The sequence below is a fragment of the Gymnodraco acuticeps genome, unplaced genomic scaffold (genome assembly GCF_902827175.1).
Source record: "Gymnodraco acuticeps unplaced genomic scaffold, fGymAcu1.1, whole genome shotgun sequence".
NCBI lineage: Eukaryota > Metazoa > Chordata > Actinopteri > Perciformes > Bathydraconidae > Gymnodraco > Gymnodraco acuticeps.
Window position 1 is genome coordinate 2,659,425 of NW_022990274.1, and position 524,194 is coordinate 3,183,618.

General features: G+C 41.1%; 12 protein-coding genes and 1 long non-coding RNA gene across 36 annotated transcripts; 6 read left to right on the top strand and 7 right to left on the bottom strand.

The window, feature by feature from the left end:
- Positions 1-8,087: 8,087 nt before the first annotated feature.
- LOC117549466 (holotricin-3-like) lies at positions 8,088-18,317 on the bottom strand. 2 transcript variants are annotated; one of them, XM_034221418.1, is made up of 4 exons: positions 18,228-18,317; positions 18,069-18,110; positions 12,377-12,780; positions 8,088-9,528 (listed from the first exon to the last, which is right to left on the bottom strand). In XM_034221418.1, exons 2-4 carry the CDS (start codon positions 18,085-18,087, stop codon positions 9,493-9,495), a joined length of 459 nt encoding a protein of 152 aa, XP_034077309.1. In that variant the 5' UTR covers positions 18,088-18,110; positions 18,228-18,317; the 3' UTR covers positions 8,088-9,492. The 2 variants fall into 2 exon arrangements, with proteins under 2 accessions (XP_034077309.1, XP_034077308.1); XM_034221417.1 differs by having other exon boundaries at positions 18,192-18,230.
- Positions 18,318-20,226: 1,909 nt separating this feature from the next.
- On the bottom strand, positions 20,227-24,177 carry LOC117549467 (holotricin-3-like). Its single transcript, XM_034221420.1, has 4 exons — positions 23,952-24,177; positions 23,755-23,784; positions 23,362-23,657; positions 20,227-20,472 (listed from the first exon to the last, which is right to left on the bottom strand). The coding sequence occupies exons 2-4, from the start codon at positions 23,768-23,770 to the stop codon at positions 20,416-20,418; spliced, it is 369 nt and encodes a 122-aa protein (XP_034077311.1). The 5' UTR covers positions 23,771-23,784; positions 23,952-24,177; the 3' UTR covers positions 20,227-20,415.
- Positions 24,178-29,890: 5,713 nt separating this feature from the next.
- On the bottom strand, positions 29,891-45,235 carry lss (lanosterol synthase (2,3-oxidosqualene-lanosterol cyclase)). The gene is made up of 22 exons (XM_034221397.1): positions 45,087-45,235; positions 43,739-43,907; positions 42,946-43,084; positions 42,035-42,143; positions 41,560-41,681; positions 41,103-41,199; positions 39,758-39,893; positions 39,119-39,227; positions 38,331-38,449; positions 38,056-38,153; positions 37,869-37,896; positions 37,462-37,518; positions 36,850-36,921; positions 36,698-36,748; positions 36,469-36,618; positions 34,546-34,642; positions 33,745-33,850; positions 32,474-32,539; positions 32,305-32,385; positions 31,993-32,163; positions 30,587-30,665; positions 29,891-30,438 (listed from the first exon to the last, which is right to left on the bottom strand). Exons 1-22 carry the CDS (start codon positions 45,098-45,100, stop codon positions 30,301-30,303), a joined length of 2,208 nt encoding a protein of 735 aa, XP_034077288.1. The 5' UTR covers positions 45,101-45,235; the 3' UTR covers positions 29,891-30,300.
- Positions 45,236-45,558: 323 nt separating this feature from the next.
- mcm3ap (minichromosome maintenance complex component 3 associated protein) lies at positions 45,559-69,982 on the bottom strand. 2 transcript variants are annotated; one of them, XM_034221523.1, is made up of 30 exons: positions 69,838-69,982; positions 69,081-69,631; positions 67,879-69,008; positions 66,945-67,195; positions 66,134-66,215; positions 65,673-65,826; positions 64,435-64,628; positions 64,202-64,341; positions 63,506-63,703; positions 62,760-63,028; positions 61,752-61,914; positions 60,131-60,288; positions 59,789-60,012; positions 59,128-59,363; positions 58,091-58,191; positions 57,779-57,910; positions 57,049-57,162; positions 56,305-56,457; positions 55,945-56,142; positions 53,421-53,489; positions 53,210-53,344; positions 52,956-53,109; positions 51,789-52,050; positions 50,599-50,696; positions 49,989-50,379; positions 48,705-48,974; positions 48,485-48,614; positions 47,418-47,597; positions 46,111-46,261; positions 45,559-45,946 (listed from the first exon to the last, which is right to left on the bottom strand). In XM_034221523.1, the coding sequence occupies exons 2-30, from the start codon at positions 69,512-69,514 to the stop codon at positions 45,779-45,781; spliced, it is 6,339 nt and encodes a 2,112-aa protein (XP_034077414.1). In that variant the 5' UTR covers positions 69,515-69,631; positions 69,838-69,982; the 3' UTR covers positions 45,559-45,778. The 2 variants fall into 2 exon arrangements, with proteins under 2 accessions (XP_034077414.1, XP_034077413.1); XM_034221522.1 differs by having other exon boundaries at positions 67,879-69,631.
- A 244-nt stretch (positions 69,983-70,226) lies between these two features.
- On the top strand, positions 70,227-73,104 carry ybey (ybeY metalloendoribonuclease). The gene is made up of 4 exons (XM_034221526.1): positions 70,227-70,500; positions 71,500-71,631; positions 71,773-71,841; positions 72,866-73,104. Exons 1-4 carry the CDS (start codon positions 70,291-70,293, stop codon positions 72,959-72,961), a joined length of 507 nt encoding a protein of 168 aa, XP_034077417.1. The 5' UTR covers positions 70,227-70,290; the 3' UTR covers positions 72,962-73,104.
- A 14-nt stretch (positions 73,105-73,118) lies between these two features.
- On the bottom strand, positions 73,119-91,608 carry LOC117549526 (ubiquitin carboxyl-terminal hydrolase 37-like). The gene is given in 25 exon segments (XM_034221524.1): positions 73,119-74,628; positions 75,940-76,078; positions 77,135-77,204; positions 77,417-77,532; positions 78,133-78,193; positions 78,362-78,475; positions 78,477-78,535; positions 82,665-82,884; positions 82,969-83,116; positions 83,364-83,417; positions 83,513-83,677; positions 83,817-83,896; positions 84,060-84,177; positions 84,260-84,501; positions 84,883-85,006; positions 85,116-85,247; positions 85,520-85,672; positions 85,921-86,014; positions 86,826-86,914; positions 87,174-87,251; positions 87,511-87,626; positions 87,704-87,792; positions 89,319-89,469; positions 90,328-90,562; positions 91,426-91,608. Coding segments are annotated over 24 exon segments (2,877 nt in total). The 5' UTR covers positions 90,505-90,562; positions 91,426-91,608; the 3' UTR covers positions 73,119-74,540.
- Positions 91,609-91,659: 51 nt separating this feature from the next.
- cnot9 (CCR4-NOT transcription complex subunit 9) lies at positions 91,660-99,630 on the top strand. The gene is made up of 8 exons (XM_034221525.1): positions 91,660-92,048; positions 92,665-92,850; positions 93,029-93,144; positions 96,752-96,861; positions 96,950-97,059; positions 97,802-97,900; positions 98,013-98,104; positions 99,266-99,630. Exons 1-8 carry the CDS (start codon positions 92,031-92,033, stop codon positions 99,432-99,434), a joined length of 900 nt encoding a protein of 299 aa, XP_034077416.1. The 5' UTR covers positions 91,660-92,030; the 3' UTR covers positions 99,435-99,630.
- Positions 99,631-102,893: 3,263 nt separating this feature from the next.
- On the top strand, positions 102,894-123,312 carry LOC117549478 (1-phosphatidylinositol 4,5-bisphosphate phosphodiesterase delta-4-like). 4 transcript variants are annotated; one of them, XM_034221437.1, is made up of 17 exons: positions 102,894-103,124; positions 105,058-105,117; positions 106,253-106,306; positions 106,497-106,655; positions 108,076-108,304; positions 108,997-109,126; positions 111,475-111,703; positions 112,190-112,391; positions 112,651-112,795; positions 113,454-113,606; positions 118,338-118,508; positions 119,898-120,054; positions 120,153-120,269; positions 121,031-121,209; positions 121,487-121,619; positions 121,727-121,876; positions 122,446-123,312. In XM_034221437.1, the coding sequence occupies exons 3-17, from the start codon at positions 106,288-106,290 to the stop codon at positions 122,550-122,552; spliced, it is 2,280 nt and encodes a 759-aa protein (XP_034077328.1). In that variant the 5' UTR covers positions 102,894-103,124; positions 105,058-105,117; positions 106,253-106,287; the 3' UTR covers positions 122,553-123,312. The 4 variants fall into 4 exon arrangements, with proteins under 4 accessions (XP_034077328.1, XP_034077330.1, XP_034077327.1 ...); XM_034221439.1 differs by having other exon boundaries at positions 106,256-106,306; XM_034221436.1 differs by lacking the exon at positions 105,058-105,117.
- Positions 123,238-133,444, bottom strand: znf142 (zinc finger protein 142). 2 transcript variants are annotated; one of them, XM_034221434.1, is made up of 8 exons: positions 133,147-133,444; positions 131,391-131,807; positions 130,984-131,211; positions 129,030-129,848; positions 128,756-128,933; positions 125,465-128,342; positions 124,924-125,029; positions 123,238-124,590 (listed from the first exon to the last, which is right to left on the bottom strand). In XM_034221434.1, the coding sequence occupies exons 2-8, from the start codon at positions 131,800-131,802 to the stop codon at positions 124,061-124,063; spliced, it is 5,151 nt and encodes a 1,716-aa protein (XP_034077325.1). In that variant the 5' UTR covers positions 131,803-131,807; positions 133,147-133,444; the 3' UTR covers positions 123,238-124,060. The 2 variants fall into 2 exon arrangements, with proteins under 2 accessions (XP_034077325.1, XP_034077326.1); XM_034221435.1 differs by lacking the exon at positions 133,147-133,444 and adding an exon at positions 132,390-132,471.
- On the top strand, positions 133,118-145,173 carry LOC117549480 (mitochondrial chaperone BCS1). 3 transcript variants are annotated; one of them, XM_034221441.1, is made up of 7 exons: positions 133,118-133,558; positions 135,013-135,152; positions 137,893-138,087; positions 138,666-138,729; positions 138,837-139,009; positions 139,441-139,558; positions 144,865-145,173. In XM_034221441.1, exons 1-7 carry the CDS (start codon positions 133,536-133,538, stop codon positions 145,112-145,114), a joined length of 963 nt encoding a protein of 320 aa, XP_034077332.1. In that variant the 5' UTR covers positions 133,118-133,535; the 3' UTR covers positions 145,115-145,173. The 3 variants fall into 3 exon arrangements, with proteins under 3 accessions (XP_034077332.1, XP_034077331.1, XP_034077333.1); XM_034221440.1 differs by having other exon boundaries at positions 133,448-134,157; XM_034221442.1 differs by lacking the exons at positions 133,118-133,558; positions 135,013-135,152 and adding an exon at positions 137,497-137,704.
- Positions 145,174-146,628: 1,455 nt separating this feature from the next.
- On the top strand, positions 146,629-163,300 carry LOC117549511 (sterol 26-hydroxylase, mitochondrial). The gene is made up of 9 exons (XM_034221503.1): positions 146,629-146,870; positions 148,658-148,839; positions 149,530-149,729; positions 155,000-155,197; positions 156,493-156,656; positions 156,823-156,989; positions 157,837-157,918; positions 158,020-158,220; positions 162,798-163,300. Exons 1-9 carry the CDS (start codon positions 146,631-146,633, stop codon positions 162,909-162,911), a joined length of 1,548 nt encoding a protein of 515 aa, XP_034077394.1. The 5' UTR covers positions 146,629-146,630; the 3' UTR covers positions 162,912-163,300.
- An 11,239-nt stretch (positions 163,301-174,539) lies between these two features.
- LOC117549518 lies at positions 174,540-178,853 on the bottom strand. 2 transcript variants are annotated; one of them, XR_004569498.1, is made up of 8 exons: positions 178,558-178,853; positions 177,791-177,860; positions 177,597-177,709; positions 177,311-177,409; positions 176,703-176,814; positions 176,355-176,510; positions 176,063-176,217; positions 174,540-174,663 (listed from the first exon to the last, which is right to left on the bottom strand). It is a non-coding gene; the product is annotated as an uncharacterized LOC117549518 (long non-coding RNA). The 2 variants fall into 2 exon arrangements; XR_004569497.1 differs by lacking the exons at positions 177,791-177,860; positions 178,558-178,853 and having other exon boundaries at positions 177,597-177,754.
- Positions 178,854-197,384: 18,531 nt separating this feature from the next.
- On the top strand, positions 197,385-446,741 carry tns1b (tensin 1b). Of its 15 annotated transcripts, none has more exons than XM_034221400.1 (34): positions 197,385-197,633; positions 277,088-277,202; positions 294,075-294,112; positions 339,157-339,195; positions 358,131-358,172; positions 369,733-369,782; positions 375,747-375,918; positions 376,815-376,865; positions 376,956-377,078; positions 379,278-379,342; positions 380,515-380,598; positions 380,992-381,104; positions 381,188-381,248; positions 388,316-388,391; positions 391,888-392,017; positions 392,288-392,353; positions 392,727-392,849; positions 413,718-415,220; positions 419,560-419,753; positions 419,834-419,972; positions 422,647-422,742; positions 423,869-423,895; positions 424,230-424,401; positions 426,221-427,239; positions 427,342-427,428; positions 431,729-431,857; positions 431,974-432,066; positions 432,540-432,617; positions 435,236-435,304; positions 435,439-435,465; positions 435,860-436,028; positions 439,814-439,882; positions 440,236-440,265; positions 443,629-446,741. In XM_034221400.1, exons 1-34 carry the CDS (start codon positions 197,535-197,537, stop codon positions 443,765-443,767), a joined length of 5,487 nt encoding a protein of 1,828 aa, XP_034077291.1. In that variant the 5' UTR covers positions 197,385-197,534; the 3' UTR covers positions 443,768-446,741. The 15 variants fall into 15 exon arrangements, with proteins under 15 accessions (XP_034077291.1, XP_034077293.1, XP_034077299.1 ...); XM_034221402.1 differs by having other exon boundaries at positions 197,386-197,633; positions 392,733-392,849; XM_034221408.1 differs by lacking the exon at positions 197,385-197,633 and adding an exon at positions 227,691-227,811.
- Positions 446,742-524,194: the final 77,453 nt, after the last annotated feature.

Genomic DNA, 524,194 nt, shown 5'->3' on the forward strand with positions numbered 1-524,194 from the left:
TTTCAGAAAGGACAGGAGACCGACAGGTGCCTATCAATGATTGTCAACTGACAGCACAATGAGTCAAAGGGCTAGCAGCAGCAGCATGATGATGATGATACATGTGTTGTTTTAGGAACATCCATTGTAAATAAATGGAATTCAATAAACATTGAATAGCATGCATGCAGTTTGTCTGTGCCTTTTCCTCTGTTGTCCTGGCATATCGTCTCCCCCATGGTTTGCTGTGCTGCCGGGGGATGCTCCAATCGCTCAGAGAAAGGAATATGAATGTACGGCTTCCCCACTGACACAGAGAGGAGGAAAGAATGGCTGGCTCAAGTCAGCAGGAGCAATTTAACTATCACGAAAGACAACAACAGCAACAAAGCATGTGAGGTAATCATATCTTTCACAAAACGAAGACCACACCATTGGGAAGCTTAATGTCTGTTTAATCAAAAATAAGGAACAGGGAGAGGCTTGCAAAACTCTGGGAGTTGAGACTCAGGTGCAGGGTGAGGGTCTCAGTGCAGGTCTTCAGGAATCCCCCTGGGGTTCTTGTGCTGAAATAGGGAGACAAAGACAGGAGAAAGGGTTAAATACATCTAGCAACCTATGGAAAATTGCTGAGCTATTTTAAACTTACCTTGTGTTTCACTCTCACTTTAGTTAAGTCCCTCTGCCTTTGCCATCAATCCAAAATCAGTGAGTGACTTCTGCTCTGACAGCCAGGCATGACGGGTAATCTGTGACGTTTCGCTTTCTCAAAGGTTGGGCCATTTTGTCTTCCTGCGCCAATGAGCAACTCTCATTGGAAAGAACGAGACCCCGCCTCCCACGCTGTATCCAGTTCTTATTATACATCCATGGAGTGAACGGAGATGTCGCAACTCTTCTATTATAGGGCTCTGTCACCACAGAGGGAGATGTATGCATCCGGGTACCTAATGTTTCTGCCACACTGCCACCTACTGTGCAGATGAGGCACTCTCACTCCTTTATTATACTAATATATTATTTTAAAAATATTACACTAGACTCAACATCAATATATAAACCCGTCTCGAAGACAATATTGTAGAGGTTGTAGTAATCTTAAACAAAAATTAAACTACTGCATTATTATAATTCACCATCTTTACAATACAATGCAATAACACTATACTACAATATACAATACATCCAATCCACTTTATTTCTATAGCACATTTAAAAACAACAGAGTTGAACAAAGTGCTGTACATCATCAACTGTATAAAAACATAGCATAAATACATAAAAAACAGACAGGACATGAAACAAATGTAAGACATGAGACAATGAAACCAGATCAGAAGCCACAGACTGAAAAACTCTCCTACATGACGTAAAAACAATACAAAACACTGGTAAGATAAAAAGTGTCATACCTGGCCTGTAAATGCCAGGGAAAAGAAGTGGGTTTTTAAACGAGATTTAAGTAGAGTTGGAGCAAATCTAACCTGGAGGGGTAATTCGTTCCATAACTTTGGAGCTACACCAGCAAAGGCTCTGTCTCCTCGTTGCTTTAACCTTGATTTTGGGACTACCAGAAGGAGTCTGTCAGCAGACCTCAGTGACCGTGTGGGTGTGTATGGTTTTAAAAGATCTGCCAAGTACGGTGGGGCTAAACCGTTTAGGGCTTTGTATGCGAACAATAACATTTTGAAATTGAATTCTAAAATTGACTGGTAGCCAATGTAGAGTGTATGGCGTCCTTGTAAGGAGGCGCGCAGCAGCATTCTGGACCAGCTGTAGGCGAGACAGGGAAGCCTTGCTTACCCCAATGTACAGAGCATTGCAGTAATCCAGTTTAGTGGATATAAAACAATGTATTACTTTCTCAAAGTCATCAAAAGAAAGGAAAGGCTTGACTTTTGCTAAAATTCTTAGCTGAAAAAAGCTGGATTTTACCACAGAATTGATCTGTTTGTCTAGTTTAAAATCACGATCAATCCGTACACCCAGATTCGTTACAATGGGTTTCACATATGGTACAAGAGAATCCAGCCCAGGCTATTGACTATGCTATACAATAATACTATACAATAACCTACTAATACTGTGCAATAATGTTATACTATACTCTACTATACTATGATATATTATGCTATATTATAATATACTATACTACTGGACACTAAACTATACTATAGTATATTGTACTACACTACTGTGCAATATTATACTATGCTATACTATATTATACTTTACTATATTATAATGTACTACACTATACTACACTATGCTATATTAAAATATACTATATTATACTACACTACACTATACCATACCAAACTATACTATACTATAATATACTATGCTATATTATAGGGTTGAACGATATGGCGATAACCGCGATATGCGCATGCGCGATATTCACATCGCAGGGACGTGCGATTTTATTATTAATTTTTTTTTTTCTTTTTTTTTTTTAGAACGTGCGATATTAAGTAGGTAAATGAACTCAAACACGTAATGTTACTGTAAGGGAAACTTCTGTGTAGCAATGCAGTGGGAGTCACCGACTCAGGAAGGAGACACGGGAAGAGCAGGAGCTTTGATGTCAAACACTGATGGTTTATTTGGAGTTACGGCCGGAGAGTTCACATCACAAGTCCAAGAGCCAGAGGTTCTGACTTCACGGTAGAGTTGCCACGTCAATTCTAAAGAACTCTACCTCAGACCCATGTATTTAACTAGTTCTGAGAGCATCATCAAACTTCTGCATAACAAGATAAAATCATAACACCTCTATCAGCTGACGTCAACAGGCAGGAACATAGAATCATAACACCTCTATCAGCTGACGCCAACAGGCAGGAACAGGGAGACAGAACACTGAGAGCACAGCAGCCAAGGTTACGAGGTGCGTGTGCTCAGTCAGGACAGTTTGAACTGATAAACTGGGTCAAAGTTATGGGCCTTGGAAAATATTTCCACAACAGTTACAATTATGTTGCTGCTTGCTACAAAAGGAAAACTTGCGCGGCTCTCATGTCAGGGGTACTTGAGTCAATCAATCAATCAATCAATCAATGTTTATTTATATAGCCCAATATCACAAATGTTACATTTGTCTCAGTGGACTTCACAGTTTGTACAGAATATCAGCAACATAGGTAGTCCAAATGTTTGGAAATGCATGTGTGTATAATAGGAAGATGAATCCACGAGGATATCCATCCAGGACCTATGATCCAGGACCACAGCCACGACTCGCGATCCAGGGCTCGCGATCCAGGGCTCGTGATCCAGGACACAGGACCGCAGGATCATCCATGACTCAAGATCCCGGCGTATATAGACACCAAAAAGAAAGAAATTTGGGGAAGCTGGGTTAATCGGAACATGAGAGTACACAGGTATAGACAGAGAGAAGGAAGAAGTAAGATGTCCTCCGACAAACTAAGCCTATATCAGCAAAACTAGGGGCTGAATCTAATCAGCCCTAACTATAAGCTTTATCAAAAAGGAAGGTCTTAAGCGCACTCTTAAAAACGGATAGGGCGTCTGCCGCCCGAACACAAACTGGAAGCTGATTCCACAAATGTGGAGCTTGATAAGAAAAGGCTCTGGCTCCCATTGTACTTTTAGAGACTCTAGGAACAACCAACAACCCTGCATTCTTGGAACGCAATGCCCTAGTAAGACAGTAGGGTATAATGAGTTCTTTAAGGTAAGATGGCGCCTGCCCATTAAGGGCTTTGTAGGCGAGAAGAAGAATTTTAAATTCTATCCTGTGTTCTATAGGGAGCCAGTGTAAGGCAGCCAGAACAGGAGTAATGTGGTCCCTTTTCCTAACTCTGGTTAGTACACGAGCCAAATTAATGCCATCCATAGTTAGTATTTCTTTAGATCATTTGTTTCGTAGATTCCTCGGGCCAAGTACAATAACTTCAGTTTTGGTCGTCAAAAAATGTAAGGTCATCCACGTTTTTAAGTCCTTGAGGCAGTCTTGAATTTAATTTAGATGATTAATTTCATCAGGCTTGATTGATAAATATAGTTGAGTATCATCCGCATAACAATGAAAGTTTACAGAATGATTCCTTATAATATTGCCTAACGGAAGCATATATAATGTGAACAAAATAGGTCCGAACACTGAGCCCTGTGGCACTCCATGGCTAACTTTGGTTTGCGTGGAAGATTCATCGTTGACACGTACAAACTGAGAGCGTTCAGATAGATAGGACCTAAACCAGCTTAAAGCAGTTCCCTTTATGCCAACTAAGTGCTCTAGTCTTTGCAATAGGATATCATGGTCGATAGTATCAAATGCAGCACTGAGATCGAGCAAAACAAGAATAGATACAAGTCCCTTGTCTGAGGCTATTAGAATTTCATTTGTGACTTTAACCAGAGCTGTCTCTGTGCTATGATGTGTTCTAAAGCCAGACTGAAAATCTTCAAATAAATCATTGTTTTTTTAAGTAATCACACAGCTGTTTTGCGACTGCTTTCTCAAGAATTTTTGAGAGGAACGGAAGATTAGAAATAGGTCTATAGTTGGCTAAAACCTCTGGATCGAGGTTGTGCTTTTTAAGAAGCGGTTTTATCACTGCTACTTTGAATGATTGTGGAACATAGCCTGATAATAAAGACATATTCATAATATTTAATAAAGAAGTGCTAATTAATGGAAAAACTTCCTTCAACAGCTTAGTTGGAATTGGGTCTAACATGCACGTTGATGGTTTAGAAGAGATAATCATTGAATTTAATTGTTCAAGGTTTATGGCTGAAAAGCATTCTAGTTTACTATCTAGTGTAATATTAGAACTTACGTTTCCGGGAGCTGTTGATAACACTATACTGGTCAAAGGCAAGAGGTCATTAATTTTATTTCTAAGAGTAACAATTTTATCGTTAAAAAAGCACATTAAATCATTTCTACTGAGTGCTATGGGAATAGAAGGCTCAATCGAGCTGTGGCTGTCTGTCAGCCTGGCTACAGTGCTGAAAAGAAATCTTGCATTATTCTTATTCTCATCTATTAATGAAGAGTAGTAGGCTGCTCTCGCTTTACGCAGTGCTTTCTTATATTCATTGAGAGTAATATGCCAAATTAAACGAGATTCTTCAAGTTTAGTGGAACGCCATATCCTTTCAAGTTGTCTCGACTTTTGCTTTATTTTGTGGGTTTCAACATTATGCCATGGAGCTAATCTATGTTGTTTTATTTTCTTCTTCTTCAAAGGAACAACAGAGTCTAATTTTATGAGTGAGTGACATGCTGGCTCTGCATGCACAGCAAACCACCAATCACAATCATTCTTGATCAGATCACAGCAGGCCCCGCCCCGCTGGTTTGCAGACCATCAAAACACCGGTAAAAAATGAGCGAGGCACAGGAGGACAATACCGGCGAGAATGAAGATTTACTTCCATAAAGAAAAGCAACATCTGCCATCTGGAACTATTTTGAATACAAAAAGGTTCTTCTCTTCTTCATTCACAGATGAACCCCCTTATTTGAGGGTAAGCAACATGTATTATCATGACATGTCAGATCATGATTTAAGGTATGATGAGTCAACCAGTTGAGATCCAGACGTCCGTGACTAAAATCCTTCATCCGGTTTAAATATAGTTAAAAAAAACGCAATATATATCACAGGGGAAAAAAATGTATCGCAATGTCAGTTTTTTTCAATATCGTGCAGCCCTACTATATTATATACTATACTATACTGTGCTGTATACTATACTATATTATACTATAGGCTACTATACTATCAATACCATACTACTATACTATACTATCAATACCATTATATACTATACTACACTATACTATCCCGTACCAAAACCATCCAGAATTTCAACTTCACCCTTGACAGCAACACTCTATCCCCCCCCCCCCCCCCCCCCCCCCCCCCCCCCCCCCCCCCCCCCTCACATCTGCAATCTCGGAGTCATCTTCGACAGTCAGCTCAAATTCAACCACCACATCAATCACATCACCAGGACCGCCTTTTTCCACCTCAAAAACATTGCCCGTCTCCGCCCATCACTCTCCTCCTCTGCTGCTGAAACCCCCATGCATTCATCACGACTCGACTACTGCAATAGCATCCTCTGCGCCGGCATACATTTACAGGCCAGGTATGACACTTTTTATCTTACTAGTGTTTTGTATTGTTTGTACGTCATGTAGGAGAGTCTTTCAGTCTGTGGCTTCTGGTCTGGTTTCATTGTCTTGTGTCTTACATTTGTTTCATGTCCTGTCTGTTGTATTTATGCTATGTTTTTATACAGTTGTTGATGTACACTACAGCACTTTGTTCAACTCTGTTGTTTTTAAATGTGCTATAGAAATCAAATGGATTGGATTAGATACCATCCAACCTCCTTAATAAACTCCAACACATCCAGAACTCTGCTGCTCGCCTCCTCATCACACCCGCTTTCCGAGACCACATCACTCCCGTCCTCCAGAACCTCCACTGGCTCCCCGTCCGTCAAAGGATCAACTTCAAAGTCTTCCTCATTACTCACAAAGCCCTCAACAACCAGCCCCCCCCCCCCCCCCCCCCCCCCTACCTCACAGACCTGCTGCACCACCACCCCCTTCCCGCTGCCTCCGCTCATCAGAAGCCAACCTCCTATCCATTCCCACCCGCATCAATCACCGGACCTGGGGGGACAGAGCCTTCTCCGTTGCTGCCCCCTCCCTCTGGAACTCACTCCCACAACCCATCAGAGGCAGTCTCTGATGGGTTGTGGGAGTGAGTTCCAGACTGACCTCACCACCTTCAAAAAACTCACAAAAACTCACCTCTTCAATCTGGCTTTTAATGTGTGATTGTTTTTGTATTATTTGATTTTAATTTGACTTTAACTATATTTATTTGTTGTTCTTTCCTTTTCACTATCTCTGTAAAGCGACTTTGAGCACCTGTAAAATAAATCTATTATTATTATTACTATACTATACTATGCTATAGATACTCTAAGTACTTCAATGCATATTCCACCAGTCACTGAAAATACTGTGGGAGTTTATAAAACATGTATTGAAAAACAAGAAGTGGTGGCTCTTAAAGAACCACTTGTGAACTTGTTGTGTTAAAGTGTGGATGTAAACATTAACAAGTGTTTGATTGCACAGGCTATCACACTGAGATCAGAGTACTGCACTGGAAGCTCCAGGGTGATGGCAGCCTTCCCTCTGCAAATAAAAAGCACACCTTGACATTAGCCAGAGTTGTTTATTAAGAAGAATGGAGGCAAGCAACAATAAAAAAAAATCAGCCATTGCATCATTACTACTGGTGTTTGTTATACACAGTAATGCATCAAAAGCTTTTTATTCAAACATCCAGCATTGTTTGATCCTGAATGCTTTTCACCGTATTACAGTGTTGGGTGTGTATTCAAAGGAAATGCAAGATTTGAGTAATAATGTGATAACAAATATTTCTGCAGTTACATCTTGATGGTATGATGATGAAGGTTTCCAGGTTCCAACATGACTTGTTTCTCCTCCTATCAGGAAACGTCATCTAGTCAGAGTCACTGATGCAGGAATGCACACGCACACACATGCACACACACACGCACACACACATGCACACGCGCACGCACACACACACACACACACACAAACACACACACACACACACACACACACACACTGTAATGTAATCATTATTGCTTATTTTGAACTTGTTTTTTTTTAAATATTTATAATCACTATCATTATGATTAATCAAAATTACTGAACTGCTAGAATCAAATATATTCTATAACCAACATAGAAGCTATACAAATGATCATATCTTACCTCGTGACAGTCCTGTCCATTCTGGTGACACTTGCTTACGGTCATGGCCATCTCAGTGGCATTGCTGCTCTATATGGCGGTCTTGCTGGCCAGTACCATCTCTGTGGCCATGCCCCTGACCAGCCAGAGGTCCTTGAACATATATCATGGTACATGTCTGATGGAAGTAGTTTGGTGGTTGATAATAACCGTATTGCCCATAAGGGTATGATACTAGCATATATGGGTCAACAGGAGGGTACATGTATTCTAAACATAAGAAGAAAAAATACGTATCACAAGACATCATCAGGTATGTGATGTATATGAATTATAATTGACAGGGGTTGTGATACTTACAGTGCATCCGGAAAGTATTCATACCCCTTAACCTTTTTCACATTTTTTACGTTATAGCCTTATTTGAACATGGATTAAATTCATTTTGTTTCTCAATATTCCACACACAATACCCCATAATGAGAAAGTGAAAACGTTTTTTAAAGACTTTTTTGCAAACGTGTTAAAAATAATCAAATGAAATATCACATGTACATAAGAATTCACACCCTTTGCTATGACACTGAAAATTGAGATGTTTCTCAAACTTGATTGGAGTCCACCTGTGGTCAATTAAATAGATTTGACGTGACTTGGTAAGGAACACAGCTGTCGTCCCACAGTTTACAGTGCGTATCAGAGCACAAACCAAGTCATGAGGTCCAAGGAATTGTCTGTAGATCTCAGAGACAGGATTGTATCAAGGCACAGATCTGGGGAAGGGTACAGAAAAATATCTGCAGCATTGAACGTCCCAACGAGCACAGTGGTCTCCATCATTTGCAAATGGAAGATGTTTGAAACCACCAGTGCTCTTCCTAGAGCTTGCAGCAAGGCAGAAGGGCCTTAGTCAGAGAGGTGACCAAGAACCCGATGGCCACTCTGATAGAGCTCCAGTGTTCCTCTGTGGAGATGGGAGAACCTTCTAGAAGGACAACCATCTGTGCAGCACTCCACCAATCAGGCCTTTATGGTAGAGTGGCCAGAAGGAAGCCACTCCTCAGCAAAAGGCACATGAAAGCCCCCATGGTACACCTAGAGGACTCTCAGACCACGAGAAACCAAATGTTCTGGTTTGATGAAACCAAAATGGATCTCTTTGGCCTGAATGCCAAGCATCAACAGGGGCCCAAACAATTTTAGAACATTAAGAAAAAAAAATGTAAGTAACCAATGTGAGATCTTTTCATGGGGCCCAAAATCCCTGGCGGCGCCCCTGGCCGCAGGGTGTGTAACTATTTCAAAATCACTCAGAACAAAGGTCTTAATTCAACGCTCCCTGGGTAAATAAGATAATATGAATACACACTGATAGATAACCCACACAGTGTAATATGAAACCATGAGGTCAGATGAAATGTAAAACACAAGAGAGCGCTCAAATAATAATATATCAAAAGCATGCACTGCCGTAATAGTTCCTTACAAAAAGCAAATGAAAAAACTAAGCCATTGCTAGTTTACTTTACTAGCATTTTCATATACAGAAAGCACTTTTACATTCACACAAACACCATCAGCGATACAATAATGTTTGATACATAATCTATTTTTTAATTGTACATGAAGAATTATTTAACAGTAATATATTGATTGTAATATATAGCATGAGGAAAATGATTCCTGCTTGTCTTGTTTCTCATCCAATCAGGAACCTTCATCTAGTCCGAGTCGCTGCTGCAGGAGCTGCTGGAGGACTGCAGGGGGGAAGAACACAACAAACACACACAAAATGTAAGGAAAGTGTCATTATTTGTTGAACAATATTGTGAATTATTTTCAAAAATACAATACAGTACTTCTTTGATATCATGTGATAAACTCAGATTTTCTTTTTATATATATATATATATATATATTAGGGCCGGGACTTTAACGCGTTAATTAAGATTAATTAATTACACAAAAATTAACGCGTTAAAAAAATTAACGCATTTTAATCGCACTTATTTTTGCACCGCGGAACGTTTCTCACTGGATGAGTTTCAGGCGTACCGATTATACTGGAGCACCAACTAACGTTCATGACTTCAGACAACAACAAACCACAGTGAACAACAGTGGGAAATGTTGTTTTAAAAAACGGACGGATGGAAGCGTTGATAAGAGCACGGTTGTGTGCAAATTATGCAAAAAGGAATTCGCATATCACCGCATCACATCAAGCCTCAAGTATCACCTCAATGCAAAACATATAGCAGCTAGCGTGGAAGCTAGCGTGGACGTTAGCCTCTTTTATCGCGTTCACACCAAAAAGAGCCGGTACTAAAATTAGTTCATGAGAACCTTTTTACCCCCACGAAAGTCCCTGCTAGAGAGCAGAGAGCTGCTAGAGAGCAGGGACTTTCGTACGGCTCTCTTGTGAGAAAAGAGCTATATTTCTGATTGGCTGGGCGGATTGCAAACCACGCCCCGTAAAACTCCCAAAAAGTTTTGTGAAGCCGGCATTTTATTATCCTCGCATTAGCATTATTAGCATTAGCTCAGCGCAGAAACGCAGAGAGACTAACTTATGGCAACACAAAATAAAACATGGGAGCGGTGGAGATGAGGAGGTGTCGGCGTTCTGGCGATTTACTCGGAAGGCTTCAGTAGAAGCTGCTGGGAGTCCCAGCAGCTTCTACTGAAGCCAGTCCCCAACTCCGGGGACTTCCGGCCGGGGACTTTGGGCGGCAGTATACGCCGTGAAGTGGTTTGCGGCCTGCCAGTAAACCCAAAGCAGAAGAAGAAGAAGTGACGTCAGCGGCTTCATTTGCCTAATCCACCCCCAGGTTCAAAGAGTTCTCATGAACTAAATTCTCATGAACCTTTGTGGGAAAAGTACTGCGGTGGGAATGCGCCTAATGGTATACTAAAATCCATGTGAAAAAAAATTGCTTCTCACTGTTCTCAGGTCAAATATTTATATGTGATTAAAAATGCGATTAATTTCGATTAATTAATTACAAAGCCTCTAATTAATTAGATTAATTTTTTTAATCGAGTCCCGGCCCTAATATATATATATATATATAGATATATATATATATATAATATATATATATATATATATATATATATATTAGGGCAAAATTAGATTAATTTTTTTAATCGAGTCCCGGCCCTAATATATATATATATATATAGATATATATATATTAGGGCCGGGACTCGATTAAAAAAATTAATCTAATTTTTTTAATCACATATAAATATTTGACCTGAGAACAGTGAGAAGCAATTTTTTTCACATGGATTTTAGTATACCATTAGGCGCATTCACACCGCAGTACTTTTCCCACAAAGGTTCATGAGAACTTAGTTCATGAGAACTCTTTGAACCTGGGGGAGGATTAGGCAAAGAAGCCGCTGACGTCACTTCTTCTTCTTCTTCTGCTTTGGGTTTACTGGCAGGCCGCAAACCACTTCACGGCCCAAAGTCCCCGGCCGGAAGTCCCCGGAGTTGGGGACTGGCTTCAGTAGAAGCTGCTGGGAGTCCCAGCAGCCTTCCGAGTAAATCGCCAGAACGCCGACACCTCCTCATCTCCACCGCTCCCATGTTTTATTTTGTGTTGCCATAAGTTAGTCTCTCTGCGTTTCTGCGCTGGGCTAATGCTAATAATGCTAATGCGAGGATAATAAAATGGCGGCTTCACAAAACTTTTTGGGAGTTTTACGGGGCGTGGTTTGCAATCCGCCCAGCCAATCAGAAATATAGCTCTTTTCTCACAAGAGAGCCGTACGAAAGTCCCTGCTCTCTAGCAGCTCTCTGCTCTCTAGCAGGGACTTTCGTGGGGGTAAAAAGGTTCTCATGAACTAATTTTAGTACCGGCTCTTTTTGGTGTGAACGCGATAAAAGAGGCTAACGTCCACGCTAGCTTCCACGCTAGCTGCTATATGTTTTGCATTGAGGTGATACTTGAGGCTTGATGTGCTGCGGTGATATGCGAATTCCGTTTTGCATAATTTGCACACAACCGTGCTCTTATCGACGCTTCCATCCGTCCGTTTTTTAAAACAACATATCCCACTGTTGTTCACTGTGGTTTGTTGTTGTCTGAAGTCATGAACGTTAGTTGGTGCTCCAGTATAATCGGTACGCCTGAAACTCATCCAGTGAGAAACGTTCCGCGGTGCAAAAATAAGTGCGATTAAAATGCGTTAATTTTTTTAACGCGTTAATTTTTGTGTGATTAATTAATCTTAATTAACGCGTTAAAGTCCCGGCCCTAATATATATATATATATATATATATATATATATATATATATATATATATAATATTGGGAATATCAGTATTTCGTTTTGTATTTCATTCATTTTTTATTAATTTACATTGATAGGATTGTATTGTATGCAATATTACTTTTTATTTTGTATTAAGTTTTGATTTTAAATTTATATTTATTTGTTATAGATACAATGTTTTTTTTTCTTCTTCTAAACAGCTGATCCTTGATCCTATAAATTGCAAAAACCAAAGTGTGAATACAAAAAGGAGTTATTTTCTATTTTTTAGTAAATATAACCAACATGCATTAATAAAAATAATGTTTGAATCTTACCCCGTGACAGTCCTTTCCTTTCTTGTGGCACTTGTCATGCTTGTGACCATGCTTGTGTTTATGGCCATGGCCCTCTCCATGACATGGTCCATGTCCATGCCCATGTTCGTGTCCATGTCCATGCCCATGTTCGTGTCCATGTCCGTGTCCATGTTCGTGTCCGTGCCCATGACCCTGACCGTGGCATTGGCCATGGCCCTGTCCTTGGCCTTGACCAAAACCTGGTCCACAACCAGCTCCAGTTCCCTGACCATAACCCGGTCCTGGCCCATAACCCGGTCCTGGTCCGTGTTGGCCTCCGTGTTGAGGGGGGTAGTTTGGTGGTGGGACAGAGCCCCGAGGATGAGGGTACCCCCCCGGCATCTGCTGAGGATGGTTTGGGTAACCAGGAGGGTACTGGTTTCCTAAACACAAGGATTAGGACTTAAGGCAAGGCAAGGCAAGTTTATTTATATAGCACTTTTCAACACAAGGCAATTCAAAGTGCTTTACAAAAAATGAAAGACATTAAGAAAATGGCATTTAAAATCAGTCATTAAAAAGAAAAGCTAATAAAATAAACATTAAAAGAAAAAAATACATGGATAAAAGTTACAGTGCAGTTTAAGATATGAATAGTTCAACTAAACATTAAAAGAAAAAGTACATGGATAAAAGTTACAGTGCAGTCTAAGATATGAATAGTTCAATTAAAAGCAGCGACAAAAAGAAAAGTCTTCAGCCTGGATTTAAAAGTAGTCAGAGTTGCAGCGGACCTGCAGGTTTCTGGGAGTTTGTTCCAGATATTTGGAGCATAATAACTGAATGCTGCTTTACCATGTTTAGTTCTGACTCTGGGGACAGAAAGCTGACCAGTCCCTGAAGACCTGAGAGATCTGGATGGTTCATAATTTAGCAGGAGGTCAGAAATGTATTTTGGGCCTAAACCATTCAGTGCTTTATAAACCAGCAGCAGTATTTTGAAATCTATTCTTTGACACACAGGAAGCCAGTGTAAAGACTTCAGAGCAGGAGTGATGTGATCCACTTTCTTAGTGTTAGTGAGGACTCGAGCAGCGGCGTTCTGAATCAGCTGCAGCTTTCTAATAGATCTTTTAGTGAGACCTGTGAAGACACCATTGCAGTAGTCGAGTCTACTGAAGATAAAAGCATGGACAAGTTTTTCGAAATCCTGCTGTGACCTTAGTCTTTTAATCCTAGATATATTCTTTAGGTGATAGTCGGCTGATTTAGTAACTGTTTTAATGTGACTGTTGAAACTCAGATCAGAGTCCATGACTACACCTAGATTTCTGGTTTTATCTGTTGTTTTGAACATTGCAGACTGAAGCTCAGTGCTAACTTTTATACGTTCTGACTTGGCTCCAAAAACCATTACCTCAGTTTTATCTTTGTTTAATTGGAGAAAGTTCTGACACATCCAGTCATTGATTTGTTCAATGCACTTACTCAGTGTTTGAATTGGAGCATAGTCTCCTGGTGAAATTGTTACGTAAATTTGTGTGTCATCTGCATAGCTATGGTAACTTATTTTGTTGTTTTTCATTATCTGAGCCAGTGGTAGCATGTAGATGTTAAAGAGAAGAGGCCCCAAGATGGAGCCTTGAGGTACCCCACATGTCATATTTGTCAACTCAGATGTGTATTTACCTATAGAAACAAAGTTGTTTCTGTCCTTTAAGTAGGATTCAAACCAATTTAGAACTGTTTCCGAAAGTCCCACCCAGTTTTCCAGTCGGTCTAGTAATATGTTGTGGTCAACAGTGTCAAACGCAGCACTGAGATCTAATAATACTAACACTGAAGTTCTGCCACTGTCTGTGTTTAAGTGGATGTCATTGAAGACCTTTACAAGAGCAGTCTCAGTGCTGTGGTTTGGACGAAAGCCTGACTGGAACACATCGAAACAGTTATTTAAATGCAAGAAATTACTCAACTGTTGAAAAACAACTTTTTCAATGATTTTACCTAGAAATGGGAGGTTTGATATGGGCCTGTAATTGTTCATTACTGAAGCATCTAGATTATTCTTTTTTAAGAGCGGTTTAATGACTGCAGTTTTCAGGGCCTGTGGAAAAATACCTGAGTGAAGAGATTTGTTTACTATATGAAGTAGATCTGAGGCTATGCAAGGCAAAACATCTTTGAAAAATCCTGTTGGAATAATATCAAGGCAGCAGGAGGAGGATTTCAGAAGTTGTATAATGTCCTCTAAGTTTTTATCATTAATCTGATGGAATTGTGTCATGGTGCTTGAATTGTTATTAGGTGGACACAGAGACAACACATTTGCTGTTCCTGATGCAGAGGCACTGACTGCTTGTCTGATTTTCTGAATTTTGTCAGTGAAAAAGGAGGCAAAATCATTGCACGCCCTGGTGGATAGAAATTCAGAGGCTACTGACACTGGGGGGTTAGTTAGTCTGTCGACGGTAGCAAACATGGCACGTGCGTTGTTTTTGGTTTTGGTAATGATGTCGGAGAAGAACGATTGTCGTGCGTTTTTCAATTCCAAATTATAAAGGCCAAGTCTCTCTTTATAGATTTCAAAGTGAACCTGGAGTTTTGTTTTTCGCCACCTGCGTTCAGCTTTTCGACATTCTCTTTTTTCTGTTTTCACGGTCATGGCCTTTCTCCATGGAGATATTTTCTTGCCAGACACTTCCTTTACCTTAGTTGGAGCAATGGCATCTATAACATTTTTAATTTTTGAATTAAAATGATCTACTAGCTCATTTACTGAGATGTTAGCAGGGGCAAGTGTGGAAGAAAAATTCTGAGTAAACATTTCCCTAGTGTTTTCAGTTAAATATCGCTTTGTGGTTACCTCTTTTTGAACATGGATGTTAAAATCACCAACAATGACTAGACGGTCAAAGTCAATACACACTATAGACAGCAGTTCAGTAAAGTCATCAAAAAAGCTTGCACAGTATTTGGGTGGTCTATAGATATTTAGGAACAGAGCTCGAGAGGAGCATTTCAGCTGAAGGGCCACATATTCAAAAGAATCAAAGTTTCCATACGATGTCTTCCTGCATTGAAGGGATTCATTGAACAGAATAGCAACTCCACCCCCTTTCTTATGCATTCTTTCCTGACTCATAAAACTAAAGTTGGGAGGGGTTGATTCGATAAGAACAGCTGCACTGTTATTTTGTTCAATCCAAGTTTCCGTTAAAAACATAAAATCAAGATTGTGCTCAGTGATAAAATCATTGATTAAAAATGTTTTTCCTGCCAAAGACCTGACATTTAATAAAGCTAGTTTAAGTTTGTTAAACACACTATCAGTCATGTTTTTTGTAACAAGCTGTGGCTGACATGGAATCACTGCTAAATTAGATAAACTCACACAAACGTTTGAGCGCTTCCTGTTTCTAAGATGATTCACCGCTCTTAATCTATTACTTATCAACACAGATATCGGCAAAACTACTGGCAGGCAGGGCCCCGACATGTCCTTGAAAGAGTTGAGAGTGCCATATGCCCTTGAGCCTGGACCCAGCACATATCAGTAAGAATTTGTTGTGTTTTGTACACACACATCCTTATCAGGCTTCGGAGACTGCAGATGCTTTCTTGAAGGGAGGGGAGGTGGTTGACCAGGGGGGGGAGGTGGTTGACGTAGGCGCGGTGATGAAGACGGGGGAGATGGTGCGCGTCTCTGCGGTGATTTTGGTGGGCGTTGAGGAGCGGGGGTAAAGGACATGCCAGCGTTTTGTACACACACATCCCTATCAGGCTTTGAAGGGGAGGGAGGACCCACCACCCTGCTCCTCTCATCATAGGAGGGCAGGGTGAGGGCTACACTGTAGGAAGGGGGGTTTGGAAATCTGCTTCCATCTTCCTTGTATTGTTGTGGTTTTGATGATTGTGGTAGGCATGGTGATGAAGCCGGGGGAGATGGTGCGCATCTCTGCTTCAGTGATTTTGGTGGGCGTAGTTGAGGGGCGGGGGTAAAGGACATGCTGCCAACCCTGCGTGTCGCCGTCATGCGGTCATTGAACTCCAGGGGGGTGGGCGAGGGTGAGAGGGTGAGAGGGTGAGCGGAGAGTAGAGAGAGCTGGGGGATGAATGAAGAGTATCCTCAAAGGCGTTGACAGGGAGGGTGACGGGCAGTGGAGACTCCTCCATTTGTGTCATAATCAGAACATTCCTCAGGCGGGTGCAGTGATAAGTCTTCAGGGTTTTCTGCGCGATGTGTTGTGTCTTTCTCCTGTTTTGATTCCTCTTGCCGCTTGTCCTTGGCAGAGGGAACAGATTGATGACGCAGGCAGTTGAATATGTTAGAGATAAACAATTTTACTCCTGACTTGTTCAGACAAACTCCATTTGCCTTAAAATTGTCAATAAAATGGACAGAATGGTCAGTACAGACAGTTGAAAGCCAGGTGTTCAGTGCAAACAATCTGCTGAATCTCTCCACTCCTCTTCTGACTGGCGGTAGAGGGCCACTGATGAACACCTCTGCATTTAGAGAGCTGACAGTTTCCAACAAACATTTAAAGTCTTCTTTCAGCACTTCTGACTGTTGTTTCACAACATCATTTGTTCCAATGTGCAGTACCACATTTTTTACATTCTGATGTTCAGCCCCAATATGCAGGATCTTCTCAGCCAAGTCAGAGACCACATCCTTGGGAAAACTGAGTACTTTGGTGTTGTTCTTACTACACAGACCTTTTACATCTCTTACAGCAGAGTCACCCACAATCAGAGTTTCAGGCCCAGTCATTAGCTTTCCCTCTAGCCTTTTACTTTTGGAGTAGCTATTGGTCCTTAACCTGCTGTGTGAAGAGGACAGGTTATCCAGGTCATCAGAACTCCGGTTCTCGGTCAGCGGAGCGTATCTGTTCTGGATTGGCACACTTGGTGGTTTAGGAGGATTGTTTGTAGTTCTCCCTTTAGCAGCTGTCCACTGCTGTTTCCTAGTATGAATAGGGGTTGAAGAGGCGCTCTTCCTGGGTGATAACAATGCAGGCCAGCCGGTCGCATCACAGATTTCGGAGCTCTGGGCTCTGCCTGTTATCCGTCCTCCCAAATCCCATGGAAATGATTTACTCTTAGGCTTTGCACCCAGAGAGTTCCAGGGAGGACTACCACTTGTAGATTTATTACCCAGTACACAGCCCTCCTGTTCCTTGGAATCCTTGTAGCTGCTAACTAGCTGTGAGTTAGCATACCCTTTTCCATTATTTTGCAACACTGGTAAAGTGGTGTCATTCCCACGACATAGTCCATTCACTTCCACGTTAACTTCCAACGGTTGCATTTTCATTTCCAACACAGCCATCTTCTCTATAAGTTTGTGGAAGTCATCTGTAGAGAACGGAGGCATTTTGCTACCAACTAGCTTAAGCTAAATAGCATGCAGTAGCCTACCAGGCTTTAGCTGTTGCTAGGCCACGCTACTGTAAGACTGAGGTCGTCGTAAAAATGTTGAAATATGGCTGAAACCCTCCGTCTATTTACGAAGATTAACTGTCCCAGTGATAAGTTAATGTCCAGGAGCCGCTGCTCGAAGTTTTCAGAGAATAAGAATAGGAAAATCGGCATAAAAAGTAAGCAGAGGCAAGAGCAAGCAGAAAAGCATCTGCACTGTAAGAAAGATAAACAGACACACTTAGCAAAACTAAACATCAGGTCTGTAATCCATATTTTTTTTATAGACAGTGATTTTGATACTTACCTTGGTTGTTTCCGTACATTCTGAAACCTCAGATAAAGATTCCTAAAGCAAAACAGAAAACAAAAGCACAGTTAATTTAGGTAACACACATATATACAATCATTCTGTATTTCAGAACCTTACAGAGAATCCTCAGCTGAGTTTCGGAGGTGAACTTACTGTGTGCAGGAGAGCAGATCACACCGCCTCCACCTCCTTTTTATCTGCAGGCCACCTCACAGGGGGCAGAGCCAGAACACCCATCAGGACATTTCTGCTTTGTGAGCTAAATGGGTGTGATTGTGTAATCTTTAACATACAGTCAATAGGAACCATGTGCAGTCTGAGATATGGATTCCCACACCCAAACAAAAAACGATTTGAATTTGCAAGAAAAAAATCAGGTTTACAAATAATCTTTTAGTCCACTAGTTAGAGATATTTGACCCTTTGCAATCTCATAACACTTGAAATATTTAAATACATTTTAATCTTAAAATTGTGTTAATATAAGCTGAGTTTCTGCACATATCCCTTCTCGACAATCATATAGATGACTTTAATCAGGCAGAAAGAAATATAACATCAATTAATATTGTATTAATCCCTTGTTAGTACACTTATCAGACGTATCTATGTGTCAAAGATGAAATGGCATTATTAAGAGACAAAAGATGGTATGAATGAGCAAGTGATTACATCTAGGTTCATGTGAATGTAACAGGGTGAAGCTATTAGTAAAGTCAATGCCAAACATAGGTCGCTCAACACTCCTTGGGTACATAAAGGTAATATGAAAGCACAGTGAAAGATAACACACATAGTGTAATACGAAACCATGACGTCAAATGAAATGTAGAGTTAAGAGGCAGGTAAGAAATACTAGCTTTAATGATGGACAGAAAAGGTACACTGTGGGGGGGGGGTAGATCAGTCATACAGTATCATCAGAGGTGGAAAACATACTTCCTAACAAGTAAACAAGTACTAGCTGGATCTGTAAAATGTTTTTTGTTTTTCTATTATTTGAGCAATTACCAAAATGGCTGCCAATCAATTTTCTGTAAACCCACTGTACATAGATTGTATTGTGTGGGAGACTGCCTGATGACGTAGGAGTATTATGTTTAATGTTTGCATGTCAGTTTTATTTTTAGATTTATCTTGCAATATTATTTTCAACACTTGGTGGCGGTGATTAGATGCACAGGGATATAGAAATAGAACTTCAGCCTCTTGAGGCCAGAATGATTATTACAACAACAAACAATTTAAATTATCCTGACAAAAAAAACGATTCAAACAACTTTATATCTTAAATAATAATCCAAACTCTACCCAATTCTTTAAATGTTCTTTCCAAAAAAGGATTAAACTCTGAGACATAGGCACATTCTTCAGTTTTTTTATTAGTTATGTTACAACTCTTAAAATGTAAAATGCCTTGCGACCCCATGAAGCCCTGCAGACCCCCGAGTTGGGGGCCAGAGCTTCAGGTAGCAGGATGAAGGTTTCCAGCTGTTTCTTCTTGCATCTTCATCTAGTTGGAGTTGCTGCCCGAGGACTACATTAGGAAAAATTGTAATTTAATGTATGAATTCATCAATAAATGATACAAACATAATACTGCAAAGAAACGGATAAAGTTGGTAAAGTAAATGAATTCAGTGTTGTTAGTGTGTCTTTGAATTATGAATATATTTCTAGATTTAGGAATCCATTTTGAAAAGGACCTTTCATGTTCTATTCAATAACTTCTTTCTGGTTTACTATTTGTGATTTGTGTTTGGGCCACAATTAACATTACACTTGAATCGTAAGCAAACCGTGTCTCTGTAGAGGCAAAGGGAGCTCTAAAGACATATATTTTCTGAGTTCATAACAGGTCTAATTGTACACATTGATCCATTGTTAATCTAACATATACAGAGTGTAGCCATATTTGTGGCATTTAAATGCTCAATTTAGTGGTGGAAGCCATTTTAGACTGACTTTGATTGACAGCAGAATATTGACCCAAATCTGACTCCATACAAGACCACTGGGGGCGCAAGACATGGAGCTCTTGAGTCGGGTCAGCGACAGGTACCAGCCAGGTGCCGACCATGGTGAGGGTGCGTCGGTTAACAACAGGTTAACAGAAATACAGTGACTTTTCTTAAAATAAAAAGTCCAAGAATTCCAAGCTCTGATTTCACTTTATTATTTAGTTTGATAAAAAGCATTACAATCAGTGAACAAGTCAGTTTTGACAAAAGCTTGTTGACGTTTGTGAGACATAAATGCTTATGAGTTACAAAGAACTTTTCAATTTGAAGATTTGCAGGTGGTAACTTGTGTTGTTTTTCTCCTGCCCAGGAACGTTCATCTAGTCAGAGTCACTGCTGCTGGAGTCGCTGCTGCTGCTGCAGGAGCTGCTGGAGGACTGCAGCAGGAGAACAGGAAAAAAATTTAAATCAACAATTCAAACAGCAATGCTTATCATTACATTTCTGAGAAAAGAGTTGGACGGGGTTTTTCTCTTGGAAAGGATGTTTCAGAAGAGAGCACGTTTCATTTTATATTGTTATCTCCTGGGCTTATGACACAGGTGAAAATAAATGTCTTGCTAGGATACCTTTTCTAAGTTGCGTAAATCTAATTCTAATGTGAAGATTTATTTATTTTTATAAGGAGAATTTCTGCATGCACTCTAAACAGAATGAATACTGTGAGTTAAAAAGTTATGTAATATTAGTAACAAAAACAAATGAGAGTGAAACATTTCGATCAGACTTGGATGACTGTATTTCTTCTCTCATTTGCTTCCATACCCTTTCCTACAGCTGGATTTATAAGCTAACCTTAACATTGTGTTTTGGGCCATTGGAGCAGGATTGCACCTGTCGGCCACCATAAGATTTACCTGAACATCTCTTTACCACAAAAATGTGTTATAAACTGCGCATTGTGTTGATGGTTGCAGGGAAATTAATAACTAATAATCGGATGCATAATCATCCCAAAACATTTTAATGGCTACAAAAACTATGTTTACCGAAAGGAACACGTGACTGCCTGAGGTTAGGAAGGGATAAGCATCCCTGAGCATTAGGTTATTTTCCACTGCAGGGCCTCGCTTGGCTTAGTACGGTATGGCTAGGCCTCGTTAGGCCAGGCTCACTTTATGCTGCGTTTCCATTACAGTTTAGGAACTGGGCCAGTATCTATAGTAACGCAGTGTAGGCGGAGCCGTGACGTCATCTTCAATGCGAAATACAAAACCAACATCAGCCGTTAGCTGTTAGCCCTCAGAGCTCACAGCTCCTCATATCTGTTCAGAAACTATACAAACGTTAAACAAGTACAAACCACAGACTGTCTGTGAATAAAAATACAGTGAATACAGTCGCTGGTTTATTTATGTCTGTCTAGGCCGTTGTTGTGAGTGTGGACGGTCGGAGCGTATACTGCGTTAGCTTAGCCAATCTCCATTCAGTAAACACACATTTTAAAAGGTTTTTCGCCTGCCGTCTGTCTGCAGACTTGTCAAAGCATTAATTCATGGTTTTTACTAACCGGTATCAGTATGTTGTTACTTCGGCATCATTTTGAAACGTGTATTACAATTGAATCACGGTAAAATATGTTCATTTTGTTGTAGTTGCCAGCGATTCTCCCACTAGTTTAGCATACTCAGCCCGGTTGTTGGCCCGGAAAGAACCTCGATTTTGGAGAGCCAGAAAAACTGTGAAAAAGTACCCGCTAGCAACCAAAAACGGGCCGGGCACGCAGGCCCTGGGGCTGATAGGTTTTGTAGGCCCCCTATTTAAACAACAAATCAAAGTCATTTATAGCCTCGGCAGGCTCTGTGATCGCACTTCTCCACTCTGCTCTACGTGCGCCTGGTCCTCTCCTCCAGATGAGTGACGTATCGGACCTCCTTCGTGTATTTGTCTGGTTGCCGTTGGCTCCCCTCCACGTAGCAAGTCCTCGTTGTCCTCTCCATCTCCTCCAACATCCCTCCTGTCTGTTTTTCCTCTCCCGCTACTCCATCGCTATCAGAACCAGACGGCCTACTTGGCTCCGAGGCCCCACGGCCGGCACCGCTACTGCTCGGTACAGAACTCATCTATCCTCCTTCCTCCTCATCCTGGCCTACAGGTTTAAAACAACCTGTAAGCTTCGGCATTTTTTGTAATAGCTGCTTGTCTCGAAACTCCTTTTCCCTCAACAATTTCCTTTCCCGAGCGCCACTCTCAAATTTTTTCTTCTCAAACTTTTTCTCCTAAACAACCTTCATCTGTCAATCAATCACTCGCAATTTGAATAAGTCACATGTGAAACATATTCTCATTCTGATTCGCTGTGAAGTGGTGCCCAGGAGGGAAGATATTTTCGTTTGGATTGCTGGTCTGGGGGAAGCTCACAAGTGTGTGTGTGTGTATACGTGTGTGTTTGTGTTTGTTTCCCGGGGAAAACACCCACGAGAAACACCGGCTGTTGTTATGCCTGCTGTGACGTCAAGTTACTCCGTTCTCCGCTTGTAATTATGCCGTTACAAGCTTCAACGTTGTATTTATCATCTGAATTTGCCGAAACAAGTTTAATGTTCTGAAAGCCAAGACTTTGTTTATTTGAAACCAGATGAAAACAAACTGTAATGGACCCTGCCGTGTTATCTATGATTACTATACCCCTTACATTCATAATTTCCGCCGGAGGGAGGGGGAGTGAGTGGCGAGTGAGAGCTGTCATCTTCCCTTTACAATCTTCAAACATGTATTTATCGTGTGATTTTGGAAATAAAAGTTTCATATTCTGAAAGCCAAGACTTTGTTTATTTAAATGTTTTTTAAAAACATCCGAAATAAAAAACTTTTTTCTTAAATTTTTTTTAAAAACTTTTTTATTGGCTCATGATAGGCCCCAGATCTCCGTAGGCCCCTGGGCTTCAGCCCAGGTCAGCCCGTGCATTAAGGCGGCCCTGCGGGCACGGCATGGCACACTTAAACCGCGCTCCGCGCTGTAGTGGAAATGCGCCATAAAAATCCCATGTATTATTATTATATGAGTTATTGATACCTGAGCAAGGATTTTTACTGTTTTTAAATGTGAGCGTATTCTATTTCGTTTGTATGTCAAGTGAAACCAAATCTCAAGGTAATTTGTAATGCTAGTTTCCTGTAAATGGCAATCAATTATAAAATAATTTATCCATACTATATCATTCCGGCTTTCATTAAATTGGATTACACAAACATCTTTTATCATGTTTCTCTGAATTCTGAAAAAAATTACATTCTGTGGAAAAAACTGCACTGTTGAGTCTTACCCCGTGACATTCCTTTCCCTTCTTGTGACATTTGATATGCTTGCGTCCACGCTTGGGCTTGCACCTGCGCTTCACTCCATGGCATCCACTTTGTCCATGTCCATGGCCTTGACCACATTGTCCTTGTCCATGGCCTTGACCACATTGTCCTTGTCCATGGCCTTGACCACATTGTCCTTGTCCATGTCCATGACCGTGACCATGACCATGTCCATGTCCATGACCACCATGGCCGTGACCATGTCCATGACCACCATGGCCGTGACCACCATGGCCTCCTCTTCCACAGTGTCCCCCTGGTATTGAAATTAAAAAATCAATATTTAGTAAATGTGATGCACATCCAATGCATTTGTTACAAAGGGATGAGAATAGACCAAAACAGTTATTTACCGTGGTGTCCAGACATTTTCCACAGATCCCCTGTACAAAAAGATAAAACAATTCACACACCAAATTAAAATCAAACACCTGAGATTCAAATGGGATTGCAACTGTAAGGCGTGTTGAGGTGTGACAATGCAAAATTACTAAAAATATTTAATGTATGTATTTATATATGCATAGATGATCAGTAAAGGTTCACTTACTGTGTACTGGGCAGGAGATCCTCAGCCTCACTGTGAGCTGCTGCTCCTTTTAAATGTAGCAAAACCTGAAGGTGAGCGGTCCGTCAGGCCGGGGCGGTCCCTGCTCTCTTATCAGATACTATTTGTTTTGCAAGGGTACACTGTGTGTCAGTGTCAATCACAAATAGCTACACAATAGGAATACCAGCTGAATCATCACAAAAGACAGCGTGTTCTTTCTGTCTCACGGTTGGATGGAATGTTAAAGCTTCGAGGTACCTAACATACCAAACAAACCCAAATTGTGTAACCAATGTGTTTGTTTGGAATTATTTTGTCATACACTCCGGGTGTTGAGTCAGTGTTTGACAGACAGTGTGATGTTATCAGGAGATAAGACTTTCTGAAGAGTGATGACATACTTTTAGTTTCAGCTGTCAGTTTTCTTTGCATGCCTAAACGCAACAAATACCCCACACTCAACAATGAAATACTAGGCTGGTAGTCAGGACAACAACATGAGCCATATTGACTTAATGGAGTAGGGTTTCTGCTTTTGTTAGTTTTATGTACTCTTATGCAAAATAGTCTGGAAAATCAAGTCCTATGATTTTTAAAGAAAATTGCAAGTCAGTTCGGTATGATGCATTTATGAGCTTAATCGCCGTCTTCCAATTTAACTGTTGTTTGGCTCTCCGAGTCTATATTGGATACATAGTGAAGGGGATATAAGTTAAATCCAGTCTTATACACAGGTCCTGCCCTCTCTTAGTATTGATTTGGCTCATGGTAAGAATTAAACTGTTGTTGGTTGTTACGGTTCTCCTCCTACCAAAGACATGTTATCCCCTTTAATGCAAATATTATCTTGATTGCACTAATTGAGTTTAATAAGATATCAGGATTGTTCCGGATGGTAGTGTTCTTAGTTATTTGGTGAAATTATTTATCAGGCTGTCAAAAATGTAGCTATTTTATGGTTTTTGAAACATGGATGGTTTGTAATGGTGAAGTGGTTGAAGAATAGTAAGTCTGAAATATGGATGTCTTGCATATTGTTTCCAATAAAGCTGTTAAGGAATTGTTGGGTTGATTGGGATCCATCTATATGTGGAAGTATTGGAGTCGTTGGGCAAGTAATGGCGAGTTTGGTACCTTTTCATTTTTTATTAAGGGGATCGTTTTTCGATTCTAAGTTTGTTCTGTTTGGCTTTGAGGGTTGGGGCTGGTCAAAAGACCTCATGAAAGAACAACAAAGAAGTGAGGATACCCGGCCCGGAGGAAGCCCGGGGTCCCCTTCTGGAGCCAGGCCCAGAAGGAGGACTCGTCAGCGAGCGTCTGGTGGCCGGGATTGCCACGGAGCAACACCTCCGCTTCTCCGTCCCGCGGGCCCACCACCTACGGGAAACAACGATGGGGTCGGGTGCGCTGCCAGAAGGGTGGCAGTGAAAGCAGAGGGTCTCGACGGACCAGACCCGGGTGACAGAAGCTGGCTTTGGGGACGTGGAACGTCATCTCTCTGGGGGGGAAGGAGCCGGAGCTTGTGCGGGAGGTGGAGCGTTACCAGCTGGATCTGGTTGGGCTCACCTCTACGCACAGCGTCGGCTCTGGAACCTTACTTCTGGATAGGGGTTGGACTCTATTCTTCTCCGGAGTTGCTCAAGGTGTGAGGTGCCGGGCGGGTGTGGGGATACTCACAAATCCCCGGTTGGGTACCCCAGTTTACCCCAGTGGACGAGAGGGTCGCCTCCCTACTGAAGGGGACTCTTTAATCTTGCTGGGAGACTTCAACGCACATGTGGGCAATGATGGAGACACTTGGAGGGGCGTGATTGGGAGGAACGGCCCCCCTGATCTGAACCGGAGTGGTGGTTTGTTACTGGACTTCTGTGCTTGTCATGGATTGGCCATAACAAACACCATGTTCGAACATAAGGATGCTCATAAGTGTACGTGGTACCAGAGCACCCAAGGCAGAAGGTCCATGATCGATTTCGTTATGGTATCATCGGACTTGAGGCCGTATGTTTTGGACACTCGGGTAAAGAGAGGGGCGGAGTTGTCAACTGATCACCATCTGGTGGTGAGTTGGGTCGAGTGGCGGGGGAAGCCTCTGGATAGACCTGGTAAGCCCAAACGTGTAGTTCGGGTGAACTGGGAACGTCTGGAGGAGGCCCAAGTTCAGGAGGCCTTCAACTCACACCTCCGGCGGAGCTTTTCGGGCATTCCTGTGGAGGTTGGGGACATTGAACCAGAGTGGTCGGTGTTCAAAGCCTCTATTGCCGAAGCCGCGGCGGAAAGCTGTGGTCTCAAGGTCTTAGGTGCCTCAAGGGGCGGTAACCCTCAAACCTCCTGGTGGACACCGATGGTCAGGGAAGCCGTCCGACTGAAGAAGGAGGACTTCAGGGATTTGTTATCCCGGGGGACTCCCGACAGCAGCCGTGGCCGAGGCAAAGCAGCGGGTGTGGGAGAAGTTCGGAGAAGACATGGGAAAGGACTTTCGGGTGGCACCAAAGTTGTTCTGGAAAACGGTCCGACACCTCAGGAGGGGGAAGCAGGGAACCATCCAAGCTCTGTACAGTAAGGATGGGACGTTGTTGACCTCAACTGAAGGAGTGTTAGGGCGTTGGAAGGAACACTTTGAGGAACTCCTGAACCCGACAACTCCGCCCTCTATGTTAGAGGCAGAGCTGGAGTATGACGGGGGATCAACACCATCTCCCGGGGGGAAGGTCACTGAGGTCGTCAAACAACTCCACAGTGGCAAAGCCCCGGGGGTGGATGAGATCCGCCCAGAAATGCTGAAGGCTCTGGGTGTTGAGGGACTGTCATGGTTGACACGTCTCATCAACGTTGCGTGGAAGTCGGAAACAGTACCGAAGGAGTGGCAGACCGGGGTGGTGGTTCCCCTTTTCAAAAAGGGGGATCAGAGGGTGTGTGCCAATTACAGAGGCATCACACTACTCAGCCTCCCCGGGAAAGTTTACTCTAAGGTACTCGAAAGGAGGGTCAGGCCGATTGTCGAACCTCAGATTGAGGAGGAACAATGCGGATTCCGTCCTGGTCGTGGAACGATGGATCAGCTTTTTACTCTCGCAAGGATCCTGGAGGGGGCCTGGGAGTACGCTTATCCGTTCTACATGTGTTTTGTAGACTTGGAGAAGGCGTATGACCGAGTTCCCAGGGAGTTACTGTGGGAGGTGCTGCGGGAGTATGGGGTGAGGGGGTCTCTACTCAGGGCCATCCAATCTCTGTACTCCCAAAGCGAGAGCTGTGTCCGGGTCCTCGGCAGTAAGTCGGACCCATTTCCGGTGAGGGTTGGCCTCCGCCAGGGCTGCGCTTTGTCACCAATCCTGTTTGTAATATACATGGATCGGATTTTGAGGCGTAGTCGTGGGGGAGGGTGTCTGCAGTTCGGTGGACTAAGGATTGCACCACTGCTTTTTGCAGATGATGTGGTTCTAATGGCTTCATCGGTCTGCGACCTTCAGCACTCACTGAATCGGTTCGCAACCGAGTGTGAAGCGGCTGGGATGAGGATCAGCCCCTCCAAATCTGAGGCCATGGTTCTCAGCAGGAAACCGATGGACTGTCCATTCCTAGTAGGGAATGAGTCCTTACCCCAAGTGAAGGAGTTCAAGTATCTCGGGGTCTTGTTCTCGAGTGAGGGAACAATGGAGCGTGAGATGGGCCGGAGAATCGGAGCAGCGGGAGCGGTACTGCAGTCGCTTTACCGCACCGTTGTGACAAAAAGGGAGCTGAGCCAGAAGGCAAAGCTCTCTGTCTACCGGGCCATTTTCGTTCCTACCCTCACCTATGGTCATGAAGGATGGGTCATGACCGAAAGAACGAGATTGCGGATACAAGCGGTCGAGATGGGTTTTCTCCGCAGGGTGGCTGGTGTCTCCCTTAGGGATAAGGTGAGAAGTTCGGTCATCCGGGAGGGACTCGGAGTTGAACTGCTCCTCCTTCGCGTCGAAAGGAGCCAGTTGAGGTGGTTCGGGCACCTAGTTAGGATGCCACCTGGGCGCCTCCCTAGGGAGGTGTTCCAGGCACGTCCAGCTGGGAAGAGACCAAGGGGTAGACCTAGGACCAGGTGGAGGGATTATATATCTTCGCTGGTCTGGGAGCGCCTTGGGATCCCCCAGTCAGAGCTGGTTGATGTGGCCAGGGAAAGGAACGTTTGGGGCTCTCTGCTGGAACTGCTGGAACTGCTACCCCCGCGACCCGACCACAGATAAGCGGGAGAAGATGGATGGATGGATGGATGGTTGGGGCTGGATCAGGATCATTGACAATCATTTCTTTATCACAAGTTATATGGTTGATTTAAGTGAAGCATTTCTGGCTATGATAGATATTGGTCATCCAATGTTGAAGGAAGTTGAAAGTGGAAAGAAGTTGATACCCATATTTTATATGAACCTTAATCTGGTATAGGGAAATGTTTATTCTAAAATATGTAAAAGTTTGAAGAGAGAGAGGTGGTGTTTGTACTGCCACAGCCCAGCTAATAATACTGAGTGGGATAATGATGGATTTGATAAGCCTTCATGAGTTGGATGGATTTGGGTAATGAAGAGAAGAGATTTATAGGTGAAGTGGAAGGTTGTCTGCATAAAGGATGTTTTGTTTAGATTCCTGTGGATTAATTGGTGAATGGTATGAAATCCTCACCCATTGGATACATTCAAAGAAACCACAAACTGCTAACTGAAGCCATGTCTGTAATCAGTGGCTGCAGAGCACTCTTTTCCGCGAAACAGCCTCCTGGTGGCTGTGAGTGAAAGCCTATGAAACGTTTTCTCATTCCCGTCAGGTTGAACATATTCTACTACTCTACTATAAAACAGATAAAGACTGCGGCTGTTATGTTAATACAAGTCAGTGAAGCTAGAACGTATACTTCTTCTCCCTCCCTCTGGTCAGAGACTCACTGTCACCACTAGAGGAACCAGGTATTACGAGATATGATGGGCTAAATCATTATCATGCCAATTTCAGTAGATGTCATGCAACACAACATCTATAAGAATTTGGTTGATAATGATAGTTCATTTGTTTTATGTTTGAACTTTTTTATGTTTTAAAGGTTGGCATATCCTACACCATGTACCTTGTATTATTGAAGAGCCACAGATAGGCTTAAAAGAGGTTCAGAAAGTCACACTTTCACTCAGCTGACAAACATTGGAAATCAACTGATCCACTCTGTGCTATCAAATGTGTAATCCAGTAGAGGACATAGGAAAAAGGTGGGGGAGGTGAGTCAAAACATTTTCATCACAATCTGTTTTTAAAATAACAGTGGCATAACCAGTTACATAGATGTGTCATCCTCCAGATGTTATCGCTGTTGTGACAAGGATGACCAACATTGTGTCACCCTTCACTGCAGCTACACAACGGAAAACTCGCCCATGCTATTTGATGACTGCCGTTATGTAAGATTACATTGAGAACATTGACACGCGCGCACGTATTAATTTGTATCAAAACATTCCTCACAAGCACACTTCTAACTAGGTGTGTCACAGATGGGAAAGTGGTCAAAGGGCAACTCATTTGTTCTTCACAGAATACATAAGAGTTTAAAATGGCAGAGTAGCCTATACATTAGAAACAGAGAAGACATTCTTTAAGGGCTCTGTTGAGGTGACGCAATGTACACACCCTGCACATTAAAGTTAAAGAACCAGACTGAAATGCTTCCTTCACTAAAAGAAAAAAAAGGTTCTGCTCTGTCAACCTACTCACTACTTCAGAGTCCGAATGAAGGTTAAAACATCGCTGTCACACTCAAAACATCAAAACAATTAAAAAACATTATTGATCAGCTACATGCGTTCTGAGGAATTGCTCAAATATCCATACAGTGTATGCACTACAGTTTGATAATGTTCTTAGCACAAACAAGAAAATGTCACATGGTCAAGAACATTCATTGAGAACACATCAAGTCATGATTATACTATAGAAAAAGTATTTATTCTCAATGGAAATGCTAGGGAAGTGGCAGGGATTTCAGGCAACATAGACAGGTTCAAAGCACATCCTTGGATAGCAGCAGGCTATTACAACACGATTGTAGGGAGTAGCCCTGTTGGAAAAGCATTGCTGGAATGTCAACACAGAAAGTAATTAAAAGATTGATATGTGTTTCCTTATCAGATAGATTAAACTCTGAGAACACAGCAGAAGTTTTCAAATGTCAATGAAGGTGAGAAATGAGCATAAAACCTATAGGCTGACAAATAAAACGACAATTTTCAATGATGATCTGAACTTCATGGCTGTTGTGGTATTTTCTTTCAAGGTATTCAGTTTTCTTATTGTGGCACATAGTCTGATACGTTTTAAATACAATTATTCACAGCTTGACCTTTCCAGCCAATGGACTGCTGGGATAAAGTGTTGAGAAGCGGCCGAGGGTCCAGACTGTGAAGACGTTTCTGTAGGAGGTGTAGCTGATGGCACAGCTCTTGTTGAACACACCTGCAATATTCTCCTGGAGAGGACAATAAAAAAACATTAGATAATAAACGTCTCATTATATTTCATTCTTTCATGGATTGATTTGTTATGAGTTGTGATATTACTGGTATAAGCTTAGTGAAAGCAGTGTATATGAAGATGTATGCGACTCATTGACCCACCTGTGGCCAGTCTCCATTGGGCAGCTGGTTGTCAATCAGAAGCTGCACTCCTCTCTCAATGGCCCGCCTATCGGGATGCCTGGTTATGCACACAAGAGGGTTGAAATGAATGACTTTGAATGTTTGGATTCAGTTCAATTCAATTTGATTACATTTGACTATTGACTGAAAGTTCTGTTTTGTAGCATAGCACATTAAAGAGCACAGCATACATGCAATCAAAGGCAACACCTAATAAACAAAAGCAAAACCAACCAAAGAAGAGTTGAATTTCACTTATTTGAAGATGGCAGATAAGAAAGGAAAAACTGGGGTTTATTCATTTTTTTTATCGTGCAGGAATGCCGATATAAAAAAATGATAATTCTGAATAAGATCTGATCCATTTTAAATTGATCATTAACCATTAACTAGCAAGATTAATGCAGAGTTGAGTTGCCGTTGTTGAAGTGCCTAAAAAACCCACAGCTGCAAATATCACCCATCTGGGGTTCCTCAAGGCTCTATTTCTGGACCTGTGTTCTTTTATTTGCTGCCACTTGAAAAGTCCTCAGAAAACACTGGATTATTTTTCCTAGCTACAGTATGCTGATGATACACAACTTTACTTGTCTGTATTACTAAATAATATCAGCCCTAAAGATTTCCTGGTTAAATGCATTTATCAGAGCAAACGATCCAGAGAGAGATTTGCCTAATTACTCATTAACTAATTATCAGTGCTAGATGTCAAGTTCCTAGGAAAAAGTTTCAGATCTGAATTGGCATTCTGAATTTTACATCAGTAATGCTACAAAAAGGTATTTTTAACACCTTAGAAATATTGCCAACATTCAACTGTTTCTCTACCAGGCAGAAACTGAGAGACTAGATAACTGGTTTGGTGACTTTCTGGCCTTCTATAAATAGGTTTCAGATCTTGCAGAATGCAGCAGCAAGTTTAATAACTAAGACCAGAAACATTTCACCTATCCTAATTTCCTTTCATTGGTTTTCCCTCAACTTTAGAATAGATGTTAAGATCCTTTTATATTAGTGTTCAAACCACTGGATGGACTAGTGCCTGAATACTTTTAGCATTTAGTGTCTATGGACCTCGCCTCCAGAATAGCTTGCCAAAAGAAGTGAGGACATCACCATTCGAACATGACTTTGAAACTAAATGTTGAGACATATCTTTTTTCCATAGCATTCTCTTATTCTTAATACACTAAACATATCTCAATGGGATTTTTTACCTGGATAAATAAAGGCTACAAACAAACAAATATTGTAATCGTATCTATCCTACCCCTTACTGTGCTAGGTGAATTGTACTGTGGTATTTTCCACATACTGTATACATGTGCCAGTTGCATTGTGACCCAGCGTAACCACCAAGCCTCTGAGTTGTCACGCTGCTTTACCTGACAGCCATGAGGCCTAACAAAGCCCAGCAGGTGTTGTGGATCTGGGCACTGCTGCTCTGGACGTAGCACCGCTGCTCGCATGATTCAAAGTCCTCCCCCCAGCCTCCGTCTGTCATCTGCCGGTCCAGCAGGAACTGACAAGCCTTCTGCACCTCCTCGCACACATGGCTGGAAACAGAGGCACAGCAGTGTGATTAAGTATGTAGATAAGAGAGGATGGATGTCACAATGTGGGGCTTGTCAGGTGAAGGAGCACAGTGTGGCTGTTTGTTAAAGTGATACTAATTGTTCAGTGTTTGGAAAACGTACTCATCCTGATAGACGTGACCCATACAGGCAAAGGCTTCAAGGCCGAACCATATTCCATATGTGAAGCACACTCCCCAGGACCTAAGAATAAGAAAATAATTTATTTCATTAAAGATGAACAGTCAATTAGTTAGGATATCCCGTAGTAAAAAAGGAATTGTAGTCTCACCCTTCCCATGATCCATCAGGCCTCTGCACCTTCCTGCAGTACTCCAGTCCTTCTCGTAGAGTGGACCTGAGAAACAAATCAATAAACGTCAACAGAGATCTTGCCCCTCTCATACTGAGTTTCAAAGATTCCTCTGAAACTTAAACAGGAGAATTGATTTTGAAGAATGTGCTTGTGTGAGCATATCTTTTTTTCCCAGTATAATGGATCTCTGCCTTGTTTTTAAAGCACTTTCAGACTTATGAACTGAATTTAGCCATCTTAGTTTGAATCTTTTTATAAGTTAATGTATGTTTTACTCATTCTGTCCGATGAGAAGGGTAGCTTTGTACCAGTATTGAGGATACAAATCTAATTCATGGATATTATGTTGGTGATACATACAGTATATGATAATATCATGTAACTAATTGTGCCTCTTAAAGGTGGGGTAGGTACGTTTCAGAAACCGGCTCGAGATACACTTTTAGTTATATTCCATGGAATGCTCTTAACATCCCGATAGCAATGAATATCTGAAGTGCTTTGACAAAATATCCATAAAAAAATATCATCTGTGGAAGCCGTAGCGCTGTAAAAAGCACGACCAATCATCTGAGCCGGCCCAGCTAAATTAACTGGATGGCCTACCTGCCTGTCAGCCTTCCATCTGTGCACAAACTTATCTCGTGCCCTCATTGGTCATGTGCGCGTTCATGTGTGTTGGAGGAGGGGCTCTGTGAGGAAGTGGAAGATTTATTCCGGTTGTGTATTTTCAAATTCTAGCGCACTCGAGCTGGTTTCTCCAAAATTACCTACCCCACCTTTAAATGTAGAATTATGGTTGCAGACTCGTATTTCCTTCAAAACGCACAATAAACAAAGTTAAAGATGAATTTGACAGATTGGATTTCGATTTCTTTTTTTCTGTAGATATGGTGCTAATATCTTATTTTGAATCTTTTTGGCAAGTCAAGCATTTATGAGGAACTGAGTAAATAAAATGTATAAAGTATGTGTGTAGAATGTAATTAAAAAATGTAAGTATATTGTATTTTATTTAATAGTAAGTAGGCCTATGACAGTGTTCTCTAACTTATTCTGTATACTTCATATTGTTTACTCTGAAGACACTAGAGATATTTATAATTCTAATGTTGATATGTATGTATTTACTGTTTATTTATATTTTATTATATTTTCAACTCCTGTGCAATGCTCTGTAACAAAACAGTTCCTCAACTTGGGATCAATCAAGTTTGTCTGTTCTATTCTATCTTCTATCAGTATACCTCAACTCCTCTGCACGGTGTTCTGGGTATGCCTTCTGGAAGTGCCTGAGAGCCTGCATTACTGCAGAGGTACACTCCACATAGGTGTAATCGATCATGATGTCACCTGTGTGGGAGGAGAAAACACGCAGAGCTGCTTAAAACATCCCATTTCACAACACTCACTGCATCCTCTTTTCAACAGGGAAACATGATCTGATTGGCCTTTAAACATCTCTTTAAAATGCCATTACATTGCACCATATCAGGAGGGCACGGGAAAGGTGTTTACAGATTTGGGATGTTGAAAGGGGATGGAAATGTCACGTTTAAATGTGGCTTGGTGTTTGTTTCCACGGAGGAGTTCATAGGCACTATGCACCATGATGCTGTTATGACGCAAACCTTCTTTGTGTTTCCAAGAACTCTGTGACCTTTAACGTCATTCCTTGTGAATCGTCAAACAATGGATTTATAATGATATACAATCTAATTGATAGAGTTGTTTTTCTTTTAAGCCTGAACATGTCTTGCGGTTAACATATGGGTTCAGAGAGTATGAATCAGAATCCCTTTATCTGTACCGCAACGGGGACATTTACATTATAACAACAGCAAAAGTATAGTGCAGATAAAGTAAAGAGAATAGACTTGCATACTAAAACAGTATTAATAAAAAAAAGGGACCATATCAAATTATAGAAATAGCTGGTAGTGTTAACTACATACGGAACAGATTGTAAATAAATGAAGAGAAAAGTAAACATGTAAATGACCCAAGGTATATTGCACATGAGTGTATGGTGAGAGCAGCAGACCTACCGAACACCTCGGAGGGGTTGAGCAGCTCCAGCAGCCTCCCTCCTCTCTTAGTTTCATACGTGGCAAATCCTCCGTCAGAGTTTCTCATGCTCAGCAGCTTCAAGGAGGAGATAGACAAATGGTGAAGGAGCTGTGATACGCTAACATTGCAGAAGAAACATTTAAAAATCCTTCTTACCTGTCATTGTAATGAATTGAAATGATTAAAGAAATCCCTGAAATGGACCTCACCGTTTCTTAACCTTGATTAAGGTAAATAAATAATGAACCTTAGTTGAGCATCTGTCTGCCTGCCTGCCTCAATCCTGTTATTGCAGCAGCTTGTGTCCTCACTATGCTAGTGTATGACACAAGCTAACAGGTGGTGTAGGTTAAGGTAAGTAGCTAGCATTTCAGCTAATTCATTGCTTTACTTTCTAACCTTTGAATATTCTAAATAAACCTGTGTCTATCCATATTTTCGCTGTTATCTTAATGTTGGAGCCAATTTGCTTTGGGTTGCGCACGGGGTTTGTCTATGTGTGTGTGAATTCGTACTCATCCAATCTGCGCACCGACCTGGGAGCACGGGAGGTAATTAACCTATATATGTGGGCACGGGTGATCAGCTGGGATGAGAGGTTAGAGAGGAAGCCACACGTTTTTCAACCGCGTTGACCGTGATTGTTTGTGTCTGAGCGTGTGTGTGGTCGTTATGTTTTAAACAATATTTTAGATACGTGAGTCTTAAAAGAACATTTTAACTGTGGACAAGTAAATAAACATTACAAATTACGTCATGGTGGACCTCATCCTTCACAACAACACGCGTTGGGGACTCTGACGGCTAACCTCCATGAGTGGCCTTTTTTGATGAGCGATCACCGCAACACTTACCTTTAAAATAGTCTCACGAAGAAGGAAATCCATATTCTAATATAACATCATTTATTTGTTCCATCAAGGAAATACGTTTTTGTTCTTTTCTTGAATAAAACATACGAAGGCACATGCATCAATGTGGAAAGATGTTGAATGAATGTCTTTTATGTATGCTTTTTCATATATTTTTCTCACTTCTGGATTATTGGAAAAGTTACTCCAACTTTTCCAATAATCCAGAAGTGAGAAAAATATATGAAAAAACATAACTTTTGAGCCTGAAAACTGAGTCTCAAATTATATATTGGAATTGGCACCAGTGCAGTATCTTCAATGTGAAATGCTGAGTTATTCACACCTGACAAATGTATATTATGGTGTTGTTTATGCCTCAGTCAGCACAAGTCTGGACGCTGTACACCTCTGCCTGCCTATCTGCCATGTTAACAGTGTCTTTAGTTTCGGTATAGTATTTTGTGGGTCTGGGTGAACCCTGACTACCAAAGTTGTCATGCAGTATGTGTCCCATGAGTTAGGAGGTAGAGCTGTCTTCCATTAATTGGAAGTATAAGGTGGGGCCTTGTATGGCATCTTCTTCCTCTAGGCTAGAGTCTATATGAATGTGTTAATGCCGACTTGTATATGTAGAGCACTTTTAGGGGTCTGGAACCATTTTAGATAAATGTGGCCCATTTGCCAAGAGTTATAATGGATTTAATTTATCAGCATCTACAGAATGCAGATTAATTAATTCATTATGTTAAACAAGTGAGATACTTTCAGGATTGCAAAACGATAGTTCACTGAAGCATGCACCTGCGCTGTACCGAGTTCACCTTCAACACAATGAGAAAATAATGGACCCTGTCATTGTAACAGTTACCTCACACTCTGCATAGCTTTACACATATGGTTAGATATGACAGTGGTATCAATTAATGGGAAGAAAATGCATATTGATCAGTGTTACCAAAAGATACATTATTTTTCTTTTTAGATAACACTACCAATAAGACTTAAGACTGAAGGAATGAATGAGTGATTGATGGACTGCAGACGCACCACATTGACAGCATCACACAGGCGCTCTGAGGGGAGTGGCTGGCTGATGGAGGGGCAGAGCTCCTGCAGCAGCATCACTGACTTCAGACCCTCCGCTGTGCAGTCAGCCACGATCCAGCCACAGTCCCGGGTACTGAAGGGGAAACCTCCCTGATAAAGAAAAACAAAGGGATAACACTTTTTGCACACACAGAGGCCATTCTTGCTGTCTTTTCATGTGTTATAATACCTTGTTCATCTGTCTGTAGTACTTCTGATACTCTGGAGGATTTTCAGGTATCTGTTAAAAGCGGAAATCAATTGAATTCATATTAACACGTTTTTAAGCAGGAAAAAAACTTAAATAAGCACTAGCAATGTGTTTAATGATGTTGGTGGTACCTGTGTGATGGTGAGAAACTGATGGGCATCTCGGAGGCACCCGGCTAATGTGGAGTTATTCTGGGCTCCTGCCTGAAAATCCCCAATAAACAACTCATTATAGTCAGATACTGCTTTAGGAAACATCTCAACAAGGTCTGTATGACAAATTGACCAAAGATCTAGTATTTATTGTGATATTTAAATGTTCAGAGATATGAGTTGTAAGTGCAGTTTGTTTGTTTCTGGCTCAGAAAGTTGTCGTGACCTTAAGGGACAACAACGTTCTGCTTTACCAGGGAATTTTATATCTATGAAAAATGACACGAGGGATCCCACTGGGCCCAACGCAGTTTTAGTCAAGTGGTACATGTTTTTCTAGGCCATCCAGAAACATTTTTTGATGTTGTCTTAATTGCTCTGGTTATTCATAGTTATACCTATCGCAATTTAAAAACAACAATTCCAACCACAATGATGAGTGACTTAGAGGTGATGGTAAGTGTTATTTTGTGTTTGAAAAACCCAGGAATGCTTTTTTCTCTTTTCCAGTCTTTGCATTAAGCTAAGCTGACCATCTTCTGGCCCTAGTTTTTATTCTGGTACAAATTCTACTACTTCAAGGTGTGTTACCTCAAGGAAAGCCTGTACAGCAAAACAAGTATCCCAGAGTTGAGATCCATTGGTTCCCTATGCAAGAGAAAAAGGAGAAAGTGGTCAAACGCTCAAGTTAAACTTGAACTAAAACTATTTCTGCAGGATAAAACACAAAGTATGGAACCAGCAAGTAAATAAAAAAGAAAGTAATTGAAGGGTAAAAAGTTGATTTGAGTTTTAAGTCCATCCATATGTTTCCATCAATCAACTGACTAACCGGCTAAGCAGTATTTTTACCAAGAGCTCCTACAGGACATCTGAGCAGCTCAACCGTTCCTAAACATGAGCATTCATGGCGAGACACCCCTATCATTTTACTCAATACAGCTTCAAAACTAACCCTCACTCCCAATATAGAAAAGGAACAGAAAACTAACTCTCACCTGCATTTTCATTCCATCTAATCCCAACCTGGAACACAGAGAATTTAATGTTAGTTTTTAGGGATCGGACAGTTTTTAATATAACACTTTCATTTATAGGCATACACATAAACACCTTATTCTGATCAGTTGTGGAACAGAAGTGTGTTTAGTTAGTAAAACAGTTGTAAGAGATGGACTGACTGACCATAGGTAGTCTGGGATCCTAGATACATGCTCCTGAAAGACCGGAGAGGAGGGCCCGTCCACATACCAGCGAACCAGCATGTTGATGGTCTTGGAGATCTGAAGACAACAATGAAATACTCAATTTTCACCCCCTTTATTTCTTTTGAAATGTCAGTTCATAAAGGGTGATCTGAACACTTTTAGAAATAAGTTAGTGTTTTTGATCCTGTGTCAAGCATACACATATCTAATACTCTATTCAATCTGTGTTTGGTGTATCTGTGTATACACTACCGGTCCAATGCTGATACACTTGGTGAAACGGTCGTCGGCCTCGATGTGTTCATACAGTTCTTTGACAGCCTTTTCTCTCAGCATGGTGCTGTGATGGGCTTCATACACATTCAGCACCACTGCAGGGACAGAGTCACACGGTTAGGGGGTCATTTACAGAGCAACTCTTAGGGAAATTCCCATTAAAAACACTTCCTCATTTATCAGTCTGAAAAAACATCTTGTTACCAGGAATATGCCAAATATTTTCATTCCCTGTATTATTACTAACTTGAGTGCATTGCTTAGCCAGGCAATATAATAAGGAATCATTCTGTAAATGTTCATTGTTATGCGGATGATACTCAACTATATTTATCCATCAAGCCTGATGAATCCAATCATCAAAATAAAATGCAAGACTATTGTCATACTGATATTCTGTACAAACTGTGAAGTCCACTGAGACAAATGTAACATTTGTGATATTGGGCTATATAAATAAACATTGATTGATTGACTGAGATGCAAGTGAGAAGAATTTAACATCTGGTAATCTATTTTCTAAGTCTAATATCAATTGTATTTATGGCTGTGGTGGAAAGTAAAAAGGTGCATTTACTAAAGTTTGTACTTTAGTATTTTTTTAAATTATTTTATTTGTATTTATTTATTTGTATTCCTTTTATGCTAAAAAGTGTTGAATCAGCTACACATGGTAGTTTTAATGACATTAAGCAGTGGAAAAGGGTCATTACGTGCCTGTGTGGTGTTGGTTTATTATTGCTGCCCAGTGTGGTGACACTTACTGTAGGCGACGTCGAGCAGCGTGCTGTGAGGGGTGTACATGTCACATGATGCCACATTGTTCCTCTGAGCGGGCCAGTTGATGGTGGCATAGTCCTGGACATAAAGCTCCTAGAAAAGACAAAGAGCAATTTGTTTGTGTATGTGAATAAACATATTGCGACTGTACATATATTTCTTGTGATCATCTTATCTAAATAAAAAGTGGTTTATATCTTATTTCACACCAAGACTGTCTAAATAACTGTTTGAGTGTCAACTCAAAAGAAGTCCTTAGAATAAAGAAAGCCTTATCACATCTTTCAGAGGCAGGATTTTGAAATATGCAAAAAATGAGCCACAGGATCTGTTTTGTTCCACTTTGTTTTGTCATGGTTCTCTTGTGTAGCATAAATAGACCGCATCCGCATTTCGTTAAGTAACCCTGTTTTACAGAATGACAGAGAATGATCCTTTAATCCTTGTATAAAGACACGTTTGCACTATAAGTACTGACAACAACAACAACATGACATATACTTTTACTACCATTGAAACAAAAAGTAACTTGTAAATTATTGAATACCTTAAATACATTAGCAACAATTTTACTGACATTTGAATAATTATAGAGCCCCCTGGTGGAGGAGAAGGGTCTGCACCTGTCGGAGGCTGAGGACCAGCGGGTCCTCCTCTGCAGACAGCCTCACAGCGTAGCAGTAGCTCATGGGGAGGTACACCTGGCGGCAGTGACACCACAGGGTGGAGGGGTGGGCAGGCATCCAAGAGGGGAACAGCCTGAGACAGATACATATTACATCATTAAAACGTTTACATTTATTTTCTTTGCAATATCTATTTTTTTTTAAGGAGAAGAATCACATGCAGGCATTATGGAGATTCATACCATCAAAAACAGTGATACAGACATAACATAGCCCAGTGTTTCCCATACATTGATTTATTTGTGGCGGGCCGCCACAATTAAATATCGTCCGGTCCGCCACAAATGGATATCATAAAGGAAAAAAAAAGAATTATTATTCTTTTTTGTTTGTTTCTTTTTGGTGGTCTAATGGATAGTGAGGTGGGCTGATGATCGGAAGGTTGCGAGTTCAAATCCTGCCTGGAACACCACTACTAGTGTGCCCTTAAGTAAGGCACTTAGCCCTCGGTTACTCCAGGGAGAATGTCCCTGTAATTGGTCATTGCAAGTCGCTTTGGAATAAGGCGTCTGCTAAATGCCTAAATTGTAAATTATATTTTTGGGAGAATAAACCCCACAGATCCTCAACTCCGGTGTGTCTCACTCATTAACAACGCAACGCAGAGCAACAAGAACGTTGTCTAGTAGCCTTTGGCTTTTCTTGCCGGGGGGGGAGGGGGGGGTGCGGTGCGGTGCCCCCACAAATAGAATCAAATTCTGTGGGAAACACTGATAGCCGCAGACATTTAGCAATGAGAGAGTTGAAAGAAACTAATTGATAAACCAGAAAAAACCGTTGTATACATAGCAAACTTTGTCACCCCACGGTTTAAATGAGAAATAAAAAGGACCCTTTCTTCTCCACTTCTTTGGTAGTATGTCTCCACCTGCTGACAAACCTGTACACTGTTTGTGATATATTTTGATCATTATTTAAAAAAAATATTTTTTAAATATGTGTTTTGGAACCTGTAAATATGTCAAAACAAATGCATCACTTTATGGCTACAGCCCTTTCTTAGGGGAGCGTGTGTTTTTTGATGTGCTTAGTAAATTGCGTTGAAATAACGGTAGTATTTTGTGTGATATGTTGCATTATTGTGTCTGCATGAATAACGGAGATGAAGAGAGGTTGCAATTTTCAGTGAATGAACATCTCCTTTTATTGTTTAGCGACAGAAAATGCAAGAAAAGTATTTGGAGTATTTACTCCAACCTGAACTGAGATCCTGAAGCTTTTTCAGTGTCATCTTAGCATGCCTGGTGGGTATGAGAGGACATTATGGGATGTTAGAACTCACCACATCTCTGGCAGCAGTGTGTTCATTCCTTCCCAACTGTACACATTTAAAATGGCCAACCAGAATTTACCCCATGAGGGAATCCCCACAGCGCCACCTGTAGAAAAATAAAAAAACACAGACAGCTTCAGTATTCAACTACCAACATAAATAACTGACATGGTTAATAGTAGTCTATCAATATGAGTTTTACAATGGCTGCTGGCTATACTTAGAGAAGAGGCCAGCCAATGGCCGATATACTGTGTATTGCTCAAATATATTTACTGTATTCAAAAAAAATGTTTGCCTCTTTTAAAATACGACAATTCAATAATAACCAATGAGACATAAAATAGCTATGGACTGCATTTATATAACTATTTGTCCAGTCTCTGAGATGTACAAATATAAAGATATAATTATATATGAGACGATAACTGACATTGTGTTTTTAGGGATGATTCCCACTTCCCACCTTTGCTGTGCAGGTTGTTCCTGGCTCGAATCATGTCTGGATCATCAGGCTCTACTCCCAGAATCCTTAGTGAGATGTAGCTCAGCGCTGTGCCAAACACAGTGGACTTATCTTCAATGTGTCTGGGAGGAACAAAACACATCAACAATAATACATATATTTCAGAGAGTCTAACCATGAATTTTAGAGGTTTGTCTCAGCAGTGGGAAAGAATGGGCACTTCCTGTAACAGTTTATTAACAAGTTTGTGCAAAAGCTTATATAAAAACATTATATTTCACGATAAAGACAGACCCTATAATGGAAAGTGAAAGACTATGATAGATTATTGACACAATTCCCCTTTAATGAAACGGTACTAGGCAAAGCGTAATACCCTTTGCCTTCTGCAGTTCACTGACACGTGACCTCATGTTAAAGTAAAGCACTTGAATGAGATGGCATGTCAAATGCATATATAGATATTTGTACTTACAGACCCCAGCCTCCGTCTGCTAGCTGCACAGAGCGCAGGTACCTCACCATCTCTTTCTGCCAGGCAGAGGGCAGAGGGATCTTAGCAATATGGCAGGTGATCAGGAGACCTGAGCACAGACATGAACATCAATACAGTGACAGAGAGACACACAAGAACACAAACACAGGTGTCATAAAATCACCTGCTGCATTTTATTTAGTGTTATAGCGTAACAAAAATGTATCCTCTGATATATTTTCTAAGTCTGATTCTTAATAGTTTTTTTCTCTCCTTTTTATTTAGAGCAAATAAAAACATCTATGTGTTTGTTGTTGTAACACTTATTTCAACCACTAGAGGCTTAAGAGCACCACTATCCTGTATTCTAAATAGGAATAAAAACATGAATGTTTCCCTATTTGAAGATGAATCCAGATTAAAATACCTTTCTAGACAAAAAGTATAATTACTGCTGTAATGACATTACTATTTTCACTGACAGATGAAATATTAACCTCTTTTCAGTGACGGAAAATGTTTAACATGCTAATCACAAAGTAAGTTTGGGGATCAGACTTGGAAAATTGATCACCAGAATCAGAATCAGAATTTGGACAGTTGCTTCATTTAAGAATACAATAAAATATTAAAACAAACATAATCAATTAAAGTAAAAATGTATAATAAGAGATATTTGTCATCATTATATACCACATAGAGATAATTTCTTTTTTACAATGTTTTCTATCATTTTCAGAAATCATCTCCCCTGATGTCTTCAGTTTTCTGTCTGGCACATAAAAAGATTACAAGGCCAAATGATAAACACTGTGGCTTTAAATGAAATGTATCTCAGGAAAAGACACAGGAAAGCTGCTGAAGAGAAAAGTGTCACATATAGGGACCTGGAGGAGGACGATTTGGTTTACCTGGCAGAAGGAAAAGGGGTCCGCCGTAGTCCCCCGCCCAGTGACCGTCCTCTGCCTGCAGCTGGCTGTAGAAGTGCATTCCTTTCAGAGCGGCCTCTACAGCCGTGTGGGCAGCCGGGGACTCAGACACAAACTGACTCTGCGGAGAGAAGAACACCTGAATTAACACCAGTTTCAAGCGATACATTTCAGGGGTCTTTCAACCACTTTGGCAGCTATTGACAGGAACCAATACAAGTTGTTATTCTATCTAGTACTGTTTTGGTACAAAAACAAGTAAGCTCTCAGAAGTCTATTCGTTCCTTGCTTGCTGTGAAGGACATCTCCAGGGCTACACCTGAATTCATAAGCTATTTCAACTAGGGCTGCACACATTTATACAAATGTTATCAATATGGACATGTACAATATCAAAATCTCAGTATCTGCAATATTTGCTAAAGGCAAAATATGTAAACATCTTAAAAGAACACACCACACATCATTTTAATATATTTATCAAAAAATAATGGGTAGAATGTTTCAGAAATGATAACTTCCTATTGTATATCGCGGATCAAAAATAATTGCATTTAGTTATTTTTTACAACTGGTGCAGCCCTAATTAAAATGTTTCATTGTCACTGTATACTACCATATTTTAGTGTCTCTGTTTTATACTGTTGTAGAAACTGTCAAGAAATAATCAACCTAAATGAACCCAGAGTGCAATGCAAAACGTGTTGCATAACAATCACAAACCCAGCACCCTTTCGTGCCATTTAAAACAAGAAAATAAATATTCAAAGTCTACCGTGTCCAGGCCTAGAGAATGTGCCTCCAGCATGGTCTGCTCTCTGTCGGGGGGGTTCTGGTCTTCCACATAGTGCCATGTCTGCCGGCCCTCCACACTACTCAGCCTCCAGCGGCTCAGGTCAGTGGCTGGCTCCGTCCTGTACGGCCCCCCCCTCCTCCGCAGGTGCCTAACAGATACAGGAAACATTTTAATGATGGACTATCTAACTGTTTAGTATACTACTAGATTCTTCTACTATATTTATTAGTTTAACATCTCACTAAATACAAATGTTTACTCTAAGGCTGTGATATATGATGTCTTTTCCTGGTTTTAAAAGCTGCATTAACCTTTTCTGAAATTACAGTTTGGTAACCTGTTTTATTATTTACTTTGACCCACTTAATCATTTCATCCAAATTACTAATTATTATTTATCAAAACCTTTTTTGTGAAAATATTTAGTGCAAGTATCAAAGGTCAACCCCTAACATTTAGTCACAATACACATTTGGTCAGATACATCATGACACTTGATTTTTTTGTATCGCCTTACCTACTGCACTCAGCTAGTCATCAGAGTAAATATAGATTTGTTCATAACTTTGTACACATCATGTCTGATACAAAATCAAAAAGCGTGTTTGAACCTCTCTACAAGCTTACAATTGGCCTATATTGTATTGCTGTATTTGAAGTGTTGAATAATTTGATGTTGCATTATATTGCATTATTAGAAGTGGGAATCTTCACACTGTTTTAAACATAACTTAAGTCAGTGATCTGTTGGACAATACAGGTATGAGATCCTGTCAGATGGGAACAAGCAATTAAACAGGAACATTGGTATGTAAGCAGCTATACAATATAGCTGGTAACAATTAATCATATATTATATCCTATAACTACATAACATAGATTTTTTTAATAAGCAGAATAAAAAAATATATATATTTCCCACTTAAAGAGAGTAAAAAAAGTAGCATCAATTATATGTACTCTTTTCCACTACTGCATTGAAAATATGCAGTGCATTATCCAACTAGTTGAGGAAAAAGGACAACTAACGTCAGGTTGTCCAATCTGAGTTATTCTTTTCATGAGAGAATTACTTAATGGTCGGTTCGCCAATTTGACACGAGCCAACTAACTGCATCATTTGCTTTAAAGAACGCGCTCATCCAGAGAAAGATCCTCAGTGATAGAAAAACGATACAACATTTTACAGCACTGTTGTATCTACGATTTAGTCTTTCATACTAAGCTAACAGGTTCTGTCAAACTGTTGACCCTCCATCCCTTTCAAATCGTCATATCGCAAGTAGTTTCGGCGACATTATCTATTAAATAAAACTAAAATACTTACGTTCCCTCCGTCATGTTTGACAGTAGAATTGAATCCTCCGCTGAACTTTATGAATGAATTTATTTTCAGGTACTCTGGAAAGCTCTGCCCATTTTGCACTTTCATGGGAAATGTAGTGCTTTGTAGAGACGATAGGTTACCGTTCTGTTAATTTCACTTCACTTCCCAGAGGCCCTCGCGGTGCCATCCGAGGAGTTCTCACCATGGAGAGACATGAGCAGAGACCCAATTGTCCTATCACAAGACGGCTGGGCGGGGCAATGGGCGGGTGTGCCACGAAGTTCTCCAATCAGAGCGCTGCTATAACACACACTACACGTGTGCTCACACACTGATAGAGACTATTCAATGGCTGCACCTTTGAACTACTGAATGACAACTGGGCTCAATGGGAAGTTTATTTGAAAATAACACTTTTACTAATCCGTTTTATTTCTCAGCAGTACAACATTTGGTTCAAACAAGCCACACATTTGAAACACTCAAACACTTTATTTGTTCCATGTATCAGACAAACACACATTGGCATTCAAATTGCAACATCTATGGTACATAATAAAACCAAAAATAAAAATGTTGATCTACAATACACTTTTACAAACAAAGAAAAGACGAAAATGTAATGTGTCCTCAGCTTTCAATGGTTTGCAAAGCCATAGAGTCATTATTAGTATTTTCCTTCCAATAGTTCATCAGTCATCAACAATGCTCAGCAGACCACTCAGCTTAAGTTTCCAAGCCAGTTCTTCCCCATGACTCGCCAAAATCTGTCGCTCAAGTTCCTTAATTCGCCATGACATAGACACACGCGTGGTTTTAGGTGAGTCCACTTTGTCCGACAGATCATCCGGCTCTGAAGGCTGGAAAGTGAAAACAAGGGAACATGCATGATTACGGAAAATCATGACTGAACATTTAAAAAAGATTTTAAATGAATCTCTGGAGCCAAAAATAACCACAATGACTGTTTGAAAAAGGACATGACTTGTCCAAGGATCACAGAGTTAGGTGAAGGGGAATGTACCTGTGTGAGAGGGTAATCGGGGGTCTTGGCTGAGTCCACACGTGTTATGTTTGGGGGCATGGACAACAGGGTGGAGGAGGGAATGAAAAGCGGTGTGGACAAATGGTCCAAGTTGTCGCCATCCAGCCAGCGCTGAAGCTGCTTCATGCTCCTGTAAACATCAAAACGTAGATTCTAGATTATTTTTGGCAAATAATAATTGCAATAGTTTTAAAGGGGACCTATCATGCAAAATGCACTTTGTGATGTCTTTTATACAGAAACATGTGTCCCCGGTGTGTCGGGGAACTCACACAGCGTCAGAAAATAAAACCCTCTCTCTTTTCTTCCGTACCCAAATCTCTAAAAACGGGCAACAACGGAGCTGATCCAGATTTGCGTCCGATATGACGTAATATCTGAAATACGGCCCAATCAGAAACGTTGCTATCAGAAACAATGCCCGACTGTTTTGGATGTAATATGGTCGGTGTTTACATTAGCATCGCTAACACTCAGAGCTAACCTGTACTGGAGAGCATGTGTGTGAAGAAGCAGGAAGTAAAAAGGAACTCACCTTGTGGTATAACCGGCAAGAGAGAAAGCCTTTGAGCTCCAAACTGTTTCAGAAACAATCCTTGATAATCCATGATATGGCGTTTCGTCACCGTAGTATTTAGTTTAGACAGTAGCTGCCGGGTCCCGCATGAGCTCAGACCCCTCCTTTTTATTTTTGTATCAATCATTTTATTTTTTTAAAGCTTTATACCCCAAATCAGCACTTTAGTAACAGGAAGTGAAATGGAGGGATATGAGGCATGGCTAGAACGAGTGATCTGTTTGGTATTTTGAGCTAAACACTTCATAGACATGTTTTTTATATATTTGTATATATCTGAGACCTATGCTATTAACTAAAAATAGCATGATAGGTGACCTTTTAAGAATATTCATATTTCATAGTTTATATTCTATAATTCATTACATTCTATTTCGCTGTAAATTACTGCTTTATTTTATTGCTTTATTTGATTGCTATTTAACTATATTTTATTACAGGTTCCTTGAAGATTTTTTTGTTTTATATTTTATGTATGCACCACGACATCAAGTCAAATTCCTCGTATGTGTGAACGTACCTGGCAATAAACCCGTTTCTGATTCTTTAAGAACTCTTTGTTTGGTTGGTAAAATCCCTAACTAAACGATCATATCTATCTCATTGAACCAGATACCTCTCAATACATTTTCTTTAATATATGGGCGTATTCTGCATTTACAACTTCTCGATGCAATGAAAACCTCTAACAGCAGTGCCGTAGCTTTACCTTTGGCTCGCGGCCTTCTCCCTCTCTAAGCTCTGGAGGACGTTGTGGGCCAGCAGCTCTCCTGCTGTGGGAGTATGGGTGATGTCCATTGGGGCTGCTGTTGTCTCAGGGGCCAGACTGTCGAACAACCTCTGTCTGATGGACAGACTGCTGGGGGGGGCACTCGCAGCTGCACCCGCCCTGTGGATGAAGGAGGAGAGAGCAAAGAGGATTGTGATTATGAATCTGGGACGTGGTGACTTGCTACTTCAGAATCAGGGTGTTTGATTTATCCGTGGGTAAAATTGGATGTTGTGCTCCGTTTTAACATGAAATAATTAAAAGATGAATAAATGATTAATCTTATTTATATAAGATAGAAAGATTCAAATTAAATAAAAATAAAGATATGTATACAAAAATAACGGGTTAAAGTAAAATATCCAATAAAAAATAAAATTCAAATAAAGTATGCAAACAAATATTCATATAAACATTTGAAGTAAAAATTGTGCACATTCTATTACTATATACAAAATGTATATGACAACTCCTGTTTATATAATATTAATAATACATCATATTTATAAAGCGCTTTTCCCAGTGCTCAAAAACGCTTTACAAGCAATCAGAAAAGAACAACAAAAATAGAAATCCTAATCCAACAGGAAGAAAAGGGCGGGCGGTTGAGGATGAGAGGTTGAAAGTAAGACATATGTGCTTTGAAATCTAGAAATCCATAAGCACCTCCAGAAAACACTCTCTGAGCAGATGCACGCTTGCTTCTGTGCAGTGATATAGTTGGAGGGAGTAGTGTAGTAGAAAGAAAATAGTTCCTATATGAAACTGCTCACTAAGGTCTTTGGATTATCCGAGTAACTGGATCATGATTTGAAGGAAAAGACATTGCTTTTGAATTTTTAAGTTATTATTTGTTCTATTAAATTAAAAAGAAGACAGACATGGTTGATTTCTCCCACACTGGGCAACTACCACTGAAACAATCTAGATACATATAAATCACTACAGGTAAATGGAAAACATGTGATTTTTACTATTTGTATTGGTCTCTTTTAGTATGTTCTTACCCTTCCTCCTCTTGCTGCTTCTCTCTGTGTGTTTGTCTGATGACCTCAGTCCATTCCCCAGGGGGCCTGAACCCCTTCAGGGTCTCAATGGGGAGGTAAACCAGGATCTCCCCATCGTCTGTAACAGCATCTAAAACAACAAAACAAATAATGAAGTATTGTAATACACGTCAGAAATCAAGAGAAGTTCCCTGATAGCCTCCCTTCAGAATGTCCTCACCTTCACAGACGGGGGGTTCGGGGATCTGCCAGTCTTTCAGTTTGTGGTCGATGCAGATCACCAGAATGTCGTCCCAAGGGATCTGACTGAAGGTCGGACCCACGTCCTCGTCGCCACGGTTGGATCTGGAGGTTTGGGTACGGTGACCCTTGACCCTGACCCTTTCCAGGAGGTTTTCCAGCCGGGACATCAGGAGGGGCTGGCTGCGGTGGGAGACTGGGATCTGAGCGGAGAAGTGGAAGATGGAGGCGCAGAGCTCAGGCCACGAGTCTAGAGAGAGAGAGAGGGATAATACAGCAGTGGGGAGGGAGAATAATACAATGATTATTAGGTTACAGTCAAATAGGCCTTTTTGTCGAGAAGGGTTCTTAAATGAGGGAAAGTACCTAATTGTCCCATGTTCTGTCCTATCCTGTGTTGTAATTGTATTCCTGTTGCTGCTTTTCTAACAGGGATCAATAAAGGTTTTAATTTAAGTGATGGCCACAATAAGAGCTGTTGGAATTCTGGTTGATAAGGAAATGAGCTACAATGCTTCCTTCATTATTTCCTTTACTATAGGATACACTGGGCCATCAGAAGGAAAGAAGATTATGCTGTCCCACAATTCCATTTAAAATGATGCATTGTTCGGCTGTTGACGGAAACTACCCATTGTGATAGAAAAACCCAGATCATGTTAGTTATGGTGCTTATTAAGCATTTTCCATTTCATGCCATGGATTGACAAAGTGCTTATATGTTTTGAACTTTCAACAATATGTTAAACAAAGAGGCGCACTATGAACATAATGCTAATTACTGTAAAATGATCAAATAAAGTAAACATTTCACAGTGTTTACAGATTTGGATGCCGTTTTTATGTCATACTTGTTTTACATCATTTTTGATCGGTGATATGCGCAGTAGTTGATGTATAGGCCTTACAAGTTTTGTATATTTTACATAAAGTATTATTTATTGCAATAGTTTCATACAATCATACTACTTGGAAATCAAGAGTGGACAGCAGGGTGAGTGCAAGCAACCCTTTAGTTTCACTTTCCTTTTTACATTTTAATTCCAGTCGTAGAAAGGAATTCATATATTTTTCACTGTTGTCCACGTTTAAAACAGCCCACATTAAACTATAAGAACGCACAGAGATGTATCAAGATGCACTTTTAGTAGTCTTTCTACGGCCGACGCATATCGATAACTAATTACTACGTACTAATGACATAAATACGTTGCCAGTGGAAAAGACCGATTTCTTTTGACAATTCTCTATCTCAGTCACTGACCTGTGGCAGAGATCTGCTCCCACTTGGGCAGCTGCAGAGTGAGGATGGCTTCTCGGAGCCAGGCCAGGTGCTTGGGAGAGTTCCAGCCCAGATGAGGGACAAAGTCTTGGGATTCCTGCAGGCAGAACTCGCCTGGGGGCCAGGAGAGTCTGCTGAGGTCCGGAGACGACACTTTGTCAGCAAGGTGAGCCAGGACAGCGTTGTACAGCTGGATGACAGGCGCTGGCTCCTGGGAGGGGAGAAGGGCAGCGGCGCGATCCTGGTGGTGGGCGTAGACTCTGGGGCTGAACTCACGACTCAGCGCGTCCTCCACCAGCTGCACCAGGGTCTGACAGGAGAGAGGAAGCAGCGGGGGGGCACGGGCCAGCAGCCAGCGTGTAGCCTGGCTCAGCTGGAAACACACAGGACACAGAAGTTAGAGAAGATCTGTTTCAAACTATAAAACATCTACATCAGTGATTCCAAACCTGGCTCACAATGAAGGAGGGTCTACTTTATCCACGTTATCACAGATTGCATCCTAAATGTGAACAATGAGCACCAAAAAGTTTATGGTGTCACCATTGTCACCAGATTCAGGTGTCTTCAGGTTTTTATGAAAGTGTGATACCTGTTTGGTTCCCTGCAGCTCACTGGTGGTCTCTAGTATGAAGAAGAAGGTGAACTCTGAGATCAGGCCTTCCTGGACCAGCGTGTGCAGCATCAGGGCTGAGGGACAGGGAAAAATCAGGGTTCACACATTTGCTTAAAGGTCACCTATCATGCTATTTTTAGGCAATAGCATAGGTCTCAGATATATACAAATATATAAAAAACATGTCTATGAAGTGTTTTGCTCAAAATACCAAACAGATCACCCATTCTAGCCATGCCTCATATCCCTCTATTTCACTTCCTGTTTCAAAAGTGCTGATTTTGGGTATAAAGCTTGATTATAAAAAGGAGGGGTCTGAGCTCATGCGGGACCCGGCAGCTACTGTCTAAACTAAATACTACGGTGATGAAACGCCATGTCATGGATTATCAAGGATTCTCTCTGAAACAGTATGGAGCTCAAAGGCTTTCTCTCTTGCCGGTTATACCACAAGGTGAGTTCCTTTTTACTTCCTGCTTCTTCACACACATGCTCTCCAGTACAGGTTAGCTCTGAGTGTTAGCGATGCTAATGTAAACACCGACCATATTACGTCCAAAACAGTCGGGCATTGTTTCTGATAGCAACGTTTCTGATTGGGCCGTGGGTCCACATTTCTGATATTACGTCATATCGGACGCAAATCTGGATCAGCTCCGTTGTTGCCCGTTTTTAGAGATTTGGGTACGGAGGAAAAGAGAGAGGGTTTTATTTTCTGACGCTGCGTGAGTTCCCGACACACCGGGGACACATATTTATGTATAAAAGACACAAAGTGCATTTTGCATGATAGGTCCCCTTCAGCTGCTGTTACATAACTACTAGCTGATAGAAAATGTAACTTAAATTATCGCAAACAAATGGAACCACCTGCATTTCATTAATGGCTTATTGAATATCCCAGGTTGTGTTTACACTAGTGACCATAACTGTCTCCCTATCACATCTCTACGGACATTTTTGGCTTTTAAATGTTTCTACAAAAATGATATATAATTTACAAAATAATTACAACTTTATGAAAAATAAGTTTCAAATAAAAATAAATAATGAATTAAAGTCTCACGGTAAGAGTTTGAAATTAGTATAACACTACAGAATGAGTTTTAAGGATTAACTTAAAACCATGAACATCTGTTTACGAAATTGTGATCATTACCAATTACCTTCTTCAATTTCCTGTGTGTCCCCGGGGCCCCCGGCCGGCTCTGGCACCAGGACGGCCAGAGGCAGCGGGCAGTGCCAGCTCCCTTTGGCCTGCTGGAGCTGTTTGAGCTGCAGCAGGGCGGAGAGCAGGGGGATGTCCTGCTCCTCCTGCTCCGTGAGGGGCATGGCGGGGAGCAGCACCATCAGAGCGGCTGTCCCCTGAAGCTCACTGAGCCCCTCTGCTTTGGACAGGCCGTCCTCAGACAGAGGGCCCCGGGACGCCTGGAAGACACACCAAGAAGACGGGTCAGAAAACTTGAGCGACTACGCAAGGTACTTCATGTTATTATCCATCTAAACAAGAGATATATGTATAGAAATATGTCCGGCTATAGCTCAAGTGTTGAATGAGCCTCTACCAATCAGAGAGGCAGTGGTTTGTTCCCTATCCCCTGTAGTGAACATGTCAAAGTGTCCTTGGACCAGATACTTATCCCCTATTTTCTCCAAATATCCCAAAATAGATACAATTTTGCTGTCGTACATGTCATTTCATATAGGTAAAGCACAAACACATTTCTCAATACCATCGTGAGTGTTTACAGAGTCTCAATATATAGTGAAATATATCTGTAAGCTTATCTTTTTTAAACCAACCTATAAAAGGGGCCCTATCTATTCAGTTTCAGGTTCATATCAGTATGTAGTGTCTCTACTGTGACATGTCTCCATGCTTTAATGTTCAAAAAGCTCTTTATTTTTCTCATACTGTGCTGCAGCACCTCTTTTCACCCTCTGTCTGGAACCAGAGCCCAGTCTGCTCTGATTGGATAGCTGACCGGCTCTGTTCTGGTTGGTCAACCGCTTAGAGATGTCCCGCCTCTTAGCCTTTCACGTAAAATGTGTTGGAGCACTAGCCAAAAGAAGCGCGAGTGTTATGTAGTGATGTCATTTAGGATTTTAACCTTGCAGACCATTTACATGCACTAAAACCTATATTAATACACTACAAGAATGATAAAACCCTAAAAGCCTAGGGACTCGTTAAAATCCATTAAAGAAAAATAACTTGACTTTAGAATGTACTTTGTCAGTACACTTCATTTATTTATAATATTTGTTGGCTTAAGTAACAGTTATGGCTTTTGTTTTCTTGAGAGCAGCCGTCTGTGTCAGCAGGATCTCACCTTGATGCTGATGTGAACTTTGTGGGTGTGTTCTCCTCTATCCTGGAGTGTGTTGGTGACACAGAGGGTCTGTAGTGCGCCGTCCAGCTGCTCGTCCCTCCCCTCTGAGTCTTTACCCCCACCAAGCTTCACCTCCAGCCAGTCAGACAGGATCCTGAAGGCAACACACCGGAGAGAACACACACGGAATTGTTTTGATTGAAATCAGGTATTCAAACATCCGCCTTTCATCATCTTTCTGTGCAGCTGCTCACCTGTCTGCCAGGCTGGTTTCATTGTCATGGTCGCTGGGTAGGAGGAGCACAGCCTTCCAGAAGATTCTCTCCGGTGGGTTGGGGATATTCTCTGTCACCAGTGCCGGCAGGTCGAGTGGAGCCCACACTGACTGACTGAGAGAAAAGGCAGCGAGGTCAGAATGCTGCTGTGTGATACAGATTACTGACTGAATAAACACTCATGACTTACTCAAGCAGCTGCTGGTAGTAGAAGTGGACTCTCATCTGGTGGATCGCTTCTTCTCTCATTTTCAGCAACCTTAACAGAATATAAAACAGAATACCTTAACAGATATACTAGAGTAGCATATTCACCAGATTTTCATTAAATCAACCCTTGTGTGCATTCTTATTCATCTACAAAACAGCTGCTCTGCTGTACGGAGCCCTGGAGGGTTCATAAAGAGAAAAATAAATAAAACGTGGCCACGTTTTACTTTCTCGTTCGAACGAGATACCTTCTCGTGCGAACGCTTTAGTAACTAGTGCGCAGGAGTTACTAAAGCGTGCGCACAAGTTAATAAAGCGTGGCCTCGTTTTGTGTGTGTGTGTGTGTGTGTGTGTGGGCATTTGTTTATGATAGTATCGTTCGTTCCGGTGCACTCCGGCAGGACTATAGCACATCGAGATTAAGATTAAACGCATTTCTTTCACTTGGGAATACACTTAACTATGGGGAACCAGATTTGTGTAAATTACTGTTCGTGGTAATTTGAAAACAAATGCCGGTGGTGTCGGATACACACGAACACGCACACAGAGCGGAGCTGAGCACAAACACACACACACACACACACACACACACACACACATCATGCGCCCCGGTGACAGGACATCTCCTTCATAAAGCGAGGGAGAATACTCTGGTAGTTCGATGTGTGTAGAGGTGTGTGTGGTTAAACGTAGCAGCCTCGATCTCTATTCAGCGGTTCTAATGAAGGGAAACGCAGTGAAGTAAACAGTAAAAGGCACAGCTCTTTGCAGCTGGTGCTGCTCTTCTCAGATTCTGCTGAGTTACACGTTACTGCCTCCAGTGCCCTGTACGACGAAGCCAGTTCAACCCTGGACCTGGACATGTTCGATTTACCCGGCTTAACTGACCCTAACAAACGCGATGTCGATAAGCGGTCCTACGAAGCTGGTTATCAACTCAGTAAATCAAACAGGGTTTCTCTGTCCGGATGAGAGCGCGTTCATGTGAAAGGGACGGGGTTAGCAACATTTGACCAATCACAAACATGGAGACGCGTGCTGACAGCGCAGCGTCATACTTCATGAATGAATAGTGTAAATAGCCAATCCTGCTTCGTAGTACAGGCCACTGGTGCCGCTGAGATTTCATAAAGTGAAGGAGGTTTTCCTTCTATAAAACAGCTGTGGGCAGCAGATACTGTGAGTCACGGACAGGAATCCCTCAATTTAAATAAAACGAGGCCACGCTTTATTAACTCGTGCGAACGAGAAAGTAAAATGTGGCCACGTTTTATTTATTTTTCTCTCAATGAACCCTCCAGGGCTCCGTACTGCTGTCCTTAAAAGAGACAAATATTTCCGTCAAAATACAAATCTAAATGAATATTTTCACTTTCATTGAGTTCAATGTTTAAAACAACATCTTGTTGTGATCCTAAAATACCAATATTCATAAATGTTCTTTCTTTATTTGTGTTTTAAAAAATAAATAATTGTAACCCATAAATTGCCCATTTGTGACCTGCTCTATCGAAATCAGTCGCATTGACCCGAAGTCACATTTTGAGTTGTATACACTGTTGGAAAGAGGAGAGTCATAGCTTTCTAATGATATCAGGATTGTTTTTGTACTCCAAATATTAAGCGAAATATGTCACATTATATAATGACTGTCACCGAGTCATCAGTTTGAGAAAAAGGCCTTCAAAGCTTCCTCTTCTCTGGAATCCATCGATCTGATTGATTATTAGCAAATTATCAAAATACTACGGACGGAAGTTATTTTCGTTTGGATTACTGGTCTGGGGGAAGCTCGCGAGTGTGTGTGTGTGTGTGTGTCTATTTTTGCGTTTGTGTGTATTGTGTTTGTTTCCCGGGGAAAACACTCAGGAGAAACACCGGCTGTTGTTATGCCTGCTGTGACGTTAAGTTACTCCGTTCTCCGCTTGTAATTATGCCGTTACAAGCTTCAAAGCTGTATTTATCATCTGGATTTGCTGAAACAAGTTTAATATTCTGAAAGCCAAGACCCCACACAAATCCACGTTTATTTTTAAATGAGCCGTTGCGACTTCCGACTGATTTCGATAGAGCGGGTCACATATGTTTACATATTTCCTCTAATAGTTTTTTCTGTATACGATATCAATATTGATTTTGATGCACAACAGCAGTGTCCCAAAATACAGAGGACAGTCGTAACGAGGAGATAGCATAAGAAAATGGCTCAATCTGGTTTGAAAATAGTAAAATATACAATTTTGAGGCCAGGGCTTTAGAATAAAAGTAAAAATAAATAACAGAATTTATGCTGTTATGGCTGTATTGATTTCATACGGTTTAAATGGTAACAATTTATGTCCTTAAAGGTCTGACTCTGTATAATCTTAAACTTATTATTGGATTTACACCCTTGCCAAAAAATGCTTAAATTATTGAAAAAAAGCCCAATTTAATTTCAAAAGTCAATTGATGCAGAATGGTTAGGCCGTGCTTTGAAATGACCCTTGTGGCCACCGTACCTGGTGCTGGAGAGGGCCAGCGTGCCGGAGTTTCCCAGGTTGACCACACCTCGGGCCAGGTCAGCCATGGAGGGCTGGGCGGGGGCGCTGGGGGCCAGAGCCTTCAGTTTGAACCGAGGGTCCACACAGCACGGGGCCGCAGGGAAACCTCTCATCTGTCTCTTCAGCTGCCGACGCACCGCCACCACATCACGCCACCTGGGGGAAGGGAAATAATGAGTAAAGGAACAATTGATTTTCAATCATACATAAATAAATATATATATGGTATTTAAGCCACATCAGCCCCAGCTAGAATGGAATACTGGTAGATGGACGTTGGCCTTATTGATCACGTTACATTATATTTCTGGTTCTTACCTCTTGATGTACTTGTGGATGCATTGCAGCTCATCTTCAAGGATGGCTTCAACCAACCGAGCAATGTCTGCATCCAGAGTGTCCTCAACCAGAGAGGTGCACACCTGCTCCGTGCATTTAGCCACACGGTCAGCCTTTTCATTCACCGCCTCTCTGAGAACAAAACAAAAAGAGGGTCAATCTTAAATAAGGAAAACCCATCTCGATAAAGAAAAATGGGAATGGGCATTATTGTCCCGTAGGTTTCCACATACAAGGAATTTGCATTGGTCAATAATGGTGCATAAGCACAGGATGAGAAATGTGTTTTTTTTTTTAAAGGATAACAAATAAAACTATAGTGAAAATTATTTTTAAGACGAATTTAAAAAATATAAATAAATGTTTACATGAAATATAAATATATAAAAAAGTAAGTCCAATATGAGAATGGCAAATAACATATGTGCAGTATAGCAGAGTTTAAAATAGAGTGTCCCACTGGAAGACATTAAACTTCATGACAATACTCTTTAACTGTAGCATCTTATAATGGATTTAAGTAATCCTGTAAAGCACGTCACTTTGCATCAGACCCCATTAGGACATGTGTTTGACACAGGGGTCCTGGGGAGGGTTTTAAAAAAACAAAGTTTTGTAAGGGAGCCGTTTGTAAGTTCTTCACGTGGTATGTATGTGTTTTGTAATATGTTGTTCTGTGTTTCTGCCCAAATAAATAAAAAGGATACGAGTTTGAAAGCTTACTTGATCTCAGAGGTGGCCGTCTCCTTGATGGTCTCATCTAGAACTTCATAGATGAGCTCTGAGCAGAGAGAGAAGCTGAAGTCGACCAGGAAGGCCTCGTGCTCCTGCTTCCTCCTGACACACACACAAAGGAAATGGGGTGAGCTGTTGCAGCTTTAGAAGAGTAACATTCAAAACAAACTAAACAATTCTCTCACAGCTTTATCTTCACACCTAAATTGTAACTGAATATAAAATGACATTTACAGATTGACTTTATGGTAGGGCTGCTCGATTATGGCAAAAATCATAATCTCGATTATTTGGGTCAATAATTGATTTACTTTGAAAACATCCATTTATTGAAAAAAAAATGGAACAGTATGTTTTTAACAGTTGATTACCCTGAACTTTAAGGATAACTCAACTGAAAAACCAATTAAATTATTTATGTTTTTAAATAAATAAAAGAATCGTTTTATTTCGATTATGTTGTTTTCATAATCGTTGCGATTAAAATACGATTAATTGAGCAGCCCTACTTTATAGTTATCGCAATTGATAAATACTGTCACCGTGTGTTACCAGCGTTTCAAATGAACTTTGATTGTGTGTATGACAAAGGCATGCATTTGGCAGGATACAGTGATTATGAAATCTGCTTTTCTTTGCACCTTTGATAAGAAAATACATTTGATTAAATATGATATAAGCAGCAGGTCAGGCTGCAGTGAAGCCTCAGCAGACAGACCTGGCTTCGTCCAGCTTCCGTTTCTCCTCGGTGACACGCTGCTGCTCCAGCCTGATCTCTGTGGAGGAGACGTCCTGCAGCATCTGTCCCAACACCTCGCCCAGCAGAGACTCCACCTGCACACCGCTCTCCCTGCAGGGCCCAGGCAAAAGGACAGTTAAACAACTTAGAACATTCTTCAGACCTACACTGCCTTTAAACACTAAAGTAAATCAATGATTAAAGTGAAGAAGTGAAGTGAATAGCAGCAGTATATTTAAATGTAGCACAAGATAAGCTGGTAAAGAAAAGCTGGATGTATAAAATCACTACACTAGAGCTGTAGTGGCGTAGCTGGCTCCGGCCTCTGCCACCTCCATCACTGCTGCTCCAACCACCTCCTCCACCACGCTGTCCAGTTCAGCCACGATCTCCTGCAGGACGGGACACAGCAGGGGTTACTGTCAGGGACACACTAACACTAGGGCAGCCAGGTCACTGTTGCTCTAAGGACTTACAGTGAATAGAGGCTGAGGCCTTTGATATTCTGGTTTATTGTTGGTCTATATTTTAATAATACAAGTCATGTTTTTGTCTCAATTCATCTTTATCTTCTTCCAGGATGCCATCTTCAGATTCTTTGTTCCCTAATTAGAACTCTCACTTCAATCATCCAACAAGTACTTTTATAAAATATTCATTTTCTAAAATCAGATTACGGCTGCACAATATATCGTCTCTTTTATTGCAAAAGACTGCAATATTGAGACTAGTTTTTTTTTTGAGTTGGTTATTTTTTGTTTATTGGTGCCTGATCAACACACTAACATATTCATTCTACAATGATATGAAACAAAGAAGAGCAGCTTCCCATTTGAGAAGCTCAAACCAGGAAAGCTTTTGCATTGCCTTTAAAGAACTCCTGACTCAAATGATTACCAAAGTATTTGACAATACACTTTCTATGAATTGACTAATTGATTCCCACTTGTGATCATTCTAATCCTAAATCACGAGTATTTCCTTATTGCCAAATCCAAAGAATAAATCAAGGAACCATTCTTGATTAAAGGAAACCCACTATTTTCGTTTTTTTCCTTTTAAATATCTGAAAATATTCATTTTTTCTCTCCTAGATTTAAAGCTTTAATGTAACCCCTACCGCAGCTCTGTGATTTGTTTTAAAATCCATTTTTAAAGCTTTAATAGACCTTATATGGTGTCATACTGTAACTGTATTGCTGTGTATTGCTCATGGGCTGGAGAAGTGAATTCCAAATACATTGCAGGCAATCCACTAAGGAATGAAGCCGTCCTCTAGAGGGAGCTCTGAGGTGTTCTGAGATGAAGAGCGTAGAGATCTTGCTCACCTCGTTGCTGTAGACGGGCTGAGGTTTGGGTGGAGGTGACGGGGGTTTGACAGGTGGGGGCTGGGCTATGGGCTGGAACATCTGGGCGTCTGCAGCGGGGGCTGGGCTGTGATACAGTGGCACCACCTCAGGAGGACCAGCTGGAGGGAGCCCAAACATGGCGGCAACATCCGGAACCACCTGCGCTACAAACTCTACGCTGGGGGGGGCCTTCGCCTCCACCTTGGCTGCAATAGCTGAGACAATACAGAAACATATCAGCTGGTCTGAAACACACTGACTGTCTGCTTGTTGAAGCTGTAATGAAGCAGACTTTACAATCATCACCAATACAGACTGTTATATGGGATCTAGTATAACATTGCATATACATATAAATGCTGTTGAGCAATTTACACTTTAACTCAGTCATTTTTAAGTGTTTCATTATTTTCAAAATATGTTCAAGTAGATCTACAAACAATCATATAATGAAACAGATAAGTAACTTCAAGACCTGGAAATAACAAAAATAAATGTCCAACTCTGCAACGACATTGACATTAAGGTTAGTTGAAAATGAAACACTGCCTTTGTTCTTGTCCTAAGCAAAAGCAAGTCCTGCAAATGAAGGAATACAAACTATTTGTGAGTGTTTCGATCAGTAGAAAGGAGGGCATACCTTTGAACAGGCTCTGTGTGGGCTCAGCCAGAGGGCCCTCTCCTCTGTACTTGTTCTGGGGGTCGAAGCTGCAGGCGGGGGTGTGCTGGGGGGGGTTAGGGAGGGAGCCTCCGTTCACCACCTCTCCGATCAGCACACTTCTCTTTGCGAGGATGCCCGCCGACTTCTTCTGGGACAGAGGCAGCTCTGGCTCCTGAAAGGCTATCCGACTCAGCTCTACCATACTGTGAACCACATCCAATGAAGATATGAAGAATGGTGTCTTGAATCTCAGGCGTTGTCCAGTCAAAGACTTGAAATAGCATGAAGTAACTCAAACTCAGAGCCTCAGTAGAAACTCACCCCTCGTTGACGTTGAGGCCGTACTGCTGGATGAAGTCCGTTCCCTCGTCAGTGGTGCGGAACATCAACATCCGAACTAAATCCTCCACTGGAAACGCGGTGGATCGTGGACCCACAGTGTGTGCCGTGTTCATGATCTTCAAGGCCATAGCTCGGACCTGTACGCACACAACCACACACACGTTTGTACAGATATTACTAATGAACAACTCCCACTTCTATCTGGACAGATATTATTAGCATCTACTTTACCATTACAAAGGCTGTGTGTGGTTAGAACAAGCATAACATATCATGTGTATTAATGCAGTCCTATGTTTAACAAACCCCTATTTAACCTTTCTGTAATAAGATACATTTTCATTATATTATGTCATAGCGGCAACAGTAGGCTGAAGCACAGAATAGGAAAGGTAAGAGTTCACACAAGGATAATAAGAATAGCAAAATGTTACTTAAGGATGTCCTGTCAAATGAAAGGTGTTTGCATATATAAAGACTTGGATAATAATGAATATGTTTAAATGATAGGCATGTCAGTTTGGTAGTGGAAGTCACACTGTCCCGAAATTGACACCCGATGGACACACGATAAAGGAAATGTTCAAATTCGGCTGTGATCGTAGCAACATCGGGCCATTCGTGAGGGCATCTAAGCCATCGTATGATCGCCGGTGGAGTTTCTCAGGCTCCGGCAGCAACTTCGTGAGCGGCAACTTCGTAAGGCACTCGTGAGGGCATCTTGTCAAATCGTGTCATCTTCGTGTTATCATCGGTGCATTCACCCTCACTCTGATCGGGGCGAATGCCCGATGGCACCGATGATAACAAGATGCCCTCACGATGGCCTTACGATGGGCAAAATTAACACACGAATTCAACACGAAAATGAACCTTCTCAAGGTCCTTCGGCAATTTTTTGGCATGCCAAAGATTTTGCCACCGCTCACGAAGTTGCTGCCAGAGCCTGAGAAACTCCACCGGCGGTCATAAGAAGGCTTAAGATGCCCTCACGAATGGCCCGATGTTGCTACGATCACAGCCGAATTTGAACATCTCCTTTATCGTGTGTCCATCGGGTTGTTTTATTGCACAACAAAATCATGTACACAAAGCCAATTTGTGTTCTGTGAAACTAAAAAGGATATAATATATTATTTTGAAGGCGAGTTGACAGGAAGTTGTTGTTGCTATGGAAACAACATGACGGAGAAAACGTAATATCTTCTACATATAAAGACGGAGAAAGTAAAGAACAAAGTCTGAAGATATCAGTACAGTATCATAGTACTGTAACATAATTGTTTGTGTTACTTTCATTGCAGTTGTATGTCTTAAATGTAATGTAAATGTTGCCTTCGTGTGTGGTTCGGGGCCATCTTCGTGCGAAATTCACAATTCCATATTCGTGTGTCCATCGGGTGTCAATTTCGGGACAGTGTGACAGGGGCTTTAAGGACTGTTCGAGGTACTTTCTCTAACTCCATTCATTCCTATATATTTGTGTATCCCTTGTTATTGTTTCATTCGTGAAAACAGGACAAAGACTATTCCCTGGATTGTCTGCATTTATTTCAACGTTCTCTCAGTTGAAGTCATTACAGCAGGAGGAGTTCCTGACCTGATTGAAGTATCTGTGCAGGAGGCAGCTGGCCAGGTACGAGGCTCCCTTCACCAGCTTGAAGAAGCGCACAAAGTTGTTGCTGTTGACTGCAGTGAAAACCTGCACGGCAAACTTCACCTCGGGGGAGTTACGCACCTCGTCACGGAACTGCTGGACTTCACTGTGTGGACAGGAAGTGTGAGAAAGGGTTAGAGAAAAAGCATCAGATATAAACAAAGTCAAGTAACCATGGATATATTAAGAGGACTGGATACAGCATTGAGGCGGGGCCCCGTTCCTTTCATTCTACAATGATATGAAACAAAGAAGAGCAGCTTCCCATTTGAGAAGCTCAAACCAGGAAAGCTTTTGCATTCCCTTTAAAGAACTCCTGACTCAAATGATTCATTGATTACCAAAGTATTTGACAATACACTTTCTATTAATTGACTAATTGATTCCCACTTGTGATCATTCTAATCCTAAATCACGAGTATTTCCTTATTGCCAAATCCAAAGAATAAATCAAGGAAACCCACCATTTTTGTTTTTTCCCTCTTAAATATCTGAAAATATTCTTTTCTGTCCTAGATTTAAAGCTTTAATGTTACCCCTACCGCAGCTCTGTGATTTGTTTTTAAAAGAATGGAGGAAAAATAACGTTGGATCTGGCTTTAAACACACTTTAAGGACTATAACATTGTTTGTAAAAAACCTTAAAAGAAATGTACACTGATTTAAAAATGTCTCTTTCCCAAAATAAGTCAATGGGAAATTGCTTTTTTAGGCTCATTGACATCACGGACTGACACGGAAGTTGAAGTACAACTGTTTGGCCACTACGGAAAGTGTGCTTCTATTCCCAGCTCACTTCTTGGAAGATTGGAAGCAACATCTAAAGGTGTAATTTCAATGTACTGATTTCTGGAGAAAGGCAGAAACACAAACAGGGGCTTTGCAAATAAATCAAGTGACATTTCACCACCATCAGTGACGGTTTGTGTGTCAGTGTTTTGCTGGACTGACCGTAGGATGTCCCCGTCGTTGAGCTTCACCAACACGCTGTACAGACGGAACTCGGCCTCCAGGGGGCAGTAGATGTTGCGTGTGTTCAGGTCCTGGTACATCTCTTTGAGACTCTGCAGGCACTTTGTCATGTTCTCGTTGTTGATTTTGGCATCAAAAGTAGACATGTGCTCCTCACAGAGGTGGTGGGCACAGTGCACGTGGAAGCGTGTGCACTTCTCAATCAGAGACACCGTGTGAGGGCAGCACAGGTGCTGCTGGATGATGTCCTGTGGGGGGGGGAGGAATCACATCAGGCTCCAAAACATGTTCTACTCTCTGCAAAGATACCACTGGAGCCAGAAAGTGTGTTTAACAATGTGTTTGCTGCTATGACTGCTCAGTATCTGTTACGTGTGTGCACCAATCAGATATTCAGAAATGCATCTTGAGCTATTCAAACATAGAATTTAAGATTATACTGCAGGAGTATTGCAAAACGTTTGTGAACAAGTGTTTGGACAGGTTCCTGTTGTTAAAATGCAGCCCTTATTTAGTCTTTTTGTTTTGCTTCTTCATTCCGTAAACATACAATAATAAATGTTCACACACAATGCAACGCAATTATTCTCCTGCGTCACAGTGTCTCTCTCGTGTTTAGTCCCTCTGGGCTTTTTCCGAAAGCCTATATCTGCTATACAATACAAACGCATGAAATTGAATTACTTGAAGACAACCGTCATGTTTGTGAGACGGAACCCTCTTACCTTCCTGATGCCGCGCGTCCTGTTCCAGAGGAAGTCGTACCAGTCCCGGTAGTTGTCGTGGCCCTGGTCCATGATCAGAGACACCAGGTAGTCCATAGTCATGCTGAGCACAGGTAGGGGCCGCAGCTCGTGGGGGAGGGGCTCCTCCTGGTCCGCTGACGACCGGCTGTACTCCTTGATGGCTGCTGAGTGATCCACCTGGTGGCAGATTCATTATTTCTCTAAAGTGATCCCGCTTGTAGAAACACCATTTGATATACATTACTAATGTAATCCCTTTGATCTTGTTCCATACATTTATTTGTGCACAATAAGACTTTCTCTCTTCATGTACTGGTAACAAACATTGTTTTCCTTATTGTGTTCCCTAAATCCGTAAACAATTTAGTTTTAAGTAAAAATCTTCTTCTTTTTTTTTAAAAATCAAATTAGATTTTTACTTTTAAATGAATAGAAACAGAAAAAAGGGTCCATTCGGGGCCCCCAAACTTAAGAACATATTGAAATATTGTTGTTTGAATTTTTTAACTATTTCAATATTTGTATGTATATTATATTTTCTTATTATTGCTTTATTTAAGTCCTGCTTTAACCCATTCCTAGATTGAAGGGGGGGGGGGGTATACTGTAGCATGTGTTGCAAAGCTACAGATTCATTTTGAAATTGTCTAGAAGAACTGATATATGTAGCTTTACCATCTCAGTTTCTGGGAAGACCTCGAAGACGCTCAGCTGTTTCCGTGTTTCCCTCATGTACCTCTCCTTCTCCGGACACATGTCGGGACACGTCCCCACAAACACCTTGGAGAGGACCAGGTCCGTCCTCCGGGGCCGACCTGCGAGGACACATTGAGCATACAGTTAGAATGCCTCTTCGGTTTTTGAAGTCACGTTAAAGACTGCGATAGATTGCCGAGTGGCGGCTTCACCTTGGCGCAGGATCTTGTCTCGCTGCTCCAGCAGGCGGAACTTGTCCTCAGCGGTGGGAGCCAGCTGTCCCATGAGGTGGAGGAGGGAGGAGGGGACGGGGCGCTCAGACCCCGGGGCCTCTGAGCTGCTCTCTTTCTGCGGCTCAGTGTCAAACTGCAGAGCTTTGGCTAATGACGACTTCTTCACAGGAGAACTGACAGAGGAAGAGACACCGGGCAGTCAGTCACAGCATCACAGAAACATTCTTTCTAACTATACTCGCTTGTGTCCAATGCTCCACACTTGTTAGCATTAACTCAACTTCAAACTAAACAGTACAATGATGACTAGGGCTCTACTGGATGTTGTTGTTTTGTTTATTGTAGCTTTTATCGAGGTTTTCAAAAAAATAAAGATTTGGATATCTGGTGTCATATTTGATATCGTCATCACCTTATAATAAAGGGCCAACAAATATAAATTAGAAACAAAATATTCTATCAGATAAAAACACATTGTGAAATCTCTTTCTTCAACATGTTTTGATGTTTGGACTTAAAAACTCTAAGATATTATGACACTAACAATATTAGTTTAGTGTTAACTTTATCTTAAAAGTATTTTTGCGCTAGCCCAATGAATACAAATGCATTGAAAATACTCAAATGTTGGTATAGAATGTAAATGCCAACATTATGAATGTTTGTTCTGAACAGTCCTGGTAAGACTAACACTGTGAAGCCGGTGTGAGTGTATCAGTGTACAGGGTTCATACACTTTTTCACCAATGATTTTCAATGACTTTTCCAGGACTCCTCCATGACCTTTACCTAATTTTCCATGACCAAAAAAATTACTCTTTCTCAGCGTACCACTGAAAATGGTTTATTTGAACATGGAACAGGAAGATAAGGTCTGCATATGAAACATGTTGTGCCTATCTAAAACAAATCAAATAGGCTTAGCTTCTACACGCTAAAGCAACTGAAATCTCACCAGCAAAACACCTCGTCAGTTAAAAGCCATTTTACGTTTCATTACTATACGATACAGTATGTATTATCATTATAGTATTACTATTTCGGCGATTAGATCAAATATAAATTATATTTGATGCAAGTTTAGTCACATTTCCATGACTTTTCCAAAACTTTGGGAAAAATATTGTTTTCTAAAATGTTCTCAGGGCCTGGAATTAGCATTTTGAATTTCCATGACTTTTCCAGGTTTTTAATGATCGTAAGAACCCTGAGTGTACCTGCGGCTGAAGGACATGAGGCTGCTGAGTGCAGGACCTCTGTGAGCACCCTTCCTGAGGGATGAGGAAACATCTTTGGACTCCATGTCCTCCTGACTCCCCCCCTCTGCCTCCCCTCTCTCTGCTGAAGCTCTGCTCCCTTTGTCCCCTGGACCTGAGGCACAGAAAACAACATGAGAAATCCTGCATTGTATAAGAGCTTTGAAACAGACATTTGAAAAACAATTAAAGGTCTTATTTTAAGACAAGTGAATTCAATGCCTTTTAAGGATATGCAGGACACGTGTAAAAGAAAAGAAGAAGATACCTGCTCAAAAGTCTTTACATAAGTTCTTAAATTCCCTTTTGCTTGTAGGTCCGTACCGATAGACTGTCATATCTACACAGCGGAACTGGGCATGCTACGTGCTAGCAAGTATATCCATATGAATGATATGCCAACTGGAGAATAGTGAACGTACTCTGCTTCTTTCTCTGCCACAAGAGGAGGAGTTCGTGTCTGTGCAGGAGTTTGCCTTTCTTCTTTGCCTTTGCTGCTGCTGCCTGAAAGACAGTGAACAGTGACGGTAAGCCAAACATTTTTGTGATTTGAATGATTCAAACAATAATAAATAAATGTGTTTAACGTGATCTAGTAATGAAAAATAAGATCGGAGGCATGAATTAGAGACTGCAGTCACCCAGGAAGTGGAGGTTGGTCAGAAGGTCAATGCTTACAAACAAAGAGCAGATTAGACACTCAAAAATAACCAGTACCATGTTCAAGTACTCACGTTTATTCCACACAAATGTCATCAAAATGGGTTCAGATATACTGTTCTGAAACTCTGTATTTGTTTACAAGCAGATCTTGATGCTCTATTGAGGAGGAAGTGTGGAGGCTAATGATGTATCATTGTTTCTTTATCTATGATTTCAGCAGAAGAACTAGTCCGCTACTAGACAGTAGCCTTTTTAAACTACATGTCCACATTTGAAGGCTACTGTAGTATCGATAGTTGGTAAATGGATTATATTTACTTAGAAAAACCCAAATATCAGAGTTTCCAACCAGCATATCTTTTTGTGAAAGGAGTCTCAAATCCCAACACGCAAATGTAACCTGATCAAACTCAATTTACAATCTGTAGATGAATACCAAAGGAAGGTTTTCAAATAACCGAAACTGATGTCATCTGTTGAGTTCAAAGTAAAAAAAGTTCATATTTGTTCATGCATTTGGCTAATTTGATTTAATAACTTACATTTCGTAGTAACATAGAGCCAACTCACGTGATCATCAAAGTGAACGATGGCCAGATTCTTGCCGGGTCGGCAGTAAACCTTTCGGACTTTCCCGAAACGACCAAAGTGCTTCTCCATCACTTCCTTCTTGTTGAGGGCAGGAGGAACGTTCCTGCACTGCAGGACGGTGCAGTCGGTGGGGGACATGCCCCCCAGGCTCTCCATGCTATCCCTGCGGGAGCCGCGTCTCACAGGGGTGGTGACCCCGCCGGAGGCCGAGTCTGGGGCTTTGGGTGAGTCTAGAGAGGGTTGATGGGTAAAAGGCAGATGACAAGATGAGTATATTCTGAAGAGGAAATCACTCAAATTCATTTAGTTAATCTGCAGGATGTCTATCGGTGTCCCTGTGCTTCATGAAAACCAAACAATATTGTGACTGTCATAACATCGGTAGCAGGAAACAAAATGGATCTATGCAAATGTAATATTGGTACCCCTCAAAACTCCTCATCAAAAATGTAAAACATTTTTTTAAAAAGGGCCCTATTATGTTCATTTTCCAGTTCATGTTTGTGTTTTGTTTCTCTGTGACATGTCTCCATGCTTTGATGTTCATAAAGCTCTTTATTGTTCTCATACTGCCTGTGCTGCAGCACCTCTTTTCACCCTCTGTCTGAAACCAGAGCCCGGTCTGCACTGATTGGTTAGCTGGCCGGCTCTGTTGTGATTGTCCAACCGCTTAGAGATGTCCCGCCCCTTAGCACTTATCATGTGTTAGAGCACTAGCCAACAGAGATGCGAGTGTAACATAGTGATGTCACTGTTTTTAATATATTTTTCAACAATAATGTAAATAATGTTTCAAGAATTAGCATTCTTAGAATTCATAGATTCATATCGCAACTGCAAAAATAATTGTAATCAGTAATTGTTTTCAGATCAGAATGCAGGTAATGCAGTAGTTATGATGTGTCCCTCTTACCTGACTTCTCAGCTGTTTCTGGTGCTTGCACTGCACTGGGGGGTGTAGCAGCACGTTCAGCCAGAGCTTGGATGCTCTCTGTCTCCTTTGTGGCCTCTCGCATCACAGGGTGGGTAGTATCTTTACGAAGACAGTTTAGTGCCCTCCCAAACAAGCCAACTGGTGGGCCACGGGACCTCATGAGGGGCCTCTTTGAAGGCTGCCTCGGTGAATCTCTTCCATGGACATCCTCCTCCTCCTCCTCCCCCTCCTCCTCTCCTGTTGCAGGCTTGTCGGGACCGGTGCTGGGGGCCGTTAGATCTTCCTTTCGTTTGGTGCCTTTGCCGAGTCGTGCAAACACATTTGTTTCTCCTAAATTGCTCCCCTTTTCCTCTGCCTCAGCTCTGGTGTCACTATAAGCGGGGGGCTGACCAAAATTGGTCCCTCCAAAAAGTGGTGCGGCCTGGGGAAGGAGGGATGTGGCTGAAAAGCTGAAAGTGGATGGGGTGGTGGGCTCGGTGGTAGACGCCTGAGTGCTAGAGCTGGAGGGCGCGGCTGGCTGGGAGAAGGTGAACTTCAGCGGGTTGGAAGGAGCGTTGCTAGTGTCAGTTGTTAGGGGATTGTTTTGAGTAGTGATGGAGGGGGCTGCAGCCGGCTGTGAGAAGCTAAAGCCCGGCGGCCCAGGCTGGGCTCCAGTCGTCGTAGAGAAGACAGAGGCGGGGGTGCTGCTGCCCATGGAGCTGGAGGTTGTCTGGGACACAGTGCTGCCAAAAGGTGAGCTGGTCATAGCAGTAGTTTGGGGGTTAGCAGGCTCGGGGCTGGCACTGAAGATGGGTTTGAAAAGTGCCTCATTGGCTGGCTTGAACGTGGATTTGGATGATCCAAAGCCTCGGCTCTGGGTCACACTCGGAGTGGTGCCGAATCCACTGGTGCTGACACTTGTGGATGAAGGTTGTCCAAACACAGACTGTCCAAAACCCGGGGGCTGAGGTTGTCCTATGGTAGTGGTGGAGCCAGACAGGGAGTTTCCAAACGAAGAGGGCTGTTGGCTAAATCCTGGAGCCTGCCCAAAAGCAGACGCCTGTCCAAAAGAAGACGTCTGTCCGAAGACTGAATTAGGGTTCTGTGCGGCGGTCTGTCCAAATGCTGAACTCTGGGTCTGTGTGGCGGTCTGTCCAAAAGGTGAACTCTGGGTTTGTGTCACGGTCTGTCCAAAAGGTGAACTCTGGGTTTGTGTCACGGTCTGTCCAAAAGGTGAACTCTGGTTCTGTGCAGCAGTCTGTCCAAAAGGTGAACTCTGGTTCTGTGCAGCAGTCTGTCCAAAAGCTGGTGCAGTGCCACTACCAAAGCCTGAGCTGCTCATTCCTAACGCTTGCTGTCCGAATGCTAGAGCCTGGCTGATTGTTGGCTGCGAGGGAGGCTGTGTTGATGTCTGTCCAAAGGCAGGGGTCTGTCCAAAGATGGCATTTCCTTGAGACGGGGGCTGATTTAAGGCAGAAGGTTGTCCAAACGCTGTTGGTTGGAAAAAGCCCATAGGTTGGGGCTGATTGCTAGAACTTTGCTGTCCAAATGATGGGAATAAACCAGCCTTCATTGTGTTACTTGGGGCCTGGAAAGCTCCACCTTGTGGACTTCCAAACGGATTGGATGGATTCATGGCGCAAGTATTAGCGGATGTTTACTATCCTTGGCTAATTGTTCAACGCTATGTTTCTCATACAGGCTTTCGACCTATAACACCATCCTCGTCCGTCAAGCTCTTCCGTGTAACAACCTGACGTATAAAAGTCAAAAGAACACTTTCAAGGCAGGAACAGATAACAACACATGACACAGTCGCTAGCATAAGCTAACCCTCCAAACATCGTTTAACTTAGCTTAGCTTGTTCCGTCACCATTAATGTTTTTATATCGACTCAACAACACAACCCTTAGGATATAATGCAAAAGTAGGCACATTTCAAAAGAAACAAAACTCACCGCTCAGAGTTCTTGTTTGCTATGTTGACTTTTGGTTCAGTTCGGTTCAAACCTAAACTCACGTTGCCACATCCGGTTCCGGTCCGACACATATTTAGGTCCCCCGGAAAACATTGCGACCGGTTTACTGCTCTAACCGGTTGTGAACGGTCAAGGGAACACTTTCATTAACGAAATAACTGTTTTAATGTATTGACAGTATTGCCTTATTCCTTAGTCCAGAAGAAGGTTATATCATATTTCTGGGGACCTATGTGTTGCTATCGTTACCCTCGGGACGTGTCACCTTGCTCTCTGTTGACCGGAATGGCTGAACATCGCTCATAAGCCCACCGTATTATAATTATTGTAACTGTCCGTCGGCGGAAGCGAGTTGGTTTTACCGTTGACACATGTGTCAGGAATTTCTAAATAATAATTTTTTCTTTAGATCTTTTTACGCCGAATTCTAAAATGGGAGTAATACTGCGGAACCTCCAAAAGCAGGTCCCCCTCCGCCGAGCCCGGCTGCGGAAGGATGTGGAGACACTGCGGCACATCCTGGGCATCCAGAAGTTTGACTTGGGCATCGTCTGCGTGGATAACCACAGGATCCAGCAAATTAATAACATATACAGAAAGAAAAATGTGCCAACAGATGTCCTCTCATTTCCATTCTACGAGGTAAATACAACTACATGTTAATAGATAGATAGATACACATTTATAAATGTGCTTCTACATGCCATATTCCACTACCATCTCCTCTTTTAAAAAAAAAATATTTTCGTATATATAGATAACAAATGGTCTATGTCCTGAATTATTCCAACTATTAACGTTTTATTTTATTTATCATTGAATTATCTTTAGTTTTTTCTTATTTTCTGTAAATATGAGATGTCTTAGAAAAGGATAAGGGCAATAAAAAACAAAACAACTGACTTAACAGAACAAACAGAAACCAAATGCATGTGTGCACCTATACCTGTGTGTATTTGTACTGTGTGTGTATTCAAATATGCAGAGGTGGAATAAGTAGTCAGATCTTGTACTTGAGTAAAAGTACCAGTCTGTAGGAATACTCTGTTACAAGTAAAAGTCCTGCAATAAAAATGTGACTCAAGTAAAAGTACAAGGAGGTACAAGTATTAATATCAAAACATACTTAAAGTACCAAAAGTAAAAGTACTCATCATTATGCAGATTGGTACATTTCAGAATAATATGATTTGATTATAATTATTGATGCATTAAAGCTGGCAAAGGGGCACTTAATCCCAGTACTTGAGTAAATGTACTTAGTTACTTTACAGAGTGGAAAATGACATGTCCCACTAGGCCGATCAATAAAGGTTCATCTTAATATGAATCCTCTTCCGTAGTCTTGTGTTATACCTTTATTATTACTTTGTTTGTTTTAGTTTGTCTAGAGTTAATATATGAAATTGTAACAAAACTATTTACTTTGTTAACTAATTTCAGTGTCTAATTTATTGTATTTACACATCTTAATAGTCTCTCTTCTGTCAAATGTCTTGCCAATAAAACTATTCCGTTGAATTGAAAAACGCTGCTAAGCTTCATTTGTTTTCTTATATAAGATAAGATCATTCCTCTGCTAGTTTCTTATGGACTTCTTGACACAATCCCAATTGAAATGTGACTTTGACCCGTGTTTAGGACCTGAGGCCTGGTAAGATGCCCCTCCCCCTTCACAGGGACGAGCAGAACCTCGGGGACATTTTCCTGGGGGTGGAGTATGTGATGAAGCAGTGTCAGGAGGAATCTCTGGATCTGCATGGGACCCTCACTGTGAGTAGTTCTCTGTACGCCGGCCAGATCAAATTCAGTTAGGGCAAGTTTTTAGAAATGCACACTATGACTTCACAACCCTGCTTGCAGTGACTTTGTCCGACTATAGCTCACATTGCTCCTCTTTTGGTCGTGTTTCAGGCTGTCACGGCACATGGGATCTGTCACCTGTTAGGCTACAGACACGAGACAGAAGAAGAATGGACAGAGGTGAGTGTGGGGATCACATGGGGAAAGGATTTTGATGTGAAAAACACATTTAAAGAGTCACTTTATCAAAATACAGAGTAACATTTTCTGTCTTAACTCCTGAGTTGTGTAGGAAAGTTTATGTTTTTACATCCAAATAATTGTCCTATATTTCTGCCTCCACTAACAATACAGTTGAAGCGAGTCGTATGTCTTTTTTACTCGCCTCTGGGATTTTTTAATCTAAGATATTTGTCCAAAATGTCTTTCCATAGCACTCTCCTCATTACTCTTGATAGTCTAAAGAATGGGACATTTTCTTTGGTAATACAAGTAGTTCCTGAAAGGTTTTGGGATGCGAATTGGCTGTTGTATTATTCAATTGTAATTTCTTAAGCTGAGACATTTTGTTGAAACCTTAAAGATAGGCATTTCAAAACAAACAATAAAGATACATCTCTGACATCACAGTATTTTTCATATTTTTATTGTACATGATTTTTGTATATTTTTATTAAAAATATTTTTTGAATACAAAGAAAAAGGTTTTGATAATCTTTTTGTACTTAATTCCTCTTACTGTGTTTGTGCACAATAGTACACCACAGCCAATTCCTTGTGCAAACCTACGTGGCAACAAACCTGATTAGCAAGAGATCTGAGTGAACTAACCCTTTACACGTAAAAGGGCACAAACAAGAAACTATACACATGTTTCCACTATCCATCTCTAAAATGCATTTGGTTTCATTCGATAAATCCGAACACATTTAGTATGTTGGAACCCATTTTTCTGTGCTGGCTCGCACAACTCTGTAAGAATGTTTAGAATAAGTTAAGCTGTTGAATATTGAGTTTTCTTAAACTATATCTAGTCTTTGGGCACTTTGGAAATACTTTTCTTCTATGACTGTAATGATATTACAGTAAGAAAATGTCTGAAAGGGTTCATGTGCACTATATGAATTAGTAAATGACGACAAAGTGAATCTGAAGGTTGTTTGCATGGCAGCATAGGGGCTAAGAGCTTTTGAAATGTTTCCAGATGCTGCAGAGGGAGAACTACATCCTCAGTGAGTACAACAGACTGACAGGGAGGAGCCTGGAGCCTCTGATGAAGAGGTGCAGTCAGGACAGGTGACAGCACTCTGGTGCTTCATTTTGTTTTCACTACCCTGCACCCATGGACTTGAACCGCCTGGCAGTACACATACAGTGGCATGATGGTGGATGTCCTTTTCCAACACTGGATTTGAGTGTTATTAAAGTGTTTTCAACATCAAATGAAAAAGCCTCTGCACTTTCACCAGAATCTTTTATTAAAATCTGCTTTAGGAAGAGTCAGTTGTGTATGAAGGGTAGAAAAAGCTGTTCCTCTTTACTTCACAAATACATCATACCCTCTTCTTCACACTGCGTCTGGGACAAATGTAAAAACAATGCTGATGAAAAAAATCAAATGGGAACAAGTCACTTTTGCCTGCGGTGGTAAACGTCAATACTGTCCTAATAAACCCCACTAATATGGCAGGTATCAATATCTGGTTATAACCCATGTTTTATAAAGCTGTTAAATAGATTTTCTTCTGTTGGGAGCAACTCTGCAGACACCATGTTTTAACGTTACACATTAGCCATGGTGAACTCAATGTGATTTGACTTTTTACAGTGGTCACAAAAACAGCTGTACAACCAGTGTCTAGTATTGGAATAACAAAATACTTCCTTTAAATCTGTCTATAAGCAAGCACGCCTCATAGGAGCTGTATGAACAGCTCTGTAGCCTGGCCTTAAAGATGATGCACTTAACCGCATTAGGCTAAAGCTAGCTTCCCTGGTGGTCTAGTATTTATCTCTTCTACTTGCCGTGGCGTATCTTCACAGGTTCATTCAAAGGGAATCAACCCGATGTTGCAATAAATAGAAAATCTGTTGGCTTTTTATAAAGGAGAAACCTGACTTACACATTGGTGACAGACATTTTAAAAAGCGACAAGGTTGTGCATCTTTCAAAGTAAAGCTAGTATACATATTTATAAAAGTTTTCTTGGGAGGCACAAAGTCAAAAGAGACAAGTAGGCTTTAGTGAGAAAAGCTCAGTTAAAACAGACTTTGCTATTGAGACTAACACGAGTTGGTAAGTCACGCAAAGCAACAGTGAGAACTCCACACACTCGGACAGGAAACGGATTTCAATTGGCCAGTTTGTGCCAGAACATAAATATTGCACCAAATGTACCCGCTAAATACAACACCCCCTCTAACTCTATAATAGCTTATACTCCAACATAGAATATATCTTTATTTAGTTTATATGGGAAAGAAAGGGTCTGCAAAACATACAAGTCATGAAGCACCAGTAGCATCTGATGTGTGAAAGTAGAGAGAAAGAACGGCATTGTCGAGAAACAAATAAAAAAACATTTACAAAACCTTTGTTTGATAAAAAACATAGCAAACAAAGATTCCGGCCCCAAAAACATGGAGGCAACATTTGATCCACTGAACATTTGTAACTGCATTTCTGGTGTGTTAAAATCGTCTTTAGCACCCGTGTTGGCACGTACAGGTGCTAATTTAACAGAGCATTCAGTGATCTGTGGAGGGACAGGAGTGCCTGAAGACCGCCACCAAAGGACAGCAATCAGTCGTTTTCCAGGTTGTTCAGAGGAGAGCTCCATCTGTTAGGGTGCAGCGGTGTGTGTGTGTGTGTGTAGCGCTCAGAGGGGCTGCAGGACGTTCCTCCCTGCTTCTGAAGGGTTGCTGGCTCCAGATCTGTCCATATCAGACAGCTGCTCAAACATGTCCCTGAAGACACGAGAGGAAGTATGTCAGAGCATGTTATGCCCTCTGACATCAAACACAAACATGCTAGTAATATAAAGCTTAGTCAAATATATGTCTATAGTAAGTTACAAATATCAAAAAAGTGAAAGTATATCATGTTGAAAAGAGTATAAAAATATGAAATATATTTTCCAAAAACGTAAACAAGTACCGGTATGTCAAAAATGAAATGAGTCAGATAAGTTCAAACAAAAAGGTCGAAAGTATGTCTATAGAAGTTAATCAAATGTCATTAAATCAGTTTAGTATACATTTGTATTAACAAAATCCAGCAAAAAAACTAAAGGCACAGTATAGTATGTTAAAACATGTTCTCCTGACCAACCACATTCTGCTACACAGCGACAATGAATAACTACCTCATTCAACAACCCCTTCGAAACATCTGAACATCCCTTTAAACAAAACAAAAAGCGTCTTAATCCGGACCAAAGAGGGTGGTCATGATTGGTTTGGTTCACCCCGTCAAAGAGAGACCCTAACTCTCCACAGTGGTTGTTTAACAGAGAGCCTTCTGGTTGTTCTAACTCCAGTGATTCCCACAGCATGTTAATACTTTGGGGGGAGCCATTATACTTTGGGGGGCCCCCAAAGTATAATGGCTCCCCCCAAAGTATAATTTGTGTGTTTTTTGTTTTTTTTGACTCAGTGAGCACTCATTTGCATTTGCATTGGTGGCAATGAGTGCTCAGTGAGTAAGAAAAACTTAAAAAACCATAAATTATACTTTGGGGGGAGCACCTGGCAGCATGCCTCCGAATATCCATAGATGGACCGGAATCGGAACACTTTCCATACCAGAAAGCCCTGGAGAGGTTTTTTGACAAGCCGCGACGGATCCACTGCTCAAACAGGCTGTGCCGTCTGTGCAACCATTACGTTTGTTGCTCATTTCATTCACCAGTTTGTATATAGTTAAAATAAAGTTATCCGGTGATTGACGATCAGATACAGTGTGGAGTTTTCTGTCTTAAATTTGATATAGATCATGTTCTTTGTTGGTTTGTGAGGATGTTCATACACACTTGGTAAGATGTGTGTGTGAAAGAAGACCACAAAAAACAGCAGTGACTGCTCTCAGCTGTTTAACACTTAAAGACCTAGACACCATCACCAGCTGTAGGTTGTCTGAAGTGCAGTGTTACTATGATAATTGAGAATTCACTAGAATGCAGGAATTGAGAAAAAAAAATCTCAACATTTTTCACGGGGGGGGGGGGGGGGTCGTTCCCCCAAAGTACATTTCATTTCTGCGGGAATCACTGAACTCACTTGTGCATGTAGAAGAAGATGTATCCACTGCGGTCGCGGTCCCTCTGGACGGCTGCTTCCTGTGTGCGCGACACGTCCAGGTCATTGAAGGTCAGCCACGACTGCTTCTTCATGTCGTACACGTCACTGATGTAATGGCCTAGGGAGGGAAATAAACCACTTAGTTTTGAACACTAGGAAAAGGTCTCAAACTATTCCAGTTGTTCTCACTGGTATGCAAAATGTGCAGCAGCTTCAATTGAGTGTATGCACCGGTATGAATCTTTATCACATATCTGCTCAGGCAATGAGACATGACTTTAAGCGAGCCGAGCGGGGCCCGTTTTTGGTTGCGTTTCCACTTGGCCTAGTACCGGCTAGCGGGTCCTAATTCAGTTTTCTGGCCCCATAAAATCGTGGTTCTAGGGCCAGGAACAACCCGGCTGAGTCGGGCTGAGTATGCTAAACTAGAGAGAGAATCGCTGGCAAGGGGGCTACAACTACAACAAGATGAACATATTTGACCGTGATTTAATTGTAACACACGTTTCAACATGATGCCGAAGTAACAACATACTGATACCGGTTAGTAAAAACCATGAATTAATGCTTTGACAAGTCTGCAGACAGACGGCAGGCGAAAAACCTTTTAAAATGCGTGTTTTCTAAATGGAGATTGGCTAAGCTAACGTTATATATGCTCCGACCGTCCACACTCACAACAACGGCCTATACAGACATAAATAAACCAGCGACTGTATTCGCCATGACACAGGCAGTCTGTGGTTTGTACTTGTTTAACTTTTGTCTAGTTTCTGAACAGATATGAGGAGCTGTGAGCTCTGAGTGCTAACAGCTAACGGCTGTGTTGTTTTTCTGGGGCTCTCATTGAAGATGACGTCACGGCTCCGCCTACACTGCGTTACTATAGTAACTGCCCCAGTTCCTAAACTGTAATGGAAGCGCAGCATTAAAGTGAGCCGGGCCTAATAAGGCCTAACCAAACCGAGCGAGGCCTGCAGTGGAAACGCGCCATAAGAGTGTCTTCTACACAACGTGGCACTGTGCTGCTCAGGTAGCATGTGCTGACAGGAGTTCTGACATCCTGAAGGGTTCCGATTTGCTCTTTTTGCAAAATGGCATCATTCAATTAACTGCAGTAGGGTAAGTATGCATGAATACAGCTACATGGTGGACAGCAGCACACAGTGCTCACCGGAGGAGGAGCTGCTCCCGATGTGACTGACGACACTGATGAGTCGGAAAGAGTTGGCCAAGTCTCCGCTCTGTGGAATGAAACGTATCCAAGGTTACTATGAACCAAGGCAGTTCAGTGTATCCAGTATAAACGACATATCCTTTTTTTGTGAAGGAAGGTTTTATACAATATATTTTAAGTATTTGGAAGTTGATTTTTAGTTTATTGCAGAAATGAATATGAGAAAAATTGATCTGGACTGTTCTACTTATTTCAAATCACAGAGCAGATGTTGAGTACCTCAGCGTTCCTCTTCAGGTTCTCAGTCTCAGCTTCAGTGTACTCCATGTCCAACACGTCCTCGTTGCCTGAATCCTCGTCTGAGCACAGTAACTCTGGCAGAGAGTTGTTGAACTCTGGTGTTGGGGAAGGAGAAGATGTTGATACTGGTCAGGCATTTCCACACCACTGAGTCAGATTCAACAGCGTTATTAGGGGCTCTGAGACCTTCACTGAGAACATGTGATACTGTGTTCCTTTGCTTTGCACAAATACGTGTAAAGCAGGGTATTTTTGCTTGAGTGAAAAATGAAACTGAAATTGGGAAAAAGTCAGTCAAAGATGTCTTCCCCTCTTGCCTACCACTTCACCATCCAACAGATTCTGCTTCCTCACCATTACCTGGCACTCAAAGGTTGCATGCCTCCACCAACCAGTCAATGCTTGATATTATTGTCATAAACAGCATTTTGATTCAAGGGTTATGGCCAAAAACAGGTTTTGTGCCGTCCCAGCGAACTTAACCACCAAATTCAAATCAGTTCATCCTTGATTCCAAGTGGACTTCTGACATCAAATTGAAGATATTAGCTACAAGCAGTCTTGAGGTATCATGGGAGGGATGGACATCGCAAAAACATGATGAATGGTATTCCTTCCATCAAAGACGCTCAACTCAAAACCATTGCATTTCAGTGATGTCACCGTCCAGCTACTCAACATGAGATCAATGATACCTTGCAGGCTGAGCTCGGTGGCCCTCTTCAGATCATCGTCCTCTCTCAACTCCTGGGCCTCCTGTGTGGGGGAAAGTGGAGACGATGAAATTCAGTGAACAAAATGTACAAATAGCACTTTTTTACTCTGGTGTTTATTGTCTGCTTGCTCAAAAAGAACAGACTTCACTCTATTAGATAACGGTTATCATATAATGGCATTCTTTAGACGTTCCAGATGTGCTCTTACATGCTCCTGGAGGCTCTGGGCCAGCGCCTGCTGCAGCTCCTGCTCCTCCCTCTCCTGATCCTGATCCAGACTGTACTGCTGCACCCAGTCCAGCTCCCCCTGTTGCTGCCCCCCCCTCTGGAGTCTGGTTCTCCTTGTTCTCGTCCATGGTCAGGTCCAGGGAGTCCAGCACATCTAGGTGAGATAAACACACACAGGTCAGTTGACTTAAAGGAAGAATTCACCCACACAGTGACCATTTGGTTTTCAATGACAAGTTTTGAAATCCTATTGCTGTTATTAAACATGGACCCTGTATACTTCAGTGTTTCAATTCTCTATTTCCAGTGGAGGCATCTAACAAAGTCAATTATACAAATGATTATTTTAAAAAGGTTACATATTTATTTAATACTTCAGCGTTACTTAAGTTATATCAACTCAATCTACCGAAGTGTAATCATTACAATGTTAGTTTGCTTAACCTGTTAAGCCCCGAGCCTGTTTTCCAGGCCTCAGGCTCGAAAATGACATTCCCAGAACAAATGACTATCTTCTTCTAAACGGGGAAAAAACAATAATCTTTTTTCTCAAAGCAATGATAAACCTGTGAGTTGGATGTAGAAAAGTCAGAATCAATATAGAATTGTTTTATTTTAAAGTAGATTCAGATTGAACATAGTAAAAAAATAAAATTATAGTGTCCGTCCAAAAATGCTTCTTTACTTATAGTGAATGATGGGATGGTAGACTAAAAGCTTTAGGAATCCAAACTATAACATATAATAAGTACCCTGTATCAAGATTGATGCAAAACAAGTGACATTTGCAGGGGTGCACACAGGGCTCGAGCTTAAGGACGTCCCGTCGTCGGAAAAAAAAAAATGTTGGGACGAATTTGGGACGAGTTAAAATAAAAATACCCTAACTCTACTACAAATGGCGATTAAAATGAAACCGACTGCACGTTTTGTGTAGCACAGTTATTAAACCTCCTTGTCAACATAAACACACACATGCACAAAACATTTAGCAACCTGTGAAATACACACACATGTAGCTACAGCTGTGCCGCTGGCTGTCAGCCAGCCGCCAAACTGGCTGTGTCCGCGAATTCCTGGCCCGCAAATTGGCGAGTCTAGCTATGTACTGAGTGTGTGTATTTCGCGGGTTGAGTGATGTACAATGGCATCCCGTGGAGGAATTCTGAAATGTTTTACCGTTACATCACAAAAACGCACAGCAGAACCAGACCCTGGAGCGCCGGCCTCTTTATTTACTTACTCCTCTTCATCCCCTTTGGGTAATAAGGCTGAGATGAGAACTCTCCATCGTATTTAGTCCTTAGCAATATGCTGCGCCTCTCCCCATGTAGGGATGGGTACCGAGCCCCGGTATTAAACGGGCCGGAATTATTAAAGACAGTGGTAACGTTAAGCTCCGATGTTATCGGACTTTTTATCGGTACTGGAGACATTTAAAAAATATATGTCATATGTATTATTGCTACATACACATTATATCGCAGTTTTAGTTTCACCAACTCCGTTTCTAATATGCAATAAGACTACAACATGCGTCTTTGATGTATTTTCGAGCTTTCCAATCCAGACGAGATCTCTCTCTCCCGTCTGTGTGCGAGGGGGCGGGGCCGTTTGTAAAGGTCTCCTGACTGACAGACTGTCATCCTGGTTAGTGGTTACTCTGGGTTCTGTCTTCAGGACAGTGTTGGATTGTTTTGTTAATTGGATGGGACTTGATTGGATTCAATATTAGAGTAATTTTCTCGTTTGTTTAAATATATTTGGCCTTTGTTTATGTGATTGAATGATTTACTCAAATAAAAAGGTTGATGAATTATCATCTAATGATTTGTATGATGTTTTATTTATGTTAAAGGTCACTTTGAATGATTTTAACTAATGATAATGTAGAAAAACTAACATTTGAAATTCGGGACGGTCCACATTAATTTCGGGACGGCTTAGATTGTATTTCGGGACGGTTCCGGGAGGATGGGGAAACAAGTTAGTCGAGAGCCCTGGGTGCACATAACTTTTTTGCCCTGGTTCTCAAAGGAGCACCTGGAGATGTTGCTTGGTGCTCATCCTTAAAATGAAATAAACTGTAACTTTTGAGGGGGTCTTGACTTTATTTGCCAGACACACAGCACTGAACACACATGCAGAGGTGAACACAGAACACACATGCAGAGGTGAACACAAGACAACATTAGCACGACCAGTAATCCTACAAGCTGTCATCACTACCCTCCTGACTGTTCTCCTCTCTGTCTTCCTCTCTGTCAGACATGGTAGCTGATGATGTAGGCCTACTTCTTTCTCTCTGGTTGAGTCTGCGATTAGCTGCTTGCATCCACAAGTCAACAGCTGGGTTTGGGTCGAAAGTCTCTGTTGTCATCTTAGATAAGTGGATGTAATCAAATAAGTATGTGAACATAACCAATAACCTACCATAGCCAATAACAAATTAATGTAACTTATTTTATTATAACATTTATTTATTTATGCTTTTTTTTTTTTATCTCCAGTTTTAAAGGATATTTTTGGTTACTGTCCTATAGTATACATTGGAATGATTTCAAACCTGTTTATCCCAATAATTATAAAGGAGTGCCTTGAAAATATGTGTTTACATAAATTGTGACCAAACCGTTTGAACTTAGACTAAAGTGAACTATCTAAACACTCAGAGTCCTTTACCTCACTGAGCTGTAGTTATCAGCCTCTCAGTCTGACTGGAGAGGACTCTCCCTCCACATTATTGTAGAAACATCTTCTTCTTACAGTATATCCGTTAGAGCAGCTAGCACCAGATGCTAATAACAACAGCGCTGGTACCGGTGCACCCTCCCTCTCTCACTCTCTCGCTCACTCGCATTTTGTCTGTGATAAGCAAACATCCCCCATTTTCATCACTTACAGCGCCCATCGTACAGGGCAAATGAAACGTGTAACCGGGGTGAAAAGGGTGTTACATTTACTTAATTATGAATATTGTTACATCAAGGCCGAAAATTAGGATGAGCGCCAACGGTCAAAATGTTTTTTTCCCTCCCAGAACTGCCAGCGCAGCGCCTCCCCAGATCTGGCGCCCTAGGCGAACATCTAGCCAGCGCTACGGGCCGGCCCTGAGTTCATATCATGGTTCATATGCAACTCGCAAATATCTTTCTCTCTCTCTCTTCTCTCTCTCTCTCTCATCTCTCCTCTATTTTCTCTTCTCTCTTCTCTCTCTCCATCTCTCCCTCTCTCAATGTTGGTACGCAAATGCGCTTTGTTTCAAATGACCCGGTGCTTTTTTTTTGGCGGAGATGCGCATGCGCACCTGCGCAACAGTTATGTGCAGCCCTGGACACTTCTGGGTTCATTTGGGTGGATTTGCCATATTGCCGTTTTGGCTCCGTAAAGCTACGTTGTGTGTTGTCAATCAATCAATCAATGTTTATTTATATAGCCCAATATCACAAATGTTACATTTGTCTCAGTGGACTTCACAGTGTGTACAGAATATCAGCATGACAATACGACACCCTCTGTCCTTAGACCCTCACATCGTACAAGGAAAAACTTCCGAAGAAAACCCACAGTTTAAAGGGAACATGGGAGAAACCTCAGGGAGAGCAACAGAGGAGGGATCCCTCTCCCAGGACGGACAGACGTGCAATAGATGCCGTGTGTACATTGAAAAGATAATACATTTGACAGCATAGGTAGTCCAAATGTTTGGAAATGCATGTGTGTATAATAGGAAGATGAATCCACGAGGATATCCACCCAGGACCTATGATCCAGGACCATGTTGTCTGGGTTTGCCTTCGCTGCCCTGACTTCTGATCGCACAGGGATGATACTTATACCTCTAGAATCTGTGGAATCTCAGCTCTAATCTGTTTGTGCAGATCCGATAAGTAATAAAGTATTTATACCGTGAGTTCTTTGCTAAGTGCGTTAGCATTTTTCCGCTCAGGGCTTGTTATTACCCTTGTGTTTCGTTTAGCTAAAAATGGTTCATATTGTCCGATAGCTGAGTTCCTCACCGTTAAGTGGGTACGACACATTCGTAGTTTGTTAAATGTTAAAAAGCCCTCAGACGCTGTTTCCGGTACCGGGGGCATGGGGCTTAACTGGTTATGACATGCATTTTGGCCAACCCAGTTTCTATGTATATCTAGAGAGCCCCATATATCTTATTTTTAAAAACGTATCTTTGTTATTACTGGTCACTTGCTTTTTTCATTACAAAAAATGCTTACTTATTTGATGAATGTGTGCTCGTCTCTTTATTTAACATGTTAGCCTACCTGCAGGCTGTTTGCTGTCTGTTTCCAGCAGATCTGTGTGATAGGCCAGGTCATGAGCGTCTGTGTCCCCGAAGCCTGTGTCGGGGCTGCTGGTTGGCTCATCCTCCATTGGGGGCGGGGCCGAGAGCCCGGCCTCTTGACGACTCATCTCCAGCACGGCGGCCAGCATTTCTTCATCATTTATGCCACTGAAGTCTGCTGCGTCTATGGCTGCTCCTCGCTGAAGACACATCAAAACAGTGTGGTAACACAAACCGAGGGGAAAATGATCGTAATCATAACTGTGACGGTCTATCAGCGGTACCTCTTCCGGTCGCTCATCCTCGTCAGGCAGACAGCTGCTGAGGCGTCGCTTGCGGCTCACTGTTGCTTTAATGTTGGGCTCCTCTTCACTATCAGAGTCCAGGAGGCTAGACGTGCAGCTAGAGTTGGCAGCTTTGCCTCCAATCCTTCTAGACAAACACAGTAATAAGCTCAGACCAAAGCTTATGTGATTGGATGACTCACGGGTGGGCTATTTTTTTATAAGCTATCTTACTGCCTTCCCGCTTCAAGCTTTGTTTTCTTGTACCTTGACAGTATGTTTTAATATTGAATCTGACCGAGCAAAGAACATGTTGCTGCACATTTGAGTGTAAAGCTTTAATGTTGTTGCCAATGTAACTCTCATCTGTTTTTCATGTTTCCTACAGAACTCACCGGAGAGGAGCTGTCGACGAGTTGACACACTGCGACGTTTTGAGTGTTCTGGAACTTGAGAACAACAAAGAAAACGTTTAGAAACCTAAATATTTCACTTAATCTCTCAACCAAATGAGACTAGTGTTATGCATCGACAGATGTCTTACATGGAGGACTGGGAACTCCAGCCAAGGCTAATGGGGGCTCGTGTGGATTCAGTGCAGTGGGACAGCAGGGTCAGGTACCGGGGGATCACCACCTGCTGGCCCAGCTTGCTGTTCAGTGACAGCTGGGCGTTAAAGCTGTAGCGCTTCAGGTGGAGGATGAGCACTCTGTGGGGAGGAAACATCATGCATCAGAACTGTGTCTACTAGTGAACAACAGATGCTTACAGGAAGTAGCTGTTGTGACTCATGCCTTGTGTTTGAAATGCAGTGTTCAGTTAGCAACAAGTGTGATGTGTGCACACACCTGGGCAGTTTGCTAAATTTATGTGTAACAGTCGCCGATTTCCCATTGCACTTTTCACACGAGTACTCAATTTCCTCCATCTGAAAAAGAAACTTCTATCATTGCACATTGAAAAATGGTATATGTAGTTTAAACTTCTCACTTGAAGGTAACTGCAAAACAAATGGAACAGTTGAAAGGTGGCTGAAGATCAATCATTGATAGAAATGGATCAGTACTATAAGCTGTCAATGAGACCCTCACCCTAAAAAAGAGATCCAGAGAGTCCTGGATAGAGCGGAGTGGAAGCGTTTTCTTCCGCCGTGGGAGGTCGATGGACAAGTCATTAAACTGCTCTCGCTTGTTCACTACCTCGCCACATCTGTAAAGGAACATGAAGGCATAAAACATTCTCCAGACTCAGAGTTTTGGCTTTCAGATAAATGAGCAGGAGACAGGCTCACCCTTTGCATGTGATGGTGTGCTGCACCTCAAACTCCATGTTGACCGCCACAGGGCAGGTGTAGATGCGGGACGTGTCTGCCTCTTCACCCGGCTCTGCTTTTGCTGCTGAGGCCGCTCCCTCCTGGCCGCTCTCACACGCCACAGAGGACCACGCTGCCGCTTCGTTGGACCAGTTCTTATTCATTTTCTCCACGTCGTCCTTTAACTGGTCCAAACACTGGCTCAGGAACTCATGAGCATCCTGGTGAATAATGTGATACACATGGACTTTAAAAAGCATAAAGCATAAATACAAAAGGTGGGTTATGTTCAGCTTCAGTGTTCAGAAACAGAGAGTTGAGACAGACCATCAATTACGGGCTACGGGTGGTAATAAAAACAAAACTTGTGCAATGCATGTGTCCAATCCCTTAGTTAACGAATACAAAATATATATTTTTTAGTATATCATTTGTTTTGTTTGACATTTGTTATTACATGTTTGCACTAACATGTGTATGAGCACTATAAACAAACAATTGCTTCTCCTGGTAAAGAGTGTGCCATGTCCTCCATCTGCAACAACCACATGACATTTGAAATATTAGGGTACTTGAAGAATTGCTCACAACAGAGATCTTACGTTCTGCATGTTTCCAGAGAACCGCTCAGCTGTGGAGGAGATGGCGCTCTTCACTTTCCTCAACAGGTCTTTTTTTGTTTCTGGACAGCCCACATCCTTCTTGGCCATAAGGTGTGCAAACCGCCTGCAGGCAGTGAAGAGACGCCACAGAATGAAACACTTTCAGGGATAGGTTTGCAAAGCACATCATTACAGGTCTCCCTTTAATCCATCTACACGGCCTAATGTAGTACCTGAGCAGCGCATTGATGGGGACCTTCTTCCACGGGATGCTCTGCCTCAGCATGTCATTGGAGAAGGAGGGGAGGCTGAAGAGGGACTGCAGGATGGCGTTCATGTAGCAGGTGTTGCCCAGGTTGGAGAATCTGATAGAAAGGATTTAAACATTAGGATGATAATAAAAAGGGAACGAAAAAAACTCAAAGTCCTTCAATTTGGTTGGGATAAGATCATTTGTGACACTATCTTTCGCAGGATTTGCAGTTGTATGTGAGGTTACAAATGAAAAAACGTTCAAAACGAGGGCATAAACAGCTCTTTTTTTGTTCACAACGTCAAAATAAATGAAATCCAGTTTCTCTTTACAAACCGACTGCGTGTGCTCACGTTCTGTGCAGCACATCTGGCTTCTCCTTACCCTTGCAGGGGGGGCTGAGGCTGGGCCAGGGTGAGCCTTTGCTTGTTCCAGCCGCTGTAGTCCAGAGTGGGCCGGACCTTCTTGAAAGGAGTGGAGTGGTTTGGCAGCATGAGGCTCCTCTTGGCTGAAGGGCTCTGTGCTGTACTGCATGGCCTGTGTGGATTTGTAGTACACAGATGTGACACACTGGCGTCACAATGACTTCATGCTCTAACTAGACAATTCTATTGAAGTGCTCTTTACATTTCTCAATTCAATTGTAAGTGCACTTGACCTAAAGCTGTTTTCTTAAAAAAAGAAAGAGTTCCGTTTCACCGCACAGCTCTAGTGTATTTGCATGGAGAAGTAGATGTGTGGTTTAAAACAGGCATCGTGTGCCTTACGGCTGAACAGAAACTCACCTGTCCAGGAAAGAGTGGCTCTGGCTGTAGTCTTTAGTCACCGATCGGCTGCCGTAAAAGGACGTGGGCTGAAGGGGAGTTGAACTCAGTGAAGCTGTCGGTGAGGAATAAAGGAGTGATTGAAAGTAAAGTCAAAGACCAAACGTTTGGGTCTGAATGAATAGGGTTAGAAAGGTAAATAGAGTGGTGCAGAAATGAGTCTTAAAACGCAGAACACTTAGCATTTGACCACCTCAGGTTCTCACTCAGTTTGTTCATAGCCTTAAAGGTGGGGTAGGTCATTTTGGAGAAACCAGCTCGAGTGCGCTAGAATTTGAAAATACACAGCCGGAATAAATCTGCCACTTCCTCACAGAGCCCCTCCTCCAACACACACGAACGCACACATGACCAATGAGGGCACCAGATAAGTTTGTGCACAGATGGAAGGCTGACAGGCAGGTAGGCCATCCAGTTACTTTAGCCGGGCCGGCTCAGATGATTGGTCGTGCTTTTTACAGCACCACAGCTTCCACAGATGAGATTTTTTAATGGATTTTTCATCAAAGCACTTCAGATATTCATTGCTATCGGGATGTTAAGAGCATTCCATGGAATATAACAAAAAGTGTATCTCGAGCCGGTTTCTCAAACTTACCTACCCCACCTTTAAGTTAGACATTTACTTTTGGCGATGCATTGCATGTGGTGATATTCCTACTGAAGAACATGTGGTAGAATCTTAAACGTGTGTTTGTCAAAGATCTTATTTTCTACAGAAATCCCATTGCTTTTTGTGGAGGTAGTCCTTGCAATGCTAACTGTTGGGTGGCCTACACAAAGAGGTCATCACTGCACCACTGAAAGTTAGTGTACAGTGAGGTCCTAAGCAGCCGTTTATAGACAGTGTTGTTGTAGAAGTGTACCTGAGCTCCTGTTCTCCTCAGACTGCTTCAGCTTGTCTTTGCAGCTCAGTAGAAACTTCCTGGATGGATCCGAAGTGGCCTTGTTGTTGCTAAAAAATGTATACACAGGTTTTTGGAAGTTACCAAACATTTCTATGCATTTCGATCAACAACCTTAAGGTTTGTTTGGCAAACGAGCAAAATAATATATGGAAATAAAACTAATTACAACACGGTACATATTTCAATTCTTGTAAAAAAAAGAAGACCAAAAACATAGATATCTGAGAAAAAGCTACAGAAGTCAGGTGGATTCATGTGTATCCAACAAGCCCTGCAGCTCAATGTGGGCAGTGATGTTGCTATTACCTCGATGAGTCATTTTCCTTGGGGTAGTCTTCAGTCAGGTCACTTTCAGAGGTGATGAGTCTCTTTCTTTTCTCACTCCTGAAAAACAGTGATAAGCAACAATTGATGTCACAAGCATGAACTGACCATGACTTAACTGAGAAACATAACAACTACAAAATGGGATGTTTTGAAGTCTGCATTAAGAAAGACTCTCAGTTTAAAGGCCAGTGTCCAAAAAGCACCCTTTCAATTGTCTCCAATGAGGATAGAGCACGCATAGCCTTGTATTTGGCTGCTTTAAAAAAAAAAAAGACAAATTGTTAACAAAACACAACAATATGAATTTCCATCCTACCTGTTCTCAGAGAGTCCCGTGCGGGTGGGAGTGGAGGTGGCTCTGCTTGGGCTGCCCAGGGGTTTCCGTGGCGTCGTCTCCTCTCTGCCTTCTGCACTCTGACGCCTCTGGGTTGTCTGGAAGACGTTAGGAATCTTATAAAGGCACAATGTCTAAATTCAAACTTTAAGTGTGGTTTTGTTTTCTAGCTTACCTGTCTCTCCCCCGAAGGATTGCTGTCATTTTTCAAAGAGCGGTTTCCCAGCACACTGAGGTTTGCGCTTCCGTGGGACGATTTTAAAACTGCAAAATGAAGAAGGAAAAATGGCAGCTCAGGACAAAGCATGTGAATTAAATGATAACTTGATCAATTAAGTAGCTATTACATTGTATTTATACGCTTGGACAACCTGTAACTACACCATAGATATTAGCCCTGACTTGCTGTGCTCATTTCAACTTGAAAAGTTGTTGGAAAGTTTGAGAAACAAACATAAAGTCCACACCAGGCCAGTAGGTATGATGATTTTCTCAAATTAAATTCTGAATACAAATATATAAATACAGTATCAGCAGCGGAAGGAACAGGACAAACTTCATCAGAATGAAATGCAACAGGATAAACTTTTTTCAATGAGGCATCTAATCCGGCCATTCTTTATCTAAGGCTGAGTTAAGGTCAAACTGAAACAATACTTAGTATTCTCTTTTGTAGTCAAGTTTTGTGCATGCCATGGCTTTGTCCAGTGGCGAGCCGTCAGGGCCCTCTGTGAGGGCCTAAGATATTCTACAAAATAATATTAAAAAACATTTAAAAAATATTATTTTTTTTTAAGTCATATTTTTCATTAGTTTTACCAAAATAACTTGATTTAATTTTATTTAAAATAACATTTCTAAAGAAATAAATCCTTCGAATCTGCCTATTCAGTTTCTGTTGGAATGTGAAGGGTTAAATGAAAGAAGCTCGTCTCTGCGTGTTACTGTGAAGAGAGGAGCTGTTGGACGTCCAGGCGGTCCAGCTATGAATTCACAGAGCGCCCAGCTATAGTAACTGAACGAGAGAGTAATGTCAAATGACAGTACAATTGACCAATCATATATTCCCTCTAAATGGGTGGGTGTTATTATCACGGACTTTATGACAAGTTTCGCCCGCTGTGAAACTTTTCTTGTTTCCATAGCAACAACAACTTCCTGTCAACAGCGTTAACTCGCCTTCAAAATAAAAGCATGCCAAATTACACTTAAGACATACAACTGCAACGAAAGTAACAAACACAATGCAATATCCTTTTCAATTTCAAAGAACACAAATAGGGTTATTTACAGGTGTTGTTTTGTGTGGTAGAGGGTCGCTTTCATTGATGCGTTTTGCACCCCGGGCCGTTGTTTTGATATTCCGCTGAAGTATACGCTGTGACGTAATAACTCGAGGGAAGGGGTGGGGGTCAGAGGGCCTAGGTATAAAAGTCACGGCTCGCCACTGGCTTTGTCACAGTGGCAAAACAAAGTTTACAGTATAGAAACCTATTGAGTAAGATTAAAATTGATTTGAATTGCTTCAAAATATTGAGTTCAACCACCGTAAAACAAAACAATTAGTCGGCACAAAAGAGCAGAAAAACATCTGCAACTGAAATCTGATGTATTATGACGATTAGCCCGTGGGAGTCTACAAAGCAAATAACTGCCATTAAGTGTGCGTGTTGTGCTTAGAAGTAACGACAGAACCACAAATAGCGGAAGCTCAAAATAAGAAAATGAAGGGGTCAGTGAGGGGCCCTGGTTTTCTTTGAACAAAGAAAAATTAGCAGTGGTGTAATTACCTGGCTTTCCAGTCTTCAGTTTGTCCAAAAATTCTTTAGTCTTCTGAAGCAAAGTCGGAGGAATCTTATCCAGGACGATGACACTGTTGTCCTTCAAAGTCAGCATGATACGGTTCTGGTTCTGGTTAACGGTCTTCAAGTTCTGGTACAGCTAAGAAAACAATACAAGATACGTTGGTTGTAGTTTTATTCAATTAGTATGTTTTCCAATTAATAATAACTGCATACTTTAGGAGCCCATTAGTGTTATGCTGAGTAAGTCATTTACATGGTTTTATCCATGCATTTAACGGTTTACTTATGTTCTACTTAATCAAATTTTTTCCTCCGAGCCATTTGTTTACTTTAAATTTCTCATCCAAAAGTAGCATTTTTCAGTGTATTTGGATTTCTGTGCAGATTGCAGCACTTATTAGCCAGACAAAAACTAAGTAAACTAAGTCATGTTTTGGTTCACTTATGTGCAAGTGTTCTCCTTTATGACTGTCATTTCTCAAAATGTATAAGTCCTTCCCCATGAGTCATGACTGTCAAAAGTCCAGACTAAAATATATCTCTAAATGTTGGTGGGAATTCTTATGTATATGTGGGAAATATAGTCTTTGTATTGCGTTCCTAACTTAAATGGTACCTTCCATTCCTGGACATTTTACAGTATTGCTGATGCAAACGGTAAAAACATTGAGATTGACAAAGTAAATAATGGCCGAGTTAAGGAACAGGCAGAGAGTAAGGTGGTATGTTATTGCTTGCTATACAAGCTTCTCTTCAACAGCTACCATATCAACTGTTTTTCCAAAGTCTTTTGATAAGTGGTTGAAGGGAGATTCATCCATTACTGCTCTGAGGACATTTCTACAGATGAGACAGATGTCTGTATAGCGCTGTATCTCAAAATATAACATTGAAACATTTAAGAAAGGGTACTCCTTCAGAATCTAACGTTATGTTTAAGTCATTTGCAGTTGTCATTTTTGAATAACCACCAAGAACAGAGTTTGAATAATACCTGGAAAATTTTGGAGGCTCCACCACAGTTAAATCTTAGACACAGGTTGATTTTGTTGTCCTTTTCCAGAATCTCAAAAGTTCCCTCTTTCCATCTGGTGGTGCCCAGATCAAGGCTGGTAAGGCGGATCTTAACACTGGCGCCACCGCTGGAGAGTTTGGGCACTATGGTTGACATGGCTTACTAATATCCAGTTGGTGCACTTTGGAGGCTTGGACTTGTAACCAAACAAATCCTAAAACAAGAAGGAAATCTAATTAAATGAGTTTATTACACCACATTGTGTCATATATTACCCATCTCACAGTTCATGTTTATATAGAGTGGAGTATTAAAGGGACATGTTTTAACCATCTTGCCACCATAAACCGTTATTATTCCATCCATTTCTTTAAAAAAGGAGGCAAGAACTCAATGATAAACCATACCTGATTTAGATACATCTTAAGCACTTTTATTGCACCTGTTGTTAAACAACTTGTGTTACGTACACATATGATCAGCTAATAAACGATGTATAATGCATCCAAGCTAGCCCGCTTTGGCCAACGTTGTACAACTGAGCGCTTGTTGAAAGTCACAACAAACTTAAGTCGACCACAAGACACATACCGTTAGCACAACAGCTCATATTAACACAGATGATAAACTCACGGCAAATATGTAACTCACAGGGGTAAATGTCTCACAAAGTGTGAAAACTCACGCCACTTATGTTAGCTGGCTAGCGGTAAGAGTCAATGCAGCCTTGTATGCATTATCCTTCAAACTAGCCCAGCAAAGCGAAGATGCACGACACTGCGACCGGCGCTCATTACTATTGTCTTGGTTGCCATAATTATTACAATAATAAACGTCATACAATTGAGCTACCGGACAAAGTTACAAAGAAGCACCTAGGGTAACATTACAGCCAAGCCGAATGTCTGGGATGTAGCTGTCGTCCCCCCATCTATAGACGCTGAATGGATGGGGGAGGCCAACATTAGCTAGTCGGCTAGCAGGCTAGCGGGAACTAGCTAACTGGCTAATTTGCCTGATTGTAATTTGGGGATGAAAACAGGGTCACCCTTTGGTTAAACCTGCGCAGTTTGTTACCTGTCGATTATGTGTTTTCTTCTAGAAACTTGTATCTCACAGTATCGTTGTCGTAGGTCCTCCGAGAGCAGAACGTTTGTTTTGCCGGCATTCACCTGCTCCCAGTATGTATGTTGTTGACAGTGGACCCGCACACAACGCCTCGCAACACTGCGCGATGATGGCGGGAATGTGAAAATGTACAACGGAAATGATAACCGAGAGTGCGTCCGATCCGGTTCGACTGTGCTCTCGCGATATCTTAATTATATGTATTTAGGTTGCCACCATTGCCCGCAAAAAAACTCGCCATTGGATTATGTTTATTGTACAATAACGCTCAAATTTGAACTCTCGAGGCTGGTTTCTATCAAGAATTATCAAAAATATTAACGTTTTTTTACCGCAATGAAGTTACGTTGCTTGTAACGTTGATGTGCACGCGGAACTACTGGATTCCATTTGGCAAGACGTTGACGCTAGCAGCTAGCTTGGGCTAGCTGCCCTTACTTTGTGTTAATTACGTCAAATTTGTTTCATTGCTGCCACATTAGTTTGGCAATACACAACACGTTAGCTGAAGCAGTAGTTTAACAACACGGTTGGACCACAAAGAGCTTCAGAGAATGCTGGCCACGGGAGCTGTGAGTATCTAATTTCATTATAACGTTACAGAAAGCTATCAACCGTCTCAACACTCATCCCCCTTTTGTTATGGGGCTTTGATTGTTAATAGCATCTTGACAAATAATTTCTGACATTATTATACATACACATTGTGTTTACAGTCTTTACACTGAGTAACATATGTGCATTCATTCTAAGACTCCATTTTTGTATGGTTAACGTTACACCGTTTCAGCCATTGTAGATATTCTAGATGGCTTATATTTATTTATTTATTTATCTGTATTTCCCCAAAATCAGTCTGACAAATGTAGTATATTTAAAAATATAGGGATCACAACCAGAGGGGAAAATAAAGGTGTGTGGCTTTGAACAATGTTTGGTTGCAAAGTTTGCAATAACATCTCAGTAAAACTTCCCAATAAACACTCACAAAATCAGACACATTTTTATATATTTTCATAGCAATAATGTGGTGCCTTATTGTGGATGGGCCCACATATATTATACATATGATATGTGTTGTAGTAAGTGTCTTTACTAATGGTATCACATTGATACACAGTTTGTTTCCAAGGCTTAATTCATTTGATGATGGATACACTTGCTGAATATCTCCCCTTCCCCTTACAGGCTGTAACTAACGTCACAGCCCTGGCCCAGGTAGACCGGGAGAAGATCTACCAATGGATCAATGAGTTGTCCAGTCCAGAGACCAGAGAAAATGCCTTGCTGGAGCTTAGCAAGAAGCGAGAGTCTGTGCCAGACCTGGCACCGATGCTCTGGCACTCCTGTGGCACCATTGCTGCCCTGCTGCAGGTATGAACCATATCCCAACCCAAGCTGTAGTATCTCTTCAGTCACTACACCTGTATGTAAATGTCCCTTCTGTGGGGCGGATAAAGGTATTCTGATTCTGATGTTCATTATATCTGCTGTTGTGTGGCCTTGATGAAAAACTGATTTTGTACCTCGTCTTTTTCTTTCTCTTCATTAGGAAATAGTGAACATCTATCCATCTATAAACCCACCTACGCTTACAGCTCACCAGTCCAACAGGGTGTGCAATGCCCTGGCACTTCTGCAGTGTGTTGCCTCACACCCCGAGACAAGGTAATGGGAAGCTAATTCGATTCAAAATGGCTGTTTTACTTTTTTGTAACTAATTTATTTCTTTTAATGCTGATGAAGACAGGAAGCTTTCCTTTCCCACTGGACAAAATAACCCACTAACCTATGGCTTCTGTCTTCATTGGATATCAATCAATCAATTTCATATACTTTACTAATCCTAGGGGAAAATCAGGTTAACGGTAACAATCTGCCTGGGAGACATGACTCTGCGGTAGTCACAGTATGTTTTGTCTGTTCGTCTTCCAATGTGATGCTATCTGGCGCACGGTGATATAACAACAGGGGTTTGAACATTTCTTATAATTATCAAAGAACAACAAATTCTCAAAGCCACCTGACTCCAGAACAGTGTAGTTTTCTTTCGCTAATCGTTGTCATGAAAAACACTTCATTTATGACTCAACAGAAATAAAACTCCTTAATTTTTTTTTTTTTTCAACAATCAATAACTCTGTCTTTGAACATTTAAAAAAGAGGCTGAATAAGTAACGGAAACAAAAAACAAACACGCATAACATGTTCACTCTTCACCTACTTCTGGTGCTGCTGGTGCAATTGTGACGTCTAAAGTGACACACCAGAGAAAAAGAGATACTCGCCTTCTGGCACAGGGAAAATGGTCTTTTTTCTATTGGAAGCGGGTTTTCCTGTGTTAAAGACAATGCATATATGCCCCACTATTATAGCGGGAAAAAGCTTTTGTAATGCTACTTAAACTATAGCACCGGGACATTTGGTTTAATACCCTGAAACTCTCTTCAAATGTTTCTGCTATCATCTATAAGTGTCCTTGGGTACATGAAAAGCACTACAAAAATGTAAGTAATTAATATTATTATACAGAACACTGTCAAATATTCACTGGCAAACAATTTCAGTGAGAGTTGAATGTTTAATATGAGGGTATAAATATTTAGTCTAGTGGCCGTTTTATCCAAGGTTATATTTGTTAGGCAACTTAGTCTGCAAAGAGATTTTCTTTCTGAATTGTGTTTCAAAAGGTCAAACCTTTAGTGAAGACCTAATGTAGTCATGGAGGACGGGTACGTCTTGATGGTTTATTTAAACTAAATCACAGTATCCAAAATCACCTGGGGCCTCATTTATAAAGCCTTGCGTAGGATTCACTTGGGAAGGTTGCTTACGTAGGACAAAGCAAATAAATATGCACAGACATTTTCCGATTTATAAAACACTGCGTACCGGCGCAGGACTTGCGTACGGCATGTCCTACGCCGGTTTCCCTTTTTTATAAATCACAATCGACTCGAAATGCGGTGCAGCTTTTGCGGGCTTATAAATAGTCAAAGAAACGCCCATTCATTCATTCATTCATTCTGACTGACTGCAGGAAGGAGATCGCAGGAAATGACGACAGAACAGCTAAAAAAGACATCGTGTCAGATTCTGGTTATTTTGGGGAGGTGGAGATAAATCATATTGTTTGGTGGATGCAGTTTGAACCAGAGTAGCAGCATGGCGGCCGGATCGTCACCAACATAAATAAATAAGTGGTCCGAAAAAAAGTGAATGACAAAATACACATAACCTTCCTCAGGCAGTGTGTCAGTGCGTTTGTGCCGGGGACAGGAGACCCCCCCCATGATGAGAAACTGTAAGAAAGTAACGGGGGATCCCTGCGGATCTGAGTCAATTCACGTATATTTTTTTATTTGGTGGTATGTGTGCAGCGTCTCCACTCCCCCCCCCCCCCCCCCCCTTCAATCAATTTTTGTGAAAGAATTCTTCATATATGATAAATGAGAGGTAACATTTATTTATGGTATGATTTTCACACATTTCTCTCCATTCTTCCTTCTGCCGGTGTCGCAGTTTCTCGTCTCTCCCGTTTTTGTGCGTACGCATGGGTCAGAGTTTGCGTGGAGGACCGCACATTTTCCCATCAAGTTTTGTTTTTTATAAATCGCAAACATTGCTTAGAAACTGGCGAACGCCATCTTTTGAGCGTACGCACCGTTTATAAATGAGGCCCCAGGGCATCTTGACGGTCCACTACCGACTTTAAGACATTTCATTCATGAAAACAAATACACGACTAGACTTAATACAGTTCAACACGTTGTCACGATCACATGTTATCACACGGTCAAAAACGATCCATGCATCCTACCGGCTTTACGCCATTTAGACTCTTTGACATGCACAGTAGAGTCTGCTTGACTGCATACATCTCTGTCGTAAATAATTAAAACCTTAATTTAAGCATAGTCCAAAAACATGATTTCATACTCAAATGAAATTCAGAGGAAATTCAACTGTCTTGCCATGGCTCTTACATTTAGTGGCTTTTAAAGTTAATGCCTCACAGCGAGGCCTGTCACGATAATTAATTTAGTTGGACGATACATTTTCCCTGAAATTATTGCGATAAACGATAATATTGTCGGCACCGTTGTAAGACCACTTTAGACCACTGACATAATGATCATATATAATAATAATTCAAGTACATCCTTTCAAACAGAACTTTTTATTGAACATCCAACATTGCAAATTAAATGTGAAATAATATTCAAATATATAAATGATATATAATAAATAAATAAAATTATAGAAAACTAATTAAATCACACACAACCTAAACAATACATTAAATAGACTCAGGCTGGAAAACAGATCTCTCTCTCGCTCTCTCTCTCTCTTTTTATATATATGAATATGAGCACACATTATCTCACAGGCAAAAAAAACCTCCTTTTTAAAACAACAGTCAGGTGTACAGCCCTACTGTCCATACAAAGACCCAGATGCCTCAACAGGCCATATCCAAATCTGTATTTCAAAGATTTCGAGCAAGGAACACCAACATGTTTGCATTGTCGGGCAAATGCATCTTTGATTGCAAACTGTAGGGAAGGTGGGGGCTCTCCATCTCCAGCTGGGACAACGGAATGGGGTGGTTGTGTTTCAGGTGCAGTTTAAGGTCGGTCGTATTGCTAGCTTTTGTTGCTACCTTTTTAAAACAAATGCGACACACCGCCCGGCTCATTGAAGTCCGTAGGTTCGCCTCGTTGATTTGGCTTAAATCCAAAATATTCCCACACCGGAGATGGAGTTAGGTTTTGCAACCACTTCCATTTAACTTCAAATTCCACTCGAGTATGTCACACGTGGTCTCCTGCTTGTCTCTATATTATTAATTTGGCTGCTACACTGCTGCACACAGAGTGTCCTGACCTGGCTGTGTGCGAGCCCCGCCAGGCCGGCAGCCACAGCGCGCCGGGCCGGTAGAGTGGCCGGTCACATCTTTATGTAAACAAACACGCATGTAAACGGCAATTTTTCGAGGTCAGAAAAGTTATCGAGTTCATTTGTATTTATCGTACGCGACAGGCCTACTCACAGCTGATGATTCTATCAGGCATGACTTTTGACTCATTTTAAATGTGTAGATGAAAGAGCATGTCTAACAAAGAAGAACTTGGACTTTAATACATTTTCTTTGTGAAGGTAATTACTTGTAATGTTATTAAAGTGACCTTGTTGCTTCTGTGTGATATTTGCTGTGTATTTGTGTTTGTCTGCTCACATTGATTCAAACCCTTTTCCTTCTGTGTTCCTCCAGGTCAGCTTTTCTTGCTGCTCACATCCCTCTTTTCCTCTACCCTTTCCTGCACACTGTGAGCAAAACACGTCCGTTTGAGTATCTGCGACTCACCAGCCTCGGAGTCATAGGTAAACTCTACTCCTGCTCAAGTGTTTTTCTTTCTTTCTTTAAGATAAAACGGTGTCACATCAAGCTGTCTTTGTGTGTTTTCCACAGGTGCCTTGGTGAAAACCGATGAACAAGAAGTGATAAACTTCCTCCTCACCACTGAAATCATCCCGCTGTGTCTCCGCATCATGGAGTCAGGGAGCGAGCTCTCCAAGACAGTACTGAACTCTTCCACTAACTTATCATGCAGTCCTGTCTCACATTTATGTTGGTGACGATCCGACCTCCATGCTGCTCCCCTGTTCAAACTGCATCCACCAAACAATATGATTTATCTCCACCTCCCCAAAATAACCAGAATCTGACACGGTGTGAGATGTCTTTTTTAGCTGTTCTGTCGTCATTTCCTGCGATCTTCTTCCTGCAGTCAGTCAGAATGAATGAATGAATGGGCGTTTCTTTGACTATTTATAGGCAAATATGGGAGTTACGTGAACCCCGCAAAAGCTGCACCGCATTTCGAGTCGGTTGTGATTTATAAAGGGAAACCGGCGTAGGAAGTGCTGTACGCACTTTCCTCGCCGGTGCGCAATGTTTGGTGAATCGGAAAATGTCGGAACATTTCTGTACCTATTTTTTGGATTTCTACTACGTAAGCAACCTTCCCACGTGAATCCTACGCACGGCGTTATAAATGAGGCCCCAGCTCACTGCTATTACTAACTACTCACTAAATACTGTACATCAACAGTTTGACTCAAAAATGATTTTATTTATCTATAAATTCCTGTATTGCGTCCACAAAGAAAAAGTAGTCCTTGATACTGCATAGCAACAGCTAGAACTGCAGCAACTATTTAAACGCTGGAAGAGCCCATACTGTCTTCCCTTTAGGTTGTACTTCCTGGCCATCTTTTTCTGCTGATTGCTCTGTGTTTTTGACTTCATTTTGTTTTTCAGGTTGCTACTTTTATACTGCAGAAGATCCTGTTGGATGACACAGGACTGGCTTATATATGCCAGACATACGAACGTTTCTCACATGTGGCCATGATCCTTGTAAGTAGAAACCTATTGATGAGATTGACCTTCCAAGTCTCTCTGCGAGGTGTGACACTTGGCATCAATTGTCACAATATTGTATATTAATATTTCATGTTCTTCTTTGCAGGGTAAAATGGTTCTCCAGCTCTCTAAGGAGCCCTCCGCACGCCTGCTGAAGCACGTTGTCCGCTGCTACCTTCGCCTCTCAGACAATCTCAGGTAAAGCAGTGTTTTACAGATGTACAGTCTGGGGTCACCTGTTTAAACTGTGGCTCTTGATTGCATGGAGATTTGTATAAAGACATGACCAGTCCCTCCCCACTCTCGAGACAGGGTTGAGACTGACTGTCCGTTTAATGCAGGAGCAGCCTGTGATCAGAACGTAATGTTTGCACACATATTTTTATTAGATAAAGGTAAGGAAATACATGAACTGCTATTATGACAATTACATTTTCTTTGGATTTCTTAAAAATAGAAATCCTTACAAATGCTATAAAAAAATATTTTAAAATCATATACACATATCAATTTGCTGTTTTTAGTTGCTGGTACTACTAATAAAGCAATTGTATGGTTTTGAACTATACCATTATCTTTATCCAAGACATTTCATAAGACATTTTTACTAGTAGAGGAACACCACTTTCCTGCTAATCAGAAATCAGAAATATCTGGGTCCGGCACTGAACCTTGTGGAACCCCATGTGGTCAAATCAGATTTGTCATTTTTGGTGTAACATTTTTGACCAATCCACAGTATGCTACCCCTAATTTGATGTGAACGGCCCTACGGTTTATTCTTTATTTTGTATTGCTGTGGGTTTTGCTTTGCGTGCAGCTCTTCTCCACCGTATATGACAGACAGCATGGGATTCTGCTTGTCCTGCGGGAAAGCTCTGCAGATTTTTTTTAAATCTACCAATATTTTGTCTACCCACCAGATAGATGAAATACAGCACATTTGATCTATAATGCATATCAGGAAAGCATATTGTAGAATGGTTGTTCTCGTAACATATATTAGTCCGTGATGATTATCAGGAGAACCTTTATAAATAGCAGAAACGTATCTGAGGTGTATGTAATATTGCTATAATATGATGTTAAAAGTATTGGCATCGACATATTCCTAAAGTATCATAAGTAAAAGTACTTAGAATAGAAGTATAAAGTGAAAATAATCAGTTCAGACAGGAAGGAACTCAAGCATGATTTACCTCAAAGTTATGCTTCAGTACAGTCTTTAAGGCAATGTACTTGTGACTTTCCACCACGGCCTCTCGCTTTGGTGCCACCAAGTGGAGAAGCTGTGTTTTTTTTACGGTAAGCGGTTGCTTACAGAAGTGTACATTATTTTCTGCTGTGTTTGTTCCTCAGAGCCAGAGAGGCCCTGCGTCAGTGTCTGCCCGACCAGCTGAAGGACAGCACCTTCGCCCAGGTTCTGAAGGACGACACCACCACCAAGCGCTGGCTGGCTCAGCTGGTGAAGAACCTGCAGGAGGGCCAGGTTACCGACGCCAGAGGCATCCCACTGGCCCCCCAGTGATGAGGAACAAAGTGTGTGTTTACTGCTTACACAGACTCATCCCTCTCTAGATTTTGTAATTTTTGCCAAAGTGGCTCTCAGACTGTCTGCAAAGGGAAGGACATAATAGAGGAATGTTTGCTTTTGGATAGATCATTTACTCCTTTATTTTCTGCCAGTATGTCACTTCCACACAATAAAAATCTGTTTTTTAAGAGCTTGTCTGATCGCAGATTTTTAAGGCCAATACTGATACCAGGCGACTGTGGCTGTGAGGGAGTGCGGTCGTCTTTCAACCGGAAGGTTGTGGGTTCGATCCCAGCCCATGCAGTCAACATGTCGATGTATCCTTGGGCAAGATACTTAACCCTGAGTTGCTCCCGATGGCATGGCCAACGGTGTATGAATGGGTGTGAATGGGTGAACGACATGTAGTATATAAAGCACTTTGAGGGGTCTTAAAGACTGGATCAAGCGCTATATAAGTACAGTCCATTTACCATTTAACTGATATTTTCTAATAAATTCAATCCAGTAATAATATGTTGACTGTTAATTGTTTATTAGTTTAGTTTATTTTTGGGGCAAAATCCAAAAGGAAAACATTTCTAAATTAGTTATTTTTATAAACATTAAAGGAATTTTTTTATCCGTACATTTCACAAAAAATTATAATTAACTATAAATAACAACGGAAAAATCCATTAAAATGTAAATTAGAAAACATATGTGCTACATGTAAATTAAAATGCATCCTTTATACATTTACTGCTGATATTGCTGTATTATTGCATTATCAGCAATAAAAAGTGTTTTGCAAAATATCGGTCAGCTCTTGTTTTTTCCCGGTTAGTTCTGTAACTTTTTGTTACCTTCCTTTTCAAAGTTGGAACTGTTAGTTTTTGAATTTCAAGTCAGACTTTTTAATCTCATTTTGCTAAGCCTCTGTCAGCTGATATTACTGTAGTAAACGGAAGAAGTATTTCTGTATATTATTTTTAAGGGCTTTAAGTATTTTGTCTCGGTAATACATACATTGAGTTGAAGCTGGTGTTGTTGAAGATATTTCATAAATAAACAGTTTTTCACACATCCTGGGAGGTTCTGTCAATTAACTAATCAATTGAGTGATAAGAGATTTTGTCAGGATAATCTTTTTTTAGTTGATTGTTACGGTGGCCGACGGGGTGCAAACGCGCCCTAAACATTTCCATCTGGAGAATCCCGCTCGTTAAAAAAAAAATGCAAATATTAAAACACATATGAGCCAAAACGCATGCAAATGAAGAAACATCATCACCACAGAAAACTATAACCAACTTTACAAAACATGCGCAGTGTTTACTAAAAGCGATGCATATACAAAACAGAAATGGGGACACGGAAAAGTGATAGTCCTACTAAAACTAACACTTATGGTAATATTCCAACAACAATGAAAGTTGGTCAACTTTATAAATCCAAGAACGTCGACAAGCGTTTGGGCTGTTATAGTGAGTTTGCAAATGTCGGCCGCCGTAGTTTTAAAACGACAAAAAACAAACATTAGTGAACTGGTTGTAAAAAACCTGGTTGCAAGGACAATGTTTCTGTTTCTTGAGGCCAAAGTAGGTATTACAACAACAAACACAAAAAGCAAATCAGCCGAGAAAATATTTTCTTCCACAAAAAGGACAAAGAAAGATTTAAATGGTTAAAAAAAACATGCGTCCGGCATCACTAACCCTAACCTTGTTTCTACCTGTAAAGTCTTGGCAAAACATGAGAGAAAAAAATGATATTACGCTTTTATCCAAAGCGATTTATACTCAATTCCACAGGAGCAATTTGGGGTGAAGTGGCTCAGGGACACAACCACGTGTGACTGCAGTGGGACTCGAACTTGCTATCCTCTGATTCGAAGATCAGCGCATTAACCCACTGCGCCACACGCCTCCCATGCATATTATATATACATAGGATTTGGAAAATTGATAACCGGAAAAATGATTCTCACTTTCCTTGCAGGGCGTCTGTTTACGGCACTGCAGGTTAGCAGTATTTTGAAGAGGTGTCATTGTCACTATATGTAAAGTGCTTCAAGAGGGTCTTTTTCATTGGTTAATATTGTATGAAGCTCTATAGTGCATTAAAAGTTATCTTCAGCTCATGTTTTGTCGGACTGATGGGAAATTGTCTCACCTGCTCACTGAGTGCTCACTCTAACTCTAATTAACCTTACCTTCCTTTCACCAGTACATTAGCAGGCCCCATGAGATGAGATGGGCAGCTTCCATTGCTAGAGCCTTCCATTTGTGAGCAGTTCCATTCCCCAGGGGAGATGCTCCTAAGTATCCTAAGTATCAGGTGCTTTTTGGTTTGTTTTCCCTACATGTGGGAAGAGCTACATTGGCTTAAGCCATTATAAGGACCTTTCAAATGAAACAGTGCGTTAGCTGGATAATGGGAAAAGTGATGTTTTCCTTTTTATGTTGCTATTTTGGATTCAGACGTCCACATCCGCACCCACTGAAATTCCAATTTATTTGCATGTTAAAACAGATTAAACTATAATCAATGCATTTTCAAATGCACGTCAGACAGTAGAGATGTATAGTTTAAAGTGAACACTGTAATAAAAAACCGCATCTAAACAGTTGTCTATCACAGGGGGGAAATAAGTATTCAGATCTTTTGCTTGGTAACAATACCACATTGTAAAATACTCCATTACAAGTACAGGTCCTGCACTCAAAATCATACTCACATCAAAAATATACTTAAAGTACAAAAAGTTAAATGAATAATTATGCAAGTAATTTCATATATGTTTTATTTCTGAATTATAATCTAGGTATGTTCATGTTTTGCTTGTGGTAAATATGGGGATGAATCATAATATGTAAATTCATTTGTATTGTATATTAATGAAAAAAATGCAAAGTAACTCATTCTGTCAAAAGAAATTCTGAAATAGTCAAGTAAAGTACATATACATCAAAAGTACATTACATTCCACCAATGACCAACAAGGTCTCTTCTCTGCAGAATGGCATACTGCCAAGTTGTTCGGTGTAGCCCTTTATCAGCCTCTGCTCAGACGCAATCTTTTGATATCAAATGTTAAGAGTCTTTATCATGCACAACAGAGTATAGCTTATTTCTCATTGTTCTATGACTTGGCTTCTTTCCCTGACACAGCAGACCTTTTTCCCAGGATTGTGTGAGCCGTTATCAGAGCTGATACAGAGTCCCTCAGCGGAGCGTCAACTATCAGCCGGAGGATGAGGGAGAAAGACAGACAGAGTGAGAGGAAGCAGACAGGGGGGAGTGACCCTTTACCAGATGTAGAGAGGGGTCTGCGGATGGCGGAGTGAGGGAGTGGCAGGGAAGGAAGGAAGGCAGGCTTGGGGGGGGGGGGAGCAGAGCGTACCAGTGTGCGGCAGCAGCGACTAGGGAATCAGGTTTCCTGGAGGCAGCAGTCAGAGGGAGGAGAGAGGAGGCAGAGCCAGATTTCCCTTCAGACACTCCCAGTCTTTAAGACCCTGAGCTCAGCTAACAGTCCCTGGACTGTCTGGATCTCAGTGTACGGAGCCAGTACACACACCCCTACATTTATCCAGCCATCCAGGGTCCTACCCCTCAGTATCTGAGGACTTCCCTGGGACAGCTGTCTCCTGAAGAGGACCCACCTCTGGACTCACAGTAACCCCTGTGAGGTCTGTACTTTTGGTACGTATAACTCTTTACCCCTATGAATCAAAAGCTAGTTGTAGGTTATGTGACTCAGTCCTTCTTTTTTTAGCTGCAGTTGCAGAGAGGCTTTGCTGAAGGGATGCTTTTCTGTCTCATAGTTCTGCCTCTGGTTCTAATTAACTGTGCATTATCCTCCCTCCCCTTGCAGTTTGGAGTTATATATGGATTTTAGAGGGCTTACAGTGCCGCCTGACTTATTTGTTGAATTCTTCACGTAATTGCGTGCAAGAAAAATGCAGTGAATATGAGGACACAGATCCTCACTCTACAGAGGAAATGAAGCATTCCTGTGATGAAGGAAACAGATTTGAAGTAGAAGCACACAAGATAAAAGTACCATGACTGAGCTGTGCAGTCCCACTTTCCAACCTGTCTGTATGCACATTAGTCATGTCTTTGTGTGTTTGTGTGTGGTCAGTCTGAAGAAGTGGCCTTGTGTGACTCATCTGGCCTCAGGAGACACTTCAGCATGGCCCCAAAAATAAAACATAACGTGACCTATTGCAGCTTAGAAGTCTGCTTGTTATGCATGAAGGAGGGCTTGTTGATCTTTTGAGAGTAGGATCTGAAAAACTTGGATGTGAAAGAAAAAAGTCTTAGACGCGGCTCTGCAGTGAAAGCACAACCCATAAAAGCTCACTGCTCATGGAGCAAATAGCTGTGGAAAATAACTCTCGCTTTCATGGTCAGTCTGTTTTTGCAGTAGGAGTGTGATATTAAATTGTGAAACAACTGTGAAAGCATTCCTTGGTTCATGTCAGTCATACTGTGGTGAGAACTCAGTTTAATTCCATTTAAACTTGCCAGGGAGGGCTGGCACAGGGGATTTAGAAATACTCAGGGCCCAAGGTTAGATCTTGTTGTTTCAGGAGACAATGAAAGGAAAGGATAGCTGTCTGACAGGAATACAGATATACAGACTTTAGAAAACCTTCCCTTTCCGGAAGTCTTTTATCCACATTTATCAGCCAACAACAGAGATAGCACTTTCACTGATAAGCAGCACATTTGCCTCATTCTGTTTGGGTTTCTTGGCTTTTAAAAAGATGGTGTAAGGGTTCAAAGGATTGGATGGTTTACAAAACACTCAAATTTATGATTTTTGGCCAAAGGAAGGAGTTGACTTGAACTTTGTGAAACTATGGTCTTGTGTAACTCAGTCTAAGCAGAGTAGTTCCTTTGAAGTTACTCCCATACACATTTTTATCTGGCCCACATATTGCTTTATGTTTTCATCATATTTTGGCCCACCAAGGTAAAGAAGAATCGATGAACTTGCATTGAAGAAGGTTTTTGGAATCATGCCACTCTAAGTGTCTTAAAAGCATGCTCACATTTGAATAAGGCTTTGTGTATCGGACATGGAAGTCCCATCAGCCTTCAACTGTTTGCTTTGGGATGTTGTTGTGATTCATAATTGTTGGTCTCATTTTGAACCAGAGCATCTGCGGATTAATGGATGTACCCCATTCAATGGCAAAGTTGTTGGGCTTTTTTTTTGTCAAAACAGAAACATGAACTTCATGATGCATTCAATTACAAGTCACAGCAGCACCCAAGTCATTATGATATAACCTCTGGGAACCATGAATGTCTGAAACAAATGTAATTGTTGTTAATCCTGTGGTTGATATACAGTCTGGTACAAACAACAACATCACAGTCCCTATAGGGCCACGCGGTCAACATGGCTAAACAAGTTTGACATTATGTTACTCTTTTGTATGAAACATGAAAGCTCACTTTTTTTGTGGTATATTCTTGTAGCATTTTGTCATATATCAAAAATAGTTATTGCAATTCAATCACGTGCAGGTAAATCAAAATGTAAAAAATCTGTCTTCTATTGATTTTATGAGATACATCTGAGGTGAGCACACAATGCTGAATGTGTTTTTTTCTTTGTCAGCACACAGACTGCAGGACTTGCCATGCTCCAGCCTCTCAGTCTAATGAGTAAAGATTGATTGTGAGTGGATTAAGACCTAAATGCTGACTCGCCCTTCTTGGCATTTATAGCCTTTACTGTACAATATCATTGGACATTGTTCCAGTATATATTCTTTCTCAAGAGGAGGTCATGTTAAAGGTGGGGTATGTAATTTATTTCAGAAACACTTTTTGTTATATTCCATGGAATGCTCTTAACATCCCGATAGCAATGAATATCTTAAATGCTTTGACAATAAATACATAAAAAACACTTTTAATAATATCATCTCTGGAAGCCGTGGCGCTGTAAAAAGCACGACAAATAATCTGAGCCGGCCCGGCTAAAGTAACTGGACGGCCTACCTGCCTGTCAGCCTTCCATCTGTGCACAAACTTATCTCGTGCCCTCATTGGTCATGTGCGCGTTCGTGTGTGTTGGAGGAGGGGCTCTGGAAGGAAGTCTGAAGGAAGAGGCAGATTGTTTCGGCTCCGTAGTTTCAAATTCTAGCGCACTCGAGCTGGTTTCTCCAAAATGACATACCCCACCTTTAAGCAGACCTGGAGCTGGCAACGTTGTCAAGTGCACTCAAGACAAAAGTTTATGTATTAAAAATCAATTATTTATGTGGAAAATAAAACAGAACATGAAAGAGAGTAGAAGATAATGGAGACCGTTTGACGCTGCTGCAGTTTTTATAGACGTAATGGGCATACTGCAAATATGGCTACTGATTTTATTATTTGTATCATTCAATAGGTTTAATCGTTTTTTCCCCATCTTTTTTCTTTTCATTCTTTAATTTTTAAGTATGTTTGATTTTCACTTAATTGTGGTATTCTATACCTGCTTTAGTGTTCAAAACATGTCTATTTCCCCTTATTTTAAAGCATTGTGTGCTGCATTTCTTGCATAAAAGGTGCTACATAAATACATTGTTGTACTGATAGTAGTTTTGTGAGACACTTTATCATTCTGAATCAGGGTGTTGCTGAAAGTGTGCTCAGCAAACCCTCTGTGGACAGATGGAGATTAGTATTATGCTGTAATTCTTTGTACTGAGATAGTATATGAATCAGTTGAATTAACAGCTTTTAGAGCTTTTACAAAATCCACATTGTTTGGAAACAGAGAAAAGCTTTGGAATAATTCACCGACATCTGTTTCTCTTTAGCAGCACATTTCCATTGGCATGATTCAAGAATAGCAATGGATCCTGAAGGTTCACGTAAGTAAATGTTATTCACTTTGACTGATGATAGAAAAATGGTGATGATTTTGAAATCTGTTAGAAGGTTTATGTGCTATTAAGAAGTTGAGCTCAGTTTTATTTATCCTAACTGAATCCCTTATGACAGTACAGTACCTGAGGTGTGACATGATCCTTACCTTTGACTTTTTACATGACTACTGTGCAGGCATCCAGGATGACCCACATATCAAGGTGATGATGGCAGGGTCGACTCTGAGAAAAGTAAAGTCACGTTCATGGAAGAAGCAGCGACATTTCCGCCTCCTGGAGGACGGCATGACTATCTGGTACAAGTCCAGATGGGCAGGAATGGGCCACTCCACCTGTGAGTGCTTCAACATGTGCACATGTTAGCATGCATTATGTACTGAAATATTAACTGTTGTTTTATTCATATGATCCAGCCAGTCTCTGAATAAAAAGTCCACATTATAATGCATTGGGTTCCAAGAAATGTGGGGGTCAAATGACATGTTAAATACAGAATACAAACACTTTTTTCTATTGGAAAATCTGGAACTCAACCTCACGGTCCTATCATTTCTCCAAGTCTTAAAGTGTTAGGGCTACAGTGGCTGTACCAAAATACAGACAAAGGGACAAGCAAGTGGGTGAAAGGGATGTTTTTTATTAGCACGCTTACGTAAGTTGCTGTAGGGGAAAAGGGGGTCCGGGGTTAAGCTGGCAAGCTGGCTGGAGGAGTTAGAGGGACTGGCAGGGTTTCCATGTATGGCAACAATCCAGCAGATACTTGGTATTGGAGCAGGATTCAGTAGAGAAGGAGCTAACTTGATTGATAGGTAGGTGTGCTGATTACTGATTTTGCCCAGGTGATTAGTGAGAAAGACAAGCGAGGGAAGTTGTTTTGCAGAAAGTTAGATATACAGATCACCCCCAAGTCTGTACAGTATTTGAAGCTAGCAGTTTCATAGATTAGCTTAGCCTAGCTTACTGTGTCAAAAGTGGGGTTAACAGCTAATTGGGACTTTAATCGGAGGGTGATCAGTGTGGGTTGACAGCCGGTTTTGATATGAGCCATGACCCCTTTCATAAAGCTCCATAATGGGAGGTGCAACAGGGCAGTATTAGCCTTTGTGTTAATTAAACAAGCATGTTAAATACAAAGTGTAAGACATGCAGGTAGATACATGTTGTTCCCTAAAGACAGAGCCATGCTTCAGGGTTCAGCTACATACAGTACTAACATGAAAGTTGTTTCTTTGGGCCGTCTAGGGGCCACTTGGCTATGGCGAAAACATTTATTAATTTTCATCTCTAAAGTACAATATCACCCATAATGGGTCCTATAATACTCAATCGTGTGTCCCGTGTAGAGAAACCCTGTGTTCTAATCTTATTTAAGTGCTTAATCAACATAAGCATTGAGTCAGGCCGTGTTTGTTTCTAGGCATTTGTGATAGTAATGGAGCTGCCATGTATTGTTTGGGTTATGAGGAAGCCACAAACAATTGTATTGGCCCAGGGGTCCTGTTAAAGTTAACTCCAACTGTGACATAGCTCAATATATACAGAACTTAAAGTCCCTAACAACAATGGTTCCTGACCAAGAATACAAAGTTATTATGACAGATATGTGGAAATACAAAATACAATAAATCACTATAATACAAATATACCTTTTAGATTTAATCTGAGATCTGTTATTGGGTATAAGCATGAGCAGTGCAAATTAGACAATAGAAATAGTGTAATCCTCCAAACACTGAACCTTCCCCATGTCTCAGTCTCAGTCACAGAGATGGAGGCAGTGCGTGAGGGCCACCAGTCGGAGGTCCTGCTGAGTACTGCTGAGGAGTTCCCTGCTGACCTCTGCTTCACCTTGGTGTTTCACGGTCGCCAAGGCAACCTGGACCTTGTGGCTGAGACGCCAGAGGAAGCTAAGGCCTGGATCCAGGGGGTGCGCAAGCTGATCCACAAGGCTAAAAACATGGATGAGAAGGAGAGGCTGGACCAGTATCCTTTCACTGGATTACTTTGTTTGGTATAATATAAAAGACAGTATCTTTAACAGTTTAGTCTGGTGTTATCTGGTGCCCAACACTGGCTCATTTGCTGTCTTCTCTGAACAAGGCAAAGTAGTCTTGCTAGACCCATACATTACCCATACCCATTCTTTTTTTCTAATGTTAAAGGTGGGGAAGGTAAGTTTGAGAAACCGGCTCGAGATACACTTTTTGTTATACTCCATGGAATGCTCTTATGGAATGCTTTGACAAAACATCCATAAAGAAATATCATCTCTGGAAGCCGTGGCGCTGTAAAAAACACGACCAATCATCTGAGCCGGCCCGGCTAAAGTAACTGGATGGCCTACCTGCCTGTCAGCCTTCCATCTGTGCACTAACTTATCTCGTGCCCTCATTGGTCATGTGCGCGTTCGTGTGTGTTGGAGGAGGGGCTCTGTAAGGAAGTGGCAGATTTTTTCCGGCTCTGTATTTTCAGATTCTAGCGCACTCGAGCTGGTTCTTCCAAAATTACCTACCCCACCTTTAATTAGCCAGAAAAAAAACACCAAACAAACAACCGCAAATATTTTTTTAGCTCACAAAGTTGGAGTTTTTTTCATCGGGTTTCTTAATAGAGCTCCTTTGAATTGTTGTTGCGTCCTATTTTGTGTAAGGTCTTTTCCCTTAGCATCTTCTCAGGTGGGTCTGGGACTGGTTTAAGAAAGCTGACAAAAACAAAGATGGTAAGATGACTTTCAAAGAGGTGCGGAAACTGCTGAAGATGATGAACGTGGAAATGAGTGAGGACCATGCTTTCCATCTCTTCACGGTGAGCTTTCTAACTTCTTTGGATAAGGTTACTTCTTCTGGAACCTGCCTCCCTAAGGTGGCTTTTTTTTGGTGATATATATTTTTGAGTCTGATCTAAATCGGTTTTCCTCCTGTGTTTACGAGTTAACGAAAGGTGAGAAACATATTTTTGCCAGTAAATTATTTCTATGATTTATTATTATTATTTTTTATTTTTTTATTTATTCTACTAAAATCATACAAAAACAAAAACGTATAATTCATACACACAAATGAACAAAATTAGTAGAAGCGGGAGGGCTGAAGCATAGCTTATGGGGAGTAGCCCTCCCGTGCATCATCATTAGCATCAATATAATAATGGCATTTATTTCGTCAAAAACGTATAGAAATTAAGGAGCACAAAGAAATAAAGAAAACTAATGAAAACTGAGAAAAATAAAAGTTAGGGCAAGAAAAAAGTAATTGCATATATAAGTAATACTGGGAATATCCAATACTTGTTAGCTGGAGTTATCTGCAAATATAATTGTTTTTACTTTAGTTTTGAATTGATGATGACTAGTAATACTTGAGAGGTCTGGGTGAAGTCCATTCCACGTTCTAACTGCGATTATGGATCAGCTGTGTGATTTGATGGTTGTTCTACAGGGCTTGCAGTTAGGATGCCTGGTTGGGTATTTCCTGACTGTGGTTTGGAACTGCTTTTGAATGTTAGGTATTTTGTTATGTTGTGCATAATCAGTACTGTTTTAAGCTTTACTATATCAACACATTTGAATAGATTGAGTTTTTTAAATATGGGAGTTGTGTGTTCATATTTACCAACACCACAGACTATTCGTAATACTTTTTTTTGAGATGTTATTATTTTTGTAGATTTGTTGAGTATGTGTTTCCCCATATTTCGGAGCAGTAATAAAGGTAAGGGAGAAATAGACTGTTATAAAGAGTATTTTTTCCTCGAGAATGTTCTTAGTACGATATAAAATACCTATTGTTTTTGACAGTTTAGTTTGTACATAATTGATATGGTGCTTCCAGTTGAGTTTTTCATCAACAATGAGTCCAAAAAATGTACATGCACCAACTTTCTCTATCTCAGTATTGTAAATCCGTATAATACAGTCATTTCTACTCTCAGACTTTGTATTGAATAACATGTCATTTGTTTTGGCCACATTAAGGGATCATTTATTAACTGCAAACCAGTTACATAGTATTTCTAATTCTGCATTCACAATTTTAACAAGATCACCAAGATTATGATGGGAGCAGAGAATGGTGGTATCATCGACAAACAAAATGAATTTTAACATGTCGGAGGTGTTGATAATGTCATTAATATAAATCAGGAACAGTTTTGGACCTAAGATTGATCCTTGAGGGACTCCACATGTTATAGGAAGATTGTTTGATTTCGCCTCGTCTATGTCCACATATTGTAGCCTATTTATCAGATAACTCTTGACCCATTCTTTGGCTTGACCCCTTATGCCATAATGTTCTAATTTGTGTAGCAGTATGGTATGGTTCACAGTATCAAAAGCCTTTTTAAGGTCAATGAATATACCAGCTGTAATCATTTTTTTCTCAATGTTGTTGGTCATTTCTTCAACCAGTTCAATTACTGCTGAAGAAGTAGAGTGATTTTTCTGAAATCCATATTGGCTGGGGCATAGTATATTACATTTGCTCAGGAATGACTCCAGACGGTTGTTAAAGAGTTTTTCCAGGATTTTTGAGAATTGTGGTAGTAAAGAAATCGGTCTATAATTATTAAAAATAGATTTAGATTTGAAAACCGGAATCACCTTCGCGATTTTCATTTTATTGGGAAAAATACCTTGTTGGAACGATTTATATTTACTAGGGGGGCTACAATGTTTGGTGCAACTTGTTTAACAATATTAAATTAATGTTTTTAATTATTAGTTCATCTGTGAAAAAATAGTTGAATTCAGTATTGAGTGTTGACTCACTTTGACCAAGAGGCTGAAGTGCACCTCTACCTGTGATACATGAAATGTTTTTAATTGGCGCCAATAGCGCTTTTATATTTTGTGTACTTTTAGCTCTCCAGCTTCTTATGGCCAACATTTCAACAAAACACTTTTTGGACCAAAAAAAGTGAAACCTTCCAAAGGTTTCTGTTAACAGATGAAACAAATCCTTTTTATCCAGGCAAAGGATCCAAACACTTTCCTCTCCTGTTCTGAAGGCATGAACACAGGCGAGAAAATTATTCAAATCAAAATTAGAAAATGGATAATCCGAATTTTGATTTCCAAACCCAGACACCATGTAACAAAATCTAAAACATGTAGGTGCAACAAATAAATGACTAAAGCCTTTTTATTTCCACAGATGGCAGACAAGTCGGACAGTGGCTCTTTGGAAATCGAGCAGTTTGTCTATTTCTACAAGATGCTGACTCAGCGGGATGAGGTGTGGAAGGTGTTCCAGGACTACTCTGGAGATGGAGAGAAGTTGATGTTGGAGGAGCTGGAGAACTTCCTGAGCATGGAGCAGCAGGAGGGAGAGAAGAGTTCCCATGCCCAGGAGCTGATCAACCGCTACGAACCATCAGAATCAGGTAAAGATGTCCGTGACTGGCAGAACTGCGGTTTTCGTTGACGTCCCACATGATTTCTGAGGACAGGCTGGAGTTTAAGAGGAGTTGGCCAGTTGCCCCAAAAATACAGTCACAAATGATTGATGCAGTATTAGCAACATGTATAAGCTATTCAAATGAAAAATGCATTATTGGATATTAATATTTAGTACTCTGTGTTTTTCCAGAGAGTGGTTGCAGGTGATAAAGGGTTGATATTAGCATTGCATGGATGAGGTGGGAGGACCTCAAACCGTTTTTTTCATTTCAAAATGCTTCATGAGCAATAGGGTTAACCATTTCAGTAATATTATATTGTAATGCAAATATGTTTTTGTATTCCGCTTCCCGAGGTCACCAGTCAGTTATCTTGTTTTCTTGATGCAACAAAATTGTGTCAACTTTTATTTGGAGTATATTTAGATTTGTTTGTAAGTTCATTTAAACCTGGATTGTGCTCTTGTGCAGCCAAGAAGCAAGGTGCCATGTCCTTAGATGGCTTCCAGATCTACCTGTGCTCCCAGGAGGGCTCCATATTTAAACCTGAGCTGCGGGAGCTTCACCAGGACATGAGCCAGCCGCTCAGCCACTACTTCATCTCCTCCTCACACAACACCTACCTCCTGGAGGACCAGCTGCGAGGACAGAGCAGCCTGGAGGCATACATCCAGTGAGGCTGCTGCACATGCATGCAACATGGTTTACTCTTAGAACTGGATTTCATTGAACCAGAGGTTAGACAATCACGAGAAAGCCTACAGAAGTGAATTTAATGTACTTAGAAGCCACTCATATCAACTCCAGATAATTCGTTTTGGACATTTTCCAGAGTTTCCCTTTCACATGTACTTGTTCATTCACACATGTAGCACACAACTGAGATACACTTATACACGTTTGTGTGCGTGTGTGTGTGTGTGTGTGTGTAGGGCCCTGAAGAGAGGCTGCCGGTGTGTGGAGGTTGACTGCTGGGATGGCAGTGATGGGGAACCCGTTGTGTATCACGGTCACACTTTAACTTCCAAGATCCTTTTTAGAGACGTCATATCAACGCTGAAGGAATACGCCTTCAAGGTGAGCAGCACGAGCATTTAAAGGGTTTTTCACAGTCAAAAATAATATTCCATCAGTTACCCCTAGAAGTATTCAGCCATGCAGCCCAGTCAGGTTTTATATTCAATTCAATAGCAATCTTTTTTTGAGAGAATACATTTTCTAGTTAAAGACCTCACTGTGAAAAGTTAGCATTGGAACAGAAGAAATTCATTCCTATTAAAACGGTTTGTTCTGTGTGTTCTGTGTATTCCCACAAAAACAAATACTAATAATAAAGTCCAAAGTATTCATGGCAGCACACAACTAAAATAATTGAAAATGGTGTTTGGGTGCCAAGCAAACCAACTGTTGTGCCCATAAAAGTGTGAAGCAAGCATGTTCCCAAACCCTGGAACAACGGTACCCCTGCTGACTGAACCACAGTACATGGAAAACAACCACACACTTCTCATGTGTCTCTTCTTCTGAATTGTATCCTTCTCAAACGTTCCTACCCAACTTTAGAATGATATAATGCAGAAACTGTTCTAGAGGATTGTGAAAACGTGCACTAAATGTAAATTCAATACAGTAGTTTCACCACTGAGATTGCAGGAGCTGATAGAATTACACTATAAATAAGAAAACAGATTACATTTCAAAGCCATTATTGTGTCTTCTCTTTCCTGTTCGATAGGCATCTGACTTCCCTGTCATTCTGTCCCTGGAGAATCACTGCTGTGTGGAGCAGCAGACCGTCATGGCCAAACACATTAGAGTCATCTGTGGGGACATGCTACTGACCACGCTGCTGAATGGACAGGTCCCTCAACAGCTTCCGTCTCCACAGGTTAGAATCAGATTGTTTTGTATTTCTTTTTGAAGAAATTCATAGGGGGAGGCACCCTGGGATTCATTTGTACTTACAATCTATCATGACACACACATTTCTAAATGTCAATATAACATTTTGTTTTATAGAGACATTCATGGTCCCCCGAGAAATGTCCTACTGACTTTTATGACCCCATGACCTTTTAGTGTCACTAGTCACATTTAAGGGAGCAGTGGATATGGTTTAGTGGCGTCTAGCAGTTTAGTTCACCTCTCCCTTTACACATTTTCATTTCATTTCAAACTTTTATTTAGACAGATAAATCCCATTGAGATCATTGATCTCTTTTTCAAGGGAGACCTGCTCAAGTAGTTCCACATGAAACATAAAAACATAAATAGAACAACAAAAGGACATCATACAGCATCATTTACATAATTATCCACATAAACAGGTACCAATAGCTTCCGATTGACTAGCATCCAACCGAGCTTTAAAAACATTTAGTGGCACCAGATTGTTCAGTTTCCATTTCATTTGCAGACTATTCCAAGACAGAGGAGCTGCGCATCTAAAAGCTGTCTCCCCTAAGACAGTCCTAGCAGTTGGCACATTTAATAAAACCACAGCATTCGATCTCAGGCAGTAGCCACTTACAATTCGCCGTGAGATCAAGGAGCAGATGTAGGAAGAAAGTTTCCTTGACATGGCTTTGTATATAAAAATGTACCAGTGACTGAGCCTCTGTACAGTTAGTGAAGGCAAACCAGCCCTTGCATACAGGGTACAGTGATGGGTTAATGCTTTACAGTTTGTCACAAATCTCAGTGCACTGTGATACGCAGCATCTAACTTGTTCAGGCAATTGGCAGGTGCATTCATATAAATCAGATCACCATAGTCCAGCACAGGTAAAAAGGTCACAGTGACTAGCCTTTTCCTGGCCTCAAGTGAGAAACAGGACTTGTTCCTGTAGAAGAAACCTAGCCTAACCCTCAGCTTTTTAAGCAGGTTATTGACATGATGTTTAAAAGTGAGACAATCATCAAGCCAGAAATGGATGAGAACCTGAAGTGGCATTTAGGTAACATTAAAACTTGAAAGGCCCTCTCAATTTTCAGCCTGTTGTTTGTTTTTTCTGGGCTACTATGACAAAAAAAGAACCTGGCTGTGACCCTGGCTGACTATGTAGATATGAAGGGTTTACTCTATATGCTAACCCAAACCCCAAATGGTGACTAAACGCCTGCAAACATATGTCATTCCCATTAGCACAGCTTTACTGAGTTTTGTGCTAATAGCAAATGTTAGCATGCTAACACACTAAACTAAGAGGGTAAACAATAAACGTCCTAAACATCAGGCTAACATGTTAACACTGTCTTCGTGAGGATGTTAGCATTGGCATGTTAGCATCTAGCCTATTGAGCCTTTCAGAAATGCTACCATGGCTGTCTTGTTGTTTCATATTGCAGTTTAAGTGTAAACATCTCCATTATTATAACGTTAAAGTCTTATTAAGCTTCAGTTAACATTCTGCTCTGGGTCAGTGTTTCACTGATAGAACTGAAACGTTTTCAGACTATACCCAGCCATTAGCAATTCCGATACATTAAACAAATGAATGGTTAGTCAAGTGTGTACCATGCTATCCATCTGCCACTCATCCTAAAAGCATAACCATTGTCGAACTTCCAAACAATGGTCCTTTACAGCACTTAGGACAATCAATGCTAACTCAAAGTAATGGCAAATCAATGCTATGAGGTATTCCAGTGAGGGTATTGTCAATTGAATAGAGGTGCATTTGCTGTTCGGAGACAGCAAAGTGCAGGAATATGGAACACCTTCATGAGTAGTCTGGGTACTGAAGACACCAAGTACTTAAATGCTAGGACATTTTAGTTTCCTGTCAATATAATCAGTACTCAAGTTGTAAAAATAAATCAGGGGGGATGGTGGATTTTATCATATGGGGACATCATTTGTGCTGATAACCCGCCGAGGGTGGGAGACCAACCAGCATAAAGATCATTATTATACTCCTAAAACAACATGCATGTTATGAATGTTCAGATACTCCTTTCATTGCTCTTGACCAAGGCACCTCAGAGTTAGAGTCGGTGCCCGGGCCGCCATGGCACCACTAACATTTAGGGTCAAATGCAGAGGACAATTAGTGCAAAATCTTTTTTTCACTTTAATTTAAAGGGGGGGAGGGGATACACAAATGTGGTTATAATGGAAGTCTATGGTACACATCTTGTAGGTTAACAGTCCCTCATTTATTATTCAGATGGATCAACTGATTACACTAATAATAAAGTCAAATTTGTTTTTAGAATATTGAATTATAGTGTATTTTTTCAAAAAAGCAGTTACTGGTATACGATCAAAACTGGTATCTAAAGGGTTACATTTGTATTGTAATTAATTAAATCATTATGTAAATTAAACACTTCATGAAACATTTGAGGACAACAATTAGAAAAATATTGATCCGTCATCATTTTATTGCAGTTCAAATACAAATATTGTATGTTAACATTCCCAATGTTACTTTTTTTAACAGGGCATTAAGTGCAAATTGAAATTGTTTACAAAATATGAAAATATATTAAAAGATTATACAGATAATACAAAATAGGACCAATGTTGTCAATGGCTGCCTACTCCACTCTCCCCCATCTCATAGAAGTTTCCAAAGATGTTCATAATCATGCTTTTTGGTCTCAATTTATCTGGCTCTTGCTTTCGGATTGTTAGCTAAGCAATGGCTTTGAAGCCAAGTCTTGACATATACCTCTGGTCTGAACTTGTTCAGTGGAGGGCCAACACACTTGATGAAAAGCAAGGCTGACATGCTTTTTACCTCTAGGGAGCTTCTAGTTGTGGTTAAAATGTTCATCTGACTAAACCCACGTTCACACTCAGCTGTGGAGATGACCAGAGTGTTCACTGCTTGAAGGAGGGGTTTCAGCTCTTCTGGTGCTGGTGGTATCATTTCATCAACAGTTTTGAGTCTTACCAGCTAGCTAACACGAGAGATAAACGTATAACTCCAAACTAAGTTGTTATTGCTGCTTATGTCCATAGATTCCACCTTTGGTGAGTAAAGTAATGAGTAATGACTAAGATTACTGACTCTTGACTTACCTGAAATGTTATTTTTAGTATTTTTAAATATGAAGTCCCTCAGATCGCGTTGTCCTCCTGGTTGCTTGGCCATTGTGATGACCGTTACCTGCGCTTCTGGCATCGATTAAACAGGCGCATCACGGCGCTCTGGCGCCCTCTAGGGCACTCTCATAGTATAGCGTCAGTGACTTGGTAAAAATGTCATTGCGTGTGTGCGTGCTCCCTCGCCCACAGTATTTTACTCAAAATGCGCAAAATTAATGTTGAAATAGCAGTAATACCAGTGCCACGTTCATTGATAAATGTACATAAGGGATGGAAAGGGGGAATGGCAGTTTTAGAAGGGGGATGATTTTGACCGTTTTTATTTCAGGGGGGATGCCATCCCCCCTCAACTCGAGTACTGAATATAATGCTGGTCTATCCCACATTCCAACAGTAATTCAGCACATTATAGGCGGATTATGAGACAATGTGCCCCGTGGGCAAAGACATGCAAACGATCCCACAACCCCCTTCAGACAATGGAAAGACACAAAGACTAAATAGTTGTTTAGCCTCTATCTTATTTCCGTTTTTTATGGTCTCTTTGTATCTGTTACAAATCTCTCTGTGGGTTTGTGTCTCTCTGGGACAGGGGCGGTTCTAGGGGGGGCAGGGGGGGGGGGCAGTGCCCCCCTAACACTGACCTCTGACCCCCTCCTGTGTAAATGTATATTTTCTGGTACTCGGTTTGCCAAAAACCGCAGGATTTTGTTGCTGTAATGTGAGATTGTGCAGACACCCTTATGTAAAGTAGATATGTAACTGTTCATTGCCTTTATTTTGATATACATATGGTGTTAGTGCAAACATTGCACTATAACTTAAGCTGAAGCTAACAGTAATAACTATAAGATCTATCTGAAATAAATAAGTGTACTGAAACAAATACCAATAACTATATTGCATTGTTTTCTTATGCGCAATTACTTCATACTGTCTAGTTCTCTTTTTCGTCCTGCATTTATTGTGCCCCCCCTCAGAAAATAACTGGCCCCCCAGTGGCCCCCCCAGTCAAATTGGTCTAGAACCGCCAATCTGGGATGATTATGTGTCTCTTTTTTGGTATTTTGCCTCTTTTAAGGTTATCTTGCTTAGTCTATATTCCTATTGTGTCTCTTGTAGTCTTTTTGTGTATCTTGTAGACGTTAATGTTTTCCTGTTCGTATTTTTAGTGTCTTCGAGGTCATTTTGCTGTTTTGTCACTCTGGTCTTTTTCCGTCTTTTTTTAAATTTTTGCAATCAATTTGAGTCCCTTTGTAGTTGTGATAGTATCTTTGTATTTCCTTTTGTGTTTCTTGTAGTCTTTTCTGTATCTTTGGGGGCATTTTCAGGCTCTTTCTGACATGTGCCTGTGCCCCATCGGCTGCTGTCTGTAATCCTTCCATAAGCAACTATCACTAATGGATTTCTTTTTGTAACTGTATTAGATTAAGTTCTGAAATCAACTCAGTAATTTAAAAAAAAAACAGAATAATAAAACAATTGAAGAAGAGGCGAGGATCTAATACAGGACAGTGTGTAAACAAACTGCTCTCACCAATCTGTGCCTGGTGTTCCTTACAGGAGCTGAAAGGTAAGATTTTGCTGAAAGCCAAGAAAATAAGCGGTACAGAAGGCAGTCTCGATGGAACCCTGACAGATGACATTAGCGATGAGGAAGAGATGACCAACCATGAAGCTGAGAGCCTTTCTGCAGAGGAACCACCAGCTGGGACTTTGAACCACGATGGGAAGGTATCATTGATACTTTATGGATTTTCTATAAACTCTGATGCACTTTGATGTCTTGATCTCTTTGAATCTAAGAAAGAGCCTTTGTTCTTTTTAAGTCTAAGTGTTTTGTTAGATAGTTGATGAGAAGAACACAGAGAATTTTATCAAGAGTGATAGTAAATCAGGAGTGAATGGAGCTTGATTGTAGAGAGAGACAGGAAACTGGGTTTGGACATAGGAGACAGAGTGATGAGACTGGAGAGAAAGAAGGGAGATAGTGAAAAGAACCAGGAAACGAAGACAGATATGAGAGACAGCAACCAATATGTGTCTTCTTAGCTGTGGCGAAACCTTGTTATTTGTTTTATAGCCATGTGTGATATTGAAAATATTGTAATTCAGCCACAGCATTTTGAAGCTTTGATTGAGCAACATTAATGTGGCGTTGTTTTTTTTATCTACTCTTAACGATGTCATTAACAGTCCAGTAATTAAATAATAATTACTCAGCAAATTGTCCACTGCTGACATGAAACATTTAACTGTGTGAAAAAAATTGGAACGTTTTGTCAACAGCTAAACAAAACTGCAACCAAAAACGTGATCATAGTTTGTGTAAAAATGCATACAAAATTGATAATTACCTCGTTATTTGTATCAAATGTAAATAGAACAGCTAACTGTGTCCATCAATCTGGGTCAGTTTAGCAATTATTTATAATGTAAACTAAAAACATTAATACATATCATCAGCTTTATGTACAATTCTTAACTGATATGATTTGCACTTGCATGAGGAATGTGAACTACAGGAAGTCTATTTCTTTTGTTTTGTAGAAAAATGTGAATCTAATTCAAGTCAAATCGAGGTTACAACAGACATTGAGACAACACAAAAATGGTATTGTTGTCCAAAGAATTGATGTAATATTCTAAAGAATCTCTTCTAAAGAATTTGGACTCTGTTCCCATGCATGCTGAAATAACTTAGAAAATAATGGAATTCAGCAAAAGCATTTATATAATAAATATATGAAATATATTTAGTTTCTAATAGCTACATAATTGTGTAATCATTGCCCTTACTGAGTGATTTCAGGGTTTTGTTGAACTTAAGGACAAATTATTTTTGAATTATTCGTTTATTTATATTTTTCAAGACCAATTTCAATTATTTTGTTGAAGTTTTAGTTAGTATTTAAACAGATAAATAAGTACTTATTATGTAATTCTAAACTTTTTAAACAAGTTGCAATTTAATTTGACAACTACAAATATAATTGAATTACTGGCCTAATTTACAGGGTTACATTCCAACCTTGTGGCCACTGCTCACCATATATGCTTGAAGTGGTGGGTTTCAGATTTAATCATTGACTTTTTTTGGAATTTTATTCTCCCATTTTGCAGAAATCCAAGGCCAAACTGTCTAAGGAGCTGTCAGACTTGGTGGTTTACTGTAAGAGTGTTCACTTCCACGGCTTTGAGTACGCCCGCTCATACGGCAAGTGCTCCGAGATGTCCTCATTCTCCGAGTCCAAGGCCAAGAGGCTTGCTAAAGACACAGGTACCACCATCATGAGGGAACAGCCGGGAACAGCTTAAGTGCATGTTATATCCTTGATGTTACTATAATACGTTATACATATTTTATGCTCTCTTCAGGGACAGATTTTGTGCAGTACCACACACGGCAGCTGAGCAGGATTTACCCAGCAGGCCGGAGGACGGAGTCCTCCAACTACAACCCGCAGGACATGTGGAGCGTGGGCTGCCAGATAGGTGAGGGGGGGGGATACCTTGCCTCTAAACTCACTGATATGTCCTGTTTCCAGTCTTAAAGGAAAACTTCAACCCCTCAAAATCACTTATATAACATTTTCTCCCCCGGTGTTATCTTAAATTATTCTTACTCTTTGTGAAAGTGTGTTATATAGTAAGGTGTTAGTGACATTGCATGTGTTTGGGAAGTGCTGAGCATAAGATTAGATAAATGAGACTTGGATTAAATAGCAAAAGTTGTGTTAGCCACTTCAATTCCTCAAGGATTTTCTATATTTTTGGATTATTCGGAGACACAGGAAAAAAACGAAGTTTTCTTTAACAATTCAAGGTACCTCAGAGGGAAGAATTGGTCATTTTGTGGAAAATGTATTCCTTTAATACAGTGTTAAAAGTGCACCACAGTCACATCAACATTAAGTTTCACTTAAATAAAAGTCTCACAAACAAACCAATTATTAACAGTAAAATAAAGTATTATGCAGGGTGGCCAATTTCCAAAGAATATATACTTTATTTTTTAATAATAGTTTTAAATGCATTTATGCTTTCTTCACTTTAATGTTGCAGCCTGTTAATGTTAAGCTTATTCTAACTTACTCCAGATATATCCATATGTATTTTTTATTATTTAATTTACAAGTTTTGCCTCCACTGGAAGAACTTTGTTATCTAGACTCTGAGTCTGGTAAATCATGTGATAGAGCGAGCAAATCAAATCGAAACACAGATCATTCCATTATGTCCCTTCTTCCCCACAGTGGCTCTGAACTTCCAGACAGCAGGTCTGGAGATGGATCTGAACGACGGGCTGTTTGCTCAGAACGCCGGCTGTGGCTACGTCCTGAAGCCTACCTTCATGAGGGACGGCAACACTCAGTTCAGTCCGGAGAAACCCGAGGAGCGGCCCGGCTACACACCTATGCGCTTATCCATACAGGTTCAAAACTGTGTCTTTAGTCAATTTGTGTTTGCATTGTGCAACTTCTAATGTCAGTATGTTAATTTCTAATGTCCTGCAGGTCACCCTTGAAAAATAGATCTTTTGATCTCAAGGGGCTTTCACCTGGTTAAATAAAGGCTACAAACAAACAATGTGAGACAGGTGGTGCATAATCTGTCAGAAAACAACTGAAAAGCAGGAGAGACACAGTGCAAAAGGTTCTCCTGTGCTAGAACAGCAAAGTATCTGATGTGAATATGTGTGTGTTTATCAGGTGATCAGCGGGCAGCAGCTCCCAAAGGTGAACCAGAAAGAGGGCTCTATAGTAGACCCCCTGGTCAGAGTGGAGATCTATGGAGTGCCACAGGACCAGGCCAAAGAAGAGACAAGTCACATAAACAACAATGGTGAAAACAGAAACAACATATATTATATTAACATGGATGGTTTTGATGATATGATGAGTCACATCCCAGTCGGTCATACTCCCTCCTCTGCTGCCCTCTTCCTGCAGGCTTTAACCCGGTGTGGAATGAAACTCTAAATTTTGTCATCCACACCCCTGAGCTGGCCCTGGTTCGCTTTGAGGTAGAGGACTACGACAAGACATCCAGGAACGACTTCATGGGACAGTTCACTCTACCGTTTACGAGCATACAAGCAGGTGAGCCGAAACAGAACCCCCCAGAGTTACAGCTCACTGCGGTGTTCATTCACCTTTATGCCTCACTTGGAAAATATTGTTCTTTACATTTTGATGATTTTGGCTGTCATGGATTTGGCTTTTGGCAAGGGTGACAGTTTTCATTTTATTTTGGAAGTTGAACTTCAGCTTCTATAATTAGTATTTAACAAAGTGTGTAGTTAAAATAAAACCATTTATTTTAAATAGTGTTTTTTAAATTATTTTCCACTTGATTTATTTATTATTTTTCTCATACTGCCTGTGCTGCAGCACCTCTTTTCACCCCCAGAGCCCAGTCTGCTCTGATTGGTTATCTGTCCGGCTCTGTTGTGATTGGTCAACCACTTAGAGATGTCCCGCCCCTTAGTTTATCACTTACAATATGTTTAAGCGCTAGCCAATAGAAGCAGGAGTGTTACATAGTGATGTCATTTAAAAGTTTGAGATCCCATAGAATATTCACGACTAATGCCACATTAAGTAGAACTCAACACCAATGTTTTTGCTTTTTCTAAACCTAATTCTTCTCGATGTCTTTCCATTTGCAGGATATCGTCATATACATTTACTCTCTAAAGATGGAACAGCCATCCCTCCCTCCTCTCTCTTCGTCAACATTAGCATCTCAGAACTCACAAGAAGAAGTCAGATCTGAGGATATGAAGTCGGAGGTGGACGTCTTGGCTGGGGAAGCAAGAGAAAAACTTCATCAAACTTGAATCTGTTATTGGATATTTGCCTGGAGGAAGTAGGGTAACGGTCGGGGAACAGAAAAGTTATACGTTTTATCGGTTTTTGATAACCTAAAAAAGCAATCCGCATGTCAGAAATCAGACTTTGTGTACTGCATAACTCCATAACATAATCTATTAGATTTCTTTAATAGAGAACTTTATTTAAATGTTATTTAAATTAGTATCATTAGCAATTAGAGTATTACTAAAGATCCAAAGATACCTTGCAGTATTATAGACATTTTTTATATAGGAATTAATTGTGTATATATTCCTGTTCTTATGGCAAATGTGTGCAATTGTCTATTTAACTTTTTATGCAAGTAGCCTGAGAGCTTTTTAAAATGTCGCTGTCTGCAAACAAAGGAACGTTGAATGCTGCATGTCTAGAAAATCTAAATATACACGTCTGCCTTCACATGTAGTGTGTATGCAGAAGTGAGTTACTGAAATAACTGAAAGTGTAATAATGGAATGTGAAAAACTGCCAAATACCAGTATTATTAACCTAATGTTATAAATGACTTACAATTTAGCATCATGTTGGTTAATCTGAGATTGTACATTAGTGAATAGAAATAATTCAAGTCAATTTCCACAAGGTAATGTTGTTAATGATGTTATTGTAGATGTATGTATATATAGGCCAGTAAAAACATGCAATACATTTCCTGAATTGTTCAACATTCAGTCCTCTGCAAATGTTTATGACACATTCATTGTTCAAGGTCATTTATTTACTTTATCTACAATAGTTTCTTTATTACAAGAAAATATCAAATGACTTCATAAAAAGACTGTTTATTTTTTCACAAATACAACTTACTTTCAATACACACTCTCTCACTTGATAACATGTACTGACTAGAGTTGGCCTAGCAAGTGCGATAACAATTATTTGTATTAATTGCATCATTTAAAAATAAGTGTAATTGTATAGAAGTCTATGCGAAAATGGCTCTACTTCTCACTTGATTTGTTTCCTCAGAAAACATTCAATCTCTAATTTCAAGTCTTCTTCAATACACCATGATGTGTATTTTGTAAATGAGGATCATATTTAGAGTAAAACAAACAAGAGACAGTGTATGTTTTAGGTCGGTGCTACCTTGCGATTGACAAACCACTACTAGGGTGACTGTCCAATCATGATAGAGCGTAACAATGCGTATGCCTCCCCAGCTCCACTCTCTTATCCAAATATGGTCACTCTTGGCAAAAAATAAATAAATGCTAAAGGCAAACCTGGAGTTTCAAAACAGTAGTTCACAAACCAATGGGAGACGTCACGTGACCATATCTACTGACTGCCTATATACATATTTTGTACTGATGTGTTTTATTAGCCTTGTACAGTACGACAGTTATGTCGCTGTTCCTTTTGTTGGTAGTGACCTCACATGACAACTCCATCTTTTGTGCCCTCTCATCAGCATTTTGTCTCACTGTGTTTCTTTCTCTGTAAAACCTCCTCATCTACTTCCTGTTCCTCGTCGGTTGTTCCTTTTTCTTCCACCAATTGTTTTACTTTTTCATCCAGTGTCCCCTGCAAGGCCTCCTTGATGGTTAGGCTTACTGCTCCAGAGTCCTTCTCCACCCCCTGCTCCACTGGCATCTCCGGGTGGTGCCTCTGCAAATGTTTGACCACCTGGAACCTCTGTTTGGCTCTGTAGGAGCAGTGGCGGCAGCTGAAAGGCTGCTGATTGGTGTGTGAGAGGTAGTGATGTCTGAGACCTGCTGGCCACCGGAAGGCCTTCTGGCACAAGCCGCACGTGTAAGGCCGATCGTCACTGTGTTGGCGCTGGTGGGTTTTCAGGATAAAACTAGTCTTGAAAGCTTTGCCACATTTCTCGCAGACATAGGGCCGCAGGTCGCAGTGCTGTGTGTCCCTGTGAGCACGGAGAGCATCCGCTCGGTTAGTGCGGTAGTCACACTCATCACAGGCGTAAGGCTTGTCCCCTGAAATAGAAAAATAAAAGTTATTCAGCATTAAATGCTCAAAACTAAATCTGTAATCTACACTTACAAAATGGAATTCAAAGAAGTGATTCAAAGACTTGAATACAGGTGGAAATCATACAACAAAAAATGATAGCAAAGATATTATGTGTTAAAAGTAAAGGCCTAAGTTTACTGAACATCATAATGATTTACAGAAATATCCTGCCCCACAATAATAATGTGTTTTTGCGTAAAAATTGCTGACAGAGCCAATGTGGAATGTTTAAGTAGTTGCATAATTTTCAAAAGTGATTAAGTCATATAACATCAAGCTTTACGTCCTGCTGATACCTGTGTGCTTGGTCATGTGGTACTTCAGCTGAGTCGCCCATTTGCATTTGTAGCCGCACTCTGGACAAAGGTACTTCTTCTCTTCTTGGTGAACCCGCATGTGAAGCTGTGGTAGAAGTTATTATAAAACATAGACAAATTAAAAAAGTATATATCATTTTCACTCTGATTTGGGAAATACAGTGGATTTCATTTTATAGTATAGAGGAATATAATCATTACACAAGGTATATAATGTATATTTTGAGTTAGCAAGAAAATGCTTTTAGTCCCATTTAGAACATGATGTTTTGGAGCTCTTAAGCTTCATGTGGCCACAGTGAGTATTACCACAACAAACATTGGATTTTCTTCCACCTCTTATAGAGATGAAAGAAAATAAGGAACGTTAAATAAAGTATTCGGGCAAAACCTTTTATCACTTATTCTCACGTCATCAACTCAGGACAGAAAACCGTTTTAGACCTCTCTCACATTGCCCTAAGCCTAAGGGCTTCTTATACAGCACTTTTATCTTATAAATAACATACTGTAAACGTACCTTCAATCTAGACGGATCACTACAGGTGTAACTGCACTGCTCACAGCTGTATGGCTTCTCTCCAGTGTGTATGCGAATGTGCCACGTGATCTTCTGCTTGTTTCTTGTTGAATACTCGCAGTCTGTGCATTTGTACAGGCGCTTGCCTCCATGTGAACGGAGGTGCTGCTCTAACACCAGCTGATGCCGACAAGCAAACTGACACGAGCTGCACTTGAGAGGCTTGTCCTCCGGAGATCCGTCCTCGTGTTCGCTCAGAAGGTGTTGTGCCAACAGCTGCCTTGTTTTGGAAGCAAAGGGACACAACTGACACTGATGTGCCAGATGGCTTCTTTGATGTATCACAAGGCTCTCCTTTGTTTGAAAAGACTCCTTACAGGTGTTGCACTTCACCTGAAGGTGATTGCTCTCTTGGTGAGTCTTCAATGTGACTTCACTTCCACATGTGTAGTCACACTGCTTACATGCCAAACTAACCTGGAGCTGGTGCACACGTTTACAGTGGTTTCTTAATGCAGCCTCTGTACTAAACTGAGCATCACAATGAGTGCAAGCATGGTGAAGCTCCCCCGTGTGGCACCTGAGATTGTGACGTCTTACATCGTCAAGCGTGTAGCCACTGAAGTCACATAGTGAGCAGAAGTGTGTTGGCTGCTTGTCGTGGATGCGCATCTTGTGCTGGCGCAATTTGGTCACAGCCCCAAAGGTTTTGTCGCACATATCGCAGCTGTGACGGCCGATTCCTGTGTGAAGAGACTCGTGCTCATCCAAGCGATAGCGCCTTGTGGTGCTAAAAGGACAAAACCGGCATTGGTGGGGTTGTGCGCCTTTGTGTTTGAGCGCAATATGCTGCGTCATGCATCGGTCCTGTTTACAGGTGAAGGGGCACTGCTGACATTGCAAACGTTTAGCACCACCACTCTTCTTTTTGTCATGGGCATACAGGATGTGACGGGCCATAGACAATTGAGATTTGGCTACAAATGAACACATGGCGCATTGGACTTCGTCTGGCTTCAGGCAGCCTCTCTTTTCATGACTGTCTAATGCCCTTTTCTGATTGCACTTAAATGCGCAGCTTGGACAAGAGAAGATTGGATGTTTCTCAGAAACTTTCCCAGTTCTGCCATTGTGGTCTTCCGCCAAGTCCTCTTTTCCTTTGACCGACTTGCTAGAACCCTCATCCTCCACTTCTGGAATGATATGACTCATGATTTTTCTGCAGGTTGACAGGTGCCGTTCGACTGTTGCAAGCCTGACTGATGAAAAAGTGCACAGCTTGCATTCAAATTTCCCATCTTTTTTAGCCAAAAGGGACTTCGGCAGTTGGACATTTCTTTGTTTGTTACTAGAAAACTTGTTTGAAAGTTTAACTTTCAAAAGCTTTTTTTTCAGAATTGTGCTTTGCTGCTGTCCCGATTCACTGGATGAATCTTCTTGTTCTTGCTGATCAAATTCCTGATCGCTTGAATCCGAGGAAAGACTATTTTGCGAAGACAGAAGCTCTGTCTGATTGGAATTTGTTTCCTCATCTCGTTTTTTGGATCCTTCCTGGCCTAGAGTAGAGTTGTCTTCTGCTTTATTTGAATTTCCTACAAATGTCCTTGTTTTTCGTGGAATGGCTGGGCACTTCTTTGCAAGGTGGCTTTCAAGGCCTCGCCTCTGTTTAAACTGTGCACCACAGGCTTGGCATTTGTGTCCCTTTATCCTACCTTTACACAAAGCTTGGCAGTGGTACTTCAAAGCGGTCTCCTTACTGGTTACATAAGAGCATTTGTCGCAACGATAAACGTCTTCAGTTGACACAACAAGCATCTGCACTCGTCCCTCAAGAACCATGGCCTCTGCCTGGTCCTTGTCGTGCTTCTTCATAGCTTTTAGACGGATCTCAGATTCTAATGGCTGATTTTGTTCAGCTGGATACGTGGAACTCATTGGTCCACCTTCATTCTCCACCTCAGGTGTTTGACACCCCCCAGGTTCAACTGGTTGACTTGTATCATTCTCGTCTAAGTCACTTTGTTCACATTCTGCATCTGCCATAGCTACATTGTCTTCCTCTGAGGAAGATGTAGAGACGTATGCTTTCTCTTGGGATGTGTCAGAGACATTGGAGTTTAAATTGGACAAGCTTGGGGTTTTCTTTTCACAACTGTCTTCTTGATTTTGCAAAGAGGGGTTCTGATAGTCAGCCGTTGAGAGTGTTGTTAAAACAAGAGTACAGTATTCCTCAGGATCGTTCCCAGATGGAGGATCGTCTGAAACACCTTCATTGACAACCTTTCGAGAAACAACATCGAAAACATCCACAGAATCCACAGTTTGTGTACCAACTACGGATTCTTTGTGATATGCTGAGTTAGGAATATCGGATTGTTCTGTATCAGAAGGTGGACGTCCTTCAGAGGTGGATGGTTCAGACTGCTCATTGGCTGTTGAGGGTTTATTGTAAAAGTCCTGCAAGAACTCGGTAGAATTCCTCTCTTTCTCCTTTGCAGCGTAGTTCTCCAGCCATGCTTTGTCCCCAGGCACGTATCCATGAGCTTTCCTCTTGTGCAGGAAGAGGCTGATGCTACTGAAGGAGGAATAGAAGCAGAGCGCACAGCGGAACTCTTTCAGCTTGGTGTGTTTGCAGTTCTCATGGTTCTGAAGGGCTTGCCTGTAGCAGGTAGTGTATGTGCAGTACTTGCACTTATAGACGGATGGCTGTTTCTCCTCTCCAGAGTGTTTGGCCAACATGTGATTACGAAGCTCATATTTGCGCTTGCAGGCGTAAGCACAGATCTCACACATGAGTGATTTGGCCTGATGTCGTAACTTATGGCTATTGAGCTGATCCATGCGGTGACAACGGTAGGAGCACTGGTCACACTGATACCTAGGACAGCAGACAGGAAGATTAGTTATATCAATATTTATACTAACCCCTTACCCATTTTATATCACCACCTTCCCTATGTTATATACAGAGCAGAGACATCTACAAATACACATTATTATAATAGTACAGATAATATCAGTAATTCCCAAAGTGGTTGCTGCGGGTGGGCCAAGGGAGCGGCAAAATATGTTCATTTATATTTTTTTACTGTACATTTTTCAATTGAGTTCGACCAATATTTTCAAAATGGACGAAATAAGCAACAAATCACTGTATAGACAAATCTGTTAAACAATGTCTATCTGCTTTAATCTTAATGTTTTGTTAATTATGTGTACCCAGCAGTGTATTAATAATACCAAGATGAAAACACAACTAACGTTTATATGACAAACAACTGAAGTATTTACCTGAGGTCTCCAGCGTGTTTCCTCATATGGACATTCAGATAGTGTTTCCACTTAGTGACGTATCCACATTCGGCGCACATAAAGTTCTTGTCTTCTGAGTGGGTGAGCATATGTTTAGAGAGGTACGACTCGTCTCTGCACCTGAAGTCACACTGGCTACACTTGTGGGGCTTCTCACCTGTAACACAAAAAAAGAACAAATCAGAATATGCTGCGCCAAAGTTATTAAAGCTAACCAAACAACATAGCTTAAAATGTAATTATTGTATCTTACCACTGTGCATCAGCATGTGTCTCTTCAAGCCCCTTTTATGCGAGGTCACGTAGCTGCACTGAGAGCAGCGATGGATCTTCTCGTTGGCGTGCAAATGTCCAACGTGCTGCTCAAACTCCACAGGGTTGAATGTGACGAAGGAGCAAAAGTCACAGCAAAGCCGGTCGTTTCCTGGGTGACCGTTCCTCTGGTGCTGGACGAAGACAGTCTTATTGGAACAAGAGAAGTCACACTGTGAGCAGTGGTAGGCCAGGTGCGTCCGATAATGAGCCTCCATGCCTGTGTCACTTTGAAAGATGGCACCACAGGCGTGATGACGACACTCTACAACCTTGACTCCGTGCACCTCGGCAGAGTGTTTAAGAAGGTCTTTGGGCGAAGAGCTCTGGAAAGAACACCCCTCTTGGAAGCAGGCCACTGGCATGCTGTCTGATAGGATGTTGTGTGTCTTCATGTGGGCCTTGAGCACCCTGCTCTGGTGAAAGCGCTGACTACAGGTGGGGCAGGGATAGCTGTCACTCACGCCTTCTGCCTCGTCAGCATGCACGCTGGCAAGGTGGCGCCGGATTACATTCCGCTCCACTGCAGAATATTCGCACAAGTGGCAACGGTGAAGCTTCTCACCTGCCTCACGGAGTCGATGTATGCGAAGCTTGCTCTTGCTGGTGAAGTAACGCTTGCAGGTGGGACACTGGAGGCTGGGGTCAGGAAAGTGTAAATGCAGGTGCTCCTGCAGGTGGGAGCGCATCTTGAAGCAGCGACGACACTTGGGGCAGGTGTGGGTGCGATAGGTGCGCTCTGATCCCTCCGCAAGGTACTCTGAGGGAAAAGGACATATGGAATTAATTTTGACATAGTGACACAGTTTGTGATAAAAGCAAGGATGAAACGAAAATGTAAACTTGAGGGCTGGAGACCTAAACAGTGAGCTGAAATTGAATGAAAAGCTCTGTAAAGCCTGTGCTCTGTGGGTCCTTTGCACCGATCAATTCCTTCAAAACTGTTTTCACATCATCATTGTAAATATTGATACAAGTATTGATAATAGCTGCTTAATTGTTTTCTTAGTTATGTTCTCTGTATTTTATATGTTTGTGTTATGTGTTATGTGTAACGTTGCTGCCTTCTTGGCCAGGTCAGCATTGCAAATGAGATTTTATCTCAATGCTTTTATCTGGTTAAATAAAGGTTAAATAAAAAAATAAAAAAATGTAATATCTATCAAATCAAGTTTTATTTATAGAGCACATTTAAAAAGCGATTTTTGGTCGAGCCAAAGTGCTGTACATATAATAAAAACACTTTACTACAATCACAATAAAAGACAATAATTTACAAAAGAAATATAAAAAACAAAAACACAGGGAAATGTCATGAGTCGTGCTCCGCTCTGACTAGAAGGCCAGAGAGAAGACGTGAGTCTTAAGTGTTGATTTAAAAACCTCTAGGGTCTGGACGACCTCACATGGAGGGGCAGAGTGTTCCAGAGCCTAGGGCCAGCTGCTGCGAAGGCTCGGTGCCCTCGGGTTTTAAGCCTGGTCTTGGGCAATATCAGCAGCAGCTGATCAGCCGACCTTAATGCTCTGGCTGGGGTGTAGCGATGGAGGAGTTCTGCTATATAGGCAGGAGCCAGCCCATTTAGGGCTTTAAAAACAAATAAAAGGAGTTTAAAACTATATAGCTTTACATATGAGGACATTTCTTCTTAGCATGGGCTTTAGTTGCCTATATCAAATCCATTATTGAAAGGGGCATTAAATTAAGCATACAGCCGTAGAGGCGCCATTGACAACAATTCTAATAGAATGGGTAATAGGGTCCTGCTGAATGTGCCCCTGTAGGCCGACAATTCTATTGGACTTTGTTATTTGGAGCATTAATCACTCTTCACTATATATAATAACTACAATATCAACTGCTCACTATGAAATATGAAGCCGTTTGGTGTGCGTACCTTTGGATGGAGGTGCTTCAGCGTCCGCTGCTGAAGGTTTGTCTCTTTTCACTGCTTTTCTCACTCTTTTCATATTTTGCCTTTGCCTCTCAGACTGTTCTTTATTCATGTTGTCTGGTATTGATGATTCATAAGATGGGTCGGATATCAGTTTCCTTTTTGACCTGCTTGACATTTGGGGCTTGTGGCTTTCTTTAGTGCATACAGTAGTGGCTGAAGTGTCTTTACCTGTGGACAGATGTGCCAAAATGGTGAAAATCTACATCTCAGTGACACAGCCGTAGAATTATGGCCAACAAACCCATACATGTGCTATTTTTTAAAACCAAGCACATGTTAATAGAAAGAAGGACAACATTTTTCATTTTTGTAACATAACACCAATTCTTTATAGTGTCTGTGTTTACCTTGAGCGTTAGGTGGGAAATGCTCCGGGAGGTGGTCCCTCAGGTCTTTTAAATTGAACGTTACAAACTGACACTGAAAGCAGCCGAAGGGCATGTGGCCCTGCGAGTGTCTCTCCATCTCCTCATGTGTGAGGAATGAGTATTTGCAAGCCTTGAATGTGCAAGGAATAAGAGATAGACCATGGTGGGCTTGATATTCCTGACGTCCTGTGTTGCTGAAGTGGCAGCCTTGTTCACTGCAGGGGAGGGGGCCTTCAGGGTCATGTTGTCCACTGTGGATGCTTTTGAAGTGGCGTCTCAAGACACCTGGCTTGGAAAATACCTCACTGCATTGAGAACACTTGTAGTTCCCCAATGGTTTTTTGCTGGATGGAGTACATGTTTCAACTCGATTAGATTCCACGGTGGCCATTTTATCTGAAATAACAGTACATAATATAGTTTTGGTAGATTTTGAAACAAAGAAGACAAACATTTGTAACAGATCAATCTTTAAAATCATTATAAAGTGCACACTATAATCATATAGGTGAAGCGGTTTTTAGATTTCCAATTTCAAGCAAATCTTTATTTATTCAGTGCCAAAATGAGTAGAATGGTAGAAACACAGTGGTTCTGTGAGGATTATATATGCATTCTAAGCACTTAATGGCTTGTAATATTATACATAATACTAAAACCTAGCACATGCTATACAAAGTACAAAATGACAGGGTGTTCAATTGGGATTCATGTGGACACTTGTGTCAGTTATCATAGGACCTATCATTTCGGTACAATCTAGCTCCAATAAGAGCTGCAGATAGGTGTAGATGGCGTGGATGGTCCGAAGGAACAATGGCTCTATTATATATATTTTTTTCAAATGCAACATTAGGGCCTACTCATGCAATCAGAAACATATCTCAGATTTCCAATATTTGTACAGTTATTTAAGGTTAAAGTTCACACCCGTTAAATTATTTGAAGACTCATAAGACAATAAACCATATAGCCTACCTTTTTGGCGTTTAATTTATGGTCAACACCAATATCTCTTCTGTGACCTAAGATTTTCATCGTCATAACTACACTGTAGCTATGTTCGTATGACAAAATAAAAACCTTGAACCTTGAATGCGTTAAACTAAACTGTGCAACTACAGTATCTACAGTGACGTATAACTTATAAGCGTATAACTTATAAGACGATTCATTGTGAGCAGTGGTGTAAAGAAACTAAGTAGATTTACTCAAGTACTGTACTTAAGTACAATTTTGAGGGTATTTCTACACCACTACCATTCAGAGGTTTACCAGCTTTGATAACACTTTAATGCATAAATAATTATAAAACATATCATATTATTCTGAAATGTACCAATCTGCATAATAAGTACTTTTGGTTCTTGTATATTGATTATACTATATTGACTATGATTTTGTATTTTACTTGAGTAACATTTGAATGGAAGTCTTTTACTTGTAACACTGCAGAGTATTCTTACACTGTGGTTCTTCTAAGATCTGAGTACTTCTTTCCCCCTCTGATTGTCAGTTCATTATCTACAAAATGCCACTATATGGTAAGACATTATTATTTTTCTTTCCAAACTGAATGGGAACCTACTGCCTGGGCTTCCGCGGTTCATTCTATCTGGCAAACACAACATCAACCTTTACAGCCAACAGCATCCAGCTCGTGAAACCCATCTGAGTGTTAGTTAGGAACGTGTCTTCCTTAATACTGAGAGGTAGTAACCTAAATATCACTTACTTCTTTATGATGGTAGAAAGTGGTAATAATACGTTAACAACAATGCAGTTAACGTTAGCTAAGCTATCCTTAGTTAGCCTCTTGGTCGCAAACTGCTCATTTCTTAGTTCCTACGAGTCCTATAGGGTCGGTAAAGCTATAGAAATATGCACAAACGATGTTATTTATGGTCATATTTATCTTAGTCACAATAGCTTGCGTGCAACATTATTTTAAGATAACACTAACAGGGACACGGAATGAATGTTCGAAGGCAAGCGAGCAGTCGGAACTATATTTGCCGAACACAGGAAGTGTAGTAGAGGTCGCATTCATTCAAGTAGCTACGCATGTGGATTTTAGTTGGCTGTTTACACTAGAAACCATAGCCTTTAAAACGGCAGTATGAGATGAAGACAAATAAGGCAAGTCGGTAAGATGTTAGCTTATTATTTATTTATATATGACCGAATTTATTATTAGAAAATAGCATCAATTGGTATTTATTTTATAATATTTCCATTTTGGGCATCAGGTCTTCAGCTACTCTCAGATGTATATCATACTATCAGTGTAGTCTCTGGATTGTCATCAAATGAGTTGGTCACACGGATCAGATGAGTTTGCACTTTGCCTGAAGGTGTGTGCTTATAAAAGGTTTTAAAACTACTATAGAGTGTGGTTCCACTGGGGCTGTGCAGACATCAGCATCATGCCCCTGTCAGACTTTCTGGACGGCCTGAAGGACAACCCTTACTTCGGGGCTGGGTTCGGACTGGTGGGGATTGGGACAGCCATGGCAGTGGCCAGGAAAAGCGCCCAGGTTGGGATGATCTTCTTCCGCAGGAACTACATGATCACTCTGGAGGTCCCCAGCAAGGATAAGAGCTACCACTGGCTGCTGAGCTGGATCACCAAACACGCCAAGCACACCCAACACCTGAGCGTGGAGACCTCCTACCTGGCCCATGAGAGCGGACGGGTTCACACGCAGTTTGACTTCCACCCGAGCCCCGGGAACCACATCATCTGGTCAGAAGAGTCCTCTTAATATACCTCCTTTAAATCAACTTTATATGGAAGGCCTGAGAGGCAAATTAGAAAAACACCTGGTGATGTATTTAGTAATTACTTTCTTTAATTCGTTTTCTCTCCCGTCTTTATTAAATCATGACTAATGGGTTTGCCAGGTTAATCACTAATGGTATCTGAATAGTTTTTTTAATCTGTGAAAACAGGTTTGGGGGATTTATTTTAAACAGGATTTATTTTCTATATTATATTTGTTGTCTTTCTTTTAAAATAAACATGTGGAATGGGTAAAAAAAAGTAGGGCAGGTGTCATTTTTGTTTGTTGATGTAATACCTAATCAGACCACTAGAGGCTGAAGTGCACCACTTCCCCATGTTCAAATTAGACTAAAACACAAGATACAAAACACATACCGTTTATTGTGTGTTAGAACGTTTTATAAAATCACTCTTGTCTTTATTTTCACTTTGAAATGTTCTGCCATTATGGAAAACATGAATGCTTTTAGTCTGTTAGAAAATAGGGTTCTGGTGTGTTTCAGTGACTTGTGGCAATTTGTTTTCTCAACCTATTCCACGGATGAAAACAATTAAGGAAGTTATAAGAAAAAAATAAACTAACAAAACCTTTTTCTGATCATAAATACAGGAGAGAAAATAATTGAAATCAGACTTACAGTAGAAAAGTGTTTCACCAGTGTTTTGTTTCTCACTTTCCTATCAGGGCTTCCATAACTTCAGCATTATACCAATATGCTTGAACTGATAACCATTTGTACAGCTTTAATTCTGTTTCTATGGCTTCTCTCTGTCAACATTACATCCTCTTACACTGTCAGGTGTTGTCTTCTGCAGGTACGGCAGGAAGTGGATCAGGGTGGAGAGGACCAGGGAGAAGCAGATGGTGGATCTGCACACCGGCACCCCGTGGGAGTCTGTAACCTTCACTGCTTTAGGCAGGGACAGACAAATCTTCTTTAACATCCTACAAGAAGGTAAAGGTGTACGCAGCTCTGCAGTGTGTGCATATAACAGATGCAGAATACTAGGTTTGTGTTGCGTCTCTTTTCCATTTCGAGGTGATTCAGTGCAGTTGTCTACAGTGGCATCTCGTCATTAGGGGCAGGTGCACAGCCCCACCTAGTGTCAGCAGAAAGTAATGAAAATAATCATTCCAAAAATATGCAAAGAGAATACATGTTCAAATATATTTCAAGATCATGGTCATCTGATTCGTCTGTATATTGCTGTTTTAGTCTGCGTTCTTCTAATTAGTGTCTACAGTGTGCCTATTGAGCCGTGTTGAGCAATGTGGGGCAAGCCCCTCGCTCTGCTGTAGAAATGAATGGGTGCTGTAAGTGTAAAAACTACACTGCGCATGCTCAGTCTTTTTGTATTCAATGTGTGCGGCAAAAAAATAATCACCAGTGGGGCATAGTGCTGGCAACCCCACCAAAACGTAATCTCATAGTTCAGAGAGGTGATTGGCTGTAAGTACGTGTGCCGCGAAAAGTGTAGATCTGAAGAGGAGACGAGAGAGAGCAACGTATAGCGATTACAACTAGAGAATGCAATTCCTGAAGAAATTGCCAGTAGGAATGCTTTATGCTGAAAATCTGACGCTAAACTGCTATGCTGAAATGTAATGTGTAAGAAGAAAGTGAAGAATTTAGATTGAAATGATACATGAACACTGGGGGCTTGAATGTGTGATGAGAGAAGAAAAGAAAGTAAAAAGGCTTGGAAAAGCAGCAGAATATTTGAACTGCAAACTTCTGAATTAACTTCATGGCGAATGATCTGTCGCCATGGCAACGGCATTTGATGACACCCCATAATATGCTTAGATGCGTTGATGGCTGCATCGTTACCAAACCTGGAACGCCAAATCTGGGATCTCACCATATGCCGTTTCCATGGAAACGGCATATGGTGAGATCCCAGATTTGACGTAGAGCTGTTGAGGCATAGACCGGTGATATACAAGTGAAGATTGGGGGACGATTGGACAGTGTCCATTGGACTTACAGCGACATCATGTTTCATGGCGAGTTGTCTGTCGCCATGGCAACGGCATTTGATGACACCCCATAATACGCTTAGATGCGTTGATGGCTGCATCGTTACCAAACCTGGAACGCCAAATCTGAGATCTCACCATATGCCGTTTCCAATGGGAACGGCATATGGTGAGATCCCAGATTTGACGTAGAGCTGTTGAGGCATGGACCGGTGATATACAAGTGAAGATTGGGGGACGATTGGACCGTGTCCATTGGACTTACAGCGACATCATGTTTCATGGCGAGTTGTCTGTCGCCATGGCAACGGCATTTGATGACACCCCATAATACGCTTAGATGCGTTGATGGCTGCATCGTTACTAAACCTGTGAAGTTTTGGGCTGTTTGGAGTATTTTCACTGAAGTTATGAGAAAACCGTGTTTCAAGTCGAGCATTGTGTTGCCATGGCAACGGCATTTGAATAAATCTCAAACTGTCCCGGATGTCTTCACGGCTGGACTGTTAGCACACTGCTATCTGAAGTCTGCTGCTCTGAGCATGTTGGAGTGATGACATCATCGTGTTCCATTACACAGGTGTTTATAGTTGAACTAACGAGCTCTGTAGAGATCACAGGTTTGCATTGTTCTGAAGAGAGATACACCTCTTACATGTGAACGTTTTGTGGAAGAACAGAGAGATATCTGTGAAATGTTTGTGTACTTTCGGGTCAATAATGTGGCCTTTTTGGCAGATTAACTAAAGGTGTGCGGCTGCTGTTGTGAGGAAATATCAGCCTGAAAGTACAATGGGCTTTAATGGAGGCATGTTGAAAGTTTTTGTCACTTCGTGCCCTCAAGAGGCATTTTCTTTAATTATTTGTCATTTTTCAAGCTACGAGATGTTTTCCTACGTTTGTCATGACAAATTATGTTTCAGGAATGTAGGGTTTGGGAATTATGGCAGTTTAAAAAAAATATATGAATGCGAATTTCACGATGTTCTACCCTCTAGCTGTGACATCACGCACTCTAGTTAATGTTAAAATCTGAAGAAGACCTCTTTACCAAGGTCTGAACAATGTTTAATATCTCTAAAAGTAAGAATCATATTTAAAAGTTGTTTTACACGAATAATGTCAGAAAGATGTGTAACATTTTAAAGTTGGAAGGAGGTTTCTGAGTGAAAGTAGGAATGAACAGTTAGCAGTTGAATTCGCATGAAGATTTGTTGAAGTCTGAAGAATTTCTCCATTGACTTCCATTTTAAAAATGTGATGAATTATGGGATGTATCTCTGGAATTATGAAAGTTATGAATGAGAAAAGTAATAGCCATCGATTCCCGACCGAGCTGAACGTTTTGATGTTTGAACGGAGTTTCTGCGATGTTCATTGCGGGAGGAGAAGAGGGCCAAAATACCAGCGGAATAATAATAATAAACTTTTTGTGCATAGAATAACATATAGATGGAATGCTGTATCAGCACTAAATCAGTAAAACGGAAAGAAAAAGAATGAAGTTGACCATCTACTTCAGCCTTGGTAAGTTCATGTTATGTCATATATTTTGTTGATACCCCCCCCTCTCTCTATCGGAACCATGGATAGCCTACAGCAATTTGTTTATGCGTTTAAAAAAGCACCAGAAGCTTTATACACATCGAAGTTCTTCGTGCCTCACCACTTTTGTACATATAAAAACGCCACTGGTTGTCTATCATGTTTTGCAGCGAGGGAATTGGCCATGAAGCAGGAAGAGGGACGGACAGTGATGTACACAGCCATGGGCGCCGAGTGGAGGCCATTTGGGTTTCCGCGGCGACGCCGACCCCTCAGCTCTGTGGTGCTGCAGGAGGCCGTGGCCGAACGGATCGTAGACGATGTGAAGGAGTTCATCGGAAACCCCAAGTGGTACACAGACAGAGGTGGGATATTCACTCAGCGCTTGAGGAAGCAGTGTTTGAGTGATTTATCTTTCTGTTGCCTGGTTATACAATAGTTTCTTTCATTGTTGTCTATAAAGTCCTTCTTGTTGGGGCATTCACTGACATTAACAACATTTAAGAGTCTTGTTATGCAAGTTCAGTTTCCTATATGCACTTGAATGCATCAACTGAGAAGGTGAATGAATTATATAAAAAGATGATTAAGTTAATTAATTATTTCTGTGGACAATATTTTTTTATTTATGAATTATTTTTCATCCTAAATACTTGTTATGTTTTGCATCTATTGCAACAAATATACTAAGTTTTTAAATAGAAAAAACATTTATTAAACAGAAGGAGCATTTTAGTTTTGAGTTTTTGTGTCAATGCAGGATTTTTGTAATGCTCCGTTGTTTATCACATGAAAGTTATGAATATATTGTCACAACATTCAAAAGCGAATGTATCTTATATATGTTCTTTCTAATTTTACATGTTTTTGAAAAAAAGTTAAAAAAAGTAATTCATCTTTACTGTGTTCTGTAAGATCATGCTTCTATAATAAATGTTTGCAGGCATCCCCTACAGAAGAGGATATCTGCTGTACGGCCCCCCAGGGTGTGGGAAAAGCAGCTTTATGTGAGTGTGCTTTGGATTCCCACCCTTCCTGCTTAGAGTCTGTGACTTTGAAGGCTGTTTTGAGTACTTCAATTCTCCCCTCCACCTTTCCGCCCTTCCCATTGCAGCACGGCGCTGGCTGGAGAGCTGGGCTACAGCATCTGTCTGATGAGTCTGAGCGACCGCAGCCTGTCAGACGACCGGCTGAACCACCTGCTGAGCGTGGCCCCCCAGCAGAGCATCATCCTGCTGGAGGACGTCGACGCAGCCTTCGTCAGCCGAGACCTGCTGCCCACTGAGAGTAAGCAGCTGGGAGGGACCTGGGGTCTGTTTGTTTGTAGGAAACAAGGGTAACATAAAGAAGAGCATAATCGAGGGAATTATGTACATGTCTTAAAAACTAAATCAGAAAATAAATATTTGCCATGTTTCTAGGAATATAATGTGATATATATCAGGCTATGAACAATATATAAACAAAGCCCTATAAAAGGTTTCTGAATAAACACAGTAATTAGACTGGAAAGTGTGTGTGTACTGAATTGGAGATATCTGCTGTGGAAAAACTCATTTAGTAAATTAGCCACTGAAGATATGTATTGTACAATTATGCAAGACACTATAGTATAAAGAGGTTTAAATAACTACCGACTGACGGCAAATTGAAAAGCTGAGGTTGACAGACTGTCTTTGTGTTTCATATTTTGGAATCCCTTTCCTCTCCTCCTGCAGACCCTCTGGCCTACCAGGGGATGGGCAGACTGACCTTCAGCGGCCTGCTCAACTCTCTGGACGGAGTGGCTTCCTCTGAGGCCAGAATCGTTTTTATGACCACCAACTTCATTGACAGGTACTGTTGGATTAACACGTGTTAACACTATACCTGGGAAACAAGGGTTGGTGTCCAAGCCAAAAAACAACAACCAGGACAACATCTCTATCACTTAGATCAAAATGAGTGCCATCGATTGATTACAAAATGTAATTGCGTCATTAACTATGATTTAATCACAAGTTCAAAATACTAGTATTTAATAGTAGAAACAGGGTTCGTACGGGTGCTTGAAATCCTTGAAAATGCTTGAAATTTGACGTGGTGTTTTCAAGGTTGGGAAAGTGCTTGAATTTTGGGAATGGTGCTTGAAATTGAGATAAAGTGCTTGAAAATGTAAATGCTTTACTTTTACAATAAATTGCTTCTACATAAAACAGCTCCGCTGCACCTTCCCGCGCTATGCGCGCAACCTGCAAGTGTTTGTGTTACGTGTGACCTGGGCATTCTGATGAGAGTGATAGATGACTGTGTGCCAGGAGGTTGCCGTTTCAACGAGCGTTGGCTAGCAGAAGACAAATACAAGCCATGGCTAAGACGAGGGTCAAGCCCACGAGTAGCCTCCTGCAAAGTTTGCCAAAATAACGATGCGAGAGTCTGCGCTGACGAGCCACATGAAAGGTATGCCGTAGAAGAGCATTTTAGATTAGACTAACGTTGCATGTTACGTTTGTTTAAGCTAACGTTAGCGAGCTGAATAGCGAACTCGATTGAGAGATAATATTAATTGCAGGGGACAATCATTTCAGAGGAGCGTACCTATGTTATGTGCGTTACAGTCGCCATCCTGTGGTGTTCAGAGGATGAAGCACTCACGGCATTTCGTGTTATAGTCACGAAATATAATCTATTGATTCGACACAGAGCGATTTTGAAAGCAATGTATTTCTACTGGTAGTATGTTTCGTGCCTAAACCAAATGTGACTTGCTCTCTCGAAATCAGTCACATTGACCCGAAGACACATCTTCGTTTGTATTACTGGTCTGGGGGAAGCTCGCGAGTGTGTTTGTGTATTTTTGCGTTTGTTTCCCGGGGAAACACTCACAAGAAACACCAGCTGTTGTTATGCTTTCTGTGACGTTAAGTTACTCAGTTCTCCGCTTGTAATTATGCAGAAGCTTCAAAGTTGTATTTATCATCTGAATTTGCCGAAACAAGTTTAATATTCTGAAAGCCAAGACTTTGTTTAATTGAAATCAGATGAAAACAAACTGTCTTTATATAAAATTGAAGTATTATACAAGTAAAACTACATGTTGCTTTAATCCCATGTAATTGTAGAATGAACACAGTCTTCCTTTGAAGATGTATAAGTCAGGTGTCTTGATGTCAAAATTACCTACAAATCATTGTACACATTTGTAAATATTATTGTTACTTGTCGTCTATTTGTATGCAGCTCTGCGTGATTTTGTAGCTACAATTCAGACTAATACGCTACCAGAGGTGGAATAAGTACTCAGATCTTGTAGTGAAATTATAAGTACTCAGATCTTGTACTTAGCAAAAGTAGAAGTACCAGAGTGTAGGAATACTCTGTCACAGTAAAAGTCCTGCATTCAAAAATATTCCTCAAGTGAAAGTAGAAAAGTATTCTCATCCAAATATAGTTAAAGTAGCGACAGTAAAAGTAGTGATTGAGCAGATTGGTCCATTTCATAATATATGATATGTTTTATAATGATTGATCATGAAAGTGTTCTCAAAGCTGGTAAAGGTGCAGCTAGTTTGAATGACTTTGTATACTGCAGGGTAGCTGGTGAATTTATTCCAGGTGGAACTAAAGGCTGATTCAACACTTGATTATATTTCACATCATTCATCCACATCTGTGAAGTAACTAAAGGTATTAGATACATTTAGTGGAGGAAAAGTACACCATGTACCTCTGAACTGTAGAGGAGTAGAAGTACACCATGTACCTCTGAACTGTAGAGGAGTAGAAGTACACCATGTACCTCTGAACTGTAGTGGAGTAGAAGTACACCATGTACCTCTGAACTGTAGTGGAGTAGAAGTACACCATGTACCTCTGAACTGTAGAGGAGTAGAAGTACACCATGTACCTCTGAACTGTAGAGGAGTAGAAGTACACCATGTACCTCTGAAACTGTAGTGGAGTAGAAGTACACCATGTACCTCTGAACTGTAGTGGAGTAGAAGTACACCATGTACCTCTGAACTGTAGAGGAGTAGAAGTACACCATGTACCTCTGAACTGTAGAGGAGTAGAAGTACACCATGTACCTCTGAACTGTAGAGGAGTAGAAGTACACCATGTACCTCTGAACTGTAGTGGAGTAGAAGTACACCATGTACCTCTGAACTGTAGTGGAGTAGAAGTACACCATGTACCTCTGAACTGTAGAGGAGTAGAAGTACACCATGTACCTCTGAACTGTAGAGGAGTAGAAGTACACCATGTACCTCTGAACTGTAGTGGAGTAGAAGTACACCATGTACCTCTGAACTGTAGTGGAGTAGAAGTACACCATGTACCTCTGAACTGTAGAGGAGTAGAAGTACACCATGTACCTCTGAACTGTAGAGGAGTAGAAGTACACCATGTACCTCTGAACTGTAGAGGAGTAGAAGTACACCATGTACCTCTGAACTGTAGAGGAGTAGAAGTACACCATGTACCTCTGAACTGTAGAGGAGTAGAAGGTACACCATGTACCTCTGAACTGTAGAGGAGTAGAAGTACACCATGTACCTCTGAACTGTAGTGGAGTAGAAGTACACCATGTACCTCTGAACTGTAGTGGAGTAGAAGTACACCATGTACCTCTGAACTGTAGTGGAGTAGAAGTACACCATGTACCTCTGAACTGTAGTGGAGTAGAAGTACACCATGTACCTCTGAACTGTAGTGGAGTAGAAGTACACCATGTACCTCTGACTTGACTTGACTGCCAACCTAAAAGTACCTCAAAAATAGTAATCAATAATGTATTGAAAAGTTATTTGGCTGATTGTTTTATATTGGCTCAGACAGGTTATATGGGACATACAGATGGGTCACTCATTTTGAAATATTAAACTTAGTTTTATTTTCTTTAATTTTTCATCCTCGTGTAGAAGGCTATCACGAAACACACATTTGGTTGTTTATAGCATAAAGAACATCTGATTTAATGTGAGGTAGGGAAATAATCATTTGAGTATGTGTATATAAATATGTAATTTACAACAGCTGTAAGATGCTTGAAAAGCTGGAAAATGCACCTTGAAAATGTTTGAAAAGTGCTTGAATTTGACTTTGGAAAAGGTGTAAGAACCCTGTAGATAAAACAGAAATCTATGACAGAAATAATGACAAACCGCTGAGCGAAATCAGACGTTTTTTTACTTTATTAAAACATGATTTTCTTTTTAATTATTGGCATGTACTCCGATTATTTTCCCGACATTTAGCTGAAGCATCGACTATGCCGCTATCACACAGGGCCGCTGTATAATATGTGCTACACAAGGCATATTATCTCTGCTGCTATCCTACTCCAAATCATTTGTCTTCCTTGGAGCTTGGGTGATTCTTTGACAGCCCTAAAATCAAATAGCAGAGAAAATAACTTGTGTTTTTATCTTTAATGCAAATAAACCCATGATTTTGACGTCCACAAAGACCCCCTAAGGAACAACTGTTCAGCAGCTATTTGGCGATTAACCTTTACAAAACGACTCCAAGGTCAGATCTACCAATTGTCAGAACTTGTAAATACTATATAAAAAAAAAAACTAAAACCAAATTGGAAATACTATTTAAAAATAAGTAGAACATGTATTAAGAAAAAAAACTAGGAAGTGGTTGACATTTCTATGAATTGATCTAAAAGAAAACAAACGGAAAGCTGCTCCATTAAATATTTGTTTTGTAAGGTGAGCGATGTGACTTGTGTGTGAATGCTTAAGTCACTCTGTGTCTACTGGATGTATAAACAGTGGCATTTCTATATGTACAAAAGTGGTGGGGCACAACATTTTTAGATGTCTATATATAAGCTTCTGCAGTGAGGTTCATGGCTGGTGAGGCACTGGCACTGACTCTTCAGGTTACAAATATTATATTTTGACCTAATCAAAATATAATATTATTTTCAAAAGCTTTTTTAGTCTGATCCTTCGATTAATTTTAAACAGACAGTTCAACAGAAGGATACCCAAAAAATTTAATTTTATCATTTAAATATTGAATTGTTCTCTCTCAGTAAGATCCCATTTTCAATAAAATGGTGGTCTTGACTTGAAGATGAAGTCCATTTGCCTATCCTTCTGGACAAAAATCTCTATTACTTTTTTGTAAATGTCCTCCTTATCTTCTTGTAGTTTCAAAAGTCTATCATAAATCTAATCTAATCGATAGATTTATGATTAGAAAATTATAAAAGTAGGGTAGACATGTGGATATTATCCGGCTGAACAAAACGTGCATTTATCTACCAGGTTTGTTTCCCACAGATCTTATTCGGAGCTATTTTCTAAAATCCTATGGAGAAATCTCATTGCTTTTTTGTCGAGGGAAGCCATGCGCAGCTTATTTCCGGGTTTTAGGACGCCTCACTGCAGCTCTCTCGTCTCCTCTTCACACACCACACTTTTCGCGGCACACGTACTTACAGCCAATCAGCTCTGAATGATGTGAGATGACGTATGGTGGGGATGGCAGCTCAGTGCCCCTATGGTCATTATTTTTTTGCCACACACATCAAATAGGAAAATACTCTGAGCATGCGCAGTGTAGTTTTTACAGTCACCGTTCACTTAGACAGTGAGAGGGAGGGGCAGGATCGGGTTTTGTCCCACATGGCTCTAAACAGCTCAATAGGCACACACTGTGGACACTAATTAGAAGAACACATACTAAAACAGCAATGTACAGACGAATCAGATGATTAAACATGATCTTAAAATATATTTTATATATTTTTTTATTTATTTTTTGCATTTTTTTGTAATCATTATTTTTAATACTTTCTGCTGACACTAGGTGGGGCTGTGCCCCACCTGCCCCTAATGACCAGTCGCCACTGTGTATAAACAACAGTTTGCTAACACATAGACACTGCAGCTTTACAAGGTTAAAGAATGTGCTTCTAGCTTTCATATGCTACCCTCTTGTGGCTAAAATATATACAAAAGCAGCTTTAAAATATTTAAAGTGGTTTGAAGTAATATATACTTTAACAACTACCCAGTAACATTATTTATTTTCAAAATGGACAGAACAACTTCGATGTCGCTACCTAAGAATATGTTCTTTGAGATCCCTGGTGAGTTTGACCCAGTATTTTCTTTGACGTTCACTGCCACTCTCTGCAGGTTGGACCCGGCGCTGATCCGGCCCGGCCGTGTGGATCTGAAGCAGTACATCGGGAACTGCACCCACGGGCAGCTCACTCAGATGTTCTGGAGGTTCTACCCGGAGGAGCCTGCCTCTGAAGCGGACCGCTTTGCAGAGCAGGCGCTGGCCGTGCACTCTGAGATCAGCGCCGCTCAGGTGCAGGGACACTTCCTGCTGCACAAAATGGACCCTGCAGGATCTATAGACAATGTTGCCCAGCTGAAATAATGACAGAGGACTGCAGTGTTTGGAGAGTGATTACTGAATAAAGAGAAATGTGAAAAACACTGTTCTATCTATGTGATTTATAATGAATCCATTAGTTTTCACTGCATTCCATCACATGAATGGCACAGACTTTCCCTAGAGCTCAACAGGAAGTAAGGTTTAAAGAACTTTCTTAATCTTGAAAAACATTTGTTTAATCTCTCCTCATCTTGTAAGCAGCAGACCATGACTCAGCATGTCGGCACGCATGGTTTAAAGGCACAGTTCGTAGTCCACATGTAGACACAAGCAAGTCCCATTCATTGGCAGGTCTTTATTACGCAACATGTGACGGCAGCTAATCAGTGAACATGAATAACATAACTGCTTATATTCTCTGTTACTTAAATGATATACAACTCTAACTAACTATTGACGGTCATGTCATTTTTTATTTAACGGGCTGAAGCTAACAATTATTTTAATTATTGATTAATCGGCTGATTATTTCCCAGATTCATTGAATAAATGTCTAATCTATAAAAAAGCAAATGGTGAACCATGTCCATCCCGGTTCCTCAGAATTCAAGATAACGTCTTGCCTAGATCCGGTTCAACTCGGGGCTCATTTCAACAGCTTTCATCTCTTGCATTTAAATAACTCTTCAACTATCCTAATCTCTTTTCCTTCAATTATTACATTTCAATTACTTTCATCGCTCTTCCTTCAAATTATATTTCAACTGCTTTCATTTCACAGTGAAATTACTGTAATGCCTCCACTTCAACTGCTTTTACCACATACACATTAAAAAGGCCCTATTGTGTTTTGGGGGTTTTCCATTTCCTGTAGTCTGTTTTTGTGCATGTAAATGGAAAAAATGTATGTAACTTGGTTATATAGGATGGCCTGAAACGCCTCCATTGTGCTCCTTTATTTACTTCTGTAACATAGTCACAACAGATCCGGCCAGCTAACCAATCAGAGCAGACTGGGCTCTGGTTTCAGACAGAGGGTGAAAAGAGGTGCTGCAGCACAGGCAGTATGAGAAAATAAAGAGCTTTTTGAACATTAAAGTATGGAGACATGACACAGTAGAGACACTACATACTGATATGAACCTGAAAATTAGCATAATATGTTCCCTCTAACATTAACTGGTCCAACTAACAGAAATTGCAACTTTTCAGCAGCAAACATTTTTTTTAAATCAGTCCTTCGCATTAATTGTTACTGTCACAGGAAGAAGCTATACACCAGATCCTACAAAGTCTGTGCTTTCCTGGATATGTGCCACAGAAATACCACTTTTTTTACAAAGCACTTTTCCCAACAATGATTTATTGGAAGCACAAGGTTATATTAAACAAGATATTGCCAAAGAAAAGGCTTGAAATATTGCACTACAGATGTATGGGATTCTGTATGGCCCCTTGGTGCTGTAAGGGTTAAACCTTGTGAGGGACCTGGCCCCTCCTTGCTGAGCAGGCCTCTGGGATGTAACAGGAGCCTTGTGTTTTCCATTCTGCTCTCATCATGGCTGCATGGCTGTGCCGGGCTCTGGTGCAGAGGAATGGACGCTTGTTGCTGTCATACCCTAACTCTGTGGGCAGATTGTGCTCCAGGGGGGTGGGAAGCTCCTCTCCTGCCTCTGGGGCCCTCTCTGCTTTCCAGGACAAGCCTCGGACTGTGGAGGACCTGCCTAATATCAGCTTCTTTGAGCTGATCTACAGGATGGTGTTTCAGGGCTTCTACAACCGTTTGCATGAGCTACAGGTAGGCTGCAGTGCACTGCATGATATCTGGACGACACACATTAGGGTTAGGGTTGGCAGCAGGGCAGTAATGCCAGATTATTTTTCCCTGCATGCATTCCAGAAATCCCTGATAGGCTCTCACTTTGGTTGACCTGCTTGAGTGCATTCACCTCCAGCAAGAATGCATTATAGAACATGTCAGACCTTTGTTTCCATAGTCACCTCCAGATAACAGCCGGTCTCAGCTGACTCACTGAGGATTGTCTGCAGGAACACTTTCTGTTTTTACGCAACACAGTGCATTGGATCAATGGGATATTTCAACATTTTGGCTTTTATGGAACCATCTATTTATGTTCCTTTCCTCAGGAGCTTGCTTAGGCAAGTTTATTTATATAGCACTGTGAGACTGACCGTTGAGCGGCCCAGACCAAGCAAGGAGGCAGAGGCAGAACGTCCAAAAATATAACCCGACGTGGGCATTTATTAAAATCATGTGCACAAAGTTCACAGCCTCAATCCTGCAGTTCTCCTTGCACACATCCTGCAGCCACAAGGATCTCACACACACCCAGTTACAAAGAAACAGCACCTAAATACACACATACTAACAGGACACAGGTGAGGGGGGAGGAGACAACACAGGACACCAGGTGCACACAATCATCAGCCACAGACATCAACATATTATTTGCACCCTGATTACTCTCAACCGCTGTCATCCTTACACCAGCATAACTACTCTCGGCGCTCTCGCAAACTCCCCTATCTTTTCAGGCGGAGCCGAGGACCCGACCAGCACCTGGCAGACGACATTCCAATAAATACGGTTTAATCAGTTAAAAAATAATACCTCAATAATTAGTATAAATTATGTGCAAATATGTAATGTCAACTGTACTGTGCAATCACCCTAATAAAGTGCAATATTACCCGGCATGAAGCCGTCAGTCCATAGTGACGAAGTTACCTTCGTCACAAGCACCTTTCAACATAAGGTAATTCAAAGTCCTTTCAAAAATGAAAAACATGAAGAAGCAAAGAGCAGGCGAAAGCAACAGCAAGAAGAAAAGTGTTCAGCATTGATTGAAAACAGTTGCAGCAGACCTGAAGTTTACTGGGAGTTCGTTCTAGATGTTTGGAGCATAATAACTGAAGAAGAAGAAGAAGAAGATGGACCTTTATTGAACCCTGCTTCTCCATGTTTAGTTCTGACTCGTTCTGAAAGCTGAAACATCCCTGAAGACCTGAGAGATCTGGATGGTTCATAATTTAGCAGGAGATCAGAAATATATTTTGGGCCTAAACCATTCAGTGCTTTATAAACCAGCAGCAGTATTTTGAAATCTATTCTTTGACGGACAGGAAGCCAGTGTAAAGACTTCAGAACAGGAGTGATGTGATCCACTTTCTTAGTGTTAGTGAGGACTCGAGCAGCAGCGTTCTGAATCAGCTGCAGTTTTAGTGAGACCTGTGAAGACACCATTACAGTAGTCAAGTCTACTGAAGATCCAGACTCCAAATCCTGCTTTGACATTAGTCCTTTACTCCTAGATACAGTATATCCTTCAGGTGGTAGTATGCAGACGTAAGTAATTGTCTTAATGTGACAATTGGAATTCAGCTCAGAGTTCATGAGATTTATGTCCTTTTTTTCTGTTGTTTGTAACATTGATGATTGAGGCTCAGCGCTGACTTTTATTCATTTCTCCTTAGCTCCTAAAGGATTACCTCTGCTTATCAAATCAAATCAAAACAGGTTTCTCTGTTCACTCGTCTTTTTTGCATCACTTTGCCCACCATCAGATCTATAACAAGCAGCAATATGGGCCCATATACAGAGAGGGAAAGAAGAGCGTGTCAGTGAACACTCCACAGCTGCTGGAGGAAGTGCTGAGGAACGACGAGAAGTTCCCCACCCGAGGAGACCTGTCCGCGTGGAAGGAATATCGGGATATGAGGGGATACGGCTATGGGCCTTTCACAGAGTAAGACTCTTAAAAACTGTTGCAATGCTTCATTTACATTTCCTTACGACCACTGGACCATGTGCAAACAATACATTGTAAAGCCTTGAGAAACTTGCTTAAGAGGTTTCCAGGGCAAAGTCTTGTCATGTGAAAGAGAATGGGTGATTGTGACCAGCTAGTATTGGAAGTTTGATGTTTAAATCTCCACGATTCGTTGACCATTAAGATTGTTAAGGTCCTTTGTTGAGTCTACTTTTTGATTGACCTGATGGTGTGTAAAGGTCTGACTTCACACACCAAATACACACTGTTCTTTTTAATGTTGTGACCTTGTGCCAAGTGTTGTTTTACTAGTTCGATTTTTATTCAACTTTTTTATTTTGTATTTGGACTACTCCGCTTGACAAATACAATGTATTATTATTATAATTATTATTTTGCTCCCACGAAATTCAATTTGAACACAGCAAGAAAGGCTTTGTCATATTTTCTTTTTTGCACCTTTAGCTTAGAATATTGCCTTGGATTTGGAAGCATTGTTTTTAATTTGGTCCCTATGAAATATCAGTTAATTCTGCAAACATACAGACTATATATCTGAATGAAAACCATACATTTTTCACCAGATATAGTATGACTTGATAAATGTAAGCAATATTAATCAAAGCTGCTGTGATTGAGTCCTGGTGACTGTATTTGTGTCCTTAGGGAGGGGGAGAGGTGGTATAACCTGAGGGTGATGCTGAACAAACGCATGCTGCATCCGAAGGAATCCGCACAGTATGGGGATGATATCAATGACGTGGTTACAGACTTCATCAAGAGGCTCTCCTACCTCCGTCAGTGCAGCCCCGAAGAAGACTTGGTGCCTGACATGGCCAACGAGCTCTATCGATTCTCACTAGAGGGTATGTAGGGAACTTGGTAGTTAATGCTAAGCTAAAGCTGTTTAGTGTAAGGGCGCATGTTTATTTAATTTAGTAATCCTCCTTTAGGGTGGTGCAGTGATGACAGATTTGTGTAGGATGACCCGGAAGATAGCATAACAAGGGCTCCCTTGACAAAAAGCCAATGGGTTTTTTCCATTGGAATTTGGAATAAAGAAAATAAACAGGATTATCTCCTCAAATTACCAACAATTGTATAATTGTTTAAGGGTAATGCAATTGACTGAAGTAAAAAGTTAATATAATGCTATAAACATGCTGCATTGCGGTTGCTGGACTTTATGTCACCAAGCTAGGCTAAAGGTGGCTAATGTTTGGCTTGTTGACATTTAGTTGTCTCTTTTATCAACTTGTTAGCAGCTGCTGATTTGAAGACACATTAAAGCCTCAGGCGTTCCCCAGTGGGGTATTTACTGACATATTTTATGTCGAAGTCATAAAACATGAAAAATCTTGAGATCTTGAATTAGCCAAATAGCCTACTGTAGTGCCACTGCCGAGAGATAGGGAGTCGGAGGCGGTGCAATGAAGGTGCATAAGGGTACTTTATTTAAAGAGCCTGTGACACAAGTTTCCCCCATCATCCAAACGCCATCAATTTGAGTAAATTGTCCCCTTGAAAATCGTTACTGAACAAATTTTGGATATTTGTACTTTGATAACCATTAATCTGCCCTTCAATGTTGACCATTTTCTGGATCTTCTCGGGGATTCTTCAAGTCCCGCCAAATTATGTGTGAAGTCATTGCGGGCACAGCGCTCCAGCTGCACCGTTCAGGATCCCAGCATCTGCATGTAAACGCACGATGGCGCACACAGCAGCAAGCTCAGACAGCGATGACAGTTTAATTTTGAACGTGTCTGAGAGCTCATATGAGGCTGAAGGATCGGTTTATGTTGTATCTGTTTAGGAATTAGGTGCGTCAATATGGGCGATTATACGGTCATGTAGGCTGTAGCCAGTGGTGGACTGGGACTAAAAATCATCCCGGGACTCTCGACCGGCCCACTTCGGTACCGCTAGTAAATTGTCAACGGGGGGAGTGGGGGATGTGCTAGTGATTTATCCGACTGGCCCACTTCGGTACCGGCCCATCGGGATTCCTCCCGATGGGCAGTCCGCCACTGCACCCAGCCCAGCCCACGTAAACTGTCAACGGGGGGGGCCTCGCTGCGGGGAAACGGTGGACCTAGTGTCCCGATCGGAGTGGGAATAATAATCATAATCCGTGCATTTTATCCATTAATTTCCCCAACATTGTGGTAAAAAAACCACACGTTTAATCCATGTTGGTGTACTACAACTACAAAAAGCATCGGTTTTGTTTTCTCATCAGGAAATGCAGACCAGCTCAAACAAACGATTTTTAATCATCATCCTCACGATCATTACATTTTAATGTATCATATGTTCGCCGAATTGACATGAAAGCACTAATAAATGTAGTTTCATCCACTTGAGTTTACAACTACAAAAATAATCGATTTGTTTTTATATCACATCCGACGGGAGGAAATTCAGCAGCTCTCACTACCGATTTGTAATCTTAATTTAATCATCATCTTCACCACGATCATTTATGTTTATGTTAGCCAAATTGACATGAAAGCACTGACAAATATGAATATACTGTAGTCAACTTAATTACAACGTTATTAACGTCAGTAGCGTGGCGTGGGAAAAAAATTAGGGGAAGCCAATAATACGTCCTTTCTTGTGGGTAGGGGGTGTGGTGGTCAATGTAATATAGTAACCAGATGAGTGATTACAGCACCCGGTATCATTTTACACACATTTGTATCATACAGATGCAGGACTTACACACGCCTGTTATCTAACCGACAGGTCCGCACGCACTCTCCAGCCCAAACTCTAATAAGCATTCATTCACAAACTAAATCAGGAGACCTTTAACGTTTTACGTCCGATTCGCTCCTTTTTTCCTCGCTGTACACAGCTCCAGTTTGGGCATCGGCCTGTCATCAGATTGTATTTGTTGTTGCTGCTGTAGCGGAAGTTTAGTACAATTATTTTTGATGAAATACTGCAAATCTCCACCCTCCATAATTGCACTTGCTTCAGTTGCTTGCTACTTTCTAACGGCGGTGAGAGTGATGCAGTGACGCTATCTATCTTCTATCGATTCGATTTATGATTCGAAAATGATAAAAGTAGAGTAGACATGTGGATATTATCCGACTTAACAAAACGTGCATTTATCTAACAGGTTCGTTTTCCACTGACCTTATTTCGAGCTATTTTCCTAAATCCTATGGAGAAATCCCATAGCCTTTTTGTCGAGGGAAACCGAGCGCAGCTTACTTCCGGATTTTAGGACGCGTCACTGCACCATTAAGTTGATGCGATTTGATTGGAGGCAAGGCCAGCCGCCTCTGGCTTCCCTTGGCATGGCCCTGACCAATCACAGGTTGGCAGGGGCATCACGTGAGCCTCATCTGTTTGGTCAATCCCTCCATTTTTTTTCACCAAGGGAAGCCAGATTCGGCTGGCCTCCTCTCGCAACATGGGGTGCAATCTACTGTTTCACCATAACATCTAGAGGGGCGCTGTTTGTTTCACTCTTTGTAAAAATACTCAATGAGAATGGGGGAGAGACGCAGCAACACACAACAAAGGGAAACAAATCGAAACAAAACAAAGTGTTTTTATTATTTAGTAGCCCAATATTTCATTGCACAACAGTTGTTGGGAGGCTGTCACAGGCTCTTTAAGAGCAGCTAAGGTCATGTTATCTGGTTGCAGTCTGGGAAGAAGAGAGAGAAGCCAGGAGGGCACACAACATATAGTAAACCACATACATGTCCGTGCGGAAACAATACCCCCAACTGTAGTTCCATGTGTGAATTATGTAACCCAGTGTATTAATAAGTGGTCCCCCCCAGAATTCAAACTTGGCAAAATCCTCGCGTCCGGGAGGAAGCACCACAGGGGCCGAGGAGGGTGGGGTCGCAGGTGAGGGCCGGGCCATGGAACGGGCCGATGAAGGGCCGGGCCATGGAACGGGCCGATGAAGGGCCGGGCCATGGAACGGGCCGATGAAAGGGGGGCCGCAGGAGAGGGTAGGGGCCTCAACGAGGGCGAGGGCATCCCCACCGGGGGCGGGCCGAAACGGGCCGCTGCAAGGGGGCCGCAGTAGGTGTCGTGGCGAATGAAGAACACATCCACCAGACGTAGAAAGCTGGCAGGAGCAGTCACCCTGGGAGGAAGGATCGCAACCCGGCCGCAGGCAGACGCACAGCGGCGGCGGGCATGAAGTCCTCGACAGGCGTTGAGGTATCCCCGGGAGGAAGGAGAGCAACCCGGCCGCAGGCAAACGCGCAGCGGCGGCGGGCACGAAGTCTTCGGCAAGCGTCGAGGTATCCCCAGAGGGCAGGAGCAGTCACGCCGGGAGGAAGGAGCGCAACCCGGCCGCAGGCAGACGCGCAGCGGCGGCGGGCACAACATCCTCGGCAGGCGTTGAGGTATCCCAGGGAGGCAGGAGCAGTCTCCCCGGGAGGAAGGAGCGCAACCCCGCCGCAGGCAGATGCGCAGCGGCGGCGGGCACGAAATCCTCGGCAGGCGTTGAGGTATCCCCGGGAGGAAGGAGAGCAACCCGGCCGCAGGCAAACGCACAGCGGCGGCGGGCACAAAATCCTTGGCAAGCCTTGAGGTATCCCCGGGAGGCAGGAGCAGTCTCCCCGGGAGAAAGGAGCCGTGGACAGAGGAGAGGCCAGACAGGGTCCCGAAGCGCGCCACCCATGGACCGATGAAAAACGTGGGGACGGGCAGGAACCGCCGTCGAGGTGGTGAAAAAGTGAGAGTGTCCACACGAGGTCAACCGGCTGGTCGAACCTCCTCTCCGGCACCGGAAAAAAATTGTTAACAGTCGGATGTTAACCGACGAATGTCGATAGCCGTTAGCAGCTAGCCGCCATCGGTAGCTGCTAGCCGTCGTCAGCTGCTAGCCGTCGTCAGCTAACGTGGTTAGCTGCTAGTCGTCGTTAGCTAGCGCTGCCTGGACGTGCAGCCGCACATCCCGAAGAAACAGCCCCACGAGGTAGCAATCGGGTTCATCCCTACCCAGCAGGTCGTGCATCGTCTCCCTGTAGTCGGAAGGCCGATGCGGGAATGGCGAGCAACGTCCCCAGCCATTCCGCGGGAAGCGCACCGAGCCTCAGTCCGCGTGCTGGTGGCAGCCACGGACGATTCCAAAAATCCCCGGCATTTCGAGAAAAAAACCAGAGTTTCTTTTGCCGTGTTCGGGTCCGTCCCGGAAACTTCACAAGACGTTGTCAGGGTCATCAGTGTAGTGCCGAGAGATAGGGAGTCGGAGGCGGTGCAATGAAGGTGCATAAGGGTACTTTATTTAAGAGCAGCTAAGGTCATGTTGTCCGGTTGCAGTCCGGGAAGAAGAGAGAGAAGCCAGGAGGGCACACAACATATATAGTAAACCACATACATGTCCGTGCGGAAACAATACCCCCAACTGTAGTTCCATGTGTGAATTATGTAACCCAGTGTATTAATAAGTGGTCACTACACTACCTTATTTCGGGAATCTAACCAAAAGCTCTTTCAAAAGACCAGATTGTAGAGTAAGGGTAAATGCTGGACCAAAACATATGACACGACAGGAAACGTATATCTTTAGAGCATTGTTAGCATCCCAAAGGCTTCCTGTTGCTTCTGCCTTTGGACTTGGACACTCCCGCCAAAAAAAGGAACCCAATGAAGGCTTACTAATGATTTTCCTAAAATCCCCCTACTGTTAAAAATGGGAGAGGGACCATAGTAACTTGTCATTTTAGCAGGTCATTTGGCCACTTGGAGACAGATGTCTGCATTTATGAATACAGAATCTGACGACAATGGGACAAACATTTGGTTTTGAAAGTGTTCTAGTTCCCCTTCACAGTCAGTTAGTCACTTGAGCAGGATTTAGTTGCATGCAGGTAAAACACATGTGCAAAAGAGCTGGACCGCATTGCCTGAATAGCAATCGGCTATTGTCTGCATTGCAGACCATATTTTGTAACCTGGCTATTCGTGAAACAATGCCTTTTGTTGTGTGTTCAAGATTATATATTTAAGCCATTCAAATTGAATTAATAGGGTTACATTTTGGCTGCTTTTTTGTTACATTCCAACCAGTTGAGTTTGACTAATCCAAAGGGAGAGCAAGTCTGCAGAAAGGTTTTTCTTATCCTGAATCATAACCTTTGCCACTCAGGTATCGCCTCCATACTGTTTGAGACAAGGCTTGGGTGTCTGGAAAAGGAAATCCCTGCAGGGACTCAAGACTTTATCCACTCCATAGGCCAGATGTTCTCCTACAACATGGCTGCGTTTCTGATGCCCAAGTGGAGCCGCAGTCTGCTGCCCTACTGGAGGCGCTACATCGAAGGCTGGGAGGGCATCTTCTGCTTTGGTGAGTCGCAGAAAAAGTGACAGCTGGTTTGACTGTCTTTGTTACGAACAACATGTACTTGTAGTGCTGCTATTATAACTACTTTCTCTATTATAACAAGTCCATCTCCTGACAGGACAACATGTGTGCAAAGCACTTTTACAGGCAAAGTCCAACTATGAAATCACATTACTTGTGTGGACAATATTTCATTTGAGAACACAGAGGGAATCATCCGTTTGTAAAGATATCTGTTTACATATGGACAAGGCTTAAGTGTATATCTTTCAATCCATTGAGTCAAAAAGAATGTCCTAAGGGAACAACTTAGGACGATCTGTACAAAAGCAAAGTACAGAATTTGCTCATGCTTTGCTTTTTGTGCTCATTTTATAGTAGTATAGTCAACTTCAAGTTCCGTTCGTTTCAGTTCTCTATTAAACTATAACTAAAAAGTGTTAGCAGCTTTACAGACTGTTGATCTTAAATCCAATTAGCTCTACCGATTCTCACCTGAGGGTAAGTTGTGAACTTGGAAGTTAATGCTAAGCTAAAGCGGTTTACTAAATCAAGTTAAGGGTGCATGTTTATTTAAATCTTGGGCACTTGTTAATCCTCCTATAGAGTGGTGCAGTGATAGCGTATTTTTGTAGGATGACCTGGAAGTAAGCATCACAAGGGCTCCCTTGACACAAATCCATATGGGATTTTTCCATTGGATTTTGGAATAAAGAAAATGAGACTCAGCAGGATTATCTCCTTAAATGAATGTAGTATAATCGTTGAAGGGTAATGCAATTGTAAAAAGTTAACATCATATTATAAACATGCTACATTAGTTAGGAAGTTAACCTTCCTGTTCTCCAAATATACAAACATATTTTTACCATTTTGTCGTAACTATGAAAAACTATAACTAAAAAGTGTTAGCAGCTTTACAGACTGTTGACTCGCTGAACACCAAACACCCAGACTATATAAGCAGCTAATGTGTTTCTATCAGGGTTAATGTGGTGCAAGGCTATGCAGGGCTTTTTGGACAAATTCAATGATGTAAATCAATACTAACATTACCTGGCAGCTGCCCACTTTTTATTGACGATACAGTAGCGTGGAGGAAGTAGCAGTAATGTAATATAATTCAATGTAAATGCATATTAACATTTTCTTTGCAGGTCCTCTGGATAAGAATCAGGCTAAAGATCAACCAAACATCTTTCTCAAATACCTCAGCTGAAGCTAAACGGATAGCCGGAGCTTTTAGTTGTTAGAGCTTATGGACAACAATAACACATGAAACTCTGCACTTATTTTAGGTAAAGAGTTGATTGACAAAAAGATGGAGGTTATCCAGCAGCGTGTGGAGAACAACCAGGAAGTGGAGGGGGAATACCTAACATACCTTCTGTCAAACACTCAGATGAGCACCAAAGACGTGTATGGCAGCATCACTGAGCTCCTTTTAGCTGGGATGGACACGGTAAATCATGACACAAAGATGACATTCTGAAAAAAACATGTCAAATATCAGAAACTAAGCTGGGCTTCCACTCAAATTCAAAATGTTTTTAATGTTAGTACACCTTTTTTACAGGTGTGCATCTTTATGCCCGTTTATTAAATGCCTTTTCTTCTTTATTCTTAAGACCTCCAATACCCTCACATGGACCTTTTACCTGCTGTCCAGGAACCCTCACACCCAGGACAGACTTTATGAAGAAGTGTCCACAATGGTGCCAGCAAAGCGGATCCCCTCCGCTGCTGAGGTCACTCGGATGCCATATTTAAAGGCTGTTATCAGGGAGGCACTGAGGTGAGACTGGTTTTGGTTTTATGATGGCTGAAGGTTCATAGAAACACATATCTGCATATGAAAACCAATTCTGCTGGTAACAGGACAGGATGTTGGTGTTGGACGTGACATGCTTTCCTTGTAGTCTTTTTGTAGAGCATGTAACCAATCCTGTTTTAGTGTGCCTGATAAACGATCCGTGTGAAGAGCAAAAGATGTTGAACGTGTCAGACAAAATGCAATCTTAGAACCCATCGGCTATCCGACAAGGATTTAGCTTTTTGTAGATACTGTAAATACGGTTTAAACCGGCGACTTTAAAATAGGTGTTTCTTATCTGCAAGTCCATTCTCAAGTCTCAACTATACTGTATAAAATATGCACAGTCTCACGGATGTCACCCTTGGGTATATGAAGAGCTGTTTAAAGCCTTTGCCTCATCCTCGCTGTTTGCGGGGATGAGGCAGGTCCGGGTAATGCAGTAGAACAGTAACTAGTTATTCAAGACTATATTAGCTATAGACACCAACAACCTTTTTCCCATCCTGTAAACATGTATAATTATGCTACAAAGTTGGGAATTACCACTTGGGGTTCAATGTGGATTCCCAGACTTTTGTAGCCAGGCTCAATTAGCCATTTGAGGAAATGCATTCTTAACCCTGTTATCTGTGGGCCATACCAGAATCCCAGAAATATGAGCCGTTTGCTCCGTGAGACTTATCCCTGTCACACCAATGTTGATGGGTTCCAAGATTAAATCAATTTCCAGAAAGGCCATCAGCCTTGTATCTTTGTATTCTTACTTTTCCTACATGCAACAAGAACAAGCCTAAACCATATGACCTGATTTATTCCTGTTCTGTAGGATGTACCCTGTAGTTCCTGTGAATGCAAGGATCATTGTAGAGAAGAGTGTTGCTATTGGTGGATATACATTTCCAAAGAAAGTAGGTCTGCTTTGTATTTTTAACCATTATTAAACTATTTGTACTTTTTGAGTACTTGTTCAGAGTTTCATTGTTGTATTTCTTGACTGTTGTCTCTCCAGACCGCTTTCACGCTTCACCACTATGCCATCAGCCATGATGAGGAGACATTCCCAGAGCCGTTCACCTTTAAACCAGAGAGATGGCTCCGTGACGGACGTGTGAGGCCCAACCCCTTTGCCTCCATCCCTTTTGGCTTCGGAGTGAGGGGCTGTGTGGGTCGGAGGATTGCTGAGCTAGAGATGTATATGGTTCTGTTTCGGGTAAGTGACTAACAGGAAATCCATTTACAACATCTACAGATTACACATGATTGAGCTCCATGCCATCAAACAACAGAGAAACAGTGCTTTGAAAAAAGACATGAACAGCGTCTTTTGGGGTGAAATAAGGTTCCTATTAGGGATGCTCCGATCGCCAATTTCGGGGCCGATCGCCGATCGGCGGAATCAGTATCGGCCGATACAGGGTCGGCTCTCGAACAAATCGAATGGGGGGGAAATCATTTACCAAGGGGGGGCACACACTGCCGTCAACAACCAACACACAAACACCAACGCAACTTCAATTTCAAAAAACATGCTGTAAAGTCTATTGTCTTTCACACACATTGCAGGGGTGTAGTGCTATTGTATAGCGCACCTATGACTTGTGCATACATGCACGGTTGTGGCACGACCACCAAAACAGAAACATATAAGGACAGAGGGTGTCGTTTTCTCATACTGATATTCTGCACAAACTGTGCTGTTGTATTTGCTGTAAAGTGTCTTTACTGTAGGTTATTTTTTATTATATGTACAGCACTTTGGCTCGACCAAAAATCGTTGAAAAATGTGCTATATAAATTAAACTTGATTTGATTTGATATGGACATAGGCCACCATATAAAAAGTGTGCAAATGTATTTAGTATCCTATCCATGTGAACATGTTTAGGTGGGGGTGGACCTAACCTCCTCTAGGAGGGTCTGGGGGCATGCTGCCCCGGGAAGATTATTTTTAAAATATTGAAGTTAAATGCATCAATCTGGTGCACTTTGAGAGCAAAATGAAGAGATCTATGGATAGCCTACATCTCTCAGCATCCATATGAAACAGAACTGTACACAGATTTACTTTTTCTTTATGGATATTTTACTAATCATTCCCCTTTTAAACCGTATTCTTGTGTTACTGTCCTATAGTATTTCATACCCGTTTTTCATTTATTCTCTCTTTAATAACTATAATGATCATATAAACAGGGGTGCACATAACTTTTTTGCCCTGGTTCTCAAAGGAGCACCTGGAGATGTTGCTTGGTGCTCATCCTTAAAATGAAATAAACCGTAACTTTTGAGGGGCTCTTGACTTTATTTGTCAGACACACGGCACTGAACACACAGAGGTGAACACTGAACACACATGCAGAGGTGAACACAGAACACACATGCAGAGGTGAACACAGAACACACATGCAGAGGTGAACACAGAACACACATGCAGAGGTGAACACAAGACAACATTAGCACGACCAGTAATCCTACAAGCTGTCATCACTGTTCTCCTGACTGTTCTCCTCACTGTCTTCCTCTCTGTCAGACATGGTAGCTGATGATGTAGGCCTACTTCTTTCTCTCTGGTTGAGTCTGGATTAGCTGCTTGCATCCACTAGTCAACAGCTGGTTTTGGGTCGAAAGTCTCTGTTGTCATCTTAGACAAGTGGATGTAATCAAATAAGTATGTGAACATAACCAATAACCTACCATAGCCAATAACAAATTAATGTAACTTATTTTATTTTTTTTGTTCATATCTTATTTTACCTTAACATTTATTTATTTATGCATTTTTTTTATCTTTCCAGTTTTAAAGGATATTTTCGTTTACTGTCCTATAGTATACATTGGAATGATTTAAAACCTGTTTATCCCAATAATTATAAAGGAGTGCCTTGGAAATATGTGTTTACATAAATTGTGATCAAAACGTTTGAGACCCACTGAGATAACTTAGACTAAAGTGAACTATCTAAACACTCAGAGTCCTTACCTCACTGAGCTGTAGTATCAGCCTTTCAGTCTGACTGGAGAGGACTCTCCCTCCACATTATTGTAGAAACATCTTCTTCCGTTAGAGCAGCTAGCACCAGATGCTAATAACAACAGCGCCGGAACCGGTGCACCCTCCCTCGCTCCAACGCTCACTCGCACTTTGGCTGTGAGCTGCGGGCGCCAGATAAGCCAACATCCCCCATTTTCATCACTTACAGCGCCCATCGTATAGGGAAAATTAAAAGTGTAACCGGGGTGAAAAGGGTGTTACATTTACTTAATTATGAATATTGTTACATCAAGGCAGAACATTAGGATAAGCCCCAACGGTAAAAAATGTATGTTTCCCTCCTAGAGCTTCCAGCGTTGCGCCTCCACATATCTGGAGCCCTAGGCGAACATCTATAAGGCCAGCGCTACGGGCCAGCCCTGAGTTCATATGCAACTCGCAAATATATTTCTCTCTCTCCTTTCTTCTCTCTTCTCTCTTTTCTCTTCTCCCTTCTCTCTCTTCTCTCTCTCCCCTCTCTCTCTCAATGTTGGTACGCAAATGCGCATTTTTTCAAATGACCCGGTGCTCTTTTTTTGGCGGAGGTGCGCATGCGCACCTGCGCACCAGTTATGTGCAGCCCTGCATATAAAGGTATTCCTCGAAAATACTTACATAAATGGTGACCAAACCGTTTGAGACCCACTGAGATAACTTACACTAAAGTGAACTATCTAAACACTGAGAGAGTCCTTACCTCACTGAGCTGACGTTATAAGATCCTCACAGTCTGACAGGAGAGGACTCTCCTCCACCTTGGTGTAGAAACAGCCCTTTATACCCGTTAGCATAGCTAGCTAACCAGATGCTAACAACATTCCACGTTACCGCTCGCGAACTCACAAAATGCGCTCGTGCCACACACACACAGAGCCGAGCTTGAATGAAACACAGAGACCCATGTACTTGTACTGTACTGTATATCATATTATTTTCGATGGCTTTACTCTGTATAATCAGTATAACAGATGAACAGATCGCCACTGGGCTTTCATCTAAACACAGAGCCACGTAATGATAACAAAAAAAAGGTCGGGGGTCATTGGTCAAGCAACACACCAATCAGAGAGCAGCAGTGAGCACACCTCAGGCTGTGTTTTATATTTGTATTATTTATTTCTGATGTATTTCACACAAAAAAACTTTAGTGGAAACGTTTTCACTTATATGATTAAAAAAAGAAAAAAATGGCAAAGTGGCAAGGCTTGCCAACCCTGCGTTGGGGGGGCACAGTGACTCATTTGGGGGGGCATGGCCCGCGAATGACCCCCCATGACGCCGACCCTGAGATGAACAGATCGCCACTGGGCTTTCATCTAAACACAGAGCCACGTAATGATAACAAAAAAAAGGTCGGGGGTCATTGGTCAAGCAACACACCAATCAGAGAGCAGCAGTGAGCACACCTCAGGCTGTGTTTTATATTTGTATTATTTATTTCTGATGTATTTCACACAAAAAACTTTAGTGGAAACGTTTTCACTTATATGATTAAAAAAAGAAAAAAATGGCAAAGTGGCAAGGCTTGCCAACCCTGCGTTGGGGGGGCACAGTGACTCATTTGGGGGGGCATGGCCCGCGAATGACCCCCCATGACGCCGACCCTGGGCCGATACCGATCGCCGATCCGATCGAGTGGGCGGGGCCTAAATGGAAGATTTAAACATCACTTTAAATCTTCCATTTAAAGTGATGTTTAAACTCAGTTAATGGGGCTCATTCACTGGAGCTTCCACAAACAACAATCAACTTAATTATTACATTCAAATGATGTACATTATTCAAGTTTACATTCACTTTGGATAATAACACGGGAGAAATTAGCGGAAGCGCTCTCTTTCCCTCTCTCCCTCTCTCTCTCCCCCTCTCCTGACAGCCTGTCAGTATCTCATGCAGCTCACTGATCCAGTAATGAGTGACCCGACAATGAAGAATAAATATATTTATAATAACTAGTTTAGCTTGTTCCAGAGGTAGATAAAATAGCTAAGTGTGTTAGGTCTAACTCTTACGGTACGTCCACACAGCAGCTTTTCAAAAATCTTAAAAATCTTGGAGCTGGGCGCGTCTGAAAGCTTGGGGATTTTTTGCGAGCAACGCGACCAACAACCAATCACATGAATCTCCCGCCCCCGACATACAAAGCAAAAAACCCCGGGGATTTTATGCGAGCAATATATATATATAAACTCCCCAAACAGGCGAAAACTTACCAGTTTCACCCACTGTCTCTGCCACCTCCCTCCATGCCTGGTTCCTCCGGTTTGTATCCCGTTAATAGTTCTGGTCGTAAAGAACCGGGGTGATTTGCTACCGTAATTTCTCGTTTGGAATATGAGGAAATGAACTGCGGTCTGGTTCTCCCTGTGTGTGTGTTTCGCTGCGCTTACCTGTCCGGCGGGCGGAGCTGCAGGATTTCTGCTTCACACACGTTGCATACCGCTATTTTACTGTCTTTTTCGGACACCTTAAATAATGCCAGACCGGTGAAGCCATGTTGGCGAGCTTGTTTTGCCGCGCACAGAGAAAAGTGTCATGTATTTTACGTCATGCGATCGGCTCTCGCGATCGGCATGTTTAGAGAGCACCGATCGATCGGTAGAGAGTGAGTATCGGCCGATATCGATCGGTGACCGATCGATCGGAGCATCCCTAGTTCCTATTAACACATTTGAAAGAGAAACAGTTAGTTTTTTATTTGTGTTTTCCCCATGGCCTTATTCAGTCTGAACTTCATATTTTTCTTTTTCCTCCAGGTAATCAGGCACTTTGAAATCAAGCCAGACCCAACGATGGGAGAGTTGAAATGCATCAACCGCACTGTTCTGGTACCGGACCAACCACTCAGACTTTACTTTGTGGACAGATGAAGTGAAAACACGGCTTTATTTGCTTTTGCAGATGTGTATTATTGCAAATGTTACAAATGAAAGAAAAATGGGTTTTGCTGAAGAATATTTTATATCGTAGGAAAGCGACCCAGGTTTGGATCCTTTGCTATGACAAATATAAGTATAATTCACATTTTTAAACATATATCCTCTATATCGTAAATGCTCTAATACATTTTAAGTAAAAGCTCTTTGTAGTCCAACAATGTGCTTGAGGAATTTTGTCAGCGCTTCATACTTGTAATAAAGAGTCAAATATTATTTTGTATTACAAATGTCACAAACCATATGGTTAAACTTTCTTTATCAAAGTAAAGCCTTACATTTTGTATGCATTGCTTAACCTTGCATTGCTATACCTATATGACATTAAACCTTTTAAATCTTGAAATATAAATAATGTTGTTTATCCCCTCCTTCTCTCTGTATGAAACACACCAGCATCAGTTTCCCTCTTAAGCCACACGGACCCGAGCTCGGGTCCAAAAATGCTATATATGTGATTGATTGATTGATTGAAAAGTTTATTAACAGCTTGTATATTGGGTACAGTACAGTACAGCTCAAAACATACAATTGTTAAGGGGATGCAGACCAGAGAAAGACTTTCGTCTTGTTTACATCAGGGTCCCCCATTTCCAATTCATCATTTCCAATTCTCGTTTTTTTTAGCTGACAATTGTTCTTATTGTCAGTTAGCGGAGTTTCTTACCTTTAAAAGGGTATGAAACATTAATAGTTTCATGAATGACACTTCAGATATAGCACTGTTGCAGACCATATATCATCCAGTTTCGCTATGAGTGGTCGCATTTTCGAGAGCTCCCGCTTTGGAGGTTATTCCTCACGATTTTTTACATATTTCATCCTCCTGACAATATGGATTATGGACTCCTACCTCAACTCATCAATGAGGCAACATCACTTAGAGAAGGAGAGTAATGAAAGCGGGGATAAAATGAACCACAATGACTTTTACCTTCTTAACGGCTGGGAAAGGAAACACCTCGCTTTTGGAAGTGCAAGCATTCATGCATTATTAACTGCAAACCCGACGGGAAAGTACTTACCCCCGTCAGGCAAACTAGACCGAAGAAGTATGATCGTCTTGATCTTATTGTTAGCGGGAGACATCCATCTGAATCCGGGCCCGGTGCAGACAAGAAGCCAGTCCTGCAGGCTCGAGGAGCTAGCATCTCAATTAGCATCAGAACTAGCATCTCTTCCGCTGCAACAACAACTACGCGACGACAACAGAGACCGTGGAGACAGCGGAGACCAAGGAATAAACGGAGACTTCGAGATTCCCCCGGGGACGCCTCGGCAGACAGACACGCATGAGGCAGTGACGAGAGGAAGAGAACCGAGATCCGAGGGAACAAATATCCGCCATGTTGTTAGCCACCCTGCTAGCATATCAACGGCTAAAGCTACAACGGAGCCTCCCTCCCTCCCCCCACCACCACCCCACCACGACAAGCCGGTTGCTTTAACGGACAAAGACAAATATCTGCAAGCTGACGACATTGTGCATTCAAGCAACAAAAATGGACTACATATTTTTCATCTGAACACTAACAGCCTGAGACACAAACTGGCTGAACTCAGGCAGCTATTCATGAACGATAAGGCAAGCATATTATGCTTTTCTGAGACCAAATTGGACAATCCCATTACAGATTCAGAGATTGAAATTGAAGATTATCTTGTAGTGAGAAGGGACAGGAACGTGAATGGAGGTGGTGTCTGCATGTAAATACATAAAGACACCAATTTCAAAAACCGTACTGACCTGCATCATGAAAATATTGAATCTGTGTCGGTTGAAATTATTTTTGACAATGCTAAATCTGTAATAGTCGGGACAATCTATAGACCACCGGAACAGAGTGACTTTTATGATACATTAGATGGGTGTTTGGCTGATGTGGGGGATGTAGAGACAATTATTATTGGAGACTGGAACACGGATATGCAACGTAAAGACACGTCCGTCTTCAAGTCCTTCAGTAGGATTTGTGATCTGCACGGCTTCAGCCAGCTAATCACCCAACCCACCCGGGTATGTGAAACAACACAAACTACCATTGATCTCATTCTGACCTCTGACAAGTCCAGGATCTCCAGTAAAGGGGTTATAGCATGCGGTTTAAGTGATCATTATATGATATTCTGTACCCGCAAAAAGCTAAAACAAAGGGCCGGCTGTCACAAAACAGTCATATCTAGAGACCTCAAAAACTACTCTAGCGAGGCCTTTAACCTAGAACTGGAGAGCCTGGACTGGTCAGATGAGCTCAGTGGTACACAAGTTGAAGAAACATGGCTTGGTTTCAAAAACAAATTCTCTGCAATACTCAATGATTTGGCCCCCCCTAAGAACAACCAGGGTAAAAAATCGCGCTGAGCCGTGGATGCACTCCGGCATACTGACCGCCATGAAAACCAGAGACAAAAAATGCTCTGAGTTTCATAAAAGTCAGTCAATGCTTTCCAAAAGCACGAGCAGTGAACTCCAGGCCCACGTGACTGAACTCAAAATTGAAAGAAACAGACTAAGAAATGACGTAAGCTCCATGATCAAAACTGCCAAAAAGAATTTCATCAATGTCAAAACTGAGGAAAACAAAAATAAACCCTGTGAACTTTGGAAATTACTCAATAACCAGCTTGGCTGCAGTAAAAAACTCAAAACGAGATTTTCTAACTTAAACATAAAGACAGATAACAGGCTCATCACAGACAAACTGGATGTGGCCAAGTACTTGAACATTTTTTTCACAAACATAGCCACAACTCTTGTAAATAAATTACCCTCCCACTCAGGGCTTTTTGGAGTAGATCACATCATGACCTACTACAAAAACCTAGGGGTACGCAAAGATGATTTCAGTCTAGCAAGGGTAACAACAGCAGAGGTACTCATTAAACTGAGCGCCCTCCAACCTAACAAGGCCACTGGCCACCACAATATCCCCTCCAAATTCCTCAGAGACACAGCAACCGCCATCTCACCAGTCATAGCTCACATAATTAACCTCTCCATAAAACAGGGAAAAGTACCCAAAGACTTCAAAATTGCAAGAGTAACCCCCCTGCACAAAAAGGGCAGCAAATTGGACCCAGGCAACTACCGCCCTGTTTCTATACTTACCTCCATCTCGAAAGTCATGGAAAAAATAGTATATGAAACAGGGCGAAAAGTACCTCGCGGAAAAGAAACTAATCTATGAATTTCAATCTGGCTTTAGAACATCCCACTCCACTGACACATGCCTTCTTTATTTGAGCGACCACATCAAACAAGAGGTGGACGAGGGCAAGTACTGCGGCATGGTGATGCTGGACCTACAAAAGGCTTTCGACACTGTCAATCACCCCATTCTGATTGACAAGCTAAAGCAATTGGTTTTGATAAACTATCGGTGAGCTGGATGCAATCCTACCTGGAGGGGAGAGAACAGATGGTGGAGGTAAACGGTACTCTGTCCCCCCCCCTCCCAGTGAGCTGTGGTGTTCCACAAGGAAGCATATTAGGTCCGTTACTGTTCCTAATTTATGTAAATGACATGTCATCAGCATGTGACTGCAACTTGTTCCTGTTCGCGGACGACTCAGCCCTGCTGGTCTCTGACAGGAACAGGTTACAGGTTGAAAAAACCCTCAGCTCCGAGCTCGGCAGAATCTGCACCTGGCTCACCGATAATAAATTATCATTACACCTGGGTAAAACAGAGTCCATTCTCTTCGGTTCGAAACATAATCTCAGCAAATCCGACGACTTCTCAGTTGCAGTGGGCGACATTATTGTCACAAGTAAGAAGGAAATTACATACCTAGGATCTATTCTTGAGGCAAACCTCTCCTGTGACAAAATGGCATCCAATGTAATAAAAAAAGTCAATCAAAGAACTAGATTCCTATACCGGATCTCCTCTCTGGTAAACAAAAACACCCTGAAAACTCTGGCAGGAGCACTCATTCAAGGGTACTATGACTATGCTTGCACGTCATGGTACCATAGCACCTCCAAGGCGCTAAAAATAAAACTTCAAACATCGCAAATAAACTGGTCAGACTACTGCTTGACCTTTCATCTAGAACCCACCTCACCTCTGCCCACTTTGACAACCTAGGATGGCTTAGAGTAGACGACAGAGTACAGCTACTTGCAATGGGCCTGGTCTACAAGATCCACTACACCTCTATGGTACCCATGTACATGTCAAAATTCTTCCCAAAGGTCAAGGAATACCATGATCATAACACCAGAGGGAGCTCCACAAATCATGTGAAACCCAGATTTGGCACAAAAAAGGGGGAATACACGTTTCGCAATTATGCCACATCAAGGTGGAACGCTCTTCCCACAACTGTAAAGGAAAGTAAAACTATACTTACCTTCAAAACCTCTCTTAAAGAGCACCTTCGGGGGAGAGCATTGCAAAACTGGCCCCGGTAATGGTACAAATCTCAACCTGTCGTTCAATGGACAGCTTCCCCCCCCATCTATGTATATACTCGCATTTTAGACTCTGTTACTAACTGTATATCTGTAGACTTGGTATGTCTTAAATGTCCGGTTAGGATGTATTAGAACGAAATCTAAAATGAAAATTGTAAATAAGCAATCTGTATGTAAAAAAACCACCTGTATGTAAATTGTAAATAAGCCATCTGTATGTCAAATATGTCTTATATGTCTTATATGTCTTATATGTCTTATATGTCTTATATGTCTTATATGTCTTAAATGATATGATGAATTGGAAATGGGGGACCCTGATGTAAACAAGACGAAAGTCTTTCTCTGGTCTGCATCCCCTTAACAATTGTATGTTTTGAGCTGTACTGTACTGTACCCAATATACAAGCTGTTAATAAACTTTTCAATCAATCAATCAAGCATCCATTCCCATTGGATAACGGAGAATTGTACACCCGGAAGTAAGTATTCCCCTTACTGTCGATTGATTTTACAGTGATATCTGCACTACTCATCAACTAAGAAACACCAGATTATCCTTGTTAATTACACAACATTGATTGGTTTAAATTGTGTGCAATGCTTTTGTATTTTTCCCCTTCGATTCGGAGAAACAAATATTTTTTCGGAGTAAAGGATGGCAGAAGACACTACCCAGAATCCCCAGCTATCGTTTAGGACTACACCATGTGCTCTGTTTGACAAACCCCGTGATTAGTTCTCAAGCTCTGTGATTGGTTGACCTCCAACTGCATTCAATATGAAAAAAAACGTTTCATAAAAGATCAAATCATACTTTATTCAGCAGTGCTTGCTTTACTCTTTGAAAGTCATCACATGAATGCATTGTAATAAATGGTTCGGCTGCATTAAATATATTACACATCTGTCGTAGTTCTTTATTTTTATTTATCTACAGAGATCGGGCTCAGAATAGACCGGAAACTATTCTTTTACCGTTCAGTTTGAATTTCACAATAAAGTTACTAGTAATATTTTGTTTTGATATTATTGTTTTTTATTAACTACTAGACCACTGGGTCATGTTAAGACCATCTTTTCTGTCTTGCTGTGGGGTTTTTCCATCGCTTTTGTGTTACAAATATCAAAACAATAACTAAATATATCCGTCGTAAACTAAACCAGAAACAGCAGTATATTTTATTTTTGTTAACACTGTAAACTTGACAGCTTTTTAACCCAAACCACCTACTGGTTAAAGCACGTTATTACACGTTTAGAGCAGACCCGGCGCCAGAACAAATCTAAAGGGAGGGCATATGATTTTCATGGGAGGGCACACAACACCGTCACGTGCTGCGGGCCTGCGGCACAATATATCAAACAGCAAGGCCAACTACATTGCGCAAAGACGCACACTTATCACAAATACATACACAAATAAAGGGCAACATAGAAACCACTTTTGAAACATTGTGTGCGTGGCAGCACAAACACTGGTAAATCACGAGCAAGGCACACTGTTAAGGATGGCAGCTTCCTCATTGTTGCACTCGGAGAGAAATAGTAGAGACGGAGACGATGAGCTGCTGTTAGCTCTATTATGGCATTGTGCATGTCGTGAGAGGTGTATGTTGCTGTGTGGGGAATGCTTTCCATTATTTTGGCCAACTCTGCATCTTTGTTGTACTGCATACTCAAACAGCGATAGGAAGAGCCCACTGCCTGACTCGGACATGCTGTGGAGTGAAACGTGGTCACCTCTGAGAGGGAGTTGGTTAACAGCTAAAAAAGCTATAATATCAACGACAGCTGACACGTAATAACGGTTCCGTGCCAGCTGATCTGCACCAAAGTACTCATTTCCTTATTTGTTTCCTCGCGTATATCTCTCTCTCTCTCTCCACAAACTCTCACATGAAATGTGTTCTTTTGATGCGGCATGCCTTAGCAGTCCTTTATCAGTCTGTAATGCGTGTTTCCAGTCGCACAAACCTTTGACAGTAAAAGCCGCATCAGATGAAGACATATTTACTTTAAAGTGTCTACAGGGGAAACAAAAGGCTGCATCTGCTTTTAACGAATATTCAAGCCATGGTCTGTTGTTGTACCATGCAGTGGCAAAAGTGCGCTTCTTTCCTGAAAACAATCTCCCTGGATAACGATCCAGTTTCACCTGGTTGGGTTTATTAACCCCAAGATCATCTGGGGCTGTTGGTCTTTGAGCGGTGTGCTGCAAGGTAGCATCTGTAGTGGAGGCACCGGCACGGAGCAGGAGGAGGATGCTGGCGGGTGTGGCACCGCAGGTGGTGATGGTAGGGGCACAAGGAGCTGTGCCTCGGAGGACAGCGTTGGTGGCGGCCGCCTTGATGAGTCATGGATTGGGCTCGCTAACTCAGCCCCGGGGTTTGCCGAGGTCAAGTTTGTGACATTAAGGCGTGCTGCTGCATCGGCTGCAGTTCTTTCATCGCTATTTCGTTTTAATAAATCCTTAGTCCTTTTGAGCCAATTTCTGATGTCCATTTTGTAATTCAAACAGAAATGGGAGTCTACAGAATGCACAATAAACAATAAACAAATCCAGAATAGAATAGAGTGTGACGCTGTGATTGATCTAAATGTGGACGAATCACAAATCACAACAGACACATGAATTTATTTGACGTAGCCTGCGATTTTTTTGTTTTAGTTACTATCTGACATCACATACATCGTGCATAAAAGTTCACAGTTTATTTATAATTAAAAAAAATTAAAAAATAATTTTTTAGAAATAATAAAAATCGTGTTTATTGGGGGAGGGCAAGAATGTCAAATGGGAGGGCCTGGCTCCCTGGTATGGAATGCCATTTAAGCCAATATTAAATAAATAAATATATACATAAATAATTAAATAAATACATATATATATAAATATGCCTATGAAATAAATTATAAAATAAATAAATTAGGCAATAAATATGTATACATGTACATTTAAATACACATTTATTTATTTCATGGGACTTTTATTTCATAATGACACATTTATTTATTTCAAGAGACTTGTATTTCATAATGACATATTTATTTATTTCAGATGACTTGTATTTCATAATGACGCGTTTCTTTATTTCAAGAGACTCGTATTTCATAATGGCTTATTTCATGTAAGACATTTCCATTCCTTATATGCAAATGAACGGGGCGTGGTTAGCTCACAGGTCCAGAGACCCAGACCAAAGCAACAGCACCACACTGACTACTCGAGAAGAGGAAGAAAATGGAGGAGAAGGACTAAGGCAAACTACTAAATTCTCAGAGTCAGACATCGCATGTAATCTGATACTCTAAATTTCACCCGCCAGAAATGTTCGCTTCTTCTTCTTCGGTGTAAATTGTCCGTTGGCAAACCAGTTGACTTCTTCTTCTCTCTGTTTTTTGGCGGATTGCAAACAACTTTAAGGTGCATACCGCCACCTACTGTACATGAGTGTGAATCATCATATCATTCCATCTCTTAACTCATGGACGTATCTATGATCTAATCCAAAAATAAATAAATTAGGGCTGTCAAACGATTACAATTTTTAATCAGATTAATCACAGTTTAAAAATTAATTAATCATGATTAATCACCATTCGAACTATGTCCAAAATATGTCATTTCTTTATGTATATTGTTGTGGGAATGGAAAGATAAATGAAAGAAGGCGGATATATCCATTTAACATGTTTATTGTAAAAAATGTCTGTGTGTCAAAATGAAAGAGAGCACCTATCAATCATCAAACCGTGGGGTCTTAATTCATTATGTATTGATTTCTATCTTACTTAGAAACTTCAGGAAAGTCGACGGGGGGGCGCTAGTGGAGTGGAGTACTTCGTGACCACAGAGTGTGAACGTTGTGATCAGCTGTTTTAGCGCAGTTCTCCAGTGAAGGGAGGAGTCTCCCTCCGCAGCCGGTTGGCGTAATTTTGGCACAATTCCGTTGTACAGACCGACGTTAACAGCAGCCCTGTCTGTGCACACGGAGACCGACTTTGTCGTCCGGTGATCTAACCGCCTTCTGGAAAAGCTTCACAAGTACGTCGGTACGCAAATGTGCTTTGTAACACAAGTAACAATACGCATTTCAGATTACGCACATAACCTGCGTACCAGTTATGTGTTACCTGTACTCAGGGTCGGCGTCATGGGGGGTCATTCGCGGGCCATGCCCCCCCAAATGAGTCACTGTGCCCCCCCAACGCAGGGTTGGCAAGCCTTGCCACTTTGCCGTTTTTTTCTTTTTTTAATCATATAAGTGAAAACGTTTCCACTAAAGGCCCTGTCACACTGTCCCGAAATTGACACCCGATGGACACACGAATATGGAATTGTGAATTTCGCACGATAATGGCCCCGAACCACACACGAAGGCAACATTCCCTACATTACATTTAAGACATACAACTGAAATGAAAGTACCAAAAACAATTATGTTACAGTACTATGATACTGTACTGATATCTTCAGACTTTGTTCTTTACTTTATCCGTCGTTATATGTAGAAAATATTACGTTTTCTCCGTAATGTTGTTTCCATAACAACAACAACTTCCTGTCAACTGTCCTTCAAAATAATATATTATATCCTTTTTAGTTTCACAGAACACAAATTGGGTTATTTACATAATATATTTACATGATTTTGTTGTGCAATAAAACAACCCGATGGACACACGATAAAGGAAATGTTCAAATTCGGCTGTGATCGTAGCAACATCGGGCCATTCGTGAGGGCATCTTAAGCCTTCGTATGACCGCCGGTGGAGTTTCTCAGGCTCCGGCAGCAACTTCGTGAGCGGTGGCAAAATCTTAGGCATGCCAAAAAATTGCCGAAGGACCTTGCGAAGGTTCATTTTCGTGTTGAATTTGTGTGTCAATTGTGCCCTTCGTAAGGCCATCGTGAGGGCATCTTGTTATCATCGGTGCCATCGGGCATTCGCCCCGATCATAGTGAGGGTGAATGCACCGATGATAACACGAAGATGATACGATTTGACAAGATGCCCTCACGATGCCTTACGAAGTTGCCGCTCACGAAGTTGCTGCCGGAGCCTGAGAAACTCCACCGGCGGTCATACGATGGCTTAGATGCCCTCACGAATGGCCCGATGTTGCTACGATCACAGCCGAATTTGAACATTTCCTTTATCGTGTGTCCATCGGGTGTCAATTTCGGGACAGTGTGACAGGGCCTTAAAGGTTTTTTGTGTGAAATACATCAGAAATAAAGAATACAAATATAAAACACAGCCTGAGGTGTGCTCACTGCTGCTCTCTGATTGGTGTGTTGCTTGACCAATGACCCCCGACCTTTTTTTTGTTATCATTACGTGGCTGTGTGTTTAGATGAAAGCCCAGTGGCGATCTGTTCATCTGTTACACTGATTATACAGTAAAGCCATCGAAAATAATATGATATACTGTAGCCTACAGTACAAGTACATGGGTCTCTGTGTTTCATTCAAGCTCGGCTCTGTGTGTGTGTGGCACGAGCGCATTTTGTGAGTGCACGAGCGGTAACGTGGAATATTGTTAGTATCTGGTTAGCTAGCTATGCTAACGGATATAAAGGGCTGTTTCTACACCAAGGTGGAGGAGAGTCCTCTCCTGTCAGACTGTGAGGATCTTATAACGTCAGCTCAGTGAGGTAAGGACTCTCTCAGTGTTTAGATAGTTCACTTTAGTGTAAGTTATCTCAGTGGGTCTCAAACGGTTTGGTCACCATTTATGTAAGTATTTTCGAGGAATACCTTTATATGATCATTATAGTTATTAAAGAGAGAATTCATGAAAAACGGGTATGAAATACTATAGGACAGTAACACAAGAATACAGTTTAAAAGGGGAATGATTAGTAAAATATCCATAAAGAAAAAGTAAATCTGTGTACAGTTCTGTTTCATATGGATGCTGAGAGATGTAGGCTATCCATAGATCTCTTCATTTTGCTCTCAAAGTGCACCAGATTGATGTATTTAACTTCAATATTTTAAAAATAATCTTCCCGGGGCAGCATGCCCCCAGACTCTCCTAGAGGAGGTTAGGTCCACCCCCACCTAAAACATGTTCACATGGATAGGATACTAAATACATTTGCACACTTTTTATATGGTGGCCTATGTCCATATCAAATCAAATCAAGTTTTATTTATATAGCAAATTTTTCAACGATTTTTGGTCGAGCCAAAGTGCTGTACATATAATAAAAAATAACCTACAGTAAAGACACTTTACAGCAAATACAACAGCACAGTTTGTGCAGAATATCAGTATGAGAAAACGACACCCTCTGTCCTTGTATGTTTCTGTTTTGGTGGTCGTGCCACAACCGTGCATGTATGCACAAGTCATAGGGGCGCTATACAATAGCACTACACCCCTGCAATGTGTGTGAAAGACAATAGACTTTACAGCATGTTTTTTTAAATTGAAGTTGCGTTGGTGTTTGTGTGTTGGTTGTTGACGGCAGTGTGTGCCCCCCTTGGTAAATGATTGCCCCCCCATTCGATTTGTTCTAGAGCCGACCCTGCCTGTACTACAGCTAAAGTATTCTCCGTAGGGACTTCCTGCAACAACACCACGCCGTTATCTTGATTCTGATTGGCCAGAAGACATTATCAAAGATGTTCTATTGGGAAGACGATCACTACGTGACAAAAGTTTTCAAAACCGTTTCTGGTCTTCCGTATTTCCAGACAAGTGGCTGCTGAAATCAATCTTACTAACTGCTGTCTGTGCAATTTACTCCGCGCCAGTTGGCGGACTTTATTTTGCTTACTTTAACATCATTTTTCATGGTGGGGCTAAGCCATTTCTTGGTATGGGTGTAGCCTACTCCAGCCATTCCCTGTCTTTATAAATATTTGTCTGCTGGCATACCAACAGACCAGCATGTATCTATCACCAACTTATGTTAGTATTAAATATACAATGTATTCTGGTAACTATCAAAATAAAGACATTGTATAGTGTTCATAACAGTATTTTTATTTCATAAATTATACTTAATACAATAATATTACAAAAAAAACCTACATCTAAATAAATATATCATCTAAAAAAGATGCATTTGATTTAAAAATAACAAATATAATTCAAAATGTAAACAGCAACAAAGAAATTATAAACATTTTTTTTTTTTTTCTTGTTAATATCCATTATCTTCTCTGTTATGTATCTTCCGGTCTTTGCCAATCTGGCCAGCATTTCTTGGTCCTCCACGTCTTTCTCGTGCAGCCACTGCTTGAAGCAAACTGAAAATAAGAAACAACAATGTTTTAACAAATCTTATTCAATTATGTGATGATAGAACTGCAAACAGAATAGCTGTAACTTTAACAAAATAAATAACTCAGTTACCTCTAATCATTAACCCATGTTTGTATCATTGAGTTAACTCTGTGTGTTGCTGCTAGCATACATAATATATACCTGACGTGGAAACGTTACTCGTGGATGGGGCTACAGAGCTACTAGAAAGACAGTCGAACCCGGTGCATTTCTCCGTCTGAATGTGGAGCACTTTTGCTAAATGTTTAGACAAATAGCTTGTGTTACCGCCCTTACATGCTAAATTCTTATTGCACTATTGGCAACGAGCATTTTCCACCTCAAGACCAAGCCCCCAGGAAGTGTGCCGGACTCTGAGGAAAATATTCGTTGTGTCCAAACGGCGGTACTACAATTTCCTTATCAGTCTGTGACGTCGACCGGCCCAGAAATACTTTTTCCCATTGACTAACATTGGGAAAGAGACGTCTGTAACTCGGTGGATACTTTTTTTGAAACTAAATAAACTACCCAGTATGAACTATTGTATAGCCCTAGAATCATTAAGTTCTTAAAGTTGTAAAATGCACTAAAAGCCGAATCTAGATTTATTCTCTCTATCCATTCTTTCTAGTGAGCCGAGAGTGTGTGCTCGGGGGGCGGGGCTTAAGGGGCGCATGCTCTGTGAGAGCAACAAACGGGTTATTCTGCTCTGACAGCCAGGCATGACGGGTAATCTGTGACGTTTCGCTCTCTCAAAAGTTGGGCCATTTTGACTTCATGCGCCAATGAGCAGCTCTCATAGGAAAGAACGAGTCCCCTCCTCCGATGCTGTATCCAGTTCTTATTAAACATCCATGCTCAAGACGGGTAACATAACTACCCTCGGGGCGCTTAGTTCTCTCTGCCATGTGTTTGTGTGCGCACGTGTGTGTGTGTGTGTGTGTGTGTGTGTGTGTGTGTGTGTGTGTGTTGCATGCATGTAGCAGGTTCTGTGTGTAAACTGCCCCACCCCCTCGCACACCGACAGGGGAGAGAGATCTCGTCTGGATTGGAAAGATCAAAAATAAATCATAGACGCACTTTGTAGTCTTATTGCATATTAGAAACGGAGTTGCAGTAAGACTGCAATATAATGTTTATGTAGATATAATACATATGACATCTATTTTTGAAATGTCTCCCGTAACGATAAAAAGATTGATAACATTGGACGTTAACGGTACCACGGTCTTTAATAATTCAGCCCCGGGGCCCCGTTAATACTGGGGCTCGGTACCCATCCCTAGTTTTAATTATTACATCATCAATATTACATTTCAAATAACCAAGTACTTGGTTACCAACACAAAGCGCAAGTGGCTAGTGCTGCTAAGAACATACCTGGTGATGGTGTTGATGGTGGCTCTTCGCTGCAGGATCTGGTCGATGTCCTCCTAGCAGAAGCGATTGCCTTCGTCGTTCTCGTCCATGATGGCGGCGTAGGCTCCTTTCCTCAGCAGGTCCTCGATCTCCTTCTTGGAGAAGTGCTGGACCGGCTAAAGGCGACGCAGAGAGACATTTACACAAGTGGATTTAGAAAACTCTTTTTGAAAATAAACTAAGCGTACTGCAACAGCGACTGACCCAAAGATGACTTGGCATCTAGAAATATGACAGATTTTCTTTTTCTCACCCCGTTGTTGTTGCCACTCATGCTCTGCAGGACGGGACGGTCCAGCCCGAGCTTCAGACTAGCTTTATCCAGCATTTCCCTCTCATAGTTTCTAGTGATCAGACGGTACACCTCCACCGCCTTAGACTGGCCAAAACGATGACACCGAGCTTGAGCCTGAAATACAAAATTAAAAGAGGGGTCAAAAGAGCATCATGTGCAGCTGCTGTTCAACGTTTTTAAGCATTAAATGGGAAAATATACACTTAAAGAACCGAGGGAATAAACGGAAAGACTGTTGTTGTTGTAGCCCTATTGAACTATCTTTAGGACGGACAGAGCAGATATATATATATATATATATTGTACCTGCAGGTCATTTTGAGGGTTCCAGTCAGAGTGGAATATCACACAGGTGTCTGCAGCAGTGAGGTTCACAATCTCTTGATCAGGTGTTTGATGTGGGCTGGCATGATCCTTTCTGCAGCGATGAATAAAGAAAACAAAGAAGACATTATTAATAATAGTAACAACAATAATATTAGTATAACTATTTATATAGCACTTACACAATAATTGCAAAGTGATTCTCACAACAAAAATAAAGAACAAAACAATAAAAAAACTAATTATTATAGGAATGTTAAAATACAAATAAATGCTAAACATTCTGAGAGGCCGACTACAAAAGGTAGACTCAATGGCTCTTGATGACATCAATGAGCAGTCCCAAAACATGCTGCTGTATAAAAATAAATAGGTCCAGATTTCTTCTATTTAGTGTTGGATGATTTGTTGTATTGATTGCTGATGGATGTTAAGATATGTTTTACAATTATAACAAAAAGATTATTGTAATTGGAATCAAAAAGTTTACAAATCGTAGTTTTAATAAAATGACTAGCAATATAGGATTTATTCAACAGCGGTAAAGCATTAAGTTACTAAATTAACGTACACTGAACTGTAAAACTTACCACTATTTAGGAAAGGACCTGATCAGAAGGATTGACTAGTAAGACAGCAAAGAGGCGGAGGAGGTCTCTGTCATGTACAACCATTGGTAGATGTTACACCTGAAAGAAAGATAAGGAAATAAGACAACACAGGAGGACAAACATCTTCTTAAGTAAAAGACCAAATCATGTCAAGCTTTAACCTGAGGCTGTTTTTTCAGTCTTTACAATGCACAGTTGGAAATTATATTCCAAAAGCTAAATTCAAACTCAACACCATAAATAACTGGGTACCAAAGTGCTTTACCTGATAGGACACGTTCCACACGGAGCAGCAACCATCCGGCTGGGCCGTATGCTGCATATCATCTCCTCCCTCTCCACTGTTTCCAGTAGATCTCTACTGCCTGTCCAATAAAACTGAAATGCCCCAAAACCATCATATTTCAAAAGTTAAAAACAATAACTTGCTCTTGGCATTCAAATGTATTATAATCTCACCTTGTTCCTGGATGTCAGGAAGGCGTTCCCTTCAAGTCTGCAACCAGTCATAGGAGTTCAAATGCAAAGCCTGAAAGATGACAAGAGCGGGAGACTTACATGTTACAAGATAAGTAATACCAGAGCAGTGTTTAGGACATGCAGAGAACAGATCAAATCCCCTGACAGGCTCACACACTTTGGTGATGTCCTCATCTGATAATGATGTTTCATTTTTAGCAGCAAAGTCACATTACTCAAGGTATATGTTGGACCCAACTCATGTACAGTATGTTTTGCATCTCCTCAACAATGGTCTGTATAGTTGAGTAGAAACAAACTGTCCCTACAGTTTCAAGTAGATTAACAAAGAAAAGTTTGCAATGAAGCACAAAACCCCTCTTTGTATTAAGCTAGCTGACACAAAAAGTACAGCTTAACATGCTAACCTGGTGGAATTAGCTAACGTTAGCTAACTTCATGTCCAACACAAAACCTCTAACGTGCATTACATTGGCGATTTTAAACACAACTTAACTCTCTCAACTTGTAAAATAACGTTAATTTAACATACCCTTAAATAACTACATCACGTTTTTCAGGGGCAACACAAACTGCAGAAAACGTTAGCTGCTAACTGTTGTTAGCTAAGACAGCTAACTCGTAACGATAGCCTCCTAGCAAACGTAAGGTTACGTTAACATTAACTTAACGTTGTAAGAAAGCAAAACGAACCTTCGAGACATATTTTACTCTCAGACTGGGTGTAATTGTGTAGCGTTGCTTACCTCCAGAAGGACTTTTAGCTGTTTCCCAGTAGAGACTAGAGAGAGCTGTCAGAGCGGTTGCTCTCAGAAGAGCAGCATTGGGCGGACCAGAGAAGACCAGATAAGAACCAGTTAAGTCTTGGAGCCCACCGACGTCTTCCATGTTGTTATTTTCATTTAGTAGTTTGCCTTATAGTCCTTCTCCTCCATTTTCTTCCTCTTCTCGAGTAGTCAGTGTGGTGCTGTTGCTTTGGTCTGGGTCTCTGGACCTGTGAGCTAACCACGCCCCGTTCATTTGCATATAAGGAATGGAAATGTCTCATCATGAAATACAAGTCACATAAAATAAGCCATTATGAAATACGAGTCTCTTGAAATAAAGAAACGCGTCATTATGAAATACAAGTCATCTGAAATAAATAAATATGTCATTATGAAATACGAGTCTCTTTAAATAAATAAATGTGTCATTATGAAATACAAGTCTCTTGAAATAAATAAATGTGTCATTATGAAATACAAGTCTCTTGAAATAAATAAATGTGTCATTATGAAATAAAAGCCCCATGAAATAAATAAATGTGTATTTAAATGTACATGTATACATATTTATTGCCTAATTTATTTATTTTATAATTTATTTCATAGGCATATTTATATATGTATTTATTTAATTATTTATGTATATATTTATTTATTTAATATTGGCTTAAATGGCATTCCATACCCTTGGTCCACAACGCAAACGTATTAGTATTAGTAACACAATCCGCATCTAAAATTGTGGCATAGATAGCCAACGTTATTTTCCCCTGTGCAATTCTCCATTTACTCAACAATAACACATAATTATCCTTGTGTTTATTATTTGTTTGATTAATAAACACAAGTTGGAGTCCGTCAGGACCGAGGGTCGGAGCAGCTCATTTGCTTTAGAGAATATTACACCGGGAAGTAAGTATTCTCTCCGCTTCGCTTGACAAACCCCGTGATAGTCCTCAAGCTCTGTGATTGGAGAGTGTGCTCCGAGGGTTACGCCGAGCCTCGAACAGCACTTGAAATGGGATGGAACCATGGCAGACTGTCCAAAACTGGATTTGAACGGGTCCACCGCGTCCCCCGCGTCCCCCCTCCCCCACCCCGTCCCCAGAACTACACATGCTGGCTATTGTGTTTCGCAACATGTTCTCTATCTATGGCACGTCTCTACTGGGAGTTGTAGTTTTAAAAGACGTTTTTGTATTTCCCATAATAAGAAGTTTCCAGTATTAAACTGTGTACACAGGGCCGCCCCTGGCCAACTTGGGGCCCCAAGCGACATTGTGAGATGAGGCCCCCCCCCCCCAACCGACAGGAGTGAACTTTTTTTTTTTGGAAACAAAGTAGGCTACTTTGCAAATATAATTCCTGTTTATTATTATTATCAACGGTTACTTTTTTATACAGTGAGGTAAATGGTAAATGTGCATGTATGTCGCTCAGTATGCGTTTACAGGTGAATTGTGCATTTCCTGCCAAATACTAGCCTCAAAAAGATAACAACATAATTAATGCAAATAAACTACTTCTACTGATAATAATAATCATAATCAATTCAATAATAAAAATACTATATTGTTTTATTATAATATAGTTGTAATATAGTCAAGACAAAACATGCTTATGACATGCTCAAAAAATGATATTTCTTAAATCTGTATTCTAGTTCCCTCTGTCAGCAATGTATCAACAACTACACACACATTTCTATCAGTATTTCTCTGTGTTGTGGTTGACATGATGATGACTGTTAGGAGTTAAGGGGAGAGGCTGAGCATCACCATGAAATGTGCAAATTGACATAAAAATGAATAAAAGGGGAAAAAATGCTCCATGTTTTTTAGGCTGTAAACTTTAACTGTTATGTAAGCCAACTAGACAGACAGTGTATCTCTCTTCCTCCTGTATATTAGCAGATAAAAGGCATCACATACTTGAATGAATGGTAAATAAAGAATGCTGGAAATAACTGCATCTCCATTAGCCTATATGCTATGCAGAGACTGCCTTCTTCATGTCGTGAATTGCAGCTGATGTTTTAATATGGCAATTGGCAATTTGACTATTACAACATTCGTAAGTTGTACATTTGACTCATACAATAACCCACCTTCGAGTGATGCTCTAGTTTCTTCATGTTTTGTTTTTTGCGCCGGACTCAAAACCTTTATTTATCCAGGTAAAATCCCATTGAGATCAATGATCTCTTTTTCAAGGACTGAAACTGTCTTTTCACCGACATCTCTTCACCTGCACTAGTGGCCGTATCAAAGCCGTGATTGGTCAGATGTCGATTCATTGCAACGGTGTCGGGTTACAAACGTGCTCCTCTTGTCACCTCTCACGGCCCGTCCACACAGCGGCGTGCGCCGCACTCTCACTCTCGCGGGGGGTGCGCGGAGAACTGAGCGGAGAACTGTGCACAGCAGCTGAGGCCCTCTGGGCGGGGCCCCCTGCGCAAGGCGGGGCCCCATGCAGCCTGTGTGATTGGCCTGTAGGGAGGGGCGGCCCTGTGTGTACATCCCTGGAGGTTTAGGGGATAGGAAACTTGCTTGTGCCCATATTGGGCAGCATTAATATATATACCCACATGCCAGCTAAGGTCAGAAGAGCTTTATTTAACAGCTGGTCTTATGTTTGTGACCCCTCCTGTTGTTAATTGATAACATTACATTACATTAATTGATAAGCCTGAAACATGCACTTGTCAAGGTTCAGAGGCACATTTTGCAAATATGGCAGTAGCCATCGATCAGCTTAAGATAAGATATACTTTATTGATCCCAAGTTGGAAACATTTGCGTTACATCAGCATGTGTAACAGTTGCAAATATGCAGTGGTGTTTATTTACATAATTTAGTATAATCACACAAATTCTGTGTTTTATATTTAACAATTCTGTGTTTTTTATTTATTGATTGTTCAATACCTGACAAGGTCGGAGATTAAATATCTACATACATCTTATAAGAGTATAATACATTATGTATAATATCAGTTAAAATAAGTGCTTCAACATAGTTAACATTGCTGGAGGTATAAACAAATATTGATAGATGTCTTGTAGTGCACTATTGAGGAACCTGCGACCCAAGTTTTTCATTCAATGCATAACTACACCGTTTGTGTATGATATGTCAATAAACCTTAGAAAATCTTGAAATCTTGAAAGGGATGTGCAAAATAGTCATTATATACAGTCTTTAATTAACTATTAGTAGAGAATAACGAGTAATGAATATACTTTATAGGGATCAATACCAATTGGATCAAATATAAAAGTCAGCCGAATTAGTGTTGATACTGCAAGGAGACGTATTGTGTGAAAAGAAATGTAAGATGTTGTTTAACTACTGATATATTTATGATCCACGTCACGTATTCAGTGTTGGCGGCAGTTCCTCATGTTTGTCTAGAAGTCTTCTCATCAGGGGCCTCATTTATAAAGGGATATACGCTCAAAAGATGGCGTATGCCAGTTTCTACGCAATGTTTGCGATTTATAAAATACTAACTTGACGGGAAAATGTGCGGTCCTCCACGCAAACTCTAACCCATGCGTACGCACTAAGCACAACAACGGGAGAGACGATAAACTGCGACACCGTTGGCATGTGGAAATAATACCATAAATAAAATGTTACCTCTCATTTATCATATATGAAGAATTCATTTTCACACATTGATTAAAGCCAATCTTAAAATGATTAAACAAACGCCTGTTTGCGACTCCTCAGTGCACACAAAAACGTAACTTGGAGAAATAAATAAATACGGATATGTTATTGAAAACCACCTCGAATATGTTGTGTTAATGTTATGAAATGTTTTCTCATAAATGATGCGGCAAGCAGAAGGACAGAATTACCTCTAAACTGACGCCGTTTTGCATTTAGGTTGTAGATACGAGCATGGTTTTATATACTATCATGTTTAATCGTGTTTTATGCCGTTTGCCAAGACTTGAGAAGTCGCTCGTAAAACACAGGAGGTATGGAAGCTAAGAACACCATATGTGGTAAATTGTACAGCTGATATAACACAACACATTAGTTGTATTTCCTTTAACTGGTGGATATAGGGTTGCTGCGGGGGGGGGGGGGGGGGGGGGGGGGGGGTTGAGACGCACAGGCTGCAGCGGAGACGCTGCGCACAGCTGATCGACAACTGGAACACAAACCACCAAATACAAAAACATAATTCAGATCCAGTCGTCATGACTCCACTCCGGAGGGATTCCCCGATCATTTCTTACAGTTTCTCATCAAGGGGGTGTCTCCTGTCCCCGGTACAAACACACTGCCTGAGAAAGGCTATGTGTATTGTTTTTGTCATTAACCTTTTTCGGGCCATTTATTTATTTATTTTGGTGACGATCCGACCTCCATGCTGCTACTCTGTTCAAACTGCATCCACCAAACAATATGATTTATCTCGACCCTCCCCAAAATAACCAAATCTGACACGGTGTGTGAGATGTCTTTTTTTAGCTGTTTCTGTCGTCATTTCCTGCGATCTTCTTCATAAAGTCAGTCAGAATGAATGAATGGGCGTTTCTTTGACTATTTATAGGCAAATATGGGCGTTACGTGAAGCCCGCAAAAGCTGCACCGCATTTCGAGTCGGTTGTGATTTATAAAGGGAAACCGGTGTAGGACGTGCTCTACGCACTTTCCTCGCCGGTGCGCAATGTTTGGTGAATCGGAAAATGTCGGAACATTTCTGTACCTATTTTTTGGATTTCTACTACGTAAACAACCTTCCCACGTGAATCCTACGCACGGCGTTATAAATGAGGCCCCAGGGCTCTATAAATAGAGAACTACGGCAGATATGTAATATTTAATGCAGCCGAACCGTGTATTACAATGCCGTTATGTGATGACGTTCAAAGAGAAAAGCAAGCACACTCGGAATAAAGTATTATTTAATTTTGTTTAAATGTTTTCGGTCTGTTTCCGGTATTTGTTAATGACGATGTGCTGTGAGATGTGAGACTGGAATTGCACAGGGGAAAATAAAGTATTCTTTCACACACAGTGACGTCACGAGCTACCCACAATGCAACATGCGCCATATATATATATATATAAATACGCCATTTTCCTGGAGGTGCAAATATCCTGGAGGTGCAAATATAAACAGCTAGCTAACGTAGCAAGGCAGAGCGCACTAGGTTTTTTTTCTGAATTAACGACCGAATAAATCGCTGCATGTCTTCGGATTACATCTCTGGACTTGAGGGGTGTGCTCTAGGTCGTTACCAGCGTAAACTAGAGCTGTGTGGGTTGTCGGATTGCCCTTACAGACTGCCTGCAGAAGTATGGAAAAACGACCCTCGAAAGTGATCTTCGTTGATTTTGGCTGCATCTACGTCTAATTTCTGGAAACACCAGGTGAATACCCCACTTGTCACAATAATATTATCATGCCATTGCATATATGTGGTATTTTAGAGTTGACTAGATATTGATTAAGGCAATAGACTATGATATTCAGTACAGGAAGCTTAGCAACACCTAGACGGTGTACGGCTGCCTGCTTGCACCTCGCATAAAACGGCGGATACCGGAAGTACGGTGTCGCCCTCGGCCCAATACCCGTATGTGTGTGAAATAATCTTTAGATGCGGATTTTGTTAAACTAATACATTTGCGCTGTGGACCAACACTATACATTGACGGGGAAGGGGGTAGCAATAAAGATAACACCATTAAACAGTTACACAACATAACAGAAATAATATCGATAGCACGACACGATAGTGTTGGTCCAGCAACCACCTTGGTAACAATGAAAACGTTCTATGGACGTAATTTCCTGAAGTAATCTTCGTAATAACTAGCAAACTAAAGATCATGTACATCCACTGCACACATAATCTGAAATAACAACTCATATTTCTCTCATCAAATGACATCAAAACGCATTTTAATGGCCAAACTAACTTTAAAATAGGCATTTTACACCGAGAATAAAACGAAGGTCGGCCATGTTTGTTTTTTTCGGCAGGGAGAAATTTGAAGATCACGTGACATAGGCCAGCCATTGGAATGAATGGTGAAAAAAAACGGGGTTTGTCAAACAGAGCACATGGTGTAGTCCAAACGATAGCTGGGGATTCTGGGTAGTGTAGTGTCTTCTGCCATCCTTTACTCAGAAAAAACATTTGTTTCTCCGAATCGAAGGCATTGCAAAAGCAAAAGCATTGCACACAATTTAAACCAATCAATGTTGTGTAATTAAAAAGGATAATCTGGTGTTTTTTAGTCGATGAGTAGTGCAGATATCACTGTAAAATCAATCGACAGTAAGAGGAATACTTACTTCCGGGTGTACAATTCTCCGTTATCCAATGGGAATGGACGCTCACATTGCCTTTAAGGGCAGCCGACACAAACGAATGCCGTGCTTCCATGAGCGTCAAATCCCGCCGCAGATGGGAATACATTGCAATCAGTTGAAAGCTATTTGCGTCCCTTTATGACGCTGAAGGAGCCTAGGAGCGTCACAACTGGACGCCACGGACACTGACCAAACGTCGCTCCTGGACGCTTAGGGAGTGAGAGTGTGTTGATCTAGCATAAAATCCCAATAAACTGCTAGCAACTGCAAAACACTAGTGCTAGCTAATGTTTTGCAAACTATTAAAAGTGAGGCTATTACAGTAGACCTAACGTTAGTCTAGTAGCCTCACTTCTAATATGTTGCTAAACATTTGCTAGCTAATGAGCTTCACATATCAACCTGAAAAACTGCGAGGCTCCACTCGCAGCCCCTCCGCACCACAGTTACTCCGCTGCGAGACGCTGCACGCACCCCCAACTCTGACTGACTTCCCGCGTCCCTGTGTAACTGGGAAACTGATAGAATTGGATCATAAGATCGTGGTGTTTTTGCAACTTCAGCATAGGGGATAGGGATGTTTATTGAACTTCGGTTTAACACATGTATGGCTCTGCCGCTCAGCGCTGCTGCTTGCTTCAGTCTGTGTCTGTGTTCTTCGCACCTGCCTGTCATCTGAGAAGGTCCCGCCTCTCTGGCTGGCTCCCGCCCGGAAAATCTTCAGTAATAGATGAGAGTAACAAATGCGTCACTTCCGGGCAAAAATAACGTCTCCGCCCACTTTTGGGGGAAAACAACGCTGTCAGTTGAACGGCGGTCAATACAAATTCTGAAGTTTTTGCCTATCCGATCAGAAATTTAAGAAAACCGGAGATTTTTGGATCATCAAAGAGCCCGATTCCAATGGCCAGACAGGCAAACAATTGCATTAAGCCATTAGAAATCGACGATCGGGCTCGATATATGGTTAAATATAGCAGTAGGCTATCGATTTTCATAGATGAGAGTAACATCGACGTCACTTTACGGCCCCGCCCACTTTTGGGGGAAACAACGCTGTCATTTGAACGGCGATCGAGCCTGAAGCCACAGAGCTCTTCTTTTACTGTCCTTTCTTCTTAGAGGAAGTACAGAAACACTGAACTCTGGATTATTTTTAATGTTTGAGGTGCAATAAACGACACGGCAGCTTGTTGGCATGATACAACTATTATGTTCCGCCTCGCTCATGAGAGTAACAGCTGGAGAAATTACAGCCTCGCCTACTGATTTTAATTTAACCATATATCAAGACCGATTGTCGATTACCAATGATCAAATGTAATTGTTTGCCTGTCTGGCCATCGTAATCGGGCTCTTTGAAGATCCAAAAATCGACGGTTTTCCAATTTTTTTTATCGGATTGGCAAAAACTTCAGAATTTGTATTGACCGCCATTCAAATGACAGCGTTGTTTTCCCCCAAAAGTGGGCGGGGCCGTAATTTTTGCCCGGAAGTGACGTAGGTGTTACTCTCATCTATAGCCTATCAGATAGCGCTGTGGGCGGGACATTGCTCGTGTACACAGACTAGAGTGGTGACTGCAGCCAGAGAAACGGCCGCATCAGAGCCAAAGTTTATCGGCAATTTGATAAAAAAAAGGCCGATACCGATAATCGGTCAAATGCAGAATATCGACCCCTAAGCTAAATGGACTATTGGAACGCAACCCCGATCTCTGTAGATAAATAAAGAACTACGACAGATGTGTAATATTGAATGCCGCCGAACCATTTATTACAATTCATTCATGTGATGACTTTCAAAGAGTAAAGCAAGCACTGCTGAATAAAGTATGATTTTATCTTTTACGAAACGTTTTTTTTCATATGGAATGCAGTTGGAGGTCAACCAATCACAGAGCTTGAGGCAAAGCGGAACAATAGCTGAGGATTCTGGGTAGTGTTAGTGTTCGGCCATCCTAAACTCTGAACAAATATTTGTTTCTCCGAATCGAAGGGGAAAATTACAAAAGCATTGTACACAATTTAAACTAGTCAATGTTGTGTAATTAACAAGGATAATCTGGTGTTTTTGAGTTGATGAGTAGTGTAGATATCACTGTAAAATCAATCGACAGTAAGGAGAATACTTACTTCCGGGTGTAAAATCCTCCGTTATCCAATGGGAATGGACGCTCACATTGCTCTCCGTAATACAATAAAGGGGACATGATCAAATAGGAATATAATTATCTTTTAAAAAACGTTAACTAAAGGGAACAATCTATTTGACACAGCTGAAGCTCTGTCCTTAACTAATTTATAATAAAAATCACAGTTGTATTACACACAATGCACTGTTTTTTGAGAACAAAAATTCGTAACTAATTACATTCTGACAAAACAATTTTTTTATTATGAATACAAATAAAATAAAAGAAGCCTCCCGTGAGTTACTACAAGCTATAACGTAGATTTTCAAAAACGTTTTATAAAATAAAAGCTCACTGCTGGACGTTGTAGAAATGCGTGTGTGCCTAGAGCAGTGGCTCCTACTAGGATGGGTTAAATGCAGAGGCTAAATGTCACTTTGTGTGCTGTGTGCTCTGCATGTGTGACCATCAAAGAGGGTTTCATTCCTCCAATTCTATTTATCTATCTATATTAGCATACATATATAATGAATGTAACAAAGGGTTAAGCTTGGAATACACAAGTGTCTATATGCAATATAAAACAGAAAAAAAGAGGAATATTGTTGTCCTCTTTAGCTTACAGAATTTTTTATTTCAAACATGCACATACTGTATATGCTCAACCTGTATGCTTTTAAAGTGCAATATAAAGTAAGATCTCCACAACCCCTCCAGCAGGGGGCAGCATCACTGCATTGAAGAAACACGTGCCTGTAACTTCAGAGCTCCTCAGACTCAGGGTTCGGTGGTTTGGTGCATCCTGTGAGACTGGACATCATCTATAAGAGCTCTCCTGGAGTCTTTCAGGACAGATGGACACACCAACTGATTTAACCCGCCTGTTGTGTTCGGGTCAAATCTGACGATTTACTACTTTCATCAATCATAACTTTTTTGCATTAGGCTTTATGATATCCTTCACTGTTGACAATTGAACATACAACATTGCTGATCACCCCTTTCATTGAATTTTGGATGAGTTAGTCAACTTTGTACAGGGTTTGTGACTTTGCAGACCGTTTACATGCATAAAAACCTTCATAACACACAAGGGGACGGGTAATAACCGGAAAAGCATGACATGGGACCTTTAAATGAAATTTGGTGATGATTAATGGTTTTTGTGTTAAAGGTCCCATGTCATGCTTTTCCGGTTATTACCCGTCCCCTTCTGTGTTATGAAGGTTTTTATGCATGCAAACGGTCTGCAGAGTCACAAACCCTCAAAGTACACCCAGCGAGTAAAACTCTAACACAGAAAAGACCTGTCTATGCTGCCCCAGAACGCCTCGTTGGAGATTTCTCTTTTTCCATTTGTTTCTCCCGGAACCAAAATGGACAAATCCGCGGAGCTCCTCACACACCAGGATCCTTTGGCGTTACTATCAAACGCAGTGGGGGGACCTTTAGCATACATTTTCAACTAACGGTCCCTACACACGGCGGCGTGCGTTGAAGCTTGCCGGCGGGCGTGTCTGAAGCTCGACCAACAACCAATCACATGAATCTCCCGCCCCGGACACACAAGCACGCGGTTTGATTGGCTAGAGCTTGTACTGGCATATGATTCGATTGGCTGATTCCGTCGAAGCTTCAAAAGTAGAACATTGCTCTACTTTTGAAGCGAGCAACGCGAAGCTTTGCTCCCACAATGCAGTTCGGCAAAGCGTGACGTCACCCCATTCTAAGTGAATGGGCAGAAGCGTTGAAGCGCCGACGTGTGTAGGAACCGTAACAGGGAGTCCCATTGACTTGCATATCGAGCTCCCTGGTTGGTAATAGACGAGTTGGGATCGCGGACAAATGCTCTCCGCAGACCCATTCTCACAGCGTTTATAAACCTTTTTCTTACTCAATATCAAGCCACACTCATTGTTTTTACTTCGGCTGTGAGTGTTTGTGTGTACTTAGGATGAGTTTCCCGCTGTCTGACTGTATCGCCGACCCGGAAACCACACCAGTAAGCCAGCTCACTGAGCAGCGAGCCTTGCAACGTCCCGACCAATCAGAGCACACTGGGCTCACAGGGAGGGGGGGGGGGAGCTCCAACAAGCCGTTTAGGACAGAGTGAATACCGGTGAATACCAGGGGCGTCGCCTGGACCTGGAAACATTCGGGGCTTAGCCCACAGTGGCGGCACTACAGTCGAATTTTCTACTGCAAGACTCCCCACACGCACATACACAATTGCGCCATCTGGTGTCACAAACGTGTGCCTGCATTAGCTTTGTTACGGCAATGGATTGTGGGAGATTCTCATAGCACCTGAGGATCTCTTGAGGGTAAGGTGCCTGTATTATCTCGATGGACAAAATGTATGTTTTTATTTTATAAGGACAATAACGTACTGTTGTGTTTGTTTAGTTTAATGTTAATTGTTTAATGCTCACAGTCACAGCAACATGTCTTTTGTGTGATTGGCTATTTGTTTTATGATTTATCAACGTGATCATCAATAGCTAATCTGAGCAACAGAACCCAGCTCACGTGTCCTTTTATGCTGTCCATTGAAATGCAGGTATGTGAGTTTTGTACACCAGTGTATTTATGTTTAATGTTTCACATCAAGTTTTATTTATATAGCACATTTATAAACGATTTTTGGTCGAGCCAAAGTGCTGTACATATAATAAAAATAGCCTACAGTAGAGACACTTTACAGCAAATACAACAGCACAGATTGTTTAGAATACCAGTATGAGAAAAACGACACCCTCCTCTATCCTTAGACCCTCACATCGTACATGATGTCTTGACTACAAAGTCTTCCATGTCTCTACTCTCTACGCTTCTTCCTCTGTGTCACAGTTTCGGGAATATCAAGATCATTGCACAGGGCCTTGGTCTTGTCATAGACCTCATGTGCTTTCTCGTTAGTTCGGTAACTTTTCAGTGTGTTCTCAACTGCTGTTTTGTAATCTACTGCCTGCACCAAGTCAATTGTTTCTTTCTGCAGGTATTTGTGCAGGCCCTGAGTGGTTGAGAGCAGTGTCTGGAACATGACAAGCATGTAGATGGTACTGAATTTTCAAAGCTTGCTTTCCAGTCCCTTTGCTAGAGGGAAGGGAAAGGCTCCCTAAAGTCTTGATCAAAGCAGGGAGGTTTTTGACATGCCCAGCGAACAAGTTGTTTGTCCCCTACCTGTTTCTGAAATGTTTGCAATCTCTGATGGTGGACAAGAGATGTGGAGAAGAAAGAGTAGAGACACTCCAGTAGATCAACGCAGGTATGTGAGTTTTGTACACCAGTTTGTATACGTTTAATGTTTCACATTGCTTGTGAAAAATATACTACCACTATACGATCACTGATGTTTTGTTGTTGACTGGACACTTATTTTGTAAAAGAGATAGCATGTGAGGATCTCTTAAGTGTCCTTTTTATATGCTGTCCATTGAAATGCAGGAAAGTAATCAGCTCTGAGTGATCTGTTGCCGAGGGGACACTACACCGGAGTTACATAAGCAGAGATAAAGTGCTATTTTGGGGGGAACTCACCTCCTCTGGGGTCCCCCAGGAAGATTTTTTTTAAATATTGAAGTTAAAAGCATCAATCTTGTGCACTTTGAGAGCAACATTAAGAGACATGGATACATCTCTCAACACCCATATGTCAAAAAAAAATAATCAAAGAATCAGAATCAGAAACGGGTTTAATATTTAAAAACACTTCATTTACCAATTCAATCATAAACTATGTCAAATTATTAGAAGTTGTTAGTAATCAGATTAAACAGAAAAAAGGGATGGAAGGAGGAAATCATTTGTTTGTTCATTGTTGTCTCCATTGTCGTTCTTGTCTGTTGCATCTCCTTCTTGTGTGTCCCTTTCTCCTGTTCTCCTTTCTTCATCCTCTACTCTGTTTGGCTCATCTGTGATGACTGTGTAGGTAAACACAAACAAGTATGTAAGTCAATCAGTTTCCAGCTCTGTCAAATAAATGAATTTCAAGATACACAAATTTGTCTTCATTAAAATGAGTGTCACCACACTGTCACAGAATGTAATACTAACCAATTGAACATAGTTAAATTTACATTGGAAACCTCTTGTAGATATCACTGTTAAGAGTAGTTATCTGCCAATAGCACGAATCATTCCTATACAAATGCAGTTTGAGTAATTCACTTAATATATTCACTTAACACTTTAATATAGTCATTTTCACTTAATACTCTAATATAGTCATCTTTCTGCATTCAACACTAAGGAAAGCTGTACAATTTGACATGATAATGAGGAAAAAAGGCCTCCGACAATGCAGATAATTTTTTTCATCATATCAATTTTAAGATGGGGGTGAAGGCTTCATATTTGGGAGCATAGTGTCCCTTGCCCCCTTTCAGGAGCCCCACTGGATTAGCTTTGATCTGAAATAGTTGTATAAAAAGCTTGTTAGCTGGCTGTCCCTCTCATAATGTTCACATAGAAACTAGCTGTCAATAGGAAATATAAATCAGAAGAATTATATTTTCATGCAAAATCTGTCACAAAAAGAGGTTGCACATTTAAATTCAGGTGTTGTTATGGCAACGTCAGTGGCCAAACAGCCACATTGACTTTTTCTCAGAAGTACTGTCACATAACATCCATATATTTCAGTGCTAGGTTGATGCTTAGCTAAGCTAACTATGAAACACTTTAACTGACAGGACTCAGGATCAACTGTGTAATGTAAGGTAGCTTCTAGCTTCATGTCGAACACTGACAGTAAATCAACATTTCCCAGAGAGCTTTCTTTTAAATCACCAGGTAATGCTAAAAAACACAACATTTAGATTGTATGACAAAGTGTTTATTTAATATATCTGGCTAGCTATAGAGTGGCGAAGTCCCTCCCCTTCCGGTGGACCTCCATGGGACCTTATTTCATAACAATTATTTATTGAAGTCAATGGAGAGAGAAAGATTATCTTTTGATCCCGTTAGAATTGTGCCACAAATTACACATATGATGTTTGTCAATTTTGCAGGTAAAAAAAAAAAAAGTGTCGTAAAACTGTGAAGTAACACATTTGTTTGTGTGAAACGCTGAATGAACTACAACTCTGGTCTCGCAGAACTACACACGTCACCAAGATGGCCGTCACTACTGTCTTCTCAACAAAACGATTGACTACCCTCACTATCACCACAATGAAACACGTCCAGAAGAATGTCATGCAAAGCTGCCTGCCTGCCTTCCTTTGATTCTCTCTGAACTGCCTGGTCTTTTTAATGTTTAATGTCAACCATTTGTGCAGATAGCATGAAGTAGAAAAGATCGGCGATCGCCGATGCTAGCGTTAGCATTTCTCCCCCGGGCTTAAATTGTGTATTATAGAATGATCACACCGGTGACAGTACTCTTCAAAGGGTTCACGAAATATGACTACTACTCTTACTGTTCAACATTTTGGGTTACTTAATGTTACTTCATATTAAGGCTAATACAAATGACAAGGCTGTAATGCTAACTAACGTGCTAGCTAGGTAGCTAATTTGATCCAGCCACTCCTGGTCCTTTAATCAGACAGGAAGCGAAAGAACGAGCAAGACCCATTGTTGGTATGATAACAACCTGGTACTAAGCACACAGGCATCTTGTTAAAGTTATCTTATCTTAGCCAGCGCCATATAGATAGATTATATCTATATGGCGCTGATCTTAGCTATCTCTTAGTGGAGGAAAACAATTGTGACATCACTTACGCGACTCTGGGATTTGTAGTCTTTCTAGTTGAGTATTTTTCATCGTCTTATATTTCAACAGTTTTACGACAAACTGTGACTTTTTTGACATGGAAATTATTTTTTAAGATTGACAAACATCATATGTGTAATTCATGGCACAATTCAAACGGGATCGAAAGATAAGTTCTCTCTCCATTGACTTCAATACATTATTTTTCCGAAATAAGGTCCCATGGACTGGAAGTAGATAGGCGTGACTTCGCCACTCTATAGCTACTTGCTAACGGTTTAGCTTACCCGCGCGATTCAAAGTAACGTCAACGTAGCTATAATTTATGCTTTGCTTAACTTAATGTTCGCATAACTTGTACGTTTACTGACATGTACATACCTTGGCTCAGGTGGTGGCTCTGGGGTTGTTGTGTGAGCCACCACTTGAGAATTGCCGTCTTTTTTATTAAAAAAATGTCTAATGTCCATCTTCAGAAACTCAGCGTCCGCTAGTGATGTGTCGGTCGCGAACGAGCCGGCTCAAAGAGCCGGCTCTTTTAAGTGAACGACGGGAGCCGGCTTGCGCCCGCGAACGAGACTTTTTTTTTTTTTGCGGAGGGATCTAGATCGGCATGAAGGCACATTATGCAATGTGCACATTATCCCGCTTATTACATGGCCACATTCTCAACAAAGTAACGACATGACTCCCAATATTAATTGAAATGCTTTTATCGATTTAGAAAATGATTTTATTGATTAAAAAATAGTTGTATTTATTTAAATTGACATGCATCCGCTAAGAAAAGTAGTCCGTTGTTACTGTTTGAACGTTTGAACTAACGTAGCAACGGCAGGAACTGCTTCGATAGTGTTTTTGAGGAGCTTTTTGATTACAGATTTGAAAACATCGTTGCTTGCTTTAAAAGTAGCACAATTCATTATGTCAAACCTTGGAAAGTATATAGATATCCCTGCCCTAATGCCAAAGTAACTGGCAACTGAATATGTGTCGCCGTTTGATCTATGTCTGGACCGCTGCGTAAAAAGGAGGGTTTCTGCCCCATTACTTCTCTTCTTACTTCTATAAGAATAAAACACGGAGGACGAAGATCTCTTTTTCTCCCCCTCTTCTGAGAGCCCATCAGCTGATCTCAAGCACGCTCCCCTCTCCTGCAGGGGGGCGTGGTTTCTATAGCTAATAGTTACTGAAATAGAGCCCTGCTGTTTTGTCAGGACCTTTTCTTTAAATATAATTTTAAAATGTCGATACAGTAGCCCCTTTTTTAAAATAGCCTAGTTTTTATAGGTGTTGCTATCTGTTTTGTGTAGCGTGGTTCTACAAGCAAGTCAGTGCATTCATTGGGTGGTATCAGAGAGTTACAAGGGTCTGTAAATGCATTGAAAACATTTGGCCACAGCAAATCATTTATATTAAACATGTCATTTTCACTTTTGAATACTTCAGTACAAAGGATGTATTGAATAATTTAAGTGATATATGTGTACACATATACATCATTAATTAGTCAAAACAGGGCTACATTTGATTTAATTAAAAGGTATAATATGTGGTAAACTGAAGAGCCGTTTGGAAGCCGAAAGAGCCGGCCCTTCTTGGTGAGCCGAGCCAAATGATCCGGCTCACCAAGAAGAGCCGGAATTCCCATCACTAGCGTCCGCGGCTGAAAGTTTAAAGTTTAAACACTGTCACAGAGGTACGTACCTGTCAGCCAATACAACACGTTTATTTCCATGCAACTCTCTGATTGGTCTGGTGGTGTCTTGCCTCTGTTGCATTCACTGAACACGGGAAATTACATTTCTGCCGTCCTCTAGGTAAAGTACAGTTAATGTATTATATTATTGAGGGAGAATTTTTCCGGGGCTAAAGAAAAAACCTACCCCAGGCGACGCCCATGGTGAATACACATACTTTACAGAGATGTTGTATGAGAAACTAATGTGAGTTTGGAAAATTGCACAATATAAATGTAATTTAGTATACCTCAACAATGGAATTATGATCAGTAGAAACGGCCATGACATGGGACCTTTAAAGAGCCTGTGACAGCATCCCAACAACTGTTGTGCAATGAAATATTGGCTACTAGTAATCTCGAACCGTCAGTTTAAAAAAGAAAAAGCGATACCGTTCCGTTAAATATCAATAATTTCGAACATCGCGGGGAAATTCCTTCGACTCATTTTGAAGTTTTGGGGGAAGCCGGAAGTGACCGTATGATCGCCCATATTGACGCACCTAATTCCTAAACTTCTAACAGATACAACATAAACCGATCCTTCAGCCTCATATGAGCTCTCAGACACGTTCAAAATTAAACTGTCATCGCTGTCTGAGCTTGCTGCTGTGTGCGCCATCGTGCGTTTACATGCAGATGCTGGGATCCTGAACGGTGCAGCTGGAGCGCTGTGCCCGCAATGACGTCACACATAATTTGGCGGGACTTGAAGAATCCCCGAGAAGATCCATAAAATGGTCAACATTGAAGGGCAGATTAATGGTTATCAAAGTACAAATATCCAAAATCAGTTCAGTAACGGTTTTCAAGGGGACAATATTTACTCAAATTGATGGGTTTGGATGATGGGGGAAACTCGTGTCACAGGCTCTTTAATGTAATAGCAGTTAAAACAGGACTGGTCAAATTTGACCGCGAACACCAAAGTAAGGGGAGGAAACCAACAAGAGGGTTAAAACAAGAGAAAATAGACATTTCCCTTCAAACAGTCTCAGATCAAATCATTCATTTATTGGGTTAAGAGTTTTGTGTCTGCTGATAAATATTCAATACCTTCTAGTTTTGAGTGACACCAATAAAAGAAAACATGAAAATACAAAGGTAAAGGTGTGTGTAAGAGGGTTAATGTGATGTAACTAAGTACATTTACTGAAGTACTGTCAGTAAAAATGTGTTACCTGTGTATTTTCACTTTATTCTACTTTATACTTTTACCTCAGTGAATTTATTTTTACAGCTTTAGTTACAAACGACTTTGCAGATTTAGGTTATTAAAACAAAAATATAAATCAACTAATACATTATGATATTTTATTACATGTTAAGCTACCTAGCTAAAGTGATCAAAAACCCCACCTTTACCAAGTGCAACATTGAAATGATGAACACAATAATGCATCAACTATTATAAAAAAAAAATGTATTTAGTATATATAAATACAAATAATTAAGAATTAATATATCATTTTAAAATGGGCCACTATGCACAATAAACACGTTTTATACTTTTAGTATGTTTTTATGCCAATACCTTTAGACTTGTACTAGAGTAAGAGTTTTAATGCCTTTTGTAATTGAGTATTTTACACTGTAGTATTGCTAATTTATTAAGGTTAAAGTAGAACTATCGTGCTGTACCTGTGTGAGTCTTCAGTGTGAGTCCTCAGTGTGTGTGTGTGTTTCCTCAGGGTGCAGGGCCGGCCCTGACCAATTTGCTGCCCCAGGCAAGATTTTAGCTGGCGCCCCCCCACCAAAATACAGACACTCACTATGACTCGCGCACGTGCACGGTTGTGGCATGCATGAATGGCCAAAACAGAAATATATGGACACAAGATGTGTGCAAATGTATTTAGTATCCTATCCATGTGAACATGATTTAAGTGGGGGGTGGACCTAACATCCTCTAGGGGGGTCCAGGGGCATGCTCCCCCGGGAAGATAATTTAATTTAAAGCATCAATCTGGTGGACTTTGAGAGCAACATTAAGAGATCTATGGATACATCTCTCAACTTCAATATGAAACAGAACTGTAAGCAGATTTTCTTTTTCTTTATGGATATTTTACAAATCACTCTCCTTTTAAACTGTATTCTTGTTTATTAATAACAACTTTTTTTTACTGTCTATTCTCTTATTTTTTATAACTATAATGATCATATAAAGATGTGCCTTTATCTCACTGAGCTGAGGTTATCAGAGCTTCTCAGTCTTTCAGGAGAGAGCTCTCTAAAGCTCTCCCCCCGCGGCCGCTTACACAGTAAATGTTGATAAAAGCACACAGAAGCTGTATACGTTTTTTGGGAGTTTGATTTATTTTGAATTAACACATAATTGCACACTAAAACCATTATTTAAAAAAAAGAACTATTTCATATAAACCTCTGGTTTTTACTGAGGCTGGGGCAGTTCAACTTGATTTTGGGGGGGGGGGGGCGCCATAGTTTATGGGCGCTGTACGCAATATAGGCGTAGTTATGTTAGTATAAGATAATAAGATGTACTTTGTTGATCCAAAATCGGGAAATTGTGTTATGAAAAAAAAATAAATATATATTATTTCCCCCCCCAATTTTTGGCGCCCCCGATGGGTTGATGCGCCCTTAGCATTCGGCTATACTGCCTATGCAAGGGCCGGCCCTGTCAGTGTGTGTGTGTGTGTGTGTGTGTGTGTGTGTGTGTGTGTGTGTGTGTGTGTGTGTGTGTGTGTGTGTGTGTGTGTGTGTGTGTGTGTGTGTGCAGAGGGAAGTTTCTTCACCTCAGTGTGGCAGCAGGCAGCGCCTGGAGGCTGAGATCGTGCAGTAGAAAGTGCGCGGGGCGGCAGGAGCTCAGCAAAAGTTCTCTAAAAAACACATTTTATAACACCGCAGTGATGATCGCCTGCGCAGATTTGTAGGCTGTTCTAGCGGGATAAAGTCACAGTGAAGTCCCGCAGCGGAGGCGTGAGGAGAGGGAAAGGGGAACCGAGTGGAGTTGAGTTTGAATGGACGTGTGTGTGGGTTCGCTCGGATGGGATGCACCGTGAGCTTCATCTGCTGTGAAGAGGACTTTCTGCTCATGCCTGTTCACCAACATGAGGAGGAGAAGAAGAAAGAGAGCCTGACAAAGGTAACTGACAAAGTGCACACACGACTGGGAGTCAAACACGAGCTGACAGGGGTCTAGTGCAGACCAGGTGCGTGTATTTCCAGGTGTTTATCTGCATGTACAATTGATTTCTTACTGCCCTGACTATCTTTATGTCAGATATTCAGATAATAACTGTCGACCTTTGCTTCCACACATAAGCAGTGTACTGAGTCCTTTAAAAGCATTGGTGGACGAAGTACTCAAGACTTTTACTTAAGAAAAAATAGAAATACCAAAGTGTAGTAATACTCTGATACAAGTAAAAGTCCTGTATTGAAAGTGTTACTCAACTAAAATAGCAAAAGTATTGGCATCTAAATATTTCACTAATTCCAAAAGGAACTGTATTCATTATGCAGATTGGCCCATTTCAGAATCATTTATATTATATGTTTTGGTTATAATTACTGATGTATTGGTGTGTTTATTAAGCTGGCAAAGGTGGAACTAATTTCAACTCATTGTGAATATAATCCAGGTGTATCTAAAGTATTGAATTTATTGTTCATCACTAATCTACATCTGCAAAGTAACTAAAGGTATTACTTCAAGGTAGTAGATTAAAAGTACAATATTTACCTCGGAATTGTAGTGCAGTCGAAGTACAAATGTAGCATAATATGGAAATACTGAAGTACCTCAACATTTTAAGTACACCACTGTCTAAAAGGAATGAGTGTTTCAGCCAGTTCACCAGTCAGAGCAGAATATAGCCAGTGGTTTTACATAACACAGAAACAGCTTCACAATCATCAATCCAGGTATATTGTGTCTCTAATACCTGCTTTGACATTAGGCATTCACAGACCTCTGTGAGTGAATGAGGTGAACCATGCACTATAATGACTGCCAAGTGCAACCCTGAAAAAAAGGCCAAGTTCAGTCATGCTTGCCCTCCAAGATAAAAACACACACAGATTGACCCTACCTGTACTGATGTCATGGAAATATTTATGTTCTCTTTCCCTCTGCTGGAGTGTTTGTGTTGGTTAGTGAGATGTGTGTACATTGTAAATATAATAGTGCGTTGCAGTCAGAGGCTGTAATCTCTGCCCTGTGGAATGTGCTCAGTGACCTGCACTGATTTCTCTGTCCGACCCAAAACCTCACTTCACACAGCGGACCAGTCAGGGGTGATTTATCTTCTATGTATGGAAATCAGCTTTTAGCTTCTGTTTAAAGGAAACCACGCTGCACTGGGTCCCATCGGAGAACATTTAGAACTTGTAGATATAGTTAAACATTTTCCAAACACTCCTACCAGCAGCTTAACTTTGTCCTATTATCACAGAAAAATCAACCATGGAAAATGTGCCATTTGATGTAGACTCATCATCATGTCACTTTACCAAATTCTGGCTGTAATCAGCCTCGGTAGGGTGAGTCTGTTTGGTGACAATATTTGAAGTTGGTCATGGACCTTCCCTCTTCATAATTCTATTATGGCTTCAGCTGGGCTGTATTCAATAAACTGACCGTGTGGTTTTAACATTAATAAGTAATATTTTCTGGACTTTATTTAATCAGACATGGTAGAATCAACAAAATATGACACAACTTTTTGTGATGCTCTGTATTTACCCAAGGTGTCATCTTGTCTATATAGCTAGCTGCTCACTAAAACCATGGCACTATATTATCCTCTTAAAGATAAAGAGAGCACAGAAAGAGGACCTCTTTCCACATGCCTTTATGTGCTCTAAAGTTGTGGTAAGGGTTTCGCAACAGTTCTTCTGTGACATATCCTTGCAGCCTTATCAGATGAGCTCAAGTACCCCTTCTTATATGTGTTCATTTAGACCAGTGCTTCTCAAAGTGTGGTCCGCGGACCACTGGTGGTCCGTGAGCGCCCCCTAGTGGTCCGTGAGTATATTGGTAACATTTCACATTTTAAATTAATACATTTATTTAAGTTTTTCGCACTCTCGCGGGAATATCTCCGCAATGGAACGAGCTTAAGTTTCACTTTCGATTGCATGATATAGCCCAGATAAGCACCTTCATCACACATGTTGCCACTTGTTTGTACAATTTTCAGGCGATTTGTAGAAAACGATGTGTTTTTGGATATTTGTGGAGTTAGGTGGTCCGCGAGTGTTTTTTTATTGGTTAAGTGGTCCTTGGTATGAAAAAGTTTGAGAAACACTGATTTAGACTGATTGTAAAACCTGAAGTTATTGAAAACGGATGTGATGGAGAGCCCGTGATCATAATAATAATAACTTGGATTTATATAGCGCCTTTCATGAGACCCAAGGTCGCTTTACAAGGAAGAACAGGGCAAAACAAACATAACAAAAGAAAAGGCAGTCAGACAACCAGTCAGACAGACAAAACAACAAATAGATTAGGGGCCAAAGGCCTTAGTAAACAGATGGGTCTTGAGGGCCCTTTTGAAGGCGTCAAGCAAGGGGATGTTGCGGATCTCCGCAGGGAGAGCGTTCCAGAGGGTGGGGGCTGCCACGCTGAAGGCTCTTTCCCCGAAGGTTCGCAGTTTGGTTTGGGGGGGTGGTAAGCAGGCCAGAGTCTGAAGACTGCAGGTTCCGGGGTGGGGCATGTGGGTGAAGGATGTCCGATAGGTACTGGGGGGCAAGGGCATGGAGGGACTTGTAGGTAAGAAGGAGGATTTTGAATGATATGCGGGACTTGACCGGCATCATGGACCTGTCACTGTTATTGCCAGGTCTCTTGTATTTTTCTAAGTATTTATGTAGTACCTCATTTGTCCTACCACCTCTTTGAGTGGCAGAAGCCGCTTTACCAATATTACCACATTCCATTTAGCCATTTAGGTTGACACGTCTGGTCGCTTGCTAGTCTGTTTAAACATATATGAATTCAAAATCTCTAGGCAGAAGGACAAGATTTGTGGAGTGTAGAAAGGAAAATAGAAAGAGGCATTGGCAGAAATAAATCTTGGAAACCATTGGCAATTTTTTTAAATGACAATTTAGCTCTTCTATAGCTGATAATTGGGTGGTAAACTAGTAACATTTGAAACGATTATTTGACTCTTAACTCCAACTCTATTCTCACGTTTTCAGTTAATAATCGGACTGTTAAGTATGAGCAGCAAACCGAAAAGGCTCAAATGTCAACAAAATATTAGCCATTGTCCCCAGAGGCTAAAACGTCATCAGACAAATAGCCGATGGGTTCCAAGATTGCTCACTTTCAAACTAGTTTTACCCACTTGTTAAGTTGATTAGGTTTTTCAATGGACTGGGGATGTGGAAGTCAACTTCTGCACAGTCGGTCTAATGCAGCTGGTAGTTTATTGGCTATTGTGGTAATTCATATGGCATAAGGATAATATCTTATTCGGCTGTTTATTTGTATCGAAAGTATGGACATTTGGACACATGCTTTTATTATTTCTGTCCAACCGTATTTCCCATTTTCCTATCTGATCTACTTCACAATCTTTACCTAATAGCAACTGTATACCATTAAAGTATTCATGGATGTGTATCACTGGGTTAGATGCCCAGCACACTGAAATATTCTGTATAATTCCTTTGCTCCTTGGAAGTGACACCAAAAGAGACACTTCTAGACCTCTTGGAGGACTTTTCCCAGATATGCTTAGTTTTCCGTTGGCACAAACCAGCAACTGGCACTGAGGCATTCAGGGCTGTGGGCACAGGGAGAGCTGTGGGGAAGGAATGCCCTGACTTCAGCCAGCAGAGCTGTGGTTGGAGGAATGAAGTGATGCTAAAGTGTTGAAAGTAGTCGCTCCAGAGAAGTTGCCAAGTGTCAGAGAAGCTGAGTGTTACTAATCACACACACAGATTTCAGCAGAAACTTGGAAACGTGGAGCTTTTTCTTGCTGAGACACAGTTTATGTTGTCAGAATCTGGATCAATTTCCAAACACTATAAGGTTCCATGGTTCTGTATTGAAGGCACAGTAGAATGCTTCTTGTGTTGAATGATTATTTTCCTTGGCAAATGCTTTGATCTCCGTTTATTTTTGAATACCTTTGATTTTTTCATGCTGATGTTTGTGGCGGAGGACTGCTCAGGTGCAGAGAAGTTGCTTCCTGTGGTATCTGCTCCTTGTGTTTGTGTGATGCTTGTGGTTTGTGTCTGACATGAAGAAGAGAGCTTGGGCTGCTCCTGTCAGCGGCGCTCAGGGAGGCCCACAGTGCAGAACTTTGAAGAACGATAACTATCGACCAGAATGTAAAACCCTCATATAAAACCAAAGAAAACAGCCAAGACTTTGAACCAGATGAGGGGCTCTTGAATAGGTTTCTGAAGAATGTGCACTGTTTGTTTTGCATCTAGGGGCTATTATACTGTATAATGGCAGTTCCTGGGCTGACAGACAGTAGACAGAAGAACAGAACATGATTGGACTAAAATGCATTAAATTAAGATGATACATTATACTGTTCTGCTGGAACATCTTGAAAACCAGGTCAGGGATAACTTTGAGGATCCTTTACAGAAAAAATAGATAAGCAATTTTAAGGTGAATAACATTAAATGTTATTCACCTTCAAATTGCGTATCTATTTTTTCATTTTCAAAGTAGTCATAATATAAGTAGCATTTCACAAATTGTGTTTTTTCTTTTAACTTAATCTTCCAGGTGTGTGTGAGTTTTGTTTTTTGTTACAACAATAATACTTGGCACTCAATAAGATGGATTTTATCCATGTTCAGTTCATTGTTTTGGTTCCCTCCTTTTATATGATCCAACTCCAAAAGCTTTTGCTAACCACCCCAAATAAGACCTCAAGCAGCCACGCCCAGCCCATTAGCTCAGATTTAAAAGCCTTTGTTCTCTATAAGCCAACATATCAACTATGCAGGTGTTGGCTGTTGCCAGCTAGCATATTATGCAACATTTCTTTACAGTTTATTTCCTTTGTACAGCTGAGGACGTGTGTGGCTATTTAGAAGTCTACAACACCAACAGAGGCAGTTATTCCATAACTGTGGAACTCTGTATTCAATAGCATCACTAAAATATGTGACAGAACAGAGATATTCCTCTGGAAGAAAGTTATTTTTGTGTGCATGTAACTATTACAAAGCAGCAACATTGTGAACAACAGACCGTGTTGAAATTGACTTGAGGAGAGCTAGTTCACGTAGGCTGATAGTCGTTAGCTGTCAGCTAGTTGATAGCTGTTAGTTGTTAGTTGTTTGCTAGCAGCAAAGGGGGCAGCACAGTCCTGCTTAGCTAAATAACAGAGCTAACTGTTTACTTAATTGTGCTTGTGTAGCTACCCCATGTTTTACTTATGTAAAGCACCAATTGACTAAACATTAACATATTATTTTGTATTCATATTATTTGGATATTATGTAATAAAGTTTTAAGTGAATTTAGAATTCTGGGATTTTTATTTTCCCTTATTAAACGTAATTTACTTTTGCACAAATAAACACATACTTATATGAGATCAGGCCCAGTTGTTCATGTGCCTTCATATTAACCTTGTAAGGTGGTAGTAAGTACGTTTTAAAATAAATGGTGTTATTATAAAAGAGGTAGTTAAAGGTGGGGTATGCAATTTATTTCGGAAACACTTTTTTGTTATATTCCATGGAATGCTCTTAGCATCCCGATAGCAATGAATATATTAAATGCTTTGACAATAAATACATACAAAAATTAGGGCTATCAAGTTAATGCATTAACGCAAAAAAAAATTAACGCCACTAATTATTTTAACGTGATTAACGCATGTGTATTTTTTGTCCTCCTCCGCCGCCCCGTAGTTTCAGAGCGCATCGAGTTTAAAATACCATCTACAAGCTGATGCTGACAGCCCCGCTCCTGCCGCCCGCTTGCGGCAGACCATACTTCCACGCTCACCGGCAGGCACCGACTGGCTGTTGGGAGGACCGGGAGGGTGTGTGTATGTGTGGCGCGAGCGAGCGAGAGAGAGACCTTACGTGCATTGTTGTTGTTAGCATCTGGTGCTAGCTAGCTGCGCTAACGGATATAAGGAGCTGTTTTAATGAAAACAGAGGAGCGACATTTCGCCGACAACTGCGCCGAGCACTTGACTTTATGCAGGAAGCCAGACACGGATAGTGCGCGCAACATGACTGCAGCGTCCAGGCAGCTCCCGTTCGAGCATATGCCTTGAGTTGCACATAGCTCCAACGATCCATCACAATGTCTCTCTCCACACACACACACACACAAGGCAAGGCAAGTTTATTTATATAGCACTTTTCAACACAAGGCAATTCAAAGTGCTTTACAAAAAATGTTGCTTCCTGTGGTATCTGCTCCTTGTGTTTGTGTGATGCTTGTGGTTTGTGTCTGACATGAAGAAGAGAGCTTGGGCTGCTCCTGTCAGCGGCGCTCAGGGAGGCCCACAGTGCAGAACTTTGAAGAGCGATAACTATCGACGAGAATGTAAAACCCTCATATAAAACCAAAGACACACACACACACACACACACACACCACACACACACACACACACACACACACACACACACACACACACACACACACACACACACACACACACACACACACACACACACACACACACACACACACACACACACCACACACACAAACACAAGAGAGGTTCCAGGTTGAATTGAGGCGAATATTTGTAATGTTCAGAGGTTGTTGTGTTTAATATTCATGAGAATATTTGTCATTGTTCAAATGATAATAAACAAACATTTGCATAAAGCATATTTGTCCACTCATATGTTGATAAGAGTATTAAAAACTTGAAAAATATTCCTCTAAGGAACATTTAGAACAGACAAAAAATGTGCGATTAATCGCGATTAACTATTTTAATCGACTGACAGCCCTAAAAAAAGTTCATCTGTAGAAGCCGTGGGCTGTAAAAAGCACGACCAATCATCTGAGCCGGCCCGGCTAAAATAACTGGATGGCCTACCTGCCTGTCAGCCTTCCATCTGTGCACAAACTTATCTCGTGCCCTCATTGGTCATGTGCGCGTTCGTGTGTGTTGGAGGAGGGGCTCTGTAATGAAGTGGCAGATTCTTTCCGGTTGTGTATTTTCAAATTCTAGCGCACTCGAGCTGGTTCCTCCAAAATGACCTACCCCACCTTTAAGCTCAATGCACATGATGAACCAATCAACCATTATACAGCCATATTAACATATCTAGGACAGGTATTCTGTGCCAACCCCTCAATTGGATTCAAGTAGCAGGCAGACCAAACTCTGACTATAATGGCGCGTTTCCACTGCAGCGGGTAGCCCCGTTTAAGCGTCCTTAACCGTCCTCAAGCGGCCAGGCCGGTTTTTGGTGGCGTTTCCATATATCCTAGTACCGGCTAGCGGGTACTTTTTCCCTCTTTTTCCGGCCTCATAAAATCGTGGTTCCCTCAGACCAGGGCCAGGGCTGAACTAGTGACGTCAACACTCTCGACTGCTGATTGGTCAGAGAGAATCGTCACAAGATCGCGCGCGAGATCCCTAGCGTCGCATATATATCTAGAAGCAAGCTTGCAGCATTTTTATACACAGCATTTTGTAAACGGAGGAGCTACAAAAATGGCTACTTCTAAGAAAAGCACACCGTGGTCGACCGAGGAGGTGACGACGTTCCTTCATCTCATTGGGGATGATAAAATCCAGCGGGAGCTCGACGGAACAACTCGAAATGTGAACAAAAACAAAGCCGATCGCCCCGCCTACACTGCGTTGCTAGCCCAGGTCCTAAACTGTAATGGAAATGCGCCACGGCCTCGGCCGGCCAGCGAGGCAGCCCGAGGCCAGAGCGAGGACGCTTAGGGACGCTTAAACGGGGCTACCCCGCTGCAGTGGAAACGCGCCATAAGTAACACCCGACTCTTCCTCCTCACAAAAACAAATCCGTTATTTCAGTTTGATGCCTGTCAGGTCCACCTCTCTATCTGCCCTGTTTCTGAATTCCCACCAAAGTGTCAGACGGCGGGCGGGGGCTTTCCTGAGATTTAAAGATTTTTGATAAAGGTATGCGCGGTGAACTGAAAGTTAGCTGCCGCCCAATATTGCATTCCAGTGGATGCTTTAGCTGTTGGGAAACAGTGCGTCCTCTGTGCTGTGTCTCTGGGGAGGCCTATCATTTCACTCCTACCTGCCGGCGCTGACCCGCACATGGGCCGCAGAACAAGACCCTCTCTGTGTGTTCCTCGGTGGAAAGGTGCCCGGTGTGTGCTTGACCCGGGAGAGGGTTGTGATGCCTTGGATAGGTTAACCCCTGTCATTCTACCCTTGAATGCCCGTGCATACAGGAATTTAACCTCTTGCGGATATATTGCATTTGATTTCAGAGTAGGAAACTTCCTTAAATAGACCCATTCTTCAGAAAATACTGCACCCGATTTATCTTGACAGTGATTTCAAAGATTTCAAAGGCACTGTTTGTGTTATTGTACCTGCATTTGTCTGTCTTGATGTGGTAAACCTCTCCCACATGCCCCTACCAGCAGGTAAAACTAGCTCGGACCAGCAAATATTGGTATACTTTAGTACTCTGCATACTTCCCAGAATCCTCCCAGTAATTGGATAATTTGATCCAGTTACTTAATGGGAAAGTCATGCACAGCAATCAGGAAAGTAAAAGAAGCATAATACTACTTTAGAAACTTCAGATGCTTTCATGAATCAGGCTATTCATGTATAAATATATGAACGTGTGAAAGAGTAAATGGTAAATGGATTGCATTTATATAACATCTTCTTTTTTGCAAACACTCAAAGCGATATTATCAGTGTTTCCCCTAGGTTTACTGATTGGGGGGGGGGGGAATATATATATTTTAAATGAGCTGTGGATTATTGTTATTGATTAATGCATCAGTGTTTCTTAGGGTCAAACACACTAATTTCACAACTTCAAATGAAAGCGTTTAGTTTATTTAATAAAAGAGCACATGTTCAATGTGAAAAGTGACTGTAGATATAGATTAGTTGCAATTTGGTGCTATATATATATATAAATATATATATATATTAAAAAAAAAGAATTTAAAAAAAAAGGAAAAATAATCTTTTATTTAATTTTTATTAAACACCTTGAATTTCAGGGGGGGCCCGCTGGGGCTCCGTTGGCGGAGTGTTTCCCCTCCAAGACAATGGTAGGGGAAACACTGATTATTATACACATTCATACACTGCAGGGCTCAACGCTAACTTTTTAAAGTGGTTGCCAGGCTGGCAACCAGGCACCAGCTTTTGGTTGCCAAAACTGAAAATATGGTTGCCATTTTTAGTCACCTTATATTTTAAATAATGAAGATACTATGCAATTATACATCAACTTAATAATGAAAATGTGACACAAAAGAATGTTCAAATGCTTTACAATAAGTAATTAACACAATAATTTGAAACTTAAGTGGTAGGAAACTTGTCCACCCTCAATTGCTGGAATACAAAACACCAGTAGTGCAGCTGTTGTCATGTTCTTCACAGATCACTAGTTTCTTGGTCATCCGTTGTCTCCCTTTCAAATGTGAGTTTCTTGACCTTTGTGCTGACCCCCACCATATATCCATTGGCCCTTCAGCATCGAAGTCTTGGATTGGCCAGACTAATACATTTCTAATGTTAAATACATGAAAACCATTCAGTTAAGAATTAGATATTAATTATTAATGCTGTAAATTACCTTTAATATGTCTAACTATATTTAACATGTGTTACCTTTTTATAGAAGTGATTATATTTGTATGCCAATATTTTCCTATGGTTTCATTTTGCACTTTTATTTTGGTAGTAATAATATCGGGACTCTTATTTTGAAGGAACTTTTACCGGAAGTGAATGCACAACATAGCAGAATGTACATAATATATATTTCGCCTCCTAAGACTTTACACATGTCCTCTTTGCTTTTCGTTTGGGTTCATATTGCGCTTTATAAGTTGACTCACTTTGAACATTCGTTCGAGATGTTGACGTGTTGGCCGAACTTTTTACCCCACAGTCAAACAACTTAATTTGCGTCGCCATTTTTTGTAAAACAAACACACAGCGCACCGCGCACGCGAGTAAACGTGCATCGCTTTCTGGCTCCGTAATCACACCAATGCACGTGGAACTTAAGTATCAGGTTCCGACTGGTCACAACAATAATTAAATATCACTCTTGATCAGTGTTGTGCTAGTTACTGAAAACCAGTAACTAGTTACCATTACTAGTTACTTCATGTCAAAAGTAACTCAGTTACTTTACTAGTTACTTAAACCCAAAAGTAATGCGTTACTGTGAAAAGTAACGTTTTAGTTACTTGAAAAATGTCTCCCATTAATGCCCTTATAGCCTTCATTTCAGTACTGTTATTGCATTGGAGAATAATACAATCTGTTGATCAACTTGACATGCATTATATGCAATCTGGATTGCATCGATATTAGCTGGCTTTCCATTTTTGTATATTCTTTCTCCAGGTAGTTGGAAAAAGTTTTCCGTCCCATATGCCGTGTGCCGCCCGGACATGCTATCATGCTAACTAGCTCCCTGAAAGCGGGTGACTCCACTGTAGCAATAGCCTGCATGTGTTCTACAACATACCGTGCAATGGCTTTATCGACTTTTCCCTGGCTAGCAGTCCCTTGGTTAAAATCCAGCCGCTGTTGCTTAGGTGGAGGTGGAGTGGCGTCGGCTGAGTCTCTGTGGTCTTAGCTACTAGCTTCGTCCCAGCATGTTGTTTTTGCAGATGTTTTAAGAGATTTGAATGACTGGTTTGGCAGTAGATAGGATCTTTGACCCGCCAAGACACAACTTACATTTAACTAAAACGTTCTTTTCTTTGTGCTCGACAAAAGTGAAATAGTGAGAATATCTCCAGGTGGAGAAACTAGACTTGAGCTCCGCCGCCGCCATGATAGTCTTGTTAGTAAACAACACAAACACGCCCACAGCCCGTCTCCGCATGTGACACAGGAAGTATCTAAGTACATTTACTCAAGTACTGTACTTAAGTACAGTTCTCATCTCTGTTCGCCTGGCTGTTGACTATATAAAAAAACTAACGGAGTAACGCACCATGTAGTAACGGTAACTGAGTTACTGAATTTGAAAAGTATGCGTTAGAGTACTAGTTACTGCCAAAAGTAACGGCGTTACTTGTAACGTCGTTACTGTAACGCGTTAGTCCCAACACTGCTCTTAATACAACAAATAATTAACATTTATCTATTTTGGGGTGCACATTTTGCTGTTTGCCGTCCTTATTTCTTTATGTTAAAAACTGGTTGGCAACCAAAGGCCAATAAGTGGTTGATATTTTTTCTGAATGGTTGCCAATGGCAACCTGGCAACCGTTACTGTCGAGCCCTGCACTGGGAGCAATTTGGGGTTCAGTTTCTTGCGCATGGAAACAATGACATGTTGACTGCAAGGGCTGGGCATTGAAACACCGACCTTCAGATTGGTAGACGACCACTCTACCCCTGGTCCATAGCCAAAACGGGAGAGAGGAACAATGTTAATAGTAGAGGTTAGGACCATTAAGCTTACAATGGTTGAGTTTCAAGCTTCATGTTTGGTCGACAACACATGTTTGCACAACAAAATGCAAATAGTTCTGTATCTTTTAACAGACGACAGAAAGGTGCACAAGCTGTGGTTTTGATGGGTATTGTCATTTAAAATCCTTTGGCCTCCACACCTCTCCTCACCATACTGAATGCAATAACTACAATGGTGCCTTTGAATGCGCAGAACTCCACTAAAACCAGTCGTTTACCGTAAACCGGTTACAAACTAAACCAAAAACATAACCTCCATGGCAGAGTTATTAAGCTTTGCAAACGTTATTTCAGTTCTTTAAGATTATCAAATTAAAATTCAATCAATTTAATGCAAGGCACAATCACATAAATTAAGATATTTCAGTATTTTTTCCTTTGTTTTCAGATCAGAACACATGAGCTCTGGATAATGACCTTGAAATCTCATCCATTAAGTATCCAACTTCGTATTCAAAATGCTGTCCAAGAATGTAGATGTGTGTTTTTCAAGATATCTTTTAGCTTGAGCCAACAGCTAGCATGGGATGCTCCGATAATTTGAGCCTTTTCATCCATTTTGGAAGTCAACGCCTTTACTTTCAAATCCTTGTGGTGAGAGGATGTGTGAATCCGATGAGCGGATATTTATTTTCCAAACATCCTTTCAAGACATTACTGATTTGGTGATGCGTAGCGTTGCCAACAAAGCCTGTGGAACCAGAAGATAATGGAACACAAAAGGCGTCCATTGAGCTTCTTAAAGTGTTTTAATTCACTTGGCAATGCACAGTGGATAGAGTGACCGTCAGAATGATAGATTAAGGCACAGGGTAACTGTATTTTCCGCCAGAGTCACGGTTGTGTGCCCCTTTTCTTGGAATGTAAAGCAGAGGCCTGACTTCCACCTCTTCCTCAGACCTTTAGGCATCAGTGCAACATAATACACTCCACTAGCCTTATACCATGCAGCCTCTATGGCTTTGTGCACCCATGAATGTGGCCTTTATGCTGCAGTTTTGTTGATATTTCTCAACGTGTGGGGGGATTTTCTTGTCTTCTCTCTAATACTTGGCAAGGCGATGTGGCATTTGCTCTTGGCAACGTCGAAATCCCACGAAGTCTCACTCTGGGGGTCTTTGTAGCCATTCACAAGACTTCCGAGTGATGGACAGGGAGCTCGGGCTCTCCCAGGTCGCTTCCCTTTCGCCTCAAAATGCGTCTTTGTGACTCTTCTCTTTTCCCGGGGTCTTTTCCACCAAGGTCGGATGCCACAGGGCTCCAAGGGTAATTACTTTGACTTTGGAGCAGAAGTTAGACTGGGCTACCCAGGTCGCCCAATCATGTTTTCATCATCGGGAGAATGTTTTTCTTTTGGGATGTAATAAATCCCCCCTTTGACATGCAGCATTTACTCTGAATACACACAGGAAGGACGACCCCAGTTTTTTCTTCTTTCCCTCTCTCGATTTTCCCTTTGTAACAAGCTGAGGCAGATCATTGTTGCTAGTTCGACCTCACTGCTTTTTAAAAGGATACGTTTGCACACTTACACATTCCGCCGTAGTGGAATTTCATAGGTATTTGCACCGGAATGTGGTTCCTCACTGGACTTGGGGGGGAAATGGAATGAGCATAATGAATTGTAACCATAACGTTTCTGATGGACATATAGAGTACTTGCTGTCAAAGGCAAAACATGTAGTTCACTGTAACTTGTGGGGAAGTTAAGGCATCATATTATACATATTATAATAGTCAGGCTTGGGGAGAAACGGATTACATGTAATAGGATGAATACTTTAAGAGTGAATCTATACTTCTACTGCCTGAATCTGCTTTATGGTGTTCTCTTTCTTTGGTTCATTTGTTCTTTTTTAATTCAGCAGGTGAACCTATATGTTCATAAAATAGTGTGTGTGAGCTTAACTGTGTATTAAACTAAAACGGAGCATTTTCTCTCAGCTCAGATTTTATTTCTGCTTTTTTAAACTAGTATGTGCTCATGTGTTTCATTGTTGGTGTATACGCTGCTGCCTGAATATGCTGAATGAAAGGCAGGGTTTCTATAAATCAAATCTCTGAGCAGAGGACACATTTATAATCCTAAACATCTTGGTTTTCTTCTTTTCTAAGGTCACATTGTTCTGTTGTCTTAAAAAAACACTTAAGTCAAACAAATGTGATGTAATATTTATTTGCATTGCATTTGATATTGAGGTCATTTAAAAGTAACACAAAGTAATCAGGTTGCATTATTTTGTATTTTGATACTCAGATTAGGTTACTTATTCAATTCTCACTCGTAACTACTGTAACAGAATACATTTTTAAAGTAATCTTCCCAACCCTAATAATACTTCTTCATTCATTTTCTGGGACTAACACAGCTCTTACAAAAATGCTTTCCCTTACAGACAACACAGAGGGAGACAACAGTTGATTGTTCTGTCTTGCAGTTATTATTAGTAGAACAGGAGTAGAAACTCAATAGCCCCCCATAAAAAAAACCGGCACATGTTCCACATTCCCGTCCTGATCCCTGTTAATGAGGGCGGGTGTGTCCCAACCTATGCACCCGGCACAGGAATCTTTAATTAAATCACACTCTTGGTCCCGATTCTGCACAAGTGTTGCACGCGACAGAAATCCTACACAAGTGTCACCATCGTGCCAAACATTTTTGTATCATATTCACGACTGGTACTTTATTTACGGTATCCCCAAGGCTGTATAAAAAAATGGGCGGTAAACATACAATGTACATTTTGTCATTTGCTCACCTGCGCATGTGCTTTTACTGTCCTCTTCGACTTCCTGTCAGACTTTTCAACTTGCCAAAAGTAAACTATGAACATTTGATCCCTTTGCAACCCTACTTTCCTATCTATACAACATGGTATAGAAATTGTTTCCACCTTTTTATAAATCCTTGCCAAGTAGGTTTTCTATACATAGAACTTAATTTGGTGGAAATGGTGCAGGACATAAACATAGCTAGAGTAAATTAAATTCAACATAAAAGCAACTACAAAAATCTAAAAATCGAAACATGAAATAGAAAAAAAACGAAAAAACAAATATGTCAACTATATCTCATTTAAAATAAATATAAAAATTAGTGCAAACATATGTAAATTATATCTGATATAAAATTAAAGCTAAAAAACGAAATTACAATACAAATATGACAAAAATACTTTAAAAACAAGTTTATTATCTCTGAATTAAAATGAAAGCTCTTAACAAGAAAATTACAATACAAATATAACATTATTATTATTATTAATATATAAATTAAATCTGTTACAACATTTAAGCTGTACAACAAAATTGCTATACAAAAATGAAACAATATGATACAAGTATTTCCAATACATCTGAATTACTGTAAAATGAAAGAGCTGTGCATTTTAGGCATATTTTGCAAACTGTTTGGAACATCCACACATGTATAAAAACCCTGACAAGATAAGCAGCAGTAGGATTGAATACCAGCAGTAATAGGGTACAGAGAATAACAGCTTTGAGTCATAGCACAGAGCTTCTTAGGTTCTACATGGACTTTCCCAGACTGCAAGAATAGCAGATTGGATTACCTAAATTGAGGGGTTTTACCCTAAAGCCCACTTTATTTCTTTTTACATTACAGTTGTCAAAAAAGGTCTGAGAACATAATCTGCTACGTCTTTGCCTTCTGCGTGCCTGTGTGCCTTGGCAAGCCTTCATGGCATGACTCTGTAAATAGCCTGAATACCTCCACATCATTGTATTGTGTTGTCAATGGCTGTTCATAACTGTGCAGCAAATCAAATCAGAGGCTAATCATTCCATGGGTATTCGTTTGTGCACGTTAAGACAGGCTCTTTAAAAAAATACCATATTTGAATTGTAAAAAGTATTTAATCCCAGCGTTAATGAAAAAGAAGGATATTTTTCACACTAAACTTTATCTGGAAAGTTTGGGCTCCTCTCATCTGAGATAACAGTAATGGATTCAACAGGCTGTAGCTAGATAAAGAGCCTTAAACAGTGTTAGATGAAAGCGAACAAGCCGTTTAATGGCTGCCTTATCGCTGAGCAGCTGCCTGCGTTGCAACACTGTTACTTATCACCTCACTGGATAACATTCCTTCCTCGGCACTTTCACTGTTGCGGCACATACTCGGGATCTCTTTGTCATTTGGTGTGATTGTCTTGTGTCTTATATTACCACTAAGCTCCCCTGTAGCCAATCCTTTCACACCTGCCAAGTGCATTCTTTAAATAAGACTGAGATTAGCATTCACAGGACATCATATATTTGCCAAACAAAGGGCCATGGTAATCATTTACATTTCCCAAAAATAACGTATGCTGTCATAAAGACTTGGATTGCTTTTGTATATTTGTTCATCACAGGAAAGAGGTTTTAAATAATTATATGTTAGTATAAATATTCTGATGTTATGCATTAATGCTTCCTGACTTGTTATCTATATGTTAGACATTTTCTTAAAGATACAATTCTGAAATCTTTATTGTATTAAAGCACAATATTTCCATACATTTCTTTTCCAAAACCATAATTATATTTTAAACAGGTAACAATGCATCAATTTTAAAACTTTAAAGAAGAAAAGGCTTGTTTCACGACTGTAGACAGTGTGAGACGCCCGTCAAGGAGCTGTTTCAGCATTTATTCGGGCCAATAACAATAGAGTGTTGCAGTGTACATATCTTTGTAGGGCGACCCAGAAGTTAGCATGGCAAGGTCTCCCTCGACAGAAAACAATGGGATTTCCCTATTGGATTTCAGTATATTGCAGAAAAATAAGAATTGTGGCCAACACACGTTTATAATACTGAAACGTTTGGTTCAGCAGGATTATCTCCACATATTAACACCATTTTGTGAAATTTGAGGAGTAAATGCCATCTGCAGATGTAAAAAGCTAACGTTATACTGTAATCAAACTATATCACGGTCGTACTGTATGGCTACGTGTCAAATAAAGGCAGGCTCGTGTTGACGTTTAGTAGTTTCATTTAGTCACTTACTTGCAACGGCCGTTTTTATGACGCATAAAAGCTTTGGACATTCACGAGTGGAGTATTTACTGACATATTTCATGTCGTAGAACAAAACGTGAAAATCTTGTAAGCTTGTGTGAACCACAGACTTTATATCAAGCTTCTGACCACTAACCAGTTTAAAGAACCACTGACTTGAGATGAGGGAACTGGTCAAATTAAATGAAGTCATTTCCAGGTTTTGGACTCATTACTGCACCACTCTATTTATGGGTCCTTCATTAACCAAATGTTCATAGTTGGGTCTAATATTTCAAATACTTTTTATAAATGAAAACAGTTGTTGAAGCCAATCTAAGGAGTGCTACACTAGAAGTTCATGGGTCCAGATCTGAAAATGACCCAATCAGACCTGATCCGAATTAGGGCTCTTGGATGAATTATAAATAACGCAGAACATGAATTAGACCTGATGTGGCAACAGACTACTACTATTCTGACTAGTCAACTGATGTAATTTGATAATTCAAGCCTATGAAGCCAGCTGTTTATGATACAAACAGTTTTTTGAAATGACATTGTCTCATTAGTTTGCAATGCCTCCGCGTCCTCCCTTGAATAACAAGCTAATGTTAATGGAAGACTCAAAGGGCCTAACCAAACAAAAAGCTCTATGCAAAGTTTTTCCTTCTATGGTGGTTTGTTGTTTTATAATGGCAGTTTACATTTTGAATAAAACATGTTAGCTGTAGTCTGAGATGAATTAGACCTGATGTGGCAAAAGACTACTACTATTCTGACTAGTCAACGTTTTCTTCCTGCACCAGCAACAAAACTTAAATGTCTTAAAGTGAACTTAATGTTGAAGATTAAGTGGTTATCTTTCTGATATTTCATAAAACGGTAGGCTAAATCCAACAATCATACTTGATTTATGGCTTCACGAATATCCAATCATTATTTGTGAATCCTATTTGGTACACATCCAGCTAAAATACCAGACATACTCTAACCCTCATAGATCCTTTAGGTACACTCTAAAAACGAATTCATGCAACCTTTCACCTCCACTTAATTAAATGCATGGTTGCAAGTTAAAAATGTGAGTTAATTGATTTAGATAAACATTTGAAGCTGCAAACATTAATTTATAAGTTGTGTTGACGTAATAATGTTGGTAATTACATCAACTTAATATTGTGTGTAATTTAAACTCTGATTTCTGCGTTAATTGGCTTAAAACTAAATTCAAGTTGTAGTGAGTAATGCAATTGGCTTGATAACTTAATTGTTCTACACCTTGAGTTAAGGATTTCAAGTCCACTCCCACTTAACATGCCTAGACAAGTTCCCACAGTTAAGACAAATAGAAATATACAAAGGACATTTTAAGGTGAGTGTCATCTTCTGTCATTCAAATACAGTAGATAGCCTTGTAGTTGCACTGTATAGGCAAATTGCTGTTTGACCAAAACTAGCAGCCTTTGAACTGTGAATAGTTCTGTGAGAGGATACAAAGTAGAGGCTACTGTGAGAGTAAAAATACTTTGGTTACTATTGTGATATCGCTTTTTATTCAAAATGAATCTGGTGAAGCAGATCAAGGATGCTTCTTGAGGTAGGATCCTTATTTAGAGTTGTCATTGAAATGCAAGTTGTTGGCAGTCACCCATTCAGAATATATTCATTTAGGTCATTTCTCTTTTTTTCCTTTTTCAAAAATAGCACAATACAATTAAAGTACGCAGAGAACTATAGCCATCCGCTGCCTTGTCGTGTGCCTTGGAGAAAAGGAAGAGGACCTTTTCAAGGAGTTTAGCGACGTAATTAAAAATCTTGAAATAAAATAAAATCCACGGGCACAGTGTAAAAACACAGGACAAAAGCACTGCTCTCTGTCAGCTACATTCTGAAGCATATTGCACTTTTGGCCACACCCCAATCAATAGTATCTTAGCAACGTTCAGCATGGATAGGTGTTGACAGCAATGGCATAGGAAAAGGATTGTGTAACATTTGAAAAGTGGCTTCTGCTCTTCACTTAACCAGTTCACATATTGTATGGAACCTGCTAAAAAGATGAGAAGGTACCCTAAAACTTGCATGGTTGTGATTGACAAAATCTGTCCACATGCATTTAAACACTAGGCAAAGTACTCAAAAGCACCTCTGTGTGTCTTCAGGACCACATTGCCATGACGACACACACATGCAGACTCAATAGGTGAAAACAATACCAGCGTTGCTTTAGCAGCTGGTAATAATGGCTCTGAATTCGCTAAGAGTGACAGTTTAAAAAGTATGCAGTTACCTAATTCATTATCTCTGATGCGCTAACCTATTATTTAATGTGCTTCAAAAAGGACATGAATATCGCCTTCATCAGTGACCGGTCCACCCAGGGTCTGACCATACGCTGGCAGCCATCGTGGTCCAGGGAAACAAATGAATGAGCATTCTGCGTTAAATGTGTTCATACTGTTTGAAATAATGACTGTCGGCAGTGTAAACATCTTTGTTACATCTTTTGTGAAATGGATGTGTGTGATCTGCAGACTGGTGGCCATTGAGAGTTTGTTTCTGTAGTTTTACAAAGACTTTACAGATGTTAGATATCTGCCACTGGTTTTAAATATGCAAAGGCCTCTAACTTCGATGTGATGGCAGCATGTATTTGCTGTGTCCCCATGTCCCATGGTAATATGGCTAATGAGTTTATTTATTATTTGTGGGGCAATTTACATTTGTGTTATTTATCTTTTTTTTCAAGATTGAAATGAAGCTCAGCGCAAGTTCTTTCAGGAAGACTGGGTGTATATACATTCACTCCGCAGCTGCATATAATCAGCTCATCACAGGCGTTCTCTTTAACCTATCACATTTCACCTCATTCTCCAGCAGCCAATCAACGAGCTGCAGCCAAACTATAAAATGGTTCTCCTCTCTCCTGCAGTCAGCTGTGATTTCAGGTGTTCATGCACCTTATCATATGGCATGTGTCAATAAATGTTCAAACTAAATGAATTCTCTCCTGATTGAAACATCATGTGTTGAAATAAACAACTGCAGTTCAAAATAAAAAGTGAATTGCCTAATATTCTTGTTGTGGAATCAATTAATTTCTTTCTTTAAAGGCAAAAACATGAAAAAGCTAAGAAAAAAAACTATTGAAAACAATATATTTGAAGCAACTTAATTTATAAATGGTTGTCAACTTAAAAACGTGTGTTCACAATGATGGTAATTAAGTACATACAACTTACAATTCCTTTTAAATCATGTGGTAAAACAAGTCGGAACAACTTAATCTTTTGAGTAGTCAACTTCAAAACTTGTGTTTATGCTACCAATTATTTAGTAAGTGGTAATTAAAAACACCTCTGATTGTAGAGGAAAAGCCTTCTCCCCTAACTCAAATAACTTTGTTGCTTTAAGACAATTTAATTAGAAGTTATCTTAACTCAATAAACATTGATGCAAACTGTTGCGTTGATTTTCTTTGTTGAGCCAAGGCATTTGTTTTTAGATTGTAAGTCTGCAAAAATCAAACACATCAGGGTGACAGTAAGTTGTTTGCTTCACATTCTCCCAGAGGCTGGCCAAACATTTGCATTTCCACAACTCTTTTATCTGCTTGGGAAAACCACGTGACAGTGTTTGCTCGATGTCTGGGTCGGTCTCTGCCATTTTGACTCGAGACATGAGAAGAATAAGGAAGATTGTGAAGACATTCCTTCTTTCAAACTGCGGCTTGTCGCCAAAACAACGACTTAGTTCTCTGTTTTATCTGGAGGCATCTGTCTAAAACACTCCAGGCCTTTTAAAGTAGTTCATAACTCCTTACAATAAGGTAAGACCTTAATGATACCGTCCCTTTCAACCAACAGATGGAGACACTGCCATTGACTTTTACTACCTTTTTAAAGTTGGATTTTTTGCATATTTCCTCACGAATGCCCATAGACGTCATAATTATTGCTACATAAAGTTGTTTTAAACGATGCATAACTTAGAATGTATACTAGGGTTTGTGTCTTGCTTTGTATACGTGTTGCGGTAGTTCTCTCTCTCTCTGTACCATTGCTGCCAATACATTTCCAAGGGTAATGTATCCAAAGAAACAACAACAACCCACCCAGCAACTCTCCTTACATTTGATTTAAATGTTGCTGAACTCTGATTGAAACACACAATTATGCGACCCCACCTTTTACAACTCAACCGGCCAATGTCAAACCATTGAAAAGCACTCAGTTCTTAGAAATGAGCTACATTTTCCCAACTTTGGCAGAAAATGTTCTGCTCATTTAGGACCATGTGGCCAATTGGAAAAAGCTGCAATTCAGGGTCTTTTGCAACGCCATTTTCTATAGACTCTAATTATTTTAGCCATTCATGGTGACAGGGATAAGTAAGAAAGGACAGCCAGTATGAAGATGTGACTGGAGCACAACATGACAGAAAAGTGAGTCTTTCTATGGTGGTTGGTTATTTTCTGATGAGCTCTTAAAAAAAGACACACACACACACACACACACACACACACACACACACACACACACACACACACACACACACACACACACACACACACACACACACACACACACACACACACACACACACACACACACACACACACACACACACACACTGGAGTCTTGTCGCCAGTCAAGCGTGATTCACATTTGCATAATGCCCGGCTAGTGGGCAGGCTCACCATCGCCATGGGTTACAGTTTGTGCCGTGAAGAACTTCAGCTCCGTGTTCAGTGGGTGTGTGGTGTCTGAAGCTGACAGGCGGTGCGTCCTCACTAACAACACCACACACAGACTTTTGTGTTACTATACTAGTAAAGACCCTGCTTGCTTCCTTACACCAATAAACCCTTAACTTGACCCTATGCTCTACCAGCTTTATCTGAATCTAAATGTAGCATAAACTTGAAGCAAATGTCTTTGTCATAAATCCGAATGCCATAATCATTATACTTTAAGCCCCCTGAGAGCAACTTGACCCTGGTCTTCTAAAAACTATGCTTACATACAACAAAACTGCATTGCCAATTACGTTTTGAGGGTTAGGGTTTATTTTGTTCCATATTCAATTTGATTTTGACATATCACAAATACGTTTCCAATCAGAGTAAGCATAAGTTCACGCAATAAAGGGGGAAACAGGAACGAGGAGACTTTTTTTCCCCCGGGTTGTATCAAAAGTCAACCTTGACATATTTTAACTTGTGCACAATAGCTAAGTATTGTAACAAACGTACGTATTTTAAGCCAAACCAAAGAGTTTTAGTGAACCCAATCAAGTATTTCAGCACCTAAACTTAGCAAATGATTTTTTTCCCTTTGTCTTTTTGTTTCAATTGGCAACATTAACGACATACAGTATTTAAAACTGCAAAGGTATTTTGGGTTCAAATATAATTCCTTTAAAACATAATGGAGAATGCAGATTATTTGTATGGTAGCGTAAATTGCTCAAAGAGCTGAGCTTTATCTTCAAATTCTGACTGCATAACCATGCTGTTAATGATCAATATTGCGACTTTAATGTGTCTGACAAAAATAAAGTAGTAAATGGAGAGTGTCACCTCAAGGCTGAGTTGGATTCCTCCATCTGACTTGGAGTCTGTTTCAACATGACATCATTTCCTCTTCTGTTAATGAGTTACTAAAACTCTAAACCTGTTACCCTTGCACGATCACGCTAGCCTTCTATGATTTTGAGTACAATCACGTGCGAAACATGACAAATCCACCTTCTTGAACACCAAAGTTCCCATAATGCATTTCTGAAATGGGCCAGGAATGCCTCCCAGAAATCCTCACTTGAGAAGTATTTGTTAAACTTGTTATACCATGGGGAAGATTCAGTCATCTGGCTAGGAGAGATATTTTGTTGTCTGCGTTGTTTTATTTATTACCAAAAATACGTAAACCAGGATCAATTGCAAAAACCGAATGCCTTGAGCTTTCTATTTCTTTATTAATGAGCACTGACATTTGATGCAGCTGTTTAAACTTGTTGGCACTTATTCATGTTTTACAAAAAATCAGTCTGTCTTTATAAGTCAACCCTGGAGGATGTAGGGACGAAACCATATATCTTCAAGGATTCTTTTTCTATCGTTCTTAAAAATCTAACTGCACTATTTAACAGACTAGACTTCATGCACTCCCAAAGGACATTAACATCTGTTAGTGTTTCTTGGAAATACTCAAAGAGATGATTGAACTTTGTTCAGCTAAATAATGATGTGTTTTAGGAACTTGGTGAGGAGCTTGCCTCTATCAAGAGGGTTCATTTGAGGAGCCATTTCCATGTTTACAGCCTGGCTAGCTTTAGCCATGTTCTAGCCCTATCATAGGAAGGAAGTCATATAGTCAGTTATTTCTTAAATTGATCCTGACACTTGGTGATGGTGGGGAAAAGAGACCAGCAGGGGGCAGTCAGTATTGTGATGTGTTGGTGCAGCAAGCCTGAAACTGTTCTATGTTCTGAAGAAACGACTTGCTGTAATGTGATGTTCATGAGGTTTAATCACAAATGACAAGTGTGAGGTCATGCAACATGCGCTTCCAATTTAAAGCCATGCATCTGCCTTATTCCCTGCACACATGGCAGGGAGGAGTACTAACACCACACACACACACACACACACACACACACACACACACACACACACACACACACACACACACACACACACACACACACACACACACACACACACACACACACACGCACACGCACACGCACACGCACACGCACACGCACACACACACACACACACTTCAGACACTCCTTTGGCAGCAGCGTTCACCAAGCTCTCACTCATGGCTTAGCACTTTGAGGAGCGATAACAATCGGCCAGAAAGTAAACCCCCCCCCCGTGTTAAAACCTAAGCACACAACCCACACTTTGATCCAGCTGAGGGGGGTTTGGGAGGCTTTAGGAAGAATGAGCCCTATATGGTTTGGGCTCAGGGCTTTCACAGTGTTTACAATAGAGACACAGTTAGGATCCCTTTATCTACACACACATACCTGGACAGAAACTCACCTGGCTGCTAACAGTTATCAATTATTAGTGGTTTCTAGTCATTTTCTGACATGTGGTTGTTACCCATTGCTAATCACGAGGGATATTTCTGGCCTTTTTATTATCGTGTTCAGAATCATATTGTCTTTGGTAATGCAAGTGGCATACAGGCAAGGGGTGGGATTTTTTTTAAAGAAGTTCAACTACAACTCTCATAATAAAGTAAAAACAATACAATCAGTTAGACCCATTAAAACCACCATTTTTGAACCCATAGCCAGTACAGCATAAAAGCCTGTATTGTATTATATCAGGCTTTTAATCTCGAGCCCTGGCATAGCTGACGTATTATGGTACCATTGATGCAATGCTTTAAAATCAATGTTGTTGCTTATCATTGACAAATGCAACAGTTGCATAATGTAAACAAAGTGGCAGTGAAATAGTTTGAATTCTAAAAATAAATAAAAGGTTGGTAGGATCAGGACATCAATGTTGTCAACGCTGGAAAATAATAAATGATCATTTGATGGCAGTTTCTGACGTGGACAAAGTCATTTTTTTCATAAATACTCATAAAGACATGTACGTACATTCAAATAAATGTTAGGACTTCAAGATATTGCTTCAGTATGGACTACACATGTATTTCAATTGTTTCACTTCATACAGATTTTTTGAATGTATTTTGTGTGATTCGGTAATGATGAATATTTGTGGTAGGATTGATCTCTGAACTTTTAAAATGTGTGTTTTTGTGTGTGTGCTGCTAATAAGCCCTTGTCAGAGGGAAGCAGGCTGCCACTGTGTCTCCAGCAATGTCAACATCACTTCTTTCTTCAAACCCTTGTAAAAGCTGTGTTGAAAGGAGAAGAGTCAACTGGAAGAATGTTAATGTCAGATGCTTGTGTTCCTTACCCTGCATGCTCTGCTTCCTGCGTCTCCTCCTCGGCTGGCTCATGGACGAGTGGCAATGAATCTGTCAGGTCTTGAGGTGGTCCCCTTTAAGAGCCTTTTTAAAAAAACGGTTTTGCTGGGAGTATATTGGTTAGGGGACCCGTTGCAAAGGGGCAACCTCTTCACCTGAGCTGCCATTACCTCATGTGTATAGCTTCATTCAACAGTTTGGTACAGTAGTTGGGGAAATGCAAACATTTAAAAAAAAGTTCTGAACCACAACATTTGAAAAATAAATCAATTCTGCTATCAATATACTTAAAATGCATTTATTCACTTAGAATGGCAATACTGTACATAACCTTTTGCTTTAACCTACTATTATAACATGTATGTTGATGGTATTTAATGTCTGTAAAATAATGACATCATTGACATTTAGATTGATAAACCCTGCTTCACAATGCTATTTAGTCGTTGGGTTGCATTTGACTTTCAAAATAAAAGCCCTAGACATATATACTGCACCACTACCTACCAGAGAGCAATTGCCGCCAAACAACTCAACAAAATAACAGCTATGTAAAATGTCTAAAAGTAGCGATCTGTGCCCAAATTCCACTTGAAATTCGATTGTCTTTTTTTTCAAATACATTCTGAAACGGTCCAAATTTAAAACTGTCGTGATGTTAAGCCACAGCAGAATAGATGTTTATGAACATACATGAACATGTACAAGGTTAAGGATTGCAACTTTGAATGCATCTCGGTAAACAAAGCTGTGATCCTTCACATTTAAAATAAATACACAATCTTTCATTGCTTTTCCTGAACTTCCTGTCCGAATTAGTGTTGTCAGTGTGAGTGATCTGATTACACGTAAATGTGCTTACCTCGTGCTATTTCCTATTTTTTCACGGCCATTTTGTGTCAAGAGCATTTTGTTATGACATCATCAGAAGATGAAATTGGCATCCATCTGCTGATGATGTCATAACCTGACGGCTTTGATGATGACCTCATCGTGACCTCATCGTGACCTCATCGTGACCTCATCTGCTCACGATGAGGTCACGATGAGGTCATCATCAAAGCCATTGGCATTCTGAACATGTGTGCAGGTCAAACGGATTGACTTCATACACTTACTTCCACGGAAACCTACATTCACCATAGGAACAATACAGTCCCATACAGACAACAAGTCTACTCAAAACATTTACCGTCTTCTACAAAGAATACGGTCTTGCACAAACACACTTTCATTATTCTACCTACGCTCAATTCAAGACTAAAACAGACTTGTGCCATGGCTGGAATAATGATCCCAGCAGTGTGTGAGCAGGTGAGCTGCAGACAGGAGAAGGAGCAAGCCGCCCAGAGGCTCACAGAGGCCCGAAACACGCTGGGCAGCAGAAATACTGCATTGGAAGCGGGTATTAAACACTGGGAGTTCCTATATGGACTTCTGGACAAGCATACACGTGTCCTGGCAGAGAAAAACAAGCACTTTGAGGTGAATTGGCCTAAACACGAGAATATGTTGAATACCAGGATCCAGCAAAGGGACAGTGTAATCAGGGGTCTGACAGAAGCCAACAAGATCCTGTCGAGAGAAAATGCCGACTTGGTGGGAAAAGAGCAGAGCTGGCAGGATCAGACCCGCCACATGGACGCTGCAATCGTGCGTCTGAACAAGGAGAAGGAGCTTCTCTTCCAGAAGCTTGCAGTGACCACAAAGAAATACAATGTACTCATCGTGGAATCTTTGGCTGTGGAAGCAGACATGAGTCCAATGGTCCTGCAAGAGGAAAAGCAGTGTCCAGAGTCAAACATCAGGACAAGCCATACAAGGAATGAGGAAGATAAAAAGTCACTGGCAGAGAAGTTCAGAAGAGACATGGCTGAGAAAAAAGAAAGCTGGGCTTCTCTAACCAAACTCATGAAGGAGAAACTCCAGAAGATTGAGGACAAGAAGACGCATCTGGAGGAAATGCCCACAAAGGTCCTGCCTGAGAAGCAAGAAAGCTTGGCAGAGGAAGTCAACTTGAAGTCTGAAGTCCTCAAACTGGAGGAGAAGGTCACTGAGGACTCGGCTGTGAAACAACATAGCGTGGAGACAGTAGTGGTGACAGAATTAAAACAGGAGGAGACGTCCACAAAGGACCTGGTTGACAAACCAAATTGCTCTGAGATGAAAGTCACGAAGATGATCGAAGTGAAGGAGATGGAGGACAGCCTGGCCAATGAAGACCACAGCTGTGGAACCAAAGAGCTGGAGGATGAGAGGAAATACCTGGAAGAGTTCCCCTACTTACCGGCGACCAGAGCAAGACGGGCCGTGCCGCAGGACCAGGAGAGCAGACGGCAGGATACACTTAACTTGGCAGCAGCGGTGGGGACGGTAGTAAAAGAAAGGACATATGAAATAAAGTCCACAAAGGACCTAGTTAGGAAACCAAATAGCTGGGAGATGAAAGTCACACCGACGGAGATGAAAGTAACAGAGGTGGGGGACAACCTGGCCAATGAAGACCAGAGCTGCGAAAGCAAAGTGAAGAAGGGGGAGGATGAGGAGAAGGACCAGGAGGAGTTACCCCACTTGAAGAAGACCCAGGCAGGAGAGGCAAGGCTGCAGAAAAAGATAAGAAGAAAGGAGAAAAAACAAGAGAGGAGACGAGACAAGGAGAATGCAGGCCGCTGCTAGTTGTTCATGACAACAGTAGCTCCCTTTTATCCCCCCTTTTCCCCTCTCTTCGCCTCTCTTCCCCTCCCTCAACCCTCCTTCATCTTCCTCACCCCACCTCCACCTCATGCCCGTCTTTCATGTGCCCTTCTTCCTTCCCCTCTCTATAATATGTTTGCATTGGGGTTTCTCCTGGAACGCAGGTTTTCCCACTTTATATCCAGAGGCATTTCTTATGCCTCTGGATGTAAACAAAAAAACACAGTTAAAGAAATACCTCCATCCACCTCAACTCCCTGCCTCTGCCCACCCGTCTCCCTCACCCACTGCCCACCCGTCTCCCTCACCCACTGCCCACGACTTGCAATAAGTGCAAAAACCATAGAGATTCCAACTCCGAACAACAAAAAGTGCAGATATATTGACTTCAAGCAAGTCATTCTGACCTGAAGTGAATATATCTGCACTTAGTGTTGGTGCTGGTGAATTAGATACAAGTCCTAAATTAACTTTTTTAATTAACTTTTTTATTTATTTGTATTGTATTGCCAAGGTACAAAAAGCCAGGCATTAAAGTCAGATATATGCATTTTCATTGAATACAAATAAACTAAAGCATTTCATTAAAACTTAAAAAGTCTATATTCAATGTCTCCACCTCACTTAAACATAAAGAGTACATACATTGTTATATGATATTTTGTTGACTAGAAAGTTCAAGTACTGCAAAATGTGAATAATAGACTGTCGTTTAAAGGGCTGCCTGCGACTCAAACATGTGCTCGTCGAACAGCAGTCGTCAATTCAGGCGATTAGTCGACTAATCGTCGCACGTTTATGATATATCATTATTATTATTGAACTGATGAAGTTAAACTTTATTATTGAAAAATCCCACAAGATGTCCGGTAATTACAAGTTCAGTATCGTTAACTTCAATATTTGTTATTGTCTTTAAATAAAAACCTTTAGCTGTATAAACCCCACTATCAATTAAAAACGTTGCTTAGTGCTCAAAACTGAATATAGAGATTTTTTGAAAACTGATTACATAAATATTATTAAGTAACTATAACTCATGTACACATTTCAAGTAAACATTATAAAACACTTTCACCCAGACCATTTAAATGCAATTCACTGTTTTATTAAGTAACCATAAACCATTTACCAAAGAACAAAAAATATATATATATTGTTTGCCAAATAATTCACTTTTAAATAATAAACACCTTAAAACTGTGCAAAATACTTTGAGAAATGTCCAGTGACATATTTTGAACCATCACTTATGAGCAGTGTTGGGACTAACGCGTTACAAGTAACGCTTTACTGTAACGTCGCAATTTTTGGCAGTAACTAGTACTCTAGCGCATTACTTTTTACATTCAGTAACTCAGTTACCGTTACTACATGGTCCGTTACTGCGTTAGTTTTTTTATATAGTCAACAGCCAGGCGAACAGAGATGAGAACTGTACTTAAGTACAGTACTTGAGTAAATGTACTTTGATACTTCCTGTGTCACATGCGGAGATGGGCTGTGGGCGTGTTTGTGTTGTTTACTAACAAGACTATCATGGCGGCGGCGGAGCTCAAGTCTAGTTTCTCCACCTGGAGATATTCTCACTATTTCACTTTTGTCGAGCACAAAGAAAAGAAAGTTTTAGTTAAATGTAAGTTGTGTCTTGGCGGGTCAAAGATCCTATCTACTGTCCAAACCAGTAATTCAAATCTCTTAAAACATCTGCAAAAACAACATGCTACGAAGCTAGTAGCTAAGACCACAGAGACTCAGCCGACGCCACTCCACCTCCACCTAAGCAACAGCGGCTGGATTTTAACCAAGGGACTGCTAGCCAGGGAAAAGTGGATAAAGCCATTGCACGGTATGTTGTAGAACACATGCAGGCTATTGCTACAGTGGAGTCACCCGCTTTCAGGGAGCTAGTTAGCATGATAGCATGTCCGGGCGGCACACGGCATATGGGACGGAAAACTTTTTCCAACTACCTGGAGAAAGAATATACAAAAATGGAAAGCCAGCTAATATCGATGCAATCCAGATTGCATATAATGCATGTCAAGTTGATCAACAGATTGTATTATTCTCCAATGCAATAACAGTACTGAAATGAAGGCTATAAGGGCATTAATGGTAGCCCTTTTAACAAGTAACGAAAGCGTTACTGTTCACAGTAACGCATTACTTTGGGGTTTAAGTAACTAGTAAATTACCGCGTTACTTTTGACATGAAGTAACTAGTAATGGTAACTAGTTACTGTTTTTCAGTAACTAGCACAACACTGCTTATGAGTGAACACAATGTTACCTGGAACAGTTGTGCTCATTCATTGACCACACGGACCACAGACCCAATACATATAGAAGTATCAAAGAATGTATGGTCAAATGTTTTCCATACTATTTTACACATCTATACAAATACTGTACGATAACACATTCAAACCAACTGCTCTCTGGTGCCGTGAAACATGGCAGCCTCTTCGCTTTGACACCTCTCCATACAAAATGTGTGCAGGACCTTATGTGTATAGGTCCTGTGAATGTGTGTATTTATACTTATATATTAATACAAACTTTTTCTTTGATCGAAACCTGGGAGCAACCGGGGAAGTTCTTTGCTAACAGAGAATCACAACAAAATTGTCAGCAAAAGCAAGTCCACTCTGTTGAGGACTTTTACTCTGACCTTGGCTAAGGGAACTAAACATCTCAGCGAGCAAACACCAGCCCCTGGTATTGTCACTTTCCATGGTATGATCTCCTGACACGGGCTTTCCATAGTGTGTCTGTGTGCGCGTTTCCTCTCCTCCTGCTAACAATGCAGCTCAGGAAGTGTGTCAGGATAAGGGCCAGACTGCTAGGCTCTTTTTGGCCAGTGCATCCAACTTTGAGGGGCAATAACATTGTACTTGTTAATCCCACAAAAGCTGGTTCAGTGTTGAAGAAAGCTGTGGATCTGTGAAAAGGAATTACTGCCCCAGGTGTCTTCAAAGAGCCTCTGCGATGTCCCTCTGGCTGGTGAGTGTTGTTGCAACATGTCGTTTTGAACCGCGGGTGGTCAGGGATTCGCTCCCATGTCGAGGTCATTCCAACCCAGCACGCAAAACTTTGAGGCTTAGTTCAAAAACTCTGCTGATGGTTTTGCTCATTTTTGGTTATAAATATGCATTACTACAATACATGTTACTTCAAACCACTTTCTGAGGACAGTTTGAAATTGATTTTCACATTTTTTTGGCTGTAGCTGTTCTTTTTTTTCTTCTTTCAACCCTTTTTTTGATCTGATTTGCCTAGCTAAGCCTTACATATTGATAAAATGTGACTGTGCTTTTGTTGATATGCTTTAGATATCATCATATTGATAAGATCTGATGCTGTAGATCACTACTGTTGGTCTTGACCTACTAAAACAGACAGACAATATGCCCTTATGAATTGGTTTTCACATGGTGATTCCTTTAGTATTACTGTTAATATACTAGGTTATATATTCTGTTGCTGGTCCCTAAAAGAGACTTCAGCCTGGGCTAAGAATTGGTGGATAGCTGGTGTTTAAATGGATGATTAATAAAGCGTGAAAAGTGTGATGCGATTCGTTAGCTTCTGTGCTTATTGCTGAGATTTACTTGCTTGATATATACAGTATATTCAATTACAGTGAATACAACATATTGAACCTCAAGCAAAGAAATGTATACTTATCCTTAAACTCTGAGATGTTGTTATATTCATGGTCAATGCTCCAAAAAGGCCATATAAGGGTACCTGTTCAGCCCCATATGTGGGCAAGTGTCACCAGAGCATAATGCTGCCTCAGACAGTAAGAGTGAATGCATTGACATGAAGTAAGACTCTTAAAAACGTATTGTAAAAAGTGAAGTAAGTGATATCTCACACATAAACAACTAATAAGACTGGACCGAAACCCGACTCTGAGGCAGTGGGTGGGACCATTTCCAAACAAGATCAGATAAGATATACTTTGGACCTTTTTTCATTGCAGCAGCATGAAAAACTAAGTATTGCACATCATTAGAAATTACAAAAAGAGTAGAAAATAAACAATTAAACAATATAAACATCTAAAAATAGAAGATAAAACAGTACTAAAAGAGTAAAAAAAAGTTGAACGTGAGTATACAAATATGTGGCATTGGGATATATATTTTTGAAACCCTCTGGAGCAGAGAGAGGAGCTGTGGATTATTGTTATTGGTTAATGCATCTGTTTCTTAGGGTCAAAAACACTAAACTCACAACTTCAAATGAAAGCGTTTAGTTTATTTAATAAAAGAGCACATGTTCAATGTGAAAAGTGACAGTAGATATAGATTAGTTGCAGTTTGGTTCCATATATATATAAAAAATAAATTATTTAAAAAAAAAGAATTATAATTTATTTTCTTTTTTTATACACCTTGAATTTCAGGGGGGGCGCGGGGCTCCGTTGGCGGGGCACAGCGCCCCTCCAAGACAATGGTAGGGGAAACACTGCATACACACACACACAGAACAATTTGACACATTTCCCGCTCTTATGTGCCCATCCCCCCACATGGATCACACCTGGCACACGCAGTACATGTTCAGTGTCTGTTCTTTGTATATTTACTGCAGTTTTTCATGTATACCAGTAGTCTGATACAATATTTACAGTTTGAAAGGGTGTTAAATGGAATTTGGTGATGATTAATGGTTTTGTAAGGGGTGGGGGGGGGGGGACGAAGACAATAGGAGGGTTAAACAGGGTTATGGCTGTTGGCAGGAATGTTTTCCTGTATCTGTCCTTGTGACAGCGGAGCTGCAGCAGTCTGTCCAGCTGCTGGTGGAGAGGGGGGGGGTTCACTGAACAATTACTGAAAGGTAGTTTCTGTGCCTAAATATTCCAATAAGTAGTACATTGGCAAGTCATAAAGATGATATGGTTGGAGGTATATTAATTTTGCATTTTTTAGTTTTTAGTTTTGTTATATTGGTATCATATTTGAACTGAATCTTTTGTGTGAAAATGATTACTTGTATGTGCCATTAAAGAAAGAAAATGGTGTTTCTTGGATAAACTTCCAAGACAAGCATGGAAATGATACATAGGATAATGTCAAAAATATTTTGTTAATAGTGTTTTTGAAATACAACACATAAAAGTGGTATACGGTAACTGAGGATTCTTTGTAACTGGCATTCATCTTTACCAATGGTGCTCTGCATTGAGGTCTCTAATTGGAGGGTCTAAAGTGGTTTAAGAGACACTTTCTGTCTTTTGTATTTGTATTTTCCTCCGGACAGTGTAGTGAACACTTAATGGAGATGAAATGCTTTTCATGCCATCTTAAATGAAAGCTGTTGTTTGTCTCTTAACCTCACACAATACCCTTACGGGCTAAACACTTTCCCTTATGTGGTTGACTCCGTTTGACCTCAGAGACGGTCTCTATTTGCCCATATGTCTCTCTCAGTGTCTCTTTTGTCCTGTCCTCTGATGTGGAAGTGTCACTCTTGGAGGTGTCCTGACAGCTAATTACTTTATAGCGGCGCATCATGCAATAACTTTCACCGTGATGACTGTTTTACAGGGGGCTGTGCGCCTGTCACTGGGGGTGGGCCCACGTCTGTCATTGACTCTTGTGCAATGGTCAGCTGGTCGACTGTTATGCAAAAACAGGAAGGAGCCCACCAGACATCTTTAATTAACCTTTATTTAACCTATAGTGCAGCCTTTATTAATGTTGACTATCAAATCATTGGAAGCTTTGAAATAGGGGACATGTGTACTTAATGGGTGTTCTGCAGTGTTTTACCAAGTGACGAAAGACAGAGCTGGCACTATGCTGGGCCTTCATACCTTGTCATCACCTTGGCCTACATCCTGTTCATTTCTGCCCTGTCGGGGCTTTTATGAGGCAGCCGATGACTGTTAGGGGTCTTTGGTGTTTGAGGCCAGTTGATAATTGCAGCGTGAAAGGTGAAAAGGTCACTGTGGGTACTTTGTGTTTGGGGTGTGCTTCTGTAGATTTTAATTAAAGCTTAAATAGATCTCCCACTGTCCTTTGGCCTTTGAATTTACTCCCTGTATTTTCACTATATTCACCTCTGATTTATTGGTACCGTAGAGGTTACCAAAAATGTGTGATCAGATACATTGTGAGTTCTCTGTGTCCTCTTGTGACGCAATATTCTTTATCTCACCTATTTCCACATGAATCTCTCACACTTAAAGTGGAGCATTTTGTGCCTCTTCTGTGACATGTTCACATGCTTTCATGTGAAATGCTGTCGGAGAGAAACTCTCTGTGGAGGGAACACAGGGGTTTGAGCCTTTGCAGACCATTTACTTGCTCAAGAAACTACTGTATATAACACACTACAGGAAAGGGAAAACCCCAAAAAGCAGAATAGGGACCCTTTAATCTGAAACTTGGGATCTCAGTTAATAAATACAACATCATGTTTGCAGAACAACAATTAAAACATTTCCACATTTGACCATTGCATGGCATGAAATTCTGAATCTTATTTATCGTTTCTCACCAGACAACATTGTTTCAGTATCACTTGCAGGCAGTCACTCAGATTTGAACCTGTGCCTGGGAGGATTTGTAGTCCTTTGTTCTTCCTCCTCCTGTCTAAAGAAGCTCTGGGTTAACAGCCTGGATTATAGTTTATGTCAAAGCAGGATTTGTATTGGGCATTCCATTCGGTCACCAATCCAGACTTACATTTCCCATGATTACCTATCCTATGATTTGCCAAAACTGTTTCCATCTGCTGACTAAAGATATTCTCTTTGCTATGTTCAAAGATGAAATGAGCTTCCACTTAATTCCCCTTGGCTCTTTGCCATAAGGTTCCATTCACCAAGCTTGCAATCGCCTTGGATCAATAGTGGGAGGGACAGGAGATAATTGGTGCATTAATCACAGCCACTTTATTAGGGGGAGGGGGGAGGGGGGCAAAAACATGAAGTGCAATATTTGAACAAATGAGACTCCAATGCAAATGTTATTTTTGGCTATTAGTTGAATTGAATTGAAATGTGTCTCGCCCTTGTAGCAGTGACAACTAAAAGACTCTGGATATAGTCTCTGCGGTATGAATATATTATGCGCTGTAACATACTGCAGCATGCACATACACCGGCTGCATGATGTCATTAAGGCTCAGCTAAATCGTGGCACTCTGCTATTGACGGCTGAAATATGTGTGCATTGATCTGCAGTGTAATATGGCTTTGACTAATGGCATTAAGTAAAACTCTGTCCAGTGCGACGTTTTTACTGTTCAATTGATATTCAACAGAAACCTGAATAAACATTGATAATATAACTTCTTCTTAGAGATAACCTTAGTCTAGACAGATCTGAAGCATTTCTTTATTGATGCTTTTAGAATGTTATTGATGGGTAATATCAAATTGAATTGATGGGTACCACCATATGTGACCAAAACATCTGTCAGCCCCCCATTAAAACCATGACCGGCCACTTCCCCTCTTATTCTCTCAGCAACAATGACCCTTACCTCCCTGACCCCTCGCCTGGTTTCCTAGAATGGACACCAGACCTGACGTTGCCAGATTGAGACTTGAAACCGGCCCATTGTTTGCACTGCAGAGAGGCAGGAAGTGCGCATGATGTTGTATTCTCTCTTTAACTTTTCTGTCACTTTGCCATTGTTGTGTAATCTTCTCAAACGGGAATGCATCAGAGTGATCTAGTTAGTAGTGAGGCTATGCTGAAACCAGCTTCACCTTCCCCAAAGTATCTGTGAGCTGCACAGAACATTGTCTTACTGCTCTAAAGCTGACCATGATTTGGTGAATGTTACATAGATGATACCGTTAGTTATTCTCTCCAAGGGCCTTGTCACATCACTCTTATCAAGAAATCACAATGGAATATCAACCATATATAAGGTACATTGGTATGTGCTTTCTTATAATTACAGTTGTGACTTTTCCTTATTTAAACTGAATGTACGGCTCAACTTAATTCAACGTTGCTCAATATCGTTTTTCACTGTGGATAGTACCCCCTCAATGTAGGATAGGTAGCTAAACAACACTGCATAACAATACTGTAGAACCAGCTTCAATGCAAAACTTGTAGAATTATTTATTAAAAAACCAAACAGGTCTTCACTTGGTAGTGTTGCGGCTGCCATATTTTTAAATCTTTGAGTGAAATAAAGTTTTCTTTTGCATTTCATGCTCACATTCCTATTTAAATATTCAGGGATTGCACAGGATGCCCAATGTCATGTAAGTGATGACCATAGGTGATGACCCTACCTGACCAATCAGTGGTCTGCACTGTTAAACTCCACCTTCTTGTATCCGTGTAGCTTGCTTGGAAACAAGATCAAATGCAAAAGCTTCCAAATATGCTACATTTTTATAGAAATGTTGTTTTTAAGACTGCCTGTATTTTTTATTTGATTTAAATCGAGATAATACACCCAAAAAAAAGCTTTTTATTGATCCAAAACTCGACCCAAAGCCGTCTGAATTTCTGACATGTAATTCCCAGCAGCCTCCGCGCGCGTGACGTAATAGTGGCCAAACAGTCTCTGGACCAAATATCCAGAGTCTGCAGTCTCGGTCACATGTTTTTCGAAAAGAAAACTGAATTAACATGGGTTATTGTTGTGCTTTTTGTTGTACGAACGGTGCGGGATCTGGGAGAGTTTTTCATGTATTTCCCAAAGACCAAATCATCCGCAAAAAATGGATTTTTTTTAGTGAATCGTGTTGGATGGCAACCGACAAAATGGAGCAAGTTGTGTTCTGACCACTTCGCGTGTAAACCTGAAACCCGGAGCCGTCCCCTCCATATTTCAGCACAAGAAACCACTGAAAGAACGAAAGAGCCGGGCGATGCAGAAACGCCAAAGAAAAAAAAACCTAAAAAACAACTTTTGATTAGATTTCAAAGCGCACGGAGCACAGCAGATAACGCAGATAACGGAATTGCAGTTTTATTGCTTATAGAGGTGGGCACCGTTAGATTCTGTGTCTTTACGATCATAAACAATGTGTTGGATGTGGAGCTAGGATAAGTAATAAGGGCGCTAGGAGTGATTTCGGTGCAGTAATAGGTTAGCATTTTTCGCTCGGGGCTAATTCACTGTTAGCATTGTAGTTTATCTGCAGCTCATTCATCGCTCCTCCACTCATAACGGTACGTCCACACAGCAGCTTTACGGCCCGTACACACAGCAGCTTTTGGCGATTTGTCCACCGCTTCCAGCGCGTCTCCGCCCATTGACTTTGAATGGGGATGACGTCACTTTCCCTCGCTTGTCGCCGAACTGCATTGTGGGGGGGCGAGGCGAAGATTTCCAGGATTTTCAGGATTTCAAAGTTGAGCAATGTTCAACTTTTGAAGCTGAGCTTGAAGCGTCAGCCAATCAAATCCCGTTTATGCAAATCTGACAGTTCAAGCGCTAGCCAATCAAACCGCGTGCAAGCTGGGAGAGCCAGACCGCAGTTCATTCTATATTCCTAACAAAAATGGAGGAGAAGTTAGTTATTGCGGTAGCAAATCACCCGGTTCTTTATGACCAGTCCCTATTTACTTACCGGGATACAAACCGGAGGAACCAGGCATGGAGGGAGGTGGCAGAGGCAGTGGGTGAAACTGGTAGGTTTTCGCTTGTTTGGGGATTTTATATCCAGTTTACTTCGTTGCTAGTTTACTTCGTTACTAGCAAGCATAGACAGTATCATTAGCCAGCATGGAATGTAGCATAAAATAGCACCATAGACATTAATCTCATAAATGTTAAAATAAATAGTGGAGAAGAACCGGGGTTTTTTACTTTGTATGTCGGGGGCGGGAGATTCATGTGATTGGTTGTTGGTCGCGAAATCCCCAAGCTTTCAGACACGCCCAGCTCCAAGATTTTCAAGATTTTTGAAAAGCTGCTGTGTGGACGTACCGTAACGGAAAAGTGTGAACAATATGCATTATGATAGGGATTAAATCCACTATTATTCCTCCTGGCCCAATTAAAAATGCCCCCCGCGCAATTAAAAGTGACTGTGAGCACTTAGAAAACCCAACATTCTTCTAACCACTTCATTAGGCCTATGCATCAAAAAAGCCCTCCGCCATGCTTTCATTTCTTTCAGCCGAGTGGGTGCTTATAGAGGTGGGCACCGTTAGATTCTGTGTCTTTACGATCATAAACAATGTGTTGGATGTGGAGCTAGGATAAGTAATAAGGGCGCTAGGAGTGATTTCGGTGCAGTAATAGGTTAGCATTTTTCGCTTGGGGCTAATTCAGAGTCTCACTGTTAGCATTGTGTTTGGTTGTGATGGTTCCCAAATTACCCAGTGGTGAGTCTGCCTGGACTTTATTTTTCTAAACCTCTCTAAAAAGGTCAAACGTCACTTGTTTTGCATCAATCTTGATACAGGGTACTTATTATATGTTATAGTTTGGATTCCTAAAGCTTTTAGTCTATAGTCTACTCAGAATCAGACATGATAACGAAACTAAGTTGTACTATCTGCGGAAGCAGCTGTGAGCGATAAGCCAAGGTTTGTTTGTTCGGCCACTGTGACGTCACGCGACGCCATCTTGCGGAGGAGCGGCTGAGAAAATAAATCGTCGGACTTGGTGTTGGGGGTTGAACAAAATAAATATTGCGCATTGCCAGACGCATATTATCTCCGATTTTAATACTGCAATATCTTAGATAGTGTTGTAGCTATATGATTTCGATTTTACTGGCAATTATAAAAAAACCTTTGCATTTGATCTTTAACCGGGATGGTACGTAAAAAAATTCGACGTGATATTTAAAAATGTTGGTAATGGAAAACCAAAAAAGAGAGAGTCAAGTTAAGCCATGCCGTACTTTGACTAATTGACTGACTGAAGGGAACAGAGAGCAGCGGAGTAAAGTCAGACAAACCAACCATCAATTTAGCGATGAATTATTAACTGAAAGTGGTGAAAGATAGGTGAGCAGTAGAAATACTATACGTATTCTAGAATAAACTGTGTTAACTTATTGTCAGGTTGGCAAACAAGCCAAGAAAGTTCATTTTCAACACCATGTCAAGACTTTTGGATGTGGATCTGGAAAAGGCTTCCAAAAAACTGGAAGCAGCTTAGAATACACCGGAAAAGCGTATCTTGCAGTATTTTCACCAAAAGAAGGGGCTTCTTTCTCTCACTCCCCAAAAGGAAACAAAGAAGCAAGCTTTCTGTGTTTAGCTACGTGATCTGTTAAACGTCATTTTTGCCAGAACATAAAGCCAATGGTTCTGGTTTCATCTACTTATAGATACCTTTTTATAATTCCACTGTGTTTTTGTGGTGTATGTTCTTTAAGATCTGGCTGTTGCCTTTAGAAACTATTTTTTTATTTTACTATAGTGTTGAAGTAGTTTTCCATGTTGTTAGAAAGATTAGCTCATGTGCCCACCACTTTATCTAATAAGGTAAAGTAAGCATGCAGTTCAACTGCTGGCTTCAGTCACAAATGCCACCCTCAGTCTTTATATTAATTACTCAGAATGCATACAGGCTCAGATGCTCCGGAGCCATTTATGATTGGTGTGAGACCAATCGTCATTAGGCCCCCCCTGACAGCTATAAATGCAGCCGCACACTCCACCGAGACCTCTTATATCCCAAAAACAACCTCCATCTCTTCTGCTTTCATACATGGAACCATCCTAAATCTACTTGTCCCCTTCTTCTATCTAAATCATCTCCTTTAAATTGCCTGCATTGTAATTTGTATTTACAGCTTCATTTTAAATTGATGGGAATTCACCATTACTCTACTCAACACACTTCATATTAATTGTTCTCTCACTGCTACAAGACTCCTGTCCAGCCACCCCCCTCACTACATTACATTGCAGACCCCCTCCCTTTTCCATCACTATAAGTGCCTCCTTCTTGAACAGACGGCTCTGCCCGGCCCACCCCAACTCCACCCACTTTTGTCTTCCCTGCTTCTAATCTTCTTCCTCCCCGTGCTTTGAATGGAAGACCCTGCAGCATCCAGAGAAAGAGGGGACAGGATGGAGGGATGCTGTAGGGAGGCTAGACAAGAGAGGAAAGGATGCATTTAGGAGTGACCTCCAACACAACTTATTGTCACAGAAACTAAGGAATAATGAACCATTTGGATCAGATCAGCAACTATCCGAGGTTTTTCTCGAGTACCGACTGCTAGGGTACCACTAGACGCTGGTTTTGCAGGACAGCCTAGAGAAGGAGACAAGGAGCAAGGGCTGTTAAACAGTAGAGGATGTGAGGAGGATGGGCGGACTAGGCTGGTGTCTCACCACAGTCTTCGGTTGGGCAACATTTTTCTTCCACTGCATCTTCCCGTTTCGTAAACACAGGAAAAGCGAAAACAAGGTAGGGTTCATATTTAAGATGTGAATTAGAATGTTTTCGGGTTTCTTTCCTTTGTTAACAGAATTTTAGGACCAATGCTCCTACAGGTTTTACTTGGGTTCAGTGACTATCATATTTTCCTGATTGTAATAGAGACGTATGCTTATTGCTTGGAACAGAGCTGCATTAACTCTTAGTTGATAAAGACAATGAATCCTATGTTTAGCTACGCTGGCAGAGTGGCTCTAGACAAGGCAATGCCGTTTTGTCTGATGGTCTGTCAGTCTGGCGGTTGGTTGGTTGGTTGGTTGGTTGGTTGGTTGGTTGGTACACCACATTGGTCAGAAAATACTGTACTGACATCCAATGTTCTCAGACAACGAATGCTAATGATTGTTCTGCTCCTTGGACTTTTCCTCTAAGGCCACCTTGAGGTTAACCTTTGGGATTTTGACTGTTTTGTTTTTACAATTATTGAATGGATTGCATTACATTTTGGTGCAGCCATTTGTATCCCACTCAGGATGAATTGTGTGATCCCGTAACCACTCTTCTAGAACCATCATCAGGTTAAGAATTGAGTTTGTTCAACAGTTTGGTAAACCACAGTTGCTCTGAGAGTGCTTATTGGCAAAGGGAAAGCAGGTTTACACGGTAAACATCATACCATTTTCATTATGAGCATATTTGCTCAAATTGCTGTACCTCAAATAGCTGCTAGGATGGCTGGAGACTCAGAGTAAAGTGTTATTTTAGCATCCTTTAGCTCATTTTTTAGGTTTTTATTCACATTGATATGTTCACTAATTTCAGACCACTCATCAACCTTGGTTCCTTTTAGCTAAAACCTCTCTGAAACTCTACCATAGACCACATACAACAAATACAGAAAAACAGAGTTAGCTACTTAATGGAGAAATTATATGAACTACATTCCTCCCTATTTGGTGGAGACCAATACAGAGATAACATGAGTGAACATATTAGACTTGCATTCTCCAGGTGGCCGGAAACATTACTCAAATGTTAGCTAGAAACTTAGAACCCATTTAAATTCAGTCTCTTTGTATAATGTTAAATACACTTATTCATCTTGTTGTCTTTGACTCTATATTGCAAAATTAATGTAAGAGTAGTTTGTCAAAGATCATAGATGTAACTAAATTCATCTTTGTAGCACACACATATTGAACTAAAGCCTCTCAAACAGGATGTATGACACGTAAGGATTATGATCTTATGCATGACCTTATCCCCAAATGAACCAACATTTCCATCTCCAGTGGCCAGATGAAATGAAATTTATATTTATATGACGTCCAGATAGTGATATGCCTGGCTGGAGAGATAAGAGCACACACACACACACACACACACACACACACACACACAACACACCACAGCACACACACACACACACACACACACACACACACACACACCACACACACACACACACACACACACACACACACACAACACACACACACACACACAGCACACAACACACACACACACACACACACACACACACACAGCACACACACACACACACACAACACACACACACAGCACACACACACACACACACACACACACACACAACACACCACACACACACACACACACACACACACCACACAACACACCACACAAACACACAAACACACACACACACACTACACACACACACACACACACACCCACACACACACACACACACACACACACACACACACACACACACACATCACACACACACCCACACACACACAGCACACACACACACACACACACACACACACACACACACACACACACACACACACACACCACACACACACACACACACACCACACACACACACACACCACACACACACACACACATCACACACCACACACACACACACACACCACACACACCACACACACACATCACACACACAACACACCACACACACACACACACACACACACCCTGATAGTACGTCTAACAGAGCCATTCATCTTGCAAAAGCTGCCACGGCTCAGTGATATGCACACAGTATTCATCTACACACACAGAGCTCACCCTAATTAAGCTGAGAGTTATTCATCAATGGTTCAGACACATTGAAAGTGTTTAGCATGCGTCTCCTGTGGTCGTGCATCTTCCTCTGCTGCCACTGAGATGGTTTCTGTGGCATGAGGTGGCATTCAGCAGGGGCGAGTTAGCACTTTACCTGCAGTTGGCCTCACTTGTGGCCAGTCTACATTGACGTTTAGCTTGCAATTTTTTAGCAACAGTGGTTTACTGGCAATGTGATTGTGAAGCAAAAAGCCTGATGGTCCATGTCCAGATGACCTTGTTCTGTGACCTCTGAAAGTGGGTGATCTAAACGATAAAGTCCAGCTTTCACACAATACTTACATTTTCTGCTGTTCGCTGTCTTCTAGGTAGTGTGGTGTGAACCCATAAGAGCTTCATATAAGAGCTTTTAAGACAACCAAAATATAAAGCAGCTCTTTTTCTGCTGACCAGAAATCCTGCTAAAGCTAGTTGGCATGAACAGAAGAAGTGAGTAGTTTACAAAAGCAGTCATCGTGGTTTGATGAGTGCGTCTACAGAGTTACAATTCATAATGATGAAGAGTCAAAAGATCATATCATGTTGTCCATGCTGGTTTGATTTGCATGTGATATCTGGGAAATGTGCAGAAAACCGTCTTCACTCAAAAGGCGTCTCCAAATTGAAAAACAGTGGCCCCAATCATGTTCCCTTTTACGTTTACTAATAATTCTTCAAAGAGTATACTGTACAAATCCATAAGGCTTCACACCCTGTACTGCAGGAGTATTGTTGTTGTCAGTGTGTTCTGCACGGCCCTTCCTCTCAGTCACCCAGCAGAGAGAACAGAGGAAAACGTGCACACACATGTGAGTTTTGTGCAAAGGGAGGGCCCGGGTTCTGTATTGTTTTCAACAGATGGGAGTCTGTACAAATGCACACAGGGGTGTGTGCATTTGTGTGTGTTGGGGGGCCTGCTGGAGTGTGTTCTTCCTCTGTCTGTCAACAAGTGAACTCCCCCCCATCTAACAGGTTCTAGGACGTCAGCCAAGATGAGAGAACACACCCCTCTGTTTACACATTCACTCTACCCCTCTATCTGTCTTCTTATCAGAGCCCGGTTTATTATCTGTTCTCCCACCTCTTTACCATCTATGATCTTCCTCGATTTCTTCGTTTTGTGTTTCGTCTGCTGAAACCTTTTTATTTTTTATTTGTAACAGTGTCTACGGCTTTGTTCTGTTTACTCATCTTTTCTTGGTTCAAGGACAGTGACCTGACACTGCTTAATCTTCTTAATGATGTAAGTGCCTCGCTGTCCGCTCTAGGCTCTGGTTTACAAAAGAAAGACAGAAATGGTCAAGGTTAAAGAGGCACTAAAACAAATCCCACAAGTGATCTGATTAGCCTTGAAAAAAGGCCCTCCCTCCCTCGGCCACACACACACACACACACACACACACACACACACACCACACACACACACACACACACACACACACACACACACACACACACACACACACACACACACACACACACACACACACACACACACACACCACACACTTGAATTTACACTTTTAATAACTGATCTGACAAATGTCTGATTCTTAATGTGGAGGCAGTTCGTTCATTGACCACCAGTGGGTGCTGCAGTTGCTGTTGGAACTTTGTAGGGCTGCCAGTTTGGAAATTATAACCAGTTGAAGCATTTTGACTGTCATGCAATTTGATAATGATTTGCAATGTTGGAGGTATTGATCATTTGTGTATCATTATAATCACTATCATTGAAAAATATATTAATATGATCATAGTGTGATTTAAAAAAAAGAAAGGATCTGTACCAGGTTTGTACTGTATACAATTTGTAGGCCAAGTTATCTGTACAGCTCCAACACACTAAATAAAAATAGTTTTTTACCACATTAGGCGCATTCACACTGCGGTACTTTTCCCACAAAGGTTCATGTGAACTTAGTTCATGAGAACTCTTTTATCGCGTTCACACCAAAAAGAGCCGGTACTAAAATTTGTTCATGTGAACCTTTTTACTTTTGCGGCTCTCTTGTGAGAAAAGAGCTATATTTCTGATTGGCTGGAAGGATTGCAAACCACGCCCCGTAAAACTCCCAAAAAGTTTTGTGAAGCCGCCATTTTATTATCCTCGCATTAGCATTATTAGCATTAGCATTAGCCCAGCGCAGAAACGCAGAGAGACTAACTTATGGCAACACAAAATAAAACATGGGAGTGGTGGAGATGAGGACGTGTCGGTGTTCTGGCGATTTACTCGGAAGGCTTCAGTAGAAGCTGCTGGGAGTCCCAGCAGCTTCTACTGAAGCCAGTCCCTAACTCCGGGGACTTCCGGCCGGGGACTTTGGGCGGCAGTATACGCCATGAAGTGGTTTGCGGCCTGCCAGTAAACCCAAAGCAGAAGAAGAACAAGTGACGTCAGCGGCTTCATTTGCCTAATCCACCCCCAGGGACTTATTCCAGTGTGAACGCGATCCGTACTTAGTTCATGAGAACTAAAGAGTTCTCATGAACTAAGTTCACATGAACCTTTGTGGGAAAAGTACCGCAGTGTGAATGCGCCTATTGAAGAAATGTTGTGCTTCCTGCAATTTGAATATTGCAATTGACCATTTTGCAGTTTTGATACAATTTCAATTATTTGTACAGCTGTAGAACTATGCATGGTCTATTTTACTCTCATGTATGAGACCATACAATTATAATGTTTCATCAGATGATAGGAATTAGTATACAGATTCATTTGTATATTTGTATGTACATAAATGGCTATCCCTGTAATTTATTTGGTTGTGTTCTTTCTTAGGGCTGCTTTATAAATGGCATTGGGTGCATATGTTTAGCATCGACTTGTTGAAGACCATGATTTGCCTCCATTGGACTCCTTTGTTTACTTCCAGAACATAGAAACATCATAGTAACACTCGCGCTTCTACTGGCTAGCGCTCCAACTCATTGTAAGTGATAGGTTAAGGGGCGGGACATCTCTAAGCAGCTGACCAATCACAACAGAGTCGGCCAGCTAACCAATCAGTGCAGACTGGGCTCTGGTTTCAGACAGAGGGTGAAAAGAGGTGCTGCCAGCACAGCATGGTAACTTAATATGAATATGAACCTGACGATGAGCCAGGACCCCTTTAAGACACTCTGTCACCAGTATTATGCCAACATGACTAGAATCACTCGGATAATTGTATCTTTGTATCAAATCCTATTATCTGATCTGGTAAAAACGACATCAACTATTCCTTTGCCTTTTAAAACTTTATTTATATCTGCTTTATAGTATTTGTTGTTTCCATAATTCAACACTTTATTAATAGATTTTAGGTTCACAGAACAAATGAAACAAACTTTGACATTATAAAACCCCACCAACACCCTTAAGGCCTCATTGCAATGTTAATTTGTATTATTATAGAAATGCATATGCAGGCAATTTATCACCATCCAACTGGCTAGCTCATGTGCATTTGTGAATCTATAATCTTCTATTCTATTAAACTAACTATTTGTCTTATCATCTTGTTGTTGCCTGCACAGTAAATCCTGATGTTATTTATGGAAGATATTTTGTTTACCAAAAATAAATGAGAGATCTTGTTGTGTTGTTGTGGGAATTGGATGATGACTTCATGCAGGAGGAGAACACGGTGTGCTGTGTGCTGACTGTTTCATTTGAATTTGAGTACAACTAAGCCCTGCTGGACAACACTCGAGTGCACGGTCACACTCACGGACTGTGTGTTCCGTTCCAAAATAGCCTCATTATATACACTCTTCACTGAGTAAAGTGAGATGTTTATTCATTTCATTTAATCAAATTAGAAGACATTTTAAACCTTCATAATCTATATTTTTATATCGACAATGGTTCAGATGAATATGTGTGGGGTGATCTTTCCCTCATAGGTTGGTTGTGACCAAAACAGAGCTAAAAGCAGTGTGAAGATTCTCAATGTGGCCGAAAACACAACTCGACTTGCTTACAAGTTTGATTTATAATCTTTCAGAATTGAGTAAACAGCAAAAATAGACTACTTTTCTTAATTAAACGTTTGTTTTGTCACCAGTTTTAAACCCGCCCCAAGAATCGGAATCAAGAACCGTTAAAAGCCTATATATTGAATTTTCCATACCTTTAGAAATAGCAAATTCTTAATTTCTAGTCGGCAACTGGTCCCATCTTAACTAGGGAAACTATTTGTCCTTAAGTACTTTGATTAATAATTTAGCATGCAGTTGACATACCAGTAATTTCTAATGAAAACTCAACTTCTGGCATTTGCTCCCGGTGTTCTTCAGCACTGTTTTAAAAAACTGAAACGGAAGTGACAGGTGAATAAGCTTTACAGGTATTTAAATGTAGTAGTTGGTCTAATTTATTCTGATTTATCTGGATTTTGAAGAGTAACTGAGAAATATTTGGACTGAATGTAGTGTGCATGAGAGGATTGTTGCTGTCTTTTTATTCAGTTTACGGAGCCTCCCTGTTTTATAATGCTGATGCATGCTATAGTGTACAGTTTGAAAATGCCCGTTATGTAGCGTTATTGGTAGAAGGTTTTCTGTCGATTTTTTACAAGACTAAGACCTTAAAAGGTGGCAGGCAGGTATCTTTGGGAACTTGGCAGTTGTCATACTCAAGTAATTGAGTCAAATTGACAAAGCGTTGATAAAAAAAAACGTTGATAATGCTCTAAAAAGACACATGTGCAGTGATGTGTAAACGTTTATTTATTCATCATGTGACTTTGTTAGTTCTTGCACTTTTCCTCAGACAGAACTCCAGCTGGTGTGTGTGTGTGTGTGTGTGTGTGTGTGTGTGTGTGTGTGTGTGAGTCTGTGTGAGTGAGTGTGTGTGTGTGTGTGTGTGTGTGTGTGTGTGTATGTGTGTGTGTGAGTCTGTGTGAGTGTGTGTGTGTGTGTGTGTGTGTGTGTGTGTTTGTGTGTGTGTGTGAGAGTCTGTGTGAGTGTGTGTGTGTGTGTGTGTTTTGGTTTGGGGGGATTAAGTTCAAATGTTTTCTCTCTAACATTGTCTCCTTTAGTGAATGTGTCTCTGTAGGGGTGGCCTGCAGGAAATACCAGGGGATTAATCCCTGTGCCCCTGGCTGGGTGAGTTTGTATGTTTCTGTGTTTGGGTGCAGGGTTTGTGTATTTATGTAGTGTGTGGATGTGTGTATGTGAGAGTGGGGGAGAAATGACTGGTTATCCTGTAAATGTTTGTGTATATGCACACGGTGAGTTCGATAGTTTAAATTACACGTGTTTATGTTTTCAGGAAGTAGTGGGCCCGGACCCCACATTTCCGACGTGTGTGAGCATCTTTGTGTGTCAGTCAGAAAATCATGGGGCCATGAATGTTTGCAGGATGTTTAAATTCATTTTTTTTTTATTTGAATGTTAAATGAAAGTTTAACCGCTGTAACATTTGTGAGGAGATTTGCAGTGTGTGTGTGTGTGTGTGTGTGTGTGTGTGTGTGTGTGTGTACCCACACAAGGGGGATAAAGAGTCACGCATGGGGCCAACATGTTCATTGATGAGCAGTGAGAACTTAATGAAGCAGCTTTTGCTTCCCGGCCCCTCTGAGCTCTTTCTGTGTAACGGGTGAAGATGGAAGGGGGGGGGGGGGGGGGTACTACTGTCAGAAGTAGATCCTCCACTATTACTTTCTTTTTATTCTTTGAGGAGGGAAATGTGTGGGAGGTCAAGGGTGGGATTGAAAATGTTAAAGGACTGTCAAAGATGATCAAAGGATAAGTCTGGGGGATATTCTATTTTTTTCTTCCCCTGTTCCAACTAATCTACTATTTAAAGCAGATACATAAGCCACGGTTGCACTGTGTGACATGTTCCTTTTTGTACAAACACACACGCTGTTGTTTATGTTTGAATAAATCCAACATTCACCGTGCTGCTCTCATAAATACCCACTAGCATATCAAATGTTTTTAATCCGCTGCTGTAAATAGACCCGAACATGTGCTATTTCTGTTTGCCGATCCTCTACTTATAATAACTTTTTTAAATGTTTCACTGTATATGTGTTTTATTAGCAAAGCATTGACTTGGAGCTGCATCCAAAACTACTAAGGGACAGATTAACATTTTGGTTTTTATCTTAAAATGTGTTGATATTTAGAAAGAAATGGAAGCCTGTACGTGTCTTCCTTAAATTGTCACATTGAGATGACAACTCAACTCTTTTGATATTGTGCGGATCATTGATTCCAGAAACACATAATGGTACATGTACAGTATATTTGACGTATTCAGTTACTGTTACCTTAAAAATCAGTCTTTATTGAAGTTTAGTGTCAGCCTCTTTCAATTTCACTGAATGGGGATAACGTGCAAAGCGTATAGTGGGAACACACGGCTGAACCCAAAAGTGTTTTACTAAATCTCTATCTAAGCAGACAGCTGGTGGTAGTTTATGTTAACATTTCTGGAGAATGATGGTCGTACAAAGCATCAAGAAATGTCCAATAAAATTAGGAAAATCTTTCAATCTAAATAGCAGGTTTTTTGACATCCAACATCTATAAAATCATTATAGTATTCCAGGGTCAGGAGGAATAATACAGATAGCAGGGGGGAGACAGGGTTCATCAAAATGAAAAGGGTCTCAATACAGAAATACACAGGAAAAACTATGCAAGACAGAGACGAAGGGAGGGGGAGGTGAAGTGCGACGGATGCTGAGGGGGTTCGAACAGGGAGGGGGGGGGATCAAGGAATGAATGAATGAAATTAAAAGTGGGGAGACTTAGAGGGGTAAAGAGGGAGGGAGACGTGGGATGAGAGAGAGTGAGGGAGAGGAGGGGCAAGAGAGATGGATAATAAGAGGCACACCCCCTCCCCTTTACTCCCGTGGAGCTGTGGGGGCAGCCTGACCCCCCCCCCCAAAATAGCTTTGTGAAACTTTCACCGACAGAGGAGAAGAGAGGCAGAGTAAGCGCAGAGGAGAGGCAGGCAGTATCACATTCAGAGGAGAGGTACACGAAGAGAGTGAGGAAGAGTGAGGAAGACGAGAGGGCTTACGTGCAGGGAAGTCATGGCTGAGCAGGCAAACCTTCTCCTGGCTGGATTGTACTTCAGGAAGCCCACCGGTGTGTAGCAGCAGCATCTCTCCTGCCGTCAGCATGCCGTCTGTGTCCCTCAGCCTGCCTGCAGCTCTGGCCGGACCCCCCCGCACCTGGGTCTGCCTGTCCTGCATGTTCTGGGTGAGCTTCCTTTTCAACCGGAATTCATATTTTTTAGAGCTCTTTTAATTTCAATTTTAAAGATTTCAAGATTTGTAAACACAGTTGCAGTTCCTGGCGATGGGGGTCCCGTGCTCCTCCAAAAGTGCAACACGCAACTTACTTATAAAAAGAAAGTGCAATGCATGTGACACAATGGTGCGAGTCAAATGCAGGAATAAATAAACGTTGCAAACAAAATGTGGATCAGGATTGATTTGTAACAGGACTTCTGTAATTTCTACGCACAGTAAGCAGAACTATAACCTTGTAAATCGAATAACTCTCAAACCTAAATTGTGTCATTTATGCCATGTTAGAGTAGTGCATTATTAACTGAATCAGCTTGATGAGTTTGTTTTCATTTTGTACCACATTGATAAAGCTATTCAAATCAATGAATAGGGATCAAAGGGATTCCAATGTTGTTGTAGGAACAGTTGCAGTTGTTGGCAGTCCCATTCTCCTCCAACACTGCAACATGCAACTTATACTTCAAAATAAATAAATAAAAAGTGCTTGGGACACAATGGTGCAAGTCAAATGCAGGTTAACAATGCACATGTCAAATATATTTTCTAATATATAATTATTTTGGCCATAGTGGAATTAAGAGTGCAGGAGTGCAGAATCAGCTTGATGATGCACTTGCATTCTTTTGTTGTGATTGTGTACAGTTTGGTGGCTTGTTCAAATGGTGTTACTTCAGCCCAGTTCCATTGGTAAACCCTGATCAAATCAAGCTGGGGATCTATTGGGTGGTCCCCTTGTCGGGGGTTGGGTTGAGGGTTGGGACCCCGGCCGTGGGGGGGGCTTGGCACGGTGACACATTGAATGAGAGAGATATTATGAAGGAGAATGGGAGGGTGTGCGAACGGGAGACAATCTCTGCAGTGTTATCTCAAGAGAAACGTTTATAATTAGGTTCCATGCGAGGACCAACACAATCTTACCTTTACACAGAGTTGAATTAAATGGATCCCCTGCTCTCTTCCCCTCAGTCCCTCTTTCTCAACCTCTCCCACTCGCTCTGTCTCGCTCTAGGTGGTGGGGACACACAGCTATTTTTGCTTTCTCTTGTATAATTCAATCTGCCGTGCATTCCCGCGCACAGTAAGGGGCTGTTGGTGCAGCGAAGGACTGTGTTTGTGTCCTCACTAAAAGCATTGTGACCGTGGTCTCGACATTTGTCTTAAAAACACTGTGAGTGCTCTTCCCTAATTTGTGCAGATATGAAAGAACATTCCTGGCTCAAATATACAACATAGCATGCAGCTCTCCTCTTTTAGCAGCTGAATAGGGGATGAAAGAGGAGAGTAGTTGAATAGACCATTGAGATCCATCCTTCCCCATTCTGCAGCGCTCCTTTGGGACCTGACTGCACACCAGTGACAGAGCTGCAGCCCTTGGCGAGGAGACTGGATAATCTTACAGAGCTCTTCATCAGTTAATTACCGTTCTTTCTTTTGAGGAGCGGGAGGCGAGGTGAAAGGGGGGTCGTAAAAGAATCTCAAAGCCCCCCAGCTAAGCTCTGGGTCACTGATTGACTGCATCAGAGCACTGTATGACAAAGCAAGCTCACTTAAGGGGGCGGGGTTCAATCTGAGACCCTGCATTAATAACAGATCTTTGTTGTCCCTGTAACAGCATTCATTTGGACGCATCTTGTTCTAATAGGTCGGGGTTAGAGTAACGCTTCTCTGTGAAAGTGCTTCTCTTTCCAATCAAAATATGAATTGGCAGAACCCAAAAGATCTTCCAAGACCACTTCAGATCAGGAAATATTGCCTAAATGGTTCTTCTTTCTGATGATACATTGCCGTACTTCTGTCTAGACTGATCAGGTTTTCACGGTACGGAAACAGGCATACTCCTCGGGCAGCTGGGAAAGTGAGTACAGCTGCAAAAGCTCTTACGAGGCAACAAAGAAGCAGAAGAGAAAGATACAGGGAGAATGAGCTTGTGAGAATAAGTGAGTACGCACAGATGTAGGAAACAGACCATCTCCATGAAAGATCTATTCCTCAGCCTGGCCTCCAATAGGGAGGGTTTCCTCCTGTCGGAGCAGGACGGCTTGGATACAAGGAGATATTTCCAGCATACTGTAAACGCAGAAAGAGAATGCTCAGGGAAATAGAGGAAGGACCGGAAGGACAGGGGAAATGAGCAGAAGATGCTCTTGGCAAGATCGGAGGGCAAGAGGAAAGTCCTTCGAAAGAGCGCCGCTCAACAATCACTGAATAATTAATGAAAGCTACAAAAAAAGGGTTTTCGAGAGAGTTTTATCAGGTTTCTCTGAAAGGGCAGAAAAACGAAACAAACGTCCTCCACCAGCCGGCTGCTGGAAAAAAAGTTGAAAGGTCTTGCAAATCCTGTTGACATTTCAGAATGTCAGGTTATGAATGCATCCAGTAACGGGGCTTTTGAAGCAAACAGGTGTTCTGGAAAAGGTTGTGTACGAGGCAGGGGCCTCTTATCTAACACGGTGCTGTTGTAGGAAACACTTCCTCAGATGGCTGCCTCGCAAATATTGACGCATGGCTAAACCTTCAGAGTTGTCAAGGTTCAAAGAACTCCCAGTGATGATCGATATCCATTAACGTACACTCAGTCCATCTCAGTTCAGAGTTTGGTCTCAAAAGGATCGCTCTGGGAAATGGAGTCATCTCAGGAATGTTAGGTCATTGGTTTTCAGTTGTCTTGACTTGAAAATAGACAAACCCCAAACCTGTTGGTTCTGTTCCAAACTGAGGAGGTCTGGCGCTCAGTCTATTCCTCCCATTTAAAATGCTTTGATGATTTGTGTCTCTTTTCTTACTTTCCCCCTGCACTCATCTTCTTTTCCCCCTTCCTTTTTATATCTTGGTCTGTTGCTAGTTTGATTGTGCCCCCGTCCGAGTGTCTGAGATTACCTCTGATTTGGGGTTAAAAACATTCCACATGTGGGGCCCCTTTGAAACACAGCAACATTTCTGTAATTGTAACATCTGGGATTATGTTACTTCAATGTTTTTCACTTGAATGGATTTGCCATGCAGTTGTTCTGCGTCTTGCAGCTCGCCCTGTTGATGCTTGGCAGACTCATGCCGTTTCATCTTGGTTGAGAAATCTTGAATAACAAAAAGGGAAGTTTAACCCTTGCTCGGTTGATTTATGAGAGATGTTGAGCTTTGTGTAACGCCTCCCTTCCACCCCTTTCTTTCCCGAAGAGACCCCCAGCTTTGTGCATGCTTCACTGGGCACATTGGCCTTAAACCTCCCATGGCCTTCTGACTTTCCCTGGAGGGAGTTTCGGCATTCAGACATTTCACCAGGCTTTAGTTTCCCCATGTTGCCTCCCTGATCCCGGAATATTGAATTATAAACCACAGTAAAATCACTTTATCCTCGTTTTTATTGGTGATGTAAGTCATCCCCAACTCCCATTTTGCAGTCATAGCCAATGGTCATTTATAGTGTATGTTTTGGCTTTTTTACCCTTATGCCTAAAGCAGAAATACTTTTATGCCTTTGTTCTAGTCATTTTGCCTTATCGTCTCTGACATCAGGCCCAACTCTTGTGGCTAATTTAGTGCAATAAGACCTCATATTCTGAAGGGCAGTAACCAGCAAGGCCCCCCAAATAGTAATAGTCCTTTTCACCTCATGGTTATGTCCCCTGCCACGTCCATCACACACTTTAATCATGTCAGAGTAGGGACATGACATCATGGGAACACATTAGAGCCAGATTGGCGGTAATAAAGATGTCATTGTGGACAGAATATGCTGCACCGTACCATTTAGGCTCAACAAGTTATTTCATGTCAAGAGTTTCATAGAGTCATTATGACATTTGGTTGTGTTGAGTTATGTATTGCAGGCCCACACAGTTTGTCAGTATGATCTTTTGCAAGGTCAAACAAGTTTAAGCCTAGCTTTTTCATGAAAGTATGACAATGGACCACAAATATCCCTGTTGCCTTTCACTGCTAGAATTAGCCTACATAAAGCTGCAATCCAGGTGGATCCTGGTTAGTTTTTTGATACATTTTTACAACAACAAAAAGGGAAAAACAATCCCCAGGGTCTCAACAATTGTGTTTACCTTTGGCAAGAATATCTGCGCAACCAGTAAATAACTTCAGACAATTTTGGTGACCCCTTGTCTGTGGAAACAGTATCTGGTCCTTCATATCAACTGATTCATATAAACATCCATAATGAATAATCTTATTGTCAATCTGCCTTGGAAAGCTCCTGGTCTTCATCTAATCTGTTGGGTAGATTATCATCAACTGTTTGGATCACTTTCATGGAGTCTTTCCATTTCAATAGTCTACTCATTTCTCTTCTATAACTTTGCTCTTGTGCCAACTCAGTGCAAGAAGACAAGAAATAACATAACTTTGGTGAATTTCACATTTCTTTGATTTAAATCACGTAAGCTTTTGTAGCAACCTCCAGGACAGATTTATTTTGTTATCGCTACTGATACATCTTCTCAGTTCGCTATGGCCTCCACATTTTGCATCGTGCAGCAATTTCAGCATCGAGGCGCTTCTAGTGGTGCTTATTTTAGTCTTGTTGTATTTGTCACTTTTTTCAGTTTAGCTTTGTATTTATCATGGTTTCCATTCTAACATGAATAGTGTGTGCAGCAAATATGTCTAAATGTATTTGGATTTTTTCTATCTTATCCTGTTTTGTATTTCTATTTGATCTCATACATTTTCATTGGTATTGTGATACACAAATGTTCTTCAGCATAATTTGCACCTTTCGTCAGCCTCTCTGGCTTCAATGACTCCCATTTGTTCTTATGGGCATTACATATGTACAGGTGACTTTACCTAAGGAAATGCCTGCAAGACCCTTTGAGAGGGAAGGTCAGAGGTCACTGTTAGAGAGGTGAAACATCTGGGGACTGGCTGCTGACTTTGCTTTAGCGGTTGGGGAGGTGTTTGGACCTGGGAGTAGTTAAGGTTGGACAGCTAACAGGAAGCTCATTGTGGGGCCCCTCTAACTGGGGCAAAACAAATCCCCTACAAGTTTCTGAAGGCAGTTGACTGTGACGTAAATGATTTCGATAACACAAGAATATTTTGACTCTTCGACTCTGTTAAGCAGAAAATGTAAGAGATATTGAGATTACATCTAGTTTGTAGACAGGAGGTGTTTCAGCTGAGTCTTTTATTCATCCATCTCACACACATCTGAGATTGTGTTTATGTAATCAGAGGCCACACCATGTTAGGAAAATGTTGTTTTTAGGCATATTTTGAAAATGGTTCCATTAGCAGCTTGTGATTGATTTCTGCTTAAAACAGGACTACAGATGTACGATTCATTTCGGATGCTTAGTCGGACCTCAACAGGCAGTGGCAGGTCTGTGCTCGGTCCTCATCGGGCCCTCTGCAGAGAATACATTCCCCACTGATGGCATAGTAAATGTGTGTCCTAGTTGTAACGCTCCTTCGGTGCATTATATGGAAACCATCAGTGTATGTAACTTATGAAAATTGAAATAACACAATCTTCATTATAAAAATTCAAAGTTGACCTAAGTAACGGATCATGCATCTTGCTCCATTCAGAACAATTGGTCTTGTAGTAACTTGATATTATTTGATATGTTTGGATAACAAACATCACCTATATTTAGTCTTTTTGGTAACTTTAACTACAATGATGTTATAGCATGCTACACATAAACAGTGGTTTCATCACCAAAAAACTGGAAGTTAACAAACCAATTTGTTAATTTCCATTTGTGGTCATAGTGGCTGTTGTCCAGGAAACAGTTATGTAGCCTCACTCTAAAGGTTTTAATCTTGTTTATCAACTCCATGCAGCCTTATATGGCTATGCTTCACATCTCATGTGTGCAAACGGTCATTATATGCCAAGACTTTCCTTACATGTACATGTAGACTCCAACTTTGTGCTTCTTTGCTGCCAAAGCAGAACAGAGCGGCCAAGGTAAAGTTATGTCAAAGATATTTTTACAAGACAATTCACTGATCAAACCCTGGAAACATGTCCCTTTATTAAAGCTCATGCCAAAACTTGAGCGTTTGTGTGAATGAATTAGAGACCTCTGAGATTACATTACATTACATTGCATTTAGCTGACGCTTTTGTCCAAAGCGACTTACAATAAGTACATTCGACCAGGAAGACACAACCTTGAAGAAAACAGAATCATATAAGTATATCAGGTTTCATAGAGCTAAACATTTCAAGTGCTACTCAACTGGCTTTAGATAAGCCAGTCCTTTATTAGTATAAAAGTGCTTTGTTAATAGTTCTATCGCTCGAAGTGGAGTCGAAAGAGATGAGTTTTCAGTCTGCGCCGGAAGGTGTGTAAGCTATCTGCTGTCCTGATGTCAATGGGGAGCTCATGATGAAGCAATCTGAAGAGATTAGGAGTGAAGCAAGGAACTTTCTCCATTACACTGGTATTTACTGTATGTCTTGACTAGGCCAGGTGTAGAGTTGTTTGAGTAGATTGAGATCTTTCTTGGCACGATTTCCCCAATCTGTCAGTCAAGGGCCCTCACCAAAGAGGCCCACGGAACTTGTTAATGCCATGATAACCTCTAACTCTGGGTGTGATCTGAGACCTCCTGTGGATACCTATGCATTCAAGTGTGAGGCCAAACAATGCTCATTGGAAGTGGCGCTGACAGCGTCCTGCTGCGCTGCCTTGCATTTTCCCAAAGGGATTGGATCTTTTATTTGAGGATTTAATCATTCTTCCAATTCAGACCCAGTCATTTGTAGTAATGTCGGTGCTACAAGTCATTTGTTGGAGTTGTTTGATTTTCCTCAATGGAAGTATTTCAGGAAACCAAATCCAGGAATGATTTCTATCTTGTTTGGAAGAACAGAAGAGGCTTTCGTCAGGAAATGATGAGATGTAATCATAAAGCCAAACCCCCTAAAAACATGTCGTCCGCCTGCTTCCCGGAGAGTATTTTGAGTTATGGTTTTAATATTAGGGTTTTTGTCCAGAGCTTGAGTCTCTGTCAACCCAGCACGATATAGAACACGTGCTGTTCTATTGGCGGTTGGCTCTCATGTTGAACTTTGGCTGTCTACGATTAAACCTGTTTTATCCCAATGGATCGATGTTATTGGCAAAGGCCTTCCTGTTTGCTTGTATTTGGGGCTTGGAGCCATCTTTATTCCACATGTATCATTTATTAACATAGGCTGCTATATCGCAAAACCGTGTGAAAAAGATTGGAGCTTAGTTTTCTTTAAACAGAAAGCTTCTCTCGAACCATTTTGGGATTTTCACTGAAAACAAGCGAAACAGGACGTTTACGAGTGTCTTTAAATGGATTTGCTGTAAGATTTCAAAACACATACCTGAATCTGGGCCAGGAAATCACAATGCAGTTGTGTTACAGCAATAACAAAGAATGTATTTTACACTCACAGTGAGAGATTCCTTGGAGACACACAATCAAAAATAATAGACTACAAAAAGGAAAAAACCGAAAAAGTGAATATAAAACATTTGAAAAGCAGGAATGGTAAACTGGTTAGAGCTAAATATGAAAGTAGGACTGCTTCATAAGATGTGTTTGTGTCTTGTAGATTTTGAGCTGGAAATCCCTGGATACATCTCAGACAAAATAAATCATTGTATTACTTTGTATGGGAGTGTGCAGTTTGTTTTTTGCACAATACCAACTTATTTATTTACTTTGCTAACTTTTCCAGAGATGTCTTAGGTGCTTTGGCTGTTATAATCTCCTCACAGAAAGCCGTGTTTTAGGATTCAAATGATCTAAAAATAGGTATTTAAGTTTTTATCTTGGATTCCATTTTTCTTATACTTATTTGTCATTCTCTTTTCTCTTGTTGCAATCAATACTTTCATTAATACTATTCACTTGTTTCAGTTACACACTACATCAGACTTTTTTTGTAGGAAGGCCTCTGATTGGTTGCCTCGTTGGTCGGGTTTATTATATTTATGGCAAGGTGTGGTTATGGTTAGATTAGTTAGGATGAGGGTGAGAATAACAATGTAAGCATATCAGATGTAGCGTAGAGACCCAGGTCTCATCTCTCAGTGGATGTCTGCTCATCACCTCAAGCTCAACCTTGACAAGACTGAACTGCTTTTCCTTCCGGGAAAAGATTGTCCCACTCTTGACCTAACAATCAACATCGGCACCTCAGTTGTTTCCCCGACTCAGACTGCAAGGAATCTGGGTGTGACCCTAGATAACAACCTGTCCTTCACTGCAAACATCGCTGCTACAACCCGTTGCTGCAGATACACGCTTTACAACATCAGGAGGATACGTCCCCAGCTGACACAGAAAGCGACTCAGGTTCTGGTCCAGGCTCTCGTCATCTCACGCCTAGACTACTGCAACTCCCTCCTGGCTGGTCTACCTGCATGTGCCATCCGACCTCTGCAGCTCATCCAGAATGCAGCGGCTCGTCTGGTCTTCAACCTTCCTAGATTTTCCCACACCACTCCGCTCCTCCGCTCCCTTCACTGGCTTCCGGTAACTGCTAGAATCCACTTCAAGACACTGGTACTTGCATACCATGCTGCGAATGGATCTGGCCCTTCGTACATCCAGGACATGGTTAAACCGTACACCCCAGCGCGTGCACTACGCTCTGCATCAGCCAAACGACTCGCTGCACCCGCACTGCGAGGGGGACCCAAGTTCCCATCAGCAAAAACACGTGGGTTTGCTGTCCTGGCTCCAAGATGGTGGAATGAGCTCCCCATTGACATCAGGACGGCAGATCGCTTGCACATCTTCCGGCGCAAACTGAAAACTCATCTCTTTCGACTCCACTTCGAGCGTTAGAACTATTAACGAAGCACTTTTATACTAATAAAGGACTGGCTTACCTAAAGCCAGTTGAGTAGCACTTGAAATGTTTGGCTCTATGAAACCTGATGTACTTATATGATTCTGTTTTCTTCAAGGTTGTGTCTTCATGGTCGAATGTACTTATTGTAAGTCGCTTTGGATAAAAGCGTCAGCTAAATGCAATGTAATGTAATGTAATGTAAGGGGGGTCATGCCTCACCTCCCTAGGAAAATAAAATACCTAAATAGCTTACAGAAGGCTCAGCAGTGCTTTGAGCTACATGCTATCATCAGAAATCCTTTATTTGTCCTGCAACTGGGAAATGTACATTATTTATACAGCAGATAGTGCAGATAAAGTGAGGGGAACAATTAAAAAATGGCTACGTATGCACACACTGATAGCTGATGTGCAGCATGGTTATACATGTGAAATTGCAGGAGGTTATATTGCACTTGCATATTGCACAAAGTTTTGTATTTACTGACAGTGTTGAGCACAATATTGAGCATTGGTCACCATCATAGTTTTCTATGTTTTCATGCTAACACTAAGCCAATGTATTATGTACAACATAATAGGGCTGTACCCGAATATCCGAATATTCGTTCGTTGGAGTACTATTCGGGTTTCAATTTCGTTATTTGGATATTCGTTACATTTTTTATTTATTGAAAACTCCAATATCAACGTAAGAGCTTGTGCCTCTTCGGGGGGTGCTAACACTTAACCATAAACGTTATCGTTTACTTTCTCCGTCTTTATATGTAGATATGACTTTTTCTCCGTTAATCTCCGTCACCTTTCCATAGCAACGACTTCCTGTCAACAGCGCTAACTCTCCTTCAAAATAAAAGCATGTCCATACAAAATAGGAAGCCAAGCCAAATTACACTTAAGACATATACAACTGCAACGAAAGTAACACATACAATGCGATATCCTTTTCACTTTCAAAGAACACAAATTGGGTTACATTAAAAAATAACTATAAAACAACATAGTTGCGCGGTCTGAATATTCGCTGCTGATTACTACCGATTATCCGGAGCCCGAAAAATGGTATTCGGGACAGCCCTACATCATAATAGTATTGACCTGATAATAGCCCAGTGAAGATGTAATAAGTTATAATTTAAGTATATTGAACGCCTCTGCTAAACTTAATGGAACTAAATACAATGTACATTTGAAATGGCCCCTATCCCAGCTGAAATGAACTGTTTACACTAGAAAGGAGTCACCAATGAAGAGAATATATCCTATAGTGTGTTACTAAGGTTTCTCCTGCACAAGAGTTACATTATCCAGTGTTCATTGACCCACCCACTCTCCATCTGTTCCCACCTTGCACTGCTCACACAGAAAGTTCAATGAGAACCAAATCCTGACAACCAAGTCAAGATGACCACTCTCAGTGATGCTGATGCTCTGTGAACAAGGAGGGATTTTCGCCCCCCCACTCTTCACTTCTGGATGACTGAGTAATTTCCTCTCTGCGATCCACCTCACTGAGATGAAATGTATGTAGAGAGTGGAGTTAGAGATGGGGGAGAAAAGAAAGGAGAGACTGGAATGCCTGGGGTGCATTTTTCCCCCAAATGAAAAGCAGGTGACTGTTCATTGTAAGGCCATTTGGTTAGTGGGAAGCTGGGAGCGGAAGGGAAGGTTGAAAAAAGAAAGTTCTCTTCTTTCTGGTATTTAGCTGTGAATTGTTGCCCTCTGCACTTGTTCTGTAGTGGGCTGCTTACAACCAGGGGATTCACAGACCCTTCCTCCTCCACTCATTGTACCCTGTCATCCAGGAGGAGTTGGTAGAAAGCCTTAATTGGAACCAGGCTCATTCAAAGCTGGGTCATTGTTTATCTGTTCTCTGTTGGTCCTCGGAAAGATTTGACTACCAGGGCTTTTGAAACATTCAGCCCATAACGTGATACTCTGTAATATCTTAGAAATAAGTCATTTCAGCTGTGTGATGTAGGGCTGCAAATAATGATTATTTTCTTTAATGATTGGTATGCTGATTCTTTATCAATTATTCATTTGCTCCATCAAATTCCCAGTGATCAAATCAAATCAAGTTTTATTTATATAGCACATTTATAAACGATTTTTGCTCGAGCCAAAGTGCTGTACATATAATACAAATAGCCTACAGTAGAGACACTTTACAGCAAATACAACAGCACAGATTGTTCAGAATATCAGTATGAGAAAAACGACACCCTCTATCCTTAGACCCTCACATCGTACAAGGAAAAACTTCCGGAGAAAACCCACAGTTTAAGGGGAACAAGGGAGAAACCTCAGGGAGAGCAACAGAGGAGGGATCCCTCTCCCAGGACGGACAGACGTGCAATAGATGTCGTGTGTAAATCCAAGAGATAATACATTTTACAGCATATAGACCGAATGTTAGGAAATGCATGTGTCTGTAATAAGAAGATGAATCCACGAGGATGTCAGCAGTGATGTCTTTAAATGTCTTGTTTTGTATTCCCTTTTATTCAATCAATTATTTTGAATGTTATCTATGGACCTATATATAATATTTTATAACATTATTTGGGGAATTTTACTTGTACAGAAGTACATTTTACTTTACATGTTGATGTCATATTTAATTTAATTTATCTTGTATTTTATGTCACAAAAATCTATTTCCCCCGGGAATATTAAAGCATTGCTCTGATTTAAAACAGTGAAAGAGAAGTAAATCTACTCTTCATAACCCAAAAAACTGCAATTTCTACCATTTTGCATGAAAGATTACTTTGAATGAACTGACTATGAGAACAGTTCCAGTTATTTGCAACTTACTATCAATCGACTTATCAGTTTGACCGTTATCAGTGCGGATGTAGTATTATTTGAACCCATTGAATTATAAGATACAATATGCCTGGGGCATAAGGAAATGAAATCCTGGCAGCATGGAGCCAAGAGTATGTATTTCACTGAAGTTGAGTATCAGTCAAAATAATTCATGTTGGATGCTACATAAAGGAAACACAGAATAACAGAAGCATGCAATGTTTGGACTTGCTGAGATGATAAGTAATTAGCATCAGGTGGAGTCAGCCCGGGGGGAATATGGGGACCAGCAGGAGTGTAGGCGTTTGGGTTTGTCCAAACAAATCCTCTGGTGAACCTTTTTAAAGCTACTGTTTACCACACTTATAATACCATCCTGCCTTTTATTGTTGTGTGATGGATGAAACATCCAGTCACTTCTTTGTATGGCAAATGACTCATAGGTTGAACCCGGTCTGATTTAGCAGCTGTGGTGCTTCTTTCAGCTTCTTAGAATGTAGATTTACACGGGAGTCCTATTCATTAACTCGTTAACATTTTGTTTTACGCTAACATTTTGCTATACGCTTTTAATAACCACATGCCATTTCCACGAGAGTAATCTCTTTTCTATTCCATTGAGGATACTCATTTGAACATTTCAGTTATTATTGGTTGTAAAAATGACACAGAACAGAGACTGTTGATTGGATTTTGACATGTTGTTTGTCATGTCATGTGTCACAGACCCCTCTGTGTCCCATCTGCTCTCCCTATCTGCTTGTGCATAATATTATTAGATACAGGTGGCATTGCACCGATTTTACACATGAAGTTCAGCAAATATGTCAGGAGACTATTCCTGTAAAAACACAGCAAAGCCAATTCACTTGTTGCCCTATATCACGAACAACAAAAGACCTCTTGTGTTTTACAAGCTGTACATCATACATCACCCTTTATTCCACTCTGGCTTCAGAGTTGAGCTGCAGGAAATCTTCATATTTGAAAGGCTGAAAATAGCAATTTATGACATTTTACCCTGAACAATTCAGGATGAATTGATTATCATAATGGATTAGTCAATCGACTTAAACACTCTGCCATATGCATAACATATGAGTTCATAACAGGGGGTCTGCATGTATCAGAGTTCCTGTAACATACAGCATTACAGCACTACTGTGCAATCTTAGCAAAGATATTATTGATTTGCTTTTATATTTAATATAAGTTCTTGCATGATTATTTAGTTACACAGTTGATGGTGAAACAAATAAAGAATACAAAAGTAAATAGTAATCAAACACTTTTAAACGATTGTGTTTTTGGGAAATCCATTCAGTATCCTAAAACATTATATTGCGATTCTGCAGTTGCATTTAGAGAATTGGAGAATTGCTGTGTTTTAAGGACTCGACCCAAACTGTGGACCATAAGTCGTGATACCTCAGCCTGCGCCGCTTTCATCTTGATTCATCTTTTTTAATATCTGTGCCCTGGGGGTTCACACCACATGCAGTTTGTACAAAGACTTTGCAAGCTGAAGTATTTCAACTCTAAACGCATTTGGCCTTCTAATTTCAATCCAAAAGTGTCTTTCCAATTCTGCACTCCATTCTCCTGGAGCTCCATTTGACTGTTTGTGTGTGTCTGTGTGTGTCTGTGCGTGTCTGTGTGTGTTAGTAGGATTGTTTTGACTAATCCTCTCCTGCTGCCGGATCATGCCTCATCAAACGGAGCGCTGCGACCGCACACTGATCACAACATTTCACCCTCTCCTTTCAGCCCAGAGCCTCTCTGTGTGTTTCCCACGCACCTTCAGCGCAGACATGCAGAGACACTGTTTGGGTTCTTTAGAGTCACATGACGACCAGGAGGTGGGGGGGGGTAGACAGGGAGGATGTGTGGGGGGGTTAAGGCGGAGGTGGATGAGCATCAGGATGAGTTGGATTACAGCTGCAGTGCAGGGAAGTCTTGAGTAGACGAGGGCAGGGAGCGGAGGGAAGAGGTCAGGCCGAGGGAAGAGGAGATGTGGGGTGGGGGTCAGAGGTCAGATGGCCCTCCTAGCTCCTGTTCAGCTGAGAAAGATGAAGAATGGCTGCCTTGTGAAGAGGAAACATGCCCGTTGGGAGTAGGGGCGGGGGGGGGGGACAACACAGGAGAAGAGAGGTGTGTTGAGAGGATCCTGGAATGTCTTTTGCGAGAAGAGATAGACAAATAAGTGTTGGGAAATAAAATGATTGACACAAGAATCAAGATTTTAAGATTCTGAAATGATTCGCAACTTTTAAATATCCATTTATAAAAAGCTTTTTGCTAACCAAAACATTTCTATTTCTACAGACTACAGTACAAACCATGTCAAAGCTGTGTACAGCCTTATAGTGTCATTTGTTTGAACAAATAGTACAAAATAACAGTTTTACAGACTTATTTTGTGAATAATTCATTATGATTTGTATTGACTAGCAGGTTTCAGGGCAGCTAGGCCAAGCTTACTGTTATTTATGTACTTTATGTTGTTGTTTTGTTTTTTTATTAGTTTTGCAACCTTTTTCTCTTAATGTCACTGAGAATTGAAAAATACTAATCACTTCAATCAATGTTTCTTTTGTTTTATATTATAATTATTAAATATAACATTATCTTTTTAGTTTGCCTTTGTCTTTTGGCAGTATTGCAGTCCGTAGATCCACGTTTTTAAAATATAAAAATACCCACAATGTGCTTTAAAGCCACTTCACCTTAATTAGCAAACAGTGCTGTAAAGTCCACTGAGACAAATGTAACATTTGTGATATTGGGCTATATAAATAAACATTGATTGATTGATTGAGTTGGCTGGAGTACATCCTTAAATTAGCATACAGAATCAAATTCTTATCCAACATTCTATAGAAATGAGAATCAATTTAAATCGAATCATGACATAAAGGATGTTTTACACTTCTTACGAGAACTCTTGGCATTGAAAGCTCAGTGAGTATCGAACATAAACACACAGTCACAGATGGAGACATGTGCGGGTCACCCCAGTGCGTCCTGTTAAAATGTCCACCCATGCATATGGTGTCCCATATGAGAGACGGCAGCGATTAACCCAGTTGACTGGAGAGGTCTCGCAGAGCATTCTGGCTCCACCGGGCGAACAATAGCCTCTGATTGGTGGGGGCCGTGATGTAGGGCCGCCCTGTAGGGCCCCATGTGTAAATGCTTTCCATTGACTTCTTTCAGACTGTAGGAAATCACTGCAACACAGAAAGCTCGTGCTTGTCTGTCTCGTCTATTATTAGTGATTGTGCTGTCTTTCTGTTAGCCTGCCAGTCTGTCTGTCCAGCTGTCTGGCAGTGTTGAGGCCTGTCTGTCTCTGTCTGACTCACAGTTCAGCTCAAATTGTAGCTCTTACACAATGTTCAACCCTTAAGCAGTGCTGGTGTTTTCTAATTCAAATCAACACCCAACATATTAGCTTTTGATCAGGATCACGATGACAGTGCATTAGGGTCATTGCATTGGAAGGATATACAAACTAAGCCATTGGAGGGAAAATATTCAGTGATCAAATAAATAACTCAATTTAGAACAAGACTTGTAAGTTGTTGGTTGGTTTAACACTTTTGTCTGGACTAAAATATCTCAAAAACTATATTAAGTAGTTCCATGATATTTCGTACAGATATTCATGGTGCCTAGAGGATGAACGTTACTAACTACCATTTATGGGACATCTAGCACTACTGTTTAGTCAATTGTTCCACTTATTCAGTGTATTAGGGTGGGTTGGCCCAGACGTTCATGGTTCCCAGATGATATACCTTAGTGGAATCCCCAGACCAATCCTCTTGTGTCACCATGACGTTAGCTTCTCAATTCAGAGTGAATTGACTGGACATCGGTAGGAACGATTGAATTGTAAAACAAAACTTGGAAAAAAGCCTTTGCTTTTCCCTGAGTGAAACATCAGGTTTAAGAAATTGTAGTCTGATAGGCCTCAAGTCTTCTTTGTGTTTAGTTCTAATTGGCAAATGTTAGCAAACGCATACACAACTGGATGGAGATTATGATAAAACATTAGATCTACTAAACATCAGAATGTTAGCATTGCAACTGTTAGCCTGTTAGCATTTAGCTAAGAGGAATGCTTAACAGAACTGCATGTCTGTGGACTCATAGCTTTTTGTAACATTAGCAGGATGTTGGCGTTATTTTACAGATCTTTCATAGATTTAACACCGACTCTGTCAATGGTTCAATCAAATAGGAATTTATTTGTGCTTAATGAGAAATTAAGTGTCCAGATGAACAGACAGATTTCAGAAATGTTAAGCTAAATTGCACAGGAAATTCAAAGGATAAGTCAGACAAGCCTCTGAGGTACAGATTCGATAACGTTTTCCACATGCATTAAACACACTATACTCTAAATTTGTCACGATCTGTCTGTGTTGTGTTTTTGTATGTCTAGATCTGTCTTTGATTTCCTGTTTTATTTTGAAAGTGTTCACCCCCCTGTTGCTTCCTGTCTCTGTGTTCCCTCCTGCCTGATTTCCTGATTGTGTTCACCTGGTGCCCCTGTGTTTTCTCCTCCCTCCTCACCTGTGTCTTGTGTGTGTGATTAGTCTTGTGTGCATTTAAGTTCTGGTTTTTATGTCTGTCATTGTGCGTTTCTTGACGTTGTTGGATGGTTTATGTTCTGAGCGACTTTATGTTTTGTCTTGCCCAGTTTTGACTTTGTTTGCCTGGCCTAGTTCTGGAAATAAAGGATTCCTGCTTTCAACATATCTTCTGCATTTGGGTCCTATATATACCTCGCCGTCCAGCCGTGACAGAAGAAACTCACAATGACAGACAGAAAAACCAGAACTTAAATGCACACAAGACAGGAAACCAAAGACAGATCTAGACATGAAAAAACACAACACGGACAGATCGTGACAAATTGACCATACACGGCTTGTTGTTTTCCTTGTGTTTCCTGAAAGTGAAAGGTACATCTCCTCATTCGGATTCAGGTTCCTTGACGGTATTTGAGCAGAAAGGCATTACTCTTTCCTGCATGTCTGCATGTACACTGAGCACAATGTAAACATGGTTCGATGTATACATGAGGTAATGCATAAAGTGCCAGTGTTATCAGAGGTGAAATCACAGTGTCTATGTACACAAGTCTCAGCATGAGTCACACTCGCTGCAAATGAGGTAATAGTTTAGAGTTCTGAACTAAAGTCGGAAAACAGCCTGTTGGCTCTTATGGAGCTGGAATGCTGGAAGAGTTTATCTCCATGATGTAACAGAATGTACCACCCTGAAGCTGCTCAGTGTGAACAGTTTGATTCTAAAATGCTATATATCTGTTTATAGAAATAACACCCTGGGCAGGTTCTCATCTTTCTGTCTTGTTCCTGCAGGTCTTATTTTTGGCACGGTATCCTGACATTTAGGTTAAGCGTTAAGGAACTGGATGTATCCCTGATTTGCTGCGTTACTTACAATTATATTACACCTGATTCACTTGCAGCTGACATGCAAATAATCCAAAGCGGCTTACAATAAGTGCGTTTGACCAACAAGATACAAACTTGAAGAAAACAGAATCATATAAGTACATCAGGTTTCATAGAGCCAAACATTTCAAGTGCTACTCAACTGGCTTTAGATAAGCCAGTCCTTTATTAGTATAAAAGTGCTTTGTTAATAGTTCTATCGCTCGAAGTGGAGTCGAAAGAGATGAGTTTTCAGTCTGCGCCGGAAGGTGTGTAAGCTTTCTGCTGTCCTGATGTCAATGGGGAGCTCATTCCACCATCTTGGAGCCAGGACAGCAAACCCACGTGTTTTTGCTGATGGGAACTTGGGTCCCCCTCGCAGCGAGGGCGCAGCGAGCCGTTTGGCTGATGCCGAGCGAGTGCACATGAAATCTATCACCACACCTATCATGACAGGGCACCCACAGCCAAGTAACAATTACAAATGAATTAAGTCGGCACAGCGGCCCACATTGAAAATTACTTAGGTCTACCTTTGATGATCAAATCACTGAAACACTAAGTCCATCCTCCTGTCCTTTTGGATGAAGCACTTGATGGCGGGGTCATGCAGCTGATCCTTTGCCACTCCAGTTTATCATTGTAACTCAATCTTGAAAATGACTCGGTTAATAATTTCGCAACGATGTCATCACTATCACTGACATGAGCCATCATGAACACACTTATGCGAATTAGCTACTTCTGCCTCGCTTGAGCCGTTGTTATAACACATGCATAAACTTCACAGCGGGCGGAACTTGTCATAAAGTCTGTATTTAAGGGTCAGAGAGGGCCTATATAGGGCCTGACTTTTCTCCATTTTTACCGTGGAGTCATGTGACAAATACAATGTTTCTCCAAGAATTCAAGGTAGCACCGAGTGAGTAATTTATATTAATGCTATGGGCTAAGTAAACCTTTAAGTTGGGAGTAGGATTGCTTAGGGTGGCTTTTTGTCCAAAACATGTGTAAAATAAAGAGTAGAGGTCATGGCTAAAGCTAAGGAAGGGCATTACAGCACCTCCCTTGAAGGTTCCTAGAATTCCTGTGGGATTAAAAATGACGGGGCAAAAATACCTCATGATAATTAGAAGAAAGCCTGCAGCCAGCTGTAGACAGGTCCAACCCCAAAACACTCCACTGTGTCCATAATAATGCATTTTAAAAGATGCTGGTTTGTAAGACTTTAATGCCTATTGGCATTGTGAAAAAGAGTGTGGGGTATTTGAAAGATTGCTGTGTATGTGCATATGCATGTGTGTGTGTACTGATGTGAAAGTGCATTCATTTGTGTGTGTGTGTGTGTGTGTGTGTGTGTGTGTGTGTGTGTGTGTGTGTGTGTGTGTGTGTGTGTGTGTGTGTTTCTCATTTTAATGCACGGGAGTGCCTGTTTTGTCCGTGCGTGCTAATGAGTGTGAGGCAGGAGATTATGTGTGCGTCTCTAAGGGAACAGGAGTCTGTTCCCAGGAGCTGCAGTGGCTGAGCTGAGGGGGGTATGTGTACACCCTGACCCTAGCTTTCGGGGGTCCTGGTTGCCTGTCTGAAACCATTTCCTTTCTTTGTAGCCCATTTGAGAGAGTGACACAAATGTGGAGACAGAAAATAATCAGTCAGGGCCACGACTCTGAATTCTCTGCTAGGGTTGCCTTTAACTCTTTAATTGTGAGTTCCCCACCCCCATACGTCTCCCTGTCACCCATATCTGCCCAAGCGACTCACCATATACACCAGCAGCCCCCCAAACAATAAACAAACAGAGCGCCGGGTGCATTGCTAATGATGGGAAACAATTAAGGGCTCACAAAGGGGAGCGTCCGGCTATATTGTTCTGCGCAGTATTTACATAGTATTGTGAGGTTAAATGAGTGGAGCCTGGATTTCTGGTGAGGGCAAATGGAATAAAAGAGACCGGCCTGCTGAAGAGATTTTTCTTTTGTTTGGCTTTGTAAGAAAGGATATGTTGGACCACTAACCACTTCAGTGATATTGGGAATTAAACCGTTAAAGTGGACGGAATTTCTACTTGAGTATCCCCATGCACAATATACCCCTCGAACCTCGTTTCACTCATTCTACCTCCAGAAATACAAGAATGACAATTGGGCAAACAAGTAAAGTGGCATACCAGTGCATGCCCCCCAACACGCCCCCCCACCCAGTGTCCTTCCTACTGGATAAGCTCTGGTGTGTGAATGGGTCGGTGCTGGGAGAGTGAGAGAAGGCTCAGGAGTGGCCAGAGAGCCGCTGAATAGACTCCTAGATTGAGACATTCTGCCTGTGTGTGTGTGTGTGTGTGTGTGTGTGTGTGTGTGTGTGTGTGTGTGTGTGTGTGTGTGTGTGTGTGTGTGTGTGTGTGTGTGTGTGTGTGTGTGTGTGTGTGTGTGTGGTGTGTGTGTGTGTGTGTGTGTGTGTGTGTGTGTGTGTGTGTGTGTGTGTGTGTGTGTGTGTGTGTGTGTGTGTGTGTGTGTGTGTGTGTGTGTGTGTGTGTGTGTGTGTGTGTGTGTGTGTGTGTGTGTGTGTGTAAAATAAGCCTATAGGTTAAGTTTTAAGCCCCATACAGACATGGAATACGTACAAATGCTGGCTTCTACTATCTGTTGAATAGGTCCCTTTTTGTATTTCTGGCATACAGTTCATATTATGTACAGTAGTGTTTCTTACAACCATTGGTGGAGGAAGTATTCACCTTCACTTAAGTAAACATAATACCGGACAAAGTTAAAGTCCTGTATTAAGAAAGTTACTTAGGTAAAAGTATGTACATGCAGGTATAACAATTAATTGTTTTTTGTGCATTTAAATGGTCTGCAAAGGCTAAAATCCCAAAGTTCCTCCAGAGGGAGTTTCTTTCCTACACACTCCCCCCTGCCTGAAACGCCTTCATTAGAGTCCTTTGTTTTCTTCTGTAACATAGTGACATCATTATGTAACACTTGTGCTTCTATTGGCTAGCGTTTAAACTAGTGGTGCACGATAATTATCGGCCCGATAATTATCGGTCCGATATTAGGAATTACGACGTCATCCCGATAAACCCGATACCAGTATTAATAGTATTAATAGTATTAATATACAATATATTTTTTGGGTAAAAAAAAAGAAAAAAATACTGCGGTGTGGGTGGATTGGGATGAGGGGCGCTTGTTTTTCACTCGGCTCCTCCCGTTTTGCCAGTACTGTGGTATTAGTGGTTTAGGAAGAGGGGAGTTCTTCACAAATCCAGCGCTCCCTAACTCATGCCTGGCTGTGACGTAAATGGTGTGCGGCCGTGAAGCCAGGACAGTAAACAAACATGTCGTCGGTAGTATGGGACTATTTCAAAGTTTCAGAGTTAGATAGTTCGCTTGCTATTGTATTAACAAATGCAATGCAGAAGTTCCACGAGGAGGGAAAAAGGCAACGAGCTATAATACTTCCAACCTGATTAGTCACCTGAAACATCGCAATCGCTACGATGGTGTGTTAAAAGCGTACGAAGACGCCTGCGCTGCTAAACTAGCGGCGAATCCAAAGCCAGCTGCAAAGGCACCGGGGCTTTTACCTATCGACGAGGCTTTTGAAAAAGGCAAGAACTTTATTTGGGAAAATAAATATGGTCACTTTGAAGAGTCAAAACTGTTCTTGGCTTTGTTTTGTTCATAGTAGTAATGCTCATGTCATTTGCTCACTACTAGTCTTTTTTTTTACCACCAGGTGTGCAAAAACTACAGGTACATTTAATATATATATATATTATATTATTATCGGTTATCGGTATCGGTATCGGTCTTGAGAAGCAGGAAGTTATCGGTATCGGTTTCAAAAAACGAATATCGTGCATCCCTAGTTTAAACACTTTGTTAGTGTTATGCTGAGATTCGGGACATTTCGTGTTATAGTCACGACATTTAATCTATTGATTCGTGTTCACCAACACGATTTCCCCCTTTTTTTCGTGTCACACAGAACGATTTTAAAAGCAATGTATTTCTATTGGTAGTATGTTTCGTGCCTGCAGTACGTCTTTTTGTCCGTTCAGGTCTTGGAAGACCGGAAGCTGTGGGGTTTATAAAAACATGTTCTTACTCAATATCAAGCCACGATTATTGTTTTTATTTTAAATCGTATAATTTCGGACTTTTTTTGTCGTATGAGAGGAAAATAAATGGAGCTCAGAGCCTCAGAATACTGAAATCTGTATTTTTTAAATCTTTTTTTCCTTCTAATTAGTTATTCTTTTCTAAATAACACACTGTTATTTACTCAACAATAACACACAATTATCCTTGTTTTTATTTATTTGTTTAATTCCATAATCTCTGATTTTTTTGGCGTCCGTCAGGAACTGAATTTCAAAATAAAAATAACCGGAAACAGACGTAGGCCTATAAGGGACATTTCGAGCATCATTGCGATACACAGCCACTGAACTGATTGCCCAAGATCCTCAGCTATGGTTTAAGATTGCTGATTGGATGTTTTAGCCGCAATGCATGTAGGGATATGGTGTTAATGCGATATGAAATCCGAAAAACATTTCTGTGTTTAGGATGGCCGAAGACACTACACTACCCATAATCCCCAGCTATCGTTTAGGACTACAGTCCCCGTGATTAATCTTCAAGCTCTGGGATTGGATGTTGGAGTGGCAGTGCGCCAAGGTTACACCGAGCGTCAAACAGCTGTTTGAAATGGAACGAAACCACGCCAGACTATCCAAAACTGGAATCGAAGGCCCTCCAGAACTACACATGCTGGCTATTGTGTTTCGCAAAATGTTCTATGGGACGTCTCTACTGAACGTTTTCGTTTTTCCCACAATTAGAAGTTGCCAGTATTAAACACATTGGTGTTATCAAATGTAAAATATATAATTACTAAATGGGTGAAAATCGCTTGTGTCCATAATGCGCGGCATTAATATATACCCACATGGCAGCTCATTGTTACTTTGTAATTCTACTCCACTACAATTCAGAGGTTAACCTGGTATTTTTACTCCACTATATTTATTTGAGTTACTTTGCAGATTCTGATTAATTATGTGAAATATAAACAACCCTTAAATCAGACTTTAGTTACACCTGAGTAAAATTCAGGGAAGGTGATTGTCAAGTGCCAACAATCAGGAGAGATATTTGATAGTTGGTGCTTGAGAAGACTAAATATTTATCTGCAATTGACATGAATGGAAACGAGTAATAAAGTATATTCAGTGTGCGAAAAAGTACACGTCCCACCGTCCGGGACGTGTTATTTACAATATCGGACAAGTAGATCTTTCAATTGACTTGTCCGGCGGACAAGTGACGTTTTTCGCCCTGATTTATTGACAAATTATTGATAAATTCAGTTTACAAAAGGCAGAACTCATCCGCAAATTGTCCGTGTCCGCCATTGTTCGTTTAGAAATGTTAGTTTCGGTTCTGCTTGTCGATTCCTAAGGAAATGCATCTCGCCGCTTTCTGTACAGTTAGGCGGGGCGGGGCGGGGCGGGACCATGGATGTATAATAAGTGGCAGGGTTGGGAAGCAAAACTCGGTTCCGAGTAGGAACAAATAACAATTGCATCAATCCCGGGACCGGACAATTGTTATTTGAGTTGTGAGGACAGGAGGCGAGGCCGAGCCCCGCGGACTGCAGCTCTCTCTATGCTCGGTATCAGCTGATCGCTGCACGGTGCAGCTCAGCGTCTCTCTCTCTCTCTTTCTACACACAGAGGATCCGCTGCCCGTTTAACAGCCTCATCTTTGTCAAACTTTCTTATGTTCTTTCTCTAACACATAATGAAGGTTATTAAGCGTTTTAGCTCCTGTGTTGTTAATATTGACCGAATGACCGCCATTTCCTTTATGAAGTGAAGCAGCCTCCCTGTCTGTGTCCTCGCGCTGTCCTCACATCCCCGGACCCCCAGACTCGGAGGAGCACAGGGATGTCAGTATTGTTTATGAAGCAGGGTATAGAAAGTACATTATTGAAATGAAAATACTATTTATTTACTTTTACAAACAGTGAGCAGCTGCAGCATGTGTATTGCAGGACATGTGTAAGCGTCTTTGAGTTTTAGAAAAGCGCTAGGCCTATAGTCTATAAATATAATGTATTATTATTATTATTAGGCCTATGTGTTGGACATGTGTGGTTGGACTCTGTCTCACAGGCAGGTTGCAGCATGTGTGTTGCAGGACATGTGTTGGACACACAGACTGTGTGGTTGGACTCTGTCTCACAGGCAGGTTGCAGTGTAACATCAGAGGAGACTGGGCCAATTGTGCATTCTCAAACTGCACCATTTAGAACTAACTAATCAATGCAGAGATTATTTTTATATAATTGTATTCAATAACCGTAAGAAATTAAACAGTATGAAGTGATTTGTAAATAGGAATACAGATTTGACTTAATGTTTTCATAAATATATTTTTCTCCCAGTTTGTCATGGGACTTATTTTTACCCTCTTAAGAACCGGAATCGAGAACCGAAAATAACTGGAATCGAAAAGCAGAACCGGAATCGTTCAAATCCAAATGATACCCAACCCTATGTGTGATGCAGTAAAATCTTACCGCTCACTTACGTTAGCGGTGTCGTAAAAAACGTGGGAAAATGTAAAATACGATGATGAAGAAGAAGATTCCAGTGGCCCCAATTTATGTCCATTCTGGACAAGTGAAAAATGTATTCGGACAAGTAAATTGCCAAACTCACTTGTCCATGGACAAGTACTCTCTAAAAACTTTTTCTCACACTGATATTCATTACTCGTTATTCTCTACTAATAGTTCATTAAAGACTGTATATTATGGCTATTTTGCACATCCCTTTCAAGATTTTCTAAGGTTTATTGACATATCATATACACAACTATGGTGTAGTTATGCAATGAATGAAAAACTTGGGTCGCAGCTGAGGTTCCTCAACAGTGCATTACAAGACATCTATCAATATGTGTGTATACCTCCACCATTAATCTGTCATATTCTGCACATTTCTTATTCTATCTACATACATAAGAGTATAATTCATATGTATAATATCAGTTTTGCACATCCTCCTATTAATATCTTTGTACATCCAGCACTAAACTGTTCTATTGTAGAGATCACTTATAGTATCTTCTTGATTTTTTTATATTCTATATTTCTATCATTGATCTTCTACTTTCCCCCTATGAAAGTATGTACTCTTAATATTTTTTTCATCAAATATAACACATAAAAACAATAATTCAATAACATGTTTTAACCACTAGGCGGTGCACACAAGGTACACACAGCCATAATAACTTTGTATTATTAGTGTAGGACACTTATGTATGTACAACATCTGAAGATGTGTAGTTTTATTCATGCTTTCACATAATTTTACAGCATATTGCTATATTATTTCAGACTCAGTATTTACATTCTTATATTCAAAGAAAATCAGTAATATCTTTAAAAACTACAAGTCCTTTTATTTCAGCTGTGCACCGTTATGGTGTAAATATAACCTATCTACGAATTAGATCAAATATAAAAGTCAGCCGAATTAGCGTTGATACTGTAAGGAGACGTATTGTGTGAAGAGAAATTGAAGATGTTGTTTAATTGCTGATATATTTATGATCCACGTCAAGTATTCAGTTTCGGCGGCATTTCTTCCAGTTTTTCCAAAGGTCTTCTAATCAGGGCTCTATAAATAAAGAACTACGGCAGATCTGTAATATGTAATGCAGCCGAACCGTGTATTACAATGCCATCATGTGATGACTTTCAAAGAGAAAAGCAAGAACACTCGGAATAAAGTATTTTCTTTTTTTAAAAAAAGTTTTTCGGATTTCATATCGCATTAACACCATATCCCAACCTGCATTGCGGCTAAAACATCCAATCAGCAAGCTTAAACCATAGCTGAGGATCTTGGGTAATCAGTTCAGTGGCTGTGTATCGCAATGATGCTCGAAATGTCCCTTATAGGCTTACGTCTGTTTCCGGTTATTTTTATTTTGAAATTCAGTTCCTGACGGACGCCAAAAAACCCAGAGATTATGGAATTAAACAAATAAATAAAAATAAGGATAATTGTTTGTTATTGGTGAGTAAATAACAGTGTGTTATTTAGAAAAGAATAACAAATTAGAAGCATATACAACGGTCGGAGCATATACAACGTTAGCTTAGCTGATCTCCATTCAGAAAACACACATTTTAAAGGGATTTCGCCTGCCGTCTTGTCTGCAGACTTGTCAAAGCATTAATTCATTGTTTTTACTAACTGGTATCAGTATGTTGTTACTTCGGCATCATTTTGAAACGTGTATTACAATTAAATCCCGGTAAAATATGTTAATTTTGTTGTAGTTGCCAGCGATTCTCTCACTAGTTTAGCAAACTCAGCCCGGTTGTTGGCCCGGAAAGAACCTTGATTTTGGAGAGCCAGAAAACTGAAAAAGTACCCGCTAGCCGGAACTACGCCTAGTGGAAACGCAACCTAAAACGGGCCGGGCACGGCACGACACGGCACGCTTAAACCGCGCTCCGCGCTGTAGTGGAAATGCGCCATAACGGCCCGTCCACACAGCGGCGTGCGTTGACGCTTGGCGGTGGGCGTGTCTGAAGCTTGGGGATTTTTTGCGAGCAACACGACCAACAACCAATCACATGAATCTCCCGCCCCCGACATACAAAGCAATAGCAATGTTAAAACGAAGTAAACTGGATATAAAATCCCCAAACAGGCGAAAACCTACCAGTTTCATCCACTGTCTCTGCCACCTCCCTCCATGCCTCGCTCCTCCGGTTTGTATCCCGGTAGATGAACAGAGACTGATCATACAGCACCGGGTGATTCACTACCACTATAATGAATTTTCCCTCCATTTTTTGGAATATGAGGAAATGACCTGCGTAGTCTCTCCCAGTATACACGCGGTTTGATTGGCTAGCGCTTGTACTGGCAGATTTGCATAAACGGGATTTCATTGGCTGACGCCTCCGTCGAGGCGTCAAAAGTTGAACATTGCTCAACTTTTGAAGCCAGCGACGCCAGCAACGCTCCACGTCGCTTCCCAAAATGCAGTTCGGCTAAAAGTGACGTCACCCCATTCAAAGTGAATGGGCAGAAGTGTTGGAAGCTTCAACGCACGCCGCTGTGTGGACGGGCCGTAAGAGGTTGACCAATCAAAACAAAGACGGCCAGCTAACCAATAAGAGCAGACCGGGCTATTGTTTCAGACAGAGGTTTAACAAAATATCCCCTGTGGCTTTTGCAAGGTTTTACTGTTTTAGTTGTTTGCAATGGAGCACATTTTGGACTGTAGTAAAGTACCTTAACTTTTATTAGGTAGTTACATTCAACCACTGCTTACGGTGAGCTTTTAAACATAGTTTGCTATCGAAGAATAAAAGACCATAATGACTATTTTGATCCCAAAATGGACCTTTGACAATGAAAATCTTAGCCTGTGACCTAATATTTTCATTGTCCCATCTACACCGTAGCTAGTATGCACACATGACAATAAAAGTCTTGAAACCTTGAAACTTGAAACATTCAACCACTGCTTACGGTGAGCTTTTAAACATAGTCACCATAATGACAATTTTGATCCCGAAAGGACCTTTATAATCATTAATTTTTTGGAGAATTCCTGTAAATATTATGTTTGACAGTAGAACATAGAATAACATATCATGACACTTCAAGACCTTTACATTTAATTGCTATTTCATCACATGCTGATTGAAAATAATTTCCTGTATATTTATTATTTCATCCATACAGTTGGCATCTCTCCTTGGGTTGTATTTACAAAATCAACAATGGTATAACCACAAAATCGTACTGTTAGTTCATGTCCTTTCCCCAGTGGTAAGTGCATTCAAAACAGATGACTTAATTCCAGACCAAAACTCCCATCCCTGTTAACTTAATGACTGTTTTGGGTGAAGTGGTTAGGGAGTTCAAACTTAGCGTTAAAAGAGATGGGATGGGTCATATCCTTTTATGTTGACAGGTGATTCCTGAACAGTAGATAAGTGAAACCAGAGGATTGTTTTTCTGTCAAAACACCGCTTGAGTGCCATCTCAGTCCACAGGCATCAATTTACACAAAGAGACTTCACTTTGTCAGAATGCAGAACTGTTTGAAGCCCACCCTAAACCCTAAAAAGTCTGACTGACAGACACAAACTCATCTAAAATTACTGTAGAGTACCATTAAACCCACTTATCCCCTGTTCCCAATCCCCTGAAATCCATATCTAGATCCCCAACCCAGCAGGTGCCAGTCAGAGCCTTGGCATCACGGCGCCATGGATGCCAGGCAGAAACCTACAGCTCTCCCCAGAAAGCCCCCTTGCCAACATGGCGCGTCCTGCACAGCCATGGTCATTCTTTCAGCCTAACTAGATTAAGCTAATCACGTTATGTAGTGGTTAGGCGTAGCCGGCAGACAGAATGAAGGGCCCGCTGTCCTGCTGTTGCCATGTGTTTCTGAAACACAAACAGTGAACTGTCACATGGGGCTTCATAAACATTGAGGTACTTTTAGTCTGCCTGTGTTTCTAAACCTCCAAAGTAGTTCATGAATTGTGGAAAATCATTTTTGAGTAGTTTCAGAGCACCATCCTATTTGCAGAATCTCAATGCTTGTTAAAGATTTAAGAGAAGCTTGTGTTTACCAAAACATACTGCCATTTCTGTTACACATCTTTTTGCTGAAAGTTCATTATTGTTGCTGACCTATCGTCTAGTTCCAGTGAGGTTGGGTTCAGGGTTGGCATTTTTAGTTTAATTTCTCACCACTCTCTGATGGCTTCCATGCTCTGTAGAGACTTGGGCGATCAATTCACTTAGCGTGTAGTGTCATTATTAGGTCAATGTCCGGTGCCTTGCTCAAGGGCACCACGGCAGGGCCAAGTAGCAGTCCAAACCATCCTCCTGCTGCTCCTATACTTGAATAAGCTTTGTCAGATAAGCAATAATACAACTACTGTCACAGGCTGAGTAGTACTCCCAATGGCCGGTATACTTTATGCTTATATACAGTATAATGACAAATATTATGTCTATTGAGACTGTTTCTTCCCCATCTGGATCCATATGAAGGTCTCTGTATGAAGGCTATGTATTAACTGTTTCCTGCTCTGCCTGGAAATAAGACGTCATGGTAAACAGATAAGAGACTTTCCTTCTGCTAAGTCAGTTCCTTCTGCTAATAACAGAGGAGAGGACAGTCCGTGAATTAAAGAGTGAGGAAAGTCCAACAGATACTCAGTTTGCTTAATCATTCAAGTGTTATGTCTGTACGGTGATTGCACACTCCAGGCCGCTTTTCCAACACGTTGCCTTTTAGGATTGATGAGAAGAGTTAAAAAGGTGTCATTAGTGGTTATAAGTTATGGTTGTTAGTCTGGGTATTTCTACAGAAATGGAGCTGCTATATTTTCCTTGGTGTACTTTGATATTCTATGATCTCCCCATATGAAAAGACTTGCGAGCAGTCCCCCAATATGCCAACCACATGGCCCCTTTTAGCCCTGCCCAGCAGGCATAAAGACTTAATGGAAGCCTTATAGCTGGACGCTAAACTGGCACATTCTGACTTAAACCAGGGGTAGACATTAAGGGTAAAAAGCCACTGGCCCTCCGGGCCGGTGGAATTGTATTATCACTGGCCCCACCATTGTAACCACTGGCCCGGAGCATTCGTCCCAAAAAATGAAGAAAATTAGAAAATTAACACATTTGTTGCAATAGTAATTTATGCACTAACTACATTACTACTTGTACTACAACATTTGAACAATCAGTTCTTCCTCATTTTCCTCAATTGTTCATATTTGGTTTATTAAAATAATGATATTGTGGTCATTGTTAAAAAGATTCTGCTATTATTATGAGTATTATTATTTGTATAATGCACTTTCTGCCTTCCTGTCATTAGGAGTTAGAAATGTAATGGCTATAGATTAGATTAGATCCTTCATTTTCCTAAACTGCTGGGACATTTCCTTATAGCCAATACCTTTATATTGTCTACTCTTCACTTACTGGTCAGCATAGGTCGGCATTGATGGACAGAGCCGACAGAAGACCTTGTTTGTATTGGCATCATATTGAGAGGTGCAGCCAGTGACGCGTCATAAAACCAGGAAGTAAGCTGCTGGTTCCCTCGACAAAAAGCAATGGGATTTCTCCACAGGGTTTTGGAAAATAGCTGGAAATAAGGTCTGTGGAAAACACACCTGTTTGATAAATGCACGTTTTGTTCAGCCGGATAATCTCCACATGTCTATCCTACTTTTATAATTTTCGAATCATAAATCTAACCGATAGATTATAAAAGGGTTTTAGGACGCGTCACTGCACCACTAGAAGCCAACTCCATCGATCAAGCTGGCTGAAACTTTCTCTCCCTCTTCTTCTCATGCTCCCTGTCACTCTCATTTAACTCCTCCGGTGACTTTCTTTTATTTGAAGATTGGTTTTTGCACGGCGCTTGGCCGGTTACCGCTGGTATTAAAAACATTTTAGCGAATGGTTAGGTGGCGCGATAGTCTGTAGTGAAGGAGCGTGCTCCCGCTCACGGGAGCCTGCTCGCGCTGCGCTCCGCAGCAAACAGCTGTTAGCTTTTCACCCAACAACGACAAGCAACTCACGAAACGCTATGTTGTAGCGTTAATAAACGAAACAATTTAACTAAATTGCTAGTCAAAATATCAATACCACAGGAAACATTTTTTTTTAAACAATATTTTTAGTGGCCCGAGCGGGCAAGTGGAAAGTACGTTATGCTGGCCCGGGGTGTCTAAATAGTGCTTCCGGGCCAGCGGGCCATTTATAATGTCGAGCCCTGCTTAAACACATCTACTTTTTCCTTGTATAGAACATAGTTTTTAGGGCATGTAGGATGGGTATACAGTATAGGAAAAACAACAGGCTGCAGAGACATAGAGGGATGTTTAACTGGGCTGGGGAGCACTGTCAGGGAGTTTCTCTGAAGAGTTGCATAACACACCTGCGAGGAGGCAAATGAGATGACAAGACAAAAGAAGAGAAGGGGGGGGAGGACGAGGGGGAAAGAAAGAAGGGAAAAACCAGAGATTAGTCTGTGTTCTCTTTTTCATGAAACTTGGTGGAAGGCTGTAGAATGGGCCAAGGGAGAACCTATTCAAATGTGGAGGTGATCCAAATCACCTAAGGACACCTAAAATGTTTCGTTAAAATTGTGAAATTAGGCATTTGGCTTTAGCAGATGTGTCTCCAGGTGCGCTTATATTTGATTTGTGTGGCCAGGTGTTAATTTCCCATATAGCAAAGGAACTAATAATTGTTTTTGATGAACACCTGCACTTAAAAGAGAAATCAACAAAAACAACCCATAACGACTGATCCCACCTGGACTCATTGAAGTTCCATCAGGTCACAACTTTCTAACATTCCACCTCTTCTGTCTTTGTTGTCTTCTTATCTGCAGCCGTCGGAGTTGGACGCTCTTCATTCCCATACGTTCAGGGTGAAGACGTTCAAGAAGGCCAAGCAGTGCAGCGTGTGCAAACAGACCATCAGCCAGGACGGACTCATCTGCCGAGGTCAGTCCCCTGTCCTGGAGATCTCTTGCACCTAATGTAGAAACGTTTTTTTGGTGGTCCAACACATTGTTGGAAAATGTTTAAATGACTGACCTCTAGCTGTTTCACTTATCGTACTGCACTGATGTTGAGGTGTACTCCAGGACACTGTGACATCACAGTTGCTGTGGTTATAGGTGTAACAACATTGTTTTCAACACAAGGTCTTTACTTTGCCTGGAAGCTGGGGTATAGTGGCCTATGGATCTCCAAGTAAATAAGGCAAACCCATAATATAATTGTAATCATTCTAAGAGTATGACACCATCTGTATTGGTTAAGTGTTGGTGAATCCCCCTCTCGCCCCTTCCTGTAGGACTACTTGTTCTTTATCTCGAAATCTTGTGCCATAATGTCAACATTCACCACCACACGTTCTCTTGCTTAGTTTTTTTTCTGTTTCATATTGGTTTAATATCATATATCAAATGGAAAGACCACTCCAATGATGGCTTTACTGTACAGTTTTTTGGGGCCTGGTGTACAATGTCGTCCAACTCCCCTCTGAGGAAAGTTTAAATGTCATTTGTTATAGATCAAAATTAATAAAAATAAAAATTGAAACAAGCATCAAAATGTGCAGTCAGAAGCAAACTGGTAGTCTAAACTCAGACCTTTGATTACCCACATGTCCCCACCCTCGAGCTAATTCCCACTTAAGAGAATCTTCACTAACTGCACCAACTTGCTGGGACAATGGAAGCAATATCTGTTACAACATCTATCAGTGGTCTAAATGAGGGGTCATCTGAGGTTACCTAGGGTCGTCTTTGTGTCAGAGTATTGTCAGTCAAGTGACAGAGCAGGGAAAGAAGCCTCACAGGCTCAAAGGTTAACAGCTTCTCAATATCCTTAATGGTGTTTACTGAAAAAAGGCAAGGTGGCTGACTGGTGTTGATGAGTGATCAGCAGGGTTTGGTTGTTGCAATCATCTTGAATAATATGACTCCATAAGGGTCCCAGTATCTAGTAGGGATGGGAATTTGAAAGCAAATGTATATTAGAATATTCGACCCCCCAAAAAACGGTTAACCGGTTAACCGAAATGTACATATCCTATAAAAAAATTATTAAAAAATGTTTCCAATTATTTTTTTTCAATAACTTTTGGAAATAAATAATTTGGGCATAAGATGAGGTTTGAGTCTGTGTGTAGGGAGGGGCAGCAGCCATATCATTAGCTAGAACTAGCTAGATCTGACGGATTTGGACATAAACGCGAGTGAAGTATAACCGGACGCGAGAGAGAGAGATCAGCACCTGCAGCTCTGCCCGCTGTGAGGGACCGGTGAGCGGAGCAAAACACACCTTTAGACCCACACACATTTAGCTATGGCACTGTCGTATACATTGAATTATTAAATTTGATAATATGTAATCAATTTAGGCATCCCTCCCTCCCAAAAAAAAAATAAAAAAAAATTAATTAATAACTCATATTCGAATACCTGAGTAATTATTCGAAAACCTGAATAATTTTGAATATTCGATTAGTCGTTCCCATCCCTAGTATCTAGCAGTCATTTTGTGCTTTTATTGTTTGTTTTTCTTAATGCAGGTGTCAGTTGGTTTTGAATTATACTGTGAAACAACTAACAATTGGAGGAAATTCAATGGGATTCAAAAATAGACTTTTATGAGGTCACCATTTTCTCAACCAGTAAATCTTCCCCATCTGGAGCTTGAAACAAAAATCGTAGAATATCTGATCCCGGTCTGCTCACCACATCACATCATGTTATAGTGGAAATGTCTGTTTTCAGACAGATAACGTCAAGTGAAACCATGCGGAAACAGCTGGATGTTTGGTTTGGCACAGCGGGGGGGAATATTCAGCTTTCAGCCTCCCAAACCTGACACAGGACGGGTCGATGTTCGAAGGGCACAGCTTAGAAAAACAACAGCGTTCTCTGCACACTGGCCTCCTTTTGGATTCTAAAGGCCGTTTGACAGAATTGCATTTCTTTGTGCTAAACTTTGTGAAGGCTTGTACTCATGCTTGTAAAGTGACAAGTCTTAATCAAATAACTTAGCACATTATTAAGTATGGTTCCATCTGTCCTTACTATACGGTAAATATACGTAATTTTGTTTTGTTTTGATACCATTATTTATCCAGGGTTAGTCCCTTGCAGGTACACCCTGCTCCACATAACACTGTCACACATTTACTCCTAAAAGTTCTTCAGTACAACCCGAGTGGTGACCTCCAGTCTGAAAGTAAAGCCAAAGCTAAATCAGTACTTTGAACCTGAGATCTCTCTAATACCCATCATGGGACACTCCTGTGGTTGCAAATAGCAGTCAGATTGCATAGAAGTTTATACAAAAAAGGCCCCAATTTCTGACTTAATTTATTACCTTATTTAACATTTTCCTGAAAAGTCTTCTTGTTCATTTTGTGAATTATGGTCCATTTTCCAACAATAAAGCTGCAGTTGCTGTATGCTTTCAGAAAATGTGGTACAAATGTAAAATGTATGCAATACATGCAGAATGCCAAAAAAGGTAAATGTATGATTCCTCAATACTTAACAGGTTAAAGGACTAGTGTATTTAAGATGAACTATCTATGAGCATTATGTCACTTTATCGAACTATGTAGTCAGAAGTGTTGTTTTACTGAGGCTCCAACCTGGATTATTTCTCCATGTGGCTACATGCTTAAATACATCTTAATAAATGACAGGTTAATATCTTAATGACAGACAGTGTTTTGTTACCGTCTCTAGGCACATGCATTATGCTACACACACATTGTAGGTGCAGTGTTCCCATGCATTACACTGAACACAGATGGCTCCATATTGACACCACTGAGTCTCTCACCTCGAACACAGCTTGTGGTTTGGATCTCTAATTGTCTAGGAAAAGTGTGTTGTGTCGCCTCCTCCTTTATCTGCTGCTGAAAGAAAGGCCAATAAAAATAAATGCACGGTAACCCCCCCAGCATTTACCCTGCATGTTACTCTGTGATCCAACTGCTGGTCCAGATGTTGTTGTTGAACTGTGGGATGTGTGTGTCATTACATATTGATGTTGTCGTCTTTGCTTTGCATGCTCAGTGCTACAGACAGCATTTTGCCTATGTTTGCATCTAGTGTGACCTATGATGTAACTTTATTATTATGAATATATGACTTCTCCTTAAGCCTCTAAGTAAAATAAATGGATGGCAGTCTTTTAAATCAATGGAAACATAAATCTGTCCCTTACAATGTTACTGAACAGCAACATTTGAAAGAAAAGGATTTGATTAGATTTAATGAAAGCAAGGTTTAATTTCCATGAATTGCACAAGCTGTTGCTATCACTCTTCTGGATAAATAATGTGTAGTTGTGTGTGCAGGCAGTCATAACATAATACAAGACTGCACCTGGGGGGACCATTATTTGTAGAACTGATTTATAGAGGGAATAAACCCTCATGACAGGGCAGCATTTCACTCACTATTGTGATTGACCTCAGTTTGCTTCTCTCTCCCCTATCATGTCTGGGTTTGGGTAATGTGTATACGCAAATAGGGTGTGTGTGTCTGTGTGTGTGGTTAAGAAAGATTCATGAGTCCAACACAAAGTGAAGAGCATTTCTCTATCTGTCTTATGACTTAAAAACAAGTATATTCTTTTGGCAGGATCATTTCAGTTCATCAAGTTACAAGTTCTTCTTTTTTGAGTTCTGAGCTTTTTAGTTTTTCACCTGGAAACAAGAATGCTTTTAGTCCTAACAAACTTAGGGAAGAGCACCTTGTGTGGCCGAAATGAGTATTACAACAGCAAACAATCAGACCATTGGTGTTGATTCACCTGCCAAACTCAACACGTTTTCACAGATGGAAAAAGTTACTAATGGTCCTGGCAAAACTTGTCTTCACTAACCTGCCAACATTATTTTCCCGCACCAGTTCATCACAGATCATATTTTTAAGGAACTCAGAAAATTATAAAAAAAATGTTGACCTACTTTTTAAGTCATAAACACAGGAGAGAACCCAAATTAGATCAGTCTTAGAAAAAGGACCTCCAGATTGTCTTTTGTACTTGCATCTCAGGGCTTCCTTAGTGTGGAACATATGTACAGTTTTATCTAATTTGATTTCGACTCTAGCAGCTTGGAAAACACTTTATAAACGTACAGATAAAGCATTGAAACACTGTAGATCATCAACATTCAAATATATTTGTTATAGATGTATGAATCAATGATTTGTTACTCTGAAAGATGTTCTTCAGAATGAATCTCTCCCTCCGTCAGCCTGCTCTTGTTTACTAACAGTCTCCAGTCACATGGCCTCGTAATGACACCAGCACTTCCTCTCTCTGTGTAGCGGTTGCCAGGATACAAGGTGTGAGTTACTCTGACAATAGCGTGTTGACGCAGGCAGGACCACAGTTTTCCAGTTATAAAAAAAAGCCTTTCTGTGGAAGGGTATTTTTGGAGAGCTTGTCCCTGAGGGCAGGAAGTGGCTTTTATATTCATTCACTGCAGTGCAGGTTAATGAAAGGCATGGTCTGTTTGCAGAGGCAGGTCAATGGAGCGCTGCTGTGCCCATAAAAGGTCAAGAGGATTTTGCAACAGGTTATTTATTACAGGAGGACACTGTATTGTTTAGAATGGATTTGTCCCATGAACAATTTTCTTCCATTCTCACAACTGCTGAGTTAAGTTTTTCCAAATGTATCCTACAAAGCCATTGCAACAAATCAAACCCCTTCAAACCAATTATTATTAGTTATGGTTATTAGAACCACTTTTATGCAAAGGGTGTAGCTGCTTTGTCCTTGACCGTCCTCTAGAGATCCACTGTACACAGATCTTCAAAGACTGGCACACACTGTGTGTGTGTATATCTCTGTGTGTGTGTGGCCTAGCATTACTATACTTGTGGGGACCTCAATCTGTTCACACAGTCACATGTGGGGACTCGCCTCCCTTATGGGGACAAATGGAGGTCCCCATGAGGGGAATCATTAATTTGGGTGAAGACTTGGTTAGGTTTAGGGTTAGGCATGTGTTGGTTATGGTTAAGGTTAGGATAAGACTTCAGGAAATGCATGTAAGTCAATGCGATGTCCCCCGAAGTGATGCATGCATGGTATGTGTGTGTGTGTGTGTGTGTGTGTGTGTGTGTGTGTGTGTGTGTGCGCGTGTGAGTGAAGGTTATCACAGCTCTGTTCTTGACTGCTGAGCTCATTCAGCTGGTATGCAGCAGATCTCAGTGAGGGTTAAAACACAATCACACATGCAGCATTGTTCTAGTGTCATGCATTACTGCTCTGAGGTTATGAAAACATTGTGTCAAACAGGTGGGAAGAACACATTTAATTTGATATGTCCAACAGATGGGGACATCTTTTTTACTAACTTTTATTTGTAACTAATCATTTTGACTAATTAGATTTTGCCTTTGCAATAGGAATAACATATCAGGGTTATTGATCATGTGCATCATAATTGTCATTACCATTGAAGCCTATATTAAAATCATCCTTGTGTGAAGATGATCTGAACTAAACAAATTCATTTTTTTTAATTTCTAAAGAATACCATTTGTAGACTGGGATATCTCTGCAGCAACACATACTCCTGCAATTTGATGATTGCACTTATTGATATGTTGTGATAACATATCAAAACATTATGCAGCCTACTGTTTCCTTGAGTCCACTCCTTGCTTTAGCAGAAGTCATTAGTCTAATAACTGTAGCAGATGGATGAGGATGATCATGTGTTTCTGTGGATGGCGGTCGCCCAGTCTAATATAGTTTCCTAATCTACTGAAGTGAACAATGATTTTCCATCAGCCCCGCCTCAGGACACTGACTGGAACCAGGTCCTAACATTGGCAGCTCCAGAGCAGTTAATGCAGTTAGGGCGCCACCTGTTGGATGAGTTACTGTTTGACTTCCGGCAATTTTTTTAATGTAATTTTATGTCAACATTTACACACATGTAGGTGTTAATTCTTCTTGGAAAGTCTGTCAGCTATGTTTTTATCTGTCAGTATTTCTTACTGTTTATTCGTACAGCAATCATCTAGTATTCATTGAAACTTTTCTAATTCAGTATTCTGTTTTAAATAATATATTCTCTTAAGTCCTACTATTATTAATATAACAATATAGACGTTTTGCCTGCTCTACAAAAATGTATTGATTCAAGGCTAAAAACTTCAAATATTCTCTCTCTCATGAGACAAGGTAATCCAGTTTATTAATGTGTTCTTTGTAAATGCAGTTGATATGGGCAAACTTCTCTGTAATGCCTCTCGAGCGTTACGAAAGAAAGATGAGGACAGGATGCACAGAGCTGTATCTTACAGGCCCAGTTCTGAACAGACGCCTTCTAAACGTAACTTGGTATTAGCAATTGTGTCGAGGGTCCACCATGTTTAGGGCCTTTCTAACCCAACTAGAGGAGTGGGAGTGATTAAACCCTCCAACTGTGAGTCTGCATCGGTCCTGATGCTGCCCTCTCTCACCGTGGAAGCATTGCAAACATTTACTATTAAACTGCGCAAAATAGGATAGAAATGTATCGTCATTTTACACAACCTGAAGGTTTCATTGTCGTTTTGTATGTTTATCGGGACTGTTACAAAAAACCATGCAAGTGTGTTGCATGTTAAAACAAGAAGAGGTTTTAAAAGAAAGAAAAAAACACCACCTACGATTTTTGGAGTTTTATTACAATTATTATTTATTGTTTTCTGTTCGAGAGATGCTGATACTAAACCACGGTAAGGGTCAGTTCCTGATTCTGCTGGAGAGAGGGGAGTTTAGATAGTTGGATAGATATGTATTGATTATTAGCAGCAGTGGTGGTTCAGGCATTCAAATACGTAAAAGGTGGAATAAAGCATTAACATAATAAAAAGATAATGAAAAAGAAACAGCACATTTAAACATACAGTATCTACAGTATAACAATACATATATCACAAATGAAGGAGCAGAGACATAAATACATAGGATAGTATATAAATACATCACAGAAGTTTGTCCTGAATCTTGCCGCTGTATTCACACCCTCCACCTGAACGAAGGGAGCCTCATCCAGCTGTCAGGGTGAGACTTCAGAGTTCCCTTTCGCACCGAGGAAGGATGTAGGGGTCATCTCCCCTGTAGCTCCTGTTACATCCACTAGGAGGCAGCACAGTCCCTTGTTTCTAATGCAATACTTGTATCCATCTGTGCAACCTCATCAGCTTACAGTGTAAAGGTAAAACATTTTGAGCACACACTTCAAACTTGACTTGTTCACATTGTATTTTCCACATTTCTCACCCTTCTTGTTTGAATTTGAATTTGCTGTGTTTTTGGATGCTGCAGATTACATCAATGGAAACAGCTGTTTCAACCAAACAAAGTCAAACTAATAGCCACAGTGAATCAAACAAATAGACAAGAAGGTAAACAAACAGGAGGTCTGTTTTGTCAGGGCGAAGCAAACAGATGACAGAATGAGCTCCATGGGAATTGATTGTGCTCTCCTGCTGCGATGTGTTCGGGAATCCCCCCCCCCCTTAGGAAAGCTTCAGCAGCTGGATGAAGGTGGGGCTTTACCCACAGAAATCCAAAACTGTCCGGGCTCTCATTGGGGAAAACGTGTCGGCTGAATGATGACTGCCCTGTGGAAGTCCAGGATGGATAGTGATGACTGAGTGTCAATGCTTTCCAACATGAACACTGCAGAAAGCACACAGGGAGAGTGTTAGAGAGAAGTGTAGGCACATGAGACTAATCTTCAGCTGTTCAGAAGACATGTTTAGTCACAGAGGGCCGTCAGCTGTTCACTTGTACAGTGGAACAGCTGAGCCCCTCTAATAAGGCTGTCAATCTCAGAGGATATACAGTATACTGTACAGTATCACATCCCTCATCTCACATTCAACGGTTTTATTTAGATTTCTGAAAAAAGACCTGTGGTTAACACAAGCTTAAGAGATTTTCACGTTTTGTTCTGCGAAATAAAATATGCCAGTAAATACCCCTACAGCGTCTGCTAACAAGTCACTGGCTACTAAACATCACCACGTTTAGCTTAGCGGTGGTGATGTGCAGCCATGTCACCGTGATGTAGTTTGTTTACAGCCTAGCGTTAACTTTTTACTTCTGGCACTCACATTTATGCTTCAAAAATCATTAAGTGGTGTTAATATGTGGAGATATCCTGCTGAACAAAATGTGTAAGTATCCGAAATGTTTTATTTGCCACAGATTTTATTTTCTGTTATACTTAAGTGGAAATCCAATGGAAACAATTCTATTGCTTTTTGTCGAGGGAGCCCTTGTGATGCTTACTTCAGGGTTGACCTACAACAATCGGCTTCACTGCACAACTCTATACATATAACTTCCAGCCAGGAGATAACTCGTATGTCTCTTTCCAAAGTATGTTCATTAGTAATTGCTCAATACAATTTACATGATTGTATTATAATAATCAAATATCAAGTTTTTGACATTTGAAAACATTCACTGTCATTTGACTGAAGTTTTTGTCAATCAAGAATGAATAAAACATTGCATTTTGTATTTACAATGAGCCCAACAGAAATGGTCAGAGAGGCAACTTACATAATGTCAATGGAGATTGATGAACCGAGTTGATTTATGGTTTGATTTAAATCAATAGAAGATGGATGTCCGGTCAGTCTGCCGGTGGACGAGTGGCAGGAAGCAGGCAAACACTTAAACTAGGATTTCCTTGGCTTGTCAGTGTTTTGTATGCTAATGCAGTATACATATTTACTACTTTCACTTTTAACATTACAACTATTTACTTTACAACTAGGACAATTGACCTATTAGCATCATGGTTTAGCTGTCTTGATGTACAGACGTACAGTCTTGACTGAGCGGGTCTCATTGATTACACTTTTTGCCTCTCTGTGGAGGTGTGAAGCCAAGGATATGTTCTTTACATTCTTTTTTACTAAGTAAAAGTAAATACAATTGTATCTTTCTCTTCTTTGAAATGCGACAAACGACACAGCAGCTTTTAGGCATGATGGAACCATTTTGTTAGCTTGGCGCCAATTCATTGTTTTCATCAGAAGGTGGGCAGGGCTGTCAAATCACCAGGCAGTGACGTAGTGCTGCTCTCATCCATGTGAACGTATGTTGTCATTTTGAACGATCCACTGAAGTTAGGCACAACTTTAACTATACGGTGGCTGGGAGGGACAATTAGGTAAGATCCTCAGTTAGTAACGTTATGTACTGTATGTGTGTACAGACGTGACGTACTGTGGGTGTTAGGGGGACACGTGTTGGTGCTCCTGTGTTTGTGATTGTGCCTGAGAGGGAAAGGGTTTGCTGGAGAGAGTGAGGTGGGGGGTGGGGGTTAGAGGAAATTCTGCGGCCCTGCCCTCTGATTGTGTTCAGAGTTACAAGGGGTCCAGCCCAGCCCGGTGGGAGTATACGCTCATTCCAAGGGACCAGGGGAAGGAAATCACACACACCCCCACCTCTATCATTCACCCCCTCCTCCCCTCCCGTTAATGTTGTACAGCATACCACAGACCCAGAGTCAGATAACTAGCGTACACTCCTCATCATCTCCTCATTCTGACCCAGTGTCCTCTCATTCGCTTAATGATGGATACACTCCTTCTCTATTATTCATCCTTTCTTTTCTTCCTTGCATCTCCCTTCTCTCTCCTCCTCTTCTATCCCTCTTTATCACTGCTCTGCCCCCCCTCCTCCCTTTTCTTCCTTCCCTCCAGCAGGAACATTTCTGCTCTGTTTATTCTTCAAAGCTCCAACTTCCTAACAAGGTAAAGCCTAACCCCAGTTCTCTGAGCTCAGCGCTTTCACACCCAATATGGAAGTCCTGCTTCTTCCCATGTGGCCCCGGAGTGTTGTTTACTGGGGACTCGCGTGCTGCTGGGAGCTGAGCGGGACACTGTCCTGATGGACAGACACATGGCTTTAATGCTTATCAAGCAAACTGCCATGCATGTTTAAATGTCACATCTATTAGAGCATTCCATGTGGCTCATGTCATATAGTGAAATTCTTAAATACTCTGCACTTTTACTCTTGTGTGAAAGTACACAGATCCCACATATTAAGTGTAAAATAATGTATACATGTACAGGTAACGTTCTCTTATTTTTAAAAGACCTTGTAACTCTGTTTCAACCCTAACAAAACTGACGTTCACATGCAACCACTCTCGATTATGTTCTCAAGGAAAGAGTATTTTCTTGAAGATTTCAGTCACAGTTTTTAAACACAAGGTTATCATTGTAGATTGAGACAAAACAAAACAACTTGGTTATTTTTAGGAAACAGAACTACCTAGTCTGTAACATTTCATAGAAGCCATCATCACACTTTCCAATAGCCTATTGTAGCGTCTTCAACTGATCTCATGGGTCAAAATGGAAGCTTACTGTGACTTCATTTGTTCCACTAGTGATTTTAGTGAGATTTTGGCAGTCACATTTTCTGTGACCTTTTTGAAGAATTGAAATGCTCATTATGAAAAAACTTCACACAAATATCTACACGCATTACATTATTTATTTTTTGATTCCAAAGGTCAAATGTCAACTTCACTGTGACATCAGTCTGCCAGCCATTATTCAAGACCATTTCTCAACGATTATATAGATCTTTTGAGCTGCCAGCGTTGAAGATGGGTTTGAAGCAGTGGCGAACCGTGTCTATCACAACTGGACCTTCTGTCGACACACACACCCCCCCGCCGCCGGCAAAACCACTGAAATGCGTAGTGCATGGTCCGAGAAGGACAAACAAATCAACGTAACACTGTAATATTACAGATCAACAACACAGATATGATTCTCATTTATTCATTTTATATACATTTGATTACATTTTATTTATATAATTAAATCGATTTTTTGTTTTTATCTGAGTGTTCCAGGGTATTCTCTGAATACCTTGAAGGCCCTGACGGTTCGCCACCGTTTTGTAGCAACCACTTTTTAGAATTTGTAGTTTCTTCTTTGCAGCAACATCCATATTTGATGTTCTACAGTCATGGCTATAACTTTGGGTTCTATCAAAGTCAGTTTGTTTTTCTCAAAACACTTAAAGACAAACATGTTTCGTAAGAGTTCATGGTTTGGCTTGAAATAAGTGTCGTAGTAAGGTTAGGAACCTAATTGAACATTAAATAAGCCTTCCCTTGTTTCACACTGGAAGCGAACATATATCTGCTGGTTGAAAAAAAGTCCTGTGTTTGTCTGACCGACTCTGGATTTCGTTGGATGGCAATGTTATTTTTTAGTAGTCCAGGCAGCCCTTTTTACATTTTCGTGTAAGGCAAAAGTAGTGCCAAAGATATTAGCCAGTAATCATTTAAGTATTTATCATGCAGAAATGCCAAATAATACTTGCTTCCAGTTACCTTACCTTAACAGTCAGCTGGAATCTAAGTTTAATATACTTTTATTTTTAATATTTGTTGTATATATATGCCTGACTAAACATTACATTACATTGCATTTGAACACGCTACCATACTCTATTGGACATTTTGATTGCCATTTTTGATCTATTTCGTAATATTTAATATCTTAATGATGACTCAGCTATTTATTAAATCCAAAAACCCAATGAATAACATATGGAAAGATTTGATTAAAAAAAATGCTCCTTTGTGGGTTCAGGAAATGCTGTGGGGCCTTGGTATAATCAACAGTTGATCGGAAATATGAAATTCTAACCTCACTCAGAGTATGTTGTTCGAACAGAGAATAATGTCATGTGTTTCATTATGTTTCTCAAAGCTTGGACTCAGGCGGTGCCCGGTGACACAGTACAGCATGAGGGCAAAGTTGTATAGAATAACTCCATTCTGTTTGACCATGGGAACCAGAGTACTTTTGGAAGACTTGGAAACGTGTATCCCGGTAGGACTTCATGGTGCCACCCACATGTGAAGGCCTCTAATTAAGGAGTCAAACTGACTTTCAAATGTTACCCCCCAAGTGCAAATATAGTCCTGCATGTGCTTAAATAGAAACTAACTGCACCGTTATGTAATTACACATTTGGCTCTAAAAAAGGAGCTTCTCACTTTTCCCACATGCTGTATGTTTACACTACTTGTCCAACAGTTTATTGAAATAGAAGTTTGTCCCATTTTCCCCTTTTGTACATCTAACAGTGAACATCATTTAAAATAAAAAGCTCTACTTGTGACATGTCAATCAAATGAAGCATGGCTGTGGGTTAGCTAAATACAAGTCTCCTTGAATGAAAGCATACTCCTGTGGAAAAACAGAAAAGATAAATAAATGTCTGCTGGATAAGAATGAAGACACCGGAGCTGTTGGTTAACCCCATGTTGCTTTGAACACTTAACCTCTGACCCTGAACCAGGTTAAGGGTTGTTAAAGATTTCTACAAACCTATAACCTTGCATAGAAAGACACACCTATAAAAACACATATTTAAGTTGATGACAAACTCTATCGATAAGTGTCAATAATGATTGAGCTACCCTTATAAACTTCTCAGAGCGTTTTATTTCATGTCTGGGAGCCTCAACTCTTGACGCTAATATAGCTAACATTAATTATTTGGTTTCACTTGTGACAACCATGAATACGGATTAAGTGTTTTGTTTGTTCTTCTAATCCTTTTCTTGTGTGTCTTCTTGAGAGCAATGTCTCAGGATCACCTTGAGAGATTTCCTTAAAATGTGGCACCGATATCCACTTGGCGTCAAGGATAAACTGATAAGAGTTTGATGGTCAAAAGGTGAAAGGACAAGGACACCGTGAGCTCTTATCCGTTCTACTTGAACACGATTATCTCAGAAATGTCCACTTGGTCTGATTACATTTTGGCAGTCAAACGTCACCTACCAAAACATGTTTTTGGAAGAATTCATATCCTAATTATGAAAAAATTGCAGACAAACACCCCAGTGGTTCTCAAATGGGGGTACGCGGACCCCTAGGGTAGGGGTACGTTGGAGTACTGCAGGGAGCACGTGAGATTTATTTTATGTTCATGAAAAAAACAAACATAAGTAATGCATTTAAACAAACTACTACTAATAGTAGATGAACTACTTTATTCAAAGGTTTACAGTAACTCTGGATAATAAAATGGGAAAATAAACGGGGTGCTCTCTTTTCCTCTCCCTCTCCTGACAGCCCGTCAGTCTCGTGCAGCTCGCTGAACCTGTAATGAGTGACCCGACAGTAAAGAATACATATATTTATAACTAGTTTAGCTAGTTCCAGAGTAGATAAACTAGCTAAGTGTGTTACAGTAGGTCTAACTCTTAGTGTATTTTGCTCCGCTCAACGGTCCGTCACAGCGGGGCAGCTATGATCCGGAAGAGCTGCGTGTTCTCCGTCAGCAGCAGCTGATCTGATCTCTGATCTCTCGCGTCCGGTCTTCACTCGCGTTAATATCCAAATCTATCAGATCTAGCTAGTTCTAGTTAATTATATGACTGCCTGCTTATCAAAGGACCTAAACAATAAGCGTTGCTTGGCAACGGCGTGCGGCCGCAAAGTATAGCGCAGCATTATGCATATGTTTATATGAGGGGTCAAAATCCCATGCTCATAAAATGCTCATATATATGTTTCTCTTCATTCCCCACGCCCCTAAATAAATAAAAATACCAATTTTAGGAAAAGTAACGAAGTTTTAGCAGTGTGGGTTTTATATTAACAGAGTTACACATATTTCAAAACGTGAAGTGTAATAACTGCAGGTTGCCTCCCTGTCAGAATGACAAAGATCCTCAGCGAAGCACAAGCCCATGTTTCTCACTAAATTAAGTACAACTTATTAAAAAGATCAGTTCAATGTCGTCTTACTGTAGTGTGTATGTTGAAATGTAAGTGTTTCTCAGTTACAAGGTTGTTGTTTTAATAAATCAGACACCGATGGTGCAGCGCCGTACTGTACCTCTTTATAGGCATTTTTTCCCTAACAAATTGTGTTTGTGCTGATCAGGGGGTACTTGGCTGAATTTCTTTTTCAAAGGGGCTACATTATTGAAAAAGTTTGAGAATCACTGCCTTATAGGATAAATTAAGACGTCTTTTCAATATTGAAAATCTCCAAATTATTCTGAAAAAATACTTTTCTGGCCATTATTCAACGGCATAACTCAGGAACAGAAGGGGAGGATGTAACCATATTTCACATTTATTGGATACTGAACTGGTAACACTCATGTTGGGTCCCCCCACCTTGAAATTGGTGATTGTATTGATGTGTGTTAAGCATCCGTTTTAAAATGTGTATTTTCTTTTTGTACCAACATCCATATTTGAAGCAATTTCTACTTTTAGGGCTACAACTTGGATTATAACAAAAGCCTTTTAGGCCAAGCATGTGAAAAAGAAACAATAAACTTGACTTATTTTTTCTCTCAAACAAACTTATAGACACACAGCAGAACAACTTGACTGGCAACATTATAAAACCCTGGGCAGTATTTCTAGTTAGTTTATGGATTTGTCATGTTAGCACTGTTGGTGCACCTGTACTGTAGGTTTTCCACTCCTTGTTGCGCTAAGTAGCCAGTTGAATTAATACTTAATATAATGTTCCAATATCTCTTGGTAAGAACTCTGTTAAAATATTTATTCAGATTTCAACCCAATGAGAGGATAGCACAAATTCCAAACAGCAAATGAACAGACCGTTCACGTTAGCCGTAAGCTAGCTGGCATCAAACGGACTCACTGTGTGGTGGAATGAGTTTGTGTATTTGCGTCTTTCCATTGACTTTTTAAATAATTGAGCCTTGTAAAGACAGATTTTTCATAATAAACAAAGATCATGTGGTTTTAAGAACAAAGTAGTGTGTTTGAGAAATATTTTTGCGTGATTAAGGGACATAAAGTTAATACAGGAACAGTTCCCTGTATAGCTGAGGCAACAAATATAACAGGAAGCATGGGGTTGAGGAACATTCGCCATAACAGTATAACATACACACAGTCTCCACTCCCACACAATGTGAGGACTGGCAGGCTCCCAAATTCATATCAATGACTTCACAAATAATCACAATAGATATTACACTTGCTTTGAAAAATGTGTCTGGAGACAGGAAGAATAACTCATTACATAAGGAGTATGGTGTTCCAGTAAAAGCACAAAGTCCTCTCCTTTATTTGGAAAGCTTACGCCTCGGCACAGTGAGTTGTGTTTTCGTTCTCTGCCCTTCGAGGGGCTCTAACAATTTACGAGCTGCTGGTCCAGGTGCTCTCCCCCATTGACCCTTATTTGTAGACGCAGTGGGAGTCCGGAGAGGGGGCTCGGGGGCAGAAGGGAAGCTGCAAATAATGTGTTGAACTTCAACAGTAGAACTTCAACAGTAGAACAAGCCTTTTATCTTGGTTGATTGTGCGAATGAGATGTTTATGAATTCCTTTTAACTCCGACTCCTACATATTATGGCCTTCTGTGAATACACTGAGGATTTTTCTAAGAAATGTTCTAATAATAGATCCCACTTGTGTGTGGTAGGGGGTCAGGTGAAGTGGTAAACCCACAAACAATAATTATTCAGCTCTGCTGTTTAGCGCTGTTCAAAGTAACTTTAAAAAAAATGCTCATTGTGTTGGTTTTACGGAACATCACTTTTTTTGGGGAAAAGAGCTCCGGGGATCTGTGGAAATCCCACTTCTGACACCAAATGTTACAAATAGTGTGGGGGAAATTACAAAGAAAAAATTAAAAGATGGCTTTAGTCACAAAAGAAAATATTGAAGTGCTTTTATTTATAGAAAAAACGTTTTAAAAAAAACTAAATAATATGGACGACCATTCCAAATAAAACATATAAACAAAGCCCACAGAAAATGTTTCAAGTGTACCTGTCTGCTCTACAGCCCTCATCAGCCACCCCAACACATCGGTGGCCAGAGGCTTTTATGTGTTAAGCCCCTCCCCATAGCCCAACCAACTATTTATCAAATGATTTAATGTAATTGTAAAGAACCACACATTTATTACAATTTATATTAAAATAATTAAACACAATAAATCAAAGGAGTCATCATATGTTGCTACTTTCTGACAATTAAAGCCCTAAACAATGACATTTGTACTTATAAGGAATTATTGTCACCCATGTTATAACATGGTCCAATTGAGCACACCTGTTCGGACTGATTGAGGCTCTATTTAAGGCAGCACTATTCTGTTCTTCTGTTTGGGACTCTGGAACTGGGAATGAGTGGAACAGCAGGTTACTTTGGCACAGTTCTGTTTTAAGTAAAAATAAACAGTTTTTGACAAAATATTGATTTGAGTGATTATTTTACAAATGTTGGGAATAAATTAACTGTAAAGTAATTGTAGTGCGAGGACTCAATGGATGTGTGTTTGAATGTGTTGACTAAGTGTGCCTTTTGCCATGTGCCATACGCAAACAGGGACAATGTCTTGTCACAGTGATCATACATTTTTATTGCGAAGAACGTACTGTGAAACAATGCATGCATGTTATTTTTATAGCAATGAGATTAAATAACCGCTTTTTCCAACATTTAAAAACAGGTCAAATTTGACTCGAAGACAACAGGAAGGTTAATTGTATATGAGTATTTCAGCATAACGCAATACATGCCAGAGTGTAACAATCACAACATTTATATTAGGAAGTATTAGCCAACTAACAGCAGATGATATGTGAGTTCCATCTCAGGACAAACACTTTCCATGGAGCTCTTGCTTTTGACACCTCCTTGACAGCTCAACTGTCATGAATCATTCTGGACCACAGTGTTTGGATTCGTCCACAATGTTTGGGAAACTTTTACGAGCTGTGAAGTTAATTTTCATTTTGTTCTCTTCTGTTTTCTCTAGTGTGCCGCATAGCCTGCCACAAGAAATGTGAAGTCAAGGTAAGAGTGAAAACATTTTGGATAAACAAAGATACAAAAACTATATAAAGTCATGTGTCAAAGTTATCGCAGTTTTGTTCGCATCGGATACGCCTTGCACATTGAAAAAGAACACAAGACTCTTAGACCAACGGAACTCGTCCTTTTAAATCCATCTGAGCTTATCAGGAGGAAATATTATGTTTAGGTGGAGCCAGCTACTCCTCTGTATGTGAGCGATGTACATGCAGATGTTGCGGTAGGTGGAGTCTAGGGAGTTTATGTTCTGCAAAAAAATCTTGAGAATGTCTAAACAAGTGATCCTTGTACCCGAATGTGTTTATATTGGACAAACTCGCACATCGCCCTGCGTCTAAAAATAAAAGACCTCTGGATGGAGGAGCCGAGGTTTGATTCATCTTGTTTTGGAAAGACAAAGAGCACGTAGAAGAAAGTGGGAGGGAAAACAGATGAAGTTCCTGCAGGGCTGTTAAAGAGGGAAGGTTGTGTGTTTTCTGTAAGAGTACGACTGCCAGGAGGGGTTTACGGGAGGATTTCCACGCATGAGCACACATGTGCACGTGAACTCACACGCACATATACAGTACAGTTCATGTGCACACCTTTGAATATACGCTCCCTTCATCTGGTATCCATTACTGAAATGGGTGCTGCTTGCCAGCTTTGCCCAATCCCTCTTTTACTCACAGGAAATGCCAGGGGTGCAGGGCAGACAAGCCACACTCAGGATAAGGGGGCGGGGGGCTTTAGCCAACCATTTACTGTAGGGGAGTCTAGTAGAATTTTTAGAGTAGTGATATAAATGTCTTAAAAATGCATTATTAACGTAACTTTTACCACCAGAAACGCCAGTACAGTTACAGGATTTAATGGATAGGTTTACCAGAATGAAAAAAGGCAAGCTATTTTCCCTAACCACTAGGTGTGGAGAAAATAAGACTTGCCTCCACCCCAAAAACACAGAGGGTGAATGACACGTTATTTGAATGCAAAACATTTGTACAACTCAAAAGTGATGTTTCTATCAGAAGCAATCGCCGCTTGTAGTACTAATGGTACTCGGGCTGTACCGAATAGTCTGAAGCTTAATTCAAAATGTTCATATTTCAAATCAACATATCATATCAATCAACTTCTCACCTTTTATTTACATTTTTGCAGAATTAGATTCCAGTTATGGCTGCATAAGATTGCTTCTGACTCGTGCAATTTCCAATAACTCCAGAGCATTGTAATGTCCAAGAGTCTATATACATTTAAATATAGTCCACCGCCGTTGCGAGTCTCCGGCTGTAACACATTTATTAAAAAAAATAAAAAATTCATCGTGCCCATTCGCGACCCACCTATCACATTTCTTTGAGAAACGCTGGTCTAGCAGCAATTCAACAACCCAGTTACATTTAAACAGCTACTATAACAAGAAAAGTATTTTCCCCATTTTTCGAGAATGATCACGTCATAAGATATCAAGACAGCCAATCAAGGCGTATTCAAAACTTCAAAAGCTTCCAATTGTTCTTACAAAATGTTTTAGAAGGTAGGGAAGTATAGTTGCCAGAAAATGTTTCACTATTTGGGAAATCTGTGTGTGAAAGTTGTTGACTTATTTTTGCAATTCTCTGTTTAAATGGGTCTTATTGAGGTTACATTTTTAGCTTCAACATAAGGTGCCAACATTTGCTAAATGTTGCAAAAAAAATGCACACAGCATACTTGTTGATAACATTTGCATTTCAGGAAGTGGTGGGTCAAAATTGTGGGAGGAGACGGTAAAGGAGCATAGAACAAACTGCCAATGTCTATATATACAAAAAGTGGAACGTTCCATCTCCAAAAATCACAGCAGCATTTCCTTTTCTAAACATTTCAACCAAAAAAATGTCATAGCGTTGGCAGGAAGCAATTTGCTAACAAGCCCGAGATGAAAAACAAGGGAGGGACCACGACAGGGTCAAGCCTGATCTCTATCGGCTCTGTCAGGCCTGTGAGACCGTTTTATGAATGTTTTTATTTTTTATAAAAAAGACGATAAAGCTCATATATGACCATACATGTTAGGAATCTGAACTCTTGATCATAACTCTGAGCTTTGTCCCAAGTACACACTACCGTTATCAATCTCTGTCTCCAGATAAGACTAATATGTGGCCCATATTTAACCTGGCAACTGCAAACAAATGGTCCGGCTTATGTAAGTGTGTGAACATGTGTGTTTGTCCCACCCTTTTGTGTGTTTGCTCTCAACTGGATGTGAACAATTCTTTCAATCTTGTCAGTAACATTTCCCTCCTGAGTGCTGACAGGAGAGATCCAGAGAGTGTATTAGACAGTAAATATTTCAAGGTCCACTCTTCCAAATGCTTGTACATTTGTGCTGAATACCTGACCTGTCATTTCTTTCATACGTCTTCCTCCTTTGCCCGAACTTGACCTCACAGTAGTAGGATGTGTTTCCCAGTGTGCTGCTGTGAGAGCTTCAGTGGTGAAGCCTTGGTCACACTCACGCTATTTTCTCGAGCATACAGTGTGATAGAGTGGTGCAGGAATGAGTCCATACCCTAGAGTTAGCATTTTTGCATTTGCTTTTTTTGGTTCGATTTCAGAAATATTGTCTGTATTAGCTTTAGACATTTTAATATTTTGTTCTACGACATACATTATGTCATGAAAAACCCTACTGGCAGATGTCGGATAAAAATGGAGGTTGCTAACAAATAGCAAAAGCTAAGACTACTAAATACAGGGCTGCCCCTCACCACGCAGTCTGCATGGGGTCTCATCTTGCGGAGGGAGCCTCAGTTGATGCACAAATGCGGCGCAATTAAATGCTCGCAGTTCACGCGCGTGCTCCACTCGCACCCCCCCCATCCGTGGAAGCTCACGAGACAGGGGGCCTCATCAAATACATTTGTGTGGGGCCACAAGTTGGCCAGGGGCAGCCCTGATTAAATATGATCAAGCTAACATTAGCCGCCCTTAACTTAGCGGTGGTGATGCAAGGCCATGTAACCCATGGATGTATAATAAGAACTGGATACAGCGTGGGAGGCGGGGCCTCATTAATTCCTATGAGAGTTGCTCATTGGCGCATGAAGATAAAATGGCCCAACTTTTGAGAGAGCGAAACGTCACAGATTACCCGTCATGCCTGAGAAGTACCCGTACAGTATGTGCGCTCATAGAGCATGCGCAACTTTAACCACCCCCCCCAAAAGGCTTGTTCACATTAACCACGTCAATTTGTACACGTAACAGCACCGCACGTTCATGACAGCATGGTAATGGATTGTTATGATGGATTTTGATATTAACAAGGCGGCCGCAGCAGTTAGCAGCTAGTAATTATGCTAATTTACACATACATCGTTATGTACTTTTATATTACGCTGATGTAACAGGATCTAGTGATATCCCAGCAACAGAGCTTAATTTAACATTTTACTTGTGTGGGTTGTACATGAAACCATGGTAATATATTAAAAAAAAAATATATATATATATATATATATATATGTATAAATATATATATATGTATATGTATATATATGTATGTATGTATATGTATGTATGTATGTATATATATATACATATATATATATACATACATATACATGTATATATATATTGATGTAACCGTGATGTAGTTCGATGTCATGTAGCTTTGTTTATAGCATTACATTCGTTTTTTTTACCTCTGTCTATTGTAATCAGGCATAACACTATAAAACAGTGTTAATATGTGGATATCATCCTGCTGAAAACAATGTGCTAGCATCATATACAGTTGCAAGAAAAAGTATGTGAACCCTTTGGATTCTCCACACATAGCGTTGTGTGTTCCTTCCAAACAACTCAACTTTGGTTTCATCTGTCCACAGAATATTTTGCCAGTAGCGCTATGGAACATCCAGGTGCTCTTTTGCAAACTTCAAACTTGCAGCAATGTTTTTCCTGGTCAGCAGTGGCTTCCTCCGTGGTGTCCTCCCATGAACTCCATTCTTGTTCAGTGTTTTACGTATCGTAGATTCGTCAACAGAGATGTTAGCATGTGCCAGAGATTTCTTTAAGTCTCTAGCTGACACTCTAGGATTCTTCTTCACCTCATTGAGCATTCTGCGCTGTGCTCTTGCAGTCATCTTTACAGGACGGCCACTCCTAGGGAGAGTAGCAACAGTGCTGAACTCTCTCCATTTATAGACACTTTGTCTTACCGTGGACTGATGAACATCAAGGCTTTTAGAGATCCTTTTGTAACCCTTTCCAGCTTTATGCAAGTCAACTATTCTTAATCGTACGTCTTCTGAGAGCTCTTTTGTGCGAGGCATGGTTCACATCTGGCAATGCTTCTTAAGAATAGCACATTCAAAACTGGTGTGTATTTTTTATAGGGCAGGGCAGCTTTAACCAACACCTCCAATCTCGTCTCATTGATTGGACTCCAGGTTGGCTGACTCCTGACTCCAATTAGCTCATGAAGAAGTCTTTAGCCTAGGGGTTCACATACTTGTTCCACCCTGCACTGTGAATGTTTACATGGTGTGTTCAATAAAAACATGAAAACATATAATTGTTTGTGTGGTATTAGTTTAAGCAGACTGTGTTTGTCTATTGTTGTGACTTAGATGAAGATCAGAACACATTTTATGACCAATTTATGCAGAAATCCAGGTAATTCCAAAGGGTTCACATACTTTTTCTTGCAACTGTATGTGTTTTTGCCAAAGATCTAATTTCCTGCAGTATTCCGAAATCCAATAGAAAATCCCATTGCATTTTGTCGAGGGAGCCCTTGCGTTGCTAACTTTTGGGACGGCCTAACAAATGATGTCATTCCTTACGTTCCCTGCACCACTCCAAAGTGACCATACAGTAAAAGAAGCTCCTGCCTTCCATCTAGCTTGCATTAAGACGACATCAGTAGGTCTGGGATAAATTAACTTTTCTAACTGTATTTTTCTTTAAAAAAGCAGTTGAAGCTATAAAATAAATATAATATTGACAAGGTATAAGCCTCCGAGGAGATTATGTGTATGGTTGTTGGTGTAACATATTTGGTTTCAGGCTACATTTTAGCCTTTGTCATGGCTCAAAACTGACATCTATAAAAATATGAGCGTCTGCAAATGAATTCCATTCCTGACATGTTATGATTATGTAATGATTGAATTGAAGTTAGGCACGATAGAAGATGAATAAATCCAAGTTTTTTATATCTTTGGTTTGATCTTGACTGTAATGGGGGCCTGGAGGGACACTTGAGCGACATTCAACTATTTGTATTAGGAATGGAAGAGAGGGACATATGGAGGAGATCTTCTCTCTACTGAGTGACCTTTTCTAGTTTCTCTTTGCATTTAAATTGTACAATGAGGTGAACCCCACATTCTAATCTTTCCCAAATCTACAACATGCTCTTCCTGTTCTGTGCAGTTAAAACAGATTTCCCGTTTCAGTGTGACATTCTGTATAAACATACTGTAAAAAATAATTTCCTTTCAGTTGTGGTTTGTGGTCTCTGTTGTTTATGGCAGCAACACTTACCCTTATCCTTTTGAACCCGGGCTCTTTTTGCTACCTCCCTTCATTGACATGCAATCCAATGTTATAATGTCCTTTTTAAATTGATTCAAAGTATAACTTGTGGAATTATCCACAATGACAAGCAATCTGCATTACAAAAAGTTGTAATTATAAACTTTTCAAATGGCATTTCCTTTGTGTTGAACTAATATGGAGAGCCTGAGTTTCCAACTGTTTAGAGTTAACATTTATATTAGAAAATAAAACAAACCACAATATGTAAAATGTAATACACATACCCTGTTAGAGAATATAACATGCAGTATCAGTAAAGCTGTCTTATAAACAATAATGTTGAGATAAAGAAATAAGGGACATACCGTGTATACAAATTAAGCAGATAAACCTAATAAAATCGTTATTATTCTTTATATAACTAAATCTAACAAACATTTAATAAAGAGGAGTGTGGTGTGGTCAAGTACGTATTTGAACCTTAATATTGATGAGTTATTCAGAATTATAAGAACACTTTATTTATCCAAGGAGGACATTGGGTTTAATGACAGTTAGAGAATACAATGAAAAATACAAGAACATTGAATACAATAATTATTAAATCATACCAAAATTAGTACAAAAAAGCACTAATCGATTCAAAAAATATAAACAAAAACATAAGAAGTAAATGTGACATTGTACAATATAAACAGGTTACATATTGTATGCTGTGACCAACCGATTAATCCTTATTTATATATCTTTATTCTTTATTTATTGGTTCTCCTCTAACATGTTGGTACTGTGATTGATGTGCCAACACATCAAAATGAATATCTGATAAGTAGCGTAAGCTGGGCAGTGATCCCTGCTGACACCGCTCAGGTTTTACTGGATTGGGAACACTTAAAGTCAGGAACAAGCTGAGGAGCTGAGAAACAACCTATTAGATTTCACTGATCCTTCGTTGCCTGTCGAGTGTGTTTTGAGAAGGAAACTACCATGTTCCTGCGTTAATGAGGAAGGGGGTCTGAGAAAGCAAAGTGGAAGGACACGCACACACTTTCACTCCACTGGTTTCTCATTCCACACTCCAATATGATGAAGCATTTGTTTTCATTTTTCCCAGCTACTGCATTTCTCCGAATGTGTGTTTGGAGAAAAATCCGATGTTTCTTTGTGCTGGCCAGCCACTCTGTATTTTTGTTATTTCAGGTTGTTATTTGTGACCCCTTCAGTTCCTCTCATTGAGCACAACATGCCTCAGTTAGAGAACTGCAGCTTGCTGATGGATATGTCCTCATCTTGCTCTTCGTGTTTGACAATTCTTTTTATCCCAGAATGTGGAAACACTTTTAAAGAACACCGGTTGTTAGGTCGCTCTGAGTCTTTTCATGCCTGACTAATGATCACCATTTAAACACACGTGAATAGACCTTAATGAGGAATTCAAACAGTAGATTGCCTACAATAAGGATAATCAATCAAAGCAGTGGACACACTAGATAACCTACGCTTTCTCCATTTCTGGTTCAAACTACAAACCTATTTAATTCAAACAAGCATTCCTTTTGGCACTGCATGCATCTTAGAGGCAACTGTTTCCAGACATTTTTAACATTTCTGAGCAATCACCTGGAGATTGAAAGTCTTTGGTGCGGTAGAGAATAAAGCAAACTATATATCTATCATTTTTTATTAAAGGTCCCATGTCATGCTTTGCTGGTTATTACCCGTCTCCTTGTGTGTTATGAAGGTTTTTCTGCATGTAAACGGTCTGCAGAGTCACAAACCCTCAAAGTACACCCTGTAGCGAGTAAAACTCTAACACAGAACGCCTCGTTGGAGATTTCTCTTTTTCCATTGTTTACTTATTGGGTATAGTGAAGTATTTCGGGTATAGTGACGTATTTCGGGTATAGTGACGTATTTCGGGTATAGTGACGTATCGTAACGGCTCCGCAGATTGGTCCAAATTGACCAATCCGGAGCCGTTACGTTACGTCCGCGGAGCCGTTACGTTTGGACCAATCCGCGGACTTCCTCACACACACACACACACACACTCGGCGGGACGTTGCGAGGCTCGCTGCTGCGAGGAGCGGGACACTGTGAGCTGGCTCACATGGTGTGGGGTCGGTGAGACAGTGAGACACCGCGGAACTCAGCCTGGGCACACAAACTCCCAGCCAGGCTGCGGGTGTGTGTGTTTTCTGGTGTTGTGTTTCGCTGTGGGCAGGAGCAGGGCTGGTCCTAGACTTTTGGGGGCCCTAAGCGAGCTTTGGCTTGGGGGCCCCCCTCACTCTAGCGCGTTCTCACTACACACAACACGGAACCAACTTTTGTCTTATGATGTTAGCATAAGCACACATATTGTATACATAAGCATGTAAACACCGTGGACCTAACCTCCTCTACTGGGGTCCTCACCTCCTCTAGGGGGGTCCGGGGGCATGCTCCCCCGGGAAGATATTTTTTTTAATATTGAAGTTAAAAGCATCAATCTGGTGCACTTTGAGAGCAAAATTAAGAGATCTATGAATACATCTCTCAACACCCATATGAAACACAACTGTAAGCAGATTTTCTTTTTCTTATATTTTACAAATCACTCCCCTTTTAAACTGTATTCTTGTTTTGTCATATAGTTTTTCATAACTTTTTCTCATTTCTTCTCTCTGGCTGCCCATCTCATAATGTTCACATAGAAACTAGCTGTCAATAGGAATATCATTCAGAAGAATTATAATTTTATGCAAAAATCTGTCACAAAAAGAGGTTGCACATTTAAATTCAGGTGTTGTTATGACGTTGCCAAACAGCCACATTTACTGCTAATACGTTCAAACATGCTGTCGACACGTAAAGCAGTGGCAACTATGCCACCATTTCAGCTGACTTTTTCTCAGAAATACTGTCACATAACATCCATATATTTCAGTGCTAGGTTGATGCTTAGCTAAGCTAACTATTAAACACTGTAACTGACAGGACTCAGGATCAACTGTGTACTGTAAGGTAGCTTCTAGCTTCATGTCGAACAGTAAGTCAACATTTCCCAGAGACCTTCTTTGAAATCACCAGGTAACGCTAAAAAACATTACATTTAGATTGTATGACAAAGTGTTTATTTAATATATCTGGCTAGCTATAGCTACTTGCTAACGGTTTAGCTTACCCCCGCGATTCAAAGTAACGTCAACGTAGCTGTAATTTATGCTTTGCTTACATGTTCGCATAACTTGGAAGTTTACTGACATTTACATACCTTGTTTACCTGGCTCAAGTGGTGGATCTGGGGTTGTTGTGTGAGCCACCACTTGAGAATTGTCGTCTTTTTTAAGAAATATTTTTCTTATGTCCATCATCAAAAACTCTGAGTCCGACTGACAGTTTAAACATTGTCACAGCTCACAGGATAGGTACCTGTCAGCCAATAAGACAGATGTTTATTTCCATTCAACTCTCTGGTTGGTCTGGTGTCTTGCCTCTGTTGCATTCAATGAACACGGGAAATTACAATCCTGCCGTCCTCTCTAGTGTCATGATGAGGTTCAGGTAAAGCACGGTTAATGTATTATATTATTGACTCAATAATATAATTATTATTGACTCAATAATACATGACTTTGAGAGTAGGCAATCTAGGCATATTAACAAAATTAATTAAACATACTGATCACGGCGACGGTGTTCTCCTGAGATTATTATTTTATTTTCAATTTTTTTATTTTTTTTGCTATCGGGCCCTTAGTGGCTAAGCGGCCGCTTATGTCGCTTAATGGGTCGGGCCGGCTCTGGGCAGGAGCTCCAACAAGCCGTTTAGGACAGAGAATGAATACACATACTATAGTAGTGATGCTGTATGAGAAACCAATGTGAGTTTGGAAAATTGCACAATATTAATGTATTTTAGTATACCTCAACAATGGAATCAGGATCAGTAGAAATGGCCAAGACATGGGACCTTTAAAGAGCCTGTGACAGCATCCCAACAACTGTTGTGCAATGAAATATTGGGCTACTAGTAATATCGAACCGTCAGTTTAAAAAAGAAAAAGCGATACCGTTCCGTTAAATATCAATAATTTCGAACATCGCGGGGAAATTCCTTCGACTCATTTTGAAGTTTTGGGGGAAGCCGGAAGTGACGTCAATGCGGGAATGCTTCACTGTGCGGCGAGAGAGCCAAACACGGACAAAGTGTGTTGTCATGCGTAGAAATGGTGAATTACTGAGTTTAGGCACGTTAATAACGTTTTAATGAAGTTGACTACAGTATATTCATATTTGTCAGTGCTTTCATGTCAATTCGGCGAACATAAACATAAATGATCGTGGTGAAGATGATGATTACATTAGGATTAAAAATCGGTAGTGATAGCTACTGAATTTCCTCCCGTAGGATGTGATATAAAAACAAATCGATTATTTTTGTAGTTGTAAACTCAAGTGGATGAAACTACATTTATTAGTGCTTTCATGTCAATTCGGCGAACATATGATAGATTAAATGATCGTGAGGATGATGATTACAAATCGTTTGTTTGAGCCGGTCTGCATTTCCTGATGAGAAAACAAACCGATGCTTTTTGTAGTTGTCGTACACCAACATGGATTAAACGTGTGGTTTTTTCACCACAATGTTGGGGAAATTAATGGATAAAATGCACGGATTATTATTATTATTATTCCCACTCCGATCGGGACACTAGGTCCACCGTTTCCCCGCAGCGAGGCTCCCCCCGTTGACAGTTTACGTGGGCTGGGTGCAGTCGCGGACTGGCCATCGGGACGAATCCCGATGGGCCGGTACCGAAGTGCACCGGTCGGATAAGTCACTAGCCCATCCCCCAGGCGGCGCGTGAGGCTCAGGTTTGGGAAGGCTAAATAACTGTTTTTACCTGACGCTGCCCGCCTCCGGCGTCTATAGAAAAGAGATCAACTCAGTGTGTGGAGTTTAAATCTCTCAAGTCATATTACAGGATAAAGGAAATACAGTTTAAACTGCCGTATGCAGAGAAGACGCCGACGTGTCGCACTTATCATTCATATTACATCATCAATCAGATCATCGATCATATAATATCATAATATATCATATATTTCCTTATCTGAATCAGCTTCTCCAGCCGTATCTGGCCGTGCAACACTTAGTGTCACATACTGTATGCAGAAGTATTATTTTAAGCAACACATTATGTTGACGAAACACTCGAGTCAAATGTAATTAAAGTCAGATCCACTCGTGTCTTAGACGTGAACGCGCTCTCAGCTGGTGAGAGAAACCCTGGCTTGATTTACCGAGTTGATAACAGCATCGTAGGACCGCTTAGCGAGATCTCATTTGTTAGTTTGTTGTTGTTAGTTTGTTTGTTACTCAAACATATCCAGGGTCTGTTGAACTGGCTTCGTAGTACAGGGCACAGGTGGCTCGCAGCGCTAATGTCAAAGACACAGACATTGCATTATATTTGTATTTTACCAGGATGCACACAAATATTTACATTTACTATCTACAGCACCCGCCGCCCCTGACATCCCCCACTCCCCCCGTTGACAATTTACTCGCGGTACCGAAGTGGGCCGGTCGAGAGTCCCGGGATGATCTTTAGTCCCAGTCCACCACTGGCTACATGACCGTATGATCGCCCATATTGACGCACCTAATTCCTAAACTTCTAACAGATACAACATAAAGCGATCCTTCAGACTCATATGAGCTCTCAGACACGTTCAAAATTAAACTGTCTGAGCTGTCTGAGCTTGCTGCTGTGTGCGCCATCGTGCGTTTGCATGCAGATGCTGGGATCCTGAACGGTGCAGCTGGAGCGCTGTGCCCGCAATGACATCACACATAATTTGGCGGGATTTGAAGAATCCCCGAGAAGATCCAGAAAATGGTCAACATTGAAGGGCAGATTAATGGTTATCAAAGTACAAATATCCAAAATCAGTTCAGTAACGGTTTTCAAGGGGACAATATTTACTCAAATTGATGGGTTTGGATGATGGGGGAAACTCGTGTCACAGGCTCTTTAAGTCCAAGTTTTTGACACATCCAAACACCTGTAGCCACACATGTGAGGTGTGTTTTTGAACAATGGGTTTGCAGATGGCCCTCACCTGTTGATGCTTCTTGGATTTATAACTGCAGACAGTAGGTGTCTGGTCACCAGGAGCTTCAAACACAAGGCAGAAGTCTTTAGAGAGACCATACTTCATCTGCAGGACAGAGGTCTACGCATAAGTAACAACTGTCCAAAACATTAAGCCTCTACATTTACAATAATCTAAAATAGAAGAAGCAGCATATCTTCAGATTAGAGAAGTTGGAACCAGAGCGGTTATTTTGGCTTTTCACTTTAGCCTATGCTGGAATATCTTTACAGGAATTGGATGGTTCCCAGATGGTGAATCTTAATAACCTATACATCTCTAACTTTTCACATTTGTGGCACTGACTGAATTGACACAACACTTATTGCCAAGAAATTCCACATTCCTCTCAAGATTAAGGTTGGTGATCCATTCATTTTTCATCTATATATATATAGGAAACAAATCCCATGTTTCTTGATTTCAAATGGGCATTCAAGTCAAAAGGTAAACACTACCCATGTTTGACATCACTGACTTAAACAATGAATTGCTCATCTAAAATTGCATTTAATAAATGTCTGTTGATCAATGATGGATATCTCAATGAACTATTCCAGCAACAATGAACTTTAGCATACTTAAAACTTTAGGTAGTTTTTTTTATAAACAGGTATTTAACCTGTTTATATTGTACAATGTACACAACACATTTGTGTACTCACACTCAATTACCTCTTTCTTTAGGCATGATTCACCTCCTCCCCCTGATTCAGTTACTTCCTTTAGATACCACGCGTTGCTCCAGGACTGATTTATCACGCACACATAATTGGACACTTTGGAAGATGTGGCAATGTGTCACTTAATACTGTGTCTTTGGCACAGGCAAGGGCTCTCAGGATGTTAGTCATAAAGGCAGAGAACTGTGAATACCTGCTGTTAGAGGCTCATTCATTCGTCCCTCTCTAATTGAAGTTCATTTCTCTGCCACTTGTAAGACTTGATGATGTTTTCCTGACTTAAACTCCTTATAACACTTTCAGTATTTCTTACATGAGGTGTCTTGATGCTTACCGAAAGGTTACAGAGTGATAGAGAAACCAAAGACCAGCCATTATTAGAAAGACGCAACACATTGTTCTTTGCCTATAAGAACAGGAGCCATAACATAACCCAAGGTGAGGTTTCAAATATGTCTGTGTGGTATTGAATCCCAGTAACAACATGAACAACTTCCTTCCTCTTCCATGCAGCGGCAGCTCTGCAGATAGTGAGAAATGGGAGTTACAGTAAGAAGGAGGGAGCAGGAGAGGGAGGGTGAACTTCTGTTAAAGTCATATCGCTGTGACAGACTGAGGGGCTAGGAACGAGTGAGGGAAAACATGGATGGGGGGGCGTCATAATCAAAATATTCCTCTGGCTCTCTGCCTGTACGTACTGTATTTTTAGTTAGCTGCTCAGAGTCTGGTCAAATACAGAGCAGGCTGACAGCTCTGAGGCTAATTGAATTAGCAGTCACAGGACAGAACACATGCTCGCTGCTCTGCCCTCCTCTCAGGACAGCAACCGGTGAGGGAACACAACAACACGAGCACGGGATAAATCATACTGCCTCTCATTTGAGAAATGAGGTTTCTTATTTTAGTTTCAACAAGACAAGTTTCAGATCATGAGGAGAATGATTCACTGAGACAACATCTTTGCACTGAAATGTTGTTATCTTTAGAGATGTATTGAAAGGTTAAAGGTAGTGCAGTCCTGGAGAAGATAGCTGCACTAAGCTGTGCTTGTCTTGCCAGTGGGGGGCAGCAAACAGGATGTAGACCCAACATTGACATATAATAGCCTTATAAAGTGATCACACCATCAACAAGGTTAAGAGGTTGGGCAATATGTTACAATCTCTCGACTGGCCACGTGAACCCAAAAACCGACAGATGCCGATGTATTTTCCCTTATACAGTATGTGAAGCTGAATTGCCTTGTTATCCCAGAGTAGAACACACATCATTCAAACTTAACAGTAGCAAAATAAAACACACCAAACGTGTCTCAATGATCACCAACTATGGCTTGGTCAAAAGAAACGCTTTACTCGCTTAGTTAGTTAGTTAGATGTTAAACAAATCCAACTTTAGCGCTGTTGGCTTGCTGAATCAGAGTTAAGAAAAGCTAAGAAATGTGTATAGCCGGAACCATCTCCACACCTCTTTTTAGCCAATACCATTACATTAGAAACACAAAATGACAAAAAGTAAAAAAAAAATATTTTCGTATTGTGTTATTTGAAAAATATTTATCGCAATGTACCCTGCTAATCGAAGATATATTCCTCAAAGCGCCCAGTTTGTTAAGCTAAAAGTTAGTTATTTAAACATACAGCAAACACACATTGGAGTCATGTTTCTGGCACTGTGTTTATGCGACTGTTGAGATCAAACAAAAACAGCTCAATGAGTGATACAGTAGCTCTATGGGTTTGTGGAGCACCTTTTACAATACATATAACTAATTTAATCCCCATTGCAACAATAACTATCTGTGCAGCTTTAACTTTGACCACGAGAACAAAATACTGTTGCAGACTTAAGCTCAATAACAAGCTTACCAACAACGATTGCGGCTCAGAGAAACACAACTGAGGCCTTGTGATCTGTAGTCTTCATGGAAAACAACAACAATCATCTGTCATCTCTCCCCGTTCCAGTGTGTGAGTAAAGTGGTTACACAAGCAGCAGTGGCTTATGGCCATGTATTTAGTAACTGCATGGTAGCTCCATGTGCATAGATACAGCAGAAAAAACAAACAGGAACGCCCAGCCTTTAACATGATGGAGTAATCAAGAGTTTCTGGAAAGAATGTCAACAGTGGGCCAACTTTAAGCAGAAGACAGCGGTGGAAGGAATAAGTTAAGGAAATAACTTCGTTGAGCATGCCGTTGCATAAATTACCGGAAATGTAATTGCCCTACAAAGTTGGTAATATATTATTATTCATAAGGAACAGTTGTTGAGGAAGCACCCCCTAATCTTCCCTGAATACAACAGCTGTGGGAAATGACTCGACACCTCCTCAGTACATTCTGAAGGAGACGTTTGTTGTTCAACCTCCCCACCCATACATCTCCAGCCTGTCCATCTCTTTTCCATCTATGTTCTTCCACTGGGTCTGTGCTCCTGCTGTCTGATCATGACCATCCAGGAGAAAAATCCATGTTAAATCTGGTCTGTATGCGCTGCATGGGCGTTGGTGGAACGTTCCCCTGGCCGCTGGGGGACAGGGAGCTGCTCGGCTGCTGCCTGGGAAAGCCTGAGTCAGACTCATGAAACTGGACCTCACCCGACAGAATACTCCCTCTACGTCCCTCACTTTCTTAGTTTATCCTACATTAACTCTTCCTCTCTATGCCACTTTTCCCAAGACTGTTGTACTTGTGTTGTTTCTTTTCTGTCCTTGCTTCTTACGTTCCTTGTCATTCAGCCAACTGCAACATTCACATGAAGTGGTGCAGGAACAAGTCCTCAAACCCAGAAATGAGTTAGCATTTCACATCTTCCGGTTCACTTGTCTCGAAGTCAGCAGTTTTTTTAACCTGTTTTTTGTTAGATGCCTGAAATAAGGTCAGTGGTTAACACAAGCTGAAGAGAAACACATCAGTAAATACCCCACTTGTGTATGTTTGAAGCTTCTACATGTCATATAAGCAGGGGTTGCTAACAAGTATCAGAATAAAGTTACGGCCCGTCTGCACTACAGGCATCAAAAAATCTTGAAGCTGGGCGTGTCTGAGGCTTGGCGATTTCTCGCGCCCAAGGCGACCAACAACCAATCAGGAATCTCCCGCCCGCCCCCGACATACAAAGCAATAGCAATGTTAAAACGAAGTAAACTGGATATAAAATCCCCAAACAGGCGAAAACCTACCAGTTTCACCCACTGTCTCTGCCACCTCCCTCCATGCCTCGCTCCTCCGGTTTGTATCCCGGTAGATCAACAGAGACTGATCATACAGCACCGGGTGATTCACTACCGCTATAATGAATTTTCCCTCCATTTTTTTGAATATGAGGAAATGACCTGCGTAGTCTCTCCCAGCATACACGCGGTTTGATTGGCTAGCGCTTGTACTGTCAGATTTGCATACGCGGGATTTGATTGGCTGATGCCAAGCATCGAGCCTCAAAAGTTGAACATTGTTCAACTTTTGATGCCGATAGATGCTCGTGATGCTTGCAAAGCCATGCCATGCTCCCCACAATGCAGTTCGGCGAAGTTTAAAAATCTTCTACGTCACCCCATTCAAATGAATGGGCGAAGCGTTGAAAGCATTTTTCAATGCCTGTAGTGTAGACGGGCCGTTAGCTTTTTTCTTCTGGCAATTGCATTCATGCATCAAAATTCCCAAAGTGCTAATAACGTGGAGTTATCCTTATAATCTATCCTTCTTATTTTCTGCTATATCAAATCCATTGCTTTGCTATCGAGGGAGCCTTTGTGACGCTTACTTCCGGGGCGGCCTACACAAATATGTCATCAATGCACCACTCTATTGGACCAATACATCACAATTTATTCTAGTTGGCTCACTCAACATTTCCACCTAGTTTTCAATGATTGAAAATGTAAGAACAGCGACACCCCAGCTTATTTATCTGTCTACGTACGTAAGGCTTCACGCTAATGTTGGGGATCCAGCAACAATTCCTCGGTCCAATTGACTTGAAATGATGTCTTTCTCATGCTAGAACAAAGGATCATTGGCCTTCAGATTACAGACAGCAGTCACGGGATGATGAGGGTAATAGAGGAAATAGACTAGACTAAGAGAAACAAACTGGCCTCAAACACAGACGGATTACATTCCCATGCTTTGCAATCCCGACAGATAGCGTAACTGTTGGTACTTTATGCATAATTGCATTGCAGTGTGGCAATGCAGAGCTCTAAGTGTATTAACTCACATGTACTAACACAGACACAAACAAAGCAAGGGGATTCCCACTCCTACAGTCTTGCCTGATCCCTACATGAAGGCATGCATCTCACATAAACAAGCATGTTGTTTTGGTGCCATAAAGCATACGTCTCCTCCGTGGCAGCCCCCGCTTCCTTCCTGGCCCTTGTCATTAATAGCGAATAAAATAACGCTTTCTGGGCCGACATCTGGAGAACACGGCTCCAGCTAAAGGTGTTGCTATTAGAAGTACCCTCCGTGTAATTACTTCTGAGCAACATCAAAGACGGCGACCATTCTTTCCACGTTGAGGCGTGGTACTTAATGTGCTACAAATTTGTACCAAACATTCTTCAGTAATGCCCATTTGTCTGCTACTGGAGGAAACAAATTAAAATGCCAGAGCGCTTACCGTACTTTCTGTACAACCTGACTCTCATCTTGATTCCACGTGACATGGAAGCCAGTGTTTTAAAGCTCATATTTCAATTTGTGGATGAAATTCAAATGGTTAGACATTGATATGTTGACTAATAGCAATCAGCATTTGGAGACATGTTTGGTATTGGTGAAATTACTTTGGATTCCATTCATTACATTTCAAGTCACAGACAGCTTTTGATTCGCAGTCAAAGAATTTCAATTGTTCTATCTAATGAGAGAAGTTTAATTGTTGTGATTTGACAGTTAACATATCCTTATACAACAGTGTTGTTTGATATGTCTTGCATTTTTCGTGCATTCCCAACGATTAATATTCCTCTGCATGCCCCTGCAGGCAGCCGCCATACTGGGGTTAGGGTTAGGAAAATATTGGGGTTAAAATAAACATGGTTATTACACGTGAGTTACATGTAGGTGCAGTGGCGGTTCTAGAACATTTTACATGGGGGGGCAAAGGGGAGGCAATAGGTCATGCCAGGGTGGCATGGGAGGGCGGACAGTACGTGGTATTTTATACTGTATATAACCTATTTATTGTTAATTCATGCCCTAACACAAGTGTTCTTAATGCACAAGAGAAACAAGGTGTTCAGACAAACAATCGGGTGCCCTTTGAGTCCCCCAAGCTTACGTCAACCATTTTAAATGAAAGGAAACTACAAAATGTATTTTAAAGCAATGAATTAATGGAACAGGTTGTTTTGCATTACAATGTAAAATTAAATATATATTTTGTTTTAGACATACACAAAAATTGGTTGTCTTAGACAGACATATTTGCATGTCCTCACTAAGCATTATTACATATTAATTTAATATTAAACAAATCAAAATGGCCAATTATCCCAACATGTTGCTGCTAATATAATCACATGCTTGTCAACTTTAACTGATCAAAAATCAATTCTGAAAAAATACTTGAATTATCTATGAAATTGCAATATTGTCCCTCAGTTTGTTTCAACCAGTCACGCCATACCATTTACCCTCCTATTAAAAATAATGGATCAGTCCATGTGTGATCTGCATTGAGGGAATTACATCACAAAAGTGTCAGTTTCTTCTCTTACCTATATTTCAGTTTTTGTATTTTCAGATTAAGATTGACAAGCTCAACATTTCAACTATGTTGTATGAATTAATAATAGTAAATAATTGTTTATTACAAAAATAAACAATAGTTTTGCAAAATATTACAATTTTGTAATGTCCTTGACTGGTGCCATATCTTAGCTAAACAAGGTCTCATGCCTACTTTTTGTCAAAAACTTCAACTCTGTTACATTTTTTCAAGGAAATTCCTAGTAATTATTTATATTTTGTACCTGAGGTGGGAACATGTAAGTAGTCCACTACCAGATGTTATGAGCAAACATTTTGGTTTCATTTTTCAAAGATATAAAGACCCAAAAGGCACCCGATTCAGAGAATACTCAGAATTCTGCATACTGTAAGTACTTAATTATAATTAAGTACACAAATGACATCACCCATCTCTTCAGAGAGCTACAGGTGACCTGTGCAGCAACACATTTCAATCAATATTTGTCAATACTAAGAGCTGCTAGATTGTGCTGCTGTGATGGAATATGTAAGGAGAATAAGAACATACCATGTGGTCCAGCTGGAGTTTCATCTGCCTCCTGATCCCTGCCTCTGTCCCTCTTTCTGATACTTCATCTTTATTCCTCACATACATTTCTTCTTCTTCACTAATGTCTTCATCTCCTCCTCTTCCTCCTGCTCTGACCCTCCTGGTCTCTTCATCTCCTCCTCTTCCTCCTGCTCTGACCCTCCTGGTCTCTTCATCTAGCTTTTCCTTTTCCTCTTTCTGTTCGTCCTGATCACTTCTCATATGTCTTTTTGTTGTTGTTGAATCACTCCTATACTCTGGCCTGCAAGAGTCTACTTGTGAAAAGCACTGGCACAAATGCTTGTATAACTTTACAAGTTAGGGCCATGTAGCCTAGCTAATATGTAGCATATCATAAATATAACATCAGAAAGTATTGATCAAGCGCACACAGGCAGCTGTGTTTGGATCCAGTTTTTACGGTAAAGGATGTATCCTGGTTTCATTGATCTGGCCTCATGGCTGTGATGTGTAGTTTACGTGGATTTAATAGTAGGCTACCGCGTAGTTTAGCAAAGTGATCGATCTCCCAGCTAACGCTGTCTGCGTAGTATTTTGTAACGTAACGCCCGAAACAGCGCCCGTCTGTTAAACGCTATCGATTCAAACTAAAGCGTTTTATTAATATTTAGTTTCAAGCTCTCGTCTTTAGTAAAAAGAAAACTAGTGGAAAGGGAAATGCTCCAAGGGGAAGCTGATCCATAGGTGCTGGGACAGCTCGCTCCCTCTCTGCAGCGGTGTGAGCCGCGGGCTGTGTGAACGCCGCTCCGCAGTTTAATGCAGGGCCGTAGCTGCGTTTTTAACGGGCCTAAAATGATATTTAAAATGATTCACTTTTAACTAATGTAATGCTTGTTTTGTTGCTTGAGAAGCTTGTGGAAATAGTGTAGGTTTGTTTTAGTACAGTTTTAGGGAAACAAAAGTTAGGGGGGCAGCTGGGGGGGCAAGGCTCTGCAGTGGGGGTGCAGCTGCCCCCCCTTGCCCCCCCGTAGATCCGCCCCTGTGTAGGTGTTAGTTGCATGCTACTTTACATATTCATAGTACAGTAAGTCAAACTAAAGTCAGGGTTGAGTTTTGGTTTGACAAGGCCCATGAACATTGGTTATCTGGTTGATAGTCTTGGTTTGGTTGACATACAGTTAAGCCCGAAATATGTTGCTTTTATAGAGAAATATCCTGATAAAGTGGATAATATACATATTAAAGTGCACTATATTTGTCTTGTGTACAAACAGAGAATCAGAAGAGCCTTAAAGACGAGAACATTTGGTTGTCAGAAGACTCACACATTGCTGGCTAATGACAAAGGACCAATAGTCTTTTAAAATGTGACATAATGTGTCATTTAAGTACATTTATATCTGTGTTTTCCAAGCAGCACAGCAAATCATCTGATTGACTGAGTGTCAGGAAGTTGAAGTAGTGAGCCTCATCAAGAGACTGAATCAGCTTCTTTGGGGTCAAACGTCACCGTAGCAACATCAGAGCAGGGCATTTACCAACCTCTTCAATGTAATCAAGTTCTCCAATGTGGAAGCAAATGAGTTTGTCACAATTACAAAAAGCTTGTCATACATGTAGTTATTTTAATGTATATTTAGCGAGGATACAGTGTGGAGTAGATACAATTCTTCAGTGAAAGAAAGTGAAGGATCAAGTCAGCAGATGCAAAGGCTAATTTAATTTTGACAAAAAGGACAACAATTAGGGTCGCCAGATATTTCACTTGGTAGAACTGCCAGCCAATGAACTGCCAGCCAAGTCCTCGCCTAGCTGACCGGGGTTCGCCTCCGCCCTGGGGGCCATTTACATGGGTCATCCCCTCTGTCTCCCCCTTTAACATATTTATGATGGAACTGGGTGCCCAAAAGTAATTACAAATGTTGAATACAATCTAATTTAAATATGATTAATACATATTTCGTATTAGTCCCTAGGAATTAGATTAAGGGACAGGTACTGTTGTGATCAACAGTTGACTTCTGTTTTCTCACCGAATTGTACATTACTTTATCTTGTCTTGCATGTTGTTAAGTTTTGAACTTCACATCCACATCTCATAACAATAGCATATCAATATGAGACTGAACTCCTGGAATAAGGCCCTCATAAATAATTGTCTCTGCGATCTGAAAGACCGATAAGTGTGTATCTCCACACTGCTGTTGACACTGTCTGACAGACGGAGTTCCAGTAAAGTCAATGGATTCATTCATGGTACAGTACTTTCTCTCTTGTGCAGCTGTAGAGTGAGTGTGTGTGTGTGTGTGTGTGTGTGTGTGTGTGTGTGTGTGTGTGTGGGAAAGTCAAAGAAAGAGAGAAACAGACAGAAAAGGCGGGTGTAGGGGGTGCAACTCATATGTAACCTGTAACTTGAGAAGCTGATAACAAGGAGCGAATAAAGAATGAGCTTGTGAGGAAGGAGTGTGTGTGTGATTGTGTGTGTGTCAGAGAAAGACAGACAGAGGAAGAAAATAGCTGTGCTTTTGTTTCCCGTGCTCACGTCCCGTGCCCCCTGATCTCCCTGGGAAATTCACTTCAGTATATTTCTCCTTTCTCGTTACACTCATGTGTCTCCCCTGTTTTGGGAGGAGGCCTAAAAACCGGACTGAACGAGAGGGAGGAGAAAAACCCAGGCAGAGAAAGAGAGGGAAATCGCCTGAAGCCAGACTTTGCCTGCTTATTCAGCGCTGAGTGCTGCACTGCGCCGTTTCCAGTTGTGGGATGTTAAGATTTGCCTTTGGCTGCACTTCTCCCCCTCACATAAAGACTCTTTAGACATTTGTATGCTCATTTTCTTGGAGGAGGAGGAGTGAGAGAGGGAGAGACTTGCCAGACCTATTAGCCTGGAGCCTGAATCACACACTCTCTCTCTGACACACACACTTATACACTCCTCCAGCTCCGCGCTGCACCAAGGTAACAGTGAGTGGATTTAGCTTTAGCCATCTGGTCGGAGCGCAGAGAAAAATCATCTCTGCTGCACGGAGCGGATAAGGACGATGCAGCACTAACACACAAAGAGAACCAAAGAGTGAGAGACAGAACGACACACACACACTAACACAGGATGGCCACCGCAGTGTTTCAGGTAAGGACTGTGTGCTTGTATGAGGGGGGGAGAGCTGCTGCTTGTCTGGTATCAGAACACCGGGCTGTCCCAAGTGTTGACTCTGCTCTGTTTCACAGCAAACCCTCCGCACTATGGCTTTATTTGGAGGAAGTGCTCTATGTCTGTTGTTTTGGGCATGTAGGACATATGAGCAGTACTAGGTCCCACTGTATGTGTTCAGTTTTGACTTGCATTCATACAGTAGAACGTGTGGATTTCTGTGTCTGAAAAGTAATACAATCATCATGTTTGGATGACACAGTGCATTGCGCTTCTTCTGTGTAGCTGAACGCATTACAGGAATGTGTGAAGAGGCATGTAAGTGAGCTGGATTGGACATTGTTTTTGTTGCATTACTGTAGACGTTGTATGTAAAGCACTGCTTGTGTCTGTGTGGTCTCCTTGGCTTACCATGTTTTGTGGTTGGTGGCCCAATGGTCGTAGCTGGAATGAGAGTGGTGGCTTATGTCTGTTCTCAGTACCTATTGAGAGTACTGTAGCGTGCATGTGAGCCTGTTTTTCACTGTACTTTATTAAGCTCACCCCCTTTTTTGACTCAGAGGTCAAAGCACAGTTTAGAAAAGAAACTGCCATCAGTCTTTATAGTAGAAAGTCATATTGAATCTATGAAAACTGTATTTATGAAAGAGGGAATGTAAGCCTTCTTCCACTGATTTCAGTGTTGGTGGGTCTGCAGCTCATGAACTCAGCCGCAGTGTTTTACAATAGGACCTTGCAAAAGTTGTTGCAGAGAAAACATCGCCCCAGGCGTGAGAAACGCGGCAGTTTCTTGGAAATGTTTGGCACTTACAGTAGAGGGAGTCACAATTGCCTCCAATTTGCTTCAAATTGGGGAGAAAAAGAATAAGTGCATAGTTTGAAAACATTGAACATATTCTTAAGGAGATTTGTAAGGTAGTTATGTACGCTGACAACTGTGATTTCTCCTGTCAGCCCTGTCTTTGTGGGTGTCTGGGTTCCTAATGGACTCTTATTTGATTTGGAAGATAGAGTGTTGCCAGCGCCACATTAAACTATGAAAGATAAGCCTTGAATAGTCCTTCAAATGTGGCTTTTATAAAAACATGAATGCACTATAGTTTTGAAGAGCTGTTGCAACACAATGGCCGGCACTTTTTGATGTTAAAAGTATAATCTCTTTGATGTTATAGAACGGTCTTCCACCAGTCAACTGAGTCGAATCACTCAAACCTTCATGGCCCATGTACACTAGCAACTCTCTATGCATTGTTTTTGTACCCCGTCACTTCCAAGCACAGTGTAAAGCGCAACTATGGCTGAACACATGGCAGCTTTAACCCCAAAGACCTAGAAGCCAGCCAGTACCCCTATAGTGGGTTTGGTTTGTGGTAATTGGATTAAGCACTACTACATTTAGGTCTTAAATCTATATTCTAATGCAGACTCCCCGGAACAAGGTAGGCCCCAAATGTTAGGTTGCTAACATTTGGGTTCTGGCTGTGACTTTGACTAAAAGAAGCTAAAAGATTCAATAGAGCTGGGGGGAACTGCAGAGTTTTGTGAGTCATTTATTACATTTCATAAAGTAATTTAAACCATTGCTGGTATTAAAGTATTGATTAGAACAGTGATTTTCAACCACTGCTAGTTACCTTATAGGGGTGACATCTGTAGTAACCATGGAAATATCATGTTGTAGCTGAACTGATATGTTATATACAAATTAAATATATATTGAGTCTATTGTAACTTAAAGACATTTGTTGAGATTGATAGTGTTTTAAAAAAAGTTAGTGATGAATGAGACGTCTAAATAGCAGGCTAAAAATAATTAATTTAAAAATAGTTATCTAACCCGAAGCAAAGGATACACGGTTGAAATAGCTACTTCTTCCTCCACTAGTAGAACAAATGAATACCTGAATACTCTTTATCAAATCCACTAAGTGATACATTGAAAAAAGCTCATTCGGAGTGTTGTGGATCAAGAGGTACTTGAGTTTATCTGATAGAGCTGTTGGGATATGTCTTTAAAAAAAGCTTGGGAACCACTGGATTTGAACATCTCTCATATGCTGTAGTACACAATATCTGACATCAGATTTGTCGTCACTCGTATGATGTGTGACCCACACATTCCTTGGAAGCATTCCAGTCGAACATAAATGTAACGCAGCCCTGTCCTGCCCGGAGAGCAGCAGCATTACCCATGACTCCTGGTTGTGTGGGAATGGCGTACAACCACTGGCAGGGAGCCCGTGCCGGACTGGATTTCAGAGAAGACATTTTTCATCATTACCATCTGCCAGGGAAACAGTGCTCCAGTCAACCCCCCGTCCCTCCTCCATGCACCTCATGATAGATGCCTGACCACAGACACACAACCACACTGTGGGCAGTACAGGCACATAGGAAGGGCTGGGCAGTTTGGAAGGTGTGTGTTGACTGACTACATCTCTGTGTGAGTGAGTTTCTTGGATATGGCAGTGGTCCGTAGACCGTATAAAACCACCAGCATGAATTCTCGTGCTTCCCTGCTGACGTAATGCCTTGGTGTATGTGTGTTTCAGACCGTGCAGACACAGCTAACCCTCTGCATTACTGACAGCTTTGTTTTCTTTATTGTTTTTCTCATTGATACAGGTCAAGTTAATGACTGTGCAAAGGACTTGTGTTTGATAGCCATCATTTGTGAAACTCTTCGTGTCAGACTTGAACATTTGTTTCAGTTTACATTCCCAATGTTAAACACAAGTGTGAAAGCTGGATGAGAGTCTCAGCCACAACTTCATTTCCTTTACGCCGTTCTTTTGAGTAATTATCTTTGTTCTATTGTTCCTCTCCCTCTACCTTTCTCTTTTCTTTATTCATCTATATGGAAGGATGGATACATAAATGGATGGCTAGATGGAAACTTGGCATTGGTCCTTGATTCAAGGGTATAGAAGTACATTGGATTATAAGGAAGTGAGAAATGTTTCAACACTCACTAAATGTTATGCTCAAGTTCAAAGTTTGAATATACAACATAGGCTAAATCAATGCATGGATCATACATATCCCACCTAATGTAATACAGATAAGGTTATATCGTTGGAATGTCTTTTATCCTCACAGAATGCTTTGTGCGCAGCAATTTATTCATACCCTTTGTCCTCTGTACTGAAAGCTGGCATCAACTGTGAGCCTTCAATACATTAGCCACATAAATAATCTATAGCCTTGCCAAAGCATCATGCCATACAGTTGGGCTCTTAGTGTGATTAATAGTATCCAATAAAGGCACAGTCAAAGCTTATAATGTTTCACTTATGGTGGTTACTTTGCGGGTCGTCTGGCGCATGTGAGAAACTGCTGTCATGGGCCCACAGGAAGGTGTTTAAAGAGTGTATGAAGAACGCATATCCCGAGACTAATGTTGCAGTTAAAATGAACAGTGGACCCTTTAGAATTTACTGCTTCGAGGATGTAACAGCTCAGTATCGTTGAGAAGCGACAAAAGGCCCACCGACTTTGACCACATCACACCTCGTTCATTAAATCAGAACTGATGTAGTGTTGTCAGTTTCATTGTCAGGTTTTATTTTGTGCTACAACTCAAACCGGTGTTCCACCGAGCATGTTTTAGACGTTTTGGGTAGAACGTTGTGTTGACTTTGTTGGTTTCCACTCAAGAAAAGCTCAACTCTAAATGAAACCACTTTCCCACAATCATCGTTTCTGCCCATGTGTCCTCCAGTGGTGCCAGCACACTCAGACTAAAGCTTTCTGTGGACCCTCACAGTCTAATACCCCTTAAATAAAGGAACTTCTCATAATTCCCCTAAAAAGGAACATTATAGTCAAACATGTAATGAGGGCTAATCTTATAAATGACTCTATGCAATCAAGCCTAAAGCCTCGTATAATGGGCCTTGCTTAAATTACGTTGGCATTCTCATCATCAGAAAGAGAGGAAATAAACGTTCCCAGTCTTTGACTCAGCTTTTTAGTTTGACACTAAGTGACATTGTTCCCCAATTGCAATTCCAATTTCTCGTTATGGCTGTAGTAGACATACTGTAGAAGCATTTTCTTACAAAGGTAGGCAGCCTTATTTGACCCTCGTAGGGCTCCATCTCACAGAAAGACCTGTTTTGGCTTCAAAGCAGCATGATGCTTATTGAATGTGGCTCCTGCAATGAGAGTCAGCTGAAGATGTGTTATGTTAAGGCCATGTAGAGAGTTTTTGGATATACAGATCTATAGATTTTTTTGTTTTGTTTTAGTCATCCCCATGCCAGCACATTCATTGGCTGGGATATTGTGCGCAGCCTTAATGCAGTGCAGTTTAATTTCAGTCCCAGTTTAAGGTCAGAGTCCATGGAAAATAATCTTTGGTAAGAAGCAATGGAATACAAGTTCCCCTGCAACATGTTCCTGTGAATGATATGTTATACAAACAGTGTGAGTGGTAAACTAGGTTGATGGTTCATATTTTCATCAACTTAAGTTGATACTGTACTTTCCAGTCTAGTTTCAATTTTAGGATAGTTGTAACTAGTTAACAGGCTGATTAGTCTGGATGTCTCGCCTTAGTTTGAGGAAGGGTTAGTCGTTAGTTTATTGGTTAGTAGTGATTTAAAACACGTCACAGACAATATTGAAACTGGAAAGTGTGATTTTGTTGAAAAGATAAACGCAAATTGCATCAAGACCAATCCTTTTAGCTCTCCAGGATTATTTGCAATCATTCTAAAGCTCTGGTATCAACTCAAATACTTAACATGGCACTATCTTTGCCCACATTCAATAGATGAAGTAGAGAAACTTTTCTGCCCACAGTTGTGAGCTAGCCAGAAGCTACGTTTCAGTTTTGACTTCTTTCAGTGTGTTTGTTCAGAAGGCGAAGAGAGAAGCAAAGGGTTCATGATGTCACATTAAAAAAATTCCCCTCCAACACCGCACTAGTCAGCTTCCCTGGATTTAGTAGCCAACGTTAATACTTTGACGTGAGTCTAATGGACTTTGACAAGATGCCATCGCTTTGAACCTCTGTGGTCACATATTACATCACTGCATTCAGCTTCTTTGGAGATTTACAGCAGGTTTGGAGAAGCTGCTCCTGGCGGTACTCTCAAGGCATCGACTCACATTAGAAGTGATTGGAAAGCAATGGTGCAGCCACCAGGAAGGAGTGGGTGGGGGATTTCACCACCCTGTTTATTTACTGAGGTTTTAACTGACAGGTTTAAACATGTTTTCATCATAGAACGTAAGTCCAAAGATGAGGATGGGCATTCTAAAAGTTCTAAAAGTGTATACTATTGGCAAGACAAATGTATCCATTTAGAAGTATATGTACAAACTTTGTCCAATACATTTATATAATTACTTTGATACCCAATAATGTAACACAACTATATTAAATGTCACGGTAAGGTGATGGACAAAGTGTGACATTAGCCAGCTTTGATTTACATTCTGTAAACGTAAATCAATATAAATCAATGAGAACGTCAGTTAAAGTGCAATTTGATCCCATCAAATTGAGCATCCATGTGTGTGTGTGTGTGTGTGTGTGTGTGTGTGTGTGTGTGTGTGTGTGTGTGTGTGTGTGCCAGCAGTCGACTGGGAGGGTGAAGACGGTGGTTTTTCTTCTTCTTATCATGCCTTCATGTCTCTCTGAGGAATGTTTATAGAAAGCAGACCTGGTTATTTGGATTTGCCACAAAGTCCTCATGTTGTTGTTTGCTTTTTGAATGGCTGATTGATAGGGAAGGGGGCTTGGTTCCAAACAGAATGACTGGAAACATTGGTGGTGCCAGGTTCCCCAAATCTACAGGCAGCTGCGACTCAAGGTCTAAATGATGAATACTGTAGATGTGTGTACACAGCTTGAATATGCCTCTACTTACTTTAATGTGTATTGTAGGCTTTTAAGGGGGTTTTCGGACCTTATTTCACTATACAGTACTTCTGTGTTTAGGATGGCAGTCCAAATAAGTACATAAAAACGTGTTCACTATTTCTATAAATTATTGTGTTTTTATCCACATGCATATTTCTACATCAAAACAACGACTCATTTAACCGCTGTGTAAACTCCAGACATGGAAATGTAATGACTTTTAGGTTTTGCCCAGTTTGTTTATGACTTGCTAATGCCAGTGTTGATTTATGCCTGCAGAGGCCTTTTATGAATATTGAATATAGGAGTATTTGTGCAGCAGTGATTAATGCTTGCAGGAGTCTGAGAATGTATCGATATCCTATCCGTAGATTCCAAATTCCCAAGAGGAGTGAACCTGATAATCATGGCTTACATAATCTCTTCTCCAACATTTCCCATATTTAACTGTCGATGTGTGTGGAAAACAATTTTGTGAAAAAAAGGGGAGTAAACGGAGAAAAAGATAAAGAAGGCAGAGGATAAGAGAGAGGGAGAGACTTTGGCGGGATTTCATGTGAAACCCACACCCGCCCATCCATCTGTCATTACATACACAAAGTGTCCGGGGTGAGTTATGGCAGTTACCTGTAAGATTCCCGCATGTTAACATACATTGAGTTCTAAGTTAATCATCTTGTTTTTGAGAAGTGCCAGCATGGTTGATTCTTAGTACAGGCTCGCCTCAGCTTGTCCACTTTCTCTCTGACAACATTATTTCCAACACTGAGGCACCACTAACACAGTACACACTTAATATAACCTAAAAGGACAGCAGCTATTACAGTGCAAGTTCCATAACAAATGTATAGTAAGAGTATCAAAGACTGGTCAATACATGTAGTATTGAAAGTTTCTTAGTACAAAACACTGTCATTATAAGGTGCATTTCTACCTGCCTTCACCCAAAGAATGGCCTTACAGGATGTGTTTACATGCAGCTTATAAAGAACCAAATGTATGTTTATTGTTATGCGGCAAGAACATAAATATATAGAGTATAAAGGCAATCAAAATCCAGGACTCCGATAATCACGTCCTGTGTAAAACCAAACATCATCACGTTGAGGTGTTAAGTACGGAACTACATTAATACGAAAGTGGTTTCTTAACCCAAAACATCCTCTTTCCGTAAGCCTCACCAAGTATTTTGCTTTCTAACCATAACCGAGAAGTGCCATTTTGAAATATTGACCATGTGTTTAAAAAGTCAACATTCAACATTGTCAATAATTGTTCTGATTAGTTTTGAACCTGCCACTCAGTCATGTGGTTAAAGGGTCCCTTTCACAAAAAGATGTGTTGGCCTATTGCATCAACACAGGGATGTCTGACCCTGTCCGTGCAGAATGATGTACGTGCTGTAGGTGTGAACACCCTAATTTGAATTTAACCTTTATAAATACATGATGATTTGAGACATCTATTTCTATATTCACTATCTAAGAAGCTAATCATTGTTGAACGTTCATAAGTGTAATCTAAAAAACTGGAAACCTGGATGTTTGGTATTTATTGGCTGTGGGGTTTTCACTGAGGGAAAAGTAGATGCATTTCCTCAGAGTTAGGAAAAACTATTTCAGACAAATCCAATATTTGTATCCTATATTCCCCTAAACATATCTAGAGAGGATCTTACTGTAATTATATTTCCCTGCTACACCCCACTGACTTGTCTTCTAATTATTCCTACCGTGTTTTCCGCTTATGTTCTCCTGTCTGACTTATCTGCCTGCATGTCCTAACACTGGTTCCTTGAGTCTCCTGCGACTGAACAGATGTCCAATGACATCATGTGGAAAAATGTTTCATCTTAACAACCTCTCTATGATACAAAATAGGGAGATGCTAACAGACTATTACTCACTATTCATAGAGGCTGGAGTTTTCCCCTGGTTCTCCAAGACATTACTGTGAACAGCACGTACACAGATGAAACATATATTCATCTTCTCACCGATCTCTAGAGAAGTACTTTCCTAATATTAAGAGTTGCTTTGGTACGGAATGATTTGAAATGGAATTAGCTTGGAAAACTTAAATTGGGTTGATTTAAATAAAGATGGCAAACCTTTATGATTGGAAATACACTGTAAAAACTGAAACGTTTACCTTAATTAAGCTCTGTCAACAGATTTCACATACATGTATTAGGTTAGTTGAAAGCAATCATTTTAAGTTTAATTAAGTTCAACTTAACATTTCATTCAAGTCAACATTTTAGTTTTTCCAGTGTACAGGTTCTTCAAGTATGAGCCATGTATTATACATCCCTTAACCCTTATGGCTGCCTTCTTCTCTCACCCCCCCTCCTCCCCCACCACTTGGCCTGGTGCCAGACAGTGAGAGCCATGCTAAATGTGTAAATTAGCGTGCTGGTAAATACCGGCTCTTAGCTGAAAGAGCCTGGTAAGGGAACGTGACCCCTGCTGTAACTCTGGAACAAAAGAAACAAGCCGTAGCTTCTCCCCTCTCCACGCTGTCCAACGAAGGCGGGGTGACAGAGAACAGCGCTCCGGTCGGCAGAAGGCCACTTTCTGAGTCCTGACCGTGGAGAAGAAACATGGCAGGGACACACAGAGGCTGTCAGTTATTCAAACACGAGCAGAATAACATGAAGTATGTGTTCTTCGGTATCTATTTATCCTTATGTTTATTTATCCATTACAGATTGATCTCTGTTTGGTTATTTGCTACCGCAGTGACGTCAATCTTAATCTTTTTACAGTACACACACACATTTGTTCCATGACGCTTTCATTTACCCACACGCAGAAGTCTACATGGCTGGTGCATACATTCCCTCCAATTAACTTTTCATGCACAATAAATAATCAATTTGATTGGCTCAATTGAGTGAAGCCATTGCTGTATTAACTGGATTAGCTGCACCCGTGCTTTATAGCCACGACTATGTATGCTCATGAAATAACCAGAAATTGGTCACGGCTTCTGATAGAATGGTCAATAAGTCTGGTTCAGGTCCATTGGCCGACTGGTGTCGCCCAAATTCGGCATGTAAAATGTTTGAAATGTTTCTATTGTATCTTCCAAGGTGTCCGAGTTCCTAAAATGTCTTGTGTCGTTCGACCAACAATATTTGCTCTTTTTATTTGAGAAAATGACAGAAAAGAACCTGGAAAATAGTTGGCTCTTCATGTTTAGTTGATTGTGGAGTAGATCATTCATTTATGGGCTAATCTCATAGCACATCAAGTATTCAAAGGCAGAGAAATGCACACAAAAAATTGCACCCACATGCCCTGTCATTCCTGAAGTGTTTATTTTCCTATTAAGCATAAATCAGTAGCAGTGAGACAGGGAACAGTGCTCAGAGACGTCCTTTCAGTCGTCTACATGTCCTGCAGTCCAATATGCTCAATCAATCTGATGTTCCACAACTTTCCCTGGGGGAAAAACAGAGACCATAACTCTCAAATAAACTGACAGAAGAAAAAAAAAGTAGATTTGAGGGGGTAGAAAGAGACAAGTTATAACAAAGAAAATGAGTGTTGACATTGAGATACTTTTAAATGATCTGTGTTCGTACAATAGATGCATCGATGACTCTAGATAAAGAAGCAGATAAACACAAAGTGATAGTGATACATTCCTTGTCGCTTTGATAACAACCCAATAAGTCCATTCAGATCCGCACACTGGCACACTTCACCATTACGGCGGCAGAAGAGCTTTCTGTTGCTGGTTACAGCTCGAAAATTGAATTCGCACACTGAATAGTTCTGCTGGGATGTGCCAGATGCAAGGAGCTGGATAAACATAAAAGCACTCAGGGCGGCCGTGTGTTTATATGCCAGCACAGAGGATTGGGGAAAGTTCCTTTAGCATTGCCCCACGCTCTTTTCCACGCTGGAAAACTAACCTGCGTTGCAATCAGAGTAGAACTAGAATGTGCTTTTTTCCGCTTCAATTTATCCCTGCATTGTTTGATTTTCCTACATTAACTTTGATCTATAGACATTAGCATTGCAGAGATCTTACTGCAGGTTGTTTACCCGAATAATGACTAACTTAATCATTTATGCAAGCCTCTACACCGTCATTAGCGAGGGTCATTATCAAATTCAAACCGGCAAGACTGACATTGGTTACATAACATGACTGTGTCTGGAGTGTGTCAGTGGCTAGCAGAAGGCTGAACTTCATGTGAACGCCATCCAACAAGCCAGAGACGTCTGACATGGACTTTTGTCAGCAGGAAATGGGCCCTTGTTTAATGCAGTTAACACAAGCATGTATGGAATGAAACAACACAATTATTCTTTATTATATTCCACTCCCGATAGCATCAACACACTCTTACTCACCAGGCCTCCTCCCCACGCACCACAGAGCACAGACAAAGGCTTTGTGTGGGTATTCATTTCAGGATTCAGAAGCCTTTGGTTACATTGGGTCCATGCTTTGCTTGATTCCAATGCAAAAATAAAAATGTTAAGGGTCTCGGCTAGTGGCATGTTCTGGTCTTGTCTTGGGATAACTTAAAAGTACACTTACATACAGTACATTATATCATGTGAGTTTTGCCCTCAGATACATCCAAACCTATCTTTTTAAATTACTTATACTTGGATGATAAACATAAAAAAGGCCAATGATGTGCAGGCATACAGCTCTGTGAGGCTGAACTTAACAACAGTGTTGCCTTGAGCTACATGCTAACATCAGCATGATCATAGTCATAGAGACTATAGGCGCATTCACACCGCAGTACTTTTCCCACAAAGGTTCATGAGAACTTTAGTTCTCATGTCCCTGGGGGTGGATTAGGCAAATGAAGCCGCTGACGTCACTTCTTCTTCTTCTGCTTTGGGTTTACTGGCAGGCCGCAAACCACTTCACGGCGTATACTGCCGCCCAAAGTCCCCGGCCGGAAGTCCCCAGAGTTGGGGACTGGCTTCAGTAGAAGCTGCTGGGACTCCCAGCAGCTTCTACTGAAGCCTTCCGAGTAAATCACCAGAACGCCGACACCTCCTCATCTCCACCGCTCCCATGTTTTATTTTGTGTTGCCATAAATTAGTCTCTCTGCGTTTCTGCGCTGGGCTAATGCTAATAATGCTAATGCGAGGATAATAAAATGGCGGCTTCACAAAACCTTTTGGGAGTTTTACGGGGCGTGGTTTGCAATCCGCCCAGCCAATCAGAAATAGGAACCTTTTTCTCCCACGAAAGTCCCTGCTCTCTAGCAGGGACGGAAAAGGGGGTAAAAAGGTTCTCATGAACTAATTTTAGTACCGGCTCTTTTTGGTGTGAACGCGACAAAAGAGTTCATGAACTAAGTTCTCATGAACCTTTGTGGGAAAAGTACTGCGGTGTGAATGCGCCTTATGCAAGCATGCATGCTTCAGATAAGATGTTTTTTGGAGGCGTTTTCTGCTTTGCACTTAGATAGATCCAAACCTATCTTTTTAAATGACTTATACTTGGATGATACACATAAACAAGCCAGAAACATGCAGTCATGCTAGCAACTTGTTCAAGCTAAACGTAAGAACAATGTTGCTTTGAGCTAAATGCTAACATTAGCATGCTCAGAGTGATTATGTTAGCTTGTCGTGTGGGGGAAACTTCTGAAGCAATTGGAGTCAGGACTCAGAGAGACACGAGGAGAGCTAGAGCTTTGATGGCAAACACTGGCGGTTTATTTGGAGTTACGGCCGGAGAATTTACAAGACAGGTGGTGTGTCACGAGTTGACACAGCGGTTTCCAAACCAATTCTGAAGAACTCTTTCTGCAGCTCGAGGTTTTAACTAGTTTGGAGTGTAATAATCAACATTCTTCATCAGTGAGACTAAACAATGATGGACCCTGAATCTAACTAGAGCTCTCGTCCATAGGAAAGAATGTGCGCCAGGGAACCTTCGTCCCTGAACAGTGAACTACCTCATGGCGGCTTGTGCTGTCATAGACTGGCAACAACGATGCGCCCAAGCTGCCCCTCCTAAAGAGAGATGGCAGCAATACCCAAGGCCGTAGACCTATGCCATGGGAAAGGAGACAGTGAGAGGAGAAAATTATGAACTGTGTCAAAGGTTGAATACCTAAGCAAATTATTCCCTAACAGTTGTAACAAAGTGGACATACATACTTTTCAGAGAAGTTGTTTTCTTCACAAGTATTTTTCAGTTACTTGAATGATACACATTAACACAATTAAGACAAAACATTGCAGCAATGCTAGCGGCTTTGTCAAGCTAAACTTAAAAACATTGTGCTTTGATCTAAATGCTAACATCAACATGCTTGTAATACTGATTCAGCGTGCAAACTTTTCAGATAAGATTTTCTCTTGTCATGTGTCATTTTTAGCTAGTAGTTTCCTACTGCTTGACTTTTGGCTAGAACAATGCTAAGCGTTCTCCCCTGCCCTTTTTGCCTTTCGATCAATTCCCTTCCATTATGTTATTCAGCCGTCGCTTTAAATCCTAAGAAACTTAAATACAATTATTTTCCTTACATTTCTCCCGGCATGCTTACAGGAGCAATTTGGGGGTTAAGTATGTTGACCAAGGATACTTCTACACGTTGTGGAGGATAGAGCAACTGACTATTTACCCCCTGTTCCTATGGTTTCGTTCACCCTGTGTTTCTGGGAGATCCTGGCTGTGACTGCTTTGCCAGACTACAAGAGTGCAAAGTTCCACTCAAGCACCAAATTCATTGGGAACTACTTAGCATGAGGGAGAATGTGAGCTATTCTGACGTGGGCAGACTACCTACATAGTCAATCTGGCTTTCACATCAGCGGTTTTATTACTCTGGCGACATTGGCTAACTGATGTCACCACAAACATAATTAACTGTTTAGCAGGAATGAAAAAGTTTGCATTTTATCAGACATGACATTCAACTAAATGTTGGTTGCCGTTATGATGTTTGGAGAGGAGACTTGTTCATGAAGCGGCTCTTTGTGTTCTGTGTTGCCCTCTCGTCTGTTGGCATAGTGTTGTTATGAAGTTACATTTCATGATCACATTTCACATTAATTCCTCACAATGTATCAGACCATTTTATCTGATGGTCACGTCTTTGAATGAAGGGTTGCCCAGTCAAAGTAGTGATCATTGTATTTATTGGTTTAATGGTGCTTTCTGACAGAAAAACAACACTAAAGCAAATCAATTCTGGTGCTTTACTCGTTAGGGTGTTTTGCAATAAGTTTCAACTAGAAGATAATTTATGAGAAAAATATCTAGTTTATTCTTTAAAAGATTTACAGATTGTCTCTAAAAGATTATACAACTCTCCAAGTTATCCAGCTCAGCTGCACTAATCTTTTACTCTACCTTTATACTTGCACAACTTATTTTCTAAGGTGTTATACCTGGTGTGTATGCTTACATTGATTGGTTAACACACTGTGCTTCCAGATTATGTTGCACAATGTTGTGGAAAAACTATCAATACCAATTAGTTTGCCAACATGATGAAGCTATAATTTATTCTGCAACAGTTCCGGTCACCTATTATGCAAAATCCACTTTTTCATATATTTTATTAGTGCTGCGTACCGGTACGCCGAACCGATACTGGACTTGTAAAAAGTTTCGGTTCAAGTCCGGTTAAAACCGGAACGTCGGGAACCGGTACTTGGACTCGCAAAAAAACTAACACTTACGTATATTCTCCTTTTTGTTCTAAACCATCTAAAACCTTCCATAGATCGAGAAATTGGCGCTGAGAAAAGACGAAAAACATTAGAGGCTTCTCAATACTCAAATTTCCCCTCCTCGACTCCTCGGTCCTCGGTCCTCGGTCCTCCGGTAGTGACCCGGAAATGAATTTCAGCGCGCCATTTTGAAGGACATCTCATTTCTCTAAATGCACACCGAGGACCGAGCATCGAGCGTCGAGGAGGCTCTCTGGAGGAGCTATAACCGAGGATACACTGATGGTTCCTCCACGGATGCATTTCCGGGAACGGTGGAGGCGTGACGCACGGCCGGACTTATCTCAGCCAATGACAGCTCTGCATGCATCCTCTGGATATTATTTTAGAAACTGCTTTCATCGCGTTGCGATGTTTCCAGAGAGAACAGCTGTAAGGTCCGTGCAGAAAGCAGAGCAGTGTGTATAATATATATCACTCAGTATAACAGGCCTACTCTCTTTATTTGCTTTAGTTTAGTAGATATCTACAAACAAAGAGTCGATATTTTTCTAAGACCATTGCTTCACATAATAAAATACACAACGGCTAATGCTTTAGGAGCTGTAGGTGTGTGTGGTACAGTGTGTAGGTGTGCGTTGTACAGTGCGTAAATGCGGCGGACAGACGGGTCTCAGTTGGTTTGGTGTCCTTACTTTTAATAGGCCTACTTGTAAATACAACTTTTGGCCCGTAATTTCAATTCCCCATTTCAGCGACCAGAGAGAGGGGGGGATATATCCAGTCTCTGATTGTGTTACGTTATTATGAGAGTGCTCTCATACTTTAAATTGTATATATTTATATAAATATATTTGTGTGTGTGTGTCCGCATCTGTAGCCTGTTATTGTCTCATTATACCGCACTCTCAATGAATTCAAAGTAAATATGTGGGGGAACAATGTTCAGCTGATCTAACAGAGATACAGCGCTATGACAAAACACTCGACAGCTGATGCAGCTGTTGCCACGTAATAATGAACGGAGGTCTCTTTAAAATGACCGCTCAGAGGAGAGGAGTTCTCATTTCTTTAAACGTCTGCTGCTTCCCCTCCTCTCTCCTCGGTTCCCCTCCTCGGTCCTCCGCTCGCATCTCCTGTGGGCGGGTCTAAGTCTCGAGGAGGGGAACCGAGGAGGGGAGTCGAGGAAGGGAAATTTGAGTATTGAGAAGCCTCTATTGTGTCGGCTTCTGATATGGCGGCCATTACTGAACTCACGAAGTCTCGCAAAATATCGCAACTGCTCGCGAGATCTGTGTGACGTCAAGGGAAGCTAGCGATGTGATTAGCTTAGACATAGTGGATTGAGTCTTGACAGTCCACTGTCCGAGTGACATAGATGATAGAATCTAGATGCTTAAGTTAACTATGTATGACATTTGTATCAAAATTGTATGTATGTACATCACTATGTATACGTATGTACTGTATAATGTACACATGTAGAGTTGTAGAAAAGACATGTGTGTGTGTACAGACAGTACAGTACACTCTGACTATACAGTCACTACAGTGTATACTGTATAGTAGGTGTAACAGTGTAATGCGTATAGTCTACTCTACACTCTACCTTTCAGCAAAGTTTTAGGGATTTAGGCTCAGTCAGCTCAGGGACTGTTTGGTTACTTTAGTTTGGTAAATGAAATACATGTTTGAACTTTGTAGTAGTTCACTGTAGTTGCTGTCATTTGTAGACTAAGTGGCAAAAAGTGTTGTTTTTACATTTGTACTTTGTAGAGAAATGTAGACACAAGTTGGAAGGGAGCACAATAAACCTGACGAGTTTGAATTTGAGTTGATTATGAGTTAATTTTCAATTGATAATTAGCTCACAATAAGTTCACTTTAGTTACTCACACAACTTGACACAAGCCATGGGTTCAGAACCTGAACCTCTGGACTTGAGTCCGGACCTGAACCTAAATGTGAGTCCAGGTACGCAGCACTATATTTTATACATCAACGTGTGTCCCTATGTGTAAAGATATTCAGAAAGTTTCAGGAACAAAGATTCTCTCTCTTTTTGTCCTGATCCATTTCTATAAAAACCTGTCTGAAAATGAGCTGATCAGATTTTGGCCACTTTATGATGTCACAACGATTTTTTTGGCTTGTGTAACCATTAGCCAATCACCAACCAAGGTAACCCCCCCCCCCCCCCCCCCCCACACCTTATCACCTGAATCTCCTCCTAGAGCACCATTGAGTTCTTTCTAATCAAATCTCTCTCAGAGGGGCGTGGGGAGGGGCTCCTTATTTTCATCTCAAGTAACAGACAGAGAATCTGCACTTTTGAAACAGGGCTGAAACAGACGGGATTATGGGACGCTACAATGATCTGTTTGGTGTTTGGAGCCAAACACTTCAGAGACATGTTTGTATATATCTGAGACCCATAATATATTGATGAAAAAGAGTATAATAGGCAGGGCTGCACATAACTGGTGCGCAGGTGCGCATTCGCACCTCCGCCAAAAAAAGAGCACCGAGTCATTTGAAAAAAGGTGCATTTGCGTACCAACATTGAGAGAGAGAGAGAGAGAGAGAGAGAATAGAGAGAGAAGAGAGGAGAGAGAAAGAGAGAAGAGAGAAGAGAGAAGAGAGGAGAGAGGAGAGAGAAAGATATTTGCGAGTTGCATATGAATTCAGGGCCGGCCCGTAGCATTGGCGTTATAACTTATAGATGTTTGCCTAGGGCGCCAGATCTGGGGAGGCGCTGCGCTGGCAGTTCTGTGAGGGAAACATTTTGTTTTGACCGTTGGGGCTCATCCTAATTTTCGGCCTCGATGTAACAATATTCATAATTAAGTAAATGTACACCCTTTTCACCTTTTCATCATCCAGGTTACACTTTTCATTTGCCCTGTACGCAGGGGCGCCGCCAGGGATTTTGGGCCCCATGGAAAGATATCACATTGGGCCCCACCACCAGGCCCAGGCCACGCCAACCAAGCACAATTGCTGTAACCACACCTCCAGAACCCAACCCACTCATTTATGCTTTAAATAAATCTACCTGTAGAGGCTTGCATCTATCTTGTAGTCCAATACTAACTGCACAATATTTACTGACACTGAGCGGTGAACATATAACACTGTGCAGACATGCAACATTCTGCTGCAGTAGAATTCACTATTTTCTATAACGCTAACATTCCTGACAATAGACCTCAATAGTCATCTTTTATGGTGTACATGCCTTTTTAATAACATTTTGAATGGAACATTCAAAAATCAAAATAAATATAACTTAAACAAATTTAAATATAACGTAAACACATTTACGTAACCATTACACCAGGAGACTATGCTCCAATTCAGACACTGAGTAAGTGCATTGAACAAATCAATGACTGGATGTGTCAGAACTTTCTCCAATTAAACAAAGATAAAACTGAGGTAATGGTTTTTGGAGCCAAGTCAGAACGTATAAAAGTTAGCACTGAGCTTCAGTCTGCAATGTTCAAAACAACAGATAAAGCCAGAAATCTAGGTGTAGTCATGGACTCTGACCTGAGTTTCAACAGTCACATTAAAACAGTTACTAAATCAGCCTACTATCACCTAAAGAATATATCTAGGATTAAAAGACTAATGTCACAGCAGGATTTGGAAAAACTTGTCCATGCTTTTATCTTCAGTAGACTCGACTACTGCAATGGTGTCTTCACAGGTCTCACTAAAAAATCTATTAGGAAGCTGCAGCTGATTCAGAACGCCGCTGCTCGAGTCCTCACTAACACTAAGAAAGTGGATCACATCACTCCTGTTCTGAAGTCTTTACACTGGCTTCCTGTGTGTCAAATAATTGATTTCAAAATACTGCTGCTGGTTTATAAAGCACTGAATGCTTTAGGCCCAAAATACATTTCTGACCTCCTGCTAAATTATGAACCATCCAGATCTCTCAGGTCTTCAGGGACTGGTCAGCTTTCTTTCCCCAGAGTCAGAACTAAACATGGAGAAGCAGCGTTCAGTTATTATGCTCCAAATATCTGGAACAAACTCCCAGAAACCTGCAGGTCCGCTGCAACTCTGACTACTTTTAAATCCAGGCTGAAGACTTTTCTTTTTGTCGCTGCTTTTAATTGAACTATTCATATCTTAGACTGCACTGTAACTTTTATCCATGTATTTTTTCTTTTAATGTTTATTTTATTATCTTTCCTTTTTAATGACTGATTTTAAATGCCATTTTCTCAATGTCTTTCGTTTTTTGTAAAGCACTTTGAATTGCCTTGTGTTGAAAAGTGCTATATAAATAAACTTGCCTTGCCTTGCCTTGCCTTGCCTTGCCTTGCCTTGCCTTGCCTTGCCTTAAACATACATGACCTCTTAAAATAAAGTGAACATTAACACCAATATTATCATTTATAAAATGCTATAACAAAAAAAATAACATAAGCAGCAGATTGTTTTATTAAATATACATACCAACTACAAAATAAGCGGGTATTAAAGTGTAAATGGTCAACAAAACGGAAATGGAAGTGAAAAGGCCTGATGGTGGTGCTAAATCAGAGCCTATTACCTGTTCTCAGTCTTTTTCTCATCATGCATCTGGTGTGTAGTGATCCAATATCGTTACCATAGCCTTGATGGATCTGTTGGTCCTGGCACCAAGGGGAGGGACAACTGATTTAGTATGAATAGCTGCTAAAAATGTACCTGCATTTATTAAATGTCAGCTAAAAGAGGAGTGAAATGAAAAACCTCTGAATTTTCTGTGAAGATATTAACAGTATTAAAGGTGGGGTAGGTCATTTTGGAGAAACCAGCTCGAGATCGCTAGAATTTGAAAATACACAACCGGAAAACATCTGCCACTTCCTTACAGAGCCCCTCCTCTAACACACACAAACGTGCACATGACCAATGAGGGCACGAGATAAGTTTGTGCACAGATGGAAGGCTGACAGGCAGGTAGGCCATCCAGTTACTTTAGCCGGGCCGGCTAAAATGATTGGTCGTGCTTTTTACAGTACTACGGCTTCCACAGATGAATTTTTAATGGAGTTGTCAAAGCACTTCATATATTCATTGCTATCGGGATGTTAAGAGCATTCCATGCAATATAACAAAAAGTGTATCTCGAGCCGGTTTCTCAAACGTACCTACCCCACCTTTAATGTCAGCAAAACATTACAATTATTATTTACAATGGACTACGCTTAGCTAACAGACTAATTTCCACCACTCATAGACCACACCCACCTTTTCTTTTGAAAAACTGGGTGACATACTGTCGCCCTTTAGTCCCTCTCTCTTGTCTTTCTCTCCTTTCTTTTCTTTCTTGAAAGCCTGACTTTGTTAGTCGTCGAGACATCGTACACATGTAAGTACTAGCATCCCTCCTTTCACTAGTCTCTCTGCTAGAAAGGGCCGGTGCTGCACAGCGTTTGGAGGCAGGACCAAACCATTACATGTAAATAGAGGGGGGTGTTCGATGCTTTGGATAATTAACTTTTGGAAGAAAATAAGTTAAATGAATCATAAGTTTAGTGAGTACATCATACAAACATAATTGGAAGATATGTTACAAATGTAAACAACTATTAGACTGATAGCATGGTCCATATGATACTAAGGCATATTGGCTCTTATTGGTATATTAGGCCTCCACCCAGGTTGAAGCTTAGCTGATCTCCACTGGGGATTGACAGGGGGTCACCAATCCTTGTACCAATAAGAACGTCAAAGTTGTCCTCCTACCCAACAGGCACACCAAAACAAACAACATAGCGGGGGTTCTGTCAATCAATCATCACTGTCAGTACACACCCACATACAGTAGTGCTGAGAAGAGGACCTATCAGTCAACATGAGTGGAAACACCTGCGTGGGTGGATGTGTGTGTGAACCTAAGTGTACAGGCTCTAAGTGTCTATGTAAACACAAACAGAAGCAGACCCTATAAATGGACATTTAAAGTAACACGTTATCACTTCACACCCTAGTTCATCATGTTCTAATATAACAAGGTGTTGGAATGAGCAATACCACTTCTAGCCGGGGTAGCCATTGTTAGCAGCTACAAATGTAACAACGAATTACATGGTATTTTGCGCACACAAACACATTGAGAAACATTTAGATAAAAGAGAGAGCTCTACGTACGACTGAAACACAAATAGTTACGCGCTAATAATTTGTATTTAACTACAGATTTCACTTCTGTTAATGTGTGGAGTAGCCATCTTGGATTTTAAACTAGGGTTTGGTAAGATTCACCTGACTCTCTGAATGGGAACTCCAACTTCTGTATGTGTTACTGTTGAAATCTCTGCTTTGGAACTTGGAAAATCCGACTTTGATTTTGAATAGAACGCAACTAACTTTCTGAGCCGACAGCATAAACTTAGAATTTTTTTGTTTGTTGATTTTTGTACTCACGGATGTTAACATGTCCTGACATGTAACAAGATCTTGGCCGTAACTTTGCTACTACGTGCATGCAAACACATTCCAGATTTCTGACTGCAGGTGGAGCTGTCAACAGCTTGCAGGGCAGAGGCAGCGTCAGGTGGAAACACTGGCCAGGCCTGAGGGGTTGGGTAGGAGGGGGGCACCCGAAGGAGCAGGGCCTCTGAGAGAACCATGGCATGTTGCTGCTCATGGAATGATAAGGATGTTGGAGAAGGAAGGGGGTTTGGGGGAATGGAACGGGTCACGGCAGGGTTAGAATATCTTGTAGTGGAGCTGATCTGAGCCAGACAGAGATACAGTATCCTGTCAACTCCAGACACACTCCACCACGCAGACACAACTCTCAAAAACAGAGTCACATTCCACTATGTTGCCATCATTCATGTAGGCTGTTGATACATAAGGGCAACTGTGAAAAACATTTGTTAGGAACAACTTAATTTTGGCTTACATTGGAGATGTTGTAGTTTACATCTTAGAAACTTGCATTGGAAGGCACTGCCCCTTTTCATATCAGCTGCTTGTATTACTAAAAAAGGCTAAAACATGTAATCTGATAAAGCTCATTTCCTGTTTAGAGTTAACATTCCTGTATTCCCGATAAGGCAACAGATCGAAAAGAGACTTCAATGAACCAAGGTGATTTGCACACCCTTAAAATCAGCCATCATAACGTAGCAAATTGCTTCCAATGGTCTGTTTTTTTGGTTTGGATGCATCCTTTATTGGCGGATTGTCCAATGACATAAGGCCTTACCTATACTAGCTTTGTTAGAATTGCATATTAATTGTATAAAAAAAAAAAAAGACTGCATAAAATCCAGATATATAAAGAAGAGAAATGTGTTCTATAAGCCATGGGCTTACACAACAAAAAACAATACAGACTATAAACACACAACATAAGATGAAAAACCAACAAATAAGTAGACAAAAAGAATAAATAATTGAAAACAAGAAGAGACAATTATTAATATAATAAATATAACAAATATATTACATAAATTATAATCATCAGAATTGTTTTCATACAGTGTGGTCAATATAACATCATTATTCGTTTTTAAACCATTAAATAAATTAAATAATAATATCTACTAAATATTGTCCTCGGTTGGGTAATATTGCATCTCAGGGTAATATCAGTACTAAGCTATGATTCATTCTGGAAGCGCGACCAACTCCAATTTTGGCCCAATATCATTATGTAAAGCTGCAACAAAGTTTAATGAAAGCCCCCATCATTTTTAGAAAGGCAAAACATTCCGATATGTTCAAGGGGGACAGAACTGTATTTTTGGTTAGCGGGCAGAATCGGAATGTGCTTCCTCCAACTGTAACGAAAAGCAGACCCCAACAGAGCAGAAGGCTTGTGATCATGCAATGACACAATTAGTCTTGGATAAGGAGAGTGGTGGAGTAGTAGCAAAGATGAAAGACGCTTTAGGAGGTCAACAGTTGCGATAACCCAGGCCCTAATCTGTCAAAGCTAAAACAGACATGGTTCAACGATAGTAATACAAGAAGGATGAAGGACACAAACAAGTAAAAAGCCTACTGGAATCATAAATATGTCCCGTGTTATTGTTCGTCAGTGATCTGCAGAGGAGATGGTGGTGAACATGACTAACTGGTGAAAATTGAATTTGCCTGGATTATCCTCCTTGTGCAGGGTCAGAAGACTGATGGTAAACAGAAGTAAATAGACAGAATACAGGCGTGCACAGGAAGGAAACGTCAGTGGGGACATCCTATTTGTGTTCACCCTCATCAAGCGGCCATCTTTTTTTGGAAGCACTTCATTTGGATCCTCTGTTTGCTGTCATTATATCCTTCCTGTTTATCAGCCTCATGCTTTAGCTCCAAGCCCAAAGAATGATTAGGGAAACTGTCGGATGGTTATCGGATTAGCCCGGCATTTGACGGATCATAAGATCTGTTGGAGCGTCTCCACCACGGTGTGTGTGTGTGTAGCCTAGCATTACTATACTTGTGGGGACCTAAATCTGTTTACACAGTCACGTGTGGGGACTCGCCTGCCTTATGGGGACAAAATGGAGGTCCCCATAAGGGGAATCATTAATTTTAGGGTGAAGACTTGGTTAGGTTTAGGTTCAGGGTTAGGGTAAGGTTAAGGGTTAGGGTTAGGCATGTGTTGGTTATGGTTAAGGTTAGGATAAGTCTCCAGGAAATGCATGTAAGTCAATGTAATGTCCCCTGAAGTGATATATACATGGTGTGTGTGTGTGTGTGTGTGTGTGTGTGTGTGTGTGTGTGTGTGTGTGTGTGTGTGTGTGTATGTGTGTGTGTGTGTGTGTGTGTGTGTGTGTGTGTGTGTGTGTGTGTGTGTGTGTGTGTGTGTGTGTGTGTGTGTGTGTGTGTGTGTGTGTGTGTGTGTGTGTGTGTGTGTGTTAAAACGTTACGTAGCAGCCTGCGGTCACTCTTTAGCTGTTCGGATGAAGGTAAACAGTGTAGGCAGTGCGTAAAAGCTCTTTGCGCGCTGGTGCTGCTCCTCTCAGAGTCTGAGTTAAACGTCCCGCCGCCTCCTGGAGTGACCGCTGGCTGCTACGTTTTTAAACACACCCCTCTGGCCGAAATGTCCTTAAAATTAAGTCTGAGTTCGAAATATATTTCAAATAATGTATGCACTGTCATTTCCCCACGAAAACATAACAGTCTGCAATGAAATGGTTGTCTCCTGTGACTCTTTTTTTGTCTCTCTCTCTTTATTTATTTGTTTCCATGTCCCCTTAGGGCTCCGTAGGTTCACTGCTACAAGTGTACCATTTCGCGTGAATTTGGTCAAATAAAAAAATGCTAGTTTCACTTTAAGTCCTTCCATTCTGATTTGCATCTGCATACAGTAAGACAACATTGACGGAATGTAAATCACAAACTAAAACAATTAAGCGTCGATTTTAATGAAATGTATTAGGTCAACAGGTCCCACATTATTATATAAGGTTAGTTCAAAGCAATAGTATTAGGTTGAACCTAATATTTATTATTCAAACGTAATATTATTGCTTTCAACTTACCTAATGCAATTATGTGTAATTTGTTTAAATAATACATGTATTAAAGTAAGTTTTAATTTGTTTTCAGTGCACTGGGTACACTTTCAGGTTACAGAGCCATAAAGCCTACGCTTAATGCAATGAATGCAGGATTAATGTGTAAAGTCCATTGCCTTTTACAATGTTCATGCAATAAAAAGAACTGCACGTAAGCAGCAGTGTGACTGACCAGTTCTATTTCTGTTTTTAGGTGTCTTCATCTTGTGTTCCAGCAACAAACTATGAGCTGGTAAGTAACACATTTTTCGTTTTGTCTTAGTAATTGCTTCCATGCTGTACGTGCTCTGCAGGCATGATTGGATCCTTCCTGTTGCAGAATTATTACAAACAGTGTGGCAAAGTAACAGCCTCTATCAGCAACAGTAACAAGGTAGTTACCATTGAGCATAATGGACCATTATCTGAACGACCCTTGAGACAAACATGGGGTTTGGGGATATATAAATGAACCAGACTCAACCATTGTTTGTCAGTTGTTGGTTTTCGCTGCTGTTGCATGACAACATAGAAATCCTCTGGATACAAAGCTTCATGTCCTTGAATCTGCTTTATCATGATGACGTCTCTTACTGCTTGAGTCTGAGTATGAAAGTGATTTTGTGAGGGCAATAAAAAAACCATGCTTGCTCTGTTGCCTTATTTGGTATTGGCATTAGAAGCCGTGTGAGACTTGCAGATTATTTGCTCACTCTTTTTCTCATATGTTGTGTGTTTAAATGGTTTTGGATGCCTGACAAACCAAAGCAAATATCCCCTGCACTTCTCTGCGCTCACAGAGAAAATATGTCTCCAAATGTCCTGTTTTTCTTTCCTAAAAGCTGCAGTGATGAAGCAGGAACATGTGATTATCCTCTGCAGATGCGTTCACCTAGATGCTTTCTACATGAAGGCATCTGTTTAAGATGTGCAGCCGAGTGGGCTAAGCTCTCTGGACGTTGTTAAAGGGACCTGAGCTCTTTGCTCCCTGAAACAAACACATTCAGACAAAGTGCAAAAACATACCCATGTTGGGCCTCCATATGACATACACATCACATGCCACTGACTTAACCTGGAATCTGTTATTGCTGCTAACTCTTTGCTGACAGCTCTAATGTCCCTCGACTTCAGGTCCAGCATCCTTAAAACAGTTAGTATTACTGCAGTAATCACAAAACTCCAAACAACCTTGCATTGTCAAAAATAAGTTTCCCATACCTAACCTGCGTTGTGTTTCAACTTGGAATCGTATTTTCTCCCAGAATACAGTACAGTTTTATTTATTTCATTCTAAAGAGGAGCAACTATCACAACACTGAGAACAAATAATAAAAAGTATTCTGATTAGTTATGTCAGCAAAAGATCATGGTTTGGGTTCAAATAAGTACATTTGTTAAATAACACGTGTACATAAGTTTAGTATGTTACGTATCAGCCGCACAGTGAGCTGCATACTGTCAGTCAAGTGTTTTTACCCTCCATGAAACTCTTCCCTGGACTTTAATTGGACACTCATTTGTGTTGTATCCATAATAACCAACATCACTGTGAACATATTTTCCCCACAAAATATAATTGACATTGGAGCTTTTTTAAATGATGACCACATCTGTTTGATTAGTAGCTTGGCTCAGTCAGCTCAGTCTTCAGTGAGTCAACGCAATCACAGAATAGAATCTGTTCTTCCCCATCAATTATCTGTTTTAACAGCTTTAAAAGGCTGCAGGAAATAGAAGCCGCAGGGCATCTGCCTCCATTGTATGTCTTTTATCTTGGCTTGCCAACATCAGTCTCCCCAGAGGCTTCAGTGGATGCATTAAAGGTGATGATTGCTCTCATAAATGCTGATGGGCTGAGGTTTAAAACATTTGTTGGTGTACCTTTACCACCGCAGAGAGTAGACGAAAGACAACTGCTTTTCAAGGCTTTCAGTGGGTCATGCAGATAGTCTTAAACACATTGGAAAATATGAAATGACATATGCATGTGAAGCAGGGTGGGATGTCCACCTGTTGTGCTGTTTTCAATCTCAATAACAGTGACAATGACTAAGTTATGTCTGCTTGGCGTACAGTATGTGTTAGCCCTGTGGTCGTGGTTCTGTTTGACAGGGAGATGTTGCAGGTTTATGCGTGGTTGTGTGAGCGTGGTTGTGCGAGCGTGCACGCCTGCGAGCACTCCCTGCAGCAGCTCTCCAGCCGGAGGGGTGTCAGCCCTCCGCAGCACCTTGTTTGGTAAATTCCTTTGCTTGCGGCCTGAGAGCAACATGATTTACCGCCACTGATCGCAACATCAACTATTAACTAAAAAAGAGAGCTTTTTATTTGGAGATTCCAGACATTCCACCCAGATGGGACCAGCTACAAGAAATACACAGCTTTATTAGTTGATCATATTGTTCCATACTGGATGATATTGAAATGTTTTCATCCAGCTGTTTTTTAGCATAAGTATAACAAGTGCTGCCTCTGGATTTGACTGCTTTTAATTGGACCACTAAGTTCAATTAAAGAATCAAAACATGAAATATACTGTAACTTCATGCGCTTTATCTACTCTCTGCAGTCCCTGGTTGGATGCAAACTGCATTTTGTTGTAGTAATGACAATAAAGTTGAATCTAATCCAATTAAGGTTAGATTATTTTGTAGGTTTCTGATTTTGGAGCAAAAGGTGTTGTAGTGTTGCTACGAGAATAAATGGCCTATTTGTTTTAAATGACAAGCAAACAAAAGACAGACAGGCAGTTAAACTTAGTATAGATCATAAGACTTTCTTAATCCCGGAATAAGAAATGTTCTGCCCTATCCTGTTTTTATATTGACATCAGAGTTCTCAACCCTTTGACAACTGATTTCAGATCAAGCGTACTGATTGAAAGATTATTCCAGTTGCAGACATACGCAACGTCAGTGCACGAACAAGTACAACATGCAAGTCAGAGTGTGTGTGTGTGTGTGTGTGTGTGTGGTCACTTCCCTGCTGTCCCCTGTTGCACTCTCACTGACTCTCAGACTAAACAACTAACACACAAATCGTCATGGCTTTAGGAAAATCAAACAATGTTGATTAAACTTACCCCAAGGACCATTTAGCAGGTGTTGTGGGATGTCAGATGATATCTCACACCCTTGTAGATGTTGATTATTGGGAATTTCCACCAATTGTAGGCATCAAAGTCTGTTCCAAGATGCGGGGCAATAGGCCTTACGTGGATCCAGTGGTACAGGAAACTGATCAATTGTCAGTGGAGCCACACTTTTGGTAACTGACAGAAATGAGACTAAATTGAAGTGTGTAAGCCTTAAATGCACCAGCATGTACAAGCAAAATGTGTGTCATTTTGAAATTAGCAGCCTTTAATCCTAAATCAAATACAGGAACCCAACTAATTAAGGAGTGAATTAAAGAAATAGCACACTTTGAGAAGGTGATGCCAACGCTCATTTGGTTCACAGATACGTGGATATTTTATACAAAGCTCAGATTTCTTTTCCACAAGTCTTCACATCAGGTTTTACACGCTCTCACATTTTGCACCATATCTACCTTCATAGAGCTCTGCCAAGAATAGGTTTTTATTTTGCGCAGACACAGAAACCTGGATGTCTGGATGGAGGGTGAGGGAGATATATTAGGTATTCCGGTGAGGTAGACTGCACATCTGAACCCCCCAGAAACACACATAAAGAATGCATGAACCCACAAGCAAAGACATGCGCTCAGAAAACCATAAACCACTGACACTTACGTCATGCAGCTACTTTTTTTCTTCTTTGGGTCTTATGTAGGGGAGGAACGGGGCCAGGACATTGCTGAGTAATGAGTTACTGAGGGCAAAGATGGTCTAGATGTGGTCCAATTAGCGCTGTGTTTAGAACCACACATATTTCCCTGATGTTCCCTGTGTTACGCTCTGTATACAAGCACCGAGCAGGCATCCTGCTACGATATATGATCCCTATTCCCTGGGAATGGACAAACTAGGCCGTAAAATAACTGTTTAATATTGAACGAGGAGGCAGGCGTCAGGCTTATGTGTTCTACGTGATGACCCAGCCATAGTCAAGGGTGTATATATTACATTATAGATGTCATGGACATTTTTATCCTGCAGGAAACTACTCCAGCTAAGATGGAGGAAGAGAGAATGATCAAAACTGGGGCAAAGTGATTCTTTTTAAACGGATATTCTCTGGAATTTCGAGAGGAAGTCACTTTGAAGCTTTTTTTTAAAACGTCATTTTCAAAACCTCCCTTTTATTAGACACACCTGACCTAGAAGTAGGCGTTTTGTTAGTGACTATTTGATATAGGATAACAACTGCACCTTAGATCCCTACAAGATTATCATATCTAACCTTTTCTTTTACATTTAACATCCTTCATAATTGTTTAGTTTACGTTTAGTTTTTTCTATTTGTCGGTCGGTATTTCTGTTTGTTGGCAGGATTACAGAAAAATACCAATGGGCTGATTTCATTATATTTGGATGAAGGATATGGCGTTGGCTTAGGAATTTCTCATTACATTTTGGAATGAATCAGAATCACTTATAGGAAAGGCCTTGGTGGAGGTCTACAATTGCCCTTTTAGTTCATTCTGTAAAATGTAGTGTGTGCACTCTTCTTTAGTCTCAAACACCTGAGCACACTTGTAATTTACATTGGTTTACATTGCTAATTAAAAACATACAACTGCATTTATATGAAGTCATCCCACGGGGTGAAGTGTTGCAGAGTTAAAACAGTCCCAGTCCCTCTGACCTATTATCATAATGCACTGCTCTGCACGCTGCGCTGTAATTTTCCCTCACCAATGTTCCTTCCAGTGTAAGAAAGTACCGTTTAGTTCAGACTGTGGTTGCATTCAGACTGCTTTGTTGTGTCAGGCTTTCCTAACTTTAACTGCTGGTTGTCAGACTCCAACATCCTTCTTTTTTTACCCATGAACACTTGCAGTTTAGATCTTTCTTCTGATAAACAGCACCATTTATTGACTTTTCACAGTAAGGTTATTTGTGCTTCCAAAGCTTAAATGTTACCTTGCTCATTCGCCCAACTAAAAGAACATATCCTCAGCAGAAAAACAACAGCATTGTTTGATCTTTCAAATCTGTACTAAAGGGGCCCTATTCTGCTCATTTTCAGGTTCATACTAGTATGTAGTGTCTCTACTGTGACATGTCTCCATGCTTTAATGTTCAAAAAGCTCTTAATTTTCTCATACTGCCTGTGCTGCAGCACCTCTTTTCACCCTCTGTCTGAAACCAGAGCCCAGTCTGCTCTTATTGGTTAGCTGGTCGGCTCTGTTGTGATTGGTCAACCGCTTAGCGATGTCCCGCCTCTTAGGCTATTATGTACATCGTGTTAGAGGTGGCCAATGGAAGCGAGAGTGCTACATAGTGATGTCACTATTTTACCGAAGTTAAAGGTCCCATGTCATGCTTTTCTGGTTATTACCCGTCCCCTTGTGTGTTATGTAGCTTGTAATGCATGTAAACGGTCTGCAGAGTCACAAACCCTCAAAGTACACCCTGTAGCGAGTAAAACTCTAACACAGAAAATACCTGTCTGCTGCCCCAGAACGCCTCGTTGGACATTTCTCTTTTTCCATTGTTTACTTCCTGGGTATGGTGACGTGCCCATACCCATTGGTCCAAATGGACCAATCCGTGGAGCTCCTCTCACACACACACACACACACACACACACACACACACACACACACACACACACACACACACACACACACACACACACACACACACACACACACACACACACACACACACACACACTCCTTTAGCGGCAACAATGTGACGTGCTGGGGGGGGTGCTAGCGGAGCCTCGCAGCGTGGCGAAACTGTGGCGCGCTTACACTGTAGGTGCGCTGCAGCCCCCTCAGCATCCCCCCCCCCTTCCCGCGTCCATTCGCGAATGTCTCGCTGTCTCGCAGCAAGCAGGAAACCACACCAGTAAGCCAGCTCACACTGTCAGCTCCTCGAAGCAGCGAGCCAGTGGGCGAGCTGACCAATCAGAGCACACTGGGCTCACAGGGATGGGGGGGGGGGCAGAAGCTCCAACAAGGCGTTTAGGACAGAGAATGAAATTCAGTGAATACACATACTATTCAGAGATGCTGTATGAGAAACCAATGTGAATTTGGAACATTGAACAATGTAAATCTATTTTAGTATACCTCAACAATGGAATTATGATCAGTAGAAATGGCCATGACATGGGACCTTTAACAAAAGAGTCCAATTGTAGCGTTTCAGGCAGGGAGGGGGAGTGTGTAGGAGAGGAACTCCCTCTGGAGGGAACACAGGGATTTAAGCCTTTGCAGACCATTCACAGAAACCAAACCATAACACACTACATGAAAAGGGAAACCCCAACAATTATATTAGGGTCTCTTTAAGACCTGTGTTTTACTGAGTCGGACCCTTGGTGGCTGCTCTCATTTGCAAAGGTAGAATAGCATGATGTTGGTACAGCAAACACCTCCTGGATAGGGTGACAGGTCAAAGTGGTTTGCTGTACAAATATTTCCTCCAAACAGTCAGTGTTGGTCTCTTTTACCCATGACAACAACATTTCCCTGTAGTGACCCAAACATCTTCAGAGCATGTGAGCAGCTCTGGGAATGTCCATAATTCTGTTTTTGTTTCTGCGTACATAGAAACAGTTCAGTGAGCTAGGACAAGGAAACGGGAATACAAACAAAACAAATACATTGTAGTGATAAAGAACAGATAAGATAAGGCTTGTGCAATTCCCTTTCCCTTTTTTTTTTTTATCTAAAGGGAATTTTGATTATGTTCCTCTGTTATTTCCATATTGGGACAAATGCAGTGTTGAAATATTAAGAGCGTAGTTGTGTGAATTGTATGTGTGAACCCTTTACACACACACACACACACACACACACACACACACACACACACACACACACACACACACACACACACACACACACACACACACACACACACACACACACACACACACACACACACACATACACACACACACACACACACACACACACACAGAGTATAAATACTTGGCGGGTGCCTTCAGAGGATCCCTCCTCTCTCTCACATGTTGCAGAAGTCCTTGGGTTACATAACAGAGAGCGGTCAGGTCCGTATCAGTTAGAGCAGGGACGGGGTTGTGTGTGTGGGGGGGGAAGGGGGTGCTCGGAGAAGGCAGAGGTGGTTTAGGGTCGCAGGTGGCTCCGAGGTTTTTCCCACAGCGAGGCCGTCCTCTCCTCTCCGCTGGTCCTTAGGGATCTCTGGCATGTTGGAAGCCCCCTATCTCAGAGAGGAGTGGGAAGGGGAATAAGCATACACACTCCAACCAACCCGAACCCTGGAAACACACACACCCACCCCCCCAGTGTGTAGGCCTGCAGTTTGTGTTAGCACCAATAGAAGGCACTGTTTTACAGCCCACTGTGTCCCCCACACTGTGATAGTGTTTTACACATACCAACACATAAACACTAGAGGTGGCAGCTTAAAGGCAATTCACTTTTTTGTTACAGCTTATTTGCTATTTAAATCTGAGACAACAGTGACACATCAAACACCAAATATTCACTAATTATTGGAGATTTTTATTACTTTGGATTATTATTTTTCGAATTTTCATTGAGGCATAAATCAGTCGTCTAGCTTCAGAAAAAAAAGCAGACTTGTGGGGGTTTTCGTTCTCTGCAAATGAGTCCCTTCAACAGTTTATTTAGCTACTTTTCTGCTGCGAGGAATGCTGCATAATATCTCATCAAAACAAAAATACAGTATCATCATTTTGGCAGTTTAGTGAAAACGAGCACATCGAGGCATGTCTAAGAAGGCTAGATCTCAGTGTGGGAGATATTTAGAGACGCAGTGTAAACATAGGAGTAGAGTTGGTGTGTTTCCAAAGTATTGTCCTAAAAAATGTACGGGGTGGTACCGGAGTAAGGGTGGAGACGATGAGTGGCATCCGTCGGCACACACCCTTGGTCTGAGTCACACACACAAACACACACACACACACACACACACACACACACACACACGGATATACTCTGACAACAACAACAGAACTTTCCATGTGTTTTGAGTGACACTACACAGACTCTGCCAGGGGCGGAGCAAGAAGGGAAATATATGACTTTGGGCCCCAACCCAACAACCATGTGCAATTGCCTACCTACAGATTCCAACTGAAACATGCACAGCTTTAAATGCAGGTGGGCAACTCTCATGTAGTTAATTAATTACTGTATGATGTTTAATTAGAGTTAGCTGTGAAAATATAACATTGTGTGCAGACACGCATGCAACATTCTATTTGATGCCACTCTTAAATCTAGTGGTGCAGCACGGCAGACTTTTTCAGGACAAACTGCTTCCTGTGTAGATATGAAGGGCTCATTCTCAGCTACTCATGAACACACAACAATTCTTAGTTTCAGGTTATTACATGCTTAATCAACTGTAAAAAGTAAATTATATTTGCCAATATATTTCCAATAGATTCTCAAAACGCTACACATTGGCCCTTTAAAAAGAAAAAACCTTAAAAATAGATATTAAAACTGTGTTCACATCCTCAATTAACATATATTTACATTTATTATAAAAAAAGATGCAACAAACAAATAAAGAAATAAAAAACATAATGGAGGGAAACAATTGACCTTGTTCTCAGTGTATATTCCGCCGCTCGGCGACAACAACACGGCACTCGATCAGCTGTTTGGGATTATCGACAAGACCGAGACTTCGCGGCCAGAGGCGGCGTTCGTTGTTGCCGGGGACTTTAATACCGCCAACATGAAGAAAGTTCTGCCGAAATACTTTCAACACATCAGCTGCCCGACGCGCGGGGGAAACATACTGGACCATGTTTATTCCCCTTTCCGACATGGATATAAGGCTCTCCCTCGCCCTCCCTTCGGCAAATCAGACCACACACTGCTGCTGCTGCTGCTGCTGCTGCTGCCTGCTTACAGGCAGAAACTTAAACGGGATAGACCGGTAACAAAGACAGTACAACGATGGAGTGACTCAGAATCAAATCTGCAGGATTGCTTTGCATCTACGGATTGGAATGTGGAACGGACACGGTCATCTGCTACATTGGGAAATGCATCGATGACGTGGTACCGAAGATTTCTGTACGGACATTCCCGAATCCAAAGCCCTGGATAAACGGCGAGGTGCGTGGCAAGCTGAAAGCGCGCTCTATCGCGCACAGAGCTGGAGATTTGGATGATTACAGGACATCTAAGTATGAACTCCGGAGAGCTATCAGCAGTGCAAAGAGAAAATACAATCAATCAATCAATCAATCAATCAATCAATCAATCAATCAATCAATCAATCAGTCAATCAATCAATCAATCAATCAATGTTTATTTATATAGCCCAATATCACAAATGTTACATTTGTCTCAGTGGACTTCACAGTGTGTACAGAATATCAGTATGACAATACGACACCCTCTGTCCTTAGACCCTCACATCGTACAAGGAAACACTTCCGGAGAAAACCCACAGTTTAAAGGGAACATGGGAAAACCTCAGGGAGAGCAACAGAGGAGGGATCCCTCTCCCAGGACGGACAGACGTGCAATAGATGCTGTGTGTGAATTGAAAAGATAATACATTTGCAACATAGGTAGTCCGAATGTTTGGAAAACATTTGGACTACCATAATACAGAGACAAGGTGGAATCTGACTTCAAAGCCTGTAACACCCGGAACATGTGGACGGGACTAAGAACAATGACAGACTACAAAGGAGCAGCGGAGGGTGCTGCCAGTGGCGGCGCCAGATATTTTCTTTTGGGGGTGCTGTGGGGTAGCTTGACGTATTTCGTAGAGGGTGCTCAAACATTTTATGTCCCGGGTGCTACAGTTGAATGTTGTACTGCAACACTCCCCACACGCACAGGCCCACTTAATGCGTGGCATGTATCGGCCGGCTGGCGACGAAAGTATGTTACTTAAAGGGATAGTGGAAATGGAACCTCAAATAGTTTCGTTTTAACTTATATACAAGCATAATTACGTACCAAAACAATCACACCTGATTAAAAAAATATAATAATTGCCTTACGCATTTTAGAAGCACTTTATTGCAGCTTCCCCGAAGTTTTTTAGAAACGAAATGTTCGACTCAGCCAAACCGGAAGTGACGAAAACTTAGGAAGACGATACGATAACAAACCATGGCGTCTATGCAGAATGAACGTGGAAGGGCAAATATACCAGACAAAGAAGAAGGATTGTACGAGGTATCCAGTGATGATAGCGAGTCAGAAACATCCTCTCGGCTTTCCTACGAAAATGTCGTTTTAGGAACTGAATCTGAATCCGGTTCAGTAAGCGACGATGGTGACAATATTGAGCCAGACGATGGACCATTACGTCCTTATTTGTTCGAGCCCGAGGTGATGGTTCACGGCATGGGCAATGGCGAGGATGACCAGGACCAGGCGCCAGATGATGCACCCCTACGCACAAATAATCTTGACTGGTAGGTCCCTAAGTATAGCTCACGCATCTTAAGATCACCTGTAGCCTTTACAAATATTAATCATTGTTAACCAGTTAAGCCTGAAGGTCCCCCCAGTGGACCCCTCCCACAGTTTTTTTTCTCTCACATGTCTCAGGGCTTCTTAACATTTATGAAACTATTAATGTTTCATACCCTTTTAAAGGTAAGAAACTCCGCTAACTGACAATAAGAACAATTGTTAGCTAGAAAAAACACAAGAGTAATACCAAGCCTTTGAATTAGCATTGAGCGAAACAATGCTAACTAATGCTAACGCTTTTTTACACACAACACACGGTAGAAATGCCCTTATTACTATCTTAACTGCACAAACAAGATATACGATTTAAAGCTGAGACTCCACAGATTCCACACATGTAATGTCATCACTGTAAGACCTCGAATTCCTGGAGCTATCAGCCAGAAAAGAGAAAGTAAACAACATCCGGTTCCAAAAATATTACAATAATTACGTCTTACCTTTTTTGATTTGTGATCAAAAGTTGTGTTCAACGGAATAAAAACGCATCTCAAGGTTAATCCAATGTCGTTGTGTCACGTAGAATTTTTTACTGATAATCAATCATCATATTGATGGCAATATACTCGGTACCATAATAAAGGTCGGCTATTCACATGCAAATGCTATTGAATGTCCGCCATTGTTTGTGCCCGTCTTCCTATGCTCTCGTCATCACCCGACGATTCCCGAAGTATTTCGTTTCATTGAGAGGGCGCAGTAAAATTGAAAATAAAATGAAACTAGGCTCATGAAATTAAAAAAAATTGTGTATTATGCTTATTTTTAATAAAAATACATAAGTTAAACCCAAAATTCGCGGATTTCCACTATCCCTTTAACAAAAAACCCTATGCATTTTATGTTATTTTGGACAATTATTCATATAGTCATCACATTACCTGAGCCCTTGAGTTGCCTAGAGCAAAATTGTTACGGCATATATTTAGTGATTTTAATGTTAACAGATCTTTGATGCAATAACATTTTGACCCAATTTGCCTGACTTGACACATGGAATAAAACATGGGCGTAGGAAGCATCCTCAATGTGGGTGAGACCATTTAACAGGGGGTGTGGGCAGGTGGTAGACCTTACCTCCTCTAGGGGGGTCCGGGGGCATGCTCTCCTGGGAAGATTTTTTTTAAATGTTGAAGTTAAATGCATCAATCTGGTGCACTTTGAGAGCAAAATTAGGGACTAAATCTATGGATACATCTCTCAACACCCATATGAAACAGAACTGTAAACAGATTAACTTTTTCTTTCAACATTTATTTGAACAGCAAGTGGAGGCAAAAGTGACTGCACCCAAAACATTAAACCTGCTAGCTAACTAGCCTAAACTCAGTAACAGAATGTGGGCAACACGTTCTTCTCCACAGCCGCGCGACCTCTGAGTCAGACATCACTTCCCCCTTGTCTATCCTACGGGTACAGCCACTCCCCCTGAACCCCGTTTCCCTGCCATCCCCCACCCCTATGCAAGCCCCTCCCTCTGAACCCAGGGCTCGCTACAATACTGTATACTGTATACACAAACTATACAAAAACGCCTTTATGCTTTGGAGCTTGTTTATCCATCTGTAAGCAACTGCCAGCTAGGTCTATCAGTCACTCACTCCTGATTGTTCACTGCGCAGTGACAGCTGCTACGGGCCTGATGTGTGAAAGTGAAACTATCTGATAGATAGAACATAGGTAGCCTATCAAAACAGCCCAGCCCAGCCCAGCCCAGCCCAGCCCAGCCCAGTGGAGTGGCCGGAACACTTACAAATGGGAAAAAAATGTTTTAATATTTAAATGAAATGCATCAATCTGTTGCACTTTGAGAGCAAATTTAAGAGATCTATGGATACATCTCTCAACACCCATAAAAAACAGAACTGTAAACCAATTTTCTACACACACACACACACACACACACGCACGCGCGCTACGTTTATCCACGCCGCTCAAAGGGGGAAACTCCCAGAATGCTAGCTACCTCTACTTTCCTTAAGGAGAGGGTTATAATTTGGTAAATTGGTCAAAGGAGCCTCTGTGCTCATGTGAAAGAAAGCACATGGTGCGGCGTTGGCAGAGATAACGGGCTGCGGGTAAAAACACACACTCTGATGTACTGTGCTTACAGAAGACAGACACGTGGCTGTGTGCATGGTGTCCCTCCATCTGTGTGTTTTCACGTCACAGTTTGCTAAGGACACACGAACATGAGTAACAAAGCTGCGTAAACTCAGTAATTATAGCTCGTCTGTGAATAAGCTGTGTTGTATATATCCTTGAATGGACGGCTCATGTGCGGTCTTAAAGGGCAATAAAGGGAAATTCCAATTGTTTTACCACTTGGGTCATGTTTTTGTAGTTTTTGTTATCACTCTGTGTGTGATAGGGGAGTAAAAATGATTGATAAGACATGTTTTAAATAAACTCTCTGGTGTAAACAGAGACCCACTTCCTGCGTACATGTTGTCTCACTGCTCTTGCCATAGCTGTGCACATACTGTTTTATTATGCACTGAAAGTTTATTAGCACCATTTCTAATATACTCAGTTTCACTATAGAGTGGTGCAGTGATGACGTATGTTTGTATTTCCACCTGGAAGTTAGCAATGCAAGGACTCCCTTTTCTCTTTCAGAAAATAAGGTCTGTGACAAACACGTTAACACATATTTTTCAGGAGGATAATCTCTACATATTTAAACAGTTTCTTTATTTTTAAAGCGTACATTCTTTTGCAAGAACTAGAGGCTCCTATTAAAGGCTATAAACAACCTACATCATGGCTGCATGAGTTTCCATCACCACCGCTAAGCTAAAGGGCGCTAATGTTCAGCATGATGGCATTTAATAGTCTCATTTAGCCACATTGAGCAACCACTGTTTTAAGACACATAGGGAGCCAAAAGGGTTACAATTATTACTAATTGCCTGGTTTAAGGACTCATTCCTGAACTACTCATTTTTATTTTTTGCTTGTAATACTCTTAAAGGTGGGGTAGATAATTCATTTCAGAAACACTTGTTGTTATATTCCATGGAATGCTCTTAACATCCCGATAACAATGAATAAATTAAATGCTTTGACAATGAATATATACAAATATTTCATCTCCGGAAGCCGTAGCGCTGTAAAAAGCACGACCAATCATCTGAGCCGGCCCGGCTAAAGTAACTGGACGGCCTACCTGCCTGTCAGCCTTCCATCTGTGCACAAACTTATCTCGTGCCCTCATTGGTCATGTGTGCGTTAATGTGTGTTGGAGGAGGGGCTCTGTAAGGAAGTCTGAAGGAAGGGGCAGATTTTTTTCAGTTGTCTACTTTCAGATTCTAGCGCACTCGAGCTGGTTTCTCCGTTCTTACTACCTTTAATAGTTCCCTCCTAGATCACAAGAAGGGAGAACATTTGAAGAGCAGTTGAATCTGGCTTAACTGTTAGCTTGTTTGTAAACTGTCTGATTCATTTCTTGTGCCAGTGCACCATGTCTCAACATCTCAGCAATTACTTTGGTGAGTTCATTGTTATTGTTGCTGATACAAATGGCAAAACCTACAGAAAAACATCTAACAAAGTAAAGCATCAGTGAATCGTGACATAATGCAGCTGTAAGCACCCATGAAATATATTTGTTATCATTATCAAGCAGGAAACACTGATTTAGTTTTCCTTTTAAGCTAAATGTTATGATAATGTTGTCTATTGTTACGTCTGTTAATATTTGGTACCACATGGGAGATCAACAGCCTGTATTTAGCTGCTCTCATGAGAACAAATGCAATATGATGCTCAGCTGACTCGGCTCAAGGTGATGGGATGGCTCTGAGCTGGAGATGGGCCAAAGAGTTCGAAAACCTGAGTATTCGCAATGGATATGGTTTTTCTTTCCCCCCCTTTTCTGAGATACTGTCCAATCGATATCCTTTGTTGGAGAAATATGTGTACCCTGACATATTTAGTGCACTGGATTGTGGGGTAGTGTGTTTCACTCTTTGTGCAGGTGCTGCAGAGCTCTTGGCTACACAACAGTGATTTTCTTCTTCGTCTCTCCTCTTGAATCTTGTCTAATTAAGTTTGAGGACAATACGGGTGTTTTTGATTCGGAGAATGTGACACATTTGGCTCTTTGTGTCTGGAATATGGTTCTGTTTCCACAGTACTTCCAGGTGCAGTGTGAACAACTTCTCAGATGTTTAGCCTCTACTCATTATGATAAAGGACTGCATTATCCTGTACAACAAATGTGACTGTCTCTTTAGGATTAACACATTGTCTTTTTTCAATACTACCACTAAAGGATGCCTACGTGGACAATTTCACATGATTCTATTTAAATAACTTTATAGTATTTAGAGCATTTTCCCTGTCCTTATGCAGACAAACAATATGGTCTTGACTGGTCATATTGGAACTGTCACATCAACTTGATGTTCCTACTGATGCTAATTTGGCATGGTCATGAAAAACTGCATGACATGATATGCAGCCATCAGCTCCGTCACAAAGTATTTGCTTTTCTTTGCGTGGTTGTGTGAGAAACGTGGTGGCGTGATGACTACTAGCAGGAATAGTTGCTGAGCTACTGTAGCTAGCATCCCAATGGCTAACATGCTAGCGCTAGTCACAAAAGCTTCTCAAGCTTGTTTTAATATTATTTGCACTGTGTAGTATAGGCTATTTCTCCCTGGCATTTTGTTTTTAGATAACAATTATGTGTTGGACTTACTGGCTGTCTTTTTCCTATCAAAGCACTGACTAGACATTTAGCTATTGATCAGAAGCAAGTTTTCACTTGGAGTCTGAACCGTAGACTGCATAACATTTTTTGAGTAGCAACCTTAAGCCTTTGGTTTGTGCTGTTAAAAACCTCTAACTTTGCATTTCTGCTGTCAATGTTGACCCTATTTGAAGGAGAGCGTAGAGCTGGGCCAAGCGTGGCCATGTACTGCAGCTAGCTAGCTAGCTAGCTTGGTTGGCCAAGTGCATTCCTAATTCATGTTAACTGTGATAATTGTGATGCTAATTTTGGCTTGACAAAAACATACTTAAAAATTGTTCTTAATGGAAACAAATGAACAGCTAAACACTTCTTCTTTAGTGTGTCTTTATGTAAAACCGCGAGTTTAACAATGACATGATAGTGGTGCCGTGGTGGCGGCTCGTTAAGGGGAAGGTTGCCACATGATAAACCCTGTTTTATCGTCAATTGATCTGTAATCTGGGCCATCATTTAGATAAAGAACATCGTGCTGTATTTAAGAAGAATACAAACCAGTGATTGAGACCTATTGATTAGTTAACGCTTATTAAAGTAATATAACAATAGAAAAGTATAGTTCCTCATAGACTTCCATACAATGTGACTACTTCTTGTTCGCCCCTTTTTGGTCATTTAAAATAATGCATGTTTAAGATACTTCCAGGCCCTGAGGACTGACCTCTTGATCTTGAATCACTATGACAAAGAACATGTTTATCATTTTGGTGTGTTAAAGCAAAGACCCATTCCTGTCCTTAAAATGATGACACAGATGTAATGTGCATGGCTTGCAATAATTGCATTGATAAAAAAAAGTATTTGATACCATTACTGGCCTTTGTGCTACAGTTTTTCTTCAAATGTTTCGTTTGAAGAGGGCTTGGAGAAACTGCAAACACTTCCACTGAGGGCTATGTTGCTGATACACAGCTTCCCAGGCTTTCTAATGCTTTTTAAATGAGTGGCAAGCTCCAGTGAAAATCCACACACATACACACGCTCCGGCCATCTGGCAGCAATTGCACGAAACGGAAACGCACATGTTAGAATATATCATTGTGAGAAGTGTTTGGGTCTGTGTGTGTTTTTCTCTGTTCACACACAATAGTCTCTATTTGTGTTAAAATGCCTGCGGCTGAAAATGTTGACCTCCGAGCAAATCCACAGTCTGCATTTAGAGGCTAAAACATCAATCTGAGGTTTCCTTTTCCTTCATTTCTAGAAACAACTCTGTCTTCCATTTGTCGGTTGTGCTACAACTCAGCTAACTGGTAGAGAGAGCAGATAGTTGTGATATGAAATTGAGGTATTCAACGGGACTTCTAGTGTTAATTAATCAGCATTTCTTTGAATCTTTGGGTCTTTTCAATGTAAATTGGTAAATCACTGGTTATAATGGTTCTCTCCCTTCCTCCCTCCATCCCTCTTTCTCTTTGGTTGGTGGTTTGCTCTGGGCGTTTAGTCTGTATTCTGGGCCCTGCAGAGGCAGACTATAATTTACCCTTTGCATTTACTGTTTATATTCCACTGAACGTTTCTACAGAAGCACAGCATCGTTGGTGTCATAGTGAAGCTCTTTGTGTTGGTACCGTCCAGTGATCACTACCATAGAGGAGACTTTGATCCACATTCAGATTTACAACATTAAACAGCATAACTCTTTACTGCTCTGTACTTCAAAGAATACGTGGTATTTTTATATTTCTTTTTTTCTGTGTACCAAAAACTACTTATATCCTTTATCCCTCTGTCCAATTGAGCTCTGTTGCTATCTATTTACACGTCAATTAATCACAATGTTGCTCTTACATTATTCCATGAAGGTTTATTTTAGTCAACCCCCCACACATCATCCTGATGCCTTAAATGTTTAAACCAAATGTTGTGACCAAAGACTCCATATGGATGAAGCCACTATGTCACCAATTGGTTTGTTGGGTATCGGTCTGAGGCCCCAATTTTGGCAGTTTTTCAGTCGCCATCTTGGTTGTTGGAACAAGAGAAGATGGAGATAAGTACAGCCAAATGCTGAACAAGACATTTTAGGCAATTTCAAATGTTACATTTCATTTATTATACAGAACATAAATTCGAAAGTGTTGACGAAAACAGGTGATCGCATGGTAGCCCCGCTCCATAAGCAAACCCTGCTTTGTCGTCTATTCTACTTTAAATGGGACCAACATTTAGAAAATGTATATCATGCTGTAGAAAAGAAGAAACCAGAAACTAGTTATTGAGACCACAAACACACGTAGTTTACGTTTGGGTAATAAATCAAGAGGGCAGCAAGATCATTTTTTCATAGACTTCTATTCTATCACACTGAACATTATGCTGTATTACATATTACCTATTGTACTAGCCATTGAGACTATTTGGTTGAACAAATAAAATATTTACTTAAGTGAGAAGTAATTTCATTTGCAGTTGCCCCCTGCAGGCTGTACAAAAAAATCCATGTTCAAGGCACTTTCACAGTGGCTTCACTTTTCAAACCTTGAGGTTGCCTCTTGGTTTTGACCCATTTATTTCAAGATGTACATCTCCAGTAAAAAGGCTTAGGACCTGTGAAACTGAGCTGTAATTGGAGTGTGACTAATTACAGATGATGATTCACTCAGTGGGCTGTCAGCTGATAACAGCTGTGGGATTTAACTTTAGTGTCCTGCATGAGCTCAATGCTTCCTTTATCCAAATGTTCCTAGAGTAAAATGTGGTCTCCAGTTTAGGTTCTTTACTAGTTTGGACAAGAACATATTTCATCAAAAAATAAGTAAACCTAAGGATCTGACCGTGACGTTTTACAGTTTAAGGGCTGTTTTTCGTCACACGAGAACAAAGTATTGAGGTTCACTCACTTTTTGACATTACTCAAATCTATGTGCAACACAGATATACTGCATTTCTGCTCTACACAATGATGACAAACAGAGACAGGGATCCTACATCTAGAATAAAAGCAAGCTAAATACAGTTGTAGACTACACTGACACAACTGAAATGTTGACTTTATTCAAGTGTATTATGTTAACAAATGTCACATAAATTAGGTTAGTTGAAAGCAATACTATTACATTGAACCTAATATTTTGTATTTAAACCTAATAACATTGCTTTCAACTGACCTACTACAGTTATGTGAAATCTGTTGACATAATACATTTAATTAAAGTCAATGTTTCAGTTTACGTACAATACTACGGCAAAAAGTGCCACTAATAATTTCCTGTTTGTTCTGCTACATATAGGTATGACTGATGTTGTAAACTGAATTAGTTATGCTTCATTTTGTCACATCTGTGCATGTGTGGTAGTCTGCGGTAAGCCAAGCCCACACAAGCTCATGACATCACGGATTGCTCTGATGTTTTCTTCTTCTGCTCTTTGCCATGAACCTCTGTTTTATAGCCGACCCTGAGTGTCCACCCACCCACTTCTTACTCTCTTTTAGTTATCTCTCGACTCTCTTTCCTTTCTCTCTGTCCCCAATGTCTCTCTCTCTGTTGGCCCTGTCCTCTCTCTCTGTCCATAGCTCTATATGGCATTGAAAAAGAGAGTTCCACGGATGGACTCTCTGGTCTTGGCTAATGGAAGCAGTCCTGTCTCTTTGTGTAAATATTTGCACAGAGGGATTATAGATGGTCCCACGCATTCAAGGTGGAGCTCCACTCTGCTCCACCAGGCCACATTAGGGCAAAGAATGGCGCTGAGCGTAACTGCGACATAGCATTTCAGGAGATGATGTGACCGGACACAACATTAAAAAATATCACATTCTGAGGTACAAATTGTTGCAGGTATTGATCTAACTTTCTGTTTCTCTCTATTTTGTTTTTTCTGATCAGGCACCAAGCAGTGACCATCCTCTCAAACATGTAGACACCATGGTGAGTTTCAACTTGAATTCCTTTTTTATCCACCAACCTTTTTTTTTAAAGTTAAGCCATCTCTTTCGCTTAGATTACCGAGCTGAAAGAGCACATTCATCTGCCTCTATGACACATGCCAACAGATCATGTATTTGATGTAGGAAGGTTATTAATAGTGTGGATAGAGGAGTTCCAGCTGGCGGGAAAAACAGCTGCACTGCTTTTACAGGAAGTACATCTTAAAACAACTAAAACATGTTGATTTAATGCTTTAGAACAACCTCATATGTACACTTCATATGATACAGAGATACTTGTTAACTGTTGGCAGTGTGGACTGGCCTCAGAATAGTACAAATCCAATTTACCGCTAATCTGTTGGAGTTTCCAAAAAAACCTACACATCACAAGTACCAGCTTTTGTTGCTAGATGATAATGTATCCAATTGCCATACTGAAACTCAAGTGGTGAAACAAGACGAGCAGGGATTTCTGTGCTGGGATTGCTGCCAGGCTGCTGATTCTGTTCCCATTAGACCAATTTACTTGACATGTTTTCAAAGGCAGACACAGTGTGGATTTGTCAGTGCAATTTAACCTGATACAGAAGGATCTATTTGTGCCTCCTGCGGTGCACACACACACATGCATAAAGGGTTAAAGCTCAAGGTCAGCGACATCATTTAAAGGTTTACTAAACTCATAAACCAATGTCAGATACATATTTAAAACCCTAATGATACCAACCAACTGACAAACACATGGGACATACTGTATATCCGTAGATCAACTATAATGCCAACATTTCATAAAATGCTTGCTTCATACATTATCTTCGTATTGTAACAACAGTATGGTACTGATTAGGGATGGATTGTGTTTATAGCAAATTCATTATGATATGGGTAAGGTTATGCAACTTAAACATTTGGTTAGGCCTTGTCCAACAATTGGAGTAAAGGTTAATGTACAACAATGGCCTCTATTAATAATAGATGCTATTATACTTATGCTTTAAGTACCTGCCCTTTTCAGACAGTTTTTCAATGACAGTTTTTCAATCCATCTTGGGCATCATGTTAGATGATCTCTGTCCTCCCACGAAGTTGAAGATGGTAAACACCCATCCACCACTCTAGCCTGGTTATAGTGGATGTTAATGCCTTCACTGGGACTAACGTAGGTGATACAGGCACATGCACAGTAGCAAATACAACAACAATAAAATAATAACTAGAGAATGCAATTCCTGAAGACATTGCTAGTAGGAATGCTTTATGCTGAAAAGCTGACGCTAAACTGCTATGCTGAAATGTAATGTGTAAGAAGAAAGTGAAGAATTTAGATTGAAATGAAACATGAACACTGGGGGCTTGAATGTGTGATGAGAGAAGAAAAGAAAGTAAAAAGGCTTGGAAAAGCAGCAGAATATTTGAACTGCAAACTGTTGAACTAACTTGATGGTGAATGATCTGTCGCCATGCCAACGGCATTTGATGACACCCCATAATACGCTTAGATGTGTTGATGGCTGCATCGTTACCAAACCTGTGAAGTTTTGGGCCGTTTGGAGTATTTTCACTGAAGTTATGAGAAAAACGTGTTTCATGGCGAGCATTGTGTTGCCATGGCAACGACATTTGAAGAAATCTCAAAACTGTCCCATAGATCAGGGGTTCCCAACCTTTATTGTGCCAAGGACCGGCAGATCCATTAAAAGAAAATCGCGGACCGGTTGTTAATTTGAACTGATTTTAATATTTACTCACCAGCAGCAGGTAGCAACAGAGGCTAATTGTCTGTAACAGCCTGAACAAATACTAGAACAATATGCATCCAAAACATATCAACAACGTTTAAAAAAGAACCAGTGTCGTTTTTTGGTTTTTCGGAAAAACGGAAAACCAAAAAACCGACGTTATTCAGTTTTTAAACCAAAACGGGAAAACAGATAAATCAACGTTTTGGTTTTGTTTGTATGATTTACGGATAATCCAGTGATGGGAAAACAAGGAGAAGGCGCATTTTGTGTGTGTGTGTGTGTGTGTGTGTGTGTGTGTGTGTGTCTGTGTCTGTGTGTGTCTGTGTGTGTGTGTGTGTGTGTGTGTGTGTGTGTCTGTGTCTGTGTGTGTCTGTGTGTGTGTGTGTGTGTGTGTGTGTGTGTGTGGTGTGTGTGTACGTGTGTGTACGTGTGTGTGTGTGTGTGTGTATGTGTGTGTGTACGTGTGTGTGTGTGTGTGTATGTGTGTGTGTGTGTGTGTGTGTCTGTGTGTGTGTGTGTGTGTGTGTATGTGTGTGTGTGTGTGTGTGGTGTGTGTCTGTGTGTGTGTGTGTGTGTGTGTACATGTGTGTGTGTGTCTGTGTCTGTGTATGTGTGTGTGTTGTGTTGTGTGTGTGGTGTGTGGTGGTGTGTCTGTGTATGTGTGTGTGTGTGTGTGTGTGTGTGTGTGTACATGTGTGTGTGTGTCTGTGTCTGTGTATGTGTGTGTGTGTGTGTGTGTGTGTACATGTGTGTGTGTGTCTGTGTCTGTGTATGTGTGTGTGTGTGTGTGTGTGTGTGTGTGTGTGTGTGTCTGTGTGTGTGTGGTGTGTGTGTGTGTGTGTCCGGTCACCAGGGTGTGTGTGTGTGTGTGTGTGTGTGTGTGTGTGTGTGTACATGTGTGTGTGTGTCTGTGTCTGTGTATGTGTGTGTGTGTGTGTGTGTGTGTGTGTGTACATGTGTGTGTGTGTGTCTGTGTCTGTGTATGTGTGTGTGTGTGTGTGTCTGTGTGTGTGTGTGTGTGTGTGTGTGTACATGTGTGTGTGTGTCTGTGTCTGTGTATGTGTGTGTGTGTGTGTGTGTGTGTGTCTGTGTATGTGTGTGTGTGTGTGTGTGTGTGTGTGTGTGTGTGTGTGTGTGTGTGTGTGTGTGTGTGTGTGTGTGTGTGTGTGTGTGTGTGTGTGTGTGTGTGTGTGTGTGTGTGTGTGTGTGTGTGTGTGTGTGTGTTGTGTGTGTGTGTGTGTGTGTGGTGTGTGTGTGTGTGTGTGTGTGTGTGTGTGTGTGTGTTGTGTGTGTGTGTGTGTGTGTGTGTGTGTGTGTGTGTGTGTGTGTGTGTGTGACACTGGCATTTGTTTTCAGAAGATATTATGATAGTGTCGTTTGTTCCGGTGCACGTTCGACAGCATTTAGCACTACATCGAGATTAAGATTAAACTAATTTATTTTGGGAACACCCGCATACAGGCTACCTATGGAGTTAGCCAGATGTGTGTACATTACTGTTCATGGTCATTTGAAAACAAATGCCGGTGTCGGACAGACACAAACACACCGAGCTAAGCTGAGCAGAGCACATACACACACACATCATGCGCCTTGGTGACTGGACATCTCCTTCATAAAACTAATAAAAGGGGGAGTAATCGGCAGTTCGATGTGTGTAGAGGTGTGTGTAGAGATGTGTGTGGTTAACACGTAGCAGCCTGCAGTCACTCTTAAGCTGTTCTGATGAAGGTAAACACAGCGAAGGCGGTGCGTAAAAAGGCACATCTTTACCCGCTGGTGCTGCAGAGGCAGAGTATACGTCCCGCTGCTTCCTGATGCTGCAGCCATTTCATGAAGTGAAGGAGGTTTTCTTCTATCAAACAGCTGCGGGCAGCAGATACCGTGAGAGTCCCGGACATGAATTCATAGATCAAGGCAGACTGGTTTACTCTCCTGTTTTGCCAATCCGGTGCTTAAACAAATAGTTCTACACCCCTGGCCGACATGTCCTTAAAATGAAGTCCGAGTTTGAAATATATCTCAAATAATGTATGCACTGCCATTTCCCCACATAAACATAACAGTCTGCAATTAAACCGTTGTCTCCTGTGCGCTCCTCTTCCTACTTGGCGCACCGGTAACTTTCTCGTGCGCACGAGAGGCTGAGACCAGGCTGAGCCGCCGAATCCCTCGGAACATCATAAAAGCCATTTTCAACGGTTTTCTGGTGAAAGATTAATAGGCTACTGGATGAAATAATATGACTGGTATAGGTGCACAAATGAAACACTTTTTGAAAAAAATATTATGATAAAATATTTTGATATATAATTCTGCAAATATTACGATAAACTCACAGCTATTTCGCGGCACCGGTCCGCAGACCGGGGGTTGGGAACCCCTGCCGTAGATGTCTTCACGGCTGGACTGTTAGCACACATGTGAAGTTTGAGCACTTTTTGAACATTTTCATAGGAGTTAATGTAATGTTTCCATGGAAACGGCATATGATGACACCCCATAATTGATGTAGAGCTGTTGAGGGCAGGACCATTAACCATTATCTGAAGTCTGCTGCTCTGAGCATGTCAGTTGGAGCGATGACATCATCGTGTTCCATGACACAGGTGTTTATATTTGAGCTAACGAGGTGTGTAGAGATCACAGGTTTCCATTGTTCTGAATGAGAGATGAACCTCTTACATGTGAACGTTTTGTGGAAGAACCGTGACAGATATCTGTGAAATTTCAAAGCGTGAAGCATCTCAAGGACCTTGAGTATCTGACGTGTGCTTTTTGTGTACTTTCGGGTCAATAATGTGGCCTTTTAGGCAGTTTAACTAAAGGTGTGCGGCTGCTGCCGTGAGGAAATTTCAGCCTGAAATTACAATTGGGCTTTAATGGAGACATGTTGAACGTTTTTGTCACTATATGCCCTCAAGAGGCATTTTGTTTAATTATTTTTGCTTAATTATTTGTCATTTTTCAAGCTACGAGATGTTTTCCTACGTTTGTCATGAAAAATTATGTCTCAGGAATGTAGGGTTTGGGAATTATGGCAGTTTTAAAAACAAATATGAAGGCAAATTTCAAGATGTCCTACACTCTAGCTGTGACATCACGCACTCTAGTTAATGTTAAAATCTGAAGAAAACCTCTAAAACAAGGTCTGAACAATGTTTAATATCTCTAAAAGTAAGAATCATATTTAAAAGTTGTTTTACATGAATAATGTCAGAAGGATGTGTAACATTTTAAAGTTGGAAGGAGGTTTCTGAGTGAAAGTAGGAATGAACAGTTAGCAGTTGAAGTCGCATGAAGATTTGTTGAAGTCTGAAGAATTTCTCCATTGACTTCCATGTTAAAAATGTGATGAATTATGGGATGTATCTCTGGAATTATGAAAGTTATGAATGAGAAAAGTAATAGCCATCGATTCCCGACCGAGCTGAACATTTTGATGTTTGAACGGAGTTTCTGCGATGTTCAATGCGGGAGGAGAAGAGGGCCAAAATCCCGGCGGAATAATAATAAAGAATTCGAAGAACAGATAGTGGGAATGCTGTATCAGCTTTCCCACTAAATAACAACTTGGTTATTGCATATCCGCATATTTATATTTTAAGCACAAAAAAAGTATTTCTGCCTTAACATATATACAACATGCTTTGCCACTGTCCTGCATCAAATTCAGCCTGTGTCCAGTGCTGATATACATATTGAAAAATAAGTGTAAACAAACCAAACATCCTTGAATATGTCTCTGTCTTTATGCATTATGACTGCTTTGGGTTTTCACCATTGAAGTATTGCATTTCTATCCAGACACCCCAAGGAGTGATGGGTAATCAGACACACCTGACTAATTATATGACATCACCCGTAAGCCTACATATAGTTCCTTTAAGGAAGTAGTTATCATGGTTCCCTGTGTGTATGTTAGGTCAACACACACACACAAAATCAGAGCGTGCATGTTTTCCTTGGACTCACTGGGCACTAGTTGTCTATGACACAACTTCCTGTGAGTTGTATTTAGTCTGGGAAAGGAAGGATCAAGTAACCAAATTAGAGTTACCACCCGAGGCCATGTGCCCATTTTCTCCACAAAAGGACCAACATATAAACCATTCCACCAGTGTGCTCTGTGTGTGCTCTGTGTGGGCTCTGTGTGTGTGTGGCTGCTGTTATTGGCATTCCCTGTGTGTGTCCTCAGTTTACTCATAGACTGCAGTACAGGACAGCAAAGCTTCTCTAGCCCTTCATGCAGGACCTGTATTTCAGACAGATGGTTTTTTGCACGGCTCATGCATCTTCCCTCTAAGGTCATCATGTGGTTTGCACTTTAGCTAAGGGGCAGAGACTGCAACACAGTCATTAGAAGTGTACGATTGAATGCGTTTGTGTTGCAGGCGTTTGTGTTGCAGGCATAGTGTGCAATCACGTCAGTGTCGTATGCATTTGTTCAAGTGTTCCATGAGTGCAAGTCTGTGTGCCAGTGCAGCTGCTGCTGTCTAGTCATGGGCATTTGCTGTGTGGTTACACTGTGACGTCCGGGACATATATCCTCAGGGCATGAAAAAGGAAAAGGATTTGTCTTATGACTACATGAGCTTCTCTCGCTCCACTGGATCAGTCTTGTGTTCTTCTTCTTCTCTGCTCAGTTGGTTCAAATCATTCGATTTTCAACTTCCGCCAGAGAGGTTATGTTTTTGGGGCGTTTTGTTTGTCAGCGCGATAACGGAACAATACTTTTTCTTATGGAATGTGGTGAAAGGCTGTGGAATCTGACAAGGAAGAACTCGTTTTTTTGGAGCAGATCCCAAATCACGGGCGATAGGACACACAAATGACTTTTTATTTAAGTAAAGGTTACGAGAAAAGAGATTTGGCTTTGTCGGAGGGCTGGTTCTAGTTTATTATTAAATCAGAAGGTTTCATTATAAACTGTACCTTAAAAAGTAAGGACACAGTACCATCTTGGTAAAAGGTCTTAGTTCTTCAAAAGCAGAATCGAAGTGCACACACTGAAAAAACTGAAACGTTGACTTTGATTGAACGTTTCAGATTGCTCAGTGCAGTTTGTGAAATCAGTTGAATACACACACACACACACACACACACACACACACACACACACACACACACACACACACACACACACACACACACACACACACACACACACACACACACACACACACACACACACACACACACACACACACACACACAGTCAGCTGATGTTTGTGTGTGTATAAACATGCATCATACCCACATGTTTGCCTAAAGAGACGGAAAGGGTTTGCAGTCGCAATTTAGATCTGTACACAGATGAGAGGGAGAGGGAGGGGAGGGAAAAGTTGAATATGAGGGGGGAGAGATAACACGACGGGAGGCTGAGTGGGAGGGGGGAGGGTGACCAACACACAGGCAGAGCGGACACAAGCCAGAGACAAGGAGCTGTGGAGGAGTCCGGTCCGAGTGGAGCATGCAGATGGACTCTACAGGCTACTGCCCAAAATAGAGACCTTGGGGATTTCGTTTTTCTTCTGCCGCTGTCAGAGAGAAGGGAGAGGTTTGACGGGGGAACTTCACTGCCGCACAGAAAGCAGTGTGAGGCAGCTCTTCAAAGATGAACCGAGGAGGGTCTTTGAGAAGGCGGCTCTCCTCTCTGAGGGGGGCATGGCGATGGAGTACAGGGTACCTTTTCCGAAAGGTAGGACGCCATGGACTGAATTAATGTTTGGATGGATTTACTCAACTCGGGTCATGTCGCTTGTTCTTTCCTTGTCCGCTCCTTCATCGCTTGTTTTTTCTCTTTGTTATAGAACAGTTTCACTCGAGTCTTTGGCAGACTTTTACCAGCCCCCAACGTCTTTCTCCCTCCCTCCCTCCCTCCCTCCCTCCCTCCCTCCCTCGCTCTTTCTCAGATGGTTAATTTGAATGGCCTGCTTGTAAAGTCAACCTCCGCAGATGGTTTTCATCTGGAAACAGGCCTGCTGGACCCCCCACTCCATTTCCCACCTCCTCCCCCACCGTCCTCCTCACCCGCTACCTCACCCCCACCCTCTCCTTCCGAACACAAGTTCTCAAAGGAAAGTAACAGGTTTCAGGCTTTGGTATGTGTGATGTTCAGAAGCTAGTGTTTTCTACTTAGCAATTAGAAATAGATCCATTGATGTTAGCCCCACAGTACAATCCATTCATAGAATCACAATACTCAGAACATCACGACTTCTTCCAGTTCTTCAACGACAAAAACATCAATATGACCACAGTGTTTTATTACCGAGCATAGCTTCCCTGTCACATTTACATTTTCCCAGATGGTTGCAGTCTTACATACATATTGTGGCTCATGAAATGCCCTGCACACCAATTCAGACTAATTTGAAGGAAAAACGATCAATTAACTGCCATCTTTGTGGCACAATATAAACACCATCTCTTCAAAACTCTCCGACAGTCTCTAATTAGGATATTTGTTTGCATGCTGGTTGAAGTGGTGGCACCATTTAATAAACCGCATTTCTCGGACATGTTAACCTTGTCATTAGCATCATGTGAAGATGTTGTGATCACCTCACAGCGGTCCATTTAAGAGAGCTTTGGGCTTTCCCTGACTTTCATGCCCAATAAGTCCCACAGCGCTGTTAACCCTCCTCATGCTCTGCGTCTGACTCTCTTAAGGCTGTTTCTTGCTCATTCATCTCTGTCTCTTTTTGGCGACTCTGCTCTTTATAGCCCCTGGCAACATACTGAAACGTTTAGGCTGAAGCTCAGGCAGAAAATGGGGGATTTGCTTTGTGTCCCCTCAGTTGAGACACGGACCTATATGAGTGAACGTAAGATGGAGCAAATGAATGCTGCATAGAGTTTGTTGGAATGAGTTGGATTTTCTTGGACAGAAAAGGAATTGGCAAAAACTCTCATCTGATATGTTTATGTCTGCATTTGTACCTGTAGTATCGGTATCCATTGAGTCCCTCTAAGAATGTGTACAGCAATTAAACCAATGTGTGTTATATGGGAACTTTAGCTATTTTATAATGTATGCATTTCTGCAAGAAATGGTTCAAATGCAGGAAGGCTTGCGCCATTACACTGGTATATACTGTCAAAACATGTCAAGTATCAACCTCAGCAAACTTTCTTGTTACTACTGTGAGTCTAACTTTGTTCCCCCAGGAAATAGATGGTACCAAACTGGGACCACATACTGTAGTGCTTGGCCCCAGTAACAATTACAATTGTTTGCCTGCTCCCAAACAAGAAATGGTGTCAAATGCTGGATAATCCTGCCTGATTTCTATGATTAGGAGATTTATTTGTCTTTCAATCTCCTAATCATCCGGTTCAATAGCTCTACTGGAGCGCAGTTTAAGATGGTGGTTAGTGCCAATAGATTTAATTCAAGACAAAATGAGTTGCACAAATATTTTCAACTTTTTTTGCTAAATAGTTAGCAGAACAACCTGAGGAATTCCCAAGCCTTTTACAGCTGACTTTGAATTATTAGTTTTTACGGTTAAAGGTGGGATATGTAATTTTGGAGAAACCAGCTCGAGTGCTCTAGAATTTGAAAATACACAGCCGGAATCTGGCAAAATCTGCCACTTCCTTACAGAGCCCCTCCTCCAACTCACACGAACGCGCACATGACCAATGAGGGCACGAGATAAGTTTGTGCACAGATGGAAGGCTGACAGGCAGGTAGGCCATCCAGCTACTTTAGCCGGGCCGGCTCAGATGATTGGTGGTGCTTTTTACAGCGCCACGGCTTCCACTGATGACGTTTTTTTAATGGATTTGTTGTCAAAGCACTTCAGATATTCATTGCTATCAGGATGTTAAGAGCATTCCATGGAATATAACAAAAAGTGTATCTCGAGCCGGTTTCTCAAACTTACCTACCCCACCTTTAAGGCCTGATTTTTCAAAACTTGGGGAAAGCACATATGTCATGAGAAGCAGCTGCAAACGGTCCTTTTGGGATGCATTAACACATCATTGGAAGTTTATCCAGGAATGGGTCCCCTCATGATTACTAGACTCTAATATGCTGGATGGTATCTCTGGTAAATGTGTACACTGACAGACAGCTTGGCACAGCAGGCTGAAAGTCATCCAAGGAAGCGAGCGGTGCTCCTCACATCGATGCCCAGCCAGCCAGGGTGATCTAATGGATGATGATGGATAACAGCCCCCTCCTTCTTCTTCTTCTTCGAGTCCGTAGCAATCTCAGATGTCGTTCTGCCAGTATCGGGCACAGGCCACAGCTGGTGGGGTAGGTTCTGCCAGGTCTTCTGTACTGCACCGGGGGGCATTGGCACATTCCAGTAGGTGGGACATTGTCTGCACTGATCCACAGCTGCACGTGTCTTCTGTGGTGTAGTTCCACACTTTTATCAGTGCTTTGCACCTCCCCTGTTCCCCCTCCCCTGTTCCCCCTCCCCTGTTCCCCCTCCCCTGTTCCCCCTCCTGTGTACATGTGACCCAATCACCACAGGGGAGTGAACAAGTCCACATGGCCTTTGACCCCTCCTTGAGCTCGTTTGAGGGGGAGGCGAGGGAAACGAGGCATAGTGGAGCCAAAACTTCCTCTGCAAGGGTCTCTGCTTAACTTTGCATGGGTGCCATGTGACGGGATCCTAACACCCAGTGTATACGACATGCCTCACAAGGTGCACTTTGCATACCTTGTCTAAAATGTGGCCTTGGATGTAAAGTCAAGCAAAATAACCTTGCCATTCTGAATACAACTTCAAACTAGGGTTAGGGTTGGATGAGTGTTTGTTGGCTGTCCATTATCCTGTTGCCAGCAGATATCGGGCCAAGACTTCCGTGTGCCGCTCATTGTTTACGGTCTGATTTACCACATTTGCAGCTGCTTCTCATGACAACTTACGATGCTAGAATGGAGTTGGAGTTGAGATTTAGCACTTTGGCTCGATCAAAAATCGTTTATAAATGTGCTATATAAATAAGATTTGATTTGATTTGAGATGGGACGTCTAAAACTGGATTGTTTTCAAAAATAAGCAAGTTTAAAAGCAAATGTTAAGGTAATAAAAGCCTGTCAATGGGTTCCAAGATAGCATTTATGTCAATGCATATGGCCTTTTTTGCTCTCCGCACAAACTGTTGACCTGCATTCAACCAAAACATGCTCAAACTGCTGTTAATACAGCTTGGACTACAAACCGACTGCAAATGGAGACCGGAGCGTTTCCAATACTAACATGTTCTCCTTTATCCTCCAGTTTCTGCATTCCAGTTCCTACATGAGTTTGACCTTGATCACTCATTTCATATTGATTAATGCTTTGTTGAAGATGTTCAACGCCAACTCAAATGGAATGTGTCATCATAACTTTTGTAACTCATACATCTTGAAATGATGTACCCTAGGCATGGTTACCCTTACAGCTATACTTCAACAACATAAAGAAAATCGAACTTGTGGTGTAATTGAAGAACAGTTTGGTTATGGGACGGCCTTATTGTATAAACCCTGCACATCCACAATCATGGAACTATTGGTGACTTTATTGGCGTTATGACAATATATGGAAGCTTTGGTGTAGCTTAAAACTGATAAAGAACTGTTAAAAATGGTGGTGAAGGAAGTCGTCCATTCTAAGGTGGTTTCCAATAAGCTCTATTGTTTGTCAGATATTCTATTTTAATGTATTTTTACCCTATTTATATATTATCAAGCACTTTTGATAGTTATATCAATAACCCGAATATCAAAATATTACTTTTGATATTTTCAAAGTCATATGCATAGGCCTCTGTTAAAGCTCTTGTGTTTTCTTTGTTTCTTAGGGCTCAACAAAGTCTTCAAAGAGCATGGAGTCACGGCGCAGACCATCGAGGTAGGAACTCATCTCTTATCTTCTGTTCTCTTCCAGCTGCACATTTCCCATAAAAGGCTTCATTCGGCTTATTGGACTGTCTTTTTTGAATGATCTTTTAAAGGCTTATCTCCACTGTTTGCTCCAAAAGCACAAAAAGATAATGAAGGAAGTGAAATGAATTTCAAGAACAACCTTATCACAGTCAGATATGAGGCATGGCAAAGGAAAGGTTTGGACGTAATATGATATTTGCAGAGTTACCAGGGTTAGTGAAGCTACATGCCCTGCCATTGAACTGGACCCCACACTGTTCAGTTGGACACAAAGATATTTGGTGTCAGCCCCTCTCACCTCTCTCCTTAGGGAGTCACAGATGTTGTCAGTTGTGTAATTAATGGGTAAAACTCGACACCACAACAGCCCGTGCTGAAGTGTGAGTGACAGTATGACTCCCTCGTGGCAAGTCATATTATTACTATATACGGAGTTATAAAAACAGTTCTACGTCTGATACACCGTCACTATTAACAGCACATTCAGAGTTTTAGATTACAGTCATTTTTCACCCATATAAAGGAAAATCAAAGGCTTTTCAAAAGTGCATAGCAGCTCGGTCATGTGACAGTTGTCTCTTGTGTAATGTTCTGGCTGAAGGAATGTATCCAATCAAACTAGTGGGTCCAGACAGGCTTATTTACATTCTGTACAGACAGATTTGTATCCCTACAGTATGCAGGGTTGTGCTTCAGAGCTGATACACAGATATGCACACCCTCATCTGCCTCAAAATAAACAAGATTTAAATGTAAGATTGAATAGGATGGACATTTTAGGTAAATAAACAAGTGTTTTAATTTTGTCTACTTAGTTACTTTTTGTTCTAGGCTAACAATTAAACTCATCCCCAAACATAGCTGATAGTAGAGGTCACACCATTCTGAAATGTAGTGCAGGTACTTCTCACATTGTTCTTTAAAGTTAATGCTATCCAATAGCAATCCTATTCATTTTACAGGCTAATCTACTCCTCACAGGTAACCACATCTCATTTCAAAAATATAATTTCTAAAATAATTGTTCAAACCATTAAACACCTCGAGTTCAGAGGTTACTCTTAACATCCATAATAAAATCTAAATTTCAAAAGCTCTATAAAAATGGAGAACAAATCTCGACTGTCACAAGACCGCTACCAATAATTAAATCCGAACAAAACTAAAAGGTAATTGGATGGTCGATTGGCCTGTCTACTCTGAAAAGATACTCACTAGGAGCATAGTGTGAGTTTTCTTCAACTTAGATATGATTGAAATGTCCAAACTTTTAGTCTACTAGAACTCTACTAAAAACAGGAAGAGGGTGACTTAAACTGCTTAAAACTAACAAGTGCATTTGACGCAGAAGACCAACAATAATGCAGGACAGGAAGTATACAGAGCTCTACCGCTTTTCAAAACAAATTGGATCAGGCCGGAGATTTTGGGCCGAAAACCAAAACAATGAGCTTAAACGCTCGAAGGCTGGGTGATAATTGTCTGCTGTTTTGTCATTACATGAGATACATTTGACACATAGTCAGATGATCCATTGTAAGTACAAACACAATGATTAGTGCAGTATTAATATGGAATAACTGTACTGATAACCATAATAATGTCAATCCTCAAGTGTTACGTTTCATTTAGACTCAGCATTGAGACTGTGAGAAATGTTCACCATGAGGAAGTGTAGGATCAAGGAGGCCTCTCAGTGTTTTGATAGAAGAGGTTCCCTCATATGACTCAGAAATATCTGGCGAGATGTTTAACGGCGCAATGTCTCAGGTTTCCTGATAAAACATTCACAGTCGGTGTTGATCCGAATCCACCAATGAGATCAGCACGGCTCTGAAATTGAGCGTGAGGAGATAACGAGTCATTCTTTGAATGCAACGTGCAAGAAAATGAGCAATCGGTTCATCTGTGGTGCTGATGAGAAGCAGGTTTGAGCTCAGCCGGTCAACGCATGCTGGTGTCTGGAAAAGAACCAAACCACAAGTCTACGACTGCAGCCAGAGGCCAAAGACATACATATGCAAAGACAGAGAAAAACAGAGGACAAAATGCAAAGAGATATAGAAAAAAAGGGACAGAAAGAATAATAAAGACATACAAGTAAAATAACTAGAAAAAAACGTACATATAGTACTAACAAGGACTTGGTTAAAAGATGATAAATCAATGAATTCAAAATGGAGGAATCTAGTAAATGACTTATACAGAATGGAACAGATAACCATGAGAATAACAAATCTAGTTCATATGTTTGATGATAGATGTGAAATATAGAACACAAAACATTACTAATATCCCTCTGGTATTATGTGACAATTAATTAATTTTCGATTAGTATTAATTATATATCCGTTTACTATATCCTTAAAGTCCTTTTTTTCTATGTTTTTTTAAATATTATTATTATTCTTTTTTAATCTCTGCAAAATCTTAAAAAGCAACTTAAAAAAGAGGTAAAATATAAAAAGGTTATGCAAATCACAAACACAACAACTTTAAACTAAGATGTTTGCTGCAACATATGAGAGAACATGCACTATGTCAATATAATTAATGTATTCATTTACAAACAGTTAAAAAGAGAGTACATTCATAAGACGCAATGGAGATATGTGAAAAACTCCTAACACAAACCAAATACCCTTAAAACAAATCTAACCCTACCATCACATATACTGCATGTTTCCCTCCATCACTGCAGATGCATCATTTCCAGTAAGCAGGTTGTGAGTGGCTCCAGATGTACAGTACAGAGCAGTGCTTACAGTATAGTAACCCTCAAGAGCTCCTCTCTCCCAGACATATGAGCAATTTCCTTCAGGAGCCGCGCACAGCTGACAAATGTGGGAAATATGCTGCAGTCTGGGCCCCTGGGGTCCAGGCGCCTCCGCCCCCACCTCCTCATATCGCCGTCCCATAAAGTTCAAGTTCTGAAAAAGACCAGGGGCCTCATTTATAAAGGGGTATACGCTCAAAAAAATGGCGTACGCCAGTTTCTACGCAATATTTGCGATTTATAAAATACTAACTTGACGGGAAAATGTGCGGTCCTCCACGCAAACTCTAACCCATGCGTACGCACTAAGCACAACAACGGGAGAGACGAGAAACTGCGACACCGTTGGCAGAAGGAAGAATGGAGAGAAATATGTGGAAATAATACCATAAATAAAATGTTACCTCTCATTTATCATATATGAAGAATTCATTTTCAAACATTGATTAAAGCTGATCTTAAAATGATGAAACAAACGCTTGTTTGAGACTCCTCAGTGCACACAAAAACATAACTTGGAGAAATAAATAAATACGGATATTTTATTTAAAACCATCTCGAATATGTTGTGTTAATGTTATGAAATGTTTTCTCATAAATGATGCGGTAAGCAGGAGGACAGAATTACGTCTAAACTGACGCCGTTTTGCATTTCTATAGGTTGTAGATACGAGCATGGTTTTATATACTATCATGTTTAATCGTGTTTTATGCCGTTTGCCAAGACTTGATAAGTCGCTCATAAAACACAGGAGGTATGGAAGCTAAGAACACCATATGTGGTCAATTGTGCAGCTAATATAACACAACACATTGTTGTATTTCCTCTAACTGGTGGATATAGGGTTGCTGCGGGGGGTTGAGACACAGGCTGCAGTGGAGCCGCTGCGCACAGCTGATCGACAGCTGGGACACAAACCACCAAATACAAAAACATAATTCAGATCTAGTCGTCATGACTCCACACCGGGGGGATTCCCCGATCACTTCTTACAGTTTCTAATCAAGGGGGTGTCTCCTGTCCCCGGTACAAACACACTGCCTGAGGAAGGATGTGTATTGTTTTTGTCATTAACCTTTTTTCGGGCCATTTATTTATTTATTTTGGTGAAGATCCGACCTCCATGCTGCTCCCCTGTTCAAACTGCATTCACCAAACAATATGATTTATCTCGACCTCCCCAAAATAACCAGAATCTGACACGGTGTGAGATGTCTTTTTTAGCTGTTCTGTCGTCATTTCCTGCGATCTTCTTCATAAAGTCAGTCAGAATGAATGAATGAATGGGCGTTTCTTTGACTATTTATAGGCAAATATGGGCGTTACGTGAAGCCCGCAAAAGCTGCACCGCATTTCGAGTCGGTTGTGATTTATAAAGGGAAACCGGCGTAGGAAGTGCTGTACGCACTTTCCTCGCCGGTACGCAATGTTTGGTGAATTGGAAAATGTCGGAACATTTCTGTACCTATTTTTTGGATTTCTACTACGTAAGCAACCTTCCCACGTGAATCCTACGCACGGCGTTATAAATGAGGCCCCTGATCAGCTCTGGCATTTTAAAGAATCGCTCACTTTGACGTGAAAAATCCATCATTACCTTATTAAATGTATATAAAGCTATCTTTGTGTTAAACTATTTTCCCATCAACAAGCCATGTTTCATAGCTCCAACAATTCTCTAGAGTAATGTCTTTATTGAAGATAATGAGATAAGTATTGGATTTTTGGACTCTTATGCAGTCAGTTGGAAAGCTTTACTGACCACGCTGCAGGTCTTTCTGCGTGGTCATTTTCTGTTTTAAGTAAAAGCTTAATTACAGATCGATCGAGGCAAGGACTACTTTCTTTCTGACCCGATTTCACACCAGACCAACTCCACCAATAACCATCAGATTGTTGGTTTTGGAGCCTACGTACTGTAATCTTTGGTATGCTGCAATATTTTCACAATCCTCCATGTTTAATCAATTTCCCCTCGCTCTATTTCCCCTCTTTCCCACATCTAACAACACAACATGTGTTTAATACAGAAGAAGAACATGTTCTTTTCCCTCTGGGATTGAGTGATGCCATCGGGGATTGGGTATTTATATGCTGCGTTGCCTTATCCTTATTAGGATATTTGTTTCTTGTAGAGGTTCAGTGTTGTGTTGTGTGTATCTGAAGGGTAATTGGCTGCATTGAGAACATTCAGGACCTCAGTGTACCCGGTGATGTAAGCAGCCCAGGGGGGGTGCTCGTGAACTGTCAACTAGAGGGCGAGGGGGGGGCCTCGCTGCGGGGAAGCTGTGGACCTCTGTCAGCGCAATTTACATGATGCAGTTTAAACACAGTTACATAAATAGCTTTTCACTAAATAGCTTTCACTAAATTGCACTATTCATAACTGAACATCTTCAGCAATTGGCACTGGATGAATTGACATTCTGTCATTCCTAGTCTTTATAGAAGATACACATTGCCTTCCTACTCATGAGGAAACAGGAGCTTCGTTTTGTATTTTTGAGAAACTATCGCACACATATAGTTTGCCGTACTTTGCTTTGTTCAATACACATGTGCAGGCTGTTCCATAAGTATTATCCAGTATATTATCTTTCTGTTAACATGGTAATAGCATTGGCTCCCAACTATGCCAATTTGATACTTCATATACAGTAGTCTTACTGCTTTTGTGAATTATATTAAAGGTCCCATCATATGCTTTTCTGGTTATTACCCGTCCCCTTGTTTGTTATGTGGCTTTTTATGCATGTAAACAGTCTGCAGAGTCACAACGGATATGTCCACAAGTGGATTGAAGATCAGAAAAAGAGTCTAAGGAACTAACATCAAGTGAGGTCGAGGAAGGCCTGTGATGAAGGCTATAGAAAACTGAAAAAGGCATCCATCACATTAAACCGAAACTCACAAACATTAGACCCTCCGGTTCTCTTGTTACGGGTATCAAATAGTCAAAGTGATCATGCACCAGCAGGTGTTATGAGCTCACGTGCAGCATTACTTCTGGCTACTTCATTCCTCCCTTCAGATCTTTAGCGGTCCAGCAGTCCACCTCAGTTCTGTTTTTCTGCATGGATTGGCCCCATTGCTGTGTGAGCCCTCACCATTACCCACGTTGATGATAGTTGCGTCTGTGGTTCCTCTGCCAGGAGTGTGAGTCTGCTGCAGGCCCTGGAGGAGAACTATGAGCTGGACCTGCTGTACATCACAGAGAGGATCATCTCCGTGTCCTTCCCCAGCAGCGTGGAGGAGCAGAGCTACGCCGCCAACCTGCGGGAGGTCGCCTCCATGCTGCGCTCCAAACACGGACACAACTACCTGGTACACTTTCTTCATGTCTCCTCCTGCATACGCATAATTCAGGCAGGAAAACAGCGATTATCTTCGAGTCATTAGAGCTGGACACAGCTGATCTCTTTTAGACCCAACATCTGAGCTATCTTTGTTATCTGCAAGTGTGTACAGATCTGTTCATCTGATGCTGTTGTTACTATCTTTTGTTACTGTTGATAACTGCTTTTACAGTCAAGGTAAAACTTACGACACAAACGCACAGCCCTAAGATATATTCTTGGATTCAAGCCACTGACGCGGCTATTTGATACTGTTAAACACTTTTACTCTCTGAACAGGGTGTGAAACATTCCTGCTGTATTAGTGTGTCATTTGAAACCTAGTGTGTATGTGTGTAAACGACCCTGTCTGCTACAAAATGATTCTCCCATGCAAGTAAACGGCATTGGAAAAAAACCACAAATAAACAAATTACTTTTTTAAAAAAGTATCAAGTAAACATCATAGTGTGGTTATAAATAAGTGCATTTGTTACTTTATTTTGGTTTTGGATCAAAATTCAAGTAAACATTGACTTTAAGAACAGGCTGGTGTAAAACAAAATGATTTGGAAACTTTAAACGGTGAACAAAACTTGTCTAAAATGGATCCCTTTGACTACGTAAGTTCTGTAACCAAAATGTTAGTCAGATTCAGGATGGTTTCGTGTAGCTAACCAGGACATATTGGTGCACTACAAAACGGTGACTGCTAGCAGGTCATTGCTTCACTCCAGTCGGGGTTATCATTTCAAAAACACTCCTGTAGGTGGTATGACATGGTTGTAACAAATGACTTACATGGTTGTATTGGTTGTTGAAGTCTGTACAATGAAAATGCCAAAGATTTGTAATAATGGTGTCTACCTTGTTCTTCTTGTTTAGCTCTTCAACCTCAGTGAGAAGCGTTATGACATCAGCCAACTTAATCCAAAGGTAGAGTGAATTTCTCTTCTCTTCCCTTCTCTTCTCTTCACTTGATATGACAATCAATCTGACTGAACATCTCCCTCCCCCCTCTCTCAGGTGTTGGACTTTGGCTGGCCGGACCACCACGCTCCAGCTCTGGACAAAATCTGCAGCATCTGCAAAGCCATGGACACGTGGCTGAGTGCAGACAGCCACAACGTGGTGGTGATACACAACAAGGTGAGAGACGAGGGGCCGCTGCTGTGAGGAGGGTCTTTCAGTCGGCAGAGGGTGCTCTCAGGCTCCTCTCAGGACACCCATTTTCCTGAGGCTGCAGCTGTGGTGTGTGTTTTCGTGTGTAAAGAGTGCAACGCTGACATTCAGGGTGGAGTGTTTGTGTGTGAGAGTGTGTGTCTTTGTGTGCTTGTTCAGGCTTAGGAAAACACAAATTAGGGAGGTGAGGCTCGCCACTCATCATGGCTGCTCGTGTTTGTTTACCCTTTTACTCGTAACAATACCGTTAAAACAGAATTGACCATTACTTTCCTGTTTCTCTTGCATCACACTATACTCTTGTGGCGAACCGCCCTCATCTGGCTCCTAATTATGCAAACCATAAAAAGTGTATCCAAATTAAACCACTCGACCGAGGTCCCTAACGTAATGCCCGATCCTTTTCACGTTATCCCCTCTGTTTCTGATTCTGTTTTGCAACTTGAGAATGAACCATGGGATCAGTGCCTCATTCCCACAGGGACAAACAAGTCGGCTGCCATAACAACCGCTGTTGTTTTACTGCCAGTTGCGTAATGCTGTTGATGGGTGCGAGCTCGGAGGTTGTGTTGGTCACTAAGGAAGCAGTTGGGGATTCACATATCAACACATCATTTCCACTGGGCTCCTCTCAGCGACCTTTATCCTCCACAGTGGCCCTTCATGGTTGATGGACAGGAAAAATAATTGCCACCCGAGACTGGTTTGTTGCCATAGAAACATGTGCTTGGGCTTGGTAAACCACCCATTAAATGCCCAGGCAGTATATTTTTATAACATGAGTAGTTGCATATTTAATTGAAATACTACTAATGAAAGCAAGTCTTAAAAGAGGTACTTCACCAGTGTTACAGTCAGTCTACAGGTCTTCAGGGGTAATGTTTAGCCTGGAACAACAGTGTGTAATGTCTTCTGTGGTTTGTGAGGAGGTCTCCAAAGTCTGAATAAAAGCCCAGATGATGTCATCGGCTTGGCCTGGGATTCTGTATGTTACACTTTATAGCAGAAAGTTACAAACTGCAAATATGTAGTTTGAATTGAGTTGTGGACATTTACCAGGCATCAGAGGCTCAACAAAAAGATGATTACATGTTGCATTATGGGAAACATATTATGGTGCAATTTAAGAGGTTGACCCCAGGATATTTTATATTTATTCTTCTTACTTCAGGAGCTGAATAAATCTGGTATGAACCCAATCTGAGCAGACGCTGATGTGCTGTAAAGGAAAACACGTTATTAAAAGGAAGATAAAATAACTCCATCATGATGCCCATTTCTAAAAAGTTTGAAGACCAGACTTTTCATTTCTATCTGCAAGACAAGAAGCAAAGCACTTTGAACATGATTGTTTTCTGAATGGAGTTTGGATTGACCATGGCTTTGCTAACATTGTACAGAGAAGGGAGAAGTACGAAGTCCTTTTACTTAAAGAGTAAAAGTACAAGTACAAGAGTGTAGAAATACTCTGTTACAAGTAAAAGCCCTGCATTCTAAATGTTACTCAAATAAAAGTAGAAACGTGTTAGCATCAATATAAAGTACCAAAAGTAAAAGTAGTCGTTGAGCAGATTTGTCCATTTCAGAATAATATATGATATGTTTTATAATGATTGATCATGAAAGTGTTCTCAAAGCTGGTAAAGGTGCAGCTAGTTTGAATGACTTTGTATACTGCAGGGTAGCTGGTGGATTTACTCCAGGTGGAACTAAAGTCTGATTCAACACTTGATTATATTTCACATCATTCATCCACATCTGTAAAGTAACTAAAGGTAATAAATACATTTAGTGGAGTAGAAGTACACCATTCACTTCTGAATTATAGTGGTGTAGAAGTATGAAATAGCATTAAATAGAAATACTCGAGAAAGTGCAAGTATCTCAAACTTGAGTGAATGTACTTAATTACTTTACACCTCTGACATTGTACCTGCTAAAGATTTATTTTTGAGTGCAGCTTCTAACTTTGTGTGTGTGTTTCGGTGATGACACTACTATCTGATTTGGGTTCGGATCTTGCATTTTTGCATTGCAGAATAAAACGACCCTATAACCCCATCAACCGAAATGCTGATGATGTGGAACAATTACTCGAGGAGGCAGAGCATCATTGCCTGGAGGATACATCTGTGGTTGACTCTGGCTTGATTTATGTCTTTTCAGGGCAACCGGGGCAGAACAGGAGTGGTGGTGGCCGCCTACATGCATTACAGCAACATATCTGCCAGGTAGGTCTATGATCCATACTACACCTGCAGAGAGGAACTGTGTAGCACTGAGAGAGAGAGGAGTTGAAGTCATACAGAAATAGCGCAAATAGTAAAGGAGAAGTACACCAGTAGAATAGGGACACGAGAGGAAAAACTAAATGAAGCAGCATTGTTCATCACAAGACCGAAGCACACATTGGAACAGACGGAGATGTGATAAACACAAGAATGAGGGGCAGAACATGAGATCGGGCAACAGCATTTTTATTTGGAAAACAATTTGATATTGTAATTATAAGCAGAAAGCAATGAGTTAGCTTCTCACCAAATCACAAGACTCGAATTATAAGTGCCCACTTTTTCTTTATAGGATTTGATTTTAGATCTCATAGATAGGATGGCTTTCTCTTACATAAACCAAAGAGATGTGAATTATTAAATGATCAGAAGGAACACATGACTCGGTGTCGCCTCAGAAAGAACGCCAGGAACAAATGAAACGCACTCTGTGCCCTGCAAAAGTATTACATTTCTCTTTAAACTCATTACCTCACAAATCGTTTTAAAGCTGGCGTGAAGTAGCTGTGAAAACTGAAGTAGCAGCAAAAAGCCAGAACATGAAACCACTGTGACATTTGCCGTATGGGAATATAAATGTTACGTAAAAAAATGGCAATAAGGTGTTTTACTGTGTGCTAGGTTACGGAGGTTATGCAGAATTAGCTGTTAGAAATAAACACTGAGTGTAATTTAGTCTGCAAGATCTTAAGATGTGTATTCACTACACAAAATAGTCCATTTCAGAATGATGTCCCTTTAGTTACTGGATTATGATTATTGATGCATTAATGTGTTCATTACGCCATCAAAGGTAGAGCTAGTTTTATTTATTTTGGATACTGCTGCTGAATGTATTAAGTTAAGTCATTACTTAACATAGTTCATTTGTTGGTTGATTTATATTTTGCATTAGCTAATAATCTGTTAGATAAGAGTATTGAGTACAATATTTGCTTTGAAATTGTAGTGGAGTAGAAGTATCAAGTAGCATAAAGAGGCAATACTCAAGAAAAGTACAAGTAACATCAAATTTACTTTGATCACATTCCGAAATACCGTGGATTTACATTGCTTATACTCCAGTGGAAATAAAAGTTCTTTTTTGAAATAACCTCTCTGTTTGAATGCAGTGCTGACCAGGCTCTGGACAGGTTTGCCATGAAGCGCTTCTATGAAGACAAAGTGCTTCCTGTGGGCCAGCCATCCCAGAAAAGGTCTGTTGTTTATTGTATGAGTTTGACCCCAGTGAAATGTCTCTTTCAAAAACCCTGTGTCTTTTTAAACCTACACATATTTAAAGCTGGGTTTTGGATTTGAATATGATGTTAATTTGTCTGACTTGTTGTTGAATGTATCTGTCTGCTGTTTGGTGCTGGGCTGGGAATGTAATATCTGCGGGTTGGTCACTACCAACACTCATTGAGTATAAAACAAATATGTAATAGAATAAAAACAAGGTAGAAGGTTGACTTATTTAGCATGGCTAAAAACATGTATTGTTGTTGCGAGAGTTGAGGGACAAATACTGCGTCAGAATCATACCTTTATCCCTTTATTGTAAACATAGCAATTATAATTGGAGTTCTCTCTTTATTTATCTTGCTCAGGTATGTGGAGTACTTCAGTGGCTTGCTCTCTGGACATATCAAGATCAACAACAAACCCCTGTTCCTTCACCATGTGATCCTGCACGGCATCCCAAACTTCGAGTCCAAAGGAGGTTAGTGCAGAAATGCTCTCACACATAAGCAACTTCACATAAACTTCTTCATTTTGTAACTTTTTCAAAAAATGGTTTTGCAGGTTGTCGTCCTTTTCTCAAGATCTACCAGGCCATGCAGCCCGTGTACACATCTGGGATTTAGTAAGTCTTAAAACACACTCTCACTCAAATGCTTTTACAAGATTCCAGGGGTAGCTAGCTCGTGGTGGCTCAATCATAAAAAAAAACAGATTTTCCTTTATAGCCTCTCCCTTTACTCCCTTCCCCCCAATATCCACATTCACCGTCACCCCTGCCAGTTTATACTCTATGCTTGCCTCACATTATTGTGTTTAGCTAGCCTCCCCAGCTGCAGGCTCTTGTTTCCCTACGTTAGATCCCGCAGTCACTTCTAGTGTTATTTGTGACCGGAGAGCCAATTAAACAGTTAGACAGGCATCCGTGTGGACGCCTGCAGGGTATGACTGCCAAAAGGACCTTGCTCAGGTATGTTGGTTCTGGTTCCCAGAGCCAGACAGGAAATAATGGTTTCTATGATTTTTCTGTTGTTGTTTTGGGAAGAGTGGAGGTTAAGGAGAGGATAGCAGGGGAGCGCTGCCCTCAGATGAATGAGGCACAGGTCACAGTGATACCACATTTAAAAGCATTTAACACATAACAGACAGACTGTTTTATCGTGGTGCATAGTGTGCTTGTTCTTATAGGAAACACATGCATGCAGAGTTCAGACCATGCCGTTTCCATACTGTAGCTAAAAATGCAATTTGTACACCTCCCTAGTATTTTAAACTTTAACAACTTAATACATTAACCAATAAGATTCATATTGTGTCACCTACTGCAGCTCTGAGAGCACCGGGACCTTTTAACAAAACTGTTCATGAACAATGATATAAAGCTTTAATGCCAAATCAGGTGCTTTAGTGAAAGCACCAGCACTCATAGAAAGCTTGCATTGGACAATCCCGTAACCGGCAATCCAGAGCTGTACAACCCTGCAATGAGGGAGTACACAAATGTTAATTGTCATTAAGTAACTTGTGTTATTTGGCCATTATTTAAATGACACTCTCAGACCTCCGCACAATCCATCACTAATCTCTGCAGAGTGTGGTTTGTTGTGAAGGGACCCTAACCTTGGGGACAGAGCAAAAAGCATTTATATATTATCACTTTAAGAAGTTTGAATGCCTAATGTGTTTGCCAACTAAATAACTTTATTTAGAGGTTTGTTTCTGTCCATTCGATTAATATAAGTCCAATATCAACTGGCCTTTAAGCTCTGTTTTGGTCTCCTCCTACTACTTTGGGTCACAACTTGCTATTTATCTGCTAAATATCCAGTGAGTTAATCTGCTAGAATGCTAGATTAAATATTTGTCTGTCATTTGATACTGTACAAGTAACATACAGAGTGTTTATCAGAGCTTTCATGCTTGAAAGTGAGGGCAGAGTTTGTAGGCGAGAAACCAAAACAGTTAGCTAAAAGATGCTAAAATGCTTCAGATAACCGAGAGTTCTTAATAATCCTTTGTAAATGTTTCGTAAAAAAGACACGTTTAACATTACCCATACCAATTTGGTATTAAATTCCCTAATCCCTATCTCCTGCCTTTTACCCTATCCTTGCTTTTGCCCTCTGAGTTTAAGGGTGCAGCTTTTCTGAAACGTTGTTAAAATTGTAACTGTAAACAGTGAAGCCTGCTTGTGTGGAACATGTCTAGCGTTAATACATACACACATTTACAGCATACACCTAACTAAGTGTGACATTAGTGCGCATACATTTCCAGACTGTCGACCGCTTAGAGCCCCAAATCACATTCCTCCCCCCTTTCTCTCACATGCTCTCTATTAGCACCCTCTACCCTTTGATCCCTCTCTCCTCATGTAGACACTAATACCCAAAATTAGCCAAGCGCTGCTACGCCCTGTGATGGCCACTGTTCAAGCATATATCTGATTGTTAGTAGACGATGGAGATCATGTGAACATAGTTATACCCAGACAAGTAACATCAAAAAGAAAATGATGTAGCAGAGTTATGTTGGATTAGACCGGTGTTTCTCAAAACCTAGGAGGTGCAGAGGCATGACAAGGAGACAGGCGAGAGACCAGGAGGAAAAACGGTTATTAAAAAAAAATAAAAATCATAATTTGAAAAATAATTGATTTGAAAATAATATGATACAGTACAATTACTTCTGGGTCTCTGTGTTTCATTCAAGCTCGGCTCTGTGTGTGTGTGTGTGTGTGTGTGTGTGTGTGGAACGAGCCATTTTGTGTGTGCGCGCGCGAGCGAGAGAGAGAGAGCACCGGTACCGGAGATCGTTGTTGTTAGCTTCTGGTGCTAGCGAGCTACGCTAACGGATATAAGGAGCTTTTTCAACAACAAGGTGGAAGAGAGTCCTCTCCTGTCAGAGAGGCTCAGTGAACTAAAGGACTCTCTGAGTGTTTAGATAGTTAACTTAAGGCCCCAGCCACACGAGGACGAAAACGGTCGTTTGCGTTACTGTTTAGTGTCATATAGACCGTTCGGCCACACGAGGACGACCGAATACGGCACTAAACGACTGCGGAAACGATAACGGGTCCCAAGGTGGATAGAACGGCATACGCAACGCTCTGGGGGTTCCGACGGCTCCGTGTGTACGCCCTATACCAGGGGTGCCCAACCAGTCGATCGCGATCGACCGGTCGATCGCGGAGAGATTCCCAGTCGATCGCGAGATGTGTCTAAAAATAGAACAACAATATTCAATTTTATCGTTAATGTCCTATAACATAATCTTCCTGTGCCAGAATAATGCACTTGAACGCATCAAAGCTTTGTGATTGGCCGGCGTGACCCCATGTGTCGGGGCGTGGCTGGTGGGCAGTGGGCAGTGCACTAGTTCGCTAACGTTGTCCAGTCCGTGTCAACACACAGGAGTGACAGTCCGCACACACACAAGACCGCAATTATGGCAGAATCAAAACATATATAATTTTCACTCCGAGTGGGAGGATGATTATTTTTGTATCTATTCCAATTCAAAGTCCATCTGTCTCATCTGCAATGCGAGCGTGGCTTTATCGAAGAAGGGTAATTTAGGAGCGGCATTTCAAAACAGTGCACAAACGCTACGAGACGGAATTCCCTCCTAATTCTGCCCTACGCTCCCAAAAGGGGAGGGACCTGAAAGGATAGCTAAATGCACAGAAGTCCATTTTCACCAGGCCCAACAACAAGAGCAAGGCTGCTACCATAGCATCTTATCGTGTCAGTCACGTTCTTGCGAAAAACATGAAGTCTTTCAAAGACGGCGACGTTGTGAAAGAAGCATTCCTGGAGGCTGCCGACGCGCTTTTGGGGGACAGTAAAAATAACAGTAGCATTTCAACAGGTTTTTGATATGATAAAAACTCAAGTTAGATACCGTTATTAATCAGCTGTAAGTTTGAGTTTGTTTGAACTTATTAGTTATAATTATTGTACACAATGGTATAAGAATGCAAACTTAAATTGATTATAGTCTATTATCAATTCAGGTTAAGAAACTAGTGTTGCTTGAATCCTATTTTAAAGGCATTTCTTTTTATAATCCACTAAAATGCAACATGTTTGATTCTATTAATTTTGTCTTTTTTATTGTGTAGCTTCAGATCTGAGTTGTCTTATTAGTAAGCCTAATTTATACTTTTGTAGCAACACTATTTTTTATATAATGGCAGTTTTATACAAGTAGAAGTGTGTATTTACCTGGTAGTAGGCTGTCAGTAATGGCTACGCCTCTCTATTTGGACTGGTAGATCTCGGCAGACTGGCAACTTTAAAAGTAGCTCTCGGTTCAAAAAAGGTTGGGCACCCCTGCCTTATACGATCATTTTCTGATAATGATGAGGCAATAGCCCTGCCTCTCCCCACCTCTGCTGCTCACCCCAGCGTCAAAGCAAACTGCACACTGAATTCAGATTATTTATCTTTCTCTCGATATGGACCTAAACGCGAGTGAAGTCTAATCTGACAGGACGGAGACACCTCTCAAACTACCTAAACTAGTTATAAATATGTTTATTTTTACTGTCGGCCGGGTCACTCCTTACTGGATCAGCTGCTGCATGAAACAGACACTGGCGCTGTCCAAAGAGAGGGAGGAAAAAGAGAGGCTCCATGTATTTTATTATTATATTATATAGAGTCGTTATTCATTTGTTTTAAAGCTCAATAAATAACAAAGAAGACCTTTGACCGGCACTTTTATAATTTTGTCGGAAGATTTAAACTTTAATACACGTTGACTGGCGAGAAACTCTGCCCGGTTCCCTTGGCCCCCACCGCGGAGAATAAACAGAAGGGCAACCATGACAACCATGCTTCTTCGCTGCTTTTGTGGAGGAAGTTACAGCGCCACGTACAGGCTCGGCATATGTACTGCAGCTTCTCCAGCGGTTGGAGATAAACGGAGCTGTCTCGTGTGGACAGACACTATCCGGTGAATATTGCGTGTGGACGCAAGCTTTTTTGCGATTGCGTTTGCATTAATCCTATGCGTTTAGCCGTTTTCGTCCTCGTGTGGCCGGGGCCTTAGTCTAAGTTATCTCAGTGGGTCTCAAACGGTTTGGTCACCATTAATGTAAACAATTATTTCCAAAGCACACGTTTATATGATCATTATAGTTGTAAAAAAATAAAAAAATGAAAAACAGGTTTGAAATACTATATGACAGTAAAAAAAGATTAAAAGGGTGATTTATAAAATATCCATTCAATTCAATTCAATTCAAAACCTTTATTTATCCAGGTAAAATCCCATTGAGATCAATGATCTCTTTTTCAAGGGAGACCTGCAGCAGTAGGTTCCACAAGAAGACATAAACAACAGAACAACAAAAGGACATCATACAGCAAAATGTACAGGGATTACAATTTACATATTTAACCACAAGTACAGGTACCAACAGCATCTGATTTTGTAGCATCCAACCGAGCTTTAAAAACATGTAGTGGTACTAGCTTGGTAATTTTCCATTCTTTTTGCAGACTGTTCCATGTTAGTGGAGCTGCACATCTAAAAGCTTTCTTCCCTAAGACAGTCCTAGCACTTGGCACATTTAATAAAACCACAGCATGCGATCTCAGGCAATAAGTACTTTCAATACGCAGAGAGATCAGGGAGCAGATATAAGATGGTAGTTTATCCAACATGGCTTTGTAAATGAAAAAGTACCAGTGACTGAGCCTCCGTACAGTAAGTGATGGCATAACCGCCTTGGTATACAGGGTACAGTGATGCGTGAGTGCTTTACAATTTGTCAAAAATCTCAGTGCACTGTGATACGCAGCATCTAACTTGCTCAGGTAATTGGAAGGTGCATTCATATATAACAAATCACCATAATCCAGCACAGGTAAAAAGGTCACAGTGACTAGCCTTTTCCTGGCCTCAAGCGAGAAACAGGACTTATTTCTGTAAAAGAAACCTAGCCTAACCCTCAGCTTTTTAAGCAGGTTATTGACATGAAGTTTAAAAGTGAGACAGTCATCAAGCCAGATACCCAAGTATTTGTAACAGGTAACCACTTCAAGTTGTATTTCTTGCGTAGTTACAATATCCAAAGCAGTCTCTGGTGTATTTTTAGCTTTAGCTTTAGAAAATAGCATTACCTTGGTTTTATCCACATTTAAAAGAAGCTTAAGCTCAGAAAGCTGAGCCTGAATAATGTTAAAAACAGCCTGTAATTTAACAACAGCCTCGTTAATCGAGGGACCTGCACAGTACATAACGGCATCGTCCGCATAAAAATGTAAGGTTGCTCCTTCGACATTTTCACCTAAACTATTAATATAGATAGAGAATAATAGCGGACCTAAAACTGAACCTTGTGGTACACCATTAGTGATGTTTAACCACTCAGAAGACAGCCCATCAAACTGAACACATTGGGATCTTTCAGAGAGGTAGTTTACAAACCACCCCACTGCATGGCTGGACATGCCTATACTGACCAGCCTTTGCTTCAAAATGCAATGATCGACAGTATCAAAAGCTTTGGATAGGTCAACAAATAGAGCTGCACAACTCTGCTTATTATCTCAAATACTCGCCACATCATTCACCACTTTCATTGTGGCAGTGATGGTGCCATGTTGTTTTCTGAAGCCTGACTGATGTTTAGACAGGATGTCATTGTTACATAAAAACTCCTTTACTTGTTCACTCACTAAGCGTTCAAGAACCTTGGCCAGAACTGACAATTTAGAGATGGGTCTATAATTGTTTAATAAGGTGGCCTCCCCTCCTTTTAGTAGTGGCAGGACATAAGCTGACTTCCATACTTTTGGGATTTTGTTCGTGCTGAGGGAGAGGTTAAAAAGAGTAGTAAGAGGTGGAGCAATAAAATCTGCAGCTATCTTTAAAAAGTAAATCTGTTTACAGTTCTGTTTCATGGGTGTTGAGAGATGTATCCATAGATCTCTTCATGTTGCTCTCAAAGTGCACCAGATTGATGCTTTTAACTTCAATATTTAAAAATAAATCTTCCCGGGGGAGCATGCCCCCGGACCCCACTATGTGAGGGCCACTCCCCACTAATAAAAATAGCACTTTATCCCTGCTTACACCTATATGCCGTGAACTGATTATCGAGCCTTCATTGTAACAGTCGCGGGTACATTGTGTATATGCGGGGGGAGTGCTGCAGTAGAAAATTCAACTGTAGCGCCCGGTACCTTAATGGGAAACCCTAAATGTTTGAACACCCTCTATGAAACGTCAAGCTACCCCACAGCACCCCCAAAAGAAATCTCTGGCGCCGCCACTGAGCCTGCAACCCTGTTCTTTCTTTTCATTTTTTTGCACAGATTGCAAATTGGCAAAGTATTATAATTGATTGTTCTAGCAAAGGGATTGCACAATTGTATTATCTATTTATTGTTTTGAGCACACAGATTTATGGAGCATTGTTTTATTATCACTGTTCTAGCAAAGTCATTTTTACATTTTTTTGAAAGGAATGCTCACATTCATATTGATGTATTTTAATAAATGTTAACTTGGCCCATTACGTGACTCTTTGTGTTGGGGGGGCCCGACTTTTTTTTTCCTCCAAAGGGGGGGCCTGACAGAAAAAGTTTGAGAACCACTGGATTAGACTGTGATCATTTTACAGAAGTAATGATGGAGGCAGGCGTGTTATTTAACATGTGGTGGTTTCTTCTTTTGCAGTAATGTTCTGGGTGACAGCCAGACCAGCATCTGTATCACCATTGAACCCGGTCTTCTTCTGAAAGGTGACATCTTGGTAAGAAAAGCCAAGACACAGAGACAGAGAAGGAAATCTTAGTTGTACAGTATATACGATTTTTAGAACACATTGTTACATTTCAACTTGGAAAAAATAAACTGAAAACACTTATTTTCTTATGTGAAACTAATAACAGAAAGTTTATTGTCTTACTTATAAATACAAATAAATGGATGTTAAATGATGATTATCTGTGTATGAAAACAGCTGCAAAAACGAACAGATGATGCACTATTTTATTATTTTTTAGTACAAAGGGAATTGACTTTTTTTCTCCATTCTGACATTGGGTGAATATACTGCTGCAGCAGTTTATGGTGTCCATTCATAAAGGAAATAGGGCCATAAAATCTCAGGGGAAGACCGTTGACTGGTACCTCATTTTATAGACTCATTAGCACACAATATGTTTGCTGGAAACAATGACGTCAAAAAGGCTATGCACAGACTTCCTTTCCAGCAGTGCTACACAGGGTTTTACTTAAACATGACATAATCATAAGTAAGTTGTGTTTCAGATGTGTATTTTTAGATAAAATAAGTTAAGTACATTATCCAACATGCTTCCAACCGTTTTACAACTGAGAGAAATCTGTAATTTAAATTATGTAAATGGTCCATTACATTTGATCATCTAATGGTAAAGTATCCCCGTTGGCATGTTTTAGCATTGGGGCGTCTAATAGACTTTTAAGATCTTAGTCGTTTTTAAATGTATATTTAATTTAAGTCATAAGCAAATCCATAACATTCTGCTACTTAGTAATCATTTATCATTTACCTAGTATATCATTCCAATAGCTTGCATATAGACTCTTATTTCACTTTTTTTAAACTATTCCTTTCTTTTTGCATTTACTTTTAATATTTACTTGCACTATATTTCTCTGTAATATTGTGTTGCACTGTTGGAGAAGCCTGTGACCTAAGATTTTCATCGACATAACTACTTTGTAGCTATGGTTGTATGACTAATAAAGAACCTTGAACCTTGAACTGTGTAAAAGAGATCCAAAATAAAGTAGCGCCTGTTGCTTATTTTGCATTTGTTTAAGCAGAAGAACTGCATACATAGGCAACGTTTCTGCTTCTACTGTCATTCAGGCCTTAACGTTATCCATGAGATGTCCCCGGGCCCATACATTAAACATGGATCATTTTTAAAGGAGCACATACTGTATTATTCTCAAGGCTGTTCAGAGCTGAGCTCATATCTCATCCTTTATTTAAGACACACTAATGGATTCTGCTGAATGCATCATCAGACTGAGCCCTGCTCGGAATGATTCAGATAACACGGAGAATGTGAGCTGTGGCCTGATGGCCACATGGAAGAGACATTACTCAGCATGGAGTGTGCTCCTACATTTAAAACTGCTCTGGCATGTGTTTGTTGAAATGAGTTGTGGATAATATGACTAATTACTGAATGGTTAGATTACATAAAGATAACCTCAGAGGAAAATCTTTATAAAGATGATTTCAATTATTCAGGTTTGGCTTTTTGCTTCCATCATTGGCCACTGGAAGTCAGTTTAATTCAAAGTTCAGTTTGAAGTCAGCAACACAAATAGGAGCTTATAGGAATAGCTCAACGTATTTGCAAATTAACTAATGTGTTTCCTTGCTAGGAGTTTGATGAGAAGACCACCATGTTAATGCCTCTACAGTAAATAGACACTTAGCCTTTTCTAGCACAAAAACCCACCCTACCAAACGTTTTCTAATGCACACAATATACCAGGTTTGTTTCATCACTACAAAACACAAACAATACACATAACAAGTTGTGTTTGTATGAGGTGTTGTGAGCTGAACTATTTCCTGGCAGGGTGCAGTGGTTTCCTGACAAAACAATATCTCGTTTTTGGTACAAATTGTATATAATGAGATATAATGTGCAAACAAGCTAACAAACTGTTGACTGTAGCTTTGAGAGAGGCAACAATCTTCTCAGCACAATTAGCCTAGCAATAACATGAGAAAACGATTAGCCTGCATGCGACCATAATTAAAAGGAAAACATTATACCAACACCTAATAAGCTCTCTAATCATCACATTATATCAGTTTTATTTAATTAATCAAACCATGAAAATAAGTTATGGTTTTACGAGGCGTTATGTGCTGGACTATTTCCTGCCTGCGTGCAGTGATTTCCTGCTATAAAAATGTAAATGTTGGTACGATTTCTTTTTTTTTTATAGATATAACATCTTAATTAGTAAGCTGAGGAATACTAAGAAATATATTTGTTCTACATTTTGCCAGGTTAGCTGTTTCCCACTGTGTCCAGTCTTGTGCCTATACTAAGCTAAGCTAAAACTGCTAGCTGTAGATTCATATTAACAGTAAGAGAGAGGCACCATTATTTTCCTCTTTTCCTCAGTAATGGAGCAAATAAGCTCAAGGCAAGGCAAGGCAAGTTTATTTATATAGCACTTTTCAACACAAGGCAATTCAAAGTGCTTTAGCTCAAGCAATTTATCTAAAAAGTAAGACTATTCATTCAACATTGCACATTATTTGTCTAGACATCAGGGTTGAATAGGTTTGGTTAGCATAGCGCCTTTGCTAAGGCAACATGTAAGCTCCAAATTAATGTTTTCCTTTCTATGTATTGTTCTCAGTCTTGGCTCAACAGCATTGTGTTCCTCAGTGGGAGGTTTGCGGTATTCCCAGAAAGCTGCACTAAGCCACAGGATATTCTAGCTTGCCTTCCTCTCGCCCTCCATCCTTTATGTGCTTTTGTGGATTTTGGAACTTATATGTTTTGCCCCACAAGTAGAGAGTATGTGGAAAGCAACGTGCCACTTTCCTCAAAATCATATTTCAATTGAGTTTTTAGCTGCTGTGTTTATGTAGTTCCATTTTGACTTATGGTAAGGTCTATATAATTATGTCAGGTATTTATTTCAACTTTTACAGCCGCAGTTTGCGAGGTGCAAGTTGTTTGCGTTAAAGGGTATTCCTCCAGTACCTGTAAATGTGAGGTCCTTGTAAAAAAGGTCCAGGCTTCCCAACAGGAAACAGCAGGAGGGAGAGAATATTTTCCTGGTTTTAGTGTTGCTCCTAAAGCCGTTTGTGTTGCAGTTTGGACAGTAATGCCAGTGGAGAGGCCATACATTAGGAGGGATATATACTGTATATATATATCAAAAAAGTCTTAAATGCTTTCTCTAGCGCTGAGCCAGTGTAAAGAAAGAGCCACTATGAATCAGGCTGGCATGTCTCTGGCTCGTGTTTCACAAGGATCGTTTTATATTGCTCAGCTATTCAATCCTTAGAATGATTAGATTTTGCTGAAATGATTTGTTTTCCTTATCAGACTTGACACATTGTGTAAATTCATCCTGAAATGGTTATTTATTTGATATTCAGTGTACCTGTGGACTTAAAAGGAATCCAATGTTATTAAGTTGTCTGTTAGATTCTGCATTGCTGCTACTATTCAGTGTGGTTTGAGTTCCCTCTGATGTTTTTCACCCCACAGTTGAAGTGCTACCACAAGCGTTACCGCAGCCCGTGCCGAGACGTGATATTCCGGGTGCAGTTTCACACCTGCGCCGTGCACGACCTGGGGATTGTGTTTGGAAAGGACGAGCTCGATGAGACATTTAAAGGTAAGGGATAGAGTTCTTTGAATATCAATACAATTGACATCACATGTCATTTAGCTAATGCTTTTATTCAAATAACCTGAAATACACTCTAATATCTTTAATGATGGAGCAGGTCCTTGGGATCGAATCACTGACCCCTGGTTGGTTGACACCCATTTATCCCCTGAGCCACAACCGCCCTATTTGCCCCAAATGAGTTTGCGATAATGTATGAATAATTTCATAACTTTGCTGTTAACCAAAGAGTTCATTTTTATGTATTGTGTGCAGATGAGAGGTTTCCAGAATATGGGAAAGTGGAGTTTATTTTCTCCTTTGGACCAGAGAAATTACATGGTAAGAGCCAAGGTGCAATTTTGGAACAACTAACAAATATCATACTTCACCTTTATTCATATTTTTAGACCATTTTTGCCTGGCAGTATAGTAGTATGTGGATGACGCAAGCCACGCTTCAACAACTGTCATTGAGGTGACAGTACTGTCAGTCCTCTGAGTTATTTATTATTCTGAACGCAGAACAAAGTATCGGACAAATCAAACATGCTGCAAAAAGTGGGAAAAGTTTCAATAAAACAAATCTGCAGTATCTTAACTGTATCATGTGGCGGGATATATATTTCTTTCTTCACATTCTGAGTATAATACATGTTTCTCTCTTATGGTTAAAAGACATTCACATGTTCTGCTCTGCCTCTCTGTACTTCGGGTCCAGGTGTGGATCAACTTGAAAACGGGCCGAGCGTCTCGGTTGACTACAACACTCAGGACCCTCTGATCCGCTGGGACTCCTACGAAAACTTCAACCAGAACTGTGAGGACAACACAGACGGTACGTGAATCATTATACAATGTAATATGCATTACACTCTACAGATTCTCTGCTACATACTACATACATACATACATACATACATACTACATACTTCACTAGGTAACGCGTGGCTCACAGAAATGATTGCTAACATACACACATGTACACACTGAGCTGTAATTAATACATTACTGGACATTTTCTCTATTTTTGTCCATGAGTTTAGGTAAGTTGCATTTTTAGAGCATGCTATATTAAGATGGCGAACATTATACCTGCTTTACAGAATGTAAACATTGGCATTGCATGCGTCATAGCATCCTGGCATTAGCATTTAGCTTCAAGCCATGTTAGTGCTTCATCTTTAACTTACCAAATCTATGATGGCAATGGATGAAGGATTTGGTGGGAACTCGTGAAAGTGAAAAGAAATATAGTGTCTGTGGGTCTATTATACAAAGAAGGCAGAACTTTTTTTTCCTGTTTTACGACTTAACAAGATTATTTTCTCAGAATTCTGGGAAAAGATTTTCTGGGGAAATAAAGAAGCCTGTTTTTACCATGAAAACTTTTCTCAGAATTCTGATACAACCCTGATAATCTTGTTAATTCGGAAAGAAAGAAAGAAATCTCTCAATTGAATATATTATTAGAATTTATTTTAGGTAACTCAATTGCAAGATTCATGTAGCTGCCTATGATCCATTACCACTGCATTGCTTGCATAGTTTTGTCAATTTCTAGCAAGCACACCTCAATAACAGGCTGCACGAGCTCTCTTCAATAGCTGTTTGTGTTCTGGGGTCTGAGAAATGTATTTTTAGGGACATACCACTCCTCACCTTCCTTGTAAACTGTGCATGTGACTGTGGACATGCTCTTTAATGTGGTTGAGAGGAAGAAGCTGGGATTGTATTTAAGTGTCTCTCCTCTTGACACACACACACACACACACACACACACACACCCACACACACACACCCACACACACACACACCCACACACACACACACACACACACACACACACACACACACACACACACACACACACACACACACACACACAGACCTCCGTAACAAGGCTGCTTTTGTTGTTCTGCGTGACACCTTTTCCCCCTGCTTCCTCATGGAGTTTAAAGACCTTTTCACACTTTCATCACTTAAAACCTCCCACACGATAGGGTCAAACTGAAGTCAAATGAAAGTGTAAATCATTATTGGAATGTTTACTGAGAAACCCTGACACTAAAACGCTTTTGGAGTATTGATTAGTTTCTTTAATGCATCACAAAGTTACAGCCAAGCATCATATCGACGTAGGAGAAATACAAAGTCTGCTGATGCACAGTGTTTATCTCACGTATCAACCCTGATCAGTATCACACTGTTTTCCTGCTGCCCGAGTTGTAAATAGTATATCATGTTTTGAAATGGAGGAGAGGAATTGGTATCTGAATTCATTTGTGGTGAGATGGTGGCTGCTGAGAAACCGAAGGCCCTGTGGGAGTTGAGTACAGGACATTCCTGGACTCAGCAGCCGCAGGCATGGACTTCCTGCTCAGGGAGCGGTGGTCACTCTGCGACCAAAGTGATACTTTCACTGCCACCCTATAATAACAGGCACTGCTACGCCCTGAGAGATAGCAGGGAGCCTGCTGGCCTTCCAGAGAGCTGCAGTAGTTGGGATGGTCTAACCCAGTCTCACGGCATTTCGTGTTCACCAACACGATTTTTAATCTATTGATTCGTGTTCCCCAACACGATTTGCCCCTTTTTTTCGTGTTGCACAGCACGGACATAGGCATTACCCAAGATCCTCAGCTATGGTTTTAAGCTCGTTTATTGGATGTTTTAGCCGCAATGCATGCTGGGATTTGGTGTTTATATGATATGAAATCCGGAAAACATTTGTGTACCTTGTGTGCATCTAGTGGTTAAAGCACGATATTGAATTATTGTGTTTGATTAAAAAAATATTAAGAGTACATACTTTCATAGGGGGAAAGTATAAATATAGAAATATAGAATATAAAAAATCAAGAAGATACTATAAAGTGATCTCTACAATAAAACAGTTTAGTGCAGAATGTACAAAGATATTAATAGGAGGAGGTGCAAAACAGAAAAACGAATTAACCTTTATTTAAACATTAAATAACAGATTAAGGTCTTCTTTTAAATAAGAAAAAAACGTTGGGGGTATCTATCTACAGATAAATATTAAGCCTGACAAAGTACTTAACGTCTAATATATTGCTTTCCTGCAATGTTAACTATGTTGAAGCACTTATTTTAACTGATATTATACATATGAATTATACTCTTATGTATGTAGATAGAATAAGAAATGTGCAGAATATGACAGTTTAATGGTGGAGGTACACACATATTGATAGATGTCTTGTAATGCACTGTTGAGGAACCTGTGACCCAAGTGTTTCATTCATTGCATAACTACACCGTAGTTGTGTATATGATATGTCAATAAACCTTTGAAAATCTTGAAAGGGATGTGAAAAATAGCCATAATATACAGTCTTTAATGAACTATTAGTAGAGAATAATGAGTAATGAATATACTTTATTACTCGTTTCCATTCATGTCAATTGCAGATACATGTTTAGTCTTCTCAAGCACCAACTATCAAATATCTCTCCTGATTGTTGGCACTTGACAATCACCTTACCTGAATGTTACTCAGGTGTAACTAAAGTCTGATTTAAGGGTTGTTTATATTTCACATAATTAATCAGAATCTGCAAAGTAACTCAAATAAATGCAGTGGAGTAAAAATACCAGGTTAACCTCTGAATTGTAGTGGAGTAGAATTACAAAGTAACAATGAGCTGTCATGTGGGTATACAGTATATAGCGATTTTCACCCATTTATTAATTATAATAAATAATATATAATAGTTTTACATTTGATAACGCCAATGTGTTTAATACTGGCAACTTCTAATTGTGGGAAAAACGAAAACGTTCAGTAGAGACGTGCCATAGAACATTTTGCGAAACACAATAGCCAGCATGTGTAGTTCTGGGGGGGCGTTCGATTCCAGTTTTGGATAGTCTGGCGTGGTTTCGTTCCATTTCACACAGCTGTTTGACGCTCTGCGTAACCTTACGGGGGACTGTAGTCCTAAACGATAGCTGGGGATTATGGGTAGTGTAGTGTCTTCGGCCATCCTAAACTCAGAAAGGTTGACAATCGCAATGACGCTCGAAATGTCCCTTATAGTCCTACGTCTGTTTCCGGATATTTTATTTTGAAATTCAGTCCCTGACGGACGCCAAAAAAGCCCGAGATTATGGAATTAAACCAATAAATAAAAGCAAGGATAATTGTGTGTTATTGGTGAGTAAATAACAGTGTGTTATTTTGAAAAGAATAACAAATTAGAAGGAAAAAAATATTTAAAAAATACAGATTTCAGTATTCTGAGGCTCTGAGCCCCATTTATTTTCCTCACAGACGGCAACAAAAGTCCGAAATTATACGATTTAAAATAAAAGCAATAATTGTGGCTTGATATTGAGTAAGAACATGTTTTTATGAACCACACAGCTTCAGGTCTTCCTCGACCCGACCGGAGAAAAAGACGTGCTGCAGGCAATAGAAATACATTGCTTTTAAAATCGTGCTGTGCAACACGAAAAAAAGGGGCAAATCGTGTTGGTGAACACGAATCAATAGGTTAAAAATCGTGTTGGTGAACACGAAATGCCGTGAGACTGGGTTGGATGGTCAGCTTGTGGTTATATCACTGTAATAACTATTCACCTGATATTCTTAATTAAAAGCTGATGTTTGGAGGGGATCATCAGTTCAGTTGGTAGTGCTGGAGGCCCATTTCCTGGTGCTTTGTCCTGGTTGTGGCATACACAGGTTAGAATCTGGCCTGCAGTCCCTCTACACAGTATATCCCCCTTTCAAATCTGTCCCCCAAAGGCTAAACTGGCTAAGCTGATATTTGTTGTTAATAGCTTTTAAAAACAGACTTGCTTATGTATTAAATAGCCATTAAGGGGACGTATTGGGATCTGATAAAAAAAAAACATTAAATTATCCTTTGTTCAAGTTCACAAATAAAATCCCAAAGCTCCCTCCAGAGGGAGTTTCTGTCCCACACACTCCTCCCCCCCTGTCTGGAACGCCTCCATTGGACTCCTTTCTTTACTTCTGTTACATAGTTTCATCACTATGTAATACTTGTTTGCCTTGCCTTGTCTCCATTGGCTAGCGCTCCAACACATTGTACATGATAGGATAAGAGGAGGGACATCTCTAAGCAGTTGACAAATCACAACAGAGCCGGCAGGCTAACCAATCAGAGCAGACTGGGCTCTGGTTTCAGACGGTGAAAAGAGGTGCTGCAGCACAGGCAGTGACATGTCCCAGTAGAGGCACAACATGAGCAGAATAGGGCCCATTTGAAGGACATGTTGCATAATGACAGTGACATTTTTGAAGAGGGATGTCTGCTGGACATGTATTGTCCTTGAAACCCCCCCGCCACCATTCCCAGAGTGATTTTATTAGTCACCCAGATATCCAAAGGTCAGAGGTCACTTGGCTACCTTCTATCACTGCTCATAAAGTGGCTCGACTGCATCTTGAAATAGGCCTTGCTAAAATAGAATAGGTGTAAGTCTCCTCTCATTATGCTTCAGTGAAGGTGTGTGTGTGTGTGTGTGTGTGTGTGTGTGTGTGTGTGTGTGTGTGTACTGTAGCCTGGTGCAAGCTGCCTTTCCTATCTTGTCTTCTGTCATACTGTATGATGGTGATACTAAGACTTCATTAGAATTTGATAGTATTACACACACATATACATAAACCCAATAATAGCTTTAGACCTGAGCAGAAACGCATGCTAAACAAGTTGACATACTGGTGGTGAGTCCGTTTAGCCTTCTGACTCTTTACAAAAAAATAAGAGTGTTGCGAACAAAACGCATGTTCTTATTTAACCACTTAAGACCTGGAGTTCTTGATAAGCAATATAATGTGTCCCATAAGTATCCTTTGTGCGACACGTGACTTGTATTCAGTCAGACTGATACACTCTGCATGTTAAATGGGATGAGCTTGCAAATAGAATTCAAAGACACCGTTAAAATGTGTCCCTCTCACAGAAACAAAAGAGAAAGGGTTTCCTGGAAACTGGAGAGTTTCCACTGTCATTTGGCTTCACACTTGTTAGTGCTAAAAAGGCACTTAGTGGCTTTTAAAGGCAAGAGGGAAAAAAAGAGGACGTAAGTCTTCCTAAATGTTAGTTTGAAACAAAAAGTATTGTTGTTGTGGGGTTTGCATTGGCTTGTCTGAGGCAGGCGCTATGCTACTTACAACAAGCCTTTTCCTCTTAGCTTATCAAGGCATTGAATAAAGCTCAAAATTATAGGGCCAATGTTTTGTTGGGATCAACGTTGGGTAAGTGCTGTCTGTGTGGTTGTTCGTTTCCAAAGATTGATGTTGACTTTCATTGTGTTTTTTTCCTTGAAAACAGCTTCTGTGGGTGAGCGTAAGCATAGGGATTATTGTCATGGCCGCACCTTGCAACAACATAAGAAAACATATCCAAAACATCATGCTAACACAATTAAAGTCACCTTTTACACAACACTTTAGAATATACCTCTATCAGTGGTGGTTCTAGAACATTTGACATGGGGGGGCAAGAGGTCATGCCAGGGTGGCATGGGAGGGCGGACAGTACGTGATATTTTATACTGTATATATAACCTATTTATTGTTAAGTCATGCCCTAACACAAGAGAGAAACAAGGTGTTCAGACAAACAAACTAAAATATAGTATAAAACTGCAGAAAATACTCATGATACCCTAGAATTCTGTTTACTGTAAGTACAGTAAAAGTACTTAGTTATAATTAAGTACACAAATGACATCACCCATCTCTTAAGAGAGCAAAAGGTGACCTGTGCAGCAACACATTTCAATACATATTTGTCAATACTAAGAGCTGCTAGATTGTGCTGCTGTAATGGAATATGTAAGGAGAATAAGAACATACCATGTGGTCCAGCTGGAGTCTCATCTGCCTCCTGATCCCTGCCTCTGGCCCTCTTTCTGATACTTCATCTTTATTCCTCATATACATTTCTTCTTCTTCACTAATGTCTTCATCTCCTCCTCTTCCTCCTGCTCTGACCCTCCTGGTCTCTTCATCTCCTCCTCTTCCTCCTGCTCTGACCCTCCTGGTCTCTTCATCTCCTCCTCTTCCTCCTGCTCTGACCCTCCTGGTCTCTTCATCTCCTCCTCTTCCTCCTGCTCTGACCCTCCTGGTCTCTTCATATCCTCCTCTTCCTCCTGCTCTGACCCTCCTGGTCTCTTCAGTGAACTCTCTTGTCCTTTTCCTCTTCCTCTTCGTCCTGATCTCTTCTCAGATATGTCTTTGTGTTGTTGTTGAATCACTCCAGCTACTCTGGCCTGCAAGAGTCTACTTGTGAAAAGCACTGGTACAAATGCTTGTATAACTTTACACGTTAGGCTAATAAGTAGCTAGCCTATAATAAATATAAAATCATAAAGTATTTATCAAACTGCTGTTCTCTGCTGGAACTGCTACCCCCGCGACCCGACCACGGATAAGCGGGAGAAGATGGATGGATGGATGGATTTATCAAACGCACACAGGCAGCTGTGTTTAGATCCAGTTTGACGGTAAAGGATGTATCCTGGTTTCATTTATGTGGCCTCATTGCTGTGATGTGCAATTTACGTGGATGTAATAGTACCGCATAGTTTAGCAAATAAAGTGATCGATCTCCCAGCTAGCGCTGTCTGCGTAGTATTTTGTAACGTAATGTCCCAAACAGCGAGCGTCTGTTAAACGCTATCGATTCAAACGGCAGCGTTTTATTAATATGTTGTTTCAAGCTGCTGCTGGGACAGCTCGCTCCCTCTCTGCAGCGGTGTGAGCCGTGGTCTGTGTGAACACCGCTCCGCAGTTTAATGCAGGGCCGTAGCTACGTTTTCAACGGGCCTAAGATGATGTTTAAAATGATTCACTTTTAATTAATGAACTGCTTGTTTTGTTGCTTGAGAAGCTTGTGGACATAATGTAGGTTTGTTTCTACAAGTACAGTTTTAGGGACACAAAAGTTAGGGGGGCAGCTGGGGGGGCAAGGCTCTACAGTGGGGGGGGGGGGGGGGAAGCTGCCCCCCCGTAGATCCGCCCCTGACCTCTATTGAGTAACATGTGTTTGCAATATTTGCTTCCAAATTGTTGTGCAGTAGAAGTGTGATGTAGCATAAAAGGGAAGACAACAAAGTACAAGTACCTCAAAGATTGACTTTAGTACAGAACTTGAGTAAAACTACTTTCCACCACTGCAATTGAGCAGCAACAGTCCTTTGATATCCTCTGTGTATACGATTCCAGGGAAAACTGATTTATTTCATTCACTTCACAAGGTAACGTACCAGACATGTGTTGTTTGGCCAACCCCTTAGTTTGCAATAGTATGTTGGATGGTGTTAAGGTGTTAAGCTCTACAATGACTGGCCTATTTATCAGCTATTTGACCACCAGCTGGCTCATAACATCACATCATTTTAAAGCAGCTGGAGAAAGGTGTATACATCATATTGAACTGCACAGCCCCACCTAGTGTCAGCAGAAAGTATTCAAATAATAATTACAAAAAAATGCAAACAGAATACATCTTAAAATATATTTTAAGATCATGTTTAATCATCTGATTTGTCTGTACATTGCTGTTTTAGTCTGCCTTCTTCTAATTAGTGTCTACAGTGTGTGCCTATTGAGCTGTTTAGAGAGACATGGGTCAAGCCCCGATCCTGCCCCTCCCTCTCACTGTCTAAGTGAATGGGTGACTGTAAAAACTACACTGCGCATGCTCAGTCTTTTTCTATTCAATGTGTGCGGCAAAAAAATAATGACCATAGGGGCATTGAGCTGCCATCCCCACCATACGTAATCTCACATCATTCAGAGCTGATTGGCTGTAAGTACGTGTGCCGCGAAAAGTGTAGTGTGTGAAGAGAGGAGACGAGAGAGCTGCAGTGAGGCGTCCTAAAACCAGGAAGTAAGCTGCGCATGGCTTCCCTCCACAAAAAAGCAATGAGATTTCTCCATAGGATTTTAGAAAATAGCTCCAAATAAGATCTGTGGGAAACAAACCTGTTAGATAAATGCACGTTTTGTTCAGCTGGATAATATCCACATGTCTACCCTACTTTTATAATTTTCTAATCATAAATCTATTGATTAGATTAGATTTATGATAGACTTTTGAAACTAGAAGAAGATAAGGAGGACATTTACAAAAAAGTCATAGAGATTTTTGTCCAGAAGGATAGGCAAATGGACTTCATCTTCAAGTCAAGGTAAGACTGCAATTGTATTGAAAATGGGATCTTACTGAGAGAGAACAATTACATATTTAAATGATAAAATTAAATTTTTTGGGTATCCTTCTGTCTGTTTAAAATTAATTGAAGCATCAGACTAAAAAAGCTTTTGAAAATGTAAACCTGAAGAGTCAGTGCCTCACCAGCCATGAACCTCACTGCACGTCACTGCAGAAGCTTACAGTATATATAAACATCTACGTTTTAGACGACATTTCTTGAAGCAAGTGGCTCTTGTATAAGCCGATGGTGGAGCATATCGTTGTCAGTGGAAATTGAGAGTCTGGTGGAAAATGATGGACTGTTGTGTTTTTGTTTACAAGTTAGCTTGAGTGATTGACACAACTGGTATCCCACTGCATTTCTGGAACACGAGGAGAAAGAAAAAGTTACAGTTATTTAGACAGATTTCACAAGACTGAGACTCTTTGGCAATCATTTCACTGGAAAACAAATAAGATGTCACACTTGGTCAAATGTCCTCTGTTGCGAACGTTAGGGTTGATGAGGGGCTTTCAGCAACAGTTTTGACTCGTTCAGAATGATCCAATACATTTGTATCATTTATGCTATGTGACCAATGCGTTTGCTTTGTTTTGTACCACACCTCTTCATTAGAAGGATGACATAGCTTTGAAAAAACCACAACACAAAGAGTTCACTTTCTAAATCACATTTTCCTTTAATTCTGAAGACCGTAGTTGTTTACTCATAGTTCTGGCCGTGTTAAAGCAATCTAAAACTGGCATTTAATACCATTCTTAACTTTCTCTTTAAGTCCTGAGAGAGCCTCTCTCTCCTCTGTGGAGTCTGAGGAGTTAAAGACACACTGTGAAGCTCTTTTGTACAGAGGAGGAGGAGGAGGAGGAGGAGGAGGAGGAGGAGGAGGAGGAGGAGGAGGAGGAGGGAGGAGGAGGAGGAGGAGGAGGAGGAGGAGGAGGAGGAGGAGGAGGAGGAGGAGGAGGAGGAGGTCAGTGTGGGGCTGTGCATGCTGCTGCTCAGCACAGACACTTTCTGAGTGTTATTTGGTGAATCTAATCTCTGATAGCTGTCGAAGGGTTCAGCGTGAAACCTTTGTCCAGCCTGCTTTTCTTTAGAAGAAAAGCAGTCACACATTGACGTCTTCCATGACATGTGAGTAGCATTCTCAGAGAACCTGAAACTTGATTTGTCTTTATGGGGAAATGTACTAAATTACTTATTGGCATCAGGTTGTCTATTATCCTAACACTTGGCCTCTTTGTGTTTGACCTGTTTTTACTGATTGAACCTCGCTCACATGGACAGTACTGTGAGGTGTAATCCCATACAGTTACTTGTTTCCACTACTGATGAGAACGTTTTAGTGGTTTTATGTGGGATTCCGATGTATAACTACTAGCTCTATTTCTGTAGTTTTAATAAGTAATAATACTAGCATTCTACCTACCAAGTTAATTGCTAAGATTTAATTAAGATATTTAAAATCTATACTGACAAAAAACACAAGTATATGCTGATGATCATACCGTTTTAAGCATCCTCCGTACTTCACACTTAAAAACGATGATATTGTCACACAAACATTCAGTTTTACTTCCTGGTTCATCTGTGGTCAACTTCGTTTTATAAATGTAGTATGCCTCCGGATCTAGATAAATAATGTCTAAAACTACAAAAATAAGTTTTTAATAAATCACTATTATCATTCAAATGTGCATAAAGTATTTTGAACTCTGTGAAATTAAGTTTTCAGGCACTGTCTCTTGTCTCCTTGATGTCTCTATGTAAGCTTATTTTTCAGTTACTGTTTATCCTGTGTCGGGAAGAAGCTGTGTGTGTGTGTGTGTGTGTGTGTGTGTGTGGTGTGTGTGTGTGTGTGTGTGTGTGTGTGTGTGTGTGTGTGGTGTGTGTGTGTGTGTGTGTGTGTGTGTGTGTGTGTGTGGGGTGTGTGTGTGTGTGTGTGTGTGTGTGTGTGTGTGTTGTTTAGCACTTTCTCTGCAGGAGGTTAATGCTTCCTCTTTGATCCTGTACACATTAGTCAGAGGGAGTTGTCTGTGTTCCAGTCCCACAGTTATAACTTATCCAACAGAAAGGATGAGTTGGCCATGCTTGACCTCTTGGGCAGAGACTATTTGTTGTTACATTCCTGTAGCAAGACAGTGGCGTTCACATGAGTAAAGTCAAAGTTAAGTCTGTATTTGTGTTCCCTCAGAGCAGCAGACAGGGTGGGGTTTGGTGAGGAGTTACATAATCTTGGTGGAGATCGATGTTGATGCAACAGAATGATATCACTGCTGTGGATGTTTTCGCCCAATGGATGACTGGGATTCCAATGGTGCGTTGGCCAGAGACTGGTTCAAGAGCTGGGTGCGCAGTAAATTACCATGGACAACAGTGAAATAAAGACCTTTGTAACTCTAGATATACGCTCTGTTGAATGATGACACTTTGAATTATTCCTGTTCATTAGGAATTTGACTTCTCTTGGTTTGTCAGCTATCCTTAGCTCAAAATAATAATCTATATACTAATCTGAAGATCCTCAACTCAATGTGTCTATGGCCATCTGGTCTTTTCATGCCCAAGTACAATTTTCAACAAATTGTAGTCTGTATAATTTGAGGCTTGAATTGATATAGAGATATGGTATGGTACGATATGAAGGGATACGGTCCAACAACTTACTCAAAGCATCTTGAATCACTTTTTCACTATTTTATTGCACTATTTTATGTCTCTTACTTTTATGTTGAGTATATCCTATGTTGCATTGTTGGAGGAGCCTGAGACTGAACATTTTCATAGTCAAAACTATGCTGTAGGTATTGTGCTTATGACAAATAAAGCATTTGCATCCTTTGAAACTCTCTTTATTGACCCCCCACAACAAGGAGGTCAGGGTCAGCTACATTTCATCTGGAATTAGCATCTTGCTAATGGGTCCTTCAGCAAGATGAGAGTTTGTTGCGTGAACCCATTCTGCGGATGTTGTTAATTTAGCCATACTGTTCCAGATGAGATGTGTCATGATTAAATGAAAATGAGGTTAACTTGCACATGTCCGTGTGAATTGATTTGAGCTTGAACTCTGGACAGCAGATGTCCGTGTCCCGTGATATCTGCTGACACTCTTTAGCCAATGCTAAGAGCCAACTCACTTCATAGGAATGTGATCTCATTCAATCAAAGACAGTGTCATTGGCCGTAGCATTTCTTCAAGAAGACGCAGAGGTGAAACGTCTGGTCCTTTGTGTTGGCAACAGGCGTCCACGCTCCCTCAGGCTGATCCCAGGCTTTGGGCTGATTAGATTGCTTTGACTCCAAACTTTGCGCAACTCTGATTGCATAACAGCCAAGACAGAAAAATAGAGGCCTTCTAGAGAAGACTGCATTGGACTCAAGGAGAGAACAAGTGCCTTGTGTTGTGAAGTGTCCCCATTTGGACCCTGTCTGCAGGGACAGATGTTTTTGCTAGGCGACAGTCATGGCATGTTGGAAGAGTTTGTGTGCCTCACCAAATATAGTCATATCTTATCAGACAGACCTTTGTTATACACAAATCCATAAAATCGTAATTTCACAGAGAAAAAAGTATGGATATGAGGAAATAAATGAGTGGTCTTTCACCCCCTTAACCGCCAGCTTTGCTCCAGCTGTTGGCCAGACATCCTCTCCTCCTCTTTCTTTTTTCCTCCCTCCCTCACACAGCTGATCTGGCTGTATTGCCAGAGCAGAGCCGTTACTAATCATCATCACTTCCTACAAGCGCTTGTCACAAGATCTTTTACCCAGTATTGATGTGTTTGCACTTTAGAGAGGAGTATCTTTGAAGTCACTTTATCTAATTCAACAGCTCTTGTGGATGAAATATATCACTATATGACATTTATTTGTGTGCTAAATTCCCCACTATTCAGTTTGCAAGCCGAGCTTTTGTAGCTTAACTGCTGTTATGCAGTCACCTCAAGTAAACTGGGAGTGTTTCCAGCAGACAGTCAAACATCTGTACGTATTTCTCTATCAGGTTGCTTATTATACTTGCGTGATGTCATTTGGGATTGCATAAGCATCGTAACTAGTCCCCCTAACCCAATGGTTCTCAAAGTGGGGCATGCCAGGGGGGACGCGAGAGACCAGGAGGAACAATTGTTATAAAAAAAAAAGAAGTCATAATTTGAAAGATTATTGATTCGAAAATAATATGATGCAGTACAGTACTATTACGTCTGGATCTCTGTGTTTCATTAAAGTGTGTGTGTGTGTGTGTGTGTGTGTGTGTGTGTGTGTGTGTGTGTGTGTGTGTGTGTGTGTGTGTGTGTGTGTGTGTGTGTGTGTGTGTGTGTGTGTGTGTGTGTGTGTGTGTGTGTGTGTGTGTGTGTGTGTGTGTGTGTGTGTGTGTGGAACGAGCCATTTTGTGTGCGCGAGTGTTATCTCAGTGGGTCTCAAACGTTTTGGTCACCATTAATGTAAACAATTATTTCCGAGGCACACGTTTATATGATCATTATAGTTATAAAAAAATAAGAGAATAAATGAACAGGTATGAAATACTATATGACACTAAAACAAGAATACAGTTTAAAAGGGTGATTTGTAAAATATCCGATAAAGAAAAAGAACATCTGTTTACAGTTCTGTTTCATGGGTGTTGAGAGATGTATCCATAGATCTCTTCATTTTGCTCTCAAAGTGCACCAGATTGATGCTTTTAACTTCAATATTTAAAAATAAATCTTCCCGGGGGAGCTTGCCCTCGGACCCCCCTATGTGAGGTCCACACACCACCTATAAAAATAATACTTTACCCCTGCTTACACCTACAGTATATGCCGTGAGCTGATTATCGAGCCTTCATTGTAACTGTCACACTGTGTATTTGCGTGGGGATTGTTGCAGTAGAAAATTCAACTGTAGCGACTGGTACATTAATGGGAAACCCTAAATGTTTGAGCACCCTCTATGAAACGTCAAGCTACCCCACAGCACCCCCAAAATAAATGTCTGGCGCCGCCACTGAGCCTGACTTGTGTTGGGGGGGCCCGACTTTTTTTTTTCTCCAAAGGGGGGGCCTGACAGAAAAAGTTTGAGAACCACTGCCCTAACCCCTCTCTAAGCAGACAGTAGGAATCAAGACATTTGGAAAAACAAGTAGGGAAACAAAGAGCAAGTGTTGTACTTTCTTCATCAGGCACCGAGCTCTTGTTACGGGCGTGTTATTGGCCCGGTGTATCCTCCTGCATGGGTCACTCAGTGTACCGAATAGACCCCTCCTGAGCCAAGGGGTGGATGGACACGGGAAATTAGCTTTACAAGAAAAAGGGACGAAGCATGAACATTAAGTCTTTCATTTCGGCTCCATTGGGGACACTGGCCTCTCCCGCTTTGTTATTATCTTTCTTTTTATATAGAGTTCTATTCATGCATCATCCTTTCCTGGTCTTTGTCATAACACTGTTTTCTTAGCTTCACATGAAACATTGAAAACCGTCTTATAATAGCCATTATACTGCTAGTAACATCAAGAGATAGACACCAGCCAATTCCAATTCTATAAATTGTGTATCTTAAATGTGTTTAGGATTAAGTTAGCCCCTGATAGCTGTACATCTGGGGTATTCATGTTCCATTGAATATATAGCCATGTCCCTAACATTATAATCTCTGCAAGTGTTTTTCCATTCTTGGTTATCTTTTAGGCCTTTGCTGGCAGGTGCAAAGAAATGACGAGTGACGCAATGTGCAGGCCAACAGAGAGACTAAACGGCAGTAAAATGAACTTGTTTACAAGACAGATGGCTCCTCCGAATTGGGGGAAAATGGGAGGGAAACCATGAAAAAGAGGATTGTCTGCGCCCAATCTTCCTGTGCGAGCTGATGTCATTAAAAACATATCCCTTTCAAGAAATACTTTAAACAGGCTGGGAAGCTTTGGACCACCACTGCTACTTAAATGTTATTCTTGTACAGAAAGACCACCAGAGGCCTGAGAAATACCTCTTGGATTGGGACAATTACTGTAAGTGTTTATTTTTCCCCTCACGCCTTGATCTTCAAATTGTCTTTCGGCCAATCTGTGAATGTTTTGCATTTGGGACACCCCAAAGTACTAGATCCCATAACTCCCAATAATAATATTGACAGCTCAAGCAAGGATGTAGAATTACATTGAAACAGCTCTGATAAGGAGAAGTATCTGGTCAGGAGTAAGGCCTGTTCTTGTCGGAGGAATTGACCACAACGTTGATTAGCACAGGAGCTAACAAAAGTTGCTCTGAGAAGGTTCTGCAGAAGCTATTAAGGCTTTGTGCAAATCACGTAGCTCTGTCTTATTTCTTTCCAGACCAAAGCTAACATGAGCTAGCCAATCAAAGCGTCTCCTCACCTCTAGAGCCAGATAGCTACAGTCAGCTCATCAGACTCTCTCCTCATTTAGCTCTCAACGCTGCTAACGACCGCTGATGACTTTTCCTGAAGCCCAACCTCATCCAGAGTGAAACATAAGGCTCTGCATGGACGATCTGTCTGGCTGATATACAGTAAAGCACATGGTGTGTGTTCTGTCTGTCTAAAATTAGCACGTGGTTTGTCTGTATTGGTTATGTCCGTGCAAACAATTGGCATAAGGTATGTGTGATAGTTATGTCTTTGTAGTTTTGTTTGTTTCAGTAGTATTTGATGCTAAATATAGTCCGGACCTCTGACCAATACTTGCTTCTGAGTACTGCAGTTTAACTCGATACACTTTGATATGAGAGAGACTTTTTTTTAAATTGACTTTGATAATAATAATAATGCATTTTATTTATGGGCGCCTTTCAAAGCTCTCAAGGACACCTTAAAGAGCATAATTAAAAACAAGCAATAAAGAAGGTCAAACAGTAATTTGAGACTTAAAAAACAAAGACTTAAAAACAACAATCAGTCTAGAGGAATTATGAGAATACGCCAGTTTAAAAAGGTGGGTTTTCAGGCAGGATTTTAAGTTTGAGAGTGAGTCCATATTGCGGATGTCTTGTGGGGGCAGAGTGGCTGAAGGCTCTTGACCCCTTGGTGGTCAGCAAGGATGTAGAATCCCTTTGTGATTGACCTGATATATGTATGGAATGCAAATGATCGCCTACCTGTAGCAACAGGGCAGTGTTGGCCAGTTTAAAGGTGAACAGAACATCCCCTGTTCCAAAACACCCTCCATTACCTTGGCCTTTGTTTCCCCAATCCTGTCGCCTTTGCACTCACACAAATGGATTCACAGTGATGTATATTTAATGAGCTGCGGGGAAAGTGTTTATTAAGATAGAACGAGTTCCTGTACTTACATCTGACTAAGCACTTTGCCGCTACTGATGTTGGCAATATCTAAACTGTATTTAAACATACCGTGTATCCTTTTAAGCTTCTCCTCTAATGTACTTAGAATTCCCATCCAAATCGAATTGAAGTTCTTGCTTTGTCATCATTGGCAGTTGGCCTCATTTGGCAGATTATTATTTTGTAACACATCTGAATTGTGTTACAGGGATGCAAATAATTAATTTAATTAAGGATTCATCTGAAAAGTACTTTCTAGATTAATAGTTTGGTCATTAACCTTTTAGGAAATCATGGAAATGTCGATCTGAGTTTCAAAGTCAAGTAACTTTAAATATTTTGATTTCTCAGTCCAAACCTATGGTCCAAACCCAAAATACATTACATTAAATTTAACTCATTAATCTATTCTGATGTTCACTTGTCAAATAAACCCACATCAGACGACATAATAACCTACTTGGTCGATCATTCACAAGGCCACAGTATTACTTTAATAGCTGAGTTTGAGCCCTCTCACAGTACATACATGCTTTGTTGCCAAATCAATACTTCATCCATTAACGTTTGCCAAATATGGCACCATGTAGAACTTCTGAAGCTCTTAATTCTCTCAGGCTTATGAACATAAACACACTAAGAGCTTTATTTTTGTCAGACTATTAGGGCTTGCAGCAGTTTACACCTCAAGGAACATTCTCAGAACAGGTTTCATCATTGCTTTTCATTAAAGACACGTACCCTCGAGTGTCTTGGAATGCCCATACATACACGAGCTCAGGGTAGCACTTGTACGTTGGTGGGGAAACATGTTATTTCTGCTGTGAAGGGGATATTCTGCCACAAGGGTCAGGGCGCTAAGTTTAAAGATCAAGAGGTCACACAGTTGCACCATCTGGCCTACAAAACCTTCACATATCTGGCAGCACTTTAGGTCTACCACACAGAGTTCATTTCTGATGAACGTTGTTGTGAGTCTGCAATTATTTTTGTCTGTCTAGACGTTTAACATCTGAGAGAACAGTTTGAACACCTAACCCTAAGGCATTTCTAATGGAGAGGAGGTAGCGATGGGTCATTCCAGACTGGTCACACACGGTCCACTCCTCCTGCTGTTGTATAATTGTTCAGGGCGATAGGGTTGAGAGCAGACATTCTCTTCTCTCTAATGTGCCTGGGATCACAGAGCAAGTATTTCCCTCCTGGGGAGTATGTTGAAACTCCCAGACGTGGACACACACACTGAAAGATATCACACATACATATGCCCTTTCTTATCACCTGAAGGAACACCGTCAGAGGTTATTTGCGGAGGCTTACGTGTGTTCATTTCCACCGAATGAAAACAGCAAGCAGACATAGCATCGTGCACAGAAGCAGTCTCAACATAAATAGTCTGCTTGGCGTAAAAAGTGACAGATTGGATTTCCTGTAGTACAAATGGGGGTGCTGCCGTTCGCTCATGGGTCACGTTGCGTCTAAAGTGAAGACATTAACTAGTGGATCGAGCTTTCATTGGATAGGAGAGAGGGACCAAAGGAAAACAGCTGGCATCATCGCAGTCATTACCATCATCGGTTTTCATTTAGGGAAAACAGTAATCTACAATCATATAACTTCCATTAAATCTGCTCCAGACATGGGGAAATAATAGAAAAGAAAGTATTGTGGAGGCCAAAGTCACACGTTTATTGTTATCAGCCAAAGTGACGTTTGTGGAATTGTTCTACGTTGTGGTGTGCTATAGTCAAGTGACTGTCCTGCATGCTAATATGAGCAGATGGTAAGGTGATATAAACTCAAATATTTCCAACAGTGGGAAAAAAGGTTGGGTTTTGTGTGCGTATGTTCCATCCAAGCCAACAACTGCTGTAAATGTTCTCCATCTGACTCTAGCATTTTGTGTCTTTTCCAGTACAACAATGAGCCTCTCAGATCAGCAGCCCACTCACTTTCTTTTATATTTCTCTTTTTCTCCTTCTGCCTGCAGCAGGGTGGAGTTTCTTCCTTGCTCGGAGAGAGCTTGTTAAATGACTGTTGTTGGACCAAGTAACTATTTCCATTACATGTGTGCTTTCGACACCAGTGTGCTAAAAGGCTTATTTCTCCAAATGAGAGTATGCTTTGCAGCCCTTTTTAAAGAACACAAGCCTTAAATACTGTTGCAATTTGTAGACACAATTATTGGAATAAAGGGTCTTTCAATAACAATACTCCATTACAAGAAAGAATCCTGAATTCAAAATGTTAGTGGTAGTACAGCAGTGTTATTAGCTAAAAAAGTAAAAGTTCTCAATATGCAGTACAGTTATTTTCACAGTATTACATCATCATATAATTCAGTATTATCCATTTGTATTACCAACAATTACATGGAAAAGCATTTGTGGAGCCAATTGTATATACTTTTAATGTATTGGGTTGTGTTTATATATCAGTAGTGCTCCATGTAATCTCATAAGCATTTCACATGTTTTTAATAGTCACATTACAATATTTGTCTCAAAAATGTAGAGCAGTAGAAGTATAAAGTAGCATAACATGTAATACTCAAGTAAAGTATTTAGTAATTATGGCTTATTATTGCTTAAGTATGGTACTTGAGTTATTATACTTTCCACCACTGACATCCAGGAAGTAGGTGTGTTAGGGAGCCAAACCTAAAGGGACTGATGTCATCCTGTCAAACTCTACTTTGGATTTCAATCCGTTCCCCCCCCACCTCTCTCATACACCGTCCAACAGGCTGTAGTGTTAGACCTCCCACATACGCACACACAGCCTTCAGCCTGCTGCGAGCCACTGACAGCAGCAGTAGCTCTCTGATCCGGACACACAGCTATTGAGAAGGAACACAACTAACTCACCCTAAGCAATCCCTCATGTCCCACCCCGGGGGCTACTCTGCAGGGCTTTTCTCATCTCATGTTGGTTTCCACTGCTCTGTATGGAAGGGCTCTACTCATCTTAGATTGGGACTGTAACATCGTCCGCTGCTCTCACAGGTAGGGAATCTGCTGAGGTTTTCTGCTAATATTCTCTTCGGCTACTTTTAGGTAACTTGTTCAAGTGTTGTCAGGCTTTAAGTCAGTAAGCTGTGTGACTAACGATCCTAATTGCTCAAAAGTCACATTTGACTTGAGTGGCAGGGGATTATAAAGGTACTGAAATGGAGAAAGTGAGGGCGGGCTCTTCTTTCACGACTTATGTCTATGTTTATCTTCACGGCTGATGGATGTGTGTGTGTGTGTGCGTGCGTGTGTGTGCGTGCGTGTGTGTGTGTGTGTGTGTGTGTGTGTGTGTGTGTGTGTGTGTGTGTGTGTGTGTGTGTGTGTGTGTGTGTGTGTGTGTGTTGCTCAAGTGCACCGGAATGCATCCAGAGCCCCACACTTCATACTATATAAATGTGTAATGATGACTTGTCTGAAGCCTCTAGTCTTACCAGCTAACTTGTTTAGGGTACAAAGCATTGACTTGCTAGCAGAATCTGAAAGTTTGCATCAATTTATTTGATTAGTATCTGTTCTTTCATGGGTATTAACAACTTATACTGTGCTGCATAGGCCGTATTTAATTTTGTCTTAATTTACATTATTTAATAATATATTCTGTTCTTGTACATATCCTATATTCTATTGACATGTATATAGACACTACTTTTTATTTTGTATTTTTGTATTTTATTATATATGTTGCATTGTTGGAGGAGCTCAGGTCAGAAGAATTTCATTGCCATTTCTACGCTGTAGCTTTGTGCATATGACAATACAACCTTTGAATCTTGAATTGAATTTGAATGTACTGCAACTAATACAAACCGACCAAATGGCAAGCAATATTGCTACAGGCCATTATCAGTCTAGACATAGCCATACCATAGTGGTTTTTTCCCACTCGTGGTCCACCAATGCACCAATCAAAGTAAACTCACCAACGGATAAGTAGTAGAAAACATACGCTGTGTTTGTCTGAAACCAAGAACCACCAGATTTGTTTCCAACAGTGCAGCCACTAACTAAAGTGCACCATTCCCTTGGCAAGTTGCCCCGGCCAGCCAAGGAGACCTTGCAGTACCCTGCCTGTGTACGCCCACCAAGCTCCATTACAGAGGCCCGTATTCACTAAAGCCGAGATGGAGATATCTATAAGTTACAGAGACACAGACAGCTTCTTTGTGCAGATCCTTTCCCAGCGGTAGAATCTGATTTGTTTTATCAAGACATGCCTCATCATGAGTTATGAGTTTTTCTTCGGAACTTTAATGGGCAGTAGAGTAGGAAATCTATGTGACAAGGTATTGTTTTGTTATTGAATGCCTCACCACACAGACGTTTACTAAATGGTGTGTAGGAGTGACTTTAGGGAGTTGTGAGTCTTGAGATGTTAGACATAAATCTGTCTGCATTGATGCACTGTGTTGGTTGTATCAGAGAATGCAGGATGAAGGGAGGGAAACGAGTACTTTTGTTTTGCTTTGGGTTTCGAAGGCCAGGAAAAGCCTCCAGGCCTTCCTTAGTAGGTGATGCTGAATTTCCAGTGATGACTACATTCTTCTGATCGGGGCACCCTACTTCCTCTACACTGGACTTGGGTGTGGTTGTGTGTGAAAGTGTAAAAGCACGAGTGTACACCATGTGCATTTGTGTTCAGTAAAAACAATCTACGTTGCAGCAGTCCTTCCGGGTTCATGAGTTAACACATTTGAAGTTTAATAGTCTGTGGTGTTCATTCAATCATTTATTTTCATCATGAGCTAATTAAATCCTCAACTGAATCCTCATGTATTATGCCAGTTTTTCCTCAGTTGGTACAGATTAAACCAATAGGCTTGAGAAGGCAGTGTAAGGCAAGCTGCTGTGATTTCATAGATTTTTCCACAGTGCATGCCACGGACCCTGCTCATTTCCTGAAGCTGGTAGAATAGGTGGATAGAAGCCAGTGTTTCATTTGGCCATGCCCACACAATCCCCCAACACCTCTACTTCTCTTTATGATAGTTCCTTAATCTTTTATTTTTAGTGTTTTGATGAATCATGCATTCTATTTAGAGGAGTGAACATTTATTTCAGTTTTTGCCAAAGTTCTGTGGCTCTGAAAATACTTGGGTGGTTGTAAATGAAAGGGTTTCGAAAGCGGAATAATTGTCGTATTTGGATTAATCTGATTCTAATGACTCTCTGTCATTCTTTGTTTTAGAACTCATCCACACTGAAGGACCCTTGGATGGCAGCCTCTACGCCAAAGTTCGCAAAAAGGAGTCCGTGGAAGGAACAGTCACAGCGAATGGCCTGCCACCATCTGCGGTGGAACACGCCCTACCTGCGGTTGACCATGCCTTGTCAGTGAGCAGCGACTCAGGAAACTCTACTGCCTCAATCAAAACTGACCGAACTGATGAAGCGGCAGCAGCAGCTCCTCAGGCTTCCACAGTGAGCCGGACACACGTTCCTGTAGGAGAGGAGCTACCCTTGGTCCATCAACAAGAACCACCTGCACAACAACCAATCAGTCCCCAGGAGAAGCAGGAGCTCGAGCAGCTGCTGAGTGGCCTGGAGGGGCCCATGCACCGACAGGGCTACCTGTCCCTGCCGGCTTCCACGGTTGGAGGCATGCTTCACCTGGTGCCTGCCCAGGTCCATGTCAACGGGCACGGTAGCATTGACCGTGAGACAGACATTTTGGACGATGACATGCCTACCAGTCAGGAGGGACACACTGTGGACAGTCTGGGGACGTTCTCCTCCACAGATGGCAGGGCTACACCAGCTGATCTTTACTACCAGCCTGAGCCAATTGTCAATGGCCAGGAGCATGTGCCGTACCTGGAGCGCAGTGCCCCAGAAAAGCCTCTAGAAACTACCATACCCAAAACATCCGCCACTCTGACCCAAAGTGAGTCCGCCCCATCCTCTGGTTATTACACGGCGAAGCAGAACGGCAATGTGTTCCGCTCTCAGTCGTTTGGAGCAGAGCAAAACTCTTTGCCTCAAGCTCCAGCTCGCACCACCAGTAGCAGGGATGCCGTCCAGCGCGGGCTCAACGTTTGGCAGCAGTTTGGTGTAACAGAGGAGCCCGTTACTGAAGGACTCACCTTCAGTCAACCTCCTTCTACAGTGGTGATGTCCAGCCACCACAGCCTCCCACAATTCTCTAACCGCCAGAGCGCTTCCCAGCATGAAATTGAGGAATCTATTGAAACCCTTAATCTCCTCATGATGGACCTGCAACCAGGCCGTACGCTGGTGCCAAAGTCCCAAAGTGCTCCACTGCAGGAAAACTGTGTTGTAGTGACCACCCAGCCGTCCTTCTCCCAGAGCCAACCCAGGCCCTCCACACAGGCTGACTCAGCCATTCATAGCCACTTTTCTGGCCCCATGTCCAGCCTGGCCAGCCACTCGTCCCCGGGTCAGATGTCCCCTGGGAAGCCGAGGACGCCGGAGCCTGCTCCTGTCCAGGGATCTCTGAGTTACTCATCTGAAAGGGATGTGACAAGTCCTCCCTCACTAGCCTACCCCACTGTAGCTGGTCACATCCAGCTCAAGCCCATCAGTAACTATCCACCAAGCACACTGTCCCAGTCTGCGGAGGTCACTGAGCCCCAGTGGAGCCCCAGTGCCGCCTCAGCATCACCCCAGCCAACAGACAGTGAGCAGGATGAAGTTTTCAACGTTGAAGGTCTGGTGGCCCAAAGAGTGGCAGGTAAGATCCAACATTAATTAAATGAATCTATGTATGACCTTTTATTTAAAGAAAGAAGTATATGTCATCCAGCAGCAGGTTGCGTCTTTAGATGTTTTACGTGATTTCACAGATTCATATAGTCTGCCAGGAATGGTAACATGTTTGCCCGAGGCAAAATAAATCTTAAAATCCAATATTTCCACAGACGCTGCACTGTTCACTGCCCCAGCTTTTTAGGTGAGGGCATTGACCTTGGCCTACAGTATATTTAACAAAGAAGAATTATCTGAGAATATAGTGGCACAGTCTTGGGGACTATTGGATATAATCCTTGGTTTGCCCTTTCGCAATGCTTTAATAAAACAAGAAGCTGCTGCTCTTTTTGAGTTTTCGTTAGAAACACTATGTGTGACTGAAATATGTTATGACTTAACCTTTTTTTTCATGTCATAATAATGGTATTAAGCTGTTTAATTATAATTCTACGTGCAATTTGTGCAATACTTTTCTCAGGTATGTGTGACTCCTCTGCTTTGAAACGAGCCATGTATCATTTTGATTGTACAACCAATCTGTTGTCCAACATTTTTGAGGCCTTGCCCAAAACAGAATTTTGGCTGTATCACATTATAATGATCTACATATGGTTAATATTTACATTATCCAGTAGAGACAACAATGTGACGTTGCTGAATACTAAATGCCAAATCATTTTACTAGGTATTATTCATTGTACCAGTTGTATATAATATTTGTATTGTGGCAGAAAATGTCGAACAGAACATGTACTGAGTGTAATGTACACACTGTACACACGTCTTTCCGCTGCTCTGTCCTTATCTCATTTCCTGAATGTCACCTCATCAGCCCCAATCCCTCAGGCTCAAACAGGAAGTGCTCTCTGCAGTCCAGCAGGTTGACTGTCCCTAGATAAGCACATCAGACATCCTGCAGGGCAGCAAGAAAGTCAACACAAAGCAGAGCCCTCAGATAACGAACGGCAGAAAGAGGTTTTATAGAACAAACAATACGGTCAACTTCACATTACAGCCAATTCAATGTAAATATTCACACTACGAAATACATGCTAGTTTAACACCATTAGGAGTATGAAGTGTAGGGATTTGTTGTTGTGTTGGACTGATTTCTACTTCCTGTATCAATTGAATTCCTCCTATTCCATGATTTATTCAAAGTATTTAAGACAATATTGTTTTACTTCTATTGTGAAAGTCCTAGATTGTGCGTACACATCAACCCTCAAAGATTGAAACTTTCGTATGAATTGTCTTTAAATCATGGGAACATCTCAGTTTCTATTCACAGGCGGGCCTTGTCTCGCTTGTTTCCTTTTTCCTTTAGTTTTGTCATCATCATTCTTCTCTCTCTCATCATCCTTCATCTGTTTACCCAGAGTACTCGGCTCGTGTCCAAAGTGTCATCCCCAGCATGACCTCTCCTCAGTCTGAGCACCGCCGCTCTCACTCCTTCTCGGGTTTGTTTCTTCCATCCTGTCTGAAGGAACACTTAAAAACCAAAAAGGAGAGGTCCTTTTTCAAGTGTTCCTTCCAGTAGTCAAGTCTGTATCTGTTTTTGCCTTGGAGTGCGGTGTGGTTTGCCTTGAATCATTTCTCATTTCATATTAACAATTGAATGCCCTATCCTAAACTACACGTTTTGTTTCGGTTTTAATACACTTTCTTTCTGTCATTGGGTTTGCACAGCAGCATCTTTATCATTATCAAACTAACCAATGATTCCCCTCTGGGTACATACTCACCCTTCTCTCCTGCTCGCTCTGAGTAATAGTTTTATACCTCAAGGTTAGTGGGAAAAAAAACAATGTTAAAGTTTCACAAGAACGAGACAGGGGAGGCACAAAGGAAGCTCTGTCCCTGGCCAGGAGAGTGTATGTCACAAGATCCATGTTGCCAAACTCAGGAACAATACAGAGGCCAGGATACACTGGCTTCATTCAATGTGCCTTTTTTCACTCACTGTACTGTTTTTGAAGATTTACAAAGCCAGACAAAGGACACGGAATCCAGGAAAAGGACCACAGTCCTAGTTGGAAACTTCACTAAAACAGTATGTGTCCGCTGGGAGACGGCAACCACAATGCAGACAGGATTGTTCTGTTTAGGGCCCTCGAGTGTCGGGGGCCAGCCTGGCCTCTTTACCGCAGACGGCCATATCGTTTTCAGTGATGCAACTGAAGTTGGAATGAAGGTGACGTTTCTTGTTCTATAAATACAATTCACTGCAATTCCTTTTAGAAAATGAAACGCCACATTAAGACTTTCAAACCAAAACCTGTTAATGATCTGATCTTACCAGGAACCCCTTTTCTTACCTTAACTGACCCTTTTTATAGCTGCCGGTGTGCACATTTGGACACTGTGGTTTCCCTCACCTCACCTATCAAACTTATGTTTTTGGAATCAACCCTGATTATCCTCATGATGACTGGATTTGAAATAGCTTAGAAATATCAGACCTTGAGAAAATCCAGCGATCCCAGCTGGAAACCATTAGCGCCGTCACTAAGGCAACGGCGCAGTGTTTGACTGCTGCTGAGCAATGCATCGTGGGTACATCTGGTTCTCAGTTCATAGCCTCTGCACGTTGGTGGGTGTGTTTCTGTTTGGGTGTGTTGACTGCATGCTTTGCAAAGATGTCAGTTACAGGATTTATTAACCGTCACCCTGCCAACACCAAGACATTTGGAGATGGAGATAAATCAAGCGTCATAACAGATGGCATTATCGGGTCTTATTTATCATTGATTTATTTCTAAAATGTAAAAACAAAACATCTACATATAGCTATATATATAATACGTACATTGATTCCCAATGAATTATAACCTAATAATGGTAATACAAAACACAAAGACGTTTTGAGAGAGTTAAACCTTTTAACTGGATTTATTTTTAGATAGATTGGCAATGGCAGCTAACATCAATTCCTGAGTATTGGAATTTTCACAGCTGCTATCAATATATTTTCCTCAGAGATATGTGGCCAGGTTTTTACACCCTCACTTCAAAGTAAGGTTGAGGGAAGGACATATCAATATTTTCAAATTGTTCTTATCGTCAGGCTCGTAGGGTATGCCTTAACTGACATTAGCCTTAAGTGAAATTTTAAAGGGGCCCTTTTATGCTGTAACAAAACGACATCACCGCGTAACACTCAGGCTTCTATTGGCTAGCGCTCCAACACATTGTACGTAATAGGCTAAGGGTCCGGAAATCTCTAAGTGTTTAACCAATCACAGCAGAGCCAGCCAGCTAACATATCAGAGCAGACTGGGCTCTGGTTTCAGACAGAGGGTGAAAAGAGGTGCTGCAGCACAGGCAGTATGATAAATATAAAGAGCTTTTTGAACCTTAAAGCATGGAGACAGTAGAGTCTACTGTCACAGTACAGGCAGAAAATACAAATATGGACCTGAAAATGAGCATGAGAGGGCCTCTTTAATAAACATACTATTCAACCATCTCTTTCATTAACAGAATTTAAACAATAAGAACAAAGTAACACTATGAAAGAAACACTGGGTAAACCTCCTCAGTGCAAACAACAACTCAGAATGTATTACTCCTATTTTCCCACCCTTTCTTATCCCTATTGTAATTTCCTTTCTTTTCCCAATAACCTTCATCTTGTTCCAAAGCACAGAGCAGCCAGTGATATTTCACATTGGCCGTGCAGCTTTGGCCAGCATTTCATTATTTTTACCTTTAGCCGCCAGTCAATGGCATCGCATATTAGCATAAAACTCTTAACTTAAATCCTGTTTGTTTTATGCTGGAAGCTTCCTCTCTCTCAGTGCAAACCAGATTAACTGAAATGAGCTTACTGGCTGCTCTGAGGTTCTGCCATATTTGGCCACATCGACACATTAGATAAGCAAAATACAGCAGTATATCAGAAAGTGGGGTGAGAAAATTTTCGTCCTGTTGTTCCAGAAATGAGTTGCTTTGTTTCCGCTCATGGTAGAAGGTGGTAACATTACTTTATGTAACATACCTCCAAGGACAAGGTGACTTTGAAACACAATAGTTTGTTTGTTTTACTGGAAATATCATAGAATGGGTTTATCTATGAATTTGATCATTTGTTTCATTTTTGCGACTTAATGGCTTTGTGTGCTAATCCTTCATTAACCTTGTGTGTGCATGTTGCGTTGAAAAGTACCACAGCCTTCAGCCTTGGCCTGAGCAGTGAGCATTCACAGCGGCTGAGAACCATTAACCTGTGATGACGGGGATGGCATTGCTGGAGGAGAGCAGTCTGATGGAGCAGAGTTGATCAAATGTTGCTGAATTGTAACACTCACTTCTTATCTCAGGAGTCCAGGCCCGTACGGTGTCTTTAGACGAGCCTGCCACCCTGCCCCGCCAACGCAACACCAGCGAGGGCCACTACCACAACGGCCCTGATGAAGACCCCTCCCCCGACGTCCCGCTGCGGTCCCCTGTCCGCTGTGTTTCTCCTGAGTTTGTCAACGCCTTAGCGATGAATCCCGGAGGACGACCCAAGGAGGTAAAGAACTTTGATTTTCTAAAATGTTTCCCACGTTATTTTCTTTTTGTGTTAACATGTGTTCTCGTTCCACTCCTCAGAGACACATGCACAGCTACCGCGAGGCCTTCGAAGAGATGGACGGTGGCCCCATCAGTTCAACACCCTTTGTTGGTGGTGAGGTGTTTCCCCAAACCCCTGCCTTCCCCATCTCGCCGCAAACCCCTTACTTCAACCTGTGTAAGTCCCCCCTCCGGCTGACAGGCGGCACTGTGGAGCTCAGGCTTAGTTACTGTAGATATTCAAAGAGTGGTATGAGTTATATGAAATCCTACGAAAAGCTTTGATTTCATTTTTTTTTGGCTTATGAAGTAACTTTATCAACTTGTGAATTTATCTTTTTTAGGTGGAAACTCAGAGATGTTCATATTATTGAGACTTCTCTGTAGGAAAAGTCTTGAGGTGTAAAAGATTCCTTTGTGGTTTCAGAGTCTTGGCAGTCATTCATCGTCCTTTATCTTGACGTACAGCTAGTCCTTTCTTTATGTACCTCATTAAGTACCACATATTCACCAAGCAGTGAAGAAATATTTCCACTATTACCTCATCTCAATCTAACTTTCATTTCATTTGGATTGTGAATAGGCTGGATTTTAAATGATGAGTAGCGTTCTGGCCTTGTTGTTGGTTCATTAAAATGCCTTAGTGGCCAGTCTTGTAAGGAATGAAAAATAATATTTGTTAATGAGATTATTTATAGTCATTTTTCAGTAGGTATAAATTGTATAAAACAAGAGATCATTTTTAAAGCCAAGTCAAAATGTAGCTTATTGATCACATTTAATCTTCATCTCTCTTTTTAATCAAACATTCACAAGTTGATCTCCCCAGAAATACCAATTCAAACCCCCAGTCCCCCTCTTAGTCTTATATGCGCCCCACAGCTGAACAAGAGTCATGTATAAGGTTACGCCTCATTGGCCAACTCTACCAGTGACTTCATCCCTCTGCCTATCCCCCCCAGGGCACACCCATAAAAATAAGTCATAAATCCTCAAACTATATTTTTAACACTCGCTCTGTGGCGTAACAGCACTACTTCCCCTCAAAGTGGGAACATTGTTCACGCAGTCACACTGAGCAGTCCGGTTTTCTCCGATTAGGATCTAGGAACAGATTGAGATCAAATTATTGCATTTAGATAAGCATTTTTTGAGAAAATGCAATGTTCTCGATTGTTTGTATGGACCTCAAAACCAACATATTTTTCCCAATAAGGATGGTCATGCAGAAATGGTCAAAATGTGTTAAAGGTGCATGGTTATCTAAGTGATTAGTGAACACTCCGCAAGATGTACTTCTAATTCCACGTGATCTTGAGTAGTGGGTCTCTCAACTCACACTCCCTAGTGTTCACTTAGTCTGCCCGACACCCCCCACAACTTGGGGCATCTACGTTGCAAGTACAAAGAATGAATTGGGATTCTTTGGTAAGTGGATGATGCACGTCTCTCTTCCGGAGTTCCTCTGTCCCACAACATCAGCCAAATGGATCCCTCATCCCCCCCTCAATGCCCCTCCCCCTATCACAGCTCTGCACCGCTTTGGCATGCAAACACCATGAGAGCAGCACCAGCAACACAACAGACACACTGTATATAAGTAAACAACCTGCCAGTTGCTCATATACATAAATAACCCCAACTTTAATGAATTGTTTATTAGCCTCAGTGTCAAAACACAGACACAAACACTTAGACCCATAAAGCACAGGGACATGCTTCCAGTGTTGCAGCTGCTGCTCTCTGTGTTGCTGTTGTCATCTGTGTTTGAGTTCCTGTTGCTGCCTTGATCCATCACAACCAGCACCCTGCCTGCACCCCCCGCCCCCCCCCCGCCCCCCCAGCAGTCTGAATTTATCAGCCATGATTGTCGTGCTAGCAATTTGTGTATGTTGTCATAAGAGGTTTTAAAGTAGTACTTTTAAATGACTAAGAATAGACGAGAAGACTAGAGGTGAGAGACGGATCCATTAAGTGTCTTCATTAAACACATTCAGTTTGTCATTATCAAATCTATTTATTGAATCAAACCTGAGACTCTTGTGGTAACATCATGTACTGTTGTAGCAGAGTCTGTGTTGTTCCAGGGACAGTAATCATTCTGTGGCAACATTTGATTTAAAATAGGAAAAAAAGGTTTTTGTCTGGATCATCTTGCAATGGTTTCTTTTAATTTTGGAACCAAGTGAAAAAATAGATGATACAGTGTTTGTTTTAATAATCATTTTGGCCACAAGAGGCTGTAGTGTCATAAACCCAGGGGATACAACTATTTAGATCAGACTCAGAAAATAAATTGTCAAAATGTTGTTTTGATCTCTAACCTCTCAGGACTTATAGTACGTAGGCTACTGCTTATGTAGAACTAAAACGTAATGTTTTAATGTGAATGTCTGAGAAGTACAACATCCATTTTCCTGTGACATGACAGGTGACTGGGTGGTCAAATACTTTGCATTCAGTTTGACCCAGCTCTGCTTCGATCCAAGCTCGACACACACCTTATTCTACTGTTGGGAGAGTGAGGTGGTGTCACAGTGTGATAATCACATGCATGTTTTGCCCCTCCATCCGAGCATGAGCACACTGAACATGATGCTCCTGAGTGTGGAGCTGTGTTGATTCTGTATTGTCCTGACAGCTGTTTACCTCTGCATTAGTACAGGAGTATCAAAACTTAAATGTTCAATCCTTTTGTGGTTGCGTTTACACTCTGGCATTTTTTCTTAAATTAGGTTTATTTCCCCAAAATAAACAGAAAAATAACTGTTGAATTGAGTAAACAGGTATCAGCTGTCAGGACGTCAGAGACGTGTGATGCTGTGTGCTGATAAGTCTTCTCTTCTCTTCAGGTCGGTCCCCTCCTGGTCTCGCCAAAACTCCTCTCTCCGCGCTGGGCTTGAAGCCCCACAACCCTGCAGACATCCTCCTCCATCAAACAGGCTCAGGTTGGTTATAACTCTCACTTTATTAGAGTCACACTAACTAAATCCAAGAAGTCACTGTTTTAACTACTGTACAACAAATGATAGAGCCAAAAAACATCAGATTTTCAGAGAGTTGAAAAATACAAAAATGAGGGATTAAAGTGGTGAATTTACTTCAGGGTGTCCGCAGGGTGTTAAAAAGTATTAAAAGTTGATAAATCAATTTAGCGAATATTAAGGCTATTAAAAAGTATTAAACGTTTTACATTTTGTAGCTTGTTTTCAATAAGTATATAAATGGTCCAAAGAGGTTGTATTCTTTAGTCTGCCTGAATGTAATCATTGCGTAGGTGTGTAGTGTGATTCTGTGTAGTTTATTTATGGCATCCCGTTGGGTTTGACATCATCTGAACAGGACATCGCACGCTCACTGCTTGATAGCGTGCGAAGGTCCGTTTACGCCGGTTGTTAAACAACATCGTTATGGGGTAATGCAAGTTTGCGTCCAAATGGTTGGAAGATAAGGAGGAAGGACAATCAATACTGTATATAGTCAATGTGAGGTCAAGTGTGTCGTCAATGTAACCGGTTAAAACTCCAAGCGGCGATGAGGTCTTAAAATGTATGGAAAGGGTCTTAAAAAAGGTCTTAAAAGGAATTACATTTTACTTCAGGATTCCTGCATATACCCTGTACTATAATACAATTCCTTTATTCACTGAGATTACAAAGTCTTAAATTCTCTGAGATGAAAGTAAAGAAAATCTTTAAAAACAGTGTATTTTTGTCAGGGAACTACAAAATCTGTGTGAAAACTCATATCAGCATTGTTTTTCGTATAAAAAGATATAAATCAAAATGTATTATTTGTGTATGTTACCTCATAGGATTCCCCTTTGAACACTTTACGCCAAGCAGCTAGCCTACCAAATTGACAAGCTTCTCTCAAAAATCTAAAATGTTTTGAGTGAAGGCTCAATAGTAAAACTTAAAAGCGAGTAATATTCCTCATGAGTTTCTTTGAATTGAGTCATACACACACACACTACTAATCAAAAGGAACAATTATAGCAGATACATTTCCGACTCCCTTCCCTTCCTTTAAATCACTCTATTTTTCTGGATTATCTCAAACGATGCCCCACAGATGATGAGAGCAGTGAGGGGGAGGAAGGTAAGATGCTGCTCTAACGCCACAGATCATCATCCACATTCAACCTTTGAATCTCCTCCATCCCATTACTCTCGACCTACAGTATTGCTCGGTAGAACTGTTTTAGAAACTATTTCCATTTCCTTTCTGGAAAAGTCACAACCACTCTCATGGCAGCATACCATAAAACATATTATTTCCATCATGTGCCGTTCAGTTTTCACAGTTTTCTTTTTTTGGGGGGCTTAAGATCACTGTCACCCAACTACAGTGCTACAGGGAATAACATAACAGTGCAGTGAAGCTGAAGTAAAGGTCATTTTTGGCTCACAAAGACTTGTTGTCTCTCACGCAGCACCAAGAAGCTATGTGGAGTCTGTGGCGATGTCGGCATCAACAGGCGGAGAGCAGCCGTCACCTCGGAGCCTCAGCCCCCCCGGAGAGACTGCAGCCCAGCAGAGAAGCCCCTCCTCCCACTCACTGAACCCCCCTCTGTCCAGCAGCAGCCCCATCCAGATCTCACAGAGGTCAGTCAGACACATTATGCTCGTTCACTCTTTGATGCAATATGGATGCTAGACAAGAATGTAGTGATTTTTATCAAAAATAAATAAACAAAGATATGATTTTTACATCTTTCATATTGTTTTCGACGTAGATAGGTATAGATGTAATCATGTTAAAGGACTACTTCTCCTCAAAATGTTCTCTTGTATGTCAGTCATCAAACCCATGTTATCTTCACATTTAAAAAAAGAATTATTGCCCTGGAACAAAAAAAAAAGAAATCAGTCAAACCTTACTATTTAAAACCCTTTGGCTTCTTCCTTTACCCTTGAGGTATGCACGGAATTCATGATAACATGGTGTGAGTGATTTATTGATGGACAAATTATCATTTTGGGAGGAATACATTCCTTCAATGTTTGATGTCTGCCAATTCATGCATCTAAATCAGGGGTCCCCAAACTTTGTCCTGTGAGGGCCACATAACTTTTCCCTTCTCTGATGGGGGCCGGGTCAGTTTGTAACAGAAAAAGTGTGACGATCGCATGGGTGTCTAAACGTAAACATTTATTGTTTTCTAGAAAGCCACACATAACCAAATATTAATAACCCTTTCCGGGATCTTCACAGAAAAAAAGTCAGGAAATAAATAATAACACTATTAATGAAATAAATAACACTATTTATGAAATAAATAATAACCAAATAACCCTCTCTGGGTTCTTCACAGAAAAAAAGTCCATTGAAAATTACCGTAACTTTCTGTTGTGCCGTGCACAATCTTAACAGGTAAAAGTTTAGCTTAGTTGTCAGAGCAGAATCTCTCAAAATAAACGTGGATTTACGTAAAAAAAACTATTTTTTCGGGGTTCGGGTGTTTTGTTTGATTTTAAACAAACAAAGTCTTGGCTTTCAGAATATGAAACTTTTATTTCCAATTTATTTATTTCTCACTCGCAATCTGCTCTTCCGCAGCGCCGCCCCCCCCTCACTCCGCTGAAATTATGAATGTAAGAGTATAGTAATCATAGATAACACGGCAGGGTCCGTTACAGTTTGTTTTCATCTGATTTCAATTAAACAAAGTCTTGGCTTTCAGAACATTAAACTTGTTTCGGCAAATTCAGATGATAAATACAACGTTGAAGCTTCGGCATAATTACAAGCGGAGAACGGCAGGTATAACAACAGCCGGTGTTTCTCGTGAGTGTTTTCCCCGGGAAACAAACACAATACACACAAACGCAAAATTACACAAGCACACACACTCACACACACACACACTCGCGAGCTTCCCCTCCAAACGAAAATATCTTCCCTCGGTAGTATTTTGATCATTTGCTCCGCTAATAATCAATCAGATCGATGGATTCCAGAGAAGAGACAACTTTGAAGGCCTTTTTCTCAAAATGATGACTCTGTGACAGTCATTATATAATGTGACATATTTCGCTTAATATTTGAAGTACAAAAACAATCCTGATATCATTAGAAAGCTAGGAATATCCTCTTTCCAACAGTGTATACAACTCAAAAGGTGTCTTCGGGTCAATGCGACTGATTTTGATAGAGCAGGTCACAACATTTTGACAGGGGCTAGTCTAGGATTCGCGTGGCCAGACTAAAAAAAAATAAAATAAAAAATAATAAAAAAAAAATATATATATTTTTTTTAAATAAATCATAATGCGTCTCTGGTATTGTTCAGGGGGCCGGGCCAAATGTGGAGGCGGGCCGTACCCGGCCCGCGGGCCTTAGTTTGGGGACCACTGATCTAAATGAACACTTTGGTGAATGTCAAACTCCTTGGTTTAATAAGCGTATCCCATTCCCTTGCAGTGATCACCTCTTAGTAGAGAGCAGCGTTAGCACTCCGTCCTACCCCACTACTGATTCCAGCTTCCGCTCCCAGGCTACAGAGAGCGCCTACCCCACTCCCACCCCCTCATACCAAACCCCCACCTCTTCCTACCTAAATTCCAGCTCTCCAACCTCTTCCTACCTTGACACTGCAACCCCTACACAATCCTACCATGGCGCCAACACCCTACTGGGGAGCTATGTGTCCTCAGACCCCAGCCCCCCTGCCTCAGAACCCTCCCTCAGCCATGGAAGCCCCCATGCACAGCACCGGAACGTCCTCATTGGCTCCCCTTACAACACCCTCCTCCAGCAGCGCTCATATCCTTATCAGGACACTGCCATCGTAGTCCAGCAAACATCCCCGGCTAACGGCTTCGATGTGGGGATGGTGGGCCTCAGTGGAAGTCCCATCCTGGGTGGTCGTCTGACGCAGGGGGCTCAGAGCAGCCCGGTCCTCAGCAGACAGGCCTCGTTGGGTCAGGGGTCCCAGCAGAGCCCGGTCCTCAGCAGACAGCCGTTCCTTGGCCAACCCATGCAAGGTAGCCCTGTGCTAAGTCGACAACCATCCATCACCCAAGGGAGTCCAATTTTGGGGCGTCACCCGTCTGTATCGCAGGTCTCCCAGAGGAGCCCCAGTCTGGACCGTCACCCCATGCACAGCGGGTACACCACCCCAGATGAGAGGCACGGGAACCTGTCACGGCAAAGCAGCTCCTCGGGGTACCAGGGACCGCCCACGCCTTCTTTCCCAATCTCGCCCGCAGGCTACCAGGAGGGAGGCATGATGGGGATGGGGGTAGGGTTCCGGCAGGGCAGCCCAGCTCCAGGGTTCCAGCCCCAGCTTCCGGAGAAGCGGCGCATGTCGAGTGGCGACAGACCCAACGGAGCGCAGTCCTACGGCACGCTGAATGGGAAGATAATGTCCCCAATGAGTGGAGGAAACAATCCCGGCTACTTCCACACCCTCTCTGACTTCTCGAGGTTCAACATGCCCGGTAAGGACATGACTTCTTTTGGAGAGACGTGACATTTTGGAGTTCTTGTCTGTTTACTTCTTTCATTTAGTTTCTGTGACATTATTTTGGTTTCCGTTGCAGATGGCAGTCCCGAGAGCAGGCTGAATGTCAAGTTTGTCCAAGACACGTCCAAGTTCTGGTACAAGCCAGACATTTCCAGGGAGCAAGGTAAGATGCTGAAAAACGTTCTCCCTTAACTGACCTTTAGACAAAAAAATGTTTGCCCTTTTAAAATTATACTTCCTATATGCCAGGTTCCTTCGGCAGTTCAGTGTGTACCAGTTTGTCAAAGAATGTTGATATTATATTGGATGTTTCCACCTAAGACCTGGTTGTTGGTGAATAGGATGATTAGGGACATTCAGGGAATATGAAAAAATCAAACCCCCTATTTGCTTCCAAAGTGGAACACTTACAGCATGCAACTGTGTTCAGAGACTGCTACATGTGCTGGCTGAAGTGCAAAAGGAATGTGTATTTAGCAATATTTCATCAGGAATATGTTATGTTTGGAACATACAACTCATGGAAATGGACATTGGAGAAGTGGATTATGCTGAGGGAGTGCTTTGCAAGATTTGACTGGACGTTCTTTGATGTACTTTTTCTCAATGTGGAACTACTGTAAGTCCCCATTGTTACTGGTGGAGTCATTTAAGATGTGGTTGGGGTGATTGAACTTTTATGCTTTTGTTAAATTCAAAATCATGGCGTTATATTTCACAAAAATAAGCACTGGAATTATCCCTTTTCACAAATGCATGAACAAACAGACACAATAATTAATATGCATGGCAAATAAAAATACAAACATGCATATACTGGTAAATAAACATACCTGTATGTGTGTGTTTGGTCGTAAGGTCAGCTTTGGCTGCACCATCAATACCAAACCTGCATTTGTTCATGGTCATATTGGATCATATCATGCTAAATTCAAGCACATGCTCAAATGAAGTGACATCACACACACACACACACACACACACACACAAGAACACAGAGTTTATACTTTGTGCCGTGCACTCCCAGAGGAAGCCACACCATATGTAGTGAATTAGGGAACATCTGCCTGTGTTGCTCATGTCATCCATCTTCCTTCCTTAAACTCTCACATGTGGACAGGCATTGAACTATAATTGATCAAAACTCTTCTCCTTGAAAGATAGCATGTCTGAAACAAAGGGTCTTGTTACATGTTGTAGTTTTAATGAGATCCAGACAGACAGTAATGTTTCTAACAATGAATCAGGACTTGAGCCTTTGCTCTTGGTCGTTACTTAAACGTGATGCTTTACCATTGCCATTATCTCCTACATACACTGGTCTTATGTGATTTATTAAGCTCTAAGCTAACTTAGACACACTACATCAGAAAAGCAACCATCACACTGTACTAAGGCACAGCCGTGCAAAATGCTTACAATGCATTATATTAGCTTAATGCTTAAAATGACAATGCTAACATTCTCATGTTTGGCAGATATTGTGTCCACAGTGGTCACCATTTTAGTGTTGTGAAATAGTATTCAATAATTTTCTAATTGGAATTAAACATTGAGTATAGATGAGGAATGGGAAGGTGTTTGATATTGGAAGAATTACATTTTTGATTGCAGTAGATGGAAGATAAGAGATCACCATAGTTGTACCAATTGTTCTCAATCCATCTAGTTGTTAAGACATTTCCCTTCAAACCAAATGACAACCAAGGTCAGGGGATCGAGTTAACAGGATGTATTGTCTTTAGACTGTGAACATCTGTACAATTTGTCCAGGCAATCCATCTGACAGTTGTTGAGATGTATATGGTGTGATTTAGGGTTGTCTCTCTGTCCTATTCTTGTGAATGCAATATGTTGAGAAGGCTAAGCAGATTCTATGAGGGGCCGTACAGGCCGTAATTCATACTGGTCCTCTCACACACATACATTCTCCTTTTACATACATAAATGTTCACTCTTACACACGTACATTCTCCTTTTACATACATACATGTTCACTCTCACACACATACATATTTACACTCACACATTCATACATTTTGCTCTCATATTATCATATTTCAATGCACACATTCATATATTGTCACTCACATATTTATACATTTTTCACTCAAACATATATACATTTTGCTCTCATATTCATATATCTTACTCTCATGCACATTCATTCAATGTTTACATTTAATATTACAAATAATATATGCATGTCTGAAGACAATAAATGTATGCAAGAGAAGAATGCAAGTATGTGTGAGAGAAAGTATAGTGTAATGTAGGGGTGTAACGGTTCACAGAAGTCACGGTTCGGTTCGTACCTCGGTCACGGTTCGGTACAACAAGAAAAAGCAAAAAAAAGTCCCAAATGCATAATTCCAGGTTTGTTGTTATTTATGTTTGAACAGTAGTGCAAGTTTCAGTTTAAAAATAAAGAACTCTGACATTTTGAATTAACTAACTATATTAAACAGTTAAAAACAAACCTTACACAGTAAACTCAGATGGCCATATTATCTATAATGGCTGATGTCAAACAAAAAGGTTTCATCAAGCTGTAAAACTAAAAAGAATGTCTTGAAAATATGACATCATAAATAATAAGAAAGTGTTTCAAGCGCATAGTCGTTGAAAAACATATGCCAAAAGCTTCCGTTATTTATTTTGGTCTCTCGGCTCTCATGTCTCTTGGCTTCTTAAAGACAGCGGGGATCAGCTGTTGAACTGCTGTTGTCTTTTGCCGGGCTCCGGTGATTGGCAAATCTGGGTGATGCCTTCTGATATGATTTAGCATGTTTGGCATGTGTTACCATTAGCATACCGCACCGCTGGAGAACAACGGCGAGACACTGTCCTCGTCCGATCCACCACTCGTCCGATCCACCACTCGCACACTTCATCGTTATTGTAGTCCACAGGGAACCCGAAATGTTCCCACACGGCTGATTTAAAAGAAGCAGGTGGGTTCTAGCTCCTGTGTGCAGTGGCGACTGGTCATTAGGGGCAGGTGGGGCACAGCCCCACCTAGTGTCAGCAGAAAGTATTAAAAGTAATGATTACAAAAAAATGCAAAAAATAAATTAAAAAATATATAAAATATATTTTAAGATCATGTTTATTCATCTGATTCGTCTGTACATTGCTGTTTTAGTCTGTGTTCTTCTAATTAGTGTCTACAGTGTGTGCCTATTGAGCTGTTTTAAGCCATGTGGGACAAAACCCGATCCTGCCCCTCCCTCTCCCTGTTTAAGTCAATGGTGACTGTAAAAACTACACTGCGCATGCTCAGAGTATTGTCCTATTTAATGTGTGTGGCAAAAAAATAATGACCATAGGGGCATAGAGCTGCCATCCCCACCATACGTCATCTCACATCATTCAGAGCTGATTGGCTGTAAGTACGTGTGCCGCGAAAAGTGTGGTGTGTGAAGAGGAGACGAGAGAGCTGCAGTGAGGCGTCCTAAAACCAGGAAGTAAGCTGCGCATGGCTTCCCTCCACAAAAAAGCAATGATATTTCTCCATAGGATTTTAGAAAATAGCTCAAAATAAGATCTGTGGGAAACAAACCTGTTAGATAAATGCACGTTTTGTTCAGCCGGATAATATCCACATGTCTACCCTACTTTTATAATTTTCGAATCATAAATCTATTGATTAGATCAGATTTATGATAGACTTTTGAAACTACAATAACATAAGGAGGACTTTTACAAAAAAGTAATAGAGATGTTTGTCCAGAAGGATAGGCAAATGGACTTCATCTTCATGTCAAGGTAAGACTGCAATTTGATTGAAAATGGGATCTTACTGAGAGAGAACAATTCAATATTTAAATGATACAATTACATTTGTTGGGTATCCTTCTGTTGAACTGTCTGTTTAAAATTAATTGAAGCATCAGACAAAAAAAGCTTTTGAAAATAATATGATATTTTGATTTAGGTCAGAATATAATATTTGTAAACCTGAAGAGTCAGAGCCTCAGCAGCCATGAACCTCACTGCAGAAGCTTATATATAGACATCTAAGTTTTTTGTGCCCCACCACTTTTGTACATATAAAAACGCCACTGCCTGTGTGTTATCTGAAATCGCCATACTAACTTTTCTTCTTCTTGTATTTTGTTCGTTTTGTTGTTGTGTTTCTTCTGGGCGGCTGCCAACAGCTTTTAGGCGCAATACCGCCCCCTGGATTATATATAGTGTACTGCCCTGTACGACAGACTTTTTTCCCACTCGTAAAAAAAAGGCGTATTCGTCGTGTGACTGCGTGTGCCGAACCGTGACGTCTGAACCGTGACGGTACGGGACGAATACGGATACCGTTACACCCCTAGTGTAATGGGATCAAATCTAGAGTTATGACGGTTTGGACAGGTCTTGTATGTTTATGATAGGGTTAGGGTTAGGGTTAGGGTCAGTGGTAACCAAATGGTTGTTGACTGAACTGAATGTCCCCCCTGTTACAGCGATTGGCCTGCTGAGAGAGAGGGAGCCAGGAGCCTTCGTTATTCGGGACAGTCACTCGTTCAGGGGGGCTTACGGCTTGGCCATGAAGGTGGCCTCCCCTCCCCCCACAGTGCATCAGAACAAGAAAGGTAAAAGGCAGGATGAAGCATAACATTCATAAAGTACTAATGCAACAAGTATTTACCAAAGATGTGAAGTGATGTCTGCATGTGACTCAGCTGTGTTTCCCGCTCTTTTGTTGCAGGTGACGTCAACAACGAGCTGGTCAGACATTTCCTGATTGAGAGCAGCCCTAAAGGAGTGAAGCTGAAGGGTTGTCCTAACGAGCCGTACTTTGGTCAGTGGAATCATCAATCCTCCCTGAAATACACTTTTACATTCGCACTGATTTTGCATTAAAAGTGTAACACTAGTGCTCCTTTTCTGCATGTCCTTCTGAGTTCCAAAACATAGAATCCTACAATAAGAACAGTATTTACTGATCCAACTCATGTTTACTTCAACCCAAAACTCAATTCATCACTCTTTTCCTTGTGTAAAGTTTCAGTTTGGATTATTGATGTTAATACTATAATAATGATGGTGTGTTTTTCTCTAACATACTAAGAGTTTATTTTTCTTACCATTGTTAATCAAGAAGCCATATTAACCAAATCCATTGATCCTAAAAAGTTGAATTGTGGAAAGAGGCTTAATTGTGAACTATATGTGTTTACAGTTCTTGGGGAATACTACTGCACATTGTACTGTTGTAACGTGTTTTGTAGCTGTATTGCTTGTCTGTGACGGTGTCCTGTGTCTCTTTGACAGGCTGTCTGTCTGCCCTAGTCTACCAGCATGCCATCACACCGCTGGCCCTACCCTGCAAACTACTTATCCCAACCACAGGTCTGTTGCTCCAAATGTGTTCACAAAGGTTCACACATTTTCAATTGATGCTTTGTTGTGAGTGTGACGTAGACTTTGAACACATTATGTAAACAGGCTTTCTTCAACAAAAAGTATAACACAAGTTACATAAAGTAACTTTCATTAAAAAAAATAAAAAAATGATTAGGATTATACAAAAGCCATGAGAGGAGAGTGAGAAACGTACATTTGGTGTTCCATTTTCTAACTCTAATGTAACATTTTGGGTAGTGATTCTTTTGGTTGTTTTGACCAGGACCAGTTCTGTTTGTTATACTTATTTTTGTCACAAGAGGCTGAAGAGCACCAAGACCCCATGTTCTAAATAGGACTAAGAGCATAATGATTTCTTCCAGTTGAGTTTCATTTGGCCATTCATACTTAAGCTCACCTGGAACAATATATTATTGATTTCAGAATGGGATGTGGTGCACTTCCAACCCAGTCTCACGGCATTTCGTGTTATAGTCACGACATGTAATCTATTGATTCGTGTTCACCAACACCATTTCCCCTTTTTTTCGTGTCACACAGAACGATTTTAAAAGCATGTATTTCTATTGGTAGTATGTTTCGTGCCTGCAGCACGTCTTTTTGTCCGGTCGGGTCTTGGAAGACCGGAAGCTGTGTGGTTCATAAAAACATGTTATTACTCAATATCAAGCCACGATTATTGTTTTGATTTTAAATCGTATAATGTCGGACTTTTGTTGTCGTCTGTGAGGAAAATAAATGGGGCTCAGAGCCTCAGAATACTGAAATCTGTATTTTTAAAAATCTTTTTTTCCTTCTAATTTGTTATTCTTTTCTAAATAACACACTGTTATTTACTCACCAATAACACACTTTTCAGTGGGTGCACAATAAACGGTAACATACAAATGAATGTAAATAAATTTGCGTCGGGCCGAACCACGCCTCTTAGCTGTGATATAATCACTGTCGTGAGCTATTGGTTAAATATATATATAGAGATGATGATTACTTTTATACAAAAATTGTTTAGAAAAATATGAGGAGAAGTTTATGTTTAATCCGTGTATGGTTCGTTCTTTGATTTTTCTGTTTTTAAACCAAAACGGGTTAACAAGAAAGTTACCGGTTCGCCAAGGAGGAAGTGGAGCACACAGGAGGGAACCGTTTCATTGCAGACTGTTATGTTTATGTGGGGAAATGGCAGCGCATACATTATTTGAGATATGCGTGCCTGGCAAACCATTTTCTTATATCCTGCAACCATTTCCCACCAATCAGGACACGGTATTAATAAAAAAGTTGATTCCTTTCCCTGCCAATCAGGACTGCTTTCAGTTTTATTACCCCGGACTTATAAAAAAAAAGATTATTTTTTCAATAAAGTGAACATATTAATCAATTATATATAAATATATATATATCATTTATTATGATTTATATATAAATATATATATATATAAAAATCTCTGGCCCCCGAAAGTGTCTCTTGGATTAATTTTGGCCCTTAGACAAATGTAGTTGGTGACCCCTGCCCTACTGATTTAGCCCCTACTGACTGTTGGCACTATTTATTTTCTCACTTGACTCTCAGGTCTTAGTACCCACATTTTAAATTAGTTTTGTTCCAGGCTAAAACCTGGTAATATATTGTTGCTAGGTATAACTTAAAACTGATTACAATAATTGTCAGTTAATAATTGCCACTAGATATATAGAGTATAATACCAGTAGTGAGATTGGAACCTCCAGTATAATTAACACAGTAGGCATATGCTGATGTTTAGTAAAGCAAATCATTACAAAATATTGCTCCAAACTAGGGATGCTCCAATCGGGCATTTTGGGGCCGATCGCCGGAATCAGTATCGACCGACCCGATCGGGTGGGTGGGGGCTATGGGGATCTTCCATTTAAAGTGATGTTTAAAACTCAGTTAACGGGGCTCATTTTTATATTGCTTCAGTTTATAATCGTAACGGACCGAAAAGTTCAGATTTTCAGAATTTTTCGATACATGATGCGCTTCCACAAACAACAACCAACATAATTATTACATTCAAATGAAGTACATTATTCAAGTTTGCATTAACTTTGGAGAATAACACGGGAGAAATGAGCGGAAGCGCTCTCTTTTCCTCTCTCCCTCTCCTGACAGCCTGTCAGTATCGTCTCATGCAGCTCACTGATCCAGTAATGAGTGACCCGACAGTGAAGAATAAACACATTGATAACTAGTTTAGATAAAATAGCTAAGTGTGTTAGGTCCAACTCTTAGTGTGTGTTTTGCTCCGCTCACCGGTCCGTCACAGCGGGCGGAGCTGCAGGATTTCTGCTTCACACACGTTGCATACCGCTATTTTATTGTCTTTTTCGGACACCTTAAAATACTGCCAGACCGGTGAAGCCATTTTGGCGAGCTTGTTTTGCCGCGCACAGAGAAAAATGTATTTTACGTCATGTGATCGGCTCTCCTGATCGGCCTTTATAGAGAGCACCGATCGATCGGCCGTGAGTGAATATCGGCCGATCGATCGGAGCATCCCTACTCCAAACCCAACAGGAGCCCTTAGTGCAACTCAGTACATTTTTGGTAACCTTGTTGTATTATTTTACTTTTTTAGATCTCCTTGAGGAGGTGCCAGAAGTCGCTGCACCGAATCCTCTGGCTGAGAGGCTGAAACAAGGAGCAGGTAAAACATAATCTCACTTTCATTCATTCTCATTTCTTAAAGCCGACCCAGCTTTGAGATTCTAGGACTTTAATAATGAAGTTATCACCATCCTATGCACTTGTTCTGACAACATGACATCCTTGTTATCCCAGTGCAGAGGGCCCCTGCTGATGCCCATGGTAAACCCTGTGCACTTTTATTCAGAAACCTACATCTGGAATGTGCATCCTCTATGTTTGTACGTGTATGTTTAACCTGCACAAACCAAGATAAAATATAAATGGCTTCCATTTGACGGGTTGTGTCTGTTAACAGCTGTCCAGCTTCTTGTCTGTCAGAGGCAGAATGTTTTATGTGGAATGACTTCTATGGATTATTTTCTAAAACTGTTTGACTCCAGCTTTCTTCCAGACAGCATGTTCTCAAATAAGAGGAAATACATATGTTTGCATGAATAGGTGAACATAGGCATTTTGAGCAGAATTCAAAACTAGTGTGTTATATGTTTCCTTGTTTTAAGCCTTTACTTTGACATTCCTTGTTACCTGACCAAGACATTTGCTCTCTTCCCAGCATGCAACGTGCTCTACATCAACTCAGTAGACATGGAGTCCCTGACAGGCCCTCAGGCTGTTGCCAAGGCCATATCTGAGACACTGGCTGCCACCTCCCCAGCTGCTGCCACCGTGGTGCACTTCAAGGTGTCTTCACAAGGCATCACGCTGACTGACAACCAGAGGAAGTAAGTCTGGATTCCATCTGTCTGTCTACTGTTAAACAATGTTTAAAGAATGACTCAAGATCAACATTGCATGACATGAGGAGATTTAGCTGCAGACAGAGGGTTGTCTGAACACGTAAGATACACAATTTCGTTTTTTTCACAGGATTAAAGTATGAGGGTTGTATTATATCTGACAGTGTTTCCATCAAGAACCCAATTTTGTTTTGTGTTCAGTGCCAAGGTAAATAAAACCTTAAACCAAATAATACTTTAAACATGAACTCATCCATCACCATAAGCTTATCGCAAACATATTGAAACTGTTTTAGAAATAGATGTAGGACTATATAAATACCAAAGCTATGTTAGGGGTTATATATATATATATATATATATATATATATATATATATATATATATATATATATATACACCATGTCCTGTCCATCATATATCATTTTGTTTTTATATCAGCCAATATTTCATCATAATATTGACCTAAAAAACGTAAGGAAATTGAGCAATGATGTTGATTTACACAGATAGACTATAAGAAGTCAACATAGTCACCTTTGTTTGAGTTAGGCATCAACCATCTTGATGTTTGGAACTAGCAGTGACACAAGAGAGTGGAGCTTAACACAACATAACACAATATTTTACGGTGATCAAATGTTAGTTAACTTTCATGAACAGGACAACAATGTGGTAGCAGCCTGTAAATCCCAAGGTATTCACGCTAGAGCAGGGGTCGGCAACAGTCCGGATCCGGACCCAGACACCGACCTATACGGACCCGGACCTATAATCAATACATTAATAGGGGATTTCAATTTTGACGGGGCGATTCAGTTTTAACCGCCGCCGACAGGGGGCGAAAGAGACGAGTGAGCGATACAGGGAGAGAAACACAGAAGAAGAGACGAGTGAGCGATACAGGGAGAGAAACACAGAAGAAGAGACGAGAGAGCGGCAGGGAGAAGCGGAGAGGAAAGTGAGTGAAGAGAAGAGTTAGCGATACAGGGAGAGAAGCGGAGAGGAGAGTGAACAGGCGTGTTAGCGGCAGACAGTGAGAGACACATAATTACACATGGCGCTCTCTAAGAAGAGGAAAGTGGACAGTGAGAACAGAGCTTTTAACCCTGAGTGGACAGACTCATTCATGTTCATCCTGCCCACTGGGAGCACAGAACCAGTGTGTCTCATTTGTTCAGAGACCGTGGCGCTCATTAAAAGTGCCAAAACGCCACTATGAGACAAAACAGAAAGTGTTTGACCAAACATTCCCTCTCAAGTCAGAACTGAGGTCACAAAAAATAAGCAGTCTCAGAGCCCAATATGATCAGTCCACCAGGATCAACATTAAAACTAAATATCGTTCCAGGGCAGGCTAACCGAGGCTAACCAATGAGCACCTGCATGTGTGTATGAGAATGGCCCTGACACCATTTCAGCCCAGATTTAAACTCCTGGCAGGACAATAAGCTCCAGCTCAATTCTCGCACTGAATTAAACAAAGTGAGTGAGGGACTGCAATATAAGAGGGAAAGAAAGAGACACTTTAAAACTGTTCAATTGTTATGATGTGTAAAGACTGATATTGTTCTATAATCGTCTGAAACTGTTAAGTCATGATGTGAAACGGTTAACAAAGAAAGAGGGAAACTCAAGCGGCTGCTACACTTTATTTTATTTATCTAAAATTAAGCACTTTTAAGATGCACACATTTTCAAAAGCTATTTTATTTATTTTCTCTATTTTATTTTTAAATGCAGCCCGAGAGGAACATTACACATATCCACAGTAGTTACTGTATATCTGTATAGTTCAATGTTAATTGACAATACATATTGTTGTTTTTGAATTGTACTTTCTTTATTTGATTGGCAGTCAGTTGTTGATTACATGCAGACGTTGATTAAGCTACAGGCTACTACAATATATATCACACTAATTCATAAAGCAACTCAGACATTTTGATGTTCCGGACCTTTGCATGGGGACATTTTCTCTAACTGGACCTCATCAAATTTGAGTTGAATACCCCTGCTGTAGAGCATACCCTCTTTATTGTTCTTTGTTTACTAAATGAACATCATGCTGTATTGAAGAAGACTTAAAGCTAGCAATGTAGACCATAAACTGTCACGGTGGTGGTAAATCCAGTGAGAAGTAAGGTCATTTTCTCACAGACTTGCAATCAGACTTCTTTTGCCCCAATTTGGTCATTGGAAAGAAGTCAAGTAAATGGCCCCTTGATCACAAAGCAACTACAAAGACCAGGGGCCTCATTTATAACTCATTTACGTGGGAAGGTTGCTTACGTAGTACAAAGCAAAAAAATAGGTACAGACATTTTCCGACATTTTCCGATTCACAAAACATTGCGTACCGGCGAGGGAAGTGCGTACGGCACTTCCTACGCCTGTTTCCCTTTATAAATCACAATCGACTCGAAATGCGGCGCAGCTATTGCGGGCTTCACGTAACGCCCATATTTGCTCATAAATAGTTATTGATACGCCCATAATGAATATTCATCAAACCGATTTCAGGCAAAAATGAACATGGCAAAGACAGAAAAAAGAGGCAAGAAAAGAAACTTCAATAACTGTGAAGTTGAAATCCTCGTCGGAGAAGTAGAGACAAGGCAAAACATTTTGTTTGGTGGCCATAGTATTGGTGTAATGAATGCCAAAAAGGCAGCAGAGTGACAGTTGGGGCTTTGTTTACAAACATGGTTTGTGTTCCAGCTGCCGATCAGCTGTGCGCAGCGGCTCCACTGCACCATGTGTGTCTCAAAGCCACCGCAACAACTCTACCCACCACTTAAATGAAATAAAACAAATGTGTTGTGTTAAATCAGCTGTACAATTATCCAAATATATGGTGTTTTTAGTTTCCATACCTCCTGTGTTTTACCAGCGACTTATCAAGTCTTGGCAAACGGCATAAAACACGATTAAACGTGATAGTATATAAAACCATGTTCGTATCTACAACCTATAGAAATGCAACACGGCGTCAGTTTAGACGTAATTCTGTCCTCCTGCTTACCGCATAATTTATGAGAAAACATTTCATAACATTAACACAACATATTCAAGGTGGTTTTAAATAACATATTTATTTATTTATTTCTCCAAGTTATGTTCTTGTGTGCACTGAGGAGTCGCAAACAGGCGTTCGTTAAATCATTTTAAGATTGGCTTTAATCAATGTTTGAAAATGAATTCTTCATATATGATAAATGAGAGGTAACATTTTATTTATGGTATTATTTCCACATATTTCTCTCCATTCTTCCTTCTGCCAACGGTGTCGCAGTTTCTCGTCTCTCCCGTTGTTGTGCTTAGTGCGTACGCATGGGTTAGAGTTTGCGTGGAGGACCGCACATTTTCCCGTCAAGTTAGTATTTTATAAATCGCAAACATTGCGTAGAAACTGGCGTACGCCATCTTTTGAGCGTATATCCCTTTATAAATGAGGCCCCAGAACATTTGAGAAAAAAAGCACACATAGTCACAAAAGGTGCTACAAGTGGCTACACTAAAAGTCAGACACAATACTGAAGTGAGTTTGATCATTTGGTGTACACTTAATAGAGTCTGAGTTGAGTTGTAGTCAGTTTAAAGTCCAAACTAACCACTAACCCCCCCCCCCCCCCCCCTTACTGCTTAACGCTTCCTCCAGATTTTGACGTACTATAGAACATATCATCTGCTAATCCACAGAATAAGCATCTTCAACATGTACATTCTTTTATTTTTCTAATCTCCATTTTTGTATTCTGCTTTTCTAGGCTTTTCTTCCGACGCCACTATCCTACCAACACTGTCACGTTCTGCGATACTGACCCTCAGGACAGGAAGTGAGTACAGGAGGTTATCTTTTTTATTCCAAAAGTGGTTTGATTCAGAATTAAGTCCAAACACTACAGCTCTGGAAACAATTAAGAGACCACTTTAGTATTATCAGTTTCTCTGGTTTGACTATTTATAGGTATGTATTTGAGTACAATTAAAATGTGTATATGATTCTACTACTGACAACATTTCTCTGTGTTGGAATTCAACAGACATTTTTTGCAGAGCTGAAGGAAGCTCTGCAAAAGGATACTCCTTTTTTTAATTATGTATTATGGATAATGTATTCTTAGTCCACCATTTTTTTATCTGCATTTCACTTAAAGTGTTAACCCAAACTTTCTTCAAATATTTTCAGGTGGAACAAGCCTGAGGGCGGCACAGCTAAGTAAGTTAAACATTTTGAATCACTACTTTTTCTGTAGTCCACATTACATATAGTGCCTAGTACACATAATCCACATTCATATTTTATGCTGAAACAACATCATTTTACCTTTTATTTAGAGTGCATAGAGTTATTGTTACTCTCCTGTAAGAAAACACACATCTTTTGAGTCAGATGTAGGACATAGGGAGGTGGTGCACTTCACCTTCTTGTGGTCAAAATGTGTATTACAATAACAAACAGTTCCTGACAAAAAATATTTGTACCTGCAAAAACCTTTACATATATAAACATTTAAAACGTCTTCATTATAAAAGCTAGTGGCTACTTTCATCAATCTAAATGAATGTCCTTTAAAATCTCTCATATATATATATATATATATATATATATATATATATATATTCTGTGGAATATTGATACTGTATGTGTGATGGAAATTATTTTTTGTAACATTGCATTTAGCTGATGCTTTTATCCAAAGCGACTTATAATAAGTACATTCGACCAGGAAGACACAACCTTGAAGAAAACAGAATCATATAAGTACATCAGGTTTCATAGAGCCAAACATTTCAAGTGCTACTCAACTGGCTTTAGATAAGCCAGTCCTTTATTAGTATAAAAGTGCTTTGTTAATAATTCTATCGCTCGAAGTGGAGTCGAAAGAGATGAGTTTTCAGTTTGCGCCGGAAGATGTGTAAGCTTTCTGCCGTCCTGATGTCAATGGGGAGCTCATTCCACCATCTTGGAGCCAGGATAGCAAACCCACGTGTTTTTGCTGATGGGAACTTGGGTCCCCCTCGCAGTGAGGGTGCAGCGAGTCGTTTGGCTGATGCAGAGCGGAGTGCACGCGCTGGGGTGTACGGTTTAACCATGTCCTGGATGTAGGAAGGGCCAGATCCATTCGCAGCATGGTAAGCAAGTACCAGTGTCTTGAAGTGGATTCTAGCAGTTACCGGAAGCCAGTGAAGGGAGCGGAGTGGTGTGGGAGAATTTAGGAAGGTTGAAGACCAGACGAGCCGCTGCATTCTGGGTGAGCTGCAGAGGTCGGATGGCACATGCAGGTAGACCAGCCAGGAGGGAGTTGCAGTAGTCTAGGCGTGAGATGACGAGAGCCTGGACCAGAAGCTGAGTCGCTTTCTGAGTCAGCTGGGGACGTATCTTCCTGATGTTGTAAAGCGTGTATCTGCAGCAGCGGGTTGTAGCAGCGATGTTTGCAGTGAAGGACAGGTTGTTATCTAGGGTCACACCCAGATTCCTTGCAGTCTGAGTCGGGGAAACAACTGAGGTGCCGATGTTGATTGTTAGGTCAAGAGTGGGACAATCTTTTCCCGGAAGGAAGAGCAGTTCAGTCTTGTCAAGGTTGAGCTTGAGGTGGTGAGCAGACATCCACTGAGAGATATCAGCTAGACAAGCAGAGATGCGTGCGACGACCTGGGTCTCTGAGCGGGGAAAGGACAGAATTAATTGGGTGTCGTCAGCGTAGCAGTGGTATGAAAAACCATGCGGGCTAATGACTGATCCGAGCGAGTTTGTGTACAGGGAGAAGAGGAGGGGACCAAGAACAGAGCCCTGAGGGACCCCTGTAGTTAATTGACAAGGGTCGGACTCAGACCCTCTCCAAGTCACCCTGTAGGTACGGTCTTTGAGGTATGAGGTGAGGAGGGAAAGTGCAGAGTCTGAAACTCCAAGTTTTTGGAGAGTGCGAAGGAGGATCTGATGATTCACCGTGTCGAATGCAGCAGACAGGTCCAACAGGATGATGACAGAGGAGAGGGATGCAGTGTTGGCAGTGTGCAGTTCCTCAGTGACAGCAATGAGAGCAGTTTCTGTGGAGTGACCTGCCTTGAAACCAGACTGGTGCGGATCCAGAAGGTTGTTCTGATGGAGATAACAGGAGAGTTGTTTAAAGACAGCGCGTTCAAGTGATTTAGACAGGAACGGGAGGAGAGAGACAGGCCTGTAGTTTATAACATCAGACGGGTTGAGAGTGGGTTTCTTTAGGAGAGGGTTTACTCTTGCCTCCTTGAGACTGTTTGGAAAGTGACCAGAAGTTAGAGAAGTGTTGATGAAATGGGTGAGAAACGGTAGAATATCAGGAGCGATAGTCTGAAGGAGGTTTGAAGGGATAGGGTCCAGAGGACAGGTGGTAGGGCGGGCAGAGGTAATGAGGGTAAGGACCTCACTTGGAGAGAGAGGGGAAAAGGAGGTAAGTGTGTTGGTGGAAGGAGGGTCTGGTGACCCAGCGGTGAGTAAAGGTGAGTCAGAAAAAGAAGAGCGAATATCATCAACCTTTTTTTCAAAGTGGATAACAAAGTCGCTTGACAGAAGTCAGGAGGGGGGAGGAGCTTTTGGAGGGTCCAAGAGGGTGGAGAAGATGGAAAATAGTTTTTTGGGATTGGAATAGGAAGATTGGATCTTATCTTGAAAAAAAGTGCTTTTTGCCTGAGAGATCGAAGCAGAGAAAGAGGAGAGGAGAGCCTGATAGGTTAGGAGGTCGTCACGGTGGATTTCCACCGTTTCCGCTCTGCTGCCCTAAGGACGGTTCTATTAGCACGCAGTGCGTCATTTAGCCAGGGAGCCGGAGGGGACTGACGAGCCTGCAGAGATGTGAGAGGACAGAGAGAGTCCAGAGAGGATGAGAGAGTAGAGAGGAGAGTTTCTGCAGCAGAGTTTGGAGGCAGCAGTTGGAACGAGTCAGAGGAAGAAGATGCTGGAACACTGGAACTGATTTCTTAAACACTTGAGTTTATTCAAAAGGCTTGGCCAAATAAACACACATTGTCACTACCAAACAGAGCACAGGGGTCTTAGGACAGATCTTGCTGTAGTCAAAACATGTACATACATGCCAGAAACTCAAAAAGGTGCCACCTAAAGATTTACATGGTGTGACCTAGCAGTGACCAAAGACTTACGTAAATAATTCCTTACATAAAAAGGACTTTGTAGGAACCAAAATGCTGTGGTAGCTTGTGTTTATAGTTATATTATCTTCATTAGTTTACACACACACACTTGTAATGGGTTGTTTCCGGTAATTGTCACATGTCTGTGGTTAATGGTATTTAGGGCACCTGGTGTATGTGGAGGTTTAGTAGCATGACAATGGGGTGGGCTTAGCTCTGATTTCTGTTGACCGTATGATTCTGTTTGTTTATTGTTTTGATTTACAATATTAAATATCACATCAATGAGCAAAGTGTAGCCTCAGAGCGGCCGTATTCAATGGGAATATAGCCGCCACAAGCATTCTAATATATAAAGAAATGTTATGTATTAATAGATAGGCATTATCTCCTCAGTCCAATGCTTCAACATGGCAGCTTTACTAATGAACCCCTAACCTTGTCTTTCCAGGCTGTTTGGGTTCGTGGCGCGTAAGCAGGGAAGCACGACGGACAACGTGAGCCACCTCTTCGCCGAGATGGACCCCGACCAGCCCGCCAACGCCATCGTCAACTTCGTCTCCAAGATGATCGCCGTGCAGAAACGATGAGAGCCGTCAACAAACCCTGCCACTTTTTATTTCAATGCCTTTTTTTAATTTCCTTTAAACCACAGACACTTACTTTCAGTTTTTGGACGATTTGGTTTTTACGTGTCACCTTATTTTTCCCACTCTTTTTAAATGTACATGTGTCTGTGCGTGAAAGAGTGCAAGACAGAGTGTGTGTGTGTGTGTGTGTGTGTGTGTGTGTGTGTGTGTGTGTGTGTGTGTGTGTGTGTGTGTGTGTGTGTGTGTGTGTGTGTGTGTGTGTGTGTGTGTGTGTGTGTGTGTGTGTGTGTGTGTGTGTGTGTGTGTGTGTGTGTGTGTGTGTGTGTGTGTGTGTGTGTGTGTGTGTGTTTGCGTGTGTTTGCGTGTGTGTGTGTGTGTGTGGCTTACGTGCATTTGTGCTTTTCTTCTTGGACGGACTCCAGAATGGATCAGAGGAAGTGCAGGATGGGGCGTGGCTGTGTGACAATGGGAGGGGTGATTTTCGATCGCCCTGGCAGGGTAATGCATGAACAGGAAGGGGGAATGACGTAGAGTGTGCAAATGTTATCTTGTTAGCAATTGTTTCATTTTTTTTTTTAAAGAAGAAGTCAAGTTGTGCGATGAAATGGTGGATTGTAAATCTATCAGGCTTTCCGACTGGTCAACCAAAGATTTAAAAAAAGAAGTAGCCGGGGCGCGTTTAGCGCGCCGCTGTCGGAGGGTCGGAAGTATTCTTTTGTAAAACAAATATGGCTGCTTAATCAAAAAATACTGTTTCTTTCTGTATGTACTGATACTGTAGGTCAATTCCGCACCTGTGCCATGGTGCAAGAATTGTCTCCGGACATTTCCGCAGCCGGTCAGGTGTTTGTAAATAATCTAGATTGCTTTATGAGTAGGACTGTTCTAGAAGACATGTGGTGCCTGCCTTTCTTCTGTAATGCAGAGCTTTTTAAGAAAAAAACCCGTAAAGGCTGTCTTAAATATGCAAATAGTCAAACTTGGAAACTAGGTGATTCTTCAGAATTCCACCTTTTCGATGTAGTAGTGCGCTGACAGAGGTTATTCCTTGGAAATCTGAAAGCTAAAAAATGATTTTCTTGCAAATCTACGCAAATTCTCTGGATTTTTGGGGGATAAACATCCTGTCTGCCACCAGTCTATGTTCAGTCACACTATTTTTCGCGCATTACTGAAGGGCCTAACGTTGTTCCGTGATGAACTTTCTAGAAAAGTGTTGCTATACTGCTCTTCAGTTTTTCCGGTTATTCCGTCAACAGCTCTTTTGCATCAGCCGGCCAAAACTGTTAACACCCTACCCAAAAGTAAGCTATACATATAAATATACATATATAGATATATATAAAAAACTTCCAAACAGTGACTTAAGATATTTATTTTTATGCTTTGTTGCTCTATGTTATCTTGTATACATGTATTATAAAGTATACACCAAGATTACTGAAAGCGAGAAGAAAATATATTTTCTTTTCTATTATTTTTGGCAAGTGCATTGACATATATATGGTGTAATAAGTGTGTGCATTTCAACTGTTGTTGTTTTTTATGTTTTTATCACAGCATTTCTTCCTTTTGTTAACATTTTTGTTTTGTGGGGAGGCTTTGTTTATGAGGGGGGTATTTTGTATGAAAGATTTCTGTTACTAAAGTCCAAATTGGAGTTATTCTAAAGCCAACACAATTGTTTTATTAACTTAAACCTGCATAGAATACATTGTCAATCAATCAATGTTTATTTATATAGCCCAATATCACAAATGTTAAATGTGTCTCAGTGGACTTCACAGTTTGTACAGAATATCAGTATGACAATGTCCAAGATTAGCACTTAAATGTTGAAGTATTATCATTGTGTTTCTACTTGTCAAAAGAGGAGGAAATGGACATTAATGGAACCCTTTCATGTCATGATTGCATGTTACTACTTCCTGTAGTCATGTTGTAGTTTCTCCTCAGCATGGGTCTGGAGCTTGTTCCTGGAACACTAGTCGGATCAGTCAGTAGCTGCTGCCCTCATGTGGTCAGGAGACATCATTACAAAAGGAACCACTTTTATTTCTAACAGTGTTTTAGCTGTGGCATGTCAAAGGGTAAATGTTTGAGTAAATTCAACACTGAGAAAATGAGCTTTGATTTTCACCTTGATTCATTTGGCCTTTTCCTTATCATACAATTTTATTTTGGCATTTTGAAATGTGAAACCTTAAGATGTTATTCCTGGTTGTTTTGGCGACACCCTATTTACTGGTGGTAACAGCTAATTTGTATTAAAACTACAAGTCCCAGAATGCAGAGGGCAGCAATACAATTAATAAAGTAATTGATTACGAAGTCAATACAGACATCCAGTTCACAATACTGCAAAAATATGGATTTTGCAAAACCATACACTCAGTCACCAACTTTATTTGGCAATAGATAGTAACTCTTCAGACATTAAGAGATTATGACTCCTTCCTTTTCTGATGCTCTTGTATCAGTTGGCAGCATGATGTAATGAATTATCATGGGGGCCTAAAGAAAAGAATACAGCACTTAAAGGGCTTTTATATCTGACTATAGATTGTTCCATTATTTATTAGCAAGAGCCTGCATGCTCAAATACTATTGTTAGTTTAGTGCTGCTGACTGTAATCTGTACACAGCATCCTCAAGTCTTACCGGCCCTTTAAGATCCACACACACAGATATCAGCAGGATTTTCATTTTGACGACTGTCTTGACAGAAGAATCGTTATTTTTGCCTGAAAAGAGGACGTCCTCTACTTCCAACTGAATGTTCTCCATGTGTTTGTCGGGATGGAAGCTCCAGTGGCTCCCCCACTCTGACAGATCATGTGGACTGTAGAATGTGTGTGAATGAGCTACTATGCCTGTATAGAGCGCTGTCATTTTTTGATTTGCTACATTGTATGGCTTTTACTATTTCTGATGGAAGAAAACACATTAAAAAAAAAAGCAGTACAAATCAATATGTAGGCCTACACAGTGTTTGTTTGGTCACATTTCAATGGGAAATAAGAGGTATGTTTGCCACAGTGTTAACCCAGTGTTTGCTTTGTGTACCCTCATCTTTAGTTACTTCTTGTCTGTGTGTTTTGGGCGTTCGTAAAAACAACGAAAAGGCGTTAGAATGTGAAATGCAGACATTGATGAGCTAGCAGCAAGTACATTAGCTTATATGCTATGGCTATGGCTTCCCCCCCCATCTAATTCAGTAAATAATGGTTTAGTTCGTTGACACGCAAGTTTGTGCTTGTTGGAACAGTGACGACTAACCAAGAGCAACAGCCTGGTGGTTTTCATGTTTCTGTAGAGATTTCATTAAGTGTGTTTAACAAGGCAGCTAGCAGCTAGCTGACAATCAGAAGGCTATTAACCATCAACATGATCAAAATCTCAAACACCATCTCGTCTAGAATGGAGTAAGACCGTTGTGGGAATAATGATATTGTAAAAAAATACATATTTTATTAAACAAGTTAGTGAGGTTAACAGTAAGAGTGTTTAACACTTTCTGGCTTTAAATTAAAGGTATGGATTTTTGTTCCGGCATATAAAGTGTTCCTGATAAATATGATCAGTACTCCGTAATGGACACTTTTACTGAGCATATACTGTGTAAAATAGGAAGAAGAGTCTTAACCTTAAAATATTGAAACAATGTATTTTCTTTTCTTTTTTGCAGATTAAAAGCAACGTTATTGTCTGATGTATAGTTCAACTTCAACTGCCATATTACAACCCCTCCTACGAAGACCAAATTGTCCTCTCTATATTCTGCATTACATCAGTTTGCTGCGCTGCTCACAACAATGCCTGCAGGGCCGGATTTGGATGACTTAATTAAACTATACTTCAGACTTTCCCTAAGTAACAAAGAAATACTTGCTATTTTGGCACACACTAATCACATTGTAATTAGTGTCCGAACATTAAAGAGAATTTGTAAAAGACTTAACCTGTTCAGGAGGAAGAACCAGTCTGACTTGGAGGAAGTGCTAGCTTTTGTACAGCATGAGATCATGACCAATGGACAGATGCAGGGATACCGTTGGCTACATCTCAATCTGCAATTCAACAGGGCCTTGTTGTGTCACAATATAGCATAAGACGCATCATCAAACTGGTTGATCCACAAGGTGTGGAATTAAGACGAGCCCACCGCTTGAGAAGACGTCAGTACAGATGCAGAGGGCCAAATGCACTTTGGCACATGGATGGTTATGATAAGATAAAGCCCTATGGCATTGCCATCAACGGCTGTATAGATGGTTTTAGCCGCTATGTGTTATGGATGGAGGCCTATACCACAAACAGTGATCCTAAAGTAGTTGCAAGTTACTTTATCAAAACAGTTTTAGGTATACTGTAGGTGGATGTCCAGAGAGGATTTGTGCAGACAGGGGCACGGAAAATGTTTCTGTTGAAGAAATGCAGATGTTTTTGCGAAGGAACCACCCAGACAGTTTTGCTGGGGAGAGAAGTTTCCTTTATGGAAGAAGCAAACCAGCGCATTGAAGGATGGTGGGGTATACTCCGCAAACAGAGTGCGCAGTTCTGGATGAACCTGTTCCAAACTCTCCAGGAAGATGGCCACTTCACAGGAGACTTTTTGGACAAAAGTCTTATCCAATTCTGTTACCTTAATCTTGTTCAGGTAAAACTGTTTTTGAACTGTGTTGTCTACTCATGGCGGAAAACGGATGGGATGATCCGGCAGATCCATTTGCTGCAGCTGATCTATACATCCTGTTACGAGATGAAATACGACGACAAGTATTTGATTAAGGGTACATGTAGCGCACATGTCATTATTGTGACGACCCCTCCACACCATGTGGGGTGCCGTCTGGTTGTGTGTGTGTTTGTGTTTGCAGGTTCCTTTGCCTGACGAGCTGCACCTGTTTGACGAGCTACATGAGCCTTGATGAGCTACACCTGGCCGGAAGCCTTCAAGAAAGAGGGCTCAATGATTGCTAATTTTCACTCAGTTGCCAGATTATTTCATGTGCGCTCTAAAAACAGTAAGAGGCCAGTCATTAATATCGCCATGTAGTTTGCTGCAACTGAGACGCAGGGGCGGCGCCAGGGGGGAGCTAGGGGGTGCTGAAGCACCCCCCAGGATTGCCAAAGCACCCCCTAAGCACCCCCAAGAAATATGTGTTTTTCTTTTTTTTTCGAAAATTATTATTATTATTTTTATTAAATTAAATTAGAAATATTAATGATTACATCAATGCATATGTGAAACAAACACATTTTTGACCAAAAACATAAAGCCAACACAGGTGATATGATTAGGCCAATGGTCAGCACCCATTCGATTTTTGACCTACCCATAGGCTAAATTACTTTGTGACACTTGATTGACTTCCTGTTAGCTAGAGCGCCAAATGATTTGCTAACAGCAAAGTGAAAAATTGATCGTTTTTTAGTCCTTAAACGACCACGTGTGGACACTCAATCAAAACCAACTGAAAGCGAGAGGGATTCTGCACATAATAGGCCTCGTGAGTACAAGTAGCTTACTTCTGGGTCTCTGTGTTTCATTCAAGCCCTGCTCTGTGTGTGTGTGTGTGTGTGTGTGTGTGTGTGTGTGTGTGTGTGTGTGTGTGTGTGTGTGTGTGTGTGTGTGTGTGTGTGTGGTGTGTGTGTGTGTGTGTGTGTGTGTGTGTGTGTGTGTGTGTGTGTGTGTGTGTGTGTGTGTGTGTGTGTGTGTGTGTGTGTGTGTGTGTGTGTGTGTGTGTGTGTGTGTGTGTGTGTGTGTGTGTGTGTGGCACGAGCCATTTTGTGTGCGTGCGTGAGCGAGCGAGCTCGCCTCGCGCACCAGTGGGTATCTACCGGAGATCGTTGTGGTTAGCATCTGGTGCTAGCTAGCCAAGCTAATGGATATAAGGAGCTTTTTCAACAACAAGGTGGAGGGAGAACTCTCTCCTGTCAGACGGAGAGTCTCAGGTAACCTCAACTCAGGTGAAGTAAAGGACTCTCTCAGTGTTTAGATAGTTAACTTTAGTCTAGTTATCTCAGTGGGTCTCAAACGGTTTGTTTTAAAAGGGGAGTGATTTGTAAAATATCTATAAAGAAATAGAAAATCTGTTGACAGTTCTGTTTTGTATGGGTGTTGAGATGTATCCATAGATCTCTTAATGTTGCTCTCAAAGTGCACCAGATTGATGCTTTTAACTTAAATATGTAACAAAAAATCTTCCCGGGGGAGCTAGCCCCCGGACCCCCCTAGAGGAGGTGAGGACCCTCCTAGAGGAGGTGAGGTCCGCTCCCCACTTGTAAAAATAGCACTTTACCCCTGCCTATATGCCGTGAGCTGATTATCGAGCCTTCATTGTAACAGTCGCGGGTGCACTGTGTGTGCGCGTGGGGAGTGTTGCAGTAGAAAATTCAACTGTAGCGCTGGTGCATTAATGGGAAACCCTAAATGTGTGAGCACCCTCTATGAAACGTCAAGCTACCCCACAGCACCCCCTAGAGAAAATCTCTGGCGCCGCCACTGCTGAGACGGCCTTGCTTACACTGGGCAAACTTCCTCCTTTAAGAAAGGATAACAACGCCATTCACTAACAAACCTGCTAGTGCCATGTATTGGTGAATACAAATATCACTTTAGAATTACTTATTGATTGCCACACATGCATACAATAATGAACATGTTCATTTTTCAGCATAACTTCATCGTTTTTACTAAAAATGTTTAATGACATTCTTGCAAAAGTGTAAGCACAAATTGAATGATTTAACCATCATTCACACCTTTTTGCATAACACATTAATTAAATGGATCAGATTGTCTTTATGCAGTAACACATTTTATTTATTTATTTCAATTACTTATATTTCAAAATGTGGTTACATTTATGTATTCTCGGAACTCAATGAAACAATGTATCCGTAATAACTTGAGGTGAACCGACTTTGGGAGCTTGGTTGTGAGTTCATACTAATAGGAGCACATTTGATCCAATGCTGATACAATGAGTATGTCAGTGCAGTATTCATCAAATGTTCTCAGTATTGATATACATCAGTCTTTTAACTGTATTCACCATAACATTGCAACCTAGTTTTGGCCAAAAAAAACAGTTAACTTTAAGACAATAAAGGATACCATTTATAGACAATTAAATACAAATGTAATATGTAAAAAAGGCATCAAGAATTCAAAGCATAGATAAACAGAATTTTAAGTGTACTTAATTCATTAGCAATGATCTTATCATTGTTTTTAATAACTAATGATTACTTTTCTCACATTAGTGTCAAATATGAATTACTATAAGATATTTTAGAAAAGTCTTGAACAACTATTGCAAAGCTTATTTATTCAATCACTTTATATACCCATAAGAATATGGAACTTTATCAACATTCAATCAATGACCTGAATACAAATGTGGTGTAAGAAAATACATTTGAGTCACAATGTAACTTTAACTTACATTTCAATGTTAAAAGTAACATTTAACAAAACATGAGAATTCCGCACAAGGATGACCGGAAAATTACAGCCCTTTTACATTGCTTTTTTTTAAATTATTGGTTGATCCACAAGATGTGAAATATAGAAACGGAACAAATATCTGCCTGCACAATGCAGTATATATATATATATATATATATATACATACACACACACATATACTATATTGTTTTTTATAATATTTTAAACATGCTATACTACATGTTTATTTTCTGATACTTTCGACTAACTATACTCTAACTTTTTGTCACGGTGTGTGAAGCAGGTAGGACCCAAATGCAGATTAAAGTGCAAATTCCTTTATTTCAAGGCTAGGTGAACAACAAAGACAAAACAGAACACTCACCGACGAACTAGTCATGACAAAAGACGAACCGACAAAGACAGACCAGAACTTAAATACACACAAGACTAATCACACAAACAAGACACAGGTGAGGAGGGAGGAGACAACACAGGGGCCACAGGTGAACACATCACTAGGCCACCAGGGTGGGTGGAGGGGGTCAGGAGGACGGGACTGAGCTGACCGCCCAGGAGCACAGCAGAGGACCAGGAAGGGATCTCGGGCGGACGGCCCGGGGGCAAGGCAGAGTTCAAGGAGGGGTTCTCGGGCGGACGGCCCGGGGGAAAGGCAGAGTTCAAAAAGGGGGATTCGGGCGGACGGCCCGGGGGCAAGGCAGAGTCTAAGGTGGGGGACTCGGGCGGCCGAGCATGAGGGCGAAGGCAGCGGCAGGAAGAGTCAGGGGGCCGGGCTCGAGGACGAGGGCAGCGGCAGGAAGAGTCAGGGGGCTGGGATCGCGGGCGAAGACCACGGCTCACAGAGGGCCGGGATCGAGGGCGAAGACCACGGCTCTCAGGGGGCCGGGCTCGAGGGCGAAGACCACGGCTCACAAAGGGCCGGGATCGAGGGCGAAGACCGCGGCTCTCAGGGGCCCGGGCTCGAGGGCGAAGATCAGAGAGCTCCGGAGGCCGGGCAGGAAGGCGCTGACGGGACAGTGCCGGAGACCGGGCAGGACCCGGTGTCGGACCTGGTGGGACAGGCCTCTGCAGGATCCTCCACGGAAGAGGACCAGGACACGGGATTTGCAGGACCCCCGGCAGGAGAGCAGTCGGCGGGGCCTCCAACGGCACAGGACATAGGATTGGCAGGACCCCCGGCAGGAGAGTAGTCGGCGGGGCCTCCAACAGCACAGGACAAAGGGTTGGCAGGACCCCCGGCAGGAGAGTAGTCGGCGGGGCCTCCAACAGCACAGGACAAAGGGTTGGCAGGATCCCCGGCAGGAGAGTAGTCGGTGGGACCTCCAACGAGACAGGACAAGGAGCTGGCAGGACCCCTGGCAGGACAGTAGACGGCGGGACCTCCAAGGGGACAGGACAAAGTGTTGGCAGGACCCCCGGCAGGAGAGTAGTCGGCGGGGCCTCCAACGGCACAGGACAAAGGGTTGGCAGGACCCCCGGCAGGAGAGTAGTCGGCGGGACCTCCAACGAGACAGGACAAGGAGCTGGCAGGACCCCCGGCAGGAAAGTAGACGGCGGGACCTCCAAGGGGACAGCACAAAGGGTTGGCAGGACCCCCGGCAGGAGAGTAGACGGCGGGACCTACAAGGGGACAGGACAAAGGATTGGCAGGACCCCCGGCAGGAGAGTAGACGGCGGGACCTCCAACGGGACAGACATACGATTGGTAGGACCCTCGGCAGAGGAGTAGTCGACGGGGCCTCCAACGGGACAGGACATGGAGTTGGCAGGACCCCCAGCGGAACCTCCAACGGACCAAGACATTGGGTAGGGACTTGAGACGTGACTCGAGAGGGGACTCGAGAGGGGAACCAAGGGGGAACTCGAGACGTGACTCGAGAGGGGACTCGAGAGGAGACTCGAGAGGGGAACCGAGGGGGAACTCGAGAGGGGACTCAAGAGGAGACTCGAGAGGGGAACTAGAGAGGGGACTAGAGGAGGGACTCGCGAGGGGAACTAGAGAGGGGACTCGAGCAGGGACTAGAGGAGGGACTAAAGGAGGGACTAGAGGAGGGAACTCGAGAGGGAACTGGAGAGGGGACTCAAGAGGGAACTGGAGAGGGGACTCGAGAGGGGACTCTGGTAGGAACTTGAGAGGTGACTCAAGAAGGGATTCGAGAGGGGACCTGAGAGGGAACTGGAGAGGAGACTTGAGAGGGGACTCGAGAAGGGATTCGAGAGGAGACTGGAGAGGGGACTCGAGAGGGGACCCGAGAGGGAACTCGAGAGGGGATCCGAGAGGGAACTCGAGAGGGGACCCGAGAGGGAACTCGAGAGGGAACTTTAGAGGGAACTCGAGAGGGGACTCGGGTAGGAACTGGAGAGGGGACATGAGTCGGTCGGTATGCCGACAGGACCCGGGGAGCTGGTGTCGTCTGGGGAGCCAGCAGGAGACGAGGTGCTGGAGTCGGCCGGTACACCGACAAGACTCGGGGAGCTGGCGTCGGCTGGGGAGCCAGCAGGAGACGAGGTGCTGGAGTCGGGACCATGACGGTATGGGCCAGCTCTGGTGCAGGGACCACGGTTGTAAGATCCAGTTCTGGAGCCGGAAACATGGCTGCTGGGGCCGGCACTGGAGCCGGAACCATGGCTGTGTGGGGTGGTACTGGAGCACGGTACCATGGCTATGTGGGATGGTACTGGAGCACGGAACCATGGCTGCTGGGTCCGGCACTGGAGCCGGAACTGGCACTGGAACCCTGGCCTTTCGTCTTTTAGGAGTCTTTTGGAGGCTTCGTGGACCTCCAAACGCCAGACCAGACCCCAGGAAAGGGTCAGAACATGAAGCCTGGTACTCAGGGCTGCGTGAGAAAACCCTAAGCCACTCGGGCAACAAGCTCCCTCCTGACGTGCCTCCTTCAACGCAGCCTCTCTACCCCGTCTAGATGAGGCGCCTTCCCATGTATAAAAAATGTACTCCAGAGAGTATCCAAGACTTTCCGCCTGTCGCATCAAAAGGGCTGAGTCTGCTCGGTCCATAATGTGGTCGGTTCGTACTGTCACGGTGTGTGAAGCAGGTAGGACCCAAATGCAGATTAAAGTGCAAATTCCTTTATTTCAAGGCTAGGTGAACAACAAAGACAAAACAGAACACTCACCGACGAACTAGTCATGACAAAAGACGAACCGACAAAGACAGACAGAAAAACCAGAACTTAAATACACACAAGACTAATCACAGAAACAAGACACAGGTGAGGAGGGCGGAGAAAACACAGGGGCCACAGGTGAACACAATCGGGTAATCAGACACACCAGGGAAACTAACGACAGGGAACCACAGACAAATCCAAACAAGACACAACGCAGACAGAAACAAGCAAGACAGGAGGTGAAGACCTTTCAAAATGAAACAAGACAAGACAAAACACCATAAAGACATATCGTGACACTTTTTTTGACATACTATTACTTTTTTCGATATATATTATACTATGCTTTTATTTTTTCAACATACTATACAATTACCTTTTACGACACACTATACCATGTTTTTTTATCTGCTATTTTTAGACTTTACTATTACTTTATTCCTAAATATTTTTTACATAATATACTATGTTGTTTTTATACATACAGTACTTACAGTACTAGTGTTTTTCTTTGCTGATGTTGTAAATATACTATAATGTTATTTCTCCATAAAAAAAATTCTAAATACCATACTCTGTCATATTTCTAAATTCTTAAATTGTCATTGAATAGATTGACACATGTCACATGAGTCACACAAGTGTAATTAAATGTCATAATTGTCATAGTTTAGTATGTCATAAAGAAAGTCAATGTATAGTTCATAATTGAAATACAAAAAAGTCATTCACTTTCATTATGTAATCAATACTTGGAGCCACTGGAAGAGCAAATGGGAACGTGTTAAGTGATTATAAATGTTGCAAATAATTAGAATGACCTTCCGGTTGCAATGGTGAAAAAGAATACATATTTTTATTGTGTGTATTCAAAACAATCTTGAGATGCAACTCCCAGTGGCTTAATCTTAGATGTTTTTAATTAATGAAATATTAACTTTCTGGTAGTTACTTCATGAACGTTCTTGTGATAATAATATCGACGGCCACTTGATGCCAGTGTTTCCCTTCAATAGAAACAAAGCCCCAGAGGCAACCCGTTTAAGTTTGAAATAGTTGAAGTTGATGGCCAGTGTTCAAAGCTTCTACCTCGTCTGTGTTGTTCCTCAACAACACAGTGTTTGTTCTGTTTGTTTAGTATTCAACTGTAAGAAGCTGCACCTTTTTGGTACTGATTTTAATGTACAACTGTTCACACATTGTACAGCATATTGTTGTGGACACCCTATTTGAAGAAGTAATTTGTATATTTTGTGAAATAGATTTTGAAAACTGACCGATCAAATGGTCAAACATTGTGATTTCCCTTCTACTTTAATGTTCATGTACTTTTACAAGTACCCAAGTTCATGGGAAAATGTAGCAACACAACTGGAAGTCCTGTGTAATGCTTCCTGAGAGGAGGATTAATCTTGTCATCTCCCTTACACCATGGAATAGAGTTGTGATGCCTGAAAATGGTAATTTGTTCTCCACGGGGAGTCTAAATGAATCAATTGGGGGGTGGGGGATTAAATGGTCTATTTGGGGGCAGAGAGGGTGGATGACAGGGGGATTATCCTGTTAATACATATTTGCTTCTGTGTGACGCTTGGCTCCAAGTTTCTATTCTACTCTGAGGGTATGATTTGGACATTTGGATTTCTGTTCTTGGCTTTATGGACGGACAACTGCTTTAGGCTTGTGGACCAATAAACCAAAGTTTCTGATCAGCTAACTATGGACCTGTGACTGTACAGTATGCTGCTGTTTTAACAATTTTTGCTGTAATTTAAAGAGTTGTATTCCTCCTACCTGTGTATGGAAGTTTACCATTCTGTTGTTTGTTTTTGCTCCGTTGTGAAGACTGACATCAGTAACGGGCATGAAAACACATGTGCCTTAACTCCCCCTCACTATAGGTACATCATGGGGGTGTCAAGTCATCAAACTCTCATGATTTATGGTATACTGAAAGGTTGAAAAAACACCAGTTTTGTCATTAGAACTTGTAGAAGATATACTTTCTCTATGATTAGAGTTAAGGAAACAGACATTTTAAGCGTCACCAAATGCAATCCTAACGTAGGTCAATAATTTCAACTGCTGTTTTCTGAAAAGATGACAGTACAGTGGTAGCTGCATATATGAAATATACAATATTATATAATAAAATGAAACACAGCCAGATAATTCTTTTCACTCACATGTAGTATACTGTGTACACTATTTACTTACTTGTGAAACGCCTATATTTCGTCAGGTTAACGGCTTAAATTGCAAATGGCTGGAAATGACAATAGTATGTGTTAGCTAACTAGCGATTGCTAGCTAGCAGTGTTATCGTTTCAGTACTAAATAATTAAGTTCTTAATTAATCCCCAAAATATGCTGATGGCTTCTTTCTGACAACAGTATAGTGCTGTCTAATTAATAAATACACACCTATGTTTCAATTATATTTGTGTATCGTGCAGTATTTACCAGAGCAACCAACACTGCTTGTTGATTGTAAGAAATGTCAAGCATTCCACACTCAAATGCTTGACAGTTGTTAGTGCACCATTCAAGTACAGTTCATTTTGGCATAATTCTGTGTAATCGCATCCAAAATAGTGTACGCAAGTTGAGACAAAGCTATATAAGCAGAATTCGTAAAGGTTACTTACTTGCTTGGAGGCTAAACTCTGAAAATCAATATTTTTCTAGTTGGTTAAGTGTGGTAATCGGAGCAGAGCAACAGGTGTCTTGTTTCCTGCTAAAGCCTGTCACACATGGATACATGTCCCCATTTGGAGTGTCAGGCCTCCTGCCTCCAATTGGATACACAGGGAAGTCATTTTACACTTTGCCAGATGGAGTGTTAACCTTCAAAGCAGGAGAGAAATGTATATACTGTAAAATAGAGCATACACTTAAGCCCTTGAAACTTGTGGAAAAGCAGTTTATAGTTGGACAATAAATTATTTTATCTCTGTATCTTGCTTATGAAATTACATTTAAATCACAACAAAAAGAGATGATAACAACCATTGCCATTTAGTACACTTCTGTGCACTGCATGTTTGTGGCAAACGTACAAAAGGAACTGACAAATGTGTGATACACATACAGTATTTATCGCCTGTGCATAATCAAGTTTGTGTCCATGTGCACACACACCAACTGTATGTGTGTGTTTCCTGGAGTCATGAGTGACTGTCCATCCTGTGACCGGTACGTGTGACTCACTCTTATTCCAAATGTTTCCATCTTGGCGCCTTAAAGGCAAAACCATCAGAGTGCTGTCACCATCTGGACAGTGAAGGCCTCCTGGGCCGGCCGCCTCATGTCCCTGACTCAAAGACTTTAACTAAAAATACAACCTGCAGGATGTTATTGTAAAGGCACCAATACATGACTGGCCTGGATTTTTTCTTCCTCTGGCTCTTGATGTTTCTGTCTCCTTTCCATAAATAACGAAGGTGAAATTGCTCACACACACACCATACAATAGTAATAAAGTTGTCACGCTGTCTAATGGGCATGCAATGGCTTTGATGAAAGATTCTTCCTGTAGAATATATTTTCTGCCTTATGAGGCAGCTTTTAATAGTTGCACTCAGCAATATATAATATTAACAAAATGACTGTCATGTGAATGCAGTCGCTTGTAGTGACAGCCACGGAGAATTGCCTTCATTATACAGATTATCTTCTGTTTTAGCTCTTGTTTTAGTTTTGTGGGACATGCTCTCATCAACCTTGTTTCCAGATGCAACAGGCAGCTATAAGCATTAGGCTCTAACAAATCCACTGTACATTTTCTGGCACCAAACAGGAGACAAAGTTAACAATTACAGTAGCTAGTGAAGGAAGTCAAACAGTATCAGCTAAAGAGCGATTTATTTCTGACGAGGTGGTGGAGACCAAAATAGAGCTCAAAGTTACTGTTAGCTATAACACCATGAGGTCACAAGGAGGCAATGCTTCCTTTTCTGTCAGTGGTATCTGTATATAAACAGTTGTTTACTTTTGCTAATTGACAGGCGTGTTTTGTCCATACTAGCAACCACGTTAGCTTCGGTTTCATTTGAAATTATGATAGGATTGTGACAAGCTACAGCAATCACTTAATCACTATAAATGCTGTCAAGTTGAGTTAAAATGCAATCTGAATAAATTAACTCCATATGTTTAATATGATTACATTAGGCCTTCAAACTATTTGACTACAATGCAAATGTCTCTATATGCATCAGTTTGAGTAGTTCTACCCTGGCCCCCAAAAGGTTTAGAACCTCTGCCTATACATCTCCAAAGCCACAGCACCCACATGTCTCTTACACTTTATCAACCTGTATTAACTTCCCCTGTATTTCCAAATTATATTCATTGAGACACTTTGGCAAAACTGCATGCCAGCCCACGGTTTGGATGGATTTACTGACCGACAACAGCTAGCTTAGCTCCAGTGATGTGAAACCTCTGTTGGGCCTCAACAAAAGCCAGCTGATTTGTGAATAAAGGCTAAACAGTGTTAATATACCAGCGAAAAAGGAAACAAAATAATATTAAGACACTTTTCGATTTATTAGAAGGCAGGCATTTCCTTCTGTTAGGCTCAAGCTAGCTGCAGTATAGGCCTGGCATCGCATCATCCCAGAGGATAAGAGTCTTATAATATACACAGGCCGTACACCTAAACCAGTAATGTAATGCAAACTCAATACAAATGCAGAGGACTGTGGGCCTTTCTCATTTCTCTAATTCCCCTCCTCGAATTCTATCCTCATGTCTTAGTCCCGCCCACAGGAGATGCGAGCGGAGGACTCGAGGAGGAGAGCCGAGGAGAGAGGAGGGGAAGCAGCAGGCAGTTAGAGAAATGAGAAATCCTCTCCTCTGAGCGGTCATTTTAAAGAGACGTCCATTAATGATGACAGGAGGCACAGCAGCCCTCTGTCTGATGGACAGATGTGTTCATGACAACGTATATATTTACTTTGATTCATTCACAGTGCGGGATATCACACGCACCTACAGCTCCTAAAGCATAATGTATATCAGGCTACAGCCGTTGTGTATTTTATTATGTGAAGCACTAAATGGTTTTAGAAAAATATCAACTCTTTGTTTGTAGATATCTACTAAACTATAGCAAATAGAGTAATGTAGGCCTGTTATACTGAGTGATATATATTTTACACACTGCTCTGCTTTCTGCACAGACCTCACAGCTGTTCTCACTGTAAACATTGCATCGCGATGAAAGCAGTTAATCAAATAATATCCAGGGGATGCATGCAGAGCTGTCATTGGCTGAGATAAGTCCGGCCGTGCTTCACGTCTCTTTTAAACATCACCGTTCCCGGAAATGCATCCGTGGAGGACCCATCAGTGTATCCTCGGTTATAGCTCCTCCAGAGAGCCTCCTCGATGCTCGATCCTCGGGCCTCGATGTACATTTAGAGAAATTAGATGTCCTTCAAAATGGCGCGCTGATATCAATTTCCGGGTCACTACCGGAGGAGTCAAGGAGTCGAGGAGGGGAAATTAGAGAAATTAGAAAGGCCCTGGGTGTAGTTAGGGTGAATTATGCCCTTACACGCTCTGGTTACATGTCGAACATGTGCCAGTCATAAATAGCCCTTGAGAGACAGGTCAAGGGTCAGCCAGCCTAATAGTACTTCACGGTATTGGGTTAGGAGAGACACGCTGACCCTCTTCTGTCCAAATGGGGACAGAAACGGGCAGGGGGAAGAAAGCCACCTGATGTCTCCAAAGAAGGAGAGTCACTTTCATAATTGAACAAACACCTGATCCATCACGGTTTTATTTTCACATGCTAGATTTCTCTTAACCTCAACAGGTGTAATCGGAAAAAAAGAGCATTTGGTAATGACACTATAGGCTGGTTGGATGTGGTCCTGGGGTTTTGGTTCACACTATTTGCACACTTTTTGTCATATGTTGTTCCAGAAGAACCAATTTGCATTGAAGTGTTGCTGCTAATGTTGTGTTGTCGGATTATGGAAATAACACTTTCTCTTTCTTTCCTCCTGTCATCTCCTATTGCAAACTTACATAAAACACATTCTGATAATAGATAAACTCATAGTTTACAGGATCAAGCTTTTTGAGTTTTCCCTGATTGTCTTTCTTAACTTTGTTTAAGCCAGGTATCACATCGAGAACCTACCCTGAACTCCTTGAAAAAGGGGCCTTGGGGCACGATTTATATGTTCAGTACTTGAAGTGCCTTGTTCCATCCAACAAAGAGTGGCCAACGTCCAACTGCATGGGAACATGTACATCAAATCTTTCACACAGCTGCAATGTTGTAAACCCGATCCATTTGGTGAAATTGGAACCTACGAAAACAAGATGATACCTCTGAATGGGTGGTACATTTGCAAATGTTTGTAGGAAAAGATCATTTAACGCAAATCCGGAAACTGGTTATTTGTTTGTATTTAACTAGGAGTGGGCGGTCTTCCTCCTCCTCCTGATGGGTTTTCAGGCAGCGCTGATGGCTCGGTGGAACAGGACAGCAGGCAGAGATGGATGTGACTCTGCAACAAGAGCCAGCACTGATTTAAAGCTGCTGTGAATGTGTGCTGCATGTGCTCACCCAAGGACTCTAGATTCCAACGTACGTAAGTAAACAGGTGTTAGAAAATACAGTTTTATGGATAATTTGTGATATGTAACTTTGAACCCTGCCATGCTTTGTGAACACATTCCCTCAAAGCTCCTCAGTCACCCATCAGCAATCCAGGAACCCCAATCCCTATCTCACCCCTCACTCCTGCCCCCCCAGCCAATCATCACATCCCAGAGCCCTGTAACAGATGGCCGCAGGGGTCATCAGGGGTTAGCTGGGGCACGGAGGGGGTTGGCTGAGGGCACAGGGGTGTTTGGGATTGTTGTGACACGGCCTGACTGCCTGTCAGTATGCAGGTGGATGAGTAGCATGTGGCCATGTGGCTCCACTCCCCTCCCCCCACCGTGTACTCTCCAAAAGTCAGGGCTTTGATTGCAGGTCAAGAAGCCGGGACAGAGGGATTCAGTGGTCATCCTAGACCAACCCCCAAAAATCTGCTTTGGGCTTACTCAGCACCCCCTCGCACCTGTTCTGGAAAAGTGCAGTGTTAAGCTGTGGCGGGGGGAACAGCCAAAGCAAACACAAAGCACAAGGAGAGGACTGAACCTGGCCACTATGGAACCATGATTAATCTGCTCTGATTAACCCCTAAGACCTTTGACCTTTTGAGGTTTATTGATGGTGTGTTTTAACCTGCTTATTTGATGCTCAAATAATTGAATGTTGAACAACATATTGGTCTTTGACTCGCTTATGACTAAAGTTTGGATTTGTCAGACACATTTAGACATCTATGTGACTGCAGCTCTGCAGGCAACACAAATGTATTATATCTATGGATTAAAATGTTGGTTTCTCTGTCGACTCTTCGAACACGTTGGTCTAGAAATATCTGGACGAATGCATTAATCGTCACCGGAGCACAGATTACACTGTCCTCGGTCATCTCATGACTCTTCTTCAAGCATCATGTATTCAAAACAATTGGTGTTAAATTTGGTCCAGATACTGAGGATACCCAGACAAAGAATCCTACTACCACCCTGACCTTTTCTCTACACCACCATGGTTTTCACATTACTTAACCTCCATGAAGTATGTTAAAGATATTCAGGATACCCAGAGTATAAATCTCCATGACTGGTTACTTCTTGACTTTCCCTTTGTGAAAACTTTAGTCCGAATCTTTTACTTATTCTGTAATATGTCTCAAACTATACCTAATGGAATGGCAAATAAGTAAGTACGGAAGTTGTAATAATATTGGTGATCCTGTTAAATGTTTTTGTTAAGCACCAGCCTTTAATAATAATCTACAATGCTTTGATCTATGTATCTGCAAAACGGACATTCCCATCAGCCTCATCTCTAGTTTGTGTTTTGGGATAATTAAAACACTTAAAGACAGTACAAATGTTATACATCATACACATTTGGCACATCAGCATTTTAACTTTATCATTGTTTGCTTGTTGTCTTGTTTAAACATATATACACTTCTACAGTTAAAGATCAAAATAACATTGACAGTGTATATATATATATATATATACAACATTTGAACAATGTAGGTCTATGATACAATCTTTAAAGTACAGAATGCAAAACACTGACACATGCTAGCAAAGGATTCTCATTATTCAGTCACAAATATCTCATGTGTCTCTTTTGGACAGAAGGACAGCGTAACCTGATGGCCTATTTCTCTTTCACACTGACAAGTCCTGGTGGCAGGTCATATCATGTGTCTGCGTTACAGTGTTGGAGATGGGGAGGGAGAAGACGCCTTTAAACAGTTATCTACTGAGAATGGCTGATATACTTCTGAGAAAAGCATTTGCATTCCTAGTGTTCTAATAGAGGTCGGTTGACTTGTATCTTACTTATATGTAATGAATACAATTGGGTAATTCAGTTGTACCAAACAGTTTACACTATCCCTCAATTTATCCTCCTTACATTTTTCAGGAAAGCAAGTAGTGTGCACCATCATATGTTGCATATACGTTGTATCTGGAAACTATGTACTATGTTATGAGTCAGTGATTATTAGTTTCCAAAAGATCTTTCCAAGCCTGTAACTAAAATGTTCCTCATAAAACCAGATTAGACAATTATTGTCTCAATGCCAATACACTTTTCCCTAGACAGACTTTACAAGGTTTGCTACAGATTCCTCGATTACAGTCAGAGTTGAGGCAAAGAAAAGACAAAAAACAAGTGAGAATGTGAAGAACAAGATATTTGCAGATTGGTTTCAAAGCAGGCACCTAACCTATATGTCTACGAAGCGTCTAGACTGTTCAGAAACTGAGTAACTTGTATCCAACCCTACCTGCACTGACATCCTCTCTGCCCCCCGTCCTGTCAATCAAAATCTCAAAATACCTTTCAAAGTAGTTATAGCTATCAAAGGATTTCCAACATTCTTTCCAGTGTCAGGCCAGGGCAGGCTGCTGACTCTAAACTTTGAGAACTCCCTGACTTGATTCAAGGTGATGTCTGGGCTATAAGCACAAAAAAGACTGGATACAACTCGGGCTGTCCTGGAATTAAAGTTCTCAGTTCTCGAAACACTCATTCCATTATGAGGAATAAACCATTTGTTAATTTATCAGATCTTTAAGACTGAGTTCCTATACCCCTTATTTACATTAAATAGAAAACGTAACTTAATCTAAAACTGCCTCTGGGGCGCCAGAAAGCAAATCCTAAAACAAGTACAGTAAATAGTCAATGTCCAGGCAAGAACGTTGTGTTTTTTCGTTTATTTTCTTGTATTCCAATAATACATATACAGAACAATGGTTTCACCGGTGCCTTTCCTGTGGCTTCTCCTGTTGCATATCCTATGTTCCCTGGTAAAAACCATATGCTCTTCTGGTGCGCCAATCCCACCACCTGTCTCAAATATATAATAATCACCAGGTGCCCAAATTACAGAGTTCCAAAAATCGCCTTCAAAATAAAAGCATAAATAACTACTTTAATTAACTTAAATAATTACACTAAATGATAGTACATTTAATAGACCAAAAACAGCAATACAATATATATTAACCATTAAATAACAAATCAATATATATCTCCAACAGCAACTGATAAGTTGTTTAATCATCTAAGAATGAGCAGCCCAACACACAACGCATATAAGGTTATGCACACATACTGTACATCATCTTGGAATATAGTTCTCATTTGTCCAACACTTTTACCGTTACATAGACTAAACCATCTGCACATTTAACATCTATTTAAAACCTGAGTTTCTAGACAAATTATTTGCATCAACTTAAATATTGTGTTTACCAAAGTAATGCTCCTGAGTTTTAGAAAAAGAGTCATTCATCAAGAAAAAAAGGGCTAGGGTTATAAAATCATAAAAAACGACTTAAGAAATCTTAGTTGACGATGACCAAAGCGACCATTTAGTCATCTAATCAACTGAGAACGGGCAGTCCAAACTATCCGTATTCCAGACACAGATATTCATGTGTAATGCAATTATTTATGTCCAGGACGTCCTGAAACCCTGATGCTACAGAGGAAGCACAACAACAACAAGCTCTCTGGGATCCCATAAGCTCTCTTGACCACCATTGGCTCCCTGAGGATGCACTGCTAAAATAAACAGGCCAATCCAGCAAGAAATGAAAACAATGAAAACCGACGGTGACAGACAACACATCAGTTTGTGTGTGCCGTGTATCTGTGCGTGCTTGCGAGCGTGTTTGTTCACATATGTACGTCAGTGATATCTCTGGGAAAGTGTTCTCTCGCTGGGGCCGGATCTTCGCTGGCAGATGCATTTGCCTGGTGGGACTGTGGGGATGTGTGTCTGCGTGGAAGGGGTTGGCTGTAATTGTGACAACTGTAAACAGTGACTGGTATTGAGTTCTTCCTCCTCCCCTCCTTCGCAGTCCACTTTCCTCCGTTTGTTGCGTGCCAGTGCATGTGTCTGTCTATGTCTGTCACCGCCTTGAGTAATGTCCAGAACGCTCCTCTTTAACAACATCGCATGCACAGGGGGGGCTATGACGTGAGTTGTGACTACAGTCCGGTTATACTAGCTTAGCTCACATCTGGATGAGAGTCAGTTAAACAGATACATTCGAGATAAAATAAAGCCAACAAATAATATATTATCCAATAACAACAGGCAGTTTCAAAGTGTGGAGTGTAACAGATAACGAATGTCTCAAAAGTCAAAGTTGGAAAAGTAGGAACAAAGACGTTTTTTTTGTTTAAAACAAACATTGGGCATTTTATTATGATAAAACTGTCAAAATGAATTGATAATTAATCAACATAAATATCAATCATCAATACACAAAGTAAATAATACAAAATATCGTCAATGCTATTATGTTCTAAATAATAATAATAATAATTCCTTACATTTATTATAGCGCTTTTCCAGATGCTCAAAGCGCTTTACAAATACACATTACACATATTTTTTTATACATGCAATGGTCACTGTGGACAATACCCACAGGAGCAAGTTCAGGTGAAGTGTCTTGCCCAAGGACACAACGGCCTGACGCAGTGGCGGCAGGAGCGGGTTTCGAACTGGAGTTCCCCAGCACCCCCCTTGATCTGATGATCAGATATTGCATCCACTACGTTGCATAAGGCCTTTACATGTTGAAATGTTTATATAGGTCAAAATAGTAATCAACGTGAACTCATTAATACACAAAGTAATTATTTAAAATATGGACAGATGCTATAACTTCCTTAAACATCTGCTTTGCATACACTGAGGTTTTCATTTTTTACTTTTTCAAGTTTAACGGCATCTTTTAAGGCACAATTTCCAGTCAAGAACGTTACATTATGTTAATACAGTAAACATTTATTATTTGTTTTATTAATTCAAATTCGTTAGGCATCACATTTAAAAGTTGTATGCCTTGAATTTAAATAGTAACAATGACATTCAGGAGAAATGTCATTAAAAGAAAGTGTCTGAATGTAATGCAATACACTGATATAAGGTGCGATGGTTGCATGTGACACCTGTTATGACAATTCCTATCATAATCCAGATGAGGAGGGAGTTTGCCACTCACAGTAGAGGCTGGTGTCATGTCATGTTTGCACTTGTGCTGTGAAAGAGGAGACCCTGACATGAACCCCAACCACTCGCTGGCTCGGCTGCTGGCTCCCACCGCAGTAAAATACAACTGATCGCCTGAGTGTTTCATTAAGTTAACAACGCCCTACGTCTTTCTCTTCATTCCATTTTCTTCATGCTTAAAAAGATTTTCCTCAAAATCCTCAGCATGCAGTATTGAATGACCCAGGAAGTCTTGGAGCTATGCAGCTGCATTCCGCACCGCACCATCCATGAAACTAAATGTCAAGTTTTGAGTTAACACTGCGGCCAACAGTAGCCGAGGTCTTTCCCAAATGGTATTCCTTGAAACTAAGAGTCACACCTAAAACCACAACACATAATAAAGACTTTGAGTTAAGGGTGTCTGTACTTCGTCAACTGTGGCTGGGTTAAGAAGAAGTATTTTAAACCTAAGGATCCACATAATCTTTAGGAAAGAGTATGACTGACATGTAGCAATGGAGAGCCAAGCAACCTAAACATGGACAGTAAATAGGATAAACCATTGGGACTTCTTTGTTTAAAGGGACCATGTTTTGCTAATTTTCAGGTCCATATTTGTTTATGTTCCTCTACAATGACATGTTTACATGATGTTATGTTCATAAAGGTCTTTATTTTTCTCCTACAGCCTGTTTCTTTTCACCCTCTGTCTGAAACCAGAGCACAGTCCACTCTTAATGGTTAGCTAGCCGGCCCCTTAGAAGCGTGAGTGTTACTTAGTGATGTCACTATGTTACAGAGTCCAATGGAGGCGTTTCGGGAGGGGAGTGTGTGGGAGAGATACTTGCTCTGTAAGGAACTTTAGGATTTAATCCTTTGCAGACCATTGACATGCACAACAACCTACAGTATACAGTATAACACATTACAGAAAAGAGATAACCCCAAAAAGCAATAAAGGGCCTATCTAAGTCTTATTTTGTTAGAGTTAGAGTTAGGTTTAGGGTTAATCCATGTTTCTTAAAGGGCCCATGTCATGCTTTTCCGGTTATTACCCATCCCCTTGTGTGTTATGAAGGTTTTCATGCATGTAAACGGTCTGCAGAGTCATAAACCCTCAAAGTACACCCTATAGGGAGTAAAACTCTAACACAGAAAATACCTGTCTATGCTGCCCCAGAACGCCTCGTTGGAGATTTCTCATTTTCCATTGTTTGCTTCCTGGGATCTGTGACGTGTGAACACCCAAATCAAAAACAAATTACCTCACACACCAGGATCCCTTGGCTAATTAACAGGGAGTCCCATTGACTTGCATAGAGCTCCCTGAACGCTGGTAATAGACGAGTTGGGATTGCGGAGAAATGCTCTCTGCAGACCCATTCTCACAGCGTTATAAACCATTTTCTTACTCAATATCAAGCCACACTTATTGTTTTTACTTCGGCTGTGAGTGTTTGTGTGTGCTCAGGATGAGTTTTGCTTGTTTTCGCTGTATCGCCGACCCGGAAACCTGTCCGCTCCTCGCAGCAACGAGCCTCGCAACGAGCCTCGCAAAGTCCGACCAATCAGAGCACACTGGGTTCACAGGGAGGGGGGTGGGGGGGGGGGCAGGAGCTCCAACAAGCTGTTTAGGACAGAGAGTGAATACCTGGTGAATACACATACTTTACAGAGATGCTGTATGAGAAACCAATGTGAGTTTGGAAAATTGCACAGTATAAATCTATTCTAGTAGACCTCAACAATGGAATTATGATCAGTAGAAATGGCCATGACATGGGACCTTTAAGGCCAACCGTCTGCCAAGGTCTGGCAAGCCAATTGAACAGAATAACAAACCCAAGCCAATAAACAAGCCATCCCTTTAACCATCACTATAAATATGGAACAAGTTACTGGAAGATTGCAACATTTTTGACACTGGAATATGTGACCCGCTCTATCGAAATCAGTCGGAAGTCGCAACGGCTCATTTCAAAATAAACGTGGATTTACGTAAAAAACAATTTTTTCGGGGTTCGGGTGTTTTGTTTGATTTTAAACAAACAAAGTATTAGCTTTCAGAATATGAAACTTTTATTTCCAAAATCACACGATAAATACATTTTTGAAGCTTGTAACGTAAAGGGACGAAGACAGGCACCTCTCACTCGCAATCTGCTCTTCCGCAGCGCCGCTCCCCCTCCCTCCGGCTGAAATTATGAATGTAAGAGTATAGTAATCATAGATAACACGGCAGGGTCCGTTACAGTTTGTTTTCATCTGATTTCAATTAAACAAAGTCTTGGCTTTCAGAATATTAAACTTGTTTCGGCAAATTCAGATGATAAATACAGCTTTGAAGCTTGTAACGGCATAATTACAAGCGGAGAACGGAGTAACTTAACGTCACAGCAGGCATAACAACAGCCGGTGTTTCTCGTGAGTGTTTTCCCCGGGAAACAAACACAATACACACAAACGCAAAATTACACAAACACACACACACACGTATACACTTATGGTATACACACACTCGCGAGCTTCCCCTCCAAACGAAAATATCTTCCCTCCGTAGTATTTTGATCATTTGCTCCACTAATAATCAATCAGATCGATGGATTCCAGAGAAGAGAAAACTTTGAAGGCTGTGACAGTCATTATATAATGTGACATATTTCGCTTAATATTTGGAGTAGAACAACAATCCTGATATCATTAGAAAGCTAGGAATATCCTATTTCCAACAGTGTATACAACTCAAAATGTGTCTTCGGGTCAATGCGACTGATTTCGATGGAGCAGGTCACATATATTTGACAAAGGACTCAGTTACATCCTGCCTAACAACCACTTGACCTGGGATATTGAGGACAACAAGTGAATGCACATGTGTTTTATGGATTGTCTCCCGTTCTCAAAAACAGATTATTTTTCCCTCAAGAATGATTTGACAGATGCAACACTCACATACATTTGTTTCCAAACATAGACTTCTAGAAAGCAAATATGGATGTAAACAATGTAGGTTCGTTTTTTTAAACGTCTTTGCAGATGTTTTTTTCTTTTTTTAGGAAGGAAATGCACACACCATGTTTATTAGGCCCCAAGGAGGTACACTATAAATGCATTTCCATAGAGTTTTATGGGCATTAACAGTTTTTGCATAAACTTGAAACTTGTTATGCTTGGTTGTGATGGAAACGTTGGTGTATCCTCAAGGAAGAGTGCACTGGTAACAGACAGATAATCCTGTTTTGTTTTCAATATCCACCAAAGCATCCACTAGAGGGAAGAAATATGGTGGAGACCATAATATTTGATCTGTGTGGAGAAATGATGAAACTCTAATCTAGGCAAGGCAAGGAAAGGCAAGTTTATTTATATAGCACCTTTCAACACAAGGTAATTCAAAGTGCTTTACAAAAATGAAAAACGTTAAGAAAAAGGCATTTAAAAACAGTCATTAAATAGCAAAGATAATAAACAAAAAAGTTACAGTGCAGTTTAAGATATAGTTCAACTAAAAGCAGCGGCAAAAAGAAAAGTCTTCAGCCTGGATTTAAAAGTAGTAAGAGTTGCAGCGGACCTGCGGGTTTCTGGGAGTTTGTTCCAGATATTTGGAGCATAATAACTGAACGCTGCTTTTCCATGTTTAGTTCTGACTCTGGGGACAGAAAGCTGACCAGTCCCTGAAGACCTGAGAGATCTGGATGGTTCATAATTTAGCAGTAGATCAGAAATGTATTTTGGGCCTAAACCATTCAGTGCTTTTTAAACCAGCAGCAGTATTTTGAAATATATTCTTTGACACACACAAAGCCAGTGTAAAGACTTCAGAACTGAACTGATGTGATCCACTTTCTTAGTGTTAGTGAGGACTCGAGCAGCAGCGTTCTGAATCAGCTGCAGCTTTCTAATAGAGTCTTTAGTGAGACCTGTAAAGACACCATTGCAGTAGTCGAGTCTACTGAAGATAAAAGCATGGACACGTTTTTCCAAATCCTGCTGTGACATTAGTCTTTTAATCCTAGATATGTTCTTTAGGTGATATTAAGCTGATTTAGTAACTGTTTTAATGTGACTGTTGAAACTCAGGTCAGAGTGCATGACTACACCTAGATTTCTGGCTTTATCTGTTGTTTTGAACATTGCAGACTGAAGCTCAGCGCTAACTTTTATACGTTCTGCCTTGGCTCCAAAAACCATTACCTCAGTTTTATCTTTGTTTAATTGGAGAAAGTTCTGACACATCCAGTCATTGATTTGTTCAATGCACTTACTCAGTGTCTGAATTGGAGCATAGTCTCCTGGTGAAATGGTTATGTAAATGTGTGGGCATAGCTATGGTAACTTATTTTGTTATTTTTCATTATCTGAGCCAGTGGTAGCATGTAGATGTTAAAGAGTAGAGGCCCCAGGATGGAGCCTTGAGGTACCCCACATGTCATATTTGTCAACTCAGATGTGTATTTACAGTACTAGGGCTGTCAAACGATTAAAAATGAATTAATCATGATTAATCACCATTCGAACTATGTCCAAAATATGCCATTTATTTATGTATATTGTTGTGGGAATGGAAAGATAAATGAAAGAAGGCGGATATATCCATTTAACATGTTTATTGTAAACATTTTCTGTGTGTCAAAATGAAAGAGAGCACCTATCAATCATCAAACCGTGGGGTCTTAATTCATTACGTGTTGATTTCTATCAACGGGGGAGTACTTCAGGAAAGTCGACGGGGGGGGCGCTAGTGGAGTACTTCGTGACCACAGAGTGTGAACGTTGTGATCAGCTGTTTTAGCGCAGTTCCCCAGTGAAGGAAGGGGGGGGGGGGGGGGGGAGTCTCCCTCCGCAGCCGGTTGGCGTAGTTTTGGCACAATTCCGTTGTACAGACCGACAGCAGCCCTGTCTGTGCACACGGAGACCGACTCTGTCGTCCGGTGATCTAACCGCCTTCTGGAAAAGCTTCACAAGTACGTCGGTACGCAAATGCGCTTTGTGACACAAGTGCTGGTACGCATTTCAGATTACGCACATAACCTGCATACCAGTTATGTGCACTCCTGTACTACAGCAAAAGTATTCTCCGTCGGGACTTCCTGCAACAACACCACGCCGTTATCTTAATTCTGATTGGCCAGAAGACATTATCAAAGATGTTCTATTGAGAAGACGATCACTACGTGACAAAAGTTTTCTAAACCGTTTCTGGTCTTCGGTATTTCCAGACAAGTGGCTACTGAAATCAATCTTACTAACTGCTGTCTGTGCAATTCTCGGCGCGAGTTGGCGGACTTTATTTGGCTTACTTTAACATCATTTTTCATGGTGGGGCTAAGCCATTTCTTGGTATGGGTGTAGCCTACCCCAGCCATACCCTGGCGCTGCCACTGGTGGGATGTATGGGGCGGGCCATTCTGCACATGCGTTACATTTTAATGCAATTAATTCAAAAAATTAATTACCGCCGTTAACGCGATAATTTTGACAGCATTAGTATTTACCTATAGAAACAACGTTTTTTCTGTCCTTTAAGTAGGACAATTTAGAACCAGTTCTAAATTGGTTCTCAAACCAATTGGTTCTCAAACCAATTTAGAACTGTTGCCGAAAGTTGTGGTCAACAGTGTCAAATGCAGCGCTGAGATCTAATAATACTAACACTGAAGTTCTGCCACTGTCTGTGTTTAAGTGGATGTCATTGAAGACCTTAACAAGAGCAGTCTCAGTGCTGTGGTTTGGACGAAAGCCTGACTAGAACACATCGAAACAGTTATTTAAATTCAAGAAATTATTCAACTGTTGAAAAACAACTTTTTCAATGATCTTACCTAGAAATGGGAGGTTTGATATGGGCCTGTAATTGTTCATTACTGAACCATCTAGATGTATTCTTTTTTAAGAGCGGTTTAATGACTGCAGTTTTCAGGGCCTGTGGAAAAACACCTGAGTGAAGAGACTTGTTTACTATATGAAGTAGATCTGAGGCCATGCAATGAAAAACATTTTTGAAAAATCCTGTTGGAATAATATCAAGGCAGCAGGAGGAGGATTTCAGGTGTTGTATAATGTCCTCCAGGTTTTTATCATTAATCTGATGGAATTGTGTCATGGTGTTTGAATTGATTTTAAGTGGACACAGGGACAACACATTTGCTGTACCTGATACAGAGGCACTGACTGCTTTTCTGCTTTTCAGAATTTTGTCAGTGAAGTGAATCTAAGGTCGCATTCACACCTAATAGTCCGCTTCTCTGGTGCGCACCAGACGACAATTTGTTACATTGTTTCATTGTTCAGAAGGTTCGGTTTGCGTTCACACCTATGGTTCACACCAAGCCCCCAGGAAGTGCGCCGGACTCAGATGAAAATATTCGTGCTGGCCAAACGGCGGTACTACACTTCCGTTTGGTTGCCAGGCCCGGAAACGCTTTTTCCCATTGACTTATGGGAAAGAGTGGTCTGTAAATCGTTGGATAATTTTTTTTAAACTAAATAAACTACCCAGTATGAACACTTGTATAGCCCTTATTAAAAACATTCGTTCCTCAAGTTGTACTAATGTGCTAATAACGTTATTCTGAGAGTTATTTCCCTCTGCATTATGAATGCGCATCTAACCCACGGGACTGCGCCGCCCGGCATGTTCATGTTACATGTCCCGACCAATCAGAGCACACTGTGCTCACAGGAAGGGTGGGGGCTGGAGCTATTGGAGCTACAACGACGAGCCGTTAAAGGCAGAGAGTGAAATTCAGTGAATACAATACACGTAGTTTACAGAGATGCTGTTTGAGAAACCAATGTGAGTTGCGTTTATCTTTACCCATGGATGCACAATAAGAACGGACCCATATCGTCTTACTGCCATCCCACGGAGCTGTAATAATGGATATATTGCACATGTTTGCTATAATTCATTATCATACTACATGGGCTGTATGATTAAATCTTGTACCGTAAATGTGGTATTAAATAAAGTTAATGTTACTTATAAGTATATATATATATATTAGGGCTGTCAGTCGATTAAAATATTTAATCGCGATTAATTGCATGATTGTCCATAGTTAATCGCGATTAATCGCAAATTAATCGCACATTTTTTATCTGTTCTAAATGTACCTTAGAGGAATATTTTTCAAGTTTTTAATACTCTTATCAACATATGAGTGGACAAATATGCTTTATGCTAATGTTTATTATCATTTGAACAATGACAAATAGTCTCATGAATATTAAACACAACAACCTCTGAACATTACAAATATTCGCCTCAATTCAACCTGGAACCTCTCTCGTGTGTGTGTGTGTTGTGTGTGTGTGTGTGTGTGTGTGTGTGTGTGTGTGTGTGTGTGTGTGTGTGTGTGTGTGTGTGTGTGTGCAGGGCCGTATCTAGATAGGTGCTTTTCAAGTCCTGTGGGGGGGTCACACATTGGATAATATATTGATTTCAAACCAAGTCAGTGGGCTGCAGCATCAATTATTTTTGAAAGTGTAATACATAAGAATCAGTTGATTGTTACTATTAATGATCTGGACATGCAGAAGAGGCTAAAATGATTACTCAACATTGTCAACATTCATTTTCCATGTCTCTCTCCTTTCCATAACCTGCAGCCTCTCTTCCATCTTCTTGAGTCTCTCTGTGTTCTTCCTGTTCATTACTCTCTCTGTCCTCTACTCTTTCTCTGTGTTCAATCTCTCCCTCGTTGTTCACTTGTTGCTCCTCCTCACTTGGCGCTCCTGCCAGTGAATTAAAAGCAATTCAGCAATTTAGTTCATTTCACTTGTTAGTTTGCATTATTTTTTTTATTTAAATCTGTTTTGTTGATTCTCAAAAGAGAACAAAGATGTAAGCAGATTGTGTTTTATACAATTGTATGTTATTATGACATCATAACTGCAATAGATGTATGTTGTTTTAAGATGATGCCTATTGTCTATATTGTAAATTAAGACTATTGTTATAGATAAATAGATATATAGATAGATAGGGTTATTAAGCCTACATTCTTTTGTGTGACTGTACCTGCAGTTCCTCCCTGACTTCCATCACTTTCTCTCTCTCTTTCTCTCTGCCTGTCCTGTCTCTTCCTTACCAAAGCTGAGCTTCGACTGACGTAGTCTTTTCATTATATCTGAGTAAGTGTAAAAAGAAAACAATACAATGTTATATCTTCAATGTTTTACTCAAATTGAAATAAAAGAAAAGCATTACAACGTTTGTTAAAAGGTAATCCTTCTGACATTGGATGAATGTAATTAACTTTAGCTCTCTAGCTAGTTTATTCACGCTATTTAAACCAAAGTTTAGCCTATAGCTGCAATATAAGTTAGTGTGCATGTTGTCAGACGTCCACTGACTAATGTAGAGCGTTCACACAGGATCTGCTGGTCCTATGATGTCCTGATGAACAGAAACACAAGCAGCCCGCTGGACTCAGATCTCTAGATACCTCATCACTCCTCCGCTGCTCCGGTACAAGTCCGGGCTGCGGTGGTTTGTTGATACATGTCGTCTTCTTCTGTTTGCTTTAATCGAGGCTACGTAGTTATGCAGCGTCCCCATGGTCAGTAAATGGAAGTACTACAAAGAACCCCGTTTAGTGCAGTTATTTCACAAGTTTTGTTAAATACACAGCTCGGAAAAAATTACCGAGGTCCGGACCTCGGTGACCTCAATGGTGGATACGGCCCTGTGTGTGTGTGTGTGTGTGTGTGTGTGTGTGTGTGTGTGTGTGTGTGTGTGTGTGTGTGTGTGTGTGTGTGTGTGTGTGTGTGTGTGTGTGTGTGTGTGTGTGTGTGAGATGGATCGTTGGAGCTATGTGCAGCTCAAGGCATATGCTCGAACGGGAGCTGCCTGGACGCTGCAATCATGTTGCGCACTATCCGTTCTGAGTGTGCTGACTTTTCGTACAATGTCCCACTGTCTGGCTTCCTGCATAAAGTCAAGTTTTCGGCGCAGTTGTGGCGAAATGTCGCTCCTCTGTTTTCATTTGCTCCAAATGAACAGCTCCATACAGCTCCATATCCGTTAGCGCAGCTAGCTAGCACCAGATGCTAACAACAACAATGCACGTAAGGTCTCTCTCTCGCTCGCTCGGGCCACACATACACACACCCTCCCGGTCCTCCCAACAGCCAGTTGGTGCCTGCCGGTGAGCGTGGAAGTATGGTCTGCCACAAGCGGGCGGCAGGAGCGGGGCTGTCAGCATCAGCTTGTAGATGGTATTTTAAACTCGATGCGCTCTGAAACTACGGGGCGGCCGAGGAAAAAAAATACACATGCGTTAATCGCGTTAAAATAATTAGTGGTGTTAATTTTTTTTTGCCCTAATATATATACACAGTGCAATCATTCTTTCATGCTAAATGAAGCTCTGTTGCTTGGATATCACTAGATCCTGTTACAGCGTAATATAAGTACATAACGATTGATGTTTACATTAGCATAATGACTAGCTAGCCGCTAGCTGCTAACTGCCGCCTCGTTAATATCAAATCCATCATAATAACCAATCATTACCATGCTGTCATGAACGTGCGGTGCTGTTACGTGTACGCAAATGGACGTGCTTGATGTGAACAAGTATTTTGGTTAAAGTTGCGCATGCGCTATGAGCGCACATACGGGTACTTCTCAGTCATGCCGGGTAATCTGTGACGTTTCGCTCTCTCAAAAGTTGGGCCATTTTATCATCATGCGCTAATGAGCAAATCTCATAGGAATGAATGAGGCCCCGCCTCCCACGCGGTATGCAGTTCTTATTATACATCCATGGTTCACACGGGCAAAACTCAAATGGACTATAAACTTTAAACACAGGTCATGTACACGGAAATGCTGTTCAAAAATTGGTCAGACATTAAGGGGGTAAAAACGCTAATCCCGGCAATTTCTACCGGGAGCCTCCGCCATGGAGCACTGGCAGGTTATTTCCATACTGTTGTTAATCTGGACATCAACAGACTCTAGCGGCCCGCGCATATGATTATACAATCAGACAACGTGCGTTAAAAACAATTATAGCACATATAATGAGACGTTCTGCAGTAAGGAGGGGCATTTCACCGACGACAGGGGGCTCTGACTTTTATGCATAGTTAACGGAGCATTTTTACTTTACACGACACTGTTTAACACTTCATTCTGCTTCACTCTTTCGCTAAAGATTTTGAAGACATCCGCGTTTTTGTGACATGTAAATACTACACTTCCTATGTTTTGGTGAGGACTGCGTTCACACCAGTGATGAACCGCTCCAGAGTTCACTTGCAAGCGGTCCGAGACCACCTCTTTTAAGTGGACCAGAGTCCGGTTGTTTAGTTCACTTCAGAGGTCTCGGACTGCGATCACACCAACCCAAAATAACCGCACCAAGCGGTTAAACGCACCAGGGTTCAACCGGACTAAACAAGGCTGGTGTGAATGCGACCGAACAAAATGAATACATTCAAAGAACAGTAACATTCCATTTTTGAGGTTTTACTGGTACTCTTTAAATGACGTTATCTCGATGTGCCCTCTGATTCTACAATGGTTTAATATCACCCAACTTGAGAATAATTTCCAAATGTTGTTGATATTTCCTCCAAATTTGAATGGAAATGTGACTGAAGTGCTTATTTAGGAAAGAATAAATGTAAACTGTATATGTTTTCTGTAAAAACAGAAATGTAAAATTTCCGTATCCATTTTTTAAAGGATTGACTTTTGCTCTTTTAATTACGTAACCTTGATCTGCTCTCTTCTTCTATACTGGTTTAATATCACCATACTCGAGAATAAGCGTCATTAGCTGTCGCTTTTCCAAAATGTTTATAATCACATTCAAGTAAATTCACATTTTCTCTTGCCAAATTTGAGCATTAAAATTGGTTCCAAATATGAATGGAAAGCAAGTAAACATAACTTTTTACATTTTGTGTAAGAACAGAAATGTCAAATTTCCATAAAGTGTTCTACATTGTTTAGATCTCTCAAGGTTCTACAGTTGCACATTTAATAAAGTTATCTACAATGGTTCAATATCACACTCGAGACTTAGCGCCACCAGCCGTCTATCTCGCTGTTCCAGTAAGTAAGTACGTAAATTCACATTTTCTATTGCCAAATCACGATTTTTGTTTAAAATATCCACCAAATCAGAAAATTAAGTGTTTTGGCTGGAAAAAATTAAATGAAACTTAAATGTTTGTATAAACTTTTCATTTCCATTAAAGTAATGAAAAACAGGAAAAAGTTGACTGTCTGCATGGAAAACTTTCTGGACTAGTCTACTATCCTGATACACAAGTGGTAGGGCAGTGAGTTGTGTAAGTGAGAGGGGGGGGGGAGAAGCAAGCTAATCAAACTCCTGTTGTCCACACAAAGGTCACAACAGAAAGCCCCATCTGCTCCCTGACCTTGACCCTGCGTCAAATCACCCTCAGCTGTGTGTATGTGAGTGGGCTGATGTATACATGTGTGACACTGGTGCTGCTACACTACCCCCAGGGTTTAATGGCAGGGGGTTGCTGCTGCTGGGGAGATGGAGAGGTGATGACCTTTGACCTTTCTCCAATTCTGTGGACTCAGTGTCAGAGCCACAGCTGCAACATCTAGCAGGTGTGACGACTCATTTTCAGCTCAGAGCTGCAAATCTGAACAAGCAGAGGCGTTGAGTGTCGAGTCAGTCGGAGGAATTTATTCAGGCTCCAAAACACCGGAGGATGATAGTAAGATTTTTACAAATAAAATAAACTGGGACATTTCTTTTTGGATGACTGTTTACAGCTGACTCCTGTTGTGGGATGGTTCATAAATTTAGCTTAATTTCTATGGAGTTCACCAATCAGGCAATTCGAGATTACAATAGAAAACATTCAAAAGTAACTTTACTATCTTAAAACGGTATTCTACGCAGTAGTGGTAGATGTACAGGAGAAATATAAAATTGTACAAATACCCAAGTTACAAGTCCTGCATTAAAATGTTTACTTAAGTAGAAATTCGGGCTGTCAGTCGATTAAAATATTTAATCGCGGTTAATCGCATGATGTCCATAGTTAATCGTGATTAATCGCAAATTAATCGCACATTTTGTATCTGTTCTAATAGGGGAATATTTTTCAAGTTTTTAATACTCTTATCAATATATGAGTGGACAAATATGCTTTATGCAAATGTTTGTTTATTATCATTTGAACAATGACAAATATTCTCCTGAATATTCTCAATACAACAAACTTTCAAGCGTGGTCTGCCGCAAGCGAGCGGCAGGAGCGGGGCTGTCGGCATCAGCTGTGTGCTTGGTTTGCTGTTTAAAACACCTTTTTTTGTATCCATATCTCTCGCTAGAATCTTCCACCATCCAACTAACAACAACAACAACAACAACAACAACACAACAACAACAACACAACAACAACAACAACGTCAAGCCTTTGGGCTCTGAAACTAAGGGCGGGCAGAGGACGACTACACATGCGTTAATCTCACGTTTAAATAATTAGTGGCGTTAAAAAAAAATTGCATTAACTTGACAGCCCTAGTGGAAATACAAAATGATTAGCATCAAAATAAACTTAAAGTCACACAACTAAAAGTACTCATTATGCATAATGGCCGGTTTTGGAATAAAACGTTTTTATAACACTGGATTATAATGTGTATATATACAGTATATGTATGTTTGTATGATTGATCCTTTATATTCATTATTTAATTTAGAAGTTGGTAAAGGTGGAGCTAACTTTGATGACTCTCTATATGTTTTGTTAAAAATAAAAATACATATTTTTATGACAGATATGACAGGTAGTAGCTTAAAGGTGGGGTAGGTAATTTTGGAGAAACCAGCTCGAGTGCGCTAGAATTTGAAAATACACAGCCGGAACAAATCTGCCACTTCCTTACAGAGCCCCTCCTCCAACACACACAAACGTGCACATGACCAATGAGTGTGAGGATCCACAGTTTTGCCTCCCTCTTTTTCCCTTCTGTGTTTGTTGTTAGGCTTGTTTGAGACGAGCGAGACCGACGCAGACCTGCGCAATTGTGATCACCGTCTTGCTAGTGCGTTGCATGATGGTTAGTCATTTTGTCCGACTTGCTCTGGAGGCTCGCCTACATGAGACGTTGAAATCTCGCGGGACAAAGACGCCCGCAGCCTTGAGAGCGAGGCTCGGCGAGGCGGCGCAGTTCCTCTCCACGGGCTGCGGAAGCGGAATGCCTCTGGTTATCATCCCCAGTCTAACGGCCAAACTGAGAGGGCCAATCAAGACCTGGAATCTACTCTCCGCTGTGTTGCCAATCGCAATCAGTCAACCTGGAGCTCCCTTCTACCCTGGGTTGAGTATTCCTTCAACTCACTCACGTTTTCTGCTACTGGTCTCTCACCTTTTGAAGCCTCCTTATGATACCAACCTCCCCTGTTTCCTGAAGAAGAGAGTGAGTTGGCAGTTCCATCCGTTCAGCAACATGTTCGTTGCTGCCGTAAGATTTGGAGGGACACTCGCTCGGCTCTCTTCCGGACTTCTGCCAGAAATCAACGGTCATTCAACCGCCAAAGACATGCCGCTCCCCCTTACACCCTTGGACAATCAGTTTGGTTGTCTTCCAAGAATATCTCCCTCCTTACCGAGTCTAAGAAGTTGTCCCCTCGGTTTATTGGCCCCTTCCTCATTGAGCGCATTATCAACCCCTCGGCTGTCCGCTTGAAGCAGGGGCTTACAGTATTTGGTTGACTGGGATGGTTATAACCTTGAAGAACGTTGTTGGGTTCCACATTCACGGATCATGGACCCTGTTATGGTGAGGGAGTTTCACAGAGCACATCCAGACAAGCCTGGTGGTCGCCAGGAGGCTCCCGTTGAGGGGGGTACTGTGAGGATCCACAGTTTTGCCTCCCTCTTTTTCCCTTCTGTGTTTGTTGTTGTCTGTGTGTCTGTCCACCTTTAATCCATAATAGTAAATTCATTAGTAAATGTAATGTTTTAGAATATTCTTATGAACCTGCAAAGTAACTAGTAGCTAATGTTGTCAACTAAAAGTAAAACAATGCCCGACTGTTTTGGACGTAATATGGTCGGTGTTTACATTAGCATCGCTAACACTCAGAGATAACCTGTACTGGAGAGCATGTGTGTGAAGAAGCAGGAAGTAAAAAGGAACTCACCTTGTGGTATAACCGGCAAGAGAGAAAGCCTTTGAGCTCCATACTGTTTCAGAAACAATCCTTGATAATCCATGATATGGCGTTTCATCACCGTAGTATTTAGTTTCTAAACTAAATACTACGGTGATGAAACGCCATATCATGGACTGTCTAAAGACAGTAGCTGCCGGGTCCCGCATGAGCTCAGCCCCCTCCTTTTTATTTTGTAATATTTTTTTTTAAAGCTTTATACCCAAAATCAGCACTTTTGAAACAGGAAGTGAAATAGAGGGGTATGAGGCATGGCTAGAACGAGTGATCTGTTTGGTATTTTGAGGAAAACACTTCATAGACATGTTTTTTATATTTTTTTATATATCTGAGACCTATGCTATTGCCTAAAAATAGCATGATAGGTCCACTTTAAGTACAGTACTTAACTTTCCAGCACTGATTATATGTAGGAAACGTTTTCCTTTAGCATAAATATACCTACACCATATGATCTCCCCACTATGGAGTTTAATCGTACATTTACACTCCAGCACAGCATGTGGCTGCAATGGTGGATAGGCCCAATTTGAACAACTAAGTATGCCTATCAACCGCTAAATAACTTTGGAAAACAAACCAAAGTAACACACATACATGCGAAACACCACATATGACGAAACTAAAAAGATAGAGAATATATTTTAACTTCTGCAGGAATTTAAATTGTGAACAGATTTGGTTTCGGTCTGTGAGAATGACCCAATAACTAGAACCGAGTCCAGGAAATAAAGCATCAGCAGCCGCACAACACCCATAATTAAAAGAATTGCTCATATTGATGCATGCACTGAAGCATCCATTCTGAGTGCTCTACTGGCAGCTGGTGGGGGCAGTCCGCCCTCATCACCGCGGTCTTGTGGGGGCTAGAAGGAAACCTCTCACGTGTGTGTGTGTGTGTGTGTGTGTGTGTGTGTGTGTGTGTGTGTGTGTATGTGTGTGTGCATTCTTTCGAGCACTCAAGATCGACAGTATGTGCCAATATACATGTACATACTTTTACATGGACAAGTAGCCCACACATAGGAGTGTAAATGTGCCTTTGCCAGGCTGTGTGCGTTCATGCGTAGCAGATGGGCGAGCCGTGTGCCAGGGCTTGCCAGGGGCCGGAGCTGCAGCCGGCTCCAGCCTCCAGCCTCCAGCCCCCAGCCTCGCAGCACAGCAGCCTGGCAGGCAGCGTGGCTCTTGGCTGACCTCTGCCTCTACCAGGCTGCCCTCACTCACTCACCTCATTAGCTTGACAGCAGCGACCAAACAAATTGAGGGCATCGTTCAGCTCACAGCAACTTCCATGGGAACTTTTTTTTTCTCTCCCCCTCTTTCTTTTAGTCAGTTCAGTGTATGTGCTGTACACAAATACACACCTACATGTAAACAGTGACTTCTACTTAAGAGGGTGTCAGAAGTTGTGTTTGAACAAACAGACGGGCAGGAAGATGCATGTATACATACAACCCTGTCTACTATAAAATAATTATGTTCGCATACAACTAAAATGTATTTTCAATTATATTCCCAGATAAATCTATCTTCCTCTGGGTCCTGGTTGCAGTTTTAAACACGTGGTTAATGTTGAAATGAAACAAAAAGCAACAAAACCACTTACTGTAGACCTGTTTACGCGCAGAGTTATACTGAAGCGGGTGACAGAAGTTGTGTTTTAACAAACAGACGGACTAAAAACGCATGTATAGGCACAACCCACTCCACTAGAACAAATGTGTTCCCTTACAACTAAACTGCATTAATTATTACCTAATAATAAGGTCCTTTTGTGCTTTTTAAGAATGTACTTTTCTTGTAGTGTGTTATATAGGTTTTTGTGCATGTCAATGGTCTGCAAAGGCTAAAATGTGTGTGTTCCCTCCAGAAGGAGTTTTCTCTCCCACACACTCCCCCACATATAACATTTATTGAGGGTTTTCACAATTAAAATAATAAAACTGCATTTTTAATCAAAGTTCACAAATTCATAAAAATCATAATGCAAACTTTCTTTGTAAAATGCATAATACTGATCATATTGATTCCAGAGTTGATGATTGTTGAAATTGAACATACATGAAACCAATCAGTATCATATCATTTTAGTTGATAACTCAATATACTTAATTTTTTACAAAACATCCAGTGTTTCGGTAGTGACCACAGTATTTTGTTCTCAAGGTTGTATCATATTCCCTTATTGCTTAATCTTAACTCATAACATGCCTTATGTTGAAGTGTGAATGTTTGAAGCTACTGACCCAGAATCAGCACTTTAGTAACAGGCTGAAATAGAGGGGGATGAGGCTAGAATGGGTGATCTGTTTGGTATTTTGAGCAAAACACTTCATAGACATGTTTTTTATATATCTGAGACCTATAATATATGTTTAACAATAGTATAAGAAGAGACCTTTAAAGTAACACAATGATTTTCAGACTTTAAAACACATTTATTTCAAAACTATGGGATTTACCTACTTACCATTCCATTTTGTCACTACCGAAACGATCATGTCAATTACGAAACGTAAGTTTTCAGTAGTGACTGTTTCGGTAGTGACGATTATAGCTAAAATTGAGCATAACTCGTCTCTGAAGAAGTTTACACACATAAAAACCTAATACTTTGCATAAAACCCCAAAAACGTTTACTTTATTGAAGATAATATGTGTTCGGTAGTGACAATTCTTAAGGTTACACGACGATTTTCAGATTTTGGAACAGATTTATATCAAAAGTATGGGATAGAGCTACTTGCCATTCAGCCATGAGGGACAGGGATGCAGTGTCACTGCCTAGTCAAAAATGCAGGGGTGTGGCTAAAAACCAGGCTCAGCCATTGGACTAAAACCCCTTGTGTTTCGGTAGTGACATGGAAACTGGGGACATGATTTTTTGAGTATAGTTGTTTTATTAAAAAATGATACTTAAAATAAATCTAAATATTCCAACTTCTGTTTGAATGTAATCATAAAGATCTTCTAAATACACCTTTGAACAAAATGTAATAAAAATGTTTGAAGTGTTATTTACAGAATTATTGAAATGTAGATGTCAGGGTTGGGGACAGCTACTTTCCAATAGAAAGTACCCTATACATGATGTTTTGTGTATATTAAGCTTATCACTATCTAATTCAATGCCTTTTGTTTATATAGACCATAACATATTCTTCGTAAATATCTATCTCTGAATACTTAATTGTTTTGTTAAATAGTTTTTCTTGTTGTGGGACTGCACTTTGTACTAATTCAGTAGAATGCCCCGTATACGAGGTTTTTTTGTTGCAGATTTGTTCCATGCATATGCACATGAAGAGATATTTAACTGCATCCAGGTTTGAAAATTGAGGCCAGGTACTGAATGAGATCATGCTACATTTGAATCCTACCTTGAAAGTCTCCCCTAAACAAAATCAACCTTTCAGGCGAAGGCCCCTTTTATTTATGTTAAGCACAAACTATTGAAGCCGCACGCATGGCTGCCACCCCTGACAGATTTATAAACCAGTGAAATCACCTATTACAGAATCATGTTGCTGTGCGAAGATGAGCTATCATTTCTCCTTGTTTAATTTGGCATTTTTGTCAAGTCAGCAATGTCAAATAAGGAAAAAAAACCTTTCTTGAAGAGGAATGGTACTCCAGAGGTGAAGTTGAAGACATACTTCACTGCACACATTAAATAATGGCTGAAAGTGCACTGGACAGTTGAAAGAGATGTCGGTTCTCATGTAACTAGGGGATACCAAACAATGGTGTGATTTATTACATGTAACACCCTTTTGAACCTTCTCTGTGAATTGCGATCCCATTGTGCAACTTTTATGGATTGCACACATTCTGCTTTGAGATCATAGTGTAATTCAACATGCCCTCATACACATGGTATGTACATTTGGGTTTTATTTCATGTTGTTTTATGGTGACTGAGGACCAATATTGGCTGGTTTGATTTGATTACAGACACACCTTCTGTTGAGCAGAAGTCTAACACAAAAATCACACAAGAGCAAATATAATGACACAAGTCCCAAATACACTAAACCAATCATCCACATACGCAGTAAACCCAATAGCAAAACATTCGTGTGTCTGATTTAATTCCCATGGTTCTGTTATTATAATTGATTATAATCCGATGACTTTATAAAACAGCATCATGTCTGAATCTTTCAAATTAAAACACCCTGTCCCTGGAGCAGGCCATCAGTGATGATCATACGGCATAAGTTGTTAGTCGTTTGATACAGTGTTAATTTCATTAATGAAGACTATGACTGAATATGTTCATCAATGATCTTATTTTCCACGACTAAGATGAGAGGATGACGAGATGGCACCAACATCATTGAACACTAATAGTGACCTAATCAACAGGCTACAACATTGTTTTGAAAATGTAAATGAAATGTCTCTGACTTTCCTGTGACAAAAAATAAAACAACATAATATACTTGTTTTTTAATTCAATGCAGCAGTTGGTTTCTGGTGCTTAATAATGACTAAAGCAGCAGCATACAATGAGCAGTAAAAAGGACTTGACTTAAGTTTCTTCAATTTAAAGATAACAATGAAAAATACAGGGCTTGGAAAAGAAGAACTGCAGTTATATGATGGTTTAGCCAGATTTACTTAATGATGAAAATCCAACAACAACAAAACTGACGAAAGTTACATTTCCTAAAACTATACTAAAACATTTACGTGTTTTTCTTGACCAAGATAGACTTTGGACTAAATCAAACTTGACTTAAAGTAAACAAAAATAGGATTAGGTTAATTAACATAATTTGACACAGGACTAAGACTAGATATAAACAATTCCTGACTAAATTAACAGTATTGATACCTTATTTCTTCCAATAAAACTGGTCACTATTAAAATCCATTGTTATTGCAATAAATCCTCAGCTGTTAAGCATACAGAGGATAAAAGGTTGAGAAACACTTTAGCCCAACACACAAATCAATGCATGATAAATGCCATCCAAAAGTTGTACTTTGTTATATTTTCCTCATTATTCAGTGCTTATAGCGATTTTTCTTCCTTCATGTGTTTGCTGGAAACGTGGGGGAAGTTTGACCCGTACTAGCAGGCCTTCAAGCAACAGGCCTGGTAGTGGGTGGCGTTGAACAACTGGATCAGAGCTGGAGGTGAAATAAGCCACAGGTGGTGTTAAAGAGGTGTTAAAGAGAAGGCAGCCAGAAGGGAGACAGAAAGATGGATGTGTGCAGGTACTTCACAGCCAAGAGGGAGAAGAGGTGATGGATGAGGACAATTTTTACCCAAGGCCTTTTACAAAGTGATTATACCTGTCTGAATTGTCAAACTCTTGTACAATATTACATTTGAACACATCGTGATACTTAATAATTTACCTCTTCCCAAAACTGATTTCTACTGAATGAGGCCTGATTGCATTATACTGAAATCATTGCAACCTCCAACTTTAGCCATTTGCTAGCTTATTTAGCCAGGACATTGCTTCCCACTGGAGCAGCTAACGTTAAGCTAGTGTCTTAACACAGATTTGATGTTCACAAAATAGCATTATTAGTGGAATGTTCTATTACCACGGGACGCTTTTAGTCTCAAGACCTGACCTACGTTACCCGTAGTACTGTACAGTCATGATTGTATGGTTGAATGTCAACACACTCATAAAGTCACCTTAATACCAACTAGAATACCAATTAGACCCACTGCATACCATCTGACTACAAAGCTTATTACTGTGTCTTTGTGCCTGGAAGATATGAAGTATGAGGTAATGGTATCATTTAGAAAAGTCAATGGTACATCCCCCTGCATTTTTTAGGAAGATTTATTGCTCGATGTCAGAGAATGATTCAGCGACAATATTTCTTATTACCTGCATGTTGGCCAGCCCTAGTGTTAGGTTGAATCTAGGCTTTTGATTGTTTAAAATGTAAATATTTTCTAAGCTAGCTATACGTATGTACAGTAAGAGGTTGTGCTGAGAGTTGGGGTTTCATGGTCAAGGGTCAAATAATGCTACAAATATAATTCATGGCACATTTTGATCCGTGGATAATCCGTGCAAAAGAATGCAGTTAAGGTCAGAGTCATTAGAAATAAACTGCTAAAAAGGAAATGGATAGGTTGAAAGAGAAAAAGGTTCAGTAAAAACAATAGACCAACTTTCAATGGGATAAATCAACCACAACAACGGCAAATTGGGCCACGGGCAATAATTGGCAGGTCTAACGTTCCCTTCCCCACTTCCAACCACCGTACTTCCGGTGCTCTTGCTTGGACCACACCCATCTTTAAACTCTGTTTTCATTTTGATCTTAAAGTGGACCTATCCTGCTATTTTTAGGCAAGGTCCATATAAAAAACATGTCTATGAAGTGTTTTGCTCAAAATACCAAACAGATCACCCGTTCTAGCCATGCCTCATATCCCTCTATTTCACTTCCTGTTTCAAAAGTGCTGATTTTGGGTATAAAGCTTTAAAAAAATATATATTGATGAAAAAAATAAAGGAGGGGGCTGAGCTCATGCGGAAGATTCTACCGGCATATTCTGCCGTGATGAAACGCCATATCATCAATAATCAAGGATTATTTCTGAAACAGTATGGAGCTCAAAGGCTTTCTGTAAGGATGTGCAGTTTTCCCTCCTTCTGCTTCTCTTTTTGTTTCATGTTTGTTTGTATCTGTCTGTCTTCCTGGCTGGGCGTGGCTGACCTACTTTCAGTTCCCGTCAATTCACCTCCGCAGCTGCTACTCATCTTCCTGATTCATCTACTCACCCACACCTGCTTATATACCCGGCTTCCTCATCCAGTATTCACCAGTTCGTCGTCAAAGATACACTGAATCCGTCTACTCCTCTGCCTGCCACGTCCAGCCAACACCACCTCGTCAGCAAACCTCGGATTATCTTCACTACCAGCTCCAGCCTGCTCACTCTATTCAACTCTGATTCCCCGGCTCATCTCACCCGTGTTCCGCTGCAAATCTCCGAACCTTCAGCCTGCTCTCTCCGACATCCTCCGGATCTTCAACTACGGACCTCCACTCTCCCCCCCCCGTAGTAATTCCCCGATCCGGATTATTAATTCCACGGCAGTATTGTTTGAACTGGAAATAAAATTATTTTTGCTTCCATACTCACGTCTCCTCCCTTCCGTGTTTGTATTGAGGGTTCAGCCTGTAAACTCTCTTTGAGCGTAACAGTACGAACTGGTCACTATGAATCCCTCAAACACTGGATCGGATCCCTCCGCTGTTCAGCACGCTCTGACTCATCAGGGAAATCTTCTTGGCCAACATGAACGGTTAATCCAAGTTTTGGTGGAAAGCAATCTTTCCATGACTGAAAGCATCACAAACCTTACTGCCCAGATCTCAACCCTGACATCTTCCGCTACAATCCCTGCCACCTCAAATCCTCCTCCTGTATCCACCCCATGCCGGGATTTCCACATCACCGACCCAGAGCCTTTTCATGGAGAGGTGGAGAAATGCAAGGGATTCATTTTTCAATGCAATAAGGTATTTCGTCAGCGTTCCTTGACCTTTCCTTCGGATGTAACCAAGATTAATTATGTTTTGAATTTGCTTCGTGGCAAGGCATTAAACTGGGCTGAAGCACTGAGTTCATCTGTGGATTATGACACCCTTTCCTTTAGAGTTTTTTCTGAACAGTTGTCCATTGTTTTTGATCACCCTGACTACTCCGGCTCTGCTGATAATCGTCTGCTACAACAAGGGAATCGAACCGTGGCGGATTACTCTATCGAGTTCCGCACACTGGCGGCAGAGGCCCGTTGGGACGAGGCGGCTCTAAGGGCAGTTTTTGTTAAAGGGTTGAAGGATAAACTAAAGGATGAGCTGGCTGCACGAGACGAGCCTGCAGACCTCCAAGCCTTAATTACCCTGGTGTCTCGCCTCGACAGCCGGTTGCGGGAGCGCCGTGCGGAGAAAGCGCAACGTTCTCCTTTTGCTTTTCCAAGTAAACCAAGCTACTCACCCAGATTTGCTCCTTCTGTTTCCACACCCTCTGGATTCACCTCTTCACCTCGCGTACCTCCTTTGGCTAAGGAGGAACCGATGCAGTTGGGACGTACCGGACTATCTCCTGAGGAACGCCTTCGACATATGAGGTTGGGTGAGTGCCTGTATTGTGGCAAGTTTGGCCATCTCGTTGCTGGTTGTCCTGTTCGCCCAAACGCAGAAGCTCGTCAGTAAGTTTGGGAGTCCTGACGAGCTCACTTTCCCCATCTATTGTTGCCCCAACCCTGCGCCGATTTCTCATTCCTGCCAGACTCTGTACAAGCTCTCAGACCTTGCCCCTCTCTGCCCTCATTGACTCAGGCGCTGAAGATAGTTTTGTAGACCTAGAACTTGCCAACCAGTTGGGACTTAAGTTGGAATTATTACAGGATCCTATGACTGCTTATGCCTTAAACGGTCAACGCATCTCTAGAGTAACTCAGCAGTCACAACCTGTTACTCTGATTATTTCAGGAAATCACAGAGAACAAATCCAGCTTAAGGTTATTTCCTCTCCAACTACTCCTTTGGTACTTGGTTACCCTTGGCTTCGCACCCACAATCCTCATATTGATTGGGCTGGAGGAAGGATCATTGAATGGAATCAGAAGTGTCACCTTAACTGTCTACAGTCAGCTGTGCCTCCAGTTCCTGTTAACATGTTACCTGCTCCATGTGTCTCTCCAGATGTAGATTTATCCGGCATTCCTAACGTTTACCACAACCTGGGTGAGGTCTTCTGCAAGGATAAGGCGCTCTCTCTCTCCCTCCTCACCGTCCATATGATTGTCCCATTGTTTTGCTTCCTGGGGCTCCGTTACCCACCAGCAAGCTCTATAATCTGTCCCGGCCTGAGAGAGAGGCCATGGAGAAATACATCAGTGATTCCCTGGCTTCTGGAATAATTCGCCCTTCTTCCTCCCTTCTGGGTGCGGGGTTTTTCTTTGTGGACGAGAAAGATAAATCTCTTCGACCCTGTATTGACTTCCGTGGGTTAAATAACATCACAGTTAAGAATAAGTACCCACTTCCCCTGATCAACTCTGCTTTTGAGCCACTCCAAGGTGCCACCATCTTCTCAAAACTTGATCTCAGAAATGCCTATCACTTGGTTCGTATCCGCCAAGGTGATGAGTGGAAGACTGCCTTTAACACCCCCCTTGGCCACTTTGAGTATCTCGTCATGCCCTTTGGACTCTCCAATGCCCCAGCAGTTTTTCAGTCCCTGGTAAATGATGTCTTGCGTGATTATCTCAACCAGTTTGTCTTTGTGTACATCGACGATATTCTGATCTTCTCCAAGAGCCTGGAGGAACACCAGAGACACGTCAGTCTGGTTCTTCAGAGGCTGCTTGAGAACAAGCTCTACGTCAAGGCAGAAAAGTGTGAGTTTCACCAGGAACGGATCAGTTTCCTTGGATACATCATCCGGCAAGGCAGGTTGGAGGCGGATCCAGGGAAGATTCTCGCAGTCTCAGAGTGGCCAGTCCCCACTTCTCGGAAGGAGTTGCAAAGGTTCCTGGGGTTTGCCAACTTCTATCGCCGGTTCATCAAGGATTATAGCAAGGTTGCTGCTCCACTCTCCAGTCTCACCTCTATCAAGATCAAGTTCTCCTGGACCCCTGAAGCTAACAATGCTTTTCTTAGACTTAAGGCTCTGTTCACTTCAGCCCCCATTCTCATCCAGCCTGACTCAAGCAGACAATTTGTGGTCTAAGTTGACGCCTCTGACATCGGAGTTGGCGCTGTTCTGTCTCGTACTTCCGGGCCAAGCAACAAGCTTCATCCTTGTGCTTTCTTCTCTCGCCGTCTCTCACCAGCTGAGAGAAACTATGATGTGGGCAACAGGGAGCTGCTGGCAGTTAAGATGGCATTGGATGAGTGGCGGCACTGGCTCGAGGGCAGCGAGCAGCCATTCCTGGTGTGGACTGACCATAAGAACCTTGAGTACATTCAATCAGCCAAACGGCTAAATTCTCGACAAGCCAGGTGGGCTCTCTTCTTTGGACGTTTCAACTTCACTCTCACCTATCGCCCAGGTTCCAGGAATACTAAGCCCGATGCCCTGTCCAGATCATTCACGTCTGAGGGTCCAGTCTCTACATCGGACTCTATTCTTCCCCAAAGATGTGTTGTGGGAGTCGTCACCTGGGAGATCAGTAACGCTATCCAGGAGGCACTGTTGGAACAACCAGACCCTGGTAGTGGTCCGTCTAACCGTCTGTTTGTCCCAAACTCAGTCCGTTCCCAAGTCCTGCAATGGGTTCACAGCTCCCGTTTCTCCAACCATCCCGGTGCCAACCGCACACTCTCCCTTCTCCAAAGACATTTCTGGTGGCCAACAGTCGACAAGGATACAAGGGAATTCGTCTCAGCCTGTACAATATGTGCCAGGAGTAAGGCCTCTCATCAGAAACCTGCAGGTTTGCTCCAGCCCCTTCCAATCCCTAGTCGACCCTGGTCACATATTGCTCTGGACTTTGTCACCGGTCTGCCCCCCTCTCATGGTAATACGACAATCCTAACTGTTGTTGACCGCTTCTCTAAGTGTGCTCATTTTGTTGCTCTACCCAAGCTCCCCTCAGCCCTGGAAACCTCCCAACTTCTCACCCAGCATGTTGTCCGCCTACATGGAATCCCGGCTGACATCGTCTCCGACTGTGGACCTCAGTTCACCTCCCAAGTTTGGAAAACCTTTTGTCGTTCACTTGGTGCGTCGGTCAGATTAACTTCCGGGTACCACCCCCAGTCTAATGGTCAAACCGAAAGGGCCAATCAGGACCTGGAATCTGCCCTCCGCTGTGTTGTAAACCGGAATCAGAAGATCTGGAGCTCTCATCTGCCTTGGGTGGAATATTCTCACAATTCCCTCACGTCATCAGCTACAGGACTCTCTCCTTTCGAAGCCTCTCTAGGGTACCAGCCACTCTTGTTTCCCGAAGAGGAGATTGAGTTGGCTGTTCCATCTGTCCAGCATTATGTTCGTCGGTGCCGTAAGATCTGGAGAGACACTCGATCTGCCCTCCTCCGGACTTCCGCCAAGACCCAGCAATCAGCCAACCGCCGCAGACTTGTTGCTCCCCTTTACGCCCCTGGACAATCGGTTTGGTTGTCCTCCAAGAACATCCCCCTCCTTACCGAGTCCAAGCAGTTGTCTCCCCGGTTTATTGGCCCCTTCCCCATTGAGCGCATAATCAACCCCTCTGCTGTCCGCCTGAAGCTCCCCAGGATCATCAGGATCCATCCAACTTTTCATGTTTCACAAATCAAGCCAGTTCACAACAGTGACTTGTGCCCTCCGGCCGTTCCCCCTCCTCCCCCCCGAGTCATTGATGATCATGCTGCCTATACCGTGCATCGACTCTTGGATGTTAGACGCCGGGGCAGGGGCATACAGTACTTGGTGGATTGGGAGGGTTACAACCTGGAGGAGCGTTGCTGGGTTCCTCGATCTCGGATAATGGACCCCGTTATGGTGAGGGATTTCCACAGGGCTCATCCCGAAAAGTCTGGTGGTCGCCAGGAGGCTCCCGTTGAGGGGGGGGGGGGGGGGGGTACTGTAAGGATGTACAGTTTTCCCTCCTTCTGCTTCTCTTTTTGTTTCATGTTTGTTTGTATCTGTCTGTCTTCCTGGCTGGGCTTGGCTGACCTACTTTCAGTTCCCGTCAATTCACCTCCGCAGCTGCTACTCATCTTCCTGATTCATCTACTCACCCACACCTGCTTATATACCCGGCTTCCTCATCCAGTATTCACCAGTTCGTCGTCAAAGATACACTGAATCCGTCTACTCCTCTGCCTGCCACGTCCAGCCAACACCACCTCGTCAGCAAACCTCGGATTATCTTCACTACCAGCTCCAGCCTGCTCACTCTATTCAACTCTGATTCCCCGGCTCATCTCACCCGTGTTCCGCTGCAAATCTCCGAACCCCGGCTTCAGCCTGCTCTCTCCGACATCCTCCGGATCTTCAACTACGGACCTCCACTCTCCCCCCCCCCCCCCCTCCCCCGTAGTAATTCCCCGATCCGGATTATTAATTCCACGGCAGTATTGTTTGAACTGGAAATTAAATTATTTTTGCTTCCATACTCACGTCTCCTCCCTTCCGTGTTTGTATTGAGGGTTCAGCCTGTAAGCGCTCTTTGAGCGTAACACTTTCTCTCTTGCGGGTTATACCATAAGGTGAGTTCCTTTTTATTTCCTGCTTCTTCACACACATGCTCTCCAGTACAGGTTAGCTCTGAGTGTTAGCGATGCTCATGTCAACATGCACCGACCAAAATGTTTACATCCAAAACAGTCCAGCATTGTTTCTGATAGCAACGTTTCTGATAGGGCCGTGGGTGTAAAGCCAGCCTACATTTCCGATATTACGTCATATCGGACACAAATCTGGATCAGCTCCGTTGTAGCCCCGTTTTTAGAGATTTGGGTACGGAGGAAAAGAGAGAGGGTTTTATTTTCCCTTACAGGCTCACTGCAAACTGTGACTACGATAAATGATATGGTCCAAAAGTCGCCAATACCAGATATGAAAATACTCAACAACATGCAGTATGTCTGTTTGTGCAGCCTCTTTAACTCTGTCTAACAACTCTGCCACTGTCCCATGTGTTCCATATTCCAAATCTGCCACTTGTGGTCAGTGTTGACAGGGACCCATCAGGCTTATAAGACACAACCATGTAAATACACTGTGTTTTTAGGCCTGCTGATGCTGCTGACGTTGATCCACTCTAAATCATTTCAATGCATGCGATGGGCGTAAAACTGCAGCCTCAATCGTGGCACATACATGTATTTTTAGCTTGCGGTCTCACCAGCTCCGCGCAGCCCGTACTCCTGACCCTCTTCTTGATAAAAATACATGAAATATGATGTGTCCCTAATGCGAACCATACTCTCAGAGTTAGCGGAGAGTATGGGTCTCTCCCAGCCCCGAGCCTCATGCACGCTCTATTCTTGAAGAGTAAAAACATCTCCCGTTTCAGACCGAGCGGGCTCATCTGTTGGTACCTTGAAACATGGCTCTCCAGTGAACTTCCTCGAGTGAAGCGAGGGTTCAATCATCAGGCCACAGAGTATTTATTAAGCCACATCTGGAATTGTCATTTCAGAGCTGAGGCGAAAAGGCAATGGGAAGTTGATGTGATTGAGCGGTGTGGAGAGTCCACGAGGGAATAGAGAGGAGCAGGGAGACAAAATGGAGGCAAAGATAAATTCAGTTCTGTTAGGTTGACTGTTAGTGTAGGGCGAAAGTAGGACTTGGTCAATATTTTCATTCCTGCGATAATTTTTGCCTCTGACGTGTTAAAATGTTTCTCATTTGCAACTCCAAACTACAAAAACTAGAAATATAGCTGAATATATTTGTCTAATATCTAATCAGAATATGTATTTTCACTTGATATAACACCTAATAACTTAAAATATAGTAATACAGTGTTTTAGACAAAGCATCATAATGATCTTGTTAAGTCAAAGACTCTTGAAAACATCTTATTTTGAGTTGCATCTCAGATGAAAGGTTTATTTTTACATTTCTTTTCAGAAAGCAGACAGCATTTGTGGCTTATTGTGTAACACAACATTTGCTGATTCTGGTAAGTATAGTTTAAAATACGTTTTCCCAGCCAAATAGAAGATCGGATTCATCTAAATATCCCATCTTATTTCAATAAATCTTACCCAGCAAATGTTCACTCTTGTCTTTCTGGAAAACTTAAAAGCTCAGGGTGCCTTTTGCTTGGTATGAACATATGGCCAAGAAAAGACATATGGTCATAATATACATTGAGGACAATGGTGAAGATACAGCAACAAAACAGTCAAGAAGCAACAGTGTTCGCAGCTGCCGAGGTCAGAAATTCAAGCCACCAAGCACAGACAATGAAATCTATCCTTGGAATCAGTATTCACTGTATGACTATCTCTCCTTTTCCCTTTCTATCCCTCTCTCTAAGTGTGTGTGTGTGTGTGTCCTGTTCTTTCTCTGTTGCCTGGAACCACATGAAAGGTGGACACAAGAAGTACAGCTTCCTGTGCTGGGTTAGGTCCAAGTACCCACTGAGCATATGAAAGGAGCAGCAGAGGGAAAGACAAAGTGAACTACAGAGGTTGGGACCACGCATTCATTCCTAAACAAAGCCAGAGGTTCGCGATGATGCTTCAAACCGGAAGATCATTACAGAAGACTGTTTGGAAAGTATACCCTGAAAAGCATGGTTATCAGATAGTACATTGAAATTAACCGGACAACAAAGTGAATAAATGCTACTCTGAAGCAGAGATTCTGATCTACTATGTAGTGGTTTTGTGCTTTTTTGTAAACACACAAGACTGATGATTGGAAAAATACTCGCACTTGAGTACTTTTTCCAGTGGCTGGTGTTCGCACCACAGGGATCCAGCAGGCTCTCTCATCTTTGCATGGGTCCAGGAGCAATGTTTTCGGTTGCCCCCCCTTCCCTATTGCGTTGATGTGGTTGGGTACAGTGGAGTGTTGACGCCAGCCTCTCATGTAAGGTCACCCAGGTTTTGTTAGAACAGTGTTGGAAGTCAGTAACGGTGGTCCCATCCCAAATGACTACGTTTAGGGTTATTGTGACACCAGTAGTGGGCATTTCACACCTAGGCCTTCAGTAGTTTGCTACCTGAATAAACCCACCTCTTAATACCATCATTATGACGTCACAGCTATAGAAACCATTAATATTGTACAGAAACGCAATATTACAGGGCATCACAGACAGGTATCTAATGTAGTATGAATGAATGCCATTACTCAAGCAATAAACCCAAATAACACAATTCAACACGTCTCCTGTCACACAGCTGTGCCACATACATCATCTCTAGCAGAAGCATCAATATTTACTTAATAAAATGACAAAAATGTCAGTCATCATTCTCGGTCATAGCAATACAAAACTGGAATTCTCTACCCACTCAAATCAAAGACATACAGTACATACACATACCACCTTCACAGCTCACTTAAAAACATGGTTCACTGAGAACTACACCTGCACACACTAGTCTGTGTTGAGTATGGCGTGAGTGTTACATGTTGTGATCATGGATGTTGCCCCTCGTTTCTGTTATGTGATTGTGATGTGCTATGTGACATGTACTGTATATAGTAACGTGTGTTGTTTATTGTTCTCTTTTATCCTCACACCGGTATCTACTTGTCTTTCCTCATTTTTATTTTATTTTATATATTTTCTAATAACTAATACTGTTGATGTATTGTGATTTTAAGGGTGTCTATTACCATCTGGCCGGGGACAACAGCTGGAAATTAGCCATGTCGGCTAAAGCTGCACCATTTACTGTTTTTGTGACATTTCATCGATGGAGACTCTCCACGACACTATAAATAAATAAACTAAACTAAAAAATATCAAAACATTTAAATAAGTCATCATAGCATATACTCACCAACACATTTGATTATTTGTAGACAAAATCTTCGTCCTTTCTTTCCTCAAGAAGAGTTCAGTTACTGTGTTGTACAGAGTGTTTCAGTTCCAATAATAAGTCAGGTTCTATTACCATGGGGGCTAATGAGGAAAGTTATAACCCCATTGTAACCGAATTGTAACCGTGAATCTATACACGCTGCTTTTCCAATCACTGACTTCAGGGTTGGGTTATGGTGCCCAAACATAAGGTTCATATTGTGTTACGAACTTGGATACTCAAAGGTAAGGACTCAAATGCACGACCTGGGAGCCAGAGGTAAAGTATAATTAATATACTTTATTTCTTCCACAAAATATATACAAAAGAAAAACACTCTTACGAGGTGACAAAAAAGGGTCCAAAAGATACAACAAAATATCGCTCAGATATTGAGATCGAATACAGTCTTCCCTTGGGAATGGGAGCCCCCGGTAGGAGATTAATGGGGCAATCAAAAGGTCGGTGAGGAGGTAACGACATGGCTTTTGATTTGTTGAAGGCTTCCTTTACAGTAGATCATGATAACATAACGGTACTTTCTGTAGGTCAGGATAGTCTGGGTGATCTATGACGATCCTACTAGGGTCTGTTGGTGCCTTAACAGAGCGTGAATGTTTACACCTGTTAATGTAATCCTTTCCCCACTCCTTAATTTTTCCTGAGCGCCAGTCAATGTGTGGGTTGTGGATCTTTAACCACGGAAAACCCAAAATAATCGGATGCTGAGCAGATTCAAAAATGTGAAACTGCATAACTTCAGTGTGGTCATTATTTACAGTGATCTGGATAGGTTCTGTGCAGTGGGTTACTGTAAACAACAAATGTCCGTCTAAAGCACTGGCGTTAATGAGGGAAGATAGAGGAACAGTCTTTATACAAAGCTGTTTGACTATGCCCCAATCCATAAGACTTTTGTCCGCTCCTGAGTCTATTACCACCCCTTGGTCAATGACCTGATCATTAATAAAAATGTTTACCTTGGTAACTGGTCGAGGAGGAAAGTCTGTGGGAAGCTTGCTCACCAGCGCCCTCCTCTTGGCTGGTAAGCTTGATCGTTTCCCGGACATGACGCGAGTTGGTGACCCGGCTGGCCACAGTAGAAACAACACCTTTCTCGTAGCCGGCGCTGTCTCTCCTCCACGGAAAGCCTGGTCCTTCCCAACTGCATGGGTTCATCTGCAACAGGCGGAGGTGCTGTCCTCCAACAGACCGAATCCGCTGGCTGGAAAACCTCCTCTGGTGGAAAGGCTCGCTGAGAAAAGGCCTGGAAACTGGGATGTCCGTCACGGCTGTGTCGACGTTCTCTCTCTCTTTCCCGAAGACGGTTGTCGATCCGGATGGAAACAGCGATGAGAGACTCCAGGTCCTGTGATACCTCCAGAGGAGCCAGCTGGTCCTTGATTGGATCTGACAACCCAGTCAGAAAAGCGTCGCGAAGAGCCGGAACATTCCACCCGCTGTCCGCTGCTGCCGTGCGAAACTCGATAGCATAATCCACCACCTGGCGATTATGCTGGCGCATCTGAAGTAGTCTTCGGCTGGCTTCTGTAGCAGGTGATGAGTGGTCAAAAATACGACTCATAGTGTCTGTGAAGTCGGTTAATGAGTAATATAGTTCAGTGTCTCTGGACCATTCGGCAGTAGCCCAGGCTGCAGCTCTTCCTGTTAAATGGGACACAATGAATGCCACTGGGGCTGACGCTGATGAAAAAGCGCCTGGGTTGTGTTGGAAATGCAGGTCGCACTGCACCAGGAAGGCTCTGCAATTTATGGAATCTCCGGAAAACCTCTCCGGGAGAGCCAGCCGTAGTGAGGAGGAAACAGCCTGGCTCGGATTGACAGCGTCAACAGGATCCGCGACATGCAAGCTGTCAGCTGTGACTGACGTCATCGGTGGAGCAGTCTGAAGGTGAGTGATGAACTGCTGCATATGATCCGTCAGCTGTCGTATCTGTGCAGAGATGGAAACTTGGAGCTCGGCCTGGTTTCCTACCAGTGCCTGCACTCCTTGGCTGATTAATCCCAGCTGTTCCTCGTGATGAAAAATCTTCACGCCTTGGACTGACAGGGCGGCATGAAGAGCTTTTGGGTCGGCTGAGTCCATTGTGGTCAGTTCGTTCTGTTACGAACTTGGATACTCAAAGGTAAGGACTCAAATGCACGACCCGGGAGCCAGAGGTAAAGTATAATTAATATTAGGGCTGTCAGTCGATTAAAATATTTAATCGCGATTAATCGCATGATTGTCCATAGTTAATCGCGATTAATCGCAAATTAATCGCACATATTTGATCTGTTCTAAATGTACCTTAGAGGAATATTTTTCAAGTTTTTAATACTCTTATCAACATATGAGTGGACAAATATGCTTTATGCTAATGTTATTATCATTTGAACAATGACAAAAATTCTCATGAATATTAAACACAACAACCTCTGAACATTACAAATATTCGCCTCAATTCAACCTGGAACCTCTCTCATACAATAGGTGTGTGTGTGTGTGTGTGTGTGTGTGTGTGTGTGTGTGTGTGTGTGTGATGGATCGTTGGAGCTATGTGCAACTCAAGGCATATGCTCGAACGGGAGCTGCCTGGACGCTGCAATCATGTTGCGCACTATCCGTGCTGAGTGTGCTGACTTTTTGTACAATGTCCCACTGTCTGGCTTCCTGCATAAAGTCAAGTGCTCGGCGCAGTTGTGGCGAAATGTCGCTCCTCTGTTTTCATTTAAACAGCTCCTTATATCCGTTAGCGCAGCTAGCTAGCACCAGATGCTAACAACAACAATGCACGTAAGGTCTCTCTCTCGCTCGCTCGGGCCACACATACACACACCCTCCCGGTCCTCCCAATAGCCAGTCGGTGCCTGCCGGTGAGCGTGGAAGTGTGGTCTGCCACAAGCGGGCGGCAGGAGCGGGGCTGTCAGCATCAGCTTGTAGATGGTATTTTAAACTCGATGCGCTCTGAAACTACGGGGCGGCCGAGGAAAAAAAATACACATGCGTTAATCGCGTTAAAATAATTAGTGGCGTTAATTATTTTTTGCGTTAACGCGTTATTAACGCGTTAACTTGACAGCCCTAATTAATATACTTTATTTCTTCCACAAAATATAAACAAAAGAAAAACACTCTTACGAGGTGACAAAAAAGGGTCCAAAAAGATACAACAAAATATCGCTCACAAGTTAACGTGAGGAATTAAACTTTCAATAAGTTTCAGAAGCATAACGTAGGTTTGAAAAAATAAGCAGACGACGACGACGACGACGACGACGACGACGACGACGACGACGACGACCAAAGTACTGGCATGAGGACAGGACAAGACGAACTGACACTGAACACTGGGAGACTGGGGAATTTAAACATTCAACAACAAGACACAGGTGAAAACAATCAGGGGTGGGGCTGACGCTGATGAGGGCGGGAGAACACATAAGGAAAGGGAGTCAAGGGACCTGAAGTGAGACGTGACAAAAACAAAACAGGAAGTGAAAAACAAAACAAAATAAACAACATGAAACATGACTAACACATTTGGCGGTGCACAACATATCTATGCAGTAGAAAGTAGTCTGGTCTAGATGAAATTAACAATAATGTGATATTTTCCTTTAAACAGGCACCTTCTACATTTTTAAGGGATATATAAAAAGAAATTCATAAAAACGTCATATTGTTGTGCGATGTGTTGGTCCATTTCTTGACGGGGAACCCCAACCTGTATCTTCTCATTACGTTCAAGCTTAACCAAAGGATCAAAAACAGTTAAATGGACTATTCAGTAAGTTATCACTGAAATTATTCATTTTGACATTTAGCTTTTGCATAACAGGCTGCCATAACCTGAAAGTATACCATTGTAGTTATTGTAATGATTTAGCTTGCACAAAGCCAAATATAATAACTTTTAATGACCCACATCAAGAATTGTTATTGTTAAAATAACCTGTTGAAGGCAATGGTGCCAAAACTGGAACAATAAGGCCCAGCATGTGCAATGTGAAAATCTTGACCCATAATGTGTGTGAAGGCAGCTGCTTTATATCCATTGATAGAATGTGTTGTGAGCGTAGCTGTCTGAATGATAAACTGATACTGGTAGCACTAGCAGCAGCTACCGCAAAATGAATGGCAGCTTCCGAAAAACAAAACAATGATATAATTTCCAAAACCTTGTAGTACCCTCAAAAATAACTATTTTGGAAAATCTTTTAAAGACTCTTTTTCTTTATCCAGTAATCATATTGTTGCTCATATTGTTTAAAAAATGTGCACATTTTGTTGTAATATCAAACTCTTTAATCACAGCCAGTATGGTCTGAAGAGAGCGCTTTGAAAAATTCAAATTGCATGTTGCCACGGGATGTTTTTCCTGTTTCAGACTTGTGTTATGTCAACACAACACCGGATTGGAAATGTATTTTCAGATTAGTAACGCATCAATTTACAATAGCTTACTGTTATTATACATGTGTAGCTTTTCTTATTGTAATAACAAAGTGGATTATGCCAACATAAAAAAACATCATGTGGCTATGAGATATGATCATAAGCAAATGGCCATAATTACGTTTGTGTTTGGCAGATTGTGTTCTACTGTGGTCATGCAGTGGTCAGACCAACACAACAATGAAGCCAGTGCGAACAAATGTCACACTGCAGCAGGGAGTAACCCTTCTAAAGGGTAATACAACATATGTTTACATACATGAAGAAAATAGAAATATGTTACTGATAATTCTGACGTGACTTACCCTAATTCATAACTACGATACAGAAAAAAAATGGACTTTATCGACATGTAGAATCTGGAATGAATTTATGCAAAACTAAATGGAAAGAGAACAGGAAACAGAGGGAGAGATATCGTTGAAATTGAGGTACATTTTCCTGTCCAGGAATTTTAATAACGGAAAACAAAGTCTGTTTTTCATTATAAATAACAAAAATATATTCAGACAGACCGCCAATGGGTTCCACATATACGTCTCCAAATAACCGTTTCAATGTTTGTCTTCATGCAGATCTGGGTTTTAACAACACCACAGATCTGAATAATAACTTTCCTTTCTAGGACTGAACATTTTCCAACGCTGATTGGACTTCACATGGTAATAATTCCTCTTTACATGCAACAAGCTATAGCAAACATAACCTGATGTCACCTCCTGAATTGAATTGCTTAGACGTTTCTTTATTTTGGAAAAAGTGAAGCTTCCATTGTAAACTGGCCAACTGAACATCGGTACTGCCCTAACACACACACACACACACACACACTTTGTCCTTGTCCAGCCACCGAACCAGGGCCAGATTACTGATAATGGTTGCTCTTTTGCACAGTTGGAAACACAAACGTATTGGAACCCTATGATGTGATGAGGAAAGGAATTTAGTTTTTCACAGCAGGTCTCACTAGATCTAGTTAATACGTTTAATGCTATGTCAATAAGGTGTACATGACTCTGCTTTGAGATAGGAACAACCTCCTCCCATTTTCATAACTCACATGAATCAGACTCCTCTCAATAAAAGGTTGTATTTGTCACGATCTGTCTGTGTTGTTGTTTTGTCTTGTCTTTTTCTATCTTTGGGTTTCCTGTTTTATTTTGTAAATTGTTCACCCCCGTTTCCTGCCTGTTACTTTCTGTCTGTTTTCCCTCCCTGATTACCCGATTGTGTTCACCTGGTGCCTCTGTGTTTTCTCCTACCTCCTCACCTGTCTCGTGTTTGTTTGATTAGTCCTGGGTGTATTTAAGTTCTGGTTTTTCCGTCTGTCTTTGTCGGTTCGTCTTGTGTTTTTGAGTAATTCTGCGGTGAGTGTTATGTTCTGTGTCTAGAGATGGTAGCCTTGAAATAAAGGAATTATTTTTGTCACTTAAGTGTGCATTTGGGTCCTGTTTCCTACACAAACCGTGACAGAACGAACCGACCAGAAATGGACCCAGCAGATGATCCATTTGAGGTGGAGCTACAGCATTTTTCCTTTTGTTTGGCTTGCTGCTGTGATGGGTGGAGTGGAGCGTCCAATGTTCGGCAGAGGGAGGCCGCTCTGGTAGAGGCGCACCGGTTGGCTATGGAGAAACCAGACTTGGTGAAGTTCTTGCCTGGCTGGATTTTGAACTTCCTCTGGGTGTGTGATTTCCAGCCTGCTGACTACAAACGTCTCGGTGTGGTCCGTCTGGAGTCAGCCAGTGCTTCTGCCCCAGTTCCTGCTCCTGTCCAGGAGTCGTATGCTGGAACTCGTCTGGCTTATGGAGGTCCACGGAGCTTTCAGGCGGCTGCTAAGAGAAGGAGGCGCAAAGCCAAGCTAGCAGCCATGCCTCCATGCTCCAGTACCGGCCCACGCAGCTTTGCGTCCATACTGGATTACCTGGCTTACACAGCCAGGGTCCAGGCTTCCGCGCCGGACCCAGCAGCCATGATTCTGGCTTCAATTCCGGCTCCAGAACCGGACCTTACAGCCATGTTTCCGGCTCCAGAACCGGACCTTACAGCCATGTTTCCGGCTCCAGAACCGGACCTTACAGCCATGATTCCGGCTTCAATTCCGAACCCCGCAGCCATGGTTCCGGCTTCAGTACCGTCCCCGGAAGCCATGGGCTCGACTCCAGTTTCGGCTACAGGGCTGGCTCCCCAGCCGACGCCAGTTGCCCGTGTCCTGTCGGCGTACCGACCGACTCAAGTGCCCTCTAAAGTTCCTACCCGAGTGCCCTCTCCAGTTCCTACCCGAGTGCCCTCTCCAGTTCCTACCCGAGTGCCCACTCCAGTTCCTACCCGAGTCTCCTCTCGAGTCCCCTCTCGAGTTCCCTCTTGGGTCTCCTCTCGAGTTCCCTCTCGGGTCCCCTCTCTAGTCCCCTCTCCAGTCTCCTCTCAAATCCCTTCTCGAGTCCCCTCTCCAGTCTCCTCTCAAATCCCTTCTCGAGTCCCCTCTCCGGTTCCCTCTCGGGTCCCCTCTCGGGTCCCCTCTCGGGTCCCCTCTCGGGTCCCCTCTCAAATCCCTTCTCTAGTCCCCTCTCTAGTCCCCTCTCCAGTCTCCTCTCAAATCCCTTCTCTTCAGCTCCTCGTTGGAGGTCCCGCCGACTACTCTCCTGCCGGGGGTCCTGCCAACCCTTTGTCCTGTGCCGTTGGAGGCCCCGCCGACTACTCTCCTGCCGGGGGTCCTGCCAACCCTTTGTCCTGTGCCGTTGGAGGCCCCGCCGACTACTCATCTGCCGGGGGTCCTGCCAACCCTTTGTCCTGTCTCGTTGGAGGTCCCGCCATCTACTCTCCTGCCGGGGTCCTGCCAATCCTATGTACTGTGCCGTTGGAGGCCCCGCCGACTGCTCTCCTGCCGGGGATCCTGCAAATCCCGTGTCCTGGTCCTCTTCCGTGGGGGATCCTGCCGAGGCCTGTCCCACCAGCTCTGACACCGGGTCCTGCCCGGCCCTCTGAGAGCCGCAGTCTTCGCCCTCGAGCCCGGCCCTCTGAGAGCCGCGGTCTTCACCCTCGAGCCCGGCCCCCTGAGAGCCGCGGTCTTCGCCCTCGATCCCGGCACCCTGACTCTTCCTGCCGCGGTCCTCGCCCTCGGGCCCGGCCCCCTGACTCTTCCGGCCGCGGTCCTCGCCCTCATGCTTGGCCCCCTGAGTTCGCCCGCGGTGGCCTTCGCCCCTCCATAACCCCCATTTTGGACTCTGCCTTGCCCCCGGGCCGCCCGCCCGAGACCCCTTCCTGGTCCTCTGCCTTGCCCCCGGGCCGTCCGCCAGAGACCCCTTCCTAGTCCTCTGCCTTGCCCCCGGGCCGTCTGCCCGAGACCCCTTCCTGGTCCTCTGCCGTGCCCCTGGGCTGTCAGCCCAAGCCTGTCCTCCAGACCCCCTCCACCCACCCTGGTGGCTTAGTGATGCGATGAATTATTTTTGTCACTTAAGTGTGCATTTGGGTCCTGTTTCCTACACAAACCGTGACAGTATTAGGTCAAAGACCTTCAAACTCAAGGGAAGTTATCATTTATTTGTATTTATAGCCTGGGGAATATTAAAGGAAACCAATGTGTGTTTTAAAATGAGTACTGCATCTCTGACCAGGAAACCAGGCCACAGTAAGAGTCAACAGCTATGCTAACTTCTAAGTCTGCATTTGATCTAAACGCTAACCTAAAGGGATATATTATGCACAGGTTCATATTCCCTCTTTGTATCTCTTTTGTGACATGTGTACATGTTTTAATGTTCAAAAAGCTCTTTTTTGTTCTACTGCCTGTGCTGCAGCACCTCTTTTCACCCTCTGTCTGAAACCAGAGCCCAGTCTGCTCTGATTGGTTAGCTGGCCGGCTCTGTTGTGATTGGTCAATCACTTAGATGTGTCCGCTTCTTAGCCTATTACAAACAATGTCTTAGAGTTCTAGCCAATAAAAGCATGAGTGGTACATAGTGATGTTACAGATGGAAACAAAGGAGTCCAATGGAGGCGTTACAGGTATGATTCACTTTGTTCATAATCTTAGTTTAGCATGCTAGGAAGGAATATTACCCAGTGATTTAAGACCCATTTGCATAGTCCGGCATATTACACAGCTACCTACTAAAAATAATGTGTAATTTGACACAACATATTGATTTAAAAAATGTTAAGCTTAGAAAAAATAGTTAGAAACGTTGCTGTATAAGAAACAATGCACAACTTGTTTAGGAAGTAATATGGTCTGTGTTTACATTAGCAAGCATCGCTAACACTCAGAGCTAACGCTACAACTCAGAGCTAACGAGCTAAAAAGGTACTCACCTTGTGATAAACCCTCGAGAGAGAAAGCGTTCGAGCTCCATACTGTTTCAGAAATAATCCTTGATGTGGTTTGGAACATAATATGACGTTTAATCACGGCAGCATTTAGCTGAGTTTCTGCCTGTAGAGTAGACACTTTTCTCTCCACAGAACTCACTGCTTGCATGCGGAAACACTTCAGAGACGTGTTTTGTATACTGTAGATATGCCCCTATAATATATTGTTCAAATATAGCATACAATAATAGGTTAAATATAATATCTGTCAAACCCACAGATTGAATTGCCATTCCAAGAGAACTTGTGCCATTTTGTAAGTGAAATTGCTTATAACATATTTTTCACAAAGTTTGATTTCATGAAGAAGGTACAATCTGGACAAGAAGTGATAGCTATTTTAGAACTTTGCTTCTTCGATGAGGCCTTCCAAAACTGGGTCAGGAGTTTTAGTTTATCGTGCGTATGCAAGAGAAAAAAAGGTTTAATTTGTTTTGTTCATATCAGAAAGTGTTATACGTGTTTTGGAAAGAGACTTTGAACAACCATGCCACTGACACAAAACAAAGTCTGTAAGCCGTAAAGGCTCTGTATGAGGCTTTCATTCTTGCCTTCCATCAGCCTTACAATAACAGCGAAGAATGCTAGTATGCTGGTACCTTCATTCAACATGGCAATCTAAATATAATCAGGCAATATTAACAAAAGCCTTATCTACTTGACTGTCTTATAAAACTGATTGAAGTGCAGTTTGGGGCTTTGAGTCTTCTATACTCATGTTTCAGGTTTGCAAAAGGTGTCTCCATAGGAATGTCACAGACATTGTTCAGGTGTAGCTTTATTCTTGTATAGTTCAATTCACCTGACATATTATGTGGACGGACACGTACACCCTAGAGCAGGGGTGGGGAACCTTTTTCCTCTCAAGGGCCATTTCAATTTGTTCAACATCCTCCGAGGGCCGTACAAATGATTGACCTCTGCTTAAAAAAACTAAAATCACAGCCCATTCATTTCGCCTTTCTTTCATGCTGTGCAAAGAAAAAGCAACCTCTTAATCCAGATATCTTACCATGACTTGCGCATGCATGCACGTGCACGGTTGTGGCATGAACACCAAAACAGAAAGATTTTTTTTTAAATGTTGAAGTTAAGAGCATCAATCTGGTGCACTTTGAGAGCAACATTAAGAGATCTACAGTATGGATACATCTCTGCACCCATATGAAACAGAACTGTAAGCAGATTATTTTTCTTTATGGATTTCTATTTGTAGCTGACATCCTCGTGGATTCATCTTCTTATTACAGAAACATGCATTTCCTAACATTCGGTCTATATGCTGTAAAATGAATTATCTCTTCGATGTACACACGGCATCTATTGCACGTCTGTCCGTCCTGGGAGAGGGATCCCTCCTCTGTTGCTCTCCCTGAGGTTTCTCCCATTTTTCCCTTTAAACTGTGGGTTTTTCTCCGGAAGTTTTTCCTTGTACAATGTGAGGGTCTAAGGATAGAGGGTGTCGTTTTTCTCATACTGATATTCTGAACAATCTGTGCTGTTGTATTTGCTGTAAAGTGTCTCTACTGTAGGCTATTTGTATTATATGTACAGCACTTTGGCTCGACCAAAAATCGTTTATAAATGTGCTATATAAATAAAACTTGATTTAGATTTTTTTTTGATATTTTACAAATCACTCCCCTTTTAAACTGTATTATATTATTAATATTATCTTATTTATTAATAACAACTTTTTGTTACTGTCATATAGTATTTTATACCTGTTTACTTTATTCTCTTATAACTACAGGGTTGCCAACTTTGGGTACCTGGCTGGAGTGAGATTTTGATATCATGGGTTTAATTACATATGCGCACGAAATGACTGCTATCGTGTCAGCAGCGGGACCTTAGCATATATATAGGATATATATATATACAATATATACAAATACACAATATTGGACACATACTATAAAGGGCACAAAGTTTCATTCATTATTGAAAGTCAAACACATGTTTGTTTCCACTGTTTTATTGTGTAGGCCTACCTGTCGCGATAAGCAATTAATTGACGTATCGTACGATAAATAAAAATGAACTCGATAAATTTCCATTTACATGAGGATGTGACTAGCAGTTTGAAAGGATGTACTTGAATTATTATTATATATTATCATTATGTCAGTGGTCTAAAATGGTCATACAACGGTGCCGACAATATTATCGTTTATCGCAATAATTTCCGGGAAAATGTATCCAACAAAATTAATTATCGTGAGAGCTATACATGAAACACACACACACAAACAAATCTACAGACTTACTCCAAACTGCCAAATATATTAATTAACACACTCTCACTCTCATATACTCTTTGACTCTATTTTGGCCTAGTAGAACAATAAGCAGCAGACTTTTACTTTTTTATCATTTCTACTGGATCTTAGATCTGCGCATGCGCAATACGGGTTGGCAGTTGCGAGAGAGTATTTTTGTTGGGTAATCTATGGTAGGGCTAACCCATACAGTGGTGGGGCTCATGTCAGTATTTGCAATGTAATTACATACACGCTCCTCTTGACAGTGAAACGCCACGCGTGAGGTTTAGATTATTTCCCTGTCTCAATCCAAATTGAACTGTATGAAATAAAAAGGCACATTTGTCTTGTATTAAATAAAAAGGGCGACCTGGAGCCAATCCTGCAATTTCTCCACAGGTGAAAGAGTTGACATGCTGAAAACCCAACCCCTGCAGGGTGGTCTGGGGGGATTCTCCCCCAGGAGATTTTTTTTGTTTTAGTTTTGAAATAGGCTACTAACATAAAATACATATTCTGGTAGCATACTCTCTTGAGAAGAAAATAAATAAATCTATTACTACACGACATATTAAAAAAATTAATGCCATTTTACTTTGTTCTGAAAGCTGAACCTGCTGCTCCTCACAGAGAGAAGAGGGTAAGAGGCTGTGTGAATTACTTTACATTGTGGATAAGGGTGGATAGCCCCCATTGTTCTGTGTGTCAAAATGAAAGACTGCCCACACACCTATCCAGGGACGTGCACAGACATTTGGAGGGGCTATTGCTCTAAACTGGAAAAAGGGCCTCCCCCCGAAAAAAAACATAAGACCTTTTTTTAATGTAAAAGAAACCAAATGATTATTACATCAACTAAATTGAACAGTAATTCACATCTCATAACAAAATAAGCTAAGGCGACTACTTGCATTCGGTGACTTCATTTCAAAAATGAAAATCAGGGACATTTTTTGTTTTGCGGTCCATATCTCATTAAAATATCTAATGTTCGTAACTATTAAAGACAAAATGGGGACAATTCTGTTCTAATGTAGTTTGACCATTGTAACTGCTGTGCAGTCTAGACATACTGATAAAATAGGGCCTCTAACCAGGGGTTAAATTGGGCCGGGGCTGTCCGGGGCTCAGCCCCGGCACATAGGACGATGCTCTGACGTCATCGCCCTCGCTCATTTGTCATTTGTTTAAGCCATAATGTCAAAACATCTCTCGTTCTTAATATAGACTTTATTTAGGGTCGATATGTGTTGACTTTAACATTTAAAATAGCAGATCTCTGTGACAGGATATCGTTTTTCTGCTTAGTGAACGTGTGTCTCTGCTCCGATCAGGAGCTGCAGCACTGTGGCTCCTTCGTGCAGAGAGTCTGCAGCGGTGTGTGTGTGTGTGCAGAGAGTCTGCAGTGGTACTGCCAAACCCCCGACCCGTCTTGTAACACGGAGCCCGTTTCCTACACCATCAGGGCCGGTTCTAACCAATTTGCTGCCCTAGGCGAGATTTTAGCTGGCGCCCCCCCCCTGCCAGAAAATCGTTCAGTAGAACAAATAAAAGTAACCAAGGAATACACAATAGAATATATAAAAAATAAATGAAACATTTCTACAAAAGACCAATGCACTACAAAAACAGAAACGTATTGACATAGGTCATATACATCAAAAAGGCTTCAAATGTATTCAGTATTATATGAACATGTTTTAATTGGGGTGAGGACATCACATCCTCTTGGGGGGTATGCCCCCCCGGGAAGAAATGTTTGAACATTTAAAGTAAAATGCTTCAATCTGGTGCACTTAGAGCACACATTACTAGAGACCTGATCTAGGGGGTACAACTCTAACGGCCCGTCCACACAGCGGCGTGCGTTGAAGCTTGCCGGCGGGCGTGTCTGAAATTCGACCAACAACCAATCACATGAATCTCCCGCCCCTGAACATACAAGCAGCGGTTTGATTGGCTAGAGCTTGTACTGGCATATGATTCGATTGGCTGACGCTTCTGCCGTGGCTTCAAAACTTGAACATTGCTCAACTTTTGCAGCGAGCCACGCCAGCAAAGTGACGTCACCCCATTTAAAGTGAATGGTGAAGCTTTCAACGCACGCTGCTGTGTGGACGGGCCGTAAAACACCCATATGAAAAAGATTGGTTTACATTTTAATAATCAAATAAGTATGTGAACATAACCAATAACCTACCATAGCCAATAGCAAATACATGTAACTTATTTTATTTTTGTTGTTCATTCATATCTTATTTTACCTAGTTAACGTTTATTTATGCATATTTTTGTATCTCTCAAGTTTTAAACGATATTTTTGGTTTTCTGTCCTATAGTATACATTGAAATTATTTCAAACCTGTTTACCCCAATAATTAGAAAAGAGTGCCTTGGAAATATTTGTTTACATAAATTGCATTTATCTCTCTCGCTCGATCCCACACCCACTTTGGCTGTGAGCTGCGGACGCCTGATAAGCCAACACCCCCCACTTTCATCACTTACAGCGCCCATGTACAGGGCAAATGAAAAGTGTAACCGGGGTGAAAAGGGTGTTACCTTGACTTAATTATGAATGTTGTTACATCAAGGTGGACAATTAGGATGAGCGCAAACAGTCAAAATGTTTTTTTCCCTCCCAGAGCTGCCAGCGCAGCGCCCCCCCCCAAATCTGGCGCCCTAGGCGACCGCCTATGTCGCCTATGCCAAGAAGCGGCCCTGTACACCATGCTAAATATGTCTGCATAAAGCTGAGTTATGATCGGTCATAATAACACAGAATTTGGTGATGATTAAATAGTTTACAGTGAGATTTACTCCCATACTTTTGGCCATACTCACGCAGCCCTACAAATGAATTGAGATTTCCACACAAATGTTCTTTAGCAAGTGTGCAGAGCAGTGTTGATTTAAAAAAGCAATTTGAAGGTTGGATATTTGCAAACCTTTTTTTGTGTATATATATTCATAATTTAAGATGTAAATGAATTCCAGTTTATTTGTAGTACTTTCTATTTTTATTGTGACATTTGGTGGCATCAATGTCTGCATTTGATACAGATAATGGAGCAGTTGCTTTAGGGCCACAGTCTAGGCCTATATCCCTTAAGGTCAAATAATGAGATCCTCGACCTCCGCCCCCCCCCCCCCCCTCTCGCACCTCCACACAGAGCACCCCCCCCCCCCCCCACATATCAAATCCCAACTTAACCCCTGCTTCTAACTAGGCTACCTTAAATAAACTCACTAATTAATGAAACCAGTTCAATACGCATTATTCTTATTCTTATCATTATGAGCGCGTATCTAATTACTTATTTAGGCTATTTAGTATTCCGTAACTTAATAACAGAGATGGTCAAACTAAAGTGGTAGAGACATGGCAGAAATTCTACAATGAAGCGGGACAGTGAAGTATTCACCCATGAGAGGGCGATCAAGAAAAGAGAGCGAGCGGCCCCGTTGACGGAGTTTACTGATGAAAAGACACACAATCACAACAAGTAGGCTATATTTAGGTGTTTTTTGTAAATAACCAACGGTATCAAGAGGAAGTAAAGTCCCCTGGTTTGTCCCTTATACCGTAACTGCCATGATGAGACAACTCAAAATCAAGTTTCCAAAATCCGACACTGAGGTGGTCTTAACGCACCGGCAGATGACAGCGCTGACAAAGTGTGTTTCCCGCAGCGAGACGCTACTAATTGTGGGCTTATCATGTTGATTCGGCCACAACAGAAAAAACATTTAAATAAATCTCGCTCTCTCCAGAGGGGCAGGTCAGCCAAAAAGGCCAAACGGGCCGTTGCCCTGGCAACATTAGCCCGTACCTGTGCATGTCCCTGCACCTATCAATCATCAAACCGTGGGGTCTTATTTCATTACGTGTTGATTTCTATCAACACGTAATGTTGTATCGATGTATATAGAGATGTAGCTACTACAGCAAATGCAAAAGTATTCTCCGTCGGGACTTCCTGGAACAACACCACGCCGTTATCTTGATTCTGATTGGTCAGAAGACATTATCAAAGATGTTCTATTGAGAAGACGATCACTACGTGACAAAAGTTTTCAAAACCGTTTCTAGTCTTCGGTATTCTTGTTTTGGCGTGAGAATAGTTTGGGCAGCGTGAGATCGTGAGATTGAGAGTGAAAGCGTGTGTCACACGCCAGATGCGTGAGAGTTGGCAACCCTGTAACTATAATGATCATATAAAGATGTGCCTTTACCTCACTGGTTGTAGAAAACGCTTCTTATATTCGTTAGCATAGCTAGCTAACCAGATGCTAATAACAACAAAGTTATTGACTGTATGATCAGTATGACAGATGAACAGATCGCCACTGGGCTTTCAACTAAAGACACAGCCACGCAAAAACAGCGGCATGTGTACGGCTCCTTATGGGTACTGACATTTCTGAAGTGCCGGAGCGGCGTTCTGGTGCTCTCCGTCAGAATTGCACCCCTGTCAGACGAGACATATACCACGTGATGATTTGTTTAATTCTTTTGCAGTCTAGAGTTCTTTAATTTTGTTCTTCTCGAGGGCCGTACCAAATGGTCTCGCGGTCCGTATACGGCCCGGAGGCCGGAGGTTCCCCACCCCAGAGTGTAGACAAGTACTTTCCTATAAAAGATGGAAACACATGGGAACATTCACAGTATGGTTTCTTCACTAAGCAGGGAGATCTGTGTAAACCTGCACTACACTTCAACAGGTTTTAAGATGACGCCAAGGAAGAGCCAAAGACAGTTAGGTTGCGGTCGGATAATCCAAAAATCAGCTCCTATCGTCTAACCCTATCGTCTATTCCTTGACCTCTGAGTGAAACGTCACGGGGTTAAGGGATAGTGGATAGGAGAATTCAAAAGGACTTAGGAGAAGAGACTGCGGTGCTTTAGAGAATCCGACTGCACTTTCACTATCCGACGTGTTTATGATGCGCCAGCGGACGTCATGAATGTGCGTCTGCTGCTGTGGGGAAACTATGGAAACCACAGTTTTCTATACAGCGGACTACAACATGGATGTTTAATAAGAACGAGGGACTACTGTAAACTCATCTAGAGACTCTGCACCGTGCTCTGATGCTGTTGCTTTATGCTTTATGAACGTGGACAACAGAGAAACATATTCTTCATGACCAAAGTTGGAATTGAAATAAAAAATGAAAGTGAAACTTATGCTCGTCACCCTCTCCCTCCGGTCCACATTAATACAAATGATCCCAATACGTATGATTGTATGAACTATGAAAAGATCTTAAAATCAATACAAATGTATTTATTATAAACGTTAGTCCTTAACATCTATCACTGTGTATATCACCATTCAAACATCTTTTACAAGTTGAACAAACCCCACACAGCTCAGTAAAGACTGTGAAATGTTGACTTTATTTGATCATTTCAGTAAAAACTAACGTTCATATCTCTCTCTTTGATTATAATACTGATGAACGTTCAAAACAAAGTACTTTGGCAACTTACCACATACGTTTTAAAATGCTTAATAAGCACCGTAACTTTCATGATATAATTTCTCCGTCATAATCGGTTGTTTCCGTGAACGGCCGACTGTTGTGTGACGGCAAATGCTGCGGCTGCAATGCATTGTGGGGCAGCACTTTCTCCTCTCCTTTCGTCAAGGGAGGTCCAGTGGTTCCTAAGCTAAAGGAGGTTATAAAGGAAGTTTGAAACCTCCTTTCCTATCATCTAGAGAATTCGAACGGCACTTATCATGGCTGCCACTGACGTACTTCCGGGTCATTTCACTCCGTTAGGAAGGTTCCTAAATGGACTATTCGACTTCAGCCTTGGTGTAACTTTAGATCTGCTGACAGGAAGTCCTCTGCGGGAGTTCCACTCCAATACTGAGTGTGATCCAGAGCTAGGCTTAACAAGCTGGGGCCTGCCAATGGACCATGTCTGGATTTGAGGAAGGGTTGGTCTCTGAGAGTCCGTTTTAAATACGAGTCCAATATATCAGGGAGTATTCAAAATGACTCCAATAATGTTGTAGGGGATCTCCATTAAAGCTGTGAGGCCAACCATGCATAAAACAAAGCTCTATTCTTTAACATGCACTCAATCTAATTGAAAAGCTATAATGGTTTAACTTAAAACTAATCATTCCTCAAACTGTGTGAGAGCTATTGAAAATGTTATAAAGACATGTGCAAAAACCTTTATATCTTAAAATGAAAGGATACAGTCCCCGGTTTGCAATCACTTTGGGACATAAAGTTAACAATAATGGAAGGCAATTGAAATGGGGCCTGCTTAAGCCCCCTTTGGTGGTATTTGGCAGAAAAAGCTAAATTAATTTTTTTGGAGGAAGCTACAGCGGGGGTGTTAACCTTTTGGCACAGGAATCCAAAATAGACCCACATCATAATGAGAAGTTGATTAGATTATAAAATTGTTGGTCTGTGTAAAATTCTGAGACACACCAAGAGCTCCTTTATAAGCTTATATCATGAGCTTAGTCTTATTACTTAGAAGGGAAGAGGCTTTTACACAGATGTTTTTTATGCAAGCACTAATGATTGTATATAATCACACACTTCAAATAAAAAAAAAAAAAATATATTATTATTACTTCAGATAAACACCAGTACACATTGTGATTGGACTGCAACGGGATAGCCAGTTATTGTGGTTATTCGTCTTCGATATAAATGCAATCCGTATGGTAGTCAAAATCTTAGCAATAGTTGTAGCTAATAAATGTCTTTTAAAAAAAATCAATAATGAATAACACTACTACCCACAATGCAGGCATTGCATTACATGTCAGTCAACCTATGCTTTTATCAAAAGTGACATACACTTCTCTATCGTAGATGGCTACATTATAGGACCAATTTGGGGTTGTATCTTACCAAAGGGATTGGGATCAAACTACAGACTTGAAAGAAGGCCATTTAGCCCTCCTGCCACAGTCGCCCAAGGAAGAATGGAAATGCGTTGTTACAAAGTTTATTTATACCAGGTATTAAAGAAAAAAAACCTTGTATTTCATTATCTAGATCAGGGGTGTCAAACTTAATTTCATCATGGGCCACGTAGGAATGATGGTTGCACTCAAAGGGCCGGTTGTAACTTTAAGACTATATCAAAATACATATATACATATTTAATATATGTAAAATAATGCATTATATTATAGCCTCTATATTGCATTATTATCTGATCATAACTTCATAATTAACTATGTCTGAAAGCAGAAGTCTAGGGCAAGTAATTGCAAGTCTCTTCAGTGAGAATGTCACAAAATGATTTAAAAAGAAAAGTCAAATTCTGGGAAAAAAATCGACATTTTTAAAAAGAAGGTGAAATAAAAAAATTAAATTCTGAGAAAAAAGTCAAATTTGAGATGCATTGTGGGACATGTAGTTTATGGGCAACGTGCTTCTGTAAATCGCCATGTAACCATATACACATATTATATTCTTTCAGAGCTCTTGTGGGGCCACAGAAAATGAAGTCGCGGGCCGGATTTGGCCCCCGGGCCTTGAGTTTGACACCCCTGATCTAGATGATGACGAATACAAAAACAGCTCACATGTTGATGCCAAGATTTGATAAAATATAAGTGAGTATGGCATTATTTACATCAAAAGATGTATCACTTTAGCTAACACGCCGCTGGAGTAAATAGGGTTTAACAGTGGAATATCCCTACCATTAGCCAGCGTTTACAAGTAACCATGAGAAAAGTACATGGGTCAGTGAGTTTAATAATTGCCCAACAAAGCATGTCAGCAGTAAAGAGAGTCATTTCTGAGCATGCACCCACTACTCTACCTAAAATATATTTTCATAGACAATATGTTATCATGTGTTGTCATTCTGTTAAATTCGTAACTGGCAAATGGGTTCCCACGCACAGAGTTCAGATCTGTTGTTTTGATAAACAGACCATTTTTGTCATGTCCTGCCTTTAGTGTTAAACCAATGACATATTTCCCAGACACTGTGACCTCAGTTAAGTTCACGGGGACGCAGCAGTCAGCAGTGATTCTGAATGTTCTCCAAACTGAACTGGCCATATCACTGTGCTTTGTGGTAGACCCCACTGATGTCATCCAGTTGTCCTTGGCTTCTTGCATCAGAACCATATGACGGTCCCATGTTCCCCGCTGCTGCGAGTGGGTCTGGTTGCGGCCTGTACACCAGTGATTTGTGGTCCCTGGGACACTTTTGTAAACATTCCAGCTTTAGAGCAACTGCTGCTTTCCATTTTAAGGCATCTGCCTGTTTGGGTAGGCCTACTAGAGATGCATAATTCCTAAGTGGCTGACTTTTCAGTTTCTTAGAATGCCAAATGTCCAGGTTTTGGGGGCTAGGGGGATAGGGTAACCCCTTTTGCGCACAGGAAGTAATACATTGTGGCAAACCCCAACCACAGACAACAGGGTCAGATGCCATTAAGGCATATGCACCCTAGAAGCAGCTTTAATTAAAAGTATAAATCTTTATTGGTGCAAAAATATTATTTCTGTGAAATAAAACCAGCTTTGTGTAGACACCACAGGTTTGTTTTCATTCAGCTTCCCATTGCAAGTACTGTTTAATAGCAGCATGGGGTGGGCAAAACCAACATAGAGCCAGGAGCTTACTTACTGCAAACAAAACAAAACAAAAGATCAGAAAATAAATAAAATACACTACACAACCCAACAGCTTCCATCTTTTACTTTGGTCCACAACTGTAGAGGAAGCTCTAGAAGACGTATACAATTACACGATTATCTCATCAAAGTCCAAAATATAATGGAAAGCCCTCATATAAAAACATGTACCTCAAAGCGACATATCAGCACATATCACAACATCAGAGTAAGATGCTTCTCAGACTATTAAAGATGTTTTATTTTCTGCCTCACCGACAAGGATGCCACAACATTAACATGCATCAAATAGTGAATTCACAATGGAGACAGAACATCCGCGATTGCCATCAGCTCAACACAGGTAAGCCCTATATCCCTAAATCACTGTCAATGCACAAGATTACAGTCTCACGAGTAGTAGTAGATTGTAATAAATGTCCCTTAAAATGAACACCCACGGCAAAGCCTAGGAAAAGCTGTTGTAGGAACAGTATGAGCACCATTACAACGTGCCTGCTTGCTTTTTACACAATGAAGTTGCGGAAGTACTGTAAATGACCAAAAGTATATAAATTCTACAACATAGTTTAGGGAAAGCATGTTGCGTTGTTTGGTCATGCTTGGTTTTATGATAAGGTTGTCTCTAATATACCTTGTCAACATAGACACTTAAGCTAGGTCCAACATCCTTGGATTTTCCACGGTACTCTTGAAACCCCTAACCAGAATGTCTCTTTATTTATCTCTAAGAGAGGTTGAGCTGGAGTATGGTACATTTGAAGAAATGTTGACACCAGATAGGCCTGTCGCGATAATCAATAAATTGACTTATCGTACGACAAATGAAAATGGACTCGATAACTTTTCTGAGCTCGATAAATTGCTGTTTACATGCGTGTTTGTTTACATAAGGATGTGACCAGAATTTTAGCCCGGCGTGCTGTGAGGGGCTCACACACAGCCAAATCAGGAAACTCCAACCCAGTCTCACAAAAAAACGTGTAATAACTACGTTGGTCCACAACTTGGGACGTAGTATTTCTACAAAAAAAACGCCTCTGAAATTGTAAGATCCCTACGTTTTTGTTCACCATTCATTCCAATGGCAGGCGTCTATGTCACGTGATCTTCAAATTTCTCCCTGCAGAAAAAAAAACATGGCCGACATATAGTTTTATTCTCGGTGGAAAATGCCTATTTTAAGGTTAGTTTGGCCATTAAAATGCGTTTTGATGTCATTTGATGCGAGAAATACGAGTTGTTATTTCAGATTATGTGTGCAGTGGATGTACATGATCTTTAGTTTGCTAGTTATTACGAAGATTACTTCAGGAAATTGTGTCCATTCAACGTTTTCATTGTTAACAAGGTGGTTGCTAGGGACGCTTCTATCGATATTATTTCTGTTATGTTGTGTAACTGTTTAATGGTGTTATCTTTATTGCTACCCCCTTCCCCGTCAATGTATATTGTTGGTCCACAGCACAAACATATTAGTTTAACAAAATCTGCATCTAAAATTGTGGGATAGATATGTTATTTTCCCCTGTGCAATTCTCCAACCCAGTCTCACATCACATCGTCATAAACAAATACCGGTGTGCTCATATTTATTTATATATAATGAGAGAGAGCTCTGTTTTCCAGCCTGAATCTATTTAATTGATTGTTTTGGTTGTGTGTGATTTAATTAATGTTATAATTGAATATGTTTTATTTATTATATATCATTTATATATTTAAATATTATTTCACATTTCATTTGCAAAGTTGAATGTTCAATCCAAAGTTCTGTTTGAAAGGATGTACTTGAATTATTATTATTATATATTATCTGTTACGATCTCAGGCACTTAGGATGTTGGACCCAATTGCAGACAGGGAGAGAGAGGTAAAGTATTGGTAAGATACTTTATTTTTCCAATAAAACACGATGAACAAAAAAAAAAGTCACTAACTAATCTCAGGATGAGATGACAAAAAAATGAGACCAAAAGAAAAATTGCTCACGTAGTGAGGAACAAAACTATTCTTGAGCATAAAAGAGCATAGACCTGACCATGGCAAGAGACAAGACGAACTGACACTGAACACTGGGAGACAGGGGAATTTAAACACAGGGTAACTAGACACAGGTGGGAACAATCAGGGGCGGGGCTGACACTGATGAGCACAGGAGACACACAAGGAGTGACAGGTGAAAACAATCAGGAAATTAGACACACCAGGGAACTAACGACATACATGAAAACACAGGGAAAAGAGACCAGACAATATACAGGGAGGAAAACATGACAAGGAGAATGGAAAAACACCCACACCTAGACATAGAAACGTGACATGACAAAATAATCCTGACATTATCATTATGTCAGTGGTCTAAAATGGTCTTACAACGGTGCCGACAATATTATCGTTTATCGCAATAATTTCAGGGAAAATGTATCATCCAACTAAATTAATTATCGTGACAGGCCTAACACCAGACGATATTTCTTTGGTATTTATTAGGTCCTCATGTGTTTTTGATACTCACGTTGTTGTTGTTGATGATCCTGATCAGGATTTTACCACTTTGGAAGACCTTCTCTATAGGTGATTTACCGTTAAACACTTGGATGTACTGAAAATCTTAATCATATTCACTTGACTCAGTGGCAACATCATCAACCACAGGGAAGGTTGGTACATCTATCAACTTCATGCTGTTCGCATGCATATTGTTGCTTCTCTGTGAAAAAGTAGGTTTTGTTCTTGGTTTCTAAGCCTATTTCCATTTTCTATACAGGAAAACATGTTTTAAATTTTTTTTAAAACACACAACCACACACATGCGCTTACTGTGAAATTAAAACAAATGGCTCATTGACAAAGTACTAAAAGGTACACTTTCACCATCTCTCATGCAAAGTAGCCATGTGAATTAAGACAGAGTTGGCATGGCTGTTGCCTTCTTAAAAGAAAGTCAACTAACTGGAGGGCTCTGGATTAGATCTCGGGGCTGGCAGGACGTTCAGTCGCCTCCTCTCCTTCTCCTCCTCCACAGACTGCATGTTCACTGCTCGCCTCATGAAGTTTGGTCATGGCGCTTGTTTTCTTAGTGCTCCAAAACCTCCAATGGTACTGGCACAGTGCACTTGCTGTGCCCTGTGCTGCTCTCACCCCCTCCCCTGCCTGCCCTCTTCTTACTCCACTTGTTTTGCCAGAGGTGTCTTTCTTCGTTAGGAGTGAATGCCCTCAGAATCAGCAACACACAGCTGGCCTCTCCTGTGAACCCCGCGCTGCACGTTAGCATGCCGTACTTGTGTCTGTCGACTGTCCCTCTGCCAATCTACAGTGTGGCTGGCTGTGCAGTGGTGAGCTGTGAGGAGGACCACGCCTATGCAGCCGGATTTACACTCCTTTCTTCCTGGGCCGCCACTATACAGCAGCCAGCTCCTGGAGGGACCAACGGCGGCTTCAGCTGAGGGGCCAAGCCCGGGGACCATTTGGTTTTGGTTTCCTTTCGCCTGCCACTGTGCCACACCTAGCATGAGTCGGGCTAAATGAGACCAGTGTGTAGATTCAAAGATTGGACTTAAACTGAAACCAATAAAAGGCGAGGCTGTACAAACGGCTCTGCAGACAGGTCATATGTCTGTCTGTCAATGTATTCATGTTCTACCCGACCCACCCTGTCTCTAACTCGTTAATGCATACATTCTTTGAGCAGGCTATCGCACTGAGAGTCAGGGGCCAAGGCTCATGGGCGGCAGGAGCATTCATACCTTTCTCCCATTTCACCTTTCCAATATAGGCAGAAACATGTGCACGGTGAACATTCCTTTGGGTGTACCTACACTCCTCCATCCCTGTGTTTCAAGAGAGTACATCTATTTGTGGCAGTGTCTCTTCTGAGTGCAAATGACGCTGCTTAAATGCATTTGTAAAAAAGGATATTTAAGCTTGATATGAGACACAAAAGAGCTGAATTCAACTGTTTCAAGCCATCTGGTTCAAATTGAAATGTGCTTGCTTCTGGAGTCCAATGCTCAGACTCAAACAGAAGACACTTAATAATAAGGATATGATGTAAAAGTTTCACTGGACAGTATGGCTCCACTCAGCTCAACACAATGTTGGTATTAGGTTATTTTCTATATTTTGTTTTTACACACACTGTGTAGACTTGACTCTAAGCTAATTGCCAAAGCACAGCAGATTTAAACTCATTTATAGTAATCCTTTCATCTGCAACCAAACAGATTTATGTCTGTACTTTGTCAATTAACATAGTGTGCAGCGTACTTTTGCAGGCTGCCAGAGAGTGCCTTTATGTGAGTGATGAAAAGGGGAAAAGAGGGGAAGACACTGCCTGAAACTTTCTGTTGGTTTGGGAATCAAACCTGTGCACTTGGCAGTAGACACCATACGTATATGAGCTGCCAGTTCTAACCACCGAGATATTCAACGGGCTGCCATTTTCACAAAATGTGGTTGGTCATTGAAAAAAGATGGCTGATGATAAGCTTGGCTATTAAAAATTGGCCGGGTTTTGCAGTTTGTCCTTATCAAGCAACTAACAATTCTCTCTGCTTCAGCAAAGTTTTAAATCCACCTTCTAGTATCTGCTCTGTTGGCTAGATCCTCAACCAAGGCTTTAGCCAAAAACCAAAACAGCTACTATGCAGTACTTTTCTAGTTGAAAGCCAAACTAAATACTGGGCAAGCCATGCAAAGAAAATGCAGCATAAGCCTACTGTAAAAATGTTTTATTATTTGTTTTGTCCGACCAATAAACTCAAAGATATTAAATGTACAATGTTTTAAAAAAAGAGAATAAAACAGGAAGCTAGAACCTGCAAATATTTGGTTAAATGTAGAGTAACAAATAAATTATCAACATTGTTGCTGATTGCTGCTGTCATTCCCTTGACTACCTGTTACCAAAAAAAGGGCTAAAGGCCCTTGAAGATGACAGTAGAGATAAACTTCCTGTAAGTTACTGTGGCAATATTCATGCCTAATTCAATGGAAGCAAAAACGGGTCCATCGCAATCTCTTCAAATGATCATGTTAATCACAAATGAAAGACGTGTTGTGCAAAGGTTATCATGATACAACCCTGACATTCTAATTGCAACAGCTGGAGACAGTCACAGTACAAGGTCTGGCCTCTGGCAATGTAGAAAGTAGAGTTTCAAGAGCGATGAGTTTCATTATAAATTCCTGGAATTACTTGATGATTTTAAAGCCCCTTGGCTGAAACTGTCACACACAGTAATAATCTGTTAAATGTCTCTCATTAAGCATGTTGAATCTTTTGCTGATTGATGCACAATGTTTTGCACATAATTTAATAACGAATTCAAAAGTAGTGTATTGCGCACTTTTATTTTAAAAGTACTTCTATATGAACAAACGTGCAATAACATTTGGTTTTCAAACACTTTAAACAAATAATGTTTTTTCTTACCAGCAGTAATTCCCTTAACAAAGTAGCAGTTACATCTCTTCCAGACGGAGAGTTATTTGTGACCACTGCAAAGTAGAATTTTCTTATCACTGGAATCTTAACAAACTAGATAAAACGCTAATGCCCTGGCAGTGGCAAATAGCTTTGGTTTTATATTTGATTTGAATACATGAATTAATGTTTGATTTTAGATTTACAGGAATAATATTTTAAAATGTCCATGTAAGAGTTCGGTACCTTGCTCAATGTTTCTGTCCCCGCCACTTATTTTCTGTTCGGGTTCATGTGAGCGCTGCAGCAGTCTTAGGCCCGCCCCAAATGCTCTCATTTGTCTGTGTATTCAGAGCCAGTGAGCAACAGACTTTCAAAATAGTAATAATAAAAAAAATGTAAAACGGTTAATGCGCGATAAAATAATTGTGGGCTATAATTTGAAAATGTGTTAAGTCGCAATAATATAGCGTTAACTTTCCCAGCCCTAGTATATATACAAGACAAAACAAAAAATTACTCAGGACTAGGGATGGGTATCGAGAACCGGTACTAAGTCAGTACCGTTAGCCGATTGGACGGTATCGTTATACCGTTAAGCCGCCGGACAAACGGTGCCGCTATCGGTATATGAATTACGCTACTTCCTTAGTTTAAACAATTCTGGTTGGTTGGGACCCATCATCCCCCTAACAGCGCTCTTATTATTATGAGACTCCCGGGGGCAGACGCAAGAAACAGCGTCTCAAGGCTTCTTAACATTTAACAACCTATTAATGATGCATACCCACTTAACGGGAAGAAACTCTGCTAACAGACAATATTAACAATTTCTACTGTAAGAAATAAAATCAATGTTTATATGGCGTAATTTTAATTAAATACACTGTTTTAATTTAAAGCTGTTTTATTCTGAAAAACCGGAAGTTCACAGAACGACTTCCTGTTTTGCGAGTAAATATTGTTAATTTCAATTTAAGGTTAGCATTAGCATGTGGCTAAAGACTATGTTTTGAAACAGTGAATTTAAGGTGAAATGACATGTGGTGGTGTACACTAAACACACTGTCTTTAACCCTCACTTATTGACGTTGCAATACTGTTATTAGGGAATGTTTAAATAACCACAGACATTAGAATATTGTAAATTAACAACAGGAAAAGACAGGATATGGATTGGACACGCCCCCGTCGACGCCGGCAAATAGGAGGAGACAACAGTTGATAACACGTGGAGATGGGGAGAAATCTCTCTCTTTCAACTCAGCTGATCCGGCCGGCAACAGCTGGGAGGGGGGAGCCTTGCACATTCTCATTTTGTATCATTTGTTTAATGAAATGCTGTTAACTTTTAAATAAGCTTCTTTGGACTATTTTCAGCTATTCCTGCTCTCAGGTTTTACTACCGTTAACACTACCGGAACAGAAGTCCAACACCAAGAGTCTAAATCAACACAAGTAACGGGCTAACGGCTACTTTAGCACATAACTGGCAAAAGCGATCTTTTCTACGTCATGGTATCTGCACAAACGACATATCACAGGAAAGCTGAGATTCCACAGATTCCATTGGTATGTATGTGTCTCACTTTAATTGAATAATGGTCATGTTTACATGGATTTATGAACTGCCCCTAATTACCGCCCCAAACACAAATGGTCAAACACACTCATACCTGCTTGGTATGACATTGAAAAAGTTACATTAAATAATAAATGAAAATAAATTACAGTAAAATGACTGTTAAATCTTCACATCTTGTAAATAATTTTGAGCACCAAATTATTGAAAAGTATCGATAAGCAGTATCGGTATTGATAAACTCCTAACGATACCCATCCCTACTCAGGACCAATCCCATTGTAACGAAGAAAATGTTATATTTCTTTAAAGACAGCTAACTCTGTACAGAGAAACACACATGTTCAAATTCACTTGTATAATTCACTCTTACAGTTTAAAGGTCGCCTATTATGCAAAATGCACTTTTTCATGTCTTTTATACAGAAATATGTGTCTCCTCAGGAAAAAAGACCAGCTCACTTTTTATATAAAAACCTGTCTGAAAATGAGCTGATCAGATTTTGGCCACTTTATGATGTCATAAAGATTTTTTGGCTTGTGTAACCATTAGCCAATAACCAACCCCACCTTATCACCTGAATCTCCAAGAGCACCATTGTGTTCTTTTTAACCAAATATCTCGCAGAGGGGCGTGGGGAGGGGCTCCTTATTTTCATCTAAAGCCAGACATTCTCATCCGGCCCGCACGGCGGGGGTGGCGGAGTGGTTAGTGTTAGCCCCCCCACTCATGTCACCTCGAGTTACACGGGTTTGAGCGCCACGGTCGTCAGAAAACGTCGTTGTGTCCTTGATCAAGACACTACATTCCCAAAGGGGCTGTATAGGTGATATATGGTATATTACATTACATGTCACTTGTTAGACGCTTTTATTCAAAGCGACTTACATACTCAATACTGTGGACAATCCCCACAGGAGCAATTTGGGGTGAAGTGTCTTGCCCAGGGACACAACGACATGTCGACTGCAGTGGGGTTTGAACCAGCGGCGCCGGATTCATTTCAGAAGTGGGGGGGGGCCAAAAGTGACATACTTGCCAACCCTCCCGATTTTCGCGGGAAACTCCCGATTTCATTGCCCTCATCCCGGTTTCCTCCCGGGGTCATATTTATTCCCGCATTTCCTCCCCGGTTTCTGACTAAATCTGATTTGTGAGTCACGACCTGTTTCATTCTAACTAGGGCTGTCAAAACGATTAAAAATGTTTAATCAGATTAATCACAGCTTAAACATTAATTAATCATGATTAATCACCATTCGAACTACACTGAACAAACATATAAACGCAACACTTTTGTTTTTGCTCCCATTTTACATGAGATGAACTCAAAGATCTAAAACAGAATCTTTCTTTTTAAAGATAGCTGCAGATTTTATTGCTCTTCCTCTTACTACTCTTTTAACCTCTCCCTCAGCACAAATGCAATTCCAAAAGTATGGAAGTCAGCTTATGTCTTGCCTTTACTAAAAGGAGGGGAGGCAACTATTTTAAATAACTATAGACCAATCTCTAAATTGTCAGTTCTGGCGAAGGTGCTCGAACGCCTAGTGAGTGAACAGGTAAAGGAGTTTTTATGTAAAAATGATATCCTGTCTAAACATCAGTCAGGCTTCAGAAAACAACATAGCACCATCACTGCCACAATGAAAGTGGTAAATTACATTACGAGTATTTTAGACAATAAGCAGAGTTGTGCAGCTCTATTTATTGACCTTTCCAAAGCGTTTGATACCGTCGATCATCGCATCTTAAAGCAGAGGCTACTCAGTATCGGCATA

Excerpts from the sequence above, each read along its gene's own strand:
- LOC117549467 (XM_034221420.1), bottom strand. Across the intron at positions 20,473-23,361 it reads AGGGAAAGGAATGTCACGGG|TCCTCCAGCAGCTCCTGCAG; the intron begins GTAAGACTCAAC and ends CTCCTGCTGCAG.
- mcm3ap (XM_034221522.1), bottom strand. The coding sequence starts at position 69,514 with ATGAATCCATCCAATCCGTTTGGAAGTCCACAAGGTGGAGCTTTCCAG. Across the intron at positions 56,458-57,048 it reads ACGGCCACCTCTGAGATCAA|AGAGGCGGTGAATGAAAAGG; the intron begins GTAAGCTTTCAA and ends TTTTGTTCTCAG. Across the intron at positions 48,615-48,704 it reads CGAACCCCCCGTCTGTGAAG|ATGCTGTTACAGACGATGGG; the intron begins GTGAGGACATTC and ends TTGTTGTTTTAG.
- LOC117549466 (XM_034221418.1), bottom strand. Across the intron at positions 9,529-12,376 it reads AAGGAAAGGACTGTCACGGG|TCCTCCAGCAGCTCCTGCAG; the intron begins GTAAGATTCAAA and ends TCCCCCCTGCAG.
- znf142 (XM_034221434.1), bottom strand. The coding sequence starts at position 131,802 with ATGGCCACCGTGGAATCTAATCGAGTTGAAACATGTACTCCATCCAGC. Across the intron at positions 128,343-128,755 it reads AAACACGCTGGAGACCTCAG|GTATCAGTGTGACCAGTGCT; the intron begins GTAAATACTTCA and ends CTGCTGTCCTAG. Across the intron at positions 125,030-125,464 it reads GTGATCCGTCTAGATTGAAG|CTTCACATGCGGGTTCACCA; the intron begins GTACGTTTACAG and ends CTTCTACCACAG.
- LOC117549478 (XM_034221437.1), top strand. Across the intron at positions 108,305-108,996 it reads GAGAAGGAGAGGCTGGACCA|GTGGGTCTGGGACTGGTTTA; the intron begins GTATCCTTTCAC and ends GCATCTTCTCAG. Across the intron at positions 112,796-113,453 it reads TGAAGGAATACGCCTTCAAG|GCATCTGACTTCCCTGTCAT; the intron begins GTGAGCAGCACG and ends CCTGTTCGATAG.
- tns1b (XM_034221398.1), top strand. The coding sequence starts at position 237,076 with ATGGGCGGACTAGGCTGGTGTCTCACCACAGTCTTCGGTTGGGCAACA. Across the intron at positions 375,919-376,814 it reads AACACGGACACAACTACCTG|CTCTTCAACCTCAGTGAGAA; the intron begins GTACACTTTCTT and ends CTTCTTGTTTAG. Across the intron at positions 427,429-431,728 it reads AGACATTTCCAGGGAGCAAG|CGATTGGCCTGCTGAGAGAG; the intron begins GTAAGATGCTGA and ends CCCCTGTTACAG.
- lss (XM_034221397.1), bottom strand. Across the intron at positions 38,450-39,118 it reads GCTGCTCGACGTCGCCTACA|TGGTGCTGAATGTGTATGAA; the intron begins GTAAGTGTCACC and ends CTGTCCCTGCAG. Across the intron at positions 33,851-34,545 it reads CAACCCCTCCGAGGTGTTCG|GTGACATCATGATCGATTAC; the intron begins GTAGGTCTGCTG and ends CCTCCCACACAG.
- cnot9 (XM_034221525.1), top strand. Across the intron at positions 97,060-97,801 it reads GGAGCGAGCTCTCCAAGACA|GTTGCTACTTTTATACTGCA; the intron begins GTACTGAACTCT and ends TTTGTTTTTCAG. Across the intron at positions 97,901-98,012 it reads CACATGTGGCCATGATCCTT|GGTAAAATGGTTCTCCAGCT; the intron begins GTAAGTAGAAAC and ends TCTTCTTTGCAG.
- LOC117549511 (XM_034221503.1), top strand. The coding sequence starts at position 146,631 with ATGGCTGCATGGCTGTGCCGGGCTCTGGTGCAGAGGAATGGACGCTTG. Across the intron at positions 146,871-148,657 it reads ACCGTTTGCATGAGCTACAG|ATCTATAACAAGCAGCAATA; the intron begins GTAGGCTGCAGT and ends GCCCACCATCAG. Across the intron at positions 156,657-156,822 it reads TTTTAGCTGGGATGGACACG|ACCTCCAATACCCTCACATG; the intron begins GTAAATCATGAC and ends TTTATTCTTAAG.
- LOC117549480 (XM_034221440.1), top strand. The coding sequence starts at position 133,838 with ATGCCCCTGTCAGACTTTCTGGACGGCCTGAAGGACAACCCTTACTTC. Across the intron at positions 139,010-139,440 it reads AGACCTGCTGCCCACTGAGA|ACCCTCTGGCCTACCAGGGG; the intron begins GTAAGCAGCTGG and ends CTCCTCCTGCAG. Across the intron at positions 139,559-144,864 it reads ACCACCAACTTCATTGACAG|GTTGGACCCGGCGCTGATCC; the intron begins GTACTGTTGGAT and ends CACTCTCTGCAG.
- ybey (XM_034221526.1), top strand. The coding sequence starts at position 70,291 with ATGGGAGTAATACTGCGGAACCTCCAAAAGCAGGTCCCCCTCCGCCGA. Across the intron at positions 71,632-71,772 it reads ATCTGCATGGGACCCTCACT|GCTGTCACGGCACATGGGAT; the intron begins GTGAGTAGTTCT and ends GTCGTGTTTCAG. Across the intron at positions 71,842-72,865 it reads CAGAAGAAGAATGGACAGAG|ATGCTGCAGAGGGAGAACTA; the intron begins GTGAGTGTGGGG and ends AAATGTTTCCAG.